Source organism: Chlamydotis macqueenii, chromosome 11, assembly GCF_036417535.1.
Source record: "Chlamydotis macqueenii isolate bChlMac1 chromosome 11, bChlMac1.mat, whole genome shotgun sequence".
NCBI classification, from domain to species: Eukaryota; Metazoa; Chordata; class Aves; order Otidiformes; family Otididae; genus Chlamydotis; species Chlamydotis macqueenii.
Genome location: NC_141566.1, coordinates 6,606,961 through 7,131,571, shown reverse-complemented (window position 1 = coordinate 7,131,571; position 524,611 = coordinate 6,606,961). Strand labels below are relative to the sequence as shown.

General features: G+C 44.0%; 22 protein-coding genes, 3 long non-coding RNA genes and 1 other non-coding gene across 47 annotated transcripts; 12 read left to right on the top strand and 14 right to left on the bottom strand.

Moving 5' to 3' along the window:
- Positions 1-12,459: 12,459 nt before the first annotated feature.
- On the bottom strand, positions 12,460-55,686 carry KIAA1210 (KIAA1210 ortholog). 2 transcript variants are annotated; one of them, XM_086756652.1, is made up of 12 exons: positions 55,576-55,686; positions 40,560-40,636; positions 35,718-35,886; positions 30,969-31,095; positions 28,286-28,444; positions 27,162-27,227; positions 23,136-23,348; positions 22,181-22,283; positions 19,488-21,086; positions 18,584-18,735; positions 17,801-17,906; positions 12,460-14,703 (listed from the first exon to the last, which is right to left on the bottom strand). In XM_086756652.1, exons 1-12 carry the CDS (start codon positions 55,635-55,637, stop codon positions 14,531-14,533), a joined length of 3,006 nt encoding a protein of 1,001 aa, XP_086612778.1. In that variant the 5' UTR covers positions 55,638-55,686; the 3' UTR covers positions 12,460-14,530. The 2 variants fall into 2 exon arrangements, with proteins under 2 accessions (XP_086612778.1, XP_086612780.1); XM_086756654.1 differs by lacking the exon at positions 35,718-35,886.
- A 20,627-nt stretch (positions 55,687-76,313) lies between these two features.
- On the top strand, positions 76,314-82,966 carry PGRMC1 (progesterone receptor membrane component 1). The gene is made up of 3 exons (XM_086756259.1): positions 76,314-76,770; positions 78,755-78,910; positions 80,979-82,966. Exons 1-3 carry the CDS (start codon positions 76,452-76,454, stop codon positions 81,077-81,079), a joined length of 576 nt encoding a protein of 191 aa, XP_086612385.1. The 5' UTR covers positions 76,314-76,451; the 3' UTR covers positions 81,080-82,966.
- A 1,767-nt stretch (positions 82,967-84,733) lies between these two features.
- LOC104476007 (A-kinase anchor protein 17B) lies at positions 84,734-96,888 on the bottom strand. Of its 4 annotated transcripts, XM_086756258.1 has the most exons (8): positions 96,820-96,888; positions 96,054-96,261; positions 95,801-95,897; positions 92,317-92,441; positions 90,316-90,554; positions 87,854-88,736; positions 87,233-87,397; positions 84,734-86,640 (listed from the first exon to the last, which is right to left on the bottom strand). In XM_086756258.1, exons 5-8 carry the CDS (start codon positions 90,403-90,405, stop codon positions 86,504-86,506), a joined length of 1,275 nt encoding a protein of 424 aa, XP_086612384.1. In that variant the 5' UTR covers positions 90,406-90,554; positions 92,317-92,441; positions 95,801-95,897; positions 96,054-96,261; positions 96,820-96,888; the 3' UTR covers positions 84,734-86,503. The 4 variants fall into 4 exon arrangements, with proteins under 4 accessions (XP_086612384.1, XP_086612380.1, XP_086612383.1 ...); XM_086756254.1 differs by having other exon boundaries at positions 87,233-88,736; XM_086756257.1 differs by having other exon boundaries at positions 87,233-88,736; positions 95,801-95,893.
- Positions 96,889-107,994: 11,106 nt separating this feature from the next.
- Positions 107,995-108,816, bottom strand: LOC147599376 (uncharacterized). Its single transcript, XR_015259700.1, has 2 exons — positions 108,696-108,816; positions 107,995-108,227 (listed from the first exon to the last, which is right to left on the bottom strand). It is a non-coding gene; the product is annotated as an uncharacterized LOC147599376 (long non-coding RNA).
- Positions 108,778-128,434, top strand: SLC25A43 (solute carrier family 25 member 43). Of its 2 annotated transcripts, XR_015259699.1 has the most exons (6): positions 108,778-109,121; positions 112,183-112,424; positions 113,442-113,614; positions 125,870-126,004; positions 127,099-127,377; positions 127,766-128,434. XR_015259699.1 is itself a non-coding variant. In XM_010126168.2 (5 exons), exons 1-5 carry the CDS (start codon positions 108,850-108,852, stop codon positions 127,300-127,302), a joined length of 1,026 nt encoding a protein of 341 aa, XP_010124470.2. In that variant the 5' UTR covers positions 108,778-108,849; the 3' UTR covers positions 127,303-128,434. The 2 variants fall into 2 exon arrangements, 1 of the variants encoding a protein (XP_010124470.2); XM_010126168.2 differs by having other exon boundaries at positions 127,099-128,434.
- Positions 128,435-129,217: 783 nt separating this feature from the next.
- On the top strand, positions 129,218-131,828 carry SLC25A5 (solute carrier family 25 member 5). The gene is made up of 4 exons (XM_086756586.1): positions 129,218-130,034; positions 130,138-130,624; positions 130,734-130,874; positions 131,443-131,828. The coding sequence occupies exons 1-4, from the start codon at positions 129,924-129,926 to the stop codon at positions 131,598-131,600; spliced, it is 897 nt and encodes a 298-aa protein (XP_086612712.1). The 5' UTR covers positions 129,218-129,923; the 3' UTR covers positions 131,601-131,828.
- A 5,027-nt stretch (positions 131,829-136,855) lies between these two features.
- Positions 136,856-140,747, bottom strand: STEEP1 (STING1 ER exit protein 1). The gene is made up of 7 exons (XM_086756631.1): positions 140,397-140,747; positions 140,142-140,259; positions 139,937-139,978; positions 139,690-139,828; positions 139,074-139,163; positions 138,833-138,925; positions 136,856-138,089 (listed from the first exon to the last, which is right to left on the bottom strand). Exons 1-7 carry the CDS (start codon positions 140,518-140,520, stop codon positions 138,027-138,029), a joined length of 669 nt encoding a protein of 222 aa, XP_086612757.1. The 5' UTR covers positions 140,521-140,747; the 3' UTR covers positions 136,856-138,026.
- A 1,325-nt stretch (positions 140,748-142,072) lies between these two features.
- Positions 142,073-151,239, top strand: UBE2A (ubiquitin conjugating enzyme E2 A). The gene is made up of 6 exons (XM_086756189.1): positions 142,073-142,379; positions 142,642-142,722; positions 142,823-142,848; positions 148,167-148,256; positions 149,281-149,369; positions 149,771-151,239. The coding sequence occupies exons 1-6, from the start codon at positions 142,336-142,338 to the stop codon at positions 149,897-149,899; spliced, it is 459 nt and encodes a 152-aa protein (XP_086612315.1). The 5' UTR covers positions 142,073-142,335; the 3' UTR covers positions 149,900-151,239.
- Positions 151,240-153,414: 2,175 nt separating this feature from the next.
- On the bottom strand, positions 153,415-162,346 carry NKRF (NFKB repressing factor). Its single transcript, XM_086756642.1, has 3 exons — positions 162,026-162,346; positions 157,959-158,080; positions 153,415-155,867 (listed from the first exon to the last, which is right to left on the bottom strand). Exons 1-3 carry the CDS (start codon positions 162,223-162,225, stop codon positions 153,880-153,882), a joined length of 2,310 nt encoding a protein of 769 aa, XP_086612768.1. The 5' UTR covers positions 162,226-162,346; the 3' UTR covers positions 153,415-153,879.
- Positions 162,347-163,419: 1,073 nt separating this feature from the next.
- SEPTIN6 (septin 6) lies at positions 163,420-194,114 on the bottom strand. 7 transcript variants are annotated; one of them, XM_086756749.1, is made up of 11 exons: positions 194,037-194,114; positions 187,533-187,647; positions 179,724-179,919; positions 178,698-178,884; positions 178,298-178,459; positions 172,614-172,710; positions 172,178-172,346; positions 171,541-171,673; positions 171,101-171,291; positions 169,069-169,112; positions 163,942-165,368 (listed from the first exon to the last, which is right to left on the bottom strand). In XM_086756749.1, exons 1-10 carry the CDS (start codon positions 194,061-194,063, stop codon positions 169,109-169,111), a joined length of 1,281 nt encoding a protein of 426 aa, XP_086612875.1. In that variant the 5' UTR covers positions 194,064-194,114; the 3' UTR covers positions 163,942-165,368; positions 169,069-169,108. The 7 variants fall into 7 exon arrangements, with proteins under 7 accessions (XP_086612873.1, XP_086612875.1, XP_086612871.1 ...); XM_086756748.1 differs by lacking the exon at positions 163,942-165,368 and adding an exon at positions 165,409-166,526; XM_086756747.1 differs by lacking the exons at positions 163,942-165,368; positions 169,069-169,112 and adding an exon at positions 163,420-163,935.
- Positions 194,115-196,356: 2,242 nt separating this feature from the next.
- Positions 196,357-198,774, top strand: SOWAHD (sosondowah ankyrin repeat domain family member D). 2 transcript variants are annotated; one of them, XM_086756363.1, is made up of 2 exons: positions 196,357-197,359; positions 198,242-198,774. In XM_086756363.1, the coding sequence occupies exons 1-2, from the start codon at positions 196,474-196,476 to the stop codon at positions 198,616-198,618; spliced, it is 1,263 nt and encodes a 420-aa protein (XP_086612489.1). In that variant the 5' UTR covers positions 196,357-196,473; the 3' UTR covers positions 198,619-198,774. The 2 variants fall into 2 exon arrangements, with proteins under 2 accessions (XP_086612489.1, XP_086612490.1); XM_086756364.1 differs by having other exon boundaries at positions 196,357-198,383.
- A 4,304-nt stretch (positions 198,775-203,078) lies between these two features.
- RPL39 (ribosomal protein L39) lies at positions 203,079-206,189 on the bottom strand. Its single transcript, XM_086756680.1, has 5 exons — positions 206,078-206,189; positions 205,826-205,894; positions 205,529-205,683; positions 205,080-205,183; positions 203,079-203,410 (listed from the first exon to the last, which is right to left on the bottom strand). The coding sequence occupies exons 1-5, from the start codon at positions 206,187-206,189 to the stop codon at positions 203,362-203,364; spliced, it is 489 nt and encodes a 162-aa protein (XP_086612806.1). The 3' UTR covers positions 203,079-203,361.
- LOC147599375 (small nucleolar RNA SNORA69) lies at positions 203,884-204,015 on the bottom strand. Its single transcript, XR_015259812.1, has one exon. It is a non-coding gene; the product is annotated as a small nucleolar RNA SNORA69 (small nucleolar RNA).
- On the bottom strand, positions 205,706-213,705 carry UPF3B (UPF3B regulator of nonsense mediated mRNA decay). The gene is made up of 10 exons (XM_086756744.1): positions 213,431-213,705; positions 213,167-213,273; positions 212,933-213,039; positions 211,304-211,402; positions 210,842-210,952; positions 210,122-210,165; positions 209,289-209,477; positions 208,645-208,796; positions 207,625-207,937; positions 205,706-206,777 (listed from the first exon to the last, which is right to left on the bottom strand). The coding sequence occupies exons 1-10, from the start codon at positions 213,608-213,610 to the stop codon at positions 206,631-206,633; spliced, it is 1,449 nt and encodes a 482-aa protein (XP_086612870.1). The 5' UTR covers positions 213,611-213,705; the 3' UTR covers positions 205,706-206,630.
- Positions 213,706-213,886: 181 nt separating this feature from the next.
- On the top strand, positions 213,887-214,799 carry NDUFA1 (NADH:ubiquinone oxidoreductase subunit A1). The gene is made up of 3 exons (XM_086756757.1): positions 213,887-214,124; positions 214,351-214,440; positions 214,704-214,799. The coding sequence occupies exons 1-3, from the start codon at positions 214,023-214,025 to the stop codon at positions 214,722-214,724; spliced, it is 213 nt and encodes a 70-aa protein (XP_086612883.1). The 5' UTR covers positions 213,887-214,022; the 3' UTR covers positions 214,725-214,799.
- A 1,188-nt stretch (positions 214,800-215,987) lies between these two features.
- AKAP14 (A-kinase anchoring protein 14) lies at positions 215,988-219,942 on the top strand. The gene is made up of 5 exons (XM_086756758.1): positions 215,988-217,340; positions 217,413-217,504; positions 217,660-217,839; positions 219,273-219,325; positions 219,704-219,942. Exons 1-5 carry the CDS (start codon positions 217,229-217,231, stop codon positions 219,789-219,791), a joined length of 525 nt encoding a protein of 174 aa, XP_086612884.1. The 5' UTR covers positions 215,988-217,228; the 3' UTR covers positions 219,792-219,942.
- Positions 219,943-220,073: 131 nt separating this feature from the next.
- Positions 220,074-225,432, bottom strand: NKAP (NFKB activating protein). The gene is made up of 9 exons (XM_086756753.1): positions 225,179-225,432; positions 224,716-224,796; positions 224,259-224,332; positions 223,936-224,055; positions 223,430-223,475; positions 222,902-223,017; positions 222,677-222,752; positions 222,034-222,183; positions 220,074-221,391 (listed from the first exon to the last, which is right to left on the bottom strand). The coding sequence occupies exons 1-9, from the start codon at positions 225,430-225,432 to the stop codon at positions 221,217-221,219; spliced, it is 1,092 nt and encodes a 363-aa protein (XP_086612879.1). The 3' UTR covers positions 220,074-221,216.
- Positions 225,431-236,586, top strand: ZBTB33 (zinc finger and BTB domain containing 33). 3 transcript variants are annotated; one of them, XM_086756741.1, is made up of 2 exons: positions 225,431-225,707; positions 231,623-236,586. In XM_086756741.1, the coding sequence occupies exons 1-2, from the start codon at positions 225,431-225,433 to the stop codon at positions 233,662-233,664; spliced, it is 2,319 nt and encodes a 772-aa protein (XP_086612867.1). In that variant the 3' UTR covers positions 233,665-236,586. The 3 variants fall into 3 exon arrangements, with proteins under 3 accessions (XP_086612867.1, XP_086612869.1, XP_086612868.1); XM_086756743.1 differs by lacking the exon at positions 225,431-225,707 and adding an exon at positions 230,414-230,433; XM_086756742.1 differs by lacking the exon at positions 225,431-225,707 and adding an exon at positions 230,534-230,735.
- A 3,284-nt stretch (positions 236,587-239,870) lies between these two features.
- Positions 239,871-268,652, bottom strand: TMEM255A (transmembrane protein 255A). 3 transcript variants are annotated; one of them, XM_086756754.1, is made up of 9 exons: positions 268,457-268,652; positions 263,975-264,117; positions 259,415-259,477; positions 253,808-253,897; positions 251,856-251,918; positions 250,714-250,802; positions 246,657-246,819; positions 245,218-245,361; positions 239,871-240,341 (listed from the first exon to the last, which is right to left on the bottom strand). In XM_086756754.1, exons 1-9 carry the CDS (start codon positions 268,512-268,514, stop codon positions 240,183-240,185), a joined length of 972 nt encoding a protein of 323 aa, XP_086612880.1. In that variant the 5' UTR covers positions 268,515-268,652; the 3' UTR covers positions 239,871-240,182. The 3 variants fall into 3 exon arrangements, with proteins under 3 accessions (XP_086612880.1, XP_086612881.1, XP_086612882.1); XM_086756755.1 differs by having other exon boundaries at positions 246,657-246,816; XM_086756756.1 differs by lacking the exon at positions 253,808-253,897 and having other exon boundaries at positions 268,457-268,651.
- A 2,226-nt stretch (positions 268,653-270,878) lies between these two features.
- On the top strand, positions 270,879-280,596 carry ATP1B4 (ATPase Na+/K+ transporting family member beta 4). 2 transcript variants are annotated; one of them, XM_086756064.1, is made up of 9 exons: positions 270,879-271,031; positions 271,271-271,334; positions 273,588-273,750; positions 276,456-276,584; positions 277,274-277,378; positions 277,646-277,842; positions 278,438-278,494; positions 279,117-279,212; positions 280,153-280,596. In XM_086756064.1, exons 2-9 carry the CDS (start codon positions 271,272-271,274, stop codon positions 280,312-280,314), a joined length of 972 nt encoding a protein of 323 aa, XP_086612190.1. In that variant the 5' UTR covers positions 270,879-271,031; position 271,271; the 3' UTR covers positions 280,315-280,596. The 2 variants fall into 2 exon arrangements, with proteins under 2 accessions (XP_086612190.1, XP_086612189.1); XM_086756063.1 differs by having other exon boundaries at positions 270,881-271,073.
- Positions 280,416-297,496, bottom strand: LAMP2 (lysosome associated membrane protein 2). 2 transcript variants are annotated; one of them, XM_086756062.1, is made up of 9 exons: positions 297,366-297,478; positions 296,120-296,238; positions 295,418-295,631; positions 294,794-294,955; positions 293,783-294,000; positions 293,133-293,252; positions 292,777-292,855; positions 291,778-291,945; positions 280,416-284,891 (listed from the first exon to the last, which is right to left on the bottom strand). In XM_086756062.1, the coding sequence occupies exons 1-9, from the start codon at positions 297,421-297,423 to the stop codon at positions 284,749-284,751; spliced, it is 1,281 nt and encodes a 426-aa protein (XP_086612188.1). In that variant the 5' UTR covers positions 297,424-297,478; the 3' UTR covers positions 280,416-284,748. The 2 variants fall into 2 exon arrangements, with proteins under 2 accessions (XP_086612188.1, XP_086612186.1); XM_086756060.1 differs by lacking the exon at positions 280,416-284,891 and adding an exon at positions 285,379-290,531 and having other exon boundaries at positions 297,366-297,496.
- An 8,897-nt stretch (positions 297,497-306,393) lies between these two features.
- CUL4B (cullin 4B) lies at positions 306,394-332,544 on the bottom strand. 3 transcript variants are annotated; one of them, XM_010127479.2, is made up of 20 exons: positions 331,307-332,540; positions 328,512-328,627; positions 323,682-323,785; positions 322,689-322,758; positions 322,125-322,198; positions 320,942-321,104; positions 320,752-320,841; positions 320,355-320,437; positions 319,164-319,231; positions 317,896-318,014; positions 316,888-317,080; positions 315,715-315,819; positions 315,297-315,407; positions 314,484-314,569; positions 313,563-313,670; positions 313,201-313,314; positions 312,107-312,212; positions 311,855-312,027; positions 311,144-311,296; positions 306,394-309,974 (listed from the first exon to the last, which is right to left on the bottom strand). In XM_010127479.2, the coding sequence occupies exons 1-20, from the start codon at positions 331,836-331,838 to the stop codon at positions 309,879-309,881; spliced, it is 2,664 nt and encodes an 887-aa protein (XP_010125781.1). In that variant the 5' UTR covers positions 331,839-332,540; the 3' UTR covers positions 306,394-309,878. The 3 variants fall into 3 exon arrangements, 2 of the variants coding, with proteins under 2 accessions (XP_010125781.1, XP_086612185.1); XM_086756059.1 differs by lacking the exons at positions 323,682-323,785; positions 331,307-332,540 and having other exon boundaries at positions 322,689-322,743; positions 328,512-328,633; XR_015259638.1 differs by lacking the exons at positions 306,394-309,974; positions 311,144-311,296 and having other exon boundaries at positions 311,891-312,027; positions 312,107-312,202; positions 313,190-313,314; positions 331,307-332,544.
- Positions 332,545-332,904: 360 nt separating this feature from the next.
- On the top strand, positions 332,905-335,148 carry LOC147599371 (uncharacterized). The gene is made up of 3 exons (XR_015259710.1): positions 332,905-332,966; positions 333,310-333,537; positions 334,411-335,148. It is a non-coding gene; the product is annotated as an uncharacterized LOC147599371 (long non-coding RNA).
- A 923-nt stretch (positions 335,149-336,071) lies between these two features.
- On the top strand, positions 336,072-342,669 carry MCTS1 (MCTS1 re-initiation and release factor). 2 transcript variants are annotated; one of them, XM_086756292.1, is made up of 7 exons: positions 336,072-336,230; positions 336,934-337,086; positions 337,828-337,925; positions 339,020-339,153; positions 340,184-340,251; positions 341,800-341,878; positions 342,444-342,669. In XM_086756292.1, the coding sequence occupies exons 1-6, from the start codon at positions 336,220-336,222 to the stop codon at positions 341,873-341,875; spliced, it is 540 nt and encodes a 179-aa protein (XP_086612418.1). In that variant the 5' UTR covers positions 336,072-336,219; the 3' UTR covers positions 341,876-341,878; positions 342,444-342,669. The 2 variants fall into 2 exon arrangements, with proteins under 2 accessions (XP_086612418.1, XP_086612419.1); XM_086756293.1 differs by lacking the exon at positions 341,800-341,878 and having other exon boundaries at positions 336,089-336,230.
- A 2,585-nt stretch (positions 342,670-345,254) lies between these two features.
- On the bottom strand, positions 345,255-347,146 carry C1GALT1C1 (C1GALT1 specific chaperone 1). The gene is made up of 2 exons (XM_086756291.1): positions 347,101-347,146; positions 345,255-346,673 (listed from the first exon to the last, which is right to left on the bottom strand). Exon 2 carries the CDS (start codon positions 346,666-346,668, stop codon positions 345,712-345,714), a length of 957 nt encoding a protein of 318 aa, XP_086612417.1. The 5' UTR covers positions 346,669-346,673; positions 347,101-347,146; the 3' UTR covers positions 345,255-345,711.
- A 1,118-nt stretch (positions 347,147-348,264) lies between these two features.
- On the top strand, positions 348,265-351,193 carry LOC147599370 (uncharacterized). The gene is made up of 3 exons (XR_015259757.1): positions 348,265-348,381; positions 348,596-348,707; positions 350,769-351,193. It is a non-coding gene; the product is annotated as an uncharacterized LOC147599370 (long non-coding RNA).
- The last annotated feature ends 173,418 nt before the right edge of the window (positions 351,194-524,611 follow it).

Genomic DNA, 524,611 nt, shown 5'->3' with positions numbered 1-524,611 from the left:
TGAATGCAATTTCTAAATTAGCACATGTATAAAAATGCTTTTCTGTTAGCAAGTGAGACTCCACCGCACCATTTAGCTGATTTCACTACGCAGATCACTTTTGTCTTCAGGCTAAACATTGTTTCTTCAAATTGAAGATGAAAACTGCAATTAAATATAGGCCACAGATGTTCAGGATGCAGAGGACAAAAATATAGGTTTCGTAACTCGACAGTTATGCAACCAGTTGCTTTTCACATATTAAAATGAACATTTAAATTTGTGCTCTTATTTACCCTTAATCTAAACACAAATAAACCTATAAGGGGTCCTTAAAACGGTGAGACTTAAAGAAAGATGTTGCTGATCTATTTTGATCATTGATAATATTTTCCTCAAGATGTTCATTGTTTTCTAATTTAACACTCAGACATCCAGTTCTCCACCGCATTAACGAGACACCTAAATAACTTGGAGGACATCAGTCTTAATTTTGCCGCAGATCTGGTAAAGGCAAGGCTATTTTAAAGTAAGGCCATTACACAGAAATGTTCTTTACCTTACCTACTGATCTCATTTACAGTGTCTGCCCTGAAAGTCAAAGTCCTCTCTGGGCTGGCTGCGTGACACCCTGCAGCAGTGAAACTCATCTCAGACACCACAGTCATACACGCAAGAGAGAAAATTTTTATAGCAGCCGAATCTAGACGATGGAATTTAATCCCTTAGCAGATAAAAATGATCAGGGGACTAAGCACTTTCTGTACTTACATAAAAATCCTTTTCTTCAACTTAGCTTCCCTCTAGTAAATCACACATATTAATTCTCTCACGCAAAAATAAAGAAGCAAAGCAAACAAGTTGTTCTGTTTGCTGACTGTAAATGGAGACAGAAGGCAAAAATGAGAAAATGTTCTTACAACTATTTATACTTGTAGCCTGCTTTTCTATGGAGGCTTCACTTACAATATAATACTGCCTGTCCATCGGCTCTGATAAAATTTGAACCAGGTGGCTGATTTTTAACCATTTTTTTTTGAGATTTCTATCACATCCTTTCCAATTTGAAACCCCCAGCCAGTCACTCAGCACGCACACATGGACGGACACGCAGAGGAGGCGGTGGGCTTCTGGGCCAGCTGCAACGTGGAGTGGAGGGCACAGGGGACGGGGGGACAGATGCAGTGGGAAATACGGAGGAGAAGGTGCACAACTCCGTATGAGAGCAAACTTCTTCAGTTTCAGCATTCACAAAATTAACTTCGTAAATATTCAGGAGACACTTGAATACCTTGGCAGTATGAGCACAGTTCACAGGATGAGAAATACAAACTAAAAGGCTTGCTAGGTATTTAGCAGTTTTGTTGTTTGGTTTTTTTTTAACTAAGGCCACAAAGCACTATCTTACTAATAAAAACAATAATAACCAAAAGTAGAATAGGAAGGCAACAGTTTGCCCAGAGTCAATAAAGGCAGTCATTCCCAAAACAAGTAATTTTTGGTGCTGAATGAGATAGGCCATGTAGATATCTCAATTTATATTTTACATCACAGTGTGAACATGCAGAACTGGCATGTTTTTGTTTTTAAGCTAAAGAAGTTTAATGCACACACAACATAATGCCTCACAATACTATTTTGCAGCCATTTTAGAAGCAGAACGGCACTTTGGAGAACGCAGATAAGAAGATCTACAAGCCTAAGTTTTCTTAGAACAAAATCCATGTAAACATCTAGAAGAGCTCTTGACCTTTTAGCAGTGTCTGAGGAACTGGAAAACTACGCAAACAAGACACTTAATAAACTTGAATTACAGCTGCTGGTATAAAAACCCAATGTGTGTTCATTCTGCGCCTCCACAGCCTTGCGAAGGCAGAACCAGCTGTTCCCAACCCCTGAAGAAAATCTTCATTAATCTCTTCTAAGAATCTGCCACAAGTCGGTTGGGTTTGTCAGGTCCAGCCAAGCTGCATGAGTCAGGTCAGACCAGTCAAGAATAGAGTTTTACTGGTAACTCAGAAAGAAGAGAGACAGAGAGATGGTTGTTTTAAGCCCCTCTAATAGCCGGTCTGAATCTGGCAGGCCACTTCCTCTCCACAGCACAAAGCAAGCTCCTCACAGTTTCTAAATGAAGCACAAAGTCCTTAATGCAGTTCCTAAACGAGAAGTGGCATCTCAGTGGGCTGCCTCAGTGGATTAATTTTAAATGCATAATTCAATATAGACCCACATAAACCTTTATGAATAGAAATAGAGGTTATATAAGCATGTTCTCACAGCATATACTGCAAATTTAAAGGCCAGTTTGAGTATAAATCAACTCCATCTTTTATTAATGTTTTCACCTTCCCATTGGTTCATTTCTCCAGCAAATGTGCTAATCAGATTACTTTCCTCACTCATACTTGAGTTGCCTAAAATAAAAACAGCCTTTCATTGCCAACTTTTTTCCTCAGTCCTTTAAGAAAAGTTTACGTCGGGCGTGTTCTGTGGAGGCAAGATTGCATCAGCGACAGTTCAGCAAAGGAACCGAACGCGAAACCGTCATTTCACATGGGTCAAAACTAAACATCCACAAGTCCTGCAGGAACTTGCACATCTCATAAAGCCTTGTCTCACAAGAGCAGAAAAGATGCTGGACAAGCTTCTACAGAAAGCCAGTGCCGGCAGGCAAATCTGCAGCCCTTCCATGTCCCTCGCCCCTTGGACCAGTTTAACAAGTATCAAGTAAGAGAAAAATGGGAGTCTCCCAAAAACAAGGCAAAAGCTCTATGTCTACTCCCTGCCTTCTTTGAAGCCAAAATACAGAGGGAAACCAGTCTCCTATTTTCAGCCCTTCCCAGCTGGACAAAATTGGCCTGCCAGCTTCAGACACACAGGCACTGCACTACTTCTGCTGCAATAAATGGTCGCAAGGTCATCAGTTTAGCTATCATTGCTGTGCTTTAAGCACACAGCTGTTAACTGATCAGTTCAAAGACTTCAGAAAGCCAAAACAAATTGAAACCTACCTCAAAACTATTTTTCATGTGGTAGATGAACCATTTTCCATAAATCAATTTCTTCCAAACCGGTCATGGTATATTTCACTGCACTAAAAAAAAAAAAAAAATTAAAAAATTAGTTTGATGATCCTGGAAACATAAAGACAGTAATATTTTTTAGCCAGGGATTAATATTGCCTTCAAGCAAGGTAAATCCCTAGCCTACTCAATGCCAGTTTTGCGAAACTGGTTAGCAGCTTCACCAGTTAAAAAATACATCCAAAGCATTGCTACAATGTATTTATTATTAAACATAATCAGATTAATTAAAGTCAGAATGTCAGGTTTGGGTCTGGGTTTTATATGATCAGGTGCTGATAGTAGCAGCTATTCTGCTACTAGGCTGTGTATTAACACACTGAGTCCAAAATGAACCCAGTTTATCAGAGCTAGAAAATTGCACGGGTTTAAAAACAAAACCAATCGTCCCAATTTCCCCAAGTTTGGGGGAGTTCAGATCCAGGTGTGGACCAGAGCAGTGCATCCGGATTACAGTTCCACAAGACACAGAACCAAACCCTTCATTCATACGCTTGCTGAACTCTGGGGAACTTGAAATCTAACTCAAAATGTAGCTGCCTATCTTGGGTCTACCATCAATGTAAGCATCAACGAAAAACACGCTGTGAATGACTGTGGAAGCTAGCTCTGCTGTCTCAGTGTCAGGCAGGCATCGGTCGGTTCTAACGCAGTTAGAATGCCCCAGGCACTGCGTTACACCAGTAATGCTGTACACCAGGTGCCAATTCACATCCCCGCAGCTTCGAACGTGAGCCGACTCAGCTGTGGTTAGCCTGTGAAATCTCCCACCTCGTGAAAGTTCAGCGGAAGAAATGTCTGCAGTGATATCAAGGAACTCAACGCAGCCAATAAAATAATATTTTTGGTAAGAAACAGCTATTAATTACCAGTTCTGAAAGGGCTACCTAGGAAACAGATATTTATTCAACCATTTTTTTCACTGCAGACTATCAGACAGTGTGAATTTGGGGCAATTTCCCCCAACTTCAGCACAGTTCTGGCATAGCTAGGAGGAGACTTGACCCCGAGTTATTTACTGAGATTTATTTTTGAGCAATGCAGAAACAAAAGGACCCAATTATAATCTTATTTAGACCAAACTAATTCCATTGGCTTTAGTAGCTTTGTTCCTGACTGACAGACCTGTTCCTGAGATCTGAAAAGATCGGGACCAGACTAGGCAGTCTCTCTCTCGCTCCCCCCACCCTCCGAGAGAACAGGGGGAGATGATATAAGAAAAACGGCTCAAGGTTTGAGATAAGGATGGGGAGAAATCCTTAAAGTTACCGTCACGGGCAAAACAGACTCGACTTGGGGAAAACTATTCATTTATTTCTAAAATTAGCAGGAGAATGAGACAGAGAACAAGATAACCTCCCCCCACCCCTCCCTCTTCCCGGGCTTAACATTATCTCTACTACCTTCCCCTCCCGAGCGGCACGGGGGGGGGAAAAGGGAATGGGGGTTGCGGTCAGTTCATCATACGTTGTTTTACGCCGCTGTATCATCGTCAGGGGAAGAACTCCTCCTATTCCTCCTCTGCTCCAGCGTGGGGTCCCTCCCACGGGCCACAGTCCTTCGTGGAACTGCTCCGGCGTGGGTCATCTCTTCCACGGAGTGCAGTCCCTCTAGAACAGCTGCCCCAGCGGGCCCTCCACGGGCCACAGCCTCCTTCAGGCCTCCACCTGCTCCAGCGTGGGGTCCTCCACGGGCTGCAGGTGGATCTCTGCCCCTCCGTGGACCTCCATGGGCTGCAGGGGGACAACCTGCTCCACCATGGTCTTCACCACGAGTTGCAGAGGAATCTTGGCCAGGAGCCGCGTTACTCCTCCCCGTCCTTCTTCACTGACCTTGGCGTCTGCAGCCGTTCCTCACAACAGGCTGGCAGATGCCTCTCAGGATCCTTTTTACATCTTATTCACTTCTCATCTCCTCTCCACTTCTTGCAGCCGGGCCGGGCCGAGTTGGGCCCAGTCGGCTGCCCAGCGGGAGGCCAGAGGGTGAGGCCTGCAAGGCCCATGAGGCTCGCGCCTCCCCCTCTCTGCCCCCCACTCAGCTGCTTCACATCTTCTCCTCCTTTTTTTCCTGTTTTCCCCCACTGAAATACATTATCGCAGAGGCGTTATCACGGGACATTCTGCTACCAATTGGCTCGGCCTTGGCCAGCAGCGGGTCCTCCCTAGGCCCGGCCGAGTCCACTGAACAAAGGGGAGCGACTTCTAGGAGTTTCCTACAGAAGCTGCCACCTTAGGCCCCCCCCTCACTAACAAAACCAGAACAAAAGCCCAAAGTGCCGCTTAGCACTGAAATCCTTCTTGTTATTTTACATCTCTTTGGAAAATTGCATCAAGTCTGTTGTTGTCACTCCCTGAAAGAAAAACTCTTTGCTGCAGTGCTGTGGTTACAGACCCATACTGTTAATAAAAACAAATGCAAAAGTCTAGCAGAAGTAGCAGTTCTGTCTGGAAAATTGTTGGTTTTATCTGCTCAGTCAATACAAAATATGCTTCTGAATTCCCAGTATTAAACAGAGTGAGAGCACTGACAAGCTGCCTGTCCAAGGCAGAGAAATCAGCTGTTCCAGCAGCTCTGGCTCTGCACACCACCAGCGTTGCTGGCTGAACTTCTTTCACGTGGTAAAAGCGATGTGAAACTCATTTAGAGCACCGGGTTATTATGCAATGGCCTTGGTTACATCAGCAAGGGAAACACTAGAGGAGAGTAAATAAACGTCAAGGCTCCGCGCCTGCGAGACAGCAGCTGCCTGCCGAGCACCCGCAGGAAACCGAGCCGGTGATCCCAGCCGGGGAGAGCCTGAGCGGCACCCAGTGAGCGCAGACACGGCCACCCTCCCGCAGCAGCGGAGCTCCAGGCTGGCTCAGACTGTGCGACTCTGGTACCCACAGCAGCCCCCGGCGCAGGGCTGGATGTGCCAACCCCCCCGTTCACCCCATTGCACCCAAATCAGGTTTCAGCACCGCTGGCCAGGGCAGAGAAGGTGAAGCAGGGAGGGGAATGGGCTCTGGCACACCTGAAGTGTCCACAGAGGGGTCCTGGCATCCCACTGCTCCATCCCAGCTCCCTTTGCTATGCCGTTAGCTTTCCAGGGATACAAACTGTCTTTCTAAAGGAGTGGCACGCTCTAAAAATGAATCAGTCATGGCAGTACGTCTGTATCATCTCACTTTTGAGCCACCACCTTCAAAGGAGAAATCGTAGGAATAAGGATGGAATAAGATATAAACCAGCATTAACAAACTACATTCTCGCCCAGTTCCAGTCAATTCCAGTGACTTCGGTGAAATAGCAAATGAAACTGTCGCTACATCTGAACCGAATGTATTGGGCGAACTCAGTGGCATGCAGCCATAAGGCCACCTGTGCTGTAGGCAACATAAAAGAAGGTAGATTTAGACTACATGGAAGGAAAACAAAATTTACAATGAAGGTGATGAGGCATTGGCATAGGTTGCCCAGAGAGGTGGTTGATGCTCCATCCCTGGAAACGTTCCAGGCCAGGTTGGACGGGGCTCTGAGCAACCTGATCTGGTTGGAGATGTCCCTGCTCCTCGCAGGGGGGTTGGACTGGATGACCTTTAAAGGTCCATTCCAACTCTAACCAGTCTGTGATTTTATAAACCCACTGAACTAAATCGAACGCACTGTGAAAGGCACTAGAGATCACGTCTGGACAGTGCCAGGCAGCAGCTCACTCATGACAGTCCCTAAACTGAAGCTGCACAAACATTTCTCTTGCTGCCTCACAGTAGGGAGCTTCTGTCTGGAAGTAAAGCAAAATGTACTGTAGAGCAGGGTGCCTGCTGGCACGGATGCAAGCACGCTGCGTGGAGCAGCTAATCTTCATTTGGATTTAAAGACTTGAGGAAGTGACTTATCAAATTTGGCGTTAGGGAAGACGAATTTGCTTGGGACTTCTGACTGACGTCATCAGATCCTTCAGAGAACACCATTTGGGGGTGCATTACCTAGGAGTAAGTGAAGACCTTCACGCCCAGCACGTCTAAGCCAAGCTCATCTCCTAGAGGTGTTGGACTGATCACAGCCCCAGAGCCACACCAACCTGGTCACCAGACTTGGACTCCCAGGAGCGAGTGGGAACACCCAACTCTCCCCCCATCCAAGGGCGGTTGGATTCGAGATGGCAACATTACGCTTTGTCACAGCAGCACACGCCATTTTAACCCCCAAGTTATATTGCTTGAATTTGCATTACATGATTGATTATCAAAAAAATCATGCACATTCCTGAAAGATTTTGTTTCGTTTTGCTTAAACATCTCTTAAAAGGCACCAGATCCAATTTCCAAGTGCGGCCAGCCAAGAACAGGACGAGACCAGTAGTCTGCCTTTCAACAGGCCACACACAGTCAGTCCCAGCCCCAGCCCACACTGATCCATGCCAGAGTACTTTGCAGAATTTGGGCTTTAGTAGCAAGTCATGCTCTGAAACTATTAAATAAATAGCAAGTAAAAAGCAATGTTGATTCTTCTAGCATTTTACATCCAATGTACATATTCTCGGTTATTATTCTACCACAACATGTGGTACTTCTCACAGCCAAAGCAGTTATTTTATAAACAATGTAAAGTAAGGAGACAGTTATTTTTATAAGGTATCATAACACTAAGAATGCTTATGTAATAGAATGTCCTGTCAAAATGGAAAAAAACAACCCACCGTAAAATGAGGCTCTGTTCTGATTTCCTTTCATGCAAATAGAGATCAGGTCGCTCATCTCTGGGTAGAACTCCCTTTAGCAATGAAATGCTTTACTAAAACAGATGTATATTCCTCCTCTTTGAAATACGTACAGTTCAGGATCCAAACTGAGTAAATGCCTCTTGTGTTTAAAACACAGCTGTAGCTGAATGCAGATATATCCTAATTTGGACATCTAGCTGTGACAGAAAAGTCATTTTATTTCCTCCTGTATGATTAAAGCATACTTCCACAGCTCACGAAGTGCGGTAAAGTTATTTCATCCCACATGCACAACTAGTAAAACGCTGCACCTTTGGGGGGCACATCACCCCTCCATCACTCCTCAATGCCTGTCACTTTACTCCACTTGCCCACAGCACCAGTGACGCAGGTATTTAGCACAGCAGGAATGACGCACTCGCTAGGAGTCAGCCAGCAACATCTCCTCCTGCTTTGTTAGCTCCCAACGGTGCCAATGACATCATTAGGGAAGGCTGCTGCATGTAATTTAAAATCTATGGAAACACAACACAGCCCCAGGACTTCGACCCTTTCCCAATGAACTTGCTGTCTAATTTGGAAAAATCTACCTCAGTGCCACAGAAACATATTCCTGGGTAACGAGGAAAGCTTCTAATTTTAAAGTAATCAACCTCACCCTTCTGTTGGAAAAATACCTGGAAATCAAAACTAATTTGGAGCCAGAATGGTGTAATAGGGAAAATGTACTGAAGTATTAGCTTAACAAAGTGAACTTTGAACAAGACAGTGTTGCCAGTATTGACAGGTATGGGATCTTGGACTTGTCAGCTTTTCATTAGATTTCTGTAAAATATGGCTGTCTACAAAACAGGTTAAGTAAAAAGAGTTTGATCCCACACAGGAAAAGAAAGAATACTTAGAGAGAAGCTATGTTTTTTTTTTCTTTTTAAGAGAGGCAGATAGAAGAAAGCCTGGAACGAGAGTTTCAGGTATCAAACAATCTTTTCTGTTTAGGTTATTTATGGCAGTCAATCCCTTCTTGTTGCCTTTTCATTTCTACACCATACAAAACTGTATCAATGAAATACTCCACATCTCAGCCATTTCCACACCTGGTTCTTGTTTGGTGACTAACCTAACCTGGTTTGTAGATCAGCCTAAGAATTGACAGTTAATAATCCTGTTTAGATAATCTGCCTCTAGATTTTTCTTCTTTTAACTGCCTCCAAAAAAATAAACAGCTATTGAAACTGTATTTTTAAATCCCTCCTAGCACAATAAGAATAATAATAGTATCTCACATTTTCTATAGCCAATAATCTGCCCCTCAAGTTAGGGGAAGGTGCCAAACTGGCTTTAGTTCACTTCTGAGAAGCTGCGTTTTAACACACAGGTCATCCAGCACTTCCATTTAAAGTGCTGCACTGCTGTGGACGCAAGCAGCACGTCACAACATGCTTTGACTTGCGGTGCAGTCAAGGTGCTCACCTGCTTCAGGTGGGTCAGAATAATGAATGAGGTCTGGGAACAAAGCCTTACCTCTTCTGAACCAAATAGAGTGGAAATGCATGGACTGCAACAAATGAAAGAAAAAAAGAAAAAAAAGCCGCAGATGGCAGTGGTCATCTCTGATGTATTTCCACCCATTTAGAAGAACATAGGAAGTTCTGCTTCCTCATGGGCAGAGAGAAGAGATGCATGCAGAGCTTCGCTAACTTTCAATACCTCTCCTGGGGCTTAGACACATCCCACTCTGGAAGAGTAACCTGAATTGCAGCTTCCCACTCTAAGCCTTTTGTTTCCCAGCTTGAACTGTCATTCTTCCCCAGTCATTCACCTTCATCCAGCCGTGCCCCTTCATCCATCCAGCTGGAAATACCCAAGCAACCTTTTTGTTCTGGGCAGATGCACGGTTTTGTGGTCCAAGTTCAGAATTTACAGTTTATTTCACCTGCCTACTTCCATAAAAGACATTAAAAAACATTTTAAATGAAAAACACAAGTTTCAGTCAACCTCTGCACCAAGAACTAACCCAGGACTAACAATAGCCTGTAACAAATATTGATGCTTTGGGTGCAATACTTCCTGACAACACAGAAGAGACAGAATGCAACAACTACAGCAAGCAAGAAATCAAGGTCAGAATCCTAAACAGATGCTCGGATTCCTCAAATATGAGAGGTTCCACGTCACCATTACTACCATTTTGGTGACGGTTGATGACATAAGTTTGTCAAATCTTATAACCAAGATAAATCTCTAACAAAAAATGTAGATAGGTGTCCTGGTTCTGGCCAGGATAGAGTTAATATTTACCTGAGCTGGGTGGAGAACTGAAGCTGGTAGCCCCTATGGCTGGGATAGTTAACTAATTAGCTAACAGCTGGGGTTAATTTACCCAAATTAGCCAAAGGGCTATTCCATCCCATCTGACATCATGCTCAGTATATAAGTGAGGAGGGTGCTGAAGGGAGGCCCTGCTAGTTGGAAGAGACTGGATGTGGAGATCTGTTGTGAGCTATTGTACTGTATTTGTGTTCCATCACTCTCTTGTTTTCTTCTGTCATTACTGTTAAATTTACTTTTTGTTCAATCTCAACCGGCGTGTTTGGTTTTTTTTCCTGGTTTTCTTTTGTTTGTCAAATCTCCTCCTATTCTCTCGGAGAGCGGGGGGAGTGAGAGAGAGACTGCGTAGTCTGGTCCCCGTTGGGGCTGAACTACGACAATAGGCTAACACACACCAGAGGAAAAGACAGAGACAGACATTTGCCTTATTTATTAGGCTGCTAATCACATCTCTCATTATGAGCATCCTTCAGATACATCACCCTCCAGCAGCAGTTCTAGAGGACAAAGTACCTTCACAGGCTGATACCCTTCCTGTATTGATCTCAAAAGCACTTAACAGAGCAGGTGGCACAAACTCAGGAATTACAGCTTTTCTAAGCTGAGGACTTCTGCTGTAATACCTCAAAACAAATTGCATTTAATACTTTAGACTACAGCACTTAAAAAGACATAATGTAACACTAGTTTTGGGGGGGCCTCTCTAGCCAAACTTTCTAATTTAAACAGGGCTAGTGTTTAGTGTTTTCAATATGGTTGGTCCTTCCTCACTATTCTAAGACTTTCCTTCTAAGTATGGTAACTGAAATGAGTTATATCCTCCTCAGTTATATCTGAATTTTAGAATTTATTCTTTGGGTCTATTTAAGGAGCGGTATACACAAGATTCTTGTAACAAAATTGTTGTCAGAGCTGTGCTAGAGCAGAAGTGCGTAGCTTTGGAAATTTTGGAGTCATTTTCCCTCATTTAAACTGACTCATTCCCTCTTATCCACAAACTCACTTAATTACAAGTAGTTCCTAGCTGGATGATAACATAACAGACTCTCTTCTAGCCTAATTCTTTACAGCTCACTGTTACAGCAGAAGGAATCTCCATAATCTACAGCTAGGTGCATGCCAAGTTGTTCTTTTGACTCTCTAGTATCTTCTGGAAAATCATCAGCTTCTACACCTGGCTGGGATGAAGATCAGCCTCTAGCCAGGCAGCAGTTGTTGTAAGCAGCAGAGTTAAAATGCTCTTTTTGGAGATGTTCACTTATCCTCCTGCATGGCCCCACTGCAGGACTGAATTCACTGCTAACCCACCTTTCCCCATCATCGTCACCAATTCTCAGGGGCATCTTGTAACAACAAGGTAAAAGGTTTTTTCCCGTACTTTACAGCTCCAAACCCTCCACCAAATCACAAACAGAAATACATCTCTCTTTCAGACCTCTCCGCATTAATGGAATAATGCCTAATTCTCTGCATTAACAAAAGCCTCCAGTCTCCTTACTGTAGTAGTGCAGGTACAAATGCACACTGCAACCTGCCCTCTGTCACACGGAGAAGCCTCCCGGGCTCCTCAGGGATGGCACTAGCACCCTCTGCAGTCACACAGCAGCACCAGCCCAGCCGCTGCACTGGGCACAGGGAACCTCAGGGACAGTTTTCTGCATCCTCCGCTGAAGATCCTGAGCCATAGAAACCTCACAATGACATTCTGCAATGAACTCGGAGCTTCAAGATGGCTTATTTTCAAAGACAGTGACTGTCTAGAAATAATCACCCGAAACAAGCTTATTACGTTAGTTATTTGCACTGATCGAACACCTAAAAACTACACTGGGACACCAGGAAACCAAAGCCATGCTAATAGAGCTACCAACTTCTACAAATGCATCAATAAATCACTGATAGTTCAATGGTTATCTTAAAACTCATCTTCTAAACTCTTGTGATTACATGAGACTTGGGTTTAATTTTTTCTCTACCTGCTCTTTGTTCTCTTGGTTGCAGAGAAACTTGAAAACATTAATTTCAGAAATCCAGAAGGCAAGTACATTTCAAATGTAACATCACACGATCCTCATATGTTTTTCTTCTTTTTTTTTAAAGTGACCTCAAAACATCTTCCAGCAGCTGGCTGGCAATACCTGAACACACCGAAACCAGCATTTACATGCTTCCTGCAAGCGCAAGGGCCAGCCTTCAGGCCAACCCTGTACTGAGGGAGCAGTAACTCCAGAGCGAAAGGAGAGCCACCAGCTCTCTGGTGATGTTTTAAACTTTTAAACAGCTAGATTTAGAAAAGTTCATTAGTCTGACCAGCTGTGTTGATCAGTCCTAGGCCACAAAAAATCACCTCAAAACAAGCTCTATGCAGTTTGAGTCTGTATTGACCAAAGACCTTTTTTTCATTTCTTTCCTTAATGAATGAGGACCATCTATCACTCCTCTTGTCCCAGGAATTATATCATCATCACTGGCAACAGCATTTAATCGTAAACCAAATACGGGAATGGAATACAAAAGGGGTTCCTTCAAGACAAGGATTACAAAAACATATATACATACCAAACATAAAAGACAGAAACAATATTAAGATCAAAAGCAAACACAGGGAAAGAGAGATTATAGCATCATTTGCAGTACTTTGGGTGAAGGATCACAATCCACACTAATAAAAGAGAGGAGTGTTTGCTGAATCTAGAAATGCAGGTATTTTACACAGGGTCAGTAAGCTTGTGATGGGATGGCAGCTGTACAAAACTTCAGGAATCAAAGCCAGGTATGTTCTTTTACAGTACGGTCAAAAGTTTCCAAGAAATACAAATGTTTCAGTTCTTTGTAAGAGGAGATATGCTTCCTAAAATAGAGAAAAACAAGTAGTAAAATAGGCACGGACAACCAAGCCAAGGAGAAACTCTTACTCTTCCTGGTGTTAATACAAAATAAGCAGTATCTATAGCTTCAGTGAGCCTACTTGGGTAAGTTTTCACCTATATAAAAAAAATTCACAGTCTAGCTCCTCATTAATACTGTTTTCAAATTGCAAGAGCTACATATTAAATTCAGGCCAGGACTGGAAGATTAAATCTTGCTAATGAGCTGATCTGAAACCAAATTTGTCATTTTGCAGTTAAACTTATCAATAGATAATATTTTCCTTAAAAACACTTATCAACTTTCCAGCTAAGAACTGTCCATCAGCCAAGTCAGACTTCAGATTTTGCATTGACTGTAAACAAGAACCACATAAATGTGCAATGCTGCAAAAAGCGAAAAGGACCGGTAAGTGCCGCTGCCACTTCAGCCACTGACATCACTTAACCAAAGCTTCTTTTTCAAATGTCTGCTTCCTTCACAGGCAATAGCAAAACTTCTGTCAGTTTAAGTGACTTACAAGGCCAGGCCCTGAGAGAATAATCCTTTCCCAGCTGCACACTCTTAGACTGATCTTGAGTTACTGGTTAAAGACTGATGAGGCAAGGAGGAAAGGAGATGCCCTTTTTATCACTAATATTAAATACACCTGACTAAATACTCATCCATATGACCATGGAGAGTAGAGTGGCATTTGTTGAAAACAAGATGCCACCTTCTAGGAAGCAAATAGTTCCCATTCCCAACACACTCTTTAAGAGAGACAATGGGCTGAGGAAACTCACAGAAAATAAATCGCTACCTGCCATAACTAAAGAAAGGACTTGGGTTTTTGGTAGAATGCCCAAACTATCCCAGATTTCCAAAGATGTAACCAAAAGCAGAGTATATACTACAGTGTGGTGAGTTTCTAGTGCATGGGAGAGAGCAGAAGGTGTGTAGCTCTGGGCCATTCCAGCAGGAATCAACGAGCAAAGCACAAGACTCAGAGCATTGTGACTTCGAACCACCCAAAAGCCAGAACTACTCCAACTGACAGTGCTATTTAGATCCTATAGCTATGACAAACCAGATTCATTAGCAATCAGAAGCACAGTCAGACTGCCCATCCCGGAGCATTAGAGAAAAAAGTGTGATGACATCAATGCCCATGACTCATGATGCGTCGGTGCCCAGCGTCATATCCATTTTATAGCATACATTAATTTCTTAGCCAAAGCCACACTGCAAAAAAATACTGTATGGTCTGTGGAAACTTTAAAAACATATTTTGCAAGTGAAATGTTTCAGAAGCCTGAAGCATGTCTTCTTAGAACACCACTGTCAAATCTGTAAGGATATAACAGATTGATCAAGTTTTCCTAGTATCTGGTAGTAGGAAATGCTCAGCTTCCTAATACTTCAAATTAAGCCTGCGATGGCATTTCTTCATTGTGTATTTACATACAACAGTCTGATCAAAAGTTTTAAGGCTCTTATTTCTCAAAAAATGGTCACAGTAAAGAAGTGACTAAATGGAGTTAACGCAGCTATTGGCAATACAAAGAAGGGTGCTGGTGTCATTCGCTACTGTACAATCTGGGGCATTTCACTCCACGCTTTGGCTTTCTTCTTGGCCAGGGACAGCCACGGTGGTTCAGCAGGGCTGCACGGTGTCATTGGCAGGTTAGAGGATTGTCTTGCTTCCTTTTCCACAGCAGAAATCACAGATGCTTCCTGAGCAACAGGTCCAAATTTACCTGCTAACAAGAAGATATCCATCATTCATCAGATGGCTAGAGAGTTGAAAACTCAATTTCTGTGAATATTTCCTTCTCTCTAAAGCAATTGCTTTAACAGTCCAGAATGTTTGTGACTCAAAAATAAATCAGAGGAGTTGTTAAACTGGGTACTGCTAGCACTATCTGCTCCAGCTACAATGATGAGGACTAGCTATTGCAATGGAAAAATTGATACCAAGCTGTTAGTGAATAATCTGCCCATAAAAGAATCTTCTCCTCAGTCCCAATAGCAAGTGTCTAAGCCCCAATAAATGAAGTTTTTCAAAATTCTTCAAGCATGTGGCGACTATAGCCCCAGGTATTTTCATAACTCATATTCTTGGGTAACTCATTTCTTAATCTTTTCAAACTCTTAATTGCCATGACATTGCACAGCAAGGAATTCCACAGGCTTATTCTGCTCTGTGAGTGCAAGAAAATCTAGGAATAAGACTCCTAAGTATGCAGGAAAATGGAAACAAAATATCTACAGGGCAAGGATCACCCCAGGCTTCCTGTGCAGTTAAAAGTAACTGGTATATGTTTTTCAACTGAGAAGTCTTAAAGATTTTTTTTTTCAGTCTTCACTGCTGGCACAAATACTGTTCCAGCAATATTATTAATTCTAGGTAGGGATCAAACCAGTGCTTTATGTTCTTGGGCTCGTATGCCAAGATGGTGGGATTCCAGTGGGGCCAGGTGTTCCTTTTCACGCAGCCTAACACAAGCCTGTCATCCTCACCAAGGATGGAAGAATACAGATACTACTCCTTCTATGGTTTTGAATTACTATTTAGAAAAGATCTCCTCCATTCACCTTGTTTGAAAATTTTCAAGATTAATGTCTTCAGACAGATAGCCTGGAATGGGGCTTCACAGAATGCAGCTCTGAACAGTTACAGTTCTCATTTCCGGAAACATGGCTCAAAAGTCTTTCAATATCGTGCTCTCTCCATCCATTTCAACCCAGGCAATATTGTGTGTAAGCCAAACTGAGAAAATTCAAACTTCTCCTCATACTTGATTCGTCTGTGCGTGGCATGTGGCAGGCATCATGAGACTGCTGTGCTCCAGCATAAGAACAGAGGCCACATGGGGGACTTAAGCAATGCTAAGTACAAGAAGCTTGATCTTGCTTGCACTGAAATCAATGGAAAACGTCCATCAGCTCCATCAGTCACACTCCTGAGCGAAGCAAAAGTTGTTCCCTATCTCCACTCAAGTCTCTGGTCTTTTAAAAATTCTGGCTCGTTGGTAGTTCTTCTTGCAGGAGGCAAGCTATTCTTAGGAATACTGCAGGAAGAATACTACCCATTAAAAACAGGCTGCAGCTCTACATACACAGCACATTTTTCAGAAGTATCTAAGGTGATGTAGGAGCTTAATTGTTAGGGAAATCTTCATTTTGGAAATGAATTTTCACATTATGGGAGACTTCCTTCTTTGTAATAAGCAAAAGCCAGTCTAAAGCACTTTGCATGCTCTCAACAGCGCAAGGTAAAACAAAACCCCAGAACAGCGGCTCATGCCTATTTGAGGGAAGCCAGGCTTTGGGACAAACCTCATCACGCTTAGGGTGAAGTGGAAGACAAAAGAGGCAAGCTAAGTAACCTTCCCTTGGTTATGACATGGGCTGCAGCACGCTGCCACGCAGCAGTAACAGAACAGTAAAGTAAGGATCTGATTTCTTGGAATTCTCTTCCAAACTTAACTGACCTTGAGCTGCCCTGGCTCTTGCTGTTGTGTGCTGGATGTATGCATTGCACAGAAAACCTCACCCATCCATCAAGAAAACTGCTAACAGTTAATATAAACCAAAAAGTATGATTCAAACTCATAACTCCTCTGGATATTAAATCTATGTCCTTTCCACCACCAGCACCGTCAACTAACAAATTGCTGGCTACACTAATGGGATCCAAATCAGAGAAGACGAGAGTTTACATTTGGGATTCCCAATTTCCTACTCATGTGCTGACAGTGCTGAACATTTCCTAAACAACTACTACAGGGAGCAAGCACAGAGATACCCCCTAATATCTCTAACACAACAATTCTGGATGCTGGTGGATAATAAGGGAAAAGTGGCCGGGTGCTTGTGCTCTCTTCTAGACAGCATCTCTTACTGACAGTGTCAGCAGCAGGAACGTGGAACGGAAAAGCCACTGCTCTGACAGTGGGGCATTTCTTATCTTCCCAGGCAGTATCTGAAATCAATAGCTTTCAGCTAGCACAACATGCTCTTAGGGCTGAAGAACTGGCTTATCTGTATCTCGCTGGAGCGTGTCTCTGAGGTTTGGCACCACACTGAGTAAGCAGGGAGGGATAAGCCGCAGCCCAGTAGTAGCCTTGGAAGAGGTATGTGAGTCACGATGTCTGAGTCACACTCTTCCCCTGCATCTTTCTTATAGAGAATCACAGCTAAGAGGGCAGGAGAGGGGCCATCTAGCCTCTGTGTTCACCCGAGGGTGGAACTGACTCTACCTAAATTATTCTTGATACGTGTTTATTTAACACATCCAGCAATGGAAACTGCACACACTCTGTAGGCAATCTATGCTATTCTGCACTTCACCACTCTCACTGTTTGAAAATATTTCCTAATGTGTAAGCTAAATCTCCCCTGGTGCATTTTCAGCTCATATAGGGCACAAAGACTAGTCTTGTCCTCTGCAGCAAATTAAGTTGTCTTCTCTAGACTAAACAACTCCACTCCCATCAGTATTTCCTGGCTGACTGGAGGTCTAGAAGACCTGACCTTTTTTGCTGCTCTCTTCTGGATGCCCTCCAACTTCAACTGCTATTCTTTCATAATAACCTTTGCCAGTAATAAATCACCACACTGTTGATATGCCATTCCATGAACTGGCAGAGGAGACAAAGGTTCCTCACTTGCTTTCTCTGCTGAGTGAGCAAGCCAATACATTGACTTATACACAAACGATAGCCTGAACAGGCCTTATATAGAGTGTGCTGATTATCAAAAAGGTAGCTGTCTCCTCCCATTACCTGCCACCCACATCACTTACTGGTGTAAACTGTGGCCACTGTATAAAGATGTAAAGAAAGAGAATACCTGCTGCAGCAGACATACTGGTCTTCACTTGCATTTTCTTGTCCTGAGAGCTCAAGCTGGAAGGCATATTCTTCTTCAGCGTGTTCTCACTAGCACAGATCCCTTGCTACAAAAGGAGGAGAGAAGAGAAGAGAACAATACAACTAAGAAACCCACTAGCTGCTGGCAGTCATAAAGCTCCCCTGGTAACATCTCTAAACCTGACTGTGGGAATGCAGCAAAAGCCAGACAAGGAAGGCTGACAACATGCTGTGGGAGGGAGAAGGCAAAAAGGAAGACAGCTGCTACAAATACAGGGTTATTTCACATGCAGGCAAGTTATCCTCTCTCTCCCACAGATGGGGAATTGAAGAACTTGCCCAAGCTGCACAAGAGATTTGTGCAAGTCAGTGAAAAAGCAAAACTCCAGAGCAGAGCAGTGAATGCAGTGTGTAGGTCACTACCAGTGAGGAAGCTAGTGCAACTCAAAGCAGATCTTGGGCTACATAAATACATTCTGGGCAAAAGGCAAGCTCTGAAAAGTTTCAGGTTTGAGTAGTGCAAAGGAACATACAGGAGGATCCAGCTCTTAAACTAATCACAGTGACAGTATAGTCACACATGCGTTCGCTCACTTGCAGCAGTTGTCTGTCTCAATGTATTTTAGAGGCCAGTCCTGAAAAATCTCTCTTTGAGTAGTACTCACAATGCACCTCCCGTGAAGATGACATTGAACAGTTTGCAAAAGTACCCAGGCAATCTGGTGCAGGATTCACATCCATGCAACATTAGTTGGTACTCTACCTCCTCTTGATCCACTTTGGTCAAAGCTTTGTCTTCAGCTTTACGTTCTTTGGCAAGAGGGTGGTCCTGGAAACCCTTTTGTTTTAGTTTTGCCATGGAGACCCAAGCTGGTTCAGAGGAAGCAGTTTCCAAATGTGGAGAGGAGACTTTTTCTAAAAAGAAGCATTTTTTAAGTAAAGAAGGGATTTAGGTCAAGTCAGTCTAAAGTTAGTGTTTCGTGTTTAAAATCCTTCAGCATCTGTAATACCCTTTGAACACTGGAGATAAAATTACCTTCCCTGATGATTTTGTTCTTTGCAATAACTGTTTTTCTATTTGTTCTAGAGTTTTTGACCTGACTCTGCTTCCATTTAAGTCAATGGCAGAACTCCCACTGAGATCATTGTGAACTGGATTTTGCCTCTGAAAAAACATCCTTACATTGCAGATTAAATGAGTATGATAACCTTTTTTTTTTATGTAGGCAGTAAAATACAGCTGCCTTTTCACTTTTACAATATTTTAAATTAAGTGATTGTAGAAAAAAAAAATAATTATATATAATGCAACTCCTAGTTAAGGTTTAAGCTGCTGCAGTCTGGAAAATTAACTACAAAACAACAGCAAGTTTTAAAAAGCTGTGTTGAAACTCCAACTATGTGCACAAGTAGATTGTACTAGAAATGTTTCAGAGGCCCTTAAGCTATTACCCTGTTGTTATTCTTGCTGGAACACACCCCTCATTAAGATAAGCCAAGAATTCTCTTGACTGGCCAAATCATCAAGCCAATTAAATTATGATGCTGATGAACTAAAGGCTGAATTTGGTCCAGTCAAGATTTTTATCTTTTGTTTGACACTCTTTCCACGTTCTTACACGACCACTGTTTTCTACAATGTTTGGATAAAAATACAGTGTAAATACCTGGAGGTTTATGACCATTTTGCTTCTTTGCCATTTCTTCTGATCTTCTCTTGGGAGGATTTTTGTCTTCTAGGAGATCTTGTTTTTTAACAAATGATTTTGTGTCGACAGGAAGGCCAGGAGGTGGCTTCCCGGTGCCCATCGATTTCTGATCCTCTTTGACTGAAGCAGAAGCAGCAGTGGGAAGAGCTGAGGGGATTAGCTTTGGAGATTCAGCACGGCTTTCATTCTGGTATTTTAGTAACGAAGATGTTCTCCTTAGTCTGACCCCAAACGGGTTTTCAACATTTTGTGCTTCATGGTCAGCCCACTCCATAGAAGAAGTGAAATGCAAATCACTGTCCTTACAATCTCGATCAAATCTATCTGAGTCGGCTTTTGCTGATTCCTGGATGACTGCATCAAAACGTGTGTGTTCTTTTGTCATTCCTTCAAACAACTCTGGTCTTATAGGGGATGTTGGGGAACTTCTGGTATAGGAATCTTCCTTTGAATTCGAACCCCCTGAGAGAGATCTTTGCCATGCTGGTGCAATGGTAAATCTGACTGGTTTAGCAGAAGCAGTCTTCAGTGGACTTTTTACATTTGCATCTGAAGATTTACTGTCTTCCACCATTTTTCTGTGAGAAGCTGTACTGCTTATCTGGTACTCCTTACTGTCATCATTGGAAGAGATATTACTCTTCAAGCCAGCCAAACTTGAAGAGGCAAGACATCCAATGGAAAGTTTTTCAGAAATGTATGATGTGTTGGCCTGTTGACTGCCTTGGTTACCCTTTGAGACAGAAACGGTTTCTGCTTTAAAACATGCTTCCAATTTACTGGGAGGTAGCACACAACCTGCTTCTGAGACAGATGCAATGGTGTCTATTTTTTTTTCTGCATTTCCTTTTGATGACTGAAATTCCATTATTTCACAAGTTTCTTTGTCGTTTGTTGTTACTGAACTGTTTTCAGGCTTCAGAACAGCCACTGTCTTGATGTCAGAAGACAACGCTGAATCAGCTACCGCAACCTGTGAAGTGCTTGGTGCAGTATCTGAGACAACATGGTTGGAACGGCTCTTAATAGTACCCAAGCAGGCTTCTACTTTGCCAATAAACAGTGGATCCCCCTTTTCCTGGTCTTTGGTGTTTGGGTCCACAGAATTTACTGAGGACCTTTGTGCAACATCTGCCAATATATGTACGCCCTCTCTTTCCACACTATTGCTAAACAAGTCAGCTGCTAGTGTGTCTGGAAACAAAACAGCTTCTCCTTCAATTTCTTGCAATTTTGGAGGTGCAGATACTTCAGTGTTGGTATTTTGCTGATGTAATTTCAATTCATCAGCAGACTCATCTGAACAGTATGACACTTTTGCACTGTGGTGTTCCTCCAGGTTCACTGACAAAGGCTCAGGTCTCAGAAGAGGTGCAGCTGCTTGATAGTGATCGTCCATGTCTGGAAGGCATGTGTCCTCTTGCAGCGAAGCACAAGAGTCTTCTGCCACAAGCGTGGAATCATGAGAGTTGTGGGCAGCATCAGCGGGACTTTTTACACCCAGTGTCTCCTTAGAACTGCCTCCCTTTGCACAACGCCCCACTCGGGCTGACAGTCCTATATTAAACAGAGGACAAGAGTGTGCACTTAAAGGTTACAATTCAAGCACCGTCTGTATCAGTAATCCAATTCCAGATAGTGCAGTCATTTAGCAAGAGTTCCCCATGTCTGGCCACCGTTGTCTAATAAATAAGGCTGTTAAAAGCATATTTAAAAATGGGCTGTTCCTGAGGAGGCTAATACAGTTTTCCGTCTGAACCCACCTAATCCTGGGAATGACTGAAAGTTGTTATCTGCTTAAGGTGTACCAAATCAGTTGCTGTTTGTTTATTTTCTGTGCATACCCCTAGTTGTAAGACTACTAGCCAGATTTCCCTAGATATTTCTTCATGTATATGTCTAGAAACGCTGTCTAGAATTATCTGGAGGATTTTCTGTATTTAAGCAGAACATCTCAGCGTCAGGTAGCTTTGCCTCCTGCAGTTCCAGCAGGGCTGCTGAACATCTGGGTAGCTGAGATAAGTCTGCGCACGCAGTAACTGATGTGTGACAGCATCAGGTCCTGAGTCTACCCTGCCAACAAAGTGCCAACATTCCCACTACGCTATGGCATTACCATCAGTCAGCGCACTTGTAATGCAGTGCTAAAGAGAAAAGTCTTCAGTGCTGTTTTGGAGAAATTCAATTTGTTTTTACAATCTACAATTACAATTGTGTTACCACTGGCAATTAGCTATTATTCAAATTATAAGGGAGGAGGTGGTAAAGGAAGATCTAGTAAAGAGAAGCCAGTGAAAGTCACCTTACACACATAACATATAATGCTGAGGTTGTGGTTTTTCTGAGTTTCAAGGAACGTGGATCCCCAATCAATGAGCTCTAGCAAACTGTGTAGCACAGGTACTTCCGAAGACGGTACTTCAACCTTATGTATTTTTTAATGCTGCCCTCAGAGTTCACCATTTTAGCATCACTGTGTTGAGTGGAGTACATTACTTTGTCCATCATAACACTTTAGCAGTCACGATTGGTTTTATGATATAAAACCAAAAGATGCCTAGTTTGAAAGGACTTACAGTTCAAATAGGTCCTGTCAGCCTTATACAGAAGAGTTCGAGCACCCAAAGCAGCAATACGTAAGTCTGCATTACCTTCCCAATCACTTTTATGCTGGTCACTCTCAAGCAATTCTGTTGAATTTCCCTTTTTTTCTGGAGTTGGAGGAACACAAGCTTCATTTTCCAGCTGTTCCACCTAATGAGGTACAGTAAGATCTCTTAATTAAAGAACAATGCACAAAAATTGTATTCTATGCACATGCATGTTTATGAATACTCAAAACATAGACATAAACCCCCATCCTGTAATTTAACGACACTGTGGGTAAGGTACTATTCCAGTTAAGAACCTAGAAATCAGTCATGTTTAAAATGATCAATGAGCCCATTGATCTCTCTTGAATCTGACACATTCTGGGATTGACATATTCTGAGTGAACAAGTATGTTTTTAAGACATCACCCAAGCTACCTGGTGGCATAGAACAGACTAAGCCAGAGATATTATCATCACTTCTGGTATCTCTGATTGATACTCCACAATTAGCTTTTCTCCTTCAGCACTGTAGTTGTGCCAGCTGCAGCACAAAGAATATCCAGCAAAGATACCGTAGGGCTCCAGTTTCCAAGAAAACCTCATTCTGCATTATGCTCATCTTGGATTTCTCCCCCTCTCCCCTTTCTCAGGGCAGGGCACTTCCAACTCCAGGACAGATTTTTGTGCACGATTCTCTGATGGAGAGGGGAACACACGGTACAGAAGCATTACTCCTTATTTCCGTCACACTCCAGCTCAACAAATTTTTCTATCTGGCGAACTTCATCTTCACAATATGTTTCACAAAAGCCAGGATGAGAAGCATCTCATCCTAACTTCCCACATGCAGAGCCACATTCCTTCCCGAAGTCTTTCAGCCTTTCCTTTGACATACAAAGAATTCAGGTAAAGCTAATCTGAAATTGTAAAAATAGACTCAGGCTTCTTTAAAACTGAAAATTATTTAAAAGAATAATTAAAAATTAACACCCATCTCCTTCTGCACACTTACCTGGGGGGTTTGCTGATTCTTGTTGGTAAAGCCTTTCTGTTTCCGGGGGTTTATGGCAATCCTGTGCCTGGCTGCTGAGGTGTCCAGGCAACCAAGGGGACTGGCAGGGATGGTGAAGTCAATGGGAAGGAAGCTGCTGCCTCGTGAGGTGGGGGCCCCCAGCGTAGCAGAGGATGAAGGACTAATGGGCCTGGAGGAAGCTCCAGAAGGTATCTGTAAAACACAAACACGTCACTATACATTTTGCTCTGACTTCTCACATCTCTGAAACAATTCCTTTGCTAGCTCGCTCCATTGCAGAAGCCTGGAATGGCTGTATTTTTGGACACAAATCCTCACTTCACGATGCATGCCTAATGTCATCTCTGCACAGAATACTCAATTCTGTGTGCTCAGCTGTATGTAACACAAAAGTGAGAAATACCCGATTCTCTCTCTCCCACAGCAAGAGCCTCAGCTGTCCCCTTCCCAGTTCTTATCTGGAAAATCATCTGCAATATATGCATGCACCAGCAGGAGACACTGGTGCAGTTTTTATAGCTGCCTTTTCATCCCAGTAACGTGACACATTGCAGAAATGGGTTATTAAAAAGCCACAAAAGTAGCATGGATTCTTGCTCCTCATTATGCCTATTTCTGAGAAAGTTACCATAGCTGCTTTGCTCTTTTCATATCCACTCTTTCAGAAAAATCAAATGCTTGTCTCCAATAAGTATCCCAGAACCATCTTCCAGACAGTGATGTGGATCTCACCCTCGCAGCAATGCTGCTCTGGGGAACTAAACAGCAGTAACCTTAGATTATGCCATCAAAAATAGGGTTTACAAAAGTGTTTGTATGGAAATCACTGAACATGCAGATTGACTGGGTTTGTAACTGTTTTGAAATGTAGACCAGACTTTCTGGAACATTTGCAAAATTTCACAGACACGCCAAACAAACTTCATTCATAACATACCTGCTATTTTGGCTTTGGCCAGAAAGCTAAGCGAAATACAGCCATTTAACTGTGCTTGGCATTCAGACTTCAGTTTTGTTTAAGCTTAGGATACAACACAGCATTTAAAACATGTATGCTGATGAAGTTTTAAAGATAAAGAAAGCATCTTCCCATCTGATCTACAAAAATTGTCTAGGTACATTGCTTTGTGTTTAAGGTAGCTAAAATTAATTTCCTTATTCTCCATTGAATTTTTTTAGTTCCTAGATTGGAAATAAACCACAACAGAATGTCTTATGACAGATATAGACCCTTCTCATGAAAAATTTACACATTGTGAAAGAGAGAAAGAAGAACACGGCTAGCAAATAAGCTAACTATTGTTATAATCCTACAAGATTAATGATGAACCTGTAAGGATCACTAGAACTTACAAAAATAGTAACTTTGTTACTCGCTTCTACATACAAGTTCTTCTGCCTTTTAGTTATAAAATCATAGTTGTGCTTATTTAATATAAAAACACCTGAAGCTACTATCTGACCTACTGCTGTACATAAATGGCAGATTCCCCACACCATGGACGATTCAGGACATTTTTTTCTCTGAGCACTAACAGTTGGTGTCTCCTCTTAAAGACAGTGGAGCAGACACAGGATTTCCACACCAGCATTTAAATTTAGGATAAATTTGGTGTTTATTGGTTATTGCACAGTTACAGGAGCCTGCACAAGGAGCATGCTGTAGCTAGGAGGTTCATTTCCTAAAGAGTGTTTTTGCCAAAATACTGTCCTCAGCCCCATGAGCTGAGACCTTGTTTTGCTTTTAATCAGTTCGGGTTGAGATGCCAACAAGGAAGTTAGATTTCCGTAAATGCTATCTGGCAAAGGCAGGGTAATGCTGGTTCATGCCTCTGTGAAGTCACTTGCTGCTCGCTTGGAGCGATAGCCTCACATTTAGCTTTAGATTAGTCAGAAAGTGGGTATTTATAAATGTGGAAGGCAATGAGATGTTACATGGGTGACAGATTGGGGTTTCACAGAAAGGTGACAGCAGCATGAAGCTCTTGAAAAACCCAGTGAAGCAGCACAGGGCAAAGAAGTGAAGTAACCATCATCTGCAGCAAGATCAGTACAATAGTAAAATGTAAACTAGCCCACTGCATGTAAATTCAGATTGCTTAGGATCAAATCCTCTTCTTCCTCACTAAATATACAACATTGTTAAATGGAATAACTAGTGTAGATTTCTTGGTGCTTTTCGCAATTTTCCTCATCTTTGGGATGAGGTTATTCAGTTTAACACCTTGTGTTCTGCTAGCTCAAATCCTGGTATTATGTGAATAGTTTCAAAAGCTACTGGAAAAAAAAATATTATTATTTAGGAAAAGGTTTTTTTTATTTTAGATAAACATATTTGCAAGATTTCTACTAAGCCAAACTGCTGACTAAGAACAATATTTGGGTAAAGGAACGTATACGGTACTGTAGAGAAGCTAGCCAGATTCCTAGGGAGTTGGGTAGAAAAAGGAAGGGTCTTTAAGTTGGAAATTCTGTGCAATATAAAAGAGAGACAAAAATTCTCCTTTCCTTGTCTTTTTTTCCTTGTAGGAGATGAGTTTGTAAGACAAAGAGCCCAAAGACTTCAGAACCGGATAGACAAGGGCTTTTTGCATTGTAAGGAGAAAACAGTATGCAGGCTTACAAAATGGAATATTTTAGGAGATGAGTTAATAAAATGTACACTGAGGTAATCATAAAATATATAAAATAAGTTATTAAAAAGAATGACAATCCAGGTTACCTAGATCACTTGGGCCTCTAGAGTTGTGTGACTAATAGTGTATTACGAGGAGTGGACATTGCTTTATCCTTCTGTCCCTAAAGCAAAAGATCTAGGAATGACTGAGCAGGAGAGTGTCAGATCTCAACCATGGACAGGAAAGTTGAGCTGGTCTTGCCCAAAGGTTGCTCTCTCCCTTTGAGAAGGCTGGCCAAACAGAGAGTGAAAGGGAAAGCTTCCTTAGCAGTGGGGCTGGCATTAACTGTTTGACCCTCAAGATGTTGCCCTGGCTGCTTAAGGCCCTCTTCATCAGGAGGGAATCTAAGTACCCTGTTACCTCTTCTTGTTGGCTGTGCTTAGTTTCACAAAGGGTTAACTTGTGTTCTCTCTACTGAGCTTCTCAAAGAGGGATTCTGTATGGAGGACTGCAAAGCTTGGGCCAAAACGGCCCGTAGCTGTTCTGGATCCATAAATATTCCCCTTTCTCAGCTAATCAGCCCTGTTGGAGTGGTGGCTGCCTTCGTCACTGGCATTTGAAAACCCCATTAGCGTAACTGTGGTCTGACTGGTCTTTCAGACATTGTACTAATGCTGGAGAAAGGCAATATAAGCAAACCTTGCAGGCCTGCCTTGAAAGCAGGAGATGGGCAGGAACTCAACTCAGCTTCAAGCAGCAGGGACAGTCAAGGTGAAGGTCCCCTAAGCTCCAGTCCAAAAATATGACCTCTTTAAATTTCTCAGAACTGGTCAAGGAATAGACTATGTTGGTCTGACAGCAGAACCTGCTGCTGCTGCTGGACACTCATCATCCAAAGAAAACTGCAAATGAACACAGAGCTTTTCCTGTGGAATATCTGGCATCAGAAAGGGCTGATCCTGCAATTATTTCCTGTGATAAGAGAGACGCATAGCACTGCTCACAAGCCACTTGGACGGGCAGGTGCTATTACTGCTGTTTGGTACTGGGGCCCTAGGACATGCAAGTGGAATCGAAGTGCTTTGCCTTATCCAATTTTCTATCGTGTAACTTTACAGATTCATACCATGTCACAGAGCTGACTATGCTGTCCACACAACCCACTTACCAGTAGATTTCTGCCTCTCTTTATTTGGTTCTTATTCAAAACTTTGTGAGAGGTACATTTTCAGTATCATTTGCATCACTCTGACTGTTCATGAATTGTTTGCTAGGATACGTTGTACCCAGAATAGATTAAAAAAAAAAAAAAATATTATTGTACTGGCTCCAGACACCACACATGCTGTCTCAGGAAAGTTTATTAGCAGGAAAAGTATCTATTTACCTGTTCATCTTCACTGTCTGTCCCGCCTAAACTCAAAGAGCTATGACGCTGAACAGGGTTGGAAGACTGCGGGATAAAATAAGGAAGAGGGTAAGTCAAGGGAAGTATCACATTGAATTATGTTGGACTGGATATCAAGTGCTGATTATGAGAAAACACAAGAGGAAAGATAAAGGAACGGTCACCAGGTCCCTGTCTTACAGAGTAAGTTTCATATGTTCATTGGGGATCAAATATAAAGTAGAACAGCTTTATCCTGCTATGGGATATCCCATGAAGGTTGACCACATGAGGCAATACATTTTATAAAGTTATTTTGGCTTATAGTTTTAAGATCTTCAAATTCACAAATGCTCTTATACCCACTCAAGTCCAAAATCATGCATCAGCTCTGAGAAGGCAATTCCTAAGAAAGAAGATAACCCAAACTCCCTCTGAGTCCCACCAGGACCTGTTCTCCTCAGAGACAGGATTGTCGTTTTCCTGTCAATTCAACTAATATTGCCCTGGTTTTGAGCAATTTAATTCCAAAACCACTAAGTGTTTAAGATTCTCTTGCAGTCATTATTTTTGTTTTCCTCATTAGCATTAAAACACCCAAAAAAACCTCTTCCCCTTTCACAGGTGCAGGAAACTGCCAATCTCTCCAGCTCTTTGAAGCTGGAAGACTTGGAAAGTTTGTTTGTGCGGTGTGAGTACCTCAGCTTGTTCTCAGACTGGAAATGGAACAGTCACAGTGTCACAACACTCACCCGTAAATGATTCACTTTTTATGCTTTCTGCCATACAGATCTGCCAGGAAAGACTGCCTTGCCCAAGGGCACTGAGAGTTGTCATATCAACTGGATTTCTTTCCTCTTTCCCTAATGATATAGGTCACAACTGCCCCAGCACTGGTCTACACAAAAGCAAATAAAATTTTACTCAGAAGGAGTATTTGTAAGGCCACTTCCTAGGTATCCCTCACAGTGACAAGTCCACAATCCACCAAGGTAATTTGTTCTAGTTCTGACTGATCTGTACCATCAGATTTTACCACATGTAAGCAAAAAGGTCTTCCCCTTCTCCAAGCAGATTTTCTCTTTTCTGTACAGGTGGTCACTAAAGTGACACAGAGATTATACCTTGCTTGGCAAATCTGTCAGAACTTCATGAAGGGTTGAAATTTCAGGAGGACTTCTAGGTAAACCATCATCTTCAGAAACAGCACCTGCATCTTCCAGTTTCTTTCCAGTTATAACAAGAGGAGGCGATCCAAGTCTGATGTTCGGCTGCAACTGAAGCTGTGGTTGAAAAGAAAGTTAGAATATAGACTTCTAATGACATCATTTATAGAGGACAGTTTGGACACTTTTACCCCAGTTGCTCCCATTAGGCATGCAGAATCTCTTTGTTAACAGAAATACTTGAAGAAACAGACCATTTACAGAAAATAGCCATTAATAACATTTTCTTTAATTACATTCATCAAGGACTCATCATTAGAACTGGCTCCAGTACAAAATTAAAATCAAAATCAGTTTTATTCAGTAAGTTACCCAAGACAGAAATTTCACCATTCCAGAAAATTTACAGCAGTTTAACTCAGTTTAAAATTAAAACTTTAAAAGTTCTAGATTTAAGTATTCTTTGAACAGTTACATGTATCCAGATGTCTCAAATAGTCACACAAAGTATTGTTAGTCAGCAGTTCCCAGCTCCAGGTTTATGTGGTCAGCTTTCCTTCACAAAGCCTTTCCAAATATTGAGAGCTTGTCACCATCCTCTCCTGCACAAGCAGAGTCCCGCTTTTTATAAAAAAAAAACAATTTAATTCAATTCCTGGTCCACCCTAATGAATTATTTGTTAATTTTCCTCAGCATCACATCCTGGTCCTGTCTACAGCAGGAATGACATTGGCAGCCAGGAACAACTTTGTTTGTAAAGGAGTATGGGGATTCTTTTCCAAGATTGCACAAAAGAATGCTCTGGCAGGCCCTGATCTTAGAAAAATAAAACAAAGTCTGCAACCTCACAAGCAGCCAGATGTTCCCTCAAAATAAAGAAGTTCAGATCTCAGGAAACACTATTACTAAAATTCTTGGCTTAAGTCTGTCGGCTATGTCAAAGCTGGAATAGAAACAAGGTCTGAACAGAAACTTTGTCCTTCAACTAAAAACGTCTCAACTGAATATTCCCAAGATAAACACGCAGAGCTCTTTTTTTCTGTTTCTTTGCTTATTAAACCAGATTGGGAAATTCCAGGTCTAATTCTGTGCTCTTCTGCAAACTATGCATTCATTTATATCTGTGTGAAATAGATCTAAATAGCTGCCATTCTTATTCAGCAAAACTCACTTGGAATGTAACTCCTATAGACCTAAGAGCCGCACAGGGTAGCACGATGTCACCCTTTAATCCACCAGGCCCCCAGTTCAAATAGCTTTCTTGCCTTCTTAACCACAACAATGAAAGAAGTATCACCAATGCAATCTGCAAAAGGAGCACTGATAACAAAGATTGCAATATATGGGCAAAACCAGACACACAACATACCTGTGAACTTTATGGGAGGGAAAATAAAGAAAGTTCATTTTGCTTTTCCCTCTTTTCACAACTTCCCATCTTTGATTTATTACATTTATTACACGCAGACAGCAAAGTGTTGTGGGGGAAACTCTGAATTTACAGTCTGTCTTCTACTGGTAGAAGTTAATTTACATTGCTAAGAAAATAACAGCTTTTATTAGTGCTTGTTTTTATTCTGACAAGAGTCAAGCTCACAGAAAAAGGCTGTCTTTTCTGACTATAAAAATAGTGCTGGCAGTATTATGCTACCATGCAGGATGATAGATGGATGAAGAGAGGGTACAGTGGGCTGGAGATAGCGTGAAAAGAGCTTTTTTTCCCCCAACAAAGTTCTGTCATAGACAAACATGACTTCTCCTGCTATTCCTATTGTTATACAAAAAAATACCCTGAATTGAAGCTTAGCCTATTTTGCAGTCTTATGGAGGAACAAGTCCCTCTGTGCATCTTTTATTACTTAACATGTGATGCAATTGCGTTTTGCAACATGAAGCTCACATTGAGCAAAGGAAGAATTTCAATAGCCTTTGGCTGCCTTATCAACTGTTTGTTTTCAGTCTCTGGAAAAATCTTAAAACTTTCATCTCAGTGCTCTGAGCTGGGCAGTTATTTAAATGCAATTAATATAACCAACAGTTGATAAGGGAGCTGTCAAGGAGGGTTCAGTATGTGCCTTGGAAGAAGGAAATGACCTAGCAAAATACAGTATCCTTTGCTGGCAGAGATCGGAAGAACAATGATATAAATAAAGCTGTCACTAAGAGCGCCCTGACATATCCATCATCCCACACATTCACACAGCCACTGCTGCTAGTATGTACAGTGAAAACATCGTAGCCAGAATTGCCAAAAAGAATAACATATAAATAATGTATGAAGAATAACAGTGTAAGGGATACTCTACAGTACAAATAAATGGCCTTAGCCCAAAAGCAGTAGCTATGAAGTAAAGAACGGAAATCCCATTGGAAGAGGATCCGCTCATTAAGGAAAGTTTCCAAGAGTCCATGAACTGGATTCATATCACTCGCACACTGAGACTTGGGCAAGGCTGAAAGTACCAGACTGCTCAAAGACATAGTTTCCAAGAGGCAGAATAGATCCAAAAATAGTAAATCTGCCTTTGGACACTTTAGTCCACAAAGTCTTAAGGCACACAACAGAGGAATCAAGCAACAGAATTTCCTAGGAGACAGCTAATACAAAGCAGCACCATGAACAAGGGGAGATGTTCTCACCTGCAAAGTTTTCACTCTTCCGGGTATGTTTTCCTGAGATATGTCACCTGCCACATTTCCTGGTGCAGACTCAAAAATGAAGACGCTGTCATGGGACAAGGCTTTGTTTCCCATGCTTCCTTTGGGCCTGGGAAGAAAGGAAGAGTGCTCAATGCACTGGGTACAGCCCGCCAGCACTTCCCTGCACTGCATCACCAAGGCAGGGGGATCATAAAGAGGCCAAGGTGGGATGCATCTCGCTTAACTTCAGATTTCTGCATGTTAGTGGAAGGTAGTCACTGCTAGCTCCTTTTATACTCAGAAGGGAGGAAGAAACACTTTTTAGAATGCTGACTGAATGGAGGTGCCCCTTTTCAGATGTACTCAGCATCTGCATTGAACACACAGACCAGTCTCTGTGGACTACAGGAGGAGTCCAGGGTGATCAGGTCAGATGCTGAGATTTAGTTGGATTCAGGCCACCCTGAGAGATGTCTACAGTGCAGAGGTGGGCAACAGGCATCCTCTGCCCTCCTTCGGTGGGAATGTTGCTAGCATGAGACATTCAGGATCCAATCTTGGTAGCCTGGTGCGTGTCATACCCACCAAAGACTGTGGACTATTTTTCCCTTTCTTGCAAATGCAGGCAGAAAATGTAACTCCACTACATGAACAAACTTGATTCAAATTCTCCCAGGTTCAGCAACAAGAACAGTTCTGTTACCTGTTCATTCTGTATCACAAACGTTGCCAGATCCCAAGCATATTTAAAAAATGTAGATGGGACAAGTGTACATGGCCACAGTTGCACACCTATCCATGGCCAAGCGAAAGTACCCAGGTGAGATATTCCTGCTCTGCTTTGCTTACTGGGAGTTCAGCCCAGTGAAGCACTGATGAGCACCCACAAAAAATTAACTGAGATTGATTGGGGTTGGGCTATTTGGTTGTGCAGGGCCAATTTTGCACTTGGGTGGCATGACAACAAAGGCTCCAAATCTTTTGTTCACCAAGTTCCACCAGCACAGGCAGGCACTGTCTGTACACTACCTCGTCCAAAAGACCACAGGGATGGTCTAGCACAGGATTTCAATCTAGCGCTTAACTGGGAAAACTGCAGAGAATACTCTCATGTTGTTGCCTGCCAGCCTCATAACCCACAAGTTACAAGGTTTCCTTGGTTCAGCTTCTGTGCAGGGAACGCTCATTGCCTCTGAAACTTTGACTCTGGGTAACAGGGGATGATTAGGAACAGAACTCCAACAAGGAAAATCCAGCAAGTCTAACACTCCTGTGCAAGGCAATCAAATAGAAGAGGTCTCTGGTATTTGCCTAACCCAGATTCTCTCTTTATTTTAGAAGAAAGCCCTGAAAGACTGTGAACTTTCTGAAAAACTCCAAACAAATGACTCTTTTTCCCTCCTGCATCTCCCTGTACATCTCCAGAGACAACATCTCCTCTGCCTGCTTGACTAACCCTTCTGCTGCCCCACTGGTGCAGTCAATCAGCATACAGTTATGCCGAGCCTCACAGTAGGGCAAAATAATTTTGCTCTGTGTTTATGTTGTGTCGAAGAGAATCTGGGCTCTTTGTTTCACAGTGCGGGTCAGAGTTTGTCCTTCCTCCCATTATATGTAACAGTTAATGTCTGTGTCAGTGTATAGGACTGCAGTTCTACACACAAGTAAGGCACTTGCCTTATTTCACCATTACAGTGAATGAAGCCATCCCATCTTTTTGTGTGTTTGATTTTAGAGTCCTTTTCAGCATGAAAGACACTCTATAAGGGCAAGACATAATTTTACTGCATTCAGAAAGACAGTGTCATGCAACTTTTATTTACTGTAATGCATATTCATTATTAGGTGGCATATTATATTTACTGCAAAGAATGCATATATATTAGGATGTATTAATATTTTTAATTGGGAACTTCCTTGCTTCCTTTATACCTGGAATTCTTTAACCACAAGAGTTGAGGTTTCCTTGTTCTTGAGACTGCCAGTAGAAGGTCTGCTTCTTTCTTTCTCTCTCTGCATATGTATCATATGTGTTTGCAAGACAAAGTACTGTATTTTCTTCCGGCAGTCACAAAAAGAGCATTGGATTAAATACAGAATTAACTGTAGCTTCGGTATAGATGAGTCTCTTGGGTGCAAATATACGTTCATGTGTAATTCCAGGCAGCATATTTATATTTGCATTGAAGCTAAAGAAGCACTGTTAGCTGAACCCCCAGATGTTTTAGCCACTGTATCGCTACATTAATTTCCCCATAAAAATGCTCAGTTCATTAATGTGTAGCAACACTTGAGCTGCCATGACTGAGCAAATGATGGGACTCTACAGCCAGTAATAAACCCAATCCTAAACTCAGCGTGGCCTGTGCTATCTTCTGCTTCTCATTGCTGCAACCCTACTCTTTCTGTCAGTGTTTGAGGTAGAGGGAAGAAAGGTGACATAACTCCTTCAGGCAGCCACTCTCAAAAACTGCAGCCTGCCAAAGGAATGAGTGTTCATCACAAAGACCAGGACAATTTTACATATTGTCCCAGCGGATTTTCCAACTCAAAGCTTTTTAACTGGAATAAGACTATTTGGGACACACTTTTCCTTTATGTAAGATCTTTTATCCTTTGGATGATACAGACAAGAAGTCGTCCATGGTACATGCTTTAACTTTGCCATCAAGGTTTTTCCATTTCCATTCAAAACTCATACTTCTTGGAAGATGAAGCGGCAGTGGCACATAGTGCTCCCTTCCCCTTTCACAGATGCCCAGCCCCATTGATTCCCTACATCTGAGCACATCCTTCTGGCTGTTACAAGAAGCATTGGGCACATCTTTGGATTTGGTCTCTGGTTAGTATTCAGAAAAGTTAAATTTTAAAAAGATTACATGGTTTAAAAAAAGAAAAAGAAGGAAAAAAAGAAAATCAGTGCTTCTGCCTCAGGAACAAACAAACGGCAGCATTGTTTTAGGATTGGTTTTGATATTCTGCATGCCAGAAACTGCAAAGCTCAGGGCCCTGCTATAAACTCTTCCAAGTTGTATTTCCATTGGCTTTCAGGATCAGGTTTTCCAAAGGATTATGTTGTTCAGTCTCTCTAGGTAATTACAAAGCGTGCTTACGCCATGCAGGGTCTGGACGTGATAGGGTTTTCAAGTAGCACAAACATATCCTCTAATTTTTCTGGGTAGTCTATCTAATCCTATCTCTAAGGGAAAAAAAAACAGAAGGGTTTTATTCACTTCCTGATCTCTGATCTTGCAAAAAAGTTCATAATCACCGGAGGGTAGTGCTGAGGCAAACAGCAATTGGACTTTAAGTACTCGGTTAAGGCCAAGGGAAAGAGTTTGCACCCACACTGCCTCTGGAGCAGACAGCTGATTTTAAGCCAGGTCCCTCCTACGGGCTGATGGGGTAAGCTCAGCTGTTCGTAAGCTTTTTGGACTGGCTTAGCCAGTCACTCTAATTCCTCTTACCCCAGGGGACTGGTTGTGTGGTCACTTACTCTGTTGCTGTTATGCTAACAAACAAAATAAAGAGATCGTTTCATTCCCAGATAATTTCCATGATACGGTTGCATAAACATGACAGAGAGAGTGGGGAAAAGTGGGGCAAGGAGGAACAATCACCCATGAGAAAGTAACATCTAGAAGTACAAGAACCACAAGAAACGTAGCGTCCAGCACTCCATGATACAAAGCATTTGGCAGCAATGTTGATGTCAGCATGTCCCACTCTAGTCACCTACTCATGTCCTCTGCCAGTGTCACAGCCATCCAATGTCTCCTCCAACAAAACACTGCAAACCATAGCATGTGGCCAGTGCTTTGTCACACTTTGCTAGTCTGCAGCTCCACCACCCGAGGTCTAGAGTAATCCAAAGAGAGGCCTGGCTAGGTAGCTAACAGGGGAGTATAAGGAGGGTGCGGAGCTGGAAAACTGTCAAATTATAGGTTGTCAGGTACTGATCCATGATGATCTCACCCCTGGTGAGGGACACAGTCATGTTCAGAGGGCTGTCCCGCCTCAGATTCACTCAGAGACGTGCAATGGAAGTGTTGTGTAGCTTGATGGTCCAAGGTCATCAGTGAAACAGCGTTAGCAGTGCAAGCTAATAGCTTGTATTGCACTGACTGAAAAAAAGGACAAGTTTTTGAACTAACATCGTTCAGAGAGCTGAGAATTGCTCTGGACACACCTTAAGGACTTGCAAACCTTACTCACATGCTCAGCCCTTCAGGGGCAGCTGACACAGTAGTTCTGAGGCCTTCAGTTGTTATCTGTACCTAAATGGCTATGTAAGAAAGTTAAAGCAGCAATCTCATACTGATAATACACCAAAAATACTTCTTTCCCGTTACCTCAACCATGATGGAGGGCATCATATATGCCAAAAAATAGCAAGTCAGCTTCACACATATTCTCTGTACTAGCACTACTCAATCATCACCCTCTTGAAAAGCTGCTGCAGGACAGATTTCAAATACTAAAACCAGTCAAAACAATCTGGGCTATCTGCAGTTTTAGACTAAGAGGCTGGATCACCCCTGCCCCTGGCTGCCCTGCCCCTCCTCTCCAGGCTGGCTTTTGAAGCACTAGCAAGGAAAGAGGAAATTCCTGGAATGCCTTCATCAGCATTAGGGCTTGTTTTGCACAAACTTGGACAGAGGTTGCTCCTAAGGGGCCAACACATGCTTTCATCCTACTGCTGTGAGAGGTCCACTTTTATTTATTTATTTTCCTTCCCCGCCAGCTTACCCAGCCTCCTTCGGTGAATGAAGCGCAGTAGTGTCGAGCACAGAGATGCTGACATCGCTGCTGGACTGGCTAGGTTTTAAATTACTCTCCCCTCTGGGAGGTGGAGGCTCTTTTCTTTTCTTCTTGGCAAAGAAGTTCTTGAAAGTCTGAAATTTGGATTTTTTCTTTCCTGCAACATGAGAAAAATGAAAATTTATGGAACTTGGAGGTGTTGCTTAGCTTGGAGAATGTTATCTCTTAAATTCTGGAGGAAGCATCAAAGCTAGAGCAGCCCATTCAGTTTTAGTTGGCTCCTTTGTAAATAATTCAGTGCTGGAGTCCAGTGAAAGGTGAAGCTGCCGTTCTTACATTCACTGCCTATAAAGCAACACTGGCATTAAGCTGACAATAGCAGTGCCTACTTAGGTTCCAGTTTATGAACAATACACCTTATAGAGAGAATGTATCTACCTACAACAGAACAGTCATCATGCAAAACATACTTGATATATTTTCCAATTAAAAAATTGATGTCAATGTCTAACTCTTATTGTTCTTTACTCAGTAAACTTTACTCAGTTTACTTCTGCTTGCTCTTTACTCAGTGCTGTAAGGAGACAACACCTGAAGTATATTCAACATTTGGAAAAACATTGAAACTGGAAAAAGAATTTATAAACTCTAAAACCAAAGTATCTGTTTCCACATTAAACCACTGCCCCAAAATAAAATCAACAACTCCTCTAAGGACAATGGAGCAAACATAAATGAAGACACTGCTCTGCAGGACATGAAACCCCTAAACATAGCAGTCCTAAGAACACAATTAGAAAACTGTTAATCTGATTTCAGTTTTTCCATTGTCCAATTGAAAAGAAATACAAAAACAACAAAATAAACCATACAAAACATCACTGACTTCTTTCATTTTTAATAATCTAAGATACTTTGTTATTTACATTTTCTTTCAGCACAAAAGTGCTGCATTTTGTCCCTGACTCTTACATTGAGGGGTCAGTTTGGAGTGGTTTGGGCCAAACTATTGTACTAAGACCCCTGCGATTGACTTAAATGCATATGCAGAGCAATAACATCACTGCATATCTGAGCCAAATTCATTGTTCAATTAATACTTTACAGCAGTTGGCATAATAAATGCCCACAGCTGGAGAATTCCTTCATAAGCAAGGCATTATTTCAACACAATTATTGTCTTCTCCCAGCAATGATTTAGTGGGCGATGCTCTGTCTCAACGTGTGCCCTGTACGTGTAGGGATCTCTGCCAATGGGCGTTATCTGGGCTGAAACTGTGCCACCGCACAGCTGCACCAGACAGTAGCCACTCTGAGAAACAAACAATGATACTGAGATCTACTCACCCTGTCTCCTCCCTATTCTCAAGACCAGTGCCAGCACCATGCGTCAGGATATACAAGGATGCTGCTACACTGACCGGCACAGATTGACGAAATGGTACCTCTCTGCAGAGCAGCAGCAGCCAGGGAAGACCCACACACTGCTTTTCAAGTGACTTGGGCTGTCACTGAGACCAAATTATCTTTCAAACCATGAAGAGCAAAACTATCAATGGAGTCCCACTCATCTGAATAATAATGAGATGTGGTGCTCCTGGAGAGGGTTTCTCAGTGGAAGACCTTTTCCTCTTCCACTGCTGCTTATCAACTGCCTGCCCCAGACTACAGAGCTGACCCCAAGGCTTTTGGCTTTGTTAAGACTCTCATGGGACTCAATGAGTTTCATGCTGCACCCATAGCAAGAACTCGTAAGAGAAGTCATGTCACAGAGCAACTGGAAGACCATAGTGCCTCTCAAATAAAACAAGTGTGTTGAGTGTCCGTTAGAGAGTCTTTAGAAATGCCTCCCTACTGTTACTGCCATGCATATCAGCAATTAGACAACGTACATGGTATTCTCCCAGGGAACTTGTCAAAGCTGAGTCGGTCTATTTTAATGAGCAAAACAAAAGATTTAAAAGTTTCACAAAAGCAATGCCCCAAAATTATCAATCCAGCAATGTCTGCTAATGCAGTCTGATGACTCTAAGAACAAAATGGCAGACTTTGCTACATGCAGATTGCTCTGCAACTCGGAGGCAGTCTAAACAAAAAATAAGGACATTGTCATGTACACTGGTCAGCTGGCAGTGGTACGGACAGAAAGCAAGTTCAAGTCTAGTGCTAGTATTGCTGATGAGCTTAATTAGATGCTGGTACTTCCAGAGAACCAGGGGAATGTTAAAAAACAAACAAACAAAAAAAAAAACAAAACAAAAAACTAAAAAACCCACAACACAATAACAACAAAAAATAAATTATCCTAAGGCCATTTAAGAGAAACAGACATAAGTCCTGCCACAAAGGATAACATTGCCAAATGTTACCCAATACGCCAAATACTTGTTCAGATCCGAAGTGGTGCTAACTTTAGAACGGAGCCTGTGGAAAGTATCTGCAAACACTGCCAATGAATAAACCTCAGCTGGCACGGGACAGCACTTGAGCATCACTGTGCAACAGAGAGTCCTCTGATGCAGACACATCAGTTACTTCAGTGCCTTCTCCAGCCTCTCATTTATTACTGATGTGCAGGGCACAGCCTCTCCAGCAATAATTCCCCTGCCTTACTCCGCTCAGCTGCATGCCTTCAGCTGTTTCAGATGAATGTGAAAACAGTAAATTTCCCTGCAGTTCCAGAAGATGGGCACTTGCCATATTATTACACAAAAAGAGACAAAATCACCACTGGACACTTAGGGCTGTATGCAGATGAAAACTGCTTTATGTTAGAGCATTTGGCAACGAAGACATGGCTCAGAAAGATGGTGTTCATATTCGTTTCCTGCTGCGAGCAGTTGTGCACTGGTTTCGTACGCTGTAAAAAGGACGCCACATTTAATTTAAAGGTGCCTGTGAAGCACAGAGCACTGTGAAGAAGCCCAACATATAACTAAATTGGTAGAGTCCTCTATGATACTTGAACTAACAATATACCAGAGGATCTTATTACTTAAAATTGAAAAAAATTCATTACATAACAAAAGTCCAGTCAAAGCAAGGAGAGAAAATCCAAGCTCAGTGAACTATGCCTATTTCCCCTTCATCCACTGATGAATGACTCACGATTCTTGAATTCTTATGGTTATGAATCTTCAATTTTATGGCATTAAAAATAAAAGATTAAACTTAAAGGCTACTGCCATAAAAAGCAAAAGTCTTCCCAAAAATTAATTGCTTATGCTAACCATGACTTAGCCCACTATAACAGAAAAGGAGCAAAAATAACCATTTTGCTTTCTCAGTAAAGTTTGTTTATTCTGTATTCTTTGCTGTTTGTGTACTGCCTATTTCATTGTTTCTACTGTGCACATAGAGAACTAATGCACATCTTTTTGTACTTTGCATGGTTCTTTGCTATAACAAGACAGATGAGAAAGAGATGCTTTTTCCAGTGGCAAAATGAGACTGTAAAAAGCATAGGGAACACCTGATTTGGGAGCTCAATTATCATATTTAAATTAAACAGTTGCTTTTGGAATCTTCTACGCTCTCTGACTTCTTAAGGTGTGTTCAGGACATATTTTCAAACTTTTTCCTCAAATCCAAGGATGAGATACTTTCACCAATAAAAACACATGATAAAAAACCCCATAGACAAGATTCTCAAAAAATACCATGATTCTAGCTTCACTAAAGACACTTGGTACTGCCAGAAAGGCAACTAAATCATGGAATTCAGTAAGGCTAACATTGGGTGCTGACAGTTTTTGGACAGTGACCTGGTTACTGCCATCAAGAAGGAGCAGCATGCACTGGAAGCCCTTTACTACCACTTAAACAATAAGGTAAATCTCAAGAAAGTACCTCACTGACTAGAGTGTGAAGGCTGGGAATTTTAGCGTCCTAGAGCCTTTACAACACAAGCCAATTAAAGCTATGATGAGGAAGAGGTGAGGGAATCCTACATTACATGGGAAGTAAACAGAAGATCCCAGAAAGGCTCTAACCAGGTCCAGTCCAGTCTCTCTTGAATATTTCCGCAATTGTGCAGCAGTTTTAACTTTTTAAAATTTTGGTTCTGTTAGAGACAGAAATATTCCTGGTCATTTTAGAGCCAATACATAAGACAGCAAGCCATCTCCCACTTTTCCTGTCAGAATTTGATCAATTTTCCAAATCTTCTAGTGAACCTGAGTACAAAATTCACATGTGTGGGTTTCACACAAGTTCACCAGTGTGCCATGGATAGCACTGGGCTATGTGGTGAACTAGATTATAAATTTAAGAAACCATTTCTTCATATTCACCTATCTCCTCAAGAAAAGTCTGAACACTGGCAAAGGGGATTTCCTTTAATTAAGACAACTCTTAAGTGAGATATTTTCCTTTCTTGCATATTATTGCATTCCCTCATGGCTGTTTGCATCAGCCCATGCCACTGGATTAAAGAATAGGTAACAAATGGTTGCCTGTTGCCAAAAGCAGAGAATGAGGCTGGAGCGGGGGTACTGATACAGCTCCCACAGACAGAGGCTGGCTAACAGGCTCAGCTCCCTGCTCTGTAGAGCCCATCAGAACAGGCACAGCAATCAGCCCTTCAAGGTCTGATGTCCTGGTTTTGAAAATCCAAGCCAGAACTGGAAAAGAATATCCTCCATCAGGTTATAACCCTCTAGTACTGCACATCCTTCTTACAATACTTCCAGCTGACAAAAGCACACAGAATTTTTTTTTATACTACAAAAACCAAAACAACATTGCAAAACAAATCACCACAGACCCTGACCTGAAGAAAATAAATCTTGACTTCCAAATCAGCTATCCATTCAGAGAACAACCGCTTACCTGTGCACTCCTCGACCGTATCTCCTATTTCAGGTGATTGTGTGACCTCTGTTGGCCCCGTAGCCATGATATAATCACTGAAAGAGAGACGAAAGCATCAGTTAGATTTTAGTCCACGTTCCCAGCAGAATGCAGTTTCACCCAGAATGAAGAAAGGACATGGGTGGATCCTTTCGGAAACTGCACACGCAAATCCTTATCACAAACTTGGCTTGCACACTTTTTTGCAGTTCAACTACAGAACTTTTCCTCATTTTTCAGTAACACTTATTTCTCCAGCCAAAACTAACAAACCAGTCTAATTTCTTGCCAGTACCTCTCTCTTTTTAGGAAACCAGGATCAGGGCTTGCATTAATGAAAGATGTCATTAAACTTGCTCAGCAAAGACTGTAACGCTTCCCAGTCTCCGAATAATGACCCTTTATGATTGCACTTTGCTAGAGAGTGACAGCTCCATGCTACTGTAAAAAATATCGTAAGTGCTCTGCTGCTGAGGGTTCGGGTATTACAGTGTCCTCACAGCAGGCACCAGGCTAATCTGTCAGCACTATTAAAATTAGTTAGGCATCAGCAGTGAAGCATCATCCTAGGCTATGCTACATTTGTGGAAATCAATAGATCAAATTTATTTTGGATCTGGTGCAATCAGCTTTTAGCCACAAGCTTTGAAACTTTATCGCAAACAGGGCTATTGATCAACCAAATTAGCTGATGCCATCATCTTCCTCTCCGATGAAAACAAAAGTTCATCCTAGTTTTAAGATCATTCAGTGTTAACTGGCTCCACTTTGTATTTTCCAAGACTCCTAAATGAGTCTGTCAGAGACAAAGGAATTAAGACCACAAGAGTTACAGTACAAACATCAAGCAACAGTGGAAATGTGACAGTTTAGTAGGGCAGCTCATAAATACTCTCCTTCGTTATGGAAGATATCTAGGTGATACATTCACACAGTTAGCAGTTCCAATATACTGTGTCAGGACTTGAGGAGTAAGAAATCTTTAGCAAAAAAATTAAAATACCCAGAAACAAATCTTGCTCCCTTTTCTGCACAGACCTCATCTAACAATTTTCCACCTCAAAGTGGTATAACACCACTGCCAAGCTAAGAATCTCAACAGCAAGCAAGATTATGATTCTATACTGGTTTGGCCAATCAGTAAACTATTCTATTTTTTCTGTGTCACTCACAGATTGTATCATCGGTCATGCCCAAAAGCACTGGGAAGCACTGGGAATTTCCTGTGAGCCCATATCCTCAGACAGCCTTAAAAGAGAAGGTACACAAAATCAGAGGTAGAGGTGATGTCAAAAAAAAAAAAAAAAAAAAAAGGGAAGCAGACCATGAAGGCAAAATACACAGTGCTCCTGCGAAAACCCAGACCGCGGAGTAAGCTTTCCCTGTGCTGGCCACACAGATACACAAACTGCCATGCTGCTGAACTGTGGGTAGAAATGGAGGAGATATAAAACAGAAGAAAACTGCAATCTATCTAACAGATCACCTGTGAGCAGTGAACACAGGAGTGTATTAACACACTGCAGTTCCAAACAATCTCATCTCAACTTGCTAAAAATCAAGGAAAATATATTGCAGCAATCAGGATCGACTATATCTTTTCTAAATAAGATGTTTTGAAACAATTGTTAGACAATATTGAAAAGTAACAAAAATTAAGACTTTAAATATTTTCCCTTTTGGATGATCATAACCATTTAACTCTTCACCCTTTTTTTCCCATGTGTTATCAATTATCTATGAAAACGTCTGCATTTCCTGCATATTTTGATTAAAGTTGCCATTAGCAGACATTCTCATAGACTCTTTCTCTGTATTAAAAAGGAATTTGGTTCCAGTTTTCCCCCTCAACTTTATAGACCACACATATTGATTGCTAGATTTTTCTTGAGGCAAAGGGAAATGCACGTTAAATAAAACATCAAGAAAGCACGTAAATTTTCAAGGACAAACTGGCAAGTCCCCAGACTTGAGCTTATTTTCACAGAATGTGAGTGGCCTGACGTTTGGCTCATTTAGGCCTCTAACTTTTGTTTTACCCACCTTTAATAAAAGTCAGAGCAAAAGAAAACGCTGCTTTCAGATTCAGCTTTGCTTTCACTGGCTCTACATTTATTTAAATTACTCAGTCATCTCAGCTGCTCACTCAGAATCCTTCCAGCCTTTGGAGATATTTTCATTGCTGCGTTTATTACAACCGCAAGCATTTATTTCCAATTGGTATATCTTTTATACAAGTAGAATTATAATTGCAAAGCCGTTCAGGTCCGAGGCAGTCTCTTCACAGCCAAATCAGCTCCCGCATTAATTCGATTTTATAGCTGAGTTCTCTGGGGCATATGGAGGTCAAGTGTCTGTTGCAAGGGTGCATCAGTCATTAGTAAATGTGCCCCATTTAGGATCTAATGGTTTCATGCCTTTGTATACCTCATCATCTTTTTCCAGTGAACCGAACAGTGATTTGATGTGAGGGAAATCATCACAGATTTTTCCAAGCTTTAAGTTAGCAAGTATTTAAATGACAAGGAAAAAAATAATTTATTTACAGCAAACCATAAGTTCCATCATTAAAAGCCTGACAACATACCTGAAGGAAAGTTAGGAATTAGATGACACTTAGATTTCAAATTCTGGTGGCAGTGAGTTGTACTTTATAGAGAACAGTGAGCAAATGTTCTGAGCAACAAGCGCTAGCCTGAGGATCAATATAATGGAGAAAAAGAGGACAAAAACCCATCAATACAAACACATGTGAGTGCACAGGCATTAACTGATTGGACCTTCAGACATTCACCACTTCCAGGACTTAATGACAGCTGACAGACGCAGTGCCAGGACGTATCAATACCATGTACGTTCAGCCCAATCAGCTGTACTACCCATGTGCACGCTGTGAGCTTTCCCAGAGCCTTATGCCACTAGCGACAAATAAATACTCTACGTGCATTGATTTTTAGCGATACAAATATCTGGTTAAATAAATGGCCTTTTGGAGCAGTATTTGTACAAACAAGATGCCAGTCTCTGCCAGACACCTGAAAAGCCAGGCCCGGCCCTGCGCAGTAAGTCCACTGCAGCAATTCCTGTGTAAGGCCATGGAAAAGACTGAAAGCTTACTGAGAGCAGCGAGGATTGACTGCACCGTGTTCTCCTCTCCTTGCACAAGGTGATGGGCTGGATTGTTACGTCTAGGAATTAATGAATTACTTCACAACAGTGAAGTGGCTTCCTACACAGATGCAATCACAACAACAAACCTGGTATCACTGAACCCTATTTGCATTGTCAGGGTGTATTTTAAAGCAATAAAACTCCCACAAATTTCCAGGGCTTGCTTTACCTTCAAAGCAGGTAATGGGACCTAGTTAGCAATCATCACTACCATCTCCCGGTTTGATGGTTTCGATCTAGGCTCCCTGCTGTCCCATACAAAACTTCCATTAATAACTCTACTGTGTTGCATTCACTTGGAGCTCTTCAACTCATTAAAGGAAATAACGAGTCTTAAGAGAAAAAAAAAAAAAAGAAATCTCCAGGAACAGGGGAAATATCTTTGTCTCCCTTTTACAAACTGGAGCAACTGGAGAGATATTTGGAGTGCTCTATGGGAGGGCAGTGAGAGGGCAAAAGAAACGAAGCCCCAGGGTGGTGTTCTGACCATTCCCGTTTCCCAGCTGAGCACATTGCTGAATATGTACATCACGTGGGGGAAGGGGGACTGCTAAAAGAAGAAAAGACAATTCCCTTTCACTGCTTGGTATGTATTTAAGGACTCCTGGGAGGTTAACATTGTACAGGACTCAAGTTTCCTGCATTTAACAAAGGCCCAAGACAAACAGAAAGGCTTTCTGCTCAGCCTCAGAAAAGGGACACAGCCTCCTTGCTGTCTCTCCAGCAGAGCAGAAGACTTGGAGACTGCACAGCAAGCAAGCTCCTACCCCGCCTTTAGTGTTCCTTCAGCTTCAGTCTCATGCTCCTGTATAAGCATTCCGGAAGGCCTTATGACAGAGAGATCAAAGGAGATGCTGAATCCTGAACAGCCTCTTTCCTATCAAATAAATGCTTGAGGAAATAAAGACTCAAGAATATGAGGCACTGCATGCAGTTAGCATCTTCATAGCCTATAGCAGACAGACAATGGCAAGCAGCCAAGAGAAAGAGGTGAAATTTTTGCCTGCAGCTTTTAAAGACCAATTTCCTTCATGCTACAAAAATTATTTGAAATCAAGCTTATGCTTCAGATTTCAGGACACACATTTTGCGCAGCAAGATGGATCAGCATAGGGAAATGCGTGTCCCTCATCTGGTCCTCTAGGCCACCACCCCGCAGCCAGCCTTGCCCCAGAACACACTTCAAGCTACTGCAGGACCTCAGAGAAAGCCCCCCTATTTCTCCTGAGCACTGACTTTCAAAAAAAAAAAAAATACCACAGAACGGGGGATGGTTTAGTATTCAGATTACATTCTGCAGCAAGAGGTGACTGTCAGGTTAGATTTTTACTCTGTCATATTAAGGCACATTACAGCACTTTCTTCTGACAAAATGTGGTTGACTGCTTTCCTCTCTGGGAACCCTACAAGCTAACTATCCATGGACTCAATTAATTCAACGACAGTAAGTGAAGTAAAGTTTACTCTCTGCAGCTCCACGGAACAGGATTTTCAGAGTCAATCATAAGGCAATAGCAGAGCCAGCAAGATTTCTATTGCATTTTCACGTCCCTTGAGCATATCAGAAACTCAACAAAGCTCCCATTGCTCTCCATGCAATGAGCTGAACGACCAGCACGTCAAGGTCCACGTTCAGGGAACACGCTGGATTGTGTGGGATCCCACAAACAACTCTGCTGAAACAGGGTACGACCCAACATGACAGCAGGAACTGGGATTTGACCTTGCACAGCTGATCCCACTGTACTCCTCCCCGGCGTGGTTATTTCTAGGATGAAATTCCCAGGTTTTTTTGCCAGCCTCTAGCTTGTATGTCCCTTGCCAGACCATGACTGTTTCAGGCAGGCATAAGAGAACAGCACAAACAGCAGTTTACATTAGGACTCTTGCTACTGCCTCCACTGATACCAGTGAAGGGAGGAGTTTACAAAGTTAATTAATATTGCTCTTGTAATTTTCATGGAAGGAGAGAGTTTAAGAAAAATTAAGGTCCTTTTCCAAGGATTACACATAATACAGCAATAGTAGCCATCAGGAAGTCTGGATAAGCAACTAGATAATATCTAACATCAATAAAATACTCTCCCAGAATCAAGTAGGGGTTCATAATTCCCCATAGCAACAGACAACATTCAGCTCCTACCCTTGATGAGATATCCAGAGCAAACAACCGTTCACATAAGAGATCTACAGCTTTCGCGCTTTGCATTCAGACAACACCCCCTCACCACCCTCTGTCCCCACACCTTGGCTTCTCCGAGAAGGCTTGCCAGAAGACAGGTCCCAATGTGCTGAACTCTTTTTACCTACAATCTGCTTTGAGAAGCCTCTGTCTGACAGCGATTCTGAAGGATTTCTGCTGTTCAGCAGTGCCTGAAGCATTATGTGCTGCCCTCCCAGAGAGTGTGTGTGTAACACTAATGGAAAGCAGCTGGTGGGCTGAAGCCGACTTAAAAAAAAAAAAAGTAACAGGAGGAAATGCCTTTCATACAGTCACACAGGCTCAGTCTGTAATTGTGTGAGCCAAAGGATAAGAAGGGGGAAGGGCAAATGAGACAAAAACATTCATAAGCTACTACAGAAAACAGTGGAAACGCACTCTGTTACCAGCCCAGGATCTGAGAGAGTAAATGCCTCTGTCCCCTGCATCCTGCCCCATCTCCACAGACTCGCTCCCTCTCAGCAGTCACTCCGTTTGCTAAATCACTGCGAAACGGTCTCCCTGCACACAGGGACACGACCGCAGCATACATGCACAGACCTGTGTTACCTAAAACCCGACACAGGTACCAGCAGCAAAGCAGCTGTCAGTTTGTACTCAGCTCCAGAGGTCAAACTGAAGTCCAGGCTACCAAAGCTTTGCAACGCTTGGCACCCATGCCAGACAGATTAACCTGCTTTGGACATGCCACTTCAGGCTGCCCTCATGCGCCTAATTACTCTGCAGTGCTTATTAGCATGACCTTGTGTAGCTGCTGTCAGTGTGAGGATCTCCACTGCAAGTTTGTGTCTGCTTAGACAACAGAGCAAACGGCTACCTGTTTGCCAAAAGCGAAGTAAAATGTTTCTGAATAGCCCATCCCTGACAATAATATCATATAAGTTTTCCAGTGCATTTTCTGATCTGCACCAATCAGGAGAAATGTGACAGAACTTTGCTCAAATGAAGACTGGCACTAACATAGTCATGATCTAAGCACACGCAAGAGCTCAGCCAATATTTGGGGCCCAGACTGCCTCCATTTTAAAGGAATTTACATTAAATGACCGGGTTGAATTGCACCATTTGGCATTAGCATAGGAATAAGTCAGTCCTTTTCCCATGTAGTAATTCTTTTTCTTTACACTACCACACTGGGGAAATTTCAGGAAACAGCTGGAATGAGGATCTTCTTCCACTCTTCCTAAAAAGTAGTAAAAAGAAGCAGCAGAGTCAGCCAGCAACCATGCTAAGGAGCCAGTACACTGCTGGTAGTAGGAGACACACTGGGATCTACTTGACATGGATACATTTGGAGTCGTTGGGAAGGAGGGAGAACAGCACTTAAAAATCAAGGAGGATGTAACCAAAGGCTGCCGTTGCCTGCTAGGGAGCTACATCCAGTAAGCATTACTGCCTTTGGAAACAGTTTCCAGAGCCAAGCAACAGGAAATGTCAAGCTGCTATCACTAAACAGCATGCCTCACGCTAGCAGAGTCACGGTATTGGAAAGTCAAGTATGGGAATAAAAGCAAAGCTTACTTGTCTCTGCCTCTCCGTATGGCAAATTCAACAAATACACGTAACCTTCCATCCCAGACCTGGGTGGAGGGCATATTTGGCCACTGTTTCCTAGCTTGTGTGTGTGCTTTTTATGCCCTCTCCAAAATCCTAATAAATTTTGTTCCACCAACATGCTCTACAGGAGCTTGAAAAACCACGTGTCTGAGAAAACTCCATGGAAATTGCCAATATCTGCAAACTGTGAAGGTGACAATAATGGGTTTAGACAGTACAAATTTTGCGACAGAGCTCATCTTTTAAACATATCCTAGCAGATGGAGACTACTGGGCTGGGACTTGGAGAACTGGCTGATTTTCCTGGGTTTATTTGCTCAGCCTTGAGTTTCCTTACCTGTGGAATAGAGATGGTCACACTGAACCCCTGGAAAGCTTAACGAGCCCGATGAAGGAGCCAAACACTACCTCTGCTATGGGAGACCAGCATGGTGGAATCGTACCAATTGACACTGCTATCAAGTGCTACCATTACACAAATTATAAATAACAAAAAACAAAATTTCACAAGAGTAGCCTGTGTGTCTGCCATTCCCCTTTATTTGAGTCTCACACTGATTTCCAAGATCTTGTTCTCACAACATGTGAAGAATCATAAAGATCCTAGGCCTGAAAGAAAGAGACTGGAGACATTTTTACCAAATTAAGCTGTCTGAATATTGAAGGAGAAATGAGGCTGAAACAATAGCGAAATGAATGCCAGAACTGAAACATGGGACTTTAGGCTATGTCTAAAGCTTTATTTTTTAAAAGTTTTTTCCAAAACAGTTACTTATCCCTCCATTTGTGAGTTAAAGAGCAGCTTAAGGATGGGAAAAAGTCTGAAAAATCTTCAGATAGATCAAACCTCCCAGCACACATTTCTTCCAAGAGGAGTTAATATAGATATTTAATGCCCAGGAATTCAAAGTGCACTGAAAAAAAGGAGAGGCTAACAGAAATTTCCAGGGCTAACGGTGTTACAAATTTTCACTCTGAAGATCAAACTCTCATAAAAGCAGCCAGCCATCTTTTGGCTATAAGAGAGCAAATAAAATGCAGGCTTTGTGGTCTCAGAGGCTGCTTTGGCAGGAAGATCAGGAAATCTCGCTTCCTGTGAAATCCCGAAACCTAGTTGAGGCAACATCTACCGCCTGTACACACAGAAAAATAAAAACAATGTCAAAACATACTGTGTCTGGCTGGCTAAATCCCCTGAGCTCCCCCTGCCCATGAGTATTTCTGGAATTCAGACCCCATTTTGGCTGCTGATCAAGGAAAGCCTTGGGGCGGCTTCCATGCTTGCAGAAGGAGCTCTTCTGGAGCTGCCTGTGGAGTCTGAGGGTCTCCCTTCTTCTGCTCTAAAAGAAATCTCCTCCTGTCCCTGCTTTTCTCTCCTGGATACTCTCTCTGGAGCTTCAAGTCAGGCAGCTTCTGAAGTACACTTGGTTTTGAAGCACGTGGAGAACTGAGAGCCAAAGGAGATCATGCATGTGCTTAAACCAGTCCCCAAGCCACTTCTGTCCCCAGGGCATCTGCTGACTTTTCTCTTTCGTATGAGCAACCGTTAAAAAGGGATCCTACTTCTCCCAGTTACAAATACCTCTCTAAAATAGGATCATCTAAAATAAGATTATCTGAGCTAATGCTGTTACGCACCAATGGAATATCAAGCTGTATTCAACTGTGTTTTGAAGAAGGTGGTACGGTAGCATCAGGGAGCAGAGAGGGTACGTGACAGTAGAAAAACCCAGGAGGGTGACACCAAAGACAAGAACTGTAAGATGGGGTACTGACAAGTAGGCAACGGGGCAGGGGAGGGGGAGGAATTAGATGGGGACATTCTGTAAGGACTCCACAAGCCAAGGCTGCAAGAAAGGAAGAAATAAGATAATTTGCATTTTTTTTAAGGAAAGCAATTAAATTTCAACTTCTGGAACACTCTTTTCACTAAACTGAGGTGTTGGAAAGTAGTTTGACTGATAGAGTGAACCAGCAAACAACTCCTCTGCACCCCTGTCAGATCTGTGTTTTCCTGCATACACAGATAGCTTGATGATTAGCATGATGTCTGCATCATAATTCTGAGCCGGAGCATCCAAATACATCCCATTTGCATCCAAACCACCGTGTGGATCAGAACTGCGTTGTTAGATGAGTGATACTTACAAGCCCTGGCAAAAGTGCACAGTTACATATTTCTGAGAATGAATAAGCATAAATGAATTCATCGTGAATAAAATCAAACATTGAGTTCACTAATTAGCACCAGATCCTTGAAACTCGGAGGCCAAAAGAAACAACCACCACAAAAATCTGAAGCTGGAATGCCGCCTTAGCTCTGGCTGGTTGGTTAAGAAGCAAAATCAGGCAGCTTTGTCTGCACAGCCAAGTTACCCTGCTCTGACCAAGAGCGCTCCAGTCCCCGCTAACAGTCACAAAGACACTAACGGGCTATGGCACGGGGATAGGATATGACAGACCACAGAATACCTTGGTACCCGCACACCTGTGTGAGCGCAGCACCACACACCGGTGTAACGATACAGTTGAAAAATGAATAATAATGTGTGTGGCCCAGCTTTTTCATGTACGTCGTGTTGGAAATGCTGAGCTGTTTGCACAGCCCTGACTGTTAGCGTAGTGATGAACAGTGACAGCTCAGCATCTGCAAGCAAAATCAGACAGGATATTAACTGACTGACTTTTTTTGTTTAAACAGTGACTCCCATAAAGGAGTCTTGGTGGGCCACCTGCTATCTTGATACAGGATTTAAAAAATAATCAAAAGTTTGCAGTTAGTATTTGATGTATTCAAAATACTTCTTAAAACTCCTTCATCGATAATAATTTTACCAACCTTGAAACTACAACAGATTTAATGCAGAACTATAAGTTTGGATCACATTAAAGTGGTGCACCTTGTGCTCAAATGTTCTCGTAAGGGTTGCTGCTGTAAGAAAAATTAAAGGGGGGAAAAAAAATCAAGCTTGGAATTACCTTGGGGTTTTTTTTCTCCCATTTCCCCACAGACAGACTTATCTCAGATTTCCCCAAGTTTGGCTGGTAATCAGCTCTAGCTGCCCTACACCAGCTCAGGTAGGTTATCTACTGGAAGTACAGCTTGGGCCTACTACATTTTTCTACCACATATCTGTAGCCAGATTTCAGCTTCTAAAGCCAATTCTAGGCCTTCACATCACAGCTACTAAACTTTCTAGACCTCTGTACAAGAAGGAAATGAAAAATTAATCACTCCAGTTGGCCATAAGGGTGCAAACCTAGATACTTTGAGCAGTAGAAGTTTAAGTCTAAGAAGAAAACACAAGGCAAATTTGTGACAAGGTGTTTTCATGGCTCAGTCTGGCAAAATAATGTAGACAAAAAATCTGACAGCCAAATGGTGCAGAAGAGTGAGAATCATGTTCAGCTGATTGTCCCAAACCAAGAAGCTTCTGCTCCAGTGCAAAAGAAGTAGGACAGGCAGCATTAGAGGTGCACAGCTGTCAAATACTCAGCACCTTGGTGATAGGGAAAGGGCTGTTCTGCTGAAACCAAACAAACGGGCATGCCTGCTTGGAATTCCTCTGCCTCCAGCCAGCAAACGCACCGCATCACTGTGGCTGCTAAAACAAACATCATCTGGAGAGAAGCACGAACAGAATGAGGAGGACTGGGAAACGTGGAGTGACTCACTGGCACATTAAGCCTGAAGTGAACTTCTTGCACAGAGATGAGTCAAACTGAATGAATCAACACAGAGAAATAGTTGATCTTTTTGTTAACAATACAGCACTGTTGTACTAACCGTGCTCAACTGCCTGCAGTGCCATGGCTCTGGCACCTCCTGCCTGCTTTTGTTCGCTCTCTCTACTACTCTGGAGTAAGAAAACAGGACTTAAGCCTGCACACATTTAATACCAGCATAGCACTGAATGATCCCTGTGGGCTGAAGACAAAATGCTCACGAATGTCCAAATAGTCCGCATAACTGCCATGTACAGGAAAGCGCTCAAAGGCTGCGTATTGAAAGATTCCCCGGAGAGACTCACAATGCCCAGGGAGTCCTTTCACATCAGCTCACCCTCTCTGACTTGGCCCCAGCTGGGAGAGCTCTCCACTTCCCACAAAAGCAGATCCTTTTTCCTGTTCAGTGCTTTGCCTCTTGCACCCTCTGTAAACTGTTTCTTGAAACCTGGTATTGTCACCCCTGTGTGGATCCAGGGATTGCCGCTGCACTGGTGAACTTGCTTTGTTGGGCAGGAACCACCTTTCATCCTCAGATGATTTCATCTCAAAAAAAAAAAAAAACCACTGAAAAACTGTTAGTGAGTGATTCTTGCCCTCGTTGGGAAATATTATGTTAAAGTGGTGTACAATAAAGACAGGTAAACAAACATATTTCAAGATATCAAAGTGTTCATTGTAAGTATTCCACCTCACCAGAATTCATGAACCACACAGACAGACCCCCCAGCTCCCCACGGGACCGCGGCTCTAGCTCTGCCACAGCTCCCAAGCAGCACGCGCTGACTCTAAAGCTGCACGGCCTCCTGACGGCTGCCAGCCCCACTGAGCCTACGGACCACTGCTGAGCTGAGCCAAGCGGAGCCCAGGTACACTGGGGGATGCCACAGGTAGGGATGGCCAGGGAACTCGGTGTCTCACTTTAAACTGCCTGTGAGTCCTGGAGACATGCCCCATGTCTAAAATTGTGCCGAAGAACAAAGTGTCTTGTGCTGTGGACAGTCAGTAAACACAGCTACTTAGACCCTGCAGCGATTATATGCCTCCAAAAAGTGAGAGAGGCTATAGGAGGCGAATGAGCTGCTGACAGAGAAGAGCCAACAGTTTTAAACTGCCCCGTTCCCCACAGTGCCAAGTTGCTACTTCAGTAGCAGTTGGTAGAGCTTTAAACCACTTCCAACTCACTTGCTAGTGTCCAAGCTAAAACAGCAGCTGCTTGCTGTGGATGGGGAACCAAAGGCCGTAAGGACCCCACAGAGACATAAAAGCTGTTAAAAGTGTATTACGCACCAAGTGTGCGCCTTCCACTGCTACCTATGAGCCTCTCCAACAAGCGAGTTTGGGGCAAAGGTGAGGGAGGCAGTGAACTTAGCTTATTTGGTCATCCATCAGCTGGACACCACTACACCATCTTTGCAACAATCCCACTAAACACCAAAATCTCTTCCTAACACTCATCTGAACAAGCAACAAGACAACCTACAGCAACACAGCAACAGCACCTAATCCAGAAAACATTCTACTCAATTTCATGGGCATAACATCATTTTACATTTGCAATGACTTTCATCCCAAACAATCTAAAAATATATTGAAAATTCTACTAATGCATTCCTTGATTAACTTGCTTTACCCAAATACTGAACTTGTTTGCAGGATAAGAGTGCACATCAGCATTTTTTTACAATTTTGGACTATAAGAAAAGAATACAATATCCTAATTCTGGGATTGCCTGTGAAAGGCACCATGAAATCCTGAGTGACCACATTAAGTATAGACCAGTTAAATACATTTCCCTATAGTTTGTTACAGAAACCAGTTCTGAGCTGGCATGCAAAGCTTTCAGCCAAATATTTTATATAGCTTCTAACACTCTATATTTGTCTTTGGAAATTGGCAGTTTGCATTGACCATCAGTGAACCTTACTATTCAAGCAACCACATTTTCAGCTCCTAACTATGTATTTGGCTAGTTCCAAAAACTGAGAAACATATGAAAAGATTCCTCCGCAGGCTTTAGAAAACTTGATCATATTTGTCCAGATCTAATATTTTTTTTCTGACACCATACTAGGACCAAGCACAATGAAACTTTGCAATAAGGGTGATGAGCTACAAACTTAGTGGAAGATCAATTGCAATCCACAACTTTTATTTCAGTGGAATAACAGCCAAGATTGAGGCTGTTATTACCTGGATTAGGCTTCGGGCTTTTTTTTTTTTCCAATGTGACATCTCATAAAAGAACATTAACAAAGCACAGGGACAGCAGTGTGCCAAGGCAGAGCCTTTGCTTCCCCTTGCAAAATGTGGGGGAGTGAAGGCGAATGTGACAGCAGCACAGGAGAGTGCTACCCCAAGTAGCTTGTGAAACAGCCCAGGTGCTTTAGCTGGACCCAGCAGCTCAAAACCCTGGACAGACCTCTTTCCCCACGTCAGGGGCAGGTTTTATGGCCTGCACTGAGCTCTATGCCTCTTTGGCTAAATCCCCACTGATACTCAAGCCAATTGTTAAAAAAATAAAAGCTATTTCATTCCAAAACAGCTTTCATTCAGAAAGCAAACTATCTCCTACAGGCCAAATGACCACGTGAGGACTGGGGGAAGCCATTCCAATGACCCATTTGTCCAGAAAGACAAACATGTCAAACTCCAAACAGATTTCACCTAAAATTAATCTCTGGCTAAAAATATGACTGTTACTGCAACCGATGTCTTAGATTCATTTTAACTGCCAATAATCACAACCAAAGTAGCATATAAAATTTCTGAAGACTGCAAAGTATTACTAGTTGCACTAATCCACTTAGGAACGCATCACAGGGCTGAAATAACAGGTTGAGGAATATAATCTGTATATTTATCAAGTGTAGAGACCTAACTGAAGAGTAACAAGAAAGAAGAATGTGTTGAAGAAAAAAACTCCTGTTCCTTGTAAACCAGGTGGAGATCCACCAGGAAAGAAGAGATGGTACACTACATGAAAGAAGCTTCATCTGCCCAGCCTTTATCTGCCCAGCTTTTACCGCCTCTCTCAGACTTCCAAGTTTGTTTCAACTGCATTAGATGCTGGAGGATTTGGGGGAAAAACAAATTAGCATATATCAAACCATGTAAACTGATTTATTTTTTTTTTTTTGTCAATTCAAGTGCCAGTCCTCCTACCTTCATCAGGACTCATTCTTAGCCCTTTTGCTCATTCTGATAGCATCCTCACCCTTTATCTAAGGCAGACTTACTTTCTAAATATTAATTCCCTCTCACAGACACTGCTACAAATTTCAAAGGAGGAAGAGTCAATATGGGATGGAAATGCTAACTGAAATCCAATAGGAATTGTGTGCCTTTGAAAATGCACATTTCCACCGGAGTAACGTGAGACAAACCGTGAGGGATACAACCTTTTGGAGAGGGAAAAGGAGAAAGTGCAAATTGCCAGCTTCACTGTTGACCTATTTTTTTTTCCCCCTGTACGAATCAGGACTTATCCATACATTTAACTATCAGCATTCACATCTTAAGTCTCAAGACACAACTTTCCTTGCCTTCCACTGTGCATTTTCACTTTCTGTAATCCCATACTGTATGCAAGAATAGAGCCCTCTACAGTCTGCTGTAGCAAACCATTATCAAAAAGCACCGCTCAGTTTTTGCAGCAGAAAATTTTGTCCCATTCCTTAGCTGGGAGAATGTCAAAGGAAAAACAGAATGTATCTTCATGGTGGTTTAAAGCACAAACACTAACATGCATTGTCCCATTCTCTTCTCCCTTTATAATCTACTCCAACAGGATATGTCAGTGGAGTAATAAAAAAATATTTATTTTAAATACAACCAAATCTCTCAACAGGGAGTGATTACAGAAACAAACCTCAGGTTGCTTATACAAAAACTGAGCACATCAAGTTCTCAAAGAGCATTTACTGCCAGATTTCTAGCTGAACATTTTTTAAAAGCCAATGTGCATTTCTATATTTCTCATTTTTATATGTTAATATATAAACAATTTGGTTAATCAGTAAGGAAGAGGACATTTTTCCTCTTGCTATAATTAGACAGGAAGAGGTTCTTAATTCCTTTTTCAATAGTTCATGTTTATACCTCTGAAGGAAAAAAAAAAACATGACCAATTTTCACCCATTTGGTATTTCAGCCAGGATTGATTTTTTTCACTTTTGTATTCAGAGTGGTACTCCAGTCTAAAGGCACAAGCATTTTGTTCAGTGCTGCTGCTGAAATACAAAGACAGAATTTCAAAGTACCCACCAGACTCAGCTCACTTTGGAAAGGTGGAGGGGAGGGCTCAGCATGGCACTTACTTTTTACTTTTCAGGCAACCGTAGAATCCAGCCATGGTCCTTCCTGGGAGGCGTGTGTACATTTAATTCATCCTTGTGTGTGGATGCCAGCACAAAGATTCTGCAGCTTTGTATCCCGCTCACCAAATGCCCACACATGCACACAAGAAAGCCAGCATGCCGACGCAATTACTAGCCAGATAAAGTTCCTGATCTGAGGCCCTCAGACTCTGCTGAACTGGGTCCAAGGAGGGCTGTGCCTATTCCATAAATGGTTATGAATTGTTAACTCCCCCTTTTCCTGTCTCCTTCCAGCTCTTGGTAAGCACAGCATCCTAAGTGTAAAATACCATCTGGCATTTGATTCTGTCTCCCTGTGGGACTAATGAGAGGTTTGGTTGTAATTAGGATGTGAAGAAGCCCTGAGGAGATTAATTGTTATTGTTATTTTTTTAGACAGAGAAAGGCTACAGAATATACTTGCAACATCTTTGAAATAACCACTAAAAACTGTAGTAATTTTCCAGCACATAAGGGGTGCATGGGACCTTCCAGAACAGGCATTATCCCATCTCACTGTAAATCACAATCTATTCTAACAAGCTATTCTGCACATTAACAGAAAAAAAAAAAAAAACAAAAAACCAACCACATAATACATCCCTGCAATATTGCAAGGTCAGGCAAAAAGCTCTGGAGTTTAAAGTAGCCAGCACACCCACATGAGAAAAGTACTGCCTGGTGATGCCCTCTGACAATACACTAACTGTTGTTACTCACTACCACAGCTAAGGAGGCCCCCACCGGGTGTGGGAGGAGGAAAATGGCAATGGTTTAATGCTGGGGAATGTAAACCTCAAGTAGGTTCATTTACAGGAGTGACCCAGGCCCTGGGGACAACATAGCTGCACACATTTGTGACATTACACTGCACTAAATTCATATGGAAATGAATCCTCATCACAGCTGTTAATGCCCTCTGTTGAGGTAAGAGCAGAGAGGTGATGCAAGAGGTCTCTTGTGCTGCTTGCACACAACTAGGGAGTATCAGCAGCCAGGAACAAAGTGTTAGCCCGTTCCTGGAGTCGTATGTCTTGGTAAGAATCTCAGCTCTTGATTAAAAAAAAAATAAATGCATGCATATTTAAATGTAGTAAGCTCATAACTCTCATAACTGCAAAGGAAAGATTGACACTCATTCCTAAAACATCAGAAGAAAACCACATTTATTTGTATTTCTCAGCTAGTGTATAATATTTAAATACTTGGGTCTGGCAAGCCAGTAAGAGGGAGTATTATAAGAGTATTTTTATATGAGTTCCTCTTAAAGGCATTAAGTAGCAAGATCAGATCTAAGATGGAGCAGTTCTTCTAGCATACCAGGAGAAAAAAAATATTTTAACACCTTTCCCATAAGAAAGACATGAAGTTTGAGAAATGCACCTCTGGTCAGAGTCCCATATCTGACTCAGCTACAGCAGTTTCATAACAGTGCAGAACTTTGAAATCTATGAACAGACCACTCAATTTCTCTCTTTTCTATAAAGCCCCTTACACAACAGAAAGCCATGACATAAATAATAAATGACAACAAGTGCAAGGGCCATGACAAACAGAAAATAAATCATATTCTAATCTAGTTTCCCACTTAGCAGGAAAGAGAGAGCCTCTAGAAGCAGCCAACTTCAATGCCATCTACAGAAGAACTGCAAATCAAACCTGACCTCAAGCAGATACACTTTCTCTCTCTTGGGAAAAGACAAAGAAGCAAAAATACAGTAACGTTAGTTGAACTTTTACCCAAATTAGTTTTGTTGTTATGCTGAATTACTGCATTTGTCACGATGACTTCATGCTGAACTCCTAATCCTAACAGAAAAAGCCTAGCTAGAGAGCACTAGTCTCCACTTATCAGAGAAAGCTCACAGGAAAAAAAAAAAAAAGTCAAAATCAAGGCTCTGTGTTATTAGATAAAAACCACCAAGAAGGAATTCCTGGACATCAGTGGAGAAACCTTCTGACTGGCTTAATGTACAAAATCTTGGACGTAGGACTGCATCTGAAATCTGCCTGGCATTTAGTTCAGAAAATGCTGCCAATGGAAACATTTATAGTAAGAAACAAAGATCTCATGAGAAATTCACATTTGTATTTAAAAGCAAGAAAGATCAAATGGCCTTCCAGTGGGAAGGCCCAATCCCTACAGTCAGTGGAAGGGTGTAATCCTGATGGCTTTGGAAGAATTTCATCATGTTAACTGGTGCAGAATATGGCCCACAAGCTTCAAATGATCAGATTTTTTGCTAACATGAAGCAGATTCCCTGTCTCCTTACCTCCTCAGATGGTTTGACTTCAGAATATGTTTCCTTTTATTATTCTTTTTTCTTTCATGTATTTTTGTCTTTAAGTTGCTTACTTGAACATGAAAATCTTCATCTGTGGGTTCCATTTAGGTCAAACAGTCCTGTTCCCAGGAACCTGCAGTTTAGCAACTCACATTGCACCATCTAGAAACCCCTTGACTTTCGAAGAAGCACAGGCTAGTAAACAGTCATTAAAAATAATTACCTCACCTCAGGATTGAACCCTTTTTGATTCTCTATCTCCGTATCAGTCTCCAAGCCACTTCATGACAGCACTTACAATTCACTGCTCTGCCTCTTTATTGCTAGCACAGCTCCAAGCAGCTACACACTGAGCTTTTTGGGTACAGATCTGAAATCTTAGATGCTGATAAACATCACGGTTCTATGTCGACAGGTAAATCAGTGCAGGTAAGCAGTTACGTACTGAACCTCAGGTCTGACAGGCAAACAGTTGCTGTGCTGACATTAGCTCTTCACTTGTCAAGGGCCAAAGCGAATGGGCTGCTCCGCTGCCAGTTAATTAATGAAAGCTGTTTTCAGCTTGGAAAGTACATCAAATAACCACAGAATACAGACTTTGGCAAAATAAAGATGGTTCTTTAAAGATAGGGAAGACAGCAAGTTTAAACACCTGGAAGTTGAATCAGATCTGGATTTCCTCTAAAGTTTGTGGCTTGGCTTGACTGAAACAGCCCTGACTAGGCCCACTTTCAGTTGAAAATTATGGTTTTCCCTACTGACTTCTTCAAATTCAGTGTCACAGCTTTCCCTCAACAGCCCAACATTGCACCACCTCCCTGTGATCGCTGCACATCCAAACCCACCTCGCTTCAGCTTCTGGGTCTGCAGGCAGAACAAGCAGTCCAGGTGGCAAGCTGCCCTCCCGCAGCAGCACCGGCAGCGATGAAGAGGTAGCAGCAGAGCTCCCAGCGCCTGGTAAACTTCCCAACAAGTTTCTTAATTTCTCCAAGGAGAATTAGGGAGGCAAGTCTGAGCAAGGCCCAGCAACTCAATCATTGAGAAATGCTGGCACTGAAATATAGCTCCAAAAATCAGCGAGTTACTTGTTTCACAGGGACTTTCACCTGTATCATGGCAAAAAGAGGCCTCTTCAACCTAAGCAACCAAGAGTAGCTAGTAATCCCATGGGGAAAACTCAGTGTAAGCTAAAAAACAGTAGCATATTTCCTCAGTCACTTCCTACACACACACACGTACACAGGGTACGTGCCAGCAGCCTGACGGCAGAGGTGTTAGGAGCTACACACACTATCAGCCATTCAAATGTGTTTCATGTTCGACAGATCTACTGCTTTCTTGTAACCTCTTGCAATTAAATCTCTGAGGGCTAACGGTGTCCTCGCCTCCCCAGCTCTCAGATAGCAAACACTTCACACATCGCAAGATGGCCATTCAAAGCTGGCTTACGGGCAATCCCCGTGCAAAGCAGCAGGGACGGACCAGATGTCACACAGTTAGGAAATCCCACTATTCACAAACTGTGTTTAAACATGGATGTTTGATTTATTTTTTTTAATTTATTTTCAGAAAGAGTTGAAGGTTTCAAGTGACTTTTTCACCAAACAAATGTAGGAGTTGGAGTAGAAATTCTACATCAAACCGATAGACGGCAGCATTTCAGATTTCCTATATATTTTGGTGTCTCTGGACTGACTTCTTGTTAACAAGGCAGATTTTGGTCTCCCATTTTTAGCCTTTATCCTCTACCAAAATCCAGTCTACTTCCCTCTCTCCTAATCACTGCCACAAAGGTCACATTTCGACTGCATTCCTCTGGTAGGTTTTGCCATTGCAAAAAACACAGCGTCTATCAGGTGAGAATTGACTGAAGGAAGTTTGCAGCTCCCCCGCTCACCATTGTGATGAGGTGAGCTGTCACATACTGATCTATACGCACTCAGATTTTATATAACGAAGATTCTGTGTATTTCTTATAGGCGTGTTCCATTTGTACCACTAGCACCATTTTGCACTTTTCAGTTATTTTGTCTCTCTCCACCTTTCCCAGCTACTTTCAGCCTGAGCACCATGTGCCCTCCTGCATCCCGTAACGCAGCTGAAGCGATGCAGCTGAACAGACCCTCCCCTCCTTTTAGGGCAGGGCTGCACACCCTCAAACAACTGACATTTGCTAGTCATTTGTCTAACTCTAAAAAAGTAACCCTGTCAGTGTCTGGACATCAAATGAGGAAGTTGGGGCAAATCCAGCAGAATCTAAGTCTAGCTTCCAGTTCTTGTGTCTTACCGTTGAGCAATGAAGCCTAGGTGAACTGAGAACTTTCAGACTAGATTTTATGCTGCACTTGATCATGCCTGAGTATTTATAAAAATCTGCCATTCCAGCTGAACTGCATGTAAAGCACTCCTTCCATTATAACCTGGAATAAACCCTCCACAAAAATCTAACTGTAACATCTCTCATCCCATACAACAATTCTCTCTGCCTTTGGCACGTGGATTGTTTACCTGCGCGCTAACATAAACGTGACTCTCAGGAAACACTTTCCTGAAGCAGAAACGGATTCAGCTTTCTTACAAGTGAGATTTCCAGGCTGGCAGATGGGCCTGGCTTGGAAATTTTCAGTGAAAACCCTTCAATACTACAGAAACAATTAAATATGCATCCCTATTAAAAGCTGCAGGGCTTTAAACTAACAGGGTTGGAATCAAATACAGTACTCTGCAGAAAACAAAGAAGTGGAGATAAGAGGATTTCTGCCTTGCGGAGTTCATACATCCATCTGTGATTAACATTAGGAAGAAAATGAGGGTCAAAGCCTATCTCTGAAACTGAAAGTAGAGAGTGTAGCCAAGGGCCTCTATGCAGTATATCAGCTTTTTATTCATGCATATAAGCCTGAAGAATATGCCATGATACTTGCTCTGGAGTCTAATTACTGTATGTTGCTCTAATTATGTCTATTTTTACACTTCGTGTACAATGTGTGGGATTTGGGGGATCTTTATTGCTGTTATGCCCTGTTACAGGACTTCCTGCAAGCTCCTTCAATAAAAAGAATTTTTCAAAGAAAGCAGCAATACATATAATCCCTTTGATTCCAGTGTTCGGTAATTCTGAGTCTGAATCATTTCTTGCAGTTTACCACAAATACAGTCTGGATCTCTGAGGAAAGAGTGAAGATATGGTATGGGGTATCCACCGCATTACTGAACTCTAAAACATGGCCAAAAAGATACTGGTATGCTAAATTTGTCCTTTGTGTCCCCACAGTCAAACATGAACTCTTCCTGGATTATCTGCAGATGAAGGTCAGGCCATGTGTCATTCAAAAGGTAATTTCCCCTAGATTTGCAAGAAGATCACAGATGTAACCTCAGGCTTCAGTGCCAGGAAATATCAATTGCCAAACAAATAATACAGGTAAAGAGAGAGAAGTGTTTGTTTGACATTTTTTTTTACAAATCTACAAGGATTGATTTGCATATAAATATGTCATTTATTTATAGAGAAAGTGACAGCATCCCCGTAGACATAGACAATATGTACCAAGTGTTGGAACAAGCTGCCCAGGGAAGTGGTGGAGTCACCATCCCTGGAGGCGTTCAAAAAACGCGGAGATATGGCACTTCGGGACTTGGTTTAGTAGGCATGGTGGTGTTGGCTTGATGGTTGGATTTGATGATCTTATGGTCTTTTCCAACCGTCATGATCCTGTGACTCAATGTAGCCAGGATGTGCTGCCTCTCATGTATCTGCATTTTTCATCCAAGATCATAAATCTAAAATCTAAGATTTTAGTGACTCTGAATGAAAAGCAGATTATTTTTGACACAGTGGAAGAGCTTGGTATTTCCTGTGAAAATACTAGCACGGTCAATATTTTATATACTGGGAAACTGTGGTTCTTTTGTCTAAGGGGGGGTAGTGCAGAAGTTGAACAAGAGAGCTCTATTTCTACACATTCTGACTTAAGAAAATATCATGTTAAAAATATAAAGTTTCAACAACACAACTTTTCCTCTTCAGTGTCCAGGCAGGCACCACTATACAAGACCACCTGGAAAGAAATGTGAGAACACAGTATGTAGCTACAGGCACATGGACCAGTGCCTAGTCTAGATGTTGAATATCAGAGGTAACAGTTACTGAGTTTAAACAAATATCCTGAGATTATGTGAATAATGAATTGAGTTTTCTACACCCCATTCTTCCCAAATTCTCCTCTAGGGATAGATCCAGTCAATGTCCTTTCAACACTCTTGCCAAGCTCCCTTGGAGACAGATCAGACCGACCTTGCCACTCATGCTTGTGCTGTGGATAGCAATCGAGTTTCATGACTTCCCACATACATTAGTTTTGCACTAATGTAGGCCCACCTCTTCAACAGAATTACTCCTGATTTGTTTGTACAGGTATAAGCAAGAGGAGAACCAGGGACTCACACGTCTGCAATAATATTGCTAAAACCATCAACATCCTGAATTTCAGCTGCAACTCAAATAAAAATTCAAAAGCGAAGTTCATCTCTGATACCATCTCACTGGCTGTCGGCTGAAGTAATAATACAGGAAATCACAGAAGCGCAGTTCTGGGGAAAAGGCTGTCTGACTCCAGTGCCTGCAAACACAAGGCTAAAGATAAAGTGACCATTAACCTTCAGAGAAGGGCAGAGAGGTCCCAGAATGTCCTGCCTGAAAGTTTTATTGCTCCAAGGGGAAATGAACAGAAAAATAAAAGTCAAAACTGCACACTCTGGACATTTAACTCAAGTTAGTAGGCAATGGTAACATCTCGCTTTCTTTGTTAGCCTTCCTCTGTATAAAGGCACAAATACAGTACCTGGTTCATCCCACAAACTGCAAAATAAGTAGAAAGTAGTGAGTAATAATAAATTTACTCCTACCACTTGATATCTGCAAGATTAATCACAAGAGACCTGTGTCTCTCAGCACAGAATATAATATTGCTCCATACTGCAGATACAGCTGGGAGAACTGAGGCACAGTAATTCAGTGACTACTCCAGAAACCATAAATAGCAACTGAGTCCAAACTTCCTGGTGTCTGGAACTATGTTTTAGAGTCTTTCCCCATCCTCCCTCGCTCAATAAGGACAGCCAGAAAAACCCTACAAGAATAGGCACCCTATAAATATCCAAGATAACTTTAAGTTCACTAGCCAGCCTTCAGCCGTGGGAACTCTTACAGAATCACTGGCATCAAAATGCTGAGTTAAATCAGAAATCAATGACTGCACTACATGATTTGGCCCAGCCTGCCCAGAGCTTTAAAACCACCACATAATAAAAAATACCTCAGACTGAGCCAATTTCACCAGAACAGACCCACAGCACAGCAGAATCCTTACATGGCACTCCAATGCCTTACTCAGATTCAAGTTCTGGGAATCTTTAAATATCCCAGTGTGTTACAAATTGTCTCTTAAGTATGCTGGAGCTGTTCCCACCATAACGGGAAGGGAAAATATCTAATAAATATCCAGAGGCAGGAAATAAGCTAATTGCAGAATATTTTTACCTAAAACTGTTGAATAAACTACAGTTCTGTGTCACTAAGTCACATAATCACATGCTTAAACTGGATCTCTGCTTAGTCCTTCCCATTTCCAACAGAGCAACCACAGAGCTGGGCATACACTTAAACAATGCACTGAGCTGACGGATCTATCTATCCTCACAGGATCAGCGGTATCTGAAAAAGCTACAGCTAAGAGTCAGGACAAACATAAGTCCATTGCTTCAGTATCCTTCTGCTTTACAACAGGGATTAGGGAATACCTACAGCTTTCCTAGGATAAATGCCGCGCTCAGCCTTACCGCTCCAGCCCCCACTGCTAGCCTTTAAACAGAACATACTTGAGATCCACTGGTATTGGTTTCAAGTATTAAATCCTTGCTACTGAGCAGTTCCTTCCATCGAGGTAGTTTCCACACAGTGAAATACCAGCCGACGCTGCAGGTCTGAATAGGAAGAGGAGCAGTTGTCACCGTGCACCATATAGCTGAAAAGTCACCTACCCCTTCTACAGGTTCTGTCAGCACCTACACAAGAACACAAACTCAGATCCTCTCACGAAACAGCTCCTTTGAATGCAACATAGAGGTTAATATAGCTGCTACTGTCTGGCATGGTACTAATTGAGTCCTCAAGGGACTCTATAGATTGCCCAGAGATAAGCTGGTGTGAAGTCTAAAGAGTAACTATGCTTGTTCTGTACTCAGAGAGCTCCCTTTGCTCATGAAAATAGCAAGCAAGGCCTCCATCTACTGAGGACTATTCATATGTAATGTGTGTAAGACTAGATAGTACTTAAAAGCAACTAAAGGTTGATGAGCTAAGTTACAAGATGGATTTGCACTGCTTTCTTGATTACACAATACCTAATATTTTCTCATTGTGGATGAGATTTAACATTTCATGAAGGCAACTGCTAAACACTAATAAGACTTCTGGATATTTTTCCTAGATTGTGCAAAGTTTCCTCACCATGAATTTGTATGTAACTGCTAAATATAATGGGATATTAGTAAAAAAACATCCAAAGGAAATGCCATTGAATGTTGCAGAATAACCACTGGTCATCAGTAAAAATGGTATTAGTCATGATATGACCAAGCTTTTATTTTGATCAGAATCGGTTACAAAACCAGCAAATGCATTATCTCTGACTAGTCCCATACACACTACAAATGTAACACCCCTTCCACCAAAATGAAAACCTGTTCAAAATCTGCAATATTTTTCCTTTGGAGGAATGAAGGCACGTGACTGTGCTGGCGCTGTATAATGTCTAGTAGAATAAAATCTAAGTCACACCCTGTGACTGTTTTTTATCCCTCTTGTAACTGCAGAATGAGGAGCAGTGGCAATGGCCATAGTTTGAGGGACAGTAGAGCAGAAGAAATGTGACCACCGGAATCAAAGCATATAAATTGCTTGTATTCATTTTTTTTCCTCTAATCCAGTCAACAAAAGTTGTGGTGGTATAGTTTACAACATAGTTTCTTCAGACTTATTGCAATAATAATGGCTGGTTTGCTCCTTTTTCCCCCTCTTTCCTCTATTTAACATGATTTTATACTGCTTTGCATTAAAAAGATAATCTAAAACCATTTGCATAGTCTCAAAGCTTCCCAAATCAACTAAAGCAAGAACTTCTGAGATAAATGATAGAACTTCCTTGACTCAGATTTCTTGCTTTAAGCTGATTTATTGTAAGAATCTTAACATTTTAATGCATTTTTTGTACAATAAGATATCATTTTTAATTATTGCAGAACCCACAGCTTTAGGAGTTTAACTGTAATTAAATCCACTCTTCAGTCAGCACAGTAGCAACAAAGTGATAATGTACTAAAGATAGATCCAAAATAAGAAAATAAGCATTAAAAAAAAAAATGCTTAAAGAAGGACAAGCTGGTAGTTAACAACAGGTGTACAAACAGTTCTTCTGCTCACTGTATTGCTCTTGAACTCTTAAGAGCACACAAACACCTCGCATTGTGGTTTTGAAATTTACTCTGACATGGAATAGCTGCATGCTATGTCTTTTTCAAAGGACCAAAATCTTTAAAAATTTATAGCTTTATGCATATCTAAATAAGGTCTGTCTTAATATACCTGCAAAGAAAGAACAAAGGATTTTTGAAAGAACTTTCATTAGTATTGTACACAAGGCAATTCTGAAATGGCATCTCCCGCTGCGTTTACTCTCCTAACGCCCAGGAGGTTTTCTAAGCCCCATCCTTTGTAACATTGTGTTCACATCTCCCTTTTTTTCAACTAAGGTTTTAAAAGTCAGTTATAGAAATCCACCAGCTCCCTATGAGGTGTTAAATCATTTGCTGGCAGACTTAGATACAATGTATAGATTGAAAAAGCAACAATATCAAGCAAGCACCATTCATATACACTCCCTGCTTGTAGCATGTTCCTGGGTAACATATATTACAGGTCTATAGTTTAAATGTACAGAGAAACTCTTGGATCATTTCTCAAACGTCAAGTAAACCACACAGCCTACCTCCCCTGCTTTCTTTCCCTTCCCCTTTCACTTCCTCCTACTGAGATAATGAAACGTATCCTATGAAAAAACAGAGGGTACATTCAGGAGAACTCAGAAATCCTGACACCGCTTTGAAAGAAAATAGGATGAGAGAACGCATCTTCTCTAAACCTTCCCCCTCCTGTCATTACCAGTGCTTAGGAATATACAAAGAGTTTCTTGAATCATAGGGATAAAATTTATCCTGATATTGCAAGGAAGAGCCTTAGACCCCTGTTATCCGGCTCAGCCACATGCAGCAAGTCAGCAACAGGCCTGGGAAGAGATGCTGGTTTGCCAGACACCATGATTCAGGGTGAGACAAACATTCCCAGATGGCAGGGTAAGGGCTGCAGCTCCCACTCTCCTAAGCTAGGAATCTTTAAAAAAAAAAAAAAAAAAAAAAAAAGTCTTGGCACTCAAAAGAGCAAAAGAGAGCTAAGACTGGCAAAGAACCAGACAAACTACAGCAGTAGCAGCATTAATTAACTCCTTATGCGCTGGCAGGTATGCTTCCCACTTAACCTAGCGGAACACAAAAATGGTCTTCTGAAGTGTAAACTGGGAGAAAGGAAAGAGTACACTTGACTGCGAGCTACTGTAACATTTTCTGGTAAATTATAGCAATAATACTTAACAGACTTCTGTGAATGATGGTAGCCTCTTCTTACTAGTAAATATCAATTAAATTTAAGAAATGCATTTTCAGCAGAAAGAAGAAAGGGCTGGAACAGCAGACGAAAAGCCAAAGAATGGCAGCGAAAGTAGGAGAGACTGTGTAACTCCTTGACGTACCATTTTGCTGAGGTTAGCTCTAGAGAGGATGTCAAAGTTGTAAGCAAATTAAGTATGTGCTCTAACCTCCATTTTCCCCCACAGGCTTTTAAGCAGCAATTTAAAAAGAAGCTGTGAAATCAGATCCTCATTACCTCCTACAGTTTTAAGAGCTTAGAGTAGTGCAGCCACCCCAAATTAAGCATTCCTGAGTCAGCAAAACTATGTGATGGCTTAAACTAGCAGGTAGACTGGAAATAATATTTGGTGCTCTCTTAATTTTCAGTTGCTGAATCATTAAACATCCTGCTTTCAAAGCTATGTGGCTGAGTATGTATTTTGGCAGGTTTGCCTGGTTTTGGTTGGTCAGAAGAATGTTCAGAGTCTTGCATGATCGCTTGGCTGTGCGAGCTATGACCTGATGAGGCCTCATGAGATTTATGGAGGGAACTGCAACAGCCAGCCGGAGTGAGAAAGGAATAGTAGTTAAAACGATCCTAGCTAATCACATCAGCTGCAAATCTCAGTGTATGCTGCTCATCAGAGAGGTGGTTTCAAGTTCTAACCTGTAGCACTCTTTCCGTTGCACATAGAAGCCGTCAACCAAAGATGTGGAGATAAATCTCTCCAGATGGAGAGAAATCTATTCAGCTTTATGCTTAAACTACACAATAGATGACCTTAAACAGACAGAAGAATCGGCATAGAAACTCATCTGAGGGAATGATGAGGGGGCAGGACTGCATTTCCACTAAAACCAATGTTAAGCAACAAAATCTCATGCAATGTTTTTGAATTCATTTAGAAGAAACTGATGAAATTCAAATGCTTGTGGCATTGGCATTGCTTTTGAAAGCTATTTTAAACATGAAGAGGATGTATATGTATCTGTGTACGCATGATTCAACACAATGCTGGTGGCATTCCAATAAAGTCAAGCCACCAGTTCTTGAGTTTGGGCCATATCCAGAGCTCACTAAAATCAATGAGTCTTTCCACTGAGTTCAACTCTTCCTATCACAACCTCGGCGTGCAGTCTGATGTACAGCAGGGACTACAGTCACGCTGCTTTGTCCCCTGTTTGCCTTACTGCACAGCTTGGTGTTTATGTTATGTAACCAAAGATATTGAGACCAACCACACCACGTACACTGTCCACATACAAACATCAGGATTACTGAAAATCCTCAGGAAAAAAAAAAGAAAAAAAAAAAAATCAACTCTCCAGTTTGCTAAACGAATTTATACTTTCTTTTTGTTTACACAGAATTCATATAAATAAATAAATATGAATGAATCTCGAATATACTTCAACAGTATCAGACACAATAAGCATTCTGGTCAAAGTTGCAGTGGATTTTAGCAGAGATTAAGCACCAACGATTAAAGATGTATTAGACTCTCTCCCACGTACACAAAGTATTGTTCAGCAAGTGCCCATTTTCGCAGCTGTTCAAAACTGAGTAACATCTTAGCCCTTCTCTTAATGCTTATGCACGATCCCAGTATTTGCACTTGCAGCTAGTGCTTTCTTGTGAAATATTCTAAATAACCATTGGATTCTAAACAAATTTATTTAGAATCTAAATAAATGTGCCTGTATTAAGCAGGTCTTTGGGCAATTCCTCAGTTCTTCTTTGACTGTCATACATCATCTTCTGGTAAAAGAAAATACAACTGTGCATTTGTCTGCAGCAAATTCTCTGACTGGTAAATTAAGACACATTTTAAGTGGAGACAAATACTAACTTTGAAACAGAACCCACTGCCAGTAAAACCTCCTAAGCTGTAAAACTCAGCTTTTGCTACTCTGCACCATGAAGACTAAAAAGAAGTCTAAAAGGGAATCTACTTCCCAAATGTCTGAATACAGCCAAAAACCTGTGCTGTGGGTTCCAAAGGACAAAGAGTTTTGAGTTATCGAATCTGCACCATGTGTATTTCCATCTTTGTGATCACAGGAACCTGTGACATTTCGTTTTCAGAAAACTTCCACCAAATCTTTGATGGAAAGACAAGCAAGCAGCTTAAGAAGAAAAATCTTCCAATTACAATGATCTAAAAAAAAAAAAACAGAGGAGCTTACTTTTGGTTCATAACAGCCAAGTAAGTTGCTTTTCCATAGTAGAAAAAGCATTTATATACATACATTACCGCATAAATCTCTCTATATATATTAAACTTGAGTCAGTCATACAGACCAAGGTAAGAAGAAGTGCTTTGCACTTTCTTATACAATAGTGAGTAAGAACTGAGCCAGCCTTGCAGATATGGGCCCAAATTCTCTGTTGGGCTGGATATTTCTGGAATCCTTGCAAAACTCACACCCCACTTGTGCAATAGGGCTGCATTTTTTTATGACTACGTAGGAGCTCAGTCTGGAGAAGTGTAACTGTGTTGATCCTGTGATAATTCACCTACTGACATTCTTTAAAAACAGATGAGCAATTTCACTACATCAATGTAACTTGTCAGGTGCAATATTCTTCAGGAATTGGCCTGAAGCACTAACAATGTATCCGTTGGTACATTACCTAGCTAGGAGTCCAAACCATAAACAACCGATCAACCAAACAGTGCAAAAAGACATTCCATGCCCATGAAATTACCAGATTAATTTTTCGTTGTATTTGTTTTATAACAGGAAGAGTAAATATGTATTTGCACTTACCATCTTATAATGTATCTGCAAAGGTACTGGAGTCCTAATTATCATGTATTATATTGCGTGAGAGAAAAAAAATAGAAAACTCGTGTTCATTAAGTTGTTAGTAAAAGAGAATGTCACCAAACTTGCCTTTCTGTTTTAAAGGTTCCTAACAGTATACTCCAAGTTACCTGTAACCTCCTTCAGTTTCCACCAAACATCAGACGGACAACACAAAGTGTAAAATATTACCGTGAGCGTAACCCCAAGCAGTTCAGAATACGCATACTAGGCTACCTCTTTCCAGTTCTCCATGTGCTACACCAGGTCTGAAATTAATAAAACCCCATCCAAACCCGCATCAGACAAGCTCTGATGATTGCATGGAGAGGGAGAGGAATCCACTCACATGGATATCTCTGTCGGATGTGGTGCAAGGACACAGCACAACGGCTAGAAGGGGAAATGGATGTTTTGAATGACATTTGGACTCGACTATGGAAAAGACCGGAGGTGGTTTCCTGGGGCTCTTGGATACTCTGTGCTCATAACCTGCCTGCAGCTTGTCAGGCTGATGAAAGCACTTGCCCTCACTTGAGCAACTCCTGCTTGCACAACGATAGTTATCATAGGAAATTCATCAAAGTCATTACATGATTAAAGCTTTACTCCTGCATACAGTTGTTTGTAAGATCAAGCTCTTAAACTCTAGAGTGTATCAGCAAAATAATGATGAAAAAAAAACCGACACAGTGGGTGTCTTTTCATTCTACTACACGTTATGGATCTGATCTGCTCCCTTTCCCAGACCCTACTACTTCTCTCACATCACCACGGCATACTCGCTCTGGGATCGCACGGATTCTCCCAGTCCCCAGCACCAGAGGAGACAGCCAGCAATTCCACTAACGATGCACACGAGATAAAGCCCAGTTCATATTAATAACCATGATTACTCCAACTAACTAGCACATGTTAAAAAATTGGTTTAGGGCATGCAATGCAGAGATCTGACACTGACAGACTGCGAGTCTGTAAGTTAAGGACGAGGACATCAATTCAGCCCAGCAGACCCCACGCTCGCAGGAGGAGGAGGAGGAGGAGGAAGAGGCGTTAGCTCGCAGCCGGTGAATCAAGCGCCTGAACAAAGAGCGCACCGCGGAAAGCTCACGCCGCTCGCCCACACCACGGAACACCCGTTCGCGTTCCCCCCACGCCTGCCAAGCACCGGGGGTTTCGCATGTGCAAAGCCCAACCCGCCGAGCCCCCACCGGCACGGCACGGACCGGCTCCCGGGGGGGCGGCCAGGGCGGGGGTCCCCGTCCCTCCCCGCCGCGCCCGGGCAGGGACCGGGGCCGCCCGCCCCCCGCGCTTCCCCCGTCGCCACTCACCGACAGCCGCCCGAGCGCCCCGGGCAGCGGGTCTGGTGCAGCAGGTAGCAGGCCCCTCCTCCCACGCACCGTGGGAGCGGCAGCGCGGGGCGTGGGGGGGTGGTCCCTCGTGGGAGAGAGCGAGCGGAGCGGCGCGGGGACCCCGGAGGGCCGGGGAACGGCGGCAGTGTTGAAAACCGGGCTGCACGGGATCACTACCTGGCAATCGAACTTTGTGTCGAACCAAACTCGACTGAACTGTCTTCCACTGTTCAATAAAACCAGCAAACTGAAGGGAAAAGGAACCATTTGTGGGACAGACAGAAATTCAGCTTGCACCTGCAAGTGTATCTAATCTACGGATACACCTAGATGATTTTGGCAAAAAAAAAGCAAGTGAGATTCTTTCCACATCTGTCTGCCTGCTGCCGCTTGCTTCTTTTTACTCAGTCCCCTCCATCTTGTCTGTGCTGCTTTGGACCTCCTAACTACAGCAGACCAAAGACAGGCTGCAAAAGCACTCTGTCATCAACTAGGGTCTGAGAAGCAGACTTCAGCCAAATAAGCTCATACTGAGATGATAATCCATGCCTATCTTATTGCATTTCTGCCACTAAAATGTTGCAAGGTTACACCTACAACACCCTACTATCCCAGTTTACTGATATTTCCCTTCCTCTAACCTTTACATCTATTAATGTTGCAGTCAGTTGTCCATTCACACTGAAACAGCCTGATCTGCTCCGTAGCAGAACTAGCACTCCATCATAGCAGCAGAGAAATAACAGGCCCTGCGCTAGGGATACAGTGACGTGAGTGAAGATAGCTCATGAATTCCAAATGACAAAGTGAATGTCTCCACCATAAGTCAAAATTGGTCCTTCTGAAGAATCTATGTACATGCAATGGATACCAGTTCCCTATTCGACACAAACAGACCAGAGAGAACATTTCCCACTCCCTCTAACGGTGCTACTCGTTTGACTCAATCTGGGAATGCACTAAGTTTCCCTCATGTCATCCAGTTATTTTTCATACATAAAACCCTCCTGGCTCATCAGACCTGTAACCAAATCCAAGGAGTTATTTTCAGGAAGTCAGGGATCTTACTTACTTTTTCAGCATCAATCAGTGTGCTTTCTAGGGATACTGAGACTGCTACGTTGCAAGAATCACATGCGGACTTAAGTTTTCTTTTTTCCTTGCCTCTTCCAGACTGTTCTTGACATCTACTGCTTTTCAGAAAAGGAGCCCGTACCAAGAATTCAAACTGGATCTCCAAAACTTCCTAGTGTAGTTGCTGTACGTATTGACCAAGCAAGCTTTCTTGTCACGGTAACTGTCAGTCCTGTTCGGCGTGACTGAATCCAAACCCACAGTTCTGGCAGCCTAGAAGACAAGCAAGCAAGGGGGAAGGTGAGGCTGTAGGTAGGAGGAACATTTTAGTTGCGAGCTCACATCAGTATGTTTCCAAGGAAAGCAATTCTCCAGCACGAGCAGTCTCTGCCTTTCCAGTCCCCCTCTCTGACACATTTTCTCAATCTTGGTAAAAATTCCCATCTGGAGCTGCTTGATGCTGCAGATGTTTACACATCTATCTCCAGGAATGACAGGATCTTGATAGCCATCAGGATAGTGTCATCTTCACATTGCAAAGTTCTTTCTTCTAGCACTTAGCTGGATGAAAAATACAGCTAGAAAGTCAGAAGATGCAACCAAAAACAATAAATAGAAACATGACAGAGATGGAAATAAAAATTTAAAAAAAAAGGGAAGGAAGTCCTGCAGAAAAATGGTCTATGCTTTTGATTTGAGGACTAGATGTAACTGAGGGCGTTCCTAGGTCACGTACCTGCTCTGCACCTGGAACAGACCCGCTCCTAACAACAGCTTAATACAACACCTGCTGCCAGTGTCAGGAGTACATCTGACCTGCTGGACCTCTGCAGCTTAGGGAGGGGTTCTGTTTTCTTGGCATAGGTAGGCACTAGTCAGTAAAAAAAAAAGAGTGAGATTACAGCTCTTCATCATTCTTTTCTTTTTGCTTGTTAGTAAGTTAAATTATTACCAGCGGGGTGGGGAAAGGTAATCTCTGTATGATACCACCTGTAAGAAACAGGCAGGTATGATGGAGCTTGACTACGTACATTTATTTGATGGTCTCATATAATACGTTGTCTCTCTCTTTAGAGGGCTTGAATTCCTTGTGCTGTAAGATTACAATTAAATGTAAGGCACATTTAATCTTGCTTTTTGTTTCTTTACTTAGTTTCCTAAGAAATCTACAGATTTCAAGAGGCCGTTGGACCACAAGGCAAAAACATCTCTGTATGCCTGCTACTCGATGTTACAAGCTGTTTGTAATGCAGTACTTTACCGAAGCCTCTCAGATTCTGAGGTGGGAGTTACAAATCAGACTTTAGGCTGGACAGAAGGATCTAACTTGCCACCGGTTTTATTCATCATCAGTTCTCAGAAAGCTCAGAGACTAAGATACTTTATCGCTACTTCAGAAACCCTGGGTCCTTGCAGGTCGAATGAAAGCCAGCCAACAGTTCCAGGTGTCCGGCAGCTCTGGGAATCCGCTCACAAGTAATGCAAATTAGGCATCAGTATCTTTGCAAACTTCTGAAAACTTTCTTGTAATCATAGTTTGAATTAAAATTGTTGGTCAGGTAAGTTAGAGAACAGAATTCCTGTGGAGAGCTTCCAATGAGACAACGTGGAGATCAAAACCAGCTTGGCAACCATGGTCCCCGCGTCCTCGTCCAAGGTAAAGCGTATTGTGGGGGACCTACGCAAAGCACACTTTGTTTAGAAGCATTAAACATGCAGAAACCATTGCTGAATGTTTTCAAGGAGGAAACTATTGCTGTCTGTAGAATGGAGAGGAAAACCTGTGTGCGAGCACAGCAAACTCCCATGGCTGGGGCCAACTCCATTCTGACTGGAGTCTCAGTTCCATTTAAAGGAATTGCCAAGTGACCTTGCTAGCGAAAAATGTGTAACAAAGGGTTCAGGAATTTAGGTACTTCTGATTGATGTATCATAACTTTACTTACGCCTATTTATTTCTAAATATCTGTTCTTATTTTTTTCTTAAGTAAGATGCATTCTGAGGCATATGAGTATTTTTTTATATGCTGCAAGGTAAAAGAAGAGCTTGAAGTTGGGAAACTATAACTTGCAGCACCAGTGCTTGCGTGGCAGATAAGTTGAGATTCTAGCAATCCTGGCAATGTTTTCTGGCCCTTCTTTATCTAAGAATGAACTGTTCTTGGATGGTTTCTCTAGGATACTGGGCATAAACAGAGCTTCTTTTTCTCTCCCTTCGGTGACTAGCTCATGGTCAAATTCAAGGGTGAGGTTGTTTTGGAGTCTGGGTTTTTTCCTCTCTCTTGAACAAAATGTATTGTAAAAAATGAAAGAAATTCAAATTTCAAATTTCTGGGGTTTCTACATCTGCTCCTCTACCAACTATAAATCTCAGTCATCACATCAATGAAACAATGAGTTTTCCAAGTTACACAGCAGGTGGAAGCAAAAGTCAGTGTATACCATGACAGGGCAGACCAAGGTCCAAGTGCTGATGAATAAAATCCCAAATCAGACAGCAGGTGTGTCACAGACGGAGTGATGCACTTCTCTCACAAGAGCAGCAATATCTTTTACTGATATAAAACAGTGAGTTAACGAAGTTCAATTATAAATGCTACAGTGGTTTAACGAGATTCGATGGCAAGGTACACTGGATTATTTACTGCATAGAGGACAGGGTCAGACAAGACTGTCAGGGAGACCCTCCCGTTGAGTCATGAGATTCAGAAAGGACACCCTTGCTTTCTAAACTCCTTCTCAGAGAGGAGCCTAGGTGCGGCTGGATCCAATCCTAGTCCCAGACTTGGTCAACAGTTTATGTCTAAATGACTATATGTGCACAATAAATCCTTTATATCACTTAGCTGAGATTTGGAAGTTTAGCATTCTCACTTACCAAGGATCTGTTGTGGCAAGGAATCTCTCAACCTCGAGGCATAACATTGAAAGGCGTCCTTACCCAAGGGAAGATCCTGGTCTGCAGCTCACTGCCATGCAGGAGAATTCAAAGGGTTCTGGACTGTCCACTATTTATGGAGTAAGATAATTGACTTATAGCTGTATTCGTGTACCAGCTGCAGATGTTAGTTGCTTCCAAATTCGGCTTGAGTCAGGCGTTGACCAGCGCTGTGGTTAGGTTGGCACATCACCATAAATTAGCCCTTGGCTGTTGTGTTGTGTTCTGCCTCCTCCATATCCACTTTGAGCCAGATGCAGCCATCACAACCAGACACATCCATCACGACACCACCAGTGGTTATTGCTCGAAAGGTCAGGTTGGGGCAGGGAGGAAGTACACTGTCACAAGGTGGAATCACACACCCTACGTTGCAAGAGCCAACATGTTTGAACACCTTAGTACTGAGTGGTTTTGATTGTATCCCAAAAGGCAAAACTCTTTATCAGCAGCCTCAGTGGCCCTCAGACTTAAAATTTTCCTAACACTGAGAATTAGAAAGTAAATTAAATGCACTGCTTTTGACTTTAATTAACTAGATGTCCCAATGATAGGTTCAGTAAAAGCAGCCTTCATCCACTGAAGCAGTGACATGAACCACCCGCCCAGCTACAATGCAAGATCAAGGTTGGCAGGTTTCTGCTCCACGTGCACCCAGTGATATTCCTCACTTGGGCAGAGGGAACGATGAACGATGACTGGGCACTGGTTTGTATTCCTTGTGAAGGACGGCAAGGACAGAATTTGCAGAGACAACTACTCAGGCCCAAAACCACTTCTGCTTTCTCAGACCTGACACCACGGAGCAGATGACACCAGCAGCACTTGGCCATATTCGGGACTCCAGTTGCTCCATGTAAGCGCCATATTGAATAGATACAACAAGTCAGTACTTCCTTCATCTTATGTTTTACGTCACCAAAATTTCCATTGAGAAGAAGCTTGAGTAAGTCCACAATGGGACACCTTTCTTTTTCCTGTTGTAACAGTACCTTGTGGTTGCTGCTCCTGTGGTTTTTAAGGGCCAAGGGGTACTACCTGAATGGGACAAACCCAGAAGCCTGGTAATTGCCTCCCTTTTCTCCTCGTTTGAGTTTGGCACCATGGCTAGCTAGCACTCCGAGAAGTTGCTGCCCCGCCATGAAAGCGAAGATGGGCCCTCGCACAGGAGGAGCGAGCGCAGGGAAGGGACCGGCCGGCTCCCAGGCCAACGTAGCCGCTTTGACGCGGGTCTAACCCAGCTCCGAAGTTATTTCCGCCAAAATTTCTGTGAAACCCTGCGCCGCGAAGCTGCACTCGCCTGACCCGACCCCCGGCCACCTCGGCGGGAAATGGCGGCGGGCGGCGCCCTTCGCAGAGCCGCCCTCGCTGCGCCGCGGGGCGACGCCGGGCCGCGGGGGCTCTCCGGGCGGCCACCGCCTGGCTCACACCACCACCTGCTGCCGGGCACGGGGTACGGCCGGCCAGCGCCGAGCCCCTTCACACTGCGGGGCGGCAGCCGCGCCTCAGCTTCTTCCCGCACTCAGCTCCTCCCTTCCTCCCGCCCGCCGGCAGCGGGCCGGCTCCTCCTCCCTGCCGCCCCATCGCGGCCCATCGCCCGCCGCCGCCGGAGCGCAGCCGGAGCGCAGCCCAGCCCCATGGCCCGAGAAGAGGTAGCGATGGCCGGCGAGGAGGCGGCGAGCGAAGGGGGCGGCTTGCTGCTGGAGATCGTGGGCTCCCCGCTCAACCTGAGCCTGCTGGGCCTCTGCCTCTTCCTGCTCTACCAGATCCTGCGGGGCGAGCGGCCCGCGGCGCCGGCGGGGGAGGCGGACCCGCCGCCGCTACCCAAGATGAAGCGCCGCGACTTCACGCTGGCGCAGCTGCGGCCCTACGACGGGGTGCGCGACCCCCGCATCCTCATGGCCATCAACGGCAAAGTCTTCGACGTGACCCGCGCCAGGAAGTTCTACGGGCCCGGTGAGGGCGGAGCGGGGCGGGCGGGGGCCGGTGGGCTCGGCCCGGGAACCCCCCGGGGGCTCTTTGTGCCCGGGATCCGGCCGGGGCCGCTGGCCGGAGGGATGGCGGGGGCCTGGGCGGCTTGGCCGGCGCTCAGGCCCCGCGGGGAGGGCGAGGAGGGTCCGGCCTGCTGCGCCTTAATGCCCGACCCGCGACTTGAACGCTCGGCCGAGCGACCCGTGCCCTCTCGCTGCTGCTCACGATCCGGAGGTTTGGGAAGGATTCGTCTTGCTTAGCGCTGGGAGGGGTGCGGGCAGCTCGGCCCCTGGAGACCGGCCCGCCCGGGTGAGGCGGCGGGCAGGAGCACCGCTGCCGCCCGGGCTCCAGAGCCGGGCCCCGGTGTTGTCAAAACTCCGGCTTTGCCAGCCCGCGTCGCTTCATTCTTCTCTTTATTTTCCCAGGGCAGGTCACACAACCGCAAGCACCGTGAGGGGCTGTGCCGCTGTTGGGTTGGGCGGCTTTGGCTTCGGGTGCCTTTGCCTGGTGCCGGGCAGCTGAAGCGAAGTGTTCTCTTAGTGTTTACATTCCAGTGCCAGCTTTTAGTGGACATCACTCTGTTGCATAATATTTATACTAAACACTTAGCAATTTAGATTAAACCCGCTTCCTATCAGGAGTGTAGGCAGTTCAAGCGTGCAAAGATCGAATAAGCTGCGCAGGGGCTCACAGAGCAGCTAGTGATGAGGTGAGGGGGAGTATGCGCACCCAGGTGTAAGAGTGTAGTCACCTCCACTGCGGCGTGGGTTTTTATTTTTAACAGAGGCCTCCTGTTAAAAAGCCTCTCTGAGGTTTGCTGATTTGTACCAGGATCTGTCTGGCATAACCATAGAATCATAACCACTCTTAAACTGTCCGGACATTTGGTCGCTGCAGTAGCGAGCTGCCAGTCCTACTCAGAGACAAGGAGAATGGTGCAGGAGACACCTGTATTTGGAAGCACAATGAGATTACTTTTGGTCCAAACATAGACTGGAGACTCTTGCTGAACGATGCTGGACTGTAACTGTGCGTTCTGCAGCAGTCGAGATGATGTGTGCAGCTGAGTTAGATGTGCAGTTTTGTATTTGTGAAGACTAAAAACTGCTTGACTTAAGGACTGTGCTTTGGATGCTACCTTGCTTGACAATAGCAAAAGCTGTCCGTTGTATCTGATTTGGTTCATGACACTGTCTGGCTAGTTTGCTTTTCATTTGAATGGAAAATTAAGATTCTTTTGATTAATTTAGGAAAACGCTCCCCCTGGAAGGTGCAGAAGATGGCATGCTCTCTACAGTAACCAGAGTTCGTGTCTAACTTCTTTAAGCTCCTTTGAGAACTTTCGATGTCTAATTGCAACATGTGATATCTCAATTTCTGGCTTGTCATGCAAGCAAGTTAATGATTAATGAAGTTTAGCAAGAGTTGTCTTGATAAGATAATCTCTGATCTACTGTGAGTTGCATGTTTTGATCATTTGAGTTCATCTTGCATTTTGAAAGTTTTAATAGATGTTTCTTCCAAGTTGGTAATTTCTAGTATCTCCACCACATTTTCTGTCAAGTCATCCTTTCAGCTCTTTAAGTCAGGAGCATCTCTTAGAAAACCTCTGTTTCACCTCAGACTTACAAATCCTTCCTCTGTTCCTCTTTCTAAGGATGTGCTTCCCAGTTAGTATGCTTTTCTTACCCTGTTTGCGTGTTCCATGCACCGATGTGTGGTCCATTGTCCTGATGTTTCAGCAAACTCAGTATCTCTTCCCATGGTTTTATTTCTTGGCTGCTTCCTCTGTTTTCCTTTATTACCTAGTGGAATAAATCTTAAAAACATTTCAGAAGTTTGAGGCATCTTTGACCCACAGGTCAGAGTGGGAACTCATCATTTCTTTCAGTTTGGGGACTCTGATCCGCGAAGATCATACACTATCCATTAGCCCTGTAATAATGCTGCTTATGTTTTTATTTTAAAGAGGGCCCGTATGGGATTTTTGCTGGAAGAGATGCATCCCGAGGTCTTGCCACTTTCTGCCTGGATAAGGAGGCTCTGAAGGATGACTATGATGACCTCTCTGATCTCAGCGCTACAGAGCAAGAGACCTTGAGGGACTGGGAGTCACAATTCACTTGTAAGCAATTTAAAACCTATTTACAAAGAAGTAGCTAACTAGTGTGTAATGAGGGAAGCAATGGTTAAAAGGCTGTTACCAGCCGGAAGCATCAGTCTGGAAATTTACTTTGAGAAAATACCTCTGTTTACTAAGCATTACTAGAATTACTGTTACTTAAAAGAATTAAGAGAAATATCAAGTTTTCCTTCCGTGTTCTCCCTCCCTGTGCTTCTAACGGAACAGTAGGAGAGATGGAAGCATTCTGTCGTAGGATAAGATCTATAAGACCAGCCCAAAAGTTGACAGGAATTGAAATTAAGAGCATGGTTTTGATACAGTTAAGACCCCATTTGTAGAGACAATTAGATTTTAATGCTCTGAAAAATGAAGCTTATGTCCCATTCAGCTTCTCAGAAATAACACTTTGAGTTATTACTTCTTGGGTGTTTTGAGTTTTGAAGACGGTTTAAACTAGGCCTTTTCCCCCTGGAGCTTTTGATAAAACTTTTTTTACTCTCAATAAAGTTATTCTGCATGGCCTTGCCGGTGACTTTATCAGATTCACAGGCAACTGTATCCAGCAGTTTCTCCCCTAGAAGGTGATCAGGAATGGGCAGGTGCCACCTCTGTGCGTGCAAGCAGCCTGGTCGTTCCCATGCCAGCCATGGCCGGAGTGGCAGAGGAAAAAAGGCATCTTGCACACTTGAGATGTTTGTTATAAAATTAACAGAAGGAAGTCACTTTCGTAATTACCTTGATTTTCTATGCTTAGTATTTAAAGTTTTTAAAAGGCAATTCCAACTGTTTTGTGTCATGTGCCTCAACTTGCTGCTCAAAAAGGAGAACTTCACAGTTCTATGGAAATTGCTGTGTTGACCTGGTACCAGGGCATGCCCACTGGTATGATTTTTTTTTTTCTCCTGTTGTGTGTCTTGTTGATGAAAAATAATTCCTCCATATCTCATGATGCCTTTTGGGCAAGTGAACACCAAAGGGTCTACTCAGATAAGACAGAAAATAAATGTATCAGATGTTTGTCTAGATGAATTCATATATATATATATATATATATGGTGGAAATTGCATATACTAAAAACGCGTACAGTGGAAATGTTTTCATCCACATAATGTCTTTAGAACGTCTCAGTCCTGACCTGATGTGCCCCTACTATTTTGGCGCTCTTCCTGTCTTAATCAAGACTGTTAATCATGCCACACTGCATGCATGTTTTATTATGCTAACAAGTATGTCATAGAAACCAGAACTATGCCACCAAATATCTGACCTAAACTAGTGTTTAAATCTGCCTTTTTGAGAGTCGGGCATCAGGACTGACAGTGAACTGCCTCTTTTTATTACTATTTTTCTAGTAAATTTGGCAATTAGTTGCTTTAAATTCTTACTAATTATAGCAACAATGCTAGTCCAAAATACTTGTAGCCAGAGGCATCTTTTGACAGACAGGCAACATAGCGTAGCTCTCAGTCCTTACATGTATAATATCTTGGTGTTTTACATCTTCAAAAAGAGACACAAAATAAGGCGGAGGCTTAGCTGCATAATCGGATAACAGATCTGTCTTTGGGAGAAAGGATCTCTCTTCCATCCTATTGGATATTTTCAACATTTATTACAAAAAATAAAAACCCTTGAAAGTTGTGTACATGTGCACACATATGTATGCGCGTGCATGTAAAATACATAACGTAAATATTCTATCAATGCTGCTGCTTAAAAGCTAGCTTGGACATTGGCAAGAGAAATAATCTAATCCAGGATTCTGTTTCTTTAACCGGATGAGTCCCTCAGTTTACGTGTGTCTTTACATTCATTCGTCTTTTGGCTTAGGCAATAGAAGGAGAATTATAGTTACATTCATTTTGCGTGTTACGTTCTCTTACTACGACATTAATAGTAGTTCAGGTGGTTGATTTCAGCTTTTCTCCTTCCCAGCACTGTTTGGAATAAGTTGCTGAGACCTGTTTTATTGTAATATAAGCATTTTGTTAATACAGGAGACAGACATAGGAGCTAAGATATATCTTCAGAGCAGAGTAATGACTTGGATTCTTTTTTTTTTCCCAGTTAAGTATCACTATGTTGGTAAGCTCCTGAAGGAAGGGGAAGAACCCACTGTATACTCTGATGAAGAAGAAAAAGATGCCCGGGATGCAAAGAAAGACTAGAGTGTGCAGTGAGGAACCATCTATTTTTGAATCTTAAAGGATCATTTGTAGCATTCCACTTCTGTTTTACAACTTGCAACAGCAACAATGCTTACAAAAGGTCCAGAGTGACAGTGAATTGTTTTCTTTTCAAAGTTCTTCCTTTCAAATTCAGTGATAGACTCCTAAGGGTCTAAGATTTGTCTTCCTTTAAACCTGCATAATCTGGAGTATGCACAAAAAATGTCTGCGCTAAAGTAAACTGCAATTTTGGCAATAAAGGACTATTACTGTTTTTCTTCTATCACCATTTAGTGCAGAGTGGGTTGAAATCTAGTTTTTCATTAACAACCTAGCACTGTGGACACAAGCACAAGAGTAACTTCACATATGCAACACAAATTCCACTAAATCTTGTTTTGTCTTAGCTTCTGCGGGATCTGGGCCCTGGGTTCTAATTCCTTTAGAAAAGGGACTGTATTTTATTTGTCCATGAAGCACCGTACTCATTCATGGTGCGATGTAGTACAATATTATGCAAGATAATTTGGCTTTTAAGGAGTTACGTAGTGGCTTACAGATGAAACACTAACTGCTTTTAAAAAAAGATAAGATTTTTTGAGAGGTTAAATCACTTTTAGATACTGACAAAATTAATAAGGACTGATGAATACTTGATGTATTCAGTCATGCATAATTATGCATAGATTAATATTCTTTGTTTACTTTTAAAGCACATCTTAAGTGTTACAAAGGTTTAGGTATTGAGTGTAACTAGGCATCCCTAAAAAACAGGTACACCATGAAGTGTGACTTGACTGGACTTTCCTTTTTCCACTTTTCCTCATATAAGACTCTGCTCTGTGAATTTTAATGAAATGATGTTAAACAGGGAAGGTCAGCTGCTATTGTATTGATTCCTAGGCCTAAAACAGACTTGCTGGTATGGCATGATTAACAAATCTTCTTGTCCACGCAGCTTTAACTGGCAGAAAAATGTTACTGGTCGGTGTAACTTATACAAGTTCCCTGTACCAAATAAAATAACCTGGTGTAAGCCGTTTCTGTGTGGAGGCCTTTGTTGCTTTGGAATGTTGCCATTAAAAGAAACAGCACAATCATCTTGTGCATAACCAGCAATGCTATACCTGGGGAACCTGACCTTTGAATTGCTTTTCACTTATTTGCTCTCTTAGCTCACATCTGTGTTTAATTACTAGGTTTGTTCTGACTGTGTAACCTAGTCTCCTACCAGAGGGAGCCTAGATAAGTGGATTTGACCAAGGGAAAATGTAAATGTCATGCTTCATCATCCAAAATACTTCTGCAAAACTTTCACAGAAATTCCAAGGAGATAACTGATGATTTGCTGATCACTCGTAAATGTGTTTCTTGTCCTGGTGATTCTGCTTGGGTGCCTGCCTGGTATAGTGCCCTGTATTTTGTTTCTCTGGTTCGGTTGTTTCCATTTGGCAACATGACCAAAATGACGAGCTGAGTCCCGAGTGGGAAGGTGTAAATGAGGCAAAATTGTTCGGAAGTGGAGTGCATTGCACAACAGCAGCTTTCATAAACAAGTTGACACAACATGTTAAAGTGCCTGAGACCATCTGTGGTGAGAAGGAACAACTTTCCCTCACTCCTAACACTGTCATGGCTTTTTCTTTTGGTTGCACTGGGCCTTCTAATCACGAGTGCGGCTGGTTGAGCCAGACAGCTTGCGTAAAGTGGTACTGTATGAGCTACCTAATGAAGGTCTAGAGACAAATGTAAATCTTGTCATGACCTTTGTGTTGCTATTTTATTTTTAGAGACATTTATACTCTTTGCAAACTACTACTAATGGTTTACCTCAAATCTGAAATGTGCTTTTATTTGTTTAAGACAAAATAAAATACTCTTGCATAACGGCGGTGTTTGTTTTTATTTTTTATGCAACTAAATGTGATACTTAATCCTCCCTCAGCGTTTCAAGTTTTACATTGTCTTTATCCAACACATAGATTATCATATGTTCTCACTGAATGGCTGTAAATCAGTTCTGTAGTATAACTTTAACAGAATATTAAATAGAGAACACGATCATGTTGTATAATATGCTTTGCTGTTGCAAAACCAGAGTTAAGCATAAAAAGGCCCAAGTTAACACCGAGCAAACGCTGGAGCTCTGGAAGGCTGTCCTGCAGTGGAACTAGGCTAGGCTGTAACCTACCCCTCTGCAGATCGGACCGTCTGACTCTCAAGTTAGTCCATAACATACCCAGAGGAACTGAACGCTTAGTATTAAGCTGTATGTTACAACATGATGCACCACAAAGAATAATGATAATTAATCAAAGCTACCTTAAACAGTGATTGGCTGCAATGACTAAGCAAAAAGAACCACGCCAGATAGCTTAACAGATTGTACATTAACCAAGTAGGACACGATGACCAACAAAGAGCAAAGACTGCCAGCAACCCCCCTCGCCTGCAGTGTCCAAACACCCGTTACCTGTGCTTGTCACAAAGGGATATGTGAGGAGCTCTGGGCAAATCAAAACAATCCAGTAGCATCTCCTTTCCAACCAGTTCTGGCATACTGTCAGCTACTTTGTAAAATTCAGGTCCTTCCTTTATCTGGACTCTACCTGCTCTTAGCCATCTTTATCAGCTCCCACTTAGGCTGTTTCAGTTAAAGAAAACAAAGTTCAGTAATGAATGCTGAGAGTTATGTAAGGGGTTTTACAAAAGGTGAGGCGTTTGTGTGCATTGCCTGGAATCTCTGGATTAAGAAGAGAGGGACTGTGCTGTATTGTATTTCAAGCAGATGGACTGATGCAATAGCAGGCATTGTGTATTTCTGCTTTCAAAACAGCCTGTAGGATTTTCACTTCAGGATTCTGCACGAGGTACAACAAACTGGCCATGTATTTATGACAATAAGCTTGGTTCAGACAGCTCCCCTGAGAACTCTTCTGTTTTCACTAGCTCTGGTAGGAGACATTTTCATTAGTTCTGTACAGAAAGTCAAATTTGATTGCAAGATCTGCAGTCTCAGGGCCCTGCTTCATACATGTCAAAGTAAACAGTGTTTCCATAAAAAAAAACCCTCTTGAAACACCAGCTGAGTACAACAGCACACACCAGGCTCAGGAAAGGTGTGAAATTACACCAGCAGTATTACACATTTCCATTGCTGAACTATGTAAATGCTGCTTTTAATGCATATTTTCACCTACTAGATATTCTAATTGTCTAAATATTCTGTAACTTTCATACTCGAGATGTGACATTTATTCCTAGAACTATTGAAATTTCATCTACAAAGCTAGGTATTCAAAAAGTTTTAAAGCAAACTGTTGCAGGTATCTTTAAAGATTCGCCTTCAGGATAATAAACAAAACTATACTAAACAGTCCAGCATATGAAAGGGTAGGGCTCAAATTAGGCACGTTGATAGGAAAAGTAAAGAATTAATATTTAAAACACCTGAAAACAGGTTCTAAATAATGCCACGTCTAAACAAACAGGAAACCCAAAACTTCTGTTTCAGTATGAAGATTACAATGGTGTCTCACATTTTAAAGTGCACCCATATTTTATTTACTAACAATGTTTTACACAGAATGAGGACTTGGAGTCAGCAGACTTGCTTTATCAGTTTCAATCAATATAGGTGAATGCAAGAAGCAATTGCAGAATTGGTGTATTTATTTGTTATTGAATATTGTGACAACATGTTGATAAAACACTGGAAATGTACACCAAAGGAAATCTTTAGTTCCTGTTCGCCCAGATTAACAAAATGAAATATTTCCTCATCTGTAACTGAAAGGCCCATCTCGTGGGAAACGGGTGCTTACGCACACAGAACTCTACAGATGGACAGAGGGGGAAGTTTTGTCATCTTTAATCTGCAAATATTGCATAGAGAACTCCCCCCCCTTGGCATGTTGTATCACTGCAACTGAAACATTTTACACAGTCAACAAATACAACCGTTGATCGTCATGGTAACTGTATAAAATACTAAAAAGGAGACTTAAGAGGGGCATAAATGTTCTCCAAAAGAGTCAGAAAATATTCTGTCAAGAAAATAAGTTCTTTTTAGACAAAAGTAACAGATTAACAATACTTTGAGTAGCAACCCTTTGTCACTCATGGCCCTGAAAAGGCACTTGATATCTGAACACGGGAACAGAGAAGACTGATCAAACCTGGCTTAGAAGCCTGTAGGAATCGCCAGTATTGAACACTGGGGGAAAGCCTATCCACCAGGAACAATTACAATATAATTTTTTTGTTACTATTTATTAGAGCAGAAGTTACAAACATAGGCAAGATTGTATGTAATGAAGGCAACATCATCACATTAACTCAGTATATTAGCATGTAATAAATAAAGCATACTAAAATAAAAGCTGAAATAATCAGTCTATTGAACTTCCAGTTAGTCCTCTGTACCTTGCTAAGTGACTTTGCCCACAAGCAATTATGGCTGACTTCTACATATAGCCAGCTGAATAAATATGGGTAGAACTGAAGCTCCTAGACTGCGTTTTCACATTTTTACCCACATGCAACACAAATCTGACAACATTTGACAATTCCTCTAAAATTATTTGTAAGCAAACTCATACTAAATAGCTGTCTCACTGCATCTGCCTTCAGAAGGGCACATTTTGAAATTCTGTGAACAAATTTTCAACCTGCCTATATATGGGGACTGTCAGCATGCTGACAAGCATTGTCCTTTCACTAACACTCAGCGCCTTGCTCAGACAATCATTCAGATTCCTGGAAGCACTACACCTAGCACAAGTTCAGTAAAATTCGTCCTCCCGAAGATGAGCAAGTTTTCAGAAACGCCTCTAGAACTGTAAATGGAAAACAAGCATTTTTCCAGTGTGGGTTTTACAGAAGATGTGGTTTTTTTCATATTTGGAAATCTATTTTTTCTCACAATTGAGTATAAACATTCCCCACACCTTCCAGTCCCATCATTTCAACAATCTGATTGAGGAGGCACTTCATATGCTTGCTCTAGTATTTACATAGCTACATTTTTTTTCCCAATGACTCATTATTACTAAATACAGTAACTTTGATATTTACATGGTTCCCTACATTTAATCAGAATATAACACTCAAAAATTTCAAGCTGTAATCTTTCAAATTCTTAGCAACTGGCCAGATGAGAGTTCATCTGGCTCCAGAGAAAGTTTTGGTCCTCTGTTATCCAAAAGGCAAACACAGATTCTGGGTTTGTGGCTCACTACACCAGTTAGATATTCTAACCAAAGAATTACCTAAGTCAAAAAAAACCAAAACAAAAACAAAAAAAACCAAAACAAAAACCAACCAAAAAAAACCAACCCAGTATTTCATACACCTTTTAATGGTCAAAGGGCTTTCTTCTCCCATTTCTGTGCAAAAACTTAAGACCTATTACATAGTAGCTGTTCAGCATCCTCTTCTGGGCTCTGCTCCACAAAAAGTATCTGAGCAGGGGTTTGTCTGAATTAACTCAATAGGAAATAGAGGGCATCCTCTGACATCTTCATCCATCTCTCTTCTCAACAATAATTTCCTCTCATCTCCTGCAGATAAGTATATGAAAAAGTTACTTGAAATTAGTTTGTTGGGGGGCAGGGAGCGAAAGGGTACGGGGAGGCAGCTGCAACGTATCTGCCAACGGACGGGAAGCACAGTAAATTGTGAAAGGGCTGTGAGGAACAACAGTCAGAAACACAGCAATCCTGTACGGAGATGAGATGACTACCTACACATAAATTCACTAACTTCAGACAGTACTTCCCACCCAGATGTACCACACATTGAGTTGCCTAACAACATTTTAGCTGTCTAAAGCATGTTGAGTTGTTAGTGTGCATGTTGTTATTAACAGAATAACCACCTATCTGCTACTGCCCATGACGGACAGTTTGCTATCCAATTAAGTAAACAAATACTACTCTTCAACTGCTGCTGTGCGTAGTGTTTCTGAGCTAAACTCAACAAACCTTTAACTGCAGAGAAGCCACACTTGTTTTTTATGCCAAGTTCATACTTTTTAAAACTCTTTTTTAAAAACACTTACCATTCATCACTGTAAGAACTGTGGCAACTAACCTCATCTGTCAGGGATGTGTCAAATTCCATCACCTTAGTTCTGGTGTCTCTCTTTCTCACCTGTCCTCTGGAGCGTCTCCTGAAGCGGTGAATCATCAGGAGGACTAACATCTGGCGCTGCCACAGCGGCGTGAAGTGTCTCGAATGTCACTTTGTTGTGGAACATTTTCTTACATTTTCTTTGTATCTTTCTGAGCGACTCCAGCTGCACGTGACTGTCCATCTCTGAAAAGCCACATTCATCAGATAAAAGATTAGAAGAAAGCTTTTTCCGCTTTTTCTTAATTTTGTGAGCATTTCTCTCCTCTTCCCTGTATTGTCTCTCACTTTTCTGTCCTTCATGTCCTAATTTACTACTAGGCCTCTTGCATGGTTTTTTAAGTTTATGTTCACACTGCTTTGCCAGGCCCTCATGGATAGAATTAGAACAGAGGCTACATTTGCTGCTTTCCTTCTCTTCACCTTCCAGAGTTACATTTTTAAGGTAAATCACCAGTTTTCTTTCCCCGGCTTTTGCAGGCAAGCACCCTTTATTACAATTGCTGTGTAGTTCTTCACACCTTCTTTCTGTTCTCTTCATGGAGCCACTACATGCCTCTCTGAAGTACTCAGAATCACTGACCTCTTCCAACAAATCTTTCAATCTGCAAGCAGATCTACATGTCTTGTACAGTACGGTACCTTCATCACTACCATCTTCTTGCTTTAATTCCTTATCATGAGTAACAGCAGTGCAATCCAAAGGATGATTCAGTCCAGCATGTGGTAAGTTATCAACAGTGAGCGAGTCATTTGTCTGCACTTGCACCTTTTTTGCAAACCTGCCCCCATAGGTCTTGTTTTCTAACACTGCGTCTGTTGACTCAAGTTCCCCAACAGTGATCACCAGTCTGTGATTATCATCACTACTACAATTCCTCTTGTTGAGGTTTTGTACAAGACTCACTTCTCTCAAGTGCTGACCATGTGTGTTACTCAAACTGATGTCAAAATCGCTATCAGACACGACTCTCTTCCACCAGCACTTGTTCGCAGTGGTTTTTGGCTCTAAGCAAACACGCGCATACCCTGGTGGCTGATAGTAGTTTAGTAAATAATGGATGAATTCATCGGTCTCATAAACCTTTTGCTTTTTGCAGCCGTCTTCATCAGACACTGTCTGCGTGCAAACTACATTCAATGTTGGGCAGTCCCTTCCATCGAGAGGTTCGATGACCCTGCAGTCTTGTGTAACTGTAATCAGTAAAGATCCACAGCCAAAGGAGTTGTACGCATCCCTGCCAGGCAGTCCGTCAGAACTCAGGGCTGTAGAGGCATCATTTAAAATTGTCCTGACTATATGGCAAGTAGATGCATGGAAGTTACTCAGATCTCCTTCCTCATTACGTAAGCTGCTACCTTTTTGGATTAGTGGGCCCTTAAACTCTTCCTTATCTTTCAACTCCTTGTGCGTATGGTAATGGGAGTTAATTAGTATGTCTTTTAATGCTGTTTCAGAAAAGGAATTGTCCTTCCTTATGCCCAGTGAAGGATCCACTTTTTGACTTGCCAACTGCGCAAAATCCTTCAAATAAAAAAATCAGGAAAATTATTATGTACATTTATTGAGCGCTGTAAAGTGCCAAACTGCAAACTCACAAGCAAGCAGTCCCACAGTCAGAATAATTATACAAGAGAGGGATAAGTTTGGATTAGTTCAGAGCTCAATCGTACAGCCTCACTATTCCTAAGTTAGAACTACAGATACCGCATCATCTCAGAAAGCTGCATTCTCTACTAAATAAGACAGTAGTCCTTTCAACCAATTCATCTATCTCACTGCAACAGCATAAGAAAAGATTTATTCTTTGTTTGATCACAGCATCACAACAACTAGTATTGCATGTAACAGTAAAATTACTACGCTTTTGTAGATCAAGTATTTTATTTAGAATAAATTGCTCTGGTTGTATTTGGACCCTTTTAAAACAATATATGACAATCTAAAGCTTTCCAAGTGGTGAGATCAAGAAAACAGAAGTTTATTTAACACATCACCTTCATAACTAAGAAGGCCAATGTCAGACATTATGGGGCCTAAAATTCATGCAGAATGTCAAGGGTAGCCTCTGACTTCAACTCTTAGTAAGTTACAGTCCTTTAGAAATCTTTAACATAAAGAATTGGGAAAAACATACACTTGTTAAAAGCTGCAAGCAAATTTTATTTAGCAAATAGTGAAGATAAAGCCACGTTAGTACACCTGAGAAGTGAAAACCTCTGTTTTCATGTAAAACTTTTTTTTAGCTCAAAGCCCTAAAATAAACCTCCAGACATTAATCTGTGTGCGAGGAACTCAAATTTTTATCACTCCCCTGCTGACTTTCTCAAGACAGAATCAAACAGAAATGAAACTGATAGCTTAGTGTTAGCCACAGAAGAGAGGCAATTAGAAATGCAACTGGCATAACCCACATCAATTACAGAATCCCAGAATGGTTTGGGTAGGAAGGGACCTTTAAAGGCCACCCAGTCCAACCCCCCTGCAAGGAGCAGGGACATCTCCAACCAGATCAGGTTGCTCAGAGCCCTGTCCAGCCAGGGATGGGGCATCTACCACCTCTCTGGGTAACCTGTGCCAGTGTTCCACCACCCTCAGTGTAAAAAATATCTTCCTAAGATCTAGTCTGAATCTACCCTCTTTTAGTTTAAAACCATTACCCCCTGTCCTATCACAACAGGCCCTGATAAAAATGTTTGTCCCCATCTTTCTTATAAGCCCCCTTTAAGTACTGAATTCTGTCACTTGCAGACCAGAGACCAAAACAAGCAGGGATAGCATCATTTGCGTCCTCACCCCAAAATTCCTTGTTTGTGACACTGGGTCAAGTCTAATAGAGCTGATACAGCCCTTCCTGTTCTTAGTCAGTAATGACAAGGCCTCGAATGGTCAAAGGCAAAGCTTCTGGGTGGAAATGCACTACCTTTGCTCTCAGGGCAAGAATGAGAGCAGATTATCACAACTAAGACCTCAGGCCTTCCCAATGTTCAGTCAGTCCCAAGGCATTCTTCTGAATAGCATCAAGACATCAAATGTCTAGTAAATTATTCAAGCTCTAATAAATACCCTTCAAATTTTAAAATATGTTTTAAAACAGTCTTACTTTCACACGGTTTAACAGCACTGTAAGCAGTCTGACAGACTCCACTCTTCTCTGAGCTAGCAGGGATTTCCTTTCTTCCCATTCAGGCATATTCTCTTTGGCCACTGCTGTTCTTCAGTTGGCACCTTCTGCTGCTTTGGGGGATGTTTCTCATCTCCATCTATCTGCCTCTCTTCTCTCCTCTCGAGCTTAGCTTTCTTTTTTCTCTCTTGAACGTCTTTTCATCACCACGTCTTTTTCTAGGTAATTATCAATATGGGACAATTTAGATGACACTCGGTTTACATTTTGAGTCCTGGGGAATTGGATGCAAGTCTTTGAAGAGCTAATAATAAGCAACCGGTCGTCAAGAATCCACACGTTGCTAACAAGAAATCTTGTTTGTTAGAATAATATGTTTAAAAAAACATGGCACATGGGTGACATGTATCCCACTGACGCACACGTCTACAAAGTTCTTTGTCTCTTCAAATCATTTTGAAAAGCATTCTAGGCTTTTCTTCATAAGCACTGCCAAGACGACAGATTGACATCATTTGTCTCCAAGGACACAACTAGAGACTGATCATTTGGACCTAATTCTCAACAAATCTCTCCTACAGATTAGCATAATGGTCCCATTTAAAAGATATTACAAGACTGTTTCCAACTGTTCTGAAAATTAAAGTTAAAGCTGTGTGCTGGTTTTGGCTGCAGTAGAGTTAATTTTCCTCACAGTAGCTGGTATGGGGCTGTGGTTTGGATGTGTGCTGGAAACAGCGTTGATAACACAGGGATGTTTTAGTTATTGCTGGGCAGTGCTTACAGAGTCCAGGCCTTTTCTGCCTCTCACCCCACCCCACCAGCGAGGAGGCTGGGGGTGCACAAGGAGCTGGGAGGGGACACAGCCGGGACAGCTGACCCCAGCTGACCAAAGGGGCATTCCAGACGATAGGACATCATGCTCAGTGTGTAAAGCTGGGGGAAGGAGGAGGAATGGGGGACATTCAGAGTGATGGCATTTGTCTCCTGAAGTAACCGTTAGGAGTGACAGAGCCCCACTTTCCTGGAGATGGCTGAACACCTGCCTGCCCATGGGAAGTGGGAAATGAATTCCTTATTTTGCTTTGCTTGCATGCACAGACCTATTAAACTGTCTTTCTCTCAACCCTCGAGTTTTCTTACACTTTTACCCTTACAAAGTTCTCACAAAAATAAGTGTTTTAAAATATTTTTTAAAGTATTTGAATAAGAAGGTATTAACAATGGAAGCATAGCAATGTTTTCAGCGACCTAGCACTAGAGTCGCTATGCTCGGCATTCTAAGCGTCAGGTTTTTTTAAGATATGAAGGTGTGTAACACGATTAACTACTAGTGACAGTTTAGGATGCTATTCAAACACATTACCTACAGAACTAAAACTTCAATTTACTACTGTTACTCATACACAAAATTTAAGAACACTGCCCTCGAGATAACAACAGTTAAAAAATAACACATAAAAAGGGGCAGAGGGAAAGGCAGAAAAGTGTCAATTTCTATCTTTGGACCTTTCAGTCAACTGGGAGGCACCTAGAAACGTACATCACATTAATTTTACTTCTGGGCATAAAGACATTAATTTGCAATGTTGCAGCATAGAGCAATACAAAGAGCCCACATGCAGAATCTTAAGCAATCAACTCTCTGAGCAATTTGAGAGCAACAGCTCTCTGATTTCACTCCAGGCCCACAGAATCCTAGAATAATCCTATCTGAAAGAGATCTCAGGATGTCTCTAGCCCAATCTTTCTCATAACCCAGACTCCTCCATCTGATGCCTTACATACAGAATTATGATGCTTTTCTTTCCAACAGTAACACATAAATTAAGAACTACAAAGCATTACTTCAAGTACTCCGACTCCTCTTTCCTCAAAGCCTGGATTTTTACAGTAGCCACTCTTTCTGGATTTTACTTGGTATGAGGTAGCATAACAAATCTCAAGATAATGGGACATTCTCTAAAAATACACTCTCACCTTTCAACCTCCTCTCTTTTTTTCTCCCCTTTTTCGAATGTGCTCCTGTTCTTGCAGCTTTAGTCTTTCCAGACTTCTCTTTCTTAAGGCTCCTTCATAAAATGTCTGGTTGTATCAAAAGTCACCTGTTACAGAAGAAGCAGAATCACACTTAGCAGTCCAGTTTGCTTTGTATTTATAAAAACACAGACAACCTGCTGAGCTAATGAGAGACCCTGTGTGTCTATCAAATACTACTCATGAGAGTGTCTCCCTCTATTGCATTCTCAGTCAAGCTCAAAAACCCCACTCCCAAATGTCTGCTCCTGCTGTGACACCAGGGGCTCACAATCTGACATTGTACCTTTGGCCAAACCCGTTCCTGGCATGCTTTTCTGGGGACTCAAAGTTCAGTATGTTCAGCAGAGCATTCCTAGTTGCAGGATTCATGCAGTTCTGCCAAAATTAGAGTTCACTGACTCTGAGAGCAACATCTTTTGGATCAAATGCTTGCCTGCTTAAAAATTTATGAATTTTCTTGACATGTGCTGCATTTAATCAGCTTCAAATGCCCAGAAGCAAGCACATCAAAAGAAAACACCCAAGTAAATTGCATCAAGGTCTACCTACATTGAAAAAATAAGTAATATGAAGTGTTATTTCCAGCATAGAGGTATACTTTAGTGTCACAGTTCAGAAATTATCTGCTGGGAAAAAAACACAGAAACAAGGTACACTAATAAGTACTTATGGAGATATAAACTATTAGGCTGCTGAAATTAAGCTCAGAGATTGCAAGTTTTCTTTTGTAATGTCACACTAAGCATGGCACTTAAATGGATTCCTCCTTCGACATACATAAGCAAAAGCATACAGAGAAGAGAAAGAGCAGCCTTTACTAGCCAAAACCACCCAAATTAGAGCAGCTGCTGCATCTACCGCCTGCTTAACAATAAGAAACCAAGTATCTTTCAAAGAGTCTTGCCAGATCCTGAGATCATCTCCCAATTTCAGTGTCAACCACACTGAAAATATTGACAACTTTTACCTTACCCACACCAATTTTTCAGGAAATCAAACCAGTAAAATGCCAGGTTTTGATTACAGGACTTAAGTTCAGATACATGAACTTCTTATATCAGTATCTCTATACCCAGAACAAAAAGGATAAGCATAAGATTGTTTCCCATCAGATGTTTAAGTGTCCAAAAAGTTTAGAGAGAGGCTTCCACCGGTTAGTGAGGACTTTTCAGGCCTAACTTCAAGTAAAAAAAGAGTAGGGATGCCTGTTTGGCTTCAATGTGAGAATGTACAGCAGAAGCCAAGTACAGTGCAAGAAGCTGTCTAGTAAAGAGGGTGACTATACTTTATTCAGAATGACAAAGAGAAGAAATATACATGTACTGAAGGAAAAGCTAGTCTACCTAAAAAAAAATAAAAATAAAAAAACACAAAACCAGCCAAACAAACAAACAAACAAAAAAACAACCAACAAAAAAAAAAAACACCAACCAACCAACAAGCAACAGAAACCAAAATCAGGAATCTCTGGAAGCAGCAGCTACAGCACAGACTGCTTCTGTTAAGGAACTGCTGCCAAATGCACTCAGAATTAACCACAACTTTCTCAGGCAAGGCTGAATATCTCACAATTAATCTCTGAATATGGCCATAGACAGATCTTCAGTATCTCATATGAGAAAGCACATACACCCAAAGTACTTACTACAAATCTGAAAAAGCAAGTAGTGTCTAGAACCCTTTCTGCTCACCGTACATTAAGATAAAGAGCTTCCTACAGCTATCTATAACATTAGTATCAACTACACTCTTTCCATCACACTAAGATCTGCAGTGCAGTAAGTTCAAACATCCCGGACACTGCCGCTGAAATCTGTAGAGACATGATTTCAAGCCTGAAGGAATCACTGACTTGAAGACAAGTCAAACCTGAAGAAGAGCTTGTGTACCCAAAAGCTTGTTCCATTTTGCAAGTGCATCTTCTATTAAACCAGCTGATATTATCCTGCCCTGGCAAACTCTTCTTCACTTATATCCTTACACCATCATGGCTGCAACCATATTCCTACTACTGCAATAAATCACCTAAAAGTAAGCCCAGAAGTCTCTACATAGAGCTGAGTAAGCTATAGCGATTTGCCAGTGCAGACCATTACCCTTGCCCTTCCTCACTCCTCTTCACAGCCAGCAGCTCTTCAAGCATCAGAAAAGTATTTCTCATCATGTAACGGTGTACCAAGCACAGAATTATTTACTGGCTGCTCAGCAGCACAGCCTTTTGGAAACAACCCTGAATATTAGTAAGCTGTTATCTTAGGTTTTAACTGTTCCAACTGACAAATCAAAAGGAATATGACATTTGATCCCCTTATCAAATTGTTATTTCCTGTTAGCCATTCTGTTACAGCTATAACATCAGGAACACATTCGCCCTTGCACTAGGGTTTACTACAATCACTGCAGGCTGAACCATCCTTTGCTACTTGTATGCCTTTCTTCTGTGATCAATTCCCCGTTCTGCTGAGGAATTCCTGGGAAACCCAGTAACTTCCTACTGCTCAGGAGCCTAAAGTTACTAGACAGTATTTTTTAACAGATTCAAGCTGATCAGGACCACCACAGGCCATCAGATCACTTAGTCTGGCCTGCGCCAACCACACTTGGCTGAAGCATCTCTTCCAGGAAGCCACCTGGCTCTGGTTTGAAAACACAACGATACGAAAATCTGCCACTTCCCACAGGCAGTGTGTTCCATTCCTCACTCATTTGCCATTTGAAATGGAAGCCACTTTCAGATACTAGTTTTAAATAAGCCTTCCTCTACTAGGTTTGCATCCTTTTGGCAGCTAGGTAGTTTTGTGAGGTTTTTTTTTTTATCCTCTTACATGTTATAATCCAGGTGCTTCTCAGTCATCTTTCTCATATAAAATACATAGCTTGAGCTCTTTGAGAGCTCTCTGACAGTCTCTCATTATGGGGCACTTTCCCCAGCCCCCAAGTAATTTTTGTTGCAATATTCTAACTCCAATGTAAAACACATGAATCCCAAACCCATAGGTAGTATTAGTTTGGTCAGTACCATACACAGCAAACCGACTCCTTTAATCCCACTTCCTTTCACCACTTAAACTACTCCCCACCGCACTGCAACGGAAACCAAGACGTTAGCAATGTAGTGAAATAACCCTTTCATAGCATTACAGAAAACCACAAGAATAAAACAGCAACTCTGAAACTATTTTTTTGAATACCTGCATACGCCCTTTTACATTGACTAAATTATCTTAGAATACCCCAAAATGCATCACCTAAGTTCATATTTCAAAATAAAATTAGACGTTAGGGAAACATTAACAGCCTGGTCATATCTAATCTGAAACACCCATATAGCCCACACAAGGAAAATACAAGGAGTGACAGTGATTTGACCCAAAGCTGCTCCCTCACATCTGCTTGCAGGACCGCTAGCTCCAACAGCTCTTACCATCCCCAGTTTCCCAGTTGGTCACTTGTGCCAGGCCCTGGGCCACCACAACTGTTTCTGAGACCATACCATCAACCAGGTCAGGAAAGAGACCTAGCTTGGAGAAAAAAAAAAAAAAAAAAAAGAAAGATACAAAAACGTATTTTGCCAGGTTACTTTTCAGACACAGTTGGTCTCCCTGCCCTCGTGCACAGCACAGCCCTGAGCAGGCCGAGCAGCAGAGCTGGAGGAGAGCTCGAGGCAGAGGAAATACCTTAATTCTGCAGAGACAGGTACGCAGGAGCACCTACGAGCGAACAGCAACGTGGCACGAGGGCGTGTTGATCCATAGCTGCAAAAAGAGTTTGTCACGCAGGGAAAAGCGTTTCCGGAAAGAGTCACTTGGAGAAGTTTAAAACAGAGCTTTAAACCAGAGGTTTAAACAGGTTTTCAACACACAGGAGTAGTTTGTTCAGCTTGCTCTGTGCAAAACGAAGAGCAGAGAGGATGAGAAGCACTGCTCAAACAAGTATGCCAATAAAAGGGGCGGCTTGAAGCCGACGCTCCCAGCGCCAGTGCTCGCTGCGCGTTTCGAGGCGGGGATGCAGAACCCGCAGGCCAGCCCCATCCCCACGGACCCAACAGCTGAAGGCCGCGGTCCCTCTGCCCGCGCTCCGGCGGGATCCGCCGGCCGAGAGGAGCCCGCGGCCCGGGCCTCGCCACCACCAGGCCAGAGCCCACCCCGACCAGCGCCCCGGAGCCGGTTTCAGCGGGAACGGGGGGCGGAAGCAGCGGCAGGGCCCGCCGGAGCTACCGGGAACCTCTCCACGCCCCGGAGTCCCGGCGGGTGTGAGCCAGGCCCGGCCGGCGCAGAGGGAAGCGGCGGCCCTTCGGCCGCGGCCCCTCTCCCACACGGGCCCCGCCGCTGCCGCTCCCGGGCACCAGAACCCGCCGCGCCCTCCGCCAGCCGCGCCTGCTTCCCCCGAAGGAGCGAGGCACCGAGCCCAGCCGCCCAGCCCCGCCCCAGAAGCTCCCCTTACCCCTCCGGCCCCCGCCGCCGCAACCTCCGGCCGCTCTTCCCGCCGCCACCCCCGGGCGGAGCGCGGCGCAGGCTGGGCAGCGGCGGGGGGACCCGCCCCCGGGGCGCGGCCCGGCACCGCCCGCTCCTCCCGCCGCGGCGGCGGCAGGGCCTGGCTGGTTGCCCCGACCCCGGGCTGGGGGGGGCGCTGCACCCGCGGGGGCCGTTTTGTAGCGGGCGGACCCGGGGGGAAGCGTGGCTGGCGGCGGCGTGGCTGTGTGGCGTGTGGGGATTCCACGCGTGTTTTTGAGGAACGATTCGCAAGGCGGGGCAGGGCCGAGCCTCAGAAGGTGCCAGCGGCTGTCCGGGCCGCAGCCTCCCGCCCCACTCCTCGCCGCCGAGGGCCCCCACGGCAGCGGCCTGTGCCGTCCCGCATGCCCGGCCTTGGCCTGCGGTCACCGCCTGTGTGCGTTGGCTTAAAAGAGCCCCAAAAAGAACGAGTAACGTCCCCAGCAGTTGCCTGGCTGAGGTGGTGCAAAGGCCGAGTTACAGGGGCGCGGCGCAGTGCCAGGTTTTTCTGTGTCCTGTGGCAAAGGCAGCTCGTCCATCACTGCTTCATCTGGGCGATGTGCGTGTGAGGATCAATACCGGCTTTTCCCTGATTTAGTACCTGCTTGTGCGTGTCGAACCAACGGAAATGTGGTGCCCGTGTCTCTAGTGCTGTGTGGCAGCCGGCTCCCTGCAGCAGAGCAGCTCCCGGGGGTGTCAGCACCTCACCATCGCGCTGTTGAAGGCACCATCCACGCGTCTGGCACTTGGTTGTTCTTCCTTTGAGGTCCTCAAGGGAGTTCGCTTTAGGACAGTCATTCACTCAAATACTCTGTTTGCAGTGGGGTTTTGTTTCTTCTTTTGTGATCTTCTGAACATGACTGTAAAACAAGGGTACATTTTACATCCTTTCTCCATCTTCTTAAAAACAAGACAGGTTATTTCTTCCTGTGTGGCAGCACGGTTGTAACTGCAACGGTCGATGAACGTAGGACGCAGGCAGAGGTGTGCACAGGGCACTTCTCAGATGCTGTAATTGCTATATGTGCAATTACAACCTGAGAAGAACTCTTACAGGTATATTTAGTGTGGAAGTCTATTTCTGTTACAACTTTATGTGCCAAAAAGCATGTCTGCCTTTTCTCACTGTCCAAGTTGACAAGGTAAAGATACCACCTTCACCTACTCACATTTCTTGCGTCTAGTTGCCTTCTCCGCAGTTGTCGTTTCTCCTTGAGTTAGGAAGGTTTTCTAGGAGTCTGTTATATGCTGACATTTGTTTGCATTTTTCTTTATCTCAGAAGATAAAATTGTGCTTTGATGGTACAAAAGGTTACATTTCAAAGATACGTGATTTTTTTCCTTTCTACATATATTTTTTCCAAACCCAAACAGGCAAACTGGAATTTGATATCAGTTTGCAGCTGCAGGGTCATTCTATTCATCAAGTCCATACCTGCTGCTTTTCCAAAGATGCAATAAATTGAGGATCTTTAATGTTTAAACTCGTAAATAAAAAGTTTAATGTAGCCATACAAGGCAATTTCTTTCAAGATCTGAGAGTGAGGTACAGAAATAAGAGAGAAGAAGACATACACCTATTAATTTATGAGACAATGCTTTTAATATTTTTTTTCCTATCATGAGAGGGATTATACAAAAAGTACATTTCCATTTCTCATTTCATTGGCAATTCTTTTGTAATAATGAAATGACAAACAATGAATAGAGTTTACATTTTCTTTTGTATTGAGCTCTGTTAAGCTCTGCCACAAATATCTACAATTTTCTTGTCACCAGTGCTGTGCTTTTCAGGCTTTTGGTTTCATATTCTTAGGCTTGTGACTGGCATAAGAATGCTGACCTCCTTTTTAAGCACAATGCTTTACAACCCAACACTGTCACATCACTTCTACTGCCAGAGGTACTAACTCACACAAATAAGTAAAAAATTCGTGCTATGCCTCCTGGTTGCAGGAAAAAAAAAGCAATTTCTTACCTGTAATTAATCAAAATATATGTAAATACAATCTATTTTATATTCTGTATTTCAGGGAGCAAACTATGGGAAACCGTGGCCTTTAGCAGTTGCGGAATATCCTGCCTACTAGGATGGCGCACGTTGCTGGAGCAGTACAGGGAGTGGACAGTACGTTGTGTTTCCTCTGGCAAAGGAGACGGGGAGAACCCATGTTAGGGAAATCACTCTGGCAACATTCTCATGCGGAGAAGTAGTGACATGTTGTATTTTACTGAACTGCCACATCCAAAACTGATCAAAGGATGATTCACTTTTACACAGTGAATAATAAAACAATGGAAATAATTGATACAAAAAATATGGGGAACTGAGCACCTTGCTTCTGAAGTGGCTTTGATGTTTATAGAGGCAACAAGAAAATAGAGTTGTTTTGCAGATACAACTTTGAGCCAGTATTAGCTATCTCATTTTATCCAAAAGATGTAATGTCTGACACATTAGAAAGAGATCTTGAGTGGCATAATTATCCCACATCTCCCTCTTCCAGAACAGTTGCACTTTTCTCTGCAACCTGCATTTTCTAGGCTTTATCCCATCTGTTACCTAGCTAGATTGTGCAGACCCTGGATCTGCTCTGCTCTTACAAAAACTTCTTAAAACTGGATGGCACGAAAGGTGAAACCCTGCCTGCACAAGTCATGTGATGTCTCTGAAAATCAGTTTAGACAAATCTGGTTCAAAGGCCTGTGTACAGCCAGCTTTTTTTGTTTGTTTATTCTGGGTTTATTCTTATTTAGCTGAAGTGAATTTGGAGTAAATAAACTTTAATGCACAGAAGTGTTGACACAGAGATTGCAACATCGTAACCTGCTGCATTTCGAATGGGTTTGGTTTAAAGCCTGGCAACCAGTGCACGTAGACAAGCTTTCTCTGGGAGCTTCAGGAATAGGCTGGGGAGGAAGATGGTTGGAAGAAGCTTTGGGCAGGAAGCGTGTTTAAATACGTGCAAGTAAGAATCTTGGCTGTGGTTTTGCTTGTGGCTTGGTAACATCATTCCAGGAAATATGTCTGGAAGTTACATACTGCTCACGTCATTTAAAAGCTAAGATAACTTTACATATTGAGACTATATATCTCCCTACCTTGAGGTTGTATGGTCTATAGAAAGAATCAAACATCCACCTTGTTTTTAATTTTGAAATAGAACACCAAGACCTGTTCCAAGGGACAGTAGGAAACTTGCATAGTTTTGTTTCATAAATAACAGTGACACAGCCTTGCTTATTGCAGATGGCTGTCATTGCAGGTTTGACTCATGAAACTAATTTGTGGCCTGCTGAAATATTCTTTCCCTAGATGCTGATGTGATCGGTTACCGAGTGAGAAGCAGCTCACCTACGCAACCACTTTCTAGCCAGGAAGAACCGAATGACGGGTTGAATACCGCCATCCACTGGCTGGCTGCAAAGAAAACTTAATCAACTTGAATTTCTCTAAGGTAACATTAAAAAGTATCTGGTGGTGTTTTGTTTAGTTTTTTTTTAACATGTTTAACTTCCCTGTCAGGACTTTCTAATCAGACTGTATGATGATGGGTTTAATCTACAGCAAGGTTACCTCAGAAATATTTTGTATGTAGGTGGCAATTAAAATAAATAAATATATAAATAAAGTTCTTAATCCAACAGATGAGTTTTGACTGTAAGGAGAATTAATTTTCCAGAACATAAGCTGTCCAGCCAGAGGAAATATAATAATTTATACACAAAGTCCAGAATACACAATCCTTCTTAATATAATTCTGTTTTATAACATTTCTGAGCTATACTTAGAATGCATATCAATGGCATTAATTCTAGCACGAGCTTTTTGTTACTGGCACAGAGATTGAAGAAGTTTCTTGGTTGCTTTATTTTTTTAAAGTCTTCTTTACAACCAACAAAGCCAGCTGGCACAATGAATCGCTCTGAGTACGGAAAGGCAGGCTCGTGATTAAGTCACAGGAGTGGGAGCGGGCATTTCCATTTCTGGCTCAGTCACAGACATCCTGGGTTATCATAGGCAAATCTGCTAATTTTCACTATCAATCAGTCATACAGACAATGCAAATGCTTGCTGGAGTGGCTTCTCCTTCCAAGGAAGGAACGGACTGAGAGCATGTTGTGCTCTAGGAGTCTCTAGCAAATGTCCTGGAAAGCCGTGGCAGCTGAACACGTCAGAGCAGTGCTAAATCTAGAGCTTTTCTAACTCATATGTGGGGATGGCACAGGCAGAAAAGTGCGCTAACAGCTTTATTTATTCTCCCTCCCTGATCTCAGAAGTTTCCAGCGAGACTTTAAACGTGTTCTTGTTAGGTAGTGACATGCCCAAGGAAGGCAGTGTCCCATTTCACCAACTGAGCAAACTCCGCATCATCTCTCCTGCCCTGATGAAGCTCAAAGTCAGCTCTGAACAATGCAGTTACTGTTTGACAACAGAGCCTTTATCTGTGCTGGTCTCGTCGTGATCCCTGGTCAGCCATCCCTGGCAACAGGGAGCAATATGTGGAGGCTTAGTGAACACAATAAAAATCTGAGACCTCACAGTAAAGGATAATTTGGAAAAGAAGAAGGTTAAAATAGATGTATGGTCCTAGCGTATTTGTTCAGTTTTAATGGGATAACCAATATGTATTTTATGTCAGTGAACATGTGCTTTAACAGAGTTCATTTCCAACACAGACAAATAAAGTGATGTTATTAAGGCAGGCCCTAATGCTGAATAGCGAGAGGCTGCTACTGATGCAGCAAGTCGAACAGTTGAGATCCTGCCTGAATTTCTGCAGGCATAGAAGATTAAAAATGCAGATGCATCTGTATCTGAACAGAAGTCAGAGGAGAGTCAACATTCCTGTAGTGCCACATCTGTCAGTTGAGGGTTATAAATAGGGGAAGTATTTGGGGAGTTTTTCCATGCCTGCAGCACTGTAGAGAAAGCAAGCAGGGAGGAGAGAAAGGAGGAGAGTACATTCACAGAAAGGAATGAGTTTGCAGTAGAAGTAAGGAGGAAGAGTAAGGTGAGAGAACAAAGGAGGAAAACTGGGAGAGGTGGAAAAGAAAAAACAGTAGTGTTTACAAAGGGAAAAGAGAACAATCACCAGCATCAAATCCTGATTTTGAATACTGGTTTCAGTGACTTAGTATTTCTCCCATGCTCTATTGAAGGACATTTTTTAAAGCATGAGAAATCTCAGAATTACTTTTACTTCTTGCAGGAGCTCAGAGATGGAAAGAGAAAAGTGATGTGCCAAAATTCCACTGAGAGATCGGCTGTTCCTTTACTTAAAAAAGGCTGAGGAACTTCATACAGCAAGAGGTAAGCTTAAAGAGACTTTTTTTTTTTGTTGAAGTTTACAACTTTGTGAATAACAGGTATTTATTGGTAAAACTGACATTACTATCCTTGTCAAAAGTTTTGGCATTATAAAGAATCAGTAGTCACAGTTTGCTGGTTACTTATAGCAGCGTTTTCCTGTGTCTGAGAAATATTTTAATGAGGTTTCTCAGTGGGGATAGCTTGGTGGTAAAAATGCAGCTGTATTTCAAAGTGCTATTCAAGAACAAAATACATGCATACATGCATGCATGCTAAATTTTCTCTTACGCACATTTCAGTTCGTAGCAGATTGTGTGTATATGACAGATCTTATATAAGAACATATGCACTGTTTTCTTTTTTTTTTTAAATACCCAACATGAAAGCATAAGTTAGAGTGTGAACATTTGTTTTATTATTTGATGAGAGTCAAAGTCCATAGCTTGAGTTGTGCTGTTGGAGTAAGGGTGTATTCCTGCCTGCTGCTGCTTTACTCTGTAGCAAGTATTTACTCTTTCTTAGGTTATCCATGTTTTAAAATGCATATATTTACTTCATCTAAGTGACACTGAAGCCTAATTACGTGTTTTGTAAAGCAGTCGGTCGTCTTCTGGTGAATGGATGGGTGACTTTTTCCCTTTCTATAGTGTAAGGAAATAATGTACTATGTCATTATTTTGTCTGATTTTTGGTGATACAAGCAATTGCTGTGTCAACATAACTATTTTAAACTTGTAAGCACCATCCTCAGTATTCTAGTTAGAAACTTCACCCTATGATCAGTAACTTTGTTGAATGTTTAATCTGTTTTTTTTCTGTAATGTTTTTTTTAACTGAATATGAAAATAAATACATTATCTTTGGATTCTGCCTTATTACAATATGTTATAGCTTTTAATGTTTAGGTTTTTATGTTCAAAATTACATAATTTATGTAATTTTATCTATCTAATTTAATTTGTATGAAAGAACACATTTTCTAAAAATATGTACAACTCGTCTTTTTCTGTATTTAATAATACAGCTTCTCACTGGATCCTTGTGGGAGGGAACTATTTATAGATGTCCATTCATTTTGTCATGCAAGAATGCTTTTGATGTGTTCCCTTGAAGCAATGGTTTTAAAAGTGAAGGAGATGACATATGGTATATTTATGATAAAATATTTGACTCGTCAGAACTGATTTGATTCTTTGCAAAGGAGTTTGACACACTTTTTCTATTAGGAAGTATTCTGGTTAGATTTCAGCTATGACTGATTTTCTTATTCTCTACAAAGTTCACGTTAAGTTGCCTGCCTTAATTTCTGGCTCTGTTCTCTTTGTTTAATAGTAAATTTCTTATTTATGCCTGCCTGCTGCTTTTTTTTCTGTGTTGCTCTCACAATGGAGTTACTGAGCAGTGTTTGCTCCAGTATGGCTGTGGAAGTTAATGGTGACTGTTGGTGCCCAGGGGGAACAGGAGTGTGGGCCTGAAACCCACAGTATCGGTAAGTTGAAGATATTTATTTTATAAAACAGAGGGAACACAATGTGTTTTCTGTACTGAGTCAAATTTATAAATAGGTTTTTTTAACAACATAAGCTATAGCATCCAGAAGGTTTGTTTTCAACATCATTAAAATAAGGACCATAACCTATAGCGTATGCAGACAGCTTTGTGCAGCTATGGATGTCTTAATCCTAGTTGCAACAGTTTATCACAGGCTTCAACAACATTGCCTTTGTGAAGCTAAAACCTCTCATGGAGTGACTTTTTGCGCTTTTCTGTTAGAACGTTGGGAATTCTTTGCTTTAGTATAAGCCCTATAGAAATATGTATCTTCATATGTGCTAGGAATACAGCATATTTGATTGGATTATTTTCTAAATAAGTTTCCTGAAATGTACAGATCAGCCTGAAGAATGTTGATTTTTATTTTTTTTTTCTCCTTGGTGTGCATATAACCTCAGTGAACATATGGATGAATATTGAGCGACTCTTGAATATGCAGTCAACATAGAGATATTTTTTCAGACTTTAGTTGCAGTTTTATAAGAAATATTTGAGTAGTTTGATACATTAATATAGGCAAATGTGTAACATTTGCAAAGTAAGATGTTTGTGGGAACAAACTCTGTAAATTCCATTTCAGTTTTGTCATTATCAGTCTAGGGTAAAATAACTTTAAGACCTTTAAATACATCAGTGTTTTACTTTTTTTTTGTAATCTGAGTAGGATGTGAATTTGAACACACTAGGGGAAAAGAAAAACTACCTGAAATGAAGTGCAATAAATTCAATGTATCTACAATAAATTTCTATCTATGGTGAATAGTAAATGAAAAATCTTGTGCACAGGTCTCCTTCTGATCCACTATATTGGGTGATTCAGTTCTTGTTCGCCCCTTCTAGCAATGGTTCTACTTCTGCAGGAAAATGTGTGGTTTCTCTGTGTGTCCTGTTATTTTGCTGACCTTTTACTTTTTAGTAATAGATTGTTGCAATATTCTCATTTTGGTGAATAAAGACATTCTGGGGAAAAATGTTGATTCAGTGGAAGTTGGTGCAGGAACCAAACTGCCTCTGTCTTCTTTCCTCTCTAACTAACTCCTTTTGGTTTTGGAAGAACTTCATAAGGATTCTCAAGATCTTCCCATGGTTATGGCATTTTGCAATTAATTTAGAATTCTTATCGAATTGCTATTTTCTTAAGGATGGTGGTTTTTTTGCTATGTCCTCAAACTACCCTGTGACAATTAAAAATCTGATTTTTAGATGAAGTGCAGCTTTTTCAGGTTTTTTAATTTCAAGGGAATATTTCTCTAACATTAGCATAAGCTGAGTTTCTCTCTAGAGAGAGAAGCATTTTTGGTAAGTGATTATTAGGATGGCTGGTAAACTGATAACTTGTTGATTTAAAAATATGGCAAATAGAATTTCATTTTGCAGAGTTCTGTTCACAGTTAACCATTCCTAAAAGTAAAAATCTGTGTAGAAGTACTTGCCTTCTACTGGAAGATGCTTGATTACCCGTTGATTTCCAGATGACTGCACAGCTGCTAAGTACTGGCAGAGGAAAATCGAATCCACTCACCCCTAAAAGGCAACAGCTGTCTCCAAGAAAGTAAGTCATGCAGTTGAACTGTCAACTTATTTTTTTACTATTTTATTATCTTCATTTCATGCTATCCTACTAACTTTTCTTTTTACTCAGGGAAGATTTCATTATTTCCCTTTCAGTTGCTAGGAACATAAGAGGGGCCTGTCTTTAATCTGGATATTAATTTTTGGCGTGAGTAATCAAAGTAGTTGTTAATCTATTATTATTTTCATCATTATTTAATCTGAAATATATTGTCTGCTTGTTCCTATTCTGAAACTGATTAGGTGATCACTAAGTACATTGTGAGGTTTTCTCTGTGTATCATGGTTAGCTCAGAACAAGCTTTTTATGTGTTACACTATTTTCACAGTCAATAAAGCACCATTTATTTAAGGCATATTGAAATCATTGAATTGTGAGCCTAGCCACTCCAAGTATAAATGCATGTGCCATGTGTAGCTCAAATGTTAACTTGATTCTAAAAAAATATTTCTAGCAATTGATCCTGTGATTTTTTTTTCTCTTTATTTGCTCTTGCAGTTTTAGGTTGCTTTGTCTTATGCTTGAGTGTCGGGTTTTTGATGGTTTATTCTTTTGAGAAAGCCAGGGGTGCAAAATTATTTTAAATCTAGTTTTCCAGTCATAGAATCATAGAATCCCAGAATGGTTTGGGTTGGAAGGGACCTTTAAAGGCCATCCAGTCCAACCCCCCTGCAAGGAGCAGGGACATCTCCAACCAGATCAGGTTGCTCAGAGCCCCGGCCAACCTGGCCTTGAACGTTTCCAGGGATGGGGCATCCACCACCTCTCTGGGCAACCTGTGCCAGTGTTCTACCACCCTCAGTGTAAACAATTTCTTCCTTAGATCTAGTCTAAATCTACCTCCCTCTATTTTAAAACCATTACCTCTAGTCCTGTCCCAACAGGCCCTGCTTAAGAGTTTCTCCCCATCTTTCCTGTAGCCCCCTTGATGTACTGGAAGGCCGCTATAAGGCCTCCCTGGAGCCTTCTCTTCTCCAGACTGAACAGCCCCAACTCTCTCAGCCTGTCAGTCTTTTTAAAGTAACGTGAACTTCAAGAGTGAAGACTTCAGTGCAGTCTCTGAAGTAGGCAAGTGCCTGCTGCCTGTTGGATTTTCAAAGGCATTTGTCCGAGAGATCATAGTATGCAATCATACGTGTTAGTGAGAAGTAGCATGTAGTATCTACCTTCTGAGAAACAGTATATTTTAAAGGTGTCTTACATCCCTACAAGATTTTCTAAAATGGAAAATGTTTCTAACTTTCATTCGAGAGCTTCAGGTAGTCTTTTCAGATAATAATTCTCTGTTTGTTCTTTGAAATTCCTGCCCATGTAGGGTTGCCCATAAATTTTGCAGACAGAATCTTGCCCAGTCTGATGGTGTTTCATTGTTTCACTTTGTTTGAGCTAGACAAAAATTTGGCTTTATTTTTTTTAAAGTATAATTTAGGGTTAGTTGAAAAGCTTTCATTAAAATTTTTGATGAGAAGTATTGTCTCAAAACCCAAGTGTCTTCAGTGTTATTTAAAATATCTCTCAATGATACAGTAAATTATAGATTTTGGATGTCATCTTCCACTATTGTATGTATTCTTTTTCCCCCCAGATAGAGCTGGGACTTTTAAACTGGACTGTTGATAGTTAAACCCATGTAACTTTCATCTTTACATTACTGCAACTATTGAACGCTATCTTTAAAGATAAATTTTGCTAATTTTAAATTGATTATTTGGTTATTTTAGAAAGGGCTTTATCACACTAAGAGTTAACTAATGTATTTTTCTAGCTGGAAATCTTGTGTTCAGTCAATATTGTACAGTTCATATTTATTGCACTCAGACTAGATGAGATCATCAGATGGCCGTGGCTTGTATGTAACAAGTGTTTCCTTCTTATCCTTGTTTAACTGCTGACTTTCATGAGGATATTTACTTTAGGGGACAGTTCATGTATGATCAGAGTCCATGATCACATTTTTGCTCACTGAAGGTCTGGCATTTCGTTCACTGGTCATGGGAAACAGAAGCTGTTCTTTGGGCCTTCGGGGGAGAGGGATGTACCATCAGCTGCAATTAATCTCTGATCAGTTGTTGGAAGATAAATTCTAACCAAGATTTTCCAGTGAGAACACTAAACAAGCCATGAAAATGATCGGTGAGTTAGGGAACGTGTTGGTAAACATGGTGTGGTAAAGAATTAGTTTTATTTGCTGTCACCATGCATGTAAAGCCACTTATTATGCGAGTGGTCACTGTCAAAGCTGCTGAGATCTCCTGTCCCAAGAGCCTTTAGAATAGAGAAGTGCTATTTCTGTGTCTAGGTTTTTGTAAACTACCATAAAACTGATAATCCTTTCTATTTTCCAAAACACTAGGAAAAGGATCTAATTTAGAAACTGTTCCAAGTAAGGTGTCCAATGTAGAAAATACTAGCTGAAATCAGTTGCAAGTACTGTTTGAGCCCACATAAAATCACAGAAGTTGTATTAAAGTTGAACTACATTGACTTAATTTTAATTTTTTTCAGCTTGATGGGGCTTACAGAGATAAGAGAGGAACATCAAAGAGCCGATACGGCTTGTAACAATGCTTGTGATTTGTGAAGTTTTTCTGTTAGAGATTTTATTAGTTAAAGAGCATTAGACTTTATTTTTTTTCTTGTTTAGGCTTAATATGTAGACTTGCTTTATTTAAAAAAACTCACACCTAAAATAAATCAAACTGATGAAAATATATCACTGTAGGGGGTGGGAAAAGCAGATAATGTCTTTCTCTTTCAGGTTGGTTGTGTCCCGTTGTGGATCTTGATGTCCTTTCTGTGTCTCGTTGTGCTCTATTACATTGTATGGTCTGTTCTGTTCTTGCGCTCTGTGGATGTGATTGCTGAGCAAAGGAGGACACACATAACAACGGCTGTCAGCTGGATGGCAGTTGTAGTTCTGCTGCTCACGTTCGAGGTAGGAAAAAGCATAACGAGTTTTAAGTATCTTGTTCTTTTTTCAGTGACTGTTGAATGCTGCTGTGTCTCTTTTTGAACTTACTAAAATGGGGCCGCTGCCCCACCACCCCACCTCCAGCTCTGGGGGGGGGGGGCAGACGGGCGTCTGGGACCCCCTCGTCTGCCCCACAGCGACCTCAAGTACCCTCCCAGCCCCACATCCCACCCCTAGAGAGCTCTAGATAACCCCTAGGACCCCCAATTAACCCCCCCAGCCCCACATTTGACCCTCAAGTGTTCCCCCTGCTCCACATATCCCCCACCCCCCCAACATACCCCCCAAGTACCTCCTAGACCCACATCCCACTCCCAGGGACCCCCAAGTAGCCCCCCAGCACCACATACCCCGCCATGAACCCCCTGAAGCTCCCGCAGGGCGCCCGCGCCGCCCCAGTGCCCCCCCAGTACACACCAGTACCCGCCGTGTGGGCGGAGCCCCGCCTCACAGCGCCCTCCGGCGGCCGAGGCTGGCGGCGCTGCGCCTCCCCGCGCTGGCCCCGCCCCGCCGGGCCAGGCCGAGCCGAGCCGGCCGGGCCGGGGCGCGCCGCGCCGGGCCAGACCAGAACATGGCGAGTTGGCGGCGGGACGGGCGACTGACGGCCCTGCAGCGGCTGGGCTGCGCGGGGCTGGCCGGTGCGCTGAGCCTGAGCCTGACGGCGCCGCTGGAGCTGCTGACGGTGCTGGCGCAGGTGGGCGGCGGGCACTGCCGGGAGGGGCTGCGCGGTGCCGGGCAGCGGCTGTGCCGGGCCGAGGGCCTGCGGGCCCTCTGGAAGGGGAACCTCACCGCCTGCCTGCGCCTCTGGCCCTACAGCGCCCTGCAGCTCGCCGCCGCCCGCCGGTAAGCGAGGGCGGCTCCGGTAGAGAAGAGTCGGGGATGGGGCGGGGAGAGCTGGGGCCGTCGGGGCCCTGCTGTGTCCCTGTCCCGGTTCGCTGGTGGTGTGTCCCCTCCTAACACCCGCGTTTATTTCGTTCACGCAGCGGGTAGCAGCTCTGGGGGTCCGGTGATGTGGCAGCAGCTGCCTAGAAAGCCACAGGGGTTCTTCAGATGGCAAAGGGTCCGTACCTGTTAAATCTCTTCTGCTCAGCCAGGTTCCTTTAGAAACCAAGTTACAGTGTTACCTACAAATGTGACTGCAACATCCGCTCTTTGCAACCAATTTATTTTATTCATTTACACTCTCAAGTATTTATATTGTCTGTATCAATGAAAATAACAACAAAATTATGTTTCAGATCTTTTACCCTATTATGCAGCAGTTGTTACGCAAGTTTGATCAGTTTTGAAGTCGATGTGTGACATTATTTGGTTTAAGATCTTGTTTTCGATACTCACAGATATTAAGTTGATGCATACACGGAAGGGCTGCAGCAGGATCAAGACACAGCAGTGCTGACCAAGCTCTGCCGACCCGCGCCCTTTCCTAGCATTCCCTTTGGCCACCAGGATCTTTCAGCCTTTTAAAGGAGTGTCTGACTGTTCACACACACCAGCGTGTTTTGCTGCTTCCAGGGTTGGGTTTCTCACTTTTTTTTTTTTAATCAAGGTCAGCTGTCTGTGTGGTATGCACTTGACCTTTCCAGCCAGCTGGGCAATGGGTTATTCCAATCTGTGCGCTGTGCTGGGTGGGGAGAAGCCTGAGCCCGGTCGGTGCTGCCTGGCTGTGGCTTTCCCCTGGGCCAGCGCTGCGCAATGTGCCAATATTCATCAGTCATCTGCTGAGCAAGAGTCATCCCCCCAGCTCTGCCTGCGCCTCCCGGGACAGAATAGATGGAGTGACCCTGGAGCCGGGCAGCTTTGTCATGTCCTTCTGCGTGTAATGCACACTGTGGTCAAACAAGGCAGGGGATACTGGCAGTAGGAAGGCAGAAATGGTGATTTAAATATAATTTAAAGATCCCAGGGAAGTCAGTGTGTTGCACCGGTATAAACCAGTTGATTTTGAGCAAAATAACTGCATTGTTTGTTCAGCTTGAAACAGTGTATTGTCTTTGCAAGGCTGTGGTTTGTCTCTATTTTGTGCAGGCTGTTCTTTTGAATTACAAGTGGAAGAAGGCTACCAGGAAGTTAAATAAAAACTGCCTACACATATTTCTTGATACATTATTTGAGGACTTTTAAAATTTATTTTCTGGTGGGAGAATGGGCAAGAAACACAAAAAGAGAGAAATGTTACACAGTAACTTAAGTAAATAGTAATGCCATTGCAGAAGGACTGGGGCTGAGCACAGCCAGCAGCCCCAGGACTGCGCTGGTGGGGAGCTGGCTGGAGAAGGGGGGGGATTTAGCTGAATCTGCACTGCCTCTGTGGTTCCTGTGTACAGACGCTGTCTTTCTGTGGCAATTTTAAATGTTATCTGGGCAGTGTCTAGAGACACTCCACCACCACCCTCCCCATGCATTTGTACACGCACAGGAAAATCAGGCTGTGTTGCTTTAGGGACTGTACAAGACACGTAAAAGTTTACGCCCTCTCGCTTCTGCTTGGCTAGTCCTTCTGCTCTGGGCTCTCTCCAGGGCACGAGACAAGTAGATGCAGGGATCTGTCATGCAGTACAAAATGCACGCTTATGTGAAAAAACATCAACGGAGCAAGCAGGGACTTGTAAATCTTTGAAAAATATTTTGTTCTGGACATGATAACACTGTGTAGTGTAAATCTGCTGTTCAGGCAGTTTAGTTAATGCTTCCAAAATAGAATAATAAGTTTGTTTACCTCCAGCTAAGATTCTCCTCTCAAGTCTTTTTACTTGTTTCTTGCTGCTTCCGTGACACTTCTCTCTGCTGTAGGAGTGCTGTGCATACATAGAAAAAGTCCTGCACATCACAAATGCCTTTAAAACTCTGTGCTTCAGTTTAAAAATTTCAAATTTAGAATTAACTTCCTGAGCGTAATAGTGCCTGTACATGGGTCTTCTCTAGTGAAATATCCCTGTGCACCTTTCTGCCCCAACATGAGCAAAAGAGGAAGGTTCAGTTGTTCTCAGAAGGCCTGTGGTAACATTATCTACATATTTCTTCTTACACAATAACTTTGGCTGGCAAGGCTGGACCAATAGCTCTGACTCATGACTGCTGATCTGATATCTTCTAGCAAATATGTAATTTTCATCCTGTAGGTAGAAATATAAATGAGTATTTGGTGGTCAAAAATTACTTTTAAATTCTCTTGCAAAGTAAATTCTTTGAAAAATTAGTCTCCATATCTTGGAAGATTTTTTCACTGTTGAATTGGTGCTCTGAACCTCCAGCACAGTACCACAACTCAAGCTATGTGAATACTGTGTTCAGTTTTGGGCCCCTCAGTACAAGAAGGACGTTGAATTGCTGGAGCGTGTCTAGAGAAATTGGTGAAGGGTCTGGAGCACAAGCCTTTTGAGGAGTGGCTGAGGGAACTGAGGTTGTGTAGTCTGGAGAAGAGGAAGCTGAGGGACCTCATTGCTCTCTACAACTACCTGCATGGAGGTTGTAGTGAGGTGGGTGTTCGTCTCTTCTCCCAAGTACCTAGTGATAGGATGAGAGGAAATTACCTCAAGTTGCATCAGGGGAGGTTTAAACTGGATATTAGGAAAAATTTCTTTCCTGAAAGAGTGGTCAAGAATTGGAACAGGCTGCCCAGGGAAGTAGTGGAGTCACCATCCCTGGAGGCATTCAGAAAACGCGGAGATATGGCACTTCGGAACATGGTTTAGTAGGCATGGTGGTGTTGGGTTGATGGTTGGACTTGATGATCTTAAAGGTCTTTTCCAACCTTAATAATTCTAGATTTAAAGTTTCAGCTCCTGCTGCTGAAGGAGCTTGTGGGCAGAAGAACAATTACATCAAGAATAATCTGCCTTAATTTTTCATGTGTTTTGTTCATACTGTCATTAATAGTACCTCTTTTATATGTTTACTGTAGACTTGTTATACTTTTCACGGATGAGCTGGGTCATATTTCCCACTGGAGAGCCATCATGGCAGGAAGTCTGGCTGGCATGGTTGCAACCACCGTGACTTACCCCACTGACGTAATTAAAACCCGGCTTATTGTGCAGAACCGACTGGAACCATCTTACCAGGGAATTCTTCATGCTTTTTACAAAATTTATCATCAAGAAGGACTCCTTGCACTCTACCGTGGCATTTCACCAGCTATATTAGGTAAAATAATAATGGGGAAAAAACACCTCATTGCACATTGTTTATTGCAGCTATATAGTGTGTTCATTTGCTCACGTGATTTCAAAAGCAAATAGTAATGTTGTTCTGTAGAAGATATGTAGATTTACAAGGCATGACAACACCGATAACCTCTGCTGCAGCTTTATTGCTTCAAATTGTGACCAAGTGCGTAGCATTTTAGGTATGGTTAAGTGTTCAACAAAATACTCTTTTCCTTCCTTTGTAGATGATCTAGTTGGGCTCGGATGCAAGATTTCCCTTATTTAACTCTTGAAAAAAACCCCATATATATATATGTATACACATACACACCCACACCCCTAGTGTTCCTAATTCCTTTCTAGGTGTGAGAGTGTCTCCTTAGCTGTTCAGTGAAACTAGTATGAGCAATAATGTATAACTGATGTGAAAAGTGGAGGTGAGTGGTGTTCTTTCTTTAGATTAAATTACTTTTTAATTATTTATTTACTCTCCACAGCTTTTAACAATGCCATTTAACTTTGAGTCCACTTTTTCACAGTACAACATTATAAAAAATGCATAATAATAACAACAGCGTATAATCCCACTACAAACTTGATGAGAGCATGAAACAAGCTGAAGAGGACAGAAGTATCCCTCATCAGCTTGACTGAAGAGGTGACTCTGTACAACTGCTAGGGTTGGATGGGACTGGAGAAAATGCTCGTCACAAAAAACAGAACCTGGAGAGAGAGCTGATCTGTCATGAGACTGAAGCAGTTAGTAGTTCTGACAACATGCACCTTTTAATATGTAAATATATGCCCCTATCAGCACATCTAGATGCTACAATATGGGTGTTTGGTGGTAAACCAGTGAGAAAAACATAAAGTTCTTCAAAATATTTATCAAGTTTGAGCAATGTGAGGTGTAAACTGCCAGTGGCTCATTCCATCTTTCTAGGTTATGTGATGAGCAGCTTTGTTTTCTTAGTGTACAGTGTGCTGATATAAACCTGCCTGGTTTGCTTTCTAGGTGCTGTCCCATTTTCTGCGGGCTCATTCTTTGTTTACATCAATCTGGACAAAATCTGGCGAGAACCCATAGTTCATTTCACTCCTCTTCAGAACTTCATAAATGGCTGTGTCGCAGCTGGTGTGGCGCAGACACTTTCCTTCCCCTTTGAGACTGTCAAGAGGAAGATGCAGGTACAGAGCGTTTTTGTTACTCGTACTTTGTTATAGGTGCTTGTTGCGGGAGCTTGGGACAAGACTAGCCAGATGATCATGAGTGCCACTGTGTTTCTCTTACCAGGAGGCTACAGAGACTGTTTTAGGTTGGTTGGATTTTGGTTTGAGGTTTTGGGGGGTTTTTTTTTGGTTTGTTTTTTTTTTTCTCTTGAAGTCTGAAAATTCTTGTTAAAAGTGTGTTGTTATACTTTTAAGGTGAGTTCAAGTGCTGTCACGGGATATATGTATACTCTCAGATTCTGTGTCTTTAGCTTTATTTCCTTTCTTTTTCATAGCAATTCCATCAAATTCTCACAGTTCAGAATTGGCAAACCTTCAGGCAAATACAGGCATTCAGTCCCCTTGGTGGCAGGCAGGATGAATGAGATCCATGTCATTTTCACAGCCTCTGTGTTTGCCATTTTTGCCTGACCTGCTTACTGGCAACCAGAAGAAACTTGCACAGCAGGCATTAAGTCTGAAGGGTCAGAACAATCCTCGTTCTTATTTCTGACTCCTCTGGTTAACAAGTGACTTCCTAGCTGCTGGTGCTGCTGCTTTCCTGGAGCATCAGCAACACAAGAGTTACTCTATCAACTTACTGTATAATTTTATGTTATCATCCTGATCCTTTCCCCTGAAAGTGTAGTAATAATGATCTAAAAAAAACAAACAAAAAAACCAAAACACAAAACAATAACTACCCTACAGCTTTCCTCTCACTGACATAATTCATTTGATTACGTTGACTTTTCTTTAGAATTTCATCAGTAGAGTGACAGGGAGTAGTTGTCATCATCTGGCAGATCTCTGGCTGTGGCATATGAGTTTGTTCTTTCAGCCTAGTTCTTGTGACTGCAGATTTATGGAAAACTTTTGTGGTCTTACAAAAAAAACCAGTCATTTGGTGTAGCAGCATTATGTAGGTCCCCCTCCTCAAGAGGCAGCCTGGTTGGTAAGTCACAAACTAGCAAAAGGTCATTGAAACTGCAAGTTCCCCTCTCTTCCTCCCCAAGTTCCCTTTTTCAGACAGGGCTCAGATCCAGTGGCACAGAAACCTTCATTGCCCTCTCTCCACCTCATAACAGAGGACCTCAGTGGGAGAAGTAATGTCTTTCATTAGACCAGCTCATGTAGCTGATGTGTCCAGAAGTCAACCTTTAAGCTGAGGCCTTTCATCATAATATGTCCCAGGTGAGAAAGAGATTCTGAGCATGAAAACTTGATCATTTTTTCCAACTGTATCAGTGGGCCTAAGAAAAGCAGTTACTCTTTTTCTTTAGATCCTCTTTTTCTTTAGATCCTTAGGCTCACAGCAATACTGTTGCCCTAAATAATAAATAAAAGAAAGGCATTTACTGTGCTGTTTCCCTTTTAATATTTTCTGTTGATACATCACTTACTTGAACGTTCAGTTTTCATAACCAGTTCAAAAGTAACCTTCAGTTGTAACTGATGAGATGTTAAGTTCTGTGCCCAGCTTTGTCTTGACAGGCAAGTAGAGAAGCGTAACAGGCCCATCTTTCATTTTCCTGCCACTAGGCTGTACTCTTTCACCAAAGGGGTGCTTAAAACTTCTGATTGGCACTTCTAGAAATAAGAAGGAAACTGGATTTATTGCCTAAATATGTAGGAAGTGGATATGCTAAAAATACTTCGGATGGAAAAAAAGGCTTAACAACAGGGAAGGGTTTTTTTCCTCATAGATGCATTGTAACGACTGAATAGTCATTTTCCAAGCTTAGAGAACTCCTCCTGTTCAGTGATTTATTCTGAAGGCATGGGAGAACACAAAGGTGCTTCAGAGGAAGTAACTGCCTTGGTGTGAAAGCCCATAATTTGTTTCTCACTGGAAATGACATAAGTCACGGAGGCTTGTCCAGAAAATAGACCTGTTGAAAATCACACCCAAGCTGATACTAAGAGCTCACTGAAACTCATCTAAGGTCATCCAAGAAATTTGTTTTTCACAGTTAGCACCCAGCCTTGCAGGGATCAGCCCTGCTTTGTGCTTACTTGCTGGCCAGTTCAGTTTGCAGGGTGGTGGTCAGAAGAGAGAAATGTCTAAGGCAGCACCAGAAAAGATACCATGCAAAGGGACCTAGAAAGGGGGAGAATAAAGAAGGGGGAAACAGAGCTTCAAGACATTTCAGTGTTCTGTAGAAAACAGGGAAGCAGATACTTCTGATCACAGTTTTTCTCAGACATCATATTCTGATCAGCCTCCATGCAGTGATTCACCTTTCTAGCTGATAAAAAGAGAAAGAGGGGTATACCAAAGCCTTCAGCTACCCCCGGGCCTGGTCCGAGCGCTTTGCAGGGCGTGTAGGGAAATGCTGGCTTTGTTTTAAAGCTACGAACAGTGGTGGTGTGTTTGAGGGGGAACTCAGCTCATTGTGGAGGTCAGTATCAAATCGTCTTCTTTCCCTTCCCTCTGTCCCACTGATCTGGCAGATGGAGGTCGTATATTGCCAAAGAAGATTTTTCCAGTGAAGCTGGTGGTGATGGGGAACCAAGGCCTTGTAAGGCAGTCTCAGGAGCTTCAAAGCTGAGAAACTAGGACACAAGGCTGTCTTCTCTGATTCTGGGATGGAGTTCTAGCCTGAGGCCAGAACATCCAGTTCAGATCTTTACCTGACACGCGAGGCAGTCTTGGAAGAGTTAGCTCCATCCATCTCCTCATGTAGACAACGAGTTAATTGTTTACACAGACTAGAAAATGAATTCTGCTATGGGAGGAAGGATAAGGTGTTATTTTTAATCTCAGTTGTAATAATTTTGTTTCATCCTTTCTCATTTTACACATCTGAATCCTACACTTCTGACGTCAGCAGCTTCTGTCACTGACATCTGTGGGACTAGGAGCTGACTGTCAGTGAACAATTCTTCCTCTGTGTTTTGATGATGATTTATGATGTCAGATTTGCTCTATAACCATGGCATCTTCCCCTTCTGCTATTAAAATTACCTTTATAATGTTTACTTTTTTTTTACAAAGATGCCATGTTTGCTAAATATACTTGAATGTTTTTCTTAAAATAAATGTTAATTAATATGAGTGAGTCTTACTGAATATGTGAGTCCTCTATGTTGTGCTTATCCTAATTTTATTCCTTTGTCTTCCTTTTTTCACTTTGCTCCTGATGGGCATGTTAGAGAATTAAGAGGTACTGTATGCATGTTTCAGCATGGAAATACGGCTTTTGTTGTGCATCTCTAGAAGGGGATTAGTGAAGGAGAGGGTTGTTCAATGGGGTGTTCTATAGCAAATGCTCTCCTGTCTCACTCTGATGCTATATCAGTTTCTGAACAAAAACTTACTGATGTTTATATCTTCTGACTGTTATTCTTGGCTTTCCTTCCTTACCTGACAATACCATGTTCTTTGTTAAATCCAGAATCTAAGTGAATTTCAAGTACTGCACTTTTACCTTGAAGACTTGCATACAAGAACATTTTCTTTTTCTATTTTTTTTTTTTTTACCTTAAGCAGGGAAATACCTGCCTATGAATGAGCCTGGGTCTAAGGGGAGCACTGGTAATAAGTTTCCACTTCCCCATATCATCATTTTGCCTGTGATGACCTTCATAAGTGCATATGGTTCTGAGCTCTGGCATTTCAGTAAGGGAAGATGAATTTAGAGCTGTTATATTCTGTACAGAAGATTATTATTAGAATGACACCAATCCTAGGCTATGTGTAGAACCAAAAATCTACAAACATGCAAACGATCAGCGCAAAGCTAATACCCAAGTTTGGCATTTCACTCTGTGAACATGACCCTCAGAGGTAGGCTCAAGTACCCTAGCTGGCGCTTCTCAGCCTTTGTTCCAAATTTACCTGTGACTTTGGTGGTATTGTGTGGTATTGTCAGGCAAAATGCCAAAAGGATGACCCTAAAGTTTCACAGATACTCCATCAATGGTACAGTTACTCCTCACCTGCTTACGTGGATGAACTTTGCATAGTTTGCAGAAGCTCGGTCCTGTGCCCATATTTTTTCTGGTATAATTTATTTTAATTTCTGTGACTAAAACGTGTCTGAAACTCTCCTTTGTCAGTAAATGCTACTAAGGATAGCTCTACCATCAATCTCTTCAGTATACTGCAGGATTCAGCACATTTTTGGTGTTGACTGCACAGCATCCTCAGTTTGTGAGGACATCTCTCCAGGGAAAGCATTGTTCAGTAGTGATCTTCCTGTGCTAAAATCCAGGCTTTGAATTCCCTCCACTGCCATAAACAAACAGTCTCACTGTTCCTGGGTAGTGTAGACTGTTGCCCCGCATCACCCAAGAAGTGGCCTCTTTTCAGTGACAAAAGCGAATCAGTTTTGGCTGCCTATAAATATGTGATGTGTTTTGGGGTCTTTTGTTGGGGTTTTTTTTATCCGTTGGAACGTAAGATGCTCTGCAAGTGTGAAATGTGTTGTAAATGATGTAAATGCTATGAGTTTCTGGAGAAAACTAAGCAGGCATTGCTTTTGTGAGGTAGCCTCTTTAAAGTAAGGGCAATCTTGTGCCCTACTGGCACATTTGTAGTCCAAAGTCAGTTAAAGGAGCTACTGAAGTCCCTCTTTAAAAGTAGTAGTGTTATTTAAGTATTTATTTTAAAATAGTCCCCTAACTATGTTCCTTGCATAGTAAAAGTCAGTCTAGCAAGAACCCAGTGGCTGCGTTATAAATAAAGCTTTGGAAAAGAAAATGATAAATGTTCATTGGAAAAGCACTTTCTCCCTGCTGAAGTGAGGAGACAGTGCTCCTGCGTTGCTTAAACATGAGTAACTGGAGTGCTCTGTCGTTGGAGATGGTCACTGGTGTTGGCGTGGCGGCCTCTGAAAGCTTTCAAGCTGTGGTGTTCCTGCTGTTTGTAAGATCTGTGTTCCTGTCAGCTGGGAATATGAAAAATATTAGAGTCATGACCCGGTTTAAAAATAAGAAATCTTTTTTGGGTCTTGTGGTTCACACGACATCTCAAAAGCATACGTGCTCTGAGACTTTGTGCAGGGAGACCCTTTAATAGTGAACAGCATGGGAGCCTGGGCCCTGAAGATTTTCAGAGATCTGGCTACCACACAGAGTGGCAACTTCCTTAGTGTGATAGAAAATAAGGAGCAATATTACTACTTTTAGTCCAATTTCCTGTGGAAGTAAGGCTTATATGGTTGTTAGCTGCCTGTCCGTGCCCCTAATAACTTTTGATCCTGCTGTCCAACTTCAAGTGAACTTGAGAGAAGAGTGGAGGTTTCAGAGATATTAACTTCCTTCATGTTTTGTGAAAACAAGTGCACAGAGATGAAACTCCAAAAATATTTCACCTGAGGGTGAAATGCATGCTGCTGTGTGAGTTCTTTTCTTACTTCTCCCTGTGATCTCATGCTCCCCTTCTTGCTGCTGGGGTTCAGGCATAAGCCAAGACCCCATGCCCTGGGTGATACTTGAACTTGGGACCAGCCTGGCTCCTCTGATTGCTAGCAAATAGGTAATAGACGTCAGATTCCGGTTTTGGTAAAGCCCCTTCCTTCTTTCCATCTCTTTTTCCCTATCTTTAAATGCTTTGAGCTGCCAGCATTTTTTATTGTTTTGTTGATGTTGCTATAAAGGTATTATATACCACATTCTCTGAGGCTGTTCCAGAATAGTGCCCTACTGCTTCGGGAAGTACGAGATCCAGTAAATGGTTGAGACGATGCCTGAAAAAAAGCCACTGAGCGTAACATGGGCTTTGCCTTTTGTAACAGCCTAGATTTGTTTTTGTGCATCTGAACAAACTGCAGAAGCATTTCTCTTTGATCCCCAGACATTCACAGGAGAGAATCATGAAGACTGACTGACTGTGAAGTTGCAATACTGAACAGTGCCAGTGGGAAAAACTGGATAAGAGTCAAAAATCGTAAATCAGGAATCAGAAGCAGGACTGGGCTGATCTGACAGTCAGGTCTGCCTTGTGACAGCCTGTGTTGCATCTAGTGGTCTTTAACCCTGTTCACCCAAGGAGCTGTGGTGTGATAAGTATGTAATACGCACTCTGAGGTGGATTACAGCAGTAGCTTAGCACTGCAGCACAGTGGTCTGCCGAAGAAAAACAGGAAAACAAACTCTAGCCATTTGAAATGCAGGAGGCCTAAGGGAGGGCAGAATGCAATTCTCTCCGAATGATTTTCCCAGACACTCAGGTGGCTGCCACGCTCCCAGTCCTGGGTTTGATAGTGCCAGCTGAGTACGGCCTCTTCCAGCCTCCGCAGCTCTGTGATCAGTGTGGTATGAGTGAGAGCCCTTTAATCTGCTTTGGGGCAAAGCAGATGGGTTAACTCAGCCCACCTCTTTAAACTCGGTAAGCTCACCCAGCTGACGGGGCCTGACGCGGGTTAGGGTACGCTGCTGTGCACACACAACTATTACAGCCGTAATTTTCAGCGGGGAGACAGTAATGTCTCCAGAGTGACAGCCGTCACTGTTACCCCTAACACGGTTTTGCGCCACTTATACAGGAGAGCTTTGTATGCATTTGTCTGTGCTTCGAATGACGTGCCTGTGACGTGTAAGGTGATTAATTGACCTTGACAGGCTGGAGAGGTGGGCCAATGCAAACCTCATGAAGTTCAGCCAAGCCAAGTGCAAGGTCCTGCACATGGGTCGGGGCAATCCCAGGCACAGATACAGGCTGGGCAGAGAATGGATTGACAGTAGCCCTGAGGAGCAGGACTTGGGAGTGCTAGTGGACGAGAAGCTCAATGTGAGCTGACAATGCGCGCTTGCAGTCCAGAAAGCCAACTGCATTCTAGGCTGCATCAGAAGAAGCGTGGCCAGCGGGTTGAGGGAGGTGATTCTCCCCCTCTGCTCTGCTCTGGTGAGACCCCACCTGGAGTGCTGCCTTCAGTTCTGGAGCCCCCAACATATGAAGGATGTGGACCTGTTGGAGCGAGTCCAGAGGAGGTCATTAAGGTGATCAGAGGGCTGGAGCACCTCTCCTATGAGGACAGGCTGAAAGAGTTGGGGCTGTTCAGCCTGGAGAAGAGAAGGCTCTGGGGAGACCTTATAGTGGCCTTCCAGTGCCTAAAGGGGACCTACAGGAAAGGGGGAGAAACTCTTCAGCAGGGCCTGTTGTGACAGGACAAGAGATTCTGCAGCAAACAGTGAAGCCTCAGGGTACAACCGGCCTGGCAATAATGTTTTTAAAGCTAAGAAACTTTTGAGCAAGCAGTAAACTGTTTTGCTCACTCGGTGCCATTGATCTCGGAAAGACGAGATGATTTGGCCCCGGTTCAGGTTACAGAGGAAAGGACAGCATGTTCCTCGAGTGCAGGAAGCTGGAGGTCAGCTGCTCTGCTGTGCTGGTCAGGAACCGATTCCCTCTTGATAGCCTCTCACCATTTACGTTCCTGCACACCTAAATACCTTTGGTGGACTTCAGCCAAGGGTGAGTCAGCGTTACCAAAGCACTGACACAGAAAATACATTGACTGCCGACTAAGACTGTCCCCCAGGAGAAGGGATTAGATCAGCCCAAGAGAATGCATGCTTTGCCCCCCGATATTAATACTTACTTACATTTTAATTCATTCTTATTTGAGTGGGATTAAATACACTTTCAAACGTTCAAACTTCACTTTAGTGAAATTTCTGTTGACTGTAGTGGCATTAGCTGAAATAAAAACTCCAATCTTTGTCCTTCAGTTTCCTTTGAACTACAGTTATGCTTGCCTCTTGCATGTGTCCTTATTAGCCCAGGCTGCAAAGACTTCTTATTTTAGCTCCAGATTAAGAGCATGAACTCTTGCGCTGTGTTGTAAAGTGTGTTCCTGTGCTTTTTTTTTTTTTTCCTTAATTGATTAGAAGTGTAGGACACCTGAATCTGTTGAAAATATATGAGTAACAAGCAGTTTTATTATACCTGCCATCAGGGTAGCATACCACCTGTGGCAGCTATTCGCTGTTAGTTGATCTTTCATACTCTGTGCCAACAGTATTGCATACTCAAAAAAAAAAAAAAAAAAAAAAAGGCAAATCTCTGTACCAACAAATTTTATGAACAGGGAAGGTGGAAAAAAGTACATTAATTAAGAGGGAAGTATTTCCAAATAGTTTCAGATACGTGTAAATTCAGATAGTTGCAAACCAAAATGTCCTCAAGTGCAAGTGGGAATTTTCTATCTGCATGCTCTGGGCTCAGGCTCAAGTGGCCTGACCACCACATCTCCCATTTTCCTGAGCCAGCAGCCTCCGCTTGGTCCCCGTGTGCCTACTGTGAGCCTTGGAAAGTCTTTCAGTGGGCACGGTTCCCACTGCAGCTGCGGTGAACAACATCCATCCTTCAGTCCTGAGAGGAAGAGAGGAGGAGTGGGGCTCGGAGAGGTCATTGAAGGGGAAATCTTTATGAGGGTGTGTGAGATTTCTTCCCAAAACAGGACTTGTGTTGTTCTGGCGGTCACTTCATGATGCAGACAGTGGGAGAGATAGTATCTGAAAAGTCTTCAGGTACCAATTAACTTTAACAATTAACTTGAGTTCTGTCAGGATGATTCACCCTTATTTAATATTTTGTTTATATTAAAAAATGTGAGTGCAGGTAGTTGTTTGGGTTGGGTTTTTTTTTTGTTTTTTTTTGTTTTTTTTAAATGCATGTGTCTCTCTTGGGATTGAGATTATTGAAATAGAAAATAGAACAGAGTGCTAACTTTGGGAATGTATCACAATGACTTAGTAGACATGGTGGCCTCTGGATACGAAAATACTGTGAGAGAGCAGATGGAGCCAGTTCTGCATTTGATGTGCTTTAATCATGTAGAGAACTCATCGTCCATCAGAGGTAAAACGATTAGCAACTTAGCCCTGCTACTGCTCTGACTAACAACTTGGCGCTCTGTTAGCAGCGCAGTGAGCTGTTCTGTATCTCCAGCCTTCTGTGGTATGAGACAGCCGTAACGTGGGGAGAAGGAAGCCTTTAAAAATGTTCATAACAAACAGGTTTCCGTGCAGCAGCCGGTAGTGTCAAGGGGTGTCAAAAGAAAGGAATTCAAGCCGCTTTGAGATGCGTGGTGTGAAACGTCTCTGTCATAAACTTGATCCTTTTAGTATGACATTAGCTGTTTGATTTGTATGTCGTAGTAGGTTTCTGCGAAAAAAAAAATGTAGAGAAACTAGTTTGATCTGTTTGTTACTTCCATTTTCTGGCTCTGGTGCCATAGGATGGCTGTGAGGATTGCAGTGTTTCAGACATGCTTAAATGACGCAGAACCACTCAAAACCCACAGCTATTTTTTTTTTTAATTAAAAACAGTGCCAAATGAACTGCCTTCCTATTTTTTTTCTTTTATTAATGCATTTAAACTTTGTTTAGCTGTGTTCCAAAATACTGAAGTTTTAACTACACACTGATACAGTTTTTAGTTTTCATTTTGCAGTAGGTGTTTCTGAGATTCTGTGGACAATTCTTATTTAAATACTGTGTCTGGGGTCCAGTAAAGCAGAAAGATTGGCAAAGCATTCTTCACCCCAGACTGAAAACTTGAAAATGGTTGGAACCATGGTGAATGTTACTATAAATAATCTTTCAGTAAACCTCTGAAGAGGTCAATGTCTGTGGGCAAATTAGAAATCTGGGGGTTTGACTTACCTGTTCCTTTCTAACTGTCTTCTGGATGTGTTCACTGTGTGCAGAATCTTACTGAAACCTGTCGTGCGCTTGTCGCCCGTCTTGGTGTTGTAGGTAGGAGTACTGCAATCAAAACCCTTTGATATGTGCCTTTGCAGTCTATACAGTAATTCTGTTATGGGTCATGCCCTGCCTTCCACAAAGGGACTTAAAAACGAAGGGAATCCCATGTTAACAGCATTCCTGCTTTCCTGAAGTGTTTTAGACACCTGTCCCTCTTCACTGCTTGGCTGCGCATAACTTCCTTTACCAAAAAAAGCTCATGGAAGCTGGCTGACGGTTCAGAAAGCAGACCAGGGTTTTGAATCCAGCTCTCCTATGACTGCTGTTGCATTTTTAAGGATACTTATGTAATTTCAGTGCTCTTCTAAGCGTCCCTGGTGCTGATATCACCATTCTTAGTGGAACTGGTCCCTGAAGTCTCAGTTGCAGCACTCAGCATATTCTACAGTACAGTCATGGGAGTCTTTGTGCAGGAGTTTCTCAAGTACTGCAAATTGAGGCTGGAAAAGTGATTTCTCTCTTTCTCACTGTTGGATTTAGCTATCACTGTTTAAACCCTTACACCCTTAAGCAACAGAGGCAAACAGACAGCTGAGCTTCCCTGCAGCAAATGAGCGTAAGTGAACACGTGTGTGACCCTTGGCTACCAGACTAGCTCCGTTACCTTGAACTACCTGCCAAGGCTGGACTGGCAACACTGTAAAATCACAGCAGTTAAATCCCACAACGCCTGCCTCTCTGAGCCCTAAAACAGGAAATCGTGGGAGCTTGCACCGGAGTTAGGAATTATGGAAACAGCTGTAGCCCCATGGAGTTAGCAAGGCCAATGTACACACAAAGAGGAGGAGCAATTACAACAGTTAAAATATTTTCTCCACCACACATGTGATTCCTCTCTTACAAGTCAGGTACACTGTCGAGAAAGTTCAGAGAGAAGCAAACGCTCCTGTTCTCTCCTCCTTAAAGCGTAAAAGATCATGGATTAAATCCTCAGCCCTACTCTCTTCTGGGGCAGAGGAGCCAGGACATGATAAAGGGGATCCAGAAGATAACAAATCAGGATGTGGTGGAAGCCTATTGCCTTCTTTCTCAGTGCAGACAGCTGCTTTCCTAAACCACCTCCCAAAGCCCTGTCGAAAGGCAACTGTATGGTTTTACCTGTTATCTGCCACCAGAAGTATTTCACATGCATTTTAGTCATGCATTAAAAAAGTAAGAAAAATAATTATGTGATTTTTTTTTCTTTTGTAGATAAAGAAGACTATGCAGTTAGTGGGGGGAGGGATTAGGGTTTTTTAGTTAGGTTCTAAGTTTTAGCAATAGACTTGTCGGTAATGCAAGGGGATGCAACAGCATTAAAACTGTTTGATTAGCAACTTCTCTTATGTACCTGGAGCGTGAGTTTTGACCTGTTTCTGTTTCCAGCATCATCCATGCCAAGTATTTGAAATGCTATAGCTGAGGCATCTAGAAAATGTCATCACCACTTGTTGGTTTATGGGAGGCTTGTCATAGGCTTATCAGCTCTGGGAAGCTGTAGGTTATTCTGTCCAAGGAAGGAAAAAATGCTGCACCACATGGTGTTTCAGATCAATGAGGGGATGACGATATCCATATTTATCAATCAATTAAGTGTACAAGTCCCGTTTTTATCAAACTTCTACCCTGTCGTGATCAGCTTGCACACACGAGTCATCAACCTGTGTCTTGGGGTCCCCACACACCCTGACTGAGAAGTGTTACTTGCTGTGTGTTTGAGTGAAACTCCAATTTGGCAATGCAAAATAAACCCATGACTGCATGTGCACAGATGGACAAGGATGGGATTATTCAAGGTCAGGTTATCCTGTCTGTGCTAACACAGTAGGAGATTAATGAAGGAAGGATTTTGCTGTTAAAAATGACCCACTACACTTCTTCCATGTGAACGGGCACTGTCTGTACTGCAGTTGGAAATGTAGCTGCAGTCCAGCAGGATGCTCCCAAGCTAACTTTAACTGGTCCAGATCAACTGACCGTGTAGCAAAGATTCAGGAGCACAGGCACCAGCTGCTCACCTACAGCCCTTGGTGGGCTTGTGCAGCCTGGGCTGAAGTGGCTGTTCTTCCGTTTCTGCTGCGCTGTTGCTACTCAACCTGTAGTACAGTTTGGCAGCATGGCACCTGGGGCCAGCCCCAAGCTTCTCTCTCGTAGGTGCTCCACTGCCAGTGATGGAAATACCTCTCCCCAGACCTGAGCAGCTGGCAGATGGGGGGATGATGCGTTATGTGGCTCTGGTTTGGATGGTTTGTCTTCACAGGGGTGGGATTTGTTTCTAGTAGTGGCATGGCACAAAAGGAAGTGCTGTGTGAAGTTACTGCTCTCTTTCATACCTGTCAGAGAGTGAATTCCCTCCCTTTTTAGTTTGTATTTCAAGGCAAAGCAGCTGATTCTTTTGGGTTGACAGAAGAACTCAGATCAGTCTGTTGAAACCTGGCATTGTGTTCCTTATGTACCAGAATGGAGAAAATAATTATCTTTAATGACTTTGTTTTTCCTTTGCTTGTTCTAAATCTCCCTGGGTGTCTCTGGAACAGGCCCAGAGTCCTTGGCTTCCCCACTATGGAGCAGTTGATGTCCGTTTTACTGGCATGGCTGACTGTTTCCGGCAAACGGTGAAGAACAAAGGTGTGCGTGGACTTTGGAGTGGACTCACACCCAGTCTGCTCAAGGTGAGGTTTTGCTTTCATCCAAATCAAAGACTATCCTGAAGTAATCAAGACATATTTTTTGACAGCTGGAGTTGTAAAGCTTATGACATACCTCCATACTTATTAGCAACTTATAGATGACAGAGTCCATGACAGGACAGGTATAACCTCGGGCAGCTTCTAAACCAACTCTGGAACTTGGTTTGGCCCTATTTCCCCAAATATAAGCTTTGGCTTCTAAGGTCACTACTGTCAAGTTCATTTGAGCGTCCTCAGAGGAGGGAGTGCTGCTAACACACAAACAAGAGTATGCATGGGGGATTGCAAGTGATCCACTTAGAACAGCTAAACAAGTTCTGCTTCTCAGCTGAGCTCCAGTAATTTGACATGTACTGAGCTGTAAAGAAAATTGTGCTTACAGAAGCCACTTCCCCAGAAATCAAAAGTAGTACTTTCATCCAGCTATTTAATGTATGCCTATTGGTTACTACAACTCTTGCTGAGTTGAAAGCATGAGATAAAACACAGTAGCTTAAACAGAAGGTAATTTAGTTTACATAAATGCATTTTACAGTGCTGCAGTGAGGATTACTTACATGGAGTACTACAGGTCAGCTAATGAGTGGTAATTGAGTGACAATGTGATTGATTGCGATGGCCTGCCTGTGTCTGGTCCTGCCTTGGCTGGTATAAAGCCACGTGGCACCAGAGCTGCTGATTCTGCATGGGGCACAGGAAGAAAATTGTTCAGTTACTCTGCTGTATGTAGAATAAATCCCACATTTCCTACTGGGATTTGCTGAGGTTGCTTAGGATTTGCTTAGGTATTTGACAAGTCTATAGGCTGGCACCAACCTTCTTCCTCACAATACTGTTATAATTAGTTATGTACCAATAATAATACTCCTACTTTTAGCATGCTGCAGGTGCCAGCCTAGTTTGAGGTGAGACTCTGATTTTATATAAATTAGCACAGCTCTATTAACACATCAGATTAGATTTAAAGTCCTAGAAATTTCCTTTTTTAAAACATCAAAGCCAAGAATGCTACCAGAGAGTCTAATATTGCTTTTTTATCTTATGTTGTCTTTTTTTTTTTTTTTTTTTTTTATCAGATTGTCCCATACTTCGGTGTTATGTTTAGCACCTTTGAATTCTGCAAGCGGCTCTGTCTGTACAGAAATGGTTATATCGAGTCCCCGTTAAATTACAAGCTAACTCCTGGCGTGGACCAGAGTTTACAGCCACAAGAACTGAGAGAATTAAAGCGCCTCCGAAGGGAAAACTTTGAGCCAAGGAAATCAGGTCTTGAAAACTGACATCAGAGTGTCTATTGCAGATATTCACGCTGCCTTTCTTAAGGAACTTTGCAATGAAGACATGCTGAACTACAGGTACCAGCATCTCAGGTTTTAGTACTGAGACACCAGGGCGAGGAATTAATAAAACTTGTGTGTCATTTGCTGGATGGATATAGACAACATGAATAGGAAGCATATACTGAAGAGGAGAGTTTGAAAACACTATGCTGTTGGAACTTCAAATTTCATTATTCTAGGTGTTCTTCAATACTGAATAGCCATTTTGAGATAAAACCACTTGTGGAAAGGCAAGAGAACTGAATGAGAGTATAGATTGTATCTTCAAAAATACTAAGAAAATTCAAATGGATTTTTTAAAAGTAATCTGAGATACTGAGTCAGCCAAAAATGATAAGTAGACTAGAATACATACAACATGCAAGAATTTCTACTGAAATCTCCTTTTTTTTTTTTTTTTTAGTGATACTGTGGACATGGCATTCTGCAGAGGCAGAGTTAGTCTCAGTTCAGTCACACTCCAGAATCCACTCTTCAATTTTTGAGACTTACTTGAGAATAATGGTTTTGTATGAATGTTCAGCGTAAAGGTGAAAATATGCTGCTGTAACTTTGCTTTTGCTAAGAGAGAATTGCAACGTACAGAGTGGACTGTAATACACTGGAACGACAATCTTGCAAACTTAAGTGCGTACTAGAAAATCTTCCCTCCTTTCTCCTGTGTTATTACTGCATGTATGTAAATTATTTCAGGCTTTGAAAAATAGTTTTTCTGAAGTTCTCCCAACTGAAATATCTCCTGAAAAGTGCAGTTCTTTGAATGTGTTAGATATTTCACAGCCTCAAGCCTTGTTGTGTTGTTTTGGTATTCTTAAAGCTCTATTTTTATACTAAACTACCTTTAGTAGGCCTACTGTGCTGCTCAGAACTTGCCAGCAGAATAGCACTGTGCACGCAACCTGTGATTTTTTCCACTTTAACTGCTGTGATCCAGGTGCCACAGATAGTTTCTGTAGATAGGAACCTCTCTGCAAGACCACTGGGTTATTGCCAGTGCCAGTGCAATTGAGAGGCCTCTGACCAGCCTGGGGGGCGTTTGGATAATAAAAGATGATCTCGGTGTTTTACCTGAGGACCTATGGTATTGCTCTGGTTCCTTTTTAGAAGTACAGCCGTGGAACAGCCCCATTCTAGTGCCTTCTGACAGAAAACCTTAAGCCCCACGTCTGTGTGGGAAGGCAGCTCTGCCCTCTGCAGCACGTCCCGCCAGCCCCAGACTGCGGCAGCTCGGTAAGGCATCTGCGCCCCAGCTCTGCTCCTGCCCTAGCTGCAGCAGCCTGGGCTCAGCACGGCATTTGCCTGCTGCTCTACACAGCTTTGTGTGTGTGGTTTTGCACCATTTATGTCCCTGCTGGGTGGAAAGAAGTAAATCTCAGACACTGCTTGGTTAGGCCAGGTCACAGCAGGGGGACGCAATGGCAGATCGATGTGGGAACAGTCTGTGACTATGGAGAGAGATTTGCAGAGAGATTTGGGATAATTTGGGCCTGCCCTGCACCTGGAACTCTGTGTTGGTGTACCCTGCAGCTGAGGTCTTGCAGTCTCTCTCTTCATGGGCTTGTGCAGTTCTGCTGCAGTGGTGCTTCAGACTGGTTTTCTTCTCGGAGAAGAAATGCGAGCAGTGATTGCACAAATTAAGATGGCAGAGGGCAGACCTGGGGGCTCGTGCGTCGCACTGAGGCTGCAAGGGCTTTTGGCTCTCTGATCAACCTGCCCAGTGACAGAGTCTCTCCGTGCCTCAGTTTCCCCATCTGTGCAGTGCAGGTAACAATACTGAGACTTACTTGAGACGTGTGGATAAGGAGATGTGACTCGGGAGCGCGTTGGGGGGAAACGGATTTCTGAAGAGTGCCCTTGCCCTGTCCCAGCACACCTGTATGCTTTTTACTGATGTTGTGTTCGCCAGTAGATTTTAAAGATTGAGTGGTGGGTGCATATGAGGGTCTGATCAGCTCCTCGAGCCTGGTGAGAGGCGAGTGAGTCAGAAGGTTACCCCTGTGGTTTCTGATGTGCTAATAGCCCCTTCCTATTGTGACGTACTCCCACGACCTATAAATCACTCAGTAACCTTTTATCAACCGAGCTTCTGCTTTGCGTAATCACATCTGTGCGTGAGACATCCCCCCCCCCAAAGGTAACACTGAAATATTAACTAATAATGAATTATTTAATTCATTCGGGACCGAAACCGAGTGCCGCAGCGGCGGCCCGCTGATACGGTGCAGGGTCGTGCAGAACCGGTTACCGGCGGGGACAGCCCACGGGTGGGTGAGCTGTGACTGCAGGGGCGCTGGGACGCGGCGGGGGGGTCGGTCCGTCTGAGCGGCTCCGCGCGGGGCATCCCCGGAACCCCCGCCGCCCCGGGATACCGGTAGCCCCGGGATACCACGGCGGCCCCCCCATCGCCCTGCGGCGGCCGCGCCCCGCTCGCAGCCAATGGGCGAGCGGGACGCGGCGAAGCTCCGCCCCCCCGCCGCTACATAAGGCGGCCATTTCACCTCCCGCTTCGCCGCGCCCGGCATCGCCTCGCGTCTCCTAACCCGCCGCCTGCTCCGCCCGCCATGACCGATGCGGCCGTGTCCTTCGCCAAGGATTTCCTCGCCGGCGGGGTGGCGGCCGCCATCTCCAAAACCGCCGTCGCCCCCATCGAGAGGGTGAAGCTGCTGCTGCAGGTGAGGGCCGGGGGCCGCCCCAAGGTCGCCTCCGGGAGAGGGGAGCCGGGGGGTGGCGGCGGCGGGGAGCGGCGCTGACGGCGGTGTCCGGGCCCCCCCGCAGGTGCAGCACGCCAGCAAGCAGATCGCCGCTGACAAGCAGTACAAGGGCATCATCGACTGCGTGGTGCGCATCCCACGGGAGCAAGGCGTCCTCTCCTTCTGGCGCGGCAACCTGGCCAACGTCATCCGGTACTTCCCCACCCAGGCCCTCAATTTCGCCTTCAAGGATAAGTACAAGCAGATTTTCCTGGGCGGCGTGGACAAGCGAACCCAGTTCTGGCGGTACTTCGCCGGCAACTTGGCCTCCGGGGGTGCGGCCGGCGCTACCTCCCTCTGCTTCGTCTACCCCCTTGACTTTGCCCGAACCCGCCTGGCAGCGGATGTGGGTAAAGCTGGGTCCGACCGAGAGTTCAGTGGGCTCGGTGACTGCCTAGTCAAAATCTTCCGGTCGGATGGCCTCCGGGGCCTGTACCAGGGCTTCAACGTCTCTGTCCAGGGCATCATCATCTACAGAGCCGCCTACTTCGGCATCTACGACACTGCGAAGGGTAGGCTGACCAAAACGGCACTAAAAGGGTGCTGCCGGGCTGCGGCAGACCCGTTTCAGCAGATGCTGGTGGCTCGCCTGCCATTCTCATCAAAACCTCTCTCCCGCAGGAATGCTTCCAGACCCAAAGAACACCCACATTGTTGTCAGCTGGATGATCGCTCAGACCGTCACTGCTGTCGCCGGTTTGGCCTCCTACCCTTTTGATACTGTTCGTCGTCGCATGATGATGCAGTCTGGCCGTAAAGGAAGTAAGTTTCTACCTCCTTGTGTAGGAAGCGTCAGGCATCCCTGAATCAACAGTTGGTAGTGGAATTGAGGTGAAGGCAGGATGGCTTGGCTTTCCCTAAGCCGTGTAGGTATCCTCAGCTGTTGCAAACAGCGGGGTGTGAGAGGGGCTGCAGAAGCAGACGTGAGGTGGGGGGCACGGTCAGTCTCTGCAGCACCCCTGTAAGGTGGTGCACAAGATGGGTGTCTGCCGGTAGGTAGGAACGGCAGAGCTTGCCCACGGATGTTGCAAACTGGTGTCTGGGCCAAGAAGACACATCCCTGGTGGAAGGCACAACCTGGCTGACTGTGCAATAGCTCTTGGGTCTGGAAGTGTTGGTGTCAAAGCAAACAGTAGCTGCCTTCTGCACGAACCGGTCTTTCCAGTGTCTCCTAGCCCGTCTCCTGGGCAATCTTGTTCTCTGACACGCTAATACTGGAGAAAGTCAAGAAACGGGATGTACTTGAGGTTATGAGATACGTTAGGCCATTTCCAACCTGGATCTTGGGGCTCATGGGCATCTGATTCCTAACACTGTCTGTCTCCCACAGCTGACATAATGTACACCGGCACCATTGACTGCTGGCGGAAGATTGCCCGGGACGAGGGCTCCAAGGCATTTTTCAAAGGTGCATGGTCGAACGTACTCCGAGGAATGGGAGGTGCTTTTGTCTTAGTCCTGTATGATGAAATAAAAAAATACACATAAGTTACTTCCTGTTGTGAAGAGGCATGTTGTAATGTGTAATCATGGACTTGTATGAAAACCGTCTCGTTACTGAAGGGTGACGGCTGATATTTATACAGGTTGGTGTGGGGCAGGGGCAGCTGCCTGCCCTGTCTTTACCAAATCATTCCCCATGATGGGACTCAAACATGGTTTCTATTTCAGTCACTCCTGCTTAAAGAGTACGAAGAAATAAAAATCTGAAACCAACTTTCCTCGTCTCATGTTTGTTCACACTGCAGTGTGAAGGGGGTGAGGAGGTCTCTACGCAGTGGTTGTAGGGAAGGAGAAAGATGACCCACCCCCATCACCCTGCATGCCTCGTTACCTGCTAACTACCTGTGCTCTCTGGTAGGTTAAACACAGTGCAGGCTGCTGAGGAAGCTGTGTAGTGTTTCCTCTGCCGTGGAGGCCAGCAGTGTGGGCTGGTACAGGGACTGGCAGCTCTGAAGGACTCACCTGGATGATGTCCCCCGAGACCCTGGTAACCAGAAATGATGCACTGACTGCGTGCCTCCTGTCCTCCCTCTGGCCTCTCTGCTCCCGGAAGCTGATGAAGCCTTCTTTTGAAAGTGCCAAGTGCCTAAACCTGCAAAGCACAGCCCTCCCCATGGTGGTGAATGCCTGGGAGGCTGGAGAAATGTCTAAGGGGGGTTTGCTGCTGTCCAGAGGAGCAGAGCTGGCATCACATCCTCTGGCTTAGAAACTGAGCTGCCTACTCGGGCATGCTGAAACCCAGCCAGAGAAAGTGAGCGCAGGTAATTGCTGCTCTTCTGTAGAGCCCCAGGCTGCCCTTGCCCTCCCATGAGGAGTTACGCTGTGGGGATGGGGTAGCTGAGCAGAGACAGACAGCTCCTGAGCCAGGGCTGGGCTTGGGAGCCACATTCCCAGGCACATCCCTGGCCCTTGGAAGTTGAGCTTGTCCCAGCCCCAAATTCTAGGGGAAAGGGGAAATTCCTTCCTGCTGCTGGCGCAATTTGGGGAAAACACTGCAAGACTGGGTAATGTGTGTGGCCTGGCCTTTACCCAGACATCTCCGTGGATCTGTGAGCCGCCCCAGTGAAGCTGTCTGGTTTCTGTGGTGGTGTGTAGATGCTCTCCCAGTCCTCTCCCAGTGAGCCCTTCAGATCAGTCTTTCCTTGCTGCCCCCATGCCTTTGGTCCTTTCTAGCTGTCTGGACCTGCTCAAAGTGGTTTTTCTCAATCACTGAAACCAATCTCAACCACCAAAGCAGCTAAATAAGCCCTTGTGTGGCAAAGGGCGCTAGCTGGTTTTATTGCTGAAATCTAAGCAGGTCATCTGGGCACGAGAGCGCAGCAGTGTCCTGCTGCAGCCGGCATCAGTACGCTTGGCTCCCTGCGAGCGGGTGTGTGCATTTCTGATGGGAGGTGGTCTCAGGCCACGCCGTTGAGCCAAGAGCCTTGGCTGGTGCTTTTCATCTGCCCCTGGGCTCCTGCAGCGCGAGATCCCTGCAGTGCCTGCCGTGAAAACAAAACGGGCTGAAAGTTCCCCCGTGAGACGCAGAGCAACGCCACGAGCGGTGAGCAACGTGCTGGGGGAGCCGCCTGGCAGGGGGCTGTGCCACGGGGCAGCCTTACAGGGAGCCCTCTCCAGCTGCACAAATGCAAGTAATTAATTAAAGGCTCTTGGCTCTTATTGCCTCCTGCTGCTAAGCTCTCCTGGATTTTGAGGGCTGTTCTGAAATGCCGCTGGATGCTGGGCATCCTTTCCTCTTCTTTTCTCGGCAGGGGATGCGTGGCCAGCTCGCTAGCACAGGGAGGTAAGTGCATCGTTTCTTCCTCTGCGGGGTGGTGGGTGACCGAGGTGCTGAGCCGAGCTGTGGGTCCCGTGAGTCCTGCCTTTGGGACTCGGGAAACAAGCACGTATTTCACAGCTCCTGGGCAGACGCGGGGCAGAGCCCACAGTGGGTTTTCTCTGCGCTCTGCTGCTGGGGATCCCAGCAGCCCGCTCCAGCCTGGGGCTCTGGGGATGTAACCTCCCCGGGGAGCAGCTTTCTCTGGGGAAGCGGGCTGGGGGGGTTCGGCTGCTGCTTTTGCCCGCCACAGGAGCACGTTACAGAGGGATTAAGGGCTCTGTTCTTGTGGGGAAACTGAGGCACAGGAAAGGGACTGGGGCCAGCCAGCGGCAAGGCAGTGAGCTGAATGCTGTCCCTCTGATACAAGCGTTTTTTTCCCCCAGGCTGTGCTGCCCCAAGGACGGCAGGGCTGGATTTTCCTTTTAAACACCATTCTCTTGAGGGGAGCACCAAACATCTTGTATGTCATTATTTCCTCCGCAGGAACCCTGCCCGGCCTGGTGTATTGGCCCCGTTGATGGCAGGGAGGGGTTGGTGAGCACCTGTAACGCTGCTTTCACCTCGGCCCCTCGCCCAGCGGCTGTAAATCCCAGGCTTAGGAGCTGTTGACGCAGCACGGCTGCGCGCGGGATCGTATGAACCGCTTGTCAGTGGCTGGGGCAGGTGGTGAGCGGCGCTGGGTGTCTGGCGTGGCTCGATGTGCTCCAGTCAACCCCAGGCTGGGCTGGCCGCGGTGCCGGGGGGCTGCAGGATGGGGCTGCCCTTGGCCCCTGCCAGCTCTGTGGGGCTGGAACCTCACCGGCTGGGCTGGAGGTCACAGGGACCACCCTTTGCCTGCAGGTTTGGGTGCCGGGCAAGGCGAGGCAGGGGCAGCTGCCCTCTTTGGAGGGGGATTTGTGAGGCGCTGATGGCAGCAGAGGTGGGAGCAGGGCTCTGGGGCTCACCCCGGGCAGCAGGAGGGAGGTGTGATGGCTGACCTGCTCTTTCCTCCACTGGAGATGGGTGCAGGGCCAGGGCCAGGCAGTGACCGGGGAGGACAACAGTGTCCCCCAGCCCCAGCAGCCGTTAGGCCACCTTGGGCTGTGTCTCGGCTCTGAATGGAGCCAGGAGTCCCCTTGCCCCACTGTCCTTGTCACCATGGGCCAAGTGTGGCCTCAGCGTCCTCCATGTGCTGCCTGCACGGTTCTGGCAGCGGCTGGCACAGAGGGGCAGGGGAAGATGCGATGCTTTGGGTTGCGCAGGGTAAAATTGGTTGTTCCCCTCGTGCTGGGTGTGTGGAAAGTGCCCGCGGGACTGATCCTGCCACTGCCCAGCCACGCAGGCTGCCCAAAGCGGATGGGTCAGGCTGCAGGGCAGGAGCTAAAGCTGGGGTGCCTGCGGGGATGCAGCCCCGTTTCTGCACACCCTGGCACCATACCGAGCTGCTGTGGGGAGTGATTTTGGGCACACTGAGCCCTCAGGAGCTGCCAGACCTGCAGCGTCCATGGCTTTGCTGGCTGGGGTGCACAGGAGTCGCAGCCCTGGCTGCAGGGGTGAGACAGTGGTTTTCTGGCTGACAAGCAAGGAGAAATTGGGCACTTGTGCCTTGAAATCCACCCAAAAAACCAGCATGCTGTGGCCAGCTGGGTTCATAACATCTCCCCAGCAGAGAGCTACAAGGCTTCCTCCTCCGTCCCTTGGAGCCCAGCCCTGCAGCCTTTTAAACAAGCCCATAATTTTTATTTTATAATTTTAAATGCCTGGACGTGGCAGTGCCCCATGGGCCTGTGGGGCTCTTTATGATAACACCAGCAAAAGCTGAGTCTAGTTTGATTTAGGTTGATCAGTCAGTGCTCTTCCCAAGCTGCTCACATTGTCATACACTAAAAAAAAAAAAGTTAGTGTGCATTTGTTAGTATTCCTTGCAACAGCCTAGGGAGTCCGAGCGAGCCGTCTGTATACCAGTCTAGCAGGTGAAATAGCAGAAACACAGAGCACGGCCCAAGGAGAGCTGTAATAGCTGACCAAAAATATTTGCCTTCAGGCACAATACAGTGCTCAAACAAACAAATCTGTTACCTACCTATATTTACAGATTTACAAAAACTAATGTTGGCTTTCACACAAAGCCGACACAAAATTTGGCTTTTCTTTGTTCTGAACACTGCTGCAGATTACCCAGTTGCTGCCAGGGTGTGGGAAACTGCAGAAGGGCTAGTTTTGTCCGTTATAGTAGGACATTTAAGTAAACATTTTAACTAGGTGCCCTTGCTTCCTGTTGCTACAGTCAGCTAACATCCTTTAGTTCATTTAGATCTAGAAATGAAAAACCCAACTTGATTTAAATTGTTGTGAACTAGATCCAGTTAGAGTAAGAAATACATACTTAATCACATACTGCATCAGATTCTCTGCGTTGGAGTCGTTTCAGTCACTGACTGCGTAACTAGGGTGTATTAAAAGTATCTCAGGACAGCTAGCGTGACAAACTGCATAGTCCCCTTTCTGACTGGGCCCATGAGCAAGTCCTGAGCCGATCTCTAACGACAAGAATGAAAAACATTGACTAAACAGGAGCTGGTCCTCTAAAGCCAGAAAGGAGGAGTGCCTGTGCCGTGCTGTGAACGCTGCCTCGGTGGTCACAGGTTCCTCGAGCTGCGCAGCCGAAGAAGGTGATGGCAGTTAGTAACTGCTACTTTGGACTTGTGCTGAGCTGTGCACTCACCAAATTTTCTTTGTCACTCACCAGACTGCAAAGGTGGGCCTAGCCCTGCCTAGCAGCCCCTTCACAGCCCCACGCCAGCTGCAGCCCTGCGTTTTGTCACTCCCAACCTTAACCCTAGCTGTGAATCACACTGTCCCTGAGTAGCTTTTGTTCTGGGTGTCACCTGAAGCTGGACCGTACTTCATCCTTTATGACAACTGGAGACTAAGAAATTTGCATCCTAGCAGACCTCACATGGTTCAAAACCTATCTCTAAATTTCAGTCTTCGACTGCTGCTTTGAAGAAACTTCCTAATTTTAACAGAGATTAGCCTGTGGTTGTTGGGGACTTGGGTCACTCCCAGGGAAACCCTGGGGCCCTCGCCTCGCCGGACTCTGCCACCACACTTGGAAAAGGGGTTTGTGTAACAGAGTTGTACCCACTCGTTCCTCCTGCCCTTCCCAAGTATTACACAGCACCTTATAATTGCTTAATTAATGAGCCTCTGGACATAGGCTTCTGGGAAGAGGCTTCAGATTAGTAGACGATCAGCAGTGAACAAGATCAGCGCTGCTTGAGTTAACCTGAACACACTTACCCAGCCTGGCCTTAAACTGATACACAACCCGGCCTGCCAGCTCTGGGGCAGAGTTCACTCCTTCCCTTACACCTTATTGTCCCAAAGAAAGGAAAGATACATCCTTCAGATACACAGACCTGAGTTTTCCCAGTCAGGGTTATAAAGCCAGATGCAAAATCTTTATTGATTATTGGAAGTCTTCCATAATAATTGCGGGAGATGCAGCACCTTGTGCATTGCTCACGTTATTTTATGATACTTGGTAGAATAAGAAGACCCTAGGAAAAGCATTTTAGTTCACATCCTTAACATGGTATTTCATCCCAAGCACAGCAACCCAGACACAGGCTATAGAGCACTGTTATTGCAGCACGCAAGAGACACAAAACATTATTTCTCAAACACGGTACTTTACAAAGTGGTGTGTAATGTTGTCTTTCTCCAAGTCCTAAGTGGTCAGTGCATTCAAAACATTTTTTCCTTCTCCTTCACCTTTTACAACTCCAATTTTACAACTCCGATACTGTTTTGCAGAACGGGTTAGTTCAGACTTGCAGTTGTGTTCTACTTTGAACGGTCACCAATCGTGTCAGTAGCTTCCAACTCTGTATTTGTACTCATCAGTGGGATAATACACAGGCAGTTTTTGTTTTCAGTAGTTTAAAAGAGGGTTGGACTTCACATTCTTGTCTCGGGCAGCATCTGTTGGGACAGTGTAACTCTGTACAACTGCGGCTTTCCGATGTTCAACAGGAGCCGAGACTTAGAGCTGCAGCCAAGCCTGTGCTGGCTGCCTTTGACAGGCCGTCTGCTGGTCGGAGTGAGCAGCAGTGTGATCCCCAAGGCTTGCATCCGAGTTGTTCCAGACTCTGCTGGAGTGGCATGCCTCTCGGGCTGCTGCACGTTTTGGACACATTTAAATTAACAAAATGAACAACAGGCACAGAGCTTTTGTAACGATTTCTTTGTTGACAGTCGACCTACTGTTCTACTACATTTAGGGAAATCTTACACATTTGAAAATAAAAATAAAAAGACAGGTATCTAAAGGTGCACTGAACTCAGGAAGGCACCCAGAAAAGATTTTCTCAGAAGTAAATATTCTAGCTGGAACAGCTGAGTCTGTAGAGAACGGCCGTTTCAGCAGGCTCCAGTGCTGTCAGAGTTATTAAAACTGGCACCAGCGTACCACTCATGACAGAGAGGTACTCATCCTCCAAGCTGGTTGCAGCGTTGCCCTTGAATGTTGTCTGTTACTTCTGCTTTGTGGCCAGATCTGCGACAGCTCCTGGTAGCTTTCTCTGAATACCCAACAGATGTGTGGTGTTTCATTTGAACTGGTTATCAATCAGCGTTCCTTTCATCTTGGCTTTCTTGGCTTCCAACTCAGCCTGATTGAGAAAATTAAGACAGAATTAAATAATGTCTGGATACATTTCCCTTCAGTGCTCCAATGAGGGTTGATCCTCTTGTCTGACCACTGCAAGCTTTTCTCAAGTTCTTTGCTGACTCCCTCCTCCTCCGAGGTACAAAACAAGGATCACCTTTAAAATCATAAAAAGCCCAAAAACTAACTGCACAGGAGACAATTTCATACTTTCCTTCTCAGGTGGAAGCTGTGCATCCCCCCTCCCCCCTCGCCCCCATCTACTACCCTTCTGTCACAGCAGGTAAGATCAGCTGTGATGTTCTTGCCAATAATTCTTCAAGTGACCCTTCCAGTAGCAGCTGAGCTGGCAAATCCTCCACAGGGGTCTTAGTTTGCCCCAACGCCTCATGACAAAGACCTGCTCTGCTAACCAGGCTTGAGAGCACAGCATTAGGGGTGCTCTGGTTGACAAAGCCATGGCCTGGTTTCACCTTCCCTTGTTCCTTGTCCAACAGGTCATGGAAAAGCTCTACTGGCTGCTCTTCAGTTAGCTCTACGGGTAATTTCATACAATTTTAAGTTCGGGCAGACTAGAAGAACCTCTCTGTAAAACCTGTGAAGGAAAAGTCATCCTCACAAAGCTACAAGTCACCTAGGACTGTACTGAGACCTCTCCATACTCACAGTCCGATCTGCAAGATAGTTTTTGTGCACAAAGCCAATAGATCTCAAGGATTCGTGTTCAACACCAAAGAAAACACTCACCAACTCCTGTAGCCTTCTTTTGCTCATGCCTTTGCGTTCCAGCTGTTTCTCAATCACTTTTGCATTCTGTGCATAGGAGTCTGCAATCTCCCTCTGAAACACATACAATGTCACTTTGCAACAGCAAACTCCAAAGTAAAAACACCTCATCTGAGCGGTGAGATGATCACTGGCCCTGGCCAGTGTCTGAGACAGCTGCCCAGTTCAGACATGACTGTTGCTAAGGGCAGACAGAACTCACCGCTTCTATCTCCTCCTCCTCTTCATCAATCGTGGAGACTGTGACAGAACTGAACTTGCCCATGTCTTTGGTCCGTTTGGTCATCATCACCTGGGTGAAAAACAGAGCATTTTGTTAAACCTTGGCAACAGCTATGCCACTGGGGATTGCTTCCCCCTCCAAAGCTTTTAAGGCTTCTCATGCAAGTCACTAAGATCACCTGAACTCTGTGTGTGGCAAAGGAGAATTATTCCCCAGTGATTTCTGGGCTTAGAGCTGTCATTATCAGAAGTAAAATCACCGATACATAATAGATGAGACAGATTTTCAGAATCGCTGTGCAGACTACCACCCTCACCCACTTACAGATGGAAACTTTCTAGTAACTGTGCCTAAACATCAGGCACAGTCTAGATTTCCAAGTTTATTTTGCTTTCCTGTAGTGCTAGGACTCCAAGCTACAGTGACCTCTGTAAAGGAAAACTTAAGGCAGACAGGGAGAAGATACCAAACTGATTTACTGTTTAGAGGTCCTTTTCTTTCTTTTTATCTCCTCTGCCCCTGCCATTACCCGTTTTACTCCCCACACCTTTCTGAAAGGCAGAGATAGCCTTTTTACATCTCTAAAGCTGATTACCTTTTTGGGAGGTTCTTGTTTCTGAGTATATATGTTTGTCTTCCCAAAACCCTGGCCAAATTTGACCACAGCACCGTCCACAATGAATGTCACGGGAGCGTTTTTCTGTTGGTGTTGATAAAAGAGCAACAGCCCACACCTGGAAAGAGAAACACGGGGAGCTGTGAGGAAAACCAGACACTGAATTCCTGCAGTTACCTCACAAACAGATCCCAAAAGCCACTGAAGAGCCACCACGGCCACTCACTTGCCACACTTCTTCCTGAACTGCCGCTCTATGCCTTCTGGTCTGGGGGAGAGAGGAAGAGCTTGAGCGGGGTCCGCAGGCAGCGGGCACTGGTGCCCGGCTGAGGGGCCCCAGCCGGGTGAGGGGCAAGGCCAGAGCCGGGCAGCCGCTGCCCCGGGCGGCGGAGGGGCTGTCGGAGGGCCGGGGGGCAGAGGCCGGGGCCCACCTGCGCAGGAAGACGCACTCCTCCTCCTCCGCGTTGCAGAACTTGTGGGCGTGCTTGGCGGCGTCCATCACCCGGGCCCGGTCCCGCGGCCGCATCGGCAGCTTCTCCAGCTGGCAGTCTGCGGGGAGGCGGCGGGGAGCGGGCTGGCGGCGGGGCCGGGACGGGCAACCGCTCCCTGCGCACCCCGGGCCCGCGGCCCCGCCGGGCCCGCGGCCTGCACCCCCCCCGCCCCGCCGCTTCCCGCCCGCGGCTCACCCAGCACCAGCACCATCTGCCCGCACAGGCAGTAGTAGACATGGAGCGGCTTCTCCCCGTCGTCGTACTCCTCGCGGTCGCGGGTGTCGGAGCACACCACGGAGCGGGACACCACCTTCGGCATGGCGGCGAACGGGGCCCGGCCTCCCCGCAGGCCCGGCCCCCGCACCGGCACGGCTCCGCCCGCTGGGCCTGGGCCCCGGCGAGGCTTTTCGAGAAGGAAGGGCTGCTTCTGCCCTCCTCGGAGATTTTTCTTTGTACCTTCTCCTGGGAGGGGACGTGGGTGCACGCCAGAGGGGCTGCGGGCACCCCGCTTCCCAGCCCAAGTATGGTGCAGCGCCTTAAATGCGAATTTCAACGGCAAAATTGAGGCCTGACGTAATTTCTTGTGAGAAACAGGCCAGGCTGAAGGCGGCACGGAGGTGCTGCGGGCCGTGGGGAGATGGCGACGCCGGTTCCCTTCGGGGGCAGCTTCTGGCAGCTCTGTCCAGCTCTGCCCGTGGCTCCGTCGCGGCGTCTCGCTGACACGCGCCGGGAGCTCGGCCGCTCCTTGCTACGTAGGCTGGGTAAGGGCAGGAACGGGACATTTTCAGTGAAAAGCAATTTAATGAAGAATTTTTTTTCATTAAATCAATTTTTGTTGTTGTTGTTGTTATTTTCTTTCAGGTTCTGTGAAAGGCAGTGGGTCTTCCTCCCGTGTCTTTTTTTGAAGACACCTCCCCACGTAGCTACAGCACGTGAATTTATGGGTGAGGATAAGCCAGAAAAATGAGAGTTTTCCTATCTACTGGAAAAAACAGCAGAGATAAATTCTTTACACCTATAGGCAATGAAAAAAAAAAAGTAGAAAAGATTATTTTCCCTTGGAAAAACCTCTTTATGGAAGCAGTAAGTGCAGCACAGCAGTTGTACTGGTTTTGACTGGGATGGAGTTATTTTCCTCACAGTAGCTGGTATGGGGCTGTGGTTTGGATGTGTGCTGGAAACAGCGTTGATAACACAGGGATGTTTTAGTTACTGCTGGGCAGTGCTTACACAGAGTCCAGGCCTTTTCTGCCTCTCACCCCACCCCACCAGCGAGGAGGCTGGGGGTGCACAAGGAGCTGGGAGGGGACACAGCCGGGACAGCTGACCCCAGCTGACCAAAGGGGCACTCCAGACCGCAGGGCATCGTGCTCGGTGTGTAAAGCTGGGGGAAGAAGAAAGGGGGGACGTTCAGAGTGATGGCGTTTGTCTCCCCAAGTAACCGTTAGGAGTGGTGGAGCCCCGCTTTCCCGGGGATGGCTGAACACCTGCCTGCCCATGGGAAGTGGGAAATGAATTCCTCTTTTTCCTTCACCTACTAAACACTCCTTCTCACAGCCCAACGGTTTTCTCACTTTTACCTCTCCCATTCTCTCCCCCACCTCACCGCGGAGGAGTGAGCAAGCAGCTCTGTGGTGCCGGCCGGGTTTAAACCCCGCCGCAGATGAAGGGACAACCTCGGCCCCCCCCGCCCCCGGCCCCGCCCGCCGCCGCCATTTCCCCGCCCACCGCCGCCACCCGCAACGAAGTCGGCCCGCACTGCTCCGTGACGTCACCGTTCCCGTCCACCCCCATCCGTCGCAGCAGTTGGTACAGCCCCCCCTCCATTAGGCGCCGCCCCTCGCCCCCGCGCTGCGGTGGTAGAGGCCGGGCTGGGGCTCAGCGGCATCCGGCTCCGCCTCCTCTCCCCGCGGCCGTTGGTACATCCCGGGATCGCCCGGCGGTAGGCGCAGGAGTCGGTACAGCCCGGGGCCTCCCCCCGCGCTCTCCTCAGTGGTAGAGGCCGCGATCGCTCCTGCTCGTCAGCGCTGCCGTTGCCTCAGTTGGAGCTCGCTGTCGCCGACGTCGTCGTCGTCCCCGGACGCCCCGTGCTCCCTCTGGTAGTGTATGAGTGAGCTATAACCCTGAGTCCGCCATGTCCACTCCGGCCCGTAGGCGCCTCATGCGGGACTTCAAGAGGTACCGAGGCCGCCGGCTGAGGGGAAAGGGGAGGGCGGGCAGGAGGAGGACGAAGGGCCCGGCTCTGTCGGGGGAGGAGGGGGGCAGCACAACATGGCGGCGGGGTAGGGCGCGCTCCGCTGATTGCGTAGCGTCGGTCGGCGCTGCCTGCCTGCGGGTTACGCGGTTTGCGCAGGGGCGTGTAGCTACCTGCCTGGGTTACGCGAAGTGCGCAGGGGCGGCCGGCGGGGGCCGGCGCCTCAGCCCTCCCTGTACCCCGCAGGCTGCAGGAGGATCCCCCGGCCGGGGTGAGCGGGGCCCCCTCCGAGAACAACATCATGGTGTGGAACGCCGTCATCTTCGGGTGAGTCGGGCGGGGGCGGCGGGGCTCTGCCTGCCGGAGCGGGGGTCAGAGCCGGGCTGCCCGCGGGGTAACGCTCTGCTCTGCTTCTTCCCTCCTCCAGGCCCGAGGGGACCCCGTTCGAGGACGGTAAGTGCGGCTGCATGCGGGCCCGGTGTTTGGCTCTCTCGCGGTAAACTGCTGCGGTTTGGCACGGCCTCGGCGTGTCACTGCCGTGGGCTTTGCAACAGGTGTGGGCTGGGGCATGGAGAAGGGACGTGGGTGCATGTTCACCGACCACACAGCCGTATGCTACATCCAGGACTTACGTAAACTTTTTTTTTTTTTTTTTAACCTACTCCAAGAAGGTGTTGCAGATTTAGATTTCTATGTTGATTTACAGAAACATACAAATCAGCTTGTAGGGGCTTGCTTGTAATCACTAAATCTTACTATCCTAAGCCTTATTTAACGTACCACTTGAAGGATCTCCAGGCTTTTCTGTTGAACCTTGGATCATGTTTTTAGGGACAGTCATACTTGGAGAACAGTCAAAACCTGATCTAGAACCGTTGTAATTTGTTTGGAGTTCTGTTTTTTCTGATGCTGAAGTGTTTTGGGAGTATGTCCCAACGTGAGTCAGCTGAAGTGGGAAATAGGCTGAATGTTTGAGGAAGTTCAGAGCAGATTTTTGGGGGTTTTTCCTTGGCACCTTTTTCACTTTGCTACAATCAGTATCGTTCAGGGTTAAAGATTAAAAGGACTTTTTAACTTTAAAAGGTGAATGAATAGGTCCTTGTAACATACCTGTGTCCTACTAGTTTCTGCTGGGGTTATTGTCTTTTATGGCTTTACTAATGCTGTATGAATACTTCAGCATCTTTGTGAAGACTTGTTAGACATGAAAAAATGTCTAACTGAAATCAGTGATGCGTTTTTATTTGGTTTGGTTTTTTTTTTTTTTTAAGGTACTTTCAGTGCAGGCTATAATTAATCCTAGATCTCTATGACTCATGACAAAAGCATAGGAAAAATTCCTTAACTCTTATGTTGTTTTTGGCTAACTCATTTGTCTCTGTTTATCCCTGGAGGTAGCACCTGTAGGCATGCCTGTATATTGCAGATATATTTTTTTTTTTTCTGTGAAGATTTTAAGTATTTCAAGCCTGAAAAAACTCCAAAGACTCCAGTTACTTTTAAAAATTTATTGGATTAGTTAAGAAACTTGCTCTAGTAGCTGCTCCAGAAGTCTAATGCTTACAGCTTGAGTATTCCATAACATCACATAACGATAGACTAAATGTATTCTGTTATCTCATCTTGTAAACCTTGAAGAAGGGCTCCCCTCAACTTCTGTGGGGGTTGCTAGAGCTGCTTAGCTTCTTGGTGCACTGCCACTAATAGAGTGATTCACTGTTTAAAGCAGAAAGCTGTCTCCTTCCAGTGTGCTAAAATGCAGTTTGTTTCCACGTTCAGGCTCTTCCAGCTCAGCATGAGGTTAACAGATGCTGTAAGGGCTTTTTTTTTTCCCCATATAGTTCCACCTAGTTGCAGGAGGTTGGAGACTGCTTTTGAGAGCCCTGATGTTTGTTTCCTCTGTGCTTTCCACTGTGGCAGCGTTGTGTCTTTATCTCAGATACTTAGGGCATGTTGCATCCACAGCAGTTTGAAGTTCAGACAGATGTTTGAGTCCACTACTGCTTTGGGTGATCTAGTAATATAATCACAGTGGGTGATGGATTGCTCTTTTCGAGGCAGAGTGTGTGTTTTCACAGCATGTGCTCGGGAAGACAGATAGGTCTTGTGTTGCGGGATATGCTTATCTCCTTTTCTCTGGGACATATCTTGCATTGTGCTAGATAACAAATACTAAGTGGTGCCTAGAGATACGGCTGTGTTGGTGCATCAGCTGTGCTTTTCCATTAAGTGAGCAGAGTAGCACAGTTCAGATAAAGGTAGCGCTGTTCAGATGCAGTTTAGCTTAATGTAGGTAAAATTAGGGGAATTTTTGTTTAACAGTATTGAGCTGTTAGTTTGGGCTTGTTTTGCGACTGTGCAGGCCCTTGTGAGTCAAAGGCACGCTGGAGCTCAGTAATCGTTCTCCTGAAGCCTTTGCAGGGCAGTGTTCTTCAGAAGTCACTTTGTATTTTTGTTTTTAGACACTGTCACTGCCTGGTGATCCTGTAAGACTTCAGATACCTCAGTTCTTGTGAAAGCAGCCTGTTAAATTTGGGTTTTGTTGAACTAGAGGTGTAATAATTTCAACATCGTGAGAGTTACTATTCTTTATCCTCATTCTGGTGAGGCCCTTTTCCAGTCTCAGCTTCTGAGGTTTCTTAGCTTTGTCTGAACTGAAAACCTGAGGTTCAAACGCATTTGTTTACTTGCTGTGCAGCATAATGCAGCTAGCAACCCTCCCTCCCCTCCGCCCCCAGACTGTAGAGGGTGCTTTCACAACTCGGTGCGCAGGCTGGCTTGGCCCAGGAGCAACTACTAATTTAGATCAGCAGCATAACTTCCAGCTTCTGGTTTAAAGGATTCGATTGCAGGTGTCTGCAGTAGGACCCTGGGGATGTTTATCCTGCCCTTCACCGTATTTCTAAGAACGTGTGTGGGATCTACAGTGGCAGTGCTGTCACAGTGATGGAAACTCAGGTTCTCCCAGTCCTTCAGACCTGGTTTTCTGAAACTGGATGGTGATGATGTGGTTCGTGCAGGATTCCTGGCTCAGAGAGAGTTAAATGACGCAACTGTTGTAGCATCCTGCCTTGCTGTCGTGGGGCAGGAGGCTTGAACAGAGAAAGCAAGGCATTTGCCTTCTGTATGGTTTGTTCCTTGCTTAGGGAATAGGGATTCTCTATCCTCTTGCGGGAGAGGAAGAGATCATCCCTGCTGGGATGGAAGAGAGCGGGCTGCTCTTCCTCCTTGTAGTGACAGGGGCCTGGCAGGGATGTGGGTGCTGCTGTGGCGTGGGTTACTTGGGCCAGCACACGGGTCAGGGAGAAGCCTTCCTGTTAGTTGTGTGAGGGCCTCACATCCCGAGGCAGGAGAAACAGAGCAACAAGGTAAGTAAGTACAAGAGATAGAATGTTCTCCTAAGATTCTAATATCAGTAATGGCAGTGAATATGGAAACTTATGTTTTAAAATTGACTGTCTAGTGCAAGTTGCAAGGAATAGCAGTTGAAAGCTTTAAGATTAGTGGCAGAAGAGACTGGACGCTGAAGGACTCGTCCCCAGCAGTGTGTGTTGTGATACCTGTTTCACTTGTGTGGACTGCCAGTGTGGATGCCCCTTGGACTTTAGTTCATCAAATCTCTGGATATGTCCTTTAATAAAGCGCAACAAGGAGCTGTTCCGTACTGTGGAGCTCTTTCAAAGAGCCATTTCTACTCTGGATTTTGACTTGGAAGTCTGAGTTGGTAGCTACTCCAGGCTGGAAACTGTCTAACCACTGACTCAGATTTGTGTTAGAAGTACTGCAGTCCTGTCCCTGGTGGGACAGACAGAATCTGTTCAGAACTACTGAAAGAAAGGGAAGCTAAGACCAAACTGTCCTTGTTACTGCTTTTCAGCCGTCTTATCTGTCCCCTCTGCTCCCACTTCAGTCAGTGTTCTGGAATAGCATTTGTTTTCTCTAGTACGCTTCTTGAACTCTACTGTTTGATGGCTTGTGCTCAGTTTTCAGCCTACTGCTTGCTTAGTCACTCTTCCACAGAAGAAAATGCCTGGTTTCCTGCCTGATAGGGAGGCTCCTGACAACCAGAACTGGGGCAGGGAGAGCCGGGAATCTCTAAGGTTTAGAATCAAATCTCAGAGCCTTTGAGTCTAAAGGGCCAATATTGGTTGGGATTGTCACCGTGTAGGGAAGGAAGGGTGGTCCCAAGCCGATGTTGACAGCTGGTGGAAGTTGTTACTAACTTTCCAGTGCTGGCTTTCAAGCTGATCTCAGATCTGGCTCAGTGCCTCTGGATTAGCCAGAGTGGAGCTTGAGAGCCCTGCTGCAGACTTCCACTAATTTGAAGAATCCTAACTGTACTACTCCTGTTCTTTTGTTTTACAGTAAGATAGCATGCCGTTGGCTCTCTGCTCTTTTGTGTTGTTAGGCTGCTAATAAAAACCAAACATGCAAAAACTTGGGTTTAGGGTGTTGAGGCTTCCCACTGCTGTAGGGAAAGCTCTGAAGCATCTGTACTCTGTCCTCATGCAGACTGGAACGTCAAAGCATGACCTTCATGTCTTGCCACTCAGTGTTATCATTTATCGCCTTATAAAGGAAGGAATCCTTGGGAAATACTGCAGATCCTTGCTGATCCAAAAAGGAAAAGGTGTTGAAAAATCTGTTCTTTGGCTACCAGCTGTTTGCACAGGTTTGCCAGCCAAATGGAGGAATACATGTAAAACTTACTCACAGTAGGAAGCAAGGATGAGCTTTATATCTGAGCCCCTGAGCTCTGGGCACTGAATATTGAGATACGTAAGAATCCCTTTTCAAAAAAGCTGGTATGGTAGTGTGTCTGCCCTGGCAGCTTGTAACAGCTGATACTGTAAGGTGCATTCCTTCTACAGGAGAGCTGTATATTTATATAAAGGTGCTTCAGCAGGAGCCTCAAACTGCCTCCCAGATTGGCTGGTCAGAGGCGATAGCATGGTGAAGAGAAGCTTGCATGTTTTGAGTGCAGTAGGTAGAGTTCCTTGGTTACTGATCTGAATCGCTAGCAGTGTTTAGTCCCTTGGACTGATATTTATGATGCTTAGTTGACAAACTTCTTATTCTCAGATTGTCATAGCCTGAGGAGAAGGGCTGAAATAACTTACGTTGGTGCTGGCTGTTAAAACTCTTAGGTTGGGACTTAACTACAGAGTTTTCTGTTTCCATTTAATCAGCCTTTCTCAAAGGAAGTGGGAAGTAAATGGTCAGATTTTTGTTTTAAAGTGTTGAATTTAGATGCTGCTTCCTATTCTACTTTTCTACAATAAGACATGATTACTTTACAGTTGTTGATAAAAATTTATTTTCTTGAAATGTAAACAGAAAATAAACAAGAAGATCCTTGTCATGATATCATATTCCAGTCTGTAGGACTTACTGAATCACGGCCCATTACACAGATGGCTCTACACCCACTGGTGGTGTTTTCACAGTGCACTGGGATTAGGCTTTGTGGAAGAAAACCTCAAGGGCAGAGGTATTTCCTTACAGAAACCTCTTGACTGGGGTGGTGGCTTTGGCAGTAGAAGTCAGTCACAGGAGATAGTCGTACCAGAACTGTCTAGGACTTCCGAGTTAATGATTAACTCCAGAGAGAGCAGAAGAATCATTGTAAGACTGAGCAATCTGTATTCCATCTCCAGCATGCATGTGTGAGCACAATACTATCAGCTTGTGCTTGAGGAGGGATGCTACTTACTCATCCCTTGTGTAAGTTCGTTCTGAATAAAGGTTACTTATCTCTCTTTCAACTCCAGGAACTTTCAAACTTACAATAGAATTCACAGAGGAATACCCGAATAAGCCACCTACTGTTAGATTTGTCTCTAAAATGTTTCATCCGAATGGTAAGTACTTACACAATGCTGCTTTTTTTTTTTTTTCTTCTCCTTTAAAGTTATAGCTTGCTATAGTGCTGTAGAAAGAGATCTATTTATTATAGAGGTTTCCACCATCTAATAAGCTAGCACAATCCCAGTGCGGTTGTACGTAGTTTTGGTAAGGATGTATATGTGAGCAGTGCTCCAGCTTGAAATGAAAGGGGCAGTAAAAGGGGCCTCTCACCTTTCGCGTGTTACAGCACAGGATTGATGAGATGCTCTTCTCCCTCAACTGCCTGTTGTTAAACCTTACAGAATAATTTGTACTGATACACAAAGTCCAAGGCACTGCTATTTATGTGTTGCATACGTAGTGTAATGACACTGCTGAATGCAATTGTCTTTTATCACTTTTCTTCCCAAAAACGCCTGTAATGATATACCTTGAAATGTAGTGCTGCTTTCCATGTAGCCAGTGGTAGTAAGATTGTTTAATTAATCCCCTTCCTTGGTAATTAAAAGTTGGAGATGTATTCCTTCCCTTCAAACAAATACAAGGGTTGTGAAGAAATACCAGAAACTTTCAAATGCAGCAAGCAAGCATGTGTGGGTAAAGTGCGCTGAGGAAAGGCTTTTCTAGCACTGCCATGAGGAAGGGGGCTAGATGCTGACTGCTGTAGATACGTTCTGGGGGAGCCTCATGTGTAAACAGCTTTTTGCTCATGTTCTTTACTTGGTTTGCTTGTGGGTAGCTTAATTTTTTTCTGGCCTTAAAATCTATTCATGGTTTCCTGTAGTGGTAGTTGCAGTGTCACAGAGAAGATTGATGCTGAAGAATAAGGAGGGGTTGAGTTTAAACACCTCAGGCAGCTGTTGATGGCAAGCTTCAGCTCTTCCTACCATCAGGCTTGTTTGCTGGATTTAGGTCTGTCAAATGCTGTTGACTTGTAGTGTTTGTCAGGACGTAGGATTTCAGGATCGGGCATACTAGGTAAAAACGGAGTAGCTGTACAACTTGTGTTTTAAGCCATTCTTCTTGAACCTTTTCTAGTCTATGCAGACGGTAGTATATGTCTGGATATTCTTCAGAATCGTTGGAGTCCTACTTACGATGTCTCCTCCATCCTAACATCCATACAGGTAAAAAGAACTCTGCATGAAAAGGCAGAATGAAATTAGGATGCTTTGACAAAAACTGCTCAGAAACACATTTTTCTTTCTGCTCCTGGTGCCCAGTGCAGCAGCTCTCCCTTGGTATTTGCTCAAGTGTGAATCCTTACACCCGCATGCAAGCGGTGTCCGTGACAGCGGGTGGTCGCTGAGGGACCCACCCAGCGGTTGCACTGCTTTGCTGCCGCTGCCTGGCTCTCACAGCCACCCGCACTGCTGGGAGCGAGAGCTGCCGGTGCCTCGCAGCCGCAGTAACGCGGTGTCCCTTAGCGCTACCCAGACGAACTTTCGCCCTCCTGTCAGTATGGATAGTTTTAGGAATATGCTGGGAAACTACGCGCGTGCCTAAGAACCTTTTTCTCTTTGCACAGTCTCTATTGGATGAGCCAAATCCGAACAGCCCAGCAAACAGCCAGGCAGCTCAGCTATACCAAGAGAATAAGCGGGAATATGAAAAACGGGTTTCTGCAATAGTAGAACAGAGCTGGCGTGACTGTTGACCCAGGATGATGCAAATGAACACTCTGTTGATGAGGAAAATAAACAAAGTGTCTGAGGCATCTTTTTCCTCCTAGCATTTACTTTGAAAGCAGAATAGCTGTTGTGCTGTTGCCACCCTCCCTTGCTGAAGCTTCTCCTTGGACATCAGAAAGCACCCACTTTGAAGTCAAATGTTCTGTACTTGGGTTACTTGCAAAAGAGTTACTGATGCTGAATTCATTTTCTGTGGTCCCTCTCCAGTCTTAGGGCAGTATTGTGCATTTCTGTAGTGTACACTAAGCTTTTAATTGTAATTGTGTTATACACAGTGATGCTTATGTGTAGCTTGATAAAAGGGATGTTTATATACATACACATTTTTTAACTGATATTAACTAAAGTGCTGATCTGTCCAGGCTGGTCATTTACCTCTACTATTGGTTTAGACCCCACTGCATTTGTAAGTACTGAGTGAAGAAACAGCCGCTTGTTTCCCTTTTGTATTGGTTTATCAACTCCTTACTCATGGTGACAAAAACAACTCTTACACTGATTCCAGTTCAAATACTAAATAAGCCTGTGGAATGCTAGTTCCTCCTGCACTTCACATGTGAGATTTATGTACAGATATACATAAATCACTACAGTTGTGGTACTTCAATCTTTGCTTAGGGTGAGAAACACACCCCCCCCTTTTTTGTTTTTTTTTTTTAATAATTTTGTTTTAAGGGACATGCCTACAGAGACTGCTTCAGTAAGTTTTTGTAGTCCTGTCACTGAGGCATTACTGGAGAAAATGAGGTAGAGCTGTGGTACTCTGAGTGAAAGACCTTCCACATTAAGGAAGAGGTAAAACATGACGTGTTCCAGCGGTGGAATTACTCGCCTTTGGTGTCTTTCTCCTGCCCCTTATCTTTAGCTGAGAAAGATAAGTTCTTTGGGATCCAACTTTGCCTTCTGGAAAGTTTGAATAAAGTACGGGGTAGGCACTTGAGTCTCTGCGGTTTTTGCTCTTTGTAGATTACTCTGTGGTTTGTGTGAGCTACTGCTGCATGCTTGGGTTAGTTTCCCTTCTGTCTTATGACAGTATTTTTTCAACTCTGGAAAAAAAAAAAAAATTTGTAAGTCCGGACTCACTTTTTTGTAAGGCTAAGTTTGTACCTTTGGATACAGTACCTTCAGCAGCAGTGTGGGATGAAACCTACAATCATGGTGTCCACTGTTCCCCTGTCCTTTGTGTGCACATTGGTCTGTTAGTTGAGAAGTTTAACTTTGCACAAGTAACCCATGTAAGAAACTGTACATTTTTCAAAAGTTGTAAATAAAGTGTAACCTTAGTGCTTATTGTATAAATAGGCAAGAGGTGTACAACTGTGGTTATTTGACCCGGGAGGGGAGGGGGCTGCTGTGGGCACGAGCACCAGGTGGCCTTGCAGGAGGCTGGGGAAATAACAGGAGCTGTGCTGGGGTGAAAGCTGCGCCAGTTGTAGTGCAGGAGAACAAACTCAGCCCTTCCAGGATCAGCGAATTGGCAGAGAAACAGAGACACAGACACAAGTCTTGGCCAAAAAGCACTTTTTGGGGAAGGAAGCTCAGCACTGTGTCATGCCTTTGAGTGAACTGACCAAAAAAAAAAAAACCAAAAAAAACTATGATAATGAGTGAAAACGCAAGAGGCTCAATAACAAATGGATACAGGAATAGTATTTGTTTTCCTCCTGTCTTACAGGGGGAGAACAGGATTTAAAATGACTTGACCCTAACAAAAGCTGGTATTGCTGCTTAGCTCTACAATTAAGACAGAAGCTGCCAGGCTCTTTCAAAAAATTAAATCAGGATTTATAGCTGCTGTGACAACAGCTCCTACCCGCGAACGGCCCGTTTGTCTTAGGTAAGGCCTTAACCCACTAGCTTAATTTTAAACCATGTGTCTCTGGAAAGCCTATGGTTCTATAAACACAGCAGAGCTGGCGAGTCTTTAGCTGAAGCAGGTACCACCCAGCCACCCAAAGGTGCCAGCCGGGTCCTGCGGATACCACACGGGGGTGGCTGAGTCACAGCCGCTACCCAGGGCAGGAAAAGCTACAGCCAAAGCCCTGCACCGACGTGCACTGCACAGCTGCCCTGCCGCAGTGCCATGCCATTCAGCCAGTGTTGGGTGTTCATCCACCCCAAAAAAGAGCCATTTTTCACCCCCACTACTGCAGTGGCGCTCTCCTTGCCTTTCTTGGCGTCTCCAGGCTCTGAAAATCTGCTGCATAGCCAAGTGAGGGAGGGGGAGCTGCACTCCTGCTCGCAGGAATAGCTGCTAGAGAGCACCCGGCTCCTTCCACTCCTACACCACCATCTGCTTGAGCGCGGGGCTCTTGAGCGCAGAATTCAGAAGGACAGAGAGGGAAGAGTGCACAAACCAAAAAAAAAAAACCACACACCCCACAACACACCACAACACCGCAACCCCCACCAACCACCAAAACAAAACGATAAAACAACCCAACATACTTTCAGCATTAGCTGCCAGACTATTTTTCTACCCCGACGTCTTTTTGTTTCAGCTATCCAAGCCAGCAGACGCTGTGCTGCAGCCATCGAGGCAGAGAGAGGCGGGAATGCTCGCTCTTCTTCCTGAGCGCATCGTACCCGCCAGGGCAGCCTCTTCCTTTCCCCACTGCGGGGATGAAAATGCCTCTAAATTGCACATCACGAGCATCGTCTGCTTCTTCAGCAGAGGTCAGTCACCCCTCCCCAGCCCTGAGAGGATTTAAAAAGCAAACAACCAGAGGTGGGGAAAAAGCTAGAGGATGATGTAAAAAAGATGGAGAGGCAGATATACGCAGCAGAAAAACAAAAGCAATAGCTGAGACACAAGGCAACAGGAGAACAGACAAAAAAAAAAAAAATTTCACTACGAGGAGTGGCCCCCACTGGTGACACTGCTGACAGTCTTCTGGCACTGCCAGCCAAGCGGCACAGGTCAGGCTCTGCTTCCCCCACCAGGAGGGGAAGCTCCTCGAGAGACGCCACACACACCCCACGCACGGGGGCAACACTGGACTCGCCCCGACATCCACCAGCACAGGTACAGGGACAGAGCAGCGACGTGATTAGGCACAGATTTGATTTTGCTCTGGATTACAGAGCTTAGAGTCAAACTAAAAAAAATAAGTTATGTAACAGTCCCCACAAGCTACGTGAGCATCTTTGAGCGTGGGCTCTGCATTTACCTCCTGTTTTTCTGTTTCACACTTCACCATGGTATCTGCAGACGTCAAGCAGTGCTCCAAGGTAAAAAACGCACCGGAACTGCCTCGCTCCAGTCCACTGACGATTGCGCCACGTTCCGTAATTCTCTGTACGGGAGCCTGAAGGTAGGAATCTATGAATAAAACTGTACCGGTAAACTGGTTAAGGACATGTCTCTACATACATACACAGCAGAGACAAGACCTTGCTGTACATATTTCTCAAGAATAAATGCAGTTTTCACACTTTTCTTTTTTTTAATACAAAGTGTGACAAATCCCGTTGTTTTTTTTTTCCAGAAATAAAATTTTATTTTTGTTGTCATTAATACCAACTTTACATACAGGTTTACTCTCTCAGACTGCATTTCCTATGTTTTTTTATTTTATTTTAATTTTTTTTTAAAAAAAAAAGGCATTTTTTTTCCTTCCTTGGTCAAGAAGAATAAAGGAACTATGATTTTAAATGATGTCAAATTGCTTCTCGTCGGACACGTGTTTTCCCTATTACAAAACTATTAAAATGTGAAGGAACAGGTAATATCAAAGACACATACAGGACAGCACTACTGCTTTTGGGGTGTGCTAATATGCTTGGACAGAACTTGGTCAGTTCTGAACGTCTAACATTTTAGAAATTATATTAACGAAATAAGAGGCGTTAACATCAACATAATCCACACCAAGAAAATGCAGCATCTCCTTCTTTCATCGAGCGTCTGGGAAGCTCAGTCTCTGGTGAAGTGGGACACCTGACCTCAGTTTGCCTGAGGCATAATAAGCTCGTAATGCCCAACCTGGCCCTCCTGCTTCAGCTGGTCTAAGAGATCCTCCTTGCGCCGCTTCCTGCTCACCACCAAGTACCTGTTGTGGCCCTGCCCATGAGATTTACTTTTAAGACCATATTTCTGGGCGATCTGATGGATCTGCTTCCGCTCATCCATGGTCAGTTCTCTAGAGAAAGTCAAGTCAATGTGACTATCTGAGCGTGCATAGTTTCGAATGATCTCTTCGATATCTCTTTTAGCGATTCTGTTCACCCGTTCTACGTCGAGCCCGAGTCCTTCCCTTTTGAACTGCTCCTTCACCGAAATGGGCTCTCTAATCCCTTCACCGTCCTTCCCCAGGCCACCACCTGTCCAGCCCATCTTTCTTAAAATTTGATTCCCAATATTGTCTTCCTTGATCTTTTGTTTGAAAGCCTCTTCTGCTGATCGACCCCGAATCTCGTTTCTGGAGATGACGTCTTCGACGGTGCCTTTCTTCAGGTTATTAACAACAGTTGGCTGAGTCTTTTTGAGGATTTTCACAGCTTCCTCTGCCGCCTCATGCTTGACAGATTTCTTCACTCCAACTGCTTCTGCAATGAATTCATCTTCAAGCAGCACTTTGCACTTCCATCGCATGCCAGTCATCCTTTCAAAGACGTACTCCACCGTCATCTTGTTGAACTGGGCGGTGTCGTTCAGCGTACACACTGGATTACTGGAGTTCTCGTAAATCACGAGGTCCTTCAGGTCCTTCTTCCTTCCGGAGCCGCGCGACGAGCAGCCAACTTTCTGAACCTGGGTCACTTTGATGGCTGCTATATTCGACTGCATCTTCTGCAGAATTTTCAACGCCTCCTCAGCTGCCGCATGCTTGCTGGTCTTTTTAGTGCCAAATCCCTCGGCCAGGCAGTGATCTTGTAGATACACTTGACAACGCCACGAGCGGTTGGGCATTAATTCATGTTTATATTCGACAGACATTTTGTTATAGGAGGCAGAATTGTTAAGTATCCCTATTGCGTCGCTGGCGTTCTCCGTGAGGACGAAACTAGTCCAGTGTTTGTTGCTATTAGCGGAACCTTTCACGGATTCAGTACCAGGCTGCATCGGGACACAGTCCCTGTTGGCAACTACAAACTCCTCGTGAGGTTTGAGAGCGGGAGGGAAATCTGGGCGACTCATGCCGGTCTCACACACCACCAAGTCTTCGTGATAGGTGTGCTTGAACTTCCGCTGAACAACTCTAACTTCCACAGACTTCTTCAGCAGCCTGACCGCCAGCTCCGCGGCTCGATCCCTGGATCCATTTTTGCTGCCGGCGTAACCAGTGGCCAGGTAGACATTCTGACATCGCACTTCACAAGCGAAGCCATCCGTTAGGAGCTTCTTGCTCTTGGGGAGGTCAGCAGGGGCGATTTCTTTCAGAGGAACATAAATATATTCAGGATTTGTCTTGCACGCCTGAATTGAACGTGTCAAAAGATACGTATAGTTAATTTTATCAGTCCCAGTGTTTGCATCTGGGTTAGCAAGATTTTTCCAGACAGCTGCTGACAGTTTCTCAATAAAACTCTGCTTCAGCATTACAGCAGATGGAGGGAAAGTCTCCGATGCAGACTGGGCAGCTGAAGGAGAAACAGAAACCTGCAACGCGTCGCTTGCAGTAGAGTCCATACTATTCACAGCCTTCTTGGCTGCTGCTGCCTGGCCTGCAAAGCCGAACCCAGCTGAGTTGGAAAGCTGAGGATCCACCTCCCACGCACTCGCAAAAGAATTCGTACAGTTTTCAGCTGGCTGCGCTACGCTGTTTGTATTTGCCTCCTGGTTCACCTCCTGCATTTGGTTGTCCAGAGAATCTTCCTTCTTGGCCTCCTTCTCAGCGCTGGTGACAAAGTGTATGGGTTCAAAACGTGGTCGCACCCGGAACTTGGGGACTGTCTTTTTGGGCGGCTCAGGAGTCTCTTCTGGCTCTGGACCTATGGGGTGGAAGAAAATGACAAGCTTACCAATATGCGCTATGACAGGGAGACAATGTTTTCAGAGAGTGATCTCCAAGAGGAGCCTGCAGACTCTGAACACAGGATTCCCACTTCTCAGTCACAAACCAAGACCAGGTTTTCTTCCAAAGACATTCACAATTCATCAAGTAAGACCGTTCATTCTTGCGCAGGTCACTGCAGTGGTATCGCCAGCTCCACAACTACCATACAAAAACCCCTACGCGTTTAGTTACGTGGATTTGTAACACTGCCCACTGAGCCCATCCAGTCACTTCTGAAGTTAATCCGTTCAAAGCTCTGGCCAGTAAGACGGAACACCAGAGCGGGACTAGAGCCTCTGCTCCGACTCTGCCGCAGGGCTGCGGGATGATCTCAGGTAAACTACTTCATCTTCTCATTTGATGAAGGAACGCACCGATACCAAACTCTCCTTTCCAAAACCCGCAGGGCTGTTAACGACAGCGTTCACAGAAGCATATTTTCTGTAAATGTAACCACCCTTGGGTAAAGGACACCAAACGTGGAGAAATCTGCCTGAGCCTCGGGTGACAGCTGCAGTGGCGGGGGGTCACATCGCACATGCTGGGAGACCTCTTGTTTCTTACCCAGAAGAAATGCAAATGATATGCACAGCTACTGTAGAAAATCAGTATCAAATAGCTGATCAGCAAACATGTTACATCTAAAACACGGTTACACAAGACTTCTGTGAAAGACTTAGCCCCCACACGCTACAGCGGTATGCGTGTCATTTCATTATGGGAGCAAAAGGCCACCTCAGCGCCTTGCAACGAGCTGCCTAATCCTCTGCCAACGTGTGCAACCGTAACACAGGCCAGGCCAGGCCACCCATCCGACTAAACATCGCACTGCCGTAGGATAGTTCACTGCAGATGAAAAAAAACCACTTCCCATACAGCATAACCAGGCCTTCATATTTAAATCACGTGACAAAGCTCTTATGCATGTGTCAAATCCTTCAGTCGCCAGTTTTGATGAATTATGCCAAGGTTTACATTTCTTGCTCAGTTTGGTATTTTGAGGATTGCACTGCAGGAGGCTCTCACAACAGAACAGCTCTTTATGCTGTCTAATGCGCAAGAGAGAACCCTTCCCCTCAGAGCTGCTGCCTGAGAGACAGAGAAAACACGGGAGAAAAGAGAACGTCTCTCAGTTTTGCAGCTGGCCCATGGAAACACAGAAAGATTGCTGGCTGTCAAAGTAAGGGAAGAAACTCTGGCGGAGCTAGGGCTTATACCCCAGCCTAGAGGGGTCCTGTGCTGCCTGACCTGTGCTTCAAACAGCCAAACTACCGACTGATGCTGCCTCACAACACAAGGGCCTGCCCGCTCGCACCCACGACCTGCACCTGCACGCATGAGCGATTCCCTCGCCCTTCCCTGCGGAGAGAGGGCAGGGAGCTCTGAAGGCGCTGGTGAGGATCCAGCGGATGGAGCTGTTGAACTGTCAGCCCTCCCTGGCTGCTGCATTTTCTTCACTGGAAAAGCTGCAGCTGGAACATCGATCCCTGAGACCATCACACTGGGCTGACATATGCCCAGGCTCAGTAGAGAGGAAAAAAAAAACCCAACCAAATCAAAACCAAACAACACTCCCTCGCTGCCCACCACCACCCAGTGCTCCCGACACGTTGTGACTCAAAATGAATAAGCTGAATTCCACATATCCATGCACAGGTACAATCCCTTCTCAGGTCGGAACACCACCCCCACCACAGCGGAGAGGGGTGGCTATTTCATTACACAGATTCAATTCCCTACCGCTATCACTAGGGAAAATCAATTACCTGGTAATTTCAATGAAAAATGCTATTTTCTTAAGCAAAAAGAGAACTCTGCACAAACTGTGTACACCCCACAACATGGCAGTGGAGGGGAAACGGCCGCAGTCTAGCAGAGTACATCATGGTGGCCTCTCTTCAATTTGCCGTGCCGGCTCTCTCGGCAGCGGCCCCGTGGCGCGCTGCTCTGCCCGTGCTCCCTCTCACGCCCACCACACAGCGACAGGGAAGGCTGTCTCTTTCGACACGCAGGCAGATATACTCACTGTCAGACGGAGAGCGGTATCGTTTCAGCTTCCTGCTAGGGACCAACTCGTACGTCCTCATCTCCCCGATATCGATGCCTTCGGCCATCTTGAGAACCTTCTCCATGACCTGCATGCCGTATCTGTGTGGATTCAACAGCAAATCACTTCAGAACTGGTCCCACAGGGGCAACACGCACACACGAGCTTTTATTATGCAAAACAAGAACTGAAGCTGCCTGACACATCCTGCCTGGTGCAAGGGAGGTGCTCTCCCCGATTCTGCCGGAGCATTAACACGGGATGTGACCCCAGCCTCGCGCTGTAGCTAGCTCAGTGCCGGCAGACAGCCTGCACGCTCGCTAACAAGATGCCTGGCTCTACGTGAACCCACTTGTGAATTACAAACCGTGTGGCCAGCAACCTGATGGTGTTTTAAACGTAAATTTAAATAGATTAGCTGTCAAAATGTAACATTTGGCAGCGCTACAAGGACCACTATGGAACACAGTGGTGTGGAGGAGTCGTCTCCGCAGGCATCGCAGCTTCAGTGAACGAAGCACAGGAGCGACCGACTGGCACTGAAGCCGTGTCTGGGTCAGCAGCCACAGACTGCACGTCACCAACACCGAAATCACAGATGTCAGATGACAAAGGCACTGCTCAGCCTTTATCGACCACTCTTTAAACAACCGTACTAATTTCTAGCTTCGTAGCTGCAAGTGAAATGTTTTAAATCCCTGAGCCATGCCAGAGGTGAGGTGGCTGTGGCTCTGCGCAAACCCTGACCCGGCCGCAGCACGCCGGCGGCTCCACGCAGGCAGGACACGCTGCACAACCCCATCCCGGGCCTTACATCCAGGGATCTGCCACATGTTTTCAAGCCATTTGCATGCTAAAGCAGAAAAAAACTCCAAACTTTTCTAACCAAGGAGAACCTAGAAACATGGCCTGAAAGTAGCCTCTGACAGCTTCGCACCACGGCTCAGAAAGGAGAAAAAGCCATCTTGCACCTGCTCCATGGGGTGCTCACCTTCAAAAGTCAAAAAGCATCAGGTCACTGCCCGTGGATAGGAGTCCACAACTGTCCCAGCACCTAGTGCTGCCGTCACTTGCACCAGTTTTTAAACACCACTGTTGCAAGGGCTCTGGAAATCCACCCGCTCTCCACTCCAGAAATGCCCTTCCTGTCCCTGATTTAGAGGGCCAGGCAGAAATTAAATCAATTTAAATTACTGAGCAAGAACTCCAAACACAGACTGCTGTTCTCCCTGCTTCCCCTGCAGGTACCCAGCGCAGCTCAGCACCCAGCAGAGAGGCGGCGGAACCCTGCCTGGGAAGAAGGTGCCAAGAGGGATCGAAGGGAGGCGGACGGCGGCAATACCCTCATCTTTCCGCAGCCAGAAGGGAGAGGAGTGGGAATCTCTATTCCTTCCTCTGGCTCACAGGGAGAAGAGTACACCAGCAGTGATGGGAACATGAAGGATGGCCAGCTTTTCTAGCAAGGTGGAAGAGCAGAGTTAGATTTGGCATGAGTATGTCGCTCCTCTTCACAAAGGATGGAGATGTTTGGGGCTCAGATTTCTGCCCACAGAAAGATCAAGCAGTCCCAACGTGTGTTTATCTAACCTGGCCGTAGAAATCTCAAGTTGTAGAGAGTGCACACGGAGGCAGAGGAGTCCCCCGCCTCCAAAGCCTACCTAAAAGTCTCCCTGGTTTGATGTAAACACTCTACCTGTTATCCTCACCTCTACAGCTCTGGAGCATGCTGCCTCTCCCAGTCCTCGCCCATTTTGCAGGCACCTTTAATATATCTGAGAACACAAGCATCTTCTCTCACCCACCCTTAAACTGAATGAATCCCGTTACTTAACTCCTTCCTCACAGATCATGTTTTCTAAGCCTTCTGGACATTCTCCAGATCATTCCCCCAGTGGAACACTCACTCAGGTTTCATCAGCAAAGACTCTGATTTGTATTTACTCTGACAAACAGGTTGCCTTCGGCTAGCAAGTGATCAATGTCAAAAAAAACCAAACCAAAACAAAACAAAAAACCGAAACACCAAACCAAATCCCAACCAACAGACAAGAGAAAACAATAAAAATTGCCCAGACTTTGAAGTTATTCACTTGATACAGCACCAACAGCTCTTCCCAAGCAGCAAGAGGCAGCTCCAGAGAACGCAGTCGGTCCCCTCCCTTCTCCAGACAACTCTAAGTTAAGCTGCCAGTCGCTCCTTAACAGCGCAGCGTGCTCACCGTGCCCGTGCGGCGTGCTCACGTTCGTGCACTACACAAGCTTTGGGGAAACTTCCTCACTGGTAACAGCTCCGCACCGCATCATGCCTAAATCTATTGCTCCCCAAAGAATTGCAGGTAGAGACGTTCATCGGGGAAGTATGCGCACTTAGAGGCTAAAATCGCATCATTTTTTAGGATTTGAGAACTTGCCACATAGTTCTTTGCTTCTGTCACCAGCACCCTATAACCATATTACTGCACGGATTCCCAAAAGCTCTACCACAAAGCAGCCCCTCCATTAAGACAGCACATCAGCACACTAAGATCAGCTAATGGACCAAAGAGACCGTATCTTAAGATAAGCTCGACTTTAATATACTACTCAAGCTTTGGAATTTGAAGCTGTTTTAAAACTATGTTCAATTTTGGTGCTTGCAGAGCACAATAGTTTAGTACTTGGATGTGCTGGAGCAAGTCCAGAGGAGGCCACGAAGATGCTGAGAGGGCTGGAGCACCTCTCCTATGAGGACAGGCTGAGAGAGTTGGGGCTGTTCAGCCTGGAGAAGAGGAGGCTCCGGGGAGACCTTACAGCGGTCTTCCAGTACCCTAAGGGGGCCTACAGGAAAGACGGGGAGAAACTTTTTAGTAGGGCCTCTAGCAATGGGACAAGAGGTAACAGTTTAAAGCTAAAAGAAAGTAGATTCAGACTGGATATAAGGAAGAAATTTTTTACCACGAGGGTGGTAGAACACTGGCCCAGGTTGCCAGAGAGGGGGTAATGACTCATCCCTCGAAACATTCAAGGCCAGGCTGGACAGGGCAACTTGATCTGGTTGGAGATGTCCCTGCTCCTTGCAGGGGGGTTGGACTGGATGGCCTTTGAAGGTCCCTTCCCACCCAAACCATTCTGTGATTGTAATTCTACTTGGACCAGAAAAAAAAAGAAGAAAACATGCAGATCTACATTTAAAGACATTGACTTGCCTCTGTACAAATGACGCAAAACGCTCCCCACAAGGCTTTGGGACAGTAACGTTAATAACAGTCAAACTTTATGCCCTTCGGTGTTTACCAGCTCCTCTGTCAGGGCGCAATTTGCTGAAGTTAGTTGTGAAGCAGTTGCTTCTGTCTTTAAAGCCTTACGTCCAGTTAAAAATAATCACAACATCAAAAGCGTCAGTTGGGACGGGGGTGACGTTCCCGCAGATCTCCACAACCTGGCTAGTTATGGTGCGGTGGTTCCTGCATATTAACAGTAATCCTGACGAAGGGAAACCTCTTCCATTCACCAGGGCTATTTCTCTTAGCAAAACGGAGCTCTGAGGGGACTGCATAGGCTGCTTTATGCTCAGAGGGATACTTCTCACTTAAATTACAAAGCACAGTAACCGCAGGCTTAACGCGTCCTCAGGGGTGGGACATCAAGAACTACTTTCAAAACGCACATCTGTTCTTCAGCAGCTTGCTGAAAAACATAAAAGACATAAACATAAACAAAAGGGAACTGCCTAGGAACTGAAGTTCTCCAGCACACGCCCCTCTCATCCCAGCCCTACTGGGGCTACTTTTTAAACGGCAGCCGGGGCCGAGACTCAGCCCAGCAACACCGGGCCCCGACGGGAGCTCCCGGAAAACGGGGCGGCCCAGAGGGAGCCCGAGCTCCCGGGGAGCCCGGCCCCGCTCCAGGCGGCGGCTTCAGACCCCGACCCCGACTGCTGCCCGCGGCCTGGGCCGCCCCGGGGCCCGAAGGCGGCTGAGGCGCCGGGACACCCCCTCCTGACAGCGAGCGCCAGGCCTCGGCGGGCAGCGCGGCCCGGGGCACCCCCCGGCCCGGGCGGGCCTCACCTGCAGCCCAGGAAGACGTGGTTGGCCCACAGGACGGAGAGCGCGAGGAGCTGGTCGATGGCGGCGCCGGGGTAGCCGTGGAGGTGGCGGAGGATGAAGCGGCGGCGCAGCCCCCACTGCCGCTCGGTCTCGTTGTACTGCCGCCACTGCTCCAGCACCGACTCGGGAACCGGCTCCGGCTCCGGCTCCGGCGGCGCCATGGCGGGCGGTCGCCGAGGGAGCCGGCCCCGCCGGTGGGTGCGGACGGCGGCGGAAGCGGCCCGGAGGGGAGCAGGCCCCACGTGCGGAGCAGGCCGCGACTCGCCGCGGGCCGCCGGGGAGCGCCGGACCGGACCGGCCTCGGCCCCTCCACCGGCCCCGGCCCGGCCCCCGCCCTGCCCCGGTCCCGCCCCGCCCGCCGCGGCCCCGCCGGTGCCCCGGTTGCGGCGGGAGCGCTCCCCTCACTCGCACCGAGCGGCCCGGCCGGCGCCGCCTCACGTGGCCACGCGCGTCACGAGCGCGCGAGACGCCGCGAGACGCCGCCGCTGCCCGCCTCGGCTCCCTTAGCGCCCCCTGCCGGCGGCGGTGTGCGCAGCGGGGCGCCGCCCGCCAAGCGGCCCCGGTGCCGGGGAGGGGAGACCGGCCCGCGGGCACCCCGGCCTGAGCCCGCCCCCGAGCCCGCCCCCGCCGCTCCTCCCCGCCGGCCACCGCCCTGGGCGAGCCCCAGCCCCTTCCCCAGCCCCGCGGGGACGCCGCTGCCCGGGAGGCGAGGAAAACCGGCGTCAAACTCGCACCCCCGCCCCAAACGAGCCGGGATTTTTAAATTTTGGGCGGCGAGCCAGGGCTCGTCTGACAGCCCAGGCCGGCACCTGGCTGAGCTGAGCCGGGCTCGCCTCGTGTGCGAGCCCCCTCAGCGCGGGAGCAGCAAACACGACAGCACGCAGGCAGGCTTTCGTCTTTTTTTATTTAAAATTTACATTGAAGTTAGAAAGGTACCGGGCTAAACAGCGCTGGTTCTTCAGCGTTTCTGTGTAAATATAGAAGTCGGTGCGGTTCTCGCGCGCTTCCATGTGCGAAAAGGAAACAAAACCAGGAGGGGGAAAGAGAAGGTCGCGGCCTGGAGAAGCATGCGGCGAGCGGGCGAGGGCAGGACGGAGGGGCGAGGGCTGGCTCCAGCACACGCTGAGGGCACGGCACCCCGCTCAGCGGGACTCGGATGGACCACGGTTATTATCACATCAGCTGTCAGCATCGCCTCTCCCTCCTGATACTGCTAAGTTTTTTCTAACTTTAAACAAGAGGAGGTTAAGTTAGGGGAAAAAAAAAAAAAAAAAAGCAGCACTCAACCCACATCCACCAGCCAATGGAGCTTGTTTAATAAGGTGGTGAGACACAGCAGGACGCCAATGAAAACATACACTTGTTCTTACTTTATTTCTTTGTTAAAATTAAATATTTCGTGGCTGCCAACAGAGCAAATTGCAGCATGTTTATATTTCCTTTGACTCTGAACGCACAGTTTCCAAAACCAATCGAACAACAGCATATTGAAAATATTCCTTAGGCTTCACACCTCATGGAAGCCCATGACGTTTATATTATTAAAGACAAAAATTAGAAAAAAAAATATACCCATAACAATGTTTGAAAATGTATTCGCTACATCGTTAGTCCAAACATCACATTGCTGTTGCTCTTCAAAATTCCAGGTAAACAGTCAGTTCCCCCCCATGTTACCCTGTCTTGTCACACAAATTACAAGACACTTCAATTTTAGACACCATGCAAGTCAGTAAAAGAGCTTCTTTCCAAGACACTAACACTGAAGATTTGTTTCCCCCCTCCCCAGACATAAGACCCTTAAACTCTTCTAGAAGTGGCAGTCTTCTCCCTCAGACCCAGTGCAGCTGGCGAAGACAGATTAAAAAAAGCTACAGAGAGAGAAAGGGGGGGAAAAGAGAAAAAAAAAAAAGAAGATTAGCCAAAAAAAGAGAAAGACATTCAAAAAGCAAGAAAGAGAGATGCAACATGAAAACAGCTGACAGAAGAGATGGAACCTCCTTGTGGCACCTTCAAGGAAATCACACAAGTAAAACCTTTTTTCTTTAAAGTCTTTTAATAGACTTCACATAACTTTCGATAACATTCTAATAAGGCAAATGGTCAGGAAGAACAGCCAGTGATCTGCAGTATAGTAAAAAAAAGAAAGCTACATTAAATGGTTCTTTTAGCAGATAATCTAGAAATCATTGGCAGACTGATATTGACTGGTTTTGGCAGCAGGCTGACATTCGACAGCAGAAGTAGTAAATATGCATTTAAACTTGCTTAAAAAACCCCACCCCACAAACAGTCAAACACTTTTTATGGGAAATCAAATTGTATTAACGGTGAAGCAGAATACCTGAGAAAATACACTGCAACCAAGAGTTGTGACTGCCTTGTTTGCTGGCACCGGAGGCCAGACCATCGTGTGATCTGGGTTCCTGCGTACGGTTTCTGCTGCCGTGAGCAGCCAGCGTACGCAGAAACTGTTCTGAAGCTTTAGCATCATCAGACCTTCCACTGAAACTCTCAGCAGTGGCTTGCTCTACAACCAGCATTACCTATCACGGCTAGCTGCGAGGCGTGCTCATCTTCCACAAACCCAGGATTTGAAGGGTTTTTTATTGAAACTATTTGGCAGCAAGCATCCCTGATCTTTCAGCAGGGTCAGGACGTGCGGATTCACCCACATACAGAAAACTTAGCCTGCACACAGTGTGACTGAAGGGTCACAACAAGCAAGCCTGAAATGGAAATGAAGATTACGTGCTACTTTTCAGGTAGCAAGAGTGAGCAAAAGAAAAAATTAAAACAAATTTTTAAAGGTAGATGATGTCATGAAAATGACACCGAGTATAAAGATAAAAGAGTTTTTTATCTCTCACCGATAACTAAACTAAGGTGGTGTTGTCATTTTAACGTCACCAATAAATACATTAAAACTGCGTTGTTATTTTGCCAGCAAAAATAACTCACAGAACTTATTTCCACATCCCTTATTCATCTGGGTGGAGAGGGACCAGGAGAAAGGGGAATCCATTAATTGTAGGGGAAAAAAAAAAAAGTATGATTTAAAGTTGCAGCATCCCAAACCTTGTTAGGACTAATTTTACATTGTTTAATAAAAGTAATAACCACCAGTACATAGTAAAGACAGAATCACAATGAGGATATAGGAGAGCGCAAGGGTAACACCATGGAAAGGTCACAGCTGAAATGCTGTCACGTTTTATTAGACCCTCCAATTTAACAAGTAAACGAAGGTCCATTCCAGCCCATTGTATTCAAGGGTAATTACTCAGTACAGAGCCATGGGTTACTGTAAAAGAAGGGCAAAGAAAACAAAAAAACAAAAGAAGTGAATGTTAACCAGAATCGACTGTCTGATGAAGTCTTTATTCAAAAACAAAACTCATCCAGAAATACACAGAGAAGACACCTGCAGGCAAACCACAGTTGCACTTGGCCAGAGTGAACTCCTGGCCCCAGCGAGCAAAACACCCTCTTTTTCAGTGCAAATCTTGGAGTAAAACAAGGCTTTTGCTGAATAGAAAATATGAGAAGCGACCTGCCAGCATCTGTACACTTCTAAATAGATGCCAAATAAAAAAAAAAATAAAGGTAATACTTTTTGCATTAAAATCAGAAATTGTTGGAATCACTGAGAAGAAAGTCAAAGAAACATCATCGTCTTTCTTCACAAACACTGATATGTACAGCAAGGTGACCAGCTTTCCCTGAGATTGGATCCAGGATGTGCATCCGGGCCAGCACACTGAGAGGGAGACAAGGCAAGAGATCCTTCGTGACCCCTGCGGCATTCAGAGAACACTTAGTTGCAAACTGTGGATCCAAGTTTGAGAATCCCCCGAGGCTGGGGACTAGAGGTTTGGACTCAGGCTCGTGCCTGTGAGGATGCCAAGTTTTGCAAAAAGTCCTTTAAAATAATTTGAGTCACACATGGCAGCACAGGGGGGTAACGAGGGGTTAGATGTAGCAGATTAAAATGGGGAGAGGGCAGCCAGTCTCTTCAGACAGCATGTCCCACCCCACGGCAGCACGGGGTTGCGTTTGCAGCGGTCCCACGACAGGGGCTCCATGCACACCGCCAAGCGGCTGCGCTCTCTTACCGTGCAGCCCTCGCCCAAAAGGGAGGGAGAGACAAAAACCCGGGCAGCTGAGAAGAGGGGACACTAGCCCTACGAGCGCTCGGCCGCCCGCTACTGCCCGAAGGGGAAGAGGTATCAGCAACGAGCATTTCTTGCCAGTTCCACGTAGGCTATTGCTGAGTTCTTTACAAGAACCATAACCCAAACCAGCCAAGGGTGAGGACTCTCGCTTAAAACAAAACGGTGAGCGCAGGAAGGGAGCAATGAGTAAAGGTGAGCAAACAGGCACAATGGCATAGCTGCGTGTTAACCGAATGTGGGGGCATTCGCTTCTGGTGTGAAGGGAAAGGTTCTACAGGAAACCCGAACTGAAAATGAAAGAAAAAGGCAGATTAATGGTTTTATGGATTAATGAAAAAAAAAAAAAAACCCAAAAAAAAAAACCAAACCAACCCAAAAAAAGGGAATATAAGTGTTTCCTAACACACACACAAAAAGGGAAATGCTGCTAAGTGTTAATAAGGTTTAATTTGATTACAAAACATGCTTTATGCAGACACACACATGCATACACACACACGCTCAGCAGTGGGATGAACCAGATTTATTTTCTAAAACAATCCCTTCACAGTTTTGCAAGCTGCAGGACTCATCAACTGACTTGTTTGTATCCTTGCTAAACAGTGGAGCCCTGCAATACTTTATGGATCAATATGGAGAGTATTTTTCTGAATTCTGGAAAAGTACCATATATACATATTTAATTTAGGAAGGACAAATGCCCATTGAAAAACACACTGTCTGCATTTGTATAGTGGGAACAAAGGATTTCATTTCATTCAAAGCCCGGCACACAACAGCGTACAGTTACGAGGACTGCCAAAAGCAATCCAAAACCAACAAATATCAGTAATGTTCACTCTAACTGCACTTCAGCCGTGCCTTCGTACTCAGCACCAGAACGAACACTGTTATTCTTTGAGCTTATTTTTCCACATTCAGAGCCCAATAAGCTGAGAATTGTTCTTCCCATTGTTTTACAGTTACCGTTGGCAGCAGAGACATTAATTCAATCGGACTGCTCAGGACGACCGCAAGCTCCAGTTTGAGGCGGTGCAAGACCCTTCTGAAGCTCTTCTGTTAAGTGGAACGTCCCATTGAAATTAAATTCAAATGCTTCTCACTGACAGCATAATGTTTACTTGCTTTTCCATTTCCCTTGGTGGAGCTCAGAGGGAAGGAATCCTGCAATCAGCTTTTCCCTATTTAAGGGAAGTAAGTTAGTCTGGACTGTATCCTGGAGAGAATGTAAATCCTAGCTTTGTCTGCAGGAAAGGGTGGACTTGAGGCTGAGTTTTTAGGGTGTTTCATAGTTAAGTGCTGCTGTTCCAACAGGTCCCTTCTCCGAGAGAAGGTGCCGTCACCCTTGCCTTGGATAGTAAGTATTGCTGCTCGGTCAAGAAGCAAGACATTCCTGTGGGAGCTTTCTTTTTCCTCTCACCAGAGAATCAACAGCAAATTAAAAAGGCTCAATTAAACACACTCAACCTAGCTAATGACCACCGTCATTAGCAGTTTAACTAATAACTCTAATGAGGATGCTGCTCTCCTGCCAGGCAGGTGCATTTCTTAGGCATCTTTGTTTAAATGAGCCTTCATTTTACAATAGATGCTGGCACTTTGCACTGCAGACACTTACTTATGTGAGGTTTGTTAACCCTTTCAGACAATCTTATCTGTTCCACAAGCCTGCCCATGACTACGTGGCCACCTACTTCTCTGCTCACATGAGGGCAGAGACACTCTGGACAGAGTCACAGCAACTGGGGCAGAGCAGACCCACAGCATAACACCGCTGACAGGGCTCTGCTCCAGTGGGAACTCTCCACGCCTTGGCAAAACTCCTCAGAAACTCAGATGGTGGACTTATTCAGGGGGAAGGTGCTCTGGCAGGCTTCCTGGCCACACCTTGAATACAGCCCTCTTCTACCACTAGCCTGACCCTAACCGTGGGCACAGCTCCCAGGAGTGTGGGGCTGTGTCTGTCTACTGCAACTGAACATCCAGTCCATGGGTGACCCATCTGACTGTTAAAAACATCATGAAGTCTCTCAGTCTGTCTTCAGAGCCTTCACTAACTGCTGAACGTTCAGCCCATCATCTCTCATGGTTTCGGACAAGTAACTATAACCAGTCAGGAGGTGAATATTGGTTTGGTTACTGGGCAGTAGCTTCTTTAACACCTCCTCATACATACACACACACACACACACACACACACATGGTTTAGTGATTCTCTGGTGCTTTGGGACAAAGCACAGCTCTAGGTTGGGCAGATTTTACCATCTGTTAGTAAGTGAAGCGGGGGACAGAAACTAGTGTTGCATCTACCTTCGCTTGCTAACCACAAGTTAACACTGCAGCTTGGAGGGGTGGGAAGGAAGGAGGAGAAAGGGAAAAGACATTTTCATGGCTAGTTGGGTTCTACCATCGGCACCACATCTCCATAGCAATTGTTGCTACAGTATCAACATGGCCTACAGGATTAAAGAATATAATTTCTTTCCAAAATAATATAATTTATTTCTAAGGGAGATGGAATAAAGAAAATGGAGCCAACAAAGTGCTGGGAAGGTTTCAAAGGAAGAGGACCTAATCCTTATTTTTCTATGTTTCGTGTCCTAATACGGAGTCTCTCTGCATTTTACTTTCCAGAATCTTTGAAGACAAACTTCTTTGCATCCTTTTTCTACTACTTGTGTAGAGAGACTGGTAGAGCATGTACAGTGAGGGTGAAAGCAGGGGAAGACAGAGATAATACTTAAAGGTCTCCGGGCTTGCACAGGGTCTGCTTTTTTAGGAACCGTAACTGATCCCACTGTGAGGTCTGTATTAGTCAATGACGCTTACCAGGACAATGTGCCTCATGCACCATGCAGCCAAACAGCAGCTAACTGTAAAACAGCATACATGTGAGAGCTAATAATGATGGTAATGATGTAACAACAACAACAAAAAAGAAATCAAGTCATGATTAGTGCAAATTAAAGAGCTTGGGTTTAAAAGAGTCCCCTGGGAAAGAAAAAGGCTAGTGTCAGCCTAGGTTACAGTCAGAAAAAGGTTACTGCCAGCCACTAGTAAACAAGATACAATTAAGCTACAGCTTGTGAAATTCAGGGATTGTTAGAGATACTTATGATCTAAATACTGAAATGAATTATTAAGGACAATTGGAGAAGTTACAGAGTAAAGAAAGCAGCACCATTTTTAACACAGCTATTTTCCTGGAGGAGAGAGAGGCCTCCTAACATCTTCCCAAGCCTTACTCAAGCACTGGCCTTTCTCTTTCATGGAGCTTTCTGTGTCCTTGACGGGCAAGGACAGTACCAATGCTTTTCCATATGAATGTGCCTGGAGTCAAGGAGCTCTTCCGAGATCACAACTGCTTCTAGGAACAAGAGTGTGACCTGGGCCAGTGACTAATTGCTCATAGTACAGGGTGTGTCTCCCTTTTCTGCATTCCTGACCCTGACTGATCTCAGGGCTGAAGTCTGCAGTCCTCAGTGTGCAGATGTCTGAGGACTCTGAGCATGAAAGAACTCAGTATTCCTCACACAGTTCAGGCTAGGGAGAGCAGTCTATCCCCAGTCAGCCTCAGGCTCCTCAGCATGAAAAGACATTAAAACCCCCTGAAGGTAATTCAAAAGAGCAAATCAAAATATGCAGTGGAAAAAGGAACAGACAAGTGAGAAAAGGGCAGCACTAATTGCTCATCGCAAAAGAATGTTGACGTTGAAGCAGCTCCAGCTCAAAACTAAAAAGACTAAACCAGGATCTCATTCTGGTTATTGGGTTTTTCCTCTCCTGTCTCATTTGATTCCAAGCTGAACAGGCAGGGGCTATTTTCCCTGACAAACGGTGCTGTCAGCTCTTTGGGCATGTGCCATATTGTTCATATTAACAGCACTGCTCCGTGTACTTAAGACTGGCCAGCGCGGGCAAGATCTCCTCTGGATTTGCCCCAGCAGTGTGCAGAGAGGGGATTATGGCAGCGATATAGAAACCAGACCCCTTTATCTGCGCACCGCGCTCTGTGCACATGCTAAGGTAGCGCAGCACTCCATTTCAGGAAACATACTACAGTGAGAAGAAGAGGAACTCCCCATTGCTAGGTGAACAGGGAGGACATTCAGCTGCACAGCTGGTTGCTCTTAAGGAGCATTAGGAGCCTTGCATGGGCACTGCAGACAGCCCAGACCACAGGACCCTGATGAGGGGCTCGATCCTGTCACACCAGTCCCTGGCATGGGGAACTTCTGCTAAAGCCATGCAGTATCTCACTGTCTCTGTGGAGGGCAGAAAGCTGATCTAGAGCTGGAGAAGAGTACTAGCACTAACAACGAGCTATGACCTGTCCCCTCATTTTGCAGCCTTATATTTTGCAGATTCCAGAATGCAAGGCTATTAGTCTTCCTGAATAATTCCTACAGTGTAAGCTTTTTCCAAACCTAAACAAAAGACTCTGAGACAGGACATGCTCCTCTCTGGGGATAGGGGGACATCCCTGCTACCCACACCCTAGCCTTGGCAGCCAACACAGAATCATAGAATAGTTGGGGCTGGAAAGGACCTTTGTTCCACTTCATTACGAGCACTGACAGACCAAGGGAGGAGCAGGGAATCTCAGGGAATAAAAATAAGTTAATCCTCTCCCATGCTGTCAGCAAGCAATAAGGGAAGTTAGCACTGCTCCCTGCTCTTCAGGATGACAGCTAAAGGCAAAGTGCTTCCAGCTACTGCTCAAGCCTTACTAGGGATTAAATCTGGCTGCAAACCTTCCCCTGATAAGAACTGGTTAGGTTGGGAGAGATAATGAACACCCATAAAAACAGTAAAAGAGAACGATTAATAAAAAGAAAATATCATTGAGTTAGCAACTTACTTTTTCCTTTCTTTATCTCTTTTAAGAGTTTGCGATCCTCCAGCCTGCTGAGCCTGAGACTGGAGCAACTCGGCTGCTGTCTTCCTTTGTTTAAATGCATTTACTTCATCGTCCAGAGACTTCTTCTTATCCTCTAGCTTCTTTTTTTCATCCTGATGTAACTTCTTCAGGCGATCAAACTTTTCGTGCAGCTAGAGCGAAAGGAGAGAAGTGAGCAAGACCCAGCACTAACAGATATTCTGTTCACAGGAAAAGAGGAAAATAGAAGGATCCCACGAGATCTGAGCCTGCAAGTCCCAAGCGATCCCAAGTTAAACTTTAGAATTCCTGATAAGAAAGTCCTAAACTGCACTCTGCAGAAAATCCTTTGGCAGCAGCTACCTCCTTGGGAGTGCATCTATCCCTCAGAACCATGAAGAAACAAGTACTGCAGGCTTCACCTCTTTTTCAGCCTCCTTCAGCTCTGCTTCTTTTTCCTTGACCCTCTGGACAAACATTTGCCTCATTGCCTCTTCCTTTTTTTGCAGCTCCCCCAGAAACTCATTTCTTTTGGCTTCGTAAGTTTCTTGTAAGCTAAAAAGAAAGGAAAGTCCAGTGATACGACTTGGGATAAACTCTGCTTCCCTTGAGCCTCTGAAAGCAGGCCCTCACCATGAATACAGCTTGTCCACGGCACATTTGCTGCTCACCCACCCATGCACGCCCAAGGTCATCTTTATCCAGCTATTTCTGGGGTCTGTAAGCTATTGCACTTTTCTAATGTGTAATATTGCACAATTCAAAGAGACCAGCTGGCAACAAACACTAGTTCAGAGGGACGCTGCTGCATCTCTGCAGCATGGACATTTCTACTCCTATACTTGCAGTTTCACAGCCAATCCTGCACATGCTCGCTGTGTTTTCACCTTCTCTCACTCAGCCAGCACCTTTGCCGAACTCTGGATTTATCTGACCTGGCAGGTTTTCTTGCTGCATTGGTTCTTTACGTGCTCTCTCAAGGACACACACGTACATGCACACACGCAGTGCATCCAACAATGCTTCTCTCACGCTCTCCTACCTCCTCCAGGGACCCACCTGAAGGGTTTGCTGTCTGGATCGGTGTCCTTGAAACCCATCTCTTCCAGTTTACATCGCCGGTACAGCTCATAGTGGCGTGTGTGAGTCTGTTCACGAAGGTCTTCCATGTTTACGCGGATCAGCATCTCCCGCAGCTTCACAAAGTCGCAGTGAGCTTCATTCTCCACTGTAAGAAGACATGATAAGGAGTAAAATGGGGGCAGAAACAAAAGATCTCTTCCCACATTCCCCACCTGCCTACTCCTCTAGCAGGTTTACCAGCCCTTCAGAGCAGAGAAAACTGTCACTACAGGCCTGACACAAGGATTTAACAAAGGATCATTCCCAGTGAGATACTGAAGTCCAGCAGGCCCTTGTTCCTCTTATGAGAGCCCACTGCCTCCTGGCAGAAGCGTCCCCGTTCGTGCCATGAACATCCCAGGGCTGAACTCACCCTGCACTGTGCCCCAGGGGTACTGACGAGCTTTCATCATTTTGTTTCCTATTTTCAGCTCCTCCGTGCTCCCGATCACTGCAAACGGCAAGTGGGCCTGGAACACATTTAACGACACCCACGTTAGTCCCTCTCAACCCTGGCTGACTTGCCAGCACACAGAGATTAGCACAGCCACTGAGCAGGACAGTCATTATGCACACGCTAATCTCAGGGAGTCTAGTCACTGGCCACTAGCCCAAGACAAGGCAGGAGAAGGGAGGGTCCTTTTTGGAAACCTTGTTAGTGCTACCACTCTATATCCTCTACCTGGCTGATGTGAGCCAGTGCAAGACAGGCATCAGAACGACAGCTTGAACAACGCGCTGCGCGGCTCTGACTGCGGTGCTGTCCCGGGGGCTTGCCGTGGCTGAGGAGAACATCTGCACAGGCACAGAAGCAATAAAAGAGGTCTTGGAGGCTTCTTGATTTTATCCCCCCACCACTCCCTCAGCTCACACTGGAGCACAAGACAACTCGCTCTGTCGGATCAGGAGGTTGGAGTCCCTCCTTCACCCAGTAACAGCTCTTTCCTCCCCGCTTGCTTCAGCCCTGGAGGGGCTGAATGCATCCCTGCACCGAATCAGCCTCCACGTCCACGCGTGCCCTGAGGTCTGCCCCAGGCTGAGCTGGGAAGGCCTCTGCATTCCCTGGGGCTGTGCTGAGCCTGCCCCATGCTAACACTCCACAGCACCTCACGCCTCCTGCGGCTGGGTTGAGGCTCACCCTCAGCACTCCCTCTCCCAAATCCCGTAGCACTCCCTTATCAAAACTGGTTCTGAGAAGCCCAAAGGAGTGCCAATGGCTTTATAAAATCCTCACAATGTTGATGCTATGCGCACCCACTGCTAGATGGCTCATAGCTAGAGGACAAAGGAGGTAAAATCCAGGGATCGCACCCATGAGGAGGGACCCTAGGGACAGCAGAGCAGAGCTGTACCGCTAGCTCAGTCGTGCCCTGTTACGCTCTTCAAGCCGAGACACACACTCCACGTAGTACCGTTGTTGCAAGTACCTGAAGGCTGACTGAGAACAAGAGGGATTTGCTTTTCAAAAACTCAGAAATAAAAATCAGTCACTTCTTAAGACACTTTTTGCCTTCTGCAGAGACTAAGAGACTCACCCAGTGCAAGCTCAGTGGAACTGGAACAGGAACACCCCCGATACCTCTCTAGGCTCAGAAGACCTCACCTTACACTCCCCTCATTCCCCAAACTCAGGCAGCCAAGCAAACCCCCCGGACACCGCTATGGTACTTTGCTGCATGTATCTGTTGTGCAATAAGCAAGATCTCTCCCCACCTCCGCTTGCTCATGGGAACTGTACTGCATTCTGCCAAGCTGCAAAGAAGTCAAGTGCAAGGTTTCAGCACTTAAAAATAAAGTTGCCAGCTCCCTCCACCCACCCCTTCTGCTGAGTTTTGTGCAGTGACATTTGGTAGCTAGAGCTTTTAAAGTGCACTGAGTTCTGGGTAATTAAAAGGGCCCCAGGAAGTCAACTATATGGAAAACCAGTGACACTGGATTGCTCTCAAGAGCAGTCAATGAAGTTTTAATTCCACAGGCTATCTGAAAACTTGGACAAGTTCATGACAGCCGGTACAAGCAAAAGATTTCAGAGATTATGTTTTCTGATTTCAGAGTGCAGCTCATACAGTACAACTGCAAATACAGCAAACCAGCCTGCAAGCACTCACAAAGACAAGCTCTTTAGCTTTTATTTTTTGGCCTCCCAGCTCTTGCATGGGACACACACAGAGTAAGCAGGGCTGGTGGTCAGTCTGATGGGGCCATCCTGGGCCACGCAGAGGCTCTGCGCACCGGGGCCTCCTGGGCCACACCCCACGCTGAGTTACCTTTGCCATCACACAGATGTGCCAGCATCTGGAGGGATGCAGGTCAGCACAGAGCCGCGCCTGCTCTGCGCAGGGTACATTCCCTGTGGCAGAGGCCAAGGAAAGCGCTCCCCCAAGTTGAAGGAATCTGATTTTCAGCAGAAAGCTGACTAATTGCAAAGGGCAGGGGATACAAAACACTGGAAGGGAAGGAAACAAAGCTGTCTCAACTGAACAGCCTCCATACCGCAACATGAGGGAAAGTCCCCTAGCCAGCTTTCAATGGAATAATTTGCTGCCTCATTTCTCTAAGCTATGTTTTTTCCTGCCTTCAAGACAGACCACACACAAGCAGCTGCACTGTCCACAAACACTTCTGCACATGGGGTCAAGAAGGACCATCAGCAGTCTCTATGGAGCAGGTCACTGCCTCTCCACCAACTGCAAACAGGCCTTGCATGTCCCGCAGCGTCCTGTTGTGCAGTCACTGTCAGGCAGCCCGACGGGAAAGAGGGCAAGTGGAGACACCAGGGCTGAGCAAGGGCCACATGCCACCTTTGGCTGCTCTGGGAGGAACCAGAGACATCACACCATGGGGACACGTTGGCTACCACCAGGCACTGGGTGGGCTCTTCACCTACTGCAGGTCAGGCTCCTCACTACAGGATACACTGGAACTGGTCCAACTGCTGGAAACTCTGAAACACCCCAGGTACTAAACCCCACAAAGGCTACAGCCTCCTCTGCAGGCCTACACACTGCTATGTCCAGAGGAAAAGCCATCGCAGTTCTGTGGCACCTGAGGTTTCAGGCAAGCTGCGTCCCCTCCAGGACAAAGGATCAGGCAAATGTTTGCAAGAGAGGCAGCGTGCTCCCCACTGGTGACCCTTTCCTCCACAGCCCACCAGAGCTGCCCACTTCTCTCTTCTTCCCATCCTGCCGCTTCCAGACCTCCCTGTTGGCTTCTTCAGACTGTTCATGAGGAGCATCCCATGGCCAGCTTCTCCCACAGCTGTTTGTTTGTCTCCCAATGCTTTTTGTTTTCTTCATATCCAGGTCTTCAGGAGAGTGAAGTAAGGGGACTTTCAAGGGACAAAGTGAGTGATGGGAGCAAGAAGAGCAACCTGAGACAGCGGCAAAACCAGCATGCTATGCCTGCACAGGCACAGCCTGAACCTTGGCCATCCACGTGCCCAGTTACCCTAAAGAGCAGAATCACCTCTCCCACCGGTACCAACTGTTTGGCTGCTGTCTTTGCCAGGGAGAAAGTGCTGGTGATTTCCTTCTTCCATCAGCAAGGAAGTTCCAACTCCCACCATGTGGGACAGCTCATGTAACTGCATCTGGTTTCATTTAACTAGCAGGTGCAGGGAGAATATTTTCCTTAGTAATTAGGCTAATTAATTCAAAATGGAAAAGCCAACAGGGAGTTGAAAGAATAGGAGAGCTTGTTTTTCTTATTTGGTTTAAGAATAAAATCCAGATGGGAAGAGACCTAAAGAATTTTGGACAGTGTTTTCTCTGAACTTGTACATATACGCTTGGTGAGATTCTCAAAAATAACAGATTAGTTTCAAGAAAAATCAGGAATCTTGTTCTGAAGATTTGTTTAATCTGATTATTTTCTAAATACTTCAGTTGACAGCTTTGTTCACAGTTAAATATTTTTGTTTCTGATCACGATGGCACAGATTTTAAATCCTTCAGTTAATCAATTCCTGCCAGATCAGGCAATATTTTCTTTGTTTAGTAAGCCAATCTGGAATCATAATGCTCTGGAAATAAATTTCTAAGGCACCCAGCACAAGTGGATATAATGATGTAAAATGCATATGAAATAGTGGGTTTGCATATTTTAAAGCCTAATTTTACTTTTCATGCAAAAGACAACCAATGGAGGTTATAAGCAAAACATTAAGTAATCAAAAGACCAGTCTCAATTTTCTCTGTGATTAAAAAAGAAAAAAAAAAAAAAAAGTAACTGATCAGAGAAGTTGCTGGTCAGCAAGAAGCACTATTTAAGCATGAAGACTGCACTTATAACCTTTCAAAGATGTTGATCTGTAACCGGCAAAGACAATGAAACTTTCTGTAGAGAAGTACAAACACAAAGGTTAAGGCAACAGATTTAAAGCAAAGCTTCCCATTCCTCAATTTTAAACATGACTAAAATGGGCAATTTTAGTCACAAACCTAAATCAACCCATCCTGGCTCTTTTACTGGTCTCAGTCCCTCCACAAGCTCATCTCCTGACCTGAAGCATAAGCAGATTTGTCTTCTGTTGCTAATAAAATCAGTTTTTGGATACAAGTTTTCCAGGCTTGCAATACTGCCTTGATCAGATTCAGGTTCTGGCCTGCTTAGTCTTCATAAAGCTGGTAATTATAATTTATATCAGTTTAACGAAGGCTTTAAATAGTTGATCTCTCTATGCAACGGCTGTCACAACCCAGAACATCTACAACCTGAGACAGCAATTCCCTCCCAGGAGACACGTAAACAGCTTAAGGGAAAGACGAGCAGAGGTTTATCTCTGTCTTCAGAAGGGCCAAGGGGAGAGGACTTCTCCCTTCATCACACTCTGGTTCCTTGAGGATGGAGTGACGTTGTGTCTTCGTTTCCAGGAGTAACTGTATTCCTATGCAGTGAGAGCATTAAGCACTGAGAAAGATGCCATCACAAAAGCACTCTGACCAGGAAACCACCACTGACAGCTCTTCTGTTAGGACAAACTTCATGTTTCTTTCAAGCCTCTCCACAACACTCTACAACTATTAATATTAGATCAAGAAAGGACACAAAAGCACATCAGCTAGACCTGTACTTTATCAACAGCAGTTCAGAAAGCAACTTCCCCTAGTTGCTTTCCTGTAAAAAGCCTTCTGGAAAATGGGAGCACGGTCAGGATGCGCTGCCAGAGGGACCAAGGGACAGCTTGCTCCGTCTTCAGGGAGCCACAGACAGGCACCCACAATGCTGGGAACGCCAGAGCCAGCACGAGCACCTGCAGGCACCTTGAGACATGCCTGGCCCAGGTTGTGCGCTGTATTTCACATGTTGCTGGTTAAGCCTTGTAACTCCTTGCCACAGGATCCTGGAAGTTCACTGGTAGGGGGGCATCAGGTGATGCATGGGACAGAAATCTAGAGAAACCCTTTCGCTGAATGGGGTTGGATGCTGGGGAAGTATTGGGGGGGGAAGTGAAGCATCATATACATTCCGTCTCTTACACACTCCAAAAGTGACCAAAAGCAGACGTTTAGGGAAGAGAAGGGCCTGGGCTGGATGGCCCTCTGGTCCCACCGTTGTGTTTTATTTCTCACATCAGCACTTCTATGTAGCTCAAGGGAAGCCACTGTTCTAACCAGCCTCTTTGCATCCCCATTCCTCCATTCTGGACAGCAGCAGGGAGCAGAGAGGTGCACGCCTGGAGACAGCCTGCCCCTCACACCAGACGGGTAATACCCACCTGATTATTTTGTAACCCAGGTCTGTCCTTGCCCTGCACAGCCAGGCCTCACCACCTGTCTAATTTCTTACAAGTCCCTCAACAGACATGCATTCAGACAAGGAAGGGGTTCAAAACCAGTCTGTTTTCTGACCCAAAAAGCCCACCAGCGAGGCAGTCCCCTACCACAAGGCTCTGCCAGCCTAGGGTGACATTACAAGGATGGGATCCCTGTGAAATCCTCTGGTTTTAAGACACAAAATATAAAAGGGAAAGTGGATTTAAGAAGCACCCCAATACGGGTGACCAACCCCTACAGTGACAGTGCTGTACCAGGAGAGAGGAGGCACGGAGTCACTTACATTCATTGTCCCATTTATCTCCGCCACTGATTCATCATCTGTTGGGAACTGGTAGATCTGAACTCCGTTACTGACCAGTTCGCTTGTGATTTTAATTTTAAATTTGGTCAGCTCACTCTTGGAAATGGCATCTGATTTGGCAATGATGGGAATGATGTTCACCTAGAAAGGAACAGAGCGGTAAGAAGTCCTCAGCTTTGCTCCAGGGAGTTTTTCCAAGTCTGCAATACAAGTTACAAACACTTAACAGTGCTCAATAAACCTACAGAATTTATCTGCCAACCCAGGCATCTCCACTAGCATAAGGGCTACTCAGGGTGGGGAGATGTGCTCTGGAAAAGCAGCAGCCTTTCTGCCATACACACAGCAAACCTGCCCAGTAAGAGTTAAACGCGCCTACCTTGCTGTCAAGCTTCTTCATTGTTACCAAGTCCAGGGATTTCAGTGAGTGGCCTGTCGGAGCAATGAAGTATAAGCAAGCGTGGATCCGGGTGTCGTGGTAGTTGTGCAAGACCCTTTTTATCTTCAGTTCTTCTTGCAAGTAGGCTTCAAACTGAGCATCAATGAACTCAACGATGGGCTTATAGCTTTGGTGACAGGAATAAAAATGAATAAAAAAAAAAAAGTTATACAACTCACAGTCTGAGAGGTAAACAGGCAGCGCTCCTTTGCGTGCTTTTAAGAAACAACTTGCTTGTTAGATTTCACTTACCAAGACCAGTTCTCTCAATCTCCCTTCCTCCCCACCAACAAGAAATTTTAAAGCTGCACTACTGACAAGAAGATGTGGTCCTGTATCAGACTCTAGCAGCCTGTTTGACAAAACACAGTATTGGAAATTCAGCAGAGGACAGGAGACACACCATCCTCTCCAGGGAAAGTGGACTCTCAGACTTTGAAGTGTGAGGGTGAGAGATTTTTTTAAAAGGAAGGATAATGTAGACTCATTTGCAGCAGCGTGTAACCCTTGTTTGCACTCAGGGAGCGAACGGCAAACTTCCCCAGGGCATCTCACTGCATATTTATCTTTGGCAGCACGGCAGAGCCTGCCAGAAGCAGCTGTTAAGCCAAGCGGTCCCTAGACCATGCCAGCGGTTTGGTTGGCAGCTTGCGGTCAGCACAGCACAAGGAAACAAGTGCAGATGCCCTGGAGCTCCCCGCACCAGAGAAATTTGGGAAGAAGGCTGCCAGCAGGGCAGATATTGTTCTGACAGCATGAGAAAAGCTGCTTTGATAGCTAGAGCAGTGCTGACACACCACAGCCTCTGTCCTCTCTTCTGCCTCTCCAATCCCAAAGAGACAACAAGGACAATCCATAAGAAGGAAGGAGGAAAACTTGACAGTGCAGCCTGGCCCAACTAGGGCACAGAGACACCCTGCACAAGAAAACCAGGTCACAATACAGCCTCTTTCCCCCTTCACTTACCTGTCCTCTTTGTTGATCTGATCCCCAAAGCCCACTGTGCTCACAATAGTCAGTTTGAGGTTGACGTTGCTCTCCTGCAGGTCGTAGGTATTGGATTTCAGCTGGACCCCAGGCTGTGAGTGAGATGCTGGGTCACCTTCAAACTTGGTGTTGAAAAGTGTGTCCATGAGGGTGGACTTACCAAGGCCAGTTTCCCCTGTTGGAGAAAAAGAGAGTTGAAATGTTCTGTTGAATATTAATATGGCTTGGCCTTTCAGCTTCCAAACATTAACAGGGGTGAAATTGTAGCAGATGAAAGCAGATCTCACGCTCCACAGGGATCGTCTGGCAAACAGAAAGCCATGTACAATGGGAGGTCTGTATTCCGGGCAAATTACATTTCACAGTCTAATGGCCATTAATATCGTTAGAAAATAGAGATGAAAAGAAAGATGTGAAAAGGCAACGGGGAAAGCATCGTTCAGATCCTGCATAAACCCACAACTACACAACAGAAGATGCTATTTTCATTAAAAAGTGGGAGGTGGAATGGGGCTCATTACCATTTCCAAAAAAAAGATGCTCCAGATCAATACGTCTCTAATAAGCAGACACTGAAATAGCCTCCTTCCATGCAGAAACACCGAGAGTTGGTTCCAGTCCTATAGCAAATTCTGCAGTTGGTTTCTTGTACCCGCAACAGACTGAGTTGGGAGATCAGCCTTCTAGACTGGGAGAGGACATTTTCTGTAATATCTGATTTCCATACCTTACCAGCTACACAAGCTATACAATAGTCCAACATCTGCTTCCAGAAGTTCTGCAGCATTCAACTGCTATTTGGATGCCATCTATCAACGGGGAACTATTTCCTTGTCTGGAAGGAAGAGACAAATCCCAGAGACCAGTCTTAAATTTGTTTTAAACACACCCCAGGAAGAACAAAACAAATCCCTCCATGCACTCATTCCACAGGGCAGCCTCCCTTACCACGCTCCGACAACAGAGCCAGCTTTCAGAGCTCAAAGGATCTGACTTCACGCTAAACCCGTAAGCAGTCTGGTTTGCTGCCCTGTGAGGGCTGCTGTGTTTTGGGGAAACAGCGATTCCTGAGCTGCCCAGCTGGCCTGTGCTGAAAATTCAGGAGCCGGCTGAACCCCACTCGCTGTGAAGGCTGCTCCTCCAGCCCGCTGCGGCACCACAGGGAGGCTGTGTCTGGCTGAAGCAGCCTTCCCCTCCCTCCCTGAGCTCTCAGCTCCCAACCCAGACAACTTCATCATTTTCCTACTTTGCTCAGAAGAAAAGAGCTTCTTATTTTTGTAGCTTTAGAGCCCTGCAACAGATCCAAACTTACATGAAATGCTCAATTCAACAAGGGGAAACTCCTCCCCATTCTCCCCGGTCCAAGTCTTTGAGCCTCACCCCTGCAAGCAGGCAAATTCCTCTCTCGACCCCAGAAGGGACATCTCTCACTCAAGGCTGAAGTACAGGACAGGCAGGGCACGGCAAACATCCACTGCTCTGATTGCCAGGATCATGTATCAAGTATCTCTCCAGAGGCAGCAAGATTCACTAACATCTGAAAGTCAATGCTCACTTTGAGCTGCAGAGCTGCCTGGGAGCCGGCTGAGAGCTTCCACCACCGATTAATGCCAGCTACAGCCAGAACAGCCACAAGTCCAGCTGCTCTTCACACCAATCTCGTTTGCAACCTGAAGGGGAGAAGAGGGGTTCAGCACCAGGAGCTGGCGTTGCTGCAATCCCTCGAGCTACGTCACTGCATCAGGTGTATCTACCACACCGCCGACCAGAGTGCACCGGCATGAGGAAGGGAGAGGGACCCAACAAAGCACAAAGTTATCTCTGTCACTGGAAGAATGAGCTACACCATTCACAAGACTCATGGCTGATCACAGCAAGCTCTTCAGTGACTTGCAGTCTCACAGTCTGGGCTTTTGGGGCACCATTTACTCTAAATGGGGAGCAGGTGCGTAAAGCACAGCAGACCAGAGCATCGCCAGGGTTTGGGTGAGGATTCTGAGAGTGAACAGCAGACAGCCTGCACAACCCACCAGGCCTTTCTCAGGGATTCCAGGAAAACATCAGTGTGGAGAAATAAAAAATAAAAAAAAAAAAAAGACAAAAATCTAAACAGCCTGAGAAGGCTGCAGCGTTTCCAGAGCCCCTGCCAAGGGATGGGTGGGACAAAGCAGGGAGCTGGCTGCAGGCCTGTGAATGCCAGGATCCCCGGTGGGGCATCTCAGGACAGGGGAGCTCGTCAGCCCTGGGGTGCGGGAGCATCCCCCACACCCCAGCCTGCAACATCTCCTCCTGTGCCGCTGCCCCATGTTCTCTGTCCCACTGCCTGGTGGGGCGCAGAGCAGGGTCGTATCTGACAGCTCAAGCCTCCAGTGCTGCAGGACAGGGTGACAGGGGAACAGCAGCGGTGACCAGGGCAGGGAGCTGCTCTCTGCAGCGGATACACAAGGTCGCGTGTAAGTCACGCTGGCTTCTGGCCAGACAAAACATCCTGCAAGCCACCTCTCGTTTCTGCCTCCCTCGTTCTTTAGGGCAAAAGGTGTTAACATGAGGCCGTGACTATTGTTTAAACACATCCTGAACCTGCTAATCATTGCCTACTTTAAATTAGTCTAATTAGTTGTTTCCAGCAGGAGTGACTTGAACTGTCAGAGGGGTCAGGAGATGTGCATAAGAGATGCAGGCAAATTTTTAAGACAGAACATGCTTTTATACTCCATCTCATGCCAGCTACACAAGGCCAGTAAAGGCAATTTTGAGTTCACACACTGAGGTTTTCCTTTTCGAAAGGGAAGATCTGAACTGGCAAGGCATTTTTCCATAGGTGGGAGCTGCCCATCCAAACACCTACAACTTCATCGTTAAAACACAAAACACCCAGCCATTAACATCTCAAACTTGAAGTCTGTACACCTGAAACGACAGTCAGCCAGCAGATACGCTCATCCCCATACTGTGTAACCCCACTGACAACGGCACGGCACTGAAGCCTGCCAAGGAAGAGGAGGATGGAGGAGAGAGGAATGACTGGCTCAGCTAAAAGAAATGCAATGTTAACACTGACAGAGTGACAGGAGATGATAAAAAATTGAAGATGTTTAATAAAGTGCTTCGCTGTGTTTAATGTGACCAGAGCTAGGGAGCAGTGCTACTCTGAAGGGCAAAACGACAGAAGGGAAGATTTCTGAATCTCCTGGGAGTTTCTGCCTCACACAGAGGCAACTTTCTGCTGGCTGGAAGATGTAAATGGTGCCAACTGCTTCTTGTAAGGACAGGAGTCCAGATGGAACAGATGGTCTAATGAAAAGGACAAGTAGCCTGTGCTTGTTCCAGCCGACAGCGCTGGAATCTTCTCCAAAAAGCAGAAACGACGAGTGGGGATTACGGGAGACAGAATTACCATGGAAAAAGCAGTGGTGTATGCAAACCGAGTGAGAGGCGTCCTTGGCAGGGAGATTATTTCCTGATGTCAGGCTTATAGGCACACATGTGATTTGATCTCCAAAACCGCACTTACGGATTATGTAACGCAGCAGTGGTCTGCTCTCCCAAAGCAGGGCTGGCACAGCGCTGTGGGGAGGACAGGGCAGGGAGGGTGACCTTTACCGTTAGAGTGCGTGCTTCCTGCACCAGGAAGCTCTGACAGCTACTGAAAAGCTGTAGTGTTGTGCCTTTCATCATGGAAACGATTTTTGCTCTTAAGCCCAATGATTTTCAGAGATATGGGGGGAAAAAATGGCAAGAGACACCACATCAGCAGGCTCTGGACGTGCAACCCTACACCAGTACCCGGAAGCCACCATCCAGTCTTAACACTTGATACCATGCCAGGCTAGAGATGCTGTGCCGGCCTCCCTGCACCTCCTCTCAGTCTCCGAAGACACGCTCCCTGCTCTGACAGCACGTGCACGCAGCATCTTCAGTGCTTGACGGAAACAGTTCATCAAATCCCTCAGTGACAGAGCAGTGGCACCACTTGCAAAAACACAGCTGGGACAAGCGCCGCTCTCCTCCCTTCAGCTACCCCACAGAGATCCGCTCTGGGACCAGACTGCCCTTCCCGTGTTGCCTGGGCAGGACACTGCTCACGCTCTCCAAGGCTCTCCAGCTGAGCCCACACCAAAAGACAGCAAGCACCAATGCTGCAAGGTGTGAGTGCTCCAGCCACCGGTACTGCAAAGCGACAGGTCACACTTGCGCAGGCGAGCAACTCGAGGGCTGTTCTGGGTGAGATGGAGATGAGGTGAGGTGAGAGGCAGAGGTGAGGTGCTACCACACCTGTCTCTGACGCTGGCCAGCAGCTAAGGTGGAAGAACAGAAGAAACTGCACTCACAGCAAATGCTCCTTCTTTTGGGAAGCTCCCAGCTTCCCAAACCAAAACAGGTATCTTTGTGCTAAATGCACCTTCATGGCTTCTTCCTTCCACAGAAATTTTGCCATCCTAAGCACTTTGCAGCAGTAAGCTGAATTATACACCACAGCAGCTGTATCTCCTTTTTTGTGCCTGGTGATTTAATTTGCTTTTCCACAGTACATGTTAAGTGAAACAACAAACAACTGCTTGCTGGCCCTCTTCTCCACATCACTCAGGATTTAAGATGACCCAGTCGTATCATCCTCAGTCAGCTCCTTGGGAGGACAGAGGAGCCCTTGGAGTATTTCCCTGTTCAAAGGCACAGAGCAGCTTTCACAAGTGCCCTTTCACGAGAGAGCAACCCCTCTGCTTCACGAGATTAACAACCGTGGCTCCAGATATCAAATAATTCAATCTTAAAGAAAATACATGTACACGCATGCACAGCCCTTTCATGTGAAGAAGTGGCAGCTAATGCAATGTAGCAGGTTTGTTGAGACAAGCCCTGAGGCAGCTCAGCCTGATAAGACCATCTCTCAAGGAGAGAGGAAAAAAAAAAATAGTTCCTTTCATCTGACAGGTGTACGGAGACTCTGTACGATTCGCCCATCGCAAGGCAAAGTTGGGGCTGCGGGGGCAAGAGTAGCAACATGGGCTCACAAAAGATGCTGAGGCACCTCAGAGGACTACCTGGCTCCCAGCCACCATCCGCTCCAGGGTATCAGTGGTGAGAGGGTAGGAGAGGGTTTAGAAGACCAATGGCTTTTTGGTTGGAGAAACCCTGTTCTCTCCTCAGCTAATAGCACCAGTGACCACAAAACCAACCACTGGGCAACTTCCAGGCTGTACAGCTCACCACCCCACAGAAAGCTGCTGGCTGGAGAGCAGATGGCAGCTCTGCACAAGGAAACGTGTGCACATCCCTACCTTCCCCAGCCCACGAGAGCTCCCGCACACCAAGGGGCTCACTCGTTTCGAGAGAGAGACCACGAGCAGTTGTGGTGCAGCCCCTGGGAAAAGAGAAGGTGTTTCTGCCAGAAAATCGCCGTTTCGCATTGCACTGAATAGGCTGCTTAGAACAAATCCCCTGCAAATCCTGGGAGAGAGGCAGGGGGAAACTCCTGCTTATAATGGGATACTAGTCTAATGCAACTATAACCTACCCTGGCCAAAACTGAGAAAGTTTACATTAAAAAATGTCAGCCTATTCCTCCTCTTTCTTTCCCTCATCTTACTGAGAAATACAGTCAGCACAGAAGGTCTCAGCCATTAAATAATTCTCCAGGCTTTGCACTGCACTAAGAGGCAACTAACATTTTATCACAGAAGCTTTAGAGAGAAAATGGTTGTGCTGAGGAATAAAACACTAGAGAAACCATCCGCAACCCCTGACTTCTTATGAGCTGTTTGCTCATTTATTCTGTCTTTGGCTCTAGTCTCAAAGGGGAGACAGCTTTCAGCATGAGAAGAACTAAAAATTCCACTCTGGATGTGCTGCTGAGAGTAATTTCTGAAGCTTTCCTTGGCTCCTTCACCGGGAGCTGGAGGAATCGGTGGCTCAGATCCAGTATGGCGCAGAGCAAAATTGTCAGTGGATTTTTCCTCAGAGATGCAACACACAGCTGAAAAACAGGGCGCAATGAGGTGCCCTTCTACCATGCTTAGTGACCTATGGGATCAGTTCACCTGTTTGTTGGTTTGTGCGCTCCAATCCTCATTTGCTTCCTGTTCTTTCCATCTTTCCACCCAAAATCATGCTGTGAAAGTGAGACTCAAGAGAATAAATGACAGATGGGCTCTGGGACTTTGTTTTCTTTCTCCAGGATGTTCAAGAGTTTAACTTTGTTACCATAAGTTAACAGAGGCACCAGGCAACTCTTAAAAGAGATTTTAAAGCCTGACCTCCTCTACTCAAGATTTGTGGACCTTTTTCTAATGAAGCTTATTAATTTTTTCTATAAAGTTTCTTTATTTCAAGATTGACCATGTCTGTGTTATTACTACTCACAAAAGACTGTCATTAATAACTAACGCGCATTGATCTTGGCAAGTCCTTGCTATTCAGATCAACAAGCGATTAATGCATTCCATTTCTGTCCTGCAAAGAGGAAAGCAGAGGCATTCAGCTCCTCTCCACACATCAGAGTGAACATTTAACCACCGGAGGCATTCACTGCTGCACCTACAACTTGTAGAAAAAAAAAACCATAGCACCTTGATAAGTGCAAAAGGAAATACTGTAAGACTTCAGTCCCTGGGACAAGAGCTTCACTAGGTCGTATCACATTCACGTCCTGTGGAAATCACCTGGCGACTCAGCCTGACAGTGACCTCCACTTGTCAGCAAAGTTTATCATCTCACAGGAATACCATTGTCAGGAAAAGTTTTCTTCTCAGCTCCACTTAACAGGGCTCAGCTCCCCTCTCCTCGCTCTACTCCTCTCATCTCAGACTTAACCCTGTCCTGGGCAAGCACCAGGTCCTTAACGTGAGTGGATCTCCCATGGGTGGGGACAGACAACCTTTGTGCAGATGCAGAGCTGGCCACCAGATGACCCCCAGGAGGTATCCACAGCTGCAGCTCTCCCCTCTGCCATGCCAGGCACCGCTGGGACCAGACCGTCTGCAGACGGGGGTTACTCCGAGCAGCCGCGGCCACACAATAACCTCCTGCTCCCAGAGGCAGGGCACTGGCATCAGCAAACCAAACTGACCCTCCTATCAGACAGTTATTAATCCCCTACTATTAATTTCTTTATCCACCTTACCAAACTACTGTACTACAGCCATACAAGACATCACTCCCATTACCTAGGAGTGCCTCTGAGGAGGGACCATGTGGGATCCTAAACCTGGGGAAGACCTGCGAGACGGGCAGACGCTGCAGGGACAGACACCAAGTCCTGCCACAGCGCCAGGCCCCCGCTGAGATCCATACCACATGGCAGCTTGGATGATCGTCTCACCAGCTAAGGCTTGGCCAGACACTATTTTAATTCAAGTATGCACAGAAGGGAGGAGGGAAAAAAATAGCTTTTAGTGATTTAAGAGGAGAACGACTGGTATCTTGTTCAAATAATTATTATAATAATTCAATACTTAACCAAACAAGACCTCAGAACAAAGTTCTCTGGCACAAGTACCTGTTTTCTTTTAAAAACATGAAATTGAAACATATTAGGAAAATAAAGACTGTAATAAAAGCCTGGGATTTTAGACATTTTATTTCTATGGCTGACTGTTTGGTAGAAAGCCATACTGCATAACTTCAGCAGGGATTTCCCAGAGCACCACTAAATCTTGTTACTGAAAATAGACAGAACAGTGGGGGAAATTTAAACCAAAACTACCTTGTTAACTCTAACACCCACAAGCTACATCCAGCTGCAGAGAAGCCCTTTTCAGCAAGAGAACTTCCCAAAATGGAAATACTCACCCACACACAGGATGTTGAAACAAAACCCATGATGAACTGACTTATTAACCAGCTGGTCAGGCAAACTGTCAAATCCTACGTGTCCAGAAAGTGGGACAGTGCGACAGCCTTCACCCTGAAATACAATGAAACACTCATGTTATTTTCAAGCAGAATACACTTATCTGCATAAGCCCTTGAGATCTCCCAAGTAGTATCAACTGGACGGTCCGAGCAGAGATTTGCACGTATACTGTAAATCATGTCAGCGTGCTTCCCTCTTCTCCAAAACAAATCCAGACAGCACCAACAGAACATTTCATTTGCCACACATTAGAAGGGAACCCTGTCAGAAAAATACTAAACTGGGCAAAACACATACCCAAACACAGCTGCCGAAGTAAAGAGGCAGCAAAACGTTTGTTTATTGAGAAATCATGTAGGTACTCAAGTCTCATCTTATAACGAGAACAAAAAGAATTCGCTGTCCAAAGGAATGTATTAACGATGACCCTCCTATAAGCCTCTTACAATTTACTTCATGTGAATTGTAACTCACATGTAATTCACATTCACAGCTGCAAGTACAGAAACTAGCTAGAAACAGGAAAACTGTACCTACAGCCAGTAATGGAACAACCCAAACACCCTGCCTCTGCAAAGCTCAAATGCTATAGCACAGAAACAGCAGAGAATACAGTCTTTGAGCTATCAAACACAGCAGTATGTTCTGTGTCGTTGCAAAGACGAAAATCTCAGACTGCAAGGGAGTCTGTCCAAATCTATAAAACAGCCATTAGCACCAGAGAATCAGGGATCATTGAAGGAAGCTGCAAGGAAGATGCTCGCACGGGCAAGTGGCTAGACCAGTCTTCTCCAGCTCTGAGCATTGCTATCCAACCTTCGGAGCGTATCCTTTAAGGCTAGGAACAGAACAGGAAAAAAAAGGCTGAGAAAGTGTCCGGAATTGAGCTACTTGTAAGCGCACAACCCCATCAGGAGGGAGCCTGCACGGACGTTCCAGAGCAGAGGTACCTAAACCTGCCTGCTGAGGGGCATGGGCTGCTCCTGCCCAGCCACCTTCATGAGAAGCTGCTCCCACCGCCTGCTCTCTCCCGTACCTGACATCGCTAACCCAGTCTGCCCAGCCAGGCCTCCCCTTTCTGCCCCGGGAAGCAGAAGGGCCAAGCTCCAGCTCCTGCTCACACCGTGCTCCACACCCAGCATGGCCGCTTGCTTCTGGAGTCAGAAATTTTCACCTGGCCATTGCACAAAGGCCTATGTGTGCCAAGGCACAACGGGCTCCAAATCTCACAGCAGGAAGAAGTAAACTCCATGCAGAGGCTCAGCCTCAGAAATGGCATCATGCAAAATGGGGACTCGGTGTTAACCCCACGTACTTGTGTGTACTGGAATGTTCCCCTCCTGCAGCCCCCCAGAAAGGTATTTCCTCCTCTGGAGCAAAGGCTTTTCTTAACAATGTATTTTAGTGTCAAATACAGAAAACTCCCCTCTGGCCTTTCAGAGACATCATCAGTTTGCAAGAAATACTACAGCCAAAAAGTAATAGTTTATAGGCTGTAATTTTTAACTTATTCTTTCAGAATCATGTTTTCACATCTCTTGAAAGTCTGTTTATAGGGACAGGCATACTGGTTTTCCCTCTTCTGGGAATTCTGGCACTGGTATTTTAGGCCAGGAAAACATTCTCAAGGACTGCTTTTATTACAGTAGCCTGTACAATTACTTGCCTTGTTACTGTTTTGCTGGTGTGGGGCTTTTTTTTCCAAATATGAAGCTCCAAACACACTTCAGCTGTTAACCATATTTACCACCCTGTTATGTGTAAATACGTTTCCCTCTTAGCCATATTTTGTGTATTAGTCTGACTCTTCCTGCCAAGATGTTCACCAAATATGGTGCTTTATTAATTCCTGAGCACCTTGCCTCCAAACGACATGTTCATCAGCAAGGCGCTCGAGTTCCCCAGCAGATTCTGTTTTCGCCTTCTGAGCATGCAGCTCCAAGGCCAAATAATTCACAAACAAACAGCAAAGCAGAAGAAAGAGAAACCACCAGGCACGATGACACACCTAAACTCTCCTAAACTGCTTTCACCAAAACAAAAAGCCAGCACTGGGGTATCTCATGGCAGTGTCTGATCTGCAGCGAGAGCGCACCAGGGCCCCGGTGAAGAACAGATGGGTGGACAGAGTCTGCAAAGGCGCAAGAGAGAACCAGAAGCAGACTGCTCCTGGGGAAGGAGAAATATCAAGTGTATTTTTAATACTCAGCCTTGAAACTGCACCGTTGGAAGACTGTTTGAACGCTACTGTCCTCAGGAAGTGTGGGCAGGAGTGTAGGCTCTCATTAAGAACAAATCTTCTCCTCATCCCTAAATATAAGCGTGATCCAGATGGAAAAAAAATAAACAGTAGAAGTTAAGCCACTCTCGGCTGAGAGGAGGCATTTACTGTCGCACAGAATTCAGCCTGCGAGTCATTTCCTGTAGCCTCTTTTTCTAATCACCTGTGGTTTTGTAATGCAGTTAAACCACACTTCACATCTGCTACGGGCCAGGAAACAAGTACTGCAAAATCTGATTGCCAGTCACAGCAGCTGAGCCTTCACGTTAAGTACACAGCCACGAGGTATATTGTCCTGCTCTGGTGAAAAATAAAAAGCCTGCTTGGCCAAGGCATCAAGAGATCAGACACAGAGGAAAAATTAAAAAAAAAAAAAGAAATAATGCTTTAAGATAAGACTGGTTTCAACACACATTTGAAAGTTGTCAGCAATCACCAAACCCACGGAGACAAAAGAAACATTTTCTATCTGATCCACCAAGGAACAGTGCAAGTCATGGGTCCTCAGGCACCAAGCGGTGTCTCTGTATGCAGAGCGCTGCTATATATAAACAGCATCTTCACAAACAACATATGAGCACAGCAATTAGTCATCCTGCCTGTACATTAAATGTAGATTTGGATTACCTTGTTCAAAATGAAGGAGAATATGTTAAGCTTATAAGCTTTTTGCTGAAAAAGTGTTCCAGAGCTATCTTCCATTATTTATCTTCAACAACAACCTTTCTGGTCATATTTAAAAAGTATAAAGAGGTACCAAGAAGGTAAGGAAGCTTTAACTACTGCCTGTGAAAAGGCTTTTTCCACGAGCATCAGTGAGCGCTGGATGGCCAAGAGTCCTACTCTCTATTTTAAAGTTAGCGTCTCCTTGGAACAAAGGCGGGATCTCCAGGAAGCCAGTGTGAACACTGGCACCACACCAAGATACCAGATGCCTTTTTTTTTTTCCCCATAAACACAGAGTGGCCCCCCTCCCCGAGGGCAGAACGGGCTGTAGTTGCTTGGGAGGAAGCACAGTGTGTTTGCCACAAACAAGATTAAAAGAACAAAAAGAGCAACACGCTCTCTTGCTGTATTGCCAGGCGAGGCTATTGCAGAGTGAAAGTAAGGAGCAGCCACGTGGTAAGGCTATTTTATTTTTTCCCTGTCTTTGGAGGATTTATACACCTTTTGTTAGGGCTTCTCCATGCCACAGAAACCAATGCTGCCTACGCTAATTCTTACAGGGAACTATCACAAATATACAGAAAATACAAAGATGTTATAATAAATGACCCCAAGCCTGAAAGTACTGCCCATGAAATACTAGTTTCTATAAAATGGACAAGATTTAGACTGCAGGTGTTTGAATTGCTCCAGGATCGTCAGGATGAAAAAACGATTAGGGGAAAATCTTGCTGAATGAGCGTGTCTGCCTTGATCTGCTTTACACGACACACAGGTACAGCGCTGCCAGCTCCCAACATCCTCGGAGCCCCGAGAGGCCGTTACCACTCTGCAGAGATAAAGCAGAGCATCCTGCCCGAGACACGCAATGGGGCTGCTCACTGCAAATGTCAACGTGCCATATTCAGGGCAATTTCTGGTGGCCCAGACTAAAGAAGCAATGAAAAAGGACACCAAGGCAAAGGAAAAGCCTCACTGAGAGAAGTGTTTCTGTTTAGGACGCTGACAGCTGACATTTAGTACTTCCGAGAAAATTTCCCACCTCTCCCCAGATGAAAATCACTTCAAACGCGGAGGCCTTGGAGGCTCCCTTTGGAGGATTTCCAAACAGCCGCAACAAACACAACAGCACATCCCTCAACAAAAACAAATTCAAGCAATGCTCACAGAGCTCCACCACCACTGCCGATGCTCGCAGCAGCCACTCCGCTGACCCTCTGCCACCCCGTAAAGCTGAGACCTGGGGTGTCACCCCCTATACGTGAGACAAGTCTTACACAAGAAGCCAAATGTCAAAATGCAAAGTCAGGCAGAACCTGAATTCAGGTTTCCAAACCACAGTTTTTCAGATAATTTTTAAGCCAGAACAACCCCAGATCCCTTCTCAGTGTTATGGCATCCACTTCCTCAGACTGCATTTGGCTCTGATTAAACAGCAGATTAGAGCAACACTTGTATCGATTACTTCTCACTTGTACAAGTGTGCAGTTTCTTATGCAACGACAGAGTTATCCACCAGACGGTATAAACATCCTCCACAAGATAAATGCAAACCAGGAATGTAAAGTGTAGATAAAGACTTTGTACTTCTTTTCCTTGTCAGGATGCATATAAAAGAAAAACAACAGAAAAGTGGGAGATAAATAGTTCGTAACCAGCCACCGCGGAAAGCAAGAAATGTCTCACCAAAGCTCCTGACCATTGACCACGCTCTTCAGGCGCACTGCATCATTCAGCCATTCAACGGTCAAGTGCTTCCGAAACCTCAAATTCTGATCGCTCTTAAGATTACATTTCTTTATGCCCCTGCCAAAGGGCTGCAGAAATGCCATGCTGTTTGGATACATTCCCAGGAGAAGTCTCCTCCAGCAATTAAAACATGCATATCTATATCAGCAGCCTTAATGATTTTTCTGACCTCTATGACAGAGATTGAGTGTTAGGCACTGCCCGGCAAGCCGGTCCTCCGCACTTGTCCTCCACCCATCCCCTGTGGATCTCAGTGTTTAAATCCTGCACCCTCCCCGCTGGCAGAGGACAGGAGAGGGGCCTCAGCTCAGTGGCAAGAGGGCCACCCTGCCCACCCAGTGCAGAGGTGGTTTCACTGACCATCTCCACAACAAACACCGGTTTAGATCAAGGGTTCTCTGGGACAGAGGCAGGGTGGTGATCACAACTCCCCCACTACCCAGTCCCAGCTCTCACACGTGTTTAACCCCGTCGGCACACACAGAGCAGCCCTCTGCATCACCAAGACGTCAGGGCTGACTGCTCCACGAACCACGGCCACGACCGGATGCCCAAGACCTGGCCTGACAAGTTGTCTGGCTGAACAAAGACATTTTCAATTCGCAGCATGCTAGTTTCATGCCTGTCTCACAGCTAGCTTTCCCTTCTGCCTGCAAAGACAGGCTGTGCTGTATCTTAATTCATTCCAGGCCACTAGCAGACGTCTGAAACTCCTGTACATTATCTTAGGAAAGCCTAACGCTCAATTTCTTTAAAAGACAGGGGAGCAAGTGAGTCACTTTACAAACCTTGGCAGTCACATACCAGGCAACGGGTATGTCCAGGAGGAAATAACACCACAGACTGGCAAGGAACGGCTACATCTACCCGTTCAACACGACTGGGTCCACAGTAAACGCTACTGCTTTGAAGACAAAACAGCAAGGACTTGGCTCAAGTATTATTTCCGTGCTAACGCACGGACACAGAAGTTGAAAGCCCACCAAACTACAGACAAAACGCTTCCACATGCGAATGCATTACAGCTGCCTCCATAGCATTGCTCTAACAAACGCAGAGGTGGCTCGACTCCCTCGGCTCCTCTTCTGGATAATTCTCCGCAGGCAGGCAGAGCTCCGCGCTGCACCGGGAAGGCAGGCGAGCACCGGCGGCAGTGGCAGGTGCGGCTGCAGGCAGCGATGGGGACCCGCGGGGACAAAGCGCAGCGCGGATGCGGTGTGGGCTCCCACGGCTCCTCCGCGGCACACGGTGCCGGACCGACGACCTTCCCCGCATCACGCACTAACGAGCAGGGGATGACGGTTTCTTCGGGAGGAGAACAGCACCCCCGGAGAGAGGGGGATGCCGAGGAGCGCTTCGCCCACCCTCGCACCCTGGCCTGGCGAAGGGCCCCCAGCCCAGGGTAAGGGTGCAGGATGAGGCCTCGCCGGCCTCCGCCGTGGGTCCCTCTGCGGCCCAGGGACGGAGGGACAGGCAGGGCAGGACCCCCAGGCCCACCCCAGTGCGGGCAGCCCAAGGTCGCCAGGCTGGGCTGCCGCCCCGCAGGCACCGGGAAGGACCCTGAAGCTCCTCTCCCCCGGTATCCCCGGCTCCCCTCAGAGCGGCCCCCAAACCCCCATCCCCCGGGAGGCCCCCCCGGAGCCCGCGGGAGGCCCCAGGCCGGTGCCCCCGGAGCCCGCGCTCCGCCCGGCGCACCCTGACCCGCTCCCGCCCGCCGCCCCGGCCACGGCCGGCCCGCTCCCACCTGCCGCGCCACCTCCGCCGCCGCCATCGCTGCCAGCCCGCCACAGGGCCCGCCCCGGCCGGCCGGGCGGCTCCGGGCGCGCCCACCGCCACGCCGCGCGGGGGGAGACACCCGCCGCGTCCCCGGCCCCGCCTAGCCCCGCACCCCTCGGGCCACCCTCTCCTCGCTGCGCCCCTCCCCGCTGAGCTGGTGTCCCCGGTGCCGCCACCGCCGCCCCGCTCTGGGAAGTGCGGGACTGCCAGTCACGCCCCGCCCCCCCCCGCAACCGCCCGCGATGGTGCAGCCCGGGCTGCGGGATGTGGGGCTCGGCGGGCTCCGGGGCGGCGGTGCGCGGGTTCGGGGCGGCCCCGGACCCCGGGACAGAGCAGCGCAGCGCGGAGGCCGGGCTGGGATCTCCCAGCCTCAGTAAATCACTCGCCGTTTAAAATAAAAATGTCTGCGCGCTTCGCACGCTTTCCCTGCGGTCTGTTGGGACGGTTGACGCTCGGCCGATGGCGGCTGTGCCGGTTTCTCTTCCCGTGGCAGCACAGCCCCTTCCCCGGCCGCTCTCGGCCCTTCCACGCGGGCCCTTCGCAGCTCCGCGGGCACGGCCTGGATAAGCCCATCCGCTGCTTCGAGGGCGTAGCTGGTGCCGCTGGTTTCCCTTCGTTTGATGCCAGCACAAGCACCATCACTGCCCTCATTCCCCAAACCAGCACCTCGTTTTCCCCAGCTGCCACTCAACGAGTATTTTAAACCGTTCCCCAGGACCCCCCGGCTGTGTGGGTCAAGTCCTCTGCTTCCCTCAGCCCATGGAAGCCGCAAACAGCCAGTGGCAGAACCAGGCAGTGCCAGAAAGGAAGCAAGGGGACAATCATGTCTTCACCACCAGTTGTTTGGGCTTTATGGGATGACGCCGGCTCCCCGTGCATCCCAGAAAAACTGGTCCAAGTGGCTGGAGAACAGCAAAGCTCCCCTGAGGGCTGACGACCGGCCTGGGACAGGTTGGAGCAAGGCAAAAGATTAGGGAAGGGAAAGAAAAAGGGTTGAAGGGGCTGGCGTGGCTCTTCAAACCCACCTGGTGGCAGTTTCAGCTGTGCCATGGGTGTCTGAAGAGTCACCGGTAAGAAGGGCCTTGGGAGAAACAGGACTGGGGGCTTTCGAGGCAGAGGAATTTGTCCCAATTCCTAACAAAATTAGGATACAAACTGCTGACGGCTGCAGCTGCCAACAATGCCAGGCGTGGGGCCTTGCTGGGAAGTGAAACGCAGCAAGAGGAAGGCCAAAATGCCACTGGGATGAAACACGGTGGTTTCCGTGAGGGACCCAAAACACTGCCCCGGGCTGGGTCTCCCTTACAGCATGGAGACCCACCGGCCACCAGGAAAGCAGCCCCTCAGGGCAGTGACCTCGGCCTTCCTGAGCGCAGCACCAAGGAGAAGCACAGCAGTGGTGGGGGGCAATTTTTTGGGCGGAGGGGAGGCTGTAGGCCGGTGCCTCAGCAAGGCAGTCGGGGCTTTGGGGTACCGCTGGGGCCAGAGGAAGTGTCCCCAAGACCAATGTTACAGATTTACACACGCTGGCCACCATAGCAGGGTCGGACCCTAGGATCCTGCTGAGAATGCCAAGTCTGAGTGAAGGTTTCCAATTAGTTTTTTAATTAGTTCTCGGGTTACAGCTCAAGCTGGGTGCCTCTGGAGAGGGATCCCTACCCCAGTTCACACCTCTCAATTATACCCGTTCCACCCATCACCCGATCCCCAAATCCAATCACTTAATTCTGGTCGGTGGTCTCTTGATTTCTCACTGGTTTTCACTGTCCCTGGGCTGGCTGCCTTCTGAAGTTACTTCATTCTCTTGGAATTGTCTCCTTGGTCCTTATCTTCTTCATTTCACTCTTATCTGCTGAATTCAGTGAGTTGTTAGCAGCATTAGTTTTATCAAAAGTTTACGCTTGGTCGGCTCTCGTGGCCTAAAGCTTCGGCTACTTTAGCTGCTAATGCTAAGCCAGTAACGCTAAATGAAACTCTTCAGAGTTCAGTTAATCAAATTTCTTCTATAACACCAGCGTGGGTGTTACAGGTGACAGGATGCCACTGCCTCCGCCTGCCCCAGCGGTGCCACATGCTCCCTGTGGGCCCCACAAGCGTGCCCGCTCTCCTCCGTGACACCACAGGCGAGCGGGGCCCGCAGGGACGGACAGCCTGTGGCCGTGGCCGCGGCCGTGCCTGTCGCGGGCGGCAGCCGCGGACGTAGCGTGACCAAAGGTCACCTGCACCGCCCCAGCAGTGCGGCAGCGCGGCGGATCCGCCGCCATGCCCTGCGTGCCCTCCCACCGTGCAGTCGGTTCCTCCTTTGCCTAACGACGGAGCAGGAAGCGTGGGGTGAGAGCTGGGGAGCGGGAGCTGCGAGCTGTGCCGTGCCAGGGAGCGGGCTGCCAGCCAGCCCCGCGGGAGACATGGCCATGGCCCGGCGGGAGCGGGAGCGGGAGCAGCGTTCGGCGGAGCAGAGGGTAGCTGGCATGGCCCGGACGTTCGCCTCCCTGGAAGCCACCCAGCCACAAATGAGGAGCCTAGCCCGCAGCTCCCATCTCTGGCCGGCTGCTGCGGGGAGCAAGGAACGTTTCCACCCGCTGCAGAAGATGGACACCAACAGGAGCATCAGCTGGGACAGCCAGGGCCCGGGGAGCTGGGGTAGGACTGCGGGCAGGCTCTCCGTTGGCCCCAGCAGCACCCGGAGGAAGGAGCTGAAGGAAATCCTCCTGCAGAGCAATAGCTCCGGCAGCACCATGCGGTTTGCCAGCGCCCAGAAGACATCCAACAGCAGCAGTCTCCTTGCAGGGCCACACCAAGAGCAGAAGCCCGAGCAGAGCCCCGAGGTGCTGTCCCTTGCCCTGGATCCCCTGGAGCACGAGTGGCTGCTGACGGTGGCCCAGGGCGATGCGGACAACATCATCAGGCTGCTGGACCTGGATCCCAGCCTGCTGACCAGGAAAGACTTTGTGACGGGCTTCACCGCTCTCCACTGGCTTGCCAAGCACGGCCACCATGAGAGGTTCATCCAGGTCATATCCCACGCCCAGAAGAAGGGCTATCCCGTCAACGTGAACATCCCCACGGCCAGCGGCGGGCTCACCCCCTTGCACCTGGCTGCCTTACAGGGACACGAGCTGCTCATCAAAGTGCTGGTGGGAGCTTATGGGGCGGACACCAGCCGCAGGGACCACAACGGGCGCAAGGCTTGGCAGTACCTTGGGGCAGACACCTCCAGGGAGCTGAAGGAGCTGGCGGGGGCCTTGGAGGAGGACTTGGTCCAGCTGCGCTCTCACAACACCAACAACAACTGTAAGTCATCCAGAGAGGCCAGGGCAGGGCGGGACTGCGTGGACTCCGGGGCCGAGGGGAAAGCCCAGCGCTCATGGAGCCTGTCGACCATCCGGAACTTTGTCAGACAGGCATTCACTTTCTTCCAAGAGCGCTGAAGTTCCCCTGGCCCATTTGCCTGCAAGCCCGCGCTGAACAGCAGCCGGACGAGCCTGCAGGGAGCTGGGAACTTGGTGAGAGCCGGTGCTCAAAATTCCAGCCAAGCAGGGATTAACCCTATGAGCAGGGGCACTGCAGCCACTTCAGGTCTCGCGTGGTCTTTTGGGGCTGTGCCTGTGTGAGTGTGTGTGGGGCAACCACGGCCATCAGGAGCACTGCCTGGGGACAGCCTTCCCAAAAAAAACACCCATCCCCAGAGGGGGTTTTGCCCCCTGCCCCTGCTGATGGGGACTCCTTGCCGCAGCCCAGCAGAGCCCCGCGGTGGGGGCTCACGCAGTGGCTCTGCTGGGTGGAGCTGCTTCTCCAACACCTCACGTGCCCGTGGGAGGATGCTGACGATGGTGTCCTGTGCTGGGGGTGGACGTTTGGGCTGCCCATCCCGGGCTGCGGGCAGACTTTGCGTGTGGCCGTAGGTGGGTCACGCAGTAACTCGGTGACTTGGTTCTCCCACCTGTAAAATGAGGCTGTCGGCACCGCCCTGGCTCCCAGTAACGCTGTGAGGTTGGACTGGTCGTGGTGCCTCAGGTGCCTGGACAGAGACATTGACAGAATACAATTAAATATTTCACAAACATACTCTGAGATGCCCGAGGCCTGGCCCTGGGCTGACGATGGAGAAGCAACTATGGCTTCAGAAACAATCTCCCCCAAACACTTATTTTATGTACGCTTCTCTGCCGGCAGGGAGAGCGGGTACAGACCAGCAGACCGTGCCACCGAGCTGTGAACCCTTTCCAGCTCCCTGTGAGATCCCTGGATCTCCGCCATACGCGCCTCCTCTGGGTTGCTGTTTTTTTATGACAGACAAAGCTGTTTCTCAGTATAGTAAGAGCTGGAGTGCCCAGTTTGCCAGAGGAGGTTGGGCCCAAAGAAATCTTTCAAAGTGCAAGAAGAGTCCCCCTGGCAGCCCTTCCCTGCTGACCCCCATCCAGGGGAGCCTGAAATGCTCAGCCCCACTGGGGACGGAGGCTGGAGCGGAGGAAGCAGAAGGGATGCCCAGTGGGGTGGCACGCGGTGGCTCCCGCGGGGACTGGAGTCTGGGAGCAGCTCTGGAAAGATGATTCATTGCTCAAAACCATGGAAAAGGTATGCAGGCTGTGAGATGATCTTTGTTGCTACTGAGGTCAGGCTCAAAAATGAAACTCTTGAGAAACATCCCTACAGCAGCACAACCCCGCGTGTATGTACCGGTAACTGCATTAAAAGGGCAAAGCCTCTGCTCGCCTGTTCGTGCTTTTTTCACCAAATGGAGCTCTGCTCAGCTGATTTCAACTTGTTTGTCACATTCTCGAAGGCCGGGGCTACTTCAAAATATCTTCAGAAAAACAAATGCCTCTTCCTCTTTTCCTCAGCACGAGACATTTCTAGCACCTTAAATAGCAGTCTCGTTTGAGAAGTGACTCTCAGACAGCAACTGGGGAGTTTCTGTTCCCCATCGCACAGCAGAAGTCCTTGCAGAGGCACCTCGCTTTGGTGTCAGTCACAGTTTCTTTCCAGCTTCCTTTCTGGGGGTCTGCAGAGGTGACCGAGGGACTTGAGATGATCTCTGGCCTGGCTGTGCGGGCGAATTTGTGCCTTATGCAGAAAGAGACACGGGTAACTCCCTCAGGGGAACTGGAGCCTGTGGGTCTCATAGACCCTGCGCAAACCCCGTTTATATTCAGATTGTGCTCTGAAATGCTGCTTGGACGCCACCGTCTGCAGGGGATAATACATGGAAGAACAGCCTCCAGATGAGTGGGTAGTGATCCAGTGACTGGACAGTGTCCAGTCCAGGTGACTGGGTGGACACACAGATGCGTCTGGACATCTTTTTAATCACTGACGTCAGCAGCAGAGACATACAAAACACAGTGGCACAAGGGCATGTAGTGACAGGACAAGGGGTAGTGGCTTTAAACTGGAAGAGGGTAGATTTAGATTAGACGTAAGGAAGAAATTCTTTACAGTGAGGGTGGTGAGGCACTGGAACAGGTTGTCCAGAGAAGCTGTGGATGCCCCATCCCTGGAAGTGTTCAAGGCCAGGCTGGATGGGGCTTTGAGAGACCTGGTCCCTGCCCAGGGCAGGGGGGTTGGAGCGCGATGATCTTTAAGGTCCCTTCCAACCCAAACCATTCTGTGATTCTGTAACAGATTAAAGACTATGGCAACATAGCTCCTTCCAGAACTTCTCTGGCCACATCCATGCCACGGGACAGCAGGCTGGCTTCTTAGAAGTCTGGTCACACCAGCACAAACTCCATGAAAAGCACTGTCAAAACACCTGCGATCTTTAGTTGTGGTAACCAAGGTGCTGTTGATAAGACAGGTGGGTGCACGTCTGACGAAATATTTTTTGACCTGTTAGTCCTTGGTTGCCCTTTCGCAGCAGCGTGCTGTCAGGGAGAGGGCGCGGGATTGCTCTTACATCCTCCTCTGAGTAAGGCACAGGGTAAACAGTGCGAGTGCCCTTGAAGGAGCTGCTTCCTTGGCATTTGTACCTGCAGCTTAGTCATGCTCCAGCAGGAAACCTGGACTTCAGTGTTCCATTCAAAAGTAAAATTTACCTGGCAAATGCTACACGTAAACATGATTAAATGATTTTTAGTACTTGCCTCCCCTTGACAGCTAACCAAAACCCTCTAAAGGCAGCTTTTCCCCCCTGTTTTTTGGTCTTGGGTTTGAAGCTGTATTCTGCTCTGAGGCAAATTAGGCAGGCACTTGAGAAGGAGCAAGCCCTGCTCCTCTGGGTGGTGTTACAACATATTCATCAAGGCCACCCCTGCAAGGGTTCCTCTTCACAGAGAAAAAAAAAAAGGATCTTCTTCAAATGGCAGTACCCTTTCTGCTGCTGTATGTTGTGTTTGCCCCAAATCACACCGCTTCCAGTGACCCCCGCTCTGTCTCACAGTTTATTTTCATACCTACAGAGGGGCAGTGGGTTTGGAAATACAGACACATTTAAAAACTATTCCTCAAGTATACAATTAGCTCTAACTTCGCTTCTCGGTCAGAAAACAAAAGCATATCCACCAAAATTAATGGAGCTAGAATGTGCAACTTATTTAGATCTTTTCTTTGACGCTTCTGTTGATGTCTCAGTTATTGTGTGTTAGCCCAGTTCTGCAGAGATCCCTGGTCCCCCCGCAACTCTGACAGGGAAGGAGAGGGCAAAGAGAGCTGCCACAGGTACAACAAAAATCATTAGAAGCCAGAGGTATTTGTGTTGGTTAAGGTTCTGCAGAAGATTTATTTTAATGCAATTTTAACTTGTACTAGATTTACTCTGTGCTATCCCTTAATGTCCAATTTGAAAAGCAGATTCAGTGTAATGGGGAAAAATAATAGAAGGGATTATTTTCCAAAACAGCTCCTTGGTATAAGCTGCTTCCATCTAATAAAAATAGCACAGTAATGAGGAGACTATCTAATAAATAGTAATAAATAGTTCCATCTGTTGCTCAGAAAAGCTTTCCCACAAAGGCCATGGAGAAAACTGTCTCTTTCCATTCTCAAGTCCATAAAATTACTTTTTTCCTCCTCAGCCAGGTCCTCATAGACACAATTAAAGAGAAACCCTGCAAGCAGTTTTGCCTGCCAGCAGTGGTGACGGGGAGAGGCAGGGGGCTGTTCGCAGGGCTCCAAGGCTGATCTTTGATCCTCAGCAGGGCTGCTATTTCCCTAACGCTTGCTTTAAAGAGAAGAGCACAGAAGAGATTTTTAAAACATTGGGGTAAAAGTGTTTGCAGTTTCTGTTGAAACATCCCTGGCAATGCTGTTTGCTGCTTTCCTGTTGCAGCAACTTACTGCTTCCCCCTGATAACGAAGTAGAAACTAGACTCCCACCACACAGGAAAAGAAGCTAGAAGATACCTCTGAAGTGTCCTAAAGTTGGTAAAAATCCCAGCCTTGCTCTCCTGTGCTCTCCAGCACACCTTAGGAGGCAGAGACTGTCACAAGCTCCGAGCGAGGCGTGTATTTGTTATGCACTTACATGTGCTTGGCATATGCTGCTGCCCAGCATCACTTGCTACGAATTGTAACGTGAAGGAGATAAATCTATTTACCTTCAACATGAAAAGCAGCAACACAGAAGGTGTGGCAGCCTGAAGCTTCCTCAGGAAGCTGCCACCCAAGAACTGAGCCACCACAGCAGGCTGGCCCCAGAAAACAGCACCAGAGCACTCTTGAGTTACTACCCTTCTGCTGAGAACGTTTTAAATTCAGCGGCACCTGTGGCTGGCATGAAGACCAACTTGATCAAACCAAGAGCTCCAAACAAAACTCAAGGTTATTATATATTCTAAGGAACATGCAGAGATTATGTACTACAGTCTACAGGAGTACTGCATTTTGCAGGAGAGAAATCTACCCACTGCCCTTGCTGTATATTCTTCCCTTTCCTACCTCCCAAGTGAAACTTTCCTTCATCTGATTATTGTATTGCACTCCCCAGCCAGGATCTGAACCCCAGGCTCCCGGTTGAGAAGCAGCTCCCGGTGCTTCAGGCACAGGGGCCAGGCCACTGTGGGGTAAGAAGCTGCCACGCTGCTCAGGCACAGGATTAATGGCCTTGGTATTCAAGTATCACTGATTAGTCTCAGCTCCACGTTCTCACTCCCTGGGCAAGTACTTTTATAGCACTTCTGGGCATGTAACGTTTCAGCATTTGCCCAGTACCGCAGAGCCATCACGCGCACTGTTTAACACCTGGCAGTTCAGACATGCTCTTAACAACAACAACAAAAAAGGTTATCTGACTGACCAACAGGCCTAGCTACACTTTACCACATGGTCTACCCTGGATCTTCAGAAGGGTTGTGCGGGAGAGAATGGTGGAGTTGAGAATCCACAGCTGTGACAAAAGCCAGCTGTAGGGAACAGACATGGATCCAACGTGTAAGAGTAACGTAAGAGAGGGTGGTAACTGGAGACCCACTTGGTTTAGCAAAAGGTTTTGTTAGTTTGGATCCCGCTAACCTACCACAGCACACCTCAAACAGGAAGCCGCTGTATCCCAGAGGAGCATTTTCAGTGTGCTTTGCTTTCCAGCCCCATAAAAATCCACCCAGTGGCTACACATCTTCACCGCATTCTGACACTGCTGCTTACTTTTCTTAGTAACATTTTGTAATTCTACCAGAAATGTATCCCAGAGCCTTTCCTGGGGTTAAGTAGTAAGAGACCGACACTCCAAACAGAGTTCCTGTAGGTGCAGTGGTCTGTGGATCATAGAGTGAAGTCTGCCTTTTTCAAACCTGCCTCTAAAAGCCTTTTTTAAAAAAAAAAAACAACTAATTCAGTTTGCCTAATAAAAGATTTCTTCAAATTAATTCCTCTAAAATCAGGTCCGATTTTTAGCCCTTTTTTTTTAGACCTTCCTGTCAAAGGTTCACAGCAAGTGAAAAGGAAGACAGCCTACTCCATCTGAAAAGAGCTGACAAGGTTTCTCACACTAAGTGAGATTACATTCACAGCAGCGTTAGTTTTTAATCTCTGTTACTATCCCACCAGATATACATGCGAAAAAATTCCAACCAAGTCATTCAGGTCCGTATTTATTAACAAGCCTGTACACTGTCATTACTCATAGTGATGAAGAAAGAACACTAACAGAACACAGTCTTCATGTTTCAGATGCAAATTACTTCAAGATTTTCCTAGTTAACACCAACATCCCAGACTAGCTTACATAAAAACAAAACACTTGGGATCGCAGTCGAACAGTACTGGGGAATCACTTGGGGGTCGCCGAAGAGCGTACGGGTGTATGAATCTGACGCAGAAAGACCAGTGTTATTAGAGTTCCCAGGAGACAGTCTCTCTTACAAGCCCAGTTTGGTCCTTCTCCAGTGTCTCCTTTTGGAGTTGTACCTAAGACAAAAGCAGTGTAAATTAGCAAAGTGCACGCACATATTTGAGGATCCAAGTGGACTGAAACCACCCGGCATTAGCTCGATAGCAAAGGACTGAAATATTTCTTACATGCTGTAGTGACAAGCTGCCAACAATAATCAGCTGTGTAGTTATTTTTTTTTTTTTAATTTCCATCTGTTTCCTTTCTTCGTTCACTAACCAACCAGCACATCACTGCAACAGAATCCAAACCTCAAAGAGATAAAGATGCCTGCAGAGATGCATCAGCACTGGCGTGTGAATATCCTACCTCCTCTTTTGGAGACAAGAGTTGTGATCTTGTATTGACTGTCCAATGATAATGAAAATTACCTCCTGAACGTAGTTCAGGAGTCTAACACAACGAATATCACTGTTGTTCAAAATACAAAAGCAGAGCAGCATACGGAAAAGGCCCTCTTCCAGGAAAGTATATTCATTTCTGAGTGTGTATTTGTACATGTTAAGAACAAGCTGTTTCACCACCATACAGGTGAAAGCGAAGACAGGGTTAACAGAGTTACTCTCAGCAGGAAAATGGCAGTACTCCCACAGAATGAAGCACTGTAATTGCAGCCTGCTTTTGCATACAGTTTGGATCAAACTGATGACCGAGGTACTGAAGTGCCACAAGACAAAAAGTCATTATTTTGCCCCATAATCAAGTATTCCAAAGTACTGCTATTTAGCTGAAACAGAACCCTGCCGTAAGTCGGCATCTGGAACACGAGGATACAGGCTGGGGCACACAACACTGATTTTTCCCAGAAAGAAACAAGTTAGTTTCACTGCCTGAGCCAACCACTGCTGCTGTCACTCTCCTCACTACTTAGGACAAAAAAATGATCTGGGACAAAGCATCCTGTCCCTTACGAAGTCTGAACAGGGGAGCATAGGAGATAAAAAGCTAGCTGCAGAGGTGTGTGACCAAACTATGTTGGTTGATGCTTTTAAAGCAGAGGGCTCAGACACGCACCACCTTCCGCACGCCTCACTTTGATCTAGTATTCTACAGGGTTCTCCTATTGCATTTTCCCAAATACAGTGCTTGAAAACAAACGCTATAGGCAAACAAAAAGGAACTGCTGCAAATTAATTCTGCAGTCACACATCAAGGATCTTATACTATCAATTTTATCTCCCACACACCCAACAAGCCCTTTGGTCCCTTACACACAATCCTCTACATCTCCGAACGCCCCCGCTCAGTAAGGCACTGTTCCTTGAAAACGCAGGAACCCAGAGGGACAGTTATGAGAGGGGAAAGGCGTTGAGAAGGGGAGCATCAGAAGCAGAGGAACAAATTATCCACACGTACAGTTCATGCTTTCAGCTTCAACATGCCATCACCTAGCACCTGTGGATACTTGCAGAGCACCAGAACAAGCCGAACTATCCAGAATGGAATGGCATGCAAGCCCCACACTGCCTCAAGAAAAGACAATGGGCTGACAGTTTCCAGTGGAGTTATGTATCTGTGTTAGCATGCTTGTATGGCATTCACAGCCCCAAAATTTCACTTTTGCCTACATAAACACTTTTACACAACCAGCTTCCGACTTCAGCGCACGCCGCCCAGGCAGCCTGATTCAGACCCTGCGCAGCGGCAGCCCGCGGTTCTGCACCATTCAACCGCCGATCCGATTACCTGATCTTATTGCCCGTTTTCATGCGAATCCACTGCGGGATAGGCCGGTTCTGCTTCTGCTTCTTGGCAAGGAAGCGTTTGATCTTGAACGTTTTGTGAGACGACTGGAAGAGAGAGAGCAGCCGTTAGTCCCGCACGGCGGCCCCCGCACAGCCACGGGCTCGCAGCCGGCGAAGGGCAGCTCCCCTGGGCCCGGGCTGGCACCCCCCCCGCAGAGCACGGCACCGGCACCGCCGCCCCGCCCGGTGAGGCGGCCGGCGGAGCCGCAAGGCCTGGGCGAGGCGGGGCCGGGGAGGGGAAAGTTGCACCGGGGCCCTTCCCGCTCAACCAGGGCCGCTCCGCCCCGCGCCCCCGCCCCGCCAGCCTGCCGGGAACCCCGAGCTAGCCCGCGGCGGCGAGAGAGCTCGGGGCGTCGCGGCGCGGCGGCGGATGGCGGCCGATGGTCTCACCATGGCGCGGAGGTGGCCGGCGTCCCAGCGATGGCGGCGGCGGAAGAGGCGGAAGGGGCGGAGGCGAGCGGCCAGAGAGACGGCGGCGGCGGCGCGGGCTGCGCGGCCACAGCGCCCCCTGGCGGCGCGGCGGGCCCGCCTCGGCGCAGACGGAGCTCAGAGAGGGACGGCGGCGGCACGAGTTTCTGCGAGTTTATTGGTTTCGGTACAAAACGCTATGGCTAAAATTCGCTAGCTGAGGAGGAGCTGCTACTGGTGAAGTCTCTTTCTGGGCTGTAAAACAATAGTTCATGTTACGAGGGAAGATGAAGCAGTACTGCGAGGGCAGAGTCGGGAAATGCTTCAGACTCAGAAGAAGGGAGACCGCTGGAAAAGAACAGGATGCTCAAACCAGCTACACTCGATTAAAAACAGGCATTTCAATGTAGGTAGACTTTACATGAGAATTTGTCAAGAAGTATTCCATTATTAAGCCAGCTTATTCATACACTCCAACTTAAGTTACTTTATCCAGAGGACCACGGAACGGGAAGGTCTCTCCCTCCCTACCGTTATTGCTGCAGTGCCAGATGTTCTCCTCTTTGCGTGCCAGAGGGCTCCTGTCCGCTGATACCTCAACCACCCCTGTCTCAGTGCTAGGCTGACATAATTTAGCTATCATGGCCTCAGGCAGGAGCACCACACAACATCGCAACACCTGCGCTATAACTCCGGGCAACTCCAGGCTTGCTCAAGTGCGTCAAACACTGGCTCTGATAGCTTTACAGTAAAGCTCTGGCTTTAGATCCAGGTGTCATCTCCTCCCGACCACATGACTCATTTATTATCATACTTAAGGCCATAAAGTCTTTCTACGTTGCAGAGGTTCTCTTCTCTGTTGTAGTTAGATGCTGGGAAAATAAATTCAAATAACTGAAAATACAATGAGAACACATTTCAAATTCCGAATCTACAACTGAGGTTCTTCAACCAGAAACATCCAACAGCACGATGCCCCCTTCTCTTCCTTTGTTCCTTCTTCGCTTCGAAGGCACTTCTGGATTGCGTAGTACATGCTCTTTGGCTGCACAGACAGTCAGAACACATAAGGCTTGCATGCTAGTCACTCCTCTTCCTTTGTATTACTGGTCTCACTCTCTTGCTTCTTATCCACTCCCTGATCCGTGGACTTTGCAGCACTGTCTTCATATTGACATAACCTGCTTCGGCTTCGGGCTCCCGGCTGGTACAGCTGCATTGCTGGACGATCCTGAAATAAATCAAAACTATTTAGACTCTTTCACAGCCCCACGCCACCATGGTTATTATGGCATCAGTGATATGCCAGTGAAATGGCTCAAATTCAAACTTTTCAAGGTGTTCTAAGTCATATTATTCCACCAGGGTGGCAATGTAAGTTCAATTGTCTCAAATCAAGGTTGTCTCTGTTTTAAGGCAACATCCCTGCTCAGGCCACAAAGAACACTGCACATAGTTAAAGTTATTTGTAAAAGAGCTTCCTACTTTGTTGAGCTCCGCTCACGCTCTCTCAGAAGAGAGGCCAACTTCAAAGCTTCTTCAAAACTTTGAGTTTCATTTGTACCCAATAATGCATGGAAAGCCTGCACACTGATGCTGCAAGACCAGATTTGCTGAGTATATAAAACTAAAAAATTCAAGATATTATTTCTTGAGTCTACAGATCTTCTGTCATACACTGCATGTAGCGGTCTTGCTCCTGTTTTGGAGGAGCCTACTCGCACTCCCACTTCAAAATGTGCCTTCAGGCATGTATAGCATCAGCAGAGACGGGTAAATTACTGATGCTCTACCGAGACCTTACAGAAACAGCCTACGGCATAATCCAGCACATGAAAAGGGATCAGTCTCTTTACAATTTAGCCCATGGTATCTCGGCTTAATTCCTATACAGCAACAAGAAACATCACTAACAGTTTAGCCAAGTTTAGTGCACAAACAGGAATGGCAGTTTGTTACCAGAACAGGAAGAAGTTTCAACAGAGAAGCCACATGCTTCTTTCCTTGAAGTCCTTTTATCCTAAAACCCACAAACTGGTCCCTATGAATCAACATATGAATTGAAAGAAATCCAGCACCTTGTTTCTGATACGATCCCTCTTAATCGTATCCTCTTTTTTATCGTCTTTGGTTACTTTCTCAGATTTGTCCGTGCTGCTGGTAAAGTCTGTGAGATCACTTTTCTTTCCCTTTTCTCTGAGTAAGTCTCTCTCCTTTTTCACCTCTTCCTCTTTTCTTCTAAAACCCTTCTCTTTCTCAAAGCGCTCTTTCTGCCTCCGACGCTCCTCTTCTTGGCGTCTCAGTTTCTCCCTCTGTGCTCTCTCATATTCTCTGTCTCTTTCAAAATCTCTATCTCGGTCCCTGTAGTCCTTTACACACTCATCTTCTGATCTGTATGAAAACAAAACTGAAAATTAAGCTCAAAAGATTCATCAAACAGAGCTGGGAGATCAATGTAATACTGGTGTAAATTTGCAATACGAAGACGACAGACTGGTAGGTTCTAGGGAGCTTTCGGAAGCTGCAATAACCTGAGTCATGCATGGCAACCAGAGATGACACTGACCGCTAGCGTTTCCTAGCCTTCTACTCACATAGCTGGCTGAGTCTCCTCTGGCTTTGGAAAACATCCGAATTTCTCTGTCTCATCTCTATTTCTCACATGGCAGAACTGAACCTCGAGCAGATCACGGAGCTGTTGAGAATGACACTTTCCACTTTGACTTTTTACAAGACTTAAGGGGACTACTAACTGCAGTACACCTCTCCTCTTGCCACGGTTATAATTCTTTCATTGCAAGGACAGCACTCACAGCCTGCTGCAAGTCACCTACACCTGGGCTTCTTTTGCAGAGTTCCTACACTGAGTTGCAAAAATATTAAAGTTTGTCGACTGGTGAAGAGCTGTCAGGTAATTCACACAGCTTTCTGTCATCACAGGGGTGTGCACTGCCACACAGAACACATCCCGTACCTTACAGCAGAAAAAGATTTGAAAGAATTTCAAAACATGGTCGTGGCAGAGCAGCCTAAGCCTCAGTACGATCAGGAAACAAGTTATATAAACATATACATATTTATAGCAAGTACTAGAATACTTTTTTGCCTTCTCTTCTTTTGTCTCCCCATCAGATCGTTTGGCAGATGAACTACTCGCATTTTTTTCCTCCCTCAGAGCCTCTTTTTCCAGTTTCTTGGATTTTTCTTTTTTCTCCAAGTCTTTTTCATCTTTTTCAGGCTTCTTAAGCAGCTACAAAGAAAACAGAAGTCTCAACTAAAAAGCTCACTCTAATACATATTGTCTGGCACAACACCGAAACTGCATCAAAGGAGCCATAGCCCAGTAAGAAATAAGCATTAAAGGAATATTACTGCAAATCGTATTTCTAAAAGCTGGAGTGTATGAGTAAGCATAATCCACACAGTGGACTAGGATTTTTCTCCTAAAACAGGCCATTTTAGAAAGCTTAAAAATAGTCTCAATTCCATAGTGAATTCACAATTCTGTTTACCACAGCATGTACAACAGTCACATGACAAAAGCTTTAAATACTACTATCAAGCATTACAGCATGTAATCCTTTACAATGCCTAATATTTAATATTACAAAAAAGTGGTAATTTACTAACACCAAACTCATGTGATTCTTCACACAATACTCAAAGCACATTTTGAGAGACTGATATACAAACAATAGGGGAAAGGGAGTGTAACAGTTTATAATAAAGAACTGTTCTAGACCTTAATCTTTGGTTCTTCTTTTGATCTGTCTCTTTCTTTTTCTGGGCATCTGTCTACTTTCTTCAGTTTTTCTGCTTCTTTTCTTTTCCTTCTCTCCTCCTCTTTCCATTTTCTTCTTTCTTCTTCTCTTTGTCTTTTTCTTTCCAATTCTCTCCTCCTCCTCTCCTCTCTTTTTTCTTCTCTCAGTCTCTGTGTGTAAAAACAAAGAGAAATAGTGCAATTTCCACACTAGAAAACATCCCTTCAAGCCTAACAAGACACCCTGCCACAAAGTGATAAAGTATTTCATCATCTAACAACTCACCTCAAAATCGACCCCATTGTAAAAGAACAATAAAAAGTTGTTGTCTCTGTTGCTGCTGTGAACCTGAACATGTTACAGCAGCATTTTTTTTCTTGCTCATACGCCTTGATTTGTACTGTCTTAAAAAACCAAAACAAAAAAACCCACAAAAACCAAAAACCAACCCACAAACACAACACTAGCCTCAGCCTTTATTATTCTAATTTTATTTAAATATGTCTCATCTGTGACTTTCTCCATCACGAAGAGTTAAAATGAGATTATGTACCAGGAGAAAGATGTGATTGCCACAAGAGACATTTAGCTGTGACCAGAACACACACAAAGCACCACCATTCCCACAAAGACCAGAGTTCTAGTAGTTTAAAATATGTAAACCAGATGTCAACAAGTAAGTTGGGTCAAAAGCTTCCTCTTCAAAAGGAAGGCCCGAAACATATCAGTGTACACATTGCAATATACACACCCGTGCTTTAAATGAGCAAACTGTACTTGCAAGCAATAAGAAGATTCTGGAGATAAGACTTACCTGTTTATTTTTCAAGAAGTTCAATAAAGGAGTGGTCTTTTTAGCTAGAGAATATATAAAACAAATGTAAACAATTTGCCTTGTCCAATACTGCAAAAACAACAATAAACCCTGTATGAAATGAAGAAGGCTTACAGATTATCCAGCCCATCTCCTCTCACATACAGCAACACAGCAGTGAACCAAGTATTCCAGTCCTATCCCTGAACAGCAGCAACTACTGGGATTCTATAAACTTCTTTAGGACACTAATACGATACCCAGTACACCTATCTGTAAAGGGGTATTCAGTCTGCATTAGGCTTTTCCCAGATTCTCTCCCTTTGAAAGAGATACATGTAACATGCTTAAAAAAAAAAAAAAAAAAACAGTCTTCTGGTCATTTTTGTGATATTTCACCCAACCACAGTATCTCTTAACTGTGCCTGCATGGAACACCACTGCCACTCCACAATCTAGTCTGGCTAACAAACACCCGACTAGCAGTTTAAAAACAAGAAGGAAGGTTATCATATAAAACTGAAACCTAGAGTAGAATTTAGAGCACGGGAGCAAAGTAAAATACACTGAATAAAATTAGCCTAAAGGTTTAACAAATACCAAGTGAGCAAACAAAAGAAATCAGTCTCCTCAAGGTTGAGAAATCACAGCTTCAAATTACACGACAGACATTTTACTAGAGCACAAAGAAATGTAACTGCAGTACAGAGATTTCCATACCTATTAGCTCTTTGTTTCTTGCCTCTATTTCCTCCAACAAAGTTTCAGGAGTGGAGGTTAGTTTTTCATCGTCTGCACTGTAACTTTCCAAAAACTTCTTGTACTCTGGATCTACAGAGGAGGGGAAAGAGGGGGAAAGAAAAAAAAGGGGAAAAAATAAATTATATATATATATACTGTAGCATGAAAATAATTTGCATTGTGCACTGCTGGAAGTCTGGGTTAGATTTGCATAAGTTGCGTCGTTTATATGTCACCTTCTCAAAGGAGCTGCTGCATTATGTTTGTCTAGGAAGACCATATTTAAGATTTGCAGCTGACAAAGCAGTGCTAATAAGCTTCACATACAATTAAGCAAAGATTCTATTATAAACTACTGTGTCACAGTAACAACATTATATTCAAATTACGGATAGGGCTTTCAAGTCTACACATGCAAAACCAGCAAGCTAGCTGTTATACCATCTTCGATGGTTCCAGTTTTGGCATCCTTTTTCTTACTCTTCTTTTTCGCAGCTTTCTGGAAAGGTGCAAACTCGACTATGGCAGCATATTCCTGACCTGTTAAGAGGAGAGGGAAAAATACATTAAAATAGAGATGAAATATAAAATAGAGTACGTTGTCCAGGTCTTAAGAAGGAAGATAAGCCTCACAAGAAACTGGCAATACTAGAAGAGACTACTTGGACAGCATTAAAAATTATTGTATTTTGAAAGTCACTTAACAAAACCCCCACATTTTAGAGACAGCAGAATTTACAAACTAAACACTCTCACGGTGTTAACAAAACAACAAATTCACAGACTTGCAAGAAGAAGGAAACGCTAGATTTAGGACCACCCGTAACTGCCAGTTCAGCCACCTCAGCTACACCACAGCACCCAATATCCTCATCCTACAGACTAAGCATTCATTGTGCAAGCAAAACAGAATCTTTTAAGTTAATGCAACTGAGGCAAATCTCAGTTTTTTGGTAAAGTACAATAGAATGCAACGCATTACAGGCAGGTTTTGAAGTTTTATCTTCTGATAAAACGGTTATGGCTGCATAAACCAAATATTGCTGTTGAGTACGGCAAACACAGTGTGCTGTTACACTGCAAACCAGCTTACTGAAAAGATCTAGGTGTTATTAGAACCTTGTCTGGCACCCCTCCTAAATAAGGAAGAATCTTTTGGACAGAGTTTTGTGTCACATAAAACATCTGGCTGGATGAAACGTAAAACACATGCACTTGAAACAAAGTTCAAGGTGAAATCCTAAGCCTACTAAAGGCAACAGGAAGACTCTTGTTAAAGCTTTTGCTAAATACGTATATTGAAGGTCTACCATTGATAGACTAACAACTTTTAGTGCTATTCAATGTAAGCACTTTGAAATGCAAAAGTTTAAAAACATGACACGTACTGAATACCTAACATGACTTTAGAAAAAAAGATAAGCAGTGAATAAAAACTTGGATGCTTAACCAACGAACTAAACAAAACGCTTCTTTCCTACAGATTAATGTCTGCAGAGAGCAGTCACTTTCACACCTTACGACTGCAAGGAACAAGCTGTTCCTTTCACTGAATCAAGATGCCTCAGTTGTAAATCAGAACGAGTAATAACCTGAATTAAAACCTGACCAGAAAAATAAGGCAAACTGTTAGAAGCGTACAGATGAGGGGAGCGGCAGAAGGTGGCATCATTAATGTCAGCTTCATGTAGTTTGGACAGTGACAGCACTGCCCACTTTCACTTTTCAGACTTTATACTCAGGCATGACAATGCAAGTATCAACCTCAGTAACGCAGCAACTGGGTTTATATTCATACCACTGCTACCTTGATGTACACTTAACAGGGTTTTACACATAATATACAAAATCAATTTGGAAATACACAAAATCAATTTAGATTAGTTTCTGCAAAGCAGAAGACACTTTCTTTGTTCTTTGAAATACCGTGACATTCATTTAAGGCACTAAAACCAAACAAATCAGAAGCGAAACGTGAGGCTGCTCACACCCGTCCCTCTAAAATCCAACCGGCACACTGCACACACACCAGGGAGGACGCAAACATACAGCCAAGCGCTGTTCACTTGCCTTTGTGATCGACAAAAACGTAGCCATCAAAGCGGTCCCTGAAGAGGACTATGTCTTCCTGGTTTTTAAAGTTGATGTAGGCTCTCGAGAACATGTGAGGGTACAGGCTGCAGAACGAGAAGACCAAGAGCAGAGGGCTGACGCGGTGGCGGCAGCTCTCGGGGCCCAGCCGGTGACACCGGCAGCTCTCGGGAGCCGCCCTGGGCAGGGTGAGCGGGGGGCCGGCGGCCGTACCTGGAGTCGTTGGCGAAGAACTCGAAGTAGTCGTGCTCGGGCAGGGGCTGCAGGTGCTCCTCCAGCTGCTCCTTCGTCAGGCTGGGCGGCAGCCGCCGGATCACCACCTGCGGCACGGCCACGGCGGTTAGGGCCAAGTCGTTGTCGCCGCCGCCCCCCGCCGCCCCTTCCCCGGGCGGCCCCGGCCTCCTCCCCGCGCCGGGCCCGTTACCGCGGGTGCGGAGAGGAGGGGGGGACTCACAGAGAGCAGCGCGCAGGCCCCACCTTGCTAAGCGTCTCCTTCTTGTCCTTGGGCCTCTCCAGGCGGTCCAGCTCGGCGCCGCCGGCCCTGCCATCCGTGCCGGTGGCGGTCCCGGTGGCGGTGCCCGTCCCCAGCAGGGTCCCCGGGCCGGCCGCGGCCCCGCGCCGCTCCTTGGGCCTGGCGTTCTCCTTGTCCTCCTTCATCCCGGGCCGCGGGACAGCGCCGCGCGCCCCCGCCCGCCCATTGGCCGCTGCGCTTCTCGCGCGACTGCGCCTTAAAGGGCGACGAGCCGCGCCCTCGGCCGAGGCCTCTCCGCCATCGCTCCCCCACCCGGGACTACAGCTCCCGGCATGCACCGGGCCCCGCCCAACTACGGCTCCCGGCACGGCCCGCAGCGGCCGGGATCAGCGTCCGGGCCCGGGACGCGGCCACAGCCCTCGTTCCCTGCCCCGGCACCAGCGAGGCGCATCCCTGCAGCGGCGCCGTACCCCCCACCCCGCTCCGTTCCGGGCCTGCCCCGGTGGTGACGGCAGCGCGGGGCAGGCCGGGAGGGCGCGCGGGGCAGGCCGGGAGTGTCCGCAGGGAGCCCCGGGGCGGCGGAGGGGCAGCGGCGGGATGTGGTACGAGATCTTGCCCGGCATGGCCATCATGGGCGTCTGCCTCAGCGTCCCCGGCCTCTCCACCGTCTACATGCACCGCTGGTGCAACGGCGGCAAGGTCAGCGCGGGGCGGGGCGACCGGGCCGCCTGCGCCCCTCCGCCCGCGGGGTCCCGGGGCCCGTCCCTTCAGCCTCCTCCTTCCCCCTGGGGGCCCTTCCCCCGGCCCCCCCTTCCCCCGGCCCCCCCTTCCCCCGGCCCCCCTTCCCCTCCAGCCCCTGCCCTCAGATCCCTCGGAGCCCGCGGTTCCCGGGGGCCCGTAACAGGCAGCCCGTTCGTTCCCGCAGGAGAAGAGGATCGCCCGCTATCCCTACCAGTGGACCATGATGGAAAGAGACAGGCGGCTGTCGGGTGTCAACAAGTACTACGTCTCCAAGGCAGGTGCTGGGGCGTTGGGGAGGGAAGCGGGAGCCGTGCGCTGCTGGGGGGCTGGGGGCTGTGCGCTGGGCCCCTCTTGGGGCTGTCAGAGCTCGCTCTGTAGCAGCTGGCCTGCCTGCGGGGTTGTGCATTTTAAATTTGTTTTTAATTAGGACACGGATACTTAAGAAGCATGGTTTGAAAAACTGCATTTTCAGCTACGCCCTCTTGCAAGTTACTCATGAGAATGGTGCAGATACAGCTGTTACTTTTTCTTTTTCAGGGTCTGGAGAACATAGACTAAGGTGGCGGCACTTTGAAGAATCCACAAATCCATATAAAATGATTTAACTCTTAATAAAGACATAGATGTGTTCAACCCTTGTGTCTGTGTTGCTGTGGTGTGCTGACCCTGGCTGGACACCAGGTGCCCACCAAGGCCGCTCTGTCACTCCCCTCCTCAGCTGAACAGGGGAGAGAAAATGTAATGAAAGGCTCCTGGGTCAAGGTAAGGGCAGGGAGAGATTGCTCACCAGTTACCATCACGGGCAAATCAGACTTGACTTGGGGAAATTAATTTATTGCCAATCAAATCAGAGTAAGGTAATGAGAAAATAAACCAAAATTTTAAAATGCCTTCTTCCCAGGCTTAACTTCACTCCCAGTTTCTCTGCCTCCTCCCCCTGAGTGGTACATCTCTGCTCCGGCGCCTGGAGCACCTCCTGCCCTCCTTCTGCACTGCCCTTGGTGTCTGCAGAGCTGTTCCTCTCACAGTTCCTCACTCCTCTCTCCACTGCTGTTCTGCAGCAGTTGTTTCCCCACTCTCTTCTTAAATCTGTTATCCCAGAAGCGCTACCACTGTCGCTGATGGGCTCAGCCTTGGCCAGCAGTGGGTCCGTCTTGGAGCCAGCTGGCGTTGGCTCTGTTGGACATGAGGGGAAGCTTCTGGCATCTTCTCACAGAAGCCACCCCTGCAGCTCCCTTGCTACCAAAACCTTGCCACACAAACCCAATACAGTTGCACAGAAGCTTTGCACAGAATTGGTTTCTTCACTTTAGGCACTCCGATACATGCTACACAGGTGTCTCTGAGGGGAAGAAAAGGAATGCCAAGAGGACTACCACAAAACTACCATTACGGATGCATCTGCAATAATAAGTACTAGCAAACTACAGAAAGAGCAGGACTGATCCTATTTTTGCGCCCACTTCCGACCTGCAGCTCCCTACAGCGACCCTCCTGACTGTGCAGTGGTCTGCATGAACAGCCAGCGTCACCTCCTGCAGCTTGCGATTCTTCCCTCCCAGCACAGTAATATTCAGCAGTTTTAACTTGCAATACAGCCAAAACCTGCTTCTGCTACATCCTAAATCTGCTCGAAGCAATGACTCTTACTTGTCTGCTTGTTAAGGTATGGCAAACGGGAGAGTGAAATGCAAATCTTGTGTCGCTGCCATTAACACCGACCCACTGTGAAGCAAGGGCTGTGGAACGCGCACAAGTAACCACGTAGAGCGAACGAGGTGCAGAGTCACATAAATCAGGGAAATTTCCAGCCCTGTGACCGGAAAGTTATGCTTACATAGCTGGACAGAGTCCACTGAAAGAGCGGCCAGGCCAGCAGCAAAATACCCTCCTACCGTTCCGCAGCCGGGGAGAGCTGAGGATGCCCAGCAGCGCTAGAAGTTGCTTTCTGCTGACTATAACCAAGTCTGCTTCTCGGCTCTGCCTGAGTGTCCCTGTAATATAATTCCCTCTATTTGCTTGTAGCCATATTGAAAAAGTAATAATATTGCAGAAAAAGAAAAATACACTGATGTAAACAGAATTATTCTGGATTTACATGAGCATGAATAACGGCAAGTTCGGATGCAGAAATTTGCTCACCCTGGGGAGGGTGAGCGAGTGGCTGTATGGTGCTTGGTGGCCGACTGAGGTTAAACCACGATGTAGCTGGATCCTTGTAACAAGCCCCTTGCCATCCTGGAAGAGCAGCAGCTGGGAATTCCGCACGCTGCGTTCTGCCAAAACACCTCTGGCCTCTCCACAGAGCACCCGCGGTCCTTTCCCTCTGAAGGGCTCTGTGGCAAGCGCTGGCGTTCAGAGCCGAGAGCACCGCTGTGAAACAGGCTGGACTGAGGCTGTGTTTGGCAGAGCCCAGAGCTGGAGGCTGGTTTAGTTCCCAAATTGTGGAGACTGGCAGAAACTTGACAAACAGAGAATCTGGCAGGATTCCACATCAGCTTTCCTGCTCATGCTGTCTTCCCCTTCCAGGAGGCTAGGGCTGCTGTGGAGGAATTTCCCCCGGGTCCCTGGTCCAAAGGGGCCCTGCAGTCCCCATCCATAGCCCCATCCCCCCCCCGAATACCGCTGGGGATGCCAGGAGTCCAGCACTCCAATTGGCCAGCACCCGCCTTGCCATGGTGACATGGAGCAAACACTCTGGATCGCTGGGGGAATCTGCTCTGCGGGTCTGGTATCCCCAGGGAGGAAAGGACAGACACAGCCACGCTGCCAGGGCCTGGCTGCAGCCCCCGGGTGCCGGCCACCCCTGTCTGGACCCTGCCACTCCCCTGGCAAGGGTGGTTTGGGCACAACAGCAATCGCTGTGCGCAGCTGTAAGGAGGGCTGAGTGGAGGTGAGTTACGGAAGAAGGGCTCAGGAAAGGGAGAGGGGCCTGCTGCTCCTCATGCTGTCTCAGAACCCCTTTCCAGATCGGCCTGAAGTTTGTTAGATGGGGCCCACGGCTCTAAAGACCGATTCTCTCTCAGTGCATTTGTGTGTTTCTCTTTCTGAAGGTGAAGACAATGGACAAGGGAGAGGAAAATGCTGCCAGTGAGGAAAAAGCTCACATTCTCACAGAAAATGAGAGAAGCAGTACAGAGGAGTATCTTCCAGAGCTGGAGAAAAAAGAGAAAGGTAGTGTGCCTGCTCTATTTGCATGTGTAAGGGTCTTCCCAAAAGGATTTGGCAGCGGTTTATCTATTTTAGAAACAGAGTACGTCATCAAAAATATCCAGTGGACCACAGGCAACGACTTCACAGTGGAGAGAGGACAGCAGCAGATTGAAGAATACATTTCTGTGAGTGACAATTCCGTCCACTCAAGAAGGTCATGCCTCCTCACAGTTGAGGAGCATGAGAAATTAAAGGGGAGCACCTCAGTTCCTTTTTAGCACCTCCCTCAGGTCACTCTACTCGATGGAGGGAATCTTAGTGCCATGTGTTTGTTCGGCAGACGTGGGAGATTCATGAGAGCTGGCTTCACTGGTCAGAATTTCTGCGGGAAGAAGAACTGAAGTACAGCAAAAGGTACTATTACAGAGTTCGCTGGAGCGTCCCAACACGCAGAAAACCCATTCCACGAGCAACAGCAAGCGTCTACTTCATTATAGAGATCTCCAAAACCAAACCTGCTGTAAGTACACACCAATTCCTTAAAGACTCAAGAGTCCTGGGGGGTTTCCAGAGGCAGGGAAACACGAGGACAGCAGAGAGACCAGCCAGGAGCCAGCAGCTCTCATGAGAGACGCTGATGAGGCCCAGGCATTGCTAGAGCAACGGGAGGATATTTGAATGCGGTGTAACAGAAACCAACGGTCAGTCGCCAAGGGGGCGGAGCACAGTCAGAGGCTGGCTTAATTCCCCAGTTGTGGAGATTGGCAGAAACATGACAGAGAACCTGGCAGGGTCCCACATCTGCTCTCCTGCTCACACTGTATTCCTCTTCCAAGCAACAGCAATCGCTCTGGGCAGCTGTAAGGAGGGCTGAGCGGAGGAGATCTACGGAAGAAGGGCTCAGGAGAGGGAGAGCGGCCTGCTGCTCTTCATGCTGTCTCAGAACCCCTTTCCAGATCAGCCTGAAGTTTGTCAGCTGTACAATGCTATGGTACAGCTCAAGAGAAGAAAAAGCACCGAGTAGACTTTTTACCTCCAGAACTTATGCTTAGTCACACGGAACCTTAGCTTTTCTACTTACCGGCTGTGGGTCCCCCAGTGGCAGTCCAGAGACGTTGCGGTTTAATCCCAGGCTGGCAACTAAGCACCACACAGCTGCTCGCTTACTGCCCCCCACCCCCCTGCCACTGGGATGGGGGGAAGAGATTTGGGAGTGTAAAAGTGAGAAAAATCATGGGCTGAGACAAAAGACAGTTTAATAACAAAAAAACCCCAAACATACTGGTAACAAATGGTAAGGAAAAAAAAAAAAAAAACAAACAGGAGAGAGAAAAATAAAAACTGAGACATGTGATGCAAATGTAAACAGTTTCTCACCACCAAACAATGTCCAACCAGTCCCTGAGCAGCACCTTGTCCCTCCCTTCCTGCTTTATACGCTGAGCAGACGTCCTGCGGTCTGGAATGCCCCTTTGGTCAGCTGGGGTCAGCTGTCCCGGCTGTGTCCCCTCCCAGCTCCTTGTGCACCCCCAGCCTCCTCGCTGGTGGGGTGGGGTGAGAGGCAGAAAAGGCCTGGACTCTGTGTAAGCACTGCCCAGCAATAACTAAAACATCCCTGTGTTATCAACGCTGTTTCCAGCACACATCCAAACCACAGCCCCTACCAGCTACTGTGAAGAAAATTAACTCCATCCCAGCCAAAACCAGCTCACAACTGCTCACAGCCATTGGTCAGAAATCTTAAATCCTAGCACAAGGTAACATCCGAGTCTCTGCCTTCACAAGAGAATACTCATAGAGGCTTTGAACCAAAACTATTCTAATCCACACCAGAAATGTTGTACAAATACACAAGTTATTTTTGAAGAAGTAGACAGTAGCCCTCACCTACTCAAAATGTCCGCTCTTTGAGGTCCTCTCTGTGAACTCTGCCCTGTCTCTCCTCTCTTGCAGACCTTGCCTGTGGAGGTATTCTTCAGTCTGGAGTCCAGCAGGCTGATTCACAGGTAAGTGTTATTACTCTTCCGTCGCTGACACAATTCGGGAGGTTCTAGCAAGCTTTTCCATGCCAAAAAATAAACACGGAGCTCGATGTAAATAAGTTTGCAGTAACAGCAGAGAGGTGGAGGAAGCTGTCAAAATCTTGCTGTGCAAAACCAAACGACCCTGCTTATCATGAGCTTCACTCCACCACAAGCATGGACAGCCACCCCATGAGCATCTGCCTTCTCCGTCATGGATTTGTCCCGGGTTTACACAGGTCTAGGTGATGTTCTTTTTCTCAGCAACAGGCTTGCCCTGTGAATAAAGGCCACTTCTCAATCAGCCAAACTTGTATTCAGTATTATTCTCACTAATTATCCTCTTTTTGTTCCATCCTCCAGGCCAGAACAGTGTCAGTTTAGAGAAAAGTGGCTTAAGGATGTAATTGAAAATAAAATAATCCTCATGGAAAGACTTACTTCCCAATGAACAGCTTCAATTCACCATCACCAACACACTGTTGGTATTTTATGGAGAATCAAATCACACAATGAAGGATGGCTCTTCCTTATCAGCATTTCTACTTTGTGAATACATAAAAAGCATTAAATCTGTGCAAAATCCACTATGGCCTGACCTTGCAGCTGGCTTTACGTGACAGTCCCTTGCAGGTATAGGTGGGTACGGCAGGATGGAACCAGGTTCCAGAGTGTAACAGGGAAGAGGCATCGGGGCTGGACTTGCTGTTAGCAAACACCCGGTCTGCAGAACTCCAGGGCAAGCGTTATAGGACTTTGTTTTCTTTATACAAACATATGAGACATCTCTGCAGCCAAAACTACAACACAGAGATTTAGAGGAACAAATAATCTCTCTAGAAAACTTTTTTTTTTTTAAAGCATTTGAGAATTTGAGAAAAAGAAGGTGAAGGGGGGGTACGTTTGGAAATAGACAGTTGAATCAAAGATCACCACCACAGAAGCACTACCCAGAGTAGGCCTCTGAGTGCAGAGTTTGAAGAGGAAGATGGGATACTACTGAAACAGACCAAATTAAAATACCACCGGAGTTAAAATATTTTAATCTAAAACACTTCTACAGACAAAAAAAAAAAATAATTCAAATAAATTGAAAGATACATCCTTGTGGCCACCTGTGTACAACCAGGGGTTCCAACCACCGCACCCCCCTGCTCTGGTCCCTATGTATAACATAGGAGAAAAAGAAGCAAGCAACTTCGTTCTCCACCACAGGCTTTGGTGGATTGACTATCAGACTCTCCTACGACTATTACTTGATACCCCAATTGCAATCTGCTTCCTTTAAAGTAACTGAAGCCCAGCTGTATTAAATTACAAGCTCATTTCTATTTATAAGTCTGGTTTGAACCACAAACCAAACTCAACTTTTTTTTTTTTTTTTGGAAAAAAAAAAATAATTAAAAGGCTTATGGAAAAAAAATACCTTAGATCTTAAACAGGAACTAAGGAGTTCCTTCATTTTTGCTACTGTTACTAGTAGCTAGTGGACTGATGGCCAGCCTACTCTCATTAATGCAAATAAATGGAAAATCGCAGTTGTCAGCATCAGGTAACAAAGCCGTCCCATGGAATCCTCCTGCTCGTCCGATTCAAAGCGAGCAGAGAGCACTGCCATCTCTAATCCTCCCTGCCTGTTCCTGCCTTCCCTGCCTTGTAGCCTTTCACTTTACAGGGATTCCTTGTAGATGGGGAACAAATCATCCAAGAAAATCTGACAGAAGTAACTCTGTTTCCTTGATACAAGTAATCCACTCCTGAGGCTTGGCCCTGTTGGGTAAAGGGCACTACAGCACTTGCAGCTTTTTTCAAATCACGACTGTAACAGGTTCGCTGCTGCTTGGTAGAATCTATGGTGTACAGTTCAAACAAAGATTTATTTTTCCTCTTTGCCCTTAGTCTTTCTGTAGACCATCTCTCGAAAGCTTGCCAGGATCTTATTTTCTCGTTTCCTCCTCTCCTCCTGGTTGAAGGATGCCAGAGCTCTCTTTTCATCTGCGCTGTAAATCTGGTTCTCTTTACGCAGACGCACAGCTTCCATTCGGCGATGTCTGCGGAGGAAAACATCGGGTACATCAGTAGGAGTAGAGGGATGTAATGCTCCACCATTGGATGGAAGCCATCCATCAACCAACTTGAATGTTTTGAGGGGCTTATAAAGATACCTACACTAGAGAATCCAAACTGCACACAAATCTTCCCAGGAAGGAGCGTGGCAGAGATAGAAACTGACTTTTGGGGGTATCTGCTCTCAGGCAGTCTGCTGGAAGCCCCACCTACCCCTGGGGGTGAGCTGCTGGCTCACCAAAATTTAAGTGAAGCTCCTGTTGGACTCAAAGTGCAGCCAACCTCTCACACTTTGATTTGTCTCCTGCTGAAGAGCCAGCACAGCACCACTGCTGTCCAAACACGCCACCTTTGAGCCACCTGATGCAAGCATCTCCTCAATTGAAACACAAGACAATTAGAAGTATATTGCCCAGGAAGAATTCTTCCTCTTGAGGAGAAAGTGTCCTTAAAAAACTCACCATCTATCTACAGCAACAAGGAGTTTAGTGTAGATTACTGCAAGCACAGAGAGCACCTTCTCTTCTGTGCCTTCAGCTAGGGCTTGGAAGCAGTCTTCCAACCAGCCAACAGAGGAAGCAGCTCTTGAAAATTTCACCAAACCATTACAGCCAACAAAATCATACCTGCTGCCACTCATGACATAACCAGAGCTCTCAAACGATGCGATCTCTTCACTGGTCAAGCCGATTTCACCTCTCCGGGGTATACGTTTTCCTGCTTTTACGTACTCTGCCATGGCTGCACCTTCACCAGGCAAGAGGGCATGTCCATAGCTTTAAAAAAAAAAAAAAAAAAAAAAAAAAAAAAAAAATTTCAATCAGTCTCAAATAGAGAGAGCAAGCCTGAGCTAAACATCCAGCTTCCCTGTTCACTACTTGCCTGCAGCTGCATTTTTAAGCACTTTCCCACATATTTGCCTGTTTCTTCCTTATGGCTAACACTAGCAACATCTTAAATTACCAGTTGAATTCATTCTGATTGTGAACAGTAATGAAGATATTACAAAGTCACAATACTGCAAAGCATTAGAATAAAGGCGTCTTACAATTGATTTCCTAGGAACCAAGGCTCAAAAGCATCAACCGGACTTTTCTACCTGACTTCAGGGCAGGCTAAAGGCTAGCACCGCTACGACTTCTGGCTGTGAGCTTCCGGCACAGCATTTCTCTGACACATGCCATATTGTTACAACAGCCCTTCTGAACAGTAAACTTGAGGCTTTGTTTACTTGATTTGATCAAAGTACCATTAGAGCTGGCTACTCACTTCAAAGGCCTATCATCCTGAGATGCGTGAGTTTTGGGAGCTTCTGGCCCAATCAAGCTATCAGCTTCTGTATTTTCTGCAACAATCAAATAATGAGGAAGATTAATATTGTGACTGTTGTTCTTTGTTATCAGAACAGTTACACAGGTCAGCAACACCTGACAAAGAATTTATGAAAAGGACACCAAAAAGTTGCAATCCAAGTTTAGAGTCAGGTGAACCCACTTGATCTCTCGATCCAGAGATCTCCCCCTTGAAACGTTTCGTCATCAGAATCTTCACTACTTGAATCACTGGATTCCTTCCTGCTCTTCTTATTTTTCTTTTTCTTATACTTCTTCCTGTGATAAAGTCAAAGACAGATGTGCTATTCACCAAAACGTAAGATAAAAGAAAGTGCTTCGACTCATATTCAAGTCATTAATTTCTCAAAGCAGCTTCCACCTTGGGATGGCTGGCTGTTGGCACACAGATTGGCGTTTCACAGAAAATGCCTTACAGCAAAACAAAGACAATATATACACTGCCGTGCCCTTCATGGAGCATTAGAAAGCGGATCCCTATGTTTGCAGCAAGTCCTCTACGCTGCATGGTTTTGTAGATTTAAAGAAAATCCATCAAATTAAGATTATTCTACAACATTTATAGCCCTAATTACAAGATCGCTCAGCCTTCCTCACTAGCTGCCAAGAACGTGGTGCTGCCCTCTGGACAAAAGCAGGTAGAATTACACACAACAACCTGGAAACTCACTTTCTGTTCTTCCTTTTCTTCTTCTTGCTTTTCTTTTTGTCTTCATCTGAAAAAAAGAAAGTTTATATATTACCAAAAAGAGCCGATTAGCTATAATCAAGCAGTTTACTGCACTGTGAACAACTGCCTCCACCAGCATGCCTTAGTACACGGCTTTTAGATGCGATTTGTTTAGGTACCAAATGATACTGAGAAAGTCTTAGCGGAAAGCTACCCGCAGTATTGTTTGACACGAGAACATATTGAACACCTCTCCGGTATGCGACATCCCATGGATGCTAACCTCAGATATCCTATTTCCTGAGGCCAGGCCACAAGCACTCAAGGAAAAGGCACTGCAAACCCAGCAAGATGGGGAGAGAAAAGATGATTGGATTGATGCTGCAGCTCTGCAATTTCAAAACACTGCAAGTGTGCAACAAAAGACAGAAGCATCACTTTACAGTCTGAGGAGCAGAAGGAGAGCTCTCGCACCATGCACATTAGCCGAAACCCTCTTTTCTTACCGCTGGAGTTCTGCTCAGACTCCGACTCACTGTCACTGTCCTCGGAATGTTTTCTGCGTTTTCTTTTGGATGCCTTCCGCTTTTTCTTCTTTCTTTTCTTCTTCTTTTTCTTTTTTTCCTCTAGAATGTTTTTAAAATACAACATTAGAGAACTGACAAAGATCATATAGCATCCATTCCTGATTTTCCCAGAGCAATGCTCTCCTTTCAACTGGAGCCCACCACACTCACTGCCTCCTATCAAAGTCAGTGAATGTCTTGCAGCTTCTAGACTTTTGTGGCTTCCCGTTCTCAAAACAAGCAGCGTAACCAAAACAAAATACCTTCTGAGCTGGAATCTGAAGAACTACTCTTAGATTTTGCCTCTTCATCTTCTACTGGTGTATGTTCATCGGAACTGAATAAAAATAAAAGTTTGCTATTTAAAAATCTATTTTGTAGTATTCAGGACCAAAGGTACACATATGACAGAGCGAGAGTTGCAGATTTTGAGTCAATACTTGCAATAGAGTAGACTATTAAACAACTAATTTGCAGCATGGGAACTGCTTTCAGAACCACCACACAAAGGTCACCCTATCTACATTAAATAATTGGTATGTTGGAATTATTTGGGGGAAAAAAAAAAAAGCCATAATGTGGTTATGTTGATTCAGAAATGAACTGACAGCAGGAACTGCAAGAGAGGGACTAGCGTAGGGATAAGACAGTTTTGTAAAGTAAACTGACATATAATCAATATCATAAAAACCGAAGGAAAGAAGAAAGAAGTTGCCTTACTCAGGGTCGGGAACCTTTGGCGACAGCCCCCAGACTTCGGGTGCCCCCAGTTCTCCAATCCTCTCTCTCTCATTCAGCCTCCTGTCAGGGAAAACACCTGCACTGAAGCCCAGCGCGCTACACCCGGCACACCAACGTCCGAAGCCTGCTCTCTGTTACCGCTTCTAATCGCATAAAGCGGCTACAGCAAGGAGAAGAAAGGACCGGCGGCCGGTAGCACAGCTCCGCGGCCGGCAGCGGACCGGCGGGTAACGGGTGCCAGCACCCCCGGCGCCACCGCTTCCCCGGCGGGGAAGCCCTCCCGCCGCACGGAAAGGCCGACGGGGTCCAAAACCCCGGCCAGCGCCGCAGGGCCCTACCGAACCGGGCCCAGCCGCCTCCTCCCCGCAGGCCCGGTACACCCCGCCCTCCCCTCCCCTCCCCGGGAGCGGCCCTACGGAGAGGGCCCGGGGCCAGCGCTCGCCTCTGCCGCTGGATCTCCTCCTTCTCCTTCTCGTAGTACTCGGGCCAGGCCTTGCCGTGGTGGTGGCTGTGGTGCGCGGCGGAGCGGGGCCCGCCGGGGGTGCGTTCGCGGGAGCGGGACCAGCTGCGGCTCCGCCGGTGGCTCGGGCGCTTCAGGCCGTTGCGCTCCCGGGAGCGGGACCGGGAGCGGGACCTGCGGCCGCGACGCTCGGGGCTGGCGGCCGGCGGGCTCCGGGAACGCGACGCCCGCGCCATGGCGGCGGGGGCGGCCGCTGCCCGTGAGCCGCTTCCGGTTTCCGGCGCCCTCCCTCCGGCCCGGGCGAGGGCGGGAGGCGGCGGCGGCGGCGGCGGGGCGGAAGCGGGGCAGCCCCGCCCGCGGGGCGCACCGCCCTACCCGCCCGTGCGGCAACACGGCGCCGCGGCGGCGGCGTTCCCGGCGGCGGCTCCCTTTGTGCTGCCGGCGGCGGCCCGGTCGGGGCCGCGGGAGCGGCCGTCCGGCAGCATGGACGTGCGGGCAGCGGCGGGGCCAGGTAGGGCGGCGCGGGCGGCGGCGGCGGCGGCGGCGCGGGTGGGGGGGCGGGCAGCGGCGGGCGGGCGGTGCAGGCCCCGTCCCCGCTCCGGGGGCACCGGCGGGGGGCCGCGGGCGGGAGCTGTCCAGGGCGGGCCGGCAGCAGCACTGCCCGGCGAACAGCGCTCTGCCCCCGCCGCGGGGAAGGGCCGTGGGTCGCCCTCTCCGCGGGGCTGCGGGCGCCGGGGCTGCCCCTTCCCCGGGCAGCGGGGCCTGTCACGGCCGATTTTTGAAAATTACAAAATATGGCAGCTCCCAGACCGGCCTGTCACGGTTCTGTCCGCCGGTCTCGGTGGCAGCACCTAAGGAGCACCCGAAACTGCAGCAATCTGGGGAGAAAATTACGAATTATGCATTAAGATAAGACGCCCACTGCCCTTCTTCCGTGAGCCTCCTTCCCCTTAAGGGTGCCAGGCTTGAGCACCTCGCAGCGGTGCTTTTTTTTTTTAAAAAAAAAAAAGAGTTTGTGCTGTGCCCTGGGAAGTGCGGCGTAACAGCGCTGGGCTCCTGCGAGCTTGGCGTGAACGGGGCAGTTCTGAAGCTGCTCCCTCCCGGAGAGCCCACGCTGGTTAGAAAAGATGTCTGAGTATGTCCGTCTCTTTTGCACAAATGAAACACTATTTCCGTTCCCAACCTTACCATACGCAGCATTAAAAAAAAAAAAAAAATCAGCAAGGAGGAGGAAGCCTATTTAAATCGTGAATTAACTTGCGTGCGGGGAACCACACGCGGAGTTGGGGTGGAAAAGATGCTACCAGCGGTTTGCATATGTGTATGGTGTTACCGTATCCTGTGACTGTCCCAGGACAGCCTGGTACCTCCCTGCCCTGGGGCTTTGTGAATATTTTGACCATCAGGGACCACTGATTGCCTAATTGAGCTAGATAAGGCTATCTTTTCAAAGGCTGTTGTTTTGATTAGCGGTAGGGTCGTTTGAATGAGACAGCTGGAAGTCTGCAGCGGCCGTGGTTTTGCCAGCGGACTCGTGCTGCATGAATTAAGGCTCGGTGACTTTGTCTCGCTGAGCTTCCAGTCTCAGGAAAAACATGAAACCTAGGGTTATCCTGGGACTTAGCAGCCATCCCCGCTGTCCTCACAGGCTGCCCACGTCCCTGTATGTCCCCGGGAAGAAGTCCACGGTGTATTCCCAGCATCGGTTACATGAGGTCATGTTACCAATCTGTGAGAGAGATGGAAGCTGCTGGGCTAGACACATAACGTAGGGACCCATCCCCGTGGCAAGTAAATGTACCCATGAGGCCTTCACGAGGGCACGAGGCCCTCCCTAGCTTCTCGCGGGGATCTCCCACGGCCAAGGCTCAGGGCTAGCCCTGGGAAGGGGTGGAAGACCCTGAAATGTGGCCAGCAGCAGCGTCTTTGTGCACTGGAGCCTGGATTTACTGCGTGCTGACGCGGGCTGGCAGGGGTTTCAGAGGCACTGAGCGCTGCAGCGCTCGGCACAGCTGGCTACCGGCCTTCCGTTGTACTGAGGCAGCTCTCGTCATAAGGACACTCACGTCATGACAGACCTGGCAAAGTCATACAATCACAGACAGGTTTGGGTTGGAAGGGACCTTTAAAGCCCATCCAGTCCAACCCCCCTGCAAGAAGCAGGGACATCTCCAACCAGATCAGGTTGCTCAGAGCCCCATCCAGCCTGGCCTTGAACGTTTCCAGGGATGGGGCATCCACCACCTCTCTGGGCAACCTGGGCCAGTGTTCTACAACTCTCATGGTAAAAAATTTCTTCCTTATGTCCAGTCTGAATCTACCTGCTTCTGTTTTAAAATAGTGACTAAAACATCTGCCTCTGAGGAGCACTCTGCATCTCTGTTACTTAATACTGTAAAGGGATTTGAAATATATTTATACTCAGGTTATACAATGCACATACATACAGTACGTAACAGCATCTACAACAACCACTAATGTCAATAAAAAGTATCACTGGACTTTAAATTCAGTTATATGAGGCTTTATATAATGGGATTGACAGGAAAAATACTCTCTGAAAATTCCTTGAAGCACAAATGGGGGAAATTAGTATTTTAGAGTCCTTCAGAGACAGTGGTGTTTTATTTGAAATTCCACGGTGGACTAATATTTTTGTCTTTAAAAGTAGTCTTAGCTAGGATAACTTTAATTTTGATTTTATTAGAGGGAAATTCACTGTCTTGTTTATAAAATTTAATTTATTTTAATATAAAACATTTTTTTTTCATGACAGAGAACACTTTGCCTTTCAGATTTGTCAAGTCTTTAAAAGAATTTTCTGTTCCCGCAAACTGTATTTTTAAAAAAGAAGAGAGCTCTTCAAATTGCTTAACTGAAAACTCGTTTCTGAATTGTGTATTTTTTGTCTTCTCACAAAAGCCTACACATCACCTCTGTGCTTTGTATTTTCAGAGCCTCTATCCCAGAGTTTTTTTGATTGCTTCTATGCATCAAAATAAAAGTTACTATTGTGCCTCATTTATTTTTTTTCAGTTCCAAGAACACCACACTTATTTCTATGTTCTAGATGTTTCTTCTCAATATCTTAAATGGTTCTTTTAATTTGTCACTATATAAGTTTTTAACCAAGTTAAATCACCACACCCTTTCTAGGCTTATCTAAAAATAAAAGAGGGGGAAAAAAACCCCCAAAACTAAGAGGTGCATGCTACGCAAAAAAAAAAAGTATTCACATTGAAATTCTGCATTCAGGTGCAGGAGGACTGAGTGGCAGCTTCAGTAAATTTTTTTAAGCTGGTCAGAGCATTAGCTCTGCCCTGACTGTGGCAAGGTGACAGATTTTATATCTGATATAAGAAGCTGCCACAGGGAGAAGCATCTGCAAAAAAAGGTGAAAGTCAAGGAGGTGGTGCAATTCTCTCAGCTAGACCAGCATCTTTTAAATTAGACAGCATTTCTGTGCCTGAGGGTAAGCAGTTGAAACCTGATTTTTGAGACTTGATGATGCTTCAGGAGCAGGGCTTCTTCCAGATCAGTGCTCATCTTTATCTGTAAATTTTCCTGTTAGTTATTTAGAAATGAGATGGGCAATGAGGAGAAGAAAACTCCTTAAAGCCGAAGGATTAAAGACTAAGAAATGATTTAATACGAACTATCAGACATTTCTGGAGGAGAAAAAAGAATGCTGGGTTATACATTAAGAATTAAAACAACTATAGTATTATTTTCATTTAATATAACCTCCTGTGTAAAAATGACTAAGAACCTGTATCAAAAGAGAAAACTTAATTGAAGGGTTATATGAGGAAGAAAAGCCTACCTTATCCCCTGATTATTCTTTCCTATTATTTATTCTTCACTCAACTCTCTGGAAAAACCTGTAAATAAACAGAAACTGGCTTTGTAACATTTCAGATCTGAAGGCTGGCTTCAAAAAGGCGCTTCTGCTACTGGCTGTGCAAACACAGGGAGCATGGCAGGTGATTTTCTTGCTAGAAGGGCTCATAAAGCCAGGCAGGACCATTTCATTGCTGATATATGCAGTGAGGGCTTGCAGTCGTTTGTGCTGGTGACTGTGGCCTGTTAATGTTTTTGGTCAAATTTGATAGAAGGGCATTTGTTTTTGGCAAAGTTTTTGAATCTTAAGAAAAATCGAGAACCCCTGTGGTTCAAATCCACAAAATCCATAGGGGGAAAAAAAAAAAAGGTATCAGTAACTGAAGATGAACAATATCTTTCACGATCTTGGTGCTCTTTGAGCATTCATGAACAGTGCCAGTTTCCAAGAGACTGCATTATGGATGTGTCATTTTGATGACCGCACGCCGAATGTGCCGAGCGCCGCATTTTTGTCAAAGACCTTACGTCTGCACAGCTCCTGGCGGAGTCGGACACGTGCTGCAAAGAATATGGAATAAACGATCCTGCAGCGCGAGCGTGGGTGTTCAGGTTGAGGTTACGGGAGATTTCCTCAGTCTTGGGTGGAGGTGCCAGCTGTGTCACGGGTCGGCAGAGCTGCGCCGGCCTGGTCTCAGCCCCCGGGATGGAAATGAGCCGCCGTGGGAAGTAGCCATCCCGTCTCCACAGCCTCATCCCACCAGGCCAGGCCCAAGGCAGATTGCTGGGCGCTTCGCCTGGGGCGAGGAGAGCGGGAGAGCTGGGAGCCGGGCAGGAATTGCCAAGGCCGCAGCAGCAAGGCCCGTGTGCTCGGCCCTCGGGCCGCCCAAGGCCTCCGGTGGAGCAGGGCCAGGGACCGGCGCCGTGCCTGGCTCCCTCTCCGCCAGCGGCCCGCACAGCGGGGCCTTGGGGCCTGTAACCGGCCGTCGGTGCACCTGGAGGCGCCGACACGAAGGGGCGGGAGGCGGCGCGGGGACCAGAGGGAGCCGCCAACCACCTCAGCCCGCTGCTGGCAGCACGGGCCAGGGGCTTGCTCAGCAGCAGGCACCGGTACCGGTACTGGCACCGCACAGCCCGGGGCCGCCCGGCGGCAGGCCCCCGCCGCAGGCGGCCGTCGGCCCGCCCCGCCCTGCGGCCCCGAGCGCGCCCGAAGATTGCCGAGGCCGTTCGGGTCGGGGAGCCGAAGGGTGACGAGCGCGCTCGGGCGGAGCGCGGCGGCCCGAGGAGGGCAGCGTGGCGCAGCGCCCCCTGGTGGCCGCGCAGCGGGGGCGGCGCCCGAGCCCGAGGAGCGGCGGGGAAGGGGGAAAGGGCGGCGGGCGCCGGCGGCCGGAGCGCAGGTAACGCGGGCCCTCGCCCTCCTCCTCCTCCGCCCTCCGCGGGCTGTCTTCCTCCCGCTCCCGCCGCCGGTGGTGGGTCGGCTCCTCTCGCCTCGCCTCGCCTCCCGCAGGAAGCGGCGGCGGCGGGCACGGCCTGGCCGCGGGGGAGGCGGCGGAAGGGGCCGCCCGTCAGCCCCGGCTGCCGCCGCCTGTCAGCGCCGCCGCCGCGGCCGCCGCTCGGTCTGGCTGAGGCGGGGCTGCCCTTGCCCCGCCCGGGGAGCCCGCGAAACACCTCCCGTGACTGGAAACGCTGGTTTTTCATGGTAAACTTGAGCGGGGGCTGCGGGGGGAGCGGCCTCGGGGGAGGCGAGGGGTGCCGGCATCGGTGGGGCGGGCGGGCGGGGGGGGGGGGGGGGGGGCAGGGGGTCGCGGCCTCTTCATCCCCTCCTGCCCTCCCAGGCCTACGGAAATAAAAAGTTTTATGAGTGAAATTCAGGGCTTGCAGCCTTTAACTCGCTGTTCGTATATGTTGATGTTGTTTTTTTGCATCTTGTTGGGAGATGTCGAATCGGAAGTGCCGGTAGCTGGCTTAGTCTGACTTTACAGATCTGTTTTGTTGCTATGCTGCCTCGGTGTCTTGGTTTCAAACACAAAGCAACCTTGCAAATATATGAGGAGGAGTTAAAAAAAAACAAACCAAGCTTCTTTTTCTGGACAAGGAAGTGAAATATCAACAGCGTTTTCACCAGCCTCAGTTAACGGGTGATATACGGATGCATGGATCTTGTTCTCTGGCCCATGAACAACCTGGATGTTATGGGGTTTTCATCTAACAATTTACAGAATATTTTCACAATTAAAAAGAAATCTCTAATAATGTTCAAAGCCTTTAGAGGGACCCGAATCTTGCATCTTCGTGGATTTCAAATTTACCTTATTTGCTGCTGAATCAGATGAGCAGTTGCTTCTGTGTTCCTCACCTTGTAAGAACAGAGGAGATGATATTCAGAATTGTATATGCCTTGTGTAGAAGGTATATACGATAAGAAACACATTTGCAGAGTGCTGTAGGATATAAGCTTATGAATAGCATCTCAGATCTGTTTTCTTTTCAAAAGAAGAAATAAACAGTAAATATGGGAATGTCATGCACTTAAAACCATAAATCTGTATTTTTACTAATTTGATGCCTTTTACTTTCTCTTTGTAGGAATGGAGGGGAAAAAACTGATTTCTGCAACAGACACACAGTATTCCAGTGTGCTCCTTCAGTCTTTGAATGAACAACGTGGCCACGGACTTTTTTGTGATGTTACTGTCATTGTGGAGGACCGGAAATTTCGAGCTCACAGAAACATCCTTTCAGCCTCAAGCACATATTTTCACCAGCTTTTCTCAGTGGCTGGGCAAGTGGTTGAACTGAGCTTTGTAAGAGCAGAAATCTTTGCAGAAATTCTTAACTATATTTATAGTTCCAAAATAATCAGCATTCGATCCGATTTACTTGATGAACTGATTAAATCAGGGCAACAGTTGGGTGTTAAATTCATAGCTGATCTGGGCGTACCTCCATCTGAAGGAAAAAACATGCCAAGCGGCGTCAAAGATGGTGCTTCAGAAACTTCAGCTTCTAGTCCAGGTCAAAAGGATGCTGAGACACAGGTACCTGTAATGAGGCCAGAGGGTCAAGAGGTAACGGATGGGATGCCGGTTATAACACAGTCATTCTCCTTACATGGCATAGAATATGAGACTACAAAAATTACAGTGAGTGATTCAGACGATGAGGATGACGATGTAATTTTTTGCTCTGAGATTGTTCCTCCGAAAGAATGTACTAAAGATACAAATGCTGCAGCCCAGAACCAGCCTTGCCCGAGTCCCGCTGGAGTTTCTGACCAAAAATCATGTGGCAGCGGTGGCTCTCCCCATTTGACAAGCACCGCAACAGCTCAAAAACTCACTCCATCTGCCAGTCAGCTGAGCCCAAACCAAACACAATCAAGTGCCGAATCCCTTGTCTCTGCAACACCGCAGCATTTGACTCCCAGCATCATTGTGCTAAATAAGCCTCTCCTTAACTCATCGCTCAGTGCCAGCTCCTCACATCAAGCACATGTGACCCCTACAATTAACTTACTTGAGGAGAACCAGCAGCCATCTAATAAAGGCTCCTTAACTCAAGTGGAAACTACTGCTGTTGATGATGAAGAGGTTGTCGAAGATGACGTCGATATCATTAGCTCCTCTAGTCCTGGTTCGGTCAGCAGTAGCTCTGTGGTTCAGCAACCTTCTGTACCCAAGGCAGCAAGCACTGAAGGATCAGGTGTTCAGAAAAAGCAGGTTGTTACCTTTTCACAAGAGCCATTTTCTAAACCTGGAGATTTTAAAATAAAAATCTCAGATGTCCTTACTGGAAACAACAAGGAATCCAGATCAGGTATCGCATCAACGCATGTGGCAGAAGGGCAGAAGATCATAACGTTAGATACAGCGACTGAAATAGAAGGCCTGTCCACAGGCTGTAAGGTTTACGCAAATATCGGTGAGGATACGTACGACATAGTCATTCCCGTAAAGGGTGATTCCGAGGAGGGCGAAGCCAAGCCCGAGGAAACGCCTCAAACATCTGGCAGTGATTCTCCAAACAGGAAACGCATGAAAGTAAAGCACGATGACCATTACGAGCTGATAGTGGACGGAAGAGTCTACTACATTTGTATCGTGTGTAAGAGATCATATGCGTGTCTGACGAGTTTACGGAGACATTTTAACGTTCATTCCTGGGAGAAGAAGTATCCGTGTCGATACTGTGACAAAGTTTTCCCTCTTGCAGAATACCGTACGAAGCATGAAATTCACCACACCGGTGAGCGAAGGTACCAGTGCTTGACGTGTGGCAAATCTTTCATCAACTACCAAATTACGGCCTCCCACATCAGGTCGGTTCATAGCCAAGACCCTTCTGGAGATACCAAGCTTTATCGGTTGCATCCTTGCAGGTCTTTGCAGATCAGACAGTACGCGTACATTACTGACCACCCAAGCAGTATTCCAGTAATAAACGAGGGTGGAATTGTTTATCGTGTTGGCACAGGGAACGATGGCACTGAAGGAACAACGTCTAACCCTCCGGCCAAACAAATCACCTGGGATGACATTTTCATTCCACAGGGAAATGAAGCAATTTTTAAACAAAATCCATCAGAGGGAAGTACTGAATTTGAGTTTGTAATACCAGAATCTTACTGAAATGCATTAAATGCTGGAAAAAGGATTCAGTGCAGAAATATTGCAGCTGTTTTAAATGAACTGTTAAAAATGCTGTAAAATCAAATGTTAAAGTGAAAACAAGTTAACTTGTTCTACCACGTCATCAAACGGTAGCTCTTAGATGGATCATGGGTAGCTGCAAGTGATTTGTGGAAGTGATCCATCTGAAAGCTTACTTGAATAGGAGGATAAAATATTTCCAGGGAGGTGGCAGTGTTTTCTGGTATGTTAATTTTGATGAAAATGTGGAGATTTGTAGCTTGAAAAGGTATCATTTCTTCTAAAGAGCTAGAAATCTTTCTTCTAAAGTAATGGAAGTATTTCCTGTACCCATACTTACTATGTAAACCCTTTCTTTCATGTTAGCACTTTAATGCTGATTTGTGTTTAGAGGTTAACCAAGGAAACAGTAAGATTTGTCACCGTAGTCTCTTGAATATGGAAACATTTAAAAAAAAAAAAATTCCGCAATTCATATTTATTTTTGTGAAGAATGCATTATTGCAAGGGTCCAAAATAACCAATCCAGTTGTTCGGAGTAATGTATTTTTGAACTAGCGTCTTAGTTCTGCTTTTATAAGCACTATGAATTATCTGTCTTCATGCAAACAAATCTTGTCAACAAGAGATACTCAGTTAGGGCTAACTTGAACAACATTTGTTTATACTTGGCAGTATGGTGAGCAGAGTATTCAATGTCTGGAACCGTTATTTTTTACTCTTTTTGCAATGGGAAAAACCCCAAACCCCACAAAGCTCAATCGTGAAGGAGATAATTTTGTCTCAAAGCTTGAGGAATAATGTTAGGTTTTCTAACTACTGGAAAAGATGCCAGTAGTTCGTTTGGAATAAAGCACTGTTCCTATTTTTGCCCTTCAAGAAGGGCTTCAGTCTGGTATTTAAAAAAAAAAGTAATATTTACAATAAAAGTAATGGTTGGGGTTTTTTTTAGCTGAAAGCTTTGAAATTTACTTCTGAGAACTATGAAATAATCTAAGTGCTGTATCGGTTTAGCAGTGAGACTGCTGAGGATGTTGTATGCCTATTTGGCGAGATCTTTAAGTGAAACTGGGAGCTGGATTTTTTTCCCGCATTTATAGGCTGTGGAACCATGAAGATTAAACTAACAAGCAGAAACTACCCTCCATCCACCATAATCCAAATCATAATTTCTCTGCTGTTGTCTATTTTCAGTTTTGGGTTTATTGTATTGTCCTTGTTTTCTCCTTGCAATTGGTACACGTTTAGGCACTTAAATTAGATGTCCAGCTTGAACAGGAGACAGTAGATCCTGAAAAACAAACAGCTCTTTACTGGAGTCATAGTTTAGCATTTCACATTTAGTGACTTGTTGAATTTTTGTGAAAGGTAATCGAAAACTGCTCAAGTTCTAGACACGACTGAGAAAGGTTGTCGTGCATAGTACTGGTTATGGTAACCTTTCATTGCTTAAATTGCTGTTACAGGTTTTTGTTTTCTTTATCATGCTTTAAGTAAGCACCTTGATCCTATGACCTTCAAGGTTAAGGTTTTAGACATCCAGTACTCTAGACAGAAAGACATTTAGATGGTAAATGGTTGTAATACAACCTGAGCTATGAAAAAGGGTACCAGAAATCTGTATGAGGAATGATGGGAGAAAGGAGGATTTGATGACCTTATGCATGTAATGCTGAGCACTTCAAGTTTATAGGACAAGAACGTGATCCACGTGGTTATTTTCAGATCGTATTGCAGACCCCTTTCAGTATAACGGGGGTTGGATGTTGTCCGAGATGGCGTTTCAGCAGTCAAACGTAATCCTCACAAGACGCAAGTACTGATTGCCTGTGTGAGCACAGGTAGCTCTGACGTAGCTGGCTGCGTGCTGTACTGAGACTTTTTGACAAGAAAAATGCGATGTTATTTTTGTTATTGACATGACACATCTGGAATTAAGCATACATTGCGAAGTGTACATTTAATAATAATTAAACATAATGGCTGTCTATATTTGCTGCTGATGTATTTAAAACCTTAAATTAAACTGTGCCTACTAAAGGTCTCTTTTTGGAGGAAAACTGGAAAATTAGGGCTTTGTAACTATTTTTGCTAGAAGACTCGTGCTTGCATGTGTCTCAGGGTCTTCAGTTTTCCTTGGAAGTGATTTTTGATATCCAAAGTCCAGAGGTCATGTAAAACATTTTTTTAAATTCACTTCCAGTATTTATTGCTTTGGAAACATGTTAAATCCATTCTTTTAAAACTTTTTATGGGGCCATGAGCTTTTATATTTAGATTTCTGGCTATTGTACTCATATTTGGGGGGTTTTTTTTGTGTGTTTTTGTAAACAAAAACTTAGCTTCCAGTTTAACTTAATGAAAAACCTTATGTAAATACTAAGAAATTGGCTTTGGGGTAGTGGGAGAAAAAGATTTAATCTGAAAAAGCATTTATATAGAAATTTAAAATTTCAGCAGAGAATGCTAACAAGCCTCACAGTCATTTATATGCATATAAAAACATCAACGGATCTGCTGCAAAATATGGTAACAGTGGCTGCATCCTCACTGTGTGGTTTCTTTGGGGATTCATACCATGGCATTCCAGGATATGAACTAAACAAATACTGAGATAACAATTGGCTGCTTATTTATTTTGTACTGTTAAGGCATGCAGCTTATACAAAGGTGCAGACGCTGACGACTGTATACATCGAACACTGGGTTCTGCAGCTATTGCCTAGGAACTGCTCCGTGTGAAACATTCATCATTTTTTGCCAGATCTGTGATGTATATAGCTGTACAGTCTTTCCTTAACATACTTTTTAAAGTTGTGTTCTACTTTTCATTAATCAACACCTGATATTAGTTCTTAGAGCTTTCTATGGCAAAAATAAAAAAAAAAGTTTAATTCTAAAGATGGGTGTAGCATGTCTCTTTTTAATGGCAACTCAGCTTCTACAGTCTGACATGTTAGATTACCAACAGCTTGTAGCTTCCTTTTCCAGGTCTTTGGGAATAGCAGGGAACTCTGCAGGGAGGGCGGGGTGGATGTTTTTATTTGGGGCTTAGTTATTTCGGTGGGGTTCTTTGTTTCTTTCTTTCTTTTTTTTTTTTTGGTTGAGCACTTTCCAAGAAAGCAAATTAACTGAAAAACTCCACTGTATAATGTGAGCTGAACGCTGTGATGTACGCTTACTCTTGGAGTATGTGGATCTGCTGCGGAACAGTCTGTCCAACTACTACGCTCCTTGCAAATAAGCTAGAAATCGAGAAAAAACATCACAGTGACCAGCGCAAGGTACTTCACCTAACTCATGGTTAGGGCTCCACTTCTTACCAGGTTGCTGACTGGTTATGATTTGGAAGAGTTAGATTGTTGGTGAACTGTGGAGAAACATGGAGAAAATTAGTTACTTTATGTTGACTTCTTACTACCGGTAAGGAATGCAATTTAATAAGTAACATACCAAATGTTTTAGGCGCCTTTATCTCCTTGGATAGGGCTTCCACCTACTTCTGCTAACATCAAAGAGCAGCTGACATCATCAGGACAGAATTAGGCTCAAAGTAAGATAGTAAACATGAAAATAAGGAGATGCTGATGCTGCACTGGTTGGATTATTCACTTGCGTTAGGTAAAAATAATCAGTAATGGCTTTACAGTGCTGGTAGTCAGCGCACCCTGTTACGTGGGTAGAACTGCAGAATTGTGAAGTGTGGGGGCTTCTGGGGCTTTGAAAAACAGAACTTAAAAAATGCTGTCTCTGGCTAATCTTGGTAGAAACACCAGTTTCCAATATAGCAAATACTGTTTGGGGGTTTTGAGGGTTTTTGTTGCTTGTTTTGTTTCAATGCATGATGCTGTTATACTGGAATTCCTCAAGTAGCAGATGCTTCTAGAGCAGGAAAGCTGCTAAAATGTAAAATGCAATTTATAAATGTTTACAAAAGTCACACAATTTTATTTAACTTTGGTAAAGTAATAAAAGGGTACATATGAGTCACAATCTCGACATTCTCATAAGAAATGATGAATACAGTGCAGAATGTTGCATTTACATTAAACGCTTCGTTTTACACAAGCAGAAGGAAACGGGTAATTCAACAGAAAATCCCACCAGTGATTTCTCAAATGTGAAAATGGACTTGTCCTTTTATAGTGAATTTAAAGCAGCAATGTAATTTTTGCTTAAATAGTCCTTAGAAAAAAAAAACAAGAATTTGGATAATTTTCCAAGTTTAGTATTTGTCAACTCAAAACCAATGACACAATAATTTCCCAATTGTTTCTCTGCCACTAAGTTATGTTCCACTCATGAGTTTCTTAGTCCTGTCCTGTAGTGTCCCGTAGTCCGTCCAGCCCTACTTACTTGACAGGCACAAATGGTAGAGTGTTAGTCAGAAGTGGGACAGGACTGCTAGCTTTTATTTCAAAGATGCTGCAATAAAATGTTTTCTGGTATTAAATTAATGTGCCCTTCTGATTCTAGTTTTGGGGGCAGTTTTATCAGGAGAAGTACTGTCTATTCTGAAAATGCCCACGATCTCTTTATCAAGATTTAATTCAGGAAAGTGTAATATAAAATGGATGACGCCCTAGAATATAAATTTATTTCCAGTATGCAAATACACAGGAGCTGCACTTCAACAATCTCTACTAAAACAAAATATCACCAGGGTATGTTCTGCATACACTACTGCTTTAAATCCCGTGAGATGTATCCCTTTTTCCAGCTGTTTATTTTTCTTTGTTACTGGAGAAAAGCTATACTTCCTTCTGGATAAACAGTGTCGTCCTTTAATTTATTAATGTACTGATTAGTGTTTGACAGTGGAAATGATAAGGTTAACACGTAGCCTAGCCTAAAGGCTTTGCAAATGCATAGGATTAAAAAACAGCATTATAAAGTGTGGGTGTACTTTGAAAAGTGAGATCAGAGACTTCACTGTTTGTTTTCCATTTTGATGATATTTAATTTCTTTTTAAGATTAAAAGTAGAGAAATGCCACAGTTTAAAATCCAACCGGATTCCCTCTCCCTCCCTTCCCCAAGCATGTATTCCCCTTTTAAATTCTGAAAGCCAGATCTAGCTTTTAGGTACCTTTTTGTCTGCATCAGTTGAAGGTAACAGTAGACAATTAAGGATTAGGGACAACAATCTGATGTCAAGGAGATGAAATCTTTACGAAATAAGGAGTAAAATGTCAATACCTTATTTTTATCCCCGAGAACGCTCAGGTTGAGCAGCTCAGATCTGAATGCTGTCATCTGAAATCACTTCCCGGAGCAGAACCACACTTTACAGGACAGTGTGCCACATAACAGAGCTGACCTTGTTTTGTTATGCAGGATGCATGCAAAATCTGTTGGAGTCTAGATCAATCAGCACAGTCATCAGCTGAAGATTAAATGGAAGTCACAACAATAATTGCAAGTTCCTATCGGTTTCATCCTATATTACAGGGTGTTGAGTTTTATTCATGTGAGGCTTCTATCTTGGAGAACTAGTAGTGGATATTCCTTATGTGCAGCCTGTAATACAGCTACTAAAACAGTGCTTATTCAGGGTGCTGATTCAGTCCATTAAAAAAGTTAAAAGTACAAGCTTAAAAAAAAAAAATCCCAACCAAACAGAAGGGAAAATCAATAATAATGTTTTCACTGCACTGTTTCAGTGACTTGTGGACATTCCTGATGCTCTTTATATGAATACAAGGAAGATTTAGGCAGTGCAACCACCCAAACTTTGACTTCAGCATTACTTACACAGAATTCAGAGAGAGAGACAACTGCATTTTACCTTCTATCTTAAGAAGCACCCTGAAATAAAACCAGCTTGTCTATTAAAGCTTTTCCCTTAAAAAAAAAAAAAAAAAAAAAAGCCATATTTCAATAGTTTTCTAGGCATACATGAAAATATCCTATGACGTTATCTCCTTTCATTAGTGTTTGAGACACTGTTGTGGTTCCCCCAAGATTTTTCCAGCGTGTACGCTGTAACCAACAAGTGACGTGAGCGAGGTTCTGCGGCCCCAAAAAATCCCAGCAGCTGGAGCCTCTCAAGGCCAAACAAAACAGGGGTTAGGTCAAGCTGTCTGTGAGCACCCTCACCTTAAACAGACTGATACTCTCCGGCAGCTATTGATTTTGGCTACCCTTACTTCAGCTTGGCACAAGATGGAGTACGGCAGACCAGAATCTATTATCTGTGTTGTATCGCTTTATTAAAAACCAAGGACATGAACCTCACGGTGAAACAAGGAGGCTGGAATTCAGGTCACCTGCTACTCACCAACACTGCAAAACATCAGCAGTATGTCCCCTTCCTCATACTCTGTTGTTAAACCTCTGAACTAAGTCTCACAAGAAAGAACAGTCCAATCTAATGTTTGATTTTGCAATTATCTTCTGTATCTATCATCCTCCCACGCCCTTCCACAGTAAAATATAAATACAAAATGTTCACAATTATTTCAATGGCAAATATTTTTTTCTTCTTTCCCACATTCTTTATGGTGTATAAGGTGGTGGCTTTTCAAAAGGTGGAAAATACGGTGGCGAGTAACGAGGCGGCGCATTCGAGGACCACATATAGCTGGGAGATGGCGACATCGACTGGGGGTCATCGGAGAGGCCAGAAGGAGTGGAGGCTGGAAACATGCTGGAATGCTGCAAGGAGACAGGAAGAAGGCTGTAATGTAACCACTTCTTAATGTAAAGGACCCTGGCAAAGCGATATTTCATTACCAAGCAGTGCAAAATTAACATTTCAAGGCTCACCTCTGCAAAACATATGTACATACAAATAAGCACTCAAATAACTTGTTGCATTCAAGGTAAGCACAGCCTGTAACTAACACCTTCGCATAATGAGACTCCTTAGACCTAAAGCTGAAGAAGGCATTAAAAAAGAAAAAAAAAATTTATCTTATCACTTCTGTGTACCTGCTGCGTTTTACAGAGGCTGGACAACTGAAAATTAATGAGTCTCTCTCAAATCTCAGGTTCCGCACACCAGCCAGGAGGAACAACGAACAGGCTGCAGATAATTTATTTTCACACTACCAGACAGAGACAGAACACAACACAACAGCCAAGGGCTAATTTATGGTGATGTGCCCACCTAACCACAGCGCTGGTCAATGTTCGACTCGAGCCAAATTTGGAAGAAACTAACACCTGCAGCTGGTATGCAAATATGACTATCAGTCAATTATCTTACTCCATAAATAATGAACAGCCCAGAGCCCTTTGAATTCTCCTGCATGGCAGCAGGCTACACACCAGGATCTCCCCTTGGGTAGGGACGCTTCTCAAAGTTACTCCTCGAGTCTGAGAGGATCCTTATCACGTCAGGTACTTGGTAAGTGAACTGGGCATAAGAGCACTGAAACTTTGAAATCTTAGCTAAGTCATTGTGCACAGATAATCCTTCAGACATAAACCACTGACCAAATCTGGGACTAGGACTGGATCCAGCCGCACCTAGGCTCCTCTCTGAGAAGGAGTTTAGAAAGCAAGGGGGTCCCTTCTGAATCTCACGACCCAACAGAAGGGTCTCCCTGATAGTTTTGTCTGACCCTGTCCTCTATGCAGTAAATCATTCAGTGTACCTTGCCATCGAATCTCGTTAAGCCAGTGCTGCATCTACTGCTGAACTTTGTTAGCTCACTCTTCTTTATCAATAAAGTATATTGTTGCTTCCCTCGTACAAGCAAAGTGCATCACTCCATCTGGCGTAGTCTATCAGGCAGGATTATCAGTAGTATCATCGATTATTTACAGAAGCATAGAGTGAGTCCCAGTCTCAACTTCTCAGCAGAAGGGGCGGTGACAATTGGAATGAATCACGGCGGAATGCATTAGCCCTAGGCGTTCCCAGAGCCGCTGCTCAAGGTCAGCCTACTGGCATTATCTTCAGTCTGACTGAAGCATTCCAGAAATGAGATAATAGTGAAAGAAAGGGTCATATTTTAACTCCTCCCATACCAGTCCCCAGAAAGAGAGACAAGCCCTTTCTCTCCCTTAGGGAGGAATTGTAGGGTGTGAGATGAAAAAATGAGTCATGTCCAGAAGGCAATTGGGCCTCCCTGTCTGGAAAGTGGAGGCTTATCACTGGGTAATTGATGATGGCCAATACATTTTAATTGTAGTTGGTCCTCAAGGACAATTGGTGAAGTTTTTAATAGATAGGGGAGCACAAATTTCACTACTAACTCAAGATGCTGAGAAGCTGGGCATGTGATCTGGCAAGGAGTTAAGATTACCTGCTGGTGTGAACTAAGCAAGTGTTGTGTGTAAAATCACCAAGGTCAATTTGTGACTCCCACGTGAGAAGCGTATGTCAACTACTTGCTTTGCAACTAAAGATCGTCATGAAAATATATTTAGGTTTTGATGTTTTAAGTGGATGAACGTGGTGCCTGCCGAAGGGTCCTTTGGCTCAAACATCAATCCCAACCCCAGCAGAAATCGGGAGGCTGCAGTGTGTGTAGTTTGCATAGTTCCTACGCTCCCTGATTCAAAAGTTACTAACGTACCACAATATCCAATTTCTGCTGCGGCAAAAAAATGGAATTTCTGAAGTCACAGCTGATTTGGAGAAGTGATGAATTGTCTCCAGAACCCACTCCCCATATAACTCACCTGTCTGGCCAGTTTGGAAACCAGAAGGCAGGCGGTGTTAACAATTGATTATCTGCTCCTGAAAGCCAATAGGGCCCTGCTAACAGCTGCTGTACCAAACACTGCAAACTTAACAGCTACTTAGCAAGCAGCCTGCACACCCATGGATGGTGGTGCTAGATGTCAGAGACGTTCTTTATGGTTCCCTCGAAGGAGGAGGATAAAGATAAATTTGCTTTCACTTGGGAGGTAATACGACATACCTTTAACAGACCCCCACAGGGGTATAAATATTCACCCACAATTGCTCATGCCACACTTGCTGAACTTTTACGCCGTCTCACTCCCCCAAGATGTGAAACTGTACCAATACACAGATGACATTCTGATCGGAGGAACTTCCCCTGACAAGCTGGGGGAAGCAGCAGCAGCAGTATGGCAAACACTAAATAAAGCAGAAATTGAGCTTCCACCCAGAAAATATCAGGGACCAAGTAAAGAAGTAAAAGTTTCAGGCACTTGGTGGATAGCTGGCAGTGCAGTGATTCCTCCAGATACCTGAAGAAAAAATTGAAGAGCCGCAAATGCCCCAACCAAGGAAGGAGTTACAACAATTAAAGGGAACTTTAGGATACTGGAGGAAGCATGTACTGGATTTTCTATCATTTCCCATCCATAATATTTTCTCTTATGGAAAGGCAAACCCTGGGAGTGGAAAATAGAACATAAAGAGGAGGTCAAAACTCTTAACTGAAGAATTAAAAACATATTGGTCACTGGGACCAGTACACCCTTGTGACCTCATTTAATTTACTAGAAGCAATCCTAAAGGGGACTGCTCCCCCAGGAGTCCCACAAAACCCCACTATCAGAAAACAGTATGCCTACCTAACAGGAGTTGCAGAAAATATGCAATTAACTGAAGGACACACTGAGGTTTCCAAACTGCAGATGTCCACCAACACCGACCCTTTAGCATTACAACATTTTAAACCTTCACCACTCCATCCGCGACACTCAGTTCACCTAAAGCCCAATGGGTGGGAGCCCCTGGATGGCAAAGACATTTGGAAGGACACTGCTGCAGCAACAAGGCACCGGTACCCGTTAGCAAATGCAGCCTTGGGTTTTCACCGTTACAAAGTGCCTGCGCCCAGCTGCCTCAGCCACAGCCACAAGTTCTGGAGGAGAGCTGCTGCAGCTGCAAGCAGGCCTGGCTTACACACACTGCAGGCAGCAGCCTGGCTTTGTTAACGAAGCTGGCAGCTGGCACAGGCTTCCTTAGAAATTCTGGAATGTTGATTTGTTTTTTTTTTTCCTGTGAAAGATGTGTGGGATGAGTGGGAAGCACAGACTTGGCCAATTCTTACATCAAAGGGAGTACAGGAGTACAGCCTTCAAAAGGGATTTGAGAGGCGAGGCTGGGCTTGCTCCATGTGCTGTAGGATGGCAGAGGAGAAGTGGTGAAGTGGTGTCAGGGTGGTACAGACACTGCTCGAGTCAGGGCTCAAGGCAAGAGAGAGGCTGCCCAGCTAGAGGCCTCGGCTAATGCTTTCATGCAGGGGCTCAAGTACCCTGGCAGATAAACAAAGGTTAGATCTGGAATTGTATTTGAAAGAGAGACTTGGCTATTTTAAATTTAGATTACCTCAATTTACGCCCAGCTTTTGTGCCTCCTCCTAAGCTAACACCTGTGCTCACAGCAGTGAGAGAGACACAGTCTGGCTGAGATGTAAGCGCTAGCAGAGTCCCAGCAGCACTTGTAGTTGAAAAGCAGGGCAAATCCACTCATGCTGAGCTCTCTGCTGGTACTGTGGCTGCAGTACAGACAAACTCAGAGTTAAACAGCACTTAGTACCAGCCAAGCAGCTGAGAAGAGAACTTCACAGCAGAGCTCGGTTTGGTATGCGCTAAGGTTGGTATTTTTGTAACTGTAAAGAGTTAAACAACACTAGTGACTGTTCCAGGTTGTTATAATGTCAAAAATTAGTCACAAATCTGTATAAATAAATCCTAGAAATTCTGATGTAAGTGTTCAAATATTTCTAGGAAGCCCTGACAATGGTGTTGGGTAGTGGCACTAGCAGTAAAGCCAGAAAGGTTTAAATTCATGTTACCTCTAATGCTTGGCTCTGATGAGTGAGATGGTGGCTCTCACAAAGCACATCTCTTAATTGATGTCCAAGACCTTAAGCTCTTTTTAATACAAAAAATCTCCAGCCCTGATGGTTGCAAAGAAAATGTATGGTGTGTTAAGTTAACATCACCACCATGGTAACATCCACCTGACAGAAGAGCTGAGGGGGAAATGTCCCCATCTGCTTCAACAAGTCAAAGCTGATGCTGACAGCAAGGTTCACACAAGATCACCATTTCCAACAGCACAGCTCTGTAACTCAGAAGAATAAGGGATGCAGTACAGCAGAGGTGATATTTGCAGGGACTGTTCTTAGATCAGCTGAAGTGTGTGCAAAAAAAAAAACCAACACCACAACAGAAGAGCTTTTCAGTCAAGTATGTGTCTTCAGGAGCTCAAATTGCTTGTTTCCAAAAGTTCACCTGTTTCTCTCAGACATGGCAGTTGGCATAATAAAAACTAGCAACTGAACACCTCGCTTTGCCTCTACCCTCAGAGGATTGCACGTACCAGAGTTAATGCTTATTTTTAATGTGGCCTCTACCAGTGAACAACAGGGGAGGCAGGCAGCAGGTTCTCTTCAAGGACAGCTTTCAGGAAAACACTGCCTTCATAAGAGAGCACTGCCAACAAACAATGCCTAGTAGGAAAGATTTGGTGTTCTCTGCAGGAACAGGCAAATTAAACTGTGTGAATGATGGGAAGACAGGTCTCCAGAGTCTGGCAGACTAGCTGGATTTAAGCTTGCCACTAAACAAGAAAACATCCTGTAACTTTCCCTACCTGAAAGTCGTATGCGGAGTAGGGAGGCAGGTGAGGAGTGCTGTGGTAGTAGGTGTTGTAAGATGTCACTTGTGGCCTCGAGTAGTAGGACACCGAAGGGTGTGCATTTTCAACTGTACAGTTCAGCGTAGGGAGCGAAGGAGTCTGTTAAAACAAAAAGAAGAGAACCTCAGGCTGCTAACCAAGTCACAGAAAGCTGACAGCTGAATGGAAACAGAAATGATTTAAAGGAGCACTGTGTGTCTTTAGAGCTCAACTGTGTGGAATTAGCTACTGGCAATCCTTTTCCCTCTGAGGCAGCAGGTGAGTCCCAAGGTCATTTCATTCCTCAGCCACCTATTGTTTCCTCTCAGATTCCACAGAACAAGCTGGCAATAGCCCAGCGCACTCCAGTACTCAAACGAAACAACTGTTCAGATTGCATCCTCACAAGGAGGAGGAAGAATCCATTAATTTTGATTACTCTGTTAATCAGTGCATTTTTGAGACCAGCATATTTCAATTCTTCTTGTGCTGCTGTTCAAAGCCACTTTTTTTTTGTAGAGGTTTACAGGCTGGCTGGTGTGGATAAATATCCACAATGCACAGCTAGGAATGTGTCTCCTGTTTTGCTTGGGAAGATCTCGGTGAGTCTGAAAAGAGTGTAGGAAAGCTCAGATTTCTGAAATAAGGCACCCTTAGATTTGTTTATAAGAAAAATGCATTGCCAGGACAACAAATGCTCTTTTCTGAGTGTCTCATTGTGTGTTATTTTGAATGAGTCACAAGAGACTGAAAACTACCCCAAATTTATCTGCTGAATGTTCAGTTCTCCCCATAGATTTGTCCTCTGCAGAACAAAACTGCATGGGAGGTAACAGGCATTTCAAAATGAGGGTATTTGAAAGCTCACGATGTCAGAACAGCATTTTTGTTTTCATTAGCTGAAGTTTGCAATCTTTCACCTGGTTTTGGTCCCCAGTTCACCGTCTCAGATTCTGCACCATGAAGCAACTAGATGGAGAGTTTCTGCCTAACAGGTCTGCTTAAACTGTTTGTAAGCTCAGAACCTTGCTACTGCTATAAAACCAACAACTCCTGAGCAACCACCACACATTTCCTTATGGAAGGTCAATGCTCTGAAAAGGAAGATTAATTTTTAAGACAGGGCTTATTTTTATTCATCCTGGTATTGCCAACACCTCTGAGAAAATTCCTTTTGAAAATCTCCCAGTTCTGTTCATCTTTTCTAACTGTGTTCAGGTGGTGACACCAGATCAGAAAAGCGAATCATTTCCACTTTCTCCTTACAGTTATTTCATCCCCTTCTTTCCAGCTTGACTGCAGTGATGCATATATTATTTGCATTGAAATACCAATAGCTGTTTTCATTATTTTTTTTAAAAGGCAATTTGCCTGATTTGTTTTTTTAATGCCCAGAGAAATTGGTACCATCTTACCATGTCTTTAAAGCCTCCAAGTATCGCTGCTGTAATGATCCCTAGGAATAGCCCCACTATGTTCAGAATCGTTGCCGACCAAAGCAAGTGGTAAAGGTGGATGATGTCCTGGCAGCTGCTGACATCGATGTATTCGTAGTAGCCTCCAGAAATCTCTACTCTGCTAGATTTGAAAAAAAAAAAAAAAAAGCAACAATAATGATTAAAAAAATGCACCACACATCATAAAACCTAAGCACTTCTGCTGGACAGTAAAAGGCATTCTGCAACTTAATGATAGCCTGGACCTAACTACCAAGGGAGTGGGGAGAAAGCCTGCTAGATTCCACGCTCGTGGCATCTGAGATCTCCCTGCACGCTAACGGCAGAAGGCAGCTTGATCTGTTGTGAAACAAACAAGTCCAGCAAGGCCTGCAAACACCCAAATGACCTTGAGTCTGAATCTGCTTCTTGTTTCTACCATCTGAGAACTCCACAGAGATCCTGGAGGCTTCCCAAGGACAAACCCAGGGAAATGAGTCCATGCCCCGAGGAGCGGCAAGTGCCCCTCAGGACAGCGCTGGCAGCTCCTCACAGCCACAAGAGCAGCTGGGTGGGACGGGCACAGGAGAGCACAGCTGGCCTCCCAGCACTGCAGGGCTTGGCCACAACGCAGGTCCAACTCAGCCACTCTGCTCCAGCTGCCTGCCCCTTGCAGCTCCACGGCAGCATGGGCTGACAGGACCCCCGAGACCCCGGCAGGGACAGGTCTTTCTACTCACATAATTAAGCTTTTCCACGTACAGAGAAGAGAGAGAGAAAACTCGGTCAAATCCACTTGGGGCATTATTTTGGAAAGGGAAGAGGAGCTCCTGCAACGTGTGGGCTGGAGTCTCGCAGGTGGCATTCTTGGGCAATTACTTCTCTCTGACTGCTGCTGGGGGGAACAGGCTGGCCTTCGGTGTAGCCTACCAGACTTAGTGCGCTACAGCAAATTCCCCTTAAGAAAACAAATTTATCGGGGCAAACAGTACTAAATGCTTATGAATTACTTGTCTCCCAGCTCACATATGGGGTTAGACTCAAACTGCACAAGGGCTTTGAGGAAATTGAGATGAACAGGTTCATATTTAATGCAAAGAAGCAGGAGATCCAGGCTCAGCTCCCCAGCAGACTCTGCAAAGCCTGCAGAAACCTGCTCCCTTTCACAAGAGCCACCCTCCTTCCCTCATTACTCAATTTTGGTTTCTTTTCCTTTTTTCCATATTTTGTAGCAGGCCACTGCAGAAGACATTGCAATGAGGAGACAGGGATTTCAAGCAGAACTGAGGCAGAGTGTAACCACAGGTTGTAAAAACCTGTACGTTAGCCTGTGTGACCTGTATAACCTGAGCACATACCGTGACTGCCTGTAACAATACAGCCTGTATGTACTGTTTGCAGTCCCTACGGAGATGCGCGAGAGCTTAAAGCTCTCAGCGAGCCTCGGTGTACTACCGAGAACATTCAGCATTGTACAGATAAGTACAGCATGTATTTATCAATGGGAAGAGGCTTGTCCAATGCTGCCACAGCCAGAGTTCCCCGTGTTAGGAGGGATGCAAGATTGCTGTCACTTTTTCTATAATTTCAGTCCTTCACATAATTTGTGAGCAAACCAGCCTTGAGTGTTCGTGCCTTTCTCGAGATCCCAGATGAACCAGCACCTCCTCGGTGCAGAACATTTGTGTGCCGCTAAGCAAGACTGAGATGGTAACAACTGCTGTCTTTTATCAGAGGGTCAGAGGCAGGACCCTGACTGGGAAAGAAAAAATAAATAAAAATTCCCCATATATATATATATACACACATACATATATATAAAAGTTACAAGTTTTTATATTCCAATCCCTTCTCTGTGTATCGCTCTCTTCAGCTCTAGTGAAAATGGAACATGTTCTGTAAACTGTTGGGTTGGTTTTGTTTAGTGGGGGGGGTTACGGTGGCAGCTGCTGCAAGAAGTTGCAGAAGTTTCCCCTTTGACCAGTGGACTTGGCTGGGCCTAGGGCAGACCCGCTGCTGGCCGAGCCGAGCCAATTGGTGACGGAATGTTCAGTGATAACACTTCTGTGATAACATATTTAAGAAGGGGAAAAATAAAAAAAAAAAGAAGATGTGAAGAAGCAGAAGAGAGGGCAGAGGGGGGGAGGCATGAGCCTTGTGGGCCTTGCAGGCCCCACCCTCTGGCCTCCTGCCGGGCAGCTGACTGGGCCCAATTCAGCCTGGCCCAGCCTGGCTGCAAGAAGTGGAGAGGAGATGAGATGTGAAGAGAACCTGAGAGGCGTCTGCCAGCCTGTTGTGAAGAATTTCTTGTGAGAGTAATGGCTGCAGACACCAAGGTCAGTGAAGAAGGAGGGGGAGCAGTAATGCTGCTCCTGGCAGAGATTCCCCTGTAGTCCGTGGTGCAGCCCCTGGTGGAGCAGGTTGTCCCCCTGCAGCCCATGGAGGTCCATGGAGGAGCAGAAATGCCCCCGCAGCCCAGGGAGGACCCCACGCCGGGGCAGGCGGATGCCTGGAGGAGGCTGTGGCCCATGGAGGGGCCGTACTGGGGCAGCCGGCTCCTGAGAGACTGCATCCTGTGGAAGAAACCACAACACAGAGCAGTTCAAGGACTGTAGCCTGTGGGAGGGACCCCACGCTGGAGCAGGGAAAGAATGCGATGAGTTCTTCCCCGGAGGAGGAAGGAGTGGCGCAAAGCGATGTTTCACTTCAGTGATGAACTGACCATAACCCCCATTCCCTCTTCCTCCCCTGTGCCACCTGTGCAGGGGGGAGGAGGTAGAGATAATTTAAATTAAGTTAAGTCTGGGAAGAGGGAGGGATGGAGGAAAGTTGTTTTTTTTCTCTTCCTCATTATCCTGCTTTGGCTTTATTACTAATAAGAAATAAATAAATAGTTTTCCCCAAGCTGAGTCTGTTTTGCCCATAACAGTAACTTCAATGATCTCTTCCTGTCTTTATCTCAAATCCTGAGCCTTTCTGTTCTATTATCTCTCCCTATTCTCTTGGAGGGTGAGGGGAGTGAATGAGAGATGCATAGCGGGGCTAAACTAAAACCGTGAAAGGAAAGTATGAGCTTCATCCCTCTGCAGCGGCTTCCACAGAAACAAAGTCCTACAGAGGCCAGGGATTACCCTTCCCAGCACGCAGAACCACCCTCTTCCAACAGCAGCTTTTGATCTTCCTCCACCAGAGTCAATGATTTAAGTAGGGGCCAGCCCAACTAAGTACTGTGAGAAATGCTAAGCCTGAAACAGCCCTAGGCAAGAGGCAGCACTGAAACAACCCAATTTATTAATTGCTTGCTGACACACATTAGACACTCCAAATGATATCAGCAGCACATGCTGTAAATTAAGTTGGCTTACGCACAGTAGCCAGATCTAATGATGGTGTGATCACCACACAGAGGTTCTCGATCGGGAACCACCCTTCTGACTCATCCTTGCACAGTGCTGGTACACCTTCCAACCTCTCGTGACCATGAAAGATGTGCACTGGGCAGAAAGGACATTGATTTATGAACAAGCAGATGGCACCAGTCTGCAAACTCTCCTCCCTGTTAGCAGGGTGGGGAGGAAGACCAGTGTCTTCCTGGTGACATGGTGAGGAAGACCAGTGTCCCAGTTTTTAAGCCTTCAATCTTCTAAAACAAAATAAAACCTAGCAAACAAGCAGTGCCAACAGAGAAGGAAGGTATTAGGACAAGGGACACTCAATAGGGAGAAAACTGGGGAAGGCACCAAGCGTGGAAGTAATGGAAACTCCCACCCTCTTCATTTTTCCAACTAGGCTGGCCCAGAACATGCTCACCAGTAGCTGGGATGGCTTTGGTGTATTTCATACACCCCTTTACTTGGTTATCTTTTGCCTGGGAGTCCTTATGGCTAGCAACCACAGCCTAAGATCCCTTCCCACAACAGCTGTCATTAACCAATACTTCGCTCCTGCCCTATCCTGGCCCTTCAGACACCTGCAGACCAGCATGACCACTGCTCGCCGTTCCCACAGCCAGGAATGGTATTTTTAGCTTACTCACTTTCCACAGTTGTACAGGTCACAGCAGAAGCAGGTGTTGGTTTTTATTTTCGGCGTGCAGGGTGCACGGCGCTGTGGGTGACAGATTGCCTGTGTGAATCCAGAAAAAAACATAGAAAGTACATAAGGACATAATCACCAAACATAGCTTCTGCTGCTATTTGGCTTGTTCTGTGATATTTTTGCACTGATCTCCAGATTAGTCCCAGGCAGATTTTTCTCTCCTTATCTTGCAGCACAGTTCCTACAAAGGGCACAGTCAGAATGGAATAAAGATGCACTAGACTCAAACAGACCAGCGTTTCCTTCCACCATGGGGAAGTCGTAGATAAGCATATGCCTGCACGGGAAGGGGGTTGTGCAACCCTTACAAGCAGCCAAGACCTTGCTGAACTAACACTCCTCACCACGCACCAACTCAGAGCAAAGAGCTGTCAACAGGGTGATACAAACTGAGTCCAAGATTCCCATATTGTTGGAAACTGGCTAAAGCAGTTAATTGTCTGCCTGTGGATAGCAACACTGAAGCTCACATGGATGGTCTCTGGGCTGAAAATAGAATGGACCCCACCAATGCCACCAGGTAGTACTTACTTTGCACCTCAAACAGGCATTTTAATTTGGAATATAGTGGTTATTCAAAACTGCTTGAGAACTTGTGAGGAAATCTCAGAGAGACTCTCAGTGCACAGCAAAGGCAGCCAAAGATGTCCACACACACCATCAGTATGTGGCAGGAACATCCGTCCCCAACGGGCTTCTCTTTGCAGCAGACAAGAGACAGCAGAGGTGCAGACGCTGGTATGTGTTGCTCGTATCCACAGACATAACTGCTGTCTGAACCCTTAACCCACCACCCTGCTCCTGTAATGAACGCGCAGCTGAAGATCTAGAGAAACTGGTCAATCTTCCTCTCCCTCATCCCCTCCTCTCCACCTGCTCCTTCACTGACGTGGCAGCACCAAGCACGGAGGAATTCACTCCCTGAGTCCTCCCAGGAGCTGGCTCCCGCCCCAGCCTCCCACTCCCTCCTCATTTTGCAGAGCTCCGGGACACCAGAGCAGCAGCCTAGCAGCAGGTTCCTCCACCCTCACCATGAAGCTGGCTCCTTGACGGAGACAGCACAACCAAATCTGCTCTCACCTCAGGTGGGGTTGTACTCTTGGAGTAGTACTGACATCGCCCTGCATACAGCGGCCTCAGATCCTGTGGACAAAAAAGCACCAGGCTTAGGATTGCAACAAAATAAAAATCAGCCAGCTGGTCTGGGGAAAGGGGCCAGGCTTTACAGAGACCCTGCTTTCACATCAGCACCTCAATACAGTAGCTGTTCTGCACCCGTGGCAGCCCCCCACCCCAGCCCCCACTTAGCCCCAGGTGATGTCTAACCCTGGTCCTTGGAGGTATGTATTTGTTGCAGCTAGTATGGGAGGAGCAGGCTTTTAAGCCGGGGTCACTGGGGTGAGGGCAGCCACCCCGAACTGAATGATTCACTCCTCATCCCCCCAGACACATCCTAGGGCTGCCTGACGCATTTCCGAGGCTTCTCCGTGCTGAATCATAACAATTTCTCATTAAATTGTTGGCAAATTTGTCTTTCTGGGCTCTTGTGGGAAAGCTCTGGAGGATTACCAGTGGCTCAGCCTGCAAACAACATGCATTAGCATCTCACTTGGGGGCAGCCTGGTCCCCAGGGCAAAACTTCAGGGAAAGCACGGCTGGCTGGACGTGTATCCCTGTCAGCGAGCCCTTCCCAGGGGCAGCCAGATTTGCTCTCCGGGTGTCTGATCCAAAGCTCGGGGTGGCAGGGCTGCGGCAGCAGCAGGCAATAGGGGAACACTATGTGCTAGTGTGGTAGGAGCACATCTCCAGCGAGACGGTGACATTCTTGGATGGTTAGGGGGTGAAGTGAGGCCAAAAGCACGTCCGTTCATCTAGACGTGGAAACCAGAGCCCTCGTTATCCCAACTGCTCAGCTCTGCCTCAGACACACAGACATCCCCTGGGGCCAGCTGGGAGGAGATGCCAGCTCATGCCATCGCTAGACCTGTGAGGTCAGCACCTAAAAAAATCACAGAGGGAGGCTGCAGGGGTCAGATCCACACAGCCTGGATCAGGAGTTGAAGGAGCTTCACCTTTTTATCAAAGCTAATGCTTCACATGCCATCGCAAGGTCCAAGACTTGCTGGTTGCACCCAGGCAGACGGAGACCTATCACGCAGCTGAGCGGAGCTGCCCTTTGCTCTCAGCAAACCCCGCTGCCCAGCCATCTTTCTACCATTGGGATGCTCAGGGGCAGGAAAGGGCAGCCAGCTTTACAAGGAGAGTAACCAGCCAGCTGACACGGGGAGTTCCCACTTCATGGGTAATTCTGACCACCTGAAATTCCTTTCCATTCTGATCACAAATAAACCCCAAATCTGTATTTTTAATTCCATCTTGCCTTTTTTTTTTTTAAAGTAATCAAAACTGCAGAGTTTCAGGAAAAAAAAAAATCTTTGCAGTTATAAATTTCAATTAAAAAGTTGAAATGGAATTGTGTTTTTTCATTCCCATACTAATAACTGAAGCTTTTGCACGTCCCACTATACTAGTGATTGGTAGTGACAGCAGTAGCTCGTATCTTTTAAAGTCGTCGAATGGAAACTGAGAACCTACTGCAAGTGCTTCCTCTTTAGACTGTAATGCTTTAATGAGCTTCGTATCAAATTGCTTCATTCTACTACAACATCCAAGGTTCAATTAGCATTAAGAGCTACCTCTGCTAACATTTAAAATATGATAGATGTTGTTGCTCATATATTGTCCCTTGGCAGCAGCTGTAATTCACATTACGTCTTAATAGCTCTGAGACTCAGTAAGCATAAAGCATACACAAAAAACCTGAAGTTTTAAGATCTTAATGTTTGCTGCTAACTTAAAAATATTTTTTAAAAACTGATACATTTTCCTAAAGTTTATGATTTAGAACAGCATTCAGCACATGACATATAATTACAGGGTTTGATGTGACCTGATAGGGGATTACAGACAGCATCACTTGTTTTCCTGGAGTAAAAGCACTGCAGGACCCGTGTTCTCTTGGAAGCACTTACTATGTGTCTGGCAGCAAAGACACCGTCTACTATGGCACAGCAGAACGCAGCAATGACACCAAAGCTGATGAAGACGATCGATGCAACCAGCTGAGAAAGGAAAACAAAGCAAATTATCATCTGCCTCTCCACAACCAAGTGTTTTGTGCCCTCTCCACAAGGATACATAAACCACAGTCAATAAGCCCCTCAGGCAATCGATGACCCAAATGTTTGCCCAGGCCGCACAGGCTGGTTTCATTGAAGGCAATGGGATGCGCATCTCAGAGGAGAGTGTCTGGTCCTGCAAGGTAGCTTTGAGCCAGACTGGTTCCCTGGGGACTTGATATTGTAATGCAAGTTTTTCCTGACTCCAAAGCCTAAACATAGGCTGAGGATACACCTCCTCTTCTGGCTGCTGCTGTTTTTAACTCTTCCCTGGAGAAAAAGTAGGGGATTTATTCTCTCCCCATTCTGGAACGCTGTGGGGAGCTGCTCCCGTGAACACTTCCCAGGCTGTAAGGGCACAGGAGACTGCTGTACGCGAACCTCTCTGGTGGGACTGTGCCTTCAGGAAACAACGCCTTCATGCACGCGTAAGAACAAAACCATGAGACCAGAAGATTGGTAACCAGCCTACGCCATCGGTGTTGTAGACTCTTACAGCAGCCTGGCTGGGCTCCTCGGTGCCCGGTTGCTGGGAGCGCAGCCCACGAGGCCTCCTCTGGCTTGGGGAAGCTGCAAGAAGAGAGATCTCCACCTTCAGCTCAAGGAGGGAAGACAGACAGGTCTGATCCTCTTCCACTGGCCCCATCCTGCCCATTCTTAAAATTAGGGCGAAAGCATTGAGAAGGGAAACCAGAAATACTCAAACCCCAACCCAGGTATGAGAAACGAAGTCTCTACTCCCGCTATGCCACATTAAACACCACCTCTGCCAAAGTGCCAGTGCTCGGCTGGGTGAGCCATGCTTGAATGCCAACATGACCCCTCTGCTTGCTCCTGAGCAGCAGCTCAGCCGCTGCCAGCAGGCTCTAGACCAGCTCATTACAGACAGAGCTCCAAATACCAATCCCAATCCTCCTGCCAAAGCACATGGAGGATATCGACAGGGCCACAGAGGGAGGGCAAGTGTGGCATTCAAATAGACAGGAACACAAAGATGTAGCGTGGGGAACATCAGTATTTCAATTTAAATAACTGAAAGCTTTAGTGGATTTTTTTCCTGGTGGTTTTCCATAGTGACCATAGTCTTCAAGTGTCGGTTGCTGGCAGCTGTTAAAAACTGCTTTTCCACAAGCACAAAGGTGCCTCTGGTCATTAGGAGTTTTCAGCAACAGTAAAGATCACCAATAGCACAAATACAAAAATAACAGTTAGCCTGACCAGCACCGACAGATACGTCAGGCCTCCTGGCACAGGGATGTCTGTTGTAAAGCTCCTGGTGCTAAGTTTGCTTGAAAATCTTGGTTCCTGCCACAAGGCAGCCAGTTCTCAGAAAGACAAGCCAAACCTCTTGACAAACACAAGCCAGAAGGATCCTATATGTATTTTTAAAGTATCTCAGGATTTTTAGGTTAATCACACTGTTTTTACCTAAACCTCCCTGAGTGAACACAGTCTCCCTGAGTGAACACAGACTTTCCTCCAGCAACATCCACATGCCGACCAGGTCAGCTTGAGCAATGAGTGGAGACGCAGAAGGGCTCATTTGAAACAGTGGAAATGGTCCCTGAACAATTGCTTACTTCAGTTGGCTTCAAAATGAGGGACTGAGGCAAGTATTCAAGACGTACCCTGTTCTACTGCAAATAAAAACTGCACCAGTGGACAGAGCAGACTGTGAGGTTAACTCCATGACCACATGAATAGGTCATGGTCACTAGTAACAAGCTGTTACTGGAATGTTAGATGCTGTGCCACAGAGTACTTGCAGATGGCAGCAGGTGACAAGTTTTCAAGGATCAGGTCCTACGCTGGGACCCTATTTCTGTCAGCTGTAGGCACCAGAATTTCCTCCCCGCTCAGACCCACACCACGTCCACACCTGGATCACAACTTGCACTACCCATTGTCACACGCTTTCACTGCCGCAACCAGTGAAACCACACAAGGGGAGAGAGCACAGCTTCTGACAGTCTCGGTGGAAGAAGTGGGTTTTATGGCTTAGGTTATTTTGTAGCAAGTTAGTTTTTCTCTGGACCGTCCTTTGTTTCATACATACATGAAATAGGATATTCCCCCAAAATAGCATGACCCTTGGAGATAGGAAGTGAGCCAAATGCTAAATATATACAATTAGGGTATTTGTCAGTCGCCCCTGCTTGCAGATAGGAGCTGCTAATATGAGTATTTAAAATAATACAAGGTTAATGATGATACTTTCATAACAGTACTAGGACATAAGGATCTAGTGTTAGAAAGGGGTTTGCTCACTTAATTTACAGTTTCCTCTCTCTCAGCTGGAGACAGAAAAGCTTGAAAATCAAACACTGAGCGTTTATGACAAAGAAAATCAAACAGCAAATAAAACCATACAAATTCATTTAAAAAATCCCACAGTTTTCAACTGATCTCATGATTTACTAACAAGATTTTTGATTTGGGCTTGACAATGCTGTTAGTGTAGCAGGCAGAAGTCCCTCTCAAGGGCTGTGCGGTATTAGCGATCGGTCTTCGCTCAGCTAACTCCTGCCAAAGTCAGCTGCACCGGGTAGCATTCGGACAAGAACAGACAAACTGGGTTCAGGTAGCACAGGAACCACGAAGCCGGAGTGTCCTGGGCTGAGGTTCCCTTTAGGCCACGGTCCAGCAGCAAATGGGCTGTGAAGCTGTTGGTTATTACTGTTCCATGGCTTGGATGAGCGTCACAAAGGCACGTAAAACAATGACTCCTCACTTGAAAACTGCTGAGCGGGCAGCTCAGGTGTAAGGCAGGTGGGTGGGCAGCTGGCCCTCCCTGGGGTACAAAAAGCTCTCCCTTACTTTGCCAAGTGGGAAGCGCAAACGCGCAGCATGAAAGCCAATATGCTCAAGTGGGGAAAACAAGAGAGGTCTATTCCTGTCAGCAGGCTGGAGAGAAGCGAGGAGGGCTGCTTCAGGTTAGCTCTCCCCATCAGCCACACCGGCTTGCCCAGCTCCTCATGCTCCCCAGCCAGCTTCTGGGCAGAAACATGCACAAGAACAAGGCAGAAGTTGCTTTTAGCTCTTCCTGCCATCGCTGATGAGCAACTGCGTAACAAGCAACACTGCGACTGCCTTTTAGCAAACTAGGACACTGGGGAAGTTCACAGAAGATTAAAAAAAAAATAATTCTGCACTGTCGGTGGTATTACAGAAACATGTAACGGACAAAGCTGCCACTGTAAAGTGGTCCTGGGCAAGGAGGAGATGTGACTACAGCATGGGGGAAGTAAGTGACAGGTACGGCATGTCCTCTCTGCAGTCAGAGCAGACACGCTGGATGCCAAGCAAGGCAGCAGTGACGTAATCCCTGCAAAGCTGGGTCATGTGTGCTTTTTAGGACACAAAATAGAGATTAAAAGAATAAGCACAGGCTACCCAGAGCTCTTCCGAAGAAACAAACAAGTCAAGTCAGAGCTGCGTTGTCACTCATGGGCACTCCTGTGAGGAATGCAGGACTGGCATAACACGGTCATTGCTCAAGCAGACGCTGACATGCTGCTGGTACACGATCAGCAACAGGCTTGGAAATCCTGCTAGGACAGAAAGAGCAGGACGCGTTGCTCTTGCACAGCCAGGGTGAAAACAACAAAAAATAGCCACTGGGAAACGCCCTCCCCTGCACCCTGTCTGACTGGGGGAAAGGCAGTTTTTCTCTCCTACAGGGTCTGTCTCACCCTCTTCCTCCTGCTCTGCAGGGAGCACGCTATTTGCAAAGCAAAGGGCGAGGCAGCCCAGCCCAGCCTATGGATTAGAATCACAGAACGGTTTGGGTTGGAAGTGACCGTAAAGATAATCTCGTTCCAACCCCCCTGCCCTCGGCAGGGACACCTTCCACCAGACCAGGTCACTCAAATCCCCATCCAGCCTGGCCTTGAACACTTGGCCCTGTGCAACCTCATACGAGGAACGCTGGAGGGATCTCACTGCCAGAGTATGGGGCAAGCCCCGGGGAGGGGGATTGCAGCTGCTCTCCGGGAGAGCCAAGCGAGGCAGACATGCCCACAGGGCTCTCCAGGAGCTGGACTCTACCTCCCCACACGCTACCTCTAGCCAGTCACATGTGGCAAGCAGAGAAAACAAGCTAGGAAAGATTGGGCTCAACAGCCTGCCAGGACTGCATCAGGTATCGACTCTTTTTTTTTTTCCTCTCTCTCCACCTACACATTTTCCTAAATTCTCCCAAAAGACTTTCCCCCCCTACCCTAAGCCCTGTTACTGACACATCCAAGCATTACAGCCCCTACCTTTAGGCACAAGCAGGAAGATGAGGGGTTTGTGAAACAGTATCTGCAAGACGTGTTTAGGGGCCATGAGAGACCCAGCCAAGTCCACACAAGTCTCCTCTGCTTGCCAAACAGGGTAATCTGGGCCAGCTCTGTTCCCACTGCACAGTGAGATCCCCTCCCACCCTGGCACAACCTCAGTTGTTACCATATCAGCAGTGCTGGTCTCATCTGGCTTGCGCTATCTGCATGTTCACCACCCATCTGCTCTCTTCTGAACGTTACTCCCACGGGATGGGACACCAGAGACCTGCCTAGACAGTGGCTGCCTAGCCCCAGCACACAAAAGCCTCCTCCTAGCAGGAGGAGGGAAACCAGAGAGCACTGTGGTCCACACATCTGGTCTAGCTAGCATCTTCTGTGCTTCTCAGGTCCCCAGCTGCTGCTTTACAGCAAGTAAAGCCTCCGTTTTCCTTCCTACTTGAAAAGGTCCTTGTTTGTGAACAAGGACCAACAACACATACATTAATCAGCAACAATAGAGAAGTTGGTTGCTTTTCAGTTACACCAGTCTTCATGCTTTTCATCATGTCAATTATCTCGAGTGATTTATTCTCCAGACGTATCTCAAGCAGAGAGCTCTGAGCACTCCTGTGCTCAGGAAGAACTTTCTGCTGGGCCCTGTAAAGGCTTTCTCCTCCAGTCTCTGGGTTGCCAGTTACATCACCTGCTTCATCTTCTTCTCTATCCTTTGCTTAAAATTAAAAAGTGGCCAAAAGCAGTTTTTGCAGAGCCCCAAGCCTCTATGAATTTATTTTAAAATATTTAAAATAAATGTATTGTGTTTATGTTATTTACCATGTTGTCTATCACATACTGTGACAGCTCCACAGAAAAAGCACTGGGCATGAGTCTGTGAAGCACTGTCCTGAAAACTCCAAACACTCAATTTCAAGTCCTTGAAAAAATAAAATCCCACCAAGTTAAATGAGACTGTGTATAGTCACTTTGTGCTTCCTTGAGCATTTTTTTTTTTTTTTAAACTTAAAAATATCGGGGTTAATAGCCTTGTTCTCCTGGGCTGCCAGAAAACACCTCTTGTTCTCAAGAGATATGCAACACCACCCTGGAAGAGCTAGGAAAACCTGTAACACTCTTTATGCACAAAATTCGAGTTGCTGTCATTTAAAAAAAAAAAAAAATTTTACAATGAACTTACCATTTGCCTTTTGTTTTCTATCAAGTTTGATCCAATTATTCCAAGAAATGACCCAAAACCAAGCTGAAAAACAACATATTGTTAGCACTTAGATCAGGATGATATCCAACATATTTTACACACAGACAGAACACAACTAAATCCAGAAGCAGCAAAAGAACATACTGCAGATGTGTGAGCGCTCTTCCTTCAGCAAGGAGTCAGTGGAGTCTCTCACTAGGACAACTATCAAGTGTATCCCTTATATGACACTAAAAGCGTGTGTGGAAACCAAAAGGATGAGTTCTGAATTCCATCCCCTCCCCAGTGATGCTGAGAAATGGCTGGTGGATGAGGATATGCATCGGTGTCTTGGAACAACCCTACCAACACTCAGGAGCCTCCAAACGCAAACCTAGCAGGACCACCACATCACTAGCATCTGCAGGACCAGGCTTTCATAACCTCACCAAGGGTGTGAGCAATCACCTAAGCGTTCAACTCAGAGTCCCTTGATGTGAAGTATAAGGGAGAATTATACTCAGGAAGATTTAGCAGTTTTCTGCCTTCTACTCCTCTTTCATTTCCAGGGGTGAGGATGCATCAACCAGGGTTTTCTACCAAAAGAGGTCACGCCAGTCCAGCCAACAGAATAACAGAAGCACCTTTTCTTACTGCCATACCTAACAACACTGCTCTTATTTCAGCTCAGGAAAGTCAGCCAGGAGCGCGACTTCCCACCTCCTGTCTCCATAGCTTTGAGCTATTTAGCTGCACTAAATAGAAGTTTCTAGGACAGAGCACACCTCAGCTAGGGCAGAAACAGGGACTTCAACCAGGAACCACAGACTACGGGGAGAGATGGAGAAGTACTGTGTCACACCAAGAAAGGTCTTTGATCAGCGTAGAGCATATCCAACTCCACTTCTACGGGTCGGCAAAATGAGAAATGCTGGAAAAGTCCTACAGTCCTACAGGTCAATAGACTAGAGAGACAGTGAAGAGCTGAGCGAGAACACCAAATAACTGGGCAACTCCTCAGGAAGCAGAATAAGGCATGAGACAAGCTGCAGTGAATCAAGAATGAGTCAACTAACCTAGAATCGATATTTAAGATCCAGGAACAGAAAACAAAGGTTTAATACATCTGTTACTAACAAGCAGAGGCATGTGCAGAGATTAGCAGACACAAACGCGATGAAAAGTTGGGCTTGAATCTTCCCCCGCTCTGCTTAAGCCCAGAAACGTCTGGTGCAGTGCCGTGGGCAGCAAGGGCTGCTGGCTCAAACGGCAGGGATGAAAGTGGAGCAGCCGATCAGGCTGCTGCTTCCCAGCTGCCTGCCTTGAGCTCTGAGCTCTTGGACATTGTCGTCCCCATATCAGGGACAAAATACCACAGTGGGACGCACAGCAACGAAGCCAGGTGCTGCTTGATGCTGCTGCTCTCTGCAGGCAGGGCAAAGAGCCGGGGCATTGCTGAACTGCCCCAAACAGATCTGCCAGTGCTTCTGGGCTTATTATTTTGCTCAGCTTGAGCAAGCAACAACCCCCACCTTCCCTAAGTAACAGGAGTTTTACACTCAATTCCAAGCTCAAAACCTGGGAGATCCAGGCATTAACAGCAACATGGATCCAGCACTATTTTCAGTCTGGTGATGTTCAGCAGCAAGGAAGTTGTGTGGCAACACACACCTAAGGCAAATGCTCAAGAAAACGTTTTGTGCCCTTTGAGCTTGATCCAACACATCCACGTGGTGTTTCAGAGCAGCCTCGAACCAAGAGGTGAAATAATTAGATAATTTAACATAACTAAAAAAGAAGAAATTAGAGCAAGTCTGTACATTCAATGGGTAAAGACCGAACAAATCAGTGGATTCTCATTAATTAATGGGAATTCTCATTGCATTAATGGGAAAACCACTCGTTACTCTATTAAGATCTCTTTGTCCCATCCATAATCTGTGTCAATTGCATGACATGCCTGCTGGTGGATATGATCTCCTGGGATGTCTGTCTGAAAGGAGGACAGGACACAAAATGAACGTGCTTTTCCAGAATAAAGCCCCAGGCCAACATGCTTGACAAGGAACCATTACTGAAGAGGTTTGCCAGTCAAAGCCTAAGAAAGGTCAGTCATTTGCTGGAAGCTGGTGTGACTTGGAGATGACACACACATCTCACAGAGCCTCACTTCCACAAGGGTGCTTGTCCTCTGCACCTGACGGTTATTCTTGTCTGCCAGGCATCACTCTGGGCTCCCCAGGTCAGCCATCCAGCCACAGGTGAGGATATCTCCCACAGTCAGGGTGTTCACAGATGTAGTCATGAAGGTGTCAGTGGTCATGGAGGAGGGTGAAGGCAGCTTGGCTACAGAGCACATCATTGCACCCTCTGCTTCAGCTCCTCCAGTTGCGTCAATGAGGAACTGCACTGCTTGGAAAGAAAAAGAAAAAAAAAAAAATCCCTGAAATCCCCCAAAACTCCAACCAAACAAAATCCCACTGATGCATGGAAGCTCGAGCACTGAGCATGGTGCTTGGTTCTGTCCTTCCTCAGGAGCAGAGGCCTGGGAAGATAATCCCCCACATCAGACAGCCACTTCTTTGCATGTTTTCTCCTTGCGCAAGAGGTGTTTGCCCAATACACACAAGTTAAAGGAGGAAAGAACAGTGCATTAGGCACGGCAGCAATGAGACATCTGCTGTGCCATGAGATCATTCCATCCATGATCTGGTCCACACATGGAGAAGTCGCTCAGCACACGAAGAGACTTCTGGCTCTGTCTCTTCCTTACCAACGCTGGGTGCTCAGAGTACGACTAATGGTGGTGCACCTCTAAGTGCACAGAAACCCCCGACAGAGATGCAGACAGGCCTAACACCCATGTGAACTTCTGAATGACAAGACCTGCAAGGAGCTGCTTCTTCAGGGCTGTGGAAGCCACCTGCTTGGGGACAACTCACCGAGTACTCGTGCACCACAGCCAGGCCTTTTTCCACAGTAAAGGGAGAAATCCCAGCTTGTTAAGAAACATGAGCTATTTTTGGTACCTGCTGAAGCATCCAGTAGCACACTGAAATATTTTCCCGTGCAGGGAGACAGGCAAGGTTGTCACACATTTCTACACAGTGGGTTAATGAACTTCCTGAGAGGGGGAATTTGGTGACAAACACAAACTGTCAGGTTGCCTCTGAATAAAGTAACTCAACGCCCTTCCCAAGTCCAGGAATTCATTAATTCCTTGAATAAACTGAGTCTTACAGAAGCGAAGCGGATATCCCCGGAGCGTAAATAGCACAAGAGATGTCAAGGGGACGTGACCACAGGCTCCACCCATCTGCATCAGCATGCAGGACCTGCTCTGAAGCACGAGGTTCAACTCAGGCTGACAGAGTGTAGGCTAAGTGCAGAGAGTTTGAAGCCAGCCTGTTACCTTTCTCAACACCTTCCTTTTATACTTCTTGTTAAAAAAGATCAGGCCTAAACGCAGGAGTTACTGGGACAAGCCAGAAAACCAATCCTAAACTGAAGAGGACCAATGCAGTCTGTAACACAATGTTCCACACCAATGACTGTAGACGGGCTTTCTTCAGTCACAGAAGAGCTTGGCCACAGAGAAGTGTAAACCTCCCCGAGATCAGCAATGTGTGGCAAATAAAGCAAACCGCAATAAGGCAAGAACAAGTCTCCACCTAGTTATCTGGACTGGCTTTAAGCCTCCAGCTTTGAGGCTCCAAGCTGAAACGCACTGCACTCCACAGCTGTTAAACCAGGAGCCTCTAGCTGGGGGCTGCAGTTACACTCAACCTCCTAAGACACCTAATTTGCCTGCAGCTCAATCCTTTTTGTGATTCTTTTTGAGCACATCTCAGACACACACAGGAACAGACCAGGACTTGCTTTCCAGCTCGTGTCAGACCTTTACTCATGCCGAGAGGGGCACGATGTACTTGCTCCTTATGCTTCTGCAGGAGGTTATACATCTCCTGTCAAGAAGGCTGGGCACCAGTGGTTGTCTCTAAATTAAGCTATTTAAAGCTACAAGATTGTCCTTTCCCATTTTCATCTGTTGATAACATAAAAAGAGGAAATGGATGTGCTGGCTGCTTTGATGTGCATGCTCCCCTGGCAAGCTGCCACAGCTATTGCTAAGGCGCTTCTCCTCATTCAGGGACTCAGGATCATTAAAACACTTCTGCGAGTGAACTTTATGACCACAAGTTCACGTGAACAGTATTTAAAGACCTGGTCTCTCAACTGATCTTCCTTGCCTTACTTAATGTGATGCACGCAAACAAAGCTCTGAGGTTGCTTTGACTGACGTAAGACCTATTTATCTGTCTCACCGTTACCTCAAAAGCATGTTATTACCTAAGCTCAGAGGAAGCTGCCACTTGGATGGGATTTTTGCATGGGAATGAGCAGCAGGTGCAAAATAATAATAAAACAAATAAATCAAATGGCAATGAAGTAGCTGAGCACAATATTCAGGACAAGATCACCCTTTACAACATTTGCAGCATTACAAGGGACTTTGTAGGCAATAAGTTTTCTAGACCTACCTAGGAGTTCTATACTTACAATAACCCCTGGGTAATAACCTCCAACAGTCACATTTTGGGTTCTTGTTGTAGCAGCTAGGCCCACCGTTAGAATTAATACTGACACAATGAGGAGAGTCACAGTTACGTAGAGGGAATTTCTTTTTCTTCTATTGAACGACCCTAAAAACACACATACACAACAGAATTTGCTAATTCCATCAGGGGACAGTCACGGTACCGCAAATTTCTCCTCCCACCGCCAACCACATTGCGGCGAGTTTTCTTTCTTCTAACTGAGAATATTTTTGGGTTTGGCTGTCGCTTTTCACCTTCACTAACATGCTTTATCAAGCGTTACCAGGGCATCTGAATTCACAATCGCTTATCGTTGCTCTGACACAGATGGAGAGAGCCTTAAGAACTGTAACTTCGCAAAGCTCATTTGGATACATCGGAGCCTCCCAGCCCCTCTGGCCTGGAGCAAGTGACCTAATGAGAAATATTACTGTTAGGCATTTATATATTTTCTGATCTGTCTACTTACATCAAGCGAAATAACCGCATAGCATGCTAATTATTTTGAGGAGGGAAATCTTGGCTGTAATCGCATCACAAGGCATCCACAATTTTCCACGTAAATGAGCCGTCATCAGTAACAGCCACCTCTCCTCCTCCTGTAGTATCATCTCTACTTCCAGCAAGGGCCAGGTATTTTTAGATGCTTGAATAATGAATTTGTGGATTAGTAAAACTCATCTACAGCTGCCTGATTATGTTTTTTTTTCTTTTATATATTTATAGATCCCCCAAATGAGCATAAAACAGTGATTCCATCAGCCAAGTGGAAAGCTGGCTGCGACGTTACACTCAGCAACATCTTCAGGCGTGTTTGTTCAGTGTGTGCTCTGACATCTTTCCATCACCCTGTGGAACAACCCTTTTGCTTGTATTTCATACATTATGTAGACACAACCCAGCACCCATGAGAGCGGCTGGTAGGATAACGGACTGTGACGGTCCCCTGTCGCGCTCCCTGTGGGCTGCTGGGCCACCTCAAATTCCATCCCTGCAGCCTGGGACTCTTCAATGCACCCCGGGAGCAGGCAAAGGTACTTCCCACCCCAGTGGCCCCCAAATGATGTGCATGCTACCAGCACTTCTCAGAGTGTTTCAGAGAAGGGCAGAGATGTGTCCCAGGAGCAAGGAGCTGCTTCCACCATCGCTGAGCGTATTCCCTAAAGCAAACCATGCTGGGAACCCCCATCCGAGCTGTTCAGGGGCTCCCTGACAGCCTGTACGTTTATTCAAGATAAAACACCTGCAGAAAGGCCGAGAGGAAAGACTCGGCCAAGCCAAGCACAACCTCCTTGACCAAATTCTACAGAGAGAGGAGCACACCAGGCAGCTTTCTGTCCTGAAGACGTAAGCCCCAGGTGCCCAGAGGCTCTTTAGGGTCTGCGCATATTTGCGGCACAGCTAGAGAGATCTTTTCACCCTAACAGCTGTACGGATGCAGCCACACAAACGATGGCACAAATTATCTCCCTTCCTCCACAGGGAAAAGTGCAGCAGCTCCCTGCTGCTCCTCCACACCCACTCCGACCTGACCCACCAGCCGTGCTGCCGGCAGGAGCGCTCCCTCTCCGCGATGGTCCGTGCTCTGGGCTGGCACGGCTGCCATGGCCGTGGGGCTGGATCATTTCACCCACATCAACCAGATGAGCTTGGAATCACAGACAAGTCCTAAACTTGGGGCTTAAAACCACGACAGCCCAGCACAAGGAGATGAAAGGCAAGAGGGGTTTATAAAGAAAAGCAACATCCTTTTTGACTGACCAGTGTCTCTGGAAGGAAAGCTCTCCATCCACTAACCTTCTGTGACCGCACCACTGGGACATCACTGGCTCTAAGAGCAAGGAGCCTGACAACTAGTTAGTCCTCAGCTGGAATGAATTAGCTAGACAGTTACTAATTGCAAACAAAATTAAATTAAATAACTGCTAGAGCACCCTAAGATCCAGGCTGGATCTTTTATCAGTGATTCTTAGTTTTTCTATGACATTTTTTTACAGGATGTAGATAAAGGTACACAACTGTTTGCTGTAGGTTGCATTTGGTGGTAATCTCTTTATTTTCCTAAATTTGCCAAATAAGTTAATAACATAAAAGCATTCAAAATTCATCAAGATATTAGGCCATTCTGTATGTATTGCCTCCCAAATACTATAGTTTGTGCCAAGCCCCAGTTCCAATGTAATCATTTAAATGCAAGTGTCACATAAATATTTTCAAATATGAAAGTACTGGGACCAAAGGTTTAGCTGAACAAAACTTCAGAAACTGGAGAAAAAATTGCTACTTCTTACAAAGATTAGTTCTGAAAGGAGGGAAAGAACAAACCTGTCTTGCTTACGCACACGGTAGACCACCCAACTTCTGATTACTACTTCAGTTTGGCTGGCAAATGAGCAGAAGATAAGTCAAACCAGCCGTACGTTCCTTACGCGGCTTAAACTCTCTACGGTTAGGCTGTGTGGGTGCGCAGATGTTTGCGTGCCACGCGAAACCACCCTGCAGAGCACATCTGAGAGAGCACCGTGGGTACACAAGCACGGTGTTTACACACACAATCAGGATTCCTGCATTTCCATCGGAGATGCTTCCAAAAATTACAATGAAAAAACCTGCAAAATGTGCTATTTTCCTCAAAATTAGAGTATTTTGTAGCACCGTTACTGCAGGAAAATACTCTAAAAGCAGCAGCTTGAGACGCTGTTTAGGGATCCTGAACTCCTTTCAGAACCACCATGTTTTCCACTCTTACATTTCTACATTGTTGCCCAGCTCACAGCAGGCACACACCAACATGCAACACAGGAGTGGAAAAAAAAATAAGGGCTCCAACTGGAAAATTTCTGAAAGCTTTTCAATATTCCTTATTAGATAAAAAAAACCAAACAAAAAAAAAAAAACAAAAAAAAAACCAAACCCAAAAAACCTCAAACAAACAAAACCTAAATGCTTTTATTCCAGGTCCTAACAAAACCAATCATAATCCTTTAACTTGATACTGGAGAGAGATGCAAAATTGAAGAGATAATGTGATTATCTCTACTTCGGCTCTGTACTGGGACACTAATTACATTTTTTCTTTCTCTGAAAATGCATTTTTTTTTAAAGTGTATATTAAGAAAGTGGTTTTTTACTTCTGTAAGGATGCCTGCAGCTGCTTCAGAATACATGGACTCGTACTCAGTATCTCCACTGACAGCTGCTGGAAGGGCTGCCCTGGCAAAAATGAATCTTTGCTGAAAGTATTCCCTTGTTAGATTGTTTTTCTCTTTACTACTCAGCCTGGTACAGTTTTTCACACAGAAGTGGAGCTACGACAGCTTTGCTATCTCTGCTTTTAAGAGATAGTAATGACCTTTTCTCTGTGATTCATCCAAATTAGATACCTCAAAACTTGCAGTGCTTACCTCAACGTGAGTACACAAGGTGTTTTGAAGCACTGTGCTTAACTCTATGAGGAAATGTAAAGAAATTCATGCTATCTATACTTTGGCTATTTATTTTGCTAAAACATCACTCAGAATGCAGACAGGCTTCAGAAAGATTATTTTTATCTGAAGCCTCAGAAACGTCTTGTCATAGTTGCCATGTATAAGCCTACTCTAGAAAAAAGGTTGTAGCGGGTTTTTCCAGATTACTTTAAAAGTTTGCAGTAATACATATCTTCGTACTGCCTCCTATTTACTCAATTTTTTTTTTCCTAATTATCAGGAAAAAAAACCAAAACAGACAAGATGGCACAGAAACAGCACCGATTTCTCCATCTTGTTCTTTGGGGGGGGGGGAGGGGGGGGGGAAGCCACAAACGAAGAATAAGTGCAAAGCAGTGCAAGGAAGCCAGCTTTAACTTCTACCCTGGGAGAACCGGGGACAACCGGCCCCCAGCCGTTCTCCTTCCCAGCCTCTCCTTTTTGTTCCACTTCTCTGCTAAAAAAAAAGCGGCAGCGAGACCCCAGCCGCACTCTGGGGGCTTTGCTGGCGGGCCGATGGTGGGGGGGGGGAGGTCTGAAGGCGCCTGGGTGGCTCATCTGCTGCTCGGGTGGGTGGGAAAACGGCAATTAGCAGCCGGTGCGGAGCGGTCCGAGGGATGCTCTGACCTAATTAGGGAGGTGCGGGACATTCCCTCCCCGCTCCAAGGGACGCTGCAGGGATTGGGGGCTGCGGGGGACGGGCAGCGAGCCGCCCCCCCCCCCCCGGGGGTCTGGGCCGCAGCCCCGCACCAGGGCGGCGCGGCCCCCGGGGGTGACACCGCCCCTGAACGGACAGGGGAGCGGGGCCGGGGGAGGCGAGGGGCGGTCCGGCGGCTGCAGCCCCCGACCGCGGCGGGAAGCCGCTCCGGTCAGGTCCGGCCCGGGCGGCGCCCCCCGCCACCCACCCACCCCTCAAAATGGCCGCGCACCCCCCTCCCCGGGCCGGCGGGGCCTCCCCTCAGCCCCGCGGCACTCACCCACGGAGTCGGGCAGGGCCACGCCGGCCGGGCGCTGCTGAGTCAGGGACTGCCGCATCCTGCCGCCGCTGCCGGGCCGCGGCCCCCGCTCCCCGCCGCAGCCCGCCGGGCCACGGCGGCGGACAGAGCCCCGGCAGCGCCTGCGCGCTGTGGCGGGAGCGGCGGGGCCGGGGGCGGGGCGGTGCCTGCGGGTCTCGGCGGGAAGGGCTCTCTGGTGCCGTTCCTCCCAAAATGACTGCTCAGCCGCGCCCCCCCCCACCCCCCGCGTGTGGAGGGGTGGGTCCGCAGGCGGAGCTGGCACCGTTCTGCTGGGACCAGCGGGGTGACTGTGCCCCAGAGAGGGGTTTTTTTTTGGGGGGGGAGGGATAAAATCCCTCATCTCCAGGGGGTTCCTGGCGCTGGACACCTCCCCTCCCAGCCTGAGGCGCTCAGCACCCCCCTGGCGCTGGGTCTCCCCAACCCCTTTGCACCCCAGCAGCTCCCACCCCACCTCCAGCCCCGTTCTGCACCAGGCCGTTCTGTCCCTCGCCAAACATCTCCCCGCGCCCCTCTGTCCCCCCATCTCCCTCCCTCCTGCGGCGCTGAACCCCAGAGCGGGGCTGGTGGCACTCCCACAGCCACTGGCCCAGTTTTTGGTGCCCTGAGGTCTTCACATGGATGGCGATGCCGTTGCTGCCCCTGCCGCATCCCACGGAGGCAGCACCCCCAGGAGACCCTGTGAGCCCCCCAAGTCTCCAGCCAAGGAGCCAGGGCCGGCCCTCAACCTCTGTTTTCCATATTGTGTCTGTAAAATGGGGATAAAAGCATCTCCCCAGCAGGCTTCATAATTGCTTGTAAATCACTTTATTGCTCTGGTCTGAGAGGTGCTAAGTGCAAATCATGTAATTATTTCAAGCCGAAGCATATTTCATCAAGTTAAAAGAAGCTAATCCTATCTCTGCTTCAAAAAACCCACATTTTTATTGGATAAGAGCCTAATTACCAGCTTCTCCTGGGAAAAAAAAGAGAAAGCGTACACTGACAGCGGTGCAAGAGGCAAGTTACAAATGCCCAGATCAATTAACGGCAGAGAACACGTTGCCTCCAGAGAAAACAGCGGTTATTTACCTCGGATGAACCGGCTGAGCCCAGTTCTCACTGCCTGTGTCCCCCGGGGCAATCGGGCCGGCACTGGCCCCCTCCTGCTCCGTGCCAGTGATGGAGGGGACGGGGTCTCCGCTCCCTCCTCTGCTCTGTCCCAGTGCTAGGCCGTGTGGCAGCACAACCGCTGTGATGCGGTGCGTGTGTCCCTGGGGAGCTGCTGGTGCCCCACAATTGCTCCAGCCAAATTAAATCCCTGCGCCCCGTCCCTCTTTCAGGTGGGAAACTCTCTGGCTCCCGAGGCCCCAGCCCAGCCGGCGAGAGCCAGCCATGAGCACGGCTGCCTGCGTGCCCTCCTGCCTGCGGGCCTGGCCGCACACCTGGTAGCAGGCACGCGGCAGCCCTGGCCAACTCGGCGCAGACCGGGGCAGCTGCCAGACCTTTTTTTTCCCCGCTGTGCCCATTTATTAGCACAGCCGGTGAGTGGCTTTCAGCCACGCTGAGGAGAGGAAAGGGAGAAATGGTGCTTTGCCTGTTTGGATGGTGGGGTGCAGACCTGCGGGAGCCTGGGATGGGCAGCCTCGTGTCTCCGGGCAAAGCCCCAGCCTGGGGTGAGGCAGTTTTCCCCACTGTTGAGGCCTGGCTTTCCCATGAATGGTCTCTGGCCCTGTTGGAAACCTGCCGAGGGAATGAGCTGGTGGATGGTGCCGAGCTCCCGCTGGGACAGGCGGTGTAAAACAAGCCCCACTGTTCCTCGAGAGCTGCATGGGGTGCAGCCAGGGTCGGGCAGCCCTCGCAGGCTGCTCTCACATCGCTGGAGCCATTCCAGGCGCTGCTGCAAGACTGGCCCAACACCGGTGCCCTGTCCCCCTGCTGCCCCCCGGCAATCCCACCATGCCAGCCCCATGCAGCAGCGGGACTCCAGCACACACCCCCCGTGCCCCTAAAGCACCATCTTGTGCCCGTGATTCACTGATGGGGGAAAACCTGACACTCCCCGGCCCTGATCCGCAGGGTGTGACAGCAAGATGTCCCTCTGGATGTTGTCTCGGTGGCTGTGGCCAGCTCTCACGACTGGGTTCAGGATGCCGACGCTGCACGCTCCCGCCTGCTGTCTCAATTTGAAGGGATAAATATAGACCTGCCCCTTGCACTACCCCTTCACTGCAAACGAGACTTCGCAAGCGTTAACCAAGGCCCCGCCGTGACTGACAAGCACATGTTGACGCACGCACGCGGCCGTCGAAAGCCCTAGCGATTTGCCAATGTTTATTAACAACTACACGGTCTCCCCGGGGCAGAGAGCCCGGCTTCCCCATGTAGGGCGCTGGTTGACGTTGATGGGGACTCGGGCGCAGGGCAGGATGCTGCAAGGGTGCTGCAAAGGGCACCAGATGCCAGGGGGCTCGGGACGGGATCCTGTTGCGTTGAGCTCACCCCTTTTAGGAAAGCAAGCTATTTTTTGATCTGCTCCTGAACGCTGAAGTCCTGCGGGGTAGGGAGGGAAAGCAGCGTGGCTCCTCTCAGACAGGCAAAGGTCTTGGCGCAGCCGCACTCACTCAGCCTTTTTAGGGGGTGCTGTGGGGCTGGGGAGCTGTGCTGGGGAGGGGGCTGTGCCTGTGGATTGCCAAGAGCTGGGGCGACGTGTTACCCACGATGGGGCCGGTGCTGCTCAGCTCAGCTCTGGGCTCCTGTGGTGCTAACGCTCAGGTTTCTCTGCATTTCCCACCCAAGGATGGACAGGAACGCCAGCGTCGGGGCCATGGATGGCCAGCACGGGAGCCCCCACCAGAAAGCGGTGAGTCTTTTGGGGGCTGCTGGCCACCCTCTGAGAGGCAAGGTGGGGGCTACTGCCAAGGACCTGCTTCGTGGCTGATAAATGTAGCTACTTTGCTTTAGGAAATGCTGTTTCGTCCCTTAGGCAAAATTTAAGCACTCTGTACTGAGAGGGAAGGGGCAGCAGGGGGTCTGGCCAGTGGTCCTGGGCAGGGAGAGGGGCTAGGAGGGACGGGGACACTGGGGCATGGGTGATCTTCTGCACACCTGACTTTCAGCAGGTTAAGAGCCGAGATGGTATGGGGCAAGGACGGGGCAATGGCTCTGGCCTCCCTCAGGGCACCCCTGACTGTCCGTCCGTACAGCCTGATCCCACCATGGATCAGCCCCAGCTTTGCTTCACCGCCCAGAGTCACCTCATGGTGGGCAGCAGCCCGGGGCTGTCCAGTGTCCCAACAGGTCCCACTATGGCTGTGCCCCTCCCACCCCAACATGCTCCTACCCCAGCTCCTGCTGCTCTTCCTGCCCCTTGTCCCAGTGCCAGGGACTGCTCCGAGACCATCTCTGGTCCTGGGCTTGAACATAAAACACCTGGGAGGTGCTGCAATCCAGAGCTAAGCTAGCGCCCTAGCTCAGGGACCTCTGCCAGAGTCCCTCCGAGCAGTCTGAGAAAACACTTCCAGGACAGCTGCTGGTGGCTCTTTTCTTTAACAGAGAGGAGAGCAGGAGGAAGGAGAACTCCTCCTCCTCCTTTTCCATCACTTGCTCCTCTGCGGGTGTCCTGGCAGCTGGAGGGCCCCACACCTCCTGTCCCACATCCCTGCTGGCGACTCATGCTGGAGCTGCTGCTTCCTTGCTCCGAAATCCTCCGGTTTGATCCGTCCTGGGTGGTACAGGGCTGTGGCTGTGGAAAGGCTCCAGCCGGGGTGCGGGACCCAGGCTTTCGCTGTGCAGGCGGCCGCGGGCATTTTGCCGGCAGCAGGGCTCTGACGCAGGCGTGCTCCCAGAAGAGCCCCACCACAGCTTTAACCGGGTCCGATCGGGGCGATCAGTGAGGTAGGGCTGGTTTGCAGCCCCCCTGGGTCTGGCCTAGGCTCTCCAAGGCATGAATTCAGGCTTTGGAGTCAGTACTCTCCCCCCATTCTCACTGTTTGGCAGTATTTGTGTGTCTGAGCAGAGTTTAATCCCCCCTCACTGGAAGGTGTTTCCAAGCCAGACTTTCTGCCAAGCTGTCGGCCGCTTCCCCGGCTGCCCCTGGCTGACCCGTGGGGTGTAAATATCTCCCTTGTCGGTCCTGGCTCCAACAGGTGCCCGCAGCCGGCGGGTTTCCATGGCCCTCAGCACAGACACGGGGCGATCACGCCGGTGCAGCTGCTGCGGGGCCGTGCTCGCTGCAGGCATGGCGGCCTTGGGGAGACACGGCCAGAGCAGGCAAACGCAGCCCTGACGCAGCCGGGAGCGGCTGAGCCCAGCGGCAGCGTTCTCATTAAAGCGCGGGGAGGCGAGGAAGCCATCCAGATCTCAGCATCACCCCTTCTCCCTGGAAGCGCCTGGCCCAGCCTGAGCTCAAAGCAAGGTCTGCTCCCCTCCCACCTCGCTGCCTGCTTTTGGAGACGTAGAGCCTGCCCAGGTTCAAGGGGAGTTAGGGATGGCTGCTGTGTCTCCTCTCAAGCGACTCTTGGCCAGGTGCACGTACAAAGAGATTTGTGTTCCTCAGCTCTGGACAAATGAGCTTTCACCACCACAAAATGCAAGCTCTCGTTGCCTGGGGACACACTTTTCACTGGAACTTGGTGTAATTAAAAAATAACAACACAGGGATTTCTCCAAAGACTAACCACTCACTCAAATGCCAAGAAAAACAAACTGGATGACCTCTTAAATAATGCCGCCTGCTGTCATCTATGGTAGCAGAGAAAACGTGCACTTGAGCTCAAAAACGTTGCAGAAGTGTGGGAACAACCCTGGCCCTCCCAGCTTGCAGGTTTTCTTTGGTCACATTCACGCAGGTGGAAAAAGAGGAGTTTCTGTAAATGCCAGGACGAGGAGACAGCACCCAGTGTGACGGCAGTGACGTGTGTGTCATGGAAAAATGGATGCTGGGATCTAAGCGATCTTGAGTCAGAACAGCCAAAACTGCCTCTCTTTAACTCAAGAGTGATGATGGGAAAATGGAAATTTGAAACATTTCCAGCTATTAAGTGCTTTTGCGTTTATTTTTGGCCAATGAGATGTTCAGCTTGCGTGTGGGGGTTGTGTTCTGTAACTTTTCCAGGAAAATAAGCATGAGGAGAAGGTCCAGGATCCTGACAGAGGGGAGGACGAGACCAAGGCAGATATGGGGAGCAAAACCTGGTCAGACGTGGCTGGCGAGATGAAGATGTTCCTGTGGAACCCGGAGGAGAGAACGTGCCTGGGAAGAACGGCCAAGAGCTGGGGTAAGTCCTTGCTTAAGCCCCGTTTTTGGGAATTGTTGTCTTTTCTACTTCATGATGGACGCACTTGCCTGTGAATGTCCTTGGTAGCATGGACTGACCACCTCCGTCCCACGTTTTCAAGGCAGATGTTTCTAACCAGTGCAATAAGGAACTAGTGAGGATGAGAAGCAGACAACCTTGGGAAAGCTACCCTTGGTCTGGGTGTTCATGTTTACTGAGAACGTGAAAGCAGAGATTTCGGGCTGCCCAGACCATGTACTAGGAAGAAATCAAAAGCCTGAGCAAGCGTGGGGGCTGCAGGTCGATCCGTCGCAGCCACGCATGCTCCTGGCTCCTGCCTGTCCAAGGAGGAGCCGGGAGCTCCCTGTGCCCGAGTCGTGGGACAGGCGTTTCAGGGACGGTGCGCGCCACGGGGCCAGCAGCCCTCTTTACCTGTGTGAGCTCTGGCGTCGGGGCAGGAAAGGCTGGTCGTCGCTGTCACCCCACAGCTTCCCTGAGCATGAGATGGTGCCCACAGCAGAGCGCACACGTGCTATGGGGTGGGTGGGCTGGGCCGTGCCAATGAGGGGTTTGGGCGCCCTGTCTGTTCGATCCGTATCCCTGTGGCCTTCAAAAATTATCTCTAAGCCTGGAGGTGCCCCAGGTGGTGAAGAGCAGCCGGCAGCTGTGAGGCAAGCGCGGCTCCGACTGAGACCAAGGTGCCACAGCGCACGCGGTGTGGTCCACAGTGCACAGCCCCCACAGCGGAGTAAAAATCCCCAACCTTATCCCAGCATCGCATGCAGGTCCACACCGGTGTGAGACGGAGAATTATTGGGGGCCGCTGCTCAGCGTTTGCAGCCCTCGGCAGCCGGCACTGGCAGCGCCCTGGGAGCATCACGCTGTGCTATACGGCCCCGCTGCCCTACGGACACACGTGTACGCGTGTGCACTCACATGTCCGTACAGAGAGAGGCATTGAAACTACTGTGAAAATCAAATTTTTATTTTAAAATTAGGGTGTTTGGAGGCAAATCATAGAATCATAGAATGGTGTGGGTTGGAAGGGACCTTCAAAGGTCATCTAGTCCAACCCCCCTGCAAGGAGCAGGGACATCTCCAACCAGATCAGGTTGCTCACAGCCCTGTCCAACCTGGCCTTGAACGTTTCCAGGGATGGGGCCTCCACCACCTCTCTGGGCAACCTGGGGCAGTGTTCTACAACCCTCAGTGTAAAAAATTGTTTCCTAATATCCAATCTAAATCTACCTCCCTCTCTTTTAAAACCATTACCCCTTGTCCTATCACAACAGGCCCTACTAAACAGTCTCTCCCCATCTTTCTTGTAGGCCCCCTTGAGGTACTGGAAGACCGCTATCAGGTCTGCCCAGAGCCTTCTTTTCTCCAGGCTGAACAGCCCCAACTCTCTCAGCCTGTCCTCATAGGAGAGGTGCTCCAGCCCTTTTATCATCTTCGTGGCCTCCTCTGGACCACAAAGCTGAGCTGAGCTTTCCCGCTCTCATCTCATGGGTGAGGATGGAGTTTGCTCACCCTGGGGCTGCTCCCATGTGCTGGCCCTGAAGATGTTCCCCAGGGATGGGCGGCTCAGGGGATTCGCTCTGCCAAAATGCAGGGAGCCAGCCAGCTGGGGGGTCAGCACTGGAGGCCCCAGCCCCTGGGAAAGGCTGCACCCCCAGCTCTGCCGGTGACAATGCTTCCTGCTGCATTGCAGGAAACATAAGAACGGGAACGGTAGCAGCACCGTGTCCCAACAAGCATCAACTTGGTGCCCCAGCTGCAGCTCCGGCCCGGCCAGGCTGGTGCAGAGGCACCCTCCCAGCATCATTGTGGCAGGGCTGGACATTGTCCCTACTGTGCCACCAGCAGCAGTGATGGTCCCATCCACCCCGGCTCGGCCCACAGCAGGATACGGCCCCGCAGCGTTTCCCAGCATCGCGGTCCCGGCAGAAGCACGGCAGGAGTGCACATCTGTGTTCCCAGGGCTCCTTCCGAGCTGCCGGCACATTTCTGCTGGGAAATGTTTGGGTTAGGGCTTCGCTTTGCTTTCTGAGCCGCTGGGTTTTATTCATAGGCCACAGCCTCTTGAGACATCCTCAGCCGTCAGCCTGGTCCAGTGGAAAAACAAAGCCGTTCCCTCGATGTCAGGGCTATGAAACGGCCAGTGATGCCACAGCCCTGAGTGATGCCACAGCCCTGAGTGATGCCACTCGCTTTGGTCCCAGCACTGGGGTCCCTGCTGTGCAGGTGACTGGAGTCAGGGCAGGAGCATCGCCCCGCAGCCCGCCATCGGGAATTTGGACGTGCTGAAGCCACTGGGGACCCTCGCACGTTACCATGCCAAGACGGGGTGGGAAGGGCAAGACACCCAAGGTCGGGTCTGTCTGGCAGAGAGAGCTGAGGCAAGTGGACACACGGACCTGGTCCTGACCCAGCTCTGCGAAGGGCCGTGGAGCAAAAGGGGTACAGAGCTGAACGGCAGCTGCCCCAGCCCCAGGGCTGGGCAGGGAGTGTGTCTGGCTGAGAGTCCTGCACCCAAAAATGCCAGGGTCTGTGTGTTTGTACTGGCGCTGCAAGCCCCCACCTCCGCGATGGACTTAGAGCTGCAGAGGATGCCGTGTGGAGCACGGCTGTGCATCCCTGCGGGACACAGCCCGTGGGACGTGCTCTGGTTGCGTTAACAGCAACATGCCCTCTCTCTTATGCAGGCTTGATCTTGCTGTTCTACTTCGTTTTCTACACGTGCCTGGCAGGAATGTTTGCCTTCTGCATGTACGTGATGCTGCTCACGCTGAGCCCCTACACGCCCAGGTACCGGGACCGCGTGTCTCCGCCGGGTACGTATCCCGGCCAGCCCGGCCTTGGGCACTCCTGTGGGCACTCGTGCAGCAAGGCGCTACCGAAATGGCGTGGCAGTGACCTCGGGTACAGCTCAGCTGGAGCTGGATGCTCCTACCAGCCCTTCGTGACACGGGGCATTATCACTTACCTCGGGGCACTGATGGTGCTGTAGGTTCTCTGTATCTTAAATAGTCCCATGTGAAGCACTCATTATCATTATACTAATTGTTATTCTAATTGTGGTAATTATTATTACCATTATTCTCAAGGTAAATGTGTTGTTTAAGTATTTCGTAGGTGATGCCCATTCATTTCAGCTGCTGCCCCTTTATACCTCCCATCTTCAAAATAAAATGCAAAGCAAGAGTAGCTTTTATGCATTATTATTTGGGGGAGTCCTGCCAAGATAATATTAAAAAAAATCCTTTCCCTATGTCAGAAGCAGCATTTTCCCTGTGTTTTTGCATTGGTGGGGAACACAAGGCTCCCTCGCCCTCTTCCTTGCCTGGAGTTGGTCGTGTGGCTGAGAACATGGGGGACCCCTCAGCCCCTGTGTGCAGCCCCAGGCCCACAGTGCTGCTGAGATCCTCTGGGTCTCCCATGTTTCCCAGGATATTTTGAGGTGTATGGTGTTTTCTGCCACGTGTTTCACGTTTGCTCTAACAGGGTCTGTCTCCTTCTCCAGGAGTCATGATCAGACCGTACTTGAACGGGTTCACCATTGCCTTCAACGTCTCCCAGCCCAGCACGTGGCAGCCCTACGTGGACAGCATGCACCACTTCCTAGCAGGTAAAGCTCTCAGGCACCCCAGGAGTCCTGTCGGCAAGTTGTTTGCATCTGTGCACACACGCGCGGGGTGCAGGGGTCTCCTCCTGGGCATCTCAAGACCCCCATCTAGAAAGAGAGGCTTATAAAGTGGTCTTGGGAGCTTCTGCAGGAGGGAGCCTTGCCTTTCCAGGTGGGACTTTCTAACTCCCTCGACGTGTGGATGCACTCTGAGAATGTGGGTCTGTGCAGGTCTGGAGAAATGTTAACAAGTCTCTTGGTCCCCACCAGCTTACGATGACAAAGTTCAAGAGGAGAAGAATATCGAGTGCGTCCCAGGACAGTACTTCATCCAAGAGGGCAATGAAAGTGAGGAGAAGAAGGCCTGCCAGTTCAAGCGCTCGCTGCTGCAGAACTGCTCTGGCATTGAGGACCCAACGTTTGGCTACTCTAAAGGCCAGCCCTGCATCCTGCTGAAGATGAACCGGGTACAGGGAAAGCCGGTCGTCTTAATTCCTTCCTTCAGTGCATCCCAGTGTGACAGAGTACAGACCGTGTGGGGACTGAAACTCCTCCACTTCTCAGGCCCAGGGAAAAAAAAAGGAGCTGGAATCCCAAAACCTGCTGGCTCGTACAAGCCAGAAAACATAAAAAAGAAACGCTACAAAATTTACTTGGTTTGATTTGTGGAGACCTGAGTGCTTGGAGGGAGGAACTGAGCTTTAGGGCTACACCTCAGACCCCAGTCTCTTTATAATGGGAATTTTCACAGAACTGAGTTTATTTGAAATCTTCAAACAGCACGGTGGCTCAGTGCATGCTGCTGGGAAAATAAATGCAGGGGGTGTGTGAGCTGTGTGGGGAAGTGGCTGTGTTGCTGCAGGGAGTCTGGGCTCTCCGGATGCTCTGCTCTGGCCCCGCTCTCAGGCGCGGGCGAGCTGCACTGCAAGAGGTGGCAGACCCTGCTTCTCCTGTCCTCAGTAATGGGACCAGCACTTAGAAGAGCTTAAGCCCTGGAGAAGGGAGGCAGCACGCACTTCACACTGCATTTCATACAAGCGTGGATGCGTTTTGTTTTTGCAGATTATAGGCTATCGCCCTGGTGCTGGGATCCCCGTCAGCGTGGACTGCAAAGTGCAGGTACTGCTTTCACTCGTGCTCAGCAGTGTGGTGCTTAGAAGGCCAAATGTCTCCCCTCTGACGGACCCCACCAGTACCTGTCCTCATTTTAGCCCCAAACACTCACAGGACCCAGCGCTGCTGATGCGTCTGGGCACAATACATGAGAATGACAGAGGCCACCAGCCTCCTGCTTCTCACCCTGGCCCTCACCCACCGAGCGCTGCCGACTCCTGCCAGCCTCACCGCCGTGGGAAAGAGGCAGGAGCTGCTCACATCCATCCCCACCCGCTCCATGGGACCCCTGGGGAGCACCCGGCAAGCCAACAGCCATAGGGTGAAGGAAGGGCTCCCACTGCCCGGGCAGCAGCTGGATCACACCCTTAGAGAGCAATAAAGCAGCAGGCAAGCGCAGGGCAGTGAATTCTGTAACCCTCTCCTGTGCTTTCACGGCACCGTTGGCTCTGCCTTGCCGCAGCAGCAGCTGGCTGTCACAGCAAACACGCTGCGTGCAGGCGGGCACAGCTGAGCCCTGACGTGGATCTCCGGGAGATGTCTCTATGAAAGCTCCTTTGCCTTACTCTGAAGGGAGCCATATTTTGTGTCCCACGTGCTACATGTGTGCCTTTTTTTCCAATCACAGAAAGGCAACGAGAGCGATCTCAGATCAGTGGACTTCTACCCTGGAAACGGGACGTTTGATCTTATGTATTATCCCTACTATGGCAAGATCACTCACGTAAGTAAGGACTCTGGCATCTTTCTTACGTCTCCTTGGGAAGGAGAGGGCAGGAGCTGCTGCGCAGGGTACAGATGTGCTTTCTGGCTATTTTGCAGGCAGGCAGGAGGGAGGCCGTGGACACTGGGATTAGAGCGCTCTATTTCTGTCTCTGACAAACTGCAGGAAATCCTTGGGGACTCTGGTTCCCCCTTGCCAGCAATGGGAATGATTAAATTTATCATCTGGAGACTCAGACCGGCTTTGCTGACTCACAGAGAAGGTCTCAACACCAACATTTTCCCAGGGCAGTAGGGAATTCTGGGGTTAGGTGACACAAGAGGAAAAGGACGGGGCTTCAGTCAAAGCTATGACAAAACCACTTCAGGCTGGCTGGCTCAAAACAGAGCAGTCCAACATCGGCGGCTATTTCTGAACATGCTGCCTGGCACTGCTTTGGTCTGCGCTGGGCTGTACAGCGTTAGGAGGTAACGCGCCTTCACCACAGAAGCCGAAATGGAAGCTGAGGCAGGCACTAGACCCCTGCTGTCACCACATTGCTGCTGGTTGAGGATGAGCGACAGCCCCAGGCACCAGGTCTGTGTGTCCTCTGAGCACACAGATCCGAGGAACACGACAAATTTATTATCGCAAGGCATAGGTCAGTTTTTAGAAGAGCAGAAAGTATTTGAGAGTCCCATTATCCGGTGTTAACTTGTCCTGGCTCATCAGCCCAAGAGGCACGGTGCAGTGCAAAACTCGGACGTGATCCCGTCCCTCTGAGGCACGGGCACAGAAAGGCTCAGCTTCAGCATCGCCAGGCACCGTGATGGACATCAGAGAAACACACTCAGGTGCCTGGGAACTGTGAACAAATTACTAATTATTTTTACTGAACGTGAAAGCACTGCCTGCTTTTCCGCTCCCTCAAAAATTATACTTCAATCTCCCTTCTTTTCAGGTCAACTATACGTCCCCACTGGTGGCTATGCACTTTACAGATGTGAAGAAGGAGTATTTGGTCCCTATTCAGTGCAGTCTGAATGGGAAAGGGATCGTCAACGACGTTAACAGCGACCGCTTCCTGGGCCGAATCATCTTCACGCTCAACATTGGAAAGTAGCCACCGCAAACACTGGGCACTTACGTTAAGTCAGTCAGAGGCTTTTTCCTTTTTAAAGTGTAAAGCCAGCATTTTTTTCTGCTAGGAAAAACAGATACATGGAGATTTTTGTTAATTTATTTTTGTTCATAGTTAGGAAACAAATGAGATGCAATGGAGCGTGGAACCACATTTTTCATCATCTGATGTAAATCATTATTAGTAAAAATTAAAAGTCATCTCCTGGGCAGAGAACCTGCAAAAGCATTTCAGTTTTGATTAAAAAAACCCCTGGTATCTGAACACTGTTTTCTTAAGGTCTTTCACAAGTGACCCCTCTGGAACACATTTTTCCTGGCTTTAAATTTTAATCTTTACCACAGTTCAAGGTGCATTTCTCAGGCAAAAGCTAACAAGAGGGTAGTTTATTAGCACTATTCTTGTTAAAACAATAAACAGCAAAAAATCCGGATTATGCCTGCAACGACACAGTTAAGAAGTGGAAATAGCAGATCTCAAAATGCCTCCTAGGATTTTCAGCACCAGGAGCATCTTGACTGCAGCATTTTACACAGCTTGTTCAGCACACCCAAGGTGTTGGAGCAAAGGTCACATAGAAAATCATTTGCCTTTGAACCTTTCCAACTGTTCCTTTCTGAAGTGGGCAGATTAATGCATTTCTCCCTCCTCCTCCTCACTCCAGCACTTCTCTCGGCCCTAGGAATGCTCAGCAGGTCTATGAGGCAGGGAAAAGCACAAGGAGCTCTTCTCTCCCCGTCACGGTTCGCAGGTTGACAGCTCCTCCTTCTCCTGTTCAGGCACAGAAGTGCCAGTGAAATGCGTCAGACCCCCCTCCCCAAATATTTCAGCCCTGTTCCAGACAGGTCACAGCTATAACGCTGCAGAAAACCGCAGGAAAATGCTTAGTCCTTTCATCGTTAAGGGGTCAACACTGGTATTAGTGAAGCCATCAATTTACCACCCTCAAAGATCTACGAAGCACGCTCGCCCTTGTCAGAGCGGAGAGGAACCTCCGCGGCGTGGGCAGCCTGACCCTCGGGCTCGCAAGCCCTCTTGTCTGACACAGACAAACTGCACTGCGCACGTTACGAGGCACCAGCACACAGCAGGACAGGACACCTTAGGATAATGTACTAGTTGGGAAGCACAATTACTAAAATTACTGAGTGAACAAGAGCACCCCGGTATGTTTGTCCTACATCCTAGTCCAGGTGCTTGGTCTGCCATCGTTTCCTGATCTCTATCAGTCTCTAAGAAGTAATTTTTTTGTGTGTTAAAAATAAAGCGACTACAGTAAAATTAGCTTTATGGTACCATTCTTAAAATACTGGTGGAAGAGATGCAGTTTGTGACTCCAGCTCCTGGTGCTGGCCAGTTAGGGACTGAATTTCAAAGCAGCAGGTAACGCAATCCTTGAATGTGAGCACTTCATCGACTTTCTAGGGCCACAGAGTTCAGAAGCCCAGTACTGTAAGACTCGCTATATGCCAGGTATCACAATAACCATGGGGCAAAAACTATTTCTAGAGTTAAGAACCTGAACCAGAGGTAGTTCAGGACCTAATTTTGCTCAGATGTGGTTATTCATATGACACTGATAGAGCTAGGGCAACACAAACATTCTGAAAGGCCACGTTCTGGCCAACAGGAACAGGCTTCTGCCAAGGAAGATGCTGCCATGGTAGCAGCTCTTCCTTTGACATCAGAAATAAGTTAAACCCACAAACATTTCCCCACCTGCCAATTGCTTTAGCTCTTTGAAAATATTTGTATTTCTGTATGATTCTCAAAGGAAACCAAACAATCCATGCCTCAGGCCATGCAATTAACAGCTCTCCAGCTAGCAACAGCACAAAACCTTATTTATATCTATTCCCTACCTGCCTACGGGAAGGATTCCTGAAGCAGCTGGTCCTTTAGCAGATACTGGACCCATGTTTTGACCCAATCAACAAAGAAAGATTAACTAATTGGGATGTAAATACGTGGACAGCTTAGAAGCAAAAGTTTCTGTTTCCCCACCAACATCCAGATCCAGGCATGTTGACAATCCTGTTAGAAAAGGTCTCAGAAATGGCATGTGTGTCTACTTACACTAAAGCAAAGCTTTATAAACACCATACTTAACTTTATTTTCCATACACATATTCTGCTTTCAGCATACTTGTACAATCATTTCAAGATTTGGAGAACTGTGTACACCATTCTTCATCTTACAGCAACTTTAAAGTGCTGGCTCCATTTTATACTTCTATTGAAGCCCAAAATCATACTTTACACGTACATATAATACATATGCCTGTAGGAAATTGCCACATTTTACTAAAATAACCTAGCAAAAGTGATGCAAACCGCTTGGATCCGCAATCTGAGCATGAAACCATCGATGGAACCCATCTGCTGGCAGCAGAGAAGCAACACACTCTGACGAGCAGGTGTTACTCAGAAATTGCCAGTCTCAAGATCATTCACCATTTACCACTCTCGTAGGGAAATCAAATATTGTGAGAGCAAAGGTACAACAGAAAAGACCAAGACAACCAAACCCAAAGCACACAGCCCAACTCCACAGAATTAAATTGCACTCCCCCTCAAAAACAGACAACTTGGTTCAAGAGCTCATGTGTTGTACAAAAAGCAGTTTTGTCAGATCCAGGTAAAGCTTATCTTTTGTCACAGTGAGAACAAGAATAACTGAGCATACAGGTATTTCTCAAACATCAGAACTAACTCTTTAGAAATCTCCCTTCCCTGAATCTATAGCTGTTGTGAGTTACTTAAGCATCCGCGTTGACCATGTCCTTTGCGCACGGGAATCACTGACGGTGCTTTCCCCGCGGCACAGGTACAGGCTCAATGCACAAAGAGATTAAACACTGAAGTAGCTTCAGTAAACGCTTGCTGCAGGGAACAGCAGCTCTGTGTGCCATCAGTAGCTCTCTGCAGACCTGGCAGCTCCTGGGCTCAGAAATGGAAGTTCCCTGGCTGCAAAAGGCTTTTACCAGGATGGACCAAAGAGATCAAAAGGGCAAGAGGCTTCTTTCATCCTGTCAACGTGAGCCTGATGGGAACGGAGCGGAACACAATCACAAAGGACTAGCTTCTATTTTGGTACAGTTTAGATATGGAATATAGAATCGCAAAAGGTATGGCATTAATAACAAAAAAAAAAAAAGCATCTTTCAACAAGTCTGATGCTCTTATTCCTTTGGAAGTCACTTCACTGCCTATTTATATATATATAAGTTTCTGCTTTATGATCAGCATTCCTTGTACTAGAAGTTTCGTGCTCATACACTATTCAACATTTTTGTTTGAGAGAGCAACAATTAGGAGGTTAAAAGTAGATTAATCCTACCAAAACAGACTGGTTTTGTATCTTCTTTTGCACTCCTAGATTAGTTTTTCAGTGATCCCATTAACCAACGAAAGCTGTCCAAAGGAACTGCAGGAACCTCTGAACAATCTGTGTTCTTAGCCAGCCTTTGAGAGCCCTCAAAATACCCTTGAGCCTCACGTAGACTAGTGCTGAAATGCCGTGTAGCTTCTTTTATGTGCACACAGTCAAAGCTGCGACAAACTGCAGCCAGTGAAATTCCAGCTTCCCACCCTCGTTTCACAATTGAGCTCAGAACAAAAGGGAAAACAGAGTCAAACAAAATAGCACAGGCCACATTTCCTTCAGCAGACTGTGGCTTTTCTGGGTAGCGAAAGTTCTCCAGGACTGAGCCTTATCTCAGTGAGTAACGACATTAAAGACACCACGCTAGTGCAAAGCTATTTAACATACATTAGCAGTCAACGTCTCCCTGCTAATGTTAAACAAATTAATTTCCTAGAAGAATCAGACATTCTTCTCATCTTATGTTAGTTTATTAGTGAGATCAGGTGCTACCTTTACATTCAGAGGGAATAGGAAATTCAGACTGATTCACAAGAACAAGCTGCTAATGAAAAAAGACAACGGCCGTATTCCAAGTTCCCAACAGAAGTCCGTTAAGAGCTTGGTATTCTTTTTCCCCACAGCATGTGCAGTCCCTTTTGACACAGCAGTCACACCTTTAATCATGGTTTTAGCTTTAGCATCACCCAAGATAAGCTGTACGCAACTTGAAATTTTCTTGTATAAAAGATTAAACAATGGAAATAAAGTTTCATAGATGTCTTCTTCACTCAAAATATTCACATTTCTCACGTGGACACATACCAACCCTACTCAATTCTATGGTCTTTCTCCAAAATCATACAGTACCTTCAAGTAATTCTGCAACTCATCTTCAGACTCATGGCACATTATTCTGGTGTGAAGTGTTCATTTTTTTAAATAAAGAAATTTTGAATTAATTCATTTTTCTTCTTTTCAAAGGGGCAGATCAGGGAGTCTGGGAGAAGGAGAAGAACAGGGAAGGCGGCAACAGAGACAGAATGAAGAGGTCATACAGACTGATAGCCAGTACGACTTTTTCTTCTTCCAATGATATAAGATATAAAGACAAGAATGATAAGGAAGCCAAGTGCCATGCCCACTGCGATGGGAATAAGAAAGTTCAGGTCAGAATCAGCAAAGCATTCTTCGGCTGCAGAAAGAAGAAAAACAAAAAAAGCAAGGGAGAATAAATTAGTAAAGGAAATCAAGCACTAGAAACCAAAGAACGCAAGGAGCAAACAGGTGTTTCTGAGAACTTACACTGTATTAGATATAATAATACCTCTAAAGTAAAATCAGTAAGATAATTCTTCCGATTTGTAAGTTTAATTTCCAGTTCCTCTAGCGAGCAGTCCACTCAGATCAGAAATGAGAACAAAACAGCAGTCTGAGCATGCACTAGCTGATCACACCTCAGAGTTAACAGCAACAGAGCAACAAAAAGACAGACTGGGGTATTACTGCCTCGTCCCAGTGACTTCCCAGACCCTCAAGTCACCAGCACTTCTCCAGGTTCTAGACATGAAGAGAAATAACAGCAAACCAAGTAACAAAGTAGGAACCTACTGAAAACTGCAAGAGGCAGCCAAGATACATACGCTGGAAGGACTGAATGGAACACGCTGAAACACTCTCTCTTTGGGTGAGTAACTTTATTTATTTTCAATTCAAATACAATAAAAGGTTTATCAGCAGCTAAGCACTATGAGGACGTTAGCAAAATCAATATAGGAGAAAAAAAAAGAGGCAGCTGTAATGCCACAGTGGTTTTTAACACACAGGTTGTAAAGTATGCAATGAACTCCTGATACAAACACTCAGGCAAGGATTAGCAAACAACACTGGGAACCGATTCCAAACTCAGCGATGCACCTCAGACAGGGAGGCAGGGCTTGGCATTCTGCCCGTTTGTGAAGAGAGCAGAGCTCCACCCGCGTGGTGCCGAGATGAGATGTTCAGTAAGATCCGATGCAGTGTCTGTGCGCTGCTTCAGCGCTGTAAGGGCGCTTGACTTACATGCTTTTAATAAAGCAGAGCTCCTTATAAAACTGTTTTGCTTGCGTTTATATTAGAGCAGAGTAAGGGTCATGCACACAGTCAATGCTTTATCAAAAGTTAGCTATTGTTTTAAGCGAATATTCAAACCATTTGAGCCTTTAACTGAGACAGCCTTCATTAGGGGAAATCTACTGCCTTGGTTTAGCTCACTGCAGTCCAGGATACCCTTGCCACTACCCCTTCACGGAAGGCTATACAAAGCCTTTGGCTAAGAGGAAAGAAAACAACACATGCGACAGAAATTCCTTTTCTCCCTTCTTTAAACGAAGGAGATTGCTGCAATACACATCACACTATGGCACTGGTACAAGGAACTCCCAGGATAAAAAGGGTTTACACCAGGAACAACCTCTCCAGTTTGTCACTGCTGTTGGCACACATCTATCCCTGCATTGTTACCTACAACGGTTGGAAGCTTCAGAGAAGTGTCTTCAAATGCAGAACCTGGAAACTGTACACTACGACAAGCAGACTCCGCATTCAGGCCAGGAGGAATAACTCTCTTGACGTATTTGGTTGAGTGTGTCTCCATTCAAAACAATCAGAAATTCTGGCCCCAACATCTTTAGCCCCAGTATAAAAGCTTTCTCCCCTTTTAATTCCCAGATGCAATCAATAGCCCAAAATGTTGCGGTTTTATTGGTCTATGCTATACAATAGAGAATCCTGTGGTAAATTTCAAAATTACAGAAGGAAAAAAAAAAAAAAAAAAAGAAAAAAAAAGAAAAGGCAGAGTTCATTGGCTGGAAAAGCTTCTTTTGAGGACTACTACCATGGCATCTTTAAGCTAAATAATCAGAATACTTGGTATCTTACAGCACAATTTTAATATTTAGTAAACTGTATATAAGGCACAGTCAATAGTAATCAAAACAAACGACAACCTATGACAGATTACACACATTAATATTCAACATCCACAAGCGCACACAAGTCAAACGCTGTTTCCATAGACCAGAAAAAAACCCCTATTTTTATTCACAAAATGCCACTGCATGTCTTTAATATTCTGAAATTAGAAGTGTAGTATTAAAAGTGCGGGCTGCAGCCTTCAGCTAAATAGAAAAAGGGCAAATCCAACAAAAAAAAAAAAAAAAAAAGGCAAAGCACTTATACAGAAGTATTTTACACTATAATCTACCTATAATTATTTAAAACAGTTATGCCTTTCCCCAACAGGACATCAGTCACCACCCACACAGCCCTGACCTTCTCCCTCTCCCCAAACACAACAGCAATAGTTCCCCTTCCCAAACATCGTAACTAACAGACTCCTAATTCCATTACACTTTCTTGAAAAGCGTGTATCTGCGTATCAGCGTAGCTGTATCATTCTTGTACACCACACAGTCCAGTCTTCCAGTATCTAGATACTCACTGCAAGCCTCCAGGAGAGACAGTACTGACGACAGAATTACAGTAAAAAAGGTGATACTTTGACCAAAAGTCTTTACCCTTATTCCAGAACAGTAGTAACTCCTGCTCGTTCCAGGTTTTGTCACAGACTCTTTCAGACTGACTTCTACTGATAATTTGATGGAAATCTGATGCCTGCTTGTAGCCTAAATTCACTTTTATTTACATCCTTAGGAATCCCACTGTTAAGCTCTTTAACAAGAGCCTATTAAAATATTTGTGTTTTTCTTCATGTTAAAAAAGCTTCAGCTGACACTTCAGAAAGGTGGTAATGTTATTTTGACTTTGTAGCAAACAAGACGGTAGCTGTAAGACAATGATTCTACAAGCAGTGCAGGCTAGCATCAAGAAGGAGGAGTACAAGATTAGGCTGCAGTTTTTCCTCTTGTAAGACCACAGAGTTCACAAGAGAGGCCAGAAAGAGGTATGGTAAAGTAAGATTAGTGTCTCTGTTGATGCAGAAAAAAGTATTTAGTAGTACTGCTACCAGAAAAACTGGCAGCACGGGTAGGATCAACACAGCATCTGCCTTAGAAGATGAACCTACTAACCAATTCCCAGAAAACCCCTAATCCTTTCCCACTTTTGCTGAATGCAGAGACCAATTTCATTTTCCAGGATGACTGCAGGAAGAAACGGAACTGTTCACAGCTGCACACCAATTTAAGATGGCTAGCAAAATAAATCGTAAAAACAAATCATCTGGGTGGTGCTACAACTGACAAAAAATGTACAAGCAAATTTCTAATGACGAACCAGAAATACAGTGCCTTAATTAGTTCCCAAGATGTCTTCTGCTAGTAGATGTACCCAAGCACACTTTAGAGGACTCTGAGGAACACCTTCACCAGCTATATAACAGAATCTCAGGTATAGACTGATTGAAGTTGACCTTACTCATTTATTTTATTTCCTTTAAAAAAGACAGTACAAGACGTCTGTTTTCAAATTTGTTAAAAAATGTGAACAGGTTTCCTTAAGAAACAGAACAATCTTTATTATTTAGAGCACATGTTGAACAGGTTAACAGTTCCCTACGGAGCAATACAGACAGGAAAACCAGTGGTTTTATAAGAACAGGCAGTCAGGTGAAACGTAGACTTTTTTGAACCAGTTATCTGCACATCAGTCTAGGAGTACTTTAATCTCCGAGCCAATATATTTGCAAATGAAGAAGATTAACTTGCAGGTTTTTGCAAAGATACTTCTAGTATTGTTGAATTTTGGAAGCAGTTTGCACTAGTTTTCTGTACTGTCACTTGGAAACCATGCACAGTTCAAAAGTTTGCATGGTCAGATTAACACACTGTAGTAACTACTCCTTAACAGAAATGCATGTGTAACTGGCGCCGCTGAACATCAGTCACAAAAATGCTAAAAATCTACATGAACTTCTGCATTTGAGGTGATATTAATATGAAAGTCATTAGATCCACTTTTTGGTTTTTTTAAATTAAAATAGAAAGAGTTGAAGTCTTTTTCAGGATTAAACTTATAGTAGCTCCCCACTTTCATTAAAGTGAATTTCAGTAACTGATGCAAAATTCAAGCTGTAGACTACAAGCTATAGTAAGCATTATCCACCCATACTTGCTTCCTTGGCTAGTGTCAAGAGTAAACTGTTTTCAAAAAACAAAAAAAAAGAATTACTGAAAGAAGTGGACTTTATGATTTGTATACAAACATGCCACAGACATCTCTACCACCCTAGAAAACACTAATAAAACACTAAACCAGCTTCGATGCAGGCTAAACCCATTCTAAAGGGGGAAACAATGTTATGTTCATTAAATAACCAGTTTAGGTAGCTCATGTTATGACATATGCAAAAAAGCCACACTTATCTAAAAGTCTAAAAGACTTTTCCCCCCATGCAGTAAAAACTACGTATTGCAGCAGAAGGAGGCTAGAGGAAAGTTGTGCAGCAAGGGTTAGTCTCTACAGAGCTGCAGTTTAAGAACAGTCCAGTTGCACTGCATTTTTTAAGCTAGTTATCCTTCCCATACAGCAAGGAAAAACAGGTGGTGTGGGTCCATCTCAGACTCGTTTGGCTTTCGCATTCTTAACATTAATAAATGCTACACAGCAAACAAACACAAAATACGTTAAACATTCAGAATGCCAATGGCGGGCAGTTATAATGTGAATTTTGATCGGCAGAGAACCACTCAAGATGAAGATTTAGGCAGCTCAAGCTGCAACAACAGATACTGGCTCATTAAATGAAAGCTTCTTTAAATAATGGTCATTCAAAGCAACAACACAGACCAGTTCTGTGCAGAGTATGATATAAAGTTAAGTGCACTTTAAAGTTCTGGAATATTTAGAAAGGTTATTCCCTTTAATACAAGCTTTTTTGCTGGCATCAGTTCAATTTAGCAGAACTCTGCCTCAGTTGAGTATTTTAGATGATTACCAAGGTATAAGTGATGAAGAATTCAGTGCCTAACAGTATTTTTTTTTTTTTTTTTTCTGAAAGCATGTGGAAATGGCACTGAAGTCTTCCTATATATCCACCATTTGGCAAGTACAGGTTACCTATTTCGTTTGTACAAGGAATGATTCCTGAAACTACACCAAGGCAGGAGTAAACTACTCAGATTCAGTCAAAGCTAAGTAAGGTACTGCTGCCACTTCAGAAGATCACTTAATCACCAGCCTGAAGTTCAATTCTATGAAAAACAGAGTTGTTACTGGGCATCGTACAATCCTTGTTAAACACTATACGAGTCAACAGCGACTAATGCTGCCAGCTTAACCCACAATTACGACAACAACTAAGGAGCGCAGAGGAGAGAAGCAAGTACAAATTCTGTGTGATTCTGGGAGCTGCCCAATGCACAACAGTTTAGAACGTGTTCTTGTTTCAGGCTACAATTTGTAAAAAGCAGAAATAAATCCTGAACACTTCAGGGTTTTTGCAAGATAAAATCCTTAGCCTAGCAATTTATCCAATACTTGATATCTTCAAAAGAGCTATGAAACACACGTTGTCTTCTTAGAGCAGGAAAACTAAAAACATAGTTCTGCTTCATCTGAGATAAGCATTCTCTCTGTTTCTCAACTCCAATTAGCTGTGGCTAGTAATTACTCCTAAGTTTTGGGTCTTTTTTTGGACTTCAGAACTTGCACTTCCTTTGTTTAGAGTGAAATCAGAACAGGAATCACATCTAGATTCACAAAGTTTGATATCCAGCATAACTTTTTCTTCTGCCAATTATGTAAGCAATGACTATAATGGCAATCAAGGCAGCAAGTGCAGCACCAACTACAATTGGGATTAGAATGCTGTCATCATCCAGCGAACACTCCTGGGCTGTAGATGAGAAAAAGGTTGCAACAAGGAATAAATAAAGACAGAATACTTGCCAAGTGTGGTATAAAAATCTGCTTTCCTTAATATAAAGGTGTTCAAAAAAATCAAGTATTTTACATCTTTAAACTAAGAGAGAAAGAACTGCAGAGGTTTCATGAGTACATCTAGCATACACGAAGCATTATTATCACCTGGGACGTCTGATAAACTGTCGTACGCTAACGAAAATGCCCCTGGTGTACGAGTTTTCACGTGTACAAGATCTGTATGAGACAAGGGAATAACCATTCTTCTACTTTCAATAAAGAACCAGGCTCATCTATTTCATGCTTAAGGCAAGGTCATAATAATGTGACCTAGATGTGGTATCAAGAACCTATCCAGAATGGAGACAGGTTACGGAGAGATGAAAGAATTAATTAGGAGAAGGGGGAATCTAGCTGCAACTTCAACTACAGAGTGAAATGGGACCCTAACTCTTTAGAACATATTACGATAAATACTGTTTACCCTGCATACATCTGTGGAGTTAACTTACCTCTGCCTAAAAAAAGTTCAAAAATCTGCCCCCAATCTATTTGTCTATAGACGAGTCTAGACCAATAAGACTGTGCTGCAAATATTATTATTAAGAACAAAGACCAGGTTACACTAAAGATTAAGAAAGAGGTCATTTAGGCCATTCCAGTTTTCTTCAGACAAGATCAAAATAATGCAGCAAACAAACAGCACAGAATCTTTTTTCAGTTCTGGATATTCAAGACTGCTTCTGAAAGAAGCTCTGTCAGTTCATTTTTTCCCCCCCAAGACTCCTATTCCTTAGACTGACAGGTAAAAAGAAACAAAACACCTAGCAGTATTACCAAAGTCCACTTCTGCTAAAGTTTTGGACCATCTTTTTATATATGTGAGCTACAAAAACCTATATGTCAAGATGATGTCAGATAACTTCTAACCTATTTTGCAGAGCAATGCTTAAATCTCTCTTCAGTATCTCTAGCTCCTTCAATTTTTATGAAGGAGAATCAAGATACCTAGCAGACATTTTTTAAGTGAGAACAAAGCTTTTTTTTTTTTTTTTTTTTTTTTTTAAAACTTAAATGTTAGTCTCAGAACAAAAAAGAAGAATGGAACAAGAGCTTCAAAAATAAAGTGCTTGTCCCCAACACTGGTGCTTTTTAGCAGCTAAGACTCTTGCAAGCATTGCAAGAACTAACAAAAAATAAAAGAAAAAAAGAACTCTTACCTGTAGAGAACTTATCTTCCTTCACGAGGAATGGCTGAATCCATAGATTAAAAGTATGTATTTGAAGATCTTCATTAATCTCAAGAGTTTGCTCTTTTCGGCACATATAAGAACTACCAAGGAAAGCATCCCATGTGCTGAAATTGTTGTTATCTGCATTTGAAATGACTACACAATGGGGAAGACAAAAAAAAAAAAAAAAAAAAGGAAATTTGCACACCTACTTTAAATACAAGAGAGTTGCTAATAAAATCATAAGACTAAGGAGCTGAATCTAGAGGGGCCAACTTCTCAACATTGACTACTCTGAAAAACAAGGAAGTCTGAAGTGTGATTGATCTGCTTAACCAAAAGAAGTCAGGCACTGAAATTATTACAGCACTTAACAGTAACCCGTCCTCCATACAGAAACAACACCAGGCTTTCCTTGTACCTCCACCTATCCCAACATTGCAGAACTGCAAGCATTTTAGCTTTAGTGCCCTTTTAACTGCAGTAGCTGTGACAAGCAACTTTAAAAAACTTCATACTTCTGATTTGGAAAAATGTATGCTTTAGTTTTTGAAGAACTGGTCTCTTTTCCCAGTGAGAGCTAAGTAGAAGTGGCTGGAAAATACAAGCAGCATCTTCAAACAAAAAAAAGACAGCAGCTGGTTTAGAAAAAACAAAAAGCTTCAGAGTTTGCACAACTGTATTTCACACCTCAAAAAATTATGTTACTAAAAACAGTTACAAAGAAGCCCTCTTAATTTATATATGTTTATCACAAAGTAAGAAATCCCATCAGCAGAAGTTTCAGGAAAAGAGAATGATCCCACACTGCAGTTTAATGTAATTCTTACAACCATTTCTGCTTATTACTTTTGTTCCTACCAACCTAAAGTAGGAAATAACAGTAAGCATGAAAAGCATTGGGAAAAAAAGTCTGACGTATTCGATAAATACAAACATTGATCATTAAAAGCTTGCACTTGTACTAAGGCAGATACTATTTCTTACCGGAACCATTCAGACGGTTGAGCAGTGTAACATTCACCTCTTTCAGGTAAAATTTTTGTGCACCTGCACTTGCATTTTTCTGTTTAAGAAGCAAGAACCAACTGTCAGTGTGCAATTCTGCATTTTTAACTTTAAGAACACATGCTTTACAAAGGCTAACACATTTACCACAGTCTTAAATTTTCTACAAATTTGACCCAATTCTCTATTTGTCTTGAGGCAGTTAGCTAGAGAGTTCCACTTCCCATATGGGAACAGCATACCATCACCAAGCGACAGAAGGATTTTACGATGAGCGATCATCAGGCAGTGTTGTTAAAGTGGAAATTTAGTTTAAAATAAAAGAAGTTACTTACAACAACAAACCCGAAACCAATCAATGTGCTATTTCCATCATTCAATTTCAGAGTGGCTGTTGCGTTACCACATGTACCATCTGCGACAGTTGTCTTTGGATTGATGTTGATCAGAAGAGGCTGAAACACAGACACCTCAGGTCAAAGCCATTCAGCTGCCATCAGGAATCCATTGTTTCAGTCAGTAGCAGTTTTAGGCTTAGCAGAGCTTATCGATGACAGCAGGAAGACTGAGCCTGGCTACTATCGAACCAAGGCTACCTGAGTCAACTTTACACACTGGTAATACTGAAGCAAACAAATTGCCCAGTGAAGCCTTACTCTGCTGATCTAATACAACAGCTCAGGGCAAAGACAGTATCTGTGGGGAAAGACAGTATCTGCAGGGATCAACAGCCTTAAAACCTGGAAGTTCCAGGCTCTTAAGGATGTTACAGGTACTCCCAGCAACGACTTACACTGGATCCACATCAGGTTTTGAAACTAGCTACTACGCCACAAAACTATTCTGATGTCAGAGAGGTGCTATGTACAATACTCAGAAGCAGTTCTGGACAGGCAGCAGTTCACAAAGCAAATACCCTGCACTCACATTTTACACCCAAAAAGTACAGCAACCATTCTACTCTTCAAAAATAGAAGAGAAGCACCTTGTCTCGGGAGACATTCAGCTGCAGCCCCACAGTAGCCAGAAGACAAGTTTTATTTCCACTTTTAAGAGAATAGTTTCCTGTGTCTGGATTCTCCACAGGTTTGGGAGCAGTGGTTGGAGCAGGTGACAGAGTGGTGGTAAATGCAGTAGTCACATTGGCAGTAGTCGGTGGAACAGTAGGTGCAGAAGTAGGTGTATCAGCACGACATCTAGACTCTGAAAAGAAATTTTAACCACCATTTCAGTGCCGAAATTTTATTGAAGTCTTATGACTCAGAGGTCAGTTCAATACAGATACCAATTTCTCTGTTGAAATCTAGGCTCAGTGGGAGTCTGCTCATCACCAAATCAGAAGTCTGAAACTCAGCACTATGGCACAGTATTAAAAAAAAATTACAGCTACCATTTACGCTTACAAATTCAGTAATACCCGCAGTTTAAAATCCATGTAGCGTATGCAATACTACTTATCTCCGACACACAGAAGTGAAACCACATGGACAAAGAGAGCCAAGTCATTAAAGAAGTGTAATATGTATTTGCTGTAGACAAATTAAGAAACCCTATTAAGCCATATGTAGCACGATGATGTGCTCATCTCTTGAGTAGCTGAGCTATGAGACGAGACAAGAGGCTCTGGACTATTTAAATGAAAAAGCAGAGGGTACCACTGAAAATGGAAGGCAGTCCATTAAAAACCTTGAAGTTCAAATGATCTAGTCACTAACAGTACTTCTGAGGCGCTTACTTTTAACACCCCAATACTGGAATCACACTTTATTAGATACCACCTTGGCAAGGGAACAATCTACATTCTACATACTACTAAATCTGTTCTATTAATCTATTCTTCCAGGAACAAGGAAAGACATACTAAAGGATATTTGCATCAGTATTATTCAAAACAGCACATCTTAAGAACTCATGGATTCTTTTTATTGCAGGACTTTGCTCCTTGCACTAAGGTGCAACACAAAAAAAAAGCTTGTTCATAAATTGAAATGCTTACCTTTTTTACTGATTGTGCCATTCTGAACAAAAGCCTGCACAGTAACATTCCAGAAAATCTGTGTTACATTTTCTGCTTCAAAGAAGTCAGTACTATGACACACGAAGACGTTATTCAGTTCAACTGGATGCATAGTATCCTTTACAACAACAGTAACTGGTCCTACAAATAAGCACAAATATTTTACTGCCTTACGAACTACAAGAACACTTACAGGTAGTGTTAAGTTTTACAAAGTTCTGTAAGAGTAAGAGATAACTAACAGTCCTAACCTCTCTTGAATGTTTTACTTACACTTTTTACAAGTGCTATTTTACTTCAAGTGCTAAGCAATGCAAAGAAGTAACCAAGCTTCCAGAACTAGACAAGTCACTAGAAAGGTGAACCGTTTTACTGAAGTTTTTCTTTAAGGAAAAAAAAAAAAGATCCTATTATTAGTAGGTATTAGTACATGGAAAGCCTAAGACTGTAGTGATTTGCTAGGTGGAAGGTCAAGTAACGCACACTGAAATGAATCTTCCATACGCCCATTGCTACTAGCAGCACCTCACTGATCAAGATACACGAGATCTGACGCTTGTGGCCAAGATAGTTTTGCAAGTAGGACTGCGCACTGAACATTACCTTTTATTTTAGCATCAGGAAATACAGCAGCATCATTGGTGTTGTAAGTAAATGTGATAAAGTCTCCCTGGTAAGTTTCATTGGTTTTTGTAAAGTTAACGCTCCAAGAGTGACCTTCTCCAAATTGTACTGCCAGAAGCGCAGCTTGTGTGTCATTGCCACAGACGCTTCCATTGTGTGTCACATTGGATGACAAATTCAAAGTTGCATTTTTCTAGAAGAAAAGGGCAATTTAAAATGTTTTCCACAGATAGCCATTATCCCCCATGACAACATTAAAAACCTGGTGGAGTTAGACGGGACCTTGCACCAGATTAGCGAGATTGTTTTAGGTTATTCTACAAAATTATGAAAAAGGCTCCCTGACATCTGCCTTAAAAAGGAGTCATATCAGATTCAAGTACAAAAGTACAAATCTAACTTGGCTATAAATATCGACCGTGATTTATCTCGACATTACCACACTGATACACAAAAGCCACCAAGTTTGACCAGTATGCCACTTAAGTAAATGCAATAGGGCACTTTCAGTTATTTGTACTATTAATTTAGAACTTTTGCTTTGTTTCAAAATGAATATTTAGGAATACTCTTAACAACTGACTTAGTAAAAAGCCCAAACGCTCTTGGTAAAAGAGGGTACTTAAACTTTTACCCATGACAAAATGCAGTTCTCAAAAAGAGTTCCCTCCAAATACTTACATAATCACTACTGTTTGTTTCATATGTTATCCAGAAGCTCATCATCCATTTTGCATACAGGCATGTAGCATTAGAGGCATCCTTTAGCTCTACTTCCACTGCATAGGACTGGAAAAAACCTATAAGATATGATTATCAGCTACTAAGACATTGCTTTTATTTTATTTTCTAGAACCACTTAAGAGGACAGCTCACTACAAAGTACTAAATTATTTCAGGACTGGATTCAATTTGCCAGACACGGGAAGATTAGCTAGATTTCTAAAAAGTATTAAAACTAGGAAGCACATCACAAACTTATCAAAGCCAAATAAAAAAAATGAGAGAACGTTTTATAGTTTATTTACCTGACAAAGACTAATAACGTAAATGAGCACCAGCTTTCTGGTGACAAACTAAATAAACTGAAGTGCATGAACACAGCACTTAAAACAACAAACTGCTTGTAGACCAGGGTCTTCCCATTATCTTATCTGTTTCACCAGACTCGAACTGACCTCTAAGAGATGAGACTGGGCTGCCTTCATCCCGTTTCCACAATTTCTGGCTCAAAGGACACAGATGCTAAATCCCCTTCACGTTTTTAGAGAACTTTTGGCAGTTGTTGGATTTTTAACCCCGTGAATCCCAACAGAGGCCCTCCCTCGCTGCCAGTTCTGATGTACACTGTGGCCACCGCCGCCGCCCCCCCCAGCTCCGAGCTCGGCGCTGGCAAGGCGGGCGGACAGCACCCGCACACGCAGGTAGCCAAGGGCCGGCGGTCGCCGCTCGTGCGGGCCAGCAGCCGGCAGCCTGCCCGGGCCGACGGGTCCTCGGGTGAAACACAGGCGGCAGCCGCCCGCCCTGGGACGGGCGCGGGGCCAGCCCGGCGGCGGCGGCAGCAGCCACAGGGCCGCGCTAGGCCAGAGCGCCGCGCCTCGGCCCCCCGCCCCCCCCCCCCCCCACTCCCGCTCCGCTCCCCTTCTGCGGGCTGACAGCGCGGCGGGGAGGCGGCCCGACACCGCCAACAGCCTCCGCTGCGGGGCCGAGCGCGGGGAAGCCGCTGCCGGGCTGAGGCGGCCCCCGGCCTGCCAGGGCCTGGGCAACCCCGCACCGCCCCGACCGGTGCGCGACGCCGCGTCACGTGCGCGGCGGGGCGGGAGCGGCACGCGCCCGCGGGGACACCTGCTCCCCCCGCTTCCCACCCCCCCCCGCCCGCCCGCCCGCCCGCGGGCCCGGGGCCGGGCCCGGCCACCGCCCCGCTCACCGGAGGCGCCGAGCAGCAGCAGGAAGAGCAGACAGGAGGAGGGGCAGCGCGGCTCCATGCTGGCGGCGAGCGGGAGAGGCGAGCGGGCCCGAGGAGAAGCTCGCCAGCCGTCATGTGAGAGGAGGGGCGGGGCCGCCCGCGCACCGCCCATCGCCGCGCCGGCTCTCGATTCCGTGGATCGCGGACAAGGGCGCTCGGCGCGCACCGGCTCGGGCGGGCGGACGGGTCGGTGCCGGTCCGTCCTCGCCCGCTGAGGAGGCCCGGTGGCCACTGCGGGTCGCTGCAACCGGCTTTGGCTCTCGGGGGCCTTTGCTGCGCTGGGGCAGCTGTAGGTTGAGAAGAAAAAGTTGAGAGGAAATATGCATTCAGGTTTAATATAGAGGCTTGCAATGCAACAAATAAAGAATGAAGATATTTCCTATATTTACAATAAATAAAAAGAGGGAGAAATGGGCTAAATTGACCTAAATATTTAAGTCAGTGGTGCTGGAGCAGCAGGTGGGGTACCATGGGGGGTCATGGCGGCTAGGCCGGCCTGCCCTGGGGAAATGGCGGTGCTTTGGGGCCAGGGCGGCCTGCGGCGGTCTGCTGTCCCTCCCAGCTGGTGCGGCTGTCATTGTCCATCCAATTATTGTCCATCCATCCATTGTCTATCTGTCCGTCCTCCCACATCACCCAGGGCTGAGCGGAGATGGCCTCTGGCTCTCTGGGGGACTGTGCCTCCACCGTGACTGGGCAGAAACCTTTCCAGAAATGGCCTCTGTACAGCAGGGAGGGGGTTGGCTTTGCTGCATTTTTGCTGAAATGCGAAAACGTGGGGCAGAAAGCAAGTGGGAGAAAGCAGCTGCCCAGTGCAAATCCGAGGGAAAAGAGCCAGCGGCGTGGAGAGGGGGAAAAAACAGGGGGTGGACAAGAAAACTGCTGGATTTGAGGCTGGAAGGAGGTATAAAATGTGATGGATGTTGGATTGCAGCCTGGAGAATATTGATTAGGGGAAAAAAAGATAAAGGCAGAGTGGCTTGGCAAAGAAAAGGGAGATGGGAAAGAAGAGATTGAGGCTGGGAGACAGCGAGGAAGATGGCAGGCGGATGCTGAGCTGGCTGAGGAGAACAGAGCTCCAGACTCAGCAAGGAAGGGCCATCTGGAAATAACATTTTCCTGCTTCTGATGCTGTGAGAGAACTGTGAATAGTGTTTGGAATAATCAGGCACTAAGGAACCTGCCCAGTCATGGGGGAAGAAAATGAAAGCTCTTGAAGAAGACAAAGAAACACATTGACCTCATACAGTGAGGGAGTGGGAGTGAAGACTGTGTTGACAGGAAAGCAGTTGTGAAGTTTTGAGGAAGTTGAAATAATGCAATTTGTGATGAAATGTCAGTTAAATACTCTCAGTTGTACACTTGCAATACCGTACTTCTCCAAAGAGTATCACAAAACCAAACCTGGCAAGTCAGGACCACCACCAAAACCCGTGCATCCTACGCGGGGATTCCACGCGCAAATGCTTGAGTGGTCAGACATGTTCACTGCTTCTTTGAATTTCTTTTTGTGCTTAATAACTGCATTTAGAACTGGCTTTATCATATGTATTACATACCTGCACATGTATCTGTCTAAGCATCATTGCATGCAAATATGAAAATTCATGTAATTTCAGAATACTTAGAAAGCATAATTTTTATTTAGCCTTTGGGCTTAATTTACTGAAAACCTATTTGACAAAATAAACTTTATATTTAATAAGTGAGCCAACAGTTGCTGTAGGCTGTGGGGTAAGTAATACTGTCCAGTAATAGAAGTACAGACAAAACCACAAATTCTGAAAGCAGCAAGTCTTTCATCTTTCTCAGCTCCACTGCAAAGAATGGGGCATTTCAGAGCTGATGGAGAGTCCTGCTGCTGGGGCTTTGACATTTCGTCAGGCTTCACTGTTTCGGTGCAAAGTTCTGTTTTTATAAAGTGTTCTCTCAGGGAATTAGGAGCAATTACATTAAGAGGATTTGACTATTAGGAGTGAGACATTGAATTAGGCTTTAATTAATTGGAGGAGAAGAAAATGATTGCTGTGTTCCAGGCGGTTTGTGTGGTAGAATGTCACCTTTTGTATCAGCTGGAACATTTACTTCAGGACATGTCACTTTATGTATAAATATTGGTATGTTCAAACACTCCCTTGTTCTGAGTGAAGAATCCTGGATATTTTGATCTCTTGCTTGCAGATAGGAAATAGACTGTAAAATGACTAGATGTTCTGCAGATATAAAAGGAAGACTGATTACCTTGTTTCCTTTATGCCAATTTAGTGAAGCTTGAAATGAAATCAAATGGTAGCTATCATAACGAGCAAATCAATTTCTGTTTAATAACACAGAATAAAAGTAGCAACTGGTGTGAGATTAAAAGAACAGCACAGTTTATATAATTTAGCATAATGAAAAACATGTCGTTTTGCACCAGAAAGATCATCATTAGTATGAGAACACAGATTATTCTCTCTCTTTGTTTGCACCTGGCTGCTTTGCGCTCCCAGCATCTCCATCCCTGCTGCGTAACTGCCTTCCGTGGGCACTTTGTGGTATTCCATCGTTTTGCTGTGATCTTAGCAGGTGCACTCTTCATTCAGAGGCTTGCTTCTTGCTCGCTGTATCCGTCAAGATAAATGCGAGGACAGTTCCTCCCTTGGAGCGATGGAAAAACAATGTATGGGGCTAATCCTGCTCTCAGTTAAGTCAATGCCACACTGGCTATAGGAGTAGCTTAATAGAAAGATGAAGTCGTATGCATTCAGGCTGTGAACTGGTGGTTTATTTTCATTGTCACAGAATATCACAGGAGAGAGCGATGTGCCGGTGGTGTATGTCCGTCAAGGCTGACCCTAGCGACAACGCGGGAAGCAATGAGGCAGCCACAAAGGCTGCCCAAAGGGTTTCTGCCTTGCGTGGAGTCTGTGGTGAGACCAAAGGATCAAATCCCACCTGCAAGGGGCTGGGTACGGGCACCTCGCACCGATGTACGGGATGATGTTTGCCCATGTGCTCCAGCCATCTGAATATGTTAAAAGCTTGTTAGAAACAATGTGCTCTTGCATTAGCGCAGTGGTAGTCTCCTCTTGCCCAGCCAACTGACAGGAAGTGGTTTTGGCACTATTCGCCCTAAATAGAGAAATTTTTGGGCAGTTCCCAAAGCCTGTCTCCTGTTTGTAGCTCTGGAGGGAGCGAAATGAAACACAGTTTCTCTCTCATTTTAAAAAATCCTCCAACTTTCCTTAGAAAAAGAAATTAGTGATTGGGGTCAGGTGTTGTCTGATGCCTCTTAGATTCCATGGAAAGTTATTATATTGAGTACTTACAGGATTCAGACTCTAACAAATATCCACTGCATGTTATTTATCATGAGTAATTTCTTTGTGGATTGTGGCAGTTTAAAGAACAGTAAAACTTATGTGATGTCAGACTTCAGTAACCTACAATCAAACTCATATGATTAGCTGTTTTCCTTTGATGACAGAAGTATGAATGATTGTTACCATCACGCAGAGAAAATGTCTTACCCTTTGGCCTACTAGAGAGAAATGATTTCGCACTTGGCATGGTTTTGGGAGCCACTGATGGATGGCAAGCTGATCCTGGCTTTCTGAGACTTTCCTTATGTTTATGGGTGGATGTGAAAATGAGGACTGCAATGTTTCTGTACAGCATGACATTTTTACTGCATGTTATATTTAGTCTGATGTCAGTAGTTTTAAGGAGGTATTGACATATACTAAGAACAAATATGCAAAACCTTATGGTTTCTTTTTAAAGCTTTGGTTCGTCAAGGAATATAAATTCATGCCTAATTTCAAATGTATGGGCAGTTCTGTGACTTTCATTCCCATCACATTCTTGCTGTCCAGCATATGCTTAATCCTTTCTGAATCCGTTAGCAGTTTCAGCTGGTTAGATATTATATCTGCAATCAAACTTTTCTGAACCCTGGGACTTGCAAAAATTGGTGGATGTGTGTGGTCAGAAGCAAAGTGTCCAGTGTTTAATGAAGCACTGAGTTTCTGATCTCTGGTGCAGAAGAGTAGAGCTTGTGTTAAAAAGAAGGAGCAGGTAATACCTAGGACATGCAGTAATCACTACTTTATCCTAATGTATTTTTATTCATTCTTTTAGATGTCTCTTTAAACAACAAGGCATTTTCTGTATTTTTTTTTTTCTAGGGGCAAGATTATGGCAGAACCAGTAATTCCTTTCCAGGAGGCAGCGGAAGGATTTGGCACCATTTCACATGGGAGAGATGGAAAGAAGAAGAGATTAATGCTGCTCAGAAAGGTCACGGATTCACTTGGCAGAGGGGAATGAAGCACGGAGACCTTCCTGGGACTGTGCCAATAGCTGTGAGAGTTTATAGCTGTTCACCAAAGTTTTCCTTCTCACGTAGCCCCAGTTTGTAGCCCGGGGAATTGCTGTGATCCGGACCATGCTTTGCCCAGGACAGTGTAACATCTGCAGAGCTTCATCTGCGTGTGCTACCCTGCTCAGTGGTTGGGGAGGGATGACTCCCAAAAGCTCTGCTAGCTCTTAAAAAATCGCTTATTATCTAAGCAGAGCAAAAGCTGCGGTTGGCTGTTGCTCTGAGCAGACGGCAGTGTTTCTGAGCTGGCGGGTCTGTGGAGGAGGTGGTGGTAGGAAACCAAACCATTAAACGCTGCTGCGGGGAAACTGCTGAGTCAAGACTGGGGCAGTCACGTGAAATGCCAAAAAAAGAAACCTTGGTGGGGAGGTGAAGGGATCAGAGAGCAGGTTGCAGCAAGAAAGCTGCAAAACTTCCTGCAAAAGCACTCTGAAATCTTATGTTGTGACACAGCTGGAAAAACACATTCCCAGCTTCGCAGGAAGAAGCAGAGGCACAGGCGGCGGCGTTTCCTCACAGCCTGTTACACAAACACAACTCCGATACGTGCAAACCATATCGATCGGTTTAATCGTTTAATCATACGCTGGCTGCCTGGGAGGTGGCAGGGGGGCAGGAGCTGGGCTCTGACATGGTGCTGGCCCAGCAGACGTTCCTTTGCCGTCCCTCTGCGAGCATCCGTGATGCTGCGGGATGCAGGGTGAGGTGGTGCCCTTGGTGTTGGGGTGCCCTGTTGTGCTCAGAAGCATTTCCAGCTGCTGCTGGACGGGACGTGTGCTAGAGCACCCTGCAGCCAGCTTAACATGTGGCAGCAGATGAGATTGATACATTTTGGGAGTCACGCCGAACTACTTCTGGATGTAGATCTGTTTAATGTGAAAAAAACTTGTTTGACTGACAGCTCAACAGTCTTTGGGCTTCTAACAGCAAAGTAGAAAAATGTCAGTGCTCTCACTCTTGTGTTTTTATTGACATGCGGTGCTAACCTGCTGGAGAGACATCTGCCAGCTTCAGGGCAGGAGCTGTTTTGTGAAAATGACTGGCTCTGCACACGAGGCACCTCCCACTTCCAGTTCCTATGAAAGAGGTGTTGACTGTAACTTTTTCTGAGAAATTTCAGCAGGAAAGGAAGTTAGATCTAAAATACAGGGTTGGAAGGGAGACAAGGTATTATACAGTCGTTTTCATATCCAGATATTTTAACTGCAGGACTTCAGTGCTACAAGATCCCTTGTGACCTAGAATAACATCACATCCCTTGTACAGAGAGCACATCAGGGCAGATGATATATGTAATAATGTAATGATGATTTATGTAATTAATCTACAGTTTCCAGCTCTGTCAGAGGTAGGAAACCAGGTCTGGCAAACTCTGAGCTAATACCCGTTCGCTGCATTGTCCTGAAAAACAAAACTCTTCCGGGGGATTATCTCTCTCCAGTTTGAGGCTGCATGTCTGCTTCGTGCTTTTGGAGCCAGGATTTGAAGCAGCAGCTGCTGCCGTAGGAATAAAAGGAAGAAACTGAAGGGATACTCAGGCAGTTCCAGTTCTCAAGTGGCAGAGTCGCAGCCCTTGGGTTGCAGAACCAGTTCTCTGGAGGAGCGAGCCTGACCTACTCCCTGGCCACAGCCTACAAGCAAGCTTCACCTGCACGGCGACGAGGCTCCAGCTCACCTCTGCAGAGGCTGTATTTTGTAATCTTTGTTCCCATCTCATGCCCGAAAGCTGTACCTCCTCCTCAGCACACACCTGGCAGAACTTGGTCTGCACAGTGTCTTGCCCAGCCTTTAGTAAAAATTTACTGAGCAGTCTTGCTTTGAATCTCAAACCAGCACCAGCTCAAAAATTTTCTTGATATAGATAAAGGACTGCTTTTGAAAAAGGTATCTGTTTTTGACCATGGTAACAAAGTGTTCTCTGATACACTTCAAGCTTCAGAGACTACACAAAGGTAAAAACAGAACATGCATTGTGATAATTTCATACGAGGTTTGGTCTGGGAGGGGAAAAAAGGAGACATATTAAGTGAGCATCTTGCTAGCAGTCCAGCAGTGCTATTTCATGCTGTATTAAAACTACTTACCACTCCAAATGGTAAAAAGAAATCCATTCCATATAGTCTTAGATGCAATTTACTTGCATACTCGCCCCTCTGTTTGCAAACTCATAGTGACTAAGCTTTGCAAAGCAGCACTGCAGCCTTTGAGCCCTGCATGACAATAATTGGACATTGTCAGAGTCTGGTGCCAGACCCTCTGCATGCCTTAATTGTGTAAAGCATCTTAATATTGGATCTATTGGAAAAGCAGTTACTGCAACTTCCTTATTACTGAAAATATTAGATGGAGCAGAGCCTCTAGACTTACCCTTTTTCTGAAAACACAAAATTCTGTAGCAATGGCAAGTTAAGATTACTTAGGCACTGTAACCCAGCAGTACTTAGTGACATTACTATTTTCCTCCAGCTCTAAAATACAGGTGTTTCAAGCTGACAAACAACTGATTGTTTTAAGGAATAAGCTAAAGGACTATTATCAATATTACAGAAGAAATGTGATTAACTGTATTCTTTTCTCTGAAGAGTCTCCTTTAGCAGTAGCTGCTAATGCTAAGCCACTGAATCCTTGGGCTTTGAGAGCTGACCAAGCATAAACTTTTGATAAAACTAATGCTGCAAATGAAGAACTCGCTGAATTCAGCAGATAAGAGTGAAACGAAGAAGATAAGGACCAAGGAGACAATTCCAAGAGAATGAAGTAACTTCAGAAGGCAGCCAGCCCAGCGACAGTGAAAACCAGTGAGAAATCAAGAGACCACCGACCAGAATTAAGTGACTGGACTTGGGGATCGGGTGATGGGTGGAACAGGTATAATTGAGAGGCATAAATTGGGGTGTGGATCCCTCTCTGGAGGCACCCAGCTTGAGCTGTAACCTAAGAACTAATAAAAATAGACTAATTGCAAACCTTCACTTGGTCTTGGCATTCTCAGCGGGATTCCAGGGTCAGACCTCGATATGGTGGCCAGCGTGTGTAAATCCATATCAATAAAAATGTAGCATTTGCTGGATAGGAACTACTTTTCCTTAGCTTAAGAAAAGGGGCTTATCTACAGTGCTGCAATGTCTTACTGATTTTAGAAAATTAACTTCCAAAGTTACTTTTCTTCTTTCATTTCTATCCTAATACTTATTTCCCATAAACAGCAGCAAGACAAGTTATAAGAGTAATTTTAGAGACGACCTTGTATCAGGAAGCAGTTACTTAACTGGAAGAAGAACTTTCTCCATTGAAGGCTGATCAACATCCATTGCTCTTCTTTCCAATTAACTCTGTATTTGACAAGATACCCACTGCACAAAGTCCGCTGTCTCTCAATCCCTCAAGTAAGTTTTGAGGTAAATTTTCTAAATACCACAGTATGTCCACAAGCCCTTGCCTCTTGGAAAAAAAAAGAGAAAAGGTAAATCCAAAGCTTCCATTTTAAATTAGAGTTGGCACCAGGTTATCTCAAAATCAGGAGAAAGTACAGTGACATATATTGCACTTCCTACAGTAACAGAAATTAAAAGTATTTACTGCTCTCGGGTATTTTTCTCAGAGTAGATAAGAGATTTATCAGTCTCCAAATATCCATCTGCTTCTGTAGGATTTTTTTTTTTAAACAACAGAATTCTGTAAGATTGTGGAGAACGTCGGTACTAGGAAATACTCTCTTTAAGGAGGAATTGTTAGTGGAAAAACCATCCCGTGCATTTAGATGCCTCCAAGCTGTAACAGAGACAGCAAGCACCCGAGCAGCGTTAGTGGGAGACATCTACTGTGCCTATTTAAAACCACCACGCGCTGGGAACGCTTTGTGATCACAAGAGCGCTGTGCAAGGTCAGCCTCCCTGCAGAATACGCAAGCCTTCAACAGCCATCAGTTTGGAGGAGCAGCACTTGCTTTGCTACAGCTATCTGTGTTTCCAAACCACCCCTCCAGAGCTCAGACAAAAGTAAAATCAAAACACCCCGCCCGCCCCCTCCACTAAGTCCTCAGAGCACCTGCAGCGGGAAAGGCCGAGCTGAAGATAGTCCTGGGAAGTTCTGCTCAGATTTAGTCCAGCGGTTCCAAATGGCTGAAGGAAAATTTAAAAATGGCCCAGTGGGCCATCATCAATAAGAGAAGGGAGTTCCTGTCCAGCACTGGCCTTCATACTTCAATAATTGTACCAGAGCCAGTAAAAAAATTACTAACAGTTCTGGGAGAGAAGGAATAATGGTACAGCAGGCGAGCAGCCTCCTCTATGAGCAACAAGCCACCACCTTTGGTATTTTTGTACCATTTCTGGCACTTCTGCGCATCCTAATCCTGATTCAGAGTTTGTGAGGATGCTTGTTTCCTTCCTCTCCAATAACCCTGTGGAAGACTTAGTGGGGGAAAAAAAAAAAAAAAATCAGGAATGGAAGCCACTTAGAAAACTTAAGGGATTTTAATGACTGAATGAAAAAGGAACTAATTATATTTGAGTAGCAACCAAGTATTTTGCTATCAAAGCACAAGAGAGAGAATTTAAAGAAGCCACAAACATTAGTAAGCCCAAGATACAGAACTTTGAGTAAGAAGGCATTTTACACACAAGAGTTTATCAACACAAAACTGTTTAATATTTATTAAATGACACAAAATACCTAGATAACAGACTCACTCTCTGAAAGGACATGTATTTACATTATTTACCAACTTAAGAAAGACTCTCTGTACCCATATCAGACTTATGAAACATAAAAAAGGTGTTGCTGCTTTTTGCATCGAAGGATGCAACGGTGATACATGCCCTGCTTGCAAGTCTGCATAAACTATAACTTTTTGATGCAGTGAAAAAGCACAATTTCATATTCTGGTAGCCAAGGGAAGAGGCTTCTGAAAAGTAACAGGGTTAGTTTCCCCCCCGCAACTCCAGACATACTCTGAAGAACTGTTATACAAAAAGTATATTACATTTTTGAATGCTGCTGTACTCTTACAATTTTAGTGTAACATTTCAAAGAAAATATTCTTCCTACTATATGAAATCACTAAAAAAGTGGTATTTCAACATTTAATTTAGATGTACTTTTTTTTAAAAAGAAAGCATTAGGGGCAAATGATATGTCTAAGAAAAAATGAAAGGCTGACCCCAAAAAAAAAAAAAAAAAAAGAGCAGAGATCAAAATATGAAGAATGAAGAACAGCTAAAGCAACGTAACAATTTGCTAGGGTTTGTTTTCTTTTATTAACTATTTACTTTGGCACCTTTGTGTAAACTATAGAACAAAATAACGTTTACAACACATTTGCAATTACAGCATTTAAACAAAATGGTCACTTTTTAAACCAGCCAAGACAAAAAAATAGTCCATTTATGGGTATAAAGATTAAAAAACCTAAAATATATATTTCTAAGAATAAACTGCAATTTCTTATGAACAAGGTGCTATAAACTGCATGCAAGAGTCAAGATTAAAAATGTGTGGCCAAACAGACAAGCTGTGTTACAGCCAGATGAGCTGTGGTCCAAGCCCACTTTCATTTGTTTCTTACAGAGATATATATGGCTCAATAGGCAGGCACATGATCCCAGCAAGAAGTTGCGGAGTTCTACGGCTGGACGATAAATCTTGGCTGCAGCTTTGTCATTAACCAGGAATGAGCGAGACCTTAGCAAAAGAGATGAACAAGTTCTTGGGGAAAACCCATGAAGATACAAGGAGGAGAAGCCTTCTCCTCTCCCCTCTGCTCCCTCACCCCCTCTCTCTGCCAGGGTTCTCAAAGTCCACTCTTTGGGTTGCTTTAACTAGATTGTGGCTTAGGGTTTGCCTCAGATCGTGGAAGTCTGATGAGATTTGAGGACATTTTCTACGTAATATTTTCTGCATTTAAGTTACAGAAATGGATGGGATAAAAATTAAATAAACCTTCAGACCTTTCCAGTTAGGTTTGACTGAATGCATCACACTTGTTTAATGAGGGAGGATTTTACCAGAAAAGGTATTTTAAACATGTATATGCTACAACAGACTGAATGGAATCAGCTCAATACCAATATTCATCATCTCCTGTCTCCCAAAGAGTTAAGTTTTATGCTCCTTCTCCAAAATACCTTTTTAAAAGGAATCTTTTATTGGCTAAAGATATAAAACACATACAAGAAAAAAGAACACTGAATGCAAAATACAGAAGATTTTGGGGGGATGTGCATTCCTTCCTCCCCGTGGATCTCTATTTGAACTAATACTTAAAGATTTACAGGAGCAATCTTCAAGTTTCTTACCAGATAACTACTGTTAGTATTTTTCTTACAGAGGCAAGGGTGGTCCTGGACTTCTACCAGTGGTTATGCTGCAATAGCGTCAAAGATAAGGTAGATTTTCTGCAGATCACAACGAGCTGTATGACAGTTAGTAGAGGGTGACAGCAAATAATTTATTAGGAGAAAAAAGTATCTGCTTCATCTGTCAGCTGAGGACTGCATATAAAAAAGAGCTTGAGAGAAAATACAGCTGGAGAAAATATGGAATTAAACAGTAGATCAAAAAAGCAATAAGGATGGGATGTGTCAGATACAAAGTACACACACATTCTCTCTCTCTCTCTCTCACATGCACACCCCTGAACGTGGGATCACAGTGATAAAAGTTATAGATCATAGAGAGCTAAGTTACACTGCCATTAAACGAAAGTAACATCTTGCTTTCAAGGAGTATCTGGTATTCCCCAGGACTATCAGTGCCTGAAAAAGGATGAGGTTTTTCATTGTGCTCTGCAACACAGCTGATCGTAAGTCTAAAGCCTGGCTGGGTAAGGAAGAACTGTTACGTGGAGCAGTTACCTTTTCTGCTGATGCTTTTTTTCTCCATGTATTCCTGGCACATGCTGCTATAGCAATAAAAATGCATTTTGTTGAAACAAAGCTCTACATTCAAGTGACTTATTCTCCCATGTCTTATAAAGATGCAAAGAATGCTCTCTGGTCATCTAAGAAAATATATTTTAGATGCCTCGTAGCAATACTTAACTTTCTATATGAGAGGTAGGCTTCTGGGTTCTAGGAGGCCTGCCACATCTAGGGCTGAGTTCTTAAAGCTTTAAGTTAAAGCAATCCAAAGCAGGGCGGTCTTAGAAGAGCTGCCCTGTCTAAACCTTGAGGTTAGTTCAAGTTTAGAATGTTGCAAAGCAAAACAAGTATTAAAACCCATTTGTAATTTTTGTTCTTACAGCTTTACCACAAGAACAGTGTGGCTTTTCATAGATACCTGTAAATAGATTTTCTTTTGTAGAGTATTGCTGCCAAGAGGTGAAGGCCTCCTACCCATGACTAGTAAAAACTGTCACTTTTTCCATTATGGCTGTTTTATGCTTAAAATTCCCAAAGGTGAACGCTAAGTCTTATAGGCAAGCCATATACATCTAATCTGAACTTGTTTTGTTGTAGCAGTTATTTAAGAATGGTGTTTGTATATACAGTATATATGCCCACACTGCAAACTTTATACATTGTTTTATATTGGTACCATTTTGTCTTAATTGCAACCAAGAATATTTTCCATTAGATCAGCAAGAAGCATAGCTTGGCTTATTCCCCATTTTCCCTCCCTCAAGGGAAAAATCCAAGTGTGGATTGGCATCAACCAAACCAATGGTATGTTACTAACTGAAATGCATTCTGTACAGTAAATTAAAAGTTTGCATGCAGTTTAAGCATTTTAAAGGCTATTTTCTTATATTAATTAACCTTCTGCTTCCATTTAAAGGTGTGAAAGACATCTGTCATATATCAAGGGACTCCGCTTCAGACCCAGAGACAAATGGAATCACAAAGACCAGGTACTTTCTTTCAGCTTTCTGCACATCTTACTAAATAACATGCAAAGAGTTCAACAGCATTCTTCTTAAAATGTAAATAGTACTCTTTAAATGGGCATGTTAACCACTGAAAGAAGTCCACTCTACTATACGTTTCCATTACACTGCTTTCATTCAATCATCGGTAGTATAAAAAGTCAATTAACGGGATCAACAGGCTAGTTTATCCACTGGCAACTGTGTATGACACCAAGTGTGCAGTAAAACAAAGGCCAACATATGTTTATGCGATATAGTTGTACTGATTTGGGTTTTCTTTATCTCTTTCCATGTAGTCTCTGTCAATTAAGGATTCTATTCTCTTCTTAAGGTCAGCAGGCTGTAAAATAAAGCAGATGTCAGCATTATTACTTTGCACTCAATGTTTCTTGGTTCTTTTTTTCTACTTAAGCCAAATATCCATATAGTTTAAGATGGCTGAGGAAATAGAAACCACATTTTAAGAAAAAAAATAAAATCCCTTAAAGCACCAAAGTTTCTAAAGTCTGCAATGTATAATTGATTGAAGAGAAAGTTACAAAATTAGCTTGTCACTTGCAGCTAAGTATAGACTTTTTACAGCATGGAAAGATATTCGCTGCTGTTTAAACTGAACTCTAAAGAACTGCAATTCATGCATTATGTACCAAAGTGTTTCTATTTCCGACTTTAACCTGGTAAGAGATGGTACAAGTTTCATTTTACCTTGATGCGAGTGAGTTTTGCAGCAGTTTGGGTGCCCTATGATTTTGTTGGGTGAAGGACTTCATAAAAATGCCTCACGATAAAGAGCGAGGAAATTTAGATTATCTGTTATAACCCTGCAAAGCCCAACTGCGGTCTACGCAATACTTACAGGCCTGCAGGAACTTAACATGGTAACAAAACAGAATGAGATGGCAGTACCTTTTATTTTACATTTCCATTGATAGATATCCAAAAATCCATTTCTATTTGTACACAATAACTAAGGTAGTCATTTTCTATTGCAACTCTAAGTTTCTTTAGCTTTGAGACATTCACCAGTATCTAATCTTCACCCCGTAGGTACGTGTATGTGTATACATATTAACCAATATAATATGTCTGGAAAAAACATGATACACTTATTGGTTAACTAATTAATTAAAAAAGATCAACCAAATTAAGAATGAGAACCAATTCTGCATTATATATCTGAATCATTTTCCCATCATCCCCAAGAACGCATTGCCAGAATGCTTCAATGCAAGAACAGCACACAAGGAAAGCTGGCTGCACAGTTACTACTAACGGACTCTGGTTCTGAAAGCCTTTGGTAATAGGTTGTATTAACTTACTAAAAGCCTGAGGTGATATTCAGATAAATGAATGCAATTAGCACTTTAAAAATTCCTGAAAGTGAGTATTTGTCCTTCCCAATAATAAAAAGATGCATGTTTCAGACAGAAGCGCTGTTTAACTGAGGAACGGCAAGGGAACATCAAAAGAAGTAATAAAGTTTCAAAAGAAGAAAAATTAGTACTACACCTTTACTGGGAATTTAAGCTGGTTGTAGACCTCTGACACAAGCAGGTTATGACTCAGTGTCTTGCGCATCTTCATGATTCGTACAATTGCAGCGTCAATCTGGTATTGCCGGTCCTGGAATACTCTCTCTGTAGTGCTTGCCTGTTCCTCTACCTGAAGGATCCATTTAAAAAAGCTTTAAGGAGAACACTAGTACAGTCAAAGCAATTATTCTTTGTACTTCTAAGACAATTCTCAGTATAAGGCAGTAAAAAGTCTGTTGTCAAGTATTTGACATAAATCCTTTACAAATATGAAGGCCAATCGTCTATTAAAAAACAAAGGAATTAAACAAGGAATTAAAATTTTGGCACAGATTTTGCATTGGATGGCTGTCAGGGAAAATTCACTGTGAACTTGTTTCTATGTTTACAAACCATCCAGTAAAGCTCCAGGGGAATGATCAAGGGTGAAAAGAACATTCACTAGTTGCAACTTATCTTAAACAACCTCATTTAGAGACATCTAGCATCACTGGTGTCTAAGTTAGTATGGAATCACATATTTAAATCAGCATTGTGAGGTACATCCTATCATACAACTTATACACGTCACTTTTACAAAGATACCAGCATGTATGCTACAAGAGAGGAAAAAAACGCTTGCAAATGGGCAGGCAACAAGATACTTAGCACAAAGGATCTAAACCCCAGAGCATTAAAAAGAATATACCGTTTCTTTCATCTGAATTTGGTTGATTTTTATCCTGAAGAGCTTATGTCTGAAATCATCATTACATGTGAATTTATCACCGTCTTCCACATCTTTGCCTTTGGGGCTTTTAGTCAGTACTCTGGCTTTGCCACAAGCCAGAGACTGAAGTGTCCTTCTCAGCTCTCCATCCTCTAAAACAGAAACAAGTTGTTTAGGTTTTATTCTTTTAGTAAGAACACTTGGAAGTAGTCAGCTGTTTTCAATACCAACCTATCCCAGTGGCTTGCTTTATCTCCTCTAAACTGAACTCCTCTCCTTCATTAAACATGAGCAGCACCAGAGTCTGGAACAAGGAGACCTGAAGTTCTTTTTTGCCCTGTCACAAGGAAAATTAACAGGCATCAGTAGGCTGGTTCTCTTTTTTTTTTTTGTTTCTGGGGAGAGGGCAGGAAATGGGAGGTGAAGAACAAGTTACTCTTGTATGTCAATTATTTCACCTAAAAGGAAGTGATTGTTATTTTATTCATTTGGGAATATGAAAGAATAAAAGTTACTTGTCACCTTGTGCTTACTATGAAATGTAGAATGAACTAGAGTCCAGAAGGTTAGACTACTATGTCCAGTGACAAAACTCACCCAAGATATGCATCAGCTTACTCAAGACAAATCTCAAAGCACTGAGTGCTTAAAATTACAATTTGAAAGACCTTTAAGTCAAAGTGTAACACAAACATTAGTTTAAGAAACACAGTATTAGGAACTATAGGACCTTTGAAATAACCAAGTTTGATAACACTTCTTTTACCATTAACATTTTTCTGAAAAATAGAACTGGTAAGCATTCCTATTCCCGAGAAATTTTACTGGAATATATTCGTGCCCATGAAGAAATGCTGAAGGGGAACAACTGGAAGCCCCTTATGAACAGTTGTGTTCTTGTACAATCCAAAACTTTTATTTATTTCAGTAGTGAAAAGCGTACTGTAAAGATGCTTAATGCTGTCAGATGAAGTAAGGTCATCTAAGGAACATGGCCATCCCCCTTTTTTTTTTTCTCCCTAGCATAAAAACTAGTGCCATTTTTAATACTGAACTAAACCCACTGGATATTTTCCCCAAGCAGTAACCAACAGCTGTTTTTTTTTCCACCAATACAGAAATTGGATGCATCTCTGTAGACCTTAACACATCTATTTCAGAAACTATCACCTCCAGAAGTGATAGCAACAGGTCAAGAGTTAGAAGTAATTGCAAAAACAGTGCTAGATTTTCCATCACAGTCCAAAAAAGCTTCACAACCCCTAAGGTACAAGCCAGAGTTGGAATCAGCAAAGCAACAGGCGTAAGAGAAACAATACACTCACCTCTTTAAATTCTGCTTTTAGTACACAGTGTCCTAGTGTTGACTGCCACTGAAGTTTCCTACCACTGTGTTTTCCTAAATAAAAGGTCTTGAAAATCTCCTGCAGTTTTACCATCTAAAAAAAGAAAAAACTCAACACACTAAAATGCAATTTCTACTTTAAAAGCATCCTCCCCTCCTCCACAATCAAATAAGCCTTATAAGGCTTAAAAAGATAAAGGGAATTGCAAGAAAATAAAACTTTTATTTAAAAAAGACATTTCTGCATTTCTTTCTAGAGATTATACACATATTTAAACACAAGTTGCAGTTGGTATCAAGATGCGTTGCAGATACTTGGTACAACACGTCTGTATTCATTACCTCCGGGGGCAAATGGACCTCCATAGGCACGTAGGTTGGCCAATAACCCATAGTCAGAATATTCACTGTCAGTTCAATGTTGCCGGGTACATTCTGATTTTGCATATACTGCAGAAAGAAACAAACTAAACTGAAACAAAGCAATGCTTATTAAACATATTTCAGGTAGAAGTGAAAAATTAGTTAGAATATGCATTACAAGAGCACAGAAGATAAGTGACATCATGATGTCTTCGCTGTATGAACTGCAAGTTACATACAAAAAAAAATAGGATAAGAAAAAGGCCTTCTCTGAAGTTCTAAAGGCACTTTCATACAGGAGGAAAACGGCAAAAGAAGTGTTTTAGCAGGCTGATGTGAAGATGTACCTAATTATGCGTAAATGAAGGAAAGAATGTTGAAATTTGCTTGTAATCAAAACATTACAGAACTGCCAGAACTAATGGGCAAAAACTTGTAAGTCAGTCCATCGGAATATAGTGCTCCTAAAAGTGTTTTATAGCTGCTGTTAAAATGTTTTATAAGTTTACAATTCTTCTTTTACTACTGTGAGTGTGGGTTTTTGTTTGTTAAGAAATCACTTGTTTCAAGTTTTTGCTTTGTTGTTCAGGAAAACTCCAACTTGAGTAAATTTTTTAAAAGTACAGACAGTCCAGAATTAAGAAACAGATTCCAGGTAATTTTCAGTAGAGATTGCTGGGCTTTTGTGCACTCCTTTTGAAAGCAATCACCTACAAAGTCCTTTTCTCTGTAGTGAAAGAACATTACAGACAAATGGAATAATTCAAAAGGAGTTTAACTCAATTACAATTGAAATGTTCACAACTGAAGACATCCTTCACCCTCTTGTTAGGCTTTCTGAGAAGAAGTCATTCAAAGAGCAAGTAAATGAAGGAGCCATGGCAGGCTTTCCCACAGTACCTGTTTAAATTGTATCATTATGTCTTTTGAAAGCTCCATATCTTTAAACATTCCTTCAAGTTTGCTGGTGAAAGCAGCTCCACATTCTATAAAACAGAAAATGTAAATCTTAAAAATTAATCTTGTTTATTTTCAAGACCATAGAGTAGTTATTCTAAATATCAGAACGTACTTTGAAGCAAGACAACCTATTTCAGCACATGTTCTTACAAAAAGACCTGGATTCTAATTAAAATACAGAATAAGGTTATGAACAAGAAGGGGGAAAATGTTTTCATGTGGCAGCTATTTTGCAACCCAATTGTTTTCCCACATGGACATGACTGTTCATCCTAGGACCTCAGATGACAATTCTAATCCCTACCAGGTGCCTGCCAAACTGTCTCGTGATGGTAGAACAAGATCAAGTTTTAAAAATCTTACTCTTACCACCCAAAGACTCCATCCTGTGAAACAATGAAGACCACCCCAGAAGACTGCCAGCTGGCAGCTTCATGTTTCAGACCTTATACAGAGTGAATAACAAGTGGAAGTCATCCACAGTGAGCACATCACTGATTTATTCAGCAGAGAACCTCCACTTTACCCCACAGGCCAAGATACACCATGAACTGCAAGCTCCTGGTTTTCAGCTATTGCAGCTATAATTACAAAACTGAAAGCAAATGAGTCTCCTCAAAACCCACCAGTCATTGAAGACTTGCACAGGAGGTTTTTGCCCTCACGTAAAGAGGAATTAGGAACAACAATTCTGGGAAGGCCTCTTAAAATGACTATTTGTAAAAGAAAGCAAGCAGATAAACAGATACTTACCATGTTTGAGTTTGGAAAGCATAGATTTTTCAGCATCTACTGATGCACTCTTCCCAACTAATAGTCTCTTTGCTAGATCTTTTTTATAAAAGGCCTCAAAGACATCTTTTCCTGTAAGAAATGAGATTTGACAGTGATCACAGATCATGATTTGTTTTAAACCTACAGGAGGCCCAGTAGGTAATTCAAAGCTCAGTAAAGCTAGCAAGGGCCTTCACATTAAGATTTCCACAGAATGTGAGTCAGGTCTTGTTATCAGCATTTTACCATGTGAACCAGTTAAACAGCATTACACCAGCAAACTGCATCTACAGACAACGAACACTTGAAAATGCAGACAGACTGCAAAAATTATTTCAAAGTACCTTTATGTTACTGATTAAACAACTGTATCCCCACAAACCCCTCCAATACTTACCATATATGAATCTAAATATGATCATAATTTTATCCAGCATTTTTTCAAGTTCTTCATCAGTAGCTTCTTTGTTGCCTGCACGAAGCTTTGAATCTACATATTTAGCTAAAAAGAGTGTTGAGGAATAAGTTTAGCATATGCTCAGTCACAATGAAACAACTTAATTTTTTTTTTTTAATATTGTGAAACTTTTTGGAAATGTAAAAGATCCTGAAATCACCTTCAAATCAGCTTCATCACAGCTAGGTTGATATAACTTTGTAGCCTCTATGAAAGTGTAAAACCATTATAGCCTAATCTTTTTTTCAGATAAGCAATTACTGCATCTTAACTTTATTAGCATACATAAAGTTAAAAAAGATTTTTGTGTATGTAAAAAATCCTGGTCTATATTGTGATCTCGAAGTAAAAAGTCACTATTACTATAGACTGACATGGCTATAACAGAAGCAAAAAGATCAGAAGAAAAATATCTACACCAGTTATTTAAATGTGTTGAATTTCTCTAGCAGATTACTGTTTGTTTTAATTTCAAATGGTTTGGTAAGCACATTAGAGTTAGTGAATTAATTTAAAAAAGGAGGGCAGAAAGCATTACTCCACAAGCCTAATAGCACAACAGATTGCAAAGCAGGTTTATTCACTGTGTGGGGAAATGATTAAGGTATTCAAAAGTGCAGAGAGCCAGGCTTGTAATGCAGAAATCTGTAAACAACATTCTTTGCAAACTACAGAGGCTCTGTCCTCGTAACAGGAGAAGTACAGTGCATCCTCATCTCTCTTTGCTTTTATGTATTACAACATCGGCATCTATGCAGAGACCCTAACAGCTCTGTGCACATGTGCTGGTGGCACAGTTACGTAAGTTTCTGAAAAAGTCAAATTATTAGCAGTATTCTCACATCTGGACGCCAGTAAATATCTATGGTCTCATGTTCTTCACTTTTCTGTAGCCAGTGAACTGATGAATAGAGCTTGTTCTTAATGTTTAATGCTATCCTATCCAATCAGTCACTTGCATAATAAGTCACAGTAGATCCCCAGTTGGACAATGCACTGTGGGTAGTATATTTTAACACACAATTCCATCATATCCCATCTGCAAGCTGCATCAGCAGCTTCATCTTGTCCCCCACTCAAATTCTCACATGGGAAGAAACTGAAGAAATATACCTATGAGTTCAGCTGGCTTATTTGGTCTTTTGTTAATAAATGTTTCAAAGGCTTCTTTCATAGCATTTACAAACTTCTCATTCTTGAGAAAGCAAACATCAATAATATGGTCAACTTTGTCTTTAAAATCAAGTAGTTCTTGGACCATGGTTTTGTCTTTTTCTGGATTAATTACTATGGTGCTACCAAATGCCTGCAAAATAAAACATACATTCCAATTAGCCTGAAAAACGAATTTAATGACAAGACTTCTGAAAGCCTACATTATCTTTGTAATGTTCTGTTTCTGGTATTCCACGAACATGACAGAAGTAACAGCATTATGAAGTATTTACTACAAAATAATTCCTAGACCTTGTATGGTGATTCAAAATCAATCTATGAATAGGAACAGATTCAGAGTTTTTGTCTGAAGAAATAAACTTAAGCATGACAAAATTAACACAACCTTTTTAAACATCTGTATCCTCAGTTTTTTACAGGTTAAGCTCCCACTAAACTCAATTTTATTTAACAATACTGTGACATTACAAAGCCTTCCTTCACAACAACCATACTTTCTGTGACAACATTTTCACTAAATAATAAGATGAAATATCTTAAATGACAAGTGCTTTGTGAACTTCAATTGGTTGGTAACTCAAGCTACCACTCATTCTGACAAAAAATTTTAGCAAGGAGAAGATAGAAATGCTCTGCCATTACCAAAATGTCTACTGGAGAAATATAGTTGTCCTCCACAATTAACTATAAGCAAGATAAAACCTCCAAATTTATTTGGAGTTCAATAATTCAACTGAATCTTCAGTATTTTCTTCGATAGGGCTACAACAGTTACTGTACTTTTCCTAGGACAGTTTCAAAAGTTGCCCATTAAATGTAAGTTTATAAGCAAGCAGTCTTTAATTCTTTGAAAAATGCAATAGTTTATAGAGATAACTCAGGTATCAGTGTATAAATCCCATCAACACAATAGTAGTATCTGTTCCAGAGCTCTAGAAACAGTACCTTTATGTACTCAATCCAGTGTTGCAAGAGAACCTGTACTCCACCTCTCACACGACTGAACAACTGATACAGAAGAGATAGGTCTTGAATTCGGTTTTCATCCAAAAGGTGGTTTAAACCTGCAAATGAGAGAATTTGAATAGAAATTAAAACCAGAGTAATCCAAAGAAAGCACAGCACATTATTACAGTAAGGGACCTCTTCAAAGCTAGTACTTTTTAATCCAGCAATTAGTGGTGGTTTGGATTTTTTTGTTTTGGGGTTTTGATTTTTTTTAAGCTACCTAATTAACAGTGAAACACAGAATGGCTACCTGAACTGGCTCAAACCTTAAAAACTTTGTTATTGCTCTGGAGATCTTTGGCTACACGTACTTCACATAATATACGTATCACAACACCTTTGCTTACTTCTGCTTTACTATTCCCTAAAGTTTTGAGAAGTTTACGCTCTACTGATCTGTAGGAAGGGTTCCTTGGCAAGACAGAGCTCTGAGTCTCAATTCCAGCTGTAAAATAAATTTTACAGATGTTTGAAGGCAAGCAGCTTCAAGAAATACCTTCACCTTTCACTTTTTAACTTTTTGGCAGAGAAGGCCTGATGTGCCACAGCAAGGTTCTAAGAAAGCAGGTGGGTAAATACTGCAAACTTGATACTCCTCTGAATAAAGAGTGTGTTACAGATGTGCAGGAAGATGCTCACATATCTATCTCTAGCTAGGATCTAGCTAGTAAGGACTTGATAATTTTATTTTACCATTCAGCTCTTGCTGCTCCCATATCTATTTCCAGACCATCCCTCAGAACAAAAGAAGGTCCCTTGACTCCACAGAGAATATTGCAGAACTGAGGCAACGTACTTCATTGCTCAAATTGTACTAAATTTTTAAAACAAGCTTCTTTTTGTGAGCAGCAAGTAATCAATGTTTCCTTCTGCTACGGCCATCATTTGAAGGCTACACCTTTACCTCTGAGCCTTCAAAACGCTATTTAACACACTGAACGCAGGAGTCCCCTGTTCTAGGTTTCCTTTTGCTTTGCTCTGTATCTGCAGACAGCTTTGCGCCTCCTTACGTCTGACAAGGGGAACGGTACTTGCCCTCTTGCAAAATGATCAATGCTATTTCATGAACTGAGCAACAAAGGGCATTAAAGAATGATGTAGCTTGTGTCCTCCCCCAGCACATGAGTCTGTCACTTTCTTTTTCAGCACAGGAATTGAAAGCCCGAAGCAGTAATTAGAAACATTTCTATAAAGAAGAAAATTACCTTTCTGAAGAATGGCTGTTAAATGTTCACCTAGAAGTTGCTTTTCTACAGTAGCAATTAGTGGCTTCCTATAGAAAAAACGTTTAGAATTACTTTTCCTTTTTCCATTACTGACAGTTTTAAATCCTTTTTTGAGATTGTTAACTACCTTTGTCATTGAGAGTGCTCTAATTATCTGTGGCCAAGGACTTAAAATGATTATACACATATTTATCCTTTTTCTTCCCCAGTAAGCAATCTTTTTCTTGTTTGCTGACTGCGGATTTATATACACAATAAGCCTGTTGTACATGACCTCTAGGCAGCTGGACAACAATTCTGTCAGTGAAGAAACTGGGCAAAAGTCTGTCAAAGAACATACCCTCCTGTTTTGTGGGAGGAGATTCATGTCTTGGGAGACAAAGTGAGGAGAAGAAAAAACACACCTCACGAGTCAAGAGGTATTAAACCAAAATAGGGAGTTGGCCACTAATAATGGTGTGGAAGAAGGAAGCCACTAAACAAGCTAAATGTTTTTAACAGCTGAAGGAGGAAGGAAACAAAAATGTACGACGGTAGCAACAAAACACCTTCCTCTCAGACAGATCCTCAGTACCTGCTCTTTCAGAAGGTGCTATGCTACCACTTGCTTGAAGAGTTTTGTTATATTAGGGACCTATGTGTCCTCTCAGACACGACAGCTATGTCTTTATTGCAGGAGAACATTTCTCCTGTCCTACCAGTCACAATCTCCACTTGACTGTATTTGAGGAAATCCTCCCTCTCAGTAGAAAAGATTGAAGACTAACATTAGTCATTAATTTCCCAAACTCCATAAAGAATATGCAAATATTTTTATGTAAATATTCAGAGCCTTTAGCTCGAGAATTCTCTATCCTGGGTCCTATCTTTGTCAGGTAGGACAACAGCTGATTAATTGCATTTCAGCAAGAGAGATGTTTTGACTGGGGGTTGCAGCCTATTTTTCTCCAATCAAATGCCCAACATTTCCGTCAAAATAACTAGTGGCTTAGAAGAAAAAGTTACTAGCTGTGTGAGCCAAGACAGTGCTTCATTGTAAACAAGGAATTGTGGGAAGTGAGAAACATTTGATGGTCAGTCAATAACTAAAATAAATTGTAACTGTTAGATGGCCCTCAACAGAAGAGGAGCCAAACAGCTAACAATACCAAGCAAAAAGACTGCACTTACTGTGTGCTCTGATCTAAATAAGTGATTATCCTGTCTGCTTCTTCTTCCAAGCGCTTGTTGACATGGTGAAGATATTCTGGAACCTGAAAATGTCAGAGTAATTTTGTATGTTTAAAAAAAAAAAATTAAGAGGGGAGGAGAAGAGGTAGAAAAGAAAAAAAAAAAAAAAAAAAAGAAAAGATGACAGTACTGGTCTGACAGCAGCAGCTCCAGTTTTAAGCAGAAATCATTAGCACTGTGACTGAAGGCAACTGCATGTGAATTTGCTTTTTCAGAGTTCTATAAAACAAAGATCCCATTATTGCCCTGTACGCTGGCTAAGGCAGCAGAGCAGTTCCTCTCCCTGACAAATGATTCGTCATCAAGCATAACAAATGTTGTTGGACATTCAAAATACCTCTCGTTCCTGCATAAGCCTCTGTCCCTCTGCTGCATACAGGCGGTTAGTCTCTTCCAAGAATCTATGTTCGAAAGAGTCTTGATAAATCTAGGGAAACAACAAGATAGCAATCCAGGGTAAAGCTTACTGAGCGCTAAATAAGAACCAGAGCTGTTTATTGGTTTAAAGGTGAAACAAGTTTACTCACCTGTAAGTCAGAAAGCATGCTTAGAAGGCTTCGCAGTAAACTCCTATCAATAGCCTCACCATTTCTTTCCCTCTCAATCAGCAGAAGAATGCCATCAATAGTTTTGTTCTGAACCTTCTGATCACTGATTATATGAGTTCTGAACAATTCTAGCCCCATATCCCTAAAAAGAAAATAAAGACTCTTCAATAAATTGCATAAGAATCTATCCCAAATAGTCTCTATTAATAAATTTGATCTTGATCAAATAGAGATGCCAATAAATACTAGCATTCTCCAAGTTCCTCATTCATCTGTCCCCAAATCTCTGAAGATGAACAAACACATAAACACTAAAATAAAGCATGACAAAGCATCAACAGTAAGGTACAGATTTTGAAGACCAAAGCATGTATTTTTTTCCTAAATAACCACCTAACTTTTGCAGCATCTTAATTTTTCACTTGGTTAGCAGGATGATGGAAACTAAACAGCAGCCTTCGAGAAAAAGATAGTGTCATCCTGGGTCCCAATTCCATGGTTAAGCTGTCAGACAGTATTATTTTTTGTCCATCACTTTCTAATCTCTAATTTTTAGGCAAAGCTTAGAACTCCTCAGTGATGTGAAAGACAAGGATCTCTGCTTCAGACATCCCAGTTAAAACATTCCATGAATTTGAAACTGTGGGTCTGGATAGTTTTAGGAAAAGCCAGGCCTGCCATCCACCACTCCTTCAATCTCTAGCAAAGCAATTTAGGTACTGACAAAGGCACTGTAGGGCATTTGCTAATTATTAAAACATTGAGGGGCTGGATGGAGACTGAAGTCCAAAAGAGAGTAACTTGCTTTTATTTTAGGTATTTTTTTCCTTCAGAAACACTTACAGAACTTTAAATACTATTCATGTTAAAACCAGCAACTGGGCAACCCAAATCCTTGCACTTCAGCTGTTTAACAGGCCCTTTCCTTTAACTGTGCAAACTGGAGACTGATACCTACTTAGCTGAAATTTGTGATCACAGCTATTCTAGAATCATCCTGTAATTCATGGCAAATAAATTAGAAGTGAAATCTCCCAAGCATGTATGCATTCACCATCTAATTTACAGGTCACTATAAAGTTTAGATTTAAAAAATCAGCAAGATATATGCAATAATTTAAATACACCCCCCCCCCCCCAATTTTATTCTTTGTGCCCTTACCAAATAGATGGCAGCATTGAATTCTGAAGCACGTAAGTTCGATCCAAGAACAAAAAGATACTTCTAATCATAATCTGTTATAAGAAGGAATAAAAAAGCCAGAATCATTTCACTCTTGAAACTGAAGAGCAACACAAATTATGTTCAACAAGAAAAAAATCCCACGGACAGTTTTCAGGCAGTGCATTCCTAGACAGTGTTGATTTGTTTAAATTATTCTGCTAATCTTTGTGAGATGATCAATGTGACATTTAGCATCTTTCTGTATAAAATAATAGCTCCTTTTATAACAGGTATAAAAGGATAAAGGTCTGCAGAGAAACAACAGTTAGGAGATGGCAGTGGGTGCATCCAAGATCAGACCAATGTGTCAAGAAACACACTATAGACGAGTATTTTCAAGGCGTGATTTCTAACAAACTAGATCGAGTTGTATTTCACAAAGAAGCCTTATATAAATTTAAGAAAACAGTTCTGAAGCACTGTATGTTTGTAAAGGAACAAAGTTAAGCAAAATATAGGCTGACTAGGCAACTGGGTTTTTTTTAAAAAAGATAAACTTACCATTTGTCTGCAGTGATCTTGCCAACATTTGTCTATTTTCTTTAGAAAAAGGACACTATCCAATGAATCCATGAAGAAATCATTAAGAAAATTATGATTAATAGGCAGTGTTAGCAATGAAATGAGCCAACATTTTTTTTCTGAAGACACTTAACAGCACAACAAACTCATCTCTTCTCCAAAATAACAACTTAACTTCTTGCAACATGTTTATTTTTGTTTTTAAATGAGAGTCCTAGTGTTAATTATGAGAAATCAAAATTATTTGCACAATTTTAAAAAAGGCTCTAAATACTTTTGAATGTTTTGTCTAATCCCCCAAACCAGGTGAATGGAACAAACATACATATCCCTACATCTCAAAAATCAACAATCCACAATACATGTAAGAGCCTACCACTACACAGATACTATAATTTCAGCTCATGTTAAGAGAAAACCTCAAGAGATAAATTTTCTCCTTGAAATTTAACTTGTATTCCATTCACTGCATAGTTCTGGTACTAATCAATATCCACTTAACAGGATCTCGATCTGATGCAACTCAAAATTTTTGAAAGTAAAACATTTTGATCTCAGAACCACTAACATTGTATGCTGCCAGACCACTAGCACTTTTCAAAGAGAAAACGAGAACTAATTGCCGGCAGACTCTTCTGTTTACCTCAGCATACCAAGTTCAGTACGTAAAAAAGCCTGAAGTGATACAGTCAATACAGCCTTTTAAAGCCTTGCTGTAAGCCTAATACGAGCTTTTGTAAGATGTCAAAACACCAACAAAACTTTCTCACAAACCTTTCAAATTGTTATAGACAAAAGGAACTAGCAGTGTTCTCTGAGATTGCGTAAGAAAATGAAAACAGATCCAATTACACAAAAACTAGGAATTCAGGTTACCAAGGCCTAGCATCATGAACTAGTCAAAGTAATCCATCACCACATACTAGCAGGTAAAAACATTTTGGCTTGTTGACAGCTTAAAAAAAAGGATATTCTCTGAATTGGTGAATTTGTGCTTTAATGTGGTCTTCACAGATCTGTCTCAATTGTTTGTACAGGTTTGCAGAAATCTTGTAGGAGCAGAGATTTTCAACAGCCTGAAGTGAAGAGAAACAAATACTGAGAAATCTGTTTATCTTCTTATACGTGGTTTTACAAGGAGAAATGGGAAAAAATCCCAAAACAACCATGGAATTCTTCTGCTTCTCACTCAAAAATCTACCAGCTTTTAATTGTAACATATTTAACAGCTGCACGCAAAACCAGAGAGACGTGGCACTATGGCACTATAATGGTAATAAAGAGAAAAAGGAAGGCCGTGCCTTAACAGCTTACAGTGTACTAATTTCAGTTGGAGTACCGATATCTCACAAGGAACTGCAGGACTTGTATCTCTAAGAACAAGGATGTTAGTTCAATATGTTGCAGCAGCTTGCTGGGTTTCATACTTCAAAGCAGACACTTAAGGTCTTAATTTTATTAAGGGCTGTGCTCTGCAAGTCACACTAATATGAGTAGAAAAGCACTACTAGTGTTATTTCCTTTTGTGACCCTTTCCTTGATTAAGCTTCCCTCATCCTCAAAAGTACGTACAGATACATATTTTATATATATTTATCTCATCAATCAGCTCCTTGCCTGAATAAGTTTAGTTAGCATACTGAACAAGTTTTAGTAGTACGACTACATTCCAGATGTTTACAGTGACAAATCTCCGATTTCTAGCTCATCATCAAGTATTAGAAGAATCGTTGCTCTGCTTCACAGTGAGAAGTGAAAGAAGTTTAATGGGGACATGTCCTGGAGATTGATCAAGCAAACAAGCATTCTTAAGTCCATACACGTAACTCCAGACTTTTCCAAAATTTATACCAATTGCCCAGATTTTTGCTGATTGGTAAAAGACACAATATATAATTATTTTGTAAAATATCTGTACAAGTTAGAGAGGAGAAGTATGTGTGTTTTCAAATAATGTGTCTTGATTTTTTTTTTTTTTTAATGGGAAATACTTCAGTTGCCAGTACAACCAACTCATAGGAAAAAAGGACTGGAAGATCAAGTTTGTTCCCCAGCAACCGCAGGCAACCATGCAGGGACAGTGTAGTTCAGAAGTATGCAGAGCAGACCAACTCCACTACACTGAAATCCCCCAGAACATTTCCCAACAGTCCAAACAGAAGCCACCAGCAAACAATAAGCAGCCCTCACTAAAAGCACAGCAACAATCAAAATAACTAAACAAGAAGTTCCTCAGTTTATCTTAGGATATCAACAGTAACGATTCTCAGTATCAACAGTAAACAACTCTATAGAGTAAGTACACTACAGCTAATACTGCTCTAGGACATAGAGCCATTAAAAAAATAATTAAAAAAAACCAAAACCACAACAAAACCATCCCACACAACAATAACAAAAAAAACCCCACAAAAACAAAAAACAAAAAGCCAAACTTACGTAAGCTTACTGTCAGAAACAAACAGGAATAGCAAGAGAGTGAGTATGCCAATTAAGATTAGAACAGGTCTGCATGATGATTGTTAGGAAAGCCAGAATTATCACTGAAGTGTACACATCTTAATATTTGGAAATAACAACAAATTCAACTCTCACCCTTACCACTTAAGAAACATCAAATAAATACCACAATGTGATAGGAAAACATATTCTACAGTTCACTGCTCAGAGCAGGTTACAGATGCTGCTCAATTCTACTCTGCTATGGTACCCACAGGGTCAGGCTTCAAATGAAACAGCAGGAAAACAGGAAATAATCGCTACTTTGATTTCAGAAGAAAAAGGGAATGGAAAACACTAAGCTTGATGGGTCTGAGTAGGCCTCCAGCAAGTACAATAAATGGGTTTCTTCTTTTCCCCCACTTTGGAGAAGTCTACTGAGAGCTGGGAAGTTGAACGTTTTAGATAGAACTTTCCAGTCGCCTGCACGACCACAGTGAGCCTCGCTTTCACCTACCAGCCTAGGACAGCAGCGGCCCTTTTGCTGTACTGCTCATCAGTTCATCCATCTCAGCTACCAATGTCTTCCTAACTGCTGTCTATCAAAACAAATATTACTTAACCATGCTGCTCTAAATCCTTAAAAGAATTAGCCCCTGCACTGTGCATGGACAAACGCATGCCATTAACTCTCAGTGAAATAACTCAACATATTAATATACATTTACTTTTATGTAGCGTTCATATAAAACTCTGCTTGTGCATTTACATATCAGCAATTCCAAAGTGTTAAACACATCTGCTACTATTGAGTGTTTGAACATCAAGTGCAAAACTTCCGCATCTTCATTGATAACATCCATAGAAATGTTTTAATTTTTAATTTGTCAACTCCGCTCAATTGGCTTTTTCTCTTTTTAAGAGATTAAACTTTCTAAGCACACAAATACAAAATCTTTTACTAAGATTTGCTCTGTGGAGCATAACACCACTACTGCAATATTATGCTTTGCAAATTTAATTACTGTAATTACTAATTAATTACACAACAATAACTGTAACGTATCACAAATTCCCAACAACTTTAGGGGCTCTATTCACAAAATGATCTTGTTCTGAATTAGTGGAATAAAACTTTCTGATCAGGGAATCTGTGCCCTGAAGACGGTCAGAACACCCAAAGGTGAAGCATCACATTTCCTTTCTGTAACTTCTCCTTCCCAGTCCCCCCAGTTGCAGCATCCACACCTAAGCTTGTGTGCTGGGGAAAAGAAAAATAGGAAAAAGAACTGAAGACAGCTCTGATGAGAGAAAATCAGAACTTTCCAGAAGTACTTAACTCTGTCATTGCTTAAAAAAAAAAAAATTAACCTGGGATCTGGTAGCAAAGATCTAGATCTCTATTTTCTTGTACTAATCTAAGGAAAATTATTCTAACAAAGAAGCTTTCAATTCTGTAGCAATTCAGCTTCTCAAAGATGTGTGTAATTTCTCTTGCTGAGGAGGAACAAAGCAAGTACCAAGCTAGTGTCTCACACAGGAATCAAGCATCAAAATGTTTGCTCAGTGTGATTTCCCAACACAGACAAGAGTTAAACTAAACTCAGGAAGTTTAAACTCCATTTAAAAAAGTAGTATTTTATTTTAAGGTGTGCAGCAGAAATTTGCAGACTCTTTTGCAATTCCCCTCTGTGCTTAGATAACGGTGTCTGCCAAGGCATATTTGGCATCAGATCCATTTACCAAGCAGCTGTTCAGAAATGACATTAGTTTAGTTAGCATTTAAAAACACTAGAGATTCCTATTACTATTTTTAACTCAAGACATTTATAAAAAACTAAAATTTTCATACTTGATTGCACTCTATTTCATTGAAAAGTATTTAAGTTATTACAATGTTAAAACTGAGATTTAAAAGAAAAAAAAAGCTTATTTTGGTTTTCTTGAGCACAAGCAACATTAAATTAAGCCTGTGGTAAAAGTGAGCAGAGATTTAAGTGGTAACTGTGAAGCAGAAGCAAGGCTTTCAATAGAACTTATTTTTAAACAATTTTGGATATTCTTCAAGTATTTAATTAGCAGTTATTTGCTCTGTTGTTCAGTCTAGAGTAAGTAATTTACAATACCAGTAAACAGAGCGGATTTTAATTAGTTATTAGTTTCTCCAAGTTTTGCAAAAGCAACAAAACTATTGTTACTTTAGCAATACTATATATTACCTTGAAAAACAGCTGAAGAAGTTATTTTTAGAATACTGAACATTATAAAGATTATAATGAGCTGAAAAACGCACTGGACTGAGGAATTTGGCCCATGACGTTCTTGGTTCCACAGGGAATGGTAATTTATCCTTCCCTAAACCTATCCTCAAAGCTTGTGCAAACAGGTTTTTTCTCCCCAGCTCTTCATGGAAATCAGTCATATCCAAATGCAACTTTTATTGAAAAGGGGAGAGCAGGGGAAGAAGAGGCACTACAGACATGGAGAGAAGGCTGTATACAGACAGATGAACAAATCACACAACTAACCAGGTAATAAAAGCTTTAAAAGTGGAGTAAAAAAAATTTAAGTGCTTCTTAATACCCAGCTAAAGCAGTACTGTTGCTAGGCTGCTGAAACCGCAAGTACCGCGATGTCAGTAGGGGAAAGGTGAGGAGGGGTAGCAGTCTCCCCAACACAATCAGCTGAAAAAGCAGAAGCAGAGCTTATAAAAAAAAAAAGTTAGGAAATGCAGTTCAAGTCTAATCACTTCCTAAAACATTTAGGGCAAAACAATCAGAGCTGTTGCTGGGAATAAATTTTGATTCTCAGTTGTCAGTACAGCCAAAACGCTGAATGATAAAAAAATTACAATCAAACCAAGATAATATAATTCATGCAGAAAAATGGTATTTATTTACTTTTAAGAAGTCAAATATTTTTTTCACTTTTAAAATGAACAGATATTGTCTTCAGAAAAAGGATTATATTTTAATATAAATATTCTTTTTCTTACCTAACCACCAATTTTTAGGATTTCACATTTCTCCTTTAGCAGCTACACGCCATAAACCTCAAAACAATAAAGAGAATACAACTCCTTGCCTTATTTAATTCTTGTCAACTATTGCATGGGAAACCATACCTTGGATTATGTTGTGGCAAGTAAAAAAATTTCCAACTTCAATGTTAGGCCTTGTGAAACTTTTACTGATAATTATAAAATCTGAGAAACTATTTGACAAGAAGTTTTTCAATCACAAAAGCAGCTGTCAAGCAAAATGTAATATTCTTACCACTGTATCAAAAAAGTGTTTTAAGCAAAAAAAAATCCAACAAGAAAACAAAAAAGCCTATCCTATTGCTTTTACTTAAAGCACTTACCTGATAGAGCTCCTCTAAATTGTACTTAATTGAAGTACTGTTCTGGATAGCTTCTACAGCTTCTTTCAGTTTTTGCCAGGTTTCATCTGTGTAGTTTTCAGGCAATTTGGGTTTATCTGTAAAAGAAATTATATAGAGTTTGAGAAAGTATTCAGAAAAAGCAGAACATTGTACCTTTTACAGAAATGAAAAACACAGCTTTGAGAGTAAAGAGGTAGGGGCTCATGTTCTAGATTTTAACTTACACTTACATGAAAAGAAAGCTTCTCTGTAAAAGCAGAATCTTATTTACATTTGAAATAGTAACGCATTGTAAAAATCCAGCACTGCTCTTCACATATCCATCACAGCACCTCTAGCCCAAACAGTATGTGCGATTTATAAAAATCACAGTCCTGTGTCTGAGCAGCTCAAAAAGGGATAAAAGGCTAAAAACCAGCGAGAATTAGATACATCTTTATTACACTCTTTTTCATTACCAGGACAATACAGCTAAAAGAAAGTGAAAATAAAAGCTGAAAATTATGGATTAAAAGATACAGAGTGAGTATAGCTGATTTTTTTTTAGTTTACTGTTCATTAATTCTACTCTGTATTAACAGTTGGAGAGAAACCCTCAAGAAACATGCATGGAAATCCTGCAATTATAATACCAGCTTTATGCTTGCAAGGAAAAACCTTCCTATTTTAAAGTAATCCATTTATGTCTCCTCTCTTGGGTTGGGCCAGCGGATATTTATTAGAGTTAAGCCCTCTTTTAAGGTTCAAATAGCTCAAGCTTTGCAGATTTGATTCTTTCACTTTTTTTCAGTCTCTTCTAGAGATGCCCCTGCTATGCAGCACCTTCAACAAGAGATTTCCCAAGTCACATCCTCAGAATACCAGGACTATTTTAAAATTCTATGTGTTCTCATAACTAGCTAAAATGACCGCTTTAGTGCTAATAAACACATTCCCAAATGGAGAAGGAAGGAGAGAATTCAGGGAGGAAGTCACATGCACGCCCATACCACCAACAGGTGAAACTGGCCCACAGTTCATACTTGAGTAAAATTGACTTTTACATACCTAAAGGTAAAAAACAAATTGTAAAGCTTTTGGATTTCTATAGCAATAACAAAGAGAAAGAAGCATTTTTTGGTCCTCCCGAGCATTTCCCTACAATATTGGCAACATCCCAACGTTAGCTGCATCCTAAGAATCTAGAGAGACAACCAACTACAAGTGAGACTTGCCTGTTCTCACAGACAACTAATGATTATGCCACTCAGCAGTAAATACCAAGATTCTGGATTCCAGGAAGTTGTAAGTTTTAACAGATGTTATCGCTATCACGCTAACGTAGACAATAATCTTAAGTTTATTACTCAGTTTAGCAGCTGAGAGTAAATAAAAAGCAAAGCTGGCAGATTCTTGAGACATCCTTTTTAGGCAAGTGGTTCAAATGCTTCATAAGCAATGATGATCACAGCACCGTGTAATTCATGACATTTAACAAATATTTTAAACATGAAAAGTTGCCTTCCGGTAAAGATAATGGCGTACAACGAACAGAAGAGTGGCGTATCTTTCTCACTATCACGTGTCACAGGTATAAATCTTAAAATAATCAGTCAAATTAAATGATGATGATGTGATGGGCGGAGAACATTTCTGAGAATGAGGAGAACCTTAAAGCAAAAAGTTATGCTGTGATCACGAATCGCTGTAAAACATTGGTGGCTAAAATAATCCTAATCCTTGCCTTCTGTGATCTCACTACAGAAAATCTGCATCAATTGTGTACTTACAATTTAATTTTAATATCAGTAATATCTTTTACCTCTCTCAACCCCAAACGCATGGGGAAAAAGAAAAACTCCCAAAAGCGAGCTATTGGACTATTTTTAGAAGATAGCAAGAGCCAGGAAATAAGAAAAGCCCATGGTTTCCCCATCTTTATCGGGAAAAAAAGTCAGCATTTTAGCTAAGCTTCCTGCCTACACCTATTTGTATTTTTGTTTACTAGAAAATGAAGCAGCCTCACAGCAGAAAAGTTTCATTTCTCTACTTCAGTTGGTGTCTAGTAACAATACTTGAGAAACTCAAACGCATCTTTTGAGAGAAATCATAAAATAATGCAAGCTTGTAAACCGAGAGCGCGTTAAGACAGAGAAAAGACATTAAAGAGTTAAATAATAAAAATTACAGCAAGGATACTGTAAGGAAAACACTCAGCAAAAATCTGAACTACCTACTTTACAGGCAGGTGGGGAAACCAGAAAGGAAATCCGCCGTAATAGCCTGATAATCACCTTAGTTTCAACATTTAACACTAAGCACTAGCAGATTAACCTATAAACAGACAACATGGAGAGAGGCAAGACATACAGATTCAGGCTCAATCAAAAAAAAAACCAAACCAAACCAAAACCAAAAACCAAACCCAACCCACATTCTGTGCAAAGACTTATTAGAAACCGGGCTAAAACATACACAAAGCCCCGAATCAGGATAAGTGGAGAAGAGATATCAAACGTTAAAAGTTTGTTTAGGCCTTCTCAACAGACAGAATGAAAGGAGCCTGAAAAATAATCCCAAGCAGCGAAGCGTAGCTCAGGATATCTACATGACTGGGCAAGTATGCCTCACAAAGCGTTACTCCCCCTTTACATAAGTACAGCAACGTTCATCACAGAAAAGCATTTCCTGTAAAACTCGGAGCTATCTGAAAGCCAACCAGCTCTCACGCTGAAAACAAAACACCAAGTTGAGCATCATCTCCCCATAGGTTGTGACAAATTACGGCCTGTTACCTTTAAAGTTCTTGATCACTAATTTCTTGGCAGAGCCAGGTTTACTGTTGGCGAAACTGGAAACAGTAGAGGAGGCAGCTTTGGTCAGGCCATTTGCATGGTGCCCCACAGCCACTGATGAAATTAAAAGGCTTTTATTTTTGAGCTGCTGTTGGTGCTGCTGTTGAGAAGAGGCAGCAGGAGACGAGGAGGAAGAAGACTCTTCAGCCATCTTCACATCGAGTCCAATAAAATCCACGGAGTCCTCAAAGCGCAGCTTCTTCTGGAGGTGATGGTTAGAGGAGGCAACCCCTGAGGAGGAGCACGAGGAGGTGGTGATGACAGAGGAAGATGATGAGGAGGTGTTTTTGGAAGGAGAAGAGGCGCAGGAAGAAATGGAATCAAATTCTTCTCTTTCAGAATTGCTGTTGCTGCTGTTATTTAACTTTCTCTTCTTGCAGGAGGAGCTGCTGCTGGTATTACCATCAGTGGCAGGTCTGACCTCCTGGGCTGCAGCTGGGGGGTTGGGGGAAGAGAAACCTGTGGGAAACATGAACACACAGAAGTGAACAGGCTGAGGGGCATCAAATCCTTGAGGTGTGACAAAGCGAGAGAGAGAGTCTGAGAGTCTGTCTCTGTCTGGTGTCTCTCGAGGAGGGGTCTTTCAACTCCTCTCTCTCATCAGTGGAGTCCTTCCGTATTCTCTCTCCTTCGCTTTCTTCTTTCTCGGAGGAATGGCTTTATCTCCTCTCTTCCCCTTTTCTTTATTACTTTGTTTCTTCTCGTAGTTTGTCTCAGCTTTCCTGCTTTTACTCCTTTATCAGCGGAGCGTCTCCGTTCCTGCCTCTCGCCACCCACCAGTTTCTTTCAGTTCTTCTCTCCGACACCGGTATCTCCCCACGGCTGCCCGCTCCCCCAGCTTTTCCTTCCGCTCCCGTCCTGCTCCGGCCGCCTCGTCTCCGCCAAGCAGCAGCGGGGAGGGCAGAGCGCGGCTCCCTCACGCCCCGGCTCCAGCCCCTCGGCCCGGACGCCTCCCGCTCCCTCGCCGCCTCCCGGCCCGCTCTCCCCCCGCGGCCCGCTCTCCTCGGGCTCCCGCCTCCCCCCCTCTCTGCCTCCCGCTCTCGCTTCCTGAGGGGGGACGGCCCGGCCCGGGGCTTGTTATTGTCAATACACGGCAGAGAGGGAGCCTAAAGATGGCGGCACATCCGGTCGCCGTGCATGCTGGGGCGCGGCCGCCCGGAAGCGCGGCCGGGCAGCCCGGCTAGGCGGCGGGGCCCACCTCCGGCGCCCCGGCGGCCCTGCTCCCACCGGCACACCCCCCCCCCACCCGCCCCGGCTCCTTTCCGCTGCCCTCTGACCTACCGGAAGTGATCATGGTTGCCGGCCGCTCGTAACGGGCGCTGTCGTTACCTCCCTCGCGCGCCGGCGCAGGGCGCGTCGTGCCGGGAAGGGGGCGTGGCCGCCGCCCTCCGCGTGGCGGGAGCGCGAAGGGGGCGGGGCTTGTCCCTCGTCGCGCCCCGTACCGGGCCGGGCGGGAGGGAGGGAGGGAAGGCGGTCGGCCCGCACCGCACCGGGCGGCCTGGGCTGGCGCTGTCCCGCCGGGGCGGGGCGGGGCGGGGCGGGGCGGGGCGGGGCAGGCCCCGCGGGGAAGCCGGAGTCCTGCTTCTCGCTCGCCGCCGAGGTAAATGTGGTGCCAAGCGGGGTTTAATCAGAACTGGGACTCGGGCGCTCCCAGTCAAACTGAAGGCTTCGGCCTGCTCGCTTAGGTTGGAAACGATTTTTCTTTTATTTATCTTATATATTATAATATATTTATATTATTTTTACTTATAATTAATCATTTAGTGTCACTTTTTTCATACTTTTCATATGTTTCAAACTTTCATATGTTTTCATATATATGGACTTGCATTGGGCTAAAGTCTAGGATTTTTTTTTTTTTTTTTTTTAACATTTGGAAGCAAAACCAGAAATCGTGGACCTTTAGTGTCTCTTTCCTGATGCTGGTGTATCGCTTACCCCAGGAAACATGAACTCTCCAAGAGCTGTGTTAGGATTCCGTCGCGGCTGAGAAACAGCTGCAGGAAAAGTAACACAACAAGCGATGAGGTTCTGTTCCGGAAGAGATTCTCCAAGGACTTCAGCCGAGAGCTTCCTGACAGCAGAGCTCCGCCGGGGCAGGCTGTTGGCGGTGCTGTGTTCGATAGGAAAAAGATATGCTAACTTGTCTTGACAGAAACTGGTTCGCAGAGGTATGAATGTGATTTTACTGAGGTTTGACTGGAGCATGTTTTCTGTCTGAGTAACTGGCAGACAGCTCCTGGGGCCTGGAACGTGGTGCTAGTGATGTGCACAAAAGTCCTTTTTCTAGATTTAAAAAAAAGAAAGAAACAAACAAAGCTTCAGTCTGGTTTTGACTGGCTTTAGAACAGGCAGTGTAGTTCCCAAGCACTAGTAAATCACATCCCAAGTCAGATGTAGCAGAAATAAACAGGCCTGCTCAGGAGAAAACCCTCATACGATTATGCTGTCAGGTTTTCCTCTGTTGCCGGTACCTGTCACGTACACTTAAGGCAGATTAGGTAAGAGCTGTAGAGATGTAAGAGATCTTAAATTTTGGCAGGTTCTTGGTTTGTGAAAACGATTGTATTTATAAAAGAGGAGACTCGAGTCAGTGTCCCTTTTCCTGGAGGAGAGGGAGGGCTATCGTGTCCGTGCAGCCACTCAGGTGGGGAAGAGACAGAGACTGTGTTCCCGTCAGTCCGAACACGCGGCTCCTGACCAGTCACGGTCTGGGATACGTGGGAGAGTGGGTGAAGGCCAGGTACAGTGCTGGGGACGCAGGAGGAAGCCAGGTGCAATGGATTTTTCCCTTTTCCCACTGAAACTTGTGAGGGGGAGAGATTCTAAATCCTTTCTGCTTAGCGTGTGAGCCTGAAGGGTGGTTTCTCTCGGGGCTGTAAAGTCATTTGCTGGATGTGCCTCTTGCTTTGTCAGTCTTACCCAGCTACCATGCTTTTAAAATTGTGTTACTTGGAAGCGACGCTGCAAGCAGAGCAAAGGTCTCCAGCTTTTCGGTGGTGAGGCTGAACAACAGTAACGAGAGCCGTATTGCAAAATTCCAGTCTAGGTGCTCAGAACTTTCTTCAAAAATCCTTTGTACAAGCAAATCTAGATGGAGCAAGCAGTTACCTGGCCTTGAAGTCTTCGCAGCCACACCAACAAAAAGCATTTGGAAGAGAAGGTGGAGATGTCGAGACCAGACTCGAGGTTAGCTGAGCCCAGAAGGGTGCTTTAAGGTAGCAGAAGCGTGGAGATAAGAGCTTCCCGGTGGCAAAAGCCATTTTTGAAAATTAGGAACTAATCCTGCTGGTTTAGGCTAGCACGAAAGCAGTGGTTCAGATGGTTTTCGGTGAGATGTGCCGTATTTATCGGGGGTCGTTGAGGGTAAACGTTTACCTTGTTTCTAACATTCGAGGTGGCAGGAGGATGAATTTTTCACTACAATTTAAAAAAATGCGAGCACACCTGCAAGGACTGTTAACTTGGCAAAGTCGTATCTAATAAAAGTTATTCTGAGGAGCACAAAAAATGTATGGGGTAGTTTGTTGGCTTGATACACTCCTGTTCTCACCTTCTACTCTGGGCATGAGCGGTGTTGCTGTGTTTCAGTTAAAACTGAATTCTTGATTATAGTTTGGTATTTTTAGCGATGCTACAAAGTGGGCGGAGGTGGTGTGGATGAGTTAAATGCCTAGATATTTATATAATGCCGTAGTTCAGTCCCTTCTTTTTAACGTTATTGGTGTGTTCCCGACTCTGTATGTCACTATTTGAATAAATGAGACAACCTGTAAAGGCTCGATTTTACTTTATATGACTGTTAAATCTTAAGAATTAGGTTTTAATTAGTTGTTTTAGTATAAAAGATGGTAATTTGTTTTGTATGGAAAAAAGAACTTGGTGGGTGGTACAAACGATGAGCTGGTGTTTTATGTCCTCTCTCTTCCCCGCTTTATTCCAGTGGTAACATTTCCCTTACTTTAAAAAGAAACAGGGCGGTCGCATGGTAAATTCCCTCTGTCTATGCTTTTCTATTAATATTCACAATTACCGCAGGCATCACCAAGCACAACCCGGTTTGATTCTAATAAACGCTACGTAGCATCACAGTCTTCCCCAGAACCCATCTCTGGGAGCTGAGATCTTCGCTGCAAGCCAGCTTTCCTCTGCTCCTTCTCCACCTTGACGGACGCGGCACCGCCACCTCTGACCGATTCCCCGGCCGGCTCCAGCCTCTGCCGTTTGACAAGAAACGTGGTTTTTTTTTTTTTTTTTTTTTTCCCCAGAATGCTGTCAACAGAGTTTTGCGTCCTGTTCTGGAGGAGAGCTGTAGCTTTGCTAATTTGAAAGCGGCTGCGGTTTTCCGCCGTCAAACGTAACTTGTGTTTAAGCGCTTGGAGCCGGCGCGCTGACCGCCAGCAAGGAGTTCCGTTTTAACGCTGGAGTCCGCCCCTCCTGGCAGCTCAGAGCGAAGCCACGCTGGTCGCGGTCAGGCCCACGGGAACGGCCGGGTTCGGAGGGGAGCGACGAGAAAGACCGAAATGCAGCACGGCGAGCCGCCGCCGAGCCGCCCCGGGGCCGCGGAGGGCCCGGCCCGGCCCCGCCGCCGCCTTGGCCTACGGGCGCTGCCCGTGCGCATGCGCCGAGGCACCGCACGGCCCCCACCGCGGCGGTGACGCTGCGCGCGTTCCGTTGTTATGGAGCGGCGCGACAGGCCGTAAAGCGGGCGGCGCTTTCCGGCTGGCGCGGAGCGGAGGGGAGGGCCGGGAGCCTCGTGTGAGGGAGCGCGGAGGCCGTGGGTGCCCGCGCCGCCGCCCGCCGGCCCCAGGCACCCGCCCGCCTCGCCCTGCCCGGCGCCCACCGCCCCCAGGATGTTCAAGAAGTGAGTGGGGCTGGGCCGGGGCTTGGGGGCCGCGGGAGGGTTGCGGAGAGAGGGGGGTCGGAGCGGGCCCGGTGCCCCCTCTGCCCCGCGGCTCGGCCTTGCGCCCGCGGGACCGGTACGGCCAGGCCCTGCCAGGCCCTGCTCGGGGGTTGTGGCCGGGGCAGCGCGGGAGCGGCCGACCCGGCTCCCTGCCAGCCCCCTCGGCCTGCTCGGGGCGCAGGGTGGGCCCGCAGCCGGCGGCTTTGCCTTCGGGCGCGCTGGCCTGGGCTGTTTGGGCACTTACTTGTTAAAAGAAAAAAAAGAAAAGCCGAGTCATTACCTCACCTGAGCTTGGTGCAAAGTGCGATTCGTATGGCTGTGGTAAAGGTGAAGGGCTCTTACAAATAGATCTGAACAGGGCCATAGCAGCAAAGTCTGTGAGTTGGATGAAATAATGCTGCGTGCCAAGGTGTGTCTGTGAGGCTGAAAGTGCGTTTCATGGATGTACAGAAAGTTTAAGGACAAAGACGGCCTACTAGTGGGAACTCCTCTTTCTTCCCCCAGTCCAGGGGACAAATTTAAGTCCTGTAAAATCCTAGATTTGAGAGTTGAACAGATGTGGTACTGTTAAGGTTTTATAGCAAATTTATAAACGTTTCTGAAGAATGCTGCTGAGAGACAGCATCTTTTGTGCATTTCTGAAATGCTTTCACTCACTTGACAGATTTGATGAAAAGGAGAATGTATCAAACTGCATCCAGCTAAAGACTTCAGTAATTAAAGGTATTAAGAATCAACTGATAGACCAGTTTCCTGTTATTGAACCATGGCTAAACCAAATTATGCCAAAGAAAGACCCAGTCAAAATAGTGAGATGGTAAGTTTCTTTTCTCTTAACTTGTTTCTTTTCTCTCCTAACTTGTTTCCTTTATATGTTGATTTTGTACAGCAGATGAACTTAGTGCTTTTGAAAAGCATTTAATTTTTTAGAGATAATAGTCCATGTTATGGCCAAACCAGAAAGCTTGCGTGTGCTCACCGCGCTCTTGAAGGCGTGCTAGTAGGGCGCTTGAGGAAAACAAAAAAGCTGCCTAGCAGTGAACGTACAACACATTCAGAGACCGTCTGGTGATCAGCATGTTGTTGAAGGGAAGCATTCAGCTTTATGGATGCAGAAGCTCAAACTTGTTTGGATACCTTCCAGTAGCGTTTTTTTTTTTTTTTACTATTTTTGAGCTTCTATATATTATCTGGATTGTTATTATTTTTTTGAATACAGGATAGTATACTTTTGCTGATTCCTTCTCCTTGTCTACTCTTTGTATTGCATTTGAAGAACCCAACAAAATATGGTTTCTGAACAGCTGGATGTTCATCTGTGCATTTTTTTCTTGTTTTCTTGTTTTTAAAGGGGAAGGAAGTGTGCAGGAGGACAGTGTTGAAGAACAAGGCATAAAAAACTATAATACTTATAGTTTTAAATATTCTTGCTAATTGGCTGCCTTAATTCTCAGATGCCAAGGTAGACTAGATTCTGTGAACTGAAATACTTCATTTAAACTGTAAAAGGATTAAGTAGCTATCGGAATAATTTTTTTTTTTTTTTTAAATCTTGCAGTCATGAACATATAGAAATTCTCACTGTGAATGGGGAGTTGCTGTTCTTCAGACAAAGAGAAGGGATTTTTTACCCGACACTAAGGCTGCTTCACAAATGTAAGTTTGCTGAGGATGGCAGTGGTGGGAAGAGAGGGGTGAGCGTGTGGTTCCACAGGAGTTCTGTAGAACTGAATTGAAAAGAACTTACTGCTTACGTGCATCTGTATATTCCAGAGTGGCTCTTACAGACCTGCTATACCTTCTCAACTATGATTTATCGCTCAAGTGTAGTTTATTGCTTTGCTATTTCAGATGCCTATATATGGATTGTTTCCCCCCATAATTATTGTAATGCTCTATGTTAAGCAATCTAAACTTTGATTTCTAAGAATTAAATTGTGCAAAGCTCTGTAAAAAGTTCTTGAGAGAGGTTTTCCTAGGACAGAGATCTAAATGTCCTGTTCTTAGTACCTATTTTTGTTCTTTCCAGTCTTCCTTTAAATATTTTGAAACTTTTTTTTCTGCAAATACTTCTAGGTTTTTAGTAGTAAAATATTATTTAATAATGAGTTTAATGATGTATGCTTGTCTCCTGCAAGAATTTATGCTGCATGCTTGTTATCTTTTACAATTTCATCTCTTGCGTTATTTTTCTTGTTGTTCTCACTGTTCTGCTTGATCACGTTACTCCAATTTGGATGAGCGTAGGTGTCCCTAAAAATGTTATTCAGTCAAATCTCAGTGTTTGAAATACTTCAAGGTGCATGCACTTGAAGGATAGCTTGGAGAGCTGACAGCCTTCGTGATTTATCTTTCCCTTTTTTTGTCTTGTTAACATTAAACAGTTTCTTTTTCATGTAACAGGTTATACGTGTAGTTTGAGGGATTTAAGACCTTTCATTATGTGGGTGCTTGCGTGATTATTTCCACTGGAGGAACTTGTTAAAATTATTACTCAGTATAAGGGTATATAAGTATGCAGGAGGCATAGGCCCTTTGCTTCTCAGATAAAAGATGTGGTCTGGGAGAAAAATACTTGTGTCCTTTTGGGACAGTACAGCCCAGGAGGAGGTCCTGTAATTGTTTCTCAAACTGCCTACACTTGCAGCATGCTATATATCTCATTGCCCCATCTAAACTAACTTGATAATGAGTTCTTCACATTGTCATCTTACTGTATTCATTGTAATGCTGTATCTTGTTCCTCCTAGACCCATTTATTCTACCACATCAGCAGGTTGATAAAGGCGCCATTAAGTTTGTACTAAGTGGAGCTAATATAATGTGCCCTGGCCTGACGTCTCCTGGAGCAAAACTTTACCCCGCTGCCGTTGATACTGTTGTTGTATCCTTCTTTAACTATGAACTACTGCTTGCTGTGGGATGAATTCAGTTTTTGTTCTTGTGTTCTCAGCTGATCGTAATCTGAATTACTTTGGATTTTAATGGTATTTCATGGAATAACTAGTAATCTGAAAAGAGTTGCAGAGGTTCAGATGTTATTTGGCGAGGTTAAAATTGCTCTTAACGTTTTTTACTTACTGTGATGTTCCAAACTGAATAACTATTCCTGCTGTTCTGTTGGGTGAGATGCTGTTCCATTAATCTAATTGATAAATGGAGCTCCTTTCCTTTGATTTTATGCAGAACTCTAAAAATAGATGAGGTACAGTGTAATTTGTCCCCTGCCTCCTTAATCAATCTTGTATCTCCTTCAGTCATAGAAGAACTTGCTCCTCTTCATAGGGAATTTGGAAAGGTGTTTAGCATCAGCTTTGTATAGTCAGGACTTGTTCTGTGTCTGATGAAATTAGCATGTAAAATGAGGAGAGTATGCTAATTCACTCCTGCTTATTATATTACGGAGAAAGGAACCCTGAGCACATACAGCATTAATCGTACCAAGCTGTGCTGCTTTTGTTGTTAGTTAGATGCTATAGGAAAAGATCAGCAGTTAGCATCATGCGGTGCTAAGCTTTGAAAAAGACACGTCTAACTTCAATACTTCTATTTTTTTTATGTTTGTGTCTCAATTCTTCTGTACCATGGAATCTAAAATGGCCCTACAAATGTGCAATTTTGTTCCAGAAAAGGCAAGATTATCAAAGGAAGAAATGAAGTGTGGTGCAGGTTTTTTTTCTGTAATTGCTGTTTGAAGTTCATAAATACATGCTTTGTTCTGCACACTGTGATTCAATTGTTAAATGCAGCGCGTTATTTTGCTTATCTTTTAAAAGCTAGAGCTCTAGAATTGCTAAAAGGGTAGAAGTTCAACATAGGATTTTGAAACTTTGGAAAGAGGTTTCCTCATATTGCTTTTACTTTTCTGAAATAGTTTAAAAAAAAAAATTGTTTTCCTTAGCAGTAATTTGTAGGCAATAATGGCAGAGGGAAAACAGCATGCATTATGTGTGGGAGTAATGAAGATGTCAGCTGAGGACATGTAAGTGTTTTAAAAATTGAAATATAACCTGTCCCATGTCATTATTCTTATGTTAGTTTGAAATATAAGTATTACTGTCACGATTACTGCATCACTGTTTCAGCATATGTTGTTCAAGTACAGACTTTATTTAAGATTTCATTTTGATTAATATTCAGGGAAAAAAAGAGGAAGCAGGGAATATCTTCCCTACTTACTTGTTTACAAAATGGAATCAAAATAGTTCTTTTGTGTGAATATGTATTTTTAAGACGCACACCATTAGTACTACCTCTGAATGCTAGTATTTCTGATTGTACTCTCTGAAAGATCTTCTGAATAAAGAAATATCTGTATAGAGTACTTACTACCTGGGCTGGGCAAGAGATGTAATTTGGATTTGAGGAGGCTGAAAATGTTGAAGTGATTTTTGTGGTGTTGTTTTTTGTTTTTTTTTTTTTTTTGTTTCGCTTTGTGTTGTTGTTTGTGTGTTTTTTGTCTACAGGGACAGCAGAGACTAAAGTCCTGCTGGTGCTTTGTTGACCAGCTGGGCTTTCCTCTGTGGCTGCCTCTTTTTCTTTGCCTTGTACCCACATGCAGCATTCCTGCCTGGTGTGCTTCCTAGTTTAGCTAAGCTTCTTGTGAAATGTGGAGGTCTGTTCAGGGGATAAACCTCAACTGAAAACTATTTGATGAGGAAAAGAGACAGAAAATGGAAATGGTTGTTCGTTGTTCTTGGCATTCAGATAGTGCTAAATTATAAGGAGCTAAACTACTTTGTCATTTTAAGTTCTATGACATCTTGCAGCAGGATGTAACATGCCCCCAGCAGGTTTGGGCTGTGCTGGTTCCAGCCTCATCTAGCACTTGTGTGGGTGAGGAAGCTCATTTTGATAAAACAAGTCACTCTTTCTTGTGGGGATAGTTCTCGGCGAGATCATCTTCTGGACTGGCTCACTCTGTAGTCTAAGCTGTAATGGTAGCACAAGGGAGAGAGGTGGGAATGTGTTACAGAGGACAGGGATGGAGTGGGACTGCAGCAACCTGGATTTAGACCTGCTGTGGCTGTTGAGGAATTACATTCCTCAGGATGCTTTGTAGTGCCTTCCAAAGACTCCAAGAGTAGGTGGAAAGATCAGCTCCTTCCAGCCTAGTTCTACGCCTGCAGTGATCTGCTGCGATCGCTGCAAACCAAGATTATCTGTATTCCCAATCCTGACTTCAAATTTGGCAGTCCTGCAGCTGATTATCCTGTTCCTGTGAGAAGCAACATGAACTGGAGAGGAAAACTAAATGATACTGATCCGTGTAGCCTGTTAACATGCTTTTCTGTGTGATATTGTTTAAACCGGGAAACCGAAATAGTATGATTTCAGTCACTTGGTGTGATGATGATAGGTGATGTGTTAATGCAATTAACAGCAGTATTTTCCTTCTTCATCACTTTTGGCCAAGTTGTGTAAGTAATGGAACACTTGGTGTAAATACAGTAAATTATATTCTCCAGGGAAATTAAATCTCATCACTCTAGGACTGATAAGTTTATCTTGTTTATTGTGATGAAACTAGATTTCTCCATGGCATAATGCACTGGAAAAAAGATGAACACCAATCCAATGCAGAGACACAAACCAATGACTCTTGAAAGGTAACATGACTCAAGAGATATAGAAAGATAGTATGTCAGTAACATGCTGCAAGTCTCTGGCATGTAAATTTAGCATTTATAATTCTTTATTAAGTGGGTAGATGTCTTGCAACTAGCAGTGAAGCAGCCCACCTGCATTTGATGATGTCAGTGGCAGACTTGCAGTCAGAACTTGGTCAAATTCCACATTCCAGCCACGTTGCAGGACCTCCTGTGCTAGGAGTGGGGGAGTCACTTTGACAGAGAAACACTAAAATTCAAGAAACGTAGCAGAAGCGTTGTCTGAAGAACTGCCTCCCACAAAGTAGGTGAAAATATTGTCAACAAGAGGTTGTTGACAAAATGTGGAAGGCAAATATTGTCCTTTTATCATTTAGGAATGCAGATCCATGGAACAACAAATATTGTTTCTTGTCCACCTGCTGTTGAAGATTAGGGCTTTGTGAATGATAGCTTTTCCCCTTCCAATTGACAAATGTTGTATTTTGTACTTTAAATATTGTGTTCTGTACTGCTCTAATATTTAACCTAGCTAATACTTCTGTATCTCTTTCCTGTTCTACAGTGAGAAGGTCAACAAAGGGATTGGTATCGAAAATATCCACTATTTAAATGATGGCCTTTGGCATATGAAGACATACAAGTGAAACAAAAGGAACTGTGTTACTCCAAAGGAATGCACTTAGATTAAATGTGGACTGCTTTGTAATTCCTTGTTTTTAATGTGACTGAATGTACAAATTATTTTGTTCTGTGGCTATGCTAAATAAATCAAGTGAATGCGAAAGTTCTGTTAGGCTACAATAGTTTTCTAGATTTCTTTTTATTACAGTTCTTTTGTTTTGTCTTAAACCCAAGTCTTCAGTGACTGAAGATATGCAATGGAAAGATCCTGCATGGTCCGTGAGTAGACTACTTCAAACAAAAAGGAGGAAAAAGCTGAGAAATGTTTACATTTTTATGCTCTTCTAAAAGAGTAATATAAAGTGTATGTGAAATATAATTAATACGGTTTCTAAAACGTCTGAAACATTTCAGATTTTTCTTCTTCTGATTAACATCTTGTAAGTCTACCTGTTTCTTGAATGTGGAGAAATATTTTTTTTTAACATTTATTTTTTAACTTAATTTATTAACAGCATTAACTTCAGTATTTTACTTAGGGGTTCTCTCTTTTTAATATGCACTTATCTGTATAGAATTTATGAACTTAGACTGGTATGTGGACTAAAAATTCTTTTATGCTAGTTCATATCTGAAGAATATATATATATATGTTCAAATTTCTACCTGCCAACACTGTTTGATACCGCTCTCCTTATAGTAGAGTTTATAGTAATGGTGGGCACACTCCAAAGGAAGCGTGTGCCAACTTCGTGCCTGATGCTCTACTCCCTGTTTGCCTTCTTATTTTAGGAGCAGAAACAAAATCACTGTTTAACAAAGGCGTGATAGCAAAACATGGTTATCAGTGTAGCCAGGAGCAGCGTCTTCAGGTGGAACTTGAAAAGAGATCTCGGCTCATGCGCACTGCCACATGTATGTACACCTACAGAACGGGTTAAGAGCGCTGTGTGTTTGTCTGGATAATCCAACTCTGTTCAGCGACTGCGTACCCAAAGCTATGCCTATGGAAAACAGCCTGTGCCATGGACTCATTTAATAAACTAAGGAAACTTTAAGGTCTACCACTCATAACTCTTGTCTCTGGAACATTTATTAATGTTTCAAGTCTCTGTTCTAACACTTGTTATATTTTATAATGGCAGAACGTAATTTTGTATACAAGTGCTGTGTCCCAGTGCTGTTCTGCATGTTTGGTCTTCCCCCTCTGGGGCCTTTACAGCAGACAGTGGCAGAGGTGTTCTCCATCTGATTCTAGAGCCAAATTAAGATGGAGAGATATAACGTGTCACCTAATATGTGCTACTTGTAAATTTCTCCTGTAAAACTATTTACAAGATTATACTTTCGAAAATGACAGGGTAAATCTGAAACTATGAATGTAGGAAGAGAAAGATTAAGGTGGTTATTACAGCAGCGTTGCAGAAAAAAGTTCGGTCAAACCTCACACCTTCCCTTCAGAATGCTAATGGACGTATTAATGGATCTTAAAGACTTGGCTATAAATGCACTAATTTCTTGTTAGTGCTATGGGGAATCACTTTGTGCTTCAGTAGTGTGTTTTTTTTTTTTTTTTTTTTTTTATAAAATGAGCTAGTCATGAGTTCTGTGGCTTGCTTTTCCCCCTTCCATCTTGTCTCCTCCTACTGTGTTAACAGTACCTCTTAAATCTGTGATATATGAGATCCATTCCGGTTTGAATAGTTAACTCCCATTCTTTTTCCTTGATGTTGTAGCAGTGGGGTCAGAACTATCTTTGATATCGGAAACACCACTGAAATCTAAGTTTTACTTTCCTCATCTGGCTTTGTCAAAGTATTTGCAGCTGTGGCTCTAACCTTTTAAAATGAATTCCGTAAGAAGATACATAAATCATGCTTAAATTAATTTGTATACCAATTTGGCAAAAAGTTGTCAAAAATACCAGTTTCATGTAGGTTTTGGCAGCAATCACGTACGTGTCTGTCTTGCTGTGTTAGAGCTGTGCTCTGATACAGAGGAGGAGAATGTGCAAAAAGGTGAGACAGGGTGCACCTTCTGAAACAGCTGAGCTGTGGTAGCTTGCCTGGGGCTCTGAGCAGTTGTCTTAGTGTTCTTGTCAAAAATGAAGGATCTCATGCTTAAAAAAAGAAAGATGGATATTCTCATCTGTTTCACTTCCCCACCTGCCCCCTTGCAGCTCAGGATAGGACGAGGTATTACGAACAGGCTGTTAGAGAAAGGTGAAAACCCCAAACCCACCATGCAACTCTCCACCCCCAAACCTTGGAGGATTCTGCATCTTGCTTCCTTGTGTATGTAACCTGCTTCACATAATGTTATGTGAAAGACTGGAAGTGCAAGCGTGTACTGCTCTTTCTGCATGTTGGTGTTAAACATACCTGCAAATACATCTGCACTACGTTTGTATTGACAGTTAACCAACTTCCTTGTAAATACCATCAGCAACACTGATAATACAGAACCTTTATTCTAATATTCTTATGTACGAAGGGAAATTTTAAATAAGCAATTATTCTTGTGCTGACAGGCTACCTCAGCATGTTAATATTTATTCAAATATAGTTCTGCTTCAAAAGAGCAGTCCAAAGGTCACTTCATATCTTCCTAGTAGATCCCTTTTGTCAGCTTGCTTCCTGCTAATTCCTTACAGGGTTAGGCCACTGTACATAAAGCGATAGGTGCTGCATAAACGGCACAGCTCAAGCTATTGTGTGGTTTAGTGTAAAGGAAATAGCTTGAATTTAAGTCGTTGAGACTGGATCTGTAGTCAGTTTTATTGGTACATCTTAGAAAGATATAAAGACATTCTAGAAATGCCTGGAAGAATTGAAAGAATCAAAATCTTGCAAAAATATATTTGTAACAGTAGACTAAGGTTCATTTGAGTTTTCATTAATAAATATTTACATGTACAAACCCCCCCTATAAACGTGGTTTCCATTTGTCATAAACATTAACAACCTCTTTATCATTTCATTCCAGCATTGTCAAAAGCCAGAAGCATTTCGGTATAAAAGATATAGAAAAAAGTTCTCCTTCCACTTTTAAAATTAAAAGCTTTACCAAACCTCAATGTGCAAAAAAAAAAAAAAAAAAAAAAAAAATTGTATACCAGTACCACCAGATAGAAAAACTGAATCTGCCAGTACAGATGTGTGTCATGAGAAGAGGAGACTCCACGGTTCCAGGCCTTCTCTGAAGAGGCATCAGTCGTTTTCTGAGCCTGGAGGTGGCAAGAAGACAAGCGCGTCATTGTACGTGTGGCCGTAGGGTCTCAGCCTGTAAACGCCGTACATCATCACGTGCATGTGGTTCGGGGCCAGTCCGCTGAACGTGATGGCCATGTCGGAGCAGCAGCCCTCCACCACCTGCTGAGGGTGAGTAGACATGGCTTCCTTAATGAGAGCACCAACCGATTTAGTGTTAAAGACGTCTTTTCCTTCTGAATCTTCCGCGTTTTCAGCAAACACTCCCGTATACTTCAGGCAGATCGCCAGCTGTTTATCCTCAGCGAGTTTCCAAATCATACCTCCCTGCTCAGGACACTTCTCAGAGTCTTCAAGAACACGGTACAGTCGTCTTAGTGATTCAATGCTTAAGACGATTCCTCCCTCACCATCTACGTACTCAAGGTCACCAGATTTCACAGTATGGCCTATATAAAAAGGCTGTGCAGGGTCTTTTTTCAGTAAGAAATACTTGAGATTTTCAATAATAGCAAACGTTGTTGGATATGCAAGGAAGAACCAGTTGAATTCATCTTTATAGCGTTCATATGTTACCTTGTAAGCTTTTCTCATCATCATCCACATATCGTTTGTGTTCAGGGCCACAGAATCAAACACCTTGACGTTTTCAGAGCTGTAGAATTCCACCTTGTCGCAGTGCTTGCTCCACGTCTCCCTCACTGCAGCCCAGTGCCCCAGATCCTTTGGTTTCACCAGGACGATGCAGTAAACACGGATACTTTTGCTAAGCTCCATGCGTTCACCTTCCGAAAGGTTTAAGACGTCTTCTTTGTTGGGAGCCTGGACGTGGTGGTGCTCGTGGTGACGCGCTTTAGTCCCCTGGCCCACCCTGATGTGTCCCAGGAGCGTAACCAACATGCAGAAGGCTCCTCCTAGCACCACGCCCTTCATGAAGGAGCTGCTTTCCGACATCATTTTTCCTGGAAAGGAGACACACCGTAAGAACTTACAGGAATAAGTTTACTCCTGCGGGTTTTGGACAGTTTCGACACGTTCTTCAATCTCCAAATCCAGCTGCGGTTCCCGTAACTTACCCACCAGGACGCGAAAGGGAGAACGGTGGCAAACAAAGTTCCAAATCTCGGCTCTCGTTACCGGTAACGGCACAGCAGACCCCCCGCGGGAGGGGTCCTGTACCCCCGACCCGCTCTACCGCCGGGACCGCCCGGCCCCTGCCCCGCTGCGCTACCGGCTCGGGCGCTGCCGCGGCCACGCCGCCCCCGGGGGCGAGCCCTCGCGGAGGCAGAGCCCCCCCGGTCCCGCACCCCGCCCGCGACCCCCCCTGAGCCGGCCCGGCCCTGCCGCCGCAGTCCCTGAGGCACCCGGAGCGCCGAGGGAGCCTTACACCCGCCGAGGCCGGCGCCGTGACCCGCAGCACGGCCGGGCTCGCTCCCGCGGCCCCGCTGACGGACGCCGCTCGCCGGTGCCGCCGGTGCCGCGACACCCGCCCCCCGCCCCGGAAGTGCGCCGCGCCGCCCCGCCCTTTTCCCCCGCCGGAAGCGCTGCGCGCTGCCCTTCTAGGCATTGCCCGCTCGCTGGTGCGGAGGCGCCTCCTGGCGGCGCGGGTGTCAGCTGGCGGTGCGCAGCCGCCCCCGCTGCCGGCCTGGGCCGCTCTGCCCCTCCCCGCGCGTTGCCCTCACGGCGGGCGGCCCCTCAGGGCCGGGGGGGCGAGAGGGTCCCGTCACGGGGCGCTGCTTTGCCGTGCTGGGAAGGAGCGGGGCCTCGGCGGTGCCGGTTCGCCGTCAGGCAGGGGCACGGCGGGCTCTCTGGGCCGGCGCAGGGGCAGCGCTGCCATCTTGTGAGGAGGGGCCGCGGGCCGTGCGGCGGGGATGGCGGGGCGGCCTCTGCCCCCTGCCCCCTGCCCCTGCCCCCGCCCCAGCACAGGGCCAGCGCAGCGAGCCTGGCGGGGGCTGGTTAGCGGTTCGTTCGCTGTGTTAATCTCTTTGTGAACGTATTTAGGTGACTGGACCTACGGAGGAGATTCTTCCCTGTGAGGGTGGTGAGGCACTGGAACAGGTTGCCCAGAGAAGCTGTGGATGCTCCATCCCTGGAAGCGTTCAAGGCCAGGCTGGATGGGGCTTTGAGAGACCTGGTCTCTGCCCAGGGCAGGGGGGTTGGAGCGCGATGATTTTTAAGGTCCCTTCCAACCCAAACCATTCTGTGATTCAAAGCAGTTTTAAGTTTCTAACACAAACTCACTACTTTTAAATTAGAAGGTATGTGAATGGGGACAGGGTGGCGATGGAAAGGCAGAACTGGCCTTAAACCATATCCAGGATCGAATCTGCTGGTGCAGATTCGCTATACTGTCGTAAATTTCCAAACCAATACAATAAACTGTTCTGGAGACATCATACATTTCACTCATTTTCCTTTCCTCCTGTGTAGAGTACAACACACACATAAGATTAGTTAATAATTAGAGAGCAAAGCCAAAATATTTTTCTGCTAACATAACTTTCTCTTTCCTTTAGAGAAAATTACTCCTGAGCTCCAGATTGAAAGAAATAGGTCAGAATCACTTTCTACACATCATCTCTCCAGAACTTAGAATTGACACCTGATTTGAAGCAGCACCACTGAACAATAGTTTGCTCCCCTTTTTCACCAGCCTCTTGGAAAACACAGGTTTTACATATTTTATCTCTATTAGCTGATTGTAGTGTACACTTAGGCCAACGTAGTGCTTAGGATAAAATCCTGTGGAAGTTTTCCCTATGCTGTAAAGTATGGTTGACTGAACTTAGTGGATTTTATTTAAGTCAATTTGCATCTGAGCTCTCTGGATTCTCTGGCATCTGATTGGGTTCCCCAGATAAGTTTTTTTTTTTTTTTTTCTCAGGCTCATGGCTGTACTTTAGACATCAAAGCTTAACAATGTTTGGCAAAAAGATCTGTAAGAACATTGATTGCGTGACTCTTCTGGGGTTAGGGAACCTTTGCTTGTGGTTCAGGTAAGAATGTTACAAAATAGTGATTTTGGTTGGATCAGTGCATGTCCAGAATGGCTCCATTTAGTGGAACTAAACCCCAGTTACACACTGTGATAGGAAAACACTGTCAGTTTGTATGTTCGGGTAGTTCTGTTGCTACACTAAGGGAACATCACTCATCCTATCTTTTCCCACCTGGCTGCTTTTAAAGTATAAATAGGTGGACACTCAGGTTGTTACCAGAGACTGGAGGTCAGTTTAAAGTTTGTATTACTTATCTCCTATTTGCACAATCAATTGTGACTTTCAGGGCTTCAGCAGTTGCTTGATCATGTACTTTAGAGAGATTTCAATGAGTTGCGACTCACTGCTTCAGCTGATGCTTCAACAAATTGTTTTCCTGCTTGAGTTCAGTGAGGTTCTTTCCAAGGCTCTGACAGAATGACTAATGTAGCTACAGATCTTGACTGTCACTTTAATATATTTTAAACATTGCTTTTATCCAGCATCAAATCAGTGAAGAGAAGTTTAAGCAGCATGTAAAGCATGTTATAAACCTGAAGAGACTCTCCTGGCTTCTGTGTTGCTTGAAATTGTTGCTTAGTAGTAAAAGGACTAAAATGGCATAGTAATGCATAAGATCTCACAACAGCCATTGTTAATTATTCTAGAGCTAAATTAGAGCTCATGTAGACACATATGTACTTCTGTAAACCATCCATCTGAAAATATTACAAGAAACTGGTTTTAACTGCAGGAGAGAAGTGTTTGAAGTCATTCTGCCCTGGCTGGGAACCAGTCAAATGTCATAACCAAGGAAGGGCCAGCCCTGAGACGGAACTTGAGTGAGGAAAGCCAAGGGAGATGCTCAGTCACGTGGTAGGAATGAACCAGGAGAACTGGCTCCCCCAAGATCACCGCAAATGGCTGTGCATTAGTTTTGTTTTAAAATGTGTAGTCATGTATGCACATGGAATATCAGCCGGATTTCAGCTTTGAGTACTGACGTGCTCTCCGTTGAGATGTTCTTTAGCTCCAGCTTCACCCCTTCCTTGCTCCTGATCCTTCGTAGTATCTCTACCACACTCTCAAACAATATCAGCTTTTGAAACCTACAGACCTCTGCCAGGATCTAAGCTGCTGACAGGGCTGAAGAGCTCCACGGCTCGTTGCTTGTCTCAACAGACAGCTGATCCCCTGCTGTGTTCTATTTGTCTTTCCTCTCTGGCTGTGGCTGCGTTTGCCTGCCGATGATCTTTCTTGCCTCCAAGGAAACACATCAGACATTATGTTCTCACTGTGTGGTCCAAAATGTCCATGAGAGATTGGCTATTATCAAAACGTATTTGATAGGAACTTTGTTCCAATTAATGCAAAATGTTTCAGCTGACGCATGAGTTGTCATCTTTTACAGTGACTGCTTGTTAATGATCACAAATGACTGTCCACTCTCTTGGAAGCAGGCTCATCTGTCTCTCTGTTATGTAAGTGTGCAGCAGGGAGGCTGGGCTAAAGCAGTGCAGTAACACTCAGAATGGGTAACTGAAGCTAGAGGTGAGTTACTGCTGGTGTTTCTGGGCAGTTAAAACACCAGTTAAGCTGTGTGCCCTATAGAAAGAACCCCTAAGCAGAAGATGCCGTTCAAATTATGAGAAATGCAGAGGTATAATTAAACTGAGGCGGCTGACTTTATTGTCATACCAGCCATATATTTATAATGCCAAAGCTACTGGAAAACATACAAGTTCTACCCGTGCATCTGACTCCTTCAGAAGAAGGGGTCAAGTGTAGTTAAGAGCTGAAGGTTGCAAACTCTCATCTTGAATAGCTCAACTCCCACTGAAGCCAACAGAGACAGTGGAGGAAAAGGGCTTTTATGAAGAAGCCGACTATTACTGTTCTGTTACAGGGCCAATCCTTACAGTGTTTCATTCAGCCCATAAAGTGCACAACTGAAAAAAAACATCTTCAATGCTATTGTTGTAAAAGGTTTGTGAATCCCTGTTGAAAAGTCATAAAATAGTGAGGTGGAGATTCTAGTTCACAGGTATGTAAAGCCAGATGTCTTTGTTCACTTCACAGGGAGCTGCACAGCTCAGCGTTTCTTTTGTTGGAGAATGGATTCTGGAGCCAAACTTCTCTCTCTTCTGAAAATTCTGCACTGCATCCTCTTCTTCGCTTTAGTGTCACACTCAAAATCTGGAATCTGGAAAGACACGGACTCTTCGTAGGTCATGTGCATCTTGAACAAGTGTGCGCAGCCACAGGTGACACCAAGACCTTGTCACTGGGGTAGGCATTGGATAAAGGAAGAAAGTTTTCAAGCCAACAAGAGATACAGTGTTACGTTTTTAATACTAATTTCAAAACCCAAGTTGAAGTATTTACCTCTGAAAAAGTGTTCTCTCCAGCTGTTGGACAAAATGCTGGAATTACAGGATGAAATTTTATAGCCCACCTTTTATAGGAGATACTGCATAATACGATCTTTTAGCCTTGAAATATGTTAAATTGAGTAACTATGTTAAACAATAGTTTTAAATCACTTTTCTCTTTCATCAATGAGCGCTGTCAAGGAAGGGCTTGGCATTGAAATAGCTGTTATTTAAATGGTGCCCTCAAGCACAGGAAGATATATGAAAAGCAAAAGATGTGTGACTCCAAAAGAACTCACCAACTTTGGACTGCTTTATAATTCCTTCAGTTTTTAATGTGTCTAGCTGAACGCAAAACCCATCTTCTTCACCGGGTAAGCTAAATCAATCAAGTGAATGCTAATGTCCTGCTAGCTCCAGTAATTCAGCTGGAATTGAACTAGCAGAGACAATGACCTGAGCTGAGCTGCCACCATTGTGAATGGCTCTGATGCACAAATACAACAGAAAGAGAACAGGAACTAGACAGTTTAATGTCAACTCTCTTAGAAGCACAGGAGAAAAAGAATCATTATTGATCAAATAGAAACAGACAGGAAAAAAATGCAGAGATAGAGAAATCTTATTTTTCAAACTCCCAAAGGAAAAAAAAAAAGCGGCGATGAAAATAGAATTCTATCAGAAAGAACGGGTTCTTAATAGGCCTTTAAAATAAAATCCATGAAACAGCAATGAAGTGGTTTTGCTGCATCTTTAAGGAGCTTGCTTTTGTCAGTCAGAAGCTGTTTGAAAAAGGCCCTCTGCAGAAAATTATGGTCTCAAGTTATGGTTTTCAGCTAAGAACCATTGTGAGCAGCAGTGGCAAGGACAGCCCCATGGCACACAGAGAAGCCAGAAAGGGAACCTTGCTCTTGGGGCGCTGCCTTGACATGTGTTACAGACAGTTGGTGGAGCCTGAGCACAGGACTAAGTTTGTGTTTTTGTTTACAGGAGTTCTGGTCCAGTGTCTGAGGAAACCTTCTTTAGACATTGCCTCACTTTGGTTACCTGCAACCTGCAGATACACAAAAGCTTCTGGCATGGTAATTATTGTGAAAGGGGTTATGGTGAGTGAATAGTTGCTGTTACTCAATGTAAAGATCTGTGATGTTAGCCCATTAGGGGAACAGGAGGAAGAGGAGGGATGGAAATAGCAGAGCATTTGACAGGCCTGCATGTCAGTAGCTTCCATGAGATGCTTTTGTATAGTGTATGTTGACATCCCTTCATTTCACCAAGGAAAGTCAGGTTTTGAGGTGTCAGATTCTCCAAGCAGACATCTGCTTTCCTGTACTGGTGTTGAAATAGGAGACTGCTGAGCTGTATGTGCAGAGGCAAACCAAAAATGTCTGCTAGATATGTGTTTGCAACCAATTGGAATTATTAACAGTGTCAGAGCCGCAACTCAGAGCTCTGTACTGCAACTGTACATCTGTGATTTAGCAGAGGGGAGATGTACCATGAACATTATATGCCTGGTCCGGGGCGGGGGAAAGAACTGTTTCACCTTTACCTGATGGCTGAGGACCCATGAAAGAGTGAGCTTGTTCTGTGTAGAAGGGGATGCTGTCACTCTGGCACTGCAATCAGCTCTAGAAGCTTTATGCTTTCTGGTGAAGCAGGGACGTAAGCAGGGCTAATAGCATGCACATGTGAGCAGGGAGTAGCATAGGCTGCAGGCAAAAGAGGAGAGCGAGCACGCAGGGTCTGAAATTGCTGCGTTTGAGACCAGCCAATGTGGTCTCTTTATCTTTATCTTAAGAGATGTTGATGGTGTTGTATGGTCTCACAGGGGCTCAGCTTGGCCAGTCCTAGCATGCTGTCTGGTTTCTTTCAGTTTGGTTTGTAAATAGTGACCTGTATTTAGACTCCTGACTTGCACATCCTTCTGCTACTGCAGCTACTGCACTGCAGCCTGTAGCAGAGGCACTGCTGTTAGCAACTAAACCACAGCGCTCCTGCGCTCTGCCTTTTATTGGCCTTTATGTGTCTCTTTAACATATACAAAAATGCAAAGATGCCAGTGCTCCTGAGCAGTATGGTAATATCTGCGCTGTGCCAGAGGCTTAATTGTATGGGAGGGGGCACCAGGAGAAAGGCACCTGGGGGATCCTGGACCCTGCAACGCTCCTGGCTCCCTGCACTGGGGATGGCAGCGGGGCAAAGCGAATATTGGTTCTGTTCACACCAGCTGCACTTCCCAGCAGTCCAGGGAACAAGCTATTGTCACTGCTGCTTGGGGCAGGTATCAGACTTCCTAATTTCCAAGGGAAAGAGGTCTCAGGCAGTAAATACAGTGGGATCTGTTGAGGGGGAAGGGAGAGGATGCTATGTGCTGCATAGTCTTCTCTGTTCTCCCCTCATTTCTCTAGAACTTCAATGTACTTTATGCTCTCTGTGTGGGACTTTTTTTTTTAATATGTGCAATATCTAACATGCTCATAGTTCTGACACTACACTCATAGTCTCAAATGTTGGTATGTTGATACATGGATAATGGTGCCCTAGTTCCCACTCGTATCTACACCTCTACCTTAAGGTAAGAACAAAGCAGTAGCTGATTGTTACACTTCCTTTCTTCTGGGCCTAATTTTGCTATCTCATTATTCTGAGGATTTTTTCTTGAGAAAAAAATTAGACGTGTTTGGGTCCATTCTATCAGTACAAGAGGCTGTGAAGCTGCTGTGAAGGAATAGAAAAATCTCTTTAGGAGTGTGAATTGTCAGTGATATACAGTATCTATTCGCACTCTAAAAGATTGAATTAAAAGTGATAATTATGTGCTGTTTTTGCTGCTTAAGTGGTTTAATGCCATTATGACTGTGCTACTTAATGGAAAAGCTTACAATCAGACTAGCATGGGAATACTAAAAATTTTAATGGATTTTTGCTCAAGTCATTCTTCCTATTAGGAAACAAACCCACCAAAATATATAACTAGGTCTTTGGATTCAATTATTAATCCTCTCTCCTAATTTGAAGAGCAAAATTATCACGTAACAGCAGTTCTCTGAAATAGAATTTTTATGATACTAGTCATCTCATAGTTGAACATGATTTTTCCTAATCAGAATAGAGTTAGAAGATTCTCAGTGCTGAATCAGTTTTAATTATTAATCCTAAGCCGTTAAAAAATATCCTGTCAACAGCATGTCTTGAACATCTGTCAAAGAAGTTGTCAGAAACGTTTTCAGTGGATTCTTGTGTGTTACCTGGCTTCTCTGCATGAAGAAAAGGCTTTGCAACATGGTATGTGGAATGGGATTGTAGAAATAATCTATGGGAAGAGAACTACGCTGTACACTTGGAAGGATTCTGTTGGGTTGATCCTGACACTTTATAGTTCCAAAATAAATCTGATGGCCTTCATCATAATGTGATGCTGTCTCCCGAAGGAAATTTGTAGTAGTTTAGGTGAAGTGCTTGTATTGACCATGAAATGAGAAAAGGAAGCAGGTAGAAGACTGAACAGTTGTGAGTCATCCTTTTATAGGTTGGTGCTAAAGCAAAGGGATTGAGGTGGTGTAACTCATGCTCCTTCGGTGGAGACATTCATGACTTATAGATGCTGTTGGTTACAACTGCTATTGCAGATTCAAAGTCAGAAATAATTCCTTGTAGAAGCTCTACAAAAACTTCTCTAGGAGCAATACAGATGAAGGTGGGAAGACCCTTCGCTTTTCATGATTAGCCACATATTCCCAGCTGTTCATGCATCTGATTATTCCCTGGGATTTTTTACATCCTCTCTGAAGACCGTATAAACTCAGGGCAGAAGATGTCAGTCCTTCCTTGCTGCTAGTGTTTTGGTGTTTTATACAATCTGAGTCAAGGTGATACTGACCAAGAGGCTTGTTTGGCCTGTTAGTAGTCGTAAAGTTCTGGGCATTCCTGCACTTTATCCAGTGTTACAGCTTGCCAATCTGTTTTGATTATTAAATATTTTTCTTTTTCCATGTATTTGTATTCTGTTTTGCCTCTTTCCATGCTTTAATGACAAATGAAAAAGAGTAATAGACTCATATTGTATGTTCCCAAGGTCTTTCTGATAGAAGTATTGGGACTTCTTTACAGTTGTACTGAGTTTTCCTAACTTAGAGCAGGACAACACAGTAGACTCTTGCAACTGTGAACAAATACTGTGAGGTTGAATTTCTTTCCCTTTGAAATTGAGAAATTGATACAAGTGATACAGAAGTGCTCATATAGAATCATAGAATGGTTTGGGTTGGAAGGGACCTTCAAAGGCCATCCAGTCCAACGCCCCTGCAAGGAGCAGGGACATCTCCAACCAGATCAGGTTGCTCAGGGCCCCGTCCAACCCGGCCTTGGATGTTTCCAGGGATGGGGCTTCCACCACCTCTCTGGACAACCTGTGCCAGTGCTTCACCACCCTCATTGTAAAAAATTTTTTTCCTTATATGCAGTCTGAATCTACCTCCTTCTAGTTTAAAACGATTACCTCTTGTCCTATCACAACAGGCCCTGCTAAAGAGTTCCTCCCTATATTTCCTATAAGCCCCCTTTAGGCACTGGAAGGCGACTATAATATCTCCCCAGAGCCTTCTCTTCTCCCGGCTGAACAGCGCCAACTCCCAACCTGTCCTCATAGGAGAGGTGCTCCTGCCCTCTGATCATCTTCGTGGCTCTGGACTTGCTCCAACAGGTCCATGTCCCTCTCATATCTGGGGACATGCAAATGAACGTCTTGAAAGACTGACTCTGAGGTTCGTGGATGCTATTGGGATCAATGGAAGTACTGCTGCTTCATTTTCTGCTATGATCCCAAATTGTCGGTCAGCAGTAGCTAGGCTAATTGTGGGAGTTTTCTTCTCTGGTGATGTTTCTGGTTGGAAGTCCATCAGGAGTACCACCTTGGTCAACATTAATAATAATGTAATACGACTTCCCTCCCTCAATTTGAAGTGAAAGGGAACTTGGAGTGCAGGATCAAGCCCCTAATTTGTTACTTATATTTGATTTGAAGCTTAGTGTCCAAGGCCGAGCTAAAAGGGTAAGGAAATAACTCAGGCCTGTGAACAAGTCATCATGTTAGACAGAAAGCAATTTGGTCCAAGGCACAGTGTGTTGGAAGGTTGCCACTTCCTTTCTCTTTCAGAACTGTTCTGCATTCTCACTCCTGTAAACAGTCTCTTCATCCCTTTCTGTGAGTAACTGGGCTTCCTTCCTGAAACCTTCCCAAATTCAAACTGCATTGGCAATAATTTTGTATTTGTGTTTGATACAAAAGTTTTCAAAGGAGCTTCACAGACACTAATCAGGCTGAAAATGCAAATCTAAAATCTGTCTTATTCTAATGTTTCCTTTGGAAACCATTTAATTTCTTACAAGCACCCTTTGGCAGATGATGTGGCCCTTGTAGTAATAAATCACAGGAACATAAGACACTTCACTGCAGCTGCAACGCGGCTAGTTAGGATCCTATTCAAGAAAAAGGCTTAGGCAGTGTATTTTCTTTTCTATACTCTGCTGTACCATTTCTCCCTGCTATAGATCAAGTGAAAAGACTCTCAGAATGCTCTTATAATTGTCTTCTTAGAGTTATAATCTGCAAATGCTTTTTTTTTCTAAAAGATAAAAATACCCAAATCTTAATGGAGCCTTTTTAAATGGCACATCATTAACTCTCCAACCTCCTTCACGGTTTTGTAAATCTCTTTAATAAGGGTGAGAAGAAGCTCGGAGAGGTCTCTTTGATTAAAGGTTTGACCTGGAATTACTTTGAATTTGTATTATGGAGTCAGCAGGTTTACTGTGGTAGTCTTAACAGAGAATCTTTTGAAGTACTTTTCAGGTAGAGCTGTAAAGAGAGTAAGTATTACATAAAACTTGCTAAAAACACTGCAGAACCAGTTAAGCATCAAGGCATTATGTTGAAAAGCCATATCCATAGAGCACTGGGAACAAGCTGCCTTGCTAGCCTGAATTTGCAAGTCTTCTGAGTGGGGTTATATGGCAGAATTTCAAGAAAAGGAAGCCAGATTCAGTAATCCGTGAGGTTCCTTCAGCCCCATGCCCAGAGTGCCTGCAGGATTATAGTGACTAAAAAATAACTGTTCTAAGAAATGACTCAAATCAGCAAGAAATGTAGTCAGGACAGTGAGTTTCATGGAACTTAATGTGCTCAGTTCTTCACCATTGTGCATGACTTGGCTCAAAGGAAGTGACCAAAGACACAAAAACCTGTGAGGCCTTTTAACCCCACTAATTTTGAGTCTAGTGGGTACAAGTTTCTTAGAAGGTGATGTTCCCCTCAAGGTCACCTGGCTTTTTGCTAACAGGTTTACTGTATTTGTCAATGGTGGCCTTATAATTCTGGTGAAGGGAAATGCTTCTCTGTAGGATGGGTGGCCTCACTTCTCCCTGCTATAACGTTTTGGAGGATCTCTACAGCTGAAGCAAAGCTTTCAGTATGGGGCAGTGAGTCTACACTGGATTTATTGTACAATATTTAATGTCTGACTTCAGGAGTATTTAGGAGCAGAACCACCCAATATCTACAGTACTCACGATACGTCAAGAGTCTCAGGAAGGTCAGATTTTCTTTGGAAATGTCTTTTTTCTTTATTTTTTGCTTTCATGGTTGGACTTCTTGGCATGAATATACTGACAACATTCCTGTAACTGCCAACTAAGGACAGGAACTTGCAGCTTACAGAAATCAGCACTGCGGTACAGGTAGCCTTTGCTTTGAAGAGTCTGTTTGCTAGGCCCATACGTCAAATGTCAGCATGATGGAGCATGCCTTGCACGTAGCCAAATTAGCAAGACCTGTAGCAGAGCCATAATGTTGATACTACCATTATGAGATCAACAGGGAGGTCGATCTTAGTTTTCCTTGCTTGCCTGTTCTTCCTTGTTTTTTTACTCTGCAGAAATGCACACAGCGTATGTAGAGCAACAAGTGCGTGCACATTTGAGCTGCCCATTCACTGTGTGGTGACAGGTGGTGTCAGCTGAGCTTCCCACAAAAGCAACACCATCTCCCTAGCAGTGATGATATTTTTCAGCCTTTCAGAGAGAGTGTCAGGACTTTCCCTTCTAGCTGTACCCATGCTTTGCCAAGGTGTGAGGACGTGTTCTTGGAGACGTGCCTTGTGCTGGAGGTGGGCGTGTGAAGCAGCCCGAGGGAGCGCTGGTATTCCTTTTGTCTCTCCCACCTACCCTACGTACAGGACATCCAGAGCAGCTCTTCCACCAGACAGACAGGGCAGCTCCACGCTGGGAATATGCTGGGCAGAGAGGGAAGCGCTGCTGGTGGGGAAGGGGAAAAGACAAGAAGAAGGGAGTGTGTTTTTCGTCTCCCAACTGCTAGAACAGAAAGGCTCTTCAAAGAGGACCCAGATCGGAGAAGGGAAGCAGGGAGGACCCCCAGAAGGAGTGGGCAGAGCAGAGATGGTGAAAAATAGGACATGAAAGTGGCGCTGCAGAAAGCTCTTTTAGCCTCAAAGAAAAGTGAAAAATCTTTGCAGCTTCTGAAGGAAAGCTTTTTCAGTGGCTATAGGTAGGGTTTTTTTTTTTGTCAGTTTTCAGGCAATGTTAAAAAAAGAGACTTCAACTGCTCTGATAAAGTGTTCTTTCCCCCCTGTAATGATAGCATTAAAGACATTGCAAGTGAATTATTAGGCTCTTGTGTACAACACATGCACATCCTACTCTGGAACTTGGTAGCTAAATGTAGACAGATTTCTCTGCAAGATGTTCAATGGTTTTAATTCCTCCTGAGGTCGATGACAAAGGAGCCTTCAGCTCTTACCAAAAGCCCTTAGCATTCTCTTAGAATAACCCCCATTTCTACAGACTCTGGGGAAACTGAGTGCTGATCTGTTTAGTCTGATTAGGTAGCAGCAAGGCTGAAATACTGTTGAGGGAAGCATTGCTGCAGAGTTTCTTCAAGAAGAAAAATATCTAAGGTGATCCCAGAGGTAGCTGGTATTCAAGGCACAGCTCAGGTGAGTACACTCAGCACATCTGATGGGACAGGGCAGAGGACTTGGTAGAGCAGTAGCAGTGCTATGTTCAGAAAGCAGTGCCAGATGCACTGTAGGCTTCCTGAATGCCTCAGAGTCTTCTGGATATTTGAAGGCTTTTTTACTGTTCCTTTTGAAGAAAGATGGTAGATATAAATTCCTTAAAGAGTAGTAGCATAGTACCTGCCTCCATATGTGGCCAAATAGGATGGTTCAACAGCAAGCTGAACAAAGTAAAGCATTTCACTGATTTTACTGTAGTTCTGGGATACATTTCCTTTATGACTCCCCAGTAATCTGCATACATCCTCCTGGAGGGAGAGAAGTGGTTATTCCTGCCTGTGACAGCCTAGCCTTTTTTGGAAATGCTGCTGCAGTGTTTAAGTCTACTCAAATGCTGAATGACAGGAGCCAGGACAAAACCTTAGTCTCTGTGCAGTGCTGATGTAACTCATGCGATGGTCCAGCAGTAATTGAGATGAAAGGGCTCCAGGTCACTGTTGCCCTTCGTGTCAGTGAGGAATGCTGTCCTCCATCCTGGGTTTGATCCAGGAATACGATGCAAAAACACTCACAAACTTTTCTATTATAATATGTATTTCTATAAAGAAAGATCAGATTCTTAGTGTTTGTGGCTGCAGTATGTCGTGCTAACTGTGCATTGTCTTCAAAGACATCAGCAAGAGCAGAAGATAATCACATCTTGTTAGGAAAAAGTCAATATCTGGAGAAATATTTCTTGTGTGGACCAGCCAAAGGCTGTCCTGTAGTCCCCAGCTGCCTGTGAGGTCAGGCCTTTGTAAGAAGGAACACGTGGACCCATGGATGTGACGTTGCTGCAGGGCGTTACGAGTGTATGGTGACAGAGTGGGGCTAAGCGTGCACGGCTTTTCCCATGCTGCACGTAGGGGAGTTCGCTTGTACTGAACTCCCTTCTCTCATTTTTCTTAAACAGTTTCTAAACAGTAGCAGAGTATCTAAAGGGCCAGTGCTGAGGCAAGTCCAGCTGCTTTCCAGGTGAGGGGATTATCCACCCTCTGATGGAAACAGCCCCCTCTTTCACCTTGTATTCTCCTGACGGGAATACAAACTCCTATCTTTGGATACTGCATTGAAAACCAAAGCACACAAAGATGGAATAGGAAAAATAAAAATATTACCTTCTATTCCTTGGAGCTCTGGCATCTGTTTCCTATTCTCTGGTTTTCATACCATGCCATTTCCTCATCTGTTTTACTGGGTGTGTAAGAGCCTTTATTGCTTCCAGTACTTAGATAGAATGAAAACTATTGCTTAAATGAATAGCTCCTGAAATTGTTTCCTTGCTGGGAATTGTTAATATGCCATATGGATTCAACTCATGTATCTGAGCTAATATTGCACCCAGAAGTGCTAAAGCTATTTATTGTGAACCCTTAACCCTTTATTGGATAGGAGAGGATGATTTTTTTTCTTCTAGTAGCTGAGGTTTCAAATGTGTATATGCTGCAGTTGTTCAAAATGTTACATTTGGGTATCTCCTTCTCCTAAAGTGGTGTGTATCTTCTCTCACCAAGGATCTCAGGATGTTTTGCAAAGTTATTCTCAATTCAGATGTGAGGAAAAGGAGGCATAAGAAATGTCAAAATGTCTCTTGCAGAGCTGAGAATAGAGCTATCCTCTGGCTTCCTAGGCACCAGGCAAGCCCCTTCACTTCCCTGTGCTGGTGGTCCAGAAACGCGTGTTACTCAGAAATAGAGCTCTCTGCAGCACTCAGAGGTCAGTGGGAAATTCAACACGAACTGGCCGGAGTAGCTAATGTTGGAAAAGGCTGAAATGAAAATGTGGAGTAAGGACAAGAGATTACAGTTGACGGAGATTTGAAGGCAAGTGGCTGTAAGTAGTTGACAGTGCTCTCGCAGCGGACTGCAAATGCAGAATTAAATGTACTGGCTTTAGTCACCTTCCTCAAGCCTTTCTGATGATTACCTGCTGTATGCAAGGAAGTAGTCACTCCAGCTCAGCTGACAAATGGTAGTTCATTAGGATATAGTAGTTTGATTGCTTGTCATTGTCTTTCTCTGCTCTTAGTATCTGAGAAAGAAGAATCTTCTAAATTGTAAGGGAAATAATCAGTCCTGATTTATGTCGCTAAAAAAAAAAAAATCCCAGGGGAAGATTAATTCCAAGAAACAAAAGTGTCTATTAACATAAATGACTGTTAGCTATAGTGAGCATTAAACTTAAATGTATCTGTTCTCTCCATGTGGTGCCACAGTTTTTAGTGTAGAGGCTTGAGTGCTACATTAAACCGAATGAGGAACAGTGGAAGCTTTACAGCTCAGCTCGGCATTGAAATGGTACCGGTTCGGAAAGCTTGATGGATGAGGCAGGCTTAAGAAAAATAGGTGAATCAAAGGTGTAGTTAGAAAACCAGCTCAGCCCCAATACACCCATTTCTCCTATGGTTTAGTAACGGTACTTCTGTTGATTTACTTGCCTCACCTTGTCTCAGGAGATGAGATCTATAACAATGATGGAGAGCTCCCTTTTGAACTTAGATGAACTCACTCAACAAGGGGATTAAAATTGGATTGCAGCTTAGTAGCTCTCACGTTGTGTAGCATCAGGAAGCGTGTTGCTAGCAGGAAAGATATCTTGCCTGGTGTGTGCCTGTCTGTCCTTGAGTATTAACATGCTACATAGGTGCCTCCTATTTATAGGGCAGGGTTGCTCAGGCTGCAGCTCGACGGCCTGTTGTGGCTGAGACTACCTCTCTGTGAGCTGTCCTCACACCACATGGGTTGTGCCGGTACTGGTTCGCTCCTGCTCTCTGCCTTCGCTCTCCAACTCTGCCATCTCAGCCGTGGGAGGAGAGCGCTGTGCATTTGCAGTCGCTGTTCTGCGTCCTGGCAGGCAGCCACAGAATTTGCGCCTGCCTGCGCTACTTCAGCTCTGCAGTAAGCCCGGCACGTTTTTCTCAGCTGAAGAAGCTACTCCTCTGCACTTGCAGAGCAAAGCACGTTTGTTTAGGAGGTGTCAGGGCTGTGTACGTGCTGTCAGCCCAGCATGGTGGGAGGAGATGTCGCTGTGGTCTCTGGCCCTTCTCAGGCTGAAACTGGGGAACTGACCCAGTGAAACAAAGACAGGGTAGTTGTGTCCATGCTGCAAGGTAGAGCAGTCTTGCAGGGGGGCTTTGCATGCTGAGCTCTGTTCCCTCCATTTACATTGCTCCGGCACCTTGTGCTCACACTGAGCTGATGAGCACTCAGCATCAGGTATGAAGGATTATTGCCAAGTTGCAGTACTGTCAGTGGTGTTAAAAGAAGTGGGAAAAGCAACAAAAACACTTGAGCTAAGCAGATGCAATAATTCCACACTAATCTAGACAATGCCCAAAGAAGTGGTGACTTCCACAATTAGCCAACCTCCATTTTTAAGGAGGAGGGAGTCAAAATGTTTTGCAGATCTGTTCTGAAAAGGATGCTGGAGAGGCTAGGGTATGAAGATGTCTGTACTAGGAGGTTAAGGCCTGGTAGAAAAATCTGGAGCTACTGCAGCTGTTTAACAGGCAGCTGTTGGAGGAAACTGAGACCTGGGGACAGTTTCTGATCTGATGAAATGGATCCTTCCTTCAGGATTAACTTCGTGGAGGCAACCGGGGCAGTGACTGCTTCCTTCTCTGGCAGCTAGATGGCCACCTCAGTTGTCAATCCTGGACCAAATAAGAAGCCTGATTTTTAATTTTTTTAAATTTTTTTTTTACCTGAAGTGTCCTTTGTCTTCATATAAAGTATATGTGAGAATAGCACTTGAAGTATTATCTTGGAAGATAACGATTCCTAACAGTCTGTTCAGAAAGAAATACTTTTCCTCTGTCTGACAAAGATCCTAGCTGCAGCCCTTGCTTGTTTTTTCCTGCTGGAATACTGAATAAGAGTAAGTTAAAGCTCAGTTAATTTAGTAGTTGAACTTCATCCTGGTAGGAAAAAAGCTAGATGAGGCTGCAGGACAGCTGCAGAAGAGGTAGCAGTGTCGCTACTGGAAAGTATGTCAAAGCAGACTATATGTGTTCACCACAGCTGGTAGAACTCAAGGAACAGAAGTTCCTTGGCCTGAAGGTGGTCAGTATAGTACTGGAATGCATAAAAGTACAATATAAACCAGTATGGCCAAACAGTGTATTCGTGAGGCCCTTCCATGTATCGTATGGTACCATTCATTCAAAGGCTGACAGTTCTCTACATTGGCTGTTGCTGATTCTGAGAGTGGTTTCTTCTGATTCTCTCCACTGGAGGATCAAGCAGATATGTGGAAGAGTTGCTACTGGATTTGCTTTTAGACAGACTTTGAAACTGAAGAAAATGAAACTTTTCCTTAAATTGAGGTGGAAAAGCTAATGTGCTAGGAGACGGCTCGCTAAAGCTGAGTTGCTTTCCATCTGACAGCGTGGTCAGTAGACTGCTGTCTTGTTTGCATTTGTTTTCAAGCAAGTATCTTTCTGAAGGGGGAAAGTAAACTAACAGCCAGCCAACTTCACCTCAGTAAAAAGAGTGCTGCTCTTTCTCAAGCTTGCAGTCAACACCATCTCTTGTTCTGTGCCAGCCCCAAGAGCTGGATTAGTGCACTGTTACAAGCCTCTACAACTTCACAGCATACAGGCAAAGCAGACCCCAGAGGAGCTAACTGTGTTTTGGGAGAGAAAGAACTGTCTGAAAACGTCATCCTTTGCTGAGGTATGAGTTAGTCTGCTGCCTGTCATATTTTAACTCCGGTTGCCCTTCAAGCACACATCTAAACTCTTGCCAGTAGGAGATCTTGTAAGCCATTTCATTCTGACTGCTTGATATCTGCTGCTGAAAGACTGATGATAAAATCCTGTGCATTAAATTACACTGGAAAATTTGTCTCAAGAGATGATACAGAATAAACTGTAGTGCTGTATGCATATAGCTCTTGGTACAATATTAGTCTTGATCTGTGAGGGGGATTCCCACAAAGTAAAGTAAAAAAATACATAAGATTTCCCTATTTAATGCATTTATTCTACCTCTGTCAGCTCTGCAGTGCTTTCTAAAAGACCCCAAACCAGATCTGTGCATGGCATGGATGAACAAAAGCAGCTGGGAGGAAACCTACCATTAAGACACTGGCTGTGTTAAGCCTTTGCTTTAGTGCTTGGCTGCAGAATAGAGGAAAGGTTTGGGAGTAAAAGGAGAAATTACATTTTCCCATTTGCCTGCTTTTTCCTGTGTGATCACAGCAGCAGAAGTGCGTGCCAGATCCACCCTTCAGCGTGGTGAGGCACAAAGAGTAAGTGCTAACTCCTGCTTAGCGCTTCTGTGACGATGCTGCTGTGCTGCAGGGAGGGAAGGACTCCTCCTGCTCTGAAGGGCTGGTGCTCCTCCTCCCATTTCCTAATCATGCAATTAGAAAGAACTACTATTGAACTACAGTCCCTGAGCCTGGCCTCTTCTGCATCTTGAAATGATGTCTTGAAAGTGGAAAGGACCAGGGCTGGTTTTCTTGCTGTAAGACATTTCTCTTCACTCTAGAGGCTGAGTTGCAAGGACAGAGGGGCTGTGGGTGACAAAGGGTGACTGTATCAGTGGGGCTGCGCAGGCGTTTGGCAAGCAGCTCCTACAGCGATTAACCCAGGGCTCTGCTGGCTCCCACTGATCTGGTTTGCTTTGGGTGGGTTGAGGGGGTGGTGGGATTTATCTCCACTCGCAAGACACAGTGGAACACAGTATCCTATTTTAAGAAGAAAAGTCAAACTTTTGTTAACACAGCTAATGGACTGAGTGTTTGATGTAGAGCCCACACAAGTCACGCAGTGAAGCTGAAACAGCATTGTGAGCTTTAACCCTGCACAGCTTCTTGGTTCAATAGCAGCCCTGGAAACAAAAATCTGTCTTTTTGAGTTCTAGCGAGTGCCAGGCTGCATGCTGTGTGCTCTCGCAGCACTCCAGTGCCAGAACAAGTGCTCTTTGGCAATGGGATGGGGCGTTAGGCAGTGAAGAGGATGGGTAGGAAACCTTTCTTGGCCCTTGCTTCCTTTCTTCTTGCCAGATCAAACAAGTGACCCTGAGGCTTGGGAAGACTGTACAGAAAATAGCAGGTGTGTATGGGTCAAGCCTAACTATTCTAGATGGAGTAGAGACTATAATGTTTGACTCTATTTTAAAATTTCTTTCGGTGTTTTTTTTTTTTCTCCTATACATGGGTTGTTTTGTTTCAACTCCAGTTACACTCACATCTGTTTCTCAACAGAGATGTTTGTTTTTGTACCTAGGAGCTGAGGCTTTTTGTAGAAGATGACTTATAAAGTACTTAATTAGGAGGGTGGAGAGCAGCTTGAAATTAAACCTACACCTTCCCAGTGAGAGTGACATTGTGCTTCTCAGCTGTAGAAGCTGTATTGATTAATTCACGCTGCCTTGAAATGCTGTTGTGCTCGTTACCTTAGCTCTAGCAAACAGTGTTTTTATGATGAAGCAGAAAGGGTTTGAAATAATGAGACACAAGAATAACCACTGTGCTGGAGCAATAGAAAACTCCATCTTCTTAAAAAATGTACAAAGTGTCTTTTCCTATGTGGTCGGTCAGCGCAGTGGTAGGGTAGCACATCACAGTGCCAGCTCTGCTTTCTTCTACCTGGATGATGGGGAAGGCAATCTCTGGAATGAAAATGAGAACACAGTGAGGGTGCTTAAACTACTCCAGACTCCGTGATCAATGTGATCAGTAAACTTAGGCAACAAGCAGTATATCAGGAAAGCTTACAGATTATGCTCTGCTTGAAGAGGTGTGAGCAGGGAGCCCTCACTTATGCCCCAAAAATCCCACGTCAAAACCAATCCCCAAAAACCTGTTGGGCTATTTCTTGGCTATTTTGAAAGCAAGCAATGTAGCATGCATCTAGCTCTAATAGGCTGTTTTCTAAGAAGAAGGAAACCACATAGAATATTAGTGGAATAGCACCGTGGGCACCTCTATCTTGTAGCATCTTCGTTGTAGGAAGAAACTGGGAGGGAGAGAAGAAATAGGAAGGAGACTCTTGTTCTTGACAATATTCTGGCTGTCTATATAAACTGAGTTTGTGATTGAAAATATTTATTGGAACTGAATGCAAGAGAGGATCAAAACTATTGTGTCACATGCTGTGAATAAAGGAGGTGAAGGAAGGGTAGGTACAAAGATTTTATTGCCTTTGAAACAGCATTTCCTATAGCAGCAGAAATTGTCAGCTGCTAGCCAGAATTCTTATTTAGAATCATAGAATAGTTAGGGTTGGAAGGGACCTTTAAAGGTCATCTAGTCCAAGCCCCCTGCAAGAAGCGGGGACTATTTGCTTTTATATTAAAAAGTTTTATGACAAAAAAAATCTCTACCACTTTAATAGTTCTCAATGTTTACGTCTCATCCTCTGTTTTGTACCCGCCAAGTACTTCTACAAGCCCTGACTAACTTCAGCTAGCAAAACACCAAGAAATAGTTAATAATATTTGCTCCTTACGAATAGGATGGTCTCAAGCCCAGTTAATTTTGAATTGTAATCCTCAGAGCTGTTGCCTTCTTACCTTCCAGTTGAAGTCCAGGGTAGCTGGAGGAGCTTCTTGTGAAAGAGGACACAATGGGATTAGGTTGGGGATGGTGCCGTGCTGATGCAGGCACAGCCTCCAGCAGTGGAGTTACTGAACTGAGAGCAGGGGTAGGAGGCTTTGCCTCTGTCTGCACCTGCATTTTTCAGAAAGCCCTAAATGACTTGCCAGGAATAGAAACCAGGTCTGTGCGGTGGTAATCATCATTCTGCTCTCTGCATGTATTTTTGAGATGAATACATGCTAAAACTAATCTAGTAGTCATAAAAATCAGTAAAAATTGCCCTGCTTGAAATAAAAATTTCAGACTCACTTGTGATTATTTAAGAGGAAAAAATCATCATGTGCTGCATTAGAGATGAGGCCTGTGCAGAAGAGATTTTTAGGAGATTCTCTGTATTCTCTCTCAGTGCAGCACTGATGGCTACTCTGGAGCACAGCTATTTAAAATAATAGTTTGGTGACTTCATTAAACTGTAAGTTTCTCCTATAGAAAGTGTAGTCCAGAGAGAAGGTTTTTTTTTCGCACACTCTTAAAAAAGTGTCGTAGTTCAGCCCCGATCGGGACCAGACTACGCAGTCTCTCTCTCACTCCCCCCCAGAACAGGGGGAGATGATATAAGGAAAAATGGCTCGAGGTTTGAGATAAGGACAGGGAGAAAATCCTTAAAGTTACCGTTACGGACAAAACAGACTCGACTTGGGGAAAACTATTCATTTATTACTACAAACAGCAGGAGAATGAGACAGAGAACAAGATAACCTCCTCCACCCCTCCCTCTTCCCAAGTTTAACATTATCTCTGCTACCTTCCCCTCCCGAGCAGCACGGGGGGGAAGAGGGAATGGGGGTTGCGGTCAGTTCATCACACGTTGTTTCACGCCGCTGCTTCGTGGTCGGGGGAAGAACTCCTCACATTCCTCCCCTGCTCCGTTGTGGGGTCCCACCTATATGCCACAGTCCTTCGTGAAACTGCTCTGGCATGCGTCATCTCTTCCATGGGGTGCAGTCCCTCCAGAACGGCTGCCCCAGCGGGCCCTCCACGGGCCACAGCCACCTTCAGGCATCCACCTCCCCTGGTGTGGGGTCCTTCACGGGCTCCAAGTGGATCTCTGCTCCTCCGTGGACCTCCATGGGCTGCAGGGGGACAACCTGCTCCACCATGGTCGTCACCACAGGCTGCAGGGGAATTTTGGCCAGGAGCAGCATTACTCCTCCCACTCCTTCTTCATTGCCCATGGCGTCTGCAGGCATTCCTCACAACAGGCTGGTAGACGTCTCTCAGGATCCTTTTTACATCTTATTCACTTCTCATCTCCTCTCCACTTCTTGCAGCCAGGCCGGGCCGAGTTGGGCCCAGTCGGCTGCCTGGTGAGAGGCCAGAGGGTGAGGCCTGCAAGGCCCATGAGGCCTGCGCCTCCCCCTGCGTGCCTCTGCCCCCGCTTAGCTTCTTCACATCTTCTCTTCTCTCTTTTTTTTTTTTCTGTTTTCCCCTTCTTAAATACGTTATCGCAGAGGCATTATCACGGAACATTCTGCTACCAATTGGCTCGGCCTTGACCAGCAGCGGGTCCGCCCTAGGCCCGTCCGAGTCCACTGAACAAAGGGGAGCGACTTCTAGCAGTTTCCTACAGAAGCTGCCACCTTAGGCCCCCCCTCACTAAACAAAACCACGACAAAAAGTCAGCAGTCCATCCTTTCCTGATGTATATCCTCCACTGTGGGAACACATGGTACTGAAGCTAGTCTGAGTCCCGTCCATGTTCAAAGAGGAAAAGTATTTCTCTGAAAAAAAAAAAAAAAAAAGAAAAGGATTATTTGTCTAAACTTTTCTGTGTAACCTGAATTAGAGAACTGTGGATTTGGGTCCCAGTGTAATATGGATGCAATTGCAAAAATCAATGCATAAAACAGAGCCCAGAAGAGAATTATATTTAACAGGAGACAGAAAATCAAACCAGGTTCCAAACAAATTAGAAATTAAGACTGTAGCAGCTTGAGCCAAGTTTGCCTTATGGGGAAAGCTTATTAATGTAACTAAGGTGATTTTTTTTTTCCAGAACTCCCCATCAGTAGTATTTGCTCATGTCACATCTCTCTCCTGTGACTTAATACAGCAATGTGGGTAGCAGATCAACAATGGTAAAATGACAAGAAGATAACCGAAGCTTTGCTTTACAACATGTTGGAACTTTAAAGATATTGGAAGGTGCTGATACAAATTCTGAGCACCTGAGCTGTAGCAATATCACAGAACAGAAGCAATATAGCTTTTAGTCTAGAGAAATATCCTGTATTTCCCAGATCTAATAAAATATATTGGATCCTTAATTTGTTTTAGAAAAAGATCCAAGTGCTTTGCATTTGTTTAACCTAATCCAATCTTAACCATTGCTAAAATGAAAGGGCTCTGTCTTGCATGTCACACAAAGATCTACCAAATATATAGCGTTTGGAAGAAAATGCTCACTTGTGTTTACAATAGTAACCAAAACAATGAGAAAAGCACCCTTTTTCACATAGGTTCCTGTAGTTCAAAAAGCACTGGAAGTCTTAGAAGCGTTCACTAGATAAAAAATTTATAGGAAGACAAGGTTCAGGGGAGGCATTATTGCTGTCTGCAACGGCCTGATCGGAGAACACGGAGACAGAAACAAACTCTTCTCAGGTGCACAGGGACAGGATGAGAAGCAATGGATGCAAGTTGGAACATAGGAAATTCTGGTTAATTATAAGGAAAATCTTTTCTACTGCTGCAATGGTGCCTAGAGAGGTTGTGGGATCTTTGTCCGTGGAGATCTTCAAGCCTCAGCTAGATGGGTCCCTGAGCGACCTGCTCTAACTGACCCTGCTCTGAGCAGGACCTCAGAGGGACCCTTCCAACTTCAATTGTTCTGTGACAATATGGTTTCTGGGACTGGAACTTGGCCTTTAACTCTTGAACTAATGTTTATTATCTCTAGTAGTACTAATATAGATATAATCTCTTAACTGTCTGTAGGAGCTGAAATGACTTGAAGGTATTTGACTTGACAGTATGTATAGCAAAATAATCTGCACCTGGGTCAGTATGTGTCAGGCTGTTTTTCATGGAGTCTGGAAGTAAAGAAACAACCATGGGATTGTTTCTGTATTTCCCAGCATCAACATAGTTGAAAATAATGGGAATTAGAATGCTGACTTGTGGTGCTGAAAAATTATAATTGGAAAGATAAACCTGTTCTAATTAAAAAAAAAAAGAAGAAAAAAAGAAACTAATTCAGGATATGGTAGCAAGATACAAAGCTGTTCATGTGTCAGTGGTATGGTAAGAGTAGGAACAACTTCTGTGTTACAGATTGACAGTGGAATATATTTTACCCTGACTTTATATTTGATTCCAACACACATCCAGGTGTTTCCCAAGTGCTTTCCTTCAGGTAACCTGTGTTGTAATGGTGAGTGTTTTATGGACTGCTCTGTTCCTATGCCCAGTTCTACTGCTCAGCTTCCTGATCCTGTACCATTTCTGGGTGCTAGCATCAATTACCAAGGAGCATGTGCTTTTTTATCTTTACTGACTGAGACTTTTTCTGTCTGAAGCAGGTGAAAGAGCTCGTACAAGGTCAGCTGCTTATTTACAGCTGTCCAGCAGTCCATTAAATGTCTGCTCTGGGTACCTGAGGTCCATGGGTCCATTTAGATGGACAGTTTAGAATGTATTTAGTGCACTTAAGCACCACTCTCCCTTTTTTTCCTTGAGTTACTGCAGCATTCTTTAAGCCTCCCCTTTGTTTAATTCATCTTGCAAAAGAAAACATTTAATGAGCCCCACTTGTGATTTTCCAGCTGTTTGTCTGGCTGCAAACTGGCATTTCCAAGAGGATATATTAATGGTGCTGTTATCTCTTGACCATGTCAATGTTAATGCATGCATGTGCTGTTTCTGCCTCGTCCCTACACAATTACAAGCCTGTGTTTGGCAAGTGAGGATGTGTTTGCTTTCTTGATTAAGAAGGTTCTAAGAAATTTTTGCATGCTTGGTAGGACGTAACTGATGAAAAGAGCCAGTTTAGAAGCGAAGCCCAGCAGTAGAAATCCTTAGCATTTCCCTAATACTTTCCTCTGCTGGGCAGAAAGCAGTTTGTGAATTCTAATGAAATCAGGTTTGCATGAACCCAGTGAAGTAGCTGTGCGTTATTCCTATGAGAAGATGGAGGCACAGCATGATTAAGTGACTTGTCTGGATTCATATGGCTGCTGGGATTCCAGTGTTTGTTCAGGTGTTGGCTTTCAGCACTAGACCCAAGGGCCAAACTGGGATGCAGTACAGGCTTGGTAAAGTGGCATTTTTTTTTTTTCTTCTGGAAACTGCTATTTTGTGTCCGAAAAGCTGAACTCTTGTTTAAACTCAATGTCTCTACTCTTTATGGTTGGGAAATTAATATTCAAAACACGAACTGCATGTAATCAATGCCTTATTGCTGCAGCCAGACTGAAATAATAAATATTAGAGAGAAATGGACTGCAGCTGTTTCTCCCACGATGAGTTAGTTCCAAAGTTTGTCACAAAGACTTGGATGATGCCAATGACCTGCTTCTCCTCCAGTCAAATGAGACAAGAAAGGAGCAGAGTGTGCACATTAGTGTGCTAGAAGAGACTGTAGACATCACCTCTTCTCGCATCAGAGGGAATGGATGTTGGGCTGTATGCGAATCCCCATTTCTTTCCACTTGACCCCTGCCTGGGTCACAAAGGGAGGAGCTGTCCCTTAGAGCTGATCAGTGGTGCCTGATTGTTCAAATCCAGGTGGTGGAGGCCATCGTTTAATAATGTTTTTTTTTTTCTGATGAGCCTTCTGATGACCCTCCATAGCTCTGGTGTTGTCAGGACTGCATGTTTCCAGTAGCTGCTTCTCCTGTAGCATTTACAACGAGCCACCTTAGTATGTTCTGCCTTATTGTATATTGCTGGTTATTTTTTACTACAGTTGTTTTAGTAGCTATTTTATTTTTACTTCTGTAATATTATAATAATATTTGTCTGTACAGTCTTCAGAATTTTTAAGCTTTGCTGGAGGAACCAGGAAAGTTGGAAAGAGTTGGCTGTGGAGGGCCCAAGCCCTTTCTTGATGTACTCATGCACTCCAATACTTAAACTGAAATAAAGTTGGTGAATCTGGTCAGGCAGATTCGTTGACACATGAGGATGGGAATATGTACAGTGATCTGTTGGCCAGGTCCATGTTCAGTTCAGGAAAGCTGCTGAGATTGTCCACTGGGCAATACGAAGCCACTCTCTTGGAATCAGTGGTGCTGCAGCTGCGTTACCAGTGCTGAATCCCAGCCAGCGTCAGGGCTGATCCTCCTTTATATGCGACCCTGCAGAGAATGGTGTAAATCAGAGCATGTGCAAGGAGGCCAATAAACAGTTTAATTTAGTGGTTGGTAGGTACTGCTGATTCCCGTGATCCTTCCAGGATCTAATTCTTGAAGCACATGTGTCAGTGAAATGACTCTTAACCCTCAGTCCATGGCGGTGTTGCTGTACCTAGTAACTCGGGGCTCCAGCCACAGAGAGGTGCTTGTGAGCTCAGACATTTTTGAGCGGGCAGAAGCAATCAGTTGAATGCGAGGCTGAATTGTAATGCAAAATGGTCTGTTGCGTGCTAAGCCCGGCGTGAGAAATGAAAGCGTGCCTAAGAGAACCAGCGTTCCAGCAAGCAGCAACAGGAGCGTGTCTAAAGCTGGATGGCTTTAGATGTGCCGTGGGAGATGGAGAGAGTGTAGATGGTCTCTTTCATCCAGTGCTGTTGTCCCCTGTGCGGACAGAAGGGTCCCTGCAACCCAAATCTGAAAATGAGATCATTCCTGATGCTTTGGGAAGCATTTCTGTTTACCCAGACAAGGGGAAACTGAGCAACTGTTGTCGGAGTTAATAAAGCAGGTGTCTGAGACGGTGGAGCGGAGCTGACTGGGTTGCTGGGTAGCGCTCCGCAGTTCCCCGTCTCAGGATGGGAGTGCAGGCAGTGATCAGAGCCTGTGGCCCACTGCCTGGCATGTCGCCTTCATCCATCCCGGATCTTGGGTTTCCGGGTGGCTGCACGCTATCTGCTGCCCTTCCACCTCACCAAGTCCAGTAGCTTTTGCATAAAACCATGCCCAGAGCAGTCTGTCAATTCCTGTTCATCTAAAAATGGCATTAACATGCAAGCGTGTGCTTGTGTGTGTGAACGGGAGAGCAAACAGTCCAACTCCAGCTTTTGGTTTAGGCTTTGGGGACATACAAGCCTCCACAGAATGTGGTTTCTGTGATGGATAAGCAGTGAGATGCGTTTATATGGCAATTGTTATGGTACATGATAGAGACTGGGGACTGTACTAAATTTTTTTCTTGAAAGGCAACGAGCTCTAAGTTGCACAGAAAGAGCTGGGAAACTTAATGAATAATCTTCTGTGGATGTGGGTTTGTTTGTGGTGTAAACCTCTCCTCCTGTTGCCTGGTCTGCTGACCTTAAAAGTTTAGATCAGTGTCTGAAGCCTCAACTAATGAGGACACGTGCACACACAAGCATTTGACAGAAATTGGGTCACCGTCAGTCTTCTCACTATTGTAAAAAAAAATAATAATCTTAGTAGTATTAGTGAAAATTGCTTCTTTTTTTTTTTTTTTTTTTTTTTTGTTGTGGCAGAAGGGAGGCAAAGAGTGCTTTGCTGTCTTAACAGCCTCACCCCTGGCAGAATCAGTTAAAATGGAAAGTTATTGCAGCGTGAAGATCAGAGCAAAGACTCTGACAGAGTGCAGCTGGTTCAAATCAGCCTTGATGAATCCATCATCTGTGATTGAAGATTGGTGGTGTAAAGTTGTCAAGGTCACTGCATGCAAGACAAGGCTGATGGTGGTTATTCCTTGAGGGGCTGGGCTTTCACCCACATTTACACCAAGCCCTGAATGAGTTATACTTAAAAGATGAAGGGAGACAGTGGTGTCTAGCAAAGGCTTATTCCCTTCTTTCTGAATTTTCTTGAGCTTAGATCCTCAAGAAGGCAGATATGGGACAAACTACTACTTTTGGGAGCTGCAAGTCTGAAGTTAAAATCCTTATAACTGTGTTAACCCTAGAGGAGCCCGTGCCTTCAGGTGTATTTGGTTTTTGTTACTGAAGTGCCACAGGTGCCTTAAATTCTGCTGCTTGGTTCAGAGAGAGATAAATCACACCTGTGCTGGGTGGCCTGGTCTCTAGCTGGGGCTGCAGTCTCTGTGGGCTTCCCAAAAGGAGAGAGCTCTATACTTGTCTTAATTGTGGCTGCTGCTCTAGTAGGTATTTTTTAGGGCTTTTGGAAGAGAGTAGGCTCTCTGTCACCCCGTAGAAGGGGAAAGTGGTGTCACAGGAGTACTAATATTGCTTCCTTCTGTTATTTAGGAAAATTTGACCTATCTTCTGGGTGAATGCTCTGACTGCCAGACCAAATGCCCTTTGGAGAGGGGGACAGCTGGCTGCTGAGAGAAGAAAGAGTGAGTATGATGTTTTTGCTTTGGGGTTTGGGGACATTGGAAGAGGGAGGAACTGGAAATCTTAAGTTATGTGAAAAAAGAACAATAAATGTGGGAGGGAAGGACAGCAATCCAGGTGGTTTTCCTCTGCTAGCGTACCTTGGGTACTGTGCTCCTCTCTGCTAGTGTCTGTGTAACTGTTCAGTGTAATGTAGAGCAGCCTTAGTTTGTGTGAGTGCAAGCGTTGCTTTCCTCTCCTTTATGTTGAGTAGCTTGTTGCCAGAGGATCCTCCTTGGAGCAGTATGCTTGAGTTTCCTTGGGTGAGGAGACATCTGGACCTAGGACTTTGTGTACTTGATCCTGGGATTAGATAGGCTTCTTTATAGTGAGTTGAAAGACAGCACATTCCCAGTAAATCTGTAACTTCTATTTGCTAGCACAGTCAACAACTTTTGGGTGTCAGTGGAAGTCATACTGCAGGTAGCAGTAGTAGCTGGGAGAAAAGTATTGGTTAGCACAGAGAAGAAAAAAAAAAAGGGCAGGGGTGCTGGTTCAAAGTGACTTCATTTATTTTTGTTCAAAAAGTTCAGGAGACTTTTTGCAGTATGCAGGGAGGTGTATCTCTGCAGCTGTGTCGTAGTTCAGCCCGGATCGGGACCAGACTACACAGTCTCTCTCTCACTCCCCCCACCCTCTGAGAGAACAGGGAGAGATGATATAAGAAAAACAGCTCGAGGCTTGAGATAAGGACGGGGAGAAATCCTTAAAGTTACCGTTATGGACAAAACAGACTGGACTTGGGGAAAACCATTTATTACTAAAACTAGCAGGATAATGAGAGAGAAACAAGATAACCTCTCTCCACCCCTCCCTCTTCCCAAGCCTAACATTATCTCTACTACCTCCCTCCCCCCCTGAGCAGCACAGGGGGGAAGAGGGAATGGGTGTTGTGGTCAGTTCATCATGTGTTGTTTTACGCCGCTGCTTCATGGTCGGGGGCAGAACTCCTCCCATTCCTCCTCTGCTCCATTGTGGGGTCCCACCCATATGCCACAGTCCTTCCTGAAACTGCTCCGGCGTGGGTCATCTCTTCCACGGGGTGCAGTAGTCTTTTCAGAACAGTTGCCCCAGCGGGCCCTCCACAGGCCACAGCTGCCTTCAGGCATCCACCTCCCCTGGTGTGGGGTCCTTCACGGGCTCCAAGTGGATCTCTGCTCCTCCGTGGACCTCCATGGGCTGCAGGGGGACAACCTGCTCCACCATGGTCGTCACCACAGGCTGCAGGGGAATCCTGGCCAGGAGCTGCATTACTCCTCCCCCTCCTTCTTCACTGACCTTGGCGTCTGCAGTGGTTCCTCTCACAAGACAAGTTCTTCACAACAGGCTGGCAGATGCCTCTCAGGATCTCTTCACATCATCCAGCTCATCTCCTCTCCACTTCTTGCAGCCGCGCTGAGTCAGGCCCAGTGGGCCGCCTGGTGAGAGGCCAGAGGGTGAGGCCTGCAAGGCCCATAAGTCCTGCGCCTCTGCTCCCGCTCAGCTTCTTCACATTTTATATTTTTTTTTTTTCCTGTTTTCCCCTTTTTTAATACGTTATTGCAGAGGCGTTACCACAGAACATTCTGCTACCAATCGGTTTGGCCTTGGCCAGCAGCGGGTCCGCCCTAGGCCCGGCCGAGTCCACTGGACAAAGGGGAGTGACTTCTAGCAGTTTCCTACAGAAGCTACCACCTTAGGCTAAACAAAACCACAACAAGCTGAAAGATAAAGTACTTTGGAGGAATGGGCTTTCTGTGCTTTCAGCACTTCCCACTGACGACCTTAAGAAGCTCCTGTTGTGTTCTTGGGAATTCCTAGAGTCAGGCTCATAACAATGGGAAGCTCTGAACATCACAGATAACTAATAAACCACAGAGGGAAGAACATGGGAGGGAGTGGTGGTGTTATTCCTCTTCTGGGCTCCATACTGAGTGGTGATACTGGTTCTACTGTGCCTTACAATTGGGTTATGTTTCAGCTGAGGCCTTATAAAGAGCTCCGTGTTTAGTGAACGGGCCTCTGTGGCTCCCCTTCTGCAGCGTACTGCACTGCAGTGTTTGTAGGGGCACAGGGGGGCCGGGAGCGCAATTCAGATGCCACGCACACCTTCATAAGGCGAAACACCACTAAAACATGGGGAGCTACAAAACTCTGCTGAGACATTTTGTGGCTGCAGCTTTCATTCCTTTCCAAGTGGTACACTTCATTGCTGTGTTGAAAGAACAAAGGATTGTAATTAGTTGAGCTCTATTTTTCTGATAACTGCTTAAACCTTAATATCCTGAAAAGCATAGTATTTTTTTTCTATCAAAAAGGAAGGTTTATGGTGTCTTTTTCCATAGAACCTCGTCCTGAAGGAGAAATGGTCCATTACATAGAATAAGTTTCCTGAATATTTTTCAAGTATTTATTTGTTTTAATAGAATCATTAGTACTGCAATTATTTATAAAGAAAAATGCCAGCTAACCAGAAAAATGCTTTGCAGGTTCATGTGTATGACGGGCTATGTACTTGTACACATGGGCTGTTCATGTGTATAATGCTGCTGTGTACTTTTTTAAGCAAGGTAATCCTTCTGTATTTATTTGGAAAGCTGATCTCATGTTAAATGCTGAAAGCTTCCTTAATGCAAAACTCTAGGACAGTCAGGTCCTACTAGACTTGTATTGCTGTTTGCCAGCTGGGTCAACAGTTTTCAGATCTCAACAGAATACTGAATGGTTGCAGAGCTGTGCTATCCAGACATAGCTGCAAATGCATCATCTTTTACCTCTGCTCCCCCTGCACATCACAAATAGCTAAGGGAGGAAAACATCTACTGCTGAACAAGAAGATTCCTAAATGATAGACATCTATAATTAGCCAATGATAACTTATTTATTCCTTCATTACTCATTGCACTGTGGCTAAAATGAATGTTTTTGTGTTTTGCTCTTTTCTAGCAGTGTTACCATAAGGAGAGGTTCTTTTCTTTTTTTTTTTTTTTTTAATTCCTGCAGAGTCAGTGCATCTACAGGCAACAATTTATCACAGCAGAATGAACTAGTGTAGACAAAGAATGCCAGGCTGAGAATTAGTTTGCTTACAAAAACCATGGGCAGACAATCTCTAGAGTGTTCAGGACACAGAGGGGGAAAATGTGCTTTTAGTTAGATAAGTAATTACTCGCACTGGTCATCAGGAGTTTTATTGTGCGTTATTTTTCTTTTTAATCTCTAAAATAGCTGACCTAAGGTTTGTACCTAATTCTGAGGAGATCCTGTATAGTTGGCATAATTTGCCTTGAAAGTGGGTACTGAGCTCAAAATGTCACTGTAACAATTGCCGTCAAGAAGGGGCAAGGTGGCTTGAGGAAGCTTCTGTACTCGTTAGACGGTCTGTTCATTGCAGCTTAGTATTGGGTAAAATCTAATTTAGCTTGTGTCAGAAGCTAGGTACTTTAACAAAAAAGAAAGCCGAAGACAGTGTTATTCAGGATGTTCTGGTTTGCATAACCCATTGTAGTGATGTCGCATAGAGGCCCCACTGTTGATGGATTAACTAACGCTGTTGGAAAATAGGTTGTGAGGGGTCTTTGGGGGTCATCTGCTGGAAGCTGGGTCAGCTTGGATCAGGCTGGTCAGAGTTTTGCCTAGATAAGTATCTCCAAGAATAAGCCATCCCCACTCACCTACCTGACCTGACCTGATCACCTGCATGGTGAGGGGGGAGGAAGCAAATATCTAATCAGAATTTCAAGCACTGGCCTCAATTTGCTGTTATCTGCAAACTTGCTGAGAGTGTTGTCTAGGTCATTTAGAAAAAACCTCTTTAAATAGCATAGACTCTAATATCTGTCTCTGTGGGATGTTGCTAGTGGCACCCCTTGGACTTGGTGCTGTTGATCACAAGATTGGAGTTTTTAGCTGAAGACAGTTGTGCTGTGTTTATAGGATCAGGGTAGTAGCTGGTGACTTAAACATTTCACTGTGTTGCGCATAGCGTGGCTGGATGTACTTCCTCTCTTGTTGGCTAGCATCCTCCATTCAAAAAAGAAAAGCAAATGTAGTATTGTGACCAGTGTGCCACTTATGAGCCACACAATCATAACTGACATTGATTTATCTGAGAGGGCAGGCTCTGGAGTTCAGTAGTGCTGACTTGACGGCCCCCTTTCTATTTTTTTTTTTCTTCTCTTTTGGAGGGCACCCATAAGAACTTGCTGTTCTGTGCATTGTGTGGGTTGTGCAGGAGCAGCAGATCCTCAGTGTTTCCAGCTTTTGTGGGTTTGAGAGTCAAGTGTCACTAGACTGCTGCTTTGTGTGTGCGGCGAGGGTGGATTCAGGGCGAGTGCTGGACAGATGCGAGGCAGCCAGCATGCCCAGAACATCAGCAGTAATATCCACCAGAGCTCTCATTGCTTTCAGTCATCGCCTTGACTGTCTCCTGCCTGACTACAACTACTAATGACAGCCCTAGGGTCAGCGTTGGTTATGGAGCAAGGTTTGGGAATAGTTTGTCTTGGCAATAATGTACTTTAATTACAAATGAGCAGAGGTTACTTAGCTCCTGCTAATGTGAAGCATGACTTTGAATACCAGTGCCCTGCGCTGGTGGTGGGTAAACAAGTTAGATGTCAGGGAACAGTGAGGGCAGGTGAGCTGGGAGCCAAGGGTGATGCTGAGCCAGGCAGAGCAGTGACCTCCCTGAGCTTACGAACACCTCCTGAACCAAGGGCAAGGGCCTCTCCTGTATCTTTCCCCCACTGTGGCTCTTCCCAGCACTTGGATCTGAGGTTACTGCTGGCCTTGAGCAGCCAAACCCTGCCAGGGAGAGGTCACGGAGCATTTCGGTGCACTTGGACCTTTACGTTACAGCAGGAGATACAAATCTCTCTTTAATTTTTGTCTGATACCTTTTAAGTGCTACTGAGGATTAACAGTAAGGCTGGTTATTTTTATAGTGTGGAGTGTTTTCTTAAGCTGATAAAGGGAATGAAGACCTGAAATTTGATGTGTTTTATGAAGCAGCTTAATGAGCTGTGAGACTAGCTGTGCAAAACAGATTATAGGCTGTTAATGAAGATTCCTCTGATATGTGTAAGACCTGAGGTATATTGACAGCAGACAAAAATGAAAGGAAAATTTGTGTGTTTCAGTGATGGACTTGACAGAAAGTGAAGTCAGTCTGAGTGTGATGTCTAGACTATATTATGGTAACCTTGTTTCAAGACTAATGTAATGCAAAAGAAAGGGGATAGCATTTACAAATCAAGACTCAAATCCATAGCATCATTTCCCTGACTGAGGGCAGGACCCTCTGTTTCTTGCTAGCATTTGCAGGTGTCAGCTTTTACTGCATTCCATCTTCCTTGCTGTCCAGAGAAAAGCACTTGCTAATTAACAAGGAAAACCTCCCAGGATGTAAGAAATAGAGATCTTTTTTTAAACCTTTTCAGCTTTACTGAGATCTGTCTAGTCTTCAGATGGACAGATATTACCAAATGATGGTACACTTCATAAATAGCTGTCGTGTCCTCTCTGATCTTATCTAGTCTGCTCAGGAGAATGGCAACTTGTTTGGAAAACAGATGGCCTTGGGTCATGGTTCTGCTATTCTGCTGGCCAAATGGCAAGGCATCTCTCTTGCTTTTACGGCTTCCCCACTGTTTTTTGTGCCATGATGTTTCCACGCTGGTTAAAAATACTGTGGGTTTGTTGCGTTGCAAGTGGTTGCACGGTTATACTTTCAATTCCAGCCGGCTCCTCGCTGTTCTATGCAATTGCCGTTCACAATTTAATGTGCTACTTATCTGCTCTTCCAGATGCTTCAGTAGAAATGTTATATAAAATGGAGTCTAATGTTAATTTCTGTGGAAGAACGCTTATAAATGCTTTTCTTGTTCAAAACACTGCTGCCCAACGTTGCTCTCTGCTTATGTTTTCCAGTTAACTTTCAAACCATCTGACAGTGCTTCTGTCCAAACCAATTTGATTCAAACACTTTGGTGATTTTGTGAGGCACTGTAGTGGATGTCTGATGAAGGCTGAGATATTGCATCTCCTGTGTTCCCTTCAGCTACTGGGTTTTTTTTTTTTTTTTTTTTTTGTAATTTGAACAAATAAAACAATCAATCTTCCTTGGCCCAATTTGTTTTATTGGCTATAGTGCTGTTGCAAGCAACATCACACAGTGTGGGATTTTCATCCTGGGTTGAAGCAGTGACAGTTACCAGGGTTGCTATAATTTTTGCCTAGACAGACAGGCAGTACCATGCAAGTGATAAAAATAGAAAAGATGCGTAGATTACAGAAATGCAGTGCTCGGCACTGTGTCGGGAGGAAAAGCGCTCTGTCGGTTCTGTTCCAAAGCCGCCATGCAGGTGCTGAGGCGGTGGTAATGGTACCGTGGCTTGGTACGTGCCCTCAACCTCCTCCTTGTTGGGCTGGCCCATGTACGCTCTTTACACCCATTTATTTTTGGGCATCTCATACGCTGGTATCTGACTCAAGCTCTAGGTGCTAGAGTCATGCAGTTTTAAAGCACTTTTCCTAGGCAAAGGGGCTCTCTGGAGTTGTCCAAAGGAGCTGCGCTTCTCCAGGACTCACAGGAATTGGTCTGGCTGAAAACTAGCAGCACAACAAATTGGTGACTAAAATTCAAGTTGCAGCAGCTTTTGCAAAACCTAGTCAAGGGAGCTTGTTCTCCCAGATTGCCAAGGTTTGTTATAATTCTGACTGTATTCCAAATATAAAATCCCTCATGCTCCTGTGCCCTGCCAACACAGTAACGTGCTGCAGCTGGCTCTGTATTGCAACAACTGGCTCTGTTGCTGCCCGTGCAGCTTTGTCTCTTCCCAGCTAGCCTGTCAATAATTTTTCAGAGAAACCTGTAGCTCTGACAGTGCCCCTTATGCTTCTCTGTACATTAGCATTAGCACAAGGGAAATGTAGAAAATGGGTTTGTAGTTGGCTAAATGCTCATAGCTAGGAAAAACCTTCCTGTGTGGAAATGCCACTAAAGGAAAATTCTCTGAGGTTATCTACAGCTCTTGGATTGAGAGAGGTTGAGAGGAGAATTAGGGGGAGCCCAGCATCCTTCAGCCCTGCAGTCAGTGTGTGTGGGGTGCTGCCAGTACCTGGCTGGAGCCGTATGACAGCCTGCGCTCTGCTTTCCTGGCAGTCCTACCCTGCTGACCAAGCTTCCCTTAATGGCTCTTGCATTTGGAAATCTGTCCAAAAGTGCCTGCTGTCACAGCTGTGCGACGCTCTGCTTTGCAGCGATGGCCAGGTTGGAGCTCTGTGCACGTATGAACTGTTTTCTGCAGGGGCACAAAGCAAAAACTGCTTTTAGTGCTGTAATGCCCTGACTTTGTGGGGAACTGCAGCACTACTGAGGATGTGTGCTAAAATAATATGTATATATCATTATTTTTTCTTTTCCCTTCAGTGTCTCCTGAAAGATGAGGATTCCTGCTTGTGGTTTTTGTGTGTACACTGCATAACAACCTGACTGTTTGCAGCTGGCAATTTGCTGCAAGAGGACCTACATCACATGCAGAATTTGTGACTGCTGTTGAGGAGGGTATTGATTTTTTTTTTTTTTTTTTTGTACTGTACTGCTCTTCATCTCTTTGGGGGTCAGGATCATTATAGCTGCACCAAGAGCTCCTGATTTCTTCTCCCTGTCCCTTAACTGGCTGTAACAACTTAATATGCACTGTTTTCTGGAAAATTGGGAAATAGTGTGGAAAAAATAGCATGTGCTCAGAAGCGTGTCACCCAAATAAATGAAATGGGTAATGTTGCCCTGAGCAAATAGGATTTATAGCAATTTCAATATGTGGGTGTGGGGAAAAAATACAGACAAGTGTAATAAAAGAAATATTGGTTGTTTTTTCGAGGAATTGCTGTGTAAAATATTGTCCTTGGGACAGAAAAATTACCTTGATGCTGAAATAATGCACTCAGCCTTGCCTGTCAGTGTTATATCAAAGCCTCACTAAATTTTTCATTCCCCCAGGCATTATTTTACAGCTATTGTCCTCCATACCATTCATAACATGTATTTATAGTTGGAGTGATCTTTGAGATTCTTCATAATATATAAAAATGAGGAAGCTGCCACAAAATGGCTTTTGGTTTCCTCTGAGACTTGCAAAATAGATGTTAAAAGCAAATGATTTAAAACAGCAGTTTTATTAAAAATGTATTCTTGCCATTTGTAGCTTTCACAGCTATTCTCCAGAACAACCTCGAGCTTCCAAGGATGAAGTGTGAAGCTTTGAATCTGCAGCCTTGTTTTTAGTTTATTTTAAGCTTTGAGGCAACAAATCTGCTGGACCAAATTTATGCCAAATAAATGCATGCCAGACTTATGCTGGTAGAGCTTCTGGTTCAGTTTGTCTCTCCCTCTCAATGTGTGTGTGCAGCTTTTGTTTCATGTCAATGGGAGACAGTCGAGACAGAGGAAAATTAAGGAAGAGCAATATTCAGATAGTTGGTTATGCAGATCAATACCCAGCTGGATTTTTCCAGATCACATTGAAGCTGGGATGGAGCAGGAATTTCCACCTAGATTTCCATATTCCAGCCAGTGTCTTCCTCCGTTCAGAGGCCAGGCTGTGCAGCTCTGCCTTGCTGATCTGGGGTCAGAATTTGCGTATTGATCCAGGTCTCATTTGGCCTTTTATTTACTTCCAAACCATCAGCATGCACCAGGCTGTATTGCACTGGTCAGTCTGTTAAAGTGGTAAAAGTGATGGTGTTTAATGAATACTGATTAAATAGGCCAGACAATGCAGTTGGTAATTAAGATAAACAATTCAATAGGAAGATCATGAGCCTCTAAAAGAGGCAGGAATCTACCCAACAATATCAGTAAGAGGAGCGGCCAGCGCTGGTAAGTTCCCAAAGCCATGGGAGAAGACTGACTCTTGGCACAATGTGTCTCTGAGGTGCAGTATGCTTGGCAAATGGGAAAATGCTGCTAAAGATGGATAGTAGTTCTGAAAACGCTAAGATTTCAGTGTTTCCTATGTACATGTGCTGGTCCATATGCTGGTCCGTATCCATACAAATAATTTCAGGCAGACAGAGCTCCTGAGCCAGAGGTGAAACAGGTCCCTGTCAGTGGTAGAGGAAGGCTTCCGTAGCACAGGAGAACTGCAAGGAATAGCATCATCTTCTGCCATTGCTGGAAGCACTTGGGGTTGGGGTGAAAGCGTTGTCATGCACACCAGCACGAAAGAAAGCTGAGAGAGATTCGTCTCTGCAGGAGAGAGGTTTTATGCAGTGTTTGACTTTGTGCTGGTTTAGGTAGCTCATTTTTTTCCCCTCCTCTCTAACTATTGAAGAACAAGATAAAATATAAGTGTAGGAAAGACTTTGACAGTTGAGCATAACCTATTGATTAAGTTGACATTTATGTCAGCAGTAGTGGAAGAAATTCAGCGCGAGTTAGAGGATAATGTTTGTGCTTCAAACCCTGTTTTGTGAGCCTATTTAGTGAGAGAAAACACTTTTTTATCTCTTGAAAAACAAGATCTTAACTGCTACATTATGGCATCAAGCAATTACATCATAAATTGCTATTTTTGTTATTAGAACTATTTGACTTTTTTTTTTTAAACCTAAACTGTGGTAAACAAAACAGACATTAAAGCAGATGGGATATACTTCAAGGTACCAACTAGATCACTGTTTTTCTACCTCCTGTTTTATTATTCTTTGCTTCTGATAATAGCTTCTTTAGAGAAGGTTTTAAAAATAGATTGTCTATGATGTTCTTCAGTGTCCAATATAAATAAAGGAAAACTGCTGCATGTTATTTTGTTGAAAGCTTCTTGTAGAGCTGTGTAATCAGGGCAATTATAACTTCGCCTGTAGTTTGTCTTGTGGATTTGCTGTGCATACTAATTAAATCAGTTAAGAATTGAACACAATTGCCTGGCCTCCTTGTACAGCTGGAAACTTCTCAGAGTGTAGAGGTTTAAGGCTGATTCTCCTGGATCCTACGTTGTTTATGACAGCAGTTTTTCTTATCCCTTTAAATCTATTTTAAGTGTGTCTTGCTCTTTTACATCTTTCTGCGTTTCTCACATCTTCAATGTATGGATCATGATCAGTGGTGAATGATACGAATCTGTAAAGCGCAGAGCTACTGCTTTTCTGTTAACGGAAAGAAGTGAGAAGAAAGAGGCAATAGAAGGTGGCTAGAGGGGGCAAAAAAAGGATGGCTCACCTGGAAAAGCCAGTATTCCAGTCGAGTGAGACTGCTGGCATGGGTGCGTGTACTTGGATAGGGAGCAATAAGACTTGATGTTTTCAGATAGTAACTTATTCTCTGCTTTTCTCCCTCTGATATGTTGACCCCTCCTAATTTTGTGAATGCTCTCATAATCCCCTGTATTTTGGCATAATGCTGTACACAGACTGTATATTTTCCTTTCTGCGTGCAAGCTTGGTTCTCCTTTGGAAACATTTCCTTAGCAAACAAAAAAAGTGAATTTATTCTACACGCTAGAATAGTGGGACCACAGTCTGTCATGCCTCACAGAACGGTAACTCTATTGTCCAAACAGTTCACCTTGTGAATCTACTGTCTCTCTTGTACTCTCAGGGTTTCCCATCTTGATGTTAGGGAACTGAGATTCAGATCAGAAACTGTCTTCCCCAGGCTCTGCCTCTCGGCAGGCTGCCCTCGTGCCATCTGCCCTGTGCTCCATCTGTCCCCATGTGCACCAGTGCACCTCGACAGATAGCGTGCCAGTGTCCATAGGGAATAGGTGATGGCTGATGATGGATGGACAGTCTGAGTAATGAAGTAAATTCAGTTTAGAAAGGGATGCTAGAGGCTCTTAGTGATTATAAGATGTAGTGACAGAAAAAATGAGGGAAGCAACCATTGCATTGTTGAGGGAACATTGACTTTGAACTGAAAGCCTGGATTACTTTAAAAACTCAAACAAAAGAACGAATGATTAGGGGCTCTAAGGATTTTGCCATGTTCCTGGTCTCTACTCTAGCACTGGGGCTGTAGGAATAATGAAGAAAATGGGGAGTGTTTCTGTGTGTGAAATACTTATGAATTGATTAATAATTACAGAGGACAAAGAATTTCAAGAGTGATTCCAATCTTATGGTAGCCAGTGGATGCTGAAGTTGGCATTTATCATGTTTATTGCTGTGACTCTAAAAGCAATAGAACTTCTGCATTTGTTTTTAAATGGGTAATTGATTTGGTTGATTTGACAGATTATAAACACAGCTATATTTCTGCCAGAGGAGAGTGGGAGTGAGTATCTTGTTTGGTTATCTTATGACATCTGCAAGTGGATTTCTAATCTCTTCATTATTTTCTTTTCTTCAGTTTTGTTACCTAACTGTGGCAATTTGTTCAATATATTATCCAAGGAAAAAATTACTTGTTAAAGGTCTCAAAATGGTGAAGTGGGGAAGAGCAGTGGATGGCTTTTTTAATAATTGATATGTATTGTAGAAATACAGGCCTTTTGAATAACATAGTACAGTCTCTTTACTGCCAAGCGTTGTTGCATTGCTGTATTGAATATTAAATACTCAAAAACTTGTTACAGTATGGTGTAGGTTTTGGATGATATGGCTACAGCTCATAACCCTTATGACCTCGTTATGGCTCAAAATCTAAGTAGAATCATAAAATGAGTAACCTTAAAGTATGTAGTACTCTTGCAGTTCTTTAGTCTTCAGTAATGATCAGTAGAACTAGATAATATATTGAAAAAAGTAATAAATATTGGTGTATAAGACTTGAGGAGGAGTTAAGAGTCTTCGTGTTTCTGACTGACTTCTAACTTATAAACGGTATCATTTGGTCTGGGACTGATGTGGTCTGTCCTCTGTGCTGAAGAAAGGTGTTTTTTTTTTTGTGTGAATGTTGTCTAAGAACTCTCTTTATTGCCATTAGGAAATTAAAGAACATGCTCAAATATCAGGGATAGAGATATCATCTTTCAAATGGATGCTAAAAGGAATGTCTGAGTCATTACGTATTCCAGGAACATTTGGTAAGTTTAAGGATGCAAATCTGCTCATAACAAATTTCAAAATCATACTTAAAGTAGTCCCCGTAAAATACGATCACTGTATGATGTTTAATTGGATTTGATATATCTATACAGTAAAACTTTATTACTTTTGCTTCACTATGAGAAGTGTTCTGAAAATGGCTTTATTATATAAAATACTAGTGTGAGGAGAAACCAGGGAAAATGTCAGTGAAGTTTCTCAGCAGATGGGGAGACAGGAAAACCTCTGGTGTACGGAGGGCAGCCAGCGAGGAGGAATTATAATGTGGAAGGGCGAAATGGTCTCCGAGGTGGTGATGAAGGGTCGGCGACTTGATCAAAAGAAGATCTTGCAGTCCTGCCTGGCAGACTGCCTGCGTCCTAGGATTAACCTCTTGTGCTTGTAGTTGATGGAAACTCTAAAAATTGATGCAGCCTCAAAGATGTCTTCTGACTATAAGCAGCAGTCATGGTGATATTAGTAATAGGGAGTGTTATTGCCAAATGTGCCTGCTGTTGTCCTTTAAATACACATAAGAACTAGCATGCTATTGGTTTACTGAAACTAATTGAGGTAGAGAAGCTATTAATGATCCATGTGACTATATTAAAAGAATAGTGGATTGTATGGCACTGTCTAAAAATAATTGGTCATTATTTATACTAGGCCAAGTTATGACTCCAATGTCAGCAAAACTTTGGATTATTCTTGCTTTTGGTGAGATGAACTCGCAGATATGCCTGTTGTGTGCAGCTGGTCAGAACTGGGGGGCTACCCTGGGCAGCTCCACCCTGGGACAGCATGAAGGGCTTGGGCATCTTTACAGCTCCAGTCATCTCAGTCTTTGTCTATTCTGGAGTTTCAAAAAACCAGCAATAGGTACATTTGAATTTAAAGCCATAAAAAGTACCCTACAGCATGCAGGAAAAACTGGATTTTTTTTTATGGCTGTTAAGCTTCATATTTAATAAACACTATTAGAGTAACAGTGGGATGTGAAATGTCCTGTTGAGCCTTAACAGAAGTGTTATCCATCTGCTGGCAGAACATACTGGTGTGCTAATACGGTGTCTGGGATGGTTTTTGCCACATCTGTTACAAGCTTGGCTATGCAGTCATGGGTGATGTTGCATTCTGGGCTGATACCCTGGCCACTGATAAGACCCTCGTGCTGGACTTATGTGCTTCTAAACTTAGGTGCTGGCAGAGAGCGTTTCTCAGATGGATACCCTGAGCAAGGCCCTACCTGGTGACCCTTCTTAGGTTTTTGAGACTAAGTCTAATGTGTTTCCCCTAAAGTATTCCCAGTGATAATGGCTTTCCTATGCATTGCCTTTGTATGTGCTCTGACTGACAAAATAACCCCCAAAAGCATGCTACAGGAAGCAAGTGACTAATACAGCTGCTATATCAATCATTCTCTGTCACATCACAGAAGATGGATACAGCTGGGCCAAATAATGAAAACTGCTGTATGTGTAGCAGAGGTGAATCTCTACAAGTGTGTCTTCTCCATATGCAAGTCATCTGTGCTCTTGAAGTATCCAAGGAACCTTATTCTAGATCCCAGCCTCCAGCTTGGTGGCTTTTTTGTTGATAAAATAATCTTTGTTAACTGACATGCTGTTTCCAAGATCTATTTTAACATCCTCATATTCTCCCCCCGCTTCTGCTTTGAGTGGCATTGCTCCACTTAGACAATAGGTCAGTTTGCTCTGGGGTCCAGGTGCCTCCTCCTGGATTGCTGCCGTACTGGGGCTAGTCCAGTTAGCTGCGTATCATTGCTTCATGATTTCCTGGCTTTTAAGGGTGATTAAAACAATTAGAATTTATGGAAATATCAGGAAAATTCAGTTTCTAAAATCTCCTGCAATCTGGTGTTGATTTCTGTTTGGAAACTGATGTTTTTGAAAACACTCAATTTTTAGCAACTATATTTGATTGAACAGCCAATTAAATTTGAGATGTAGTAAAAGACAAGTAATCTGTGTCCTTTTGTCTTCTATAAGCTACCTGAAATAGCTTTGCAGTAAAAGCTGGAATGTCTCTTACTAGTAAGTTGGAAAACTGCTTTTTTTGGGGGAGGATGGGAGGTAGTGTCTCAAAATTCTTTTGCAAGGTAAAACGCTGTATCCTATCCTTTTTTGCTTGTTTCCATTAATGGGAACAGGTGTTTTTATGTGTAACTTGATATATTGGAAAAATTGAGAAGGGATGTAATAACAGGCTTGAGATCACTGGTTGTGAGGAGATTGGAGCTCGATAATGGTCTCTTGAAGCTTACTTTGTGTATGCTTTTGCTGGAGAGAAATACAGCGTTGTATAATTATGACTATAAAAGTGTAAAACCTGCCACTCCTCTGAAAAAAATTATAGTGATATATAAATACCCAGATTCATCTTTTGTTTCTTTGAGTGATGGTAGAGGTAGTCCAGGGATTTGCAGATGAGTTTTCCTCCTCTCATCCTTTGATTGCTTTCCCTATCTACTGGCCTTAGCTGACAGTTTTTGTTTTCAAGGAGAAACTCTGAAAAATAGCTTTCTCTGTGACAAGGTATGGCTTGGTATTAATACTGAAAATAAATTTTAATAAACTGAACCCAGCACAAATCTTTAGAGAACAGATATTCCAATACTTAAATTTTAAATAAACAAAACAGATGGTTGTGTTTTATCCAAAGTACTCCATCATGGGTAGTTTAAAAGCAATCATCTGCTTTTCTTGCAAACCAGAAGTCTTGCATAAAACCTTTTCAATGCTACCATAATTGGATTTTACAAGCAGCTATATGCATCATCCTTCATTTGCACATGTAATCCAAAGGTGTGCTTGGCTTGCCCTGTTTGAGGGTGAAAGGACTGAGAGATTAAGGAACTGCAGCTTCTTGAGGACTGGGCAGAAATAACTTCTCTACTTAAGGGTTTCTTTCAGTGGGAGATGATTCATGCATAGAAATTGGGGAGTAAGGGGATCAAGGCTGGCAGTTGGGGTGAGAAACCATAATGTATTCCAAAGACATTTTTAAGAGATGCCGTTTTTTAATTTTGCTTCTTTTTGCTCTCTTCTTCTCTTTCCAGTCTGTGACATTTTGGATAAGACATGAGGAAAATTAGTTAATTATTTTGTGAGGTGAAGACCTGACAGCAGACTAAAATTTGAGCTCTAGCCTGCATTTCTGTTTTGAATTAATCCTGAAATATGGCACAAACAGCCTGGTCTGTCCTTTACTGATCTCAGAGGATCTGATGTGCCCAATTCCCAGGAAAAAAGACGGGAGCAACTGCAAACAAGGTTTAGTATTGCACCCCTGAACAGCAGGAGCTGCGTGGTAAAGGTCAGGGAAATGTTACTCATGTACTTAAGACAGAACAGGAGAATATACAATTTTGTATTTCAGTGGTTTTACAACCTTCTACAGATTGCTTATCTCTGCTTGCTTTCTGAACCCAGAACTCGGCACCTGTTTACCTGGGAGCCTTCTGACATCCCTGCTAATCCATTGCTTACCATCCAAGGACTGCTGCCGCATAATCTAGCCCAGATGTTAGTGACTGGTATATGGGGGGGATGCCAGGTGAATTACAATGTTGGGATATGTGGATGGACAGGATGTAATCATCTTGGGTGACAACTGGCAAGACCCTTGGTTGATTGTAAGAGCAAAAACCGTGAATGGAAAATCGCTGAACTTGTGAGGTGGAGTTGTCGGGCAAGTTGTTTACAAACCCAGATCTATCATCAGGTAATAAAAGTAGGATAACTGGATAAATGATGGTGAACTCTGACCGAGGTTGCAAGTTTAAGCACTTCTGAGAAAGGGAAGAGCTGGCTCTAAGCTGAAACATCTAGATATTTTTGATGCTGGTTGACCTGAATGTGACTTGCTCTGCTAAGAGTGCAAATTGCCAAGAGAGCAGTAGTTGTCCTGCATCTAATCGGTGATCATAAGGGCAATGTGCAGCAGCATCCTTACGGAGTAGCCTAGGATTACATGCATGAAGAGAGGCTGGTAAAAGAGGATTTCCTGACTGTTTTACTCAGGAAAATCCAGTCTACCAGCTGAGAGGAAATTAAGGTAATAAAACTCCCTCTGACTAGCAGGCAAGAGGAAAAAAAACAATAAAGCTGAGGGTCTGAGAGCTGCATTTTTTAATAGAACCTTCCCTAATGAGATGAATATTACCTGAGAAATAGATGAGTGCCCTCCAATTCAGGAGAAGTTAAGGGCTTAAGCTCTTGATGAGAAGAGGCCACTTGTAACAACAGGTTACTTGATTCTCTTCATTCATCCATCCATGCTTTTTTCTTCTCTTCTGGCCTTCATGCTTATCTTAACAATCTCTGTTATGTTGAGTTTCCACATAAGAATTACAGCTTTGTCCTTTTCAGATAGGAAATACAGACTTTTCCCCCCTATCCCCCCCGTCGTCTCATCCCGTCCCCCCCGTCCCCCCCCCCCCGCTAGTAACTGCCATTTTGTGACTGCATCCCCCTGTATATGGCAGGGATATCTTAACTGTTCCTCCCTGCTGCGTGTGCTGAGATTTCTTTTCAGGGATCATTGAAGAGAGTGTAATAAAGTGAGCTCAGGTCACTTTGAAGGAAGTGAAGTTCTAAAGGTTTAAAATCATCCTTGATGCAGCTGATGCCTTCAATGCGAGTGGGCATTAACTAATAAAATCAATGTTATGCATGGATGAAGAGAGAGATTGAGTGCATGTAGACCATGGATGAGCAGCAGTACGGTGTCAGCTGCTGGGGTTTAGCAGGAGTGAATTTCCAAAATACGTGATCCTCCCAGTAGTGTGCTGGAGTGAGAAGGTGAGGGCTGTGGGCACAAGAGCCAGTGGACTGACTGTGGAGCGAAGATTCTGTGTGGGATGAACACAGGGAGACTGGGAGTAGCTGTTGCCCTAGGTTTCTTAGAGTTGTGTTTTTCCTGGATGTTTAAAAAAATCAAAAGCACCAGATGGTTATGAACGGGACGTGCCTGCTGAGTGTGAGTACTGGCAACACTTCCGAAGGGTGCCAGGGACTCTGGATCCTGCTCCAGAGACAATCTTTTTCCCAAGACACGACTGTAGATGTCAGTGTTTAACTAGCACAGTGGTACTGGCTGCCCTGCTGCATTAATTTAAGTCAACGCTTGGTTCTGGCTTTTCACTGCAATGGGAAAAAATGTGCTTTCCAAACTGGGACTTAGTATCTGAAAAAAGTGATCTCCTTCAATGAGCTACTGCTTGATTTAAAAGCCTTTTTTTTTTTTTTTTATTCATAACAAAATTCTGCTCTGTGACCTTGCATCTTCCCACAAAAAAAAAAAACCAACTGAATTATAGAGCTGTAAATAGGTGCTGTTGATTTGAAGCTCTATAGTTTTTTTTTTTGATGTAACAGGGTGCCATACAGTATTGCCAAATGGTATTCATGGGAAGCATACAATAGTTCTGCATGCTTTTTAGTATTTCCTGAATTTGTAAATAAGTATTTTTACCAGACTTGTGCAGTTGAATTAATATATGTTTCTTAATGGGACAACTGAAGCATAGTGAAGGCTCCCATTGACAGCAGAAGATTAGAACTGTAGAACGTAGCAATTTTTGCACAATACATACAATTTTAGCATCTTTAATTATATAATCTCATTAAGTCCTGTTTCTTTTTAAAAGTCTGATTTGAAGGGCACTGAACACTTTAATTAGACTCCTTTTTGCCAAATCCAAAATATCTTTTGATGGTGAAGGTGGAGTAAAACTATCAAATTCTGGAGCACCTGCTGAACTGCAGAGTTGAGGTTTTTTTTGTGTTAGATGAAGGCTTAAAACAAACATAACAAGTATATATTGTTTCCAAATTAAGTATGCTGCATGTATTATGATATAAACCACAGTTAATTTATACTCCTGTGTCTGATTTTCAGGATAACAGGCATTGCATATTATAACGGGCTTCCAGGCAACTGCATCTGTCACTACCCAGTGAAATCTTTCAGCTAACAGAACAATGTGTGAACAAGACTTGAATTCAACGTGCCCTGACTGTCCAGTGCCAGAAGTAAAGCCTGCAGAGTGCTGGTTGCTACGTACTCATTTTAGAGTGCTGCTTTAGCATTCTAGTTAAAATTTAAACAGGTGAATAATATCAGTTCCAGTTGTAATTGAAAGAGATGAGAAATTAAAAAAAAAATTAAAGGGAAGACTTCTTGTGAAAGCAATGATAGTAATCTTCTGGGTAAGAAACTCTTAGGTGGGACAGGTAGGGCAGTCCTTTAACTTCTCTTGGTATTCCGTACTTGGGAGGGGAAGGTAAAAAACAGAAATTAATCTGGTTGCAACTTTTGTGTCAAGGTTCCTAGCTGAGGAAAATTTGCTCAAATTTAGCCAAACTGTGCTCTCAAATACTGCAAAACTCCCCACCTGCATCCTGTCCAGTGTCTCCAGCTGTTGCAGGATGGGGAATGCCGGCTGGGTCTTGCCTCCCTTTGCTCTCCAGAGACCTGTGCCTCGGGTGTGGAAGTGGCGGCTGCTGGCTTTGCATTTGGGGTGACAGGAGTGAAGAAAATGGGAATGGAGAACCTGCAGGAGATGGAGAGGTTGGAAGTAGAATTAGAATGTATCAGAGCTGCTTCCAGTGGAGAGCATAAATGCTACTTAACAAGGACCTGAATTGATCTCTTCTCGAATATTGTGTATAGTTCTGATGACCTGTGTCCAAGGAAGATAAACTGGTGCAAAGAAAGCTTGCTAGTGTGATAAGGAAAATGGAGAGCTTACTTTACGAGAGGAGGCCAGAAGAGGTTGGCTTGCTTGCTTAGGATAGTATAACAAAGGCCAAGAGGGGATATGCTTGCCTATAAATATATTGAGGAAATAAATACCAGGCAGGGAGAAGGCTCCAGCTGGAGGCCAGCTAAAGCTTAGTTCCTAGTAAAGGCTGTTCCTGGCATGAGGGTGGAGGAGTATAGAACACCAGTGCTTTTGCTGGCTGTGAAAGTGAAGGCCCTGGTGCTGCTGTCTGGTAGGAGATGAACCATGGTGTTGAAGGTGGTGATCAATTAGCCAAGGACTGACAAATGAAAGATCCCACGATTCCCCGGAGCAGGTTTCAGCGGAAGGGAGCAGACTAGCACTTTGGCCAGACTGGTTATGATGCCCAAGGACCTTCCAGTCTCTGACAAACGGGAATCTTTTGACTTGATCCTGCACTTGTGTTTCTGTTAATATTTGTGGGCTTCAACACAACTTGCCACAGGAGTCTTTGCCCATGTAGACGTCAGACTAAAACTTGCACAGAACCTTTTAACAGGAAGATTTTCTGTTGTTTGCTCCATGGCAGCCTACCATTTCTAATACTTTTAAACTTGGATTTTCTGGAGTATGGGAATGCTTTGGGGTGAAGCTGGAAATAACAGTAGACCAGTTGTTAAGGCACTGATTTGACATACCACAGGTCAGCTTGAGAACTTTAACTTTAACTTTGCATCTTGTATCTTTGTGTGCGTGTGTTTAGTTCCAGGGCATCCTATTTTGTCCTCTCTCCTGATCAGTTACGAACATTTTTTTTTTTTTAGGAAATGTACGTGCAAACCTATATTGGAAATAGGAATATCCTAACCAGGGTGTTTTAGGAAAGTCTGTTAGAAGCAAGAACTGAGACCAGTGTGTGCTCTGGGAGCTGTGCAGCTGGATTTTCCCAGAGTCCAGCTGGTTATTAAAAGCTCTCAGGCGACGACATCTATCTCCATTAATGTGAGATGCAGAGAGGTGCAAACTGTTCCCATATAATGAAAGAAGGCAATTCTTGGCGGCTTTGCTGGATTAGCTGGTTTCTGACATCCTTTAAAGTCAGTTAAAATGTCACTGTACTAGTTGGACATAAAAAGCTGTATTTCATAATTATCAAAAAGTTTACAGCATGCTGTGGGAAACAGCAACTTTTGCTGGCCATTTAGTCAATGTCAAAGATGAATTTATATTTTTTCTGCGCTTTCTCATTCAAATGCATGCGAGGAAATGCCACTTATACCAGTAAAAGCCTGAGGATTTATTAATGTAAAACTCGTAATTAAATCTGCTAACAGAAGAGATTCATCATCGTTTATATACGTTTATGGAAATGTTTAGCCATGAAAGAATAAACTTGTAGGGCTCAGCCTTGCTGTCTAAAAGTGGGCAGCTCAAGGATTTCTAAAGCAGATGCGTGTCTTTCAGAATGGACCATAGAAGACCCATGGGCTTTCAACACTCTGCAGAGGCTCTTGCTATGCCAATAATTGCCATGAATTTAACTGGAGTGGCTTTGCCCTGCAAGAGGGCTGACTGCACACAGACACAGAGCTTTGCCTGCACCAAGGTTTTGTCACTGGGAGCCCTTTTAAATTGAAAGCTGGCTTAAAGATTTGTACAGAGCAGCTCCCAGGGGAAATGCTTCACAGCAAAGAGAACAATAAAGAGAAAAGGCTTCCCTCTGGAAAGATTTTTCTGGATTGTATCCAAGCTTTGGACCACTGTAGATCCTGTTCCCTATGGGAAGCATGTGTCCAATTTTCCATGTTGGGCTAGATTTGATTTTAGCTTTAGCTTGAGGGTATTGTGTACTGCAGCACCTTGTGGAATTACCTTTTTGCTTTGCAAAGACATTGCTGAGATAACTGTATTGCTGGAGGATGTATTTCAATCCCAAAACGCTAACTGCATCCTGTTTGCATTGAAGAATTTCTTCTGCATTTGTGAATCATTTGTGAGAGATAGTTGTGACTCAGCACCTCCTACAATCAAACCTGGTCAGGTCTCTGTTTTCACAATTTCCGTGTCTGTCGGTCAGCTGAAACAGGATCTCAGCTGGGATCTGAGAGTTACTGTAACCCAGAAGAAATCTGGTAGGAGGGTCAAAACCTGTGCCTCCCAGGAGAAATTGGAGGCTCAGAACCCTGTTAGCACTGTACTTTTCTTGCCTCTTGCAAGAATTGGAATCCAAAATTCAGGTAGGCTGCATATTTTGTAAGTGTTTGCAGTAGGGGAAACAAACGTGCTCTCTACATTAGTATTTTAGCTTGGATTAACAGTATGTTTTTGAAATTTATCTCCCAACCATGCTCACTTAGAGTACCTTTGCTTGAATCATGGGGTAGTCTTGGAGTATATAATCTGGATTTCTTTGGGATGAAACTGAACTGCAGAATACAATCTAATAAACTCCAGTGACCAATGGGCATGTTGATCTGTGGGACCAGTTAGATTTGATCTCAAAGGGAATATCTCAGAAATCAGTATAATGCAAATATTGAGTCTTTAACTCCACCTGTTTTACTCCACAGATCTGCTCCTGTGGTGCTGTGCTACTTATCAGAGTAGGGATATAACCCGAGCCCTTCAGAGCTGCTGGGAATTCATTCGGTGTCAAGGAGAGAATCCTATGAAATATGTGAACATTGTCAGTAGACAGCCATGCTTTGTAACTCAATGACTCGTAGTTAAGACTTGGATGTGACTTGGTATTACTGATACAAGTTATGCTGCTTCACTGCCTGCAACTCAAGGTAGCACTTTTATATTTCTTTAATTTGCTGAGCTTCAAAAAACAAAGTCCCACAAACCTAACCTGATTTTGGAGCAGTCCCAATACAAACGGTACGAAGTTGTCTTGGGAAGCTAGACATTTTAACTGGTGAGATGCTCAGTGAAAGGCAGACAGACATCGCTAATGAAATTGAAACACAATCATGCTGAAGCACTTGGTAGAAAGTGCTTTGTTTCTGCTGACGCAGATCTTCTGGTAGGATTGAGGTGCTCTTGAAGTTAGTGTCAAAATTCCTCTGGGTTCCACCAAAGAAAGCTCATGTATCTGTCAGCCTTTGTCTGACACAAGGCTGTGTTGTAGGGAAAAAGAAACCGTTGCCCAGATCTGCCTATGTTATGTACAGACTTGAATATTTCTCCCCTAATGCACTGTCCACCTTCCCAGGTTTAAATATTTTCTTCCTTTTACTTTCCTGTAGCAACACAGAATGTTCCTGGGCACAGAAGAAATTGGTGACACAGTGATTTGAGGCTTCATGCTGCACTGTTAAATGAAACAGTATGTCAAGCTCTGGCAGTGAGTATGGAGAGGGAGAAACCTCGTGACTCGCCAAATGTGTCTGTGGCAAGGTCTGAATTATGGTTCTTATCAGTTTATGTGGGGCTTAGGGTTGTTCTGGGCACAGAGTATTTTCTTTAGCTTGATTTAAATCATGTCAAATCCCTCGGGTCTGGGGAGAAGAGGTGGGATAGTGTAATTGCAGAGTATCAAAATCCTCGGGCAGGGTTAGTTTGGGATATGAAAACTCGGTTACTTGTTCCAGCAATTGTTGTGGCATCGCAGGCTTTCATGCAGCACAACACATGGTTTAATTGTCAGATTCTAAGTTCACAGTGTGCTGCAGCCTTGGTCATCCGAAATCACGTCCAGCAGGCCTGTAAGAACTAACTGCCCTATTTTCATTAGCTGGAATAGTTTGCTTTAGCTTCTACCTGTAGAACTGAGATCTCGACTACAGAGGCCCAATGTGCTGCTCTTGGAATGAATTAATGTGTTTAGACCAAGGCAGTTCATTGCGCGCCAAGGCTTATTCCCATATGTTTGTGTGCGGACTGGGTCGGCAGTGGGAGCCGTTGTGGAACGGGGGGCCACGTGCGGTTCCATTGGTTTAGATATGTCAGCTTTGAGGCCTCTCTCTGGAAGTCTCGGTCACGTGGCACTTTTCCATGGTTTCTCAGGAAAGGTTTTTCAGTGTTTGAAGTAAGTACTCAAAACACCTAGAAATAACGTGGCTAATCCTCAGGAGCTGTAAAGGGTGGCAGTAGGATACTCGGCAGAATGTAACACGTTGGCTTACAGGGTGTCACTCGCGTAGAAATTGTAAGATCTAGTTGAAACCTTTCATTAATACGAACATCCACGTGACCTTGGGCAATTTCTGCTCCTTCCTTCTGTTTCTATTCCAATCTTTTCTGCTTTCACTGTAAGCACGGCGTGCTTTTCTGGCGAGAATTGTCTGTTGTTTTGTGGATTCCAGTAGAAGGAGAATTTGCTTGTGGTTCGCACTTCTGGATGCTTCTGTAATGTAAGTGAAAATAAAAACTGTCACAGAACAGTGTAATTATTATCTTTCTGATATCCAGCTAGTTCTTTTACAGAGCGATCAAGACAAGGCTCTGAGCGCCTGGCTGGGAAGCAGAGCGCGCGTTACAATCTTGGAGGGTGAAAAAGGTTTAAAGGGATAACAAGTGTACAGACTGTAAAGGGGCATAAGACATTTTTGTAATAACTAAATAAAGGAAAACTGTAGTGGTCTTCTCAGCTTATTTGTTGTGAAGAGCTGATGGAATTTTTTCTTGAGCTCCACATACTCTCTTGTGGCTATCTATCCACTTAAAATCAGGGCTAAATTTGGCCCTCTGTGTTACGTGGCAAGAGATAACCATTGGTCTGCAATGTTAATTTCTGGGAAGGAGTTTTTAGTTTGACTGGGAGCCTTTTCAGGGCTTCATAGCTTTGCTGCTGTATTCCCTGGTAGCAATGGGCTTGCATCGTTAGGGACATTGGGAAGCTTAATGATTGTCAGGTTCTCTTCCACAAAAGATCCTTGGGCAAAAGGCAGTTGAGCACAGTACATATCTTCAGAACGGCTTCAACCTTTTGCAGTTTGGATGGCAGCGCGTTGAATGAGAATCTCTGTGACTGGCAGTAGTGGAGTGCCTGCAAGCAGTTCGTTCTTATTATATGCGTTTTGAGATTTCCAGTCATCTGCTGGGGTATAGGCAGTTGCAAAGACAGGCAGAAGAGCCTCTGAACTCGTCGTCCTCTTTTCTTTCATTGTTCAGGTACTGTCTGTCACAAGTAGTATGCTCAAATGTCTCGGCGCATATTGTGTCAGTGCTTAGCTGCTTCTGCAGTGAAAGACTTCATCCCGAGCGGGTGACAGCTGCAGTGGCACACAGGCTGTCTGTCTAAACCATCCTCTTCCAGGTACCTCTGCCCTCTGAGCAGCTCAATAGATGTCTGTTTTCAGGTTGTTTATCTGCAGTAAAGAAGTTGTGCCCTTTGTCTGGGTTATCATCACCCCACGGATCTCACTAGTGGGAGAAGTTCTTGCTTCTGGAATTATTCTCTCTGAATCCCAAGGACAATTTGTCCTTTTCAAGTGATAAGGACAGGCCTGAAATACCCCCTTAACCTGATTAATGTTGCTGGGTCAACTCTGTGGTAAGCAGGATGGGATGATGCAAAGCAGTGTTGACTTGACTTCACGTAACATCTTTGTCTCTGCTGAGCCTGGACAATACTCTTGAAATATTCACATATAGCTTTCTAAAGAACTGGAACAATAATACTAGAAGTTAAACTAGAGGATAACTTCAGTGTGATGATGCTGATTTATATAAAAAGAACTGCTAATTACAGAAATAATGTGTTGACTTGACCCTATAGACAAACTTAACAATTTCGTATGACTTGCTCCAAGCCACCTTAGATTCCCCCCCCCCCGCCATGAGATCAGTAACACTTTGCTACTGAAGTGTTTTTTTGAAGGATAGTCATTCCAAATGTGGTACACCCAGTATAAAAACCCTGTAACTGTTAATTAAAGCAGACTGAGATTTGCACCTTATGTTATATAGTCATATTTGGAATGACAAAAATTGAGAAGTTCTGTACAGGAAAGCTTTTTTGCTCAGACATCGCAAATGTAGTCTCAGCAGCCATTGATTTTCAGAGAGTGATACAAGATACCTGTTTTCCTCTGCGTTTGTAGCTGGCAATAGATGTGGAATGTGTCAGAAATCACTAATATTCTAATAACTGCTGTGGTGATTGATTATATCAGCATTTCTGCAGGATGATACGCATACAGAAAAGTCCAGTTTAGACATGACTGAACTGTTAATCATTTGACTGCATTCACATGCTTCAGAGTTTGTTGCTGGTCATGAAGAAGCATGGTCAGATAATAAATCATTTAGATTATTATGATTTTGGCCTGATGTGATTTTTTTTTTCTCTTCTAAAAATCAATATAGCCGCCTCTTATTTTTTTTTTCCTCCTCCTTTCTTTTACATGAGAAATTGGTTTGCACATACTTCTCTTGAGTGTGGAGATCATTGGCTGCTGTTGTTTGATCTAATGACTTGCTGAAGAGACACCTGCCAGGATGCTTGTGGTATTTTTTGACTTAGTGAGTGAAGGAATACTGAAGGTTTGTGGGTTTGAGGGTTAGAAAGAGGTAATTTCTTCCCAGAAAAGCTGTTTATTTGTACAGTTGCCATTTTGAACTGGTAAAAGCAGGGTTTGTGTGCCTGGTGCCCTGACTTTGCTACCTGAATTTTGGGACACAAAATCAGACAAAATATCGTCAGTTCTTCTAATGTGACCACCTCGAAGTTTATTTTCACAGATACTGTTCAAGACAGATGGACAGTGCCTAGCAGTCTTTTGCCTTGGGAATTACAGCTATTACTGGGCTTTGAAAAAAGTGGGCACCCAGAAGCCATGGGGGAGCTGATGTCCTTGAGCCATGCTGCAAGGGCTTCATTCTGTGTCCACCTGTGAGTCCAGCACTAACTTCCTTTTCCAGCACCCAGAGACTGTGCGTACTTGTTTTAGAGCAGAAATAGAGCTTGCAATGCACCAGCTTTTTCATTGTCCTGCACCACTCTAAACCTTTGGGACAAACTCCTCTCTGCTGAGAACCTTACATGCTGAGAAGCCTGTGCATCACAAAAAGATTAAAAGGGGTAAATGCTGTGAATGGTGGCTTCAGCCCTCTTTTGAGTTCTGGCCTTCAAGATGAAAGGCTGCCTCATGACACACCACCTCCTGATTTGTTCCAGCATTCATCCCTCTGCACATGGTTACTGTGCCCCGCTGACACAGTGCTGAACTTCTTCAGTGTCCAATGTATTTATCTGCTCAGTGCTCTGCGAGGGATGCCGCTGCTGATGTCCCCAGGAGTTGGTCCAGTGCTGCACAGCGGAACTCAGTTTGCTCTGACTGACACCTCAGTGTCACCTTAGTGACAGTCCTTAGGAAAAAGAAGGATTTGAATCTGGGGTTTCCAGTAGGTTAGTGCCCAAATTCTGCATCTTCTCTTCTTCCTTGCTGTATCTCCAAATCCAGCTTTCACAGTGCTACAGGAGCTTAATTATTCCTTGGTCATTGCTGACCTCAGTAGTTGTCTGGAAAACTTCTGAAAGAAAAAAAAGTATCTTTAAGCCATTTAAAAAGTGCTTTCTTTCATTAGTCACTTTTCCAAGCCTCAGTGACTTTGCTGTCTTTTCCTGAACACCTGTTGGGAGAGATGACAAGTTACTGAGTGTGTTTTGGGGACAGTTTCATCTTACGCTGTCCCTCAGGCCCTCATGATGTGCAGGAGGGTGTGAACATCCTGCTGTTGGGTGTTGGAATGGGTAATGATGAAAATGTGTAGTTTTTAACATGAGACACTGCTATTTTATGAAGGAAACATGGTATTGTATGTTTGCTTCTGAACCCTTCTTGACTTGATGATAATGGAAACTCATTTGATTTAGGTTCAGAGACTCAGAGTAGTAAAACAGGTAAATGTGTCTTAGTGTAGACATATGTTCTTAAAACACACGTCTCCAGAGGGATGTTTTTATCTCTAAAAAATTCTAAATAGTATACTAGCTTAACAACATGTTGATATGCTGTTTTCCTGGCCAGATAAACTCTGTCTTTTAAATTTCCTGACTATAACACTGCAGAAACTTTTATATATCTGTATTTGTTTTTTCTTTCTGAAAGGGTTTATTGCAAGACAATTGTGATATTAAAAGTGGTAGGAAGCTTTTGATTATGATTGGTGTTGCTTTAATCTTTTTCTGGAGTTGGATGTAGAAAAGTAATCTATTCCTTACAACATAGCTGTGTTTCACTTGATGTGGTGGGATTTTGATCTCTGATTGCTGGGGACTGCTCCTGGGGCTTCAGATGAGGATGGCTGAGACTGAATCCCTGCAGTAGCATTAATTACTGCCTGGAGCAAATCGAGAGAGGACAGAGAGGAGCTGGCATGTTACTGAAATGTTCCTATTGCAGCTTGATTTCTGTGGAACTAACAGAAGGAGAATATAGTCCTTTTTACATAACATTTCATTGCTTATTCCTAATTAGGAAGGCTCATGCTAAAATGACAGTTTATTTTCATATTTACTTTTCATTTTCCTGTTCTTGAATTGCTTTAAATTTGTCTTGTCTTCTAGGGATTTTTAAATGTAAGCGCTCATGTCAAAGGGAAAGAATGTGTTATTGTTGCATGCGGTTGTTTTCATATCAGGGAGATACGAAACATTTTTGGCAGTGCATTACAAATACACTGGAGTGGTCCTCTGCATGCAGGAGTGGTGACTTGTGCCATTTGTTCTTAAAAGAATTTCATCCTGAATTTCTATTTTCTTTAGTAGTAGCTGGGTATCAACTGAACTTAAATATCCTGAAGATCCAATGGAACACAGATCCCCAAATAGCAATGTCATTATTTATGCTGTTAAAAATAGCTGAGTCTTTGTTTAATGTCCACTAGCGGTACCAGGTCATGAGAAGTCATCGTATTCACTGAGGTGCTCAAAGGATAAGGGTTCTATTTTTATTTTTGAAGTACTGTTTCTGGTGGTTAAAAAAAAAATAAAAAAAATAAAGCTTGTGGAGCATAAATGCTATAGTCTCCATTCTCCATTTAGGACTAATCCATTTGACACATGGCATGTTCCAGGCTAATCAAAGACTGTAGATATTTGTGCTGCTCTTCATCTCACTGCTAAAGTCTTTCTGAAGTGAACCTGTGACCTGCTCCAGGGTCCCTTCTTGGTCCTGTTGGCAGACTACGAGAGGGTATGATATGATGCTCTGATTGCACCTGCATCCTTGCTGTAGGTAGTGTTTCATTTTGACAACTCACTCACGGCCTGGTGTGGGTTGGTTGTCACTGGGTCTGCGCACCACATGTGTTAGTGGAGCAGTTTGCCTGGCCGTTGCTCTCTATGGAGCCCCTCGTGTGTCTCTGTGTTGTTCGTGACTGCGCTGGTCAGGAGCTCGTGCATTCCTTGTTGGCCAGGGGGAGAGAGAATTTTCTTAGGCAGTGCTCTGTCCTGCCTCAAACAGTTCTCTGTTCCTGATGAAGTGAGATATTCTCATTCTACTTCAGTAAATGTGCTGGGTAGCAATAGGAAGGTCTCAATCCTCCTCTCAGTTATTGATATTTATGCAAATGCACAAGTATTGCTAACCTCTGTTTTGCATTCGTAATCACGACAGTTATTTCCACGTACAGGTTATGGGCTTGCTTTTGCCAAGTTGTCATATATGCAGTATAAAATTGAAGCCTGCTAATGGAGGGACTTTTGATTAGATGCAAACTAGGACTTTAAAGCTTGCAGACTTGTCATGTGGTTTAGGAAAGATTCTAGGTGAAGCTCCCACCACGGACTGAAGGAGTAGTCTGAATCCCAGTGTATGTTTTTCAGGGTGACGTGTTCAAGGATATGAATTCTCTCATGAAACTAGCAATATGTGAAGCATTAAATATGTACATAACTGTTATTAACCACAAAATTAAATCTGCAGCTGAAATGACAATGCGCATAAAACAATAAGCATTAGAGCAGAAAGCACAGGATGAGCAATGCTGGCATGGCGATAACTGTGCTCCCAAAACGGGCCCTTCCATGGAGACTCAGACTCCCTCAGGATGGCACAGAGATGATAATACTTCGCACTTACATTGCACTATACATGTTCAATGCTGTACAAACATCTATCACTAATCCTCACAACACCCCTGTGGGGAAGGTAAGTATTATCACTTGTTCCTGTGATGGTGCTGGCAACTATTACAGGTGAGCTACTGCTGACTGGTGGTTGTGGTAATCTTTATGCAGACATCCTCAGCAGCTGGCACTTTAATTTGTACCAAGATGTCATCAGAAATGCACTAAGTATCTCCAGCTAGTCCCTGTTTTTGTGTGCCTTTTAAATCACATGGTGGCTTGAACATATGGGTGGCCATAGGACTGGGAATTGGGCAATGTCTCTTTCCTGCTAATAGTTCTTTGCTGATACAGTCTGCCCCTTGTGTTACCTCCCTGCAGCCCACCCTCACATTGCACTCCCAAAAGAGCGTTAAACAGAAAACTAAAATATCAGTGCTGTATAGAGTCGTGAACAGCAGTGATGTCCAGGTTAAGGTGTTGTTTTGGGGATGTTTCTGTATGAGCTTGACATTATTTCTATATGCCGTATAGATTTTATGATATACTTTGGTTACTAAATACCAATGCTATTCTAGCTTCACACCAGAGTACTTAACCAAACTTTAAGCAACCTAGAGAAACAACGTTCATCCACCCAGTGATGCATCTGCCTTGCACTCCGGCTTTTGCACCCCTGCATTTGGGGGAACTCTTGCTCTAAGTAGCCAGTTGTCCTTTGCAGGGTTTCTATCCTGTTCATTCTGGGTACCTACATGGTGTGCTCCACAAAGGTTATTATGGGGCAAATTTATTTTTAAGTTGTGTTGTCAACTCCTGCAGTTTAATGATGGACCTGTTTAACTGTCTTGCTGCCTGTGGGTAAGAAACATAAAGGTATTATATTTCTTAACTTGATGCAGAAGATGTTTAAAAACAATTTGAAAAAAGTTGAAAATTCTCGAGAGGTTAAAAAAGATGACTTTATAAAGACTGAAATTAAAATGGAATTTTCAGGATTTTTTTTTTCTTTCTTTCTTTGAGAGAGATGCTTTTGCCTTAGAGGTACTGAGCAAGAACAGAGCTCTTGGCATTGGGAAACTCAGTATCTCCTGAGTGTGCTTGCTTTCTGCTATGAAGAAGTGGGAATACATAATGGTCAGCCTTTACATGGGCTGTTGTCCCTCTTATTCACATATACTGAGGATGCTGAGATACCAGAAGAATATTAACATGTATAATATAGTGGTAAAAAAAACAAACCAAAACAAACAACATTTGTTGTTTAAAGTTGGAAGAAGAATGTGTTTGATACCAAGTGATCCTGGAGATCCAAGTGAGAGTTGCTGGTGTTTAGCACAGCCAGGATCAGGTTTTAGAATGAACTTGAAAATGTAAAGCTGCGTGGAGGTATATGCTTTAACAGTGAAGTAGTTCAACAGCGAAGTTCTTGTTGTAAACATGTTTCTATTATGAGAGCTCCCTCGTTATGGTTTCTGCTCAGGTTTTAACATTCTCATGTTGAACGTCGTGCAACACTCGCTTTTGTTCCGACCTGCTCAAGGAAGAGTGATCAGCTGCAGATATGTATCATTGGGTGCTGTTTCTGTTGATATATCTACCTTCATGCAGGATTTTCAGGATTTTAGTGGCTTTAATCTGATCTCTGTTGGTATCACTCTCACGGCTCAAAATGAACTTTAAAAAGTGTTTTGTTATAAAGAGAATAATAGAGGGTAAAGACCAATCACTTGTGCAAGAATGTTGCTTGTGCATGTTATTGCATTGTTGTATCCTCACTTGAATTCATGCAAGTATGGAAGGGAGGGTGGGTTTGTATGTGCGAAGGCGTGCATAAGCTTGTGTATGCTTCCCATGCATGAATCTTGTCTGCCTCTGAAACTACTACAAATTTGAAGAATGTGGTTTTTTTTTTTTTTCCAGTTGCACAAAAGTTTGGATGCTTGTTTCAACAGTGCTTTTTTTTTTTTTTGGTTTGTTTTTGTTCTTCCTTGAGATCTCCATGGTGGCTTTGGGGATCTTCCACTAAAGGGGAAGAAATGCTAACCAAGCTCTTATGCCAAAGCAGACTTATTTGGAAGAGTCTCTTTCTTTTACCAAGTTGTGTAAATGAGAGGCCCAAAGGAAAAGACTGTGGCTAGAAGTGGAAGAAAAACATCAGCCTGGCTGTAGAAGAAGGGAAGTAACTGAAATATTTATTTCTGCTAGGTTGGAGAACAATGTATGTTAGGCAGGCTTGACTTTTTCCAAGCATAAACTTTACTGTGGCATGCTCTGCTACACACAGTAACAAACGCTCCCTAAAGCAGAACATCAGATGGAGCACTCGGTGAGCACGGGGTAGCGGATGCAGAATGGTGTTTGTTTAAAGAGAAGCTGGCATTTTTCAGAAGCTGTGGCAAACATGCCATTGTTTTTTATTTTCTATGCAACCTGTGAGATATCAGACATGTTCTAATGAGATTCTGAAATATCAAGCTTATAAATATTGATAGGGAACGTTTGATCTCATCCATGGAGAGAGATTGCATTTTGCAATTATACAGCTTCACTCGCGTGAACTGTGTTGCAATTTGTTCTTCTGTCTCCTTTGTGGGAGAAACAGTTCAGAGTTACAGTTCAATCTCTCTTCTCCATCAGCCCTTTTTTGCCACCTGTATTTCCAAGTTGATGAGCTATTTAAAATCGCCTGGTATTCAGAGGATGCCAAACAGGGAGATATCAAAGGCTTATGTGCAGTGCTTGCGAGGTGGCAGCAGTTGTTTTCTGTTAGAAGAATGTGAAAGGTGGTTGCAATTTGTCATTCTGAAGAAAATGATGTCTTTCTAAGTAAAGCTTCTAAAAAACATTGACCTGTTGACTTTTTTTTTCAGAAAATGCTTTTTATTTCAGGATTTTATGAATAAATTTTGTGCAGTGTCCTCTGGGATAAGCCACAGTGCATTCTGGATATTACATGCTATTGTACAAAATGGGGCTGTAACCCAGTAGTGTGCTATGGCTCTTGTATCAGCTGCAGTGAAAACATATGAGGTTTTGCATCAATCTTCAATTAATCTCAGTAAAACCTATCAGAAATTTCCAGGCCTTATTTAACTTCAAAGTTAAAAGCAAAACAAAACCAAACCGAATCCCTCCAAACCCAAAGAAACCAACGCAAACCTCAGATTCCCTGGTGAAGCCCTGCTGGTGGTATTTCATCAGGTGGGCTTAATTTTGAAGTCTGTAAATATCAAAATTGGACCACCTTTCATTATGGAGATGTAAGTTTGTCTCCTGAAGTCTGACTGGTGCATTAATTTGTGGGCAATATGTGACTGCAGAGACTACATTTCGTTCTTTCAGCCTTCACAGAGATATTTGCACTACTGCATCTAAACGAACATCTGCTGTGAATGACAGCTGAGGGGTACGTAGTCTCTTGTAAGCTGTTAAGCCGTGTACATGATCTTATGCTGCTTAGTTAAGTGTCTTTGAAGCTGAAGACAAAGCTTTTGAATCTGATGTGAAATAAAGAAATATCAAACAAATACTTCCTGGGAAAAATGACGGAGCTCAGCTGCTTATATATAACCCTAGACAGGGGAACTGAGCTTTGTTCTCCGTTTTGAAACATACACAGTAGAACTGTGTAAGAGCAAAGTGGGTTGTGATACACTCGACACCCAGAGGGATGTTTGTAGGGCTATGGAGGGCTGTTTAAGCTGCCTGCTGCTTGACTGTCTCTGGTGCCATCCCTGGGCTTTCATCTTGTAGAGCCGCTGGGCGATGAGCTCTGTGCGCTCCTGTGCCGCACCTTGAGCATCGCTCGGCACCTGCTGCTTTGCTCTGCCCTTTGGCACTTGCTTGACTTGGTCTTTTTCTTCTCTACTGCACAGAAAACCATATTGCTGTTTGTCTGGGGGTCCCCTTTCAAGGGTCCTTGGTGGGGTCCAACAAGCCAACACCACCACAGGGACTGACTACCCTTTCAAGACAGAACAGAAAAGGGACAATCCCATGCCTTTTTGGAGGTACTGCTTTCCTGTGCCGGCTGCTCACCTGGTATCCCCCAGCTGGCTGTATTTTTCAAATCTGTTGACTGTAATTTTCTATCATTATGACTTCAGTCTTTGTTTTCTAAATAGAAAATAGGGATAGGCCATGCAGTGAATAGATCAGAGTGCTTTACTAGCACACTTTTTGTCACATGTACATACCCATAGCAGAGCTGTATTCAAACTGAACGCTGTTAAGCTTTTATTGGTACTCAGTGGGAGTATGTAAATATGTAAGATATTGAAGTAAAATTACATCCTGAAGTTCTTGCCCTCAGAATTATTCAGGTATTGATTTTTCATATATATTGCAGTTCCTTCATGCAGAACCGTAATGTATTTACTTACTATCTGGTAGAAGGGCTTGTGAAATTACCTGCTTCTGGGAGCATGAATCTGTGTCAGAAATGAGCCAAAATCAAACACGAGCAAAAATCCAGATCTCTGAGTGCCTGAAGCTATGCAGTCCTAGGCTGTGATCTGGCAAAAGCAGCAGGGTCATCCCAGTTGAGCACTTGTATTTGAGCCCCTGTAGAAATAAGTACCTTGATGCAGAAGGGGATGGCTCTTCAGATGCCTATATTTTTCCTTAGATGCTGGCATTGAGACTAAAGGACACGTGCTTCCTGTCACTCTGCCTGGAGATTCTTCTGTAGGTTGAAGTGAGCAGCTTCATGTGCCTGCTGGTGTGAATATCACAGCTGTGTTACAGAGGGGAAAAATCCTTGTAGAAGGAAGGAGGCAGAGGAAGATGAGACTTGCCTCTTCAGCTTAGCAGAGCATATTTGCTGGGTCACTGAAATATGAGGTGAAGTTAAAGCAGCATGAGCTTAGAAATTGTTTCTGTGAAGTGCAAACTGTGCTGATAAATGTACTGTGAGGGAGAAACCTATGGTGGATGGGAGCTCCTCTGGGCTTTGAGCCAACCGAAAGTCATACGGCTGTAGCAGGTACCGTGCTGAAGCTGCACTAACAAATTCTGGCAAGAGGCTGAACAAATGTTGTTTTGGCAAGAATCTAGAGAACTTGAATTCAGCAGTGCATCAATGCGATTGTGTATGTTTTGGCCTTCTTGGACCTGTGGTGTACCAAGTGGACATCCTCTGGGTATCTTCCTGGGCTCTAGTGTGCCAATTTGGCGTGAGCTTTCCCCTGGAACAGTAGTTTTCCTACCACTGTGCAAGGCAGCACAGGATGATGGAGCAGCCATGTGGCAAGAGCTTTTGCCCACTTGTGGCTTATTAAACTGACACAGTAGTCCTTACACGAACAGATACTTTATCCTTTGTGTACGGTGAAATTACCTCTCTGTGCAATTAAATACAAATACAACATTCCTCATTATTACTTTTTTTCCCTTGTGCTGGCAATTGCTTGGCATGCATGTGTGTCCCTTCTTCATCCTCTCTATCTCCAGTACAGCTGTGTTTCACTGGGGGCTGTGGTGACCTGCTGGATGTTCGCTTCGAGGGCATTTTCCTTGCTTTGAACTGTCCTTCGTGGCAGAACTGGTTCTTTATGCCCAAGACTTCTAGGAGGCCTTCAGATTCACTGCATGAAAGTGCTGTGAAGTGTAATTAGCTTGAATTCAGAGTAAACGTCAGTCACCTTGAAGTAAAGGCATGTAAAACTTACTTTTAGCTTTTGATGGAGGAAAAGACCACGATGTTCAGTCATGGATGTAAAACTCATCAATGTCTCAGCCCAGTGCTGTGGTTCGTGGTGGTATAGATAAATGCCAAATGTGAAGCTCTGCCTGCTGCAAAGTTGTCTGTACTTTATAAGTCACTGGGTATAAGGACAGCTTTTCCCACAGCAGGCTGTGATAAGACTGACTGCAGTCTTCAGATGTTCCCCTAATGCGCTGCAGCATATATGGGGAAGTTAAACGCTTCAGAATGTGTGAACTGTTAGTGGAATATATGAAACGTTAGTAGAATATCTGCAGTGTGTGTTTCCTGTTGATATTAAGGGGGAGTGACTAGGACAGAACACATACTAAAATGCATTATGCTACCTCATCAGTGAAGGCTGAAAACATGGATGTCTCCCTGAAAATGCGATGTTACGCTATGCCTCAAGGACACGTGCGGATGTGTTCTCTAGGTACTAGAGATTTTTTGCAAGTTGATGCATTAGCTACCTTGTGTTTATTCAAGGACAATTCATGTGTAGAAAGAGAGGAACTCAAACAGCCGCAGGTGGTGATTTTATTCTAATTCAAAATTAGAAGGACCACATTTTTCATAATTAGGGAGAAAAGCAGGAGCAGCTGACTGACTTTTTGTTATTAAAGAATAACTGAATATTCCTGGCAGATATGTGACCATGAACATGAATTATGCGTTGGGATTTTTGGTAATAAGGTAGTGAATCTTTCTTGTTAAGGCAGGAGATATTTCCTTAGAATTGCTTGCTTACTTACAGCGCAGTTGCTGTATTCTAGGACAAGAAAAATTAACATTGCCTTTCACTATTTCCTCCCCATGTTTTTGTAGCCAATTACAGCTCACAAATTCATAAATTCTGATGGATTTTAGTAGAATGCAAGTGGACTAGGCAGATCGCCTGCTTATTTTTGTTACCGTTATTAACACTGCAGCCTATGAAGACAAAAACAAAGAAATGGAAAATCAGTGTAACAATAACTCCTACTAAAATTGGGCAGCAAAGTTGTTGGACCATGGGGACGGAGAGGGGAAAAAAAGATTAGTACATGTATTGAATGATTCCTGAAGGAATGGCATCCTTAGAGAGGTCTTTCATACCTTACTCCTTGGGAGGTAAAGCTGCCTGGTTTTGAATGTCAGGATTAATCTGCCACTGTTTGAATGAAATAGCGCAAAAAAAAAAAAAAAAAAAAAAAATTTGAATCCCCTAATGACTGAGCAGAAAACACCTCAAAACCGTTTCCTGACAGAGCTCGCTGGCACCATGTCTGTGCTGGATCCAAGAGCAGTTTAAATATTCTTGAATACCTCACTCAGATGTGGAGTAATGGAGCTGCAATGTGCTGGAAGTGGGGGCTGAGCCACCGCTGCTGGTGGTGCTGGATCTGCAAGGTGAAGGAGGGCGTGCATGGACACAGAATGGTTTTCCTGGTCCATGCCACATAGCAAAGCTATCAGGAGCTGTTTCTTTTGCTGATTTAGAGTCCATCAGTGACTCTTGAAAACACTGTTGTGTTCACCACACACCTGCCTGTTACTTCTTGCTGCCCAGGATCTGGGTCTGTCTCCTCCACAGGTTTTCACTGAGAGTGTTGCTCAGCCAAAGGCTGATTCTCCAACAGCTACTTCAAAATTGCAATGTGGGGCTTGAGTGGGACAAAGCTTGTTTTGTAGATGGATGATTTAGAGAGGACAATCTTGCTGGCTAGTACAGCGTGTTTCACCTGCTATCGCAGTATCCTTTAGGTATTTGCGTTCTTTGTCTGCTCTGATTTTTTAAAAGTCCCATGTGAGGGTTTTTTGGTTGCGTTCCCTGAGAGGGTTTGACTTGCTGCTCTTCCCATAGAGGCATTCCTGCTATGGGAATAAGTCTTCCATAAGCCGTCAGATGGGAGTGCCCATTAAGGATGCTCCTAACATAGCACGAGAAGCACCGTGTGTTCTCTGCTGCCCCGGGATCAGTTTCATAATAATGATATTTGGTTTAATCAAGATGGAGCTGTTGTAAAGCAGAATTGGATTTTTGCTATTTACATTCTTATGTTGGACTATTTTAAATTATTTTGAATGGCATCACTAAGATAAGGACATTACTAAGATGCCATCACTAAGCAGAATAGATTACTTTTATAATCTCAGTTCACTGCATGTCACAGGCCAAAATATGCACTAAAGTACGCTTTAAGTTCTTGTTTAACCCTGTTTATCAAGCAACAGTTTTGTAAATGGATAATACAGCTGAGAAGAAAATATTACCATCATTACCATCATACTGGCTGCTGGGGCAAGTTGTGCAGTGGAATGTGCTTCGTGTGCATAGGAGGAGTGGGTGAGGTTGAAAAAAAGTGTATATCATGTTGAAGCGATGGGGCTGTAATGTGCTGGATATGTTATGGCAGTTAATTTTCACTCCTACGTTCTCATTATTGATGCTGAGGCTTTGATCAGATGTATTTTCTTATTGTGCTTAGCCAGCTACTTAGCATGTATGCAACTGTGTGTAAAGCCCATAAATAATATGAAGTTATTATAAAATATATTTATTAATATAAAATTATAAATAACAAATCTTCCTTAATCACTTTGTGCTTAGGTAGGGATAGGAAAGGCAAATTTCTAAGGCAAAACAGCTTTGTGGGATGCATATCTAATGGATTTGGGTGATACAATAAAGGGATAAAATATCCCCTCTCAAGAATGAAAAGTACAAAAGAAGGCAAGATCATTTTAAGAGGGTCTTGGTGGTGGTGTTCATTCGTGAGTCACTGGTGTAACCAGTCCATATAATTGTATAACTTCAGTAGTGATGCATTGATTTAACCAACCGCTGGCTGTGACGGAGAGAGTGCAACCAGGCTGGCATCAGGATGTTCTCAACAAAAGCTGGCATAGCTGCTGACGGGAGCAACGGTTGAAATCGGCTGGTTTTATGTTTAAGATGTGTACTTTTTTTGTCACTGCTGTTTGATTTGTGTGGTGACTAGGGTGTTGTCCAGGACTGGCATGGACACACTCATCCATGAGCTCTGGCAAGCTCTTGTGTGTGAAAGGGAGCAGAGGAAAGCCTGCTCTGTGGGTTGGGTCACTCAGGACATGGGTCCCACCAGCCTACCCATCTGTGGTTCAGTCCTTGCCCTGGCTCCTGGCTGAAGCAACTAGGCACCGCTGAGCGCACAAGTAGGTAGCAAGGGGTCCTGCTGTGATTTTGTAGAGTACTTCAGCAACAGGAATAGCTCAGATAGGGGACCTAGGAAGGGGTAGGACCATTGTTTGGGTAAAACCAAGTGGATGACAGCTCACTTCTGTGTCTGGAGACAGAGGGTGGGAAGTGATGGGAGCCTGCCAAAGCTGCAGCATGGGGAGAGGCACTGGTGGGCATCACGCTGTTCAGAGCAAGGGGCAGGCTACAGCTGCTAGAGCTTTGGTCCATCTGGAGGCTTTCCTGATCTTCCTCAAACAGGCAGTACCAGAAGGGAAACCGAGTCACGGCACTCTGAGGGGAGCTAAGTTGGCCTGGCACAAACTTGAGCCGAGAGATTCTGTGGATACTGCTGTCTCCTGGGCCTTCAGGTTATGTTGGGGGGAAAAACAATCCCCCTAGCGGATTATTATTATTATTATTATTATTATTTTTCCTTTTTCCCCTCTTAACTAGATGCTTTGAGCTTGTGTATTTCTCATCCTTCACTAATAAGAGGAATAAAAAGGCTTGGTCTGGCCTGGGCCTGTGCTGTGTACATGCAGGCTTGCTGCAGCACACTCACCGTTTTTAAGCTTCCTTGCAGCGCTGTTAGCAAAAGTATTCCCTGGATGTGTCGTTCCCTGGCATAAACGACTATTCCTTGCTTTGGTTTACCCATTAATATGAAGGCTTCCTTGTTGCTTTTTCTTTTGGAAGAAGAAAGCTATTTTCCTTTCATATTACTAAAATAACGTCCTCTCTGTCTCTGCAGAGCTGTGTCCCGCTCAGGTGGGGGCTGACAATCCCTGCTTCCTTGCTGGCATTTGATATAAATATTCTGAAAAGGTGAGGCAGGTTCAGCAGCTGGAGATAAGGACGGTGAAGGGAACTCAGCCAGGATGAAATGATGATGTTGCATGACTGAGAATTTCTTGCTGCAGCGGTTATTGGCTGTGAAATGGTGAGAGTTGACAAGTATTGCATGGCATGTCTTATAGAAGAGATTTCCTGGAGATCTTTCAACAGATTTGACTTTGCTTTTCACTACCTGTTTAGGGAAAGAAAATTTGAAAGTGTAGAAAGGGAACAATCATGCTGGTTTTTTTTTTTTTTTTTTCTTTTTCTCCTGAATGCTGTTGATGAACTCTTATGTTAATTTCACTGGAAGGAGAAACAAGTAATTAATTTGGGCGGGTTTACAGCTTTAATGCTATTTTCTGATGCTTGCCTTGTGTAATCTTAAATTATCATTTACACACATTAATGTGGCAGATCTGCCTTGATTGCTTTGCGTTGAAAAGACAGCATCTATGAACGGGTTGGAAGGATAAAGCAGAGGATGCACTTGGTCGTTGCAGGAGACTAGTAATATAAGTGAACACGTATGTGTTGCCTTTCCTTACAGATCCATTGTGGAATATAAATACTTCTACGCAGGTCTTATTTTCCATTTAGCACAGCAGCCTCTCTGTGGCCAAAACAGGATGCCTAGGGAAAGAACACATGAACAAAGCAAATACACTCCAGTCTTCTGTCTATTGCAAATATTCTTGGTGATCAAACAGTTTAAGATTTTTTTTTCACCCTCTGGAAATGCAGAGATTCTTTAATATATCTTGATTCCTTAATACATATTAAGGAACCTGACCAATTAAATAATACTTTGGTTCCCTATGAAATGGTTATGCCGGGGAGCGAGCCATCCAGTTAGACAATGGGCTCTGAGGTGGGGATATTAGAAGTTGCAACATTCCCAGTCAAAGCTGGGGGAAGCAGACTGGTGTTTTAGCAGGTGAGGATGACAGATAAACAAAAACTGAGACCTCTGAGAAATAAAAAAACTTAGAAGCATCCATTAAGGAACTAGGTGGCTCAGAGACTGCTAATAAACAATGTGCCATTTGCCTGGTCAGAATCAGTATGGACCTGCGAGAAATGATGTTTTCTCTGCTCGTGGCTGTTAGAGAGCTGATAGTGCTACTGGACTCAGTATCGTGTATAGCTGTGCTGAATATTCATTTGTTTTTTGTGAATGAATGAATTTTCTACTTTGTTAGAATGATGGATTATACTCAGTACAGATGGGACTGGTGTTGGCTAGGGTTTCCTCTCATTAGCTCAGCGAGGAAATTCCCATTGATTGCAGTGGAAGCATCCTTATGCCAGTGCTGGAGGGCCTCTGAAAGCTGGCTTTGGCCCGTGGCCGCTTGCAGGGCAAAGGTAGGCTTTGGTGTCAAGGCAGCAGCATGTCAGGTATTTGCACTGTTGGTTTGTGGACGAGGCACTGGTGCAAAGGTACAAACCCTCAATCCTTGTTAATGTCACTTTTTACCTGTGATACTGGAATTTGGCAGGTTTCTTTCCTCCTCTTTGCAGTGTTACTGCAAGCACGTGGCATTGCAGCCTGTGATGTTAGCTACCCCTTGTAGTGTGCAAAGTATCAGTGAGACTAAGTTCTGTTTTTTTAATTCATTAAAAAACCCCCAACACTTTGACATATGAAATAATGCTGTCCAGAAACTCTTCTGTCTGGAAAACAGCACTGTCTAAAAAGAGCAGAGGAGCTGAATTGCTTCAAAGCTTGCCAATGACAGCACTGTATGGTCTTTATCTCTGCGTAGCTCCTCTGTACTAAATCTATTAGCTATATCAGCCAAGATTTCAAACAGAAACTCCCTAAAACCCAGGAGTATTTAGATGCAGTTCTTGGTTTAAGGTCTCTTGATTTAGCTGTTTAGTTGGTTAGGAATGAACTGTGAACTTCTGTACATCTTAATCCAGAGTTACGCTATCTAGAAGTGTTGATTGGTGTCCCCTTTCCTGTTAGAAACATAAAATTAGAATAATTGAATGTTTTATTTTGTGCATTTTGTCTTAGGGGGATGTGGTTAGACACTCTCCTCTGACTGCTGTCTCAGATGCTCAGGGAGTTGAGATGGGAACTGTTTAATTGGCTTTTGCTACAAACCCCAAGCCCTTTCTTCCTGGCATTTGCTGAGATTCCATTTTATAGGTGTCTTCACTGCATAATGGACGTTATGTTTGAGGTCTCACAGCTGAAACCAAGGCTGTACAATTTCTTCCCTAATTTAAATCTTCAGATCATCTCAGTCTGAAGAGTTCCTGGCTGAGGCTTTGCTCTGTCAAGTTGTCTTGTACAAGGAAGGGTCTGGGGAAAAAAAAAATCAGTACAGAGAAGGACAGAAAAGGCGGTCAGATCTTCCTTTCTGCTCCTCCTCCCACTCTGCTGTTTTGAGAGGAGTATGTGACCCAGCACGATAGTTGTCTAGCAGAATGTGAATTCTTTCTCCCGTAGTCCATTCTACTTTCAACTAAGGAATGTTTTTTTTTTGTGGGAAGAAGTCAGATAAACCTAAATACAGTGGGTATTCTTGAACTGACAGCCATCTCATTTAGGAGTAGGCTGACTGTTTCTTTACAAGCTCGTAGAAGTTCATCAATGCTGGTTCTGCTCTTGTTTTTTTTTCCCACCTGATATTTAAATGGACACATGATCCTGAGTGATAGAGCCACTGAATTCTCACAGCTTGAAGCTGACTATGAACAAAGAATTGTATTTCCTTCACCAATGATAAAAGATTTGATTTCCTGTGGGAAATCAGAGCTCAGTTTGGATTTTCCGGTATAGCAGGTGTTTGTGCCACGATACATTAGATAGAGGTATCTCTGTGGATTGCTTAAGTTATTCTGTAAGTTCCTTTTGGAGGAGGGAAATACTTGGTGGAATATAGGACATACCGAGTTGGTGAAGAACCAAAAGCTCATATCTCTCTTTGCCAGCCTTTTGCATTCCAGATACCTGAGCATGGGCTGAATAGATGAATCCCAGAGCTTATGACTCAACACATCATTTAAGCTCATAGAAGCACATTCCAAAAATACGCTGAAAAATAAAGCTGTTCAGCTGGCCTTTTCTAGCAGTAGAAAACAAGGCTTCCTGTGATATAGCACTGGTTATTGTGTGGTGATTTAGTAAGTGTTTTAAGAATCCTTTTATTCAGGGCTAGGGTTTATACATTTCTGTCCTGAGCAGCATCTTGTTTTATTGAATCCAGGCACTGCTGACAGGCAGGTACTTAGAGACTGCATGACTAATTCACTGGTTTTATGTTAACAGCAAATATTTTTGCTTCAGTGTTCATAGGGAAGGTCCTATGCATGTATATTGCTAATTCCAGTAATAATTTTTATTAATTAGCTGGTCAGTGGTGATATGTCTTTCCAGTTTACCTGAGCTGGAGCCTTCTACAAGCTCCTCTTACTGTCATCCGTGAAACTCTTCTGTCTGGGGCTGGCTGTCTCTGCCGGTTGCCGTGTTTCGATGAATCACTCCACTGAGGAGATTGCTCCACACCTCTGCTTCTTAGCAAATTGCCTCTGCGCCCTGGCACCGAAATGCAATTGGTTATGCTTCATTATCTCATTCAATAGAAATTCAGTCTCCTGAAGACTGCAATTAAGTTTCCTCTTTGTCTGAAAGACACAGAGTTTAACTCCAATCTTCTTGGTCTTCTCTGAAGGGGGGGGGGACGACGACGACGGACGGGGCCGGGGGGGGAGGAGAAGGCAGAAAAAGACTGAACCAAACCAGAGACAACATATTTTAACAGACTGGTTGTTTTTTTTTTTTTGTTTGTTTTTTTTTTTTTTTTTAATTTGGTAACTTTGCATTTCTCTGCATAACTTGGATCGAGAAGCTGGGAAAGCTGTGGACGAGACAGCTTGCCCAGCAGCGATGGATGCAGACCAGGCTGGCGGTTACAGCCCAGCCTCCAACCACGAGGCCTTGGTGACTTCAGGCTGCTCAGTTACCTTCAAGGCCTGATGCTTTACCCCACAACCCCACATCATTTCTGCTGCTCATACCACCTGCAAACTCTGTGTTTGTCAAGCAGACCCCTTGTATTTATCATGTTTTAACTTAGAGGGGCTATATAGGCATCACGTTTTCTGTTCAGTAGGGATAAAAGTATTGTCATAAGCTATAGAAGTAGTTCAGGCAGTCATAACTGGAAGTATTATTACCTAAATGGAGGGTGTATGGTTTATTGACAGTAAAAGGAATCTCTACTGTCCAGAATCCTTTTCCTGTCTTAAGCTAAATGCATGAGAGGGGCTTCTAGCCTTGATTTCTGGTGCTTGAGCTCCTGGTGAGACAAGGACTGTGACTGGTAGTGGAAGGAATGACTTGGCGGTAGGAATATTTGGCCAATCCTTTTTTTTTTTTCTGTAGGTTGTGGAAGACACAGCAGGAAATGCCTTAAGATCTGTGCAAAACTAGTGCTGTTTTGCAAAAGTCCAAAAATCTGGATCCGTAAGTTCTAGCTGCTTCTAGTTCCAACTGCTGTACTTCCAAGTTCTTCTCTTTTCCGGTCTGTGTCGTTCTGCCTGCTGTCCCTAGGTTTGCTGAGTTGTACCATGCCACTGCTCTGAGCTCAGTGGATTTTTCAAAATGATGGCTTTATTTTTTTTTCTCTGCTCTTCATAGTCCTGCCAGACTGCCCTGCAGCAAAATGTATTTCAGGTATGAGCTCTCACCAGTCCCTCCAGGAATAAAGTCACTGCTTCATTTCTCATCTGTAAAAGGGAAGCAATAGTTTCCTTGGTCTCATGCGATATAGGAATAAAAAGTTCATTTGTAGGTATGGGATATTTGGACTCTATAGACACAAGGCTGTCCAGGTTTTTAGGAGAGCTGTAGATGTTTACCGTCTAAGGCATTTTTCCCCTACTACCTCCCCCCCCCGCCCCGTAGGATAGTCTTGTAAAAATAATTCATTAGCCTACTATTTTGGCAGAGAAAAACAACACTGTTCAGAGAGGAAAACAGTATGAAGAACAGCCTCCCTACTGAAGCGCTGCGGCTATCAGCTTCTGTTGGATGAAGATGAATAGTAGCTTGTACTTCCTAGTTGTAATAAGAATAAACATTTTTTTCCTAGGCTGGTTTTTTTTTAAGTTCAGGCAATTCTATCAAGATGTAATATAATGCTGTGGGCCTCACTTTTCTTAAACAACCTCTCCAAATCTCACCAAACAACAAACATATCCATGTTTCTGCATGTTTTCTGTGGCTGGGGAGAGAAGGTGTGCTTCCTCCACATTCCCACCACCTTCACATGGGCTCAGCTGTAATACTCCACTGCCCACTGATGACACTTTCTTTGCTCTCTGATCTCTTCTCTCCTCTTTCCTCCTCATCCCCTCTAAGGTGGGAGCTGTGCTGTGGAGCTCTCTGTCTGGCTCATATCTTTGTAGACGGGTAAAGCTGGGCACAGCTGACTTGCCCAATAAAAGCAAACTGAGTCATTGCTGTTGGAGTTAAGATTCAGAAGCAAGGGACAGAAATACAGCTTGACCATGGGATGAAAGATGCAAAGGTGATTTCTAAAAGCTCCTAGAAAGCTATGTTCAATGGGGCCCAGAGCTGGAGGAGTGTTCTCACTGTGATGGTGGCATCAGGCTGGCAGCCAGTCACTAGTGAGGTTCCCCAGGACTCAATTTTAGGGCCAGTGGATGCAGGAATCAAATGTACATTGAGCAAGTTTGCCAATGATACTAAACTAGGAGGAGCTGTGGACTCGCTTGAGGGTAGCGAGGCCTTACGGAAGGCTGAGGGGCAACCTCATTGCAATCTACAACTCTTTCAAGGGAGGCAGCAGAGTGGAAGCTGCTGATCTCCTCCCTGGTGATCAGTGATAGGAGACAAGTAAATGGAATGAAGGTGTGTTGGGTGAAGTTCAGACTGGACATTAGGAAGAGGCTTTTCACTGAGAGGGTTGTTGGTTCCTTGAACAGGCTCCTCAGGGAAGTGATCATGGCACCAAGCCTGTTGAGAGTTCAAGGAGTGTCTGGATGGTGCTCTTATTCATATGGTTTAGTGTTAGGTAGTCCTGTGAGGGGCAGGGAGTTGGACTTTGATCTTTCAGTCCCTTCCAATTTGCTGTTTCCTTGCTAGCAGTGTCCTTGCTGAAGTTCAGATTTGGCTGAGTAGCAGTCAGCTAGTTTGTCCTCAGGATATTTAGATCATGTTAGTTATTACTGTACATGACAGCAATGATATCACCTGACAGATTTCATCACTGCTAAGTGGTTCCCTTTAGACTTGGCTTTTCTCAGTTAGCCTTTTGGAGCCACCTCAGGTTGTGACATACCTGCAGAACCCTGGGGAAAAAAAATTCTCAGCTGTAATAATCCCTTGTTTCTTACATGACTAGTTTCCACTACTAGAACCATCATCTCCCTGAAGATGGAATGTGGCAGATGTGGATTTCTCAATTCGGACATCTTCCCTGGTGAAACAGCAAAATCACTCTTTTCCTTGCAAGGCTGCTTATGTACGTCAGCATTACGTAGTGTCACTTGTGTTTCTTAGTTCATCTGCTCCAGAGGTTCACTCACTGTTCGCTTTGTGTCTATATTGACTTGAAAGGGAGTTAGATGTCTGTATCTAACGCAAGACTATGTGCTGAGATGACTTCTTCAGTGCTTTGCAGAGACCTGTGTTGGAGCAGGGCATTAAGCAAGTCCTGACTGCTGGCTTCAAAGTGGATCATCCTCCTCTCTAAAGAGACTGTTCAGTCATGCAGGCTCTCTCTGGCCCTTGATGAGCTATTTTCTATATTGACTTTGCTTGTTCTTGCAGAGCCAATTTTTGACTGTCTGGTAATAAAGCTTTTGCTACTGCTTGCCCTCTGCCCTGGTTAAATTGCTGATGTATCAGGCTTACAGAAGGGGTTTGGAAAGCTCTTTTATCTCATTGTATCACGCTGTACTGTAGAACAGACCGCTTCAGGTACAGATAGCACAGTGTAGACAGGTAGCTCAACCATTTAACATCCATGTTGTGGAGAGCCAGGTTAAAGAGAGTTTGCTTTTAAGATGTGACTGATAACTCGGGACACTTTCTCACAGCGTTTTCCTTGCTCTGCTGTTAGATTCCTCTGGATGTTTCTGTTGTTGACAGCATGCCCTTGGCTCTCATCACTTGCCTGCTTTCGTTAACATGTCTTTATTTCTTTTTCTAGATCGCCAGTAAAGATTGCAAAAATACAGCCTGCTTTTGGCAGATTTCTTGCCTTACCCTAGTGTGCTCTTCCTCAGGGGCCTTGGGGCTTTATCTTGTGATGCTATCCTTTTTTAATAATGTTGCAGGTAACTGTCAGTAATCTTATGTCCCAGGTGTTCTTGGTTTTGAGAGGAAAATTTTGAGAGATGTTGTGCAGAAACCAAATATATTCCAGCTGCTTCTGCAATAATAAACAAGTACTTTTGTGACTAGCAGAACTAATGAAAATGCGTTTCCTATGGCTTTGTGTCTCATGGTTGATTGGTTTTTTAACTAAATTATTCTAAAGCTACGGTAGTAAGGCAGAGCTTTATAAGACATCAGAGAATTCACAAAAAGTGGGCATGAGTTGGGGAGAGAATATTTTGGTTATGGGAAGAGCTTTAACTTGGTTTATAGCTAAGAGTGCTCTAGAGGATTCTTAGCATAAAAAAAAAGTGACTATGAGGCAGAATTTCTCATGTCTAATAACTGCAAAGTTTGAAAGATGCCTTTTCTGCAATTAGGACACTCAAAACAAGTCTTTCCCATGAAGGTTTCTTGATGATTTATAGGAACTGAGCTCACACTGATGTCTTGCCCTCTCTGCTCACCATAATGTCTTTTTTTTTTTTTTTTTTTTTCCTCTACTGGATTGTCTTTTTTGTAAAATTTGAGGGATTTAGTAACCTGGAAGACCTCTCTCCAAGTGGATTGCCATCAAGAAATAGACTTAGATACGTTTGTGGCAGAGAGACATGGGTGTGCACAAAGATTGTGCTTTCATGTAAAGCTCCAAACCAACCTGGTGTCACTTAGATGAAGATTGTGTGGTCTTTGCAGTCAACACAGGGCAGTTCCAAAGCAGACATTTATTTGGTAGTGTATGTGCTGGGGGACTCGAGATCAGAGTCTGCCCTGACACTCAGCTCATCTCAGGCTTTGCTGTTACTCTTCACCACGGCTACTCTGCTCATCTTTCCAAACTTCTGCTTGAGTGCCCTTTGTTCCTTGTACAGTCCTTTCATTTCAGCACTTCCACTCATGGGGTAACCACTCGGAGTTAAGGACATGCGAGTTGAGAAGTTGAGAGGTAGCTGGAATGGCAGTGGAACTTCGTCCTGTGGACTGACAGTCTCTGTAAAACCTGCCCTTTTGTCATATAAGGAAAATCTTTGATTTGCTGAAATACTGGAGCATTAATTGAACACTGTTTACCTTCCACGTCTAAAGTGAAAGCCACAAACTAGTGTTTAGTTGGCTTTTTTTCCACTAGCCTTTAGTATATTTATCTAGTACTTCATACTTCAAGTCTGTTTTCCACATACTTTTGTTTTCTTCCTTGGCTTCTCAGTGATACCTGTCAGTGGTTACTTATGTGAAGAATCTGCTAGCTGAGCTGCTGTGGGTGATGACAAGAATATTGGTTTTGGTGAAAGAGCAGCTAAGAAATAAAAAATAAAATCTGAAAATACTCACGTAAAACATCTCAAAGTCCTGGCTGCCCCAGGCAGTGACATGCTCTGAAATCCCAGGGAGGGATAAAGTGCAGCACAAAATGCGTGCATGTGTCTACCTTAACAGCAGGCAAGCTAGTGACCAGTGATGCTGGTGCTGTTTTTATTCCCCCCAGCAATTTGTGTGTTGGGTTTTTTCTGTTCATCCTATGAAAAGCATTGGTATTGGCTTTGAGTGTCTTAACCTCAAGACAGTGTGAAGTGTTGTATAAACATCTTGGAGTGCCTGTCTAATACCTTCTGAAAGGCTTCTGGGCTCCCTGGCAGACATGCTTTGGCAGTGTGGTGGCACCATATTTATTGAAGATAAAGAAATGCAGTGACCAGTTGAAAACACTTCCCCCCCCCCCCCCCCCCCGCCCCGAATTATTATTGCTTTGTGCTTAGCCAGCTGAGAACAGTACTTTTTATGCAGTTTAAGATAATTACAGATGGATGTGATCTGTTTCCCATATTGAACCAAACTGGAGACAGTAGATAGTGTGTCTGTCTGTGTGGCATTTCTCGCAGGATTCTGACTGTTAATTGAGGTTGTAGTGGATGAAGTTCATCCACTGCATTTAAAAGTGACTGATGGACACATCCTGTGATCTCTCTGGGCTTTAACTTTAACGTGGACGTACATCGAGTCAGTCTCCTCTAAACACCTACAACTGTGAAGAGATTTCGGCTTCAAAGTGCTGCGTTAGGCTCTCCACTCCAGAATTTACTGCTTTAAAATCCCTCCCAGCTCCTGCCGATCTGTGGAGGCAGCAGTGTTTCCTCAGGTGAAGAAATTCCTTTGGCTTTTAGTTTCTGCTTTCCTGCTGACAGGGCCAGAAGTTCTGAGGTCTTTGCTGCATAGTTGGGAACCTAACTTGCATCTTAGTCCATCACAGCCCACCTCAGCCCAGCTTGTGTGGGAAAGTCTGACTTTCCCCCACTTGCTAATGCAGCAATGCTCACTCTGTCTCCTTGTCCCAGTTAATATCTAATTATTGCATGTGAGGTGTGACAGCTTTAGTGCCTGTCTCATTGACATCACCATCAGAACTGCTCTGTGTCTGCACATAACTTGTTTTTAAGCAGTTATCTGGTGCTTTAGGTCACAGTAAATAGTCTGCTTTGGAAAAAGAGGAACTTCCTCTTTAGAAAATTTATCTCATTCTTACCTCTTTTGGTTTTTTTTGGGTGTGTTTTTTTTTTTTTTCCCTCTCCTTCTTTTCCTTTTCCTCCTTCCTGGCAGTCTTCCAGCTCTTCTACACTGTGCTGCCCTGTGCTTGACTTAGCCTGTCTGTGTGCCTGTGTAAACCCCTGGGTGCTGGTTTAATTTCACCAGTTGCCACCTGCCTGTACGAGTGCTTCCAAAGGAGACAACCTCTGATGGTTGCTCGTGGTGAGCTCACGTCTGCTTGGTTGGCTGGGATCCTCCCTTGCTCTGACTTCCATGGGAATCTCTTCAGATGTTCAGGATATAATTAAGCTTTTCAAGAGCTGCACCCCCAGCCTTTTTTAGGGGAAATAACTGCTGTTGTATGTGGTAAAGAGCATCCTTCTCCTCTTGAGACACTTTGGAAAGACCCTTTCTTGCTTGTCAGTGTCTGCTTTCTTTTCTTATCCTTTTCTGCCAAGTCTTATCTGCTTGGATTCCTCAGGTGTCCAAAAGATTGCATTCAGTTGATGACAAAATACCACTTCACTTATTTTGTAGGGAATTTCTGCTGCCTCTTCAGCCTTCAGTAATACCTGAACAATTTCATCACCTTTGTCACTTGTTAGCTATATCCCCACAATGTCCAAGTACTGCAGATCTCTGTGTAAACAGAAAGCAACAGCAAGGACAAGCATGGCGGGATTGTTTACTTATAATGTCCTGGCGTTTATTTGGATGAGCAGAGCGACTGGGTGGCTGCGATCACTTTTGAGGTGGGGATTTGACCCTAGCATAATCATGTATGTGTATGAGCATGGACATGCTTCTGTTCAATGCGCTCCTGTTCCACATACAGCAGCCAGGAGATCAGTGTGACACTTCCGTATGCTGAAGTATAAGACCATGATTGAAATTAGTCTTCATGTTTAAGATCATGGAACAGTCTCAAGTAAGGCTTGGCAAAGGAGATGGTGTACTGCTCTCCTAGGTCATACTGCCACTTCTTAGGAGCTCAGACTACTCAGGACTACTTTGTCCTTTAGACAATTAGATTTTTAACTGAAGTAAACACTAGCTAATATTTTTTAATGGTACCCCCTCAGATGGTTGGTTACTCAGCCTTTGTAGTAAGGAAGTAGCTTTGTGAAGGGTGCTTAGTCACCCTTTACAGTGCTGAGTCATGAATGATGAAATTTTTGGCAAGCTGAGAGGGGGCCCACTATTGATACTGAGAAACTGTTGTCATGGAACAGAATAGACATGTTATTTTCTAATTTTTTCGTAATTTGGGGAAAAAAAAATTCAATGTTTGCCAAAGGGAAAGAACAGAATCAATAGGGAAAGACATTTGCTGTTCCAGCCTAGTGAGGTGGTATTAAAACATGAGTTAAAAAAAAAAAAAATTAAAAGCTATAAAAAAATGTCTTGACAGTGTAATTTTAATCTTAAAATTGCCAAAGCATACAAGTGGATTATAATGTTTTGCAATAATGGAGAAATGATTAATGATTTGGATTTTGAGTGACTTTTTGACATAAAGCATGGAGAATGAGAAAAATGCATTTTACAGTGACAACCCATTACTTATCCTTTGTTTTTCTTCTTTATATTTTACCTCTATGGGATGTTTTTCTTAAAGGGGGAAACACAGGTCCATGTTAGGCAAAGAAACTGAAGTTCATCAAATTAAAGGCTAGGGACAGGCAGAGAGGAAGGTTCATGTGAGGAGGGGAGAGACCCAGCAGAGCAGAAGAGAAAAAACCCATGAGTTAAGGAGCCTGTTCCAGTGATGTGCATTGTACGAAAGGTATTCTGGGTGGTAAATTTATCAATTTAATATCCACGTGCTAGAAGGTGGTCCAGAGCTAAATAGGTTTTCCCCACATTATTCAGAACCCTTAGAAGTTTCTCTTAATTCTTCGAACCACATCCCCTCAAGGAGAACAAGTGAAAAAAATAATCTTCTTAGAAGCTTTGTTCCTTTTTCCAAATAGTTACCATAGTATATGTGCCTTACAAAGATCTGGATGTGCTGTTCTTTAATATCCCTGTGCCTGCTGCTCCGGATTAGCTTCCCTTCTCCAGCATTTTCCCTGCTCACTGGCAGGTTTAGTACTTAAGAACCTCATGGCTTTTACTCTGATGCAATTTCTTGTGAAAACTGTGATTTCCAAGTATTAATTTGTTTTATCCCTGGGTTCTTCATCAGGTGATAGGAGCATCTAATCACGGAAAAGAAACCACATCCATTCCCTTGGAATGAGTCTGAGAAAGGCAGCATGAAATCTTTTATTATTGGTTGTCTTGCAAGATTTTTCAGCTGCTTTCAGCTTTGCTATGCACGTAGTGTGGAAACACTTGTGAGCTACATGGATGTTTCTCCTGTGTTTCCTGCTGAGAAGCAATAAGCAGTAGGTGTGCTGGCAATAACAACGCCTGGTCTGCAGGAAGAGGGCATTAATGACAGTCACCTCTCAAAGACCTGGTTAGGTCTCAAAGCAGACGAATGTGATAGCCCTTCCTATTTCAGCCTGAATGGATGAGGCCATTTCACCCTCCATGTGGTGCTGGAAATATGGTGGGAGGTTACCGCTTCAGGCCTGGGGACGTATACAGCAAGGCTAATTAAATTAAATTAGACTGAGAGGACTGATGGCAGCAGCCTGGGCACTGAGTTCTGTGTGAGTAAAGCTAACGATGAGCGTGCTCAGAGCGGTGTGGTGAGCACAGCCCTGAGAGGAGGTGGAGATGGAGCTTGTCTGGGGCATGGGGCTCCTGGCAAAGACCAAGTGAGACAACTGAGCTGGTAAGGAGCTGGTTATTCTTGTTTGCTGTGTTCAGGATTTTGTAATAGGATATTACAAAAAAAATAGGATTTTGTAGGTTCTTTGTTAATTGTAATGGCACCAAAAGAAACTTGTCACAATTTATTCTTGCATTGAAATGAATGAAGAAACTCCTAAAACCCTGAGTGCTTGCCTAAGTAATCTGTTTCTTAGCTTTTTTCCTCTTGAAAATGATTTTACAGTCTAGGGCTCTCAATCTCATTTCAAACCCCTGATGTAAATCCCTGCCTTGTGTGTAACGGGTGGAAGGGAGATTCAGAGGAAAAGGGGAAGCTCATGGGAGATGTTTCTTTACATGGCGCCATGGGTAAGAGGAGGAAGCGGAAGAGTTTGTATTCCACATAGAAACTGCAAATAGGATATCAGAAGTTTCTTCCTGAGGCCTAAGACCCACAGGAAGACCCACTCTCCTCTCTGGAGAGGAGTGCAGGCCTTTTCATATTCTTTTCATTATCTGTGCTCCTCTAGTAACTTTATCAGGCACTTTAGAATGGCGATTCAGATCTCAGATGGGTTCACAAAGCACTGCTTGTGTGCCTGGTGCTGTCTAGATAATGCTAACTGTACAAACCACTAAGACATGAGCTTGCTTCTGTTCTAGCGCTGAGAACCTCTCAACAAGGTCTTGACTTAACTGAACCAGAAATCTAAAATGCTAACGGGCAAGAATAAGCTCCTGTAAGTGGTACAGTCTGCTTCCGTGGAGCCAATGTTTGTGGGATAAAATGGAGCATTACATCATGCCTTTTCCCCCATGTAGTGTGATTGCCAAACGTTGATGGATAATTGCCAAAATTAGAGAGCTAGTGAGTCCAGAACATCAATAAAAAACGTGGTGAAAGTGCAAACAGAAAAATAATGTGTCATAGCAATTTTATGGTGTTCTAGTGTTGATAGTCAGGAGACCTTTAACACGGAGACTAAAATAGCTTTTAATAATTTTAATCAACTTCATTTCCAAAGAAGGCTATAAATGTGAATAAGCCTTTGCTGAGGATTGGAACTGTTCTGAAGGTTTTGTCATCCTTTAATTAGTCTTGATAATGAGGCTTCATTTTAGAGGAAAACTTAATTTAATGGGCTTGGTATTGAATGACCTTGATGTGGCTAAGACGCCTATATGTGTGTGGGAAATGCAAATAATGGGGACTGTTTTGGCTTGCAGCCTGTGAGCCTCAGTAAGGCGCTGGATGCTACTTTAAATTTGCTTGCTTTGCAGGTTAGATTGAAGGATGCCTGAGACAAGCAATAAATTTTTTTTTTTCCTTGCCGTTGGGAGGTTGAACATGCTGATTAATGCACCTCTTTTTTTTTTTTTTTTTTTTTTTAACACTTGATTTTACCCTCCCTTTGAATTTTCTTTGTGGTGCTAGGGGCTTTCAAGATTTTTTTTCTTTTTTTTTTTTTTTTTTTTTTTTTTCCCCTAAATAAATGCCAAATGAGGGCTATGACCTATCAGGGTCTGATAACTGAATCCAAACATGTAATTTATTTAAACTACAGTAGTTTTGAACATGCTGCATAAAATTTCTTTAATGTGTTGCTCCTGAAAGAGAGATTGCACTTGAAATAATAAGGGCAATTGTTAATATTTGACACCCTACTTCACTGGGCAAATGCTGAAGTATATTGTATTTATAACTGTATGTGTTGATATTTGTAATATATAGGTATGTTTTCTTTCATCTTAAGCTTTTTTTTGTGTGTTTGTATGTGTTCTCTTAGATTTAAGATCCCAACTGCAGTTTATTTTATCACTTGTTCCATATTACGTCTTTGTTTCCCGTCTTAAACTAGCTCTTAAAGCTTTTCTATGCATTACTTTTTCAAACTTCATGGAGGCCTGGGCCAGAGCATACAACAGCAGTGACTGGAAGAGGCTTGAATTGTAGAGAAAACCCTGTATTGCATCCTGATGACAGTCTAATTTCTGAGAACAGAAAGCAAGCTGCTACTTTACTGGGAGAGCAGCCTGAGAACACAGTACGTGGGGCACTGGGAATGCCAGGTTTCAATAGCTAGTTTTGCTATTAGTTTGCTGGATGGTGTGTGAGTCACTTTATTCTTCTGGATCTGTTTCATCATATCTAAACAGAGGATGATGCAGACTGCCATTTGAAGCTTGACGGAAAGCTTTCTTCTATAAGAGCTCTTATTACTGTCTAAGTATTGTTAATTAGTCATTGCGATGGAAGTGATAGTAAGGAAAATGTGAATGACCACTCAAAACTGAGCAAAAATAGTGGCAATATGGGTGTCCATGTGGGAGACAGATGGCAGGATGGGAAGTAGGAGGGAAACAGCTAGAGCTATCCAGATCGTGTGCATGTTCTTCCATTTAAAGGGAGGATTACCAGTTGTGGCACAGCCCTGACCATTGCAGAGCCAGTGGGCCTTTGCTAACTGCTCCCGGCTATGGACAGTCATGTGTCTACCTTGTTTTTTGCTTTATTTGAAACTGGCTTTACACTTATACTTTATTGCACTTGTAGAACTGAGGAAGCAGCTGGGAGTCAGGGTCAAAAGTGCTACTTGAGATACCATTGCGATGAGTACGAACCCATCTGTGTCTCACTTTGCTTATTTAAAAAATGCATGTAGTGCCTGCCTGTGGGAACACCTCGTGCTTCAGCTTCCTGATCTGTAGGAAGTGTGTTTCCATGTGTGTTGGTGGAGCTCAGTTCAGACCCGGAGGACCTGTAGCTACGCCTGGGTTGAGGGTGCTGCTGACTCCAAGCAGTGCAGTGCTGAATAAGGATGGCTTCTGATCATCGGATTCTGTGATTACATGTTATTTTTGACCTCTCCTCAAAGTAAGCTCATGAGGCAGTATTAGCATTTGTGGGGAGTAAAATGGGCTTGGGGCAAAAGCCAAGGTGAGAGAGATACAGGGTTGATACTTGGTGCCTGGTGAGGCTTTGAACATGTCTTCTGCGTTCTCAGTGTCTTCAAGTTGCCAGCTGCTCTGGGGTTTAAACCAAAGCCAGCAGAGCACCTAAGCATCTGCCTGATGCACTGAGAACTTCCCATGACTCTTGCATCTTCATGTTTAGTATGTACTTTTGCTCTGTTTGACCAGATTGATCGTATTTGTCCCAGAAGTGGCCCTGTATTCTGGCCACAGTGTGAATCTCCTCTAAACTGATGCTAAACCATTAGAGATGCTTTCTTTCAGTGTGTATGGCTCTGCAGGTGCACATGTTTGTGGGGAATCCATGCCATGACTCATGTGCCTCCAATACCTGAGCCTTTACTGTAATTCACTGCATTTTCAAGTGTGCAATCATACGTGTCACCACAGAAGCTGGTGGGCAATGTAGTGTTAAATTTTGCCTGCTAAGATTACTCTTACGTCCTGTTTTTTTTTTTTTTGAACAGAAGGTATTTTTGTGCCCCACTGAAGCATGGCTGACATAGCTTTCAGCTGCTGGCACGCAGAGATGCTTTGCTGCAGGGCAGACAGATGTAGCTGGGATAAAATTTGGTTAAAGGAAAAAAAATTGTGTCCAGGTTGTACTTTTTAGGGTGTGGTTCTTTTTTTTTTTTTTAAAAGCACATTAGATTTGCTGCTCTGTGTATCTGCACGATTCCTGGCTATGGATGGATGCTGATTAAACTTCTGCCGTTATGCAGTTGACCAGCACCTGTGTTGACAGGCAGCAGAGGAACGTACAGTTATGAAGAATATAACATTGCATTTCACTGGCTTGAATCAGGGCCCTGCCTTTGCATTTGTTCCTCCTGATCCTTCTTGATGGAGGAAAAAAGAAACGTAGGTAATGATCAGCCAAACTCTAGAGCATATGTTAGGCGCTGCACATGTGCTCTGTCTGTTCTCACAGCATCTCTTATTGACGTGCATTGCTACACGCTTAGACTGCTGCCTTTGAACCTGTGCAATGGGGCAACAATAATAAAATATTTTTAGTTAGTGCTGTTTTAGTGCATCATATATTTGCTTCTGCTGCAGCGTGTTTTGCTCATATTCTAAATATTGTGAAGTTAAAATGAATCCTTTTATGTCCGTAAATTATGGTGCTTAAATATTCAAATTTTGGTCCCTGCATATCTGTAGCCCGAGATTTATGAACTCATAAAGCACTCTGTTTTTGTGATTTGTATCTGACTGTGGTTTTTTCAGACGTAATGCATAAATGCAGTACACTGTTCCCAAGTGACATCAGCTCTCTGGAAACCTATGAAATCATTCTTGTGTTTAACTGACTTTACACTATCGCTGTGTAAAAACTGGAATTTTATGAAGATGAATAGGAAACTTACAGATTACATAAGGCCTGCTTTGGAGCTGCGGTGCAGTGGAAATGCAAACAGCTTGATGATCTTGAGCCTTCCAGGCTGCTCTTTGGTCCGTGGATTATTGTGATGGTTCATTTACGTTTACTTTGATGACAGTATCTGCCACTAGTAGAGGTGAGAGTCTAGATTTGAGGGGAAGCATTTGAATAACAACATTGTATTTATAAAAATTGTCCCTTGGGGGCAGAGCGTGGCTGCAGATGAGCAAAACCTGGTTTACTTCTTGTAATCCATTACTGTTAATTTGTTGTTCTCTTTAGGAGCCTTCAGCTGGCCAAGTGAGAAATTATTTCTCTTGCCTGTGTATGGAGCCCTCTGAACTCCAAAATGTCAAAGGGAACCGTAAAAATGGAAGGCGAGGGGGAACCACCGCAACCTTGCTTTTGAGGCCTGCAGCTCAGCCGTGGCATTGGAAGGGCAGCTCTGGAGCTGTTGCCTCCTGCCCATCTCAGTTAAGGAAAAATAATCTGTTAAAGTGAAACCATGACAAGATGTTCAGAATTTTTCTAAGCTCATCAGACAGCGAGGCAGAGGGAACCCCGGTGAAGCTGATCACAGTTGAAGGCTCTGTTGCAGGTCAGGGAGCTTGGTCTGCGAGGAAGTAGGGCAGTGAAGCTGGAGGATGGATCGTGTAGCATTGCCGTAGCCTGGTCGCAGTAACTGCTGCAGAGAAGGGAGTTCAGAATGCAGGAGATGGAGAAACAAAAGTCTTTTAAAAATCAAGGAGAAACCTTTACTGGATATGTTGTTGGATGTCTGTACAATGAAAACATCTTGTCTTTAAAGATGATTGCCTCCTTCAAAATAGCAAAATAGAATGCCTGTTCATGATACCAACCCTCTCCTCAAACAAATATCCCACTTGTGCGGGAATTGATTACAAGCTGCATCCCTAGTGGTCTGGGAGTTTGGGGACGTAAGGAAAGGCGACTGTACCACCGTTCTCTTATGCTCCTTGTCCATGTGTGAACCATTTGGATAAAGCTGACTTCTCTCTGTCTAACCCAGCTTGCGTTGACGTAGGCAACTTTACCGGACGATGATCCTGATGCTTTTTTTCCTGATCTCTTTCCTTTCACATCTTCCTTCCAGCAACTTGCTCCTTAGAGCAGAGGGCTGAAACCTTTTATATTCTCTACTGAATGTCAACAGCTGAAGTCTATGGAAGGGAGGTTGCAAGCTGAGCAGTAGCTGTGACGTGTTATGTGGTCTGCAGTAAGAAACAAGCCATGTTGCGTATGTCAGAGCCCTGATGTGTTCGTGGGTGTTCCAGCCTGTCGGTAGTGTAGGTAGTCCAAGTTGGCTGGGCTAGTAGCAAGAGTACTGCTGGCTAGTTCTGATACACAGTGGAACATGGTAGTGGAGCACAATATGGCCACTAAAAGCTATAAGACAATCAGCAACGCCATTATTTTATTTGGAAAAGAAACGTTTGCAAACAACTACTGACTGATGGTCTCTTCAGAGTGTTCTGCAAGAGGTGTGCTTACCTTGAGCGTGTGGATTGCAGCCATGATTGGCTTTGGCTGTAATGCCATTATAACTTTGAGTTTTTGGTGTTGTATCTGTAAAGTTTCTATTTCAAGAATTCTAACTTATTTTAAAGTACTTTGTGGAGGCAAGCTCAAAACTTGCAGGCTTTATTACCCTGGTGCTTTCTGTATGCCTGGGAACAGCAGTACTTCCCTTTGGAAAGAGGTTCTGAAGTTTCTTTGAGTGAGCCAGGGACAGATGGGAATAGAAGCAAGATGATCTCTGACTTCTGGTAATGCTTTAAACCATGAACTATATAATTGTTTGGGACCATCTGATTGAACATCTTCTGTTGGTCCATCTGGTCTCCCCCGGTCTCATGATGGATGGGGTGACACAGTTTCTGGATCAGCCCTTGCAGTGATCTCTGTGTGCTCTGAGCATTTACAAAGCCTCTTCTGGTTTTATTTTTTTTGTTAATTTGGCACAATGTTCAGTGTGCCTTTTACACTGTAGTCTATAATCTGAATTTCCTCTGCTTCAGTTTGAGCCTCTTTGTTTTTCTGGAGCAATGACTAAACTGATCGTTATAGGTTTTTCCTGTATTTAGTGATACTGTACTCATGACAGGACTACTATTTTGTAGCTACATAATAATTAGAAAGTAAGAAGTCAGTTTCACGTTTTATGAGAAAAGATGGAAATTCATAGTTTGTGTTTTTTTTGGTCCCCCCTCTGTCCCTTAACCAAATGTTTTTTTTTTTCTTACAGAATTTAGTGATGTTTCTGCAAGCTAGGCTGCAGTTTTCTAGATTTCTTTTCTGTGTGAATTCCTTTTTAAGTTCTTAAGTCTGAGAAGTTTTTGACTCATTTCCTTTACATCTTGCTCTGCTGTGGGTGGGAGGTTTATGGTTAGGATGTGAAGTTTTCCAGATCAAGGAGTGGGAGGCTGATGCAGGTGAAACACTCTGCATGGTACACAGATAGTCTTTCATGCTTAATTTATTGGAAAAGCAAAAGCCGTGCAAGAGTGGAGTGTTCTCCTGCTGTATTTGCAGTGGTACAGGACAGCAAAATCTGACAGTTGTTAGATAGGTTAGGCAAACATATACAAGAATGATTTCAGGCCTTCTCTCTAAACCCTAACATTTTATCCTAAGGAATTATTGTTACAAGACCATTGTGAACATAAGTAAATACTTAAAAAAAAAAAAAATTGATGTATGGGCATACCACACAGATTGTAAATACAGGATGCAATGCTGTTTCAAATAACACTGCTTTCTACTTTCAGATTTCTTTGTTCTAGGTGCTAAGGTAAGTCTGTGGAAGTCATTTTTATCTGCAGTGTGTAGACCCTGTGATCAATTAAACTGAACAAAGCAAGTATTTGCTACCTTCCGTGAGGATAAAGCAAGTGCCTTGTGTTCTCAGCCAAATGAGCTTTGCAGTTTAACTGCCTTCTCCCCTGGACTGCGCCTTGTAAACTGCTGTAATGACCCGACAGAAAAAAAATGAGGCGTTTGGTGAAGTCTCTTCTGGTATAGCAGTTAGAACTCTGATGATAGTCGGCAGCATGGTCTTTAATCACCGAGTGTGTTCTGCTCGGAGCCTGGCTGCGAGAGGAGTGCTGCATCAAAGTGCAGGGACACAGTCTATCACTGTCGGCTGCTGCTTGCCGAGCTCTGCAGATGGTGGTTGCTTTCCCTGTGCCTTCATCATCTCACAGAGCTGATCTGGAACACGTAGAAGAGTTGGGTGACCTGAAAAAGAGATGTCCTGTACCTTCTCAGATAAGCAATTCTGCATCTCAGCAAATAAAACAGAGGGGAAGTTTCTTTTTACTTCTGGCTCTCCACAGCAAGGCATAGGGAGGTTTCCCAACTCTGAGTCTCCTCTATTTCTGCAGAGATTTGCTCTTGGACAAGAGTACCTGAAGCTCCTGTTGGTGGTAGCCACTAGCTATGACCAAACTCTTACCAGCTGGTCAGGTCTGAGCCGGGCAGTCATGTGTGCTTGTGAGGAAAGAAAAACCACTGTGTATTACTAAATGCCTGTGTCAGGATCTGAAAGGTTGAGGGAGAACTGGAAAAAGCATTATCCATTTTTATCCCTTTCTAACTTCCTTATGGCTGGTGTTAGGATGCAGGAAGGATGAATATTTGACCTGTCTGCTCTCGTGTTGTCATTTCCAGTGTAACTCTGGAAGCCTGAAGCCTTGTCGGCATAGGAAAAGCCGGGCATCCAGTGTTTCTTTTCGGTGTGTTGTGTGAGAGACCAACAGATTTCTTAACAAGTGGGAGCTTGTTGGCTGTTTGGAGTCTGTGCTGCTAACGAGGGCAGCAGCCCTGCACTGCTCCCTCACAACAGGCGGCTTTTCCATCCGATTTCCTCGCCCTGAGCCAAACAGCTTCATCAGACCCTCCTTGCTGTTTGTTGGTGCATCTCGAATGGGAAGGAACAGCAGCGTGTTGCTTTCCCTGGATGGGGCTGTCTCCTGGTTTTGGCTTTTCCGGAAGCTTTGGCAGGAGTTTCTCCTAGACATCAACTGTCTGGGGTTGGCTGGGCTCTCTCCGCATCTTCCGCTGCCAGTCTGTGTGCCTGGATGCTAAAAATGGACAAAGCTGAAAAGGTCGTGTGATGGACCACACTGATCCTGCAAGTTCTGACAGTCTGTAATGGAGATGAGCTGTCCTTCTTACCGCAGAATATTTCTTTTCAAAGAAAAAGAATGGGGATGTTTGGGTTTTTTTTTTTGCGTGGTGTGTTCCTCCCTGCCTGTGCAAAAGGCAGCAGGCACAAAGGTCCATCTCTTCTCCCTAGGGAGTTGCTCTTTTTCTCTCCCCCCTCCCCAAAAGCTTTTGGCTGGTATTTTCTCTGAGAGGAAAAGGCTCTTGTTCAGATAATCCTGCCTCTCTAGTATGTTGCAGGCATCGAGGCTGCTGTCACTGGCTATTCTCCACGGTCCCAGCAGCACTAACGAGGGGCATGTGCTGTTTGCAGCGTTTTATCCCTTCTGTCTGCCCTGCCCCAGGGGTTGTTCGTTGTATTGCAGTGTGGTTTTTACGTAAGGTATTGCATCAGGCAGCACAAGGGATGTGGTGCTGAATTTAAACAACTGGAGGTTGTGTTATGTGCTTTTCAGGTGGACTGGAAATAGCCACTGGCTTTTTTTCTCATTTTCAGTATGATTCTGTCTGTCCTAAATGTTATGGCCATCATATATTTCCAGCAGAGTCTGAGTTAGTAGGCAGGTTTTTCAGAGTGGTATTCCACCTGTAAGTCTATTGGAGATTTTTTTTTTTTAATCACCACCACACTCCAATGTGTGTTTTAGCAGGACGTATTTTACCCACTGACATACCCAGTCTGGTCATAGTTTGTTTTGATTGTTTTTCTAAGTTTCACGGCGGGCAAAGAAAAGAGAAGGTGTAAAGTCTCTGCCTTGGGTGCACCACGGCTGTGGAGGGGGAGTTCATTGGGTCATTTTCCTCAGCCCTCTGGAAGGCAGGGATGTTGGGGTCTGTCGTGCTGGTGCAGAAGTGCTTCACAGATCACTTCTTGGAGCTGCCTTCCCTAGTGGTAGTTGCTGTTCCAGGAATCTTGGTGAACTACTGCCTTATATATGTGCCGGCATCGTGTGCATCCTTTGTTTCTGGGGAGGTGGGGGATTGCCAAAGCCTTACACAGATGGCTCTGCATACAAGTCTGTGCAACCAGCTGTGTCCTAGCTCATCACTTTTTAATGACTACTTCAAACTTGTTTGTTAGCATGACCTGTTGGCTGGCATTTATACATATTTCTATCTTATGTAAAATTCTCCTTTTTTTATGGTAGGCTGCTCTTCGTTTTCATTTCATAGCATACATTTATTTTAAATTTTGTTTTACAGTTGGTAGAGATGAAGGTATGCTTTAAAATGAAATGGGTTGTGTTATCCTTATGCAGAAGGTTTACCTTCATACAACATTTTCTTTTTTTTTTTTCTTTTCTTTTTTTGTGCTCTAATTATAAGGAAAATCAGCTTAGAGGGTAAAAAATACATACCTGATAAGATCATTTGGAACAGTTGGTTGCCAGTGCTGCTAATACGAAAGTAAGTAATTCTAAGGCAGACAGTACTTGAATATGGTAAGAACTAGAAATTAATTGCCCTCAACTGCATGATTACTGATCTGCATCAGGTCACATTTGCACGCATTATTTCCTGTCTTGTGGCTGTGTTGCTTTCACTTTCTGGACTCTGAGAAAAAGGTCTTGACAGAAACTGAAGCTTAGAACTCATCTATCAACCAAGAATATATTAAAAGAGGTGGATGTAACCTTTTCTGCGTGACCATTTTGTTTGTGAGAAGTAAATGTGGGGATTCAGGGAGGCAGTGGGAAGGCTTTGTGTCTCGGTGATGACACGGTGCTGCCTGGGATGCAGGCTCTGTGCTGAGCAGCTGGCTGAAGAGGAGCAGAGAGTGGCCTGCAGCAGCGGCTGTTAGAAGTGAGAGATGCACTGGGGAGTTTCACAAATTCCCACTGCCTTTATCAGTTAAGGCTGCTAGAATAACTTCCTAGCACATGCAATACATGCCATCTTCCTGGTTTTGGTCACAGGTCGTTCCATATACGTTAATGCTATTTCTCCAAATTATTCTTTTTACCCTTGATATCTGAGGACTTCTGTTCCAGAAGCAGTACTTAGAAAAGGGTAAATTATCTGTGTATCTGAAGTCTGTACCACATACATCTCCATCCAGGGCAAGAGATTTGAGGGGAGGATTTTGCCTCCAAGGCAGAAAATGATTCAAGATCCAAGTGTATCAAGGACCCTTTTGCACCCTAAACTCTATGTTGATATTTGTGGGGTGTCTTCTCCAAGCAAGGCTGTTCCATTTATGTCCATGACAGTCCTTCCATGCTTGTTCAAGTTCTGTGTAGGATGGACCATGGGTGGCTGTGCCCAGGTGAGTCGGTATCCCAGCTGGGTGTGGATATGGTCAGTGGTGCCTGGGTAAGGATGACACTCAGCTGGGACTTTTGGGGTTGTGTAGAAGAAAATGAGCCAAGCTGTACCTATCTGGGAATCTGATAAATGGGCTGAAAGGCATAATTTAATTTTTATTTCCAGTCTTCAAAGCTCTTCCGTTTTGCCTCAGTGTTACTTTGTAATAAGAAAGAAACAACCAGCTGGGTTTCACTATCTCCTTGAAAGTAAGCAATAAAGAAAAACTCCCCAATACGATAACAAAACTATTTCACAGATTGTGAAAGAGGAATATTGCCTCCATATGTGACTGACTCAGGTTTTAGGAATAGGGTTGCTTGCAAATGTTTGTATTTTCATAGTATGTCATCTCATGAATCTCAGGACTCTTATTTCAGCAGTACCATCAGAGAAAGCAATTCAACATATGACTGCCTAAAATCTTGGGGAGGTTTTGGAAACTCTTCCTCTTTATATTGTCCCTCTGTAACCTAGCTATCTCTTGGCATTTTGTGAAGGATGTGAGCTCTTTATCAAATTTCCCTCAAGATATTTTTATCAATTTTTTTTCTCTGATACCTTTTTGAATAAGACTTTTTGGCAATAAGTCAGCCATTCCTTCAAGATTTGCTGCAACGTTGCTGTGTCTGGGAGGTAAGTGTCACACTGATGCTCGCTTATGTTCAAATAAAACCATAATGTATTTTTGTTATATAATTTTTCAAACAAATAAGGATGTTTTGGCCTGTAGATGGACTCTGTGTGCCTGCTGTGAAAGCAGACTGGCAGTATGCGCTTCCAGTTCTTCCTTTGTTTCACACGTGGCAAGAAAGTGAATACATCACACTTGTCAATGTTTTTCTGAGATGGGTTCAGGCAATACCCCTCTTCTCTAAATTTCCGTGTCGTACAGTTCTTCCATGTTAAGCTCTGATTTATTAGAAAATGTATATGAAAGATGCTAATTTATCCATAGTTAAATGAAGAAGAAAATTTAGCACCAGAAGCATTAATTTAACAATAACAAAGTGTCCACTTTGAGTTGGGACTTCTGTGGATGAGATGAGGACTGCTATTGATGTGATGTTACTGACTGGTTTAGTGACTGGATTAACTGTGTTTATTGATGTTTATTATGTTTATTTCGGGATTACCATTACAGAATTTTGAAATGGCACTTAAAACCCATGTTGAAAATAAGAAGTAACTTATTGATAGGACCTTCCTAGTTCTCTAGTTCTTCCTAGTTCTGACACCATATTTCTGGTGCTTATTCAACTTGTTTGTGATTATAGCAAGGAATTTTGTTCTTTTTTTAATCCTTTCTCTTTGGGAGTGGGGAAAATACTTCTCATACTTGTGCTGTATTCTGTTCTTATAAAGGACTGCCTCTTACCTCTTTAGCAACAGTACGGCAACTGAACACTTTGAGTTTTTTGGTATGTCTACCTAACTATGTAGTGACCTACATAGCTTTTGCTCAGGAAGTTAGTCTAAAGACATATTCCTGTATTCATGATTAGGAATGTGTAGCTGCTATGATAAATTTCTTGTGTATGTTTCCTCCTGCTATTTTTTTTCATAATCTTTATATAACTGATATTACTCTTTTTCAGTAGAAATTCTGCAGTATTTATACAGCTTATTCCTTATGCTATTGGGATAAATAGAGAGCAACTCTAAAGGAACTTCCATTTTATGATACTATTCCAGATAGTATGCAACTTAGTATTACATTTTTAATATACAAAACAGCAATTAGAAACAGAATTAGTATTCTCTTCACCTAGACGGAAGGAAGGTGTCTGATGGCGTGAAAAATAAATAAAACAGAAGAGGATGTACCTTCCATCACTTCTCTTTGACGGTTGAATTGGATTTATTGGTGTTCCAAGCATGGCCCATGTACTTTATACAGGGGTACCAAAATTCCTGACAAGATGGGCAGGGTTTTGATGAGCTTGACCTGGCTTGCATTTTCGTGCAGTGATGAAAAATAGGAGTTGACTTAAGATAAATTAATTTATCACTGCAAGCACAGCAAACAAATACTGAAAGCTTGTGTGCTGTTATTGAAATGGAAGCAGAATGGGCAAATGGTCTTTCTGATGTGAAACCAGGCTTAAGGAAGGTGATAAAAATACCTATTGCTACCCAGGTCTGTATTTTTTGGTAACCAAGAAAACTTGTGCCTCTGCCCCTAGTCTGGTAGAGTTTTATTATGTTTTAGCTGCAGCTGAAAGTTTGTATCTCTGCTAGTGTGGTGTATTCCAAAGCAATTTTTTCCCCTTAAATGTGATTCAGTGACTTAGAGAAACTATTTTTGCACCCTGTTTCCTATGTTGTTGGTAATGGAAAGTAAATGCACAGCAAATAGAATTTCATACTGGCAAGAGTCATGAGGAAAATAATTTTTTATACATTGTAAGCAAGTTCTGTTCTATATAGTAACAAATTGTGGAATGGACTTCTACTCCTTCCATGCCCCCATCTTAATCTGTCCTGGCTCTTATGGAACTGTAACCTAATTTCTGACAGTTTTTAAACTTAAACCATCGGCTCAAGTTCTGGTGGCTGCCCAGTGACACATGTCGGTGTCTTGCAAAGCAGTGAGTGAGGAGACCTGGCAGGAAGGTGAGCTTAGATGATCTTATTAATGTAAAATGTTCCACTGTGGTCTATTTTCAGAGCAATCTCCTCTGTAAAGAGGTAGAGGTCCTCTTGCAGTTCTGTCATAGTCTTGAGCTTGAGCTGGGGTGAAGCGTTGAGGTGAATGTTCTTCCTTCCTGAAAGCGCTGATTTGACAAAGTGTAAAACTTCCACAAGGAAGTGACAGTTTTGTTTTTTTTTTTTTTTTTTTTTAAGAAATGAAATAAGGTTTGGATGCTGTTCTCAAATTGATGGTGGAGTTTTGAAGTAAGATAAGTTCCTGCCCTGCACCAGTCCTTGCAGAAAAACTGACTTGAAAGAGATAACAATAGAGTGTTGTATAGAAACTAAATAGCTGCGGTCCTTTTTGCCTGCAGCTGCCTTGAAAGCAAGGGAATGACATGATCTTGCTTTGTCAACACAGAATTTAGGAAAAGCTGCTCACAAACTTTGCTCTGTGTGGTTTGTTTTCTTTTTTTTTTTGAGGGGAGAAGGAAATGCCTGAAAAAAAAACCAACCCAAACCTTTATTGTTCCTTTGTTTCTTGTCTCCTCTGTTTTTGTTTGCACTACTGTTTTTGTATGTGCTAAATACTAATTTAAAAGAAACATAATTAGATATTCATAGTTCTTTGTTTTTGCCGTATTCTAAAAACCAAGTCAAGCCCTCCGACTTAGTTCTGTTGTAGTTAAAAGGAAAAAACCAAAACCAAACCAAGCCCCTCAAAAAACCAAACAAAAAAGCCCCACAAAACCAAAACCACCAAAAGGTTTAAAGTATTTTTTTAATACTGTTTGGATATTCTTGTGAAGCTTCCTGCCACAGGTTTACTAATCACTTAAAAAAATAATTGCAATTTAAGTGTGTATTTATAGATAATAAAGGCTTGAAAGGTATTGGTGTTTCATTATGTCCATCTAAAACTCCTTGGGACGTAGCTACTCGCTGTTAACTGGCCTAGGGGAGCTGTGCACCCTTCCCAAGTCATCTGAAGCAGGCTGCCAGGCTGAATGAGTCTGTTTCCAGTCATGTCATGACTTATGTTCTGAAGTTATATCTTGCTTCTAAAAACTGTCTTTAGAGTGATGAATAACTTAGTAAGATTTTGAAATTCTAGGTCAGTGGCAGTAAGTTCGTGGGAGATGAAGTTGCCAGGCAGAATAGGGGCCAGGAACTGATCTTGAATGGTGCCAGTGGGTGACCAGCTAAAATTGACTTAAACCCATCAGTGTGTTAACTGCCCTTAAGCATGTTCTTACAGCTCAGACTGAGTAGCCCGACGGCAGGAGCTGTTTCTTGTACGACTCAGTGGTTTTGGTAAATTAGGGTTAAGAATCTGTTGCACCATGCTTGGAAAGGAGTCCTAAAGTTATAATTAAAATTCTAATCAATAGAACACTTGCTGGTTGGCCAGCATTGAAGTCACATCACCGTTGCAATCCAAGTACTGAGCAGAAGATGATGACTATTGCTGGGCCTGAGAGGAGACCTTGTTTATTGCTTCTGTTGGAGCCCAGACCAAGTCTGCTGTGTCCCTCGCTGTGCTGGAGCAGAGGTTTGGATGGGCTGTGGGGCTGAGCACCTCTGCTTCCCTCCCTTCCCAGCAGTGGAAGAGGGGCATTAACTCTGCAATTACACTGCTGACAGCAATAAATTCTGAGCTGTTCTGTTCCGATAGGATTATAATGATGTATCATCTCATTACAGTCGTGCTAATCTCTCAAAGACATCTTCAATGGTAAATTAAATTAGAAGGAAGTTGTAGAAGGACAGTAAATGGTTGTCCTTTGGACCTCAATAATGCTCACAGGACTTGGAGGGTCTGGTCTGCGCTGAAGATTTCCCTGCCACATGGAAGCTGATGCCTGTATCTTTACACCATTACAACCCATATACAAAGTTTTTGAAGATACAGTAAGAAAGTGATGTTTGAATGGCAGGGTGGAGGCAACTGGTTTAGGAGAAAGTGGAAAATCACCATTCCTAAGGTGTTATGATGTAGTTAATAATGTTTCGAATTACTAATTTTGCTACAGGAAAAGTGAGAATAAAAATGACTCATAGTAAAAATGTTATTTCTCGACTAGACTGTCCTTGTATCTGATGGGATGTGATGTCTCTGTCTTGAAAAGAACCTAAAATAGTTTAGCTCTGATCTCTAGTGTTGTCTTTCACTTTCTGGTGGAATATAATGCATTTCTATTTTTATTCATTTCTTGAGATGGGCAGCTTTTGTGTAAAGGGTGAGCTTGGATAAACACTCATTTTTGAAGTTGTCTGTGGAATCATCTTATATCCTGTTTGAGAGAGAAGACAATGCTGGGGAAATGAAAAATGAGTTTGTGTAAAAAGTTATCTTTCCTCCAAGATACTACGGAAATAGTGTTTCACAGCAGGGTTTATTACTTTTCCCTAAGATATATAGACATGTGTTATCAGATTAATGCAGCTATTGGACTTACAGAGGAATAACATCACTTCCAAAGTTGCAGATAATATTGGGTAGATCTTAGAGAGTCAAAGAACTTTGATGCGTTAGTTCAGCTTTGGCCTTTGTTATTTGTGTCTCTTGGCTTCTCAAGAGCTTTTGTGTAATTATTTTAGTAATTCTAATTTTCTGTTCACAAAAGTATAACTAATACAAGTTATATCCTTTTAAATGTAATTTTCTCCCCAGTGAAATACCAGACTATTTAAATGCAAATGGCAAAGGGGAGAAGTAGGAATTATCTCACTGGATATTTGAATGCATTGAGTGGGTATTACACAGGTGCTTGTTTAGCCCAGGAATTGTCTTTCTTCTTGGAAGACAGATAAATTTTTGTTCAATGAAGAAATTTAAAATCTTAAACTTGAAAAATCTATGGGGAAAAATAGTGCTTTGGAGATTTATACAACTTGAAAATCTAGACTGATCTCCTCCCATCCTGGGATTGCAATAAAAATAATTTCATTCTGCTTTCTGAATGAAAAGGATAAAGGCTCAACCCCTTTTCCTTCCTCATCCTTGGTATTAGCATTGCCTGACTGTATTTAATGAAAGTCATCTTTCTGGGTGAAATAATTTCTGAGGGGGAGAATGATCTTTGGAAAGCCAAAGGAGAGAGGAAAAAAAAAAAATCGAAGGAGACAAGATAATTACAAGACTGCTACTATCTGATGACATGGAGGTGCATGCATTCTCTGCTTGAAATGAAAAATCTAGGCGTAATCAGGAGCTCACGCATAAATGCCCACGCATCCGGATGAAGTCAGAATCAAGCCTGCTGCTGCAAGTGGCAGTGGTTATTTAGGGTGGGCAGATATTCCTACCAGTAGGGCTGGAAACCTCGCTGCAAAAAGTCGTAAGGCCGTCCTTTATGCTTTGATTTGAATGCAGTGAATTGCAAATGTCAACTTCTAAAAACATCAGCAGTAAATTGAGCATCTCATTTGTAACTGCAAGGAAGAATATTATGGTTTCAAACATGCAAATTGATAAGCGTGAAAACAGCCTTTTACATCTACCTTGAAATTTGTTGCTCTGCGGCTGCACGGCTGATGCCTTTGAGAAGTACAAATGATCAGAACGGGAACATTTGTCTAGATCGCTCTGGATTTAGTAATGAGTCTCATGGGCATTCAGTCACTTGGCTGCGTGCAAATTGTGAATCCTAGAAATATGGTACACGAAACCAATCAAAATGCAACGTCTATCTACTTTTGAACCGTAATGTAAATAGCATTCCTGCGCTAACTCAAGGAGAACGCCTGAAGCTGTTAGTAGTAAAAAATGAAGTCATTGTCAGGTGTGCCTTGCAGGGCTTTCATAGCATGACTTAGTACTCATCCCTAATAAGAGATGGGACAGCTATTAGTCCAGAATTGCTCATATGAAGTGAAACAGCAAAACCTCATTCTAAACCTTGACCTTTCTAGTGCTAATCATTGCTGCAGGGCAGAAGTAACCGCTGCCCTTTGGAGTCTGATGGTGTGGTTATCCTGCCTGCGAGTGAGACAGCAGATGTGAAGTGATGCAGAGCTGTGATGGATGCCATTAAATAAAACTGCCTCCGAAATTGATAACGGTTGTTATAATGACTTCAAGGCATGTAATGGACAGATCACTCTCGTACTCCCCTGGCCTCAGACTGAGTGATGAAATGAAATTCAAGCTGCTCAGCTCAAAATAGTATATCCCTTATAGGAAAATAGTATAGAATTTAATAAATGCTTAACAATAGCTGATAGCTCTTACTGCTTATGAGATTCTCAAGGTGTTTCTCTACGTCCCATTGAACACTAGAAGATGTGTTTGCAGGAGGCACTATGGAAAAGTCAGTATGCTGACTGATTTGGTGAAAACACCTTCACACCCTTGTGTTTCCCGTTTCACGTGTGTTCAAAGTGTCGGAATACGTTGTTGCACTGCTTCAAGGAAAGCACAAGATTGCAGAAGTCCCTGTGAGCTACACTGAGGCTCTGCATTTCTGCAGTGGAGCTGCCTCAGGTTTGAAGCAGAGAGTGCTTGCCCTTCTGTTTCTCTCAGCTTGGAGACCCCAAGTCAAAATATGTTTTCAATCATTTGGAGAAGACTCTAGAGAGAAATTTCTACTTTATCTTCCCGTAAGCTATTCAGCCCCATGCTGTACCTCTATCATGAAGATGTAAACAGACGCCTGTGTTTTCCCAGATGTTGTCTTCCATCCTAGACCTAGAGGTTTATAAACCTGGAAAAGAAGTTGCTCAAAGGGTTGGTGGCAGTCTACTTTAAGATCACTCTTTGCAGCAGCCCTTGTAGAGTGTCTCCTGTTGGCAAAAGTAACATGTTGCCTTGCTGCTTAATGGATCATTGAAATTCTTCCTCATAAAGATGCAAACCGCAGGGAGGTTATTGTTAATCACAAATAGCTTGCAGGAAGAATACTGCTGATCCTTAAAATATTGGCCACAGCAAACAATGTATATTTTTTTCATTAATGAGTTAATTCCCAGCAAGGACTTAATTTGCTCTTTCCTCTCTCCTGATTTTTGTTCCACCTCAGTGTTAAACCTCAGTTTCACCAGCTTCTGATTCGATCCTTTCACATCTGATGTGGAAGAATAACTAGCTTTTCTTGAAAGGAATGTGAACCCACAGAGTTTACTAACAACTTGATTCCTAGAGAAGATATAAAAACATTCCTAGTTGCTTCGGAAGATGTAGTGGTTGTCATGGTAAAGTGTGCTAATTGGCATCTTCATGTTGACACTGTGTCAACTCTTTGCTCCACCAAGGATTCAAAATGCAGGATCAGCTTGGCTGGAATGGAGAGAACATGTTTTCCCCCAGCCAGCAGCGTCCGCAGAAGCAGTGTGTGGTCTAAGCATGTGGTTGAAGTGTCTGGTGTATTAGGAAAGTATTTGAAGCCCAAGTTGTTATAAAAATTCCCTTGGTGTACAAAAGGAAGGAAAATGTTTTCTAAGTTTCATATGTTTATCTCTTCACTTTTGAACACAGAGGGGCCTCCAGTCTTTGCCTGGCTGTGGGAAGATGGATGGGTTAAAATTCTCCTGATTGTGGCCACATCTTGTGTTGCAAAGTAATTTGATGGATTCAATTCAGTCCTAAGTCTTAAAACCTCCTAAAGATTTTGGCAAGGAGACTTGATCATATCAGTTGCAAAGGAACCTTTTGTTTGCTGGAACCTGGACTGGGGCTGCTCATCCCACGGTGTTGCTTCCCAAACGCAGCTGGGAATGCCTCTTGGTTACTGCTGACGTGGGCCTTGGTTAAACAGGTGGTTTGATAGAAGGGATTCACTTGTCTGAGCTATTTATTGCTTGTGGCAGTGAGCAACCAGCTAGCAAAACAGCAAGTGTATTGTTTGGAGGGGGGAAAAAAACCCAGAGCTTTATGGCTAGGGTGGTTGTCAGGAGCATCCCCCTGACTGAAGTATTTCCGTTGCTTAGCAAAATGGCTGATGAGAGGCAGGGAGGACGTGGCACTGCTGGCCATGCAGGAGGTCTCTTTTGGTCCCGTATGTCCCCCGGCCCCAGTGGCTTTGGCATGGCCAGGGCACGTGGTGCTGCACAACAGTTGCTCTTTGCACTGAAGGCAACCTGGGGCAATGGGGGCTCTGTGGCCTGGCTTTCAGGGCGTTGGGGCGCCCCGCGGTCCCAGCCGGGCCTCTGGGTCCTTTCCTATAAATGATGTTTAAAGGTTTTTACTTCAAACGCAAGACATGAGCAAGGCATTGGTGGATTCTGTGTGTGAGGTACCTGTTGTACTACTACTATATTTTGTGTATGTTTTGATAGTCCATTTTTTTTTTCTCTAAACCTTGATGGTACTTTAGCTCTTTTGGCTTTGTCATTTTCTACAAACTTACATTTTTATCTGGATATGCTCCAGTTCTGTTATATGGTCTTTAATAGATTACACTTTTACTGAGGTGATACAGATAGAGGTTAACCATTAGGCAGCTGTTTTTTCAGGTTCATTGCCATAAATATTGAATGCCAGGTGAAAAATCAGTGTATGAGAGGGCTTCCCTGTATGGAGAGGGAAGATAAACATTGAAACACTCAAAGTGAAGAGAACACAATGTAGGTGGTAACTAAAAACACAAACAAACCAAAACCTAATGAGGGAGGTGAAAAAAGACATTTATGAATAAAGAGCTAAAGAAAAATGTGATATTCTCTTAAAATTGTATGTCTCCATTCTTTTGTTTCCAACAGAGGCCGTAGTGGTTTCTCCAGGGGCTGGCAAAACCACAGGGCCAGAGCATTCTTGGTTTGGGTTGGCAGCCGGTTTGGGTTGAATCTTTCTTTGTTTTTTGAAGGTGTCCTTGGCCAGTTTGATAGCATGAAAAAGTTGTGTTTTCATGGTCAGCTAGAACACACGCTGCGTACCCGCCAGCATGGAAGAAGGTGGGTGGCATTTGTGGGAAGTGTGCAGGATAAGCAGTACAGAGAAGCTGTTACATGAAGAAAAAAACGCAGTGTGCTATTCAAAGGCATTCAAAAACCAGAGCTGTAGCTCTAGAAACTGGAATAAAATAATTTGCGAAACACTTCTGTGCCCTTCAGGCTCTTTCAAAGTTAAATATTCCAGCAGTGCCTTGCTTTTGCCATTTGCTAAGGAATCTTGGGATAAATAGCCAACTTGTCTGCAGATTGGCTGGAAAACTTATTGATTAGATGGGCTGGAGGCTGGACATAGCTGTCAGCAATCCAAAGATACAACACTCAAGAACTTTTTAGCTGCATTAAAATGGCTTTTGTGGAGTAATGTTCACATGGCTGCAGAGTTGTTTATCTAGCCAGTTTTTTAATATGGTGAACACTAACATCTGTTCTATCGGTGATTGTCATTGTTAAGCAATTAATTTCTGATTTTTGTGAAGCTTCCTGTGGTGATAATGAACCTCGGGATATGAAGAAGTGCTGTAATGTATGCTGTGTGTATCTTGTTCAGTAGCCCTCTTTCCTTTGTGTGTCTAATTTTTTTTTCCCCTCTTAGGATTACATTTTTTGTATCTTGCTACCTTGCAGCAGAATTAAAATGATCGAAATGACAGGATAGCTGGGGAACACATGGGATGCTAAATCCAGCCTGCTGCAATCACAGGCATCTCTACAGCAGATGTTGAATTGAGACAATTTCACAGAAACATCCGCTCTTCTTGCATGTCTCCTGAGCCACTGCAAGTAGATCATTAAATGGCTCCCATGTCTATTAAAAAAAAAAGAAGTTATTCGGTACAAAACCCAAAATATCTTACATGCTGTATGTCAAGTGCTGCAGTGGGAGAGAGCAGGAGAAAGATATCCTCAGCTCCATTCTGCAACAACCTGGAGGTCCATGGAAAGCCCCTGGTTTGCCTGAACGATCCAGATTGTTGTGTTCCTGGGTATCAAAGCTGTAAATATGTCAACTGCCTTTAGATAATGGAACTGAAAATCCCATGAGGGAGACGAGCTATTTATGCGATGGGTTGAGAGGGTTTTAGTGCAGAGACTTCGGCTTAATATTTTGCAGCTTGTTTTATTCTTTCAACTCTGCTGAGGTCACTAAAGTCAGAAGAGGGCTGAGGTTGCCCATTTCTGTTTTACTGCCGTGGAAAACAATTTGATGCGTATAGAGCTACCCAGAGTTCACACTCCTCCCTCCAAAGTCTCTCCTTTTATTAGTCCTCCCTGCTTTCCTTCTCCATAACTTCTCCTTGTGCTTTTCTTTCTTTCTCAGTTTCCAAATTGCTACATTCATCACTGTCGGCTTTCCCATCTCTTGTAAACTCCTTCAACTTATCTTTTGCTTCAGATAAATGGTTTTAATTTAATATTTTTAGATGCTTCCAGGTTTCTTCTGAGTTTTCCTTATGCATCATCTTTTTGCCTTTTTTTTTCCTCAGATATAAATATTAGATTTGATTTTTATGTTGAGGGCTTTGAAGACTGTTTTGCATTCTTATATTTCATGTGCCAAATTTCATGCAATCAGCAGGGCTTAAAATGAGAAGTGTCTTAAGGGAAGAAAATCTACAGAGGATTTTACTTTTCCTGCAGTGGTGGAAGAAACTTTTAGTTTGAGAAAAGGCAGAGAAAAACATGGGTGGACTATTGCTTCAAAGCAACATTCACCAAAACTGGACTGAGCTATTTTGGGGGTTGGCTTGATGTTCTCAGGCTGACTTTTAATGAAGTGCACAGATTTACATTATCATCAGCCTGTTATTGCAAAACTTGCTGCCATGAAGATATTGAGTATGGAAAAGGTGGAAGGGATACAGAAAAAGCAAAGTCTTATGGGATATCGTGTGTGGGAGCTTAGACCATCCCAACTTTTTTCAGTGAGCCTGGTGGAAATTCACCATCAGAGTCCTCTTTTGGGGCTTTTGCAAAATGAATATCCCTGGAAACTGGATATCATGGAAAACTGCATGAAATGTTGTGGATTCCCTCAAAACTGGTTTGTGAGATGCTGGCAAAGCTGTTAAGAAAACATGAAGATAAGGCTATTAGACTCGATAGACTATTTCAGGCTTTTGAGTTTCTTTTGGAGGATGAACATCAACAGTGCTCTGTGCTTCTGTATGTCCATAAACCGCATTTCAGCCATGCAGCCACAGTGAATCTGGCTGATAATTTAGGGTGTTTGCTCCTGTTTCTTCCCCTCTTGCCCATCACAAGAAGCTGACCAGAAACAACTTTGTTACTTTTTTTTTTTGTTAACCATTTGCACATCAGGGGAAAAGTGCTTTTTGCAAATCTATAGTACTAATCTTCAGTTTATTGGCAGCAATCTTGTTTCTGTATCAGCCCTTTTTGTGCGGTCTGTAGACTGACATATTTTTCTGTTTTCTGGATTTTCTATCTAAAGCAGTGAGTAAAGCTACAGAACTGACAAATTGAGAGTTTACGTAAAGAGGTTTAGGAGAAATCTGGATGTGGTTTAAAATGCCAGGGAGAAGGGAGCTGAAATGCCATTAGGAGGAATGTATGGAAACATCGGGTAAAATAACTTCAAAAAATGCATGGCCCATTGCTGGCAGACGAACACAATATTATGTTTTCAGTGTTTTATCTGAAAGCTTATATATAATAAATGTCACTGATGTGAATTTGAAAATATCACTGGCTTTGTAGCAAAACTGTTGGAGTGTGATGTTTCGTTCTTTTTATTCCCTCACTATAAAAAGTAATTTTTGGATGTGGTTTTTTAATTGCTGCATTTCCCTCAAAGGACCTGCACCGAAGGTCTAATTTACTGTCTTCATAACTGTGGACAGTGCGGGGAGTTTAGACTTTCACTTCTGCTACAATGGCCTCATTAAATATGGATGTACTCTTGCCACATAAGGGAAAACTAAATCAGACCAAATTTGTTGCACTTCACATAAAAACACATGGAGAACAATGTATAATTAATAAAGTCATTGTAGATTCAGGCTATGGGGTGCTGTTACCACTGAAGTCTAAAATGTTTTTTTAAGGGTGTTTCCTGTGTCTTTTTGGAAAAAAAAACTTGACAAACAGAGATGTCGCTGTAATAAATAAAGTCATAAAATGATAAATTTCTTCTGTAGAAGTAGGAAATGGTGTGAAACTCAAGTGAACCCAGATGACCTTCCCCCATTTTCTTTTTAGTTCCATTTTTTGATGTTGTTTCCACAAATTTGCGTAGTTAAATTTAAATTAATATTGAGTTAATACTTTATAGCTCAGTTTTTAATGTGCCAAATAAAAAGTACTTCTGGACTCCTTCCCAGAGCAATAAGGGAGAAGAATATGCCTGAAGACTGATGAGGAAGACAGGAATTTGTCAAAGCTTGTGAAACTTAACAGTAGGTCTCACATGTATACCTAAAAGGAAAGGAATAGGACTGTAATGTTGATTTTTAGTTTTAAAGGGGCTTGGGGTTTTTATTTTTAATATTAAATCTTTTCTGTCTCCCATTGATTTGCTGTATTTTAGAGGCTTGAAATAACCAACTAAATCTTGCTCAAACAAATATGCCAAAAATATGCAAAGGAAAACGGTGACACCACATCAGCTGTGCATCCCGGTTCTGCCGGGGTTGGTTGTTCTCCTAGCCAGAGGAAAACCTGTGAAAATCAGTGCCTAGGACCAAAAAGGCAATTGCCTGGCAAGTGGCTGGCATCAATTCTCTTGGTTGACACTTTTTTTTTTTTTGAGAAAAACAAACAAAACCCAAACAAAACCAAACTCCAAAAACCAAACAAGTACCCCTACTGTAAGAAGCCAGAATCCATCTTTCCATGTTCAGTTTTTCCCCCCATGCTTTTCCATGTTCTGTTCCTCTTCTCCAGATATTTCTCTGTGCGTTTTGACTGGGGTCAGAATGGGAGCTAGTAAGAAGGCTGTGGAGGATAGTGCTTGTCATCAGCGTTCACCGTACATCCAGGAAAGCAAAATCAAATCTGTTTACCTTTTCTTGCCAGGAGGGGAATAGCTGATTGAATGCACCTTTTAATTAGTCAGAATTTTAGCATCTTACACGAAGACGTAAAGCTGTTCAAATTAATTGCATTTAAAAATTGGAGGAGTGACAGGCAGAGCAGATGTAACTTCTTCTGTTCAGGTGCCTCTGTCGTCATTCTTCTGCTGTGTTTCCCACGTGCAGCTATGAAGATGTGATCTGTTCAAAGACCATGATCTGAGAGAACTTTAGGTCATATTTTTTTCAGACTTGACGTATGATGATCTTGTTTACTTACACCACCATAGCAACCAGCTACGTTTTCTTGTTTGGGAATCAATATGGGAGTAGATTCTGCCCAGTGACTGAATTTTGGAGCAGTCCTGAAAGGAGATGGTGTAGGGGGGGATCTCGATGCACTCCATAACTGTACTTGCTTTTTTAGCTGTAGCTTCATGCTAGAGCTACTGCAGCTTTATACTGAAGACTGTAGATGGAACAATGAGGAGAAAAAAAAAAAACAACTAATATAGACAGAAGCAGAATCCAAATGGCAAAGCATCTAAGCAAAAAGTTTGGTTGGTTTTTTTTTTAAGTAGTTGCCAGTGGACTGTGCAGTTGGTGGCATTTTAGTTGGAGCTATGTGGGGCAATTACTTAAGCATTAAGATGATTTTTTCCCTTTGCACCAGAATTTAGAAGATCTGTTAACAGGCATATAGGTTTTTTTTTTTTTTGTTAGATGAAACTGGTGACATTACTTTAGAGGGGAAAAATAGATTTCAATCATAAAGATATCTTGTCTGTCTTCACAGATTATGATAGAAAGATGAAACCAAAATTGACCACTTCCCCCCCCCCCGAGTCCTGATTTCCATGCCACACTGCTGCTGCCCTAGCGCAGCTCAATTTGTGCTGTCAGAGCAGGAGGGTAATTAATAAAATGGTCATTTTAAGTCTCCACATCAAGTGGGTTCAAAAGAAGTGAGTCAGCCTAGAAAGCAGAAATGGTTTTTGACAGCTACAGACAGGGAAGAGGATCTGCTGAAATTCTGTTTAATCAATGGTGTTCACCAGCTCCTCTGCTAGTTTCAGCTGTACTGAATAGTTCTGTTTGGTAAACCTCCCCTCCAAAATAACTTCATGTTAATGTCTGGTAGCCTGTTAAAAGCTAGTAAATTCAAAGTGCAAATAGGATTTCCCTCCTGCTAACACAGAAGGTAATACAAGGTTAGAAGCCTGGAGAAGAGAAGGCTCTGGGGAGACCTTATAATAGTCCTCCAGTACCTCAAGGGGGCCTACAGGAAAGATGGGGAGAGGCTGTTCAGTAGGGCCTGTTGTGATAGGACAAGGGGTAATGGTTTTAAAATAGAGGGGGGTAGATTTAGATTGGATATTAGGAAAAAATTTTTTACAATGTGAGTTGTAGAACACTGGCACAGGTTGCCCAGAGAGGTGGTGGATGCCCCATCCCTGGAAACGTTCAAGGCCAGGTTGGACGGGGCTCTGAGCAACCTGATCTGGTTGGAGATGGCCCTGCTCCTTGCAGGGGGTTGGACTGGATGGCCTTTGAAGGTCCCTTCCAACACTAACCATTCTATGATTCTATGATAACCAGAACGTACAGAGTATTTTTCTCCCTTTCTTGTTTTACTTAGACTGAAGCTCAAAGCTTGCGTATAGTTTAATTAAACTTCAGCTGCTGGATTTCAGTGTGGAGAAAATGAATGAAATTTCAAGGTCCTCGTGGAGCTGAGTGGACCCAGTGTTGCCTCCTGCCTTAATAAGTCAGAAAGAACAAAATAAAGCCAGAAAGATGAAGGATTAATAGCATTTCTAAATACATTCTTCTCTTACAGCAGAATACATTAGATTCATCCTGTCCCCAGGAACCTTCCCAAATCAGATAGAATTTTAAGGATAAAAATTATCTCCCTGAATAACACTCAGAAGAAAACTGTGAGGTAGGGGAAACTTCAGGGAAATAATGTAATAATTCTTGTGGCTCTGCTAAATAAGTAGACAGCCACTTTGTGTATTGGTTAAAGCTTCGAGTAGTCTTCAATGCTGTAATATATTATTAAAGTATAAAACAATTATAGCTTTTACTTGTTTGCACTTGCAAGTCTTTCACCAATTATTGTAGCCTGTGGGACCTTCAGCATCAAGTTAAAAAAAAAAACAAAACCAAACCCACACAAACCCCAAATGAATATAAAAATATTCACTTATTACTCAAAAGTAGGTGTGTTAGTTCCCAAATTATCATTTGCTTGTATCCATCACCATGGAGTCTGCAATTGTTAAATCCAGTGTTAGAAATTCCAGGTATCCCACAGTACGCAGAATTCAAAAGCAAAACTGAATGTGAATCATCTTACAAAACGACTTCAAGTATTTTGACTGAAGTTCTAGGAAGATGCTATTTTTAATTTGATGTGCCTCCCTGCAATATGCCCTTTACGGCTAAGGTATTTAAGAGAATGTTTTTCCCTTATTTAATATTCCCAGTCCTTGTGTAGTCCAGACACTTGCTGGACAGGTAGTGGCCCAGTGATGTTGTATCTGCTCCCAGTTTCTGGCGCAGGCTTCTCACTGATTTATCAGCAAGTCCAGCCAAAGCTGTGGGTGCTGCATCTGCTGCCAAGAGGACACTTTGGCCCTGATGAAATAACCTTGCATCTGATAAAACAATAGCGTGTGACTAAATGGCAGGTAGCGTGCAGCCCTGACATTTACACTGCAGGATTGAGGATTCCCCGCCCCCCCCCCCCCCCCGCCCCAATCAGGCACCAGACCACATGTACTCTGAGGATCTGCTCAGGAACAGCCAATGAGTAATCACTGCCCTTCCTAAGCCAGCCAGCTCATCAACTTGGAGAGAGTATCGCTATACTTATTTATTTTCCTTTCTTGGCTGTCCTGGGTCTATCATGACACCAGACTGACTGACCATCTCGGTGGGGCGACAAATACTTTCTTTGTGCTTGCTGAGAGATTCACTTCAAGGCCAGTGGTGCAGATGCAACACGCTCTTTAGGCCTGACGTTTTCTGCTTCCAGAACAGGAGGCCAGATCCTAAAAAAGACAACTCAGGTTTGTCTTTTTTCTTTGGTGCCAGGGTTTCAAGTATAAGTGCCTAGGTCAGAATAACACCCAATTGCTCAAGTGTTTCAACAGCCCCTTGGCTGCTCTTGGTCTGTCGAACGTGGCTTCAGAGTGCAGTGTTGTGTTACTGTGCACGTTGACAACAGCAAAGGTGTTGGCGAGGTGTCTCGGTGTCAGTATCCCGCTTCCCAGAAGCAGGGATTCCGTCCACAGGCACTCGGATCTACATCGCCTGCTCTGTTAACAGCATGGTGAGGCTGTAGCTCAGCAAGATGCTCACCTACGAGGAGGAAGCCCTGCATCCAGCAGCTGCTTCCCCAATGTCATTTCCACAGCTTGTTTAAAAACAGAACAAAAATCTAAACCCCTCCTTCCCCAAATCTGGCTATTGAAGAAATGTCATGTTGTGTATCTGGCATGAAAAGTAATAAAACAGAAGGAATGATAACTTTGAAACGAGATGTGAGTGCTGAGGGGAGCAGCCTCTCTGCCTCCCTTGTCTTTTATAGGGCAATGTTTTCTAATGAGAGCCTTGTTTTAAATCATTTGCCATTACTAAATATCTTTATTTGTCTTTTTCCTTTCCCTTCAACTAAATGTTGGATTTGGAAAAACAGCCCTTTACATATGAAGCTTTTTTTTTGTCTGTAATAACTGATATAGGGAAGCTTCCAGAAGAGAAAGACGAGAGGAAAAATACTATTTTTCTTGCCTTGTCTTCACCCTGCAGACAAGATTTAAAATACAAATTGGCCATGGATACACTGTTCCTCATCTCAAAGAATGGTGCTAGTGTGGTTTTGTTTGTGTTTTTTTTTTTTTTTTTATTCTAATTCTTTTAACTTTATGCTTACCTGGCTTCTTGGAAGGCAAGCATCTCGCCTATTTTCTTCTGCTATTTCCTCGTGCTGCCATATGTTGGAAGTATGGCTCTGAAATGAAAATACAGTTACACAACAGTGACTACTGCAATAGTTATATCAGGCTGTACTAACCAGCAGAAGATTTAGTATCTTCTCCACACTTTAGGTCAATTAATTTGTAAAATGAGAACATCTTGTACAAATACCAAGATAAGCTGAAACTTGAGATTTAAGATCAGTTGCATCCCACGTTTAATTGGGCACATATAATAAATTACAAATAATGGTTATGGAAGAAAGGAGGGGGAGGAAAGGAAGGCCGCATATTGAGAAGAAAGTTTTCTGCAAGCTACTTAGGAGTAAATGAGCCCTTTCTTTAATTATCTGCACTAGTCTTTGAAATGAGAGTATCTGATTACATCTGTTACCCGAAACTAAATTAAAAACATTGAAGAAAATCCAGTTGTGTTCAGAAGGGGTTTGCCAAGACTTCATATTCTAAAATGGCAAAAAACGGAAGAGAAATTTGGGTGGCAGAAATTCTTATGCTGGGCTCTCCACCTCTGACCTTTGAGAAAAGAGATGGAATTTTTAGGATGATGATGAGTAAAACTCCTGAGGTCTCTGATCTGATAAGTCAGTTATTGAATTAGGGATATTAAAACATGAAGGAGAGGTTGCCGTACTGAGAGACTGTCTGAATTTTCTGGTATTTGAGTGGTAATAGCCTCTCTTGGGCTATTAACTGTCTGATAACGTTTAATATAGTGGTGAAGTGCATGAGGTCACGAGTAGCATAGGAAGGGGGGAAAAAGGCACTGAGAGAAAAGATCAACTATTGTTGCTGCTTTTAATATAGCATAAAGTAATATGGCACTGAGCCAGAGCGGCTCTTCTGAAAGTTCTCTTGCTTGGAAACGTAGAGTTTTCCCAGTTCCTGGTGATAACGGGACTTTAAAAATAGGGAGCATCCTCCCTTGAGGCAGAGCTTAGCAGCATCCGGCAGCGTTAGACTGATCGATGGGGTAGTTCGAGAGGTTTAATTCCCACAGAAATTTATTGCTGCTGGAGAATGATAACGGGGACCTTGCAGGGTGAAGAGGCTTATAAGAAATGGCTGTTTGTCTCGTACGGTGTTTGTAGCCTCTTGTTAAACCCTTAGCCTAACTCTTAGACTGAAGATTGTCAGTAATGTGGAATTTCTTGAGTCTATGCTTTGATCCATGAAATGATTTTTTCCTGCTGTTTTGTGTTGGATGAGTACAGTTAATGCCCCTAGAAGCAGGTAAAAGGGTTTTGGGAGAGGGCAGGGGGAGAGGAGGGGAAAAATAGATGGCCTAAAGATTTAAGGGTACTGTCAGCGTTACGTGCTTAACACCAGTTACAAATTGAGAATAACACATCCAAACAAGCTGGAAACTTGCTGTTGATGAATCTTAAAGGTTGTAGGTTGCTTAAGGTTTATATGTTTCTGTATAAAATGGTTTTCTAGGTAGTTGCTGGCCATGGGTAGGATTGCTGGGATGGTGACTTGAGGCAAAGCTGCAAGTTACAGTGGCTTAAGCAACAAGCTTCCAGTACAATGGGTGGAGAAGTAATCTAAGAAAAAAAAAAAATCAGATGCTCTTCAGATGAGGGGAAAGCTGTGGAAGTGAACTAGAAGAAATTGCTGAAGATGGTGAGATGGACATACATGCACTTCGCCAAATCTCTACTGGAAAAACTTGGTTGAGAGTTGAATGAGAGCTTTGAGAAGTCAGTGGACTCTGATAGTGGACGTGGCTTCCTAAAGGGTTAAATATCTTCATCACATATATATTAAAATCCTTCTCACCAGTGTGCATGCACCTCTGTTTCTTTCTGTGACTTAGTAGTGTGTAGTTAGCAGGATGGAGCACCTGGACTCTCTCAGAGAAATGAGCTGAACAGGAATGCACTTTTTGAATGCGCAGACAGTCTTTTTTTTGCATCTCTTGCTGAACTGGGTATAATTTTCTAAACGCAAAGTTGTGTCAGCGTATGAAAAATGATTTGGTTTTGGTTCAAATGGAGATAAATTAATAGAAACCACCCCGGAGTGAACTGAAACCTTGGATGTAAGCTAGAGAAGATCTAAAGGATTGCATATTAATCAAAGTGTGACGCTTTATTCCTGACTACTCGTGCTGCTGTCACTTGTCTGCATGGAAAGTCAGTTTAAGGCCATTCTTAACAGAGTATGACTGCCTTTCTCAGTCCTTGTTAGAATCAAAGGTGTCATCACTCCTCATCTGATTATCTGATTTTGGAGGTTAACAGAAACTTTTTTTTTTTCCCCTTCCCTATTTACCTTGATATACAACTGTGTGCGTGGGGGAACACTCGCCAGTATTTTGAGCCTTTAATTTATGGTTGCAAAATACAGAACTTAAAAATATTTTTTTTTTCCAGTTCATGTTTTTCTGCCAGGTAACTCCTAACCTGCTTATGAAGATACTGCCCTTCTAGTTCTCGGTCTCAGAGTCAGTTCAGTGGTGGTCTTTCTTAAATTAACAAGGCATCGTTAAGCTCTACAAGAAGACAAGTCTGTATGAGCATAGTGAGAATTATCATCCTTGCCTGTAGCTAAGCTGAACTTGTCCCTGAAGTTCTTTGAGATTGGTTTAGTTTTGCTATTATTTCTTCTTTGTTCCTGTTTCTCATGCAATAACTCAGCATACTGTTATTTTTTCTTTCTCCTGTGCCATGAGGCATAAGTGTTAAAATGCTTATTACCATAAGCCAAAGCTACGAATCTGAATACACCCACACTCAAGTTGGAAACTTGCCTCTGTGTAAAACCAGTCTCTGTTGCTGCTTTCAGACTATTTGGATTGAAGAAGCACTGGCAACATCAAGGTGTTTTGCTCCCAGAGGACTTTAGATGCATTTTGGAGACCTCTATACAAGTTTTTTTTACTTCAACTATTTCTAATTTCTACTGCTATCCCTTCCTTTTTCTTTAACACAGATGTAACTGCATTAATGCCGTAGACGTTTTCATCTGCTCTGAGGTGATACAGCACGCGTAATGTGGAGACTCTATCAGACCTGGTTGTTTAAGTGGTTTTCATTTGATTAAATATGTAATGGTTTACTTGGCAAACTCACAATTTTGCTTCACTCCTGGCAACACCACTTCTGTTTAATTTGCTGGATTTGTGTTTTTTTTTTAATTTATTTTTATTTTATTTTTAAAAAATTTTTTTAGGAGAGTGCTGGAATAAAGGAAAATGCTGAATGATTACTGACAGTGCTGCCTTAAGTGCAGAGAGAAATAAAGTGTGATAGAAAGGTGGTGCTGCTTAAAGATGCTGTGCTGGCCCTGGGTGGAATATTTTCAGATTTGTTTTCATCTAACATGAGTTAGGCTGAAGGCTGGATTCACGAGATAAAATGACATTGAGAGCTAGGTTGTGTTGTTCCTATGAGTCTTGCATGCAAATCGTGATGCAGACTTCACCACATGAATGCTAGCGAAAGTTCTTGTAAATGCAAATTCTCTGTAAGCAAAAGTTAGCTGAGATTTGCACTTAACGGGATGACAGGAAGCAAGGTTTGCAGAAGATTAGCAGCGAGCAGTACAACTTCATAGAAAGGAGGAAACCAAATGTTGTTGTGCTATAGTCCTGTGTGCTTACTGAATTTATTTACAGGTCTCTTTAATCCTTCTTCACCTAATTACTGCAGAAAAAACCAATAACCCAAAACAGGTAGAGAAGGAAGAGTGCTCAGAACTTAAAGGCTGGATGTGCTGATGGGGAGCCTGCATCCGCGGTAGTGAGTAAAGCAGTTGTAATGGTGAATAAAACCGGTGAGGGACACTCTCCAGCGCTAAGATCAAAATCCCTCTCCCCTGCCCCCGGTAGTGTGGCTGGCACAGTGTGTTGGGAAAACCTGGCTCCATCTCTTTAATAACCTCAATGTAAGGATGGTGTGGCTGGCATTGGGCCCCCTGAAAAAGCCTCTTTCTAGGCTGAACAAGCCCAGCTGCCTCAGCCTCTCCTCACAGGGCAAGGGCTGCAGAATCAGGTCATCTTCAATGATTTAGCACCAGGTTTTCTACAAACATTCAGTTTGCAAAGGGTGAAATGTGGCACGATGGTGTTTTTTTCATGCTCTGGTCTGGCCAGTGAGCAGTATTGTGTCTCTGGTTTTGCCCCATCTTCAGCTTGGTGACAATGTCTTGGAAGATACTGAAAGGAGCACGAGCATATTTTTCACATGCTGATGGCTACTGGAAGCAGATAAGCAGGCTTTCCAGCGGCACTGTTGAATGATAAGACTAACAAGCAGAACAGTGTTGCAGGACGTTTGGGATTCATTAGTGTTCTGGACTTGTAGGTGTGTTACCTTTCCATGTGATGCTTGGTTTCCTAGTTATCCGTAAAGATCTTTTCCCCCACTAGTTTTATAGTAGAAAAGGGCAATATTAACAATGCAACAAAATCCTGCTCTATTCAGTTACAAAATCCAGTAGCAAATAGCCTCATCAAAATAATCCCACTAGAAAAAAAATCTGAATACAGGATTTCACGGAATGTTTTTGCTCACACTGTTAGACAAACCCCTATGGTGAGATGGAGTTAAGGCTGACATGCTTGTAATCATTTAAGAGTGGAAAAAAAAAATAATCACAACAGAGGATATTAGTTATTCTCCAAAGTAGTACTACATATCAGGAAATTCATAATTTGCTGTTTAAGTAAATCTTAATACTTCAAAATGTTGAAATACAATATTAGGGACTCAGGTGACATTGACAGTAACAAGGCTGCTTGATAACAAAATAAAAATTGGTATTTATGGTATCATATGGTATCAAATTAAGTTGTTTTTCTTTCCTTTTTTTTTTTTTTTTAAAGTGATCTTTTTTATGCCTTCTCCTCTTCTCACCTTGGCATAAAGTGCTTGGTTTAAGGATGGTTGCTACATTCATGAGTAGTGAGCATGGTTCATTTTAAATCATATGTAGATATTTCAGTTAGTGCGCTCAATGTGTGTGTTGTATGCATATTTGTACATGACTGTTTTGTGTATTAAGCCTCAGTAAGAAATGGTGTTGATGATTTATTGATGTGTAATATTGAAGTCACATGGATTAATGAGGCACTAAATGGATCAGGCAATTGGTGTAGTGGCATCAAAACGTTTCATAGGCAGACTTGCTTGTATCCTAGATGCCAAAAAGTCTTCCAGTGCCCAGTTCCTCAGCTAATAAGCAACTTCTGAGCCTTTAGCAGGAAGTCACAGTTGGCCTGAGAAGAATAGCTGGTCAACAGTAAGGCACCTACCGTGTCAGTGTTAGGGTAGATGATTGCAACCTTATGTGTTCCACCAGGTTGCAAGAGGATAGACTTGATCAACCTTTTCTTAATCAAAAGCCTGGCAAACTTTTTTGAGGATAAGCCCAAACGCACTCAGGACTGGTTTGTGCAATGCTGCCATGGAGAATTTGCATTCTGAATATAACAAAACATAGTTTTTATGTCTTTGTTATGTTTCACTTTCCCTCCCCTGCCCATCACCACATTTTGTGTGCTTGTTTATGAGCGTAGGAAGGTAGAGGTGCTTTTTGTAAATGTTTGCAGTTTTTCTTGTGTCATACAGCCCCTCAGGTACGTCCTGGGCTGAATAACACTGAGGTCCCTTCCCGTTCTCTGTAACTCTGTACTCAGAAAAAAAATGCATGTTATTTTAATTAATTTTGATGATGTGGAAGGTTAGAAATATCTCTGTTGTTCATTAGGAATATAAAAAGGCCAACACATGCTAAATTTCTTAAATTAATTAAACTGGAGTAATTAAACTCAATTTAAGTAGTGATTTTACTTATACAGTCTCATAGCAAGTAAGTACTGTCCTCCCCAACACGTGTGCTGTACTTCTCATACCCCAAAAAGTTCAGATCCCTATTAAACAGGGAGGAAGGAAGATAATGCACAGTTTCCTTGGGTTGTGTGGTTTTTGTGTAGGGTATGAGAAATCCCAGCACATTTGCAATGTTTTTTTTTTTCAGGGCAACAAGTTGACTGAGATCTAGAAAACCTATTTGCTTTCCCAGCACAGCGCTCTGCTGCTGCACAGTTCCACCCCCTCTCTCTCCCCAAATTCAACATGTCATGCTGAAAAACAAACACATTTTGCATGTTGGCAATGATTGTGAACGGCTTCAATTTATTAAGTCCCCTGAGGCCTGTGTTTAAATGGAAGTGGACAGAAATGGCAGGTGAGCATTTCTCTAAACTGAGAAATAATTGCCTAATTTGTGGCAGGGGAATGGTGACTACCTGACAATTATAATTTTGCAGAGAGTGAGACTTTTCGGTATTTATTATTTGCATTACTCAAGAGGACAGGAGAAGGAAAATACCCTCCTCCAGTAGACTCAGAAGCCATTGGGAAGTTGGCCCGGTGCTCTGCCGGATGCACCCCGAGGAGCTGGTGCTGCTGTCCCCACCACGAACTGTCACCACACAGGAGAAGGCATGTGGTCTAGGCTTGAACAGAAAAGAGTACCTAACCATTTCTGTCCTGCTTCTTGGCCTCTGCTTTGGTTTTTAAACCATTGTCTGATACTATTTTGCAGAGAGAAGACTAAACAGGAGCGGAGCTTAAAGATGTTTCGTTGAGAAGAAGTTGGAAGAGTCTTCTCTTTGAGGCAAGTGCAGAAATTTGCACTTAAACCTATCAAGCTTCAGTGAGATGTAAGCACTTGTGATAAGCTTGAGAAGTCACTGGACTCTCATATGTTTTGAGACTTGTGACAATCCTGCGTGATCCTCCATCTGACACTGAGAAAATCATACCGTTGGCTTAGGTTTTAAGGGCATGCTAAATCTTTTCAGGTTGTTTTCCAGTCTTGAACTGCTTAGTGGTTAACTCTCTTCTCTAACGCCACAGTGCTAAAGCTGAAAGGATTCTGAACACAAACTCTGAAACCCGAGAATGTCTCAGGAGTTTGAGGAGAAACATCAGAGGGCACAAGTTAGCAGCACTGTATGACGTGCAAGCATCTTATCATGCAGCACCAAAACAAATAATTGTCTTTGGTCAAGGAATAATGTAAGGTTATCTGAAACCCAGAGTGAGGTCTAAGTGAGCTAGAATACCCAAACTCTAAAAGTAATAAAAAAGAAACAACCTCCCCCCTCATTTAGCTGTCAAAGACAGCTTCTAGCTTCCCCACCCTCTGCTTTCTTATAGGACACATCACTCAACATTTCAATTACAGTGTCAAGGGAAAGCCTCTAAAGATAAACTAACTGGTTTTAATATTTTCTGTATTTAATATGAGTAGTTTGTTACATAAAAGTAGTTAAATTATATTCTGTTACTCTATGACATGGAGAAAGAGAAGACAATTGGTGCATTCCAGGAAGCAGAAATTTTTTAATTAAAAATGCTAGGCTAATTTGATTCACTCTGAGCCATTGCTGTTGTGCTACTGGCCTGTTGTGCAGTCTTGTTGGCTGTTTGTCTGAATATAAATAATTCTAATTTTCACACTTGTCTTTTCCTGTAGTTTGTAAAAATGGTTATAACATCCAATTAATTTCCTATCTGCTGAGCAGGTCTGAATACAAAAAGTTCTCTACAGAAAATTATTTCATCTTTTATAAAAAAAATAAATGGGCTCAGCGGCACACAGGAGTCCTGTTTTCGAGCATGCTGTGATTATTTGTCAGGAAGCGTTAGTAACGCTCTCTTAAGCCCATTTTTCCCGGGTAAAGCCCCTCTTGCACCATTAGGGGCCGTGTGGAAGGCCGACCCTCCGGGATGCCCGTGCAGGTATGTTGGCAGCGGCATGAACAGAGAGAAGGCTGCTGGCGTGGGTGAGTGTCCCTCTGAAAATGCCCTCCCACCCTGGATTCTGATTGCTGTTGGAGAGGAGAGACCAAGGATGTAGCTCTTTGTGAATTGACGTGCTTTTTGTGTTCATGTGACTGGTGAGAGACTGGTAATTGGACTCCCATGTAAAGATTTTCAGGCACGTAGCAAGGAAGAGCAGGTACTATTGTATCAGATATCTGGAAATTTTCAGAGTAATGGGTTGAACTTTTCAAAGTTGAAAGAATTGTTATTTGGTGTGTGAGTACAATGACAGAAAACCCCTTAACAATAGCTTATGTAATCTCTTTCCTCCTCCAAACCAGACACAATTAAAAAAAAAAAAGTTGGATTCACGTTTGTCCCAATTATTTGTGGAATTGAATGGATGTATGCACTTGAAAGGCAGCAGCAATGCGACCCTTTCGCTACCGATTGTAAAAATAGCTGGAAAAACCATCTGACTGGATACCAGCAGTGTCAGAATGTTATAAAACCCCAGGGAAAGGGACGGCTTGGCTCTCACCTTCCAGCAAATTGGCATGGTAGGTGTGCAAGTTAATCAGGCAGTAATTGGAGAGTGGGAGAAAAACAGGTTTTCTTGTGTACAGCTGATCTTAGTTCACTTATAAGGCCTAAAGTAGAAGGCTGTTGACTGTTGCTCTTTTAGTTACTCTCTGTGTTTGCAGGATTTCTAGTATCTGTAGGTATTGGTGGTACCCAAGAAATTTGGTCGTGAGAGAACTGAGCAGTCTGGTCCTTGACCACAGTGTTTTGGGTGACAGTATCTAATCCTAACGAAATAAGGATGTTTGTTTTAAAAGAAAAAAAAAGTGGGGGGAAGTGATTTAATTTGTATTCACTTAAAACATTGATAATTTGACTGTGTAGGTTTTCTTCATCTGACATGAATGTCAAAAATATGACTTGCTGTAACATGGTAAAATTGCTATTTCTTTATTATCCACTTTGTTATCCTTGTGCTACAAATTGCAGGCAAAATGTTTTGGCCATCCCTCTTGTTTCTGTTTATTTTCATTCCCCACCTCCATTCTTTTTACGTTATTGGTTCTTCCATTGTCTTGCATATTCCCTGTGTTTTCAGGAAACCTTCCAGGTTTCTAATCACTCCTAGAATCTTAGTTTGATCCCCAGAATGATTACTAATGATTTAGAATGAGGTCACACTTCATAGGCTTGTAAAGGACGTTTGGAAAAGTGTCTTTAAACAGCTTCTCTTTCAGTATAATAGCCCTGGAAATAGATGGGGACAAGGTAGACTATCACATCTTGGATGTTTGTTGTTGGTTGCTGGCACCATCTGTGTGGCTGCTGACCTTTGAGGATGTATTCTTCTGCAGTTCGTAGGCCTTGGCTTTTCCCAGCTCAGAATAGTGAAAGATATACTCTTAAGATCAGTCATTGATTTACCACCCCAGATCTGGTTTGTCTTGAGGAACACACTTAATGAAGTTTTTCATACAGGAGCATTTGTCCAAGAACTTTCTAAAAACCAAAGTGTGGTGTGCTTGGCAGAAGTAAAGAAGCCCTAGAAAGGAAGGAGTTGAAACAGTGAAAACCAAAATGAAACAAAAATCACTCTAAAACAACAATAAAAAAAAAATACACAAAACTCAACAAAAAACCTGCCCCAAATCCTGCCAATCTTGCGACACCAGCATGGTCATTCCTGTAGAGCTTGTGCTCGGAGTCCTTTCAAATGCCGCCTGGTGCTCTGGACTCCTGGGTTCAGTAAACCTTTGCCATTTCTGAAAAACCTCAATTCATCATTGGCTGGAGATTATAGGCAAAATCTTGACAGACCTGGCATTTTTTCGATAACTGTTCTGAAATTGTCCCTTCACTTGGGCCAGCTTGAGCTATTTTTCTCTGCCTATGTTGTAGACTGATCCCTGTAGAACTGAGCTGCTCTATCCGTGCAGTAATAATGCAATACTTGCGTGCTCTTGCACAGAGCTTTTCATGGATAGACCTCGACGCTCACCTTGAGGGAGGTCAGATGTGTTGGCTCAGCTTTATAGACATAACGGCGAAGCGAATGGACTAGCTCAAGGTCACCTAACAGGCTGGCAGCGTATGTAGGAGCAGAACCTGCACCTTCTACCTTGCCTCTGGGGTTTCTTTGTCACGTTGTTCTTCTGCAACTTCTGTTTAATGTAAATTACAAGCTGCTCTGTAACTGTTGATGTCTGGCTGGATCTTCAGCATCCTTATTTGCTGCAAAGTCAGAGATTGGCACTGCTAGAAGAGTAACGGGCACATTAGTATAACTGATTTTTGGAGATTCATCGAAAAGCTGATGTTGCTGTCTGTAAAGTAGAAATATGTTAGCTTGGAGGAATAGGATGAGATCCCCAAGAGCATGAATCACGTTAATATCTGTGGCTAATGCTGTTCTACCTATGAGATCTCAGAGGAATTAATTTCGCTTGTAGCTATGGCTCACGTCACGATCGTGATGCTCAGCCTTAGTTTGCTGTGGGCGCCTCTCAAGGTGTGAAATCCCACGTCAGGGGTGCAGCTGAGGGCTGCTGTGCTGTACTGGTGTGGTGTCTGAGCTCTGGGAGATGTGCCTGCCTTTGCATTTTCAGCCCTAGCATGTCGCTTACAGCAGAGACAGGGTCAGGCCCTGGGAAGCCATGCTGATGGTGACTGCCGCTGCTTCCGCAGTGCGTAGGGCTCTGCCTGCCCTTGCCACGTGGCGGGGAACGTGGGGAGATAAAAGGGGAGACGGGCAGCAAGCGTTGCTGCCACCAATTCCCCTTTACTCCGGTGAAGTGAGATTAAAGAGGTAGGTTAATCGAAAGGTATTGGGAAATCTCACATCCTGCAAGGAATTTGGGAAGGTTCTAATGACAACAGGTAATCGCATGAAATCACGTTGTTGTAGCTTAACTACATGCGCTGAGGTGCCCCTGTGCTTCCGTGAGTTGTAAAGCTTTCCAAAGCTTCTGCTCGTGATAAGAGCGTTTGCTTTCCTGATTTGCGTTTCTCCGTATTCCTTTGTCGTACCCATCCCGTGAGCCCGACTGCCGCTCCCCGAGCTGTGCACAGCAAGCACGCTGCGTTGTTCCTCGCTACAGACAGAGTTATTGTTTCTGGAGAAGAAAAATGAAGTGCGTGTTCACTGCATGAAGAATAATGAAAGACACTAGTATTTAGTAAAATGCATTTGCAATCTCTCTCTCTGAAATAACCATTCAGAAATTATTGTGAATGTTGGATCACTTATAAGAATGGATGCTTTGTAGTATGACTTTTCAGTGGCGGAGTACATAAAATTTCATAACCTGTTCTTATTTAGTTGTAAGTCACATTTATTTCAAAGCTTTCTGGATATTGACTGAATCGCCTTTTTACTAATACAGTGACACCTCTTTATAAATCAGAAGGTTTATGGCCTTGACTCATGCTCTTTTTATCTTCCATCCATCTAAACAACCCGCAACTATTGCTGCCTAAGTATCTGAATGTTCTTCCTGTCAAGTGTGTGCTACCACAAAATATTGTTCAACGGAACAGGTTTTCTAACGCCTTTCAATTGGTGGCACAAATATATAACTCTAGGAATTACTACAGGCGTTCTTCCTCCTCCCTCACTCTTCCTCTCCCAACCCATAAACTCTATTCTATTAACTTTTGAGCATGGTTGGTAAATTACCATCATGGAGAAACGCAGTGTGAATTAGGGTGCATTTATGGTATTTGGAACCCGGTACCTGAAAAATACCTGTGAACATGGCCCAGGGTGGTGACAATATGATGACTGTACACAGCGGTTGAGGTAGGAACGTGGGGTATTTCTGTGGAAATCTTGAGGCTGTGGTTTATTCTGTTTGTGGTAGATGGTACAACCAGCCTGTCCTCAATACCAGTTGTATATAGAAGTTAACGGCTTGTTTAGCGCAGCACCACTTTTATTGGTGTCCTTGGTGGGCTAGAGATCCAGGAGTTACATGTTGAGAGAACTGCTTTTTCATTGATTTCATTAATGTGAAAAGAAGGAATATCCTGGAAACTTTTTGATTGTCTTAGCTTTTGCTAAAGCTTGTTATAAGCCCTGAATTTTGGGTTTAATTTAACTTGGCAGTATGTGTCTAACTTCTCCCCTTTCCCTAGCTGTCAAAAAGCCCTTTATTTATTAGTGCCTACAACGTAGCTGTTTCTGCGCTTCAGATTTAAAATATGATCTTTAAAAGTGGCAACCAATATAACACTGGGTGTCAGCAGCACATCCATCATGTCGGAGCGCTGTTTAGGGAGACAAAACAGGTGAGATGTTATTCTAGCGATATTTACATGTCTCCTTTCTCGTACTTCATTTTGATGAAATCCATTGCTGTCTGGTGTCTTTCTACAGCTCTGCTTCTGGGGGGTGGAAACAGTTCTGCGTTCAAAGCACACCGTAGTGCCGAGCACCTCAAGGACGGTGCTTTTCTGCAAAAATAAATTTTGGAGGTTTTATCTTGACAAGAATCATGGGGTTTTGGGGTATTAAAAAGCGTGAAAGCTTTTAAAAGTCAAATGAAAGTCCTTAAACAACATGAAATCCTCTCCTAAATCTGTCTTCCCTTAAGTCTTTGACTAGGATTTAATATTTCTCTGATGTATCTTATCAGTTTATTAAGGATCACTGTAAATCTTTTTCTTCTCCCTGCATAATTCCTCAGCCCAGGGTAGGATTTCTCCCCTTTACTATGAACGTGAACTTTTTATTCAGAGGAGCCATCTGATGAGTCATTCTTTCATTCTTCCTGTGGAAATCCAAGTTTTATTGTCTTTTTCTGGCATATTTCCTTCTCCCAGGATCTGTGATAAAAAGGATGATAATGTTCTTTTTTCTGTCACAGATCTGTAGTTCTTTAAAGGCAAGTTCCCTTGGAGATGGATGAATTACGGGTAATGATTTTGTTTACTAGCCCTGTAATGCAGCAATAGCTGCATTTACTGGAGGTCTTTTAAAAACTCTGATGGCTATATTTTTTTTTCCCATCAAAGACCAACCCCAAATCCCATCAAAGTCAGTGAGAAACTACTGACTTCTTCAGACTTGCATTAGAGGTATAAGCACTGCAAAATGCTTCATGAAGAGCTTATATCCGACACCTTTCTTCAGAGCATCTTTAACGTTTATTTTCCTATGTTAGCAGAGAAGCAGCATGATGGATATCCTCATATTCCTTGGAAAGGCTTATTTCTTTAGATGGGAGCTGTACTGACAAAGAAACATGGCCCCGTTCGGTGTCACGGCACAACTTGCCCCAGTGCCTTGGGGGGAAGCAGGGAGAGGTGGTGATGGCACAATGCTCTCTTCTGGATGCTTGTTGCCTTCACAGCAAGCTGGACCTGAGTGCTTGGATGCCGGGAAGGGTTAAGTCATTTCTGCATGGCGCAGTTGCAAAGCTTTGCAGGGACCTCCTGGCCTGAGTGTCCATCTTCTCCACTATTTTAGAAGGTGTTTCCCTGCCTGGCACTGGCCCCTAAACTGTGGTTCTGCCTCTCAGGTCTGTGCCTTGTGGCTCTCAGGTGAACGCGTGATGTTTAAGAAATGGACCCTCTTGTCTTTGGGTGTTGTGGATAATTCGGGAGCCACATCCCCTATGGAGTTCTCCAGAGAAGGGTGGACGAGTTGGGAAAGGAGCTTGCTGGGACTGCCCTAACAATCTCTCTCCTCCCTCTTCCTTTTCTCTTTATGCACACCTTGTGCCCATGACTGGGTGTAACACCGCTTGCCAGTACTATCTGTCCTTACTCTCCTGCTCTTCAAAATTACCTGATTGCTTTTCATTTGTATTTCCATTCATTGAAACGTTCTTGGCTTTAGGCCTGTAGGTGTTCCGTACGTCTTCCTAAATATTACAACAGAGTAGTTCGGCTTCGCATATTGAATACCAAGGGAAGTAGAATGTAGAAGATGGTAAAGACACACAAAGTTTAGTTTGTGATGATGCACAGTCTACAGAACAATTGATGTGAGGGTAGGGTTGCCGATGTACTTTGGCAAACCCTTTAGAGATAACTTCATATTGAATGTCTGTGTGTGTTTTGATAATGACCAGCTTCCAAGGAAGGGCAGAAGCACAAATAAGGTTTTACAAGGATTTACTTTGGAAAAATCTGAGATTCGCAGCTATGCACGGAATAAATAACATGGGGAGAGGAAGAGGAGGTCCACCTTGAACCAAATCCTTGAATCCACCTTGAATCCTTGAAGCAAATTAAAGCTGTTTGTTTTGTTCAATGGCAGATGAAGTACTCTAAGACATGAGGAAAAGGACTGTCATAAATATCTCGCCCTTTTTAAAAGGGAAATTACAACTGTCTTCTCAGCATTCTTTTTTTTTTTTTTCTTTTTTCTTCTTGATAATAGCACCATCGTGCAGGGAAACTAACTGGACATTATCTGTGTCTGTTCTCCTTTCTTCACTCTGCCAAATTTTTAAATGGTTGAGACTGAAACTTCTTACTGGGTCACTACAAAAAGACAAGGTTGGTAGGATACCAGGCTGCCCCTCTGTTAATGACAGATGAGAATGCTGGGGACTGTTTAATAATGATATCTGTAGATATCTAATATTTCTTGTCCTTTCTGTATTTCCTATTTTTTTTCCCAAAATATAAGCTGCATGGTGTGTAGCAGAACATGATGCCATGCATTTATACATAGCTAATCTGATTTTTTTTTTTTTAATAGATATTGAAGCTGTCTGGTTAGCAATGGAAACTCTGAAGTGAAACTCAGGTTGATAACATCTTGGGCGGTTAGCTTAACTTAAAACTCTGGAATTAGGGCTACATATATAACCAAAGCAGAGAGACGGTATCTGTGTGTGTCTTCAGGTATCCTAGCATCCTGATGACCTCTGGCAACAAGAAAAGCCCTGCCAACTGTGAAAAACCCAGTCATCTGCATAGGAAAATGTGTCAAAGCCACCTCTTTTCTCTCTTTAAGTGTAAGGGAGAAAAATCTACTGAAAACTCTAGGTACTTGACAGAATATGAATGCTGAAATGTCAGTGTGTTCAGCTTGCTCTACTAACTGGCTTGTGTCATGTATAAATCTGGATTAATATATCCATGAAAACAATTACACAACAGTCACATAGGTGGCTTAGCAGTTTTGTTTGGGTTTTTGGATTTGTGGGAAAATCAAAGATCATGCCGGTTCTGGTTTTATTGGCTAAACTATGACAATGCCATTGATGTTCCTTCAGCATTTCAGTGCTTTCAGCCCAACCTTTGTCTAAAACTGGGTAATTACTGCTCTGAAACGGGTTTTCTTTCCTACATGTTTTTGCTCCTAAAGTATGTGCTTTGAAAGGGTTAATTTCGAATACGTGTATCTTGAAGCAGTATGTAAGAACATATAATTTCTTTTTAAGTTACGTTGTTTCTTCAGTTTTCCATCCAACTCAGTGTGCCTGCAATGCTCCTGGTTGGCTCTCAAGTTGGAGGTGGTTTCCTGAATGGCAAGTTTCTGCAATACAGAGATGGGACGTCAGCTTTAATTAGCTTTCTAGTAGCACATGATGATTTTTGGCTGGCTGATCTCAGTCACTTCATCTGTCACGGAGTCTGATATTAGCATTTTGTCATTAGCATTTTGTTCTTTAAGGATGAGTCTTATGTGTCTGTACTTAACAGGGAAACTTCAGGTTTTTTTTGGTAGCCGGTATTTGTCTAGCTGACTTTTGTGTGAGTACCTTGTAAGTGTTCCCTTTTGGATCTGGCTGTGTATCTTGATGGATCTTGATTTGACCTTGACAGACTGGAGAGGTGGGCCCCTGCCAACCTCATGAAGTTCAACCAGGCCAAGTGCAAGGTCCTGCACCTGGGTCAAGGCAATCCCAGGCACAAATACAGGCTGGGCGGAGAATGGATCGAGAGCAGCCCTGAGGAGAAGGACTTGGGAGTGCTGGTGGACGAGAAGCTCAGCATGAGCTGACAATGTGCTTTTGTGGCCCAGAAGGCCAACCGCATCCTGGAGGAGCATGGCCAGCAAGTCGAGGGAGGTGATTCTCCCCCTCTACTCTGCCCTGGTGAGACCCCACCTGCAGTACTGTGTCCAGTTCTGGAGCCCTCAACATGAGAAGGTCCAGAGGAGGGCCACGAAGATGATCAGAGGGCTGGAGCACCTCTCCTATGAGGACAGGCTGAGAGAGTTGAGGCTGTTCAGCCTGGAGAAGAGGAGTCTCCGGGGAGACCTTATAGCGGTCTGAGAGTACCTCACGGGGGCCTACAAGAAAGATGGGGAGAGGCTGTTCAGTAGGGCCTGTTGCGATAGGATTAAGGGGTAATGGTTTTAAAATAGAGGGGGGTAGATTTAGATTGGATACTGGGAAAAAATTTTTTACAATGTGAGTTGTAGAACACTGGCACAGGTTGCCCAGAGAGGTGGTGGAAGCCCCATCCCTGGAAACGTTCAAGGCCAGGTTGAACGGGGCTCTGAGCAACCTGATCTGGTTGGAGATGTCCCTGCTCCTTGCAGGGGGATTGGACTTGGATGGCCTTTGAAGGTCCCTTCCAACCCACACCATTCTATGATTCTATGATCCTGACCTCGAGACTGTAGGAGGTGGCAGTAGAAACCCTGGGGTACATGGGCAGGTGGAAGGAGTAAGGGAGAACTTTAAGGATGAGCTTTTAAAGGTAAACTGCTTGCAAGGAGAATTTCATTAAAGCATTATTTTTATTTAATGCCAGTGCCTGGAAAACCATTTGTTTTGATCTGTGGGACCTAATTTAGATTAACAGTTACCCTAAAACCGTAATAACAATTACAAAAATATTTGTGATTGTTCCCATCCTGAGAGTTTGGGAGTAATCGGATTTGTCTGGGCTGCTGTTAGTAAAGTGCTCACCTACGAACACCTGGGACCAGGAGCTCTTAATTGGGCCTCAGCTGGTGTGGTGGAGCCCTGCTTCCCTGCGGGAGTGGGACGGAGCTGGCGTTTGCAGAAGGATGAGCTGTCGCTGTTCCAGTTAATGATTTTTTTTTTTCTTTCCAGCTATTTCCCCACATTTGTAGTGCTGTAAAAGAACTGGAAAAAAAAAAATGCAGTCATGTTTTGTGCAAACGTGCAGGTTGGTGCTGTGGACCTCAAAGGCAAGCTTTGGCCCTAGGAAGCCTTTCTCGAGGTGGGTTGTAAATCTCTAAAGGGAGATCACGGTACAATTGCTGCTGCAACCTGATTATATTGGTGTGAATGGAACTGCCAAAATACAATTAAAGAAACTGCTTATGTTCTTTGTCTTCCAGGCAGTTCGTGTCCCTGCCACACTCTTTATTTTCTTGGTGACAACTGATTTAATATACTGTTTGGAAAACGTATGTGCTTATTCTCTCAGTGCTGATTTATGACATGATAAGGAAGTGCCAAATTTTTTTAGCAATAAACCAGGTCCTGTGCAGCGTGCTACATACGGTCAGCATTTCATCCTCCAGTCCCTAAATACTGGTGGATAGATTGAGAGAATTACTGTTGGCTGCTGTTTACTACAGACGCATTTAATATAGGTGATGTGTGGCACCTTTTTGGCTGATCCTGCTGTTGTGCCTGGGGTATGGGAAGGCAGAAGCAGCTCAGCGCCGTTCTGCTCCGTTTTCCGAAGGCTCGGGCTTCATACAGCCTGTGGATACGAGTGCTGGCTGTGCTGGGAAAGGTGGTGGGCTGTGCGGGGATCTTGGTGTGGACTCCACGTAGCTCTTCCACCTCTGCCTCGTGTCTCCCCTAGGGATAATATTCTCTTGCCGCTCCCTAGGGACATTAGTGTGGGAAAGGCCTAATCCAGAACTCGTTACAGCTGGTGGGAAGGGGAGTGCGGGTTTGGCGAGATTATACTGGTGCGTTTCAGTGCTTGCCAGGTAGCTCTAGAAAGCATCAGTGGAAATGTGTGATCTGAAACAGAAATAAAAAAAATTACTGTATTGCCATCAGTATTATTCTTATTTCTTACTTATACTTTTAAAAATATAATATTTTCTGAAGGGAGGTTTGTTCTGATTAACTAGTAACTATTAGAATGTGGATTTTTTTAATGTAGTCAAGTAATTATACAGAATTCGACACGAGTTTAACAATGTATCTACTATATCCCAAGAACAGATGCATAGCTCTGACGCACATTACGTTGGCTCCTTAATTTTACAGTTGGTTTTGCTAAACAGGCCTGAATAACTAAATTTACTAGATTTATTTTGACTAAGCTTTGTTCTGGCTTTTGAATAGAAACTGTAATTAAACTTATGCAGAAAAACTGGTACTTTAAAATAAATTAAGGTTAAATGTTGGAGAGAGATTTACAATGTCAAGGCTGGGTTCGTTATATACCAGACTCCAGCACAGATGCTTAGACAATGACTCCCTTATTTCATTTTTTTTCATAAACTTTGTCAGTACCATATAATGCTTGAATATTACTATTTAATTTGTTAATTTACTTTGTTTGCCAGTAACTTTAGACACTGATGAATATTTTCACAATAAATTGAAATTGCCATTTATCAAGAGAGATGTGTATTTTAGATCTGGAGTATTTTAAATAAAATCAGCTTCTCTTATTAAGTCTTGGGATGGGGGTGAGTCCCTTGAGTTGGTGAGCTCCAGTCATTAGATCACCAAATTCCAGTCAAGATTTGCTCAGCTCCAGAGCATCAAATTGTACTGCCATCCTAAACTGGGACATTTATGGATATAAAATTAAGCAGATGCTCAAGTGCTCTGCTGTGCAGCAGAACTGATGTAATTGCTTTTTTGGGGGGTGCTCTGGGAATAACCATCAGTTGGGCACGAGGTGGAGCACGCGGCTACCGAGAGGCATTGGCAGCCCAGGGGACTGCGGCAGGATGAGGATCTAAAATCGGCCACCTAAAGGGAGGAGGCAGGGGAGTGTGAGACAGGCTGTTCTTGGAGGCGCTCCATGGAAGGGCAAGAGGCAGCAGATGCTTGGGGTAGACCTCCCAAGGGCCATTTCAACCTGATTTGTTATTTCAACCTGGCTCTCCTTTCAGGGGTTTTGGATTAGGGCTCTGCTGCTCCCATCTGTGGGTTTGCAATTGGCTGATGGTGCTGGGCCCTGCTACTCTTCACCTCAAACTTCCCTGCGTGCAGATTCCCCATTTCTAACCCTTCCTGTTGTGGTAACTTGTGTATTCTGTCTGCACGCTGCCGAGTGCTACTGAAAATATTGTTAATCCATAAGGATTTATTTAAAGCTGTTCTCTCTGAGGCCTGGAGGAAATTTTCTCATCGTTTACCAAGCTGAATGTGTAATAAGCGCTTGTATCACTCACTGAATTCCTAGTGATATGTATTTCCCAGTAGGTTGGTGCATAGCGTTGCAAATCAGCTTCCTTTATGAATGGCTCCGTATTGACTGTCACTTCCAGTTTTGCTGGTTTTGTTTAAGAGCATTGCACAGATAATGGCATTTGGCCCGGAGGAAAGATGCCTCAAAGAGTAATGAGAATTTCTTTAATGAGGATCATTATTATTTGTAATGCACTGACCTGGCCGTGAATCAGGTTTCTATTGTGTCCTTATAAAACCACAGGGCAAAAGTAGTCTTAGTTTTAAAGACATTCCAACCAAAGCATAGGTAAAATGTTAACAGAGCTGATTATCCTAAGAACAAAGCATGTTAATAAAATAACTTTTGGGGAACAGAAGGGAAAAAAATTGTTCATTATTTAATTAAAGAAGCCAAGAAATTGGCTGTTCTGGAGCTGAGGCCAGTTGTGCGTGCTGATGTTTCTTGTATAGAATCCACATTTGACCTTTCGATAGAATACAGTATCTCATAGAAGAGAAAATGTCTCATAAAAAGTGAAAGTGATAGATAGCATCTATTAATCAATGGTATGGAAATTCTTTAGGGCTCAGACTTGGTGTTTAGATGCATCTCTTGGGAATCAATATTGTTTCCAAGTAACTAAAACAAAATCAATAGGAGACATGGATTTCATTTTGGTTACAAATCATTAGTTTCCAGTGTTTCTGAACCTTAAACTGCAAAGAAAATCTTTATAAAATTGCCTTTTAAAGAGTAAACAGTACTCAAGGGACCTTGACATGTTATGTCACTTGAGAACCAGCACCTCGCAAGCATCTGATTCATTACGAGCTGCTCCTGTGGTCTCGCAACGCACTGTCATTGCAAACAGGCTGCAGGCAGGATTCTGGCTGGAAATACTCTGTCAACGCCTCGGGGGTCTGTAGTAGGAAGAAAGCCATCGGAGATGTTTCCTGTGGCTGCTTATCCTTCTGCTCTTCTTTGGAGTATGGTCTTGTAGAAAACGCTGATACAAAATACCGGGCTTGTTTCAGCCACCGTTCCCTTTTCCTTGGCACTCCCTTCTCGTATAAATCCCTCACCAAAATGCTGCATCACATCTGGTACCCTAAAAACCACTGGCATTACAGAAGTGTTATTACGGGTTTGCTTTTGCTTCTGCTGTGGCTTGGCGGAGATGCTTTGTTGTGGTTGTTTTCTTAGAAACAAACAAAAAACCCCTTGAGCAGTAGCGATGTAAAATGCTGAAGGAAGTAACAAAAACCTGCTGCCTTAGGTAAGTCCTGGAGGCTTAGATGGGACATCAGTGAAAGCCGAAAGAAAACAAAGTAGTAGCAGAGGGTGGGGAGAGCAGAGCACAAACTTTTCTTCAGGAAGCAAAGAAACCAGTGAGTCATTTCTCCTCGGGGACAGAAATGAGAGCTGTTTGTCAGACGGAAATAAAAAAGTGAATTTTGGGATGCTGTCTATACTGCACTGCAGCATTACGCAGTCACTGTCCTGTGTTGTTTCACTGAATTATTATGCTGGAAAGTTGGCAGCCCACCCCCGCGATTGAACACCTGACCTATATTGCGCAGGAAAGAATGGGTCTGGTGTGAAATTGTATCCTCATTAGCCAGAACCTGCAGAACATCCATCCTGCTTCCCATCACAGGAAGCCTCATCAGTGTCCTTGGTTTTCTTCTGTTAGGTGATTCATACAGAGATGGAGGCATTGCTGTTTTATCTTGGCTAATGTTTTTTACTATGTTTTGTCCTCCCTATTTCTGAAGCTAGGTTTGCTTGAAAAAATAGACTGGGGGGCGGGGCGGGGAGAGAATTAAAACTGTGGTGCAGAACTTTCACAACTTTCTGTTACAGAAGGTTAAGCGTGCTTAACACAGACTTGAATCTTAAAGTGTAAAGGAATTTTCTTGGAAATTCTTCCTAGTTCCACATTTGCACACTTTTTTGTTCTTTGCTGTTTTCAAGATGTGAATCTTCCCTGCTCCTTGGTAGCACTTCCCAGTGAAGCTGAGGAGAAAAAGGGAAAAAAACCTCCAAGTATAAGTTCTCCTAGCTGTTACTGTGCTGGTACATTAAATGTGCAATTAACACAAAACCAGATTTAATACTAAGAGTAACAGAGACTTGCAGCAGGAATGAAACTGCAACAAAACTGTTAAAAGCTGTCAAGAGGAGGGGAGGCTGCTGGAAGAAAGAAGTAGAGCCAAAGAAGCTCAGACTGGAGTTGAGTGAATGTGGCAATAAAGTATTTGCAAATGTTCTGGTGAATGAAACTTGCTGATTTGATTTGCTGATATTGCATACCATTTTAATCACTTATTCGCAAACATCTGGTTGAGCTAATTCTTATTCACAAGAACAAAACGCAGAACACAAAAGCACCGTGGATACTTGCATAGATTTCTGAGATGTTCCCACTAGAAGAGACATAGTCCTTTTGAAAAGGTGTTTTTCTTTGAAATTGCACAAAAGATTATCAAATAGTCACACATGTAATGAGGGAGCTCTTGAGAATCACAACCTGTTTGTAAAGCATTCCTGAGTTAAAGGAAGGGGAGAGTTCCAATACATGGTGTAGATCATACAAAAAAAGGGAAAAAGTGACTCCAGTGCGACTGTCACCAAGTTGACAGAATGAATGTGGCTACCAGTTTATGAACAGAGATGGCCTGGGGATATTACTGCTTTCAGTTTAGTTAAATATTAATCCAAAGTCTGCAAGAGTTAACAGTTTAATTGCAAATCTTGGGTGCCAATGAATTGCATAACCTTTTAACATAATCTGGTTCCATAATACAGTAAATCCAACTTCTCTGGAGTTGCAGCCCTTTGAGAAGCACCGCGGACGGGTGGTATGCAGCATCAGCTCACAGCGGCTCAAAGTGTTTTGGGGGCTTAGCTGAGAGTGACAGATTTCGTGCAGATTCAAGTTTTGTATCTCTCCACTGTCCCAATTTTATGCCAAATTAAGTATTGTTTGCTCTTCCACAGCAGGCAGTGGATAGTTATGTATATTATAGTGACATAACGGCGTGCTTCCTCAAGTAAGAGCTCTTTCTGTACTCAGAACAGTTTACTCTTCTGATCTTTGGCAAGAAATACCAGGCTGTGTTATTTTAAATTTTGTCCTTTTTCAGATACGCTATGTGGTCTTTAGCATCCACCTGAGTCCCTGTGAGACTCAGCTCAGAGGGAGACACTTTATTAGGTCAACATCTTTCATCTTCTGTTAGCAGTTTTAGAACTTTCTGTGTGAGATGTCATCTGCCCGCTCTCCCCTGAGGTGTGGGAGCCCCGTGCCCCACAGCAAGGGAAGAACACACCAGTTTTCAAGGGGCTGCCTGGGGAGAAGGACGCTAGAAGTCCTTGTCCTATCTGCTCCTTGTCTAGGATGAGACTTGAGCTTATGATGTGGGGCTTCTCTACTTCATGCATTCTTTTATCTCTTGTGTTGAAGTAGATGAAGAAAAGTCTAGAGTCCATATCTTCTTTTAAGGCTTGGGGTTTTTTTTTCTTCAGTTTTTCCTGGTGTAGCATTGTCAGTTGGGGCTGTTGCTCGCACTCCGTCTCTCAATGTCAATGTTGCGCGTGTGCACAGTAGCAATTATAGTAGAAGAAAGTCCTCTTCCTTGGGTAACTCATAGCTCTCTGAGTTATAAAGAACTGCTTTATACCTACGTTGTCCAAATAGTCGCTGGCTGGGGTGGTTTGGCTTTTCTAGATCTCGTAGCTAAGCACTGAGAACATAAATAAAGTATTGGGCATCTCTCTGGGCACCCTTTGCTTTTACTCCCAGCTCTGTGCTCAGCTCTCCTGCCCTGTGCCCGCTCTAGGTTGCTGAGGTTTGTCACTGTGCTTGAGGCTTTGCTAGGCATGCGGCATTCCGATGAAATCAACCCTGAGTGACTTTTACTCCCCTAAAATGTTAGTACACCTAAAAGGAGTCTTTGATGGGTGGGAGGCAGCATTTTCCAGAGCTGAATTTGTAGCCTTTGCTGCCCATCTCTCCTCCAGACAAATGCTTTTCTTGCCATTCCCTCCTGCATTGTCTCTGTCTGGATGTTTATTTTCTCCAAATCTTGCTCCAAGTTTCACTTTATTCCTGACTCCCATGCCTGAACACTCTGCTCCTCAGAACACTATTCTGCAGAAACAGAGCTTGTGGCTGTAGGTATCAAACTGCATATTTAAAGGTTGCAGCTGCAGCTTCCAGCTATTGTCCTTCACTTGGTTCATGCCTCCTTTCACGTTCTCTGTCTTAATTCTTTCTTAAAATATCGAGGGAGATGCCAGCTATATATGGGAAACATTAAATTGCACTTATGGAAGCTGAATATCCTAAGTCCAGATCCCGCAAAGACTTTTGTATGTGCTGAACTATGCTTCTTGGCCGCAGGGTGCAGAGTTAAATGCATGCATGTGGGGATGGTGGGATCACCATTTATGACTGTTTATGAGTAAAAAGATTTGCAAAAATCTAGTGCAGAAAAATATTATTCTCTCTTTTCCCTTCTCAGATTCATAGTACAAGGAGTCACAGCAGTGGTGTTTTCTTTTCGTTTGTTCTTACAGGTTCCTTTGCTAAGGCCATACTCTTATTACTTTGAGTTCCTGTATGCAGATGTAGAAAAGAGGTCACCTTCAACCACACTTGGTACCTGCTGAAATTTGATTTCGGAATGACCCCATTCTCTTGAAGCTTGAAGATGGTACTCTACAAATTAATCTGCTCTAAAGGTCCAGTCTACCAAGCGGGGATTGAAGGAACCCGCTATAAAAAGCTGATTATAAAATCCAGATGAGGTCAGTGTAAATTTCGCTTGTACTTCAAACAAAGAGAAATTATTAAAAAACATTTATTTAATGTGTCTTCTTTGAGACAAAAGGTACCAATTAACTAGGACGTGTTGCAAGTTAAGAGTTTTTTTTGCTGTCAATAACTGTCATACAAGATACATTAGTTCTCTTACAGGCAGTCTACCACAGGAATTTTATGCCTCCCATAAATTTAAGTATGAATTATTGTGAGAGAAACGCACAAGGGCTCCTACTAAATAATATATGTTACAGTTAATACAATCATTTCTTTCATGACCTGGTGAAACTAATGACAAATAAATGGTAGGTCGTCTTGTTTGTAGTAGTACAAATATATTCTCAAATGGTTTTGGAGCTAGAGAGAAAGCAAGCATCATTACCTTTGATCTAATGTCCAGCTCTATGTTGCCACTTGCTATCTTAATTGCAAATTGATCCCAACTTGAAATCAATTTACTTGAAAAATATTGTAGGACATGCTAGTGTTACCCTGTTGAATCGTATTTTCCTAATCAGGTAAGTTTTAGTATCTGATTTCATTGATTTCTGAAGTTGGAAATTGAATGTGCCTACATGTGAGCGAGTGCAAATTTCAGCTGATGGGACTCCTCTTGCCTTCATTTTTATTGTTGCTTTCATGAAGACTGATAAAAGCTTTGATCAGAAGTTACTAGAAGCATGTCAGTCAAAAGGTAAGAGATGCTTAACGGTTCTGCTATTATTGCTTATGCCAGATAGATCTAGACAGCATCCTCCCAAAAGTGATTTTGTTGCTGTGAGAGAGGAGGTTGCCACTTATGCTGTAGGTTGTGCAAGATTATTGATTTCAAATGCAATGTAGACAGACTTTGATAAACTCCAAGAGTTTAGGAGGGTGTCCTTTACTTGAAGTCTCTTGTTGGGTTTAATCAGTCTTGAAACAACTTTAAAGAATATTTCCTAGGCTATTCTTGAACCTAGGAACTGGAAGAAAATAAGTAAATAAAATCCTCAAACAAGCCCTAAATCCTTATGTTTTTACAGTCCATTTTTTTTCCTTTATTGACAGCAAATGTGTAGAAGCTAGTCTTAAACTAAAGCTACACCTTCTCCCATGGTGCCGTGGCTGCTTTCCTGGACTGGACGTGTACCTACAAGCAGAGATGCCTTAGGTGTTGTATATGCGTTGCTCTCACCCTAGCAGTGACGGTAGTGTAGATGCTGCTCTCAATTTTGCATTAGCAGCAGCTCTGCCCCACGCAGCGCCTTCGTGCCAGCATTGCTTTTCCAAGCATTACTGAGGTGACACTTCACACAAGGGAGGTGAGTTATTGAGTTTGGCAAGGAAGGGGAGAGGTGTCCTGCCCTTTGGCAGGCAACCCTTCTCTTGAGCTCTTCATGGAGGCAGTGGGAGATGAGGAATAATGAATATTCCTTTTATAGCCGAACAGAGATGTTAGTCATCATAATGGCTTCAATTTTGATTTCCACCACTGTCATATATTTTAAGTAAATATGTCCTGGTGACTTGTTTGGGCTACCACTGAGTCTGTAGTACATTAACAGGACTGAAGAAATTTTTGCTTCCAAAGCTTTTTTTTTTTTTTTAAACTTTCATTTTGAAATGAAAGAGCAGCAAGGATGGGAGGAGGAATTGAGATAGAGACTTGCTCAAGACCATCTGGGAGATCAGTAGTGATGGCAAAGCTTCTGTCACCTGAATCCCAGACCACTTCATGTTTGCTGTTGAAAGTAGCCTCAGAAAGAGCCAATTTTGTTAGCAAGATGTTTCCTGCGTGTTATTTACTGTTTCCCCTCTTCTGGCCTTTTGTGAGGTCTTTAGGAAGCAGTTAGGACAAATACTTGAAAATCCTTAGTATTTCATCCTTGGTTTTCCTTCTTCACTGTTTTCTTCTTATTTTTTGTGGGGCTGGGCTCCTCTCAAAACGTTTAGAGACTTCCCTGACTGACAGTCTTCATACTTCTCGTGAATGAATTATGTTACATTAGTGTCCCACACAGACATTGCAGTGATCGATAGCATAAAAATAAGGCGCTGCTACAATTCCTACTGAAGAAAGATTAGCTGCCTCTATAGACTTCAGAGAACAGGAGGAGATGAATGGAGACAGGAAAATAGGGCAGTTTTCCCCCAAATGCATGGAATATACAAAAGGCATCTCTTATGCCAAATTCCCTGTTGTACGTCTGAGAGAAAGGTTAGAGGTAGAAGGTGTGTTGTGAGTGCACAAGTCTGTTTTCTGTGAACACTGATTTGGCCTCTTGCTATGAGTGGATGTTTATGCTGATCCCACGGGGAGGTTCATGACAAAAAGATGGATGTTTTTGGAGCTATTGCTCAATTCTGAGTGCGCTTGACAAGTAGGGAGATTAATGAGTTGAATGCCACAAGAATGTATCGGGAGGGTACTTGTTCTTTGGAAGGATTAAGAATTTTAAATGAGAATGCTTTGGGTGTAGGTGTGTCAAGACACTTGCAGGATTCAAAGGTGCGGGGAGATCAATGAGACCGCAAAATTAGAAGCGGATGAAGGGGCATTCCCAAGGTTCACCTTGGGCACTGCTGCCATGAGCAGTTCCACAGCACCATGCACCTACCTACCTGGAGATCTGAGCTCTATACCCACTGCTTACTCCTGCCATTTTGTGAGACTGATAAATGGAAAATGGGAATTCTTTCACACCCTCAAGAAGTATGGGCCTTGGTGGCTGCTGAATGATGGACTGGTTGCTAAGGGAGCTCTGTAAGGTAATCTGTGGGGCTGGGGAGTTATTCAGTCAAACTGCAGTGGAATTGAAGGGAGGCACTAAGACTGAACATTCTACTTTGATAAAAATGATTGAGAAATTCCTTTTGCAGTGGTGAGAGCTGTCAGGGCCCTAAGTACAACAACAGGCTTTGCATGTCTTCTCCTTGCCTGACAGTTTGGCTGCTGAAGGCCAGCTCTGACCCTCTGACTGCTTGGAAGAGCTGTGGGAGGAAGAGCTGGCAGAAATCTCATCTGGAACTTTTTGGTGCAGGAGATGTTTGTAAGCTCAAACACCTTGCCTTTGGCTCTGGCCTGAGCTATGATATAGACATGCCTGTGCCCTGCCAGGTGCCTTGCTGGTCCTGACCTCATCTTGCTGACTTCTTGACTTGACCTACCAACTTGCCTCTGGTGATCACTGTGGCTGCCATCACGGACCTGCTCGGCTCTTCTTGCTTGGTGCTGTGGGGCTGTGTCCTTGTTGAGGAGGCTGCTGCCCTATCTGACATGGTGTTCCCCTCAGCTCCTGGCTCACCTGCTGCTGTGAGGCCATCCAGGTCCCTGTGGGTAGCACTGTATCAATTCAAGATCTGTGTCCTCTGTGGACTTGTGAGGTATTGTTGGGTCCTGTGTAGCTCAACTGAGAGAAGGAAGCAAAACACGAGCTTTGTGTCCAATTTGCATGACCCTGGGACACCTTGGGGTGCAAGCTGTCGTCTGCTGTCTTGTATCAGTTGGGATCTCCTAGGAATTGCCTGCAGCAAAGATTGGGAGACCTCCTTGTCCCATATGGTAGCCTAGGTGCAAAGAGTGGAAAGGGGGTGGAGGAGCGGTGAGCATCTGTCTTACTGCAACTGTATTAATCTGCTCTGCGTAGCACTTACCTGGGAAATGCTTGGGCTTTTTGTGAGGATGTCCTTTGCTATGGATTGACCTTAACAATGGAAATGCTGCCATTTGCTAAAATCTGTTATTTTTCACTGCAAACCCCAGGTGCATAAATGCTGAAGGTTTTGTGTTTGATCTTGCTAATGACCTACAGAAGATTTGTTCTGTCTGCCCTTGCACTTCTCATTCTTCAGTTTATTGAAAGTCCTACGTTTAATTATAGTCAAACAGCTGCTGTTTTTTTTTTTTCTCCAGAAACATGCATTAGAGACATCAGCATTTACAATTATTAAATGTAGCGTGATGTACCATTTAGTGTGCACATGAACTCTTACTCTTTGTGTGATGCCTGTAACTGAGCAAACGTGTGTCGTGTGTCCTGCACCTTCCAAGAATGAGCGGGAAACTCCCTTTTCCCTGTGCTTTGGAAACAAAGTCCTGTCTTTGCTGGTTTTCTCTGATGTCAGCAGCACCAAAGCTGGATTTTGTACTTACCTCACTATTTATTTTTCAGCGTACAGTTTTTGTCTACTGAGTGGAATTTGCTACATTGATGATAGCTGATCTCTAGGTTTGGTCTACCTCGCTTGAACACACGACCATGTGTGCTAGAAATGGTACAAGAAAGAGCATACTGGCATTTCTTATGGTACCCGGCTCGATGCTGTGTGTTGAGCTAACGTAGACGTATGGCTTCTAGGACCTAATGTGGCTTTTGAGAGCTCGCTTGGGTATCTCTACACAGTACTGTGTAAAGTCTTGTAACAAAGACATGTCACATGCAGACAACCAAACAGTATCTGAACCTACAGGAATTTCCATATGTAGTTGGCAGCGTGGAGGATGTTTCCATTTTGTCTCCATTCAGAGCAAAGGAAGGTAGAATCTCATTGTAGGATAATGTGTCTGTGGGTGCATACCTGCTCTATTTTGAGTACTTGGTAGCAGTACTGAAAAAGGAGCTGGTTTTGGAAGACATAATGAGGGATAGGGTGAGGTAGAGTGTGTGGACCTTGTACCTCCACAGATGAATTTCAGCTTCAATGGTTTCTAAGCATGCCTTTTGAGTAAAGCTCAGTTCATATGCGAAAGTGTGATTTATGGCTAAGTTTAGATCACACTAATTTGGGTAGAGCCCAAGGCAAGACATTATTTCCTAGTATTTATGAGAAAATATTCATTATTCTATAGGATCCTAGTTGTTAAAAGACAACATCTCATTGGAGGACTGTTGGATATTTCCTACAGCGTTTAAACCTGAGCTCTCCGGTATAGCTGTACTCAATCATAACCTGAAAAGCAGTAATGCTTGTGACTTTTAAAATCAAAGCAAGCAGTATTTGGAACTGAACTGCTGGCCATCAATTCCACAGTATTAATTCTGTCACAAATCAAGTCCATCGGAACAAAGGTCTTGTCACCAATTGTTTCTTGCCATGTAGAGAATGCAAATAATTCCATGTGATCATGCAGTTTCTTTATAGGAGCTATTTTAAACCAGATTCATTAGTTGCAGCACTGCATGTTAATGACAATTAGTTTCCTACTACTGCTAAGGGTTCATCATCTACCATTGACATTAATTATTCTGTTTTGGCTCACTGACGTGCAAAATCACTAAATGATTCCGTTGTTACAAAATACTGTATTTGAAGAACACGTTTGATGGAAACACAGGTCTACTCATCATCTTCATATCACTATCAAGAACTTGTCTTCTACCCCAGAATGATTCACTATGGAGAAGAATTGAAGAGAACAGGAATTTTTGCAAAGGGCTTTCAAAAGAAATTAAAGTTGTTATATTTAGAGCATGTCTCCTTGTCACTCATACTTTAGCTAGCTCACAGTAGAGGGCAGAAGTGAATTCTTTTCAATTTGCAATTTTCAGGCTTGTAAATTGAAAAATCCACATCTGCCCTTTCTAGCTTAAGAAGGATTGACAACAAAAGGTCACATTTTCAAAATGAATATGTTATGCATTACCCCTTATTGTATCATTATTTTCGGGTTTTATATCGGCCCACTGCAATAGATTTTAAGCACCTAGTAATCATCAATGTAGTTATATTCACAACATCCTTGTGAGAGAGGGAAGTCTTAGCTTTTGTTTATAACTAGAAAATTCAGTTGTAACAAGTCTCTTGGACTTGGCTGTGATGGCATGAGAAGTCTGTGACAAATTCAGTTGTCAAGTTACCGTGCGAGTCACTGGACCCCTGGCAATGTCATTGTGGTGTGTTCTGCAAGATGGGGCTCCACTGCTGTTTGTAAGGAAGAGGGTGCGGGTTTTACCTTCTCACTCCCTTTCTGATTTATTGCTGTAAAATTTTTGACGTACTAACATACGTTTGAAAGTTTTACAAGCTTTCTGACTTAAGAGGCACTGAGAACCAAGGAAACGGTCAACAAAGACTAGCAGTCAATTGGTGCTTGCCAACAAACAAGCAGGAATTCTAGAGAGCAGCAGGTAGAGACATGCAAATATTTTTCTCTTATCTTTGTGGAAGTAAAAAATTTGTGTTGCACAATGTTAACTAGACACCTGCTTTGCTTTGAAGACAAAAAAGCAAGCTTTTCACTTGTCTCATTTTTATCTGCTTGGAGTAGTGTCAGATGGTTTTTGGTGGACAACACTATCATAGCCTGCAATTAAAATCCTTCTGTGGGATTCATTCCCAGACAGTGACAAGCTAAGAAACAAACCCATTGGGGAATACAGCTCATAGCAGGAAGGAGAAGAGTCTGAGATGTATGACTTAGCTAGATGACAATGAAGGGTCTTACACTGACATAATCAGACAACTGTTGTAAGAGTATGAGCATCAAGCAGGAAATAATTCTTCAGGATGGAATGAGGGATAAAATTAGGAAATGGAAGACTATAAAATGGTCTCTCAAAGTAGATGGAGGAGGCACATTAGAAACAAAACCAGCAAAATTTTACTGAAAGTATTTTAAAAATGGGTACGTCTAACCCAGTGAATAATGATTTTGCCTCTAGCTGTTGCAGTCCATGAGTGTCAGGGAGGTTGGGGCAGGGGTCCCTGAGTGGCGTTCCAGTAGAATAGCTGAATGGCTTCAGCTCCTGCATGCACTGTGCACTAAAAGCTGTATAACAGTTTACAAGATGGAGAAGATAACCTAGAAGAGAAGATAACAAGAGAGATTACTCCATAAGCCAGAGGAGAGCATGGCACATGATTGCAAAACCTCGTACTGGGGCTGCACCTAACCTGGGAATTGAGAAACTCCATGCTTTGGTTCTTTTTCATATCAGCAAATTATTTAATGCATGAGTTTTGGGGGACTGAAAATTTCCTTTTAACTGCAGTCTGCAATTTTCATTGGTTATTCAGCATATGTTTCTTTTTAGAAAAAAAATTAGTGACATTTTCTGTTGGCAGGAGGTGATATCATGAGTTATGTGGATTTGCATGAACTGCTTTTTATTTTGGAAGTGTTTAAAGACTGCCTCTGTGCTTCTAAACCTCCTAAACTGCTCGCCTGTTGCTGAGGTACCATATATTGTATTCCCACTGGAAGAAAGTATGTGACTGGTGTAATTTGAGAGGCTGATTGTCTTCATATTCACCTTCATCGTATACCAGGGCAACTCCAGGGACTCGTCTGAGTGGGAGCAGGCTCAGGCTCAGTATCTCTTCAGTTTGTGATGGCAACTGTGTAACTGGATTAATAAATCATCTTCCTTGCTTTAAAAAAAAAAAAAACCCAACAAAAACCTGTTTGGATAATAAAACTTCTAGTAATGAAATAATCATAGATGGTTGGATTGCTTGAGGGTAAAAACGTGTTCTTCTCTGCTTAATATATTTTGCTCTTTTGCTTAACCATCCATTCATGGTATTTCTCCGCTGCAGAAACACAACCCAGCACTCTGCTGACTGGACAGAGGGTCAGATCAATGCAGGGCAAATTCCTGTTAATGAGATTTTGATTCTTTGACATTTCCAATCAATGGTTACTTGCAACATGTGGAGGGAGTCTGATGTTAGCAATCCTGTTCTCAATTGTTTCTCTGGCAGGCAATCACAAATATTTATCTTGTGTGGGTGTGTTTTTTTTTCAGGGAGGTCATAAATTTGTGTTGCTCGGTGTTAATTAGCCCTTTAATATGCCATTGGTCTTCACTGCAGTGAAAGCTTGCTTTTGTTTGTTGTGTTATTACCTTTCTAGAAAGAAAGTATCAGTTCATTTTATTAGACAACCTCAATGTCTTTTAATTAGTATCTCTTCCTAACTTAATTCCTTGGCAGTGACTGTGTGAAAAATGAACTATCTTTCTATGTGTAGGTAATTGGACCAGAATTCTTATTAAATATTGGAGGTGCACAACCAGGCAACATGTACACCAGTTATGCCACTATGCATTACGTTTTGCCAACATCTAATTTCTGAGGGATTGCATTCGCCTGTTATTCACCTAACTTCACCAAAGCAGCAACTCAGAGCTGAAGCTTCTCGTTTCCCAGGGGGAAGCATCCTCCCTTTTAAACAGGTCACTCTGAGCCACTCGTTACAGCTCCTGCAACTTTCTTTGGAGAAGGGTTTGTCACATCTGCCCGGCAGTGAAAGGCCTCTGCTTAAAAGTTTTATTTTAAAATAAAATGTAGCTCAAGGCCTGATGTGATAACTTTCAGTTACTTAGAAAGAAATCTGCTGGAGGCCAGTGTTTTCAGAACAGACAAACCAGCGTTTGAAAATTTGGCCAGCTAGAGCTCTGCCAACAAAAGGTCACTCAGAGATGCAAGGGGAGAGTTGTTTCGGGTCCTCCCTCTGTGGTCTGACACTGAATTTTCTTGACATTGGGGACCCTCTGCACAGAAGAGAAAGAGCTAAATTCTAGGAATGGGCTGACCCTCCAGCTGAACGTGGATGGGTCAGGCAGCCACAAAGCAACAGTGGCAGGACAGTCACATAAATTGCGATGGATCTCAGCTTATCTGGGGAGGAAAAAAAATTCCAAATCTACTGAAAACATAATAAAGCAAGATGCTTCTAATACAGGGTAATCATGTGCATTTACCTTATATATCATGATTTATAGGGTCTTAAATATCCTTCAAATTTCTGTCGCTTTTGTTTTTTGCAGTCTTGGAAAACTGATCGGTTGAATTTGGCTTTGAGAATAATGTCACGCAGCCAGAATTGCTCTGCTCTCAAACGCAACCATGCCTTTTTATTTAGATGAAAATATTCAATAAACTCCTTTTGTGCTGGCTTTGCTATCCTTCAGGATAAATAAGTGTCCAGTACAATTAATAGCTAACCAAAAATGAAGAATACTTGTTTGAGATTTCGGTGGAGGAAATGAATCTCAGAGAATGTTTTAAATTGCTCTGGCGGTATCTTTTCAGAATTATAATACTGAGCTGCAATTGTAGTCAATTATCAGCTTTTCTCTACTATCCTTTGATCCTCACAGCAATTTTTTTTTTCCCTTGCCAGTATGCATACCCCCAAAAAAGAAATGTAACAAGATGCCTAAATTGCTGACTGTCTTGTGTGCGATATCGATTGGGCTCATTGATGCTGTGTTATCTAAGACTAAATTGGCATCAATTTTTTTCCCTCTGAAGCCTGAAGATTTTGTGTTCTCTTTAATTGTTGGAGGAAGGTCAGCACAGAGTGTACCCTCTGGCTTTTAATCTTGAATGAAAATGTCCTAAATGAATAGAAAACTGTGTGTCAGCGAAATGGACTCTTGCTGAAAGCGATGTGTAGGCTTCTCATGTTTTGCGTTTGTGATGACATAAGCTTTGACCTTGGCCCGTATCTTTTTGAAAGAAGAGTAACATTTGTTCCCTTCAGCCTAATAGCAGTGCTGATGGTAGGAACTGCACTTGCATGAACAACAGCTCTTGACCTCCTGCAATTTGTAACACTGGCTGGAGAAATAATTTTTTTTTCTTTTAATATTGAAGTGCTATTCTTTATAATTTCTGAGTGTAAGGATCCTAGCTTCTGTCTTTATGTAGTCAAAATGTAAGTGGAAAAGACATGTATGGTTAGTTTAACATGGTAGATTATTTTCTTTGCTCGTTTGGCTGTTCCTGTAGCTGGTCTGGCAGATGGAGAGCTGAACTTGTCGGTAGGGGCTGTTCCTACAGCCTAAAGGACTTTCTGAGCTTATCCCTTCTCTTTTCTTCCCAGCTGTGGAAGGCAGGAAAGAGGACTTCTCTGTGATATCTCTGTCCCAATAATGGGGAGGAGAAGAACAGATGCTGTGGGGAGAGGAGTCCTGTTTATTTCTCCCTGAATGCTCATTAAGGCCCCTACCGTGTCCTGCAACACAGGTCTGAGAAACAGGAGTGCATCCGTTCTAGAGAGATCCACGTCTCTGTGCCAGGCAGTGAGTGATCCTGTGTTGGTGCGCTGTGAGAGAAGATTAATTTTAGAAATTATTTAATTTTTGAAATTATTTCATGGCACTTACATCAAATGCTGTGGTTGAGTGCAATCAGGTTGACTGCATAGACACAGAATTTTATCTTCCCTCCACGTGAGCTCACCAAAAACCATGGAAAAACCTCAAGCTCATTTCCCTCTGGGCTTTGGCTCATATTTCCTTGTTGAGATAGGAGGTTCATGAGTAGAAGAATAGCTGCCCATCTGTTAGGGAGGCAAAAGAAGTGAAATATATCTGGTCCTCTGATTTCCTTCACTCCTCTAAGTTTTGCACAAGGACAAACAAATTCAGTTTTCCTCTTGAAGCCCAATGAGAGCAAGAACAAGGTGGAACAACTGAAAAGCTTCTCAGCATATTAAAGAATAGTTCAAGGATGATACAGGCTTGGGGACATCACAATGACTTTGAACAAAGCTGGGAAGCATTACTGGTCTCTTTTTGCAGGGGTCTGTGTAAACAGTTTCCAGTTGGGTGACTTGAGAGGTTTCTGTGGTCTGATCTGAGATTTCACTATAGTTGTCCCCAGTGGCTCCAGAACGCTGTCAGGAAATTGCAGTTGGGAGATTTTTCATGTCGCCAATTTGACCATCTGTCTTTGACACTAAAGCGTGTGCAGCAGTTGACGAGATGTCGCAAGGAAGCACACAGAACACGCTGGGCAAAATGCTGTGAGCTCTTTGTGCCTCGTTTCTCCCCAAGCCTGCAGCTAAGGAAAGATGTGGAGCAGATGTAAGCCCAAAATTGGGGGCGGATTTTGTATACAGAATAATTGAAAGCTAAATTCACTCTTCAGATGTGAATCAGCCATGAGATGTATAAGGCACCTATACAATGTTTGTGGGAGTCTGTACCAAATCCATGTGTAAAACCTCTAAACAGAAAGATTAATAAAGACTTTACACAGAGTGCTGTTTTATCAGGAAGATGATGTGGCAGAGTTTGTGGTTTCTGCATGCAGTTTAGCTTAGAATATCTGGGTGGAGTTTGGGACATCTCATCCATGGGTTCCTGGAGATGACTGTCATTGAGCAGTACTCTGCATCAAGCAAGCCTGGGAAGTGTGCGATTGCCAGGTCTGGCTTTGAGCAAAGGTGGAAGAAAAGCCATCAGCTGTAGCTCTCTGCCCACCAAAGGGGATCCGGTCCCTTTTTGTCTTCCTTCATGTCCCTTTCTTCTTCTGCGGGTGTCTCTTGCTGGGGCATGGAGGCCAGAGGGATGCTGAGGGGCCACAAAGGTTGGTGGGGAGGGTCACAGCCCCCCTCCCTGATGCCTGGCAGTTGAGGTAATTTGGGCTGTACGTTGGGGAGCCAGGCACACCAAGTTTCGGGCTAAAACCAAGTTTGGGGTAGCCTTGCTCTGTCCTGTCTGTCTTTGGCTGCAGGAGGTGCTGGTCCTGTTAGGTTTGGGCTTTGTATGCTGCAGGGGCCAGAGCTTTCTGAGGAAAATAGCATGTACTGAAGGGGAGGTCAGTGAAGAAAAGCAGGCAGTGTGTTTATGTAATAAATCCTGGTCCCTTTTCCCTTTGTTTGCCTGATACAGTTGTCTCCAGAGGGACCCATAACTGTGAGAGGTACCTGCCTGTGCCGCAGCGTCGCTGCGACACTCCAAAGTTACGAAAAACTGAAGGGCAGCAGCAAGGTTTTACTGCAGAGCTGTTCTGAAATGGTTATCGTGGGTATTCATTTGCAGAGAAGGGGATTTTCAGGAAAAACAGGTAGAAAAAACATTCCGGTTCCTTAAGAAAGAGGGAATGGCCTTATTTGTTTAGGGAATAGATTTTTTTTTTTTTTCAGAGCTAGGCTTCATTCATGCAGAGCAAGAATTTCCTTGGGTTTATGCAGAGCTGATTTGGGAGGACACTTTCTAGTGATTAGGAACATTTTGTTAATGTTTTGCTGTGCCTTGTTAGAGCAAATGTAGTTAAAAGACCTGAAGAGCAGCATTTTTCAAATAACCCACTTCAGTGCGGTAAGGGAAAACTCGCAGGACTCTTTTACCGTTAGCAGGAACCTCTGAGGGAAGCTGCACACTGGGAGATTTGCTGCTGCTTTGCTCTTTCTTCCTCCTTCCAATTTCTTCTGTGCCAGGGCTTCCAGCAGCAATAATGTGCTCCCCCTCTTCCTCCATCACTGAAGCGGGGATGGCTGTGCCTGTTTCCCTGGAAGTCAAGGAAAAGCTCAGGCCCTCTGGACCAGCTCCTGCTCACCTGCTCTATGCCCCGTCGAACCTATCGGCCACGTCTCAGTTAGAGTTCACCACGCTGGGTCTTTGATCCACTTATTCGGCACACCTGACACCAGATGCTTGAATTTATTCACTGTGTTCACACACTGTGTTGAGGTTTTACATAAGGTATGGCCATTCTCTTCCCTCTTTTTCTCTTTGAAACTGTGTTTGGGAGAGCTGGATTTACTTTTCCCTTCTTGCAGCTCTTTAAACGCTGAGATCTCCACATAAAGTTATTAGTGTTCTCCTGTTCTGTAGGCTTTGGGAAGTGAGACTTTTTTAGCGCATGGGAAGATCAGACCTTCAGAGAGACTGCTGTGATGTGTTATGTGAAACACTTAGATTTCTTTTCTTGCAGAGCACGTTACAGGTCATACTGCCCTGAACGGTCCTCCTCATACCCACCTGCTGTCTCGAGCTCATTTCCTTACACTGAGAAAGCATCTGGGAAAGAATTGACTCAGAAAATAGTTCTCAGTGATGCAATCCTGTCAGACTTTTTAAAAAGTAGCCAAAAGAGATATTTTAAGTAATAGAGCTGTTCGTTTTGGACACCCAAACCAGCACCTGGAGGTGTTTTCTCACTGGTACGGGTAGATCTGTCCTTGCTACGCTTGTTTGATCTGTGCTTTTCTAAACTTTCTGAGGAATCCTGCACACAGACGTTAGGACGCACAGTAGTGATTTATTAAGTGGAATGAAGTAATGCAGAGCTAGTCAAGGTTGTTTATATGCTGCTTCTCTAAGCACTGCTGGACTGTTCTTGTATTTGTGTAGTGTATTTCCCAGTGTCTCATCTGCATCTTCAGCAGCTGATACTCAAGCTTACTTTTCACTTCTTCGTTGGGAGTTCATGGCCTGCTAAAAGAAGCACAGATCAGTGTTCTACAGGATCATTTGCTTATGCATCATCGAGGAGAACTTTTAAATCATTTTTCTCCTCTGTCTTGGAAAATCTAGTGTTACTTCAGGCAAGCATCTTATTTTAATAGTGTCTCACATTTTCAGAACAAAACCCATATGTGCCTCTGTCCCTTTCAGTAGAACCCTGTAATAACAGACTGCTAGTGTTTCCCTGTGCACGTTATTTTTGCATCAAAAGCCAATAAATGTTTCATGCACACTTAGTAATCTAAAGAAAAAGTGATTTGCTGCTGTGTTGTATTTCCTTTCATTAGCTATCACAAAGAGGATGTAATGTTGGTACTGTTCCCAGCTAGTTCATGAAAACAAATACTAATACCTAATTACTGCCTTACAAGCACTTTATTTTATGTGACAGTAATATAAAATTGAATAGTATTAATTAGACCACAGGCTTGGTCCTGATCGGAGAGTAATCTCCCTTTCTGATCCCAGTTCTCTTTTTTTTTTAAGCACATATATCATTATTGTGATCATAATTCTGTGATACAGACGAAAAGTAGAATCCTTGCTAAAAATGTGTTCTTGCCTATGACTTGGTCAAACTTTACTCTGAGTTTCTAGAAGATGAAAGATGGTGAATGAAATCATGAAGTTGTGTGATGTCTTTCTCTGTGTTGTCATATGTGTCATCATAGTAGTTTGAGGACTGGTAATTGGTTAATTTCCTAATGAATATAAATTATTTCAATGAGTGAGATTGTAAACCATTCATGGGAATGAAATAGCACAAGCCAAAGAGTTCAGACACAGAAAACCCTGTATATCAACACAGATTCAATAAAACGGTAAAATGAAACCTACTGTGACATCTTCCTAGTGAGACAGAAGTGCGGTGCATCCAGCAATGAGCTGACTTCTCTGAGGACCCGTGGTGACCAGGCAGCCTCCAGGCATTGAACAAACAGTACTGAGTGTTCAAAGTATGCTGCTGTAGTGATTCTTCTTCCTGTTTGCTGTCACTAGCTGGAGCCAAAATGCTCTACTGTTTGATTTAAGAATAATTTACAATACTGTCTTCTGGTTGATACAATTATAGCCTGTAGTGTATTTTCCCATGAAATTCAGAACATGCATTTTATGGAGTATAGGACTCATTAAAACCAAGGAATTGTCACTAGAGAAATGGGGTTTCTTGCACAAAATACTAAAATGAGGTTTTGGTGCATGTAAATTCATATATAGACTTGGTTGCTACCAACTGAGCCTTATAAATGCAAATTATGAACAGTTTCTTACTAATGGCAGATAATGTGCCATCTAGACATGTTTGGACACCAGAAATGTTCATATTTTGCATTCTATTGTAAATCTGTTTCTTGACAGCCTGGTAAAATACAAAATAATAGAGACATAAAATATAGTTAATGTTCGTTGGCAACATATTTCTACATATGCTCTTGTCACAACTGAATTAACTTATGTGAAAAATAAAAAGACCAACCTTCAGGTGGATTTAGATTGTTGCATGACATAGTGTATATCCATTACATAGTCTAATGGCACTTTCAGTAAAATCTATACTATGCCCTTCTCCAGCAGATTGGCTGCAATGATAATTAACCAGGAGAAGAAAGAAGCCATAATATTTTCCACTTGAAAGTTGGGCAAAGAAAAACGGTAAAAGACTTTGAATTCACTAGTTGCATTTTTTTGGTTGCTCCTTTGGAAGAGCATGTTGTTATCAACGAAAGGACAAAAATGTTGAATAATCAATTCCTGTTCATCCTTTTATAAACCCACAAGCAATGAAAATTATTTCTTCTAATAAAAAAGAAAAAATGAGATGGTATAATACACCCTTAAAAGAGGCTAGCAAGTGCTATAGCTGAATTATAAATGACACTTTTTATGATCAATAATAACGGCTCTTTTCATTCTTGAGACATGGCTGTCATTACCCTGGCTGGAATGTGTGTTAGGATTATATGGCAGAAAGCTGTTTTGTTATTAAAACAAAGTTACCCTGAAAAAATTGTTTGGAGAATTGAGGTGGCAAACTTTGTCCTTGATTTTTGCTCTTCAGCTTCTCTGTCTGGTTTCTGTCCCATGTATGCAGGGTGGGTGAGGACCAGGTGTGGGTCAGGAATGGGAGTCGGGGGTCCCGCTGGGCTCTCCTCAGGCCATATATTGCTGATGCATTTTGCTCATACGTTTGCAAACTGAGTAAATAGCTCAAAAATTTCAATGGCAGGCACAAAAACTCTGTAGGGTTTCTCAGACTGGTTAAAGGCTTCTCAGCAGAGCAGGCAAAACTGCGTTCTGCTGCCCTAGCCCAAGGGCTGGGAGCAGAACGGGGAGAGGTCTGAAACTGGGTTGCTGACTCATGCTCCCTGGGGTGGCCGAGGGAGCTGGGAGGCTGTGACTGTTCTCCAGCCCTGGAAGGGACTGCACTTGTCCACTTCATTTAGGCCAGGAGCTGCCCTCTATAAGTCTCTGGGAACAACCTGTCCCCCATTAAAGTTTCATCTCAGTCGCTACGAGCTTCGGAGTGACTTAACCCAGGCAGCTTCTGGAAAGATGCTCGTCTTTCCCCCCACAATGTTTGTGAGCACCAGTCATATGACTATTGTTATACAGGTGGGGTTTTTTTGTGTGTGTACCCAGGCTCTTTGGATTGTTCCTGTTCTGTTTTCAGCTTTTTCAAGTTGAAGCATCTTTTCTTAATGGTACATATTATCTTGCCGAGATGGAGAATTTCCCATAGGATGTTTAGGACACCAGATGTGCATCATGGCAAATCTTTGTGCTGCTGCAGGACAGTAGCCCTGCAGTGGCGTATGCTGGCTGATACGTAGTGTTGCTGCCCATAGCCAGGAAAAAGAGCATCCGAAAGGTGATAAAATCCCTCTCTGTAGCTTCCTTTTATATTAGAGATGTTAGCTTCCTAGAACTTCCATTCAAATCTTAAGTCATGTAACATAATTATAGGCGAAAACTTTTATTTTCCTATCTCCCATCTCTGAGCATGTGAATGTTTCAGCCTAGGTAAGGATGTTTCAGATATTTTTCTCTTTCCAAATGGTGTTAGTAATGCGCTTTGATGGGCAAAGTTTCCCAGTGTTGCTGCATAAGGATTTATGTGTGTGGTTTTGTGTTGGTTTTTTGTTTGTTTGTTTGTTTGGTTGGTTTTTTTTTTTTTTTTTTTTTTTTTTAGGATTCTCTTGTTGCTCTCATGACTTTATATAAAATGGCTCATGAGGGAGACCAGGTGCTAAGTGTCCATAGCGAGCATGTGGAGTTTAGGCTCACAAATCCACAGGGAAATACTCTGTTATCCCCTGTTAGCATAAGCAGTTTCACAGTTGATGTAAAGTAACACAAGGACTTTGGTAACAATCAGATTCACAGATGCTGTTTCTAGCAAAACGAGTTGCAAAGGACTCTTGGAGATGCTAACCTTACAGTGTATTTGCTTGTAATGGGATTTTGAAATTGGAGCAAGCAGAATAGCAGAGTGAGCTATTAAAATTCAGTTTTACAACTGGCAGGAAAGGTGGCATGAGCTGACTTCCCCAGGCATTCCTACTGTCTTCTGTTCTTGTTCTTCTTAATGTTCTGCTTAATTAAAGAGCACAAATCTAACCTGAAAATGTCTGTACAAGTACAGCATACTTCTCTTTCCTGGGTTTATCTGCAGTAATGTTAAGATATAAGATTTTTCTTTCTATGTTATCTTTTTGCAGGCGGCTTTTTAGCTAATAAATATAACGAAGGCAGCTAGGCAGCTGTGCATTTCGGTTTTCAGATGGTGGTGGGCATGATTAGCATAGATTGCTGGGGAAACAGGCAGTAAGGATGGAATAACATGCTTGGATCACATTCTGGCTCTTCCTCAGGGCCCTGTTTATTAATTCAAATGACAAAAACCCCCTCACAAGGCAGCACAAAATGAATTGTCTTTCCTCAACCAACACAGCTGCTGGCTGCCTCCCTCGCTTGCCTGCATGGGGCTGGTTTCAGGAGTCACCTTCTGCCGCTGACCACACGAGAGTCCCAGTTGGAAAGACCTGGCTCCACACCTGGGATGCACTGGAAGAAGGGTCACTGGGTTTTGAGGCACGCAGTGAACAATTAATGTTATTGTATTGGTAGGTAAATAATCTCTAATTATCTAGCTCTGTGGTTGAGAACTATTCAGAAGGAGTTATGGGGTTACTGTGTCATCTTCCTGGGGCAGGAAAGGCATTTCCAGCCGTTTCATGGAAGAACAGCTCTGTTCCTACCTTAAGCAGTAAACTATGTCCCTGATGTAACACCATGTCCATGTCTCCCTGGATTTTCTTTTCCGAACCCAGGACACACACAGTTGGTTCTGTTGTAAACCTACCAGTTTCTGTAGATGAATATCGTGAATTTGGTCAGTGAATGTTGTTATGATACTTTCTCTTTAACAAATATAACAATGCATAACTAGGCCTGCAGTAATTAATTAGTTGGACTCTCTTACTAATTAATTATCTCAGGATATTTATAGGCTGTTCAGCAGGAGGAGAACTGGCATTATTATTTAAAAAAGAAAAAGCGTTTATAGAAATGTTCCCAGGGTAAAGTGTGTTATCATAATGCTTCATTTCAAGAACAAATATTAATACAATTTTTCTGTTAAGATAATTTGATTCTAGCCCTTCTGGTTTATAGAAGTAACGCATTTACTCCAAGCAAATATTCCAAGTCTTCCATAATGAAACTGTAAAATTTATAGATGAAAACTGTGTTTATTCCAGCAGCCTCGTTCCTTCCCCTTGCAGGACTAGTTCCTCTAGAACATCTGCTGGTTGTTCTTACTGCAGAAGAGCTTTCCTCTGGATGTTGCATACAGTGCGTTAAAATCTGGCAGTAGTGAAATCACAGCTTTTGATTTGATTGAGTGATGATTTCTTATAGCAGATAATCAACTCTAATATAAAGCATGACAAGCAAACAATTGGGAAATCTCCTTACTCTGGCTTAGAGATGCAGTGGCATGGGGGATCAGATCCCAGATGAAAATTTAGGCTGGCATGTAAGTGCAGAAGTACAATGTCCTGTCTGTGTGTGTCCTGCTGCCCTAACACCTGTGGCAATAAGTCAATCATCTGGCCAGTAAGATCTACTGTCGATATAAGTACTTAGGGAAAAAAAAAATAATTGCTTAACATTCAACAACATTTTCTAGATGAACAAGGGAATATGATATTTTTCCAATTACTATTACTGATGTCTATTGTAGCTGTACTTTGAGGCCTTGTCTTGTCAGCTTGACTTGGCTCTCCCAAAGGCTGGGATGATGAGGAAGGCCTGAGCCTAACCCAAGGGGTGGCTTAATGAGTTTTTGTGACACAGGCTAGTAGGGAAGTGGAAGGGAGGGTACAGGAGAATATGGAAGGGAAGAGATAAACAATAGAGATGAAATATTAATTAACTGTGTCCTTTAATAAAGGCCAAACTACTGGAGAGGCTGGGGCAGGTGCTGGTCCGGTCCTTCCTTGGGAGCTTGCTGTATGTGCAGCTGGGGAGCTTGCTATATGTGCAGCTGCGGAGCTCATGTTGAGAGCTCAGAGAGGTAGCCAGAAGGTTTTGGGTGCTTTGGACCTTGGTCTAACAAAGCTTGCAACACTGTTCTTGTGTTACTTCTTCCTCAGTTGCTATACAGGTTGCCCAGAGAGGTGGTGGATGCCCCATCCCTGGAAACGTTCAAGGCCAGGCTGGATGAGGCTCTGAGCAGCCTGATCTGGTTGGAGATGTCCCTGCTCCTTGCAGGGGGGTTGGACTAGATGACCTTTGAAGGTCCCTTCCAACCCTAACCATTCTATGATTCTATACGATCCCCAAAGAGTTTTTATTTTGTTGTTTAAGTGCATGGTGCTACAAACCCTGATTTTAATGGGCACAGTGCTGCCTGCTGTCGCTCTGTTAGCTCACGTATACAGACAGGGGCTCTGACCGAGGCCGAGTGGTTAGTGGGTCTTCGCGTGAGGTCATCCACATATTCGAAAGGTTAAAGGGAAATTTTTCTGGGTCGTTCAAGCATTTGCTTGTTGGTTTGAATGTATCTGCCTGGACTTGATGAAATAGCAGCAATTAGTATCATCTTTCGGAGAAACAGGAGTGATCTTATCAAATTTTGGGAGGAGGTTAATGCCAATGCAAGTTATTTGTGTGGCTTCGCATTGAAGAACTTCAATTTGCAGCATGAATAGTTCAATTTCTATTTAGGGTGCAATTCCAGAGGAAGTATAATTACAGTTAAGGGGTGTCACAGAACCATTGAAGTATTAGGTTAGGAAAACACAGGAGATATTTTGTGAAAACGCTTTAGGGTTATGCCTTGCTAAATACAGAAGAGACATAACTAAGTGAGAAACAAGTACCGCTCAGTTGGGGCACTTTGCCTTTTAAAAGTATGAATGAATAAGTAATGCCACTCTTGATTTTGTTGACTTGATTTTTGAAATATCCACCTCTGTTAGAACCAGCGTATATATGAAATTCTCTAATCTTCCAAAACATAGTTAGCAGCACCTAAAACAGAATTTATTTTAAATGTGTCATGTTTGAGCTATTTTTGTTAATGAGAAGATTATTCAGTACCATCTCAAAGGATACATAAATCTGCTCAGTGGCAAAACTTATAATTCATCTAAAGTGGATACAACTGATGTTCATTTAGTATGGACAAAATTTGAAGATGCCCATTTTTCTTCACCTTTCCCACTTGTTTTCTCTTGCACAGTATGAACACTTCATAGCGACCACGATTGTCCCCTGTACACACCTGTTCAATCATACTTTCCTTTTTTTTTTTTTTTTTAATCCACCCACGTACGGCAATCTCTGCTTTAGCAAAGCATTGAGATGCAATCAAAGCTGTCGGGTTGCTCGGTGTTTGAAGCACGCTGCTGATTACTGTTGCCACTGTTAGCTGAATTACACTATTAAAGGCTTTTATGAAGTATTTGCACTGCTTACTCATACAAATATCAAATCATGCCTATGCCACAGTGAAAAAGGAAATGATGCTCATCTTGTGACACATTTATTCCAAGATCACAGTAACAATAATCTATGGAAAACATCTATATACAGAATACATTTGACAGTGTCTTTTGGTTTGTTAATTGCTAAATTGTTTAAGTGGCAGCCCTCTCCATTGCATCCAGCTTGTCATCCTGCTTTCAGTGGCAAAGGCAGAGTTGACGAGGATAAAACAATCAGCTGTGGTTTCATGAGCCACGTGCCATGAGCACATACATGTGCCCTGACATGTTCAAGCATCTTGTTGAACAGGGGCCAGTAAAAAAAATGAAGCAACTGAGCTGTATAGCTGAAAATGGATCAGCCAAGTGCCAAGTATCTTGGAAGTAACTTGGAAAGGCATCGTGGCACTGTAACTGTGCATCTGCTTAGTATCCGTTGGGTGTTGGATACTGCTGTTCCTTGGAGGCCAGGTGTTATTCTATAGAGTCCCAGCACCAGTGGTCTGAGGCAGTCCTGGGTATTTTCCCATCAGCCGTGTACAATCATCTCTCATTATGAATTTCTGCAGCTTCTTCAGCGCAGGGCTGGGCCTGATCAGGGGAGGAGTTACAGACAGAGCAACGTATTTAGCATTTGGTCTTGGTGTGGCGGTGGAGTAATAATGTGTGTTAGGTTGGAGAGGGGACGTATCAGTGTCTCTGTGGTACATCCACACTGCTGCTGCACTGGAGGGAAGGGAGAGGAAATCAGAAAACACATATGAAGTAGGAAAAAGTAAGAATAATGGATTGTGTTATTGCAGGAAGTCTATCTGTGGGGTGATGAGCCTACCATTCTGAAATGCTGTGAAAGACCATGCACAGAGAGATGCCACCCTTTGCAGATAATCCTTGTGTCATCAAGGTTTGTGCAAATGGTGCCTGTGACAAGATGGAGCAAGAAGTGGTTCAGCTCTGCATGCATGCTCCAGTAAACTCTTTGTACTGCTTGCTTAAAAAATACAGTCTTTAGAGAGGTGTCAAGAGAGGGAGCAATTCCAGAGAAATCACACAAAGCTTCCAGGCTTTCTGCCTGAGGCAAAGGAAAAAGGGCCTTGGTTTAGCTTACAAAGCGATGACACCCTTGAGTTCTCCTTGCTCTCAACTGTAGCTGGAAATATTATGTAAATAAAAATAATTACAAATAGCCAGGAAGCCTGTGTGGTGCTGAGGCACATCTGCTTGCTTCCTCTCTCGCTTTGGCATTATCGTATTGTTTCTTGCATTCCTTTGTATCAGTTCTGCTACTCATACAAAAGACGATATCCCGTTGTTTTAACAAAAGCCATTCACTACAAGCTTGCTGACAAAGCCCTTCAGCAGGCAGGCACTTTGCAGAGCACAGAAATCCATCGATGCAGGTTCCTCCACAGCGGCAGGGAACACCACAGCGGTAGAGCTGAGCTGTTTAGAAGAGTTTCCACATTTATGATTTATTGTTCAGAGGAGCCTTTCCCAGCTGAGAGAACTTGCCCTGTTTCGGTAAGTTTGATTCACCTGGGATAAGAGGACAGGGGACAAAGCTCGGTGCCTCTCAGACACATCACGTCAAGTGGCTCCCTGAGGTCTGCTTTGCCGCTGTGGCTAGCTCTGCACAGAGCGCAGGCACTGGGAAGAAAATTGCTGAAGCTGCTGATTTTCCTGCCTCCATTGTCTCTGCTTCTGGGCTTGTTTTGGTGCAGAAGGCTTTTTGCATTCCTCTGCATCCCCGCTTTTCTTTCCTAGCTGTCCTCGTTTCAAACAGGGCTGGTGCACCTCTCCTGTCCCAGTGCTGGTGCTGGGGTGGGCAGCTGGCTAAGAGGAGGTGGCCTTGGCACTCAAGCTGGGCTACAAGCTGACCTCAAAATAGCTGCACATAGGAAAAGATACCAGAGATGCGCTGGGATGGACTTTCCAGCACAGCTCACTCGGGGTGTCTCTCCTTACAGGTTGTTTAAATATCCGCTGGACTTTGTGCTCTTTGAGCGGGCTTGGCTGGAGGGTAGGACCGAGCACCGGCGTGCTCGCTCTGCCTCTGGACACTGTGCTGGAGATGGGGACAGTCATTTTAGCGATGACAAACAATCTGGTTGGTGACCTTTTGCCTTGCTGGCTGTAAATTTGTGATCTTATTGTGGCTGGGCATGGATTGCTCTTGTCTGGAGTGGCAACATGTATGAAGAGTAACCACATAAAGTTGAGCTCTCAGAAACGGTACAAAGCCATAGTCCTTGGAGTGACCCACTGTTGCCCCTTGGCACCTTTCTTAAAACTGTCTCTGCATTACAGTAATACACCTGGGAGAAAATTGTCTGCCTTCTCTGTTTTACTGCTTGTAAATGTCATTCTGAAATACTTACCAGCGCATTTCTATTATTTAATAGCCATTTAATAAGATGGGATAAAGATTTTACATTTTGGCTTCTGCTTTCAATTTAGCAGGTACCGTTTGGTGCGGTAATGGCTCTGGTAATCGGTTTTCAGTGCGGTGTGACTGGAGGTCTAGCGAGTGTGTCCGCTTTCGGCCAGCCATCATCTAAAGTTATAAACAGTTCTTCCCCTACACTCGAAGAAATTGCCTTTGTGTTTCTGGCTTTAAATTGTGCCTGTTATAAATGCAGGACTGTCAAGGAACCCTGTTGTCAGAGAGGACAAACAGACACTTGGAGTAATTTAATACTTGATTCTTTTTGTAAGCTTTTTGATTTATCCTAGAGTTTAATACTACCTCTTTTCATTCCTACTACTTTGTATCTTTTACCTGATAAATATTTATAATAGAAAAGAAATAAATTCATACTGGAGCCAAGTTATAACTTTTGTACTCTAATAAGAGCTGAAAATATGACAAAAAATATTCAACTGACCTGGAAGAAAATATAATAAGAATATGGAATAAAATAGTTGCATTCTCAATGCGGGATAGTCCTTGATGGGTTTGTGTTTCCCTGTGAAATGTGTTAGAGCCACTGAGGAAGGATCTGTGTGTCCCAGCCCTGGAGCAAGAGACACAGAACTGACGTCCTGGGTTCTGCTTTAGGATCTGCACAAAACCACAACATCTGTGTTGTGTGTGCAGCTTTATCTCTCTGCCTCTGTTTCCCCACCCATTTCCCTCTTTGCTGGTAATTAAAGCTGAATGAAATGCTCTTACAAAAAAAAATCTATAAAAATTGCATATACTTGAATTGGCCAAATATTGAGTAATTTCACTCCAGTCGGGCCATATCAGCCCATTTCTTTCTGCCAGTTTCAATTAATCTGTCGCTGAAATTGCTGACAGCATGTGGATGTCTCTGCTCCCTCCTGTCTCTCCACTTAGCACATGAGAGGGTGATGGGCTAAAGACTCTTGTCATCCCCTTCTGATGTGGTTTGGCAACAGATGGCAACAGGTCTTTGAGGAAAACTGTGTTGTTGCTTCTTCCAGCATCAACAGAATATTTCAGTGCCGTCTGGGAGGAGGATGTGACATGAACCTGAACTGTCTTCTGGCCTCAAACATTCTTTTATCAATTAGCAAAACCACCGGTGGATTTGACACAGCCTTGGGAGTGTCTCTGTGTCCTGTGGGATGCGATCTGCTGTGCATACTGAGAACGATCTGCTCTATGCAGAATGTTGGGGGATATGCAAGTTGAATTTACAGTGATTTTTATTTTTTTTTCCTGTTGAGTACACTGTCTTTTGTTTATTCTAGAAAGGACAGCATACAAAGCCTGATGCTTTCAGGAAGCACGATTATGCATAGTATATTAGGTAAATGTTACAAATAGAGGCTAACAATGTCAAAACTTCATCCAGACAAGATTTCCCAAGGAGTATCTTCAGTTCAGTGCCATGTAAGTGCTGGTTGGTAACCAACTGATGTGCTGAAAAGTGCTGATTTAATTAACGTGATCAGTATTTCACAGCATGACACACAGCATCCGCGCTGCTAAATGGAGCAAGAGCTAATGCTGGGGCTAGCCAGGACACGGCTTCCCAGGCGTGCTGGTGACTCGCTTTCCCTGCCACTGACCCAGCCATGTTTGCCATTCCTGCTGCAGCACCTGTCCTGAGTCTCCAGATGAATAAATCTTGTGTGATTTCATTGAAGGAGAGACTGGAATGGCACACAATGCCAGGCTGAGGGTTAGCAGCCGGGGTCACGTTCTCATAAGTAGGCAAGAAGGATGAAAGGGCAAGGAGGGGCTGCCATGTTGAAACAAAAGGCGATGAGATGAGAGGCGTACTGAAGCTTAACTAAATGCAAGTGCCAGGGCTCCCATATGTTGGTATTTGCTTTGCACAACTCTGGCTTATGTATCTCAGCAACACCTGAATGGTGAGAAACCCTCAGCACATCAGGAGCGGTCATCCTGACTGTGAAGACACTGTCAGGGCTCAGGCTCATGTTTTAATGTGGATTTAGGTCCTTAGTTCAGTTTTGGTGCTTTCCCCCTCCCCCCTTTTTCTTTTCTTCTTTTTTTTTTTTTTTTTTTTTTTTTTCTTTTTCAAAAACAGTACCTGGCTGATAGGAATAGTTTTGACCCTCATCATCCTCATCTTGAGGGAATGTTCATGTTCACCAGCCTTAGTGTCATGTCTGGTCATACTTCTTATATCTCTTAGGTACCTTCAGAAGCCCCTGATAGGAAGTAGGCTTTGGTATTTTGGCCATCTGCATCCTTTTTTCCATATTGCTGGGACAGATTTATGAAAGATTACATCTGTATAATCACCAACCTGTTTTATGGCATCAGCTGTTCCAGTTGGCAGCACCAGGTGCTTTCCCCAGTCTTTCTACTTTTTCCATTTTAGTTTTGATCACTGCCCACAAAACAAACGATCCTCCTATGGCTGCCTAAATGGCTGCCATTTTCTTATCACCGTATGGCTCATCCCTTGGTGCTTCATACGCTGTTCTGGTATTGCCTACCAACAAGCTTTGCTGCCTGTTGTTTCTCACAGAGACAGGGCTGTTTGCACGGTCTGGGGATATGGTTTTAGCAACTTCTGACAAGGCAAAGTGATCTTGGCGTTGTATCCTTCCCTGAGCCCTCTACGCATGCTTCATCTTCACAAAAATAGTCCTTCAATCTTATCAGTCCATACTTCTATCTTCTGCTTAGTGAAATGGGATGGGACTTGTCCAGGAGTAGCTGGAAAAGGTGGTTTTACTGCTTAGATTAACATTTCTGTCTTCAGAAGAAAATATTGCATTAATTTGACAACCTGTTGACTGTCCCTTTCTAGAAACAAACTTTTATTAATGTCAGGGTGATGTCCCTATCAGGGATGGCAGTATTAGTCCCACTTGAATTTGTATCACGAACCTTGTGTTTTGGGATAGTTTTTGTGTTTTTTAATTTGTTTAGAACAGCCATCTGGGACCTACTGTGTTATTTACCATAGAGGTAATACACAGTGATACATTTAAAACTGCTTTTTAATGTGTTTTCTAGCAAATTGTGTCTGTTGCTGTGCTAGGTGTGCAATCATCTTAAGGGGGGACAAGCGATATTGGCATTTGTGCAGGCTTGTTGATTCTAACTAACATTTGCATTAGATTAGAACGGTAAATACTGTCTTCAGAGAAGAAACACTTTGCATTTTCTCAATGGTATTTTAAAATGGAGTATTGCTAGTTTGAATGAGTCAGCTGAAATTACAGAAAATGTTTCCTTTAAAATATCATCTGAATAGAAGCAGCTGTCATATCACACAGAACCTGAAACAAAGCATAGCACAAAATTTGGTTGGCATGTAATAACCCCAGTACCAGAATCTGTAATGTTTTAATTTCTTTCTTGGGATATCTTTTGTGCAGTTGGAATAGTGCATTTGCATGTGAATGGAAAAAGCTAAATTATATTCCTAGGTTCATGCAAAGAAGCTAATTTCTAACACTCTTGATAGAGGAACTTTTTCATTTTTATTTCTAGCATCATTGTATCAGACTAAAACTCCTCTTATTGCCATCAGTGTGTTTGTCAGCTGAAATTCTGAGATCATCTAAATATTTTATGAAGTTCAATGAACAGTGAAAATAATCTTGCTAAGACTTATCTCACTAGTAGATTAATCAGTACAATAGTTTCTCTTTCTTATTGGAAGTTATTGGTAGTCAACTCAGTTCATGCTTGTCCTTCTGTTTACTTTTGGAACCACCCTCTGCAGCTCCATTAAAACCAGTTCACTTTAATTCCATGAAAATGCCTTGACAAATTTTTAAAAGATACATATATTTAGTTTTCTTTAGCAAACAAACAGAAAAAAAAAAAAACAAACTGAAGAGAAACAGTATCCTATATTGGCACATTTTGATGCTATGAAAATAATATGAAATATAATTTTTAGAAGGGCAATCAAAATGAAATCTTGAGTGTGCTTGAAATCAAAATGATCTGGAGGCATGGCAAACACAAGGCGTTTTATTTATTGCAAAGAAGCTTCACATAGAAGGGAGATAAGAGTGACTGGGTAAACAAGTAGCTTTTAGATAGCAGATAAAACTGTAAAATGAAAGCAGTAGGCTGATGGACAGAAAATATATGTCTATTCTCTGAGTTATATTATCCATTTCACAAAGAGTGAAGCAGCAGACTGACTTTTTCACCTCTCATGCTGGCTGCGTAAAATGGCAGCTACTGCATTTAGTCAAATTGTCACTTTAGATTAAATATTTCTAGAAACTTAGCACAGAAATATAATCCACACACTGAAAGCCTTTCCTGAAAGGGGAGAGAAGGATAATGGTAAAAAATGAGTAGAATATTCAGAGCAACTCTTACTTTATAATTTTTAGGGCTGGCACAGAATGTAGATGAAGAGGATCATAATCTCCTGCTGCTCTTGCTGGAGGTCTCCCTTGGCTTAAAAGGAGGATGTGTCTGGGTCTTAAACTTGCTAATGGTGGTCTGCACTAAAGGTAATTTGCCTCTAAAAAGTGGAAGTCTTTCCTTTCCTACCCCCTCCCCCAGTGTGGTGGGGAATTTCCAAATTCAAAACTGAGGGTAAAACACAACCTAAAGAAAGATGGCGGAGTGCAGGTTAGCTGTTGTGGCTAACTCATTACTGTGGGCTCATTGTCATTAAACAAACTCAGAAAAACGTGCTTTGAAATCTGTATAGATCTTTTAGCCCTAAAGCAGTAGGGCTTTGCTGAGGTTTATTAAGTAGTCAGGGTGAGCTGTGTGCTTCTGAACTTAGTCTGCAAATTGGAGACCTCAGTTTGGAGTTAAAAGGATGAAAGTAGTGGGGGAAAAAAAAAACTTGAGAAATAACATGGAAAGGTATTAAGACCTTCCCTTGGTTTTGACTTACTCCATTGTACCTGTGTGTTGTAGAGACTATGATCATCGGGTAACCTGATATAGTGCATGGATTCAAGATACAGTCATGTGCTGGTTTTGACTGGGATGGAGTTAATTTTCCTCACAGTAGCTGGTATGGGGCTGTGGTTTGGATTTGTCCTGGAAACAGCGTTGATAACACAGGGATGTTTTAGTTACTGCTGGGCAGTGCTTACACAGAGTCCAGGCCTTTTCTGCCTCTCACCCCACCCCACCAGCGAGGAGGCTGGGGGTGCACAAGGAGCTGGGAGGGGACACAGCCGGGACAGCTGACCCCAACTGACCAAAGGGCATTCCAGACCATAGGACATCATGCTCAGCATATAAAGCTGGGGGAAGAAAGAAGAGTGAGACATTCAGTCTCATACTCCCCAAGTAACCATAACATGTGATGGAGCCCTGCTTTCCTGGGGATGGCTGAACATCTGCCTGCTGGTGGGAAGTGGGGAATGAATCCCTCATTTTGGTTTTCTTGTGTGTGTGGCTTGTGCTTTACCTATTAAACTGTCCTTATCTCAACCCATGAGTTCTCTCACTTTTAATCTTCTGATTCTCTCCCCCATCCCACCAGCAGGAGTGAGCAGCTGCGTGGTGCTCAGTTGCTGGCTGGGGTTAAATCACAACAAATCAATACTAAAAAAAAAAAAAAGAGTCAGAGATGGAGGGGAAGCCTTTCAGTATTGACTGTCTTGTGTCTGATGGCCTAACTGGAAACAGTTTAATTGCCTTTGCCCTGTAAGTGTTATTTTATATTGAAAAATAAAGTAGTGTAGCAGGAATTGCATCAACACCGGTAAAGGCTTCCTAAGTCCTTTTTGTCTTAAGTCTTAGAAAGATTTTGCCTAAGATTTATATATATATATATATAACCCATACTCATCTTGGCCTCTGCAGTAGCTCTAAGATGCCTTCTTTGTCACGAACTTTCTGAAGTAGGGGGAGAAGTATACCCAGAGATGCATAACACGAGGACTGGGAGTGTGTTCTATACAGGAAAAGACTGGAATTAATGATGTCCATATTAGTGTTAATGCTTTGGGGTGATCTTTCCAGGTAAAAGGATCTGCAGTTATCCAGCAACTAGACAGAAAGAAGTGCTGAAAAAAACCAGTATAGCATAATTGAATTCCACTGAGGGAAGGGAAATGAAAGCACAAGCACCAGCTTGTTTGTCCTCGGTGTTCGATAGCGCAGCTGTTTCTGAAAGACATGAGGATCACAGCATTGCTACACCTACTAATTGTAGGGCACAAAACGGAGGAGCCTACTTGTGGCATCTCTGAGTTCCCATCAAAATGCTAGTGTTAATTTAATGTCCGTTTTCATGACTGCGCTTTATTGTTAGCTGGTGTCTTGCCTTTCAGGGTGTGAGAAACTCTATTTTAAAATTAAGTGATGCGTGACTTGCTTTTTTGTCTCCTTGGTCAAAGATCTCAATACTTTTCATACTGAGTATTCTGGTGCGTCTTAACCAGTTAAAACTCCCCTTTTCTATCTAATAATCTACCCTCTTGCTCTTTCACTTCACTACACAGATATTATAGATCTTGGAGACTTTAAAGCTTTTCTATTACTTCCCTTACACTCTTCTTGAGCTTGCCTAGAGGATTGATTTTTTTTAAAAAATATTCTTCCCAGTCCATGACCTCTTCTGACAGTACCACCCAAGGCACATTGCTTGCTGTTGAGTTATAACACTCTAGTCTTGAGCATTTTTGCTGCTGAGCCTGTCATTAAAGAAAGGGTAGTTTGTGCCTGGTGTTGACAAAATTATGCATTTGAATCTGAAATAGGGGGTTTTGCAGTAAGTGGAGAAACTTACATCTTCTTTGGTTTAAATATGTATTTTAAATTTCTTTCAAAACCACAGAATAGTTAGTGGGTCAGAGCTGCAGAGCAATAACCGTGTTTGTTGAACAAAGGATTGCTATTTGATCAAAAACATTCATAACAATTAAAATCAAGATAACAGCTTTCATTTCTCAGACACCTTCTAGGCAGAGGGATCCTCAAGCCCATGGCAAAACTACAGAGTGTACAAAAGAATAATGTTATCTTCACTGACTTCCTCTTGCCTCAGGGACATGATACAGCAGTTGTTTCAACTGAATATGTGTTAAGCATTGCTATGCTGTAAGGAGGTTTTATCTGGAATTTTCCCAGGATGTGTGCTGATGGTATTTTTTTTCATTTGTGTGAAAGGCCTCAGTGCTACAAGAAGCAGATTGATCTTGCCTCAGCTCTCACTTGGGAAAAGAGCATCCTGCTCCCCCTTCTTCCTGTGGCATTGTCTCCCAGCTGGCCATATCCCTGTATCCATCATTCTCCTGTCCTCATTCCCCTTTCAATCTGACACTCTGGTATGTGCAGGTGCTAATCTGTATGTGTACAGACAATCCGGCCTGGACAGAAGAATTGTCTGTATCAACTTCTTCTATAGACTCCAGTTGTGCTGCAATAGGTTTTGTAGCTGTAACAGCTTGCAGTTGGGAACACTACTGATTTTAGTTAATAAAATTCCCATTACTACCCTTTCCTGTAAGAGATTGTTGGACATAGCCAGAACTTTATGATTAGATGTATGCATTTTTTTTTTAACGGATTCCATTACAGAAAATGATTTACCATGCTCCCATGCAAATCCTGCAGATTCCATCAGTGCTCTCCAGAAGTGTCACGACCAGAACAGTTTATTAGAAATGGGGATGGGGACAGGCTGATTTTGGCACTTGTTAGCAATGAAATGGAGCACTGTCTTTAGTGAACTACCAGAACTTTACATTTTCTTTGTCCTTCTTAGCTTTTCAGCTCATTTCTGTTTCGCTTACTTGCTCCAGGATTCTGAATTTTTTCCAGTGCTTCATATATATTGACCCTTTCCCTCCTGCCTCTTCTGACCCCTTTCTTCTACACAGAGACTTCTACAGAGAGATATGAGATTAGAACATCTCAAAGATGTGTTTTATGAACTGATTGTGATTTTTATTATGTATCAAAATTGGAGCAGCTTGCGTAACAAGCTGCCCCAAAAGATATGCTTGGCAACATTTCTTACATAGAAAAAAGGAGAAGGCAAGGTGAAGGCATTGGTGGTTCAAACTAGTAAACACTTTCTTCTGTGTTTGTTGTACTTCTGGGATAGCAACTCTCTAAGTCTTCAGTAAAATACTGGAAAGGAATATGCCTTTCTGTAAGTTCTCTGTTGCAAACTAAGAGTCATATCATTTGAACGGATAGTTGTCTAAAAAGAAATGAGCCCTAGGTAAAACAGTCTATTAATTTCATCAGGTTACCACAAATTCATGCTGGTCTTAATATGGCAGGTGTAAAACTCGGTAATATGTCTGTGGTTTTGCACAGTGGCTGCTTATGAGCTCCCGAGAGGCTGCCTGCACCCCCTTAGCCGTGCTGCAGAATCTCCCTGTGATGGTATTTTCACTCTGTTGGCATTAAATTTTTGAGACTTACTAAATTCAGCTGATGACATAGCTTATTCAGTTGTCTTGCCACCACATGTATTCATTGTTTCTTTTGTTTCTCTCTCTTTTTATCTTTCCCAAGCCTTTTTGAATGATAAATGACTGCTCTAATTAGCTATTCAGCAAAGGTAAGAACTTCTTGAGCTCCACTGGCTACTGAAATTCTTTCTTTAATACATGTACTTTTAGGCTGAATGTGATTTATGTACCATAGAATAGTTACTAAAAAAACTCCTATTTCATGAGAGAGGAAATGCTCTTTTTATTTCAATAGAAAACATTTTTCCTATGTGTTTTGCAAAATGTAACTAATTTCTTTTACACTTTCATTGATTGGATTTTGCAATTCAAAACATCTTTTACCAGTACACTTGTATGTATTAAAGTGAAACAATTTGTCTGAAATGAGATGCTTCACGCTCAATTATATCTAAATTTCTCATCTACAACTCTTGATTTCAATCTCGGGTGCCTGTGCAGCTATTGAGGCTGAAACAATGTAGAAAGGAAACGCTGTTATTTTCAATTTGTAGCAATTATACTCAGAGTGAGGCAGATGGGATGGTTTTGAGTTTCCGCACGCGGAACAGGCAGGCAAATTGCGGAAAGGTTGGCTGATTTCTGTTATACCTGTGACTGCCTTCCTGAGTGCGGACTGCTGGACATGATAACGTCTCTGATAACGTCTGAAAACAAACTCCCTCTAACACAGCACTACTCCAAGATGCAGTTAAGTCCTCCCGTGCTTGGGACAGCACTTAAGCATTACCAGAAATAGGGCTTAAATCTGTGTTTAATGTGAAAGACATAAGGAAGTTTTCTTGAATCAGGGCCATAAGTAGGAGCCTGAACTTTGCTCTGTTTTAATATGAGCATGTTGAAGTCAGCGGTATTATGTATATGTGTCCTTTGAGGCAGATCAGCAAGAAACTGAGAGCATTAATGCAACCTGGATGCACCTTCTCTCAGTAAGTTTGATGCAGCCAAGAAGAGTAAAAGACCGTATCCTGATTTAATTAATACAGAGTCTGGAATTAAGTGTCTACCACAATCCTCCCTAGCATTGAATAGTTGCAGACTGGAGCTGAAATCTTCAGAACAGCGCTGGGAAGTTGTAAGCGTACGTTGTTTGGCTGAATTGTAAACTGTGAAGCCACAATTGGCATAATTGGTGCTCTACTTGAAGGACTTAGTAAAGTTCTGGAGCCAATTATGTAGATTGTTGTTTGTTTTTTTTTTCCAAGATATGACAAAAATTCTATTTTGTCCGAATATTATTTAATGTATGATATTTGTAAGTGGCCTTGGAGTGGGATGTAGAAACTATAGCCCTCTGCACTTAGTGCTATAAGCCTGCAGAGCTGTGCTCCATGCTGCTCTTTCTCACAGGCTCTGTGAAAATGTCTGGTCTACAAAGTAGAACAGCTTTGAGAGAAGGAATAGAAAGCAAATGTCACCATCATATGCTATGGCCTCACAGTGGGAAGGTGTGCTTGCAAAATGAAGGTGATGGGGAGATTATTCAAAGCATAAGACAAAGGTCAAAACAAGACTGCCTGCACAGCTCAGGACTTTTTTAAGTCCCACCTTACAATTGCAGGTCCTTTCTGGGAGGAACACGTGTCTGAGTTGGCATCAGGAGATGATGGAACTCAACCCAGTTTATCACGTCCTGGAGAAGGGCTCTGGCTGCTGTGTTCCTGGGGAGAGGGGACAGGGAGGCTCTGACCCTCCCTACATCCTTTTGTGAGCCTGTATCTGGTTTCTGGGAGAGCTGATAAGAGCTCTGGCCATGCCTTTAGCAGAATTCTAGCCTCTGTTTCACTCCTGACTCTGTTCAGGAGTATCTGGGCTGAGGGCAAAGTCCCCTGAAAGGTCAAGGACAGCCCTTTCTTCTATGCAATGTTTCTTCAGACACCTGGAAGCTTGCCTGGCTGATTTTGCTGCAAGTCAGCTTAACTTTTTACCAGATGACTCCTTGATTTATAGTGCTTTGTTTCTTTGTTCATGTGGCATCCTCTTCTATTCTTGTGCCTTCTCATGAGTTCTTTAACCAGGTGGCTTTTGGTTTAGTTGCCACCCCCACAGAACTCAAATTTGGAACAGAAAAACAGAAAACAGATTTGCCCATGATGATAGACATGCAGGTGTGTGTCTACTAACACAGAGCCACCTAAGGCTGTCCCCTCTGTGTTGTTGACCTTGTCCCATCACCCTTTGAACTGTAGTTCAGAATGAGGGATGGCAAGGATGAGTTGTGCCATCAAAATGGAGTTTGCAGACCGACTCAGAGTTTATGGAGAATTTTTGTGGTACACTGATTCCGAAGGCACAATCAATTTTTGTTACTCTTTTGAGTGCTCATTATGTAGGCAACTGTGACGATCTATGAATCATTTTGAGATTGCATTTCTTTTTGGGTATAATCATAATGTAATATAGGCTGTTAAATTAAGCATTGCAGATTGGAAAGGTAGCTTTGGGCCAGATTTAATTCATATATTTAGTGGCCAAAAAAAAAAAAAGTTTCAAAGAAATGAAGTCCTGCTGATCAGGTAATGCTGAGTATAATTAAGCTGCATTCTGTTAAAGGATACTGTCAGCAAAATAAAGTGCCGGCTAAGGGGAAGAATACGAAAATTGCACTGCACTACTAAATTGAAAACCTGCCAGCTTTACCTGCAGCTTGTTTGTTCCTCAATCGTTCTGAAGTTAGACGAGTAAAGGAATTAGGCTTGGAAAGAAATACAAAGACATTATTACCTTTCATTTTGGGAAGCTCAGGCTTGTATTTATTTGTAAAGCTAGAGCTTCAACTCCATGCAGTGTGAAAAGTGATTGTACATCTAATCCCTGCAAAAGCAGAGGGGAGTCATGTTTTAAATTGCATTCCAGAAATACTAATAGAGAGTTTTCAGTTTCTTTAGTCATACCATTCAGAGGAAGCTGAGTGCTGAGGATGTGCAAATCCAGTCTTTATGAATGGACTGGTGTTTGGCAGAGTTTCTAGTTTAGATATTGCAGATTCTCCAGCATTCAACGTGTCTTTTGGATTTAAAGAAAAAATGCATAGTTGTATTGTTGCTAAGAAGTTCCAAATTAGGAAAAAAACCCTAAGAAATGGGATTTTATCTCTGCTATCTAGAGTTTGAAATTTTCAGGGACTTTTCTACACTATAAATTTGCTCCTGTCTCATTCGTAGAAATACAGACTTTTTGCATGTTGTGAATAGGAAGCTGCTGGGTTGTGTGGGGAATTTGAAGCATGTTCAGAACCTTTAATTTTTCTTTTAATTTTCTAAGATGTTCTCTTCCAATAGTATTTCATTGCCATAAATAAGTTCATGAAGTTGTGGGTGATCCTGCCTTGCACAAAGCAGATGTGAGATTTCATAAATATAAGTTGCAGATAATTTCAAAGTGCAATCAATTTCTGCCACATGTTTTTAGAAAAAAAAAAAAAGAAACACTGTAAGTAGTCTAGGCTGATAATTTACTTGGAGTTTGCCTGGTAAAGGCTGAAGTAGAAGAATAGTTTACTCCAGAGTTGCATCTTATTTGCATTCTTATTTGAAGGAAAGCTGAAGTCTAGTGGAGAGCCTGGGCTGAGGGAAGGTAGCAGGGACGTGGTTGAGGAACAGTTCTAAATTTTATGTTCGGGGGCACACACTGGGAGGGGAGAAGATTTGCTGAGTTACGGCTAAAATAGCTCTGGAGACACATGTGTTGACAGGAAGAAAAAAAAGAATGATGGAAGTATCTGTTTCCCTTGAAGGTGACTGTGAGTTTTGTTTAAAATGCTTTTCCAGAAAGTACCAAAGCTGAATGTTGTGACAGGGGTCACAGGTCCCAATCTCAGTAGCTGCTTATATAGTGCACTGAGCGTCATATATTTGAATTATTAGAGACTCATATGTGCTTAAGTTTATGCGTGTGAGAGGTAGAAACCGAACGGACGCAAAGTGTAAAACCATGCAGATGGCCTGTGTCTGGCACCGGAATCCATTTTGTGTCTAAAAATGGCTGCTGGGCCTGGGCACAGGCCTGTCAGCCCCGCTTCCTGTGGTAGCAGAGGTGCTGCATATGTGATTCGCAGTGTTCAATTACAAAAGTAAAACTCCACTGCTGTATAAAAATTGAAAGCTACTTGTCCTTATGTGAAGATGTCTGTCAGACTGCTTTAAAAACAATGTACTGCAAGTTAGAATTTACCAAGCTAACTAAATGCCTTCAGGGAAGTCATGATGAGCCATTAAAAGAAAGGGCACTGTCAGATAATTTAAGCAACTTTGAGCAAAAACGCTGCAAATGTGTTTCTTTTTCATGTCTCTTTGAGGATGAGAGAGGATTGGCATCTCCTTTCTGTTCCAGAGCGTTTCCCAGCTGCTGGGGCCGCATGGCTGTGGGGAGGTGCATTCTTTGTATGAATATGAGGTATCTACTGTTTTATCGTGGCACTCAGGCTGGGGCTGACCTGGGGCTGCAGCTCCTTGTGCTGAGGTTTCTGCAGCCTCCAGTCATGCTGGTCTGCCCCCCATCCCGCTCCCTCCCCACAGCGCTGGGACATGTCTAATCTGTTTTTCCAGTTCTCCCTCTCAGACCTCTGGCAGATGATCTCTCCTGCCTGTGTTTGATGTCTGTTCAGGCAGCACGAACATCAGAGTCAGTAACTGTGTTCGTACCCGGGCAGCGTTATTTGATGGTTGTGAGTGTGACAACACACATTCCCCCTTTTCACAGTTAGTCCCAGTGCAGGGTTTTAGCTGCAGAGATGGTGGTGGATGTAATTTTTATTGTACTTATTGTGAACACAATTCTGCTAGAAATGCAACCGATACTCTGCAATATTTAGTGTCAGTTTTAACAGAGTTATGTGCAGATTGAAATAAAAGCTATAGTTTCTATGTTTAATAGAAAATATGTACAAGCTGACTTTTATTTTTGGACATATTCCTTTCACCAGCATCACTCCTTATCTAACAAAGCAGGATTTCTTACATTTTTATGAACTGAAGATTGCTGCTGCTATCAGGAGAAACTGAAATCTAAACCAGTGAAATCTTTTTGCCGTTATCGTAAAATCCAAAGTGTCTGAATAAAAGAAACCTGCTGGCTCTTTTATCGATTGATTTAAAAAGACCTTAGTTAAATGCAAACATTTAGGACCTTGAAATAGAGAAAGGCTTAGTACCACCATTTTATTTTCCCAACCATTAAAAAAAAATATTGGCTCACCTTTTTTTAGGGACTAAAATTAGAGTTACCAGACATTAACAGCTTAGTTCAGGTTCTAATTTCCCCATCTTCCTCATGATTAGCGGCATACTTTATTTGTTCAATTTTCCAGAGTTTTGTAAGAGATCCCTGAGCAGTACTTTCAAACGATTTCTTTAATATCTTATTGCTGCATATCCCCGATGCTTGGTCATCTGCATATAGCTGTGTTGAAGAGTTTATTCCCATGCATTTTATAATACAATATATCCATAAATTCTTAATGTTCAACATTTTTCTAATTTTCTCTTGTGAAATACCAATACTTAAAATGAAATAAAGAAATGCTACTGTTTAATATATATATTTTTTAATTTATGTATTTCTACCTCGGATGGATGGTCAGGCTGGAAATACTATCTTATTTCTCTTAAAACTTTAAATATTCTCTCATTCTGCCTTCTTCTGTCCTTTTTTTTATTCTATTGGAAGCCTGTAACTGTGTGTGTAGGCTATCTAAGGTACAGACTGCCCTCAAGTAACCCACTTGGCTGCTCAGCATAAATGAGATTTTTAATGGTCTGGTTACTTGTCATTAATTGGCTCAGACAGGCTTGAATTTTGTCACACATCTTGACCTTTATTGAACCAACAACTTTCGCAAATATAAAGGTCAAGAAATTCTGGCCTTAGCACCTCTTTATAGAATTACTTTGATCACATATGCCAAAATCCAAACCTCTGGTCCCTAAAAGTGCTTCTATAAATACACATAATTATTCTAGTACCTGAGTGGATCTGGAACATTAAAATATACTGTACATTATCAGTGGTTTAAGTAATTCCTGCTCCTCTGGCAACAGCCTGCTTCAGTCTTTAAAGAGAAAAAACAATCCACAAAACTTAAACCCACCCTGTTTTAAGGTTGAGTACTGTCAAAAAATCATGCTTCAGATCCTTATGTCCTTAGGCAGGCTTTTTAGAAGGCTTTTTATGGAGGTTACATCAGGAGTAGTTCAGGGTTGCAGAAGATGGAGGCAAGGAGCAGAGTCACTCTTCATCCATCTTCACATGCCTTTTTGTCTGTTGGCAACCTAAGCATGATGCGATCCGAGGAACGCTTGGTTAACCTGTATTTAAAACATGGAATAAAGAGTTAGCAGCAGTAGTGGGCCTTTTTTATACTAAAAAAAGTATTACAGACAAAGCATAAACTTAGACAGCCACATCTCCATACAGAATAAACAATGCTGGCAGGATCTTCATCTTATTCTGTGTGAAAAATGAACATTTTTCATGGAGTTGCTGCATCTGTAGAATTCAAGGGGAGAATGAATGTTTATATGCAATCTGCAAATCAGTTTTTTATTTAAATATTGTATTTCATACATTCTATGTGAAAGCAGTCAAGTTTGGCCTGTGCTTTTGTGCTACTGAGACAACATTTAGTGCGTTTGGGTTCAGTAGAGGAAGAGCAAACCCAACATTTTTATCACAAGAAAGTTTAAAAAAAAAATCCAACCACTTATTTGTGGAGCAGCCCTTCTATTTGTGAGTGTGATTCATGGCCCGCTGGTGCTCTCTGTAACCTTTTTGTGAATGTGGGGCACTGTTGTCTACCCAAGTGTGCTGCTGTCCTAGTCCCATGGGTCTGTAGCTATTAATAGTCCTTATTTCCAGGCTTTCTTGAATTGTGCTTTTCTTTCCCTGTGGTTCATTTGTCCTAAGTGTTTGAGTCTTGTAGCTTTGACTTTTGTGAGCTGTAATTGGGGCCAGACACTCTTCTGTGTCAATATTCTCTAAAATCTGTGAGGTTAGAAAGAGCACAATTTACAGTTGTGCTTGTAAATAGCAGAAGCAAATATACTAATGAACCTGACATATGGCTTTATGTGAGAAAATTCTCAGTGGCATTGCCCTTGATTTTAGCTGCAGTTCTTTAAAGCTGCTCAAGCTGCGTGAATCTTTGAGTACGGTTTATGCCTGTAAATAAGTAAGCCATTTTTATATGCCATTTCAGATGTCTGTCTTTAATTTTATGAGTAAAAGTAAGTGATAAGTCTGGAGTAAGCAAGATATTGAAAGGTTACAAAATGTTCAGGGTGTAAAACTAGAGAATGGCAGTAATTCAAAACTCCTGCCTTTACGGTAGGGCTTTTTTTTGTTGTGCTTGGGGTACAGTGCTCCTAGGAAAGGCTGAAGAACAGTATGTGTCAGGCAATGGCAAAAATTGTAAAGGACAGAGATTTTGTATTACAGGAACACGTGCAAACAATCTGCTTGGTTTTTATTATGTGTATATGTACCACATATCTTAAAGGAAGACAATCAAAAGCTGAAACTTCTTGTGGTAGTGGTGCAAGATTGTAGATCAGCCTGATTTGCTTCAGAGTTTGGAAAGCCTGTGATACCAAATACAGATGTCCTAGCTGTCATATTTAGAGATAAAATGAATGAGATGTTTTTAAATACAGATGCACTGTATATTCAGCTTAACAAGACTATATTCCTTCATCAGTGTAAGACATCTTATGGTCTTCTATGATGAACAACAAGATTTAATAAGTGAAGAGTCAGAGTTATGAGCTGATCTACTTGAAGGGCTTCTCAACTTCATGTACTTCTACATATTGAAGGGCAGCACTAACGTGTCAAGAGAAGCTGTGAAACAAGTCTGAGATATTTACTATTCAATTTTAGTTGTGGAGTGGCTAATTGCCATACTTTTCTATTTGGTGCTCTAAACAAGCCATCCAATTTGGTTTATTTTTGTCATTCACAGGATCCTGCCAAGTCTTTCATTTTAGACTAAAATCAAAACCTTTGGAGACAACTGCCTTCAAGCAATGCTGTAATTTTCATGTTGTTTCAGTCACTGATACTTTTACCTCTAGTGTGTTGCCACTTGAGATATATTCTTTTAACATCAGAAGATCCTCAAGAAAATAAGACATGCATACTTCTGCTTCTAAACTGAGTTTTTGGCACACAGGATTGTTATATGTCTATGAGCTTTACTGATTCCAATGATTATTTATTTCAGTGCTTCCTTTCCCCTTCAGGTGATCTTTGTTAGTCTAGTGAAACAGCTACTGTCTACCCAGTATCTTAACACACCTAATATAGCTGAATTGAAACCTGACCAAAGGTCCCTCGTTCATTTTGAAGTTCAGCAGCCAGGCAGAAGAAAGGCCAGGAATAGTCAATAGCTTAGAGAAATGATAAATGTAGATAGTTGTTTCTTCATTTAAAACCACCCTTTCAGATGATAAAGAGCTATCAAAAGGAATATTAATTGAATATGCCAGCTGCCCTCATCCTCTTTCCCCCATTCACCCAGGCAGGTTGTTGCAGTGTGGAGCCTATTTAATAACAGTTCTGAGATGTGTATTGTGTGTGGCTACTTCTGTACCAGCACAGCGGATGAGCACAGTGTGGACAAGTCAGCTATAAAGTCTTTGACTGTAAGTTCTCCAGGCTAGAGGCTGTAACTTGTTGTTGTTTATATTTATGATGCTTAACATAATGAGGCCTTGATCTTAAGTGAAGAGCTAAGTGAACACAAACAATATGTTATCACTACTCTTAGAAGGAAGTTGGAAAGTAACATCTCAGACCTTAGACTTCTATCTTGATACGATTTAAAATAGGATCTCAGTATGAAGCAGTGGCTAGAAAGTAAAAAATAATTACTATTATGTTAAATCTCAGCTTTTTATTAGTGCCCACACTGGGATCAGTAGTTTCACTTCCCTTAAAGAAATTCTTACTGTGCAGAGCAAAAAGGTATTAAAATTTTCTCAGAATTTAGTGCATCATTACCCTATTGTCATTTTTTATAACTTTAATATCTTTCCAGGTGTCTTAAAAGATTTTAATGCAGTAAATGCTTTCCTTTCACTTCTTCTAATCAATATTGACTTTACTATGACATCTTATTTCAAGAGTAATGTTCTTGTATTGCATAAGGTTGTAATTTTAATGAAATATCCAAAATAACTGGTAATTTTTTGTTTTAAGAAATCTAATAATTATTTTGCCCCACTGTAGATAATTTTGCTCCCATTATATTGAAAAAAAACATTATTATTTCCTTTTCCAATTGTTATTAAGATGGATATATTTCAACGTATTAGAAGATCATTACTAACTCAAAATAGACTTATGAAACTGGTAATTTGCCTGTCAAAACCAGGCCACAGATGTAGCTGAAAGAGGTATACTAATGGAATGGCACTAATGCAATTTCACAAATAACTTAATGAAGCATGTAAAGCATATTTCTTCCATTAAGTACACATAGCATGGAGTCACATCTTGCTTACTGGGTGTGAAAAATATTTTTAATCACCTTAAAGATGAAGAGACTCTTCAAGGTTATGCTACTGAAAGCCATAGAAAGGAAAAAAATTAGAGATGACTAGCAGGAAAAAGCGAAGCAACAGTATTTCTTTGGATATGTGCCTGTTGAAAGGCCCTTGAGCCCAGGAATGACCAGCCTGATGAAGGGGATGATTCTTTAGCACTCAACAGGTGATCTCAGAAGTTCTGCTGCCTTATCCCAAAGTGTAGAGCGAGGGAAGAAACAAAGTAGAGGTAACGTTTTGGATGGTGGTAAGCACAAAACCACCAAGGCAAGAGCCTACACTTAGCACACCCCCGAGGCTTTGCAGAGCTCTAGACCCCTTTATAATGCTATTGGGTGCAATCCCAGCCACAAAGCTCCTGTGAGATTTTTTCCCAGTTCTTTAATACTGGTGAGAATTTGTAGGCATTCCTTGAGAATATTCATGTCTGTAAAGTACGCTTACAATGAAATGCTTTTTGAGTGGAGCGAGGGGATGCACGCAGGCAATTATCTTGTCTCTGCCCTTCCTTTGTCCCACGCTGGGGTAACAGACTGTGCTGTGGAGCTGCATGCTCACCCAAGTGGCAGTGATGTTACCTCTCCGCTGCCATGTGAAGTACCTGCACAAACACGCAGGCAGGTGACAAACCCTGGGCTTTCCCTGCTGCTGTCACTGCCTGCTCGTGTCCCAGCAGAGAGATCTGTTGTTATTCAGATGAGTAGCGCACTGAGTGATAGCAGAGATGAAACCAAGCAAAGGAAATGAAGAAGCAGTGCTGTAAACCAGAGAGTTCCACCATGAATTTATTTAAGGTCGTTACAGCTTAACAAGAATGTGTTTAAAGGAGTTAAATACCAGACCCAGGACTATTCCCAGAAGCCTTCCAAATCTTTCCTTTCCTAAAGGTCAGTGTGATGGAGCATGCAGTTGGCGTCTCACGCTGAGAGTGTGTATTGCTGAAAATCTATGCTCCCAATTACAATTTTTTCAGTCTCTGGAGTGAGCTCAGCCCGCTGTGCCCGGTTACGTTAGTGTCATTGTCTATCGCCGTTAACAGTAAATGCACTGAAGGCCAGTACAATGTTAATCTGCGCCATTCAGAGTGACACAGTTCTTTAACCCCTGTTTATTTTTAAAAAAGACTTTAATACACTTTTATTTATCCAAGTATTTTAGGATATACTCATATTCTTAGATAATGACAACAGATAGTGTCATTGGATTTCTGTTTTAAGTTACTTGGCTGATGGCTACTTGAGCTCTTGTAGTCACCAGTAATTCATTAAGATAGGGAAAATGCAATTTTCAGTTGAACTAAAACCAAAACCATTAAATATTTTTGATTAATTTAAAAGTAAAATATGGATACTGTCAAGTTGAAATGTTTCTTCTTGATTTTATAAAATATTAATATAAATTGATATTTGGATAAAAGGAGTACATTACAAAAGAAGGCAGTGCATTTTAATTTTGAACATTTGGGATTAAATTTATTTTGAATTTAAAAAATTGAATTTGGATTATAAAATCTTGTAGGGAAATGTTGAAATTTATTCTCAGTTGTAAATATTTTTTGCTAAGTTGCTTAAAAAAAATTAAATTTGTCACATCTTTGTGTTGGTAGATCTGCACTAAATACTTAGCTGAAGCAATTTCACATGGAAATAAAAACCGCTGAAGCATCTTTCAAATTAAAGGAACCCTAGTCTTTATTAGAAATGTAACAGGAAGCACTCTGAAGTGTTTACATTTTGGTCTCCATATGGAATGGAATTTATACACCTACTCATGTGCTTCCTTCTATCTTTCTGACTTTCCCCCTTTCTTATGGTGCTCAGAAATGCACTTGCAGGTTTACTAGCATGTTAAACTAATCAACCAAGTTCTAGGAGATTGAATAAAATAGTTCATGGTGGTATGCCTGTTTCACTACTGGATGCAACAACCGTCCTAAGAGCTGGCTGTTTCAAAAACTGGCAGTCAGGGGAAAAATGCTTTCTTGCAGTATTCCAAATGCTCCAAATCCGTTTTTTCCAGCTATGAAGGTAAAGGTCCTTTTATTCATTCTTTCATAAAAGAACATTCCTTTTATGTGAAGAACTGCCATACTCATCTATAAATGTGAGAACCAGTGAAAGAGAAGAATTGCAGCAGTTCCTTTCACTAAACAACTATAAACCAGGGTGGAAGTTTCACTCATCTTGCTGATTTCTTACCTTCTAATTCTCTTTAGTCACCCATACCAACACAACCATCTGGAATATATTGGATGGCAAAAAGTTTTTGGAGTTACTAAAAGATTTTACTGGAAAAAAAATGTTCTTGCCATGTTTTGGAACAACTAGCGTTTGCGTTGTAGGATTATCTGGCATTTCATTAAAATATCTTTTGGAATATGTACTCCTAATTACAGCTTTATTGAAGAATACTGGGAAAATCATTCACTCGTTTGCCTAATAAAACCTCTGAGGGAGTTTAATTTATGACATCTGTATTCATGATTAATTTCTATGCGTATGTTTTGTGTGCAGTACTGCTAGAGTCAATGGGAATTTGCAACAGAGACACTGCAAATTTACCCACCTAATGTTTGCCCCCAAGGCAGTCCCTCAAGTGTAAAGTTTTGGAAATCAGATTTATGTTCTAGTTCTCAGCTACAAGGTTAATTTCCCTATGGCTGCTACCTGATAGAAATCAGGAATTAATACCATTGATCTCAGCCGTTACACTCATATTAAGCCAGTTTGATGGAAGTTCACTTATTTAACACACCGCAGTGATGCAGAGTGAACAGGACAGTCACTTGTAGTGGAAGGAGTTCAGCTGTTTCTGGTTTCTTTGCTATAGGGCAACCTGGGAAAGAAAGATCCTTTGTTCCTTCTGGAATTTAAGTTTTGCCAGAGTTAAAAGTTAGCATTTAGGGAGGACGAAAGCCCAGTATGTGATCTGGCAGTATAAGCTTTTTAGTGGGGATCCTTTTCTTGAAGATAAAAGAATGGCAGTCTAGAGAATATGTAGCATGTATCGATCCTTTTGTTAAATATCAGAGAATGACATAGTAGTAAGGGAATGGCACTTATTGAAAAGTCTGACGTGCTCTGAAGGGAGGAAAAGAGGAATTAAAAGTGGTTTTGTACTATTTACTGAAGTTGTTGGGGCAGGGGGTGGGAAGATAAATCCACAGTCTGCCAATATCAGTAGTTGGCTTGCTCCGTGGATGACGCATGAACAGGTTTTCTAATTGTGGATAAACTCTGCAACTTCTTACACTTGCAAAAAGCTACTGAAGCCAAAAGCAGGACGGATCATGGTGTGTTATTTATTATTCCTTCACGAATACTTTCTTTCATGTTTAGCCTTCCAGCTTTCTGTTCCTGTTTTCTGTAACACTTCATAGGTACAAAGCAAACCGGCAAGATCTGCATTCTCACCAGGCATGATGTAGAAAAATTAGCTGATACTTTCACCTGTCCATAATGGTAATTAACCCATCTCTATCTTAAGGGGGTTGTGATGAATTCATAATCCCTGTTCAAAAGGGGAAGGAAATCTAATGAGAACTATGAATGCTAAGAAGTAAAAACCATCAATCAGTAAACAGAAACTACTTTGCATAAATTGGAGTCAAGGTGTCTTTACAGAGATGAAATATTTCTTGTGTTGAATTAAAGAAATGAAGAAGGAAATTACTAGTAATTCATAAACTCTAACATAAGAAAATGCCAATAAGAAAGTGTTACCAGGTTACAAAAATGAAAAAATATCACTTTTAAAAACATTGTATTTGGTTTTAATAAAAAGATAGATAAAATATTACATGAAACCAAGCATATGTGCATCTGCAAGTAAACATGAATTACCACATTTTTACAGTAATTTAAAAAACTTTTTTTGAATTTCACAATAGGCCATAGGTGCTATGTTATATAATAAACACTTTTCAATATTACACTTATTTTTTTTTTGTATTTTAAGTAATTGACCTACCTGGAGAGTACATATTTTTCATACTATTATTTTTCAATTAATAAAAAGAAAAAGCCTGATCCACTTCCTGCATATTAATTATTGTAATAGACAATGTTTGTTATGGAAGAGTTGCTCATAATCCTGTTTCTGCTGGGATTTTAACAGGGTTAGAGGAAAAAGCGTGTTTGTCAGGCAAATATCTCAAGCGAATGCTGGCTTCCTGTAAATTATTATGCACTCTTCATCTATGAAAACTCCCTTTGGTCCACAAATTAAATGTACCAGAATTTTTTTTTCTTATTATTATATTTATTGTGTCTTAGTGATACTGTTGGCATTCCTTTAACAGGCTTACCTAGCACTGAAAGCACAGATGGAACTTAGCATGTGCCAAATTTTGTGCTGAATTCTTCTGCTGGTGCTCAGTTAAGTCAATGAGGTTGCACTGATGAAACTGAGGACTCCAGAGTTTATTGGTCACTGCCACAGATGCTGCGAGGATGGATACGTGAAGATAGCGTGCAAGTTGGGAGCTCTGGTGGCAAAAGCCATACAATGGCCAGTGACAGTGGCCGGCAGCTGGGAATTACGGCACTTTGTGTTAAGTTATCAGCTGGGTGATATGCAAAACCAAGCATTTACTGGTTTATCATCTGCAGATATTGGTGGTCTGTGATTTTTGAAAGTATATCTTATACCGTATTTTCAGAATAAATTGCTTCAGCCGAAGCATTTGAAGGACATGAGACTGAATCTAAGGGTTTATTTACCAAAATGTAATGATTTGTGCCAATAACAGAATGTATGCTGTTGGAACTGTGCAGTACATGTTCTGTAGGGAAATTAAATGCAGGAAGACTTTGCTGAAATAACTGCAGAAACTTGAAGAGTTTGAGAGAGCTGCACTCTATTTATGTTGCCTTTAAGAAGGATTACCATTTCTTACCAAATGTTTCTGGTTTTAGAGCAAGGAGTTTTCCAGCCTTGTGTTCCTTGGCACCAGGGTTAGGAGGCAAAGAGCTGTACATTACAGTTTTGATGGGATAAAGATAGAAGAAAATATCAGAAGCGAGAACAAACCTAGCAGGATTTTTTTTTGATCTGCGTAAAGTATATAAAATATAAACTTGAGAGTTGAGATATGCACAAACTGGTTATGCTGTTTAGGATTGATTTTATCGATCCAGATAATGCAGCAGCTTTATCTGAGGTCGAAGCACATCTCTGCATTGTGTTGTGTTGTATTGTCTGAATGTTTAGATTTTGAATTTGTTAGCTTGGAGAGTGACACCACAGGGATTCAGCTAAGCCTTACTGAAGGCAGAGGGAAAGCTCGGTGGACACGGAGCAGCCGCCGTCCCACTGAGAGCTGCATGAGAGGGGTGACCCTGCCTGCACCCGGAGCCTCACTCCCCTGTATGACTAGACACTAATTCTTTTTGTGGAAAAAGAAAAGGCAAGGTGCAGCTGGGTTAGATTCCTCTCCAAAGGCAGCACACACTCCTCTGACTAGCAGCGGCTTGTAAACTAGTTGTCCTGGCAACTGGGAAGCCTCCCCAGTCCCATTGCTCAAGGATCCTTCTCAAAAAGTTCCCCAAAACAAAGCATGACAGCAGTCTGCAGAAGACCTGCCAAGGGGGCAGGTGGTGGGGAATTACTGTTTGGGGAATGTGAATGAAAGAGGTGGCACCTTGGAGTATTCTTTATTTTGTACCTCTGGGTTTTGTCGGTGAGACTTGAAAGACATCTGGGTAATTCAGGCTAGCAGGGACAGGATTTAGGATGTATGAGCATCGGTTAGGGATTCACAGGCTGTCTTACCCTTGATTTACTCAACATGCAAGGAAACAGCGATCAATACAGTGCCAGTTGTACTAGGAAAAAGAAGTTCTTGACAATGCAGGAGGACCAAATCCAAGAAAGGATCTGTAACAGCGTCAGGACTTCCTTACGTTACATGCTGTCCATCCGCCTCCTGTCCTGAGTCCTTCTGGACTGACAAGGCAGAGCAGAACAGCAGCCTGCACTCAACTCTGTGCTGCCGTGATCAGATTACTTCTCTGGAGGAACCAGTTAATTTACAGGCTGCTTGGGTACGTCTGTGTTGCAGTGAATGTTATTTCTCCCTCTGCGTTAATCCTTTAAATGCCCTGGTTTCCCTGTGCCCTGCTGTAACTTCCTTACCTGCACATGAAAGCTAGAGCTTGCCTTGGGAAGGCAGGTTTTGGCTCTTGCTATTGCTGTTGCTAAGTGATAATTGTTTTTTTTTTTTTAGAAATTAATACTGGCAGTTTGGGCATAATAGATTTCTTTAACTAGTTTTTAATCTATGATATGGGTATTTTGCAGGTTGT

Bases quoted from the DNA above. Each gene is read 5' to 3' on its own strand.
- KIAA1210 (XM_086756652.1), bottom strand. From the start codon at position 55,637: ATGTACACACGCCTCCCAGGAAGGACCATGGCTGGATTCTACGGTTGC. The intron at 28,445-30,968 runs GTGAGAACATCT...TTTCAACCACAG, and splicing joins GAAGAGTGAAAACTTTGCAG to CTTCAGTTGCAGCCGAACAT. The intron at 14,704-17,800 runs GTATTCTCTTTC...TCTTGTTAGCAG, and splicing joins CAGTATGTCTGCTGCAGCAG to GTAAATTTGGACCTGTTGCT.
- PGRMC1 (XM_086756259.1), top strand. From the start codon at position 76,452: ATGGCCCGAGAAGAGGTAGCGATGGCCGGCGAGGAGGCGGCGAGCGAA. The intron at 76,771-78,754 runs GTGAGGGCGGAG...TTTATTTTAAAG, and splicing joins CAGGAAGTTCTACGGGCCCG to AGGGCCCGTATGGGATTTTT. The intron at 78,911-80,978 runs GTAAGCAATTTA...TTTTTTTCCCAG, and splicing joins CTGGGAGTCACAATTCACTT to TTAAGTATCACTATGTTGGT.
- LOC104476007 (XM_086756254.1), bottom strand. From the start codon at position 90,405: ATGCCTGAATGGGAAGAAAGGAAATCCCTGCTAGCTCAGAGAAGAGTG. The intron at 88,737-90,315 runs GTAAGACTGTTT...TTTTATTTGAAG, and splicing joins TGCTGTTAAACCGTGTGAAA to GATTTTGCGCAGTTGGCAAG. The intron at 86,641-87,232 runs GTGAGAAAGAGA...ACTTATCTGCAG, and splicing joins GGAGACGCTCCAGAGGACAG to GAGATGAGAGGAAATTATTG.
- SLC25A43 (XM_010126168.2), top strand. From the start codon at position 108,850: ATGGCGAGTTGGCGGCGGGACGGGCGACTGACGGCCCTGCAGCGGCTG. The intron at 109,122-112,182 runs GTAAGCGAGGGC...TGTTTACTGTAG, and splicing joins CAGCTCGCCGCCGCCCGCCG to ACTTGTTATACTTTTCACGG. The intron at 113,615-125,869 runs GTACAGAGCGTT...TCTCTGGAACAG, and splicing joins CTGTCAAGAGGAAGATGCAG to GCCCAGAGTCCTTGGCTTCC.
- SLC25A5 (XM_086756586.1), top strand. From the start codon at position 129,924: ATGACCGATGCGGCCGTGTCCTTCGCCAAGGATTTCCTCGCCGGCGGG. The intron at 130,035-130,137 runs GTGAGGGCCGGG...GCCCCCCCGCAG, and splicing joins GGGTGAAGCTGCTGCTGCAG to GTGCAGCACGCCAGCAAGCA. The intron at 130,625-130,733 runs GTAGGCTGACCA...TCTCTCCCGCAG, and splicing joins CATCTACGACACTGCGAAGG to GAATGCTTCCAGACCCAAAG.
- STEEP1 (XM_086756631.1), bottom strand. From the start codon at position 140,520: ATGCCGAAGGTGGTGTCCCGCTCCGTGGTGTGCTCCGACACCCGCGAC. The intron at 140,260-140,396 runs GTGAGCCGCGGG...GCCTCCCCGCAG, and splicing joins GCAGATGGTGCTGGTGCTGG to ACTGCCAGCTGGAGAAGCTG. The intron at 138,090-138,832 runs GTGAGTGTTTTC...TTTCTCAATCAG, and splicing joins AAAGAAGGCTACAGGAGTTG to GCTGAGTTGGAAGCCAAGAA.
- UBE2A (XM_086756189.1), top strand. From the start codon at position 142,336: ATGTCCACTCCGGCCCGTAGGCGCCTCATGCGGGACTTCAAGAG. The intron at 142,380-142,641 runs GTACCGAGGCCG...TGTACCCCGCAG, and splicing joins CTCATGCGGGACTTCAAGAG to GCTGCAGGAGGATCCCCCGG. The intron at 142,849-148,166 runs GTAAGTGCGGCT...TTTCAACTCCAG, and splicing joins GGGGACCCCGTTCGAGGACG to GAACTTTCAAACTTACAATA.
- NKRF (XM_086756642.1), bottom strand. From the start codon at position 162,225: ATGGCGCCGCCGGAGCCGGAGCCGGAGCCGGTTCCCGAGTCGGTGCTG. The intron at 158,081-162,025 runs GTGAGGCCCGCC...GAATCCACACAG, and splicing joins CACGTCTTCCTGGGCTGCAG to ATACGGCATGCAGGTCATGG. The intron at 155,868-157,958 runs GTGAGTATATCT...TCCACCCCATAG, and splicing joins ATACCGCTCTCCGTCTGACA to GTCCAGAGCCAGAAGAGACT.
- SEPTIN6 (XM_086756751.1), bottom strand. From the start codon at position 194,063: ATGGCGGCGGCGGAGGTGGCGCGGCAG. The intron at 179,920-187,532 runs GTGAGTATTTCC...TTTCTCCAACAG, and splicing joins TTTCAACATCCTGTGTGTGG to GGGAAACTGGCCTTGGTAAG. The intron at 165,862-171,100 runs GTAAGTTGCTAA...TGAATGCCGCAG, and splicing joins AGAGATAAAGAAAGGAAAAA to GGGTCACGAAGGATCTCTTG.
- SOWAHD (XM_086756363.1), top strand. From the start codon at position 196,474: ATGGCCATGGCCCGGCGGGAGCGGGAGCGGGAGCAGCGTTCGGCGGAG. The intron at 197,360-198,241 runs GTAAGTCATCCA...CTCTGCCGGCAG, and splicing joins TCACAACACCAACAACAACT to GGAGAGCGGGTACAGACCAG.
- RPL39 (XM_086756680.1), bottom strand. From the start codon at position 206,189: ATGATAGCTAAATTATGTCAGCCTAGCACTGAGACAGGGGTGGTTGAG. The intron at 205,895-206,077 runs GTAGGGAGGGAG...GTTCTTTTCCAG, and splicing joins CTGGCACTGCAGCAATAACG to CGGTCTCCCTTCTTCTGAGT. The intron at 203,411-205,079 runs GTAATCGGATCG...CTTTTGTCTTAG, and splicing joins AAAACGGGCAATAAGATCAG to GTACAACTCCAAAAGGAGAC.
- UPF3B (XM_086756744.1), bottom strand. From the start codon at position 213,610: ATGAAGGAGGACAAGGAGAACGCCAGGCCCAAGGAGCGGCGCGGGGCC. The intron at 210,953-211,303 runs GTATAACAGCTA...CCTCCTCTGTAG, and splicing joins AACTGGAACCATCGAAGATG to ATCCAGAGTACAAGAAGTTT. The intron at 208,797-209,288 runs GTCTAGAACAGT...TTTTCTTTGTAG, and splicing joins AAGAAGAACCAAAGATTAAG to CTGCTTAAGAAGCCTGAAAA.
- NDUFA1 (XM_086756757.1), top strand. From the start codon at position 214,023: ATGTGGTACGAGATCTTGCCCGGCATGGCCATCATGGGCGTCTGCCTC. The intron at 214,125-214,350 runs GTCAGCGCGGGG...TCGTTCCCGCAG, and splicing joins GCTGGTGCAACGGCGGCAAG to GAGAAGAGGATCGCCCGCTA. The intron at 214,441-214,703 runs GCAGGTGCTGGG...TTTCTTTTTCAG, and splicing joins ACAAGTACTACGTCTCCAAG to GGTCTGGAGAACATAGACTA.
- AKAP14 (XM_086756758.1), top strand. From the start codon at position 217,229: ATGGACAAGGGAGAGGAAAATGCTGCCAGTGAGGAAAAAGCTCACATT. The intron at 217,341-217,412 runs GTAGTGTGCCTG...TATCTATTTTAG, and splicing joins GCTGGAGAAAAAAGAGAAAG to AAACAGAGTACGTCATCAAA. The intron at 217,505-217,659 runs GTGAGTGACAAT...TTTGTTCGGCAG, and splicing joins AGATTGAAGAATACATTTCT to ACGTGGGAGATTCATGAGAG.
- ZBTB33 (XM_086756741.1), top strand. From the start codon at position 225,431: ATGGCGGCGGGGGCGGCCGCTGCCCGTGAGCCGCTTCCGGTTTCCGGC. The intron at 225,708-231,622 runs GTAGGGCGGCGC...TTCTCTTTGTAG, and splicing joins GCGGGCAGCGGCGGGGCCAG to GAATGGAGGGGAAAAAACTG.
- NKAP (XM_086756753.1), bottom strand. From the start codon at position 225,432: ATGGCGCGGGCGTCGCGTTCCCGGAGCCCGCCGGCCGCCAGCCCCGAG. The intron at 224,333-224,715 runs GTAAGGCAACTT...ATTTTTATTCAG, and splicing joins CCAAAGGTTCCCGACCCTGA to TTCCGATGAACATACACCAG. The intron at 222,753-222,901 runs GTGGGTTCACCT...TGATTGTTGCAG, and splicing joins TCTCTGGATCGAGAGATCAA to AAAATACAGAAGCTGATAGC.
- TMEM255A (XM_086756754.1), bottom strand. From the start codon at position 268,514: ATGCGGCAGTCCCTGACTCAGCAGCGCCCGGCCGGCGTGGCCCTGCCC. The intron at 259,478-263,974 runs GTAAGTATAGAA...GTTGTTTTTCAG, and splicing joins GTTATTACCCAGGGGTTATT to CTTGGTTTTGGGTCATTTCT. The intron at 251,919-253,807 runs GTAAGTGCTTCC...TTTTGTCCACAG, and splicing joins TCTTTGCTGCCAGACACATA to GATCTGAGGCCGCTGTATGC.
- ATP1B4 (XM_086756064.1), top strand. From the start codon at position 271,272: ATGGACAGGAACGCCAGCGTCGGGGCCATGGATGGCCAGCACGGGAGC. The intron at 276,585-277,273 runs GTACGTATCCCG...CTCCTTCTCCAG, and splicing joins GGACCGCGTGTCTCCGCCGG to GAGTCATGATCAGACCGTAC. The intron at 279,213-280,152 runs GTAAGTAAGGAC...CCTTCTTTTCAG, and splicing joins ACTATGGCAAGATCACTCAC to GTCAACTATACGTCCCCACT.
- LAMP2 (XM_086756062.1), bottom strand. From the start codon at position 297,423: ATGGAGCCGCGCTGCCCCTCCTCCTGTCTGCTCTTCCTGCTGCTGCTC. The intron at 296,239-297,365 runs GTGAGCGGGGCG...CATATCTTATAG, and splicing joins GCTGCTGCTCGGCGCCTCCG to GTTTTTTCCAGTCCTATGCA. The intron at 294,956-295,417 runs GTAATGTTCAGT...GCTTATTTGTAG, and splicing joins TCCTGATGCTAAAATAAAAG to GACCAGTTACTGTTGTTGTA.
- CUL4B (XM_010127479.2), bottom strand. From the start codon at position 331,838: ATGTTTCCCACAGGTTTCTCTTCCCCCAACCCCCCAGCTGCAGCCCAG. The intron at 323,786-328,511 runs GTAAGTGCTTTA...TCTTCACTTCAG, and splicing joins ATTTAGAGGAGCTCTATCAG to GCTGTTGAAAATCTCTGCTC. The intron at 322,199-322,688 runs GTAAGTTTATCT...TTCTTATAACAG, and splicing joins AAGATCACTGCAGACAAATG to ATTATGATTAGAAGTATCTT.
- MCTS1 (XM_086756293.1), top strand. The intron at 337,087-337,827 runs GTAAGTTTCTTT...TAAATCTTGCAG, and splicing joins CCAGTCAAAATAGTGAGATG to TCATGAACATATAGAAATTC. The intron at 339,154-340,183 runs GTATCCTTCTTT...AGTAATTTGTAG, and splicing joins CTGCCGTTGATACTGTTGTT to GCAATAATGGCAGAGGGAAA.
- C1GALT1C1 (XM_086756291.1), bottom strand. From the start codon at position 346,668: ATGATGTCGGAAAGCAGCTCCTTCATGAAGGGCGTGGTGCTAGGAGGA.